We start from the raw sequence: 568,507 nt of genomic DNA, 5'->3' as shown, positions 1-568,507 counted from the left end.
ACAGACAGACAGACAGACATCATGTACACCCTGTGTTTGTGTGTGAGAGAGAGAGACTCTATACACCTTGTGTATGTGAGAGAGAGAGATAGACAGACATCATGTACAGTGTGTGTGTGTGTGTGTGTGCGTGTGTGTGAGTGTGTGTGTGTGAGAGGGGGGAGAGAGAGAGACCGTGTACACCCTGTGTGTGTTTGTGTGTGAGTGAGAGAGGGAGAGTCTGTGTTGCTACAAACTCAGACACATCTTGCCGTCTCCCCACTCTGCCGGGATGTGGGCAATGGATATCAGCACAGTGGGGGGGTTCATTGTGGGAAGGTCCCCACGCCATCGGCAGGGCAGATAGTGCTGTGTCGTGGAGGGAGCGATGAGGAGGGAGGGGTGAGGAGGAGATAGTGCTGTGTCGTGGGAGGGAGGGGTGAGGAGGGAGGGGTGAGAGGAGATAGTGCTGTGTCGTGGAGGGAGGGGTGAGGAGGGAGGGGTGAGGAGGAGATAGTGCTGTGTCGTGGGAGGGAGGGGTGAGGAGGGAGGGGTGAGGAGGAGATAGTGCTGTGTCGTGGGAGGGAGGGGTGAGGAGGAGATAGTGCTGTGTCGTGGGAGGGAGGGGTGAGGAAGGAGGGGTGAGGAGGAGATAGTGCTGTGTCGTGGGAGGGAGGGGTGAGGAGGAGATAGTGCTGTGTCGTGGGAGGGAGTGGAGAGGAGGAGATAGTGCTGTGTCATGGGAGGGAGGGATGAGGAGGGAGGGGTGAGGAGGAGATAGTGCTGTGTCATGGGAGGGAAGGGTGAGGAGGAGATCGTGCTGTGTCAGGGAGGGAGGGGTGAGGAGGAGATAGTGCTGTGTCATGGGAGGAGGGGTGAGGAGGAGATAGTGCTGTGTCGTGGGAGGGAGTGGAGAGGAGGAGATAGTGCTGTGTCATGGGAGGGAAGGGTGAGGAGGAGATAGTGCTGTGTCGTGGGAGGGAAGGGAAAGGAGGGAGGGGTGAGGAGGAGATAGTGCTGTGTCGTTGGAGGGAGGGATGAGGAAGGAGAGATGAGGAGGGAGGGGTGAGGAGGAGATAGATCTGTGTCATGGGAGGGAGGAATGAGGAGGGAGGGGTGAGGAGGAGATAGTGCTGTGTCGTGGGAGTGACGGTTGAGGAGGAGATAGTGCTGTGCATTGGGAGGGAGGGGTGAGGAGGGAGGGGTGAGGAGGAGATAGTGCTGTGTCATGGGAGGGAGGGATGAGGAGGGAGGGTGAGGAGGAGATAGATCTGTGTCATGGGAGGGAGGAATGAGGAGGGAGGGGTGAGGAGGAGATAGTGCTGTGTCGTGGGAGGGAGGGATGAGGAGGAGATAGAGCTGTGTCATGGGAGGGAGGGGTGAGGAGGAGATAGAGCTGTGTCATGGGAGGGAGGGTGTGAGGAGGGAGGGGTGAGGAGGCGATATTGCTGTGTCGTGGGAGGGAGGGGTGAGGAGGGAGGGGTGAGGAGGAGATAGTGCTGTGTCGTGGGAGGGAGGGGTGAGGAGGGAGGGGTGAGGAGGGAGGGGTGAGGAGGAGATAGTGCTGTGCATGGGAGGGAGGGGTGAGGAGGGGATAGTGCTGTGTCATGGGAGGGAGGGATGAAGAGGAGATAGTGCTGTGTCGTGGGAGGGAGCGATGAGGAGGGAGGGGTGAGGAGGAGATAGTGCTGTGTCGTGGAGGGAGGGGTGAGGAGGGAGGGGTGAGGAGGAGATAGTGCTGTGTCGTGGGAGGGAGGGGTGAGGAGGAGATTGTGCTGTGTCGTGGGAGGGAGGGGTGAGGAGGGAGGGGTGAGGAGGCGATATTGCTGTGTCGTGGTAGGGAGGGGTGAGGAGGGAGGGGTGAGGAGGGAGGGGTGAGGAGGAGATAGTGCTGTGTCATGGGAGGGAGGGGTGAGGAGGGAGGGGTGAGGAGGAGATAGTGCTGTGTCATGGGAGGGAGGGGTGAGGAGGCGATATTGCTGTGTCGTGGGAGGGAGGGGTGAGGAGGGAGGGGTGAGGAGATAGTGCTGTGTCGTGGGAGGGAGGGGTGAGGAGGGAGGGGTGAGGAGGAGATAGTGCTGTGTCATGGGAGGGAGGGGTGAGGAGGAGATAGTGCTGTGTCGTGGGAGGGAGGGGTGAGGAGGAAAAAGTGCTGTGTCGTAGGAGGGAGGGGTGAGGAGGGAGTGAGTGAGGTGGAGATAGTGCTGTGTCATGGGAGGGAGGGATGAGGAGGGAGGGGTGAGGAGGAGATAGTGCTGTGTCATGGAGCGAGGGGTGAGGAGGAGATAGTGCTGTGTCATGGGAGCGAGGGGTGAGGAGGGAGGGGTGAGGAGGAGATAGTGCTGTGTCATGGGAGGGAGGGGTGAGGAGGAGATAGTGCTGTGTCATGGGAGCGAGGGGTGAGGAGGGAGGGGTGAGGAGATAGTGCTGTGTCATGGGAGCGAGGGGTGAGGAGGAGATAGTGCTGTGTCATGGGAGCGAGGGGTGAGGAGGGAGGGGTGAGGAGGAGATAGTGCTGTGTCATGGGAGGGAGGGGTGAGGAGGAGATAGTGCTGTGTCATGGAGCGAGGGGTGAGGAGGGAGGGGTGAGGAGATAGTGCTATGTCATGGGAGGGAGGGGTGAGGAGGAGATAGTGCTGTGTCATGGGAGGGAGGGGTGAGGAGGGAGGGTGAGGAGGAGATAGTGCTGTGTCGTGGGAGGGAGGGATGAGGAGGAGATAGTGCTGAGTCATGGGAGGGAGGGGTGAGGAGGGAGGGGTGAGGAGGAGATAGTGCTGTGTCGTGGGAGGGAGGGATGAGGAGGGAGGGGTGAGGAGGAGATAGTGCTGTGTCATGGGAGGGAGGGGTGAGGAGGGAGTAATGAGGAGGAGATAGTGCTGTGTCATGGGAGCGAGGGGTGAGGAGGGAGGGGTGAGGAGATAGTGCTGTGTCATGGGAGCGAGGGGTGAGGAGGGAGGGGTGAGGAGGAGATAGTGCTGTGTCATGGGAGCGAGGGGTGAGGAGGGAGGGGTGAGGAGGAGATAGTGCTGTGTCATGGGAGGGAGGGATGAGGAGGAGGGGTGAGGAGGAGATAGTGCTGTGTCGTGGGAGGGAGGGGTGAGGAGGAGATAGTGCTGTGTCGTGGGAGGGAGGGATGAGGAGGAGATAGTGCTGTGTCGTGGGAGGGAGGGATGAGGAGGAGATAGTGCTGTGTCATGGGAGGGAGGTGTGAGGAGGGGATAGTGCTGTGTCATGGGAGGGAGGGGTGAGGAGGGAGTGGTGAGGAGATAGTGCTGTGTCGTGGGAGGGAGGGGTGAGGAGATAGTGCTGTGTCGTGGGAGGGAGGGGTGAGGAGGGAGGGGTGAGGAGGAGATAGTGCTGTGTCCTGGGAGGGAGGGGTGAGGAGGAGATAGTGCTGTGTCGAGGGAGGGAGGGGTGAGGAGGAGATAGTGCTGTGTCATGGGAGGAGGGGTGAGGAGGGAGTGGTGAGGAGAGATAGTGCTGTGTCGTGGGAGGGAGGGGTGAGGAGATAGTGCTGTGTCGTGGGAGGAGGGGTGAGGAGGGAGGGGTGAGGAGGAGATAGTGCTGTGTCATGGGAGGGAGGGGTGAGGAGGAGATAGTGCTGTGTCGTGGGAGGGAGGGGTGAGGAGGGAGTGGTGAGGAGGAGATAGTGCTGTGTCGTGGGAGGGAGGGGTGAGGAGGAGATAGTGCTGTGTCGTGGGAGGGAGGGGTGAGGAGGGAGGGGTGAGGAGGAGATAGTGCTGTGTCGTGGGAGGGAGGGGTGAGGAGGGAGGGGTGAGGAGGAGATAGTGCTGTGTCGTGGGAGGGAGGGGTGAGGAGGGAGGGGTGAGGAGGAGATAGTGCTGTGTCGTGGGAGGGAGGGGTGAGGAGGGAGGGGTGAGGAGGAGATAGTGCTGTGTCGTGGGAGGGAGGGGTGAGGAGGGAGGGGTGAGGAGGAGATAGTGCTGTGTCGTGGGAGGAGGGGTGAGGAGGGAGGGGTGAGGAGGAGATAGTGCTGTGTCATGGGAGGGAGGGGTGAGGAGGAGATAGTGCTGTGTCGTGGGAGGGAGGGGTGAGGAGGGAGGGTGAGGAGGAGATAGTGCTGTGTCATGGAGGGAGGGTGAGGAGGAGATAGTGCAGTGTCGTGGGAGGGAGCGATGAGGAGGGGGGTGAGGAGGAGATCGTGCTGTGTCGTGGGAGGGAGGGGTGAGGAGGGAGGGGTGAGGAGGAGATAGTGCTGTGTCGTGGGAGGGAGGGGTGAGGAGGAGATTGTGCTGTGTCGTGGGAGGGAGGGGTGAGGAGGGAGGGGTGAGGAGGCGATATTGCTGTGTCGTGGTAGGGAGGGGTGAGGAGGGAGGGGTGAGGAGGGAGGGGTGAGGAGGAGATAGTGCTGTGTCCTGGGAGGGAGGGGTGAGGAGGGAGGGGTGAGGAGGAGATAGTGCTGTGTCATGGGAGGGAGGGGTGAGGAGGCGATATTGCTGTGTCGTGGGAGGGAGGGGTGAGGAGGGAGGGTGAGGAGATAGTGCTGTGTCGTGGGAGGGAGGGGTGAGGAGGGAGGGGTGAGGAGGAGATAGTGCTGTGTCATGGGAGGGAGGGGTGAGGAGGAGATAGTGCTGTGTCGTGGGAGGGAGGGGTGAGGAGGAAAAAGTGCTGTGTCGTAGGAGGGAGGGGTGAGGAGGGAGTGGTGAGGTGGAGATAGTGCTGTGTCATGGGAGGGAGGGATGAGGAGGGAGGGGTGAGGAGGAGATAGTGCTGTGTCATGGGAGCGAGGGGTGAGGAGGAGATAGTGCTGTGTCATGGGAGCGAGGGGTGAGGAGGGAGGGGTGAGGAGGAGATAGTGCTGTGTCATGGGAGGGAGGGGTGAGGAGGAGATAGTGCTGTGTCATGGGAGCGAGGGGTGAGGAGGGAGGGGTGAGGAGATAGTGCTGTGTCATGGGAGCGAGGGGTGAGGAGGAGATAGTGCTGTGTCATGGGAGCGAGGGGTGAGGAGGGAGGGGTGAGGAGGAGATAGTGCTGTGTCATGGGAGGGAGGGGTGAGGAGGAGATAGTGCTGTGTCATGGGAGCGAGGGGTGAGGAGGGAGGGGTGAGGAGATAGTGCTATGTCATGGGAGGGAGGGGTGAGGAGGAGATAGTGCTGTGTCATGGGAGGGAGGGGTGAGGAGGGAGGGGTGAGGAGGAGATAGTGCTGTGTCGTGGGAGGGAGGGATGAGGAGGAGATAGTGCTGAGTCATGGGAGGGAGGGGTGAGGAGGGAGGGGTGAGGAGGAGATAGTGCTGTGTCGTGGGAGGGAGGGATGAGGAGGGAGGGGTGAGGAGGAGATAGTGCTGTGTCATGGGAGGGAGGGGTGAGGAGGGAGTAATGAGGAGGAGATAGTGCTGTGTCATGGGAGCGAGGGGTGAGGAGGGAGGGGTGAGGAGATAGTGCTGTGTCATGGGAGCGAGGGGTGAGGAGGGAGGGGTGAGGAGGAGATAGTGCTGTGTCATGGGAGCGAGGGGTGAGGAGGGAGGGGTGAGGAGGAGATAGTGCTGTGTCATGGGAGGGAGGGATGAGGAGGGAGGGGTGAGGAGGAGATAGTGCTGTGTCGTGGGAGGGAGGGGTGAGGAGGAGATAGTGCTGTGTCGTGGGAGGGAGGGATGAGGAGGAGATAGTGCTGTGTCGTGGGAGGGAGGGATGAGGAGGAGATAGTGCTGTGTCATGGGAGGGAGGTGTGAGGAGGGGATAGTGCTGTGTCATGGGAGGGAGGGGTGAGGAGGGAGTGGTGAGGAGATAGTGCTGTGTCGTGGGAGGGAGGGGTGAGGAGATAGTGCTGTGTCGTGGGAGGGAGGGGTGAGGAGGGAGGGGTGAGGAGGAGATAGTGCTGTGTCATGGGAGGGAGGGGTGAGGAGGAGATAGTGCTGTGTCGTGGGAGGGAGGGGTGAGGAGGAGATAGTGCTGTGTCATGGGAGGGAGGGGTGAGGAGGGAGTGGTGAGGAGGAGATAGTGCTGTGTCGTGGGAGGGAGGGGTGAGGAGATAGTGCTGTGTCGTGGGAGGGAGGGGTGAGGAGGGAGGGGTGAGGAGGAGATAGTGCTGTGTCATGGGAGGGAGGGGTGAGGAGGAGATAGTGCTGTGTCGTGGGAGGGAGGGGTGAGGAGGGAGTGGTGAGGAGGAGATAGTGCTGTGTCGTGGGAGGGAGGGGTGAGGAGGAGATAGTGCTGTGTCGTGGGAGGGAGGGGTGAGGAGGGAGGGGTGAGGAGGAGATAGTGCTGTGTCGTGGGAGGGAGGGGTGAGGAGGGAGGGGTGAGGAGGAGATAGTGCTGTGTCGTGGGAGGGAGGGGTGAGGAGGGAGGGGTGAGGAGGAGATAGTGCTGTGTCGTGGGAGGGAGGGGTGAGGAGGGAGGGGTGAGGAGGAGATAGTGCTGTGTCGTGGGAGGGAGGGGTGAGGAGGGAGGGGTGAGGAGGAGATAGTGCTGTGTCGTGGGAGGGAGGGGTGAGGAGGGAGGGGTGAGGAGGAGATAGTGCTGTGTCATGGGAGGGAGGGGTGAGGAGGAGATAGTGCTGTGTCGTGGGAGGGAGGGGTGAGGAGGGAGGGGTGAGGAGGAGATAGTGCTGTGTCATGGGAGGGAGGGGTGAGGAGGAGATAGTGCTGTGTCGTGGGAGGGAGGGGTGAGGAGGGAGGGGTGAGGAGGAGATAGTGCTGTGTCATGGGAGGGAGGGGTGAGGAGGAGATAGTGCTGTGTCATGGGAGGGAGGGATGAGGAGGGAGGGGTGAGGAGGAGATAGTGCTGTGTCGTGGGAGGGAGGGATAAGGAGGGAGGGGTGAGGAGGAGATAGTGCTGTGTCGTGGGAGGGAGGGGTGAGGAGGAGATAGTGCTGTGTCGTGGGAGGGAGGGATGAGGAGGAGATAGTGCTGTGTCATGGGAGGGAGGGGTGAGGAGGGGATAGTGCTGTGTCGTGGGAGGGAGGGGTGAGGAGGGAGGGGTGAGGAGGGGATAGTGCTGTGTCATGGGAGGGAGGGGTGAGGAGGGGATAGTGCTGTGTCGTGGGAGGGAGGGGTGAGGAGGAGATAGTGCTGTGTCATGGGAGGGAGGGGTGAGGAGGAGATAGTGCTGTGTCGTGGGAGGGAGTGGAGAGGAGGGAGGGGTGAGGAGGAGATAGTGCTGTGTCGTGGGAGGGAGGGATGAGGAGGGAGGGGTGAGGAGGAGATAGTGCTGTGTCGTGGGAGGGAGGGGTGAGGAGGGAGGGGTGAGGAGGAGATAGTGCTGTGTCGTGGGAGGGAGGGGTGAGGAGGGAGGGGTGAGGAGGAGATAGTGCTGTGTCGTGGGAGGGAGGGGTGAGGAGGGAGTAATGAGGAGGAGATAGTGCTGTGTCGTGGGAGGGAGGGGTGAGGAGGAGATAGTGCTGTCTCGTGGGAGGGAGGGGTGAGGAGGGAGGGGTGAGGAGGAAATAGTGCTGTGTCGTGGGAGGGAGGGGTGAGGAGGAGATAGTGCTGTCTCGTGGGAGGGAGGGGTGAGGAGGAGATAGTGCTGAGTCATGGGAGGGAGGGGTGAGGAGGAGATAGTGCTGTGTCGTGGGAGGGAGGGGTGAGGAGGGAGGGATGAGGAGGAGATAGTGCTGTGTCATGGGAGGGAGGGGTGAGGAGGGAGGGGTGAGGAGGAGATAGTGCTGTGTCGTGGGAGGGAGGGGTGAGGAGGGAGGGGTGAGGAGGAGATAGTGCTGTGTCGTGGGAGGGAGGGGTGAGGAGGGAGGGGTGAGGAGGAGATAGTGCTGTGTCGTGGGAGGGAGGGGTGAGGAGGGAGGGGTGAGGAGGAGATAGTGCTGTGTCGTGGGAGGGAGGGGTGAGGAGGGAGGGGTGAGGAGGAGATAGTGCTGTGTCGTGGGAGGGAGGGGTGAGGAGGAGATAGTGCTGTGTCGAGGGAGGGAGGGATGAGGAGCAAATAGTGCTGTGTCGTGGGAGGGAGGGGTGAGGAGGAGATAGTGCTGTGTCATGGGAGCGAGGGGTGAGGAGGGAGGGGTGAGGAGGAGATAGTGCTGTGTCGTGGGAGGGAGGGGTGAGGAGGAGATAGTGCTGTGTCGTGGGAGGGAGGGGTGAGGAGGGAGGGGAGAGGAGGAGATAGTGCTGTGTCATGGGAGGGAGGGATGAGGAGGGAGTGGTGAGGAGGAGATAGTGCTGTGTCGTGGGAGGGAGGGGTGAGGAGGAGATAGTGCTGTGTCATGGGAGCGAGGGGTGAGGAGGGAGGGGTGAGGAGGAGATAGTGCTGTGTCGTGGGTGGGAGGGGTGAGGAGGGAGGGGTGAGGAGGAGATAGTGCTGTGTCCTGGGAGGGAGGGGTGAGGAGGAGATAGAGCTGTGTCATGGGAGGGAGGGGTGAGGAGGGAGTGGTGAGGAGGAGATAGTGCTGTGTCGTGGGAGGGAGAGGTGAGGAGGGAGGGGTGAGTAGGAGATAATGCTGTGTCCTGGGAGGGAGGGGTGAGGAGGAGATAGTGCTGTGTCGTGGGAGGGAGGGGTGAGGAGGAGATAGTGCTGTGTCATGGGAGGGAGGGGTGAGGAGGAGATAGTGCTGTGTCATGGGAGGGAGGGGTGAGGAGGAGATAGTGCTGTGTCGTGGGAGGGAGAGGTGAGGAGGAGATAGTGCTGTGTCATGGGAGGGAGGGGTGAGGAGGGAGGGGTGAGGAGGAGATAGTGCTGTGTCGTGGGAGGGAGGGGTGAGGAGGAGATAGTGCTGTGTCATGGGAGGGAGGGGTGAGGAGGAGATAGTGCTGTGTCATGGGAGGGAGGGGTGAGGAGGAGATAGTGCTGTGTCGTGGGAGGGAGGGGTGAGGAGGGAGGGGTGAGGAGGAGATAGTGCTGTGTCGTGGGAGGGAGGGGTGAGGAGATAGTGCTGTGTCATGGGAGGGAGGGGTGAGGAGGAGATAGTGCTGTGTCGTGGGAAGGGTGAGGAGGAGATAGTGCTGTGTCGTGGGAGGGAGAGGTGAGGAGGGAGGGGTGAGGAGGAGATAGTGCTGTGTTGTGGGAGGGAGAGGTGAGGAGGGAGGGGTGAGGAGGAGATAGTGCTGTGTCATGGGATGGAGGGGTGAGGAGGGAGGGGTGATGAGGAGATAGTGCTGTGTCATGGGAGCGAGTGGTGAGGAGGGAGGGGTGATGGGGAGGTGGTGCAGTGCCGTTGGAGGGGCAGTGATGGGAGAGGCTGAGGAGGGGCGGTGCTGGGTGCAGTGCCGTTGGAGGGATGATGGGAGAGGCTGAGGAGGGGCTGTGATGGGGGAGCTCCATGCCGTGTTGCGCGAGAGGGTGAGGAGGGAGCACTGTGCCACAGGAGGGGCGGTGAGGCGGTAGGGGTGATGGGGAATGAATGTCTCACAGTGGGAGGGGCAGCTGAGCCTTGGCCAAGCCCTCCTCTCACGCACAGCGTGTTAGGAGACTGACTCTGTGACTCATTTTCCTCGCTGTGCTTCTGAACTGTTAATGCTTCAAATTAAACCATTGAGGCACCGTCTGTCGGTTAAACACTCATAGTAACCAGCGTGCCCTGAAACTGCTCACAGCAGCTCCAGGACAGAGGGGACGTGTCTCTTCCGTGCATCAGTGCAAGGGTTTGACCACCCTGGTTCAGATCTGGTTGCAGAGGGGATTTACCAGGATGCAAGGAGAGGTTGTGCAAGCTCGGGCTTTTCTTTCCGGATCGAAGGACGATGAGAGGTTGTTCCATGCGCTAGTTGTTTTTTGTCTTCTCTTCACGCTTCCCATTGGCTGGCTTGATTCACGATGGAGGGGCAGCCGCGAGCCTGGGTTAGATCTCTCTCCATCCTCGGCCGCTCCAACGTGGCCGGCCCCGAGCTGCAATCTGCTGGCGGAGTCCCTGACGCACGCTAGCCTCCTCCCCAGGCCAACGCGTTGATCCAGCTCGCGGAGCGGGCGAGAGGCGGTGTGATCGCGATGAATGTCCTTTGAACTTCAATCAATCATCATGGAGATGGGGAGATGGTGTAAATCAACGCAGGAAGAGGAGACCTGAGGGAACTGTACGGGAATCAATAGACAGCAGAAATCTCTCCGTCCATCGACAGCCAAGGCCAGAGGTGACAGAGATTATAACAAGCCTGAACTGAAGTCTCTTCGTTTCTCATTCTAAACAAAACATATTGTTAAGGAGGTGTTCAGGAGTGAGACAGATCAGTAGTGTCACGGGTACAACCTTGCTCTGGGTGTCAGTACGACCAGGGAACTGGTCGTGCGCTTGAGGAAGGGGAAGTCGAGGGAACACACACCAATCCTCATCGAGGGGTCGGCAGTGGAAAGGGTGAGCAGTTTCGAGTTCTTTGAGGTGGAGGGGCAGTCAACAACATCTCGGATGATCTGGCCTGGGCCCAGCACATGAGTGCAATGACAAAGAAGGCACACCAGTGGCTACACCTCATCGGGAGTTGAGGAGAATTAGTATGACACCCAAAGTCTCTGGCAAATCGCAACGGTTGAGCATTCTGACGAAGGGGCCACTGTGGAAGATCAGAAACGCAGCAGGAAGTTGTAAACTCTGTCATGGGCATTATTTCTCCACCGCCAAGCCCACCTTCGAAAAGCGATGCCTTCAGCACCCATCTTTGAGAACCCTCATCACCCAGGATGCTCCGATGACATCAACTGGAATGTCTTCTGTGATGAGGATGTCTCCGAGTTCATGGATGGGCTCACGAGCTTCATCTGGAAGTGCTTTGAGGACGTTGTCCCCCAAATATCAGTCAGGGTCTATCCAAATCGGAAACCCTGGATCAACAGTTCCGTGCGAGCAGCACTTACCGCACGAGACAGAGCTTGTGTTGCCGGTAACCGCCAGGAACTCAAGAAATGCAGCCACGGCCTACGCAAAATCATCAAGGCAGTGAAACGACAACACAGGGACAAGATCCGACACAACTCTCCACCAACAACACACACAGCTTATGGCAAGGTCTGCACACCATCGCAGACTTCACAGCTAAACACAGTGGTGCTGCCAACATCGCTGCCTCTCTCCCAGATGAGCTAGATCTTTTTTACTCTCGGTCCAATGTTGCCAACACTGGGCTCTGAAGCGGCCTGTGCCTTGGTCATCTCTGAGGCCGGAGTACGCAGGTGTTTCCAACAAGTGGACAGTGGCAGGGCTACAGGACTGGACGGCACCTCAGGGTGGGAACTCACGATGTGTGCAGCACGACTGGCAGGTGTGTTTACAGACACTTTTAATCTCTCCCTCTCCCAGTGTAGTGTGCCCTCTTGCTTCAAAACATCCACCATTGTTCCTGTACCTCAACAGCCCAAAGTAACATGTCTGAACAACTGGCATCCTATTGCACTCACCTCAATAATAAGCAAATGCTTTGAGAGGCTGGTCAAGGACAACATCTGCAGCTTGCTACCACCCAAACTGGACCCCTACAATTCACCTAGCGACACAAACAATTGACAGATGACACAACAGCCACAGCTCCACACACCGTCCTTAAACACCTGGAGAAGAAAGGATGTTTATGTGAGAATGCTGTTCTTGGACTACAGTTCAGCATTCAACACCATAATTCATTCCAGGCTCGACAAGAAGCTCAGAGACCTCAGCCTTCACCCTGCCTTGTGCAGCTGGATCCTGGACTTCCAGCCAGATCACCAGCAGGTGGTAAGAGTGGGCTCCCTCACCTCTGACCCCCAACACAGGAACCCCTCAGGGCTGTGTCATAAGCCCCCTCCTTTACTGTCTGTATACCCATGACTGTGTCGTCACCCACAGCTCCAATCTGCTAATTAAATTTGCAGACAATACAACATTGATTGGCCTAATCTCAAATAACGAGGCAGCCTACAGGGAGGAAGTCACCTCTCTGACTCAGTGGTGTCAAGAAAATAACCTCTCCCTCAATGTCACAAAAACAAAGGAGCTGGTTGTGGATTACAGGAGGAAGGTAGACAGGGTCACCCCTATTGACATCAGTGGATCTAGGGTTGAGAGGGTAAACAGCTTTAAGTTCCTCGGCATACACATCACCGAGGATCTCACGTGCTCTCTACATACCGGCTGTGTGGTGAAAAAGGCACAACAGCACCTCTGTCACCTCAGACGGTTGAAGAAATTCAGCATAAATCCCCAAATCCCAGGGACTTTCTACAGGGACACAATTGAGAGCATCCTGACCGGCTGCATCACTGCCTGGTATGGGAACTGTACCTCCCTCAATCGCAGGACTCTGCAGAGAGTGGTGCGGACAGCCCAGCACATCTGTAGTTGTGAACTTCCCACTGTTCAGGACGTTTACAAGGACGGGTGTGTAAAAAGGGCCCGAAGGATCATTGGGGACTCGAGTCACCCCAACCACAAACTGTTCCAGCTGCCACCATCCGGGAAACTGTACCGCAGCATAAAAACAGGACCAACAGGCTTCAGGACAGCTTCTTCCACCGGGCCATCAGACTGATTAACTGTCACTGATACAATTTATTTCTATGTCATACTGGCTGTCCTGTTGTACATACTATTTATTATAAGTTACTATAAGTTGCACATTCAGATGGAGACGAAACATAAAGATTTTCACCCCTCACGTGTGCGAAAGATGTGAGAAGTAGTCGATTCAATCTGCCCTCTGCTCATTGCTGCCATCAGGGAGGAGGTACAGGAGCCCGAAGAGACACACTCAATGGTTTAGGAACAGCTTCTCCTCCGCCATCAGCTTTCTGAATGGACAATGAAGACCACCTCACTGTCGTTGCTCTCTCTGCGCTTTCTAGAGTACTGAGCTGAAGTCTAAGGCTTATCTGCCGCTGGGGTGCCTAAGACCCTTACGAGGTACTGCAGTGATTAGATGTATCGCACTGTACACCCGCCACACACAAAACAAATTCCATAACACATGTGAGTGATGATAAACCTGATTCTGACACGGATCTCTGTTGTGGACTGAGAGTGGGAAGGGGGCAGGGAGAGGGGAATCATGGTTGGGAAAAGGGGAAGGGAGCGGGAAGCACCAGAGAGACATTCTGTAATAATCAATAAACCAATAGTTTGGAATGAAGTCAAGTCAAGTCACTTTTATTGTCATTTCGACCATAACTGCTGGTACAGTACATGGTAAAAATGAGACAACGTTTTTCAGGACTATGGTGTTACATGACACAGTACAAAAACTAGACTGAACTACGTAAAAAAACAACTCAGAGAAAGCTACACTAGACTACAGACCTACACAGGACTGCATAAAGTGCACAAAAACAGTGCAGGCATTACAATAAATAATAAACAGGACATTAGGGCAGTAAGGTGTCAGTCCGGGTGTGTCTGCACCCTCAGCACCCCCCCCACCCCGCCCCTGGCGATCCTTCTCTGTGCCTGTCCCACACCCCTCCGCTTCACCATTCCCAACCTCCTTTGCTCCCGCCAGATTTACAGACCGTTCCACAAGTACAGTACTGTGCAAAAGTCTCTGGCACCCGACTTATATATTTAAATGCTTACTGTGTGGGGCAGCGAGGTGGAGATGTGTCTCTACCAAAGGAGGTGTTAGGCGCTCGTCCCTGGGGCAAGGGGTAGCACCTGCCTAACCCCTCGAGGAGGGTCATGTGAATCCATGGGAGCAGGTGGTGGATGGTCGTATGAGCAGCCGGTGCAGATCACAAGTCCTGCCGGTCAATCTCTGAAGAGTGTTGATAATGGCCGGGGTCACCCCTCTTGTAAAGACACTGCCCAGAAGCAGGCAATGGCAAAACACTTCTGTAGAAAAACTTGCCAAGAACAATCACGGTCACGGAACGATCATGGTCGCCCACGTCACACGACACGGCACATCATGATGATGTCATACAACACGGCACATAACGAATGGATTTACTATAATTCATAGTGTTTTATGCCGGCGGGGGGGGGGGGGGGGCGTAGTGGCATCAGCATCGGACTTCGGAGCGAAGGCTCGAGTTCGAATCCAGCGGCTCCCTCGCACGCTTTCCATCTGTGCTGGGTTGAGCGTCGAGCTAGCAACTGGGCCTCGTAGAAACACGAAAGCCTGTTGAAAAACCGCCGTCACGACAACGTCCTGATGACTCCACTCGGAGTTAAGGGCTTCCTCCTCCTTCTTCACGGTGTTTTTATGTACTGCTCTGTACGGCTTCCATTCTGAACCGAAGCAGCGGATGGAAACACAGGATGGGGAAGACGCAGCAGGAAGATGCGGTGCAGGCCGCGAGCAGAATATCGAAGGGTACGTGCCAACCGAGAAGCCGGGAGGAGAAGCTTGGTTAACTAATGATGGTCTCAGCACGACAGAGACCAAAGCGTTTGTGTTCAGGGCACCAGAACGTGGAAAAGTGGCTTGGCTGGAGTTCAGGAAGTGATGAGACATGGTGGTGTATGGGGCTCGGACAAATCGCAGAACAGAGTCAGAGTCAAGGTCAAAGCAGGTGTTTCTCCATCTACAACCCTGACATCCATTTTCTTGCGGGCATTTACAGGAAGGTAAAGAAACATAAAAGAATTTATGAAAAACTTTACAAAGACTAACAAATAACCAATGTGAGACAGGATCAGCATCAGAATCAGGTTTATTATCATGAGCACGTGTTGTGAGATTTGTTACATGATAATATAAATCAGTTACAGTAAGTACCGGTATATTGAATAGATTAAAAATAGTGCTAAAACAGAAATAGTATAGACTTTTTTAAAGGTGAGGTAGTGTTCACGGGTTCAATGTCCACTCGGGAATGGGACAGCGGAGGGGAAGAAGCTGTTCCTGAATCACTGAGTGTGTGCCTTCAGGCTCCTGTACCTCCTCCCGGATGGTAGCAATGAGAAGAGGGCACGGCCTGGGTGATGGACGTCATCTTTCAGAGGCACCGCTTCCTGAAGATGTCTTGGATACTCAAGATGGAGCTGACAAATTTTACAAATTCCTGCAGCTTCTTTTGGTCCTGTGCAGTAGCCCCCCCCAATACCCCCCACCACTCCCCCAATACCAGACACTGATGCAGCCTGTCAGAAAGCTCTCCACAGTACATGTATGGAAGTTTTCGAGAGTTTTAGTTGACAAACCAAATCTCTTCCAACTCCAAATGAAATATACCCATGGTCTTGCCTTCTTCATAGCTGCGTCGATACGTTGGGACCGGGCTGGGTTCTAACCTGGCTTGACACCCAGGAACTTGAAGCTGCTCGCTCTCTCCACTTCTGATCCCTCTATGAGTGTTCCCACGTCTTGCCCCTCCTGAAGTCCACAATCAGCTCTTTCGTCTTACTGACGTTGAGTGCCAGGTTGTGGCTGCGGCACCATTCCACTGGTTGGCATATCTCACTCCTGTACGCCCTCTCGTCACCATCTCAGATTCTCCCAATAATGGTTGAAATCATCAGCAGGTTTATAGATGCTTCTTGACACAGGCAAAGTGGTGTGATTGACTGTGTAAATATAAACGTGAGTTGTAGAGACCCTGAAAGTGAGTCCATGGGTTGTGGGTCAGTTCAGAGTTGAGATGAACGCGGTTATCTACGCTGGTTCCGGAGCCTAATGGTTGTAGGGTAATAACTGTCCCTGAACCCAGTGGTGTGCTGGCAGAGAGAAGAGAGATGGCCTGGATGCTGGGGGTCCTTCATGATGGATTTCATGCCGCAGCTCTCCTTGTAAAAGTATTCAGTGATGAGGAGGACTTTGCCTGTGATGGACTGGACCATATCTGCCAGTTTGTCTCACCCCGGGAGTGTGTGATGGGACGGTGTGGAGGGAGTTTCACTCTGTGTCTGACCCCGGGAGTGTGTGATGGGACGGTGTGGAGGGAGTTTCACTCTGTGTCTGACCCCGGGAGTGTGTGATGGGACGGTGTGGAGGGAGTTTCACTCTGTGTCTGACCCCGGGAGTGTGTGATGGGACGGTGTGGAGGGAGATTCACTATGTGTCTGACCCCGGGAGTGTGTGATGGGACAGTGCGGAGGGAGCTTCACTCTGTGTCTGACCCTGGGAGTGTGATGGGATGGTGTGGAGGGAGCTTCACTCTGTGTCTGACCCTGGGAGTGTGATGGGATGGTGTGGAGGGAGTTTCACTCTGTGTCTGACCCCGGGAGTGTGTGATGGGACGGTGTGGAAGGAGATTCACTCTGTGTCTGACCCCGGGAGTGTGATGGGACGGTGTGGAGGGAGTTTCACTCTGTGTCTGACCCCGGGAGTGTGTGATGGGACGGTGTGGAGGGAGTTTCACTCTGTGTCTGACCCCGGGAGTGTGTGATGGGACGGTGTGGAGGGAGTTTCACTCTGTGTCTGACCCCGGGAGTGTGTGATGGGACGGTGTGGAGGGAGATTCACTATGTGTCTGACCCCGGGAGTGTGTGATGGGACGGTGCGGAGGGAGCTTCACTCTGTGTCTGACCCTGGGAGTGTGATGGGATGGTGTGGAGGGAGTTTCACTCTGTGTCTGACCCCGGGAGTGTGTGATGGGACGGTGTGGAGGGAGATTCACTCTGTGTCTGACCCCGGGAGTGTGATGGGACGGTGTGGAGGGAGTTTCACTCTGTGTCTGACCCCGGGAGTGTGTGATGGGACGGTGTGGAGGGAGTTTCACTCTGTGTCTGACCCCGGGAGTGTGTGATGGGACGGTGTGGAGGGAGTTTCACTCTGTGTCTGACCTCGGGAGTGTGTGATGGGACGGTGTGGAGGGAGCTTCACTCGGTGTCTGACCCCGGGAGTGTGTGATGGGACGGTGTGGAGGGAGCTTCACGGTGTCTGACCCCAGGAGTGAGTGATGGGACGGTGTGGGGGGAGATTCACTCGGTGTCTGACCCCAGGAGTGAGTGATGGGACGGTGTGGGGGGAGATTCACTCGGTGTCTGACCCCGGGAGTGTGTGATGGGACGGTGTGGAGGGAACTTCACTCGGTGTCTGACCCCGGGAGTGAGTGATGGGACGGTGTGGAGGGAGTTTCACTCTGTGTCTGACCCCGGGAGTGTGTGATGGGACGGTGTGGAGGGAGTTTCACTCTGTGTCTGACCCCGGGAGTGTGTGATGGGACGGTGTGGAGGGAGTTTCACTCTGTGTCTGACCCCGGGAGTGTGTGATGGGACGGTGTGGAGGGAGTTTCACTCTGTGTCTGACCCCGGGAGTGTGTGATGGGACGGTGTGGAGGGAGCTTCACTCTGTGTCTGACCCTGGGAGTGTGTGATGGGATGGTGTGGAGGGAGATTCACTCTGTTTCTGACCCCGGGAGTGTGTGATGGGACGGTGTGGAGGGAGTTTCACTCTGTGTCTGACCCCGGGAGTGTGTGATGGGACGGTGTGGAGGGAGCTTCACTCTGTGTCTGACCCCGGGAGTGTGTGATGGGACAGTGTGGAGGGAGTTTCACTCTGTGTCTGACCCCGGGAGTGTGTGATGGGACGGTGTGGAGGGAGTTTCACTCTGTGTCTGACCCCGGGAGTGTGTGTCAGGGGTTCTCAACCTGGGCTTCATAGACCCCTCGGTTAATGGTACGGGTACATGCATAGAAAGCTTGGGAACGCCCAGTGTTGTGGGATATCTGACTGAACAGTATACTTTAATACTGATTTTTGGGAGATGTGTGTTTTTAGGAAGGTGTTAGTTGTGGACAGTGTGTGTGTGTGGTGTGGAGGGTGCGATGCTGTGAATTGGGTGGTGGGAAGTCACCTATCTTGCATTGAGCAGATGCTTCACGCGGTGGTTTAATAACTGTGACATCCTGGAGGCAGCTGCGCCTGCCTCAGCCTCTGTGTTGGTGCCAGCAGGGATTAGTGGCAGCGGGCCCTGGGGAACTGACACAACACCCACTGAGGCCCAGAGGACAGTTGTTTGCCGTTGACGTACCTTCCCATTCCTTAACTTGCTTTTCATCACGCGTGTTTCACATGAACCTCTGTCACATCTGATCACCCTCCCTCCCGATGTTATCTAATCCAATCGTGTTCGTTCGCCACTCTCCCCCAGCGCCCTGTGTCACTGACGTTAATCCAGCTCCCTCACACCCCCTCAGTGACCCCTCTCCCCCATCGCCCTGTCACTGACTGTATCCCCACTGACGTTAGTCCAGCTCCCTCACACCGTCCCTCAGTGACCCCTCTTCCCCCAGCACCCTGTCACTGACTGTATCCCCACTGACGTTAATCCAGCTCCCTCACACCGTCCCTCAGTGACCCCTCTCCCCCAGCGCCCTGTGTCACTGACGTTAATCCAGCTGCCTCACACCGTCCCTCAGTGACCCCACTACCCCAGCGCCCTGTGTCACACGTTAATCCAGCTCCCTCACACCGTCCCTCAGTGACCCACTCCCCCAGCGCCCTGTGTCACTGACTGTATCCCCACTGACGTTAATCCAGCTCCCTCACACCATCCCTCAGTGACCCCTCTCCCCAGCGTCCTGTGTCACTGACTATATCCCCACTGACGTTAGTCCAGCTCCCTCACACCGTCCCTCAGTGACCCTCTCCCCCAGCGCCCTGTGTTACTGACTGTAACCCTACTGACGTTAATCCAGCTCCCTCACACCGTCTATCAGTGACCCCTCTCCCCTAGCGCGCTGTGTCACTGACTGTATCCCCACTGACATTAATCCAGCTCCCTCACACCGTCCCTCAGTGACCCCTCTCCCCTAGCGCCCTGTGTCACTGACTGTATACCCACTGACGTTAATCCAGCTCCCTCACACCGTCCCTCAGTGACCTCTCTCTCCCCCAGAGCCCTGTGTCACTGACTGTATCCCCACTGACGTTAATCCAGCTCCCTCACACCGTCCCTCAGTGACCCCTCTTCCCCCAGCACCCTGTGTCACTGACTGTATCCCCACTGACGTTAATCCAGCTCCCTCACACCGTCCCTCAGTGACCCCTCTCCCCCATCACCGTGTCACTGACTGTATCCCCACTGACATTAATCCAGCTCCCTCACACCGTCCCTCAGTGACCTCTCTCTCCCCCAGCACCCTGTGTCACTGACTGTATCCCCACTGACGTTAATCCAGCTCCCTCACACCGTCCTTCAGTGACCCCACTGTTTCATTGTCTGTAATTCCCTCTGACATTAATCCAGCTCCCTCTGGTTAGACACAGAGTGAATGGGACTCCACACTCTCCCAGGATGTAAGACCATTCAACCCATTGGTCCACTATTCTACTATGGCAGACTTATTTTCCCACTAAACCCCATTCTCCCCTTAACCTTTGATGCCCTGACTAATCAAGAACTTCAGTTTTGCACCCAAAGTTTGCATAACTGAGGTACTTCAATTCCCCGAACTGGACTGGACAACAAAGATTTTGCTTCCTGAATATCTTTCTGATGGACCTCTCATGAAAATTCCCTATCACACACCTTTTTATTTGAAATCACCTCTATTTGTTACTTTAGTGCATAATTCAAGTCAGAATAACTGATGCCACGATTAAGGAAAACGTGTTTGTTGGTCCACAAATCAAACGTCATCAATGACAGCCAGTTGAAAGAACTTCTACTGGGACCGGAGAAAATCACATGGAAGGCATTGATGGATGTTGTTGAAAACTTTCTCGGCAACTACAGAGCACCAGAAATGTGTGGCTGGTTGACAACGTACTTCAAGCACACAAAACCATGAAGTATGACATGTCATTAAAGATTCATTTTCTGCATTCCCATTTAGACTTCTCCCCTGTGAATCTGTGCTGTCAGTGACCAGCATGGTGGAAAGGTTCCACCAGGACAACGATGTCACGGAGAAATGATATCAGGGCAACTGGAATCCATCAATGCTGGCTGATCATTATTAACCATATAACAATTACAGCACGGAAACAGGCCATTTCGGCCCTTCTAGTCCGTGCTGAACGCTTACTCTCACCTAGTCCCACCGACCTGCACTCAGCCCATAACCCTCCATTCCTTTCCTATTCATATACCTATCCAATTTTACTTTAAATGACAATACCGAACCTGCCTCTACCACTTCTACTGGAAGCTCGTTCCACACAGCTACCGCTCTCTGAGTAAAGAATCCTGGTGAAGGGTCTCGGCCCGAAACATTGGCTACTCTTTTCTCACAGATGCTGCCTGACCTGCTGAGTTCTTCCAGAGTCGTGTACGTATTCTAAGACCTAACTTGTTCAACCTTTCTCTGTAACTTAGGTGCTGAAACCCAGGTAACATTCTAGTAAATCTCCTCTGTTCTCTCTCTATCTTGTTGACATCTTTCCCATAATTCAGTGACCAGAACTGTACACAATACTCCAAATTTGGCCTCGCCAATGCCTTGTACAATTTTAACATTACATCCCAACTCCCATACTCAATGCTCTGATTTATAAAGGCCAGAATACCAAAAGCTTTCTTCACCACCCTATCCACATGAGATTCCACCTTCAGGGAACTATGCACCATTATTCCTAGATCACTCTGTTCTACTGCATTCCTCAATGCCCTACCATTTACCATGTATGTCCTATTTTGATTATTCCTACCAAAATGTAGCACCTCACACTTATCAGCATTATCTATCTGCCATCGCTCAGCCCACTCTTCCATCTAGTCCGTGCCGAACCATTTAAACTGCCTACTCCCACTGGCAGCTCATTCCACGCTCTCAACACCCTCTGAGTGAATAAGTTTCCCCTCATGCTCCCCTTAAACTTTTCACCTTTCACCCTTAACCCATGACCTCTAGTTGTAGTCTGACCCCACCTCAGCTGGAAAAAAATCTGCTTGCATTTACCCTCTTGTGGTAAACTATGTGTATACCTGTCTGGACACGCCCCTCTGCTGACTGCTCCTGTGGCTCCTCCCACAGACCCCTGTATAATAAAAGCCTATCTTTTGCCTCACATCTCCGAGAGTTATTGATGGTGCATCACCTCTATCAAATCTCCCAACCTATTCAATCTTTCCTTATCACTCAGGTCCTCCAGCAACATCTGTCCTCTGGTGGGGGGAAAGAATTGTCAGATTGTTCCAGACCTATTTGCAGATAATCTAACGAATCTGCAGGTTATTTGTCTCACCGTATTCCAGCATCTGCAGTGTCAGGTTTTAACAAAGTACAAAGCTCCTGAGTGAGATTGCACAGTTTTGGTTCCCCTATCTACAAAAGGATAATCTTTTCATCGAGGAACTGCAAGAAAGATCTACCAGCAACGATGAGCTTGCCACTTGGGGAGAGATTGAGTCAAGCTAGCCTGAGTTCCTGAGAGTTCAGAAGAATTTTCAATGAAAGTTTCTAACATTCTTACAAGGATCTAGAGCAGGGGCTCCCAATCATTATTATGCCTTGGACCACTACCATTAAACAAGGGGTCTGTGGAACTTGTGGTCTAGAGGGTGGGAAAGGGGAGGATGTCTACCAAAGAGCTGAGAAAAAACTTCTTCACTTGTTGGGTCTTCGGAGTTCTTGAACCCAAGGCTCTGTGAAGGTTCAGTCTCTGAATTCATTCAAAGACTCGATGATTAAGGATTCCCATCACCAAGGACATGTCCTCTAATCATTGCTGCCATCAGGGAGGAGGTACAGGAGCCTGCAGACACACACTCAGCAATTCAGGAACAGCTTCTTCCCCTCTGCCATCTGATTTCTGAATGGACAATGAACCCATAAACACTACCTCACAGAATAAAACTCTGAGATTCGTCTTAACACAGGCAGCCACGAGTCTGTTCAGCGATTGATAGATTGAAGATAAAGATGAGCTTTATTTCTTGGTGTTCACCTGGCGGAGAATCTCACCTGGACCCTCGACACCAGCTCCACAGCAAAGAAAGCCCAGCAGCGTCTCTACTTTCTGTGAAGGCTGAGGAAAGTCCATCTCCCACCCCCCATCCTCATCACATTCTACAGAGGTTGTATTGAGAGCATCCTGAGCAGCTGCATCACCGCCTGGTTCGGAAATCGCACCATCTCGGATCGCAAGACCCTGCAGCGGATAGTGAGGCCAGCTGAGAAGATCATCGGGGTCTCTCTTCCCGCCATCACGGACATTTACACTACACGCTGCATCCGTAAAGCAAACAGCATTATGAAGGACCCCTCATACAAACTCTTCTCCCTCCTGCCGTCTGGGAAAAGGCTCCAAAGCATTCGGGCTCTCACGGCCAGACTATGTAACAGTTTCTTCCCCCAAGCCATCAGACTCCTCAACACCCAGAGCCTGGACTGACATTGTAATGTGTCCTCTACTGTGCCTATTGTCTTGTTTATTATTTATTGTAATGCCTGCACTGTTTCATGCACTTTATGCAGTCCTGGGTCTGTAGTCTAGTGTAGCTTTCTCTGTGTTGTTTTCACGTAGTTCAGTCTAGTTTTTGTACTGTTTCATGTACCACCATGGTCCTGAAAAATGTCTCGTTTTTACTGTGCACTGTACCAGCAGTTATGGTGAAAATGACAATACAAAGTGACTTGACTTGAATTAACTTAGTCATCACGTGTACATCAAAACAGACAGCTTTGTGTGTGTAGCTCACATCTGCAGCATCTGCAGATCTTCTCCTGTTTGTAGAATGCGTTGTTTGTGTCAGATCGAATCAGCCAGGATATGCCTGCAAGTGTTATCGTGCTTCACAGCATCCACACAACTTACCAACTGGAATGTGGGGGGAAACCCGAGCACCCGGAGGAAACCCGCATAGTCCTGGGGAGCAGTTACAAACTCAACGGAGGGAGCATGGCAGGAACTGACCCCCGACCTGCCGGCTGACCCTGTGACCCTGTTACGCCCAGATTTCTGCACGTTAAAAGAAGCAAAGGGAGGAGGGAACGGCGAGGGAGGGGCACGGCAGACCAGATGAGAAGTTTAAGCACAAGGGATCCGTGCAGGGTGGCTTGGTGATAGGAGTAAAGGACCCCGTTGCACGTGCGTGGCGTAGACACGGAGTGAACATGACCGCGCACACGTGGGAGGGGTATGGAAGGCTAAGGTCTGGGTGCAGATAGATGGGATTAGGTACAAGACCAGGCCGGCACAGACGAGATGGGCCAAAGACCCCTCCACCTCAACTTCTTTTTATTGGCTGCCGTCAGCTGGCTAATTAGCCAATCAGCTGTTAACTAGTAATTTGCCGACGGTAGGGTGCTGTTAAGTGGAATTCAGCAAGTCCTGAAGCCCGTCTCCTTCTCTACTCTCACTCCAGGTCCCATTTTTAGGTGAATCTCCACAAGCGAAGTGTGGTGTGAAATTTGTCGTTCCACGCAGTCGTCCAGCGCAATGACATAACATAATTGGAAAAGTAAATTCATAATACAAAAGAAATGAGGAACTCTTCAGTACAGGCCTTTCGGCCCGCAATGCCGTACTGGTCTCTTAACTTATCCAAGATCAATCTAACCCTTCCCTCTCACATCGCTCTCTGTTTTTCTATCATCCATCTGCCTATCTAAAAGCCCCTAATCTCTCTGCCTCTCCCACCACCCCTGGCAGCGCGTTCCACGCATCCTCCACTCTCAGTGTATAAAACCTACCTCCAAAGTCCCCTCGACACTTTCCTCCAATCACCTGAAAACGATGAATGATAAAATGATCACCTTAAAATGGAATGATACAAGCTATTTCTGCTCTGAGAAAATGTCGACTCTGTCTGAGCCTGTTATTATCGTACTCACCTTTATCAAGACCCAGCTCATCAGAACCAGGTTTAATATCACTGGCAAGTATCCTGAAACTTGTCCTGTGGCATCAGTACATCGTAATACAGAGTAATGAAACATTAAGTTTTTGTAAAAAAGTTAAATAAGTAGTGTAGAAAGACAGGGGGAAATACTGAGCTAGTGTTCATGGGTTCATTTAGAAATTGGATGGCGGAGAGGAAGATTCATTGAGTGTGGGTCTTCAGGCTCCTGTACCTCGTCCCTGATGGTAGCGTGTGATGGGATGGTGTGGAGGGAATTCACTCTGTGTCTGACCCCGGGAGTGTGTGATGGGACGGTGTGGAGAGAGCTTCACTCTGTGTCTGACCCCGGGAGTGTGTGATAGGACGGTGTGGAGGGAGCTTTACTCTGTGTCTGACCCCGGGAGTGTGTGATGGGACGGTGTGGAGGGAGATTCACTCTGTGTCTGACCCCGGGAGTGTGTGATGGGATGGTGTGGAGGGAGCTTCACTCTGCGTATGACCCCGGGAGTGTGTGATGGGACAGTGTGGAGGGAGATTCACTCTGTGTCTGACCCCGGGAGTGTGTGATGGGACAGTGTGGAGGGAGCTTCACTCTGTGTCTGACCCCGGGAGTGTGTGATGGGACGGTGTAGAGGGAGATTCACTCTGTGTCTGACTCCAGGAGTGTATGAAAGGACAGTGTGGAGGGAGTTTCACTCTGTGTCTGACCCCGGAGGTGTGTGATGGGATGGTGTGGAGGGAGCTTCACTCTGTGTCTGACCCCGGGAGTGTGTGATGGGACGGTGTGGAGGGAGATTCACTCTGCGTTTGACCCCGGGAGTGTGTGATGTGACGGTGTGGAGGGAGATTCACTCTGTGTCTGACCCCGGGAGTGTGTGATGGGACAGTGTGGAGGGAGCTTCACTCTGTGTCTGACCCCGGAGGTGTGTGATGGGATGGTGTGGAGGGAGCTTCACTCTGTGTCTGACCCCGGGAGTGTGTGATGGGACGGTGTGGAGGGAGATTCACTCTGCGTTTGACCCCGGGAGTGTGTGATGTGACGGTGTGGAGGGAGATTCACTCTGTGTCTGACCCCGGGAGTGTGTGATGGGACGGTGTGGAGGGAATTCACTCTGTCAGGCCCCGGGAGTGTGTGATGTGACGGTGTGGAGGGAGATTCACCCTGTGGCTGACCCCGGGAGTGTGTGATGGGACGGTGTGGAGGGAGCTTCACTCTGCGTCTGACCCCGGAAGTGTGTGATGGGACGGTGTGGAGGGAGATTCACTCTGTGTCTGACCTCGGGAGTGTGTGATGGGACGGTGTGGAGGGAGCTTCACTCTGCGTTTGACCCCGGGAGTGTGTGATGTGACGGTGTGGAGGGAGATTCACTCTGTGTCTGACCCCGGGAGTGTGTGATGGGACGATGTGGAGGGAGCTTCACACTGTGTCTGACCCCGGGAGTGTGAAATGGGACAGTGTGGAGGGAGATTCACTCTGTGTCTGACCCCGGGAGTGTGTGATGGGACGATGTGGAGGGAGCTTCACACTGTGTCTGACCCCGGGAGTGTGTGATGGGACGATGTGGAGGGAGCTTCACACTGTGTCTGACCCCGGGAGTGTGAAATGGGACAGTGTGGAGGGAGCTTCACTCTGTGTCTGACCCCGGGAGTGTGTGATGGGACGGTGTGGAGGGAGATTCACTCTGTGTCGGACTCCGGGAGTGTGTGATGGGACAGTGTGGAGGGAGATTCACTCTGTGTCTGACCCCGGGAGTGTGAGATGGGACGGTGTGGAGGGAGATTCACTCTGTGTCGGACTCCGGGAGTGTGTGATGGGACGGTGTGGAGGGAGATTCACTCTGTGTCGGACTCCGGGAGTGTGTGAAGGGACGGTGTGGAGGGAGATTCACTCTGTGTCTGACCCCGGGAGTGGGTGATGGGACGGTGTGGAGGGAGATTCACTCTGTGTCTGACCCCGGGAGTGTGAAATGGGACGGTGTGGAGGGAGATTCACTCTGTGTCGGACTCCGGGAGTGTGTGATGGGACGGTGTGGAGGGAGATTCACTCTGTGTCTGACCCCGGGAGTGTGTGATGGGACGGTGTGGAGGGAGATTCACTCTGTGTCTGACTCCAGGAGTGTGTGAAAGGACAGTGTGGAGGGGGTTTCACTCTGCGTCTGACCCCGGGAGTGTGTGATGGGACGGTGTGGAGGGAGATTCACTCTGCGTTTGACCCCGGGAGTGTGTGATGTGACGGAGTGGAGGGAGATTCACTCTGTGTCTGACCACGGCAGTGTGTGATGGGACGATGTGGAGGGAGCTTCACTCTGTGTCTGACCCCGGGAGTATGTGATGGGACGATGTGGAGGGAGCTTCACACTGTGTCTGACCCCAGGAGTGTGTGATGTGACGGTGTGGAGGGAGATTCACTCTGTGTCTGACCCCGCGAGTGTGTGATGGGACAGTGTGGAGGGAGCTTCACTCTGTGTCTGACCCCAGGAGTGTGTGATGTGACGGTGTGGAGGGAGATTCACTCTGTGTCTGACCCCGGGAGTGTGTGATGGGACGGTGTGGAGGGAATTCACTCTGTCAGACCCCGGGAGTGTGTGATGTGACGGTGTGGAGGGAGATTCACCCTGTGTCTGACCCCGGGAGTGTGTGATGGGACGGTGTGGAGGGAGATTCACTCTGTGTCAGACCCCGGAGGTGTGTGATGGGATGGTGTGGAGGGAGCTTCACTCTGTGTCTGACCCCGGGAGTGTGTGATGGGACGGTGTGGAGGGAGCTTCAATCTGCGTTTGACCCCGGGAGTGTGTGATGGGACAGTGTGGAGGGAGTTTCACTCTGCGTATGACCCTGTGAGTGTGTGATGGGACGGTGTGGAAGGAGATTCACTCTGTGTCTGACCCCGGGAGTGTGTGATGGGACGGTGTGGAGGGAGCTTCACTCTGCGTCTGACCCCGGAAGTGTGTGATGGGACGGTGTGGAGGGAGATTCACTCTGTGTCTGACCCCGAGAGTGTGTAATGGGACAGTGTGGAGGGAGCTTCACTCTGCGTTTGACCCCGGGAGTGTGTGATGTGACGGTGTGGAGGGAGATTCACTCTGTGTCTGACCCCGGGAGTGTGTGATGGGACGATGTGGAGGGAGCTTCACACTGTGTCTGACCCCGGGAGTGTGAAATGGGACGGTGTGGAGGGAGATTCACTCTGTGTCTGACCCCGGGAGTGTGTGATGGGACGATGTGGAGGGAGCTTCACACTGTGTCTGACCCCGGGAGTGTGTGATGTGACGGTGTGGAGGGAGATTCACTCTGTGTCTGACCCCGGGAGTGTGTGATGGGACGATGTGGAGGGAGCTTCACACTGTGTCTGACCCCGGGAGTGTGTGATGTGACGGTGTGGAGGGAGATTCACTCTGTGTCTGACCCTGGGAGTGTGTGATGGGACAGTGTGGAGGGAGCTTCACTCTGTGTCTGACCCCGGGAGTGTGAGATGGGACGGTGTGGAGGGAGATTCACTCTGTGTCGGACTCCGGGAGTGTGTGATGGGACGGTGTGGAGGGAGATTCACTCTGTGTCGGACTCCGGGAGTGTGTGATGGGACGGTGTGGAGGGAGATTCACTCTGTGTCGGACTCCGGGAGTGTGTGATGGGACGGTGTGGAGGGCGATTCACTCTGTGTCTGACCCCGGGAGTGTGTGATGGGACGGTGTGGAGGGAGATTCACTCTGTGTCTGACCCCGGGAGTGTGTGATGGAACGGTGTGGAGGGAGATTCACTCTGTGTCTGACCCCGGGAGTCTGTGATGGGACTGTGTGGAGGGAGATTCACTCTGTGTCTGACCCCGGGAGTGTGTGATAGGACGGTGTGGAGGGGGATTCACTCTGTGTCTGAACCCGGGAGTGTGTGATGGGTCGGTGTGGAGGGAGATTCACTCTGTGTCTGACCCCGGGAGTGTGTGATGGGACGGGGTGGAGGGAGATTCACTCTGTGTCTGACCCCGGGAGTGTGTGATGGGACGGTGTGGAGGGAGATTCACTCTGTGTCTGACCCCGCGAGTGTGTGATGGGACGGTGTGGAGGGAGCTTCACTCTGTGTCTGACCCCGGGAGTGTGTGATGGGACGGTGTGGAGGGAGATTCACTCTGTGTCTGACTCCGGGAGTGTGTGATGGGACGGTGTGGAGGGAGATTCACTCTGTGTCGGACTCCGGGAGTGTGTGATGGGACAGTGTGGAGGGAGATTCACTCTGTGTCGGACTCCGGGAGTGTGTGATGGGACGGTGTGGAGGGAGATTCACTCTGTGTCGGACTCCGGGAGTGTGTGAAGGGACGGTGTGGAGGGAGATTCACTCTGTGTCTGACCCCGGGAGTGTGTGATGGGACGGTGTGGAGGGAGATTCACTCTGTGTCGGACTCCGGGAGTGTGTGATGGGACGGTGTGGAGGGTGATTCACTCTGTGTCGGACTCCGGGAGTGTGTGATGGGACGGTGTGGAGGGCGATTCACTCTGTGTCTGACCCCGGGAGTGTGTGATGGGACGGTGTGGAGGGAGATTCACTCTGTGTCTGACCCCGGGAGTGTGTGATGGGACGGTGTGGAGGGAGATTCACTCTGTGTCTGACCCCGGGAGTCTGTGATGGGACTGTGTGGAGGGAGATTCACTCTGTGTCTGACCCCGGGAGTGTGTGATGGGACGGTGTGGAGGGAGATTCACTCTGTGTCTGAACCCGGGAGTGTGTGATGGGACGGTGTGGAGGGAGATTCACTCTGTGTCTGACCCCGGGAGTGTGTGATGGGACGGTGTGGAGGGAGATTCACTCTGTGTCTGACCCCGGGAGTGTGTGATGGGACGGTGTGGAGGGAGATTCACTCTGTGTCTGACCCCGGGAGTGTGTGATGGGACGGTGTGGAGGGAGATTCACTCTGTGTCTGACCCCGGGAGTGTGTGATGGGACGGTGTGGAGGGAGATTCACTCTGTGTCTGACCCCGGGAGTGTGTGATGGGACGGTGTGGAGGGAGATTCACTCTGTGTCTGACCCCGGGAGTGTGTGATGGGACGGTGTGGAGGGAGCTTCACTCTGTTTCTGACCCCGGGAGTGTGTGATGGGACGGTGTGGAGGGAGCTTAACTCTGTGTCTGACCCCAGGAGTGTGTGATGGGACAGTGAAGCCCTCAGGCAGTGTGTTGGGATAAGGTGTTTCGTCAGTTTGGAATGAATCATTACTGGTCGGTTCACTGATGAAAGAACAAACTCCAGCATTGATCACATCCGATAAGATTGGAGAAGTGGAAGATGAAGAAATACACTCCAGTCCTCACCGAGTTTCAATTTGTGAGTACCAGCATCTCGGATGATCTATCCTTGGCCCAACACACAGATGCAATTACAAAGACGCACAACAGCAGCTATATTCCATTAGAAGCTTGAGGAGGTTCGGGATGTCAGCAAGTGTGTACAGATGTGCTGTGGAGAGCATTTTGTCTGGTTGCTTCACTGTCTGGTCGGGAGGGGCCGCTGCACACGATCGGGTAAAGCCACAGAGGGTTGGAACTCAGCCAGGGGCACAAACCTCGTCACCATCGAGGATGTCTTCACAAGACATGGTCTCAGTGATTACGGACCACCTACCTACAGTCTTATTTTCTCTCTCTCTCTCACACACACAGTTCTCTCTTCTCTTTCACACACACACTCAAACACAGACCTTCTCTCGCACAGGCTGTCTCTGACACGCACATACCATTCTCTCTCACACACACACAGTCGCTCTCTCTCCCGCACAGTCTCTCACAAATACATATTCTCTCCCTCTCCCACACACACTCACTCCCCTCCACAGTCTCTCACTCTCTCTCCGACACAGCCACAAATTCTCTCTCTCAACACACACACTCATTCTCTCCCACAATCTCTCTCTCTCACACACATTCCTGGTAGAGTACTCAGAGGATGTGCAGACCAGCTAGCAGATGTTCTCACTGACATCTTCAACATCTTCCTGAGCAGCGCCACCGTTCCAACGTGCTTCAAGGCCGCCACCATCGTCCCCGTGTCGAAGAAGTCTTCAGTGTTCTGCCTAAATGACTACCGTCCCGTTACACTCACATCCATCATCATGAAGTGTTTCGAGAGGGGGCATATCAGGACCCTGCTGCCCCCCTCACTGGACCCCCTGCAGTTCGCGTACAGTCCCAACCGCTCAACAGACGACGCCATTGCCACCACCCTCCACCTGGCCCTAACCCACCTGGACAAAAAAGACACATACATCCGGATGCTGTTCATAGACTTCAGTTCAGCATTCAACACAATCATCCCTCAGAAACTGATTGGAAAGCTGAGCCTACTGGGCCTGAACACCTCCCTCTGCAACTGGATCCTAGACTTCCTGACTGGGAGACCTCAGTCAGTCCGAATCGGGAGCAGCATCTCCAACACCATCACACTGAGCATGGGGGCTCCCCAGGGTTGTGTGCTCAGTCCACTGCCGTTCACTCTGCTGACCCACGATTGTGCTGCAACACACAGCTCGAACCATATCATCAAGTTCGCTGATGACACGACCGTGGTGGGTTTCATCAGCAAGAACGACGAGTCAGCTTACAGAGAGGAGGTGCAGCGGCTAACGGACTGGTGCAGAGCCAACAACCTGTCTCTGAATGTGAACAAAACAAAAGAGATGGTTGTTGACTTCAGGAGGGTACGGAGCAACCACTCCCCGCTGAACATCGACAGCTCCTCGGTAGAGATCGTAAAGAGCACCAAATTTCTTGGTGTTCACCTGGCGGAGAATCTCACCTGGTCCCTCAACACCAGCTCCATAGCAAAGAAAGCCCAACAGCATCTCTACTTTCTGTGAAGACTGAGGAAAGTCTATCTCCCACCCCCCATCCTCATCACATTCTACAGGGGTTGTATTGAGAGCATCCTGAGCAGCTGCATCACTGCCTGGTTCGGAAACTGCACCATCTCGGATTGTATGACCCTGCAGCGGATAGTGAGGTCAGCTGAGAAGATAATTGGGGTCTCTCTTCCCGCCATCACGGACATTTACACCACACGCTGCATCCACAAAGCAAACAGCATTATGAAGGACCCCACGCACCCCTCATACAATCTCTTCTCCCTCCTGCCGTTTGGGAAAAGGCTCCGAAGAATTTGGGCTCTCACGACCAGACTGTGTAACAGTTTCTACCCCCAAGCTATCAGACTCCTCAATACCCAGAGCCTGGACTGACACCAAGTTACTGCTCTCTACTGTGCCTATTGTCTTATTTATTATTTAATGTAATGCCTGCACTGTTTTGTGCACTTTATGCTGTCCTGGGTCTGTAGTCTAGTGTAGTTTTTACATAGTTTAGTGTATTTTTTGTATTGTTTCATGTAGCACCATGGTCCTGAAAAATGATTCGTTTTTACTGTGCACTGTACCAGCAGTTAGTAGGAGTATAGGAGTTGGGATGTAATGTTAAAATTGTACAAGGCATTGGTGAGGCCAAATTTGGAGTATTGTGTACAGTTCTGGTCACTGAATTATAGGAAAGATGTCAACAAAATAGAGAGAGTACAGAGAAGATTTACTAGAATGTTACCTGGGTTTTAGCTCCTAAGTTACAGGGAAAGGTTGAACAAGTCAGGCCTTTATTCTTTGGGGCATAGAAGGTTGACGGGGGGACTTGATAGAGGTATTTAAAATTATGAGGAGGGATAGATAGAGTTGACGTGGATAGGCTTTTTCCATTGAGAGTAGGGGAGATTCAAACAAGAGGACATGAGTTGAGAGTTAGGGGGCAAAAGTTTAGGGGTAACACGGGGGGAACTTCTTTACTCAGAGAGTGGTAGCTGTGTGGAACAAGCTTCCGGTAGAAGTGGTAGAGGCAAGTTCTGTATTGTCATTTAAAGTAAAATTGGTTAGGTATATGGACAGGAAAGGAATGGAGGGTTATGGGCTGAGTGCGGGTCGGTGGGACTAAGTGAGAGTAAGCGTTCGGCACGGACTAGAAGGGCCGAGATGGCCTGTTTCCGTGCTGTAATTGTTATATGGTTATGGTCGAAATGACAATAAAAAGTGACTTGACTTGACTTGACACACACACACACAATTTCTCATTCTCTCTGACACACCTACGAATTCTCTCTCTCTTGTCTCTCACACAGTCTGTCTCTCTCTCTCTCTCTCTCTCTCTATCTCTCACACACAGTCTGTCTCTCTCTCTCTCTCTCTGTCTCTCACACACAGTCTGTCTCTCTCTCTCTCTCTGTCTCTCACACACAGTCTGTCTGTCTCTCTCTCTCTCTCTGTCTCTCACACACAGTCTGTCTCTCTCTCTCTCTCTCTCTGTCTCTCACACACAGTCTGTCTCTCTCTCTCTCTCTCTCTCTCTGTCTCTCACACACAGTCTGTCTCTCTCTCTCTCTGTCTCTCACACACAGTCTGTCTCTCTCTCTCTCTCTCTCTCTGTCTCTCACACACAGTCTGTCTCTCTCTCTCTCTGTCTCTCACACACAGTCTGTCTCTCTCTCTCTCTCTGTCTCTCACACACTGTCTCTCTCTCTCTGTCTCTCACTCACAGTCTGTCTGTCTCTCTCTCTCTCTCTCTCTCACACACAGTCTGTCTCTCTCTCTCTCTCTCTCTCTCTCTCTGTCTCACACACACACACGTGATTTCCCTCAGAATTTATAAGCTTGAATAATGCCAACCCTCATTCTTCTGAACTCCACTGGCCCATTAATATTTAGCACAGGAACCCGTCCGGCCTGTGTCTGACTGGGTCCCGGACCACACCCCTCCCTCCCATCCATGTACCTATCCAAACTTCCCTTAAAAGCACATAGACCCCACACCATCAGCCTCCCGCTCAGTAAACAACCCGCTCACATCCTCGGAAGCCCAGCCACCCTGGTCATTCCCTCTCCTCCTCCCTCCCATTAGACGGAAACGCAGGTCTGAAAGCACGTCCCACCAGGCCTGGGACCCATGTTTATAGGACTACGAAGTAATAAGCTGAGTTGTACCCTTGGCCTCACTATCTCCCTCATTCTAATCTTGTCTACCAGCACCGCACTGTATTTCTGAATTCTGTCAATGCTTTACCTTGTACAACCTCAGTTACTTGCGTGTAAGACAAGTTTTTCAAAGTCCAGAATAAGTTTATCGAAGTACGGATATGTCTCCAGACGCAACTCTGAGATTTACCCTCCTGCAGCGCACTCGATAGAATTATAACCAGAACCATGAAGGACAGCACCAGCGTGCGAAAGACAAAACTGTGCAAATGCAGAAAGAAAGAAATAATACAATGAATAAATAAGCAATAGATATCGAGGACGTGAGATGAAAAGTCCTTGAAAGTGAGTCCAGAGGTTGTGGGAACAGTTCAGTGATGGGGCAACTGAAGTTATTCTCTCTAGGTTCAGGAGCCTGATGGTTGAGGGGTAATAACTGTCCCTGAACCCGGTGCTGTGAGTCCTGGGGCTCCTGTCCCTCCTTCGAAGAGTGGTGGGGGTCCCTGATGATGGATGCTCCATGTCGACATGCTCAGTGGTGGGGAGGGCTTTACCCGTGATGGACTGGGCCCTATTTTTGAAGGATTTTCTGTTTCCGTGTCAGGCTGTGGTGCAGCCAGTCGGTACACTCTCTCACTGTGGTGATACGCGAGACAACAAACAAACCCATACCAACAGCAATTGGAAAGTCTCTGGCTCGATGTCGTTCCTCTCCACGCCTCGCATCAGGCAGCGGCCGATTTTCCATTTCCTTCGCATTCCTCTGTTTCTTTAACAAAGCCCAGTTGCCAGTTCGATGCTCAGCCCAGCGTGGATGGGAAGCGTGCAGGGAGCTGGCGGGATTCGAACCTGGGACCGCTTGCCCTCTACAGCATCAGCCGGCCTTGATGGATGCAACAAACAGCTAAACAATAACAGCAAAGCAAGCCGATTTTCCTCTCACATCCGCCCACCCATGCGCATACACAGTGCCCCATCCCCAGCCACGCCAATTTTGTCCTCCAGCCTCCAGTGAACTCATGGATTCGCAGGCATTCAACTTCTCCAGCAGGCTCAGAGAGATATAGAGACTCTGGCTTTGGGGCCTTGACTTCTGAATCTCCAATCGGCCTTTGGGCCTGGATCCGGATCTCTGATCGGCCCTGGGGCCTTGATCCAGATCTCCAGTCGGCCTTGGGGCCTCAACCTGGATCTCCAATTGGCCTTGGATCCTTGATCCAGACCTCTGAACAGTCTTAGAGCCTTGACCTGGACCTCTATCGGCCTTGGGGCCTGACCTGGGCCTCCGATCAGCCTCGTGGCCTCAACCCAGGCCTCCAATGAGCCTTCGGGCTTCAATCTTCAGTATTGACCTTAGGACTCGCCCATGTTGTCAAGTGAGGGCCAGAACTCCAGGCCTCGGTCTCCATGGGCTCGGTGGCCTGAAAGGCGAGTCTTCATTCTGTGTGACCTGACTCTACACCCAATACAGGGATCGACAGAGAACTGGCTGTGATCTTATCGAGAACCACCTCACTCAGGTACAGTTACTTCCCTTCAGCCATTCGGTTCGTGAGCCAGCTGACACAACCCTAATCACTACAGTTTAGCATCACTGGTCCTCACCCTCAACAACTTCTCCCCCAGCCCCTCACACTTTCTCCAAACTCGAGGGATAGCCATGGGCCCCACCTCTGCCTGCTACTCCGCTGGCTTTGCAGAACAGTCCGTTTTCAAATCTCCCTAACTCTTCCCCGCTACATCGACAGCTGCACCCGTGCTGAGCTTGTCAATTTTTATCAATTTTGCCTCTAACTTCCGCCTTGCACTTAAAAGCACTCAGTCCATTTCTGACACCAACCCCCACCCCGCACCCCAACTTTCTCGATGTCTCTCTGTCTCCATTTCTAGAGACAAACTGTCGACCAATATCTTTTCTAAACCTACTGACTCCCACGGTTATCTCTTCCCGTGTAAAAATGCTCTTCCCTTTTCTGTTTCTCCACCTCCGCTGCATCTGTTCCCATGTCCTCCTTCTTTAAACAGGGTTTCCCTTCCTCCACCACAACGCTGCCCTCACTCGCGTCTCCTTTTCACGGACATCCGCGGTCTCCCCCTCTTCCCGCCACCTTAAGAGTAATGGAGCCCCTCTCGCCCTTACCTACCACCCCATCAGCCTCTGCATCCAACACATTATCCTCCAGAACTCCTGCCATCTCCATGGAGATCCTACCACTAAACACATCTTTGTCTCTCGCCCCCCCCGCTTCCCACAGGGATTGCCCCCTCTGTGATTCTAGCCTCCCCACCAATCTCCCTCCCGGCACTTACCCCTGCAAGTGGCCTAACTGTTACACCTGCCCATTCGCCTCCAAACAGTTCCTCCGGGTGAGTCAACACGTCACCCACGAACCTGCCGGGGTCGTCCATCGTCTCCGGTGCTCCTCTACGCTGGTGAGACTCATTGTGATTCGGGGGGACCGCTTCATCGAGCACCTCTGCACCATTCACACAGAGCGTGGTGGGCGACCAGTGGTGGAGGCGGAAACGATGGGGTCTCTCTTAGGTAGGTACATGGAGCTTAGAAAAATAGAGGGGTGCGCAGTGGACAGTTTCTAGAGTAGGTTACAGGGTCGGCAGAACTTTGTGGGCCGAAGGGCCTGTGATGTGCTGTAGACTTCTATGTTCTCCACAAGCTGGACTTCATGGTGGCCATTTTAGTTCCCATTCACACTCCCGGCCTGCTCTGTCGGTCCATGGCCTCCTGTGATGATGCCACCCTCAGGGTGGGAGGAGCAACACCGTCTGGGCAGCCTCCAACCTGATGGCACGAATACTGATTTCTCCTTCCCGTAACTGAATTCCCACCCCTCCCTCCACCTTCCACTACGCCCCACTCTGACCTCTTGCTTCTTCTCACCCGCCTATCCCTTCTCCCTGGGTCCCCACCTCCTTCCTTTTCTCCTACGGTCCACACTCCCCTCTTCTCGGATTCCTTCTTCTCCAGCCCCCGACCTTTCCCAACCACCCGTCACCTTCCTGCTCGCCTCCTTCCCCCACCCCGTCACCTTTTTATTCTGGCATCTCTCCACCCCCCTACCCCAGTTCTGTCGAGGAGTCTCAGCACGAAACGTCGACTGTTGAATCGTTTCCACAGACGCCGCCTGACCTGCTGAGCTCCTCCAGCATTTTGTGAGAGCTGCTTCGGATTTCCAGCCTCTTGCAGATTTCCTCGCGACCGTGCTCTCTGTAGTCGCTTTGCACCAGATCAGACTTTACGTCTAGGCTGAATACCCCTGAACTCCTGGTGGGCTGTTTGCTATTCCACCTGCTCCCAGCTTGCACAATCCGTCCCTCCTCTGCACGCCGGGAGTTAGGTGTTTCTTCGTCTCTGCGGGAAGACGGATCTCGGGATACATAACTTGATAATAAATGTACTTTGAATTGTTTTCCTCCTTGTAATTGTGTGTAACTTATGCCTAATTAATGTTTGACTTGGTAATGTTGTATGTCGGATTCTGCTGCGGGGAAGAATTCATTTGCATCTGTGAGCGTCGCAATCAGCTGGGTTTTGACTCCGAGCAGGAGGGCGGGAGTGGTTTTTCCTCGCTGCCCTGTGGCTGAAGTCCCAGAGAGCCGGACGGACTGAAGGAGAAAAGAGGACGTCCGCTGAGACACGGCGCAGACCCTTTGGCCCACAAGCCTTGTGCTATCTCTGTTTTGTGCACCGTTTATTCTACAGTTTTGGGCCTTGGCACGGTATGCTCAACACATCTCATGACGAATGAGGCAGTTATTAAACTCCATTCTGACTCTGCTTACTAAACCACACCAGAACCACAAAACTGACGTGCTGTGATCACGCCGCTGGATAACACAGCTAGGTGAATCCCCCCCCCCCCCCCCCCCCACCTCACTCGACCTCCCCTCCTCTGTCGCCCTTCCGCCTTTCCCAATACTCTGACTGGATTACAGGATTTGGGAAGTCCACTGGGCATACCAGGAGCACCATGTACAACCTCGGTCCTCTTGGTGTACGGTAGAAGGAGTAGAGGGGTAGGCCGTTTACTAACCAGAGCAAATTCAGAAATCAGAGGGGGAATGGGAGTCCTCGTGCAGGATTCCCCGAAGGTTAACTTGCAGGAGGTGAGGAAGGCAAATGCAATGTTGGCATTCTTTCCCCGGGGACTAGCAAGGATGTGATGCTGAGGCTTTCTAAGGCATTGGTCAGACTGCTTTTGGGCTCCTGACCTGAGAAAGGGTGTGTTGGCCTCGGAAAGAGTCCAGAGGAAGTTCCCGAGACTGATCCTGGCATCTGAGGAATGCTTGGTGACTCTGGTCCTGTAATCGCTGCGGTTTAGAGGAATGAGGAGGGGATCTCATTGAAAGGCCTACATAGAGCTGATGTGGGGAGGATGTTCCCTATAGTGCGGGGGAGTCTAGGACCAGAGGGCACAGCCTCAGAATACAAGGACACCCCTTTAATACAGAGATGACGAAGCTCTTTTGTCAGTGACTGGCAAGTCTGGAGATTTCATTGTCACAGACGGCCACGGAGTCAAAGTCATTGGGCACATAGAAAGCGGAGGTTGACGGGCTCTTGATTAGCCGGGGCATCAGGAAGAAGAGCAGGCTTGACGTGCCGACTGCCCGGTGTTTTATGGTCTCTCCTTGCTGAAGATCCATTAGTTCTGATGCAGGGGTTCGGCCCGAAATGCCGACAGCTTCTTTCCCACCACATATACTGCTTGACCCGTGTGCTCCTGCAGTCCAAACATTTCAAATTCAAGGAAAATTGTATTACCAAATTACATCCATGTCACCACATACACAACCCTGAGATTCACCTCCTGCAGGAAAACTCAGCAAATCTATAGAATAGTAACTACAACAGGATCAGTGAAAGATCAACCAGAGTGCAGAAGACAACAAACTGTGCAAATGGAAATATAAATAAATAGCAAGATCATGAGATCATGAGATAATGAGTCCTTAAAGTGAGATCATTGGTTGTGGGAACATTTCAATGATGAGGCAAGTGAGTGTAGTTGTCCCCTTTTGTTCAAGAGCCTGATGGTTGAAGGGTAGTTGAACCTGGAGGTGTGAGTCCTGAGGCTCCTGTGCCTTTTACCTGACGACAGCAGTGAGAAGAGAGCACGGCCTGGGTGGTGGGGGTCCCTGATGATGGACGACAACAGTGAGAAGAGAGCACGGCCTGGGTGGTGGGGGTCCCTGACGATGGATGACAGCAGTGAGAAGAGAGCACGGCCTGGGTGGTGGGGGTCCCTGATGATGGACGACAGCAGTGAGAAGAGAGCACGGCCTGGGTGGTGAGGATCCCTAGCGATGGATGCTACTTTCCTACGACAGCGTTTCATGTAGATGCCCTCAGTGGTGGGGTGGGCTTTACCTGTGATGTGCTGGGCTGAATCCACTACTTTTTGTAGGATCTTTCATTCAAAGGCATGATGCAGCCGGTCAATACACTCTCCACTACACATCTAATGAAGTTGGCCAAAGTTTTCGATGTCATGCTGAATCTCTGCAGACTGCTAAGGAAGAGTTGAAGCATTCCCATCTTTGCACTTCCACACTGGGTCTTCTGAAATAGTGACACCCAGGAATTTAAAGTTGCTCACCCTCTGACCAGGTCTGCTTTCCCTCTCCTGAAGTCTACAAACAGTTCCTCGGTCCGGGAGAGAGGTTGTTGTTGTTACACCACTCAGCCAAGCTTTCAATCTCCCTCCCGTGTGCCGACTCATCACCGTCTGTGATTCGGCCCACAACAGCGGTGCCATCAGCAAAGCTGAATACGGTGTTGGAGCTGTGCTCAGTCTCACAGGCCCAGGGGCAAAGCGGGCAGAGCAGGGGGGCTAAGGACGCAGCCTTGTGGGGCAGCTGTGCTCACGGAGATGGTGGATCCGAACTGACTGGGGTCTGCGAGAGAGGAAATCGAGGATCCGACTGCACGAGCAAGTATTGGGGCCCAGGCCTTGAAGCTTATTGATTAGTTTTGAGAGGATGATGGTATTGAATGTTGAGCTGTAGTCGATAAGGAGAACCTGTATGGGTCTTGGCCGTTCCAGGATTGAGTGAAGAGCCAACGAGATGGCATCTGTTGCAGAGCTGTTGCTCCAGTAGGAAAGTTGGAGCAGATCCAAGTCACCTGTCAGGCAGGAGCCGAAATGTTTCATCACCAACCTCTCAAAACACTTCAGCACTGTGGATGGAAGTGCTACTGGCCAATAGCCATTGAGGCAGGTCATCACGTTCTTCTTGGCCATTGAAGCCTGAGGAGGGCTAAGGCACCGGTCACCCCTGTTTCCATCCAAGGGGTCAGTGTGGACATGGTGGAGGATTACAAATACCTGGGGATACGAATGGACAATAAACTGGACTGGTCAAAGAACACTGAGGCTGTCTATAAGAAGGGTCAGAGCCATCTCTATTTCCTGAGGAGACTGAGGTCCTTTAACATCTGCCGGACAATGCTGAGGATGTTCTACGAGGCTGTGGTGGCCAGTGCTATCATGTTTGCTGTTGTGTGCTGGGGCAGCAAGTTGAGGGTAGCAGACACCAACAGAATCAACAAACTCATTCGTAAGGCCAGTGATGTTGTGGGGGTGGAACTGGACTCTCTGACGGTGGTGTCTGAAAAGAGGATGCTGTCCAAGTTGCATGCCATCTTGGACAATGACTCCCATCCACTCCATAATGTAGTGGTTAGGCACAGGAGTACATTCAGCCAGAGACTCATTCCACCGAGATGCAACACTGAGCGTCATAGGAAGTCATTCCTGCCTGTGACCATCGAACTTTACAACTCCTCCCTCGGAGTGTCAGACACCCTGAGCCAATAGGCTGGTCCTGGACTTATTTCCACTTTGCATAATTTACCCATTATTATTTAATTATTTAGGGTTTTATATTGCTACATTTCTACACTATTCTTGGTTGGTGCGACTGTAACGAAACCCAATTTCCCTCGGGATCAATAAAGTATGTCTGTCTGTCTGAAAACTGCTGAAGTGAGAGATTAAAGATCTCAGTGACCCACCAGCCAGTTGATCAACACAGGTCTTTAGTACATGGCCAGATACCCCGTCCGGTCCAGACTCACAGTCTTGAAGACAGCTTCGGATACTGAGATGGAAGGATCACTGGGCGATGTGGGCATTCATGATGGTTCAGACTGAGCATAGAAGGCATTGAGCTCATCTGGAAGCCATGTCTTGCAGTCCCCCATGCCATTTGACTGATAACGCTGTCGAGATTCCATTGTGGATTCAAGTTTGGTCCGGAATCTCGGCTTTTCCCGGGAGCTGGCTTTCTGGAGATCGTACCTGCACCTCTTGTATCATTCTTGATCTCCAGACTCGAATGCCTCCGATCTGGCCCTCAGCAAATTTCAGATCTCGTGGTTCATCCAGAGCTTCTGATTGGGGTAAGACTTCGAATGATTGAGGGAGACACACTCATCCACGGCTGTTTTAATAAAGTCCGTCACGACCATTCAGATCCACGGCTGAGTCCTTGAACACAGCGATCCTGTAGTTGTTCCTCTGCCTCCCACAGCCATCTCTGAGTTGTGCTTCATGTTTTGGGCTCTGCCTGTGTGCAGGTGGGACAGCCAAGTGATCTGGACAAGTCTTTGTTCTGGTGTAGCAGTGGCCCAGTATGTTGGGTATAATTGGGTAGAGTTTTCTTCAAGCAAGCCCGGTTGAAGCCTCCCACTGTAATTTGCAATGCGTCGGGATGGGCTGGTTCTTGTCTGCGGTGTGGCAGTGTCGTACGGCCGCTGGTGGTGTACAAGCCGCCATCAGGATCAAAGATGAGAACTCCTGAGGTAAAATGAACGGTCTGCGTTTGATTGTTAGATGTACCAAGAGGGGTGGATGTTGAGCAGGAGCGCCATCGAGAATTAACCATGAAAGGCACAGTCCCTTTGCCTTACCCGAACCGCAGTCCAGTCCGTTCTGTAAATCATGAATCCTTCTCGTCTGACTGCTGCATCCATCGTGTCTGGAGACAACCAAATTTCGATACAGCAAGCAATTGCGATGCTTCTCGCAAACACGAGGAAATCTGCAGATGCTGGAAATTCAAACGACACACACAAAATGCTGGTGGGACACAGCAGTCCAGGCAGCATCTACAGGGAGAAGCGCTGTCGACGTTTCGGGCCGAGACCCTTCGTCAGGACTCACAAAGGGTCTCGGCCCGAAACATCGACAGTGCTTCTCCCTATAGATGCTGCCTGGCCTGCTGCATTGTACCGGCATTTTGTGTGAGATGCTTCTCGTCTGCCTCTGATACAGCAGCCTTACCCTCGGATCCTTCATTTTATTCTCCACATTTGCCAGCAGGATGCTGGGTAGAGGAGGCCTCGTCTTTCAGCGTTTCGGCCTGGCTTGGGTGCCTCCTCTTCAGCCTCGCTTTTGGCCACGGCAACAGGCCTTAAAGGCACCACACCTGACTGGTCTGGGTTCCTCAGTCGATTAGTCCATAGTCAGGAGGAATTTACATGCTTCAGATCGCAGCAAAAGGAATTCAAAAGTACGTTGAAGAGGAATTTGGGGACACTTGCTGCAAACCACTGAAAGTCACTGATGATCGCTGGCACCATTTCCAGTCGCTCACGATTGAAGAGAGACTGTGGGACACAGAATGAGGACACATGGGTTGTCCAGCAAACTACTCCAGAGGGATCTCAGAACACAGCACGGTACAGGCCCGTGGTAAACCATGTATACCTGTCTGGACATGGCCCCCCGCTGACTGCTCCTGTGGCTCCTCCCACAGACCCCTGTATAAAGGCGATTGGAGGCACTGCTCCCCCCTCAGTCTCCGAGATGTCGTACTCCGTTTTGCTGCTAATAAAAGCCTATCGTTTGCCTCCCGTCTCCGAGAGTTATTGATGGTGCATCAAGGCCTTATTGCCTACGGTGTTGTGTTGAACCTTTAACCTACTCTAAGGTCAGGGGCTTCCAACCTGGGTCCACGGACCTCTCGGTTAATGGTAATGGTCCATGGCATAAACAGAGGGTTGGGAACCCCTGATCTAACCCTTCCCTCCATTTTCACAGTATCCACGTGCCTATCGAAGAGCCTCTTGAATCCCTTATGCATCTGCCCCTACCACCACCCCTGCAGGGTATCCCACCCACCACTCTCTGCGTAAAACAACCTCTGACATCCCCCTAAACCATCCGCCACTCACTTTAAAATCACGGCCCCTGGTATTAGCCATTTCCGCTCTGGGAAAAAGGTCTCTGGCTGTCCAATCATTCTCTGCCTCTTATCATCTTGCAGACACTCATCCTCCAAAGCTCCAGAGAGAAAAGCTCCCGCTTGCTCATTAGACACTCTCTCTAATCCAGACAGCACCCTAGTAAATCTCCGCTGCACCCTCTCTAATCCAGGCAGCATCCTGGTGAATCTCCTCTGCACCCTCTCTAATCCAGGCAGCACCCTAGTAAATCTCCGCTGCACCCTCTCTAATCCAGGCAGCACCCTAGTAAATCTCCTCTGCACCCTCACTAATCCAGGCAGCACCCTAGTAAATCTCCTCTGCACCCTCACTAATCCAGGCAGCACCCTAGTAAATCTCCTCTGCACCCTCTCTAATCCAGGCAGCACCCTAGTAAATCTCCGCTGCACCCTCTCTAATCCAGGCAGCACCCTAGTAAATCTCCGCTGCACCCTCTCTAATCCAGGCAGCACCCTAGTAAATCTCCTCTGCACCCTCTCTAATCCAGGCAGCACCCTAGTAAATCTCCGCTGCACCCTCTCTAAAATTCCACATCCTTCATCTAATGAGGCGACCAGAACTGAACACAATACTCCTGGTGCGGTCTAACCGGGAGTTTAAGAGCTGCAACATTACCTCAGGACTCTCCTACTCCATCACCTGACTAACGAACCAATAAGCTTCCAGGATCCTGTCCAAACTCTCAAGGATCAGAAAGGGATTCGGAGGCCAGATGCAGGGAGGGATGACCACATTCCCACACGCTGAGTGTGACGTCAACCGACACACGGAGACTGAGCACTGAGATGTGAAGTAAAGCCTTCACGTAGAGGGCAAGGAACCTGGAGAAATCAGTCAACTCAAACGAGATCAGTCCTTGAGTTCATTCTAAAACAGTGGTAAGGGATTCCTGCATCAGAGTGGAGCTTATCGTCATCTACTAAATTCCATGTAAACTTACTTGCAGCGGCGTTGACCGCCACCGAACAGCACTCCCACATCTACCCCACCCACCCTTCCTCCAAATGTCCACACTATCACCGGGATTCAATTCCGATCACCGGCCAGTACCGACTCCACCCCCCACCATGTTCTCCCGACTTCTGTTTATGATCTGAGGGGGAGACGGACGGTCAGTGATTCTGTGGGGGGAGACGGACGGTCAGTGATTCTGTGGAGGGAGACGGACAGTCAGTGATTCTGTGGGGGGAGACGGACGGTCAGTGATTCTGTGGAGGTAGACGGACGGTCAGTGATTCTGTGGGGGGAGATGGACGGTCAGTGATTCTGAGGGGGGAGACGGACGGTCAGTGATTCTGTGGAGGTAGACGGACGGTCAGTGATTCTGTGGGGGGAGACGGACGGTCAGTGATTCTGAGGGGGGAGACGGACGGTCAGTGATTCTGTGGAGGGAGACGGACGGTCAGTGATTCTGTGGGGGGAGACGGACGGTCAGTGATTCTGTGGAGAGAGACGGACGGTCAGTGATTCTGTGGGGGGAGACGGACGGTCAGTGATTCTGAGGGGGGAGACGGACGGTCAGTGATTCTGTGGGGGGAGACGGACGGTCAGTGATTCTGTGGAGAGAGACGGACGGTCAGTGATTCTGTGGAGAGAGACGGACGGTCAGTGATTCTGTGGGGGGAGACGGACGGTCAGTGATTCTGTGGAGGGAGACGGACGGTCAGTGATTCTGTGGGGGGAGATGGACGGTCAGTGATTCTGAGGGGGGAGACGGACGGTCAGTGATTCTGTGGGGGGAGACGGACGGTCAGTGATTCTGTGGAGAGAGACGGACGGTCAGTGATTCTGTGGGGGGAGACGGACAGTCAGTGATTCTGTGGGGGGAGACGGACGGTCAGTGATTCTGTGGAGGGAGACGGACGGTCAGTGATTCTGTGGGGGGAGACGGACGGTCAGTGATTCTGAGGGGGGAGACGGACGGTCAGTGATTCTGTGGGGGGAGACGGACGGTCAGTGATTCTGTGGAGAGAGACGGACGGTCAGTGATTCTGTGGGGGGAGACGGACAGTCAGTGATTCTGTGGGGGGAGACGGACGGTCAGTGATTCTGTGGGGGGAGATGGACGGACAGTGATTCTGTGGGGGGAGACGGACGGTCAGTGATTCTGTGGGGGGAGATGGACGGACAGTGATTCTGTGGGGGGAGACGGACGGTCAGTGATTCTGTGGGGGGAGACGGACGGACAGTGATTCTGTGGAGAGAGACGGACGGTCAGTGATTCTGTGGAGGGAGACGGACGGTCAGCGATTCTGTGGGGGGAGACGGACGGTCAGTGATTCTGTGGAGAGAAACGGACGGTCAGTGATTCTGTGGAGGGAGACGGACGGTCAGTGATTCTGTGGGGGGAGACGGACGGTCAGTGATTCTGTGGGGGGAGACGGACGGTCAGTGATTCTGAGGGGGGAGACGGACGGTCAGTGATTCTGTGGGGGGAGACGGACGGTCAGTGATTCTGTGGGGGGTGACGGACGGTCAGTGATTCTGTGGGGGGAGACGGACGGTCAGTGATTCTGTGGGGGGAGACGGACGGTCAGTGATTCTGAGGGGGGAGACGGACGGTCAGTGATTCTGTGGGGGGAGACGGACGGTCAGTGATTCTGTGGGGGGAGACGGACGGTCAGTGATTCTGAGGGGGGAGACGGACGGTCAGTGATTCTGTGGGGGGAGACGGACGGTCAGTGATTCTGTGGGGGGTGACGGACGGTCAGTGATTCTGTGGGGGGAGACGGACGGTCAGTGATTCTGTGGGGGGAGACGGACGGTCAGTGATTCTGTGGAGGGAGATGGACGGTCAGTGATTCTGTGGGGGGAGAGGGACGGTCAGTGATTCTGTGGAGGGAGACGGACGGTCAGTGATTCTGTGGGGGGAGACGGACGGTCAGTGATTCTGAGGGGGGAGACGGATGGTCAGTGATTCTGAGGGGGGAGACGGATGGTCAGTGATTCTGTGGAGAGAAACGGACGGTCAGTGATTCTGTGGAGGGAGATGGACGGTCAGTGATTCTGTGGAGGGAGAGGGACGGTCAGTGATTCTGAGGGGGGAGACGGACGGTCAGTGATTCTGTGGGGGGAGACGGACGGTCAGTGATTCTGAGGGGGGAGACGGATGGTCAGTGATTCTGTGGAGAGAAACGGACGGTCAGTGATTCTGTGGAGGGAGAGGGACGGTCAGTGATTCTGAGGGGGGAGACGGACGGTCAGTGATTCTGTGGGGGGAGACGGACGGTCAGTGATTCTGTGGAGGGAGACGGACGGTCAGTGATTCTGTGGAGGGAGATGAACGGTCAGTGATTCTGTGGAGGGAGAGGGACGGTCAGTGATTCTGTGGAGGGAGATGGACGGTCAGTGATTCTGAGGGGGGAGACGGACGGTCAGTGATTCTGTGGGGGGAGACGGACGGTCAGTGATTCTGTGGAGGGAGACGGACGGTCAGTGATTCTGTGGAGGGAGATGGACGGTCAGTGATTCTGAGGGGGGAGACGGACGGTCAGTGATTCTGTGGGGGGAGACGGACGGTCAGTGATTCTGTGGAGAGAGACGGACGGTCAGTGATTCTGTGGGGGGAGATGGACGGTCAGTGATTCTGTGGGGGGAGACGGACGGTCAGTGATTCTGTGGGGGCAGACAGACGGTCAGTGATTCTGTGGAGGGAGACGGACGGTCAGTGATTCTGTGGAGGGAGATGAACGGTCAGTGATTCTGTGGAGGGAGAGGGACGGTCAGTGATTCTGTGGGGGGAGACGGACGGTCAGTGATTCTGTGGAGGGAGATGGACGGTCAGTGATTCTGTGGGGGGAGACGGACGGTCAGTGATTCTGTGGAGGGAGATGAACGGTCAGTGATTCTGTGGAGGGAGACGGACGGTCAGTGATCCTGTGGAGAGAGACGGACGGTCAGTGATTCTGTGGAGAGACGGACGGTCAGTGATTCTGTGGAGAGACGGACGGTCAGTGATTCTGTGGGGGGAGACGGACGGTCAGTGATTCTGTGGAGGGAGACGGACGGTCAGTGATTCTGTGGGGGGAGACGGACGGTCAGTGATTCTGTGGAGGGAGATGGACGGTCAGTGATTCTGAGGGGGGAGACGGACGGTCAGTGATTCTGTGGGGGGAGACGGACGGTCAATGATCCTGTGGAGAGAGACGGACGGTCAGTGATTCTGTGGGGGGAGATGGACGGTCAGTGATTCTGAGGGGGGAGACGGACGGTCAGTGATTCTGTGGGGGGAGACGGACGGTCAGTGATTCTGTGGGGGGAGACGGACGGTCAGTGATTCTGTGGAGGGAGACGGACAGTCAGTGATTCTGTGGAGGGAGACGGACGGTCAGTGATTCTGTGGAGAGAGACGGACGGACAGTGATTCTGTGGGGGGAGACGGACGGTCAGTGATTCTGTGGGGGGAGATGGACGGACAGTGATTCTGTGGAGAGAGACGGATGGTCAGTGATTCTGTGGGGGGAGACGGACGGTCAGTGATTCTGTGGAGGGAGACGGACGGTCAGTGATTCTGTGGGGGGAGACGGACGGTCAGTGATTCTGTGGAGGGAGACGGACGGTCAGTGATTCTGTGGGGGGAGACAGACGGTCAGTGATTCTGTGGAGGGAGAGGGACGGTCAGTGATTCTGAGGGGGGAGATGGACGGTCAGTGATTCTGTGGAGGGAGACGGACGGTCAGTGATTCTGTGGGGGGAGACGGACGGTCAGTGATTCTGTGGAGGGAGACGGACGGTCAGTGATTCTGTGGGGGGAGACGGACGGTCAGTGATTCTGTGGAGGGAGAGGGACGGTCAGTGATTCTGTGGGGGGAGACGGACGGTCAGTGATTCTGTGGAGGGAGACGGACGGTCAGCGATTCTGTGGAGGGAGAGGGACGGTCAGTGATTCTGTGGAGGGAGACGGACGGTCAGTGATTCTGTGGGGGGAGACGGACGGTCAGTGATTCTGTGGGGGGAGACGGACGGTCAGTGATTCTGTGGAGGGAGACGGACGGTCAGTGATTCTGTGGGGGGAGAGGGACGGTCAGTGATTCTGTGGAGGGAGACGGACGGTCAGTGATTCTGTGGAGGGAGACGGATGGTCAGTGATTCTGTGGGGGGAGACGGACGGTCAGTGATTCTGTGGGGGGAGATGGACGGTCAGTGATTCTGTGGAGGGAGACGGACGGTCAGTGATTCTGTGGGGGGAGACGGACGGTCAGTGATTCTGTGGAGGGAGACGGACAGTCAGTGATTCTGTGGGGGGAGACGGACGGTCAGTGATTCTGTGGAGGGAGACGGACGGTCAGTGATTCTGTGGAGGGAGACGGACGGTCAGTGATTCTGTGGGGGGAGACGGACGGTCAGTGATTCTGTGGAGGGAGACTGACAGTCAGTGATTCTGTGGGGGGAGACGGACGGTCAGTGATTCTGTGGAGGGAGATGGACGGTCAGTGATTCTGAGGGGGGAGACGGACGGTCAGTGATTCTGTGGAGGGAGATGGACGGTCAGTGATTCTGTGGGGGGAGATGGACGGTCAGTGATTCTGTGGGGGGAGACGGACGGTCAGTGATTCTGTGGAGGGAGACGGACGGTCAGTGATTCTGAGGGGGGAGACGGACGGTCAGTGATTCTGTGGGGGGAGACGGACGGTCAGTGATTCTGTGGAGGGAGATGGACGGTCAGTGATTCTGTGGGGGGAGAGGGACGGTCAGTGATTCTGTGGGGGGAGACGGACGGTCAGTGATTCTGAGGGGGGAGATGGACGGTCAGTGATTCTGTGGAGGGAGACGGACGGTCAGTGATTCTGTGGGGGGAGACGGAGGGTCAGTGATTCTGTGGGGGGAGACGGACGGTCAGTGATTCTGAGGGGGGAGATGGACGGTCAGTGATTCTGTGGAGAGAGAGGGACGGTCAGTGATCCTGTGGGGGGAGACGGACGGTCAGTGATTCTGTGGGGGGAGACGGACGGTCAGTGATTCTGTGGGGGGAGACGGAGGGTCAGTGATTCTGTGGGGGGAGACGGACGGTCAGTGATTCTGAGGGGGGAGATGGACGGTCAGTGATTCTGTGGAGGGAGACGGACGGTCAGTGATTCTGTGGGGGGAGAGGGACGGTCAGTGATTCTGTGGGGGGAGACGGACGGTCAGTGATTCTGTGGGGGGAGAGGGACGGTCAGTGATTCTGTGGGGGGAGACGGACGGTCAGTGATCCTGTGGAGAGAGACAGACGGTCAGTGATTCTGTGGAGGGAGACGGACGGTCAGTGATTCTGAGGGGGGAGACGGACGGTCAGTGATTCTGTGGGGGGAGACGGACGGTCAGTGATTCTGTGGAGGGAGACGGACGGTCAGTGATTCTGAGGGGGGAGACGGACAGTCAGTGATTCTGTGGGGGGAGAGGGACGGTCAGTGATTCTGTGGGGGGAGACGGACGGTCAGTGATTCTGTGGAGGGAGACGGACGGTCAGTGATTCTGAGGGGGGAGACGGACGGTCAGTGATTCTGAGGGGGGAGACGGACGGTCAGTGATTCTGTGGGGGGTGACGGACGGTCAGTGATTTTGTGGAGGGAGACGGACGGTCAGTGATTCTGTGGAGGGAGACGGACAGTCAGTGATTCTGTGGGGGGAGACGGACGGTCAGTGATTCTGTGGAGGGAGAGGGACGGTCAGTGATTCTGTGGAGGGAGACGGACGGTCAGTGATTCTGAGGGGGGAGAGGGACGGTCAGTGATTCTGTGGAGGGAGACGGACGGTCAGTGATTCTGTGGAGGGAGATGGACGGTCAGTGATTCTGTGGACGGAGACAGACGGTCAGTGATTTTGTGGAGGGAGAGGGACGGTCAGTGATTCTGAGGGGGGAGATGGACGGTCAGTGATTCTGTGGAGAGAGACGGACGGTCAGTGATTCTGTGGAGGGAGACGGACGGTCAGTGATTCTGTGGAGGGAGACGGACGGTCAGTGATTCTGTGGGGGGAGACGGACGGTCAGTGATTCTGTGGGGGGAGACGGACGGTCAGTGATTCTGTGGGGGGAGACGGACGGTCAGTGATTCTGTGGAGGGAGACGGACGGTCAGTGATTCTGTGGAGGGAGATGGACGGTCAGTGATTCTGTGGAGGGAGACGGACGGTCAGTGATTCTGTGGGGGGAGACGGACGGTCAGTGATTCTGTGGAGGGAGACGGACGGTCAGTGATTCTGTGGAGGGAGATGGACGGTCAGTGATTCTGTGGGGGGAGACGGACGGTCAGTGATTCTGTGGAGGGAGACGGACGGTCAGTGATTCTGTGGAGGGAGACGGACGGTCAGTGATTCTGTGGAGGGAGATGGACGGTCAGTGATTCTGTGGAGGGAGACGGACGGTCAGTGATTCTGTGGAGGGAGATGGACGGTCAGTGATTCTGTGGGGGGAGACGGACGGTCAGTGATTCTGTGGAGGGAGATGGACGGTCAGTGATTCTGTGGAGGGAGACGGACGGTCAGTGATTCTGTGGGGGGAGACGGACGGTCAGTGATTCTGTGGGGGGAGACGGATGGTCTTTACTGAAAGGAGCCATCAACTTCCTGCCTCCCTGCTTCCTGCACCAGTTTGAGTGTTCCTTTTCCCCTGCTCTCGTGTAAGCTCTCAGAGACCAGGAATGAAATGCCTTTCTCAGGTTTGTTGGTTGCTAATCCAAACAACACATTTCACTGTCTCTTTTGATGTACCCCCTCGGCTGGAAGGACCTGCTACCATGCTGTATGTCTCTGAGTGAAGTCTAAAGTCTTGTTTGTAGTATTTTAGTTTCACTGACTCTCTGGTGTAACGGTTATTCTCTAAGTTTGTCTGTGTTGCTCCTTCAAGCAAGTTTTTCATTGCAACTGTGCCTCACTGATCTGTGTACGTGACTTAAGGAAGAGAGAGGGGTGGAATATATTGGCAATCAAACCTCAGAATCAGAATCAGATTTATTATCACCAGCATGTGACGTGAAATTTGTTAACTTAGCAGCGGCAGTTCAATGCAATACATAATCCTGCAGAGAGAGAGAGAAAAGAAAACATAATAATAAATAAACAAGTAAATTACATACATTGACTAGATTATTTTTAAAAATGTGCATATTAAAAAAGTGAGATAGTGTCCCAGGGTTCAACGTCCATTTAGGAATCGGATGGCAGAGGGGAAGAAGCTGTTCCTGAATCGCTGAGTGTGTGTCTTCAGGCTCCTGTACCTCCTACCCTGATGGTAACAGTGAGAAAAGGGCATGTCCTGGGTGCTGGAGGTCCTTAATAATGGACGCTGCCTTTCTGAGACACCACTCCCTAAAGATGCCCTGGGCACTTTGTAGGCTAGTGCCCAAGATGGAGTTGACTAGATTTACAACCTTCTGCAGCTTCTTTTGGTCCTGTGCAGTAGCCCCTCCATACCAGGCAGTGACGCAGCCTGTCAGAATGCTCTCCACGGTACAATAATAACCCAATTCCAATTTCCCATAGCTGGGATGCTATAACCCACATGAATGGATAAACTCCTTGTGGACAGTGGTGGGAATTGAACCCTGACCACTGGTGCTGTAACTTTGTGTCAGCGGCTCCCCAGTAAGTGGACAGCCGATCTTTCGGTTCAGCGCACTTCTTCAGTCCACTGCCTAATTTCCTCCACTGTTCCCAGTGACGCTCCCTGGATTCCGGCCTCTCGTGTCTCCACACGCAGGGGAGCTGGGTTGACAGCGGAAGTAGATCAGCCACGGAAGAAGGCTCGATGGGCTGAATGGCCTAATTCTGCCGCTGTGTCTTGTGGTCTTGTTTTAAGAGGTGCTGGGCGTGTTCTTGGGGGCTGTGGCTTGTACCGGGGAGGGCAGTGTCAAACTGGGAGTGGACACAGAGAGCTGATCGGTCTCCCCGGTGCTGTAAACTTGCTAAGATTTCAATGGCTCCTCTCTCTCTCCCGATCTGTGTCGGTTTGTTAGGCTGACAAAACTATCCAATTTGAAACCAATCCCTCGAAATGTTGGATTGATTGGAGTGTCTGTTGAAGCAGAGAGGATCCCTGTGCGGACTGAGATTTGAATTTATACCGAGATTAAATTCCACACTGTCAGCCAACGACATGAAACAAGATCTCTCCCGGGGCAGAACAAATCACCTCCGGCCCCTCCTCACGCACACAGTCAGCCGTGTGAGCGTTTCATCCTCCAGCCCCTTACAGAACGGAACAATATCATTCGTTAGAGAGGGGGAGGTGGGAGAGAGGAGGGGGGAATGAGAGACAGAGAGAGAGATAGGGAGAGATAGAAAGAGTGAGGAGTGGGGAGAGAGAGAGAGGGAGGGGACAGAGAGGGGAGGAGAGTGCACCGTAGGAGAAAGAGAAAGGGGGGGAGGGTCACCAGTGGAAGGTGACAGGCAGGTGAGAAAGGGTAAGAAGTGGGAATCGAAGAGGGGAGGGAAGAGAATTTTTTTTTACCGGAGGGAGAAATCGATGTTCGTACCCAGACGGAACATAAGGGGTTGCTTCATCGTGACAGAAGAGGAGGCCATGGACCAACACGCCAGAACAGAAGAGGGAATAGAAATTAAAATGCTGGGCCATTGGGAAGTCCGGCTTCTGGCGGATGGAGCGGAGGTGCTCGACGAAGCGGTTCCCCAGTTTACGACAGGTCTCACCAGTGTAGAGGAGAGCACCAGACGCAGCAGGCTGGGAAAGTGGACGATGGGGAGGGGGGTGCGTTTCGTGCTAGGATCCCTTTGGTGGGAGCAGCGGAGAACGATGTGTCGGATGCGAAGGCTGATCGGGTGACAAGAAGAACGCTAACCCTGTTCGGCTGGCAGGAAGACAAGGTAAGCATTGACATTCGGAAAATGGAGGGAGGAGGGTGAGGGCAGCATCAATGGAGAAGGAAGGGAAATCCCGTCCTTTGAAGAAGCGGGACATCTCAGGTGTCCTGGAAAGGAAAGCCTCACCCCGGGAACAGATGCGGCAGAGGCGAAGGGACAGAGAAAAGGAAATAGCGTTTTTACAGAAGGCGGTGGGAAAGAGGTATAGTCAGGAAAGCTGAGGAATTCTGGAGACTCATAAAAGATGTTGATAGACAGTTTGTCTCCAGAGATGGAGACAGAACGATTGAGAAAGGGGAGAGAGGGGTCAGAGATGGAGACAGAACGATTGAGAAAGGGGAGAAAGGGGTCAGAGATGGAGACAGAACGATTGAGAAAGGGGAGAGAGGGGTCAGAGATGGACCAAATGAAGTTAAGGGCAGGGGGGAAGCTAGAGGCAAAGTCGATAAGCTCAACGTGGGTGGGGGAAGCAATCCCAATGCAGCGGAGGAAGAGTTGGAGAGCGTTCCTGGGGAAGGCTTGAAATATGGACTGTTCTACGTAACCAAAGAAGAGGCAGGCTGCGGGCCTGCGAGCATCAGTCTTCACTGTGCTTTACACCTGGAGTATGCCAGAAAGTCGAGTGTCGAGGGGCAGAAGTGAGTGTAGTTGCTAAAGGGTTTGGGAGTAGTGAAGTCACCTGGGCCAGATGCAGTTCACACCAGGGCTCTGAAAGATGGCTGAAGGCACAGTGGAGGCATTAGCAATGATCTTTCAAGAATCACTAGGCTCTGGAATGGTTCCAGAGGACTGGGAAATTGGGAATGTCACTCCACTCTTTAATGGGGGAGTGAGGCACAAGAAAGAAAACTGTAGGCCAGTTGGCCTGACGTCAGCGGCTGGGAAGATGTCGGAGTTGATTGTTAAGGATGAGGTTTCGGGGCACTTGGAGGCACGTGGCAAAATAGGGCAAAGTCTGTAAGGTTTTCTCAAGGTCACGCGGCTTACAATCGAATTCCGGTTCTTGCTCCCAGTGAGACCTTCGTCTTTGTGAAAGTTCTTTTCCTCTAGCTTTATTGCGATGACTTCCTTCATCAGGTGGTCCCAAACGGCACAGTAGTTTCGTGCTGTCGAAGTCAATCCTGTGGCCATCATGAATGTAAGAGCTGGAATCCAATTGTAAACAAGGTGGGACGGTGAAACCTGATTGGATGTGGACCAACCAATCGGGGGGGATGGACGAAGGGGGTATGAATACCACCGGACTAGACTTAGCCAGGCATCATACCTAATGAAGATGGCAGAGTTTGTCATTGATAGTCGATACCTGTACCCGGTTGGAGGCCCGAGAAGTGTTGATTCATCTATCGTATTTTCCTATAAATGCCTGCAAGAAAATGAATCTCAAGGTTGTACATGTGGCAAACCATGTATACCTGTCTGGACATGCCCCTCTGCTGACTGCTCCTGTGGATCCTCCCACAGACCCCTGTATAAAGGCGATTGGAAGCACTGCTCCCCCCTCAGCATAGATGTGCTCAGTTTTGCTGCTAATAAAAGCCTTTCAGTTCTTACTCTACTTCCAGTCTTTTGGAGTTATTGATAGTGCATCAGTACAGAATATAACACACATGTACTTTGGTAATGAATTTATATTGATTCTGATTTAACCTCCTGGTTTGAGAATTTCCTTTTCATCTCAGACCTCTTGGTTTTGAGACACAAGTGACGGTAGGGGAATCTGCCAGACGAACAAGGCAGGGTGAGTAGCATCCGCGGGAGGGCTGAGGAGTTCTGTTGTCCGTGGGAGCAGTAGGCACGAGAGCCTAGAGTTCGGTGTCAAGAATCCAATGTATTTGTCCCGTGTACGTTGAAGCACGGAGTGAAATGCGCTTTTGCATTAACATCCAACGCATCCACGTGTCGCCACAGCGACGCAGCTTGCCCACCATGCTCAGCAGAACACAAGAAAACAGAACAACAGTCCAGAAGTAACAGCAGCAAAAGACGACCCATTCCTCCCTCCCACCCACACGCCGACGCACATACGCAGTCTCCCAGGACAGGCCGTCTTTGGCTTCCAGCCTCCAGCAGACTCAGACTCTCAAACATTCCGCACTTCCCACGGACCTTCGGCCATATCCAATCAGCGGCTCATCTGTTATCAAAGCACGGATCCATATACAACTCTGAAATCTGTCTTCTGCCGATAGTCACGAGACAGAGAAACGACATGAACGGCGTTCAGAGAGAAACATCAAATCTAGCACCACCACCCCTGCACAAAAATGAATGTCATACCGATCATCACCCCCCCCCCACACACACACACACACACACACACACACACACACACACACACACACACACACACACACACACACACACAACGGAACAGGAACATTGACCCCAATAAACAACCCCTCTCCCCGCACAAAAATGAATGTCATACCGATCATCACCCCCCACACACACACACACACACACACACAACGGAACAGGAACATTGACCCCAATAAACAACCCCTCTCCCCGCACAAAAATGAATGTCATACCGATCATCACCCCCCACACACACACACACACACACACACACACACACACACACACACACACACACACACACACACACACACACAACGGAACAGGAACATTGACCCCAATAAACAACCCCTCTCCCCGCACAAAAATGAATGTCATACCGATCATCACCCCCCCCCCCACACACACACACACACACACACACAACGGAACAGGAACATTGACCCCAGAAAACAACCCCTCTCCCCGCACAAAAGAACTAACAGAACATCAACTCCCAAACACACTCCCCTCGCACAACTAAACGGAAAAGGAACAGGTGGTAAAACACACAGAATATAAAAACTAGAAGTCTGTAAAAGTCCACAGTCTATAAACACAGTTGTCCAATCTACACGATACCATCCTCCGATATCACTGACATTCATTGAAAGAGACGGTCACCACACGAGGCAGAGAGGCCTACCCGCCTCCCACAGCGAGCCACACAGCGATAGGCCACTCACAGATTCCTTCTCTGGCGGCGGTCAGAACACGCTGAGCTCTGATTGGAGCCCACATATCCATCGGAAATCAGGAAGTAGAAGCCCAATCAAGTTCATTAAACTGTGAAATTTGCTGTGCAGTTGACGTTTCGGGTTGAAACTCTGAATCAGGGCCCGAAACATCAACAGAGACACGGGGGAGCTGGTTGGGTTGAGTTCTTCTCCGACCTTGGCAATCCACTTGCTCCCCCATACGAGGAGACATCATCAGTGTGCTGTTGGCTCTCTTGGCCTCGATATACTTTTCAATCAACTGATTGGATGCCAGCTGGGAAACTCAGTTGTGACGTGGGGAGGAAATCTCGTTGCTGATTGGCTGTGCGGCGAACTTCGTGCGTTGTGGCCAGGGATTTTGCCAACGTTGGCTCGCAATGGGACTGAGCTTGCTCGCAAATTGTTCTCGGAAAAGCACATGTCCAGGGATTCTCTTCCATGCCAAGTCCCTGCTTGTGCCATGACTTTCACTGATGCCCGTTCGGAGTTGTGCCCCTCTCAATCTTCACTGGCAGTGCTTCTTCACAACCAGCTGCTGTTCGTGGATCCTCGTGGATAACTTTCTCCCAGTTTGACCAACGTAATACTTGCTGCAGTCCTCCCCAAATTGGATTTTTGTAGACCACGTTGGCCTTGTCTAACAGCTTGCTTTGTCCTCTTGGTCTGTGAAGTATTCTAGTTGATGTGAAGATCGAGAGGAGCTTCGAGAGAATCTCGCCGATCGGCGACGAGATTTCCTCCCCGCATCACAACCGAGTTTCCGAAATGGCGTCTGATCAGCCGACTGTGCGGGTGCCGTTCCTCCCGCACGGATCAGGGTTAGTGAGCCGTCGGTGTGTTGTGTGGGCTCGTCCTCGGACTGCGTCGGCGCTGACGATGCCTCGATGCTTTGGTGTGCATGTGGCAAATAAAGCTCTTTCCAAACATCAACAGAGACACGAGGGATGCTGGAAATCCAGAGTAACACACGCGCACACTGGTGAATAAACCGTCGACGTTTCGGGCTGAGATCCCTCATCGGGACTGGAAAGGAAGGACGCAGAAGCCAGATTAAGGTGGGGTACAAGCCAGCAGGTGACAGGTGAGTCCAGGTGAGGGGGAAGGTGGGGAGGGGCATGCTGGGACATGATAGGTGGAAGGAGGAGGATTCTGATAGGAGAGAAGAGTGGACCAAGGAGGGAACCAGATGGAGGGGAGGACAAGGGAAGGGCTGAGCGGGGAGGCAGGATGGACAATGGAAGAAGAGAGAAGGTGTAGGGGAGAAAAATCACTGGAAATGAGAGAAATCGAGGTCCATGCTGTCAGGTTGGAGGCTACCCAGACGGAATACGAGGGGTTGCTCCTCCATTCTGAGAGGGGCCTCATTGTGATAGTGGAGGAGGTCATGCACCAACGTATCAGAATGGGATAGGAAATTGAACTGAAATGAGTGGCCACCAGGAAAGGCCCAGTAGTAGTGGACAGAGTGACGGTGCTCACCAAACTGGACCCCCGCCCCCCCCCCCCACATCTACGTCAGGTCTCACTCTTTATAACTTGTCTAGGTTTTACTCATCGCCGCCATCCCGGGAGCTGATCTGAGAGCTCTCCCTCGGACAAGGAGACCGGACTGCCTACGCAACAGGACAAGGCCGTTGTAACTCAGAACAGCACAGTGCGGGGCCCTGGGCTCACCATCTTGTGCCTGCCTTTATACCTACTCTGGGATCAATCTAACCCTTAACCTCCATTTTCCCATCATCCACGTGCCTACCCCAAAGCCCCCAATGCATCTGGTTGGAAACCCCTGCTTTAGCCAGAGGGTGGTGAATCTGTGAAATGTGCAGCCACAGGGGGCTGGGGAGGCCACGTCACCGGGCATATCTAAGGTAAAGGACAGAAGATTTCTGATTGGTCGGGGCATGAAGGGATAAGGGGAGAAGGCAGGAGATTGGGGCTGAGAGGGAAAATGGATCAGCCATGATGAAATGGTGGAGCAGACTCGATGGGCCAAATGGCCTCACTCTGCTCCTATGCCTTGTGGAGCAGTGGGCTCGTTTTGCTGTTGTTGTTTTGTTGCCTGCTGTGTTCTGTGCTGTTCCGCTGAGCGTAGTGGGTATGCTACGCTGGTGCCAGAATGTGTGACGGACTCGTACAGGCTGGACCCAGCAGGGGAGTGTTGTTAACACAAGAGTCAAGTCAAGTCGAGTCAACTTTTATTGTCATTTCGACCAAAACTGCTGGTAGAGTACATAGTAAAAATGAGACAACGTTTTTCAGGACCATGGTGTTACATGACACAGTACAAAAACTAGACTGAACTACGTACCGTAGATTCCGGACTACAGAGCGCACCTGATTTTAAGCCGCTGGCACTAATTTTAGAAATAAAATCATTTTTTTAAATGTAAAGGCCGCACCGGATTTTAGGCCGCACCGGATTTTCGGCCGCAGGTGTCCCACGTTGTAATATGAGATATTTACACAGAAAGATATTACACGTGAGGATTTTTTTAACTTTTAATTAAATCCATATGGTAACAAAAACAAATACATATTGCAAATGCTTTTTTTCGAACCGTGCCCGTACGCGGCTACTTTTAAATATACGTTGCGTATACTTCTTTACTGAACAACATTCCAATATCTCCTAACGACTGGTAAAAAATATATATACTGCAGCCTACCAGGAAAAGTTATTGATACCTTTAACTTAAAAGCAGAGTTCGCTCGGATCCAAAGCCGCTCGCGTAATCCGCTCCCCCCTCCTTTCCGTTTCATCGCAAACGGCATTTTCCCACAAGACACCGCGAAACCGGGTGTGTCGTCATAGCATCCCGCGATGTAGTACAGAAAACAAATATAGTTTAAACTAAGTAGGGTAGGTAGCACAATGCTTCGAGTGTTTTCCATGTTGATGAGGGTGAGTACAAATGACTGATTTACAATAATTTAATTGTGAAAGTGCGCTTGATTTATCGTACAATTTCATTGGACCTCTGTGAACTACTCATCAATTTTATTGGTCTACTGTTACGAGGCAAAATGTTTACGAGGCGGCATGAAAAAAAATCATGCATTAGCCGCTTCGGATTATTGGCCGCAAAGTTCAAAGCTGTTCAAAATGTGGGAAAAAAGTAGCGGCTTAAAATCCGGAATCTACGGTAATTAAAAAAAACACAGAGAAAGCTACACTAGACTACAGACCTGCACTGCGTGGATAAAGTGCACAAAAACAGAGCAGACATTACAATAAATAATAAACAGGACAATAGGGCAGTAAGTTGGTATCAGTCCAGGCTCTGGGTATTGAGGAGTCTGATAGCTTGGGGGAAGAAACTGTTACATAGTCTGGTCGTGAGAGCCCGAATGCTTCGGAGCCTTTTCCCAGATGGCAGGAGGGAGAAGAGATTGTATGAGGGGTGCGTGGGTTCCTTCATAATGCTGTTTGCTTTGCGGATGCAGCGTGTAGTGTAAATGTCCGTAATGGCGGGAAGAGAGACCCCGATGATCTTCTCAGCTGACCTCACTATCCGCTGCAGGGTCTTGTGATCCGAGATGGTGCAATTTCCGAACCAGGCAGTGATGCAGCTGCTCAGGATGCTCTCAATACAACCCCTGTAGAATGTGATGAGGATGGGGGTGGGAGATGGACTTTCCTCAGTCTTCACAGAAAGTAGAGATGCTGTTGGGCTTTCTTTGCTATGGAGCTGGTGTTGAGGGACCAGGTGAGATTCTCTGCCAGGTGAACAACAAGAAATTTAGTGCTCTTTACGATCTCTACCGAGGAGCCGTCGATGTTCAGCGGGGAGTGGTCGCTCCATGCCCTCCTGAAGTCAACAACCATCTCTTTTGTTTTGTTCACATTCAGAGACAGGTTGTTGGCTCTGCACCAGTCCGTTAGCCGCTGCACCTCCTCTCTGTAAGCTGACTCGTCGTTCTTGCTGATGAGACCCACCACGGTCGTGTCATCGGCGAACTTGATGATGTGGTTCGAGCTGTGTGTTGCAGCACAGTCGTGGGTCAGCAGAGTGAACAGCAGTGGACTGAGCACACAGCCCTGGGGGGCCCCCGTGCTCAGTGTGATGGTGTTGGAGATGCTGCTCCCGATTCGGACGAACTGAGGTCTCCCAGTCAGGAAGTCTAGGATCCAGTTGCAGAGGGAGGTGTTCAGGCCCAGTAGGCTCAGCTTTCCAATCAGTTGCTGAGGGATGATTGTGTTGAATGCTGAACTGAAGTCTATGAACAGCATCCGAACGTGTGTGTCTTTTTTGGCCAGTTGGGTTGGGGCCAGGTGGAGGATGATGGCAATGGCGTCGTCTGTTGAGCGGTTGGGACGGTACGCAAAGTGCAGGGGGTCCAGTGAGGGGGGCAGCAGGGTCTTGATGTGCCTCATGACGAGCCTCTCGAAACACTCCACGATGATGGATGTAAGTGCAACGGGACGGTAGTGATTTAGGCAGTATTTCATGAGGTGGATTTCACTGTGTGCTTTGAGGTACACATGGTAAATAAACTTGAAAACTTTCTTCACTGCCGATGATTTTACTATCTGCAAACTTACTCATCCAGGCTTTCTCATCCAAACTGTTCATGAACAACAGAGGTCCCAGCACCGACTTCTGTGGCACGCCAATAGACGCAGCCTCCAGTCCGAGGAACAGTCTTCGCTCTGCCGCCTGCCATTTTGGATCAGATAGCCAGCTGCCATGCCTTCCCATCGAGGGACCTCATGAGAGGCCTTGCTAAGATCCATATAGACGTAACACTCTGCAACGTTTCACTGCGAATGCAGTGGTTTCTCTGTAGCAGTGATGTTTGGGTGAGGACTAGAGATAACGGGGGCTTTGGAATGTCCGCCGTCCAACGAGAGGCGCGTTGCTTCTTTCTTGTGTGTCTGAGAGAAGGGTTTTGCGGTCTTTTGTTGGTGAGAGGGGAAGAGTGGAGAGAGTCGGCAGACCGCAGGAGGGAGTGCGCTTGGAGCGAGAATCCATGAGTCGACGACGATCAGAGGAAGTCGATGGGGAACGAACGGACGGACAACCGTGAGCTCCGACATGCACGCTAGACTGTTGCATTAAAATTGGCCCTTTATCTTTTTATTTTCTTTACTAATCCTACAGTCAGATTAAGAATTATAAGGCTCACTTGTTTAATTGCATATGGTGTACTGTCTGATATTTTGCGGTATGGATTTGTAACTGTGGCAACGCACCACGCAGCACCCACTCAAACGAGATTTTGCAGTTTGCCCGGGCGGAGACAAACGCCTGCTGTCTGAACTGAGGGTCACTTAGGAAATGCCAGTCACTCCGGTCTACTATCTTGATAACCTCTTCAAAAAACTCCAAGATTCCCCTATCATGACCTGTTGACAACCCTTAGCACCCTGATTACAACCTGTCCCCAGTTACTGACGTCTTCTCCCCTCTCCTGCCGGGCAGAAGTTACAAAACCCCGAAACTATGCGCCACCAGATTCAAGCACAGCTCCGACCTCAACGTTTCAAGCTCCTGGGTGTCAACATCTCTCCAGGGCGCAGATGCAGAAGGATGTAAACTCAGCGAGCTCCATCCGGGGCACCAGCCTTCCCACACTGAGGCCACGCCTCAAAAAGGCAGCGTCTGTCCCTCCCCACCCAGGACATGTCCTCGTCTCGTTACTACCATCAGGGAGGAGCTACAACAACCTGAAGACACACACTGAATGCTTTAGGAACTGCAGCTTCCCTCCGCCATTATATTTCCCAACAGGCAATGGACCCATAAACACCAGCTCACCACTGGTTGAATTTTTCATACGGTATATATTTCTGATTGTAATTTATAGCACAGTTTTTATGTATTGCACTGTCCTGCTGCCCAAGACAACTGACTTCACGACATATGTCACTGATACAGGTGGCAGGGTGGAGATACATCTCTACCAAAGGAGGTGTGAGGTGCTCCTTCACTCCACTAGCCTGCAGGTCTCCCTGGGGCAGGGTGCAGCACCTGCTTAGCCCCCGATCAGGGTCACGTGAAGCCATGGGAGCAGATGGTAGATGGTCATATGAGCAGCCGGTGCAGATCACAAGTCCTAGTTATGTGACCACCGATACCGGGCAGACAATCTCTGAAGAGTATTGTTAACGGCTGGGGTCACCCGTCTTGTAAAGACTTTGCCCAGGAGGAGGCAATGGCAAACCACTTCTGTAGAAAAACTTGCCAAGAACAATCACGGTCACGGATAGACAATGATCACCCACATCATGCCACATGGCACATGATGATGATGTCATATAACACAGCTCATGATGATGATGTCATCCAACATGGTATGTAATGATAATGATGGCGTCAGTGAAAATAAACCTGATTCTGACTGTTTTCAGGTTCGTGAATCGACCTGTTGTGTGCTAAGAGATGAATTCCTGACACCCTGGTCTACCTCATCGTGCCGTTTATTTGCACCGCACTTCCTCCCTAACTCTATTCTACATTCTGTTTCCTTCTGCCGACATTGATGTCATGAGGTGTGGAATGATCTGTTTGGGTGGCAAAACAAGGGATTTGCGTTGTGTCTTTGTACGCCGGGGGCCTGTGAGACTGGGCCAGGACTGGAGCCTGAGACTCCGGGGCCTCGGACTGATGTCTGAGAGACTGGGCCAGGACTGGAGCCTGAGACTCCGGGGCCTCGGACTGATGTCTGAGAGACTGGGCCAGGACTGGAGCCTGAGACTCCGGGGCCTCGGTCTGATGTCTGAGAGACCGGGACAGGACTGGAGCCTGAGACTCCGGGGCCTCGGACTGATGTCTGAGAGACCGGGCCAGGACTGGAGCCTGAGACTCCGGGGCCTCGGACTGATGTCTGAGAGACCGGGCCAGGACTGGAGCCTGAGACTCCGGGGCCTCGGACTGATGTCTGAGAGACCGGGCCAGGACTGGAGCCTGAGACTCCGGGGCCTCGGACTGATGTCTGAGAGACCGGGCCAGGACTGGAGCCTGAGACTCCGGGGCCTCGGACTGATGTCTGAGAGACCGGGCCAGGACTGGAGCCTGAGACTCCGGGGCCTCGGACTGATGTCTGAGAGACCGGGCCAGGACTGGAGCCTGAGACTCCGGGGCCTCGGACTGATGTCTGAGAGACCGGGCCAGGACTGGAGCCTGAGACTCCGGGGCCTCGGACTGATGTCTGAGAGACCGGGCCAGGACTGGAGCCTGAGACTCCGGGGCCTCGGACTGATGTCTGAGAGACCGGGCCAGGACTGGAGCCTGAGACTCCGGGGCCTCGGACTGATGTCTGAGAGACCGGGCCAGGACTGGAGTCTGAGACTCCGGGGCCTCGGACTGATGTCTGAGAGACTGGGTTGGGCTGAGAGTCCAGGGCCAAGTCTGGATGGTGGAGGTCTGGTGCCCGCGAGTCTGGGGCCAAGGACCGGAGGTCAGGAGCTCGGAGTGACCTGCCCTGGGGTTGGAGGCCTGTCTGTGTCTGTGTGTGAATGGAAATGCAGCTTGCTTTGCTGTTTTATTTTCTTGTGTGCTTGTATTGTTCCGATGAACATTGTGGGTCTGCGACATTGGGGCTACCACTTGCGGGCTGCCCCCAGCTCATTTTAGGTTGCGGTGGTCCTTCACGTAAACAACGCATTTCACTGTTATGCTGTCATGTGCATAACTCATTGTAAGTGGCGTCGCAGGTAGAGAGGATCGTAAAGAAAGCTCCTGGCACAACTGGGTTGAAAAATGGCAGATTGGATGCAGACAAGTGTGAAATGTGGCACTATGGCAGGACTAACCAGGGTAGGTTGGTGAACGGTAGGGCACTGAGGAGTGTGGTAGAACAAAGGGATCTGGGAATACAGGTTCATGATTCACTGAAAGTGGCATCACAGCCAGACAGGTTCATAAGGAAAGCTTTGGGCACATTGGCCTTCATAAATCAAAGTAACCGGTACAGAAGATGGGATGTTATGATGAAGTTATATAAGATGTTGGTAAGGCCTAATTGGGAGTACTGTGTGCAGTTTTAATCACCTGCCTACGGGAAAGATGTAAATAAGGTTGAAAGAGTACAGAGAAAATTTACAAGGATGTTGTCAGTTCTGGAGGATCTGATTAGTAAGAAAAGATCGAATAGGTTAGAACTTTATTCCTCGGAACGTAGAAACCTGAGGGGAGATTTGATAGAGGTGTACAAAATTATGAAGGGTATAGACGAGGTAAATCCAAGCAGGCTTTTTCCACTGAGGTTGGGTGGGATGACAACTAGAGGTCATGGGTTAAGGGTGAAAGGTGAAAAGTTTAAGGTGAACATGGGGGGACATGTTTTCACAGAGGGTGGTGAGAGTGTGGAACGAGCTGCCGGCACAAGTGTGTGAGCTTGACTTCAACGTTTAAGGGAAGTGTTGACGGGTACGTGGATGGGTGAGGTCTAGCTAAGGTCTCGGAGCAGGCTGAACGGTTTGGCATGGACTGGATGGGCCGAAAGGCCTGTTTCTGCTCTGTACTTTTCAATGACTGTATGTGATAAATAAATGCACAGCAAACCAATACCTTTGCCAAGCCCCAATCCTTGCTGTGCCTTCACCATCCGCTCTGACCTTCCCCTCTCTGAGGCAGAGCATTCTGTCCTTAGCAAGGGCCTCACTTTTGTCCCCCTCCGTCCACACCTCAGTGAGTTCCGTACCCGGCATGACGCTGAACTCTTCTTCCGTCGCTTACGTCTCCGAGCCTACTACTTTAACAAGGATTCCCCACCCCCAATTGATGACCCCTTCTCTCGTCTTCAACCCTCCTCCTCGTCCTGGACACCCCCACCGGGCCTTCTACCTGCACTCGATCTTTTCATCTCCAACTGTCGCCGAGACATCAACCGTCTCAACTTCACCACTCCTCTTTCCTGTTCCAACCTCACTCCCTCTGAACGCACTGCCCTCCACTCTCTCCGCACTAATCCTAACCTCACCATCAAACCCGCAGACAAAGGTGGTGCCGTAGTGGTCTGGCGGACGGACCTCTACCTCAGTGAGGCCAAACGGCAGCTCTCTGACACCTCCTCTTACTTACCCCTGGAACAGGACCCCACCAAAAAACATCAAACCATTGTCTCCCGTACCATCACTGCCCTTATCAACTCCGGAGACCTTCCATCCTCAGCCAAAAAACTCATAATTCCCACACCCCGCACTGCTCGGTTTTACCTCCTCCCCAAGATCCATAAGCCTGACTGTCCTGGAAGGCCCATAGTTTCGGCCTGCTCCTGCCCCACCGAACTTGTATCTGCCTACCTGGACTCCATTTTGTCACCCATAGTTCAGTCCGTCCCCACCTACATCCGGGATACATCCCATGCCCTCCACCTCTTCAATAACTTCCAGTTCCCCGGTCCTGACCGCTTCATTTTCACCATGGATGTCCAATCCTTATACACTTCAATTCCCCATCAAGGAGGCCTCAAAGCCCTCCACTACTTTCTGGACAATAGACTTCACCAGTTCCCCAACACTACCACACTCCTCCGGTTGGCAGAACTAGTATTCACACTTAATAACTTCCCTTTCGGCTCTTCCCACTTTCTTCAGACCAAGGGTGTAGCTATGGGCACTCGCATGGGCCCCAGCTATGCCTGCCTCTTCGTGGGTTATGTGGAACAGTCTATGCTCCAAATCTATACTGGTACTGCTCCCCAACTTTTCCTTCGCTACATTGATGACTACATTGGTGTTGCTTCCTGCACCCACGCTGAGCTCGTCAATTTCATCGACTTTGCCTCTAACTTCCAACCAGCCCTCAAATTCACTTGGTCCATCTCGGACACTTCTCTCCCCTTTCTCAATCTCTCGGTCTCCATCTCTGGAGACAGACTGTCCACTGACATCATCTATAAACCCACTGACTCCCGTAACTACCTCAACTATACCTCTTCCCACCCTACCAAATGCAAAAATTCTATTCCCTATTCTCAGTTCCTCCGTCTCCGCCGCATCTGCTCCAAGGATGAGGCTTTCTGTTCCAGGACATCTCAAATGTCCTCTTTCTTTAAGGATCGTGGTTTCCCTTCTGCCGTCATCAATGATGCCCTCACCCGCATCTCCTCCATTTCCTGCACTTCAGCCCTCACCCCATCCTCCCGTCACCACAACAGGGCCAGAGTTCCCCTTGTCCTCACCTATCACCCCACCAGCCTCCGGATCCAGCATATTATCCTCCGCATCTTCCGCCACCTTCAACAGGACCCCACCACTAAGCACATCTTTCCCTCTCTACCCCTCTCTGTTTTCCACAGGGATCATTCCCTCCGTGACTGCCTGGTCCACACGTCCCTCCCCACAGATCTCTCACCTGGCACTTATCCCTGCAAGCGTAAGTGCTACACCTGTCCCTACACCTCCTCTCTTACCACCATTCAGAGCCCCAACCAGTCCTTCCAGGTGAGGCAACACTTCACTTGTGAGTCTGTTGGGGTAATCTATTGCATCTCCCAGTGCGGCCTCCTCTACATCGGCGAGACCCGACGCAGATTGGGGGACCGCTTCGTCGAGCACCTCCACTCCGTCCGTCACAACAGACAGGATCTCCCGGTTGCCATTCACTTCAACTCTGCTTCACATTCCCATTCAGATATGTCCATACATAGCCTCCTCTACTGCCATGATGAGGCCAAACTAAGGTTGGAGGAGCAACACCTCATCTACCGTCTGGGTAGTCTCCAGCCCCTTGGTATGAACATCGAATTCTCCAACTTCCGGTAATTCCCTCCCTCTCCCTTCCCCCATCCCACTTTCACTCTGCCTCCTCTTCTAGCTGCCTATCACCTCTCTCATGATACTGCCTCCTTCTATACCCATAGTGCTTTCCCCTTACATTCCTTCTTCACCTCTCCTGCCTATCCCCTACCTTCTTTATAGGACCCCTGCCCCCTCCCTCTTCAGTCCTGACGAAGGGTCTCGAACGTTGGCTGTTCATTTCCACGGATGCTGCCCGACCTGCTGAGTTCATCCAGCGTGTTTCTCTGACCCCAGCATCTGCAGTGTACTTTGTGTTTGTGAAACCAATACCTTGCTGGCCAATCTGCGATGTTTGGCGGACGTCAGCGGTGCTTGCATGCTGGAATAGTTCAGCAAGCCAGTTCCAAGTACAGCTCTCCGCTACAACAGTTGCGATGCCCTCCCGTCCTAGAACCCTTGCTCTCTTTGAGAGAGGATGGTGACAGCGGAAGGTGATCGACTGTCACCGTGGCACCTCGGGCTGAAGGCACTTGTGTGATGTCTAAGAGTCATGGACTGGAGGTGAGAAGCTTGGAGGCGGCCTCTCCTGTGGCTGGAGGTGAGTGTGTGAGAGTGACAGAGAGAGAAAGTGAGAGAGTGAGAGAGAGTGAGAGTGAGAGTGTGTGAGAGAGTGAAAGAGAGAGTGAGAGAGAGAGAGTGTGAGAGTGAGTGAGAGTGAGAGAGAGTGAGAGAGAGTGTGTGTGAGAGAGTGAAAGAGAGTGAGAGTGAGAGTGAGTGAGAGAGTGAGAGAGAGTGAGAGTGAGAGTGTGTGAGAGAGTGAAAGAGAGAGTGAGAGAGAGAGAGTGTGAGAGTGAGAGAGAGTGTGAGAGAGAGTGAGAGTGTGAGAGAGTGAGTGTGAGAAAGAGTGAGAATGAGAGAGAGAGAGTGTGAGAGTGAGTGAGAGTGAGAGAGAGTGAGAGAGAGTGTGTGTGAGAGAGTGAAAGAGAGTGAGAGTGAGAGTGAGAGTGAGTGAGAGAGTGAGAGAGAGTGAGAGTGAGAGTGTGTGAGAGAGTGAAAGAGAGAGTGAGAGAGAGAGAGTGTGAGTGAGTGAGAGTGAGAGAGAGTGAGAGAGAGTGTGAGAGAGAGTGAGAGTGAGAATGAGTGAGAGAGAGTGAGAGTGAGAGAGAGTGTGAGAAAGAGTGAGAATGAGAGTGAGAGAGTGAGAGTGAGAATGAGTGAGAGAGAGAGTGAGAGAGTGAGAGAGAGTGTGAGAAAGAGTGAGAATGAGAGAGAGAGAGTGAGTGAGTGAGAAAGAGGGGAGAGAGGGTAGAGGGAAGAGAGATTAGTTGTGCTCCTGATTTGTCGTTGTTGCTTGTGTTGTTCTGCTGAACAATGTTTGTGGTAAACTATGTATACCTGTCTGGACACGCCCCTCTGCTGACTGCTCCTGTGGCTCCTCCCACAGACCCCCCGCTGACTGCTCCTGTGGCTCCTCCCACAGACCCCCCGCTGACTGCTCCTGTGGCTCCTCCCACAGACCCCCCGCTGACTGCTCCTGTGGCTCCTCCCACAGACCCCTGCTGACTGCTCCTGTGGCTCCTCCCACAGACCCCCTGCTGACTCCTCCCACAGACCCCCTGCTGACTGATCCTGTGGCTCCTCCCACAGACCCCTGCTGACTGCTCCTGTGGCTCCTCCCACAGACCCCTGCTGACTGATCCTGTGGCTCCTCCCACAGACCCCTGCTGACAGCTCCTGTGGCTCCTCCCACAGACCCCCCGCTGACTGCTCCTGTGGCTCCTCCCACAGACCCCCTGCTGACTGCTCCTGTGGCTCCTCCCACAGACCCCTGCTGACTGCTCCTGTGGCTCCTCCCACAGACCCCCGCTGTCTGCTCCTGTGGCTCCTCCCACAGACCCCCGCTGACTGCTCCTGTGGCTCCTCCCACAGACCCCTGCTGACTGCTCCTGTGGCTCCTCCCACAGACCCCTGCTGACTGCTCCTGTGGCTCCTCCCACAGACCCCTGCTGACTGCTCCTGTGGCTCCTCCCACAGACCCCCCGCTGACTGCTCCTGTGGCTCCTCCCACAGACCCCCTGCTGACTGCTCCTGTGGCTCCTCCCACAGACCCCCTGCTGACTGCTCCTGTGGCTCCTCCCACAGACCCCCTGCTGACTGCTCCTGTGGCTCCTCCCACAGACCCCTGCTGACTGCTCCTGTGGCTCCTCCCACAGACCCCCCTGCTGACTGCTCCTGTGGCTCCTCCCACAGACCCCTGCTGACTGCTCCTGTGGCTCCTCCCACTGACCCCTGCTGACTGCTCCTGTGGCTCCTCCCACAGACCCCCCGCTGACTGCTCCTGTGGCTCCTCCCACAGACCCCTGCTGACTGCTCCTGTGGCTCCTCCCACAGACCCCCTGCTGACTGCTCCTGTGGCTCCTCCCACAGACCCCTGCTGACTGCTCCTGTGGCTCCTCCCACAGACCCCCCTGCTGACTGCTCCTGTGGCTCCTCCCACAGACCCCTGCTGACTGCTCCTGTGGCTCCTCCCACTGACCCCTGCTGACTGCTCCTGTGGCTCCTCCCACAGACCCCCCCGCTGACTGCTCCTGTGGATCCTCCCACAGACCCCCTGCTGACTGCTCCTGTGGCTCCTCCCACTGACGCCTGCTGACTGCTCCTGTGGCTCCTCCCACAGACCCCCGCTGACTGCTCCTGTGGCTCCTCCCACAGACCCCCTGCTGACAGCTCCTGTGGCTCCTCCCACAGACCCCCTGCTGACAGCTCCTATGGCTCCTCCCACAGACCCCCCCCCCCCGCTGACTGCTCCTGTGGCTCCTCCCACAGACCCCCCGCTGACTGCTCCTGTGGCTCCTCCCACAGACCCCCCGCTGACTGCTCCTGTGGCTCCTCCCACAGACCCCTGCTGACTCCTCCTGTGGCTCCTCCCACAGACCCCCCTGCTGACTGCTCCTGTGGCTCCTCCCACTGACCCCCTGCTGACTGCTCCTGTGGCTCCTCCCACAGACCCCCTGCTGACTGCTCCTGTGGCTCCTCCCACAGACCCCCTGCTGACTCCTCCTGTGGCTCCTCCCACAGACCCCCCTGCTGACTGCTCCTGTGGCTCCTCCCACTGACCCCCTGCTGACTGCTCCTGTGGCTCCTCCCACAGACCCCCGCTGACTCCTCCCACAGACCCCTGCTGACTGCTCCTGTGGCTCCTCCCACAGACCCCCCCCCCGCTGACTGCTCCTGTGGCTCCTCCCACAGACCCCCGCTGACTGCTCCTGTGGCTCCTCCCACAGACCCCTGTATAAAGGCGATTGGAGGCACTGCTCCTCCCTCAGTCTCCGAGATGCCGTGCTCCCTCTTGCTGCTAATAAAAGCCTATCGCTCGCCTCCCGTCTCCGAGAGTTATTGACGGTGCATCAATGTTGATACCAGAATGTGCAGCCTCACTTGCAGGCTGCCCCAGCCCAGCCTTAGAGGGTGTTGGTTGCTAATGCAAAAGACGCATGTCACTGGATGTTTCGAAGCACACGTGATAAATAAATCTCAATCTGGGCTGAATGCGCTTCAGCATTTTATCTCACACTCCCAATTCTGAGCTCCGCCATCATCCGAGAACGGGAATGGGTGCTGAGATTCCTCCGTTGAATGATTCACCTGGACAGTACTGCAGACGGCCTGGCTCTGCCTGACACTCTCTGCTTCTGCCGTTTGGCCACACATGGGCCTACGTTACTGCTTCTTTTTCGGACGGGCCTGCAGCCACAACCTGGCGTGCTGTCCAATCACCTCCCCCTCAAACCAGGAATGAACCCCTCTCGCCCTGGACCAACTGTGGCTAGGAAAGTTCCTCAGGAGGCTAAAGAAGTCGGGCGTGTCCCCGTCGCCCCTAAAGCATCCTGTCTGTGTGCTTCGCAGCTCGGCACGGCAACAGCTCCGCCCGTGGCCACAGGAAACGGCAGAGAGGTGTGGGCACGGAAACCAGCCTCCCCTCCGTCTACACTCCCCACTGCCTCGGAAGGCAGCCAGCATCATCAAAGACCCCCCACCCCCCTGCCATGGTGCTAAAGTCTAAATGCATGTACTGTGAGGCTCAAGGACAGCATCTGACCCACTGTTAAAGATACTGAATGGCCCCCTAGCAACAATAAGATGGCCCCTTGACCTCAGAGGGCAGCATGGCGGTTCAGCGGTTACCGTAATGCTAGTACTGCGCCAGCGACACGGTTTCAATTTCTCCCCGTGATTCCCGAGCGTTTCCTCCGGGTGATCCGGCTGCTCCCCACATTCCAGAGACAAATGGTTCAGTAGATTAATAGGCCATGAGTCGCAAGAGCCCTGCATCTGTTATAATGTCTGTCTGGCTGTATTCTACTTTGTGTTGTGCATTTCTATTAAGGGTTACGGTAACTTGTCACGTGGGTTGGGACATGGTAGAGTATTTGCATTTTGTCTTAGTTTAGTTAAATGAGAGCGGACTGGGTGTGATTTTTCTTGTTAACTGCTAATTACTCTTATTTACGATCTTCGCTTAATTATGTTAATTTGAACACTAATTACTCTTATTCCACTGTATCACTGATTTAGTTTTGTTAGTGTTTTATCGCTGTGAGATCATTTGTCTTTATTGCTTTCGTAATAAAGGATTGAACATACTTCTCGACTTGGAGCTCAGTTGTCACAGTACTGGCTCCCGTACTCAGTCCTTCAGTGGTGTTGATTTGTCTTCAAGCAACTGCTACATGGGTGTGATTGGGCAGGAGGGATTCATTAGTGCAAAAGGGCCTGTTACTTTTTGTACTCTAACTCTAAAATCTAAATTTACCTCATTTCAGCATTGATTGTGTGGATAGTCAGAGGCTTTTTCCCAGGGCTGAAATGGCTGGCATGAGAGGGCACAGTTTTAAGGTGCTTGGAAGTAGGTACAGAGGAGATGTCAGGGGTAAGTTGTTTTACGCAGAGAGTGGTGAGTGCGTGGAATGGGCTGCCAGTGGTGGAGACAGATACGATATGGTGTTTTAAGAGACTCCTGGACAGGTACGTGGAGCTCAGAAAAATGTAGGGCTGTGGGTGACCCTGGGTAATTTCTAAGGTAAGGACATGTTCGGCACAGCTTTGTGGGCTGAAGGGCCTGTATTGTGCTGTAGGTTTTCTATGTTTCTAATTTTGCACTTTCTTGCCTGCCTGCTCTGCACTTTTTCTGTAACTTCATTCTGCATTCTGTCTTCATCTACCCTTGTTCTACCTGAACGCACTGTGCAACACTCTGATCTGTATGAACAGTATATGCAAGACAAGTTCTTCCCTGTATCTTGGTACACGTGACAACAGTAAACCGATTGCCCCTGCCTTTGCAGCATGGAAGATTTGGAGACATGTCGCGGCGCGAGGCTGGAGACCGGGGCGGTGTACCTTTCTGGTCTTCGGAGCTGCCGGAACTGCCTGGGGCTGTCCCAGTTTTGAAGATGGTACGCTTTCCTTCCCAGGATGGTGTTGGGGAGTCACGGCGACCTGCTGCAGGCTGCTAACAAAACTTCTAAATATACGTCTGAGTTGCTCTCACCGAAATTTCCCTGCAGTCTCCCTTTCAGCAATGCACTTCAGAACTGTCTTAATGAACTAGCGACTTCACCGTCTTCTGAAGGACGATGGGCTTAACTCTCAAGCATGCACGTATGGCACCTTCAAGCAGGTGAAGGTGCGTTACCATGGCTGGAAAAGAGGGAGGAGGGGAGGACTCCAAGTGCTGAGGAACTAAACTTTCTCTACCCAGCATCTTTTGTTAGCAAACGTACAGTCGCTGGAGAACAAGATTGAAGATGTAAGAGCAAGATTGCTGTGTCAGTGGGAAACGGAAATGGATCTCCCACCTGGCACTTATCCCTGCAAACGTTAAGTGCTACACCTGTCCCTATACCTCCTCTCTTACCACCATTCAGGGCCCCAAACAGTCCTTCCAGGTGAGGCAACACTTCACTTGTGAGTCAGTTGGGGTCATTTATTGCATCCGGTGCTCCCGGTGCGGCCTCTTCTACATCGGCGAGACCCGACGCAGATTGAGGGACCGCTTCATCAAGCACCTACGCTCCGTCCGCCACAACAGACAGGATCTCCCGGTTGCCACTCACTTCAACTCTGCCTCTCATTCCCATTCGGATATGTCCATACATGGCCTCCTCTACTGCCATGATGAGGCCAAACGCAGGTTGGAGGAGCAACACCTCATCTACCGTCTGGGTAGCCTCCAGCCCCTTGGTATGAACATTGAATTCTCCAACTTCCGGTAATTCCCTCCCTCTCCCTTCCCCCATCCCACCTTCACTCTGCCTCCTCCTCCAGCTGCCTATCACCTCTCATGACTCAGCCTTCTTCTACTACCCATAGTGCTTTCCTTTTAGATTCCTTCTTCACCTCTCCTGCCTATCCCCTCTCTGATTCCCCTCCCCCACCCCTTGATCTTTCCTCTGATTGGTTTTCCACCCTCCCCCCCACCTTCTTTATAGGGCCCCGCCCCCTCCTTTAGTCCTGACGAACGGTCTCGGCCCGAAACGTTGACTACTCATTTCAACGGATGCTGCCCGACCTGCTGAGTTCATCCAGCATTTGTACGTCTTGATTTGACCACAGCATCTGCAGTGTACTTTGTGTTTGCTGTGTTCTGTGTTTTACAGAGATATGGCTCACTCCAGAGGACTGTCTCCCTTCCTCCTGTAGTCCACAACCAGCTCCTTTGTGCAACAGTCTTGTTGTACTCCTGTTCCCCCTGACCTGGACTATCTGATGATTAAGCGCCGACCATTTTAATTACCAGGAGTTCTTACCCGTGGTCCTGACCACAGTTTGCACACCACCAAAAGCTGACATTAAACAAACAGTCGATGTATTGAATGCTGCATTCAGCAAACAAGAAATAGCCTACACTGACACCTTTTAAATCATTGCCAGGGACTTCAATCAGGCTTGCTGAAGAAAACTCGGCCGAATCATCAATAACATATCATCTGCAGCACCAGGAAGTCCTAACACATTCGACCGCTGTTACACTACGATTAGGAATACTTAGCGTTCCATGCCTAGATCGCATTTTGGGAAATCTAATCATTTAGCCGTCCTCCGCCTCCCAGGTAGAGGCCAAAGAGCAAGGCTCCGGAGACAATGAAGAGATGGTCACGGGAGGCAGAGCTACGGGATTGCTTCATGCCGACGGACTGGGCTGTGTTCAAAGACTCATCCGAGGATCTGAATGAATATGCCATGTTGTCACAGATTTTATTTACACTGTTTTACATGAGTGGGTCCCCGCAAAACTATTCGGTGAATCCCCAGCCAGAAGCCCTGGATGAACCACGAGATCAGCAACCCGCTGAGGGAAAGGTCAGAGGCTTTCTAGTCTGGCACCCAAGCTAAATATGAGAGGTCTAGGCACGATCTCCAGAAATCTAGCTCATGTTCAAAGAGGCAATTCCAGACCAGACTCGAGCCGCTGGAGATTGCTCGGCAGCTGTGGCGAGACTTGAATGCTATCGGCTCCCTCAAAGTGAAACCAAGTGACGTAGGAGACAACAGGGGTTCGCATCCAGATGATTCTACTCTTGCGCTGACAGGCTCCTTCACCAACTCCAGACTCTGAGGCCGATGGGAGAGCATCCTTCAGGAGGGTGAACCCATGGAAGGCAGCCAGCCCAGACGGGGTACCTGGCCGAATACTTGCGCTGTGCTGATCGACTGACTGGAATGTTCACCGATATCTCGAACCTCTCACTTCAGCAGTCTGAGGTACCCACATGCTTCAGGGAGGCTCCGATTATACCAGTGCCCAAGAAGAATGGGGTAACTGGCCTCAATGACTGTCGTCCGGTAGCACTTACATCCACAGTGATGAAATGCTCTGAGAGGCTGCTGATGAACAGTATCAATTACTGCCTGAGAAATCTCGGCCCGAAACGTCGACGGTGCTTCTCCCTATAGATGCTGCCTGGCCTGCTGCGTTCCCCCAGCATTTTGTGTGTGTTGCTTGAGTTTCCGGCATCTGCAGATTTCCTCGTGTTTCCCTGATAAATCACTTGGATCCACTCCAAATTGCCCTCTATCACAACAGGTCAAAAGCGGGTGCCATTTCATTGGCTCTTCAGTCAGTTTTGGAACATCAGAACAGCGAAGGTACATGCGTCAGGATGGTCACCAACTACTGCTCAGCATTCAAGGCTTTCATCCACTCAAATCGAGTTGATAAGCTTCAAGACCTTGGCCTCAGTACCTCCTTATGCAACAGGATCCCACTTGCAGGCCCTGGTCAGTTCAGATTGGCAACAGTATCTCCTCCACCATCCCCTCAGTACAGCATGAAGAGCCCCCTGCTCGACTCATTCTATACTGAGAGGCAAAATACAGCTCCAGTGCTGTTGGCCGAATCAAAGGTGGTGATGAATCAGTAAATAGGAGGGAGACTGACAGTCTGGCTGGGTGGTGCCATGACAACAACCTCTCACTCAACGCCAGCAAGACCAAGGAGCTGATTATTGACTTCAGGGGATGGAAACCGGAGGACCTTAAGTCAACCCTCATCTGAGGATCAGAGGTGGGGAGGGTCAGCAACTTTAAATTCCTCAGTGCCATCATTTCAGAAAGCTTGCCCTGGGTCCAGCACGTAAGAAAGCACGTTTGGGCCTCTACTTCCTTAGCAGTTTGTGAAGATTTGGCATGACAACTTCTATAGATGAGTAGTGGAGAGCGTATTGACTGGTTTTGTCATGGAAGCACTAATGCTCTCGAACAGAAAACACAGTACTACTGGATACGGCCCAGTCTATCACTGGTAAAGCCCTCCCCACCCTTGAGGACGTCTACACAGAGTGCTGTCGGAGGAAAGTGGCATCCATCGTCAGGGACCCCCCCCCCCCCCCTCCACTCAGGACATGCCCCCTTCTCTCTGCTGCCATCAGGAGGGTGGTACAGGAGCAGCTATTATCACTCAACCATCAGGTTCGCTTGCCCCGTCATTTAACTGATCCCACAACCTATGGACTCACTTTCAAGGACCCTTCATCTTATGTTCTTGACATTTATTGCTTATTATTATTATTTAACTCTTTCATTTTGTATTTGATGTTTTCATTCTGCCCTGTTGGGTGTGGTCTTTCATTGCTCCTATGTGTCTTTTGTACTTACTGCGATCAGTAATTGTCTGCAGGAAATTAATGTCAGGGTTGTACCTGCTGACATGAACTTTGAACCCTAAACTTGCAACGACGATGGGTCATTGCTTCCACAAGTCCTGAGCAGTGACCACGGTCCATCACTGAGGACCCTCGCCCTCTTATCGCTACCACAGGGGAGGTGGTACGGGAGCCTGAAGACACACACTCAGTGATTCAGGGACAGCACCTTCCCCTTCCACCATCATCAGATTCCTTTATTCCTCTGGCTGGTGGAGTGGAGATAGGTCTCCACAAAAGAAGGTGTAAGGCACTCCTTCCCTCCGCCAGCCTGAAGGTCACTCTTGGGCTAGGTGTGGCATCTACTTAGCAACCCCCCACCCCGAAGGGGTCATGTGAAGCCATGGGAGCAGGCGGTGGTTGGTCGTTTGAGCAGCTGGTGCACGTCAAAAGTCCTGGTTATGTGACCACTGACACCAGGCAGACAGTCTCTGAAGAGTATTGAGGGTCACCTGTCTTGTAAAGACATTGCACAGAAGGATCAATGGCAAAGCACTTCTGAAGAAAAAACTGCCAAGAACAACCATGATCATGGATAAAACCTTGATCACCCACGTCAATACGACACAGCACATGATGATGATGAAGATGAAGATGAAGATGATGGTGATGATGATGATGATGATGATGATGAAGATGATGGTGATGATGAAGATAATGATGAAGATGATTATTCCTTTGCACAGGAGATTCTGCAGATGCTGGAAACCTTGGAGGAACTCAGTAAGTCAGGCGGCATGTCTGGATGGGAATAACAGCACTATTTATTCTCCTCCATTGATGCTGAGTTCCTCCAACATTTTGAGAGTGTCGCTCTTTTATTTAATGTTATTCCGCCTAGTCCCCATCAATCTACACCTGGACCACAGCTCTCCATACCTCTACAAACCCCACCACGGCTGTGTACTTATCCAAACCTGTCTTGGATATTGCAATTAAACCTGCACCCACCACTTCCACCGGAAGTTCACTCAAAGTTCAAAGTACACTCATCATCGAGGTGTGTGTACCATACACAACCCTGAGATTCATCTCCTGACAGGCAGCCAGAAAATTTTTAAAAAGTTGAACCTATTAAAAAACATGAAGACGATCAAACACCCAACGTGCAGAGAAAAAGAACGAATAGTGCAAGCAATAAAAGTAAGCAAATAATATTCAGAACTGAAGTTCAGGAAAGTGAGTCCACGGTCATGACGCCAGTCACAGCTGATTCAGGAGCCCGCTCGTTGCAGATCACAGCCTCAGTTCATCACAGAGACAGGTAAACCCGCCCCCCCCCCCCCGGCCAGTTGCTCTCCTCTGGTCCCAACCACCTGACCTTTTCAATCTGGCCTGGTGCTTAAATCTGCTGCTTCGATGTGCTCTCGGGTCAGGGACCTGCCACCTCAATTCACTTGCAACACAAAGTAAATAAAGAGATTCCCCTTAGGTTCCTGTTAAATATTTCACCTTTTCACCCTTAACCTATGACCCCTAGTTCTCAGCTCACCCAAGCTCAGCTGAAAAATTCTGCTTGCCCTGTCTATTAATTTTGTACATGTCTATCAAGTTTCCCCTCATTCTCCTGTGCTCCAGGGAACAAAGTCCTGACTATTCAACCTTCCCCTATACCTCAGATCCTCAAAATCATTTTCCTTGGGTGGGGTGTCAAAAGCAAGAGGTCACGGACTGAGGGTGAGGGAGAGAAGCTTTCCTCAAATGCAGAGAATGATTGCTGTCTGGAGCACGGTGGTGGAATTGGATGCAAGCATGATGTTGAAAGGCACTTCAAAAGGAAAAAGTATGTTTATACAGACCGAATAAAGACCAATAGGATTAATGTAAATGGGCAAAATGCCTGGCATGGACTCAGTGGGCCAAGGAGTCACTGATCTATGCCTGTGCGGAGTGTAAAACTTCTAACTCTGTGGCTGACATGGAAGTTGAAAGTGTGGAGGATGTTAATAGACCATAAGGTGACAAAGATAGGCTAACTGGCTTGTTATATGAAAGATGCAGTTAAATTGGAAAGAGTACAAAGAAAATTTATGAGTTTTCATTACTAGAGGTCCCGAGCTAGTTGCCCTACTATTCCTTGTACCATAGGAGAATGAGGGGTGAGTTTAGAAGTGTTTGAAATTATGAGAGGATTAGATAAGGTGGACGGTAATAGTTGTTGCCCAAGGGTAGGGGAGTCCAAAGCTAGGGGCAATGGTTTTGGGGAGAGAGGGGAAAGATTTAAAAGGGACACGTAGGGTCAAATGGTGAGGATCTGGAACAAGTGAGTATAGAGTGGCTGAGGCAGGTGCCATTGTGATGCACTCTGAAGGGTGGGTGTGGGACGAGCGCAGGAAATCAGGGCTGGTTGGCTGGGCACTGCGGTCTGCATCGGCAGGTTAGGCTGAAGGTGCTGTATCGTTGCTGTATGACTCTATTCCCAAGGCAGGAAGATAGGCTGAGGTACGTATCGGATACTGAAAGGCCTGCATCGTTGGATGTGGAGAGGATGAACCATCAGTAGGAGATTCTAGGATCTGAGGGCACAGGCTCAGAATAGAGGGAAATCCCTTTCAAACTGAGATTTGGGGCATCTTGGCTTTACAGTGCCAGCTGTAAGAGGGGTTTCAATTTCTGCCTACTGCCTGTACAGAGTTCGTATGTTCTCCCCGTGACCTCGTGGGTTTCCTCCGGGTGCTCTGGTTTCCTCACACATTCCAAAAGATGTTTGGGTTAGGGTTTGTTAGTTGTGGGCATGCTACGGAAGTGTGGAGGGAAATGCGGGCTGCCTCCAGCACAATCGGACCGAGGCGTCGACGGTGCTTCTCCCTATAGATGCTGCCTGGCCTGCTGCGTTCCACCAGCATTTTGTGTGTGTTGCTTGAATTTCCAGCACCTGCAGATTTCCTTGTGTTTGTGTTTTACAATCCTTACTGATTTGATTTGATGCAAACGGCACATTTCAGTGCATGTTTCGAGGTACGTCTGGCAAAGCTCATGAAAAATAAAGGGGGCCTTTCTTCAGCTCGAGGGTGATGGATCATTTCCACAGATGGCTGTGGAGGCCAAGTTATGGTGTATATTTAAGGCAGAGATTGTCTGGTTCTTGATTAGTGTGGTGAACTACATATACCTGTCTGGACTGCTCCTGTGGCTCCTCCCACAGACCTGTGTATAAAGGCGATTGAGGCCTGAGCCCGGCCTCATTCTCCAGGATGTAGTGTTGTTCATTCTTCCAGTCAATAAAAGCCGATATCTCGCTTCTTACGTCTCAGAGTGAGTTATTGATGGTGCATCAATTAGTAAGGAAGGGGGGTAGTTAAGGCTTCTGGTAGAAGGCAAGAGAATGGGGCTGAGAAAAATAGAGCCACGATTGAACGGTGGATCAGACTCAATGGATTAAATCTGCACTCATATCTTACTGTCAAATGGTTAACTGAGTGGGCAGAAAATTAGCCAATTAAATTTAACTCTGAAGGTATGTTGACAGAGAGAAGCCATGGAGATTAAGTGGCACAATTGTAAAAGGCTACAACAGCTCACAGCAGAGTATATTTCAAAATGGCATGGCACGTTGAAAGCCATTAGTACACTCAAGTTTAAAAAACTGGGATTCAGATGTATGGAACAGAAAAGCAGGGAGGAATGTACAGAATACAAGGTTAATGGCTGGATTCTTAGCAGTGTGGAGGAACAGAGGGATCTTGGGGTCCACATCCATAGATCGCTCGAGTTGGTGTACAGTGTGCTGGCCTTTATTAATCAGGGGACCGATTTCAAGAGCTGCGAGGTAATATTACAGCTCTTGGTTAGACCACGCTTGCAGTATTGTGTTCAGTTCTGGGCCCTCATGTTCTCCCCCAGACTGCGCAGGTTTCCTCCCACGTTCCAAGGACGTACAGGTTGGGGATATAAGTGGTGGACACACTCTGCTGGTGCTGCAACCGTGGCGACGTATGCGGAAGCTTTCGAGAGGGTGCAGAGGAGACACTGCCTGGATCAGAGGGATAGGTTGAGCAAGCTTGGTCTTTTCTCTCTGGAGTGAGGGAGGATGAGAGGTGACTTGATAGAGGTGTACAAGATGATAAAAGGCAAAGATCGAGTGGATATCCACAGACCTTTTCCCCAGGGTGTAACTGGCAGACGCAAGGGGGCATAACCTCACCCCAGCACATCCTTGCACTGTGATGGTTGTTGACACAAAATAATGTACTTCACTGTACATGTGACAAACTGCTGATTGTTGAAAATATAGGAGGGGACATGGCTTTAAGGTAAGGGGAGGGATGTTCAAGGGGGATATTAGAGGAGGGTTTTTTACTCAGAGAGTGGTTGGTGCATGGAATGCACTGCCTGAGTCAGTGGTGGAGGCAGACACACTAGTAAGTTTAAGAGACTACTAGACAGGTATATGGAGGAATTTAAGGTGGGGTTTAAGGGTCAGCACAACATTGTGGGCCGAAGAGCCTGTACTGTGCTGTACTATTTTATGTTCTATGATATCAGAGGTAAGTTTTTTTAACACAGAGAATGGGACCATCCATCCATTTACCTATTTGTGTCTCTTAAATGTCCATTAAGTATCTGCCTCTACCACCACCCCAGCAGTGCATTCCACACACCAACAATTCCCTTTATATTAAAAAACCTATCTCTGACATCACCTTGTACTTTGCTCCAAACACCATAAAATTATGCCCCCTGGTATTAGCCGTTTCCACCCTGGCCAGCCATTCACTCTAACTATGCCTCTTATCATCTTGTCTACTTCTATCCTTCACTCCGAAGGGAAAAGTCCTCGCCCGCTCGATGACTCTTGCTCTGCAGCAGGAACATGACTTACCGCTCATCAGCCCATCTCTGAACGTCGTCTTGGTCTTGCATGGCACGGGCTGCTTTGAGGGCAGCACAGAACCGTAGCAGCGGGTGCAATGATTCAGAGCACCAGTGATCACCGATTGGGGTTCAATTCCCGCCACTGTCCGTGGGGAGTTTGTATGCTCTCCCTGTGACTGTGTGGGTTTCCTCCCAGGTTCCAAGGTCATACAGGTTAGGGTTAGTAAGTTGTGGACATGCTCTGCTTGTGGGCTGCCCCCTCATCCTTGGACTGCGATGGTTGTTGACACAAAATAATGTACTTCACTGTACACGTGACAGATAAAGCTAATCCCTTTAATCTTTAAATCCTTACTCACTGAGGTGTGGTGAATGGGTTGGACGCAGTGCAATTGGAGAACATCCCCACGCAGACCCACTCCTGATGGTCGGAGATGACGTGGCCGATGATGGTTGTGCCCTGGGTAACTTGGGGAGTGACGTCCTGATTTGACCGCTTACAGTCCAATCTAACTCAGTTCCACATTGCCCCAGCTGTTACATCCATGCCTTCATTCTCTCCCACTGTAACAGTTCCTTGGTTCTCTTGGTCAACCTCTTTTCTTCCACCCGAGGACCGGGTGAGCACCACTGGCCAGGGTGTGACTAACCCATCAGTCTCTGGGATCGGCGACCTCTCCACCACTCCCAAATCCAAACACATCTCTGGCTCTCCTCTCCCTTTCTCACTAATGCCCAGGAACAGAAAGGTCTGCAAAACCTGGTGGACACATCCCGGTCCATCACAGGCAAAGCCCTCCCCACCATTGAGCGCGTTTGTAAACTGGACACATTGGAGGCTGTGGTAGGACAAAGGGCCCTACGGAAAATCCTGGCAATTCTGCACAATGTTTCTCACCCTCTGCATGCCACCTTGGCTGAACAGAGGGGCACTTTTAGTAACAGATTAAGACAAAGAGCGCTATACGAGGTAATTTTTTACCCTCGGCCATTAGGCTCAATACGAGCCAACCTGGAGCCAGGATGATCCCCTCCTGTTAGACTGTTTGAGGTAACTTACTTTTTATTCTCCCTTACTTCTAATATTTGTATATCTGTGCACTTATAGTGCTACAGTGACACTGTCATTTCCTTTGGGATCAATAAAGTATCTATTTACAGGGAGCACTGCCATAGGGCAGCAGCGTCCATGATCAAAGCCCATACTCTCATGGAGTACAGGAGCAACCTGGTTCCGTTTTCGCCCTACAACCATCAGACTCCTGAACCAACATGGATAACTCCACTCACCTCAACACTAAACTGACTCCACCACCTACAGACTCGCTTTCAAGGACTCTACAGCTCATGTTCTCAGGATTATTTACTGTTTCATTTGCAGGGTTTGTCTTCTTTCGCACATTGGCCAATTGTCAGTCTTTGTTTTTGTATAGTTTTCATAAATTCTACCGTATTTCTTCATTTTCCTGTAAATGCCTGCAAAAAATTAATCTCAAGGTAGTGTATGGTAACATACAGTATATGTACTTTGATAATACCTTTAACACTGACATCTTCACCCCATCCTTTTTGCTGTGAATCCCCCCTCCCCCTCATGTGGTTTAGCACAGTGTCACCTTTGATAACAAGTGCAGCAAAGTTCGGGACCGTATCACTATACCAAGCACTGGGTGGTAGCGTAGCGGTTAGCACAAAGCTTTACAGTACTAGCGACCTGGGTTCATTTCCCACCGCTGTCTGTAAGGAGTTCATATGTTCTCCCCATATGGGTTTTCGCCGGGTGCTCCAGTTCCCTCCCACAGTCCAAAGGTGTACCGGTTGGTAAATCGTCCCGTGAGTAGGTTAGGGTTAAATCAGTGGATTGAAGAGCTGCAAGGGCCTACGGATCAATCAATCAACAGAGAGTGCTGAGCGACTCAGCCAGCCACTGTATCATCTCAGTTGGTTTCTGTGGCAGAATGGCCACCACTTCCTATACATGCTCCAACCTCAAACCACAGCTTCCAAAGACCAAGGAATCGACTGTGGACTTCAGGAAGGGGAAGTCGAGGGAACACACACCAGTCCTTGCAGAGGGGGATCAGCAGTGGACAGGGTGAGCAATTTCAAGTTCCTGGGTGTCAACACCTCTGAGGATCTCTCCTGGGTCTAACGTACTGATGCAATCATGAAGAGGGCATGCCAGCGAGGAGTTTGAGGAGATTTGGTACGTCACCAAAGACTCTAGATGTACCATGGAGAACATTCTGACTGGTTGTATTACATTTTGGTACGGAGGGGCCAATGCAGAGGATTGGAAAAAACTCAGCCAGCTCCATCATGGGCACGAGCTTCCTCACCACTGAGGACATCTTCAATGAAGATCTTCAATGCTTCAAGGAAGGTGGCATGCCTCATTAAGGACCGTCACCGAGGATATTCCCCCCACTCGATGTTTCTGGAACAGCTTCTCCTCCACCATCAGATATCTGAATGGTCTGTGAACGGCTCTCACTATTTTGCTCTCTTTTTGCAAAACTTATATTTCTTATTGCAATTTACAATAATGTTTAATGTACTGCTACCACAAAACAGATTTCACAACGTACGCCTGTGATAATGAACCACGAATTCTGAAACATGAATCCAAGACCAGCGTCATTTTAAGAAGAAAACAGAGGACAAGAAATAAAGTGAAAGAGAAAAAGAGGAGTGGAAGAGAGAGGGAGTGAACTTTGTTTATTTGTGACCATGTATATTATTTAACATTGCAAGAATTTACACAGTTTATATCAGGGGAATAAAGGCATTGGAAATCATATCTTGGCTATTAAAATACATCCTGGCTACCCACCCAGAAGACCATAAGACATAGGAGCAAAATTAGGTCATTTGGCCCATCGAGCCTGTGTCGTCATTCCGTCCTGGCTGATTTATTCGTGTTTTGGCCTCCGTTTCCACATCAGTCGCTGTGGGCCGATCTCACTTTCCCGGGGTCAGTATGGGTCACCCACGGATTCCCGGTGCACAGCCCAGACGAAAGCTTGGAACAGACGTTGTCTGGGTTTAATAGGATGGAAGGTGCAGTCTAAACCTGCGATTCCACACCAGTGACGTGATGGTGTCTGTGATCCTCACCCTCACACAGACGGGGTCTGTGTCTATGAATGGACACCCCACCCCAGTGACAGGACAAGTCGTCTGTGATTTCCTCACAGTGTTGGTAATGAGGTCTGTGTCTGTGACTCCCTGTATGGGAATGGGATCAGTCTGTATCTGTGATTCCCCCAAGGTGACAAGATAGGATCTGTGTCTGTGTCTATGACTCCCCCACAGTGACAGGATGGGATCTGTGTCTGTGTCTAAGACTCCCCCACAGTGACAGGATGGGATCTGTGTCTGTGTCTAAGACTCCCCCACAGTGACAGGATGGGATCTGTGTCTGTGTCTAAGACTCCCCCACAGTGACAGGATGGGATCTGTGTCTATGTTGGGATCGGGCCTGTGCCTGTGGGACGGGGTCTGTGTCTCGATACCCAGGATGCGTTTCCCCTACAGTGACATGCCCCACTGGGAGGTGACACTGGGGTGGACTGGACTGTCACTCGGATATCACAGCTGACTCCCCCACGCTGGATTCTCTCCAGGTCACAAATCTGGCATCCTACCACCCCGTTAGCAGTGTACATGGCGCTGGGCTGCTTTGGAAATCACAAGAACTGGAGTGTACATTTCTAAATGGGGTGGGGGAGGCAAGGGTTAGTGTAACCACCTTTCAAAATATTTGACACAAGGCAAGAGTGCATACAAGTTTGGTATCGACTAGATGGGCCAAAGGGCCTGTTTCAGTGCTGTAGTGCTCTATAAATTGGAAAGTGAAATACAAGAGTATTTACAGTTAAATATACACTGGTAGAGTGCTCCACAGTTGGCAACAAGAGACAGACAACAAAATTCAGACAGTATGTTAACTATGTACACAAGAGCCTTTAAGACATGCGCAAAGACGCAGAAAGTCAGTCACATGCAATTCATACCACCAGCCTGCAGATCAGATTCCAATGTTAAATGATTTTGTTTTGTTTGCCTCAGATATGTCTACAGTGTCAACAGGGCACTGGCTAGAGACAAAGCTCCCTCCACACTGTCCCATCACACACTCCAGGGGTCAAACACAAAGAGAAGCTCCCTCTATACCGTCCCATCCCAGGGTCAGGCACAGAGTGAACTCCCTCCACACCGTCCCATCACACACTCCCGGGATCAGACACAGAGTGAAGCTCCCTCCACACCGTCCCATCACACACTCCCGGGGTCAGACACAGAGTGAAGCTCCCTCCACACCGTCCCATCACACACTCCCGGGGTCAGACACAGAGTGAAACTCCCTCCACACCGTCCCATCACACACTCCCGGGGTCAGACACAGAGTGAAACTCCCTCCACACCGTCCCATCACACGCTCCCGGGATCAGACACAGAGTGAAGCTCCCTCCACACCGTCCCATCACACACTCCCGGGGTCAGACACAGAATGAAACTCCCTCCACACCGTCCCATCACACACTCCCGGGATCAGACACAGAGTGAAGCTCCCTCCACACCGTCCCATCACACACTCCCGGGGTCAGACACAGAGTGAAGCTCCCTACACACCGTCCCATCACACACTCCCGGGGTCAGACACAGAGTGAAGCTCCCTCTACATCATCCCCAGGGTTAGGGACAGAGTGAATCTCCCTCTATACTGTACTATCACAAATTCGCAGGGTCAGACACAGAATGAAACCCCCCTCCACGCTGCCCCATCACGCTCCCAGAGATAGAGTGAGGCTCCCTCCACACACTCCTGGGGTCAGACTCAGAGTGAAGCTCCCTCCACACTGGTCCAAGCCTGATCGAAGCTGAAGGAGAGACCACTTCCTAAGCGTTCTGAATCCCTCAGACTCTAGCCGGACCGCCAGTACTGTTAGATATGTAGGGTGGGTGTGCGTTAGTGGAACTCCCCCATCTCCATTCAGGCAGGAACTGTGACTGGTCAGAGAGAGATGCCTGCCACTGTTCAATGCTATCCTCTTCTCCCCCTCAACCTCAGATCCAGTCGTCCTCCATCCCCCTTCCACCGCCCGCAGTATCTGAGATCCAGTGCGCTTGGAGCACCATCTCATCACCTCCTTCTGACTCCAAGTTCCTCTGCACCGTTTAAGAAAGCGACAGACAAGAGAAGAAAATGAAAAGGGGACAGTACGAAGTGAGAAAACAAAAAAGAAAGTTTGGCAAGTACAAATGTATAGGTAGCACCCACGGAAATTGACGTAAATTGGTTTACGATGTTGGCGCTCGTTGGGAGATACCCACCCCACCACTTCCCCACCCACCCCCCTCACTGAACCCCTAATCCAGCGTGATGTCAACGTTGACTGGGGAGCCTCCCCCCGAGCTGCCTGCCGCCTCCTTTTCCTCCTTCTTGCCACTGTACTGGCCGATGAATGAACCGTCCTCGTTAAATTCCACGTCGACACTGCCCCCGTAGTCCACGAGGCTGTCGTCGCTTCCCAGTGGCTTGATCCGCTCGTCCAGCGAGGGCTGGCTGCCGTTGAAGGGCTTCTCTTCCTGGTCGTTGTCACTGTGTGAGGAAGACCGAGCAGTTAGTGGGGGAGGGGAGGGAGCCCCACTTAGTGCCTCTCCGTCGCTGTTTCCCCCCCCCCCCCCCTTGGGTCCCAGTAAAATAGGATGATTTCAGCATTTGAAATTCAGCGTGGATGGGAGGGGTATGGTCCAGGTGCAGGTCAACGGAACTATACAGAACAACGGTTCTATAGAGGGGCCTAAGAGACTGTTTCTGAGCTGTAGGGCTGTCTAACTCTACGAAGTGGATGCCATTCAAACCCCTCAGGTCTTTGGGCGCTATTCCCATTCAGTCCTTTGAGCCTGTCTCACAGAGGCAAGGGGCTGCTTGGCCGTTGGGGTCAGTTATCCAGGCAGCAGGGGTAGGCCACTCAAATCACTGGGCTGGGAGTCAGCTTGAGCTGCTGGGCTCTGGGCCAAGAAGGGGGAGAGAGTTGGTGGACCCTTCCCACTTTCTACTTCCGCACCCCCCCCCCCCCCCCCGGTTGTTCCAGGAACCCAGACTTCTCCCTCAGCCTTGCCCCAGGAGAGTGTCACCACCACCATGTCAGAGTTAGGATGGTGAAGCTCAGAAGCTAGAAGCAACCTCGTTTGGATGCAGATTCCACCGGCCATCTTACACAGACCAGCAAAGCGCAGCACTGGCTCTTCCACCGTGATGTTGTGCCAACTTACTCCCACAGCAGTCCAACTCTTCCCTCCATTTTTCTACCATCCGTATGCCAATCTAATGTATCTGCCTCTATCACCACCCTTGGCAGCACGTTTCAAGCAGCAACCACTCCCTGCAGTAAAAAACCCACCTCTGACGTCCCTCCCATACTCTCCTCAATCACCTTAAAATGATGCCCCCCCCCCCGGGAAAAAGTCTCTGGCTATCCACGATCTTTGTCTTCTATCGTCTTGTACACCTCTATCATCTCTCATTTTCCTTCACTCCAAACAGAAAAGCTTTAGCTCATCCAACCAAGACACGCCCTGTAATCCAAAGGCGGCATCCTGGCAAATCTCCTCTACACCCTCTCTAAAGCTTCCACATCCTTACTATAGTGAAGCAGCCAGAACTGAACTCAATGCCTTTCACTGTCTTGGACTAAGAGACCAACATGGACTTTAGCCGAGCTTTTCCACTACACATATTTATACAAGCCATTTTAAATGTTAGCATTTTCTTACTTACTGTCGTGCCTAGCAATTTAACAAACCCTTACCGTTTACTTTACACGCACAAGGTAAGTTCAGTGCATGGTTATAGACTGAACTACGTAATTCTATCACATTATTTTTACTGTTCCCTATATTCTCATTATCTGCTCGGTTAACTTTCGGGGCAGCACTGTAGGACAGTGGTTAGTGCGACGCTTTGCAGCACAAGTGATTGAAAGATCGGGGTTGAAATTCCTGCCAGCTCTCAACTCTGACCTCCTCTGATGATTATTTTTCAACAACGTCCCCAGCCTGTTAAGCGACGGAACGCCCTAGCTCCTCACCCTTTGGGCTTTTGGTTTTACTCTTCCCTCGGTGGCTTCAGGTTCCTACGCCCACGACACGCCACCCTCATTGCTCTCTCTCAGCCATCAAAATCCCAGCATTAACTCGTTCTCACTCCCATGTTCAACCTGCTTAAAAATGTCCTTGTTCACGTGGGCACTGCTCAAGCGGCTGAGCCCACTCTCTTCATTCCATCTGGTGCGTTGGTCTTCCTCGGTCACGGGACTGGGTTCAAGAGCAATGAGGCTCTATAAAACTCTGCTTAGACCGCACGGAATACCGTGTTCCGTTCAGGTCACCTCATCGTGGGAAGGGTGCAGACCCTTTAGAGAGATTTACCAGGTGAAAGCGTGCCTTAAGAGGATAGGCTGAGCAAGATAAAGCTTTTCTCTTTGGAGTGAAGGAGGGTGAGGGGCAACTTTATAGAGGTGTACAAGATGATATGAGGAACAGAAGAAGGAAGGGGAGGGGGAGAATTACCGAGGGAGATCTCATGCTCAAGACAGCAGGTTGGAGGGCTACATGGATAGAATACGAGGTGTTGCTCCGGCCTCATCATGGCTAAAGAGGCCATGGACTGAAACGTCTGAATGGGAATGGGGATCGAAATCAAAACGGTCGGCCACTAGGAAATTCTGCTTTTTGGCAGATGGAGCAGAGCTGCTCAACAGAGTGGTCCCCTGATTTACACTGGGTCTCACCGATGTAGAGGAGGCCACGTTGGGAGCACCGGATACAAAGGATTCACATGTGAAGCGTTTCCTCACATGGGAGGACTCTTTGGGGCCCTGTAAGGGAGGAAGTGGATGGGCAACTGTAACACTTCTGTTGCTTACAGGGATGTGTGTCCGGAGGGAGATAGTGGGGAGGGACGACGGGGGGGAGGGGGGTAGAGGTTGGCTGCGCTGGCTGCTTTATTGAGGCAGCAAGACGTGTAGACAGAGCGCGTGGAGATGAAGCTGGTTTCCACGATGTGCTGAGCTGTGCCCGCAGATCTGCAGTTTCTTGCGGTCACGGGCGGAGCAGCTGCCGTACGAAGCTGGGATGTGTCTGGATAGGAAGCTTTTGATGATGCACCGATAAAAATTTGATGAGGTTAAAGAGGATATTTCAGATCTCCTGAAGGTAGAGATACTGGTGAACCTCCTCTGCCCTGACATCTTAGAGGTTGGATAAGGACAGGCTATTAGCAAGTTGGTGTAGATATCTGTACCATTGCCTTTTGTGCAAGGGTAGAGTCATCTTTCTCCAAGTTTTACAGGGCACTGGTGCAGCTAGACGAAGTCTGAAACATTCTGTGTGGGTCTGGTTTACTCAGAGGGTGTGCAGCGAGGGCTTTGCGATTCCTGGGATGAGATTTATCAGATTACATTCTCTCTCTCTCTCTCTCTCTCCACTCTCTGTCACCCTCTCTTCCTCATTTTTAAATCTTTTTATTAATTATTATTGAAGATTAACAAAAAAGACATTAAGTCAGTATGTCACTATGTACAATAAGGAATTATATTAGCAAATAACTGATTCACAAAGCTAAGCAACATGTCAATAATAATTTAAAAATAAAGTTAAGAATATTTTTTTGAAAAAAGGGGGAAAAAGAATCCCTACTGACTGAAAAAAAACAAAAAAAACCCATTGGGAGCACAACACCGGAACTATACATCACACAAGCTTCCATATAACCCTCTCTTTCTCTCACTCTCTGTCTCCCTACCATTCACACGCTCTCTTCCCCTCTCCCTCTCCTTCTCACTTCAATCTGTAAAGAAATCTATCTCATTGTTTCTTAAATTTCCTCCCTCTTAAAAACCAGACTTGTCATCCTGTAACTGAGTGTGTAATGGACAAACTGACTGGTCTCGAAGGGATAAGGATCAAACCTTCTCTAATTCACACTGACTGAGCTGATAGTGTACACCAGCTGGAACGTGTTCTGGGCTTGTCGGGTGGGGAAGCAACAGCGTGGGGGTTTGCTCTCCTGCTGCAGATCACAAGAGACAGGTGTCAGTTTATGATCCTGCCTGTTGAATTAAAGAGTGAAGCACCGCATCATGGTGAGACAAGCTGTCAGCACCACAGTAGGGAGCCTTTTCAGCCTGCATGTTGTCAGAGCAGAGAGACGGGTGAGGGTGAGGATGGCGGTGAGGGGAGGGGAAGGGAGGAGAGAGAAAATCACATAGAACAGCACAGCACAGGCCCTTCAGCCCACAATGTTGTGCTGATCTTTTAACTTACTCCAAGACCAATCTAACACTTTCATCCCAAGCAACTCTCCATTATTCGATCATTCAGATGCCGATGTAAGAGTGTCTTACATATCCCTAATGTATCTGCCTCTTCTATCACCCTTGGCAGGGTCTCTCTCTCTCTCACACACACACACAAGTCTTAGGTGCATATTGTTCATGACATACATGAGGGATGATAAACCTGATTCTGATATGGGTCTCGGTTGTGGACTGACAGTGGGAAGGGGGCAGGGAGAGGGGAATCATGGTTGGGGAAAGGGGAAGGGAGAGGGGAGGGAGCAGGAAGTACCAGAGAGACATTCTGTAATGATCAATACATCAATTGTCTGGAATCAAATGACCTTGCCTGGTGTCTCAGGGCTGGGTGTGTCTGCACCCTCTCCATCCCCACCCGACACTCCTTCTCTGCCACCTGTCCCACACTCCACCCTTGTCACTTCACAACGTCCTTTGACAAATACAGTGCTGTGCTAATGTCTTAAGTCCTACCTCTTCTCCTGACTTGCCTATCACCTCCCCTGGTAGCCATCCTTCTTCCCTGTCTCTGATTGTCCACGCTCCTCTCCTATCAGGTTCTGCAGCCCTTTACATTTCCCACCCACCTGACTATCACCTTCTAGCTTGTCCTCCTTCCCCTCTCCCCACCTTTTCTATTCGGGCATCTCCCTTCCTCCCCAGTGCTGAAGAAGGGTCTCGGCCCGAAACGTCACTTCCATAGGTGCTGCCTGACCTGCCGAGATCGTCCAGCAACTGGTGCGTGCTGCAGAAGCCTGAAAAGACATACTAACAGGGTTGGATACAACTTCTATCCCTCTGTTATAACACTTGATTTTCACACTTCCTTAGATGGATTCTTGACCTTATAATCTCAAATGACTATAATCTCATCATGACTCTGCACCTTACTGCCTAGCTGCACAGCACACTCTTTGGTAACTGTAACCTTTATTCTGCATTCTGTTATGACTCCCCCGTGCATGACCTCAGTTCACTGTTGTAATGAACTGATTTGATGAAGCAGAGCAGTGAAGTGGATTTTAGTGCGGCTGTTGTCAACATAGGCTCTTTCAGGACGTTAGGAGGCAAGGCATCCAGGGAATCTTCCTGCACCTTCTCTATCACAGTCATGGTCACCACAGCACAGAAACAGGCCCTGTGGCCCATTTATTCCATGCCAAACTCTTATTCTGCTTAGTCCCATCAACCCACACCCGGACCAGACCACGGCCTTCCAGACCCCTCCTATCCAGGTACCTATCCAATTTCTTCTAAGTGTTAAAGTTGAACCCACATCTATCACTTGTAATAGCAGCTCATTCTACCTTCATACCACCCTCTGAATGAAGAAGTTCCCCTCAGGTTCCGCTTTCACCCTTTACTAGGACCTCTAGTTCTAGTCTTGACCAACCTCAGTGTAAAAAACCTACTTGCATTTACCCCATTTATACCCCTCAAGATTTTGTATACCTCTTATCAAATTCTCCTTCGCTTTAAGGAATAAAGCCTTTCCCTATAACTCAGGTCCTCAAGTCCCAGCACCATCCTTGTAAATTTTCTCTGCACACTTTCAAATCTTTTCACCTATGACTGTGTTCCTGTACGTGGTTCTAACTCCATAATCAAGTTAGCTACAGTGGTTGGCCTGATCAGAGGGGATGATGAGACAGCCTACAGGGATGAGGTCCAGCACCTGGCCGCGTGGTGTGCCGACAACAACCTGGCCCTTAACACCCAGAAGACCAAAGTGATCATTGTGGACTTCAGGCATGCTAGGAGCCACACTCACGTCCCCATCTACATAAACGGAGCTGTAGTGGAGTGTGTATCAAGCTTCAAGTTCCTTGGTGTCCACATTTCCCATGATCTCACCTGGTCCCTGAACTCCTCTATCCTGATCAAAAAGGTGCAACAGCGCCTTTATTTCCTGAGGAGCATCAAGAAAGCTCACCTGCGTCCCAGGATACTGACGGACTTTTACCGCTGTACCATTGAGAGCATACTCACCAACTGCATCTCAATGTGGTATGGCAATTTTCCCGTATCGAATCGCAAAGCACTCCAGCAGGTGGTGAAAACTGCCCAGCGGATTATCGGCACCCAATTTCCCACCATTGAGAACATCTACCATAAACGCTGCCTGGGCAGGGCGAAAAGCATTATCAAGGATGCATCTCACCCTAACCATGGACTTTTTACTCTCTTCCCATCCGGTAGGTGCTACAGGAGCCTCCGCTCCCGCACCAGCAGGCACAGGAAGAGCTTCTTCCCTGAGGCTGTGACCCTGCTGAACCTCACATCACAGCGCTAAGCAGTATCGCACCCATATTGTACTCAGTACTTTTATATTTGTGTGCTGTAGCACTTTTTATTTGCTGATATTTTGTAAATAACACTATTCTTTTGCACTTCTGGTTAGATGCTAACTGCATTTCATTGGCTTTGTATCTGTACTTGGCACATTGACAATAAAGTTGAATCTAATCCAATCTTATTGATGGGTAAGATTTCCCGTAGGTAGGTAACCAGGACTACACACACTGGTCCAAATTAGGCCTTGCCAATGTCTGATACAACTTCAACATAATATCCCAGCTCCTGCACTCAGGACTTTGACTTACGAAGGCCAATGAGCCTAAAGCTTTATACTCATCGTGAGGTTGGGAGCTTGTAAGTGTGCACAGGATCCCAGGGTGGTTTCACAGACATCTCTCATTTTGTACTTAAATCCTCTAACACCAGCAGCCACATTTACTGCCTTCCTGACTGCATGATGAACCACAGTTACCCAGCAACTGGTGTACAAGGACACCCAAGTCCCTCTGAAACATCGAACATGGTTTTAATGGGGTCTGTCCAAGAATCCGGGGCAGGTGTCCCTGGAGGAAATAGGCCCAGAGTCTCAAGGATCTCTCCTCAAAGCCCTGTCTACGGATACCGGCAGCTACAGCGAACTCCGTGAGGCTTTGAGTCCGCTCTGCCATTCCGTCATGGTTGAGTTATTATCTCAACCTCATTCTTCTGCCTTTGACACCTTGACTAATCAAGAACCTATCAACCTTTGCTTTAAATATGACCAATGACTTGGCCTCCACAGTCGTCTGTGGCAATGAATTTCACAAATTCACCACCATCTAGCTAAAGAAATTCCTCCTCATCTTTGTTCTAAAGGACATCCTTCTACTTTGAGTCTGTGCTTTCTGGTCCTAGACTAGGGGCTCCCCACTTTTTTATGCCATAGACCCCTACCATTAACCGAGGGGTCCTTGGACCCCAGGTTGGGAACCTCTGTCCTAGACTCTCTCACTATTGGGTACATCCCACTCTATCTAGGCCTTTCAATGAGATCTCTAATCATTCTTCTAAATTCCAGTGAATACAGGCCTAGAGCCTTAAAAAAGCTCCTCATATATTAACTCTTTCATTCCTGGGATCATTCTCTGGATTCTCATCCTTTCTTAGATACGGGCCCAAAACTGCTCACAATATAAACCCTACCCACCAACTATAGCACATTAATACGGCAGTTAGATATAGTGCCCGCAACCCGAATCCGTATGGATCCTGTCTATATGTTCTCCCCACAATCGCGTGGGTTTCCTCCTGCATTAAAAAAACCTATGAGTTAGTCGTTTAGTTGTCCACGTGGGGTTTAACTGGACTGGGTTGATTGGGTTGGAAGGACCTGTTACTGTGCTGTATCTGTAAATCAAATAACAAGAAATCTGCACCATGTGGTGCCATGCGCCCCTGTTTGGTTAATGCTACATTTTACCATGGTTACCATGTAACCAATAATCAAGCAACTGATTGTTGACTCAAGGAAGAGGAAGTCGGGAGGACACACAGCAGTGTGACAGGTGAGCTGTTTTCCAAGTTGCTGAAGGTCTCTCCTGGGCCTACATCAATGCGATCAAGGCATGGCAGCAGCTAATTTTCATTAGGAGTCTAGGAGATTTGAGTCACCCAGGACTACAGCAAATTCCTACGGATGTTCGGTGGGGATCATTCCAACGAGTTGCATCACCGTCTGGTATGGAGGTTCCACTGCACAGAATCAGTAAAAGCTGCGGAGGGTTGTAACTCAGCCCCTCCATCATGGGCACAACCCTCCCCTCCTCTTCAAAAGGAGGCATCCATCATTAAGGACCCTCACTACCAAAGACATGCCCACTTCTCATTACTACCATCAGGGTGAATGATACACACTTCAGAAGCCTGAAGACACACACTCAAGTGTTTTAGGACAGCTTCCTTCCCTCCGCCATTAGATTTCTGAACAGTCGAAGAACACTACATCAGTATGTATATCTTCTTTTTACATTAACTATTTATATATCTTATTGTAATTTATGGTATATTTTATGTATTATACAATACTGCTGCTGCAAAGCCACAAATTTTACAGCATTTGTCAGCCTGATTCTGATTAGCTTGAGGACTCTATAGAGGCCAGTTTCAGTGAAGGACTGAACGGGCTGAAAGGGGAGAGGGCCCTCCCCCTTCCTGCTGCACTGGACTATCCTCAGCTCCATTTCTTGCTGCACGCCCACCAACTCCCGTGACTACCAACTCATCCCCAGGTCCGGCCGATCTGCCAACCTCGCCACAGTCCCTGCAGGCATGGGACCTCCTCCCCGGTCATAGAGGGCAAGGTTCCTCCCCACAGTGCACAGATACATTAGCACCCCAAAGACCGTGCTCTCTCTGCTCCCAGTCACTAAGCTCCAACCCCTCTGCCTCTGAACACAGCTTCCCACCTCAGCCTCAACACAACAGATACTGCGGAAGCTGGAAATCCAGGGCTACACACACAGAATGCTGGAGGAACTCAGCAGGCCAGGCAGCATCCGTGGAGAGGAATAACAGCAATGAAAGCTTCTCGGCCTAGAATGTCAACCGTTTATTCCTCTGCACAGGCGCTGGCTGAGGTACTGAGTCCCTCTGGCATCCTGTGCGTTCCAAAATGTGATCTTTCCCTCACCCATTCTTCCTTTAGGATTGTAAACCTGATGAAACACATCGAGACAGGTCCAACCACCCACTTAGGCTCATCCTGTTTTGTTCTGCCAATATTCCCATCAGCTCACTGGGGAGCCAATTACGCCACCGGCCAACTAGTCAGATGAAATGCACAGGGTCGCAGAGAGAACGTGCAGACTCCTCACAGACAGTGCCAGAGGTGGGGATTGAACCTTGGGTCTCCGGAACTGTGGGGCAGCGGCTCCATCCGCTGTATGATTGTGTTTTCGCAAACTCCCCCCTTCTGCCAGGAACTTGTTTCATTACAATCACAACGTTTTAGTTGGTGCTCCTCATCTTTTAAGCCTGTACCTTGACAGCTAGGGTTTCTTTCCAGGGGTCGATTCATCATGCAGGGGGCCCCTCCCCATGGGTTCGCTGCACTATACAGCCTCCGCTTGGTCTTCCTCCACCGAGGGGACTCTCCCTCCACCATGCAGCTTTCAGCCTCTCCCCGGGGACCCTCCACCGTAAGGACTCCAGATTCCCCCTGGCTTCACTCCACTGAAGAGCCTCTCCTTGGTGTTCCTCTCCTGTGGGAACTTTGTTCTGTCCAGGGGTCCCTCCCAATGTCCCCCGGGGTCTGGGAATAAGCTTTCTCCACCGCGGGGCCTCCAGCCTCCCCGTGTAGGTCAGTCCACTATCCCCACTGTGCTTCCAGCCTCCCTGTGGCATCCCTCTACTGTGGGGCTTCCCAATAGGCTTCCTCCACAGTGGGCCCTCCACCATTGGGTGTCTGGCCTCTTCCTGGGGTCCCTCTGCCATGCGGCCTGGCACTGGATTCCTTCCACCGGTCCCTACAGATGCACTGCCTGGTTTCCAGAGCCAAACACAGACACATACAGGGGTGGAAGCGATGGAGAGCAGACACATGATCTTACCTTTCCAGAGACCTGCCGGCAGCAGTGGGGAAGGGAAGGAGAGAGAAGTAGTTAGCCGTGGGTGAAGAGGGCCTGCCCGCTGGGAGAGCCCGGCGACGGAGCAGGACTCTGCCGCGGACAGAGAGCAGGAACGGGGCCGACTGCGGGATTCGAGTCCGGTAAATGGAGGAGGAGAGGAGGCGGCGTTTCTCCAGCTTCACAGTGCAGAGCGGTCACGAGTAGGGGCGCAGTCAGATCCCACAAGCAGCCGCAGTAACGGCCACCAGGTGAGTGAGCAGGAAGGGTCCGGTTTGGAGAGCAGGGCAGCGCTCCCTCAGACAGAGCGGCACTCCCCCGAGGCTGACCAGCTTGACGGTGCAACAGCGCCACCCCCCGCCATCACGTCTCCTAAAGTGTCAGGTCTCCCCTCAGCAACCCCCCCCCCCCAATCTACGAGAGGATGGCACACCCTCGACACTACCCGTCTGATGGTCGGTGCCAGCCCACACTCTCAGCACTGCAGCCCGAATGCCGGCATGAAGCAGAACTCGATATCCAGCAATTTGCCGGCTCCGAGGGTGACAGATCCCCCTCCCCCTTGAGTTCACGACTCGCCGCCACCCAGCTCAGCGGCAGAGCGGTCTGCGTAACACTACCGGCGGCCTGAGTTCAATTCCCGCCACCGTCAATGAGGAGTGTGTACCTTCTCCCTGTGATCGTGTGGGCTCTCTCCGTCCGGGTGCTCCCGTTTCCTCCCGCGCTCCAAAGGCGTACGGGATAGTACGTCACATGTTGTAACTGGGCCCGTTACTGAGCTCTATCTCGAAATAATCCAAGTAAATTAAAATAAACGTGGGCACAGGCCAGGATGATGGAGGTTGTAAAATATTCAACCTTCATTAATCTGATTTAAACTAGAGGAGACAGCGTGCGCATTAGTTCCACAGTCAGTCAGAGTCAGAGCTGGAAACATCACCTCATCTCTGTTCACTCGGGCTGTGGGGAGTGGGACGTCACAAGACAGACTGGTGATGAACTGGGGGGCTGACAAAGGGTGGGACATGCAGATGAGGTTCTGGGAGCAAGTGATCTACCCCTGTTGGTCATTATCACATAGGCCACTGCTCTGTGGCAGAGCGCGGGCAGCCTGGCCATGGGCCATGAAGCTCAGCTAGGAACTCTGGGGGGGGGGGGGGGGGGGTGGTGTCTGGTGCTGCCCAGGGTCTCACCTGTATTCACCAAACGTCTCGTCCTTCATGGGCCGGGCCTCCGAGTCCACGTGAGCGTCTTCCTTATCCTTCACTGCAGGGCGCGGGGGCAAAGAGAGAGGCAGGGTGAGGCAGCACATGATCAAAGAACCAGTCGGGGAGGGACATGAGGGGCTGGGTGAGATGGGAGGGGTTGGGAGATGATGGGGAGGGGCTGGGCGGGATGGGGAGGGGCTGGGTGGGATGGGAGGGGTTGGGAGATGGTGGGGAGGGGCTGGGTGGGATGGGAGTGGTTGGGAGATGATGGGGAGGGGCTGGGCGGGATGGGAGGGGTTGGGAGATGATGGGGAGGGGCTGGGCAGGATGGGAGGGGTTGGGAGATGATGGGGAGGGGCTGGGCGGGATGGGAGGGGTTGGGAGATGATGGGGAGGGGCTGGGCAGGATGGGAGGGGTTGGGAGATGATGGGGAGGGGCTGGGCAGGATGGGAGGGGTTGGGAGATGATGGGGAGGGGCTGGGCAGGATGGGAGGGGTTGGGAGATGATGGGGAGGTAGGCGCCAGGTGATAAGAAGAGAGAATCCAAGTGGTATGGATGGACAGCTGGAGAGTGGTTGATGGGAGTGAAAGGCTGACGAATTTAGAGGTGGCAGAGGCACAAAGGAAAAGGTTAAGGTTGAAGGGAGAATAGAAAGCGGTGTGATAGAGTGAGTTAGAATTAATGGTGAAGAAAGATAGAGTGATAAGGAGAGCTCTGACAATGGTGAAAGAAAGACATGGTTGAGAGATGTGGATAAAGATGGGAAGAGTGAGATAGAGAGAGGAGACGGGGAGGGAGAGGAATGGGGGGGAGAATGATGAGGTGAAAGAGAGAGACTGACAGAGAGGGAAAGGGAGAAAGAACTGGTGAGGGAGAGTGATGGGGAGTCAGAGAGGGATGGAGAGAGAGAGAGGAGAGAGGGATGGAGGGATGGAGGGAGGGAGAGAGGGATGGGGAGGGAGAGAGGGATGGGGAGAGGGAGAGAGGGATGGGGAGAGGGAGAGGGGGATGGGGAGGGAGAGGGATGGGGAGAGGGAGAGGGGGATGGGGAGGGAGAGGGAGAGGGGGATGGGGAGAGGGAGAGGGGGACAGGGAGGGAGAGGGGGACGGGGAGGGAGAGGGACGGGGAGGGAGAGGAACGGGGAGGGAGAGGGATGGGGATGGGGAAGGAGAGGGACGGGTTGGGAGGGATGGGGAGGGAGAGGGAGAGAGGGACGGGGAGGGAAAGATGGACGGCGAGGGAGAGGGGGATGGGGAGGGAGAGGAATGGGAGAGAGGGAGAGGGATGGGGAAGGAGAGGGATGGGGGAGAGTGATGGGGAGGGAGAGGGATGGGAGAGAGGGAGGGATGGGGGAGAGTGATGGGGAGGGAGAGGGATGGGGATGGGGAGGGAGAGGGATGGGGAGGAAGAGGGATGGGAAGGGGGATTTCATACTGCGCTGGATTAAAAATGTGAACCAATAATGAAATGTGTACATTGGTTGATAAGATTAAAGAAATTGATGGAATATTCAGTTACTCCCAATTTGGAGCTTATAAAAAGAGAGTTGAACTTCAGATGCAACATAGTTTGTTATTAACATCTCCCATTGAAAACCAGTTACTGAAAACTAAATCTCAATTTTATGTACATGGTGATAAATTGGGGAAATTATTGGCCAATCAATTGAAAACTGTTTTGGTTAAATGCTAGATTATTAAAGTTTGTAAACAGGATGGCAATTTTACAGTTCAGCATGATGAGATTAATAAATCCTTTTGAGAATTCTATACCTCTCTATATCAATCAGAATTCCCTGACGATACTACTACAATGCATGAATTCTTAGGGAAATTGAATATCCTCAAACTATCATCTGATGAATGTTTACTATTAGATACACCGATTACAGAGGAAGAAATACAGAAAGCAATTTCTTTAATGAACTCTGGTAAAGCCCCTGGTACGGATGGATTTACAGTAGAATTTTTTTAATGTTTTCCCGATTTACTCTCTCCTTGGTTAAGTGGAACTTTTAAAGATGCCTTATTGATAGACCGCAATCCTTTTATGAAGCATCCATTTCCTTTATTATTAAAAAAGATAAAGACCCTACTGCATGTGCTTCAAACAGACCAATATCTTTGTTGAATGTAGATTTTAAAACTCTCTCTAAAGTAATGGCAATTAGGTTGGAAAAAGTGTTGCCCAAAATTATTTCAGAAGATCAGAGAAGATTTATAAAAATTCGTTACTCATACTTTAATGTTAGGAGATTATTGACGATTATATATAACTCCTCATCTAAAATTCCAGAATGTATTATTTCATTAGGCGCTGAGAAGGCATTTGACAGAATTGAATGGAAATACTTGTTTTATACACTTAAGAACTTTAATTTTAGTCCAAGGTTCATATCCTGGATTAAATTGATATATCACACTCCCTTGGCCTCTGTAGTTACAAATAGTCAGAGATCTCCCTTTTTTTAGGCTTTTTCATGGCACTAGGCAGGGCTGCCCTTTAAGACCTTTACTATTTGACATTGCTTTAGAACCCCTGGTAATTGCTTTTCGAGATTCACCAAATATATTTGGCATTATGCAGGGCAATGAAACAGATAAGGTATCATTATATGCAGATGACTTGTTATTATATATTTCTAATCCAGAGAAATCCCTTCCTTCAGTAATATCATTACTTGCTCAATTTAGTAGCTTTTCTGGTTATAAATTAAATTTTGATGAGAGTGAGTTATTCCCATTAAATAAGCAAACTTTAATTTACAGTTTTCCATTTAGATTGGCTACAGATTACTTTACTAATTACTAAGAAACATCAGGACCTATTTAAGGCTAATTTCTTACCTTTAATTGATCATATTAAATGATTATTAACTAAATGGTCTCCAATGTCCTTATCATTAGTTGACCGAATCAATGCTATTAAGATGATAGTTTTACCTAAACTTCTTTATTTATTTCAGGCTGTACCGATTTTTATTCCTAAATCTTTTTTGATATTATTGATTCCAAAATTTCTTCAGATATATATGGCAGGGTAAAAATCCAAGGTTGAGTAAGAAATATTAACAGAAATCCAAAAAGGATGGTGGTTTGGCGATGCCGAACTTTAGATTTTATTATTGGGCAATTAATATCCGAAATTTAACCTTTTGGACCCAAGAGATAGATAAAAAACCCAAAATCCAAAGTGGTTGAGTCTGTGCAACGGTTTTCATTGGCGTCTATTTTAGGGACTTCGCTCCACTTTGCATTTTCTAAATTGAACAAATTACTAACCCAATAATTAAATATACAATATGAATTTGGCTTCAATTTCGTAAATTTTTTGATTTGAATAAATTTACCCTTTTTAGCCCTATTTTATTTAATATTTTTTTCAATCATCCAGAATTGATCAAGCCTTTCATCTTTGTAAAATGAAAGGAATAAACTGTTTTTGTGACTTATTTACGGATAACTGTTTAATGTCTTTTGAACAGTTATCTGATAAATACAATTTGCCTAGATCGCACTTTTTTACATATCTACAGATTAGAAATTTTTTGAATGTTATTTTGCCTACCTTTCCGATGGCAAATCAAGCTGAAATTATGGGAAAAATTTTAAGTTTAAATCCTTTACTCCATCCTATTACTGCAATTTTTGGATTACCAATGATTGATTCTAGTTATTTATCATCTTCAGCCTGCCGTTTGATAGCATTTGTTACGCTGATGGCCAGAAGATCCATTTTATTTAAATGGAAAGATTTTGAATGGTTCTCTCAAACTATAGCTTGTTTAAACCTAGAAACAATTAGGAGTGGCACAGTTAATTCCGTGATTAATTTCGAGGAAATTTGGGAGTCTTTTATTCAATATTTCCATACTTATGACTTCAGTTGATTTTTTTTCATTTTCTGAATCCCTTTTCCTAATACTTAACCGTTTATGGAAGGAGGAACGGAGTCAAGGACAGAATAATTATAATTAATAAATTATGGCAGCCCAGTTTTTCTTCCTTTTTTTTGTTTTCTGTTTAGTTTAGGGATCTTCTGAACTTTTTCTTATTTCAATTATCAAGAGATCGGTGGACATGTCTGGATATGATATTTGGAACTTGTGCTTGTATGTGTTATAGCTGTTATTCTGTTCTCTTGATATTATTATTGACATGTTCATTTAACTGATTATAATGCAATAAAAAGATTTGAAAAGAAAAGGAAATGGAGAAGGATGGGGAGGGAGAGGATGGGGTGGGAGAGGGAGAGGGGGATGGGGAGAGGGAGGGAAAGGGATGGTGAGAGGGAGGGAGAGGGAGGGTTGGGGAGGGAGAGGGATGGGGTGGGAGGGGAATGGGAGTGGGAGTGTGATGGGGAGGGAGAGGGGAATGGGATGGGAGGAGGGGAATGGGATGGGAGGAGGGGAATGGGATGGGAGGAGGATGGGAGAGGGGGATGGGGAGGGAGAGAGGGTGACGGGGAGGGGGAGGGAGGGACGGGGAGGGGAAGGATAGGGGGAAGGGGATGGGGAGGGAGAAGGATCGGGAGGGAGGGGAATGGGAGTGGGAGTGTGATGGGGAGGGAGAGGGGAATGGGATGGGAGGAGGGGAATGGGATGGGAGGAGGATGGGAGAGGGGGATGGGGAGGGAGAGAGGGTGACGGGGAGGGGGAAGGAGGGACGGGGAGGGGGAAGGAGGGACGGGGAGGGGAAGGGATGGGGAGGGAGAGGGACGGGGAGGAAGAAGGATAGGGGGAAGGGGATGGGGAGGGAGAAGGATCGGGAGGGACAGGGATGGGGAGGGAGAGGGGAATGGGATGGGAGGAGGATGGGAGAGGGGGATGGGGAGGGAGAGAGGGTGACGGGGAGGGGGAGGGAGGGATGGGGAGGGGAAGGGGATGGGGAGGGAGAAGGATCGGGAGGGACGGGGATGGGGGAGAGGGGGATGGGGAAGGAGAGAGGGATGGGGGAGGGAGAGGGGGATGGGGGAGGGAGAGAGGGGGTGATGGGGAGAGAGAGACAGACCGAGAGAGGGCAACAGACAAAGTGACGGTAAGAGGGGGACAGGGATAGGGGGCGCAGTGAGGGGGATGGAGAGAGGGTGAGATCGAGAGATAGAGAGAGAGAGAGAAAGATGGAGAGAGAGGGACAAAGGGAGGGGGAGAGAGAGGGACAAAGGCAGGGGGACAGAGAGACGGATGTGGAGGGAGAGAGGGGGACAGGGAGGGAGAGAGGGGGACGGGGAGGGGAAGGGATGGGGAGGGAGATGGACAGGGAGGGAGAGGGGGGTGCGGAGAGGGAGAGGGGGATGGGGAGAGGTAGGGATGGGGAGGGAGAGGGACGGGGAGGAAGAAGGATAGGGGGAAGGGGATGGGGAGGGAGAAGGATCGGGAGGGACAGGGATGGGGAGGGAGAGGGGGATGGGGAGGGAGAGAGGGGGTGATGGGGGAGAGAGAGACAGACCGAGAGAGGGCAACAGACAAAGGGACGGTAAGAGGGGGACAGGGATAGGGGGCGCAGTGAGGGGGATGGAGAGAGGGTGAGATCGAGAGATAGAGAGAGAGAGAAGGATGGAGAGAGAGAGAAAGATGTAGAGAGAGGGACAAAGGGAGGGGGAGAGAGAGGGACAAAGGCAGGGGGACAGAGATGGATGTGGAGAGAGGGGGACAGGGAGGGAGAGAGGGGGACGGGGAGGGAGAGGGATGGGGAGGGGGAGGGAGAGGGATAGGGATGGGGAGGGAGAGGGATGGGGGATGGAGAGAGGGGGATGGGGAGAGGGATGGGGAGGGAGAGTGGGATGGAGAAAGAGAGTGAGTGTGATTAAGAGGGAGACCATTGGGCTGAGAATGTTTGAGAGCAGGATGGAGTGATGGGGGACATGGGTGGGGGAGGACACGTGCCTGGACATTGAGAGGTGCTCCGTACCTGAGTACTTGCCTCCCTTGTTTCTCTTGATGAAGCAGACGATGAGCAGGATGAGGACGAGGAGGACAACGGCGCTGATCAGACCGATGAACCAGCCCTGTGTGGCTATGCCATTGTTGAGCTCGTTTATGACTGGGAGTGGACAAAGAAGAACTTCAGTCAAGTGACCACACACCCACAACGAGCCCCAGACAGCTTCACACAAGGTCAAGGTCAGGTTTTCTCTCATATTTACATGTTTGCACAAGTGCAAAGGAAAAGCGACTTGCAGCATCATTACAGGCACAGAGAATCACGTAGGCAGTAGAAATAATTAACAGTCATGGACTACCACAGCACAGAAACAAGTCCTTCAGCCCCTCTAGTCCATACCGAACAATTATTGTTCCTAGTCCCATCGACATGCACCTGGACCACAGACCTCCACCACCTCTCATCCATGTACTTATCCAAACTTCTTTAAGCGTTGAAATCGAATTATCTTCAATAAACTGGCTCGGACTTTCAACAGCGAACTAACTTCCTTCATTCGATCGATAGTTGGCAGCAGAATGCGCAGTGACACTTGCCCCCAGCCCACCCCTGGGTGTGTTGGTCGTTAATGGAAACAACACATTTCACTGTCCGTGTCCAGTTCTGGCTGGGCCATGTATATGCTGTCCGTGGGACATGATAAGAAGAAGACCGTACGTTTTTTTTGATGCAGAAATAAATTTGAATCCTGAATCTTTTATTTGGAGAGACAGCCCGAGCTGCACAATTAACCTTCTATCCTGCATGTCTGTGGGATGTGGGAGGAAACTGGAGGAAACCCACACAGTCATAGGGAGAACAGACTCCTAGTCTCTCTGACTCCCTAGGAGAGAGGTGTTGGAGTCGGTATGGCGTGGCGTCCAAGCTGGGTTCGGTGCTGCCCCCAGTGTTCGCTCCGCAGAAGACAAGCTGTATTGTGTTCGACGGCAGATTTCTGCAAAATTCACGGACCCGGTCTTGGACTATATGCTTTTTGTGCGACTGTATTTTACTGATATCTCACACGTACTTGCTATCTTACATGTGTTATACGTGGTTTGTTGGTACTGTGTGTTGCACCGGGGACCCGGAGGAACACTGTTGGGTTTGGCTGTATTCATACATGGATGTTACTGGCCTTTTTCCAGAATGTTGCTGTAGTTGGGCAGTTTTGACCACCCGTTCTCCTCTGCAGTACAGTGTCCGTGCCATTCAGTGATGGCGCATGTTAAGATGCTCTCTACTGCATATCTGTAGAATGACGTGTCCAGCTCTCTCCAGCCTCCTCAAAAAGCTGCTGAGCTTTGCTGGCTGTGTAGGATGTGTTCTGGGACCATGAGAGGTTGTGGGAGAGGTGCACTGCCACTCTCTACAAACTGCTGTAAAGAGGGATGTGAGCGGTGCCAGTTCCCTTGAAGTTATCTTAGTGACACTGAGGAAGAGCTTATTTGGCCTGGCACCAGACCTCGAGCTCTTCCACCTCCTCTCTGTCGGCCATCTCATCGTTGTTGGTGATGAGCCCCACCACTGTTCTATTACCTGTGTCCAGGCTGAAGATGGGCTGAACTGCCTCCTGTACCTGAGAAACAGACTCCAGAGGGGCTGAATGGGCTCCTGTGACCCTGCAACAGGCTCCAGGGAGGTCAAATGGCCTCCTGTCCCCATGTTAACAGATTCTATTTGGGCTGAATGACCTGCAGTTCCTGTGTGACAGGTTCCAGAGGGGCCAAACAGCCTCATCTTCCTGTGTAACAGGGTTTAGAAGGGCCGATCAGCAACCTGCACCTGTGTAACAGGGGCTGAGATGCCTCCACTCCCCATGTAGGGCTCAAGGAGGTCTGAATGGCCTCCTATCCCTGTGTAACAGGCTCAAGATGGGTAGAACAGCCTCCTGTACCTGAGTAACTGGCTCAAGAGAGCCCACGTAGCTTCATGTCCCTGTGAAGCCTCATTGACTAATGACAGACCACCAGGGCAGTTTAAACTCCAATTCAGTAGAACTCTCAGGACACGTTCCTGTGTTCTCTGGACTTGAACAACATGAAAAGCTTTAAGCGCTTTTGATTTATACGACCCACTGGAGTGGGGCTACGGGACTGCCTTTCAGGGTTACTGATCAGGATTTTCCCCCACTCAACTTACTTTCATTGTTTCACCCTTTCACCTTCAACCCAGCAACACGTTTGTATTAATGCCGTTTGTGGAAGACAGAGTGCGAAAAATTGCTTGGGCGGGAGGAGGCAGACGGAAGCAGTGTCACTAGAATAACCGTGAAGCAGTTTTAATGGTTAGCTTGCTGCCCACCCCTCCACCCCACCATACATGCACACACATACACAGTACATGGACACATATGCATTCACACACATGCCACACCCTCACATGCACACAAGCATACACTCATGCACGAGGATACTGTGTACGTGTGTGCGGGAATCCAAAATGGCAGCATCACGCAGCTTGCAGTGGCCATTCCGCAACTGATATCTGTTATTTGTTAAGCAGGGTGCGTGAGCAATCCTAATCTGATAAGAAACGGACGTGGGAGCACGGAGGAACATCTGGAAATCTCCAGGAAGGCCTTTTTCGTTGCTGCTGCTGCTGTGAGGTCCGGGACTCTGCTGGGAAGAACAGGCCCCCAGTCCTCGGGGTCGCATTGTCGATGGCCGTTGGCGGGGGTGTCTTAATGCACTCGGCACAGGATGGTGCTCGGAGAAGCTGTGCCGGAGGGGATGGTCGTCGGCTCGGAGGTTCGATGGACTCGGGAGCCCGCTGCGGTCAGGGCGCTGGGGAGCTGTCTGCGAGACTGGGTCTGACGGAGCTTTCATTGTATGCTGCGTCTGCGAGGCTGTGTCCGGCGGCGCCGTGGAAGTCCGGCCTGGGATGGCGAGTCTGTCGGGACCCTGGGGACTTGTGGAAACTGTGTGGTGATTTCTTTCGAACTTATAGTCTTTTAACATCTTTGGACTATTTTTACTGTGCCCATGGTCTGTATTTTTTTTTATCAATTATGCTATTGTTTGCACTGTTGTAACTATATGTTGTAACTATGTGGTTTTGTGCAGGTCTTGTAGCTTTAGGTTTTGGTTTATTGGGTGCTAGAGTTGGTCTCTTGTCTTGGTGTGTCTGGGTAGTCTTGTTTTGTCTGGTGGATTTGGAGCTCCTTTCCGGGGAATGCGCTAAGACGCTAGCGCGATATTAATACGCAGCAGCCTCTCCGGACTCTGGATTGGGGATTGCCAAACGTTATGTGGATTTTTCTGGTGTAGTCTGTTTTGTCATGTGCTTTTGTGGTATCATTCTGGAGGAACGTTGTCTCATTTTTTAACTGCATTGCATTTGTGGTTTCTAAATGACAATAAACTGAAACTGAACTGAACTGAATGCGTATGTGTCTACCTATGTGCACATATATGGTGAGTGTGTGTGTGAGAGAGAGAATGCATATGTGACTACGTATGTGCACATATATGGTGAGTGTGTGTGTGAGATTTTACTGCAGGATTCTGTAAAAGGTATGAGAGTAAAGGGGGCCTTTTCTGGTTGGTTCCCGGTGACTAGTAATGTATCGCAGGGGACAGTGTCGTGGTTGCCTCTTTTATGTTATGGATCACTCTCACGGATTTGGATGGTGGAATTGATGGCTTTGTGGCCAGGTTTGCAGACGATATGAAGGTGGGTGGAGGGGCAGGTAGCGTAAAGGGAGCCTGCCGAAGGGCTCAGATTAGGAGAGAGGGCAAAGAAGTGGCAGACGGAATACACTACAGGCAAAAAGGGGTAGGCTATTTTCTAAACGGGGAGAAAATTCAGAAATCCGAGGTGCAAGGGGACTTAGGAGTCCTCGCGCAGGATTCAGAATCAGGTTTAATATCGGCAGTCAATACATGTCGTGAAATTTAGCTGTCTTTGCGGCAGCAGTGAAATTCAATACAATAGCAAACTAATCTGTGCATTACAGCAAGTACATAATGATTAAATAAGTAGGGCAAAAATAGAAATAAAGTAGTGAGGCAGTGTTCACGAGTTTAATGTCCATTTAGAAATTGGAAGGCAGAGGGGAAAAAGCTTTAGGGAGGATTCCCTAAAGGTTAACTTGCAGGTTGAGTCGGTGGTAAGGAAAGCAAATAGAATGTTAGCATTCATTTCGAGAGGACTAGAATATAAAACAATTCTGAATGCACACACAATCATGAGGGACAGTCAAGGTGAATGGTCGCAGAATGAGGTAGGGGAGTCCAAAGCTAGAGAGCACAGGTTTAAGATGAGAGGGGAAAGGTTTGAAAGGGACCTGAGAGGCAGTTTTCTTCCCATACAGTGTGTGGTTGGTGCTTAAAGGACATCTAGATAGATTCAGATTCATTTATCTACATCGAAACATACAGTGAAATGTGCTTTTTTGTGCCAGTCAAGGATCTGCTAGGGTTAGCCTACAAGTGTTCTCACACATTCCAGTGCCAACATAAAAACAACCAAAAAAACCCAGCAAACAAGCCACTTTCCCGTTTACCCACCTGCTCACACACCCAAACATGGTCTCAACTCCAGGGAGGGCAGAGCCTCCAGTTCTTGTTTAAAGGGATGTGGGCCAAGTGTGGACAAACAGACCTAACTCAGCAAAGCACCTTGTTTGACATGATTCTGGGACCCCTGCTCTTTGTGAAGTATGCAGTGATTCACTTTGGAAAGTCGAATTTGAAGGCAGAGTACAGGGTTAATATTCTTAGCAGTGTGGCGGAACAGCGGGATCTTGGGGTCTGAGTCCATATATCCTAAAAGTTGCAATGCAAGTTGATGGTGGAGTTAAGGTGTATGAAGGTACGTCTTCATGAGGTAATATTGCAGCTCTCTAAAACCCTGGTTAGTCCATAACTGGGATAATGTGTTCAGTTCTGGTGGCAATTTTGTAAGGATGGGGATTTTCTAGGATGCTGGCTGGATAGGAAAGCATGTCTTACTTATGAGGACAGGTTGAGCGAGCAAGGGCTTTTCTCTCTGGAGCGAAGGAGGATGAGAAGTGAATTGACAGAGATATACAAGATGACAAGAAGCACAGAACAAGTGGATAACCGTATAACAATGGTTATCGAGAGACATTTTCCCAGAGCCAAAATGGCTAATATGAGGGGGACATAATATTATTGGAGGAAAGTATAGGGGAGTGTCAGAGGTAAGTTTTTTTTTTACAGAGTGGTGTGTGGATGGAACACACTGCCAGGAATGGGACATTAGAGACATTTAAAAGAATATTAGATAGATACATGGATGATAGAAAAATGGAGAGCTTTGTGGGAGGGGAGGGTTAGATTGGTTGAAAGGTTGGCACAAAACCATGGGGCGAACGGCCGGTACTGTTCTACGTTCTATGAACGAATTGGCCTGAAAGGACTATTTCTGTGCTGTACGACTCAATGAGAAGGAGTTTCACTCTGTGTCTGACTAGTGCCGACTGGTGCTTTGGGAGCGTCTGACGCCGATGCATTATCGAGCACAAGGTCCCACCTGCAGACAAACCTGGCCCGAGGGTCTCCACCTCCTTGTCCCAAACCAGGAGATTCTCAAACTGCCCGACTTGCCACAGCTTGATCCGATAGGGCGTCCCCGGCTTCAGACCATCCAGCATGAAGAAGTTCTGCGTGGAGTTCACTGGCTTTGAGTCTTTCCAGTCATCCTTGGCTGCAAAACGAGAAACCAACAGTAAAGCCACGCAGCCTGAACCTGCAGAGTTGCCACCACCGCTAGATGTCACAATGATCCCGCAGTTCGGACGTTGAAGACGGAACACAAAAAAGATCCTGGATACTAATCCATAATATATCTGACAGGTATAAAACATGAGTCTCCAGGGTAGGTCACATTTCTCCTCCTCCAATAGTACCTTTATTATCTCATATCAATAGTATTTTACTGCCTCCTAAGTGGGAACACAGTGTGATTTCTCAAATTAAAACAATAACTCTCCCTCCTCACCACCCCCTGCTATGTTGTGTGTTCTCTCTTCACCACCCCGCGGAATTCCTCCTTCACCATCCCTGACCATCTCCCCGCTGCCGTTTCTGAAGCTGGGCTACAGTAAATACTGTTCCACTACATTGCTCTCAGAGGGCCAATTGTGCAGACAATTCAGGCTAGGACTTCATTCCCTGGAGTGCAGGGGAATGAGGGGGGATTTGAAAGAGGTATATAAAATTAAGAGGGGTATCATCATCATTATGCGCAGTGTCATATGACATGGGCGATCACGGTCTATGACCATGATTGTTCTTGACTAGTCTTCCTACAGAAGTGGTTTGCCATTGGCTTCTTCTGGGCAGCGTCTTTATGAGACGGGTGACCCCGGCCGTTAACAATACTCTTCAGAGATTGTCTGCCTGGCGTCAGTGGTCACATAACCAGGACTTGTAATCTGCACCAGCTGCTCGTACGACCCTCCCCCACCTGCCCAATGGCTTCACATGACCCTGATCAGGGAGTGGTGGGGAGGGGTAGCTAAGCAGGTGCTACACCTTGCCCAAGGGTGACCTGCAGGCTAGTGGAGGGAAGGAACACCTTACACCTCCTTTGGTGGAGACATATCTCTACCCCACTACCCCTGATAATGATAATGTAAAATTATGAGGGATTAGACAGGGTAAATGCACACAGGATTTTTCCACTGGGACTAGGTGAGACCAGAACTAGAGGTCATGTTGGGGGGGGGGGGGGTGAAAGGTGAAATATTTAAAGGGAACTTCTTCACTCAGAGGATGGTGACAGTGTGGAACGAGCTGCCATCAGGAGTGGTGGATGTGGGTTTGATTTCAACATTGAACAGAGGTTTGGATAAGTACATGGACGGGGGGAGTGGGGGGGGTGAGGTATATATGGAGGGTTACGATCCTGGTGCCGGTCAATAGACCAGGCAAAATAAAGCTCAGCATGGGCCAAAGGGACTGCTTCTGTAGTGCTCTGTGATTCTAAGTATGAAATAAAAACAAGAACTGTAAAAACAAGAGGTTAGGTAGCATCCATGGATACAGGAAGAGTTAATGTTCCAGAGGTTGTTGGAGCGGTGAGGTGGCAGTCCTGCTCAGCACATTCCTACAGGGACTTGGGTTCCTTGTGCAGGCATCTGTGTACCCCAAACTTACCATCGTTGCTCATGTACTGAACTTGGAGCTCTGTGACCCGATGCCCCTCCAGTACGACCCAGGTGATGTTGGTGTGTGTGTCACCCACGGTGTAGTTGATGTTCTTCAGCACCCTGGGCTCTGTAACAGGTAAAAGAGAGTCAGTTCGACAGGCTGCACCGGATATGGCCCAGTCCATTACAGGCAAACCCTCCCCACCACTAAGCACATCTACCAGAAGCTCTGCTACAAGTTCTGCACACATCAAAGACTTCCACTATCTAGGCCATGCTCTCTTCTCGCTACTACCACTGAGCTGGAGACAGAGGAGCCTTTGGTCCTACACCCCCAGCTTCAGGAACAGTTATTACCCTTCAACCATCAGGCTCCTGAACCAACCTGGATAACTTCACTCATCTCAACAGTGATGAAGAGTTTTGCCCCGAAACTTCGACTGCTTATTAATTTCCATAAATGCTGCCTGACGTGCCGAGTCCCCCCAAAGTGTGTGTTCTTCTGGACACCCAGCATCCGCAGAATCTCACGTATATGATTCCACAACCTAAAGACTCACTCTCAAGGACTGAGAACTGTGTCTGCTTGCCTATCTGTATTTCCGTCTAGCTTTCTGCACAGTCTGTCTTCCTTTGCACACTGATTGTTTCTCAGTCTCTGCATAGCTTTTCATTGATTCCACTGGAGTTCCCTGCTCTACTGTGAACACCCACAAGAAAATGAACCTCAGGGTTGTATTTGGTGACGTACATTAACTTTGATAATAAATTTACACTTGAACTTGAACCTTTTGAGGTGCTGTAGACAAAGTCCAAGTCCCTACCCAATCCTCCAGCGCACTGCAGGATGCACAGCTACTGGTAAACCCCTCCGTTCTCTTGCTCTTCCCCACAGCCCTGCTATCGTTGTCAATTCTCTATCTAATTAAGACCATAAAACATAGAATATTACAGAAGAGCATAGGCTGACAAGGAGATGGTCGCAGATCACCGTTAATCTCTCTCAACAGCAAGTGCTCCCTCTATCTCACCCTGAGATACGGCCATAGTGGGGTGTGTCAGGAATGGACAGGAGGAAGAGTATAGGAAACTGATACAGGACTTTGTGATATGGTGCAACTCAAACTACCTGCGTCTCAATATCACCAAGACCAAGGAGATGGTGGTGGACTTTAGGAGATCTAGGCCTCATATGGAGCCAGTGATCATTAATGGAGAATGTGTGGAGCAGGTTAAGACCTACAAGTATCTGGGAGTACAGTTAGACGAGAAGCTAGACTGGACTGCCAACACAGATGCCTTGTGCAGGAAGGCACAGAGTCGACTGTTCTTCCTTAGAAGGTTGGCGTCATTCAATGTCTGCAGTGAGATGCTGAAGATGTTCTATAGGTCAGTTGTGGAGAGCGCCCTCTTCTTTGTGGTGGCGTGTTGGGGAGGCAGCATTAAGAAGAGGGACGCCTCACGTCTTAATAAGCTGGTAAGGAAGGTGGGCTCTGTCGTGGGCAAAGTACTGGAGAGTATAACATCGGTAGCTGAGCGAAGGGCGCTGAGTAGGCTACGGTCAATTATGGAAAACCCTGAACATCCTCTACATAGCACCATCCAGAGACAGAGAAGCAGTTTCAGCGACAGGTTGCTATCGATGCAATGCTCCTCAGACAGGATGAAGAGGTCAATACTCCCCAATGCCATTAGGCTTTACAATTCAACCGCCAGGAGTAAGATATGTTAAAGTGCCGGGGTTGATTGTATTTAATGTATTTAAGTAAACTACTTAAGAACTTTTTAAAAGCTATTATTAATGCTTTTTGAGAGAGTGATTTAGATGCATATCATATTTTTACTGAGTTAAGTATTGTATGTAATTAGTTTTGCTACAACAAGTGTATGGGACATTGGAAAAAATGTTGAATTTCCCCATGGGGATGAATAAAGTATCTATCTATCTATCTATCCTGAAGTCCCACACAAACAGGTTCAAGAACATCTCTTCCCTCCATTCTTCTATCAGCGGTAAGACATGCAAAAGAGGAAGAATGGTTCATGGACCGTTAAGAACTCTGATGGTGGAGAATCATTGACCATAGAACATAAAACACTGTAGCAACACAGTACAGGCCCTTCAGCTCACAATGTTGTGCCAGCTCCCTCCAAGAACAATCGAACCCTTCTTTCCCACATAGCCCTTCGTTTAACTTTCATCCATGTGCCTATGAAAGAATCTCTTAAGTGTCCCTACTGTATTCTCCTCTACCAGCATGCTTGACAGCTGTTACATGCATCCACCTCTCAGTGTAAAGAACTTACCTCTTGACATCTGCCCCTCTATACTTTTCTCCACTCACCTTAAAATTATGCCCGCTGTGTTAACCATCTGGGAAGAGGTCTGGTTTCAATGTATGCCTCTGATCATCTTGTACTTCTCTATCAAGTCACCTCTCATCCTCCTTTGCTCCAAAGAGAAAAGCCCTAGTTTGCTCAATGTATCTTCATCAGACATGCTCTCCAATCCAGACAGCATTCTGGTAATCCTCCTCTGCTTCCTATAATGAGGTGACCAGAAGTGAACACAGTACTCCAAGTGCGGTCTAACCAGGGATATATAGAGCTGTAACATTACCTCATTATTGTAGACCCCAAGATCCCTCTGTTCCTCCAAACTGCTAAAATCCTGCCATTAATCCTGCACTCTCCAATCCATGCAGCACCCTCTGCACCCACTCTAAAGCTTCCACATCCGATAATAAGGTGAGCAAAACTGAACACAACTGGTTGGTGCATGCACTGGAGAGGTTGAGAGGACCAAGCACAACCAAATGAGACTAACTTGGACGGGAAGAACGGTGGTCAGTATGGACCAGCTGGGCCAGACGGCCGACTTCTGTGCTGCCCACCTCTATGTACTTACCTCCTTCCCGGCTGGTGAAAATACCCTTGTCAGTTGCCTTGCCCCTGCCCACAGAGGTCTGTCCCATCACGTAGAACTTGTAGAAGGAGTTGGGCTGGAGGTCTTGAACAGTGACCCTGGTGGTGGCTGGGGATGATACGATCTGCTCTCTCAGGGGGCCGCTAACCGTCCCATTGACTGTCCGGACAAAAGACATAAGATACGCTCTACGTCAACACATAGGCGGCACAGGAGGGCTATGGCTGAGCTGCCGTACTTTCTCCGAGTGAGCCCTCTGGCCAATACCCATCCCCACCTCCAGCTTCTGGCATGTCTCCCATCCCCCTACCCCACAGCCATTCCCGCCTTTCCCTGCTCAAAGTAATCTTACCAATGACATGAGTTAGACCACTAGGTACCTCGATGCAGTCCCAGTGTCAGACAGAGTGAAGCTCCCATCACAAACTCCCGGTGTCAGACAGAGTGAAGCTCCCATCACACACTCCCGGGGTCAGACACAGAGTGAAACACCCTCCACACCGTCCCATCACACACTCCCGGGGTCAGACACAGAGTGAAACTCCCTCCACACCGTCCCATTACACACTCCCGGGGTCAGACACAGAGTGAAACTCCCATCACACACTCCCGGGGTCAGACACAGAGTGAAACACCCTCCACACCGTCCCATCACACACTCCCGGGGTCAGACACAGAGTGAAACTCCCTCCACACCGTCCCATCACACACTCCCGGGGTCAGACACAGAGTGAAACTCCCATCACACACTCCCGGGTTCAGACACCAGATGGCGCTCCCTCCACACCGTCCCATCACACACTCCCGGGGTCAGACACAGAGTGAATCTCCCTCCACACCGTCCCATCACACACTCCCGGGGTCAGACACAGAGTGAAACTCCCTCCACCCCGTCCCATCACACACTCCCGGGGTCAGACACAGAGTGAAACTCCCATCACACACTCCCGGGGTCAGACACAGAGTGAGGTCTCCCTCCACACCGTCCCATCACACACTCCCGGTGTCAGACAGAGTGAAGCTCCCATCACACACTCCCGGGGTCAGACACAGAGTGAAACCCCCTCCAACCCCATCCCATCACACACTCCCGGGGTCAGACACAGAGTGAATCTCCCTCCACACCGTCCCATCACACACTCCCGGTGTCAGACAGAGTGAAGCTCCCATCACACACTCCCGGGGTCAGACACAGAATGAAACTCCCTCCACACCGTCCCATCACACACTCCCGGGGTCAGACACAGAGTGAAACTCCCTCCACACCGTCCATCACACACTCCCGGGGTCAGACACAGAGTGAAACTCCCTCCACACCGTCCCATCACACACTCCCGGGGTCAGACACAGAGTGAAACCCCCTCCACCCCATCCCATCACACACTCCCGGGGTCAGACACAGAGTGAAACTCCCATCACACACTCCCGGGGTCAGACACAGAGTGAATCTCCCTCCACACCGTCCCATCACACACTCCCGGGGTCAGACACAGAGTGAAACCCCCTCCACCCCGTCCCATCACACACTCCCGGGGTCAGACAGAGAGTGAGTCTCCCTCCACACCGTCCCATCACACTCCCGGGGTCAGACACAGAGTGAAACTCCCTCCACACCGTCCCACCACACACTCCCGGGGTCAGACACAGAGTGAAGCTCCCTCCACACCGTCTCATCACACACTCCCGGGGTCAGACACAGAGTGAATCTCCCTCCACACCGTCCCATCACACTCCCGGGGTCAGACACAGAGTGAAACTTCCTCCACACCGTCCCACCACACACTCCCGGGGTCAGACACAGAGTGAATCTCCCTCCACACCGTCCCATCACACACTCCCGGGGTCAGACACAGTGTGAAACTCCCTCCACACCGTCCATCAGACAATCCCGGGGTCAGACACAGAGTGCAGCTCCCTCCACACCGTCCCAACACACACTCCCGGGGTCAGACACAGAATGAAGCTCCCATCACACATTCCCGGGTCAGACACAGAGTGAGTCTCCCTCCACACCGTCCCATCACACTCCTAGGGTCAGACATAGTGTGAAACTCCCTCCACACCGTCCCATCACACACTCCCGGAGTCAGACAGAGTGAAGTTCCATTCACACCGTCCCATCACACACTCCCGGGGTCAGACAGAGTGAAGCTCCATCCACACTGTCCCAGCACACACTCCCGGGGGTCAGACGCAGTGTGAAATTCCCTCCACACCGTCCCATCACACACTCCCGGGGTCAGACATAGTGTGAAACTCCCTCCACACCGTCCCATCACACACAGTGTGAAATTCCCTCCACACCGTCCCTTCACACACTCCCGGGGTCAGACACAGTGTGAAGTTCCCTCCACACCGTCCCATCACACACTCCCGGGGTCAGACACAGAGTGAAGCTCCCTCCACACCGTCCCATCACACACTCCTGGGGTCAGACACAGAGTGAAGCTCCCTCCACACAGTCCCAACACACACTCCCCAGGTCAGACACAGAGTGAATCTCCCTCCACACTGTCCCAACACCACACTCCCGGGGTCAGACACAGAGTGAAACTCCCTCCACACCGTCCCATCACACACTCCCGGGGTCAGACACAGAGTGAATCTCCCTCCACACCGTCCCATCACACACTCCCGGGGTCAGACACAGTGTGAAACTCCCTCCACACACCGTCCCATCAGACAATCCCGGGGTCAGACACAGAGTGCAGCTCCCTCCACACCGTCCAACCACACACTCCCGGGGTCAGACACAGAGTGAAGCTCCCATCACACACTCCCGGGGTCAGACACAGAGTGAGTCTCCCTCCACACCGTCCCATCACACTCCCAGGGTCAGACATAGTGTGAAACTCCCTCCACACCGTCCCATCACACACTCCCGGAGTCAGACAGAGTGAAGTTCCATTCACACCGTCCCATCACACACTCCCGGGGTCAGACGCAGTGTGAAATTCCCTCCACACCGTCCCATCACACACTCCCGGGGTCAGACATAGTGTGAGACTCCCTCCACACCGTCCCATCACACACAGTGTGAAATTCCCTCCACACCGTCCCTTCACACACTCCCGGGGTCAGACACAGTGTGAAGTTCCCTCCACACCGTCCCATCACACACTCCCGGGGTCAGACACAGTGTGAAACTCCCTCCACACCGTCCCATCACACACTCCCGGGGTCAGACACAGAGTGAAGCTCCCTCCATACCGTCCCATCACACACTCCCGGGGTCAGACACAGAGTGAAGCTCCCTCCACACCGTCCCATCACACACTCCTGGGGTCAGACACAGAGTGAAGCTCCCTCCACACAGTCCCAACACACACTCCCCGGGTCAGACACAGAGTGAAGCTCCCTCCACACCGTCCCATCACACACTCCCGGGGTCAGACACAGTGTGAAACTCCCTCCACACCGTCCCATCACACACTCCCGGGGTCAGACACAGAGTGAAGCTCCCTCCATACCGTCCCATCACACACTCCCGGGGTCAGACACAAAGTGAAGCTCCCTCCACACCGTCCCATCACACACTCCTGGGGTCAGACACAGAGTGAAGCTCCCTCCACACAGTCCCAACACACACTCCCCGGGTCAGACACAGAGTGAAGCTCCCTCTACCTCAGGCAGGTATGACAGGCCTACACCGTTACTTACTCTGCTGATACTGCAGCACATATCCAGTGATGATCCCGTTGGGATGTTGGGGTTGGCTCCAGGAAATAGCAACCTCCGTGTTCTTCAGTAAATCCAGGTGCACCCTGATGGGCTTACTGGGAACTGAGTGTGGGAGAAACAGAGGGTGAACAGGTCACAGGTACTGAAAGAAAGGTGGGGGGAGAGTTAGAGAGAGTGAAAGGAGTCAGAGTTCTACAAACAAAGACGAAGATAGGGACGAAGAAAGGGGGAAGAGAGAGGGGAGAGTGGAGGGTGGAGGGGAAGGGGAGGGGTTAGGGGAGGCTGGAGGGTGGATGGGGAGGGAGAGGAGAGGGAGGGAGAGAGAGGGGAGGGTGGGAGAGAGAGGGGAGGGAGGGATGGAGGGGAGGGAGGATGGAGAGGGGAGGGATGGTTGGGAGGATGGAGGGAGGGGAGGGAGGATGGAGGGAGGGGAGGATGGAGAGAGGGGAGGGAGGATGGAGAGAGAGGAGGGAGGATGGAGAGAGGGGAGGGAGGATGGAGGGAGGGATAGAGCGAAGGGTGCAGGAGGAGAGAGGAAAAGGAGGGGAAGAGAGAGGGAGGGAAGAATGAAGACAAAGTGAAAAGACAAACAGTGACAGTGATGATCGGGCAAGGCAGAAGGGACCATAAAGCAAATAAAGAGTGGCATTTAGAAGTAGAAAGAATGCCAGAGCAAGACAAATAAAGAGCAAGTGAGCAAAGAGAAACAATAAAACATCTGTGATCGTAAATTTGTGGAAGATTAATCAAACGGGAACGAGATGGGGATTTTAAATTAAAATCCAGATTTCACAAGAAGCCTTTATGACATTCACATGGTGGTTTAAATAGGAATCGGATTGCCCGCTGTGTTGGAAGTTGTCTGCGATGGCTCAGGAGAGGAATTAATAAATATTAAAGCAGCAGGGAAGCAGTCGACTTCAGATCCCAGTGCTAGATGACGGGAAAGAAATTACCAGTTGAAGCTGAGATACATCCTGGGATACGGTGGGACACATCATCAGTGGGTCATTGGGCATTTCGGAGCTTTCAAAAGCAGACATCCTCGCCCAGGCAACCCAGCCAGGGTTGATCAGGCCCTGGCTTGTGCCCCAGCAGCACTGGTCCACGGGTTACACCTCCTGATCCACAGCCACCTGGAGGCTCGTCCAGCAGCCTCTGTAAGGGTCCTGAAGCCTCTTTTATTTGCAGCCCCAAAACACCAAAGGCAGCGTAGCTTCCGCACACTGAACAGTCAGCAAAACCTCTACACCCCACCTTGATACGCTCACATTGCGCTCTCCACCCCTCCCTCCGTCTCTGGCCCTGCTCTACCAGCTCCTCGGATTTGGCCTTCTAGGTGCTCAAATGCCAGAACAGTATTGAAGAGGGCCACCTATCAGTTAGCATGACGCCACTACGGATCAGGGCGCCCGAGTTCAGAGTTCAGCTCTAACATCATCTGTACGTTCCTCCCTGTGAAGGTGTGTATTTCCTCTGGATGCTCCGGTTTCCTCTCACAGGTTAATAGGTCATTGCAAATCATCCTGTGACTAGGCTAGGGTTAAATAGGTGGGCTGCTGGGTGGTGTGCTCGTTGGGTTGGAAGGGCCAGTTCTGCAATACATCTCCAAATAAAAATATAAAAATCTCTTGCAGGCTGCCACTAGCACGATCCTCGCTGATTTAACTTGACGCAAAACGACAAATTTCACGGCATGTTTCGATGCACGTGTGACAAGTAGAGCTAATCTCTCCCATGTAACACACAAAATACTGGAGGAACTCAGCAGGCTCAGGCAGCATCTGTGGAGAGGAATAAACAGTCGACATTTTGTGCTGAGATCCTTCGTTAGGACTCGGCCTGAAACATCAACAGTTTATTCCTCTCCATTGATGCTGCCTGACCTGCTGAGTTCTTCCAGTATTTTGTGTGTGGGTTACTCTGGATTTCAAACATCTGCAGAACCTTTTGTGTGTATCATCTCTTAGTTTTCTGGATGGGAGCTAGCACAATACTGGAGACATGTGAGCAGAGAGGGAACTGCCCTTACCTCCCTCAAGGGTGGTGAATTGGTAGGGAGGTTCAGTCTCAGGAGAGTCTCCCTTGCCATTGAACACCTTCACCACAAGATTGTACTTGGTGTAGGGCTTGAGGTCCTCGATGAGAGTGTGGTTACGGTCACCGTGGACAATCTGCTGGTGACGCTCTGCACTGTGATGTTTCCAGTAGATGACCTGCATCATGCGAGAGGGTGAGAAATCAGAATCACTTACATATGTCATGAAATCTGTTGTTTTGCAACAGCAGTACAGTGCAATATATAAATTACAGTTCAAGAAATAGTGCAAAAAGAGAGCAAAGATAGTAAGGTAGTGTTCATAGGTTCATTGGCCATCTAGCATAAGCCGAACTTTCAGTGGGTCCTCAGGATCCTGTTCCTCTTCCCCGGTGATAGCAATGAGTGCGTGCCTTGGGTGGTGGGGTCCTTAATGATGGAGGCATCGCCTTTTGAAGATATCCTCAGTGGTGGAGGGACTGTGCCCCCCCCCCCCCCCATGATGGAGCTGGCTGAGACTACAGCCCTCCTCAGCACTTTCTGATCCTGTGCAGTGGCCCCTCCGTACCAGACAGTGATGCAACCTGTTAGGATTCTCTCCACGAGAGTTCTAAAGACATTTGTCTTTGGTGACATACCAAATCTCCTCAAACTCCAAATGGAATATAGCCGCTGCGTCATTACGTTGCTCCCAGGATAGGTCCTCGGAGATGTCAACGAAGGGGAGACGGGTGTGTGAGTAAGCATTGGCTTTACATAGGTTTGTCCCTCAACTTGCTAATGACCTCTGCTGACTGCTGCCCTCTTCTTTCACCTCCACACCTCCTGATACCTGTCAACTCAATAACTCCCCAAACTTTGCACCACGACAGTGTAGGGAAGTGTATGGTCATGCACTTTGGTAGAAAGAATAAAAGGGTAGACAATTTTCTACAGATGGAAGTAAGGTGCAAAGGGACTTGGCACTTGTGCAAGATCCCCAAAAGTTTAACTTACAGGTTGAGCTGGTGGTAACGAAGGCAAATGCAATGTTAGCATTCACTTTGCAAGCACTACAATAAAGAAGCAAGGATGTAGTGCTGGGGTTTTTATTAGGCACTGGTCAGACCATGCTGGAATACTGAAAACAGTTTTGGACCCCTTATCTAAGGAAGAATATGCTGGGTTTGGACAAGGTCCAGAGGATCCTTCCAATAGTGGGCAAATCCAGGACCAGAGGTACATTAGTCTGAAATCCCACACAGCTACTTCCCATCAACCATTCTGTTCTTGAACCAACTAGCAAATCCTTATTTCTATAGTTAACAATATTATGAATAGTTTATGAATATCATAAATCCTGGTTATGTGACCACTGACACCAGGCAGACAGTCTCTGAAGAGTATCGATAATGGCTGGGGTCACCCATCTTGTAAAGACACTGCCCAGAAGAAGGCAATGGCAAACCACTTTTGTAGAAAGATTTGCTATGAGTAATTGCGATCATGGGAAGACCACAATCACCCACGTCGTACAACATGGCACATAAAGGAAAGAAAGAGTTTGCATTAAAATGGGCATTTTTTGTTCTAATTGTAAAAACTGTATATGATTGTTTATCCTGTGAATGCTGCTTACCCGTTGCTATTTGGCTGTGAGGCTGCAAGTTTTTTTATTGTACCTGTGGAGTCATAGGGCACTACAGCTTAGAAACAGGCCCTTTGGCCCATCTAGTCCATGCCAAACTGTTAATCTGCCTCGTCCATATTACAGCTCGGGACATCTGAGTTCGGAGTTCATTTCTGGCGTCGTTGGTATTGAGTCTGTAACATCCTCCCTGTGGAACGTGTGGGTTTCCCCCCGGGCATTCTGGTTTCCTCCCACTGTCCAAAGACGTACTGGTTAGTAGGTTAATTGGCCATTGTAAATTGATCCCTGATTAGGCTGGGGGGAGGGGGGAGTGGTTGCTGGGCAGCACTGCTCAAAAGGCTGGATGGTGGGGAGTGGGGGGAGAGATTGATAAATATAATAAATAAATGCATGCATGGAATCTGCACCTGGATCAATCTCTGCCCAATTATCATCAGCATATTACCTGTAGCACCAGAGGTTCCAACACACCGGACCACTGCTCTACTACGATAAAGAATGCCTACCGTTCAACGCCCAGTGCACTTTGGGGAATCTGATCACTTGGCCGTCCTCCTACTTGCACACGACCAGAGGCTAAAAAGCAAGGATCCAGAGATATGGACAACAAAGAGGTGATCACGGGAACCGGGGCAGCGGCTCCCGGATTGCTTTGAGTCAGCGGACAGGGTCGTTTTGAAGGGCTCATCAGTCGATCTGAATGAATACACCTTGGTTGTCATGGCCAAGTCCTAAGCACCCGTGCTGATCGACCGGCTGGAATGCTCGCCGAGATCTTTAAGCTCTCGCTTCAGCAGCCTGAAGTACCCACTTGCCTCATGCAGGCTTCAGTCAGAAGAACGTGGGAACCCATCATCCAGTAGCACTTACATCCACTGTAATGAGGTGCCCTCAGAGGCTGGTGATGAAACCTATCAGCTCCTGACCGAGTAGCAACTTGGATCTGCTCCAATTTGCCTACTGGAGCAACAGGTCCGCAGGAGATACCATTTCATTAGCTCTTCACTCAACCCTGGAATATCTGAGCTGCAAAGATCTTTGCCTTTACTAACTACAGCTTGGCATTCAATACTATTATCCCTTCAAAACTAATTGATAAGCTTGGCCTCAATACCTCCCTGTGTAATCGGATCCTCAATTTCCCCACTTGCAGACCCCAGTCAGTTTGGATTGGCAATGACATCTCCTCCACAATTTCCACCAAGCACAGGTGCACCACAAGGCTGTGTGCTTTGCCCCCTGCTCTACCCACTTTACATTTATGACTATGTGGCAAAGCACAGCCCCAATGCCACTTTCACGTTTGCTGACGACAACACTGCCATCGGCCGAGTCAAAGGTTACTGGGGTCCTGTTGGAGACTGTGATCTACAGCTGCAGCTCAAACTATGGTTCTTCATAGTTCTCATTCTTGCCACGCAGCTTGGCATTTCCCTATCTCTAGGAGCGGTGAGGCAAACGTGCGTCTTTGGGGTGCATGCCAATGTTGTCTGCTGTTGGAAGAAGGCTCCTGCACTCGAGTGACTCTCTCTCTCTGACTGACAGCCTGTCAGTCCTCGCGTCGGGAGGCTTGGAGAGTCAATGCAGAACACTGTAACATCAAAACAGTGAGCTGCTGGTTTGTTGCAGGAGTGACCTCTCTCTCCCTTGCTAGTGACGGAGAGCCCGTTTGGGACACCGAAGTAGTTTTTTGATGAATTTCAGATCATTGTCCCTTTGGAGGTCTCGTTATTGCTTGCACAGTGGGGGGGGGGGGGGGGGGGGGGAGGAAGGGATTGGTGCTTATGCTGGAGCAAGTGGGGAGAGGGGAGGGAAGGGTTGATGGTTTTGTTGCTGCTTGTGTGTGGGAGGGGGGCTTTGGGGTCCTGACATTCATCCTTTGCGTTTTTCCTGCTTTGTGGATGTCTGTGAAGAGTAAGGATTTCAGGTTGTACACTGCATACAATTTCTGATATTAATCGAACCAGTGAAAGGTGGTGACAAATCAGCATATAGGAGGGAGAATGAAGATCTGGCTGAGTGGTGTCTCAACAACAACCTCTCACTCAGTGTCAGCAAGACCAACGAGCTGATTATTGACTTCAGGAGGAGGAAACCAGAGGTCCATGGGCCAGTCCTCACAGGAGGATCAGCAACTTAATGTTACATTTCAGAGGACCTGTCCTGAGCCCAGCATGTAAGTATAATTATGAAGAAAGTACGCCAGAGTCTCTACCTCCTTAGAAGTTTGTGAAGTTTTAGCATGACATCTAAAACTTTGACTAGCTTCTGTAATGCGTGGTGGAGAGTATATTGGCCATGGTTGCATCACGGCCTGGTATGGGAACATAAATTTACCTTCGACAGAAAATCCTACAAAAAGTACTGAATACGGCCCAGTCCGTCTTGGGTAAATTCCTCCCCACTACTGAGCACATCTGCACAGAGCACTGTCGCAAAAAAGCAATACCCATTGTCAGGGACCCCCACCACTCCGGCTGTGCTCTCTCCTCGCTGCTGCCATCAGGAAGAAGGCAGAGGAGCCTCAGGATTCACAGCACCAGATTCAGGAACAGTTATTAGTCCTCAACCATCAGGCTCTTGAAACAGAGGGGATAACTTCACTCGCCCCATCACTACACTGTTCTCACACTCGTGGACTCACTTTTAAGTACTCAATATTCTTGATTTTTATTGCTTGCTTGCTTATTTATTTATCTATTTGTTTATGTGTTTGTTTGTTTATTTATTTATTATTTCGTTTGTATTCGCACAGTTTGTTTTCTTTTGCACACTGGTCTGCCCTGTTGAGTGCGGTGTTTCATTGATACAATGATGGTTCTTGGATTTACTCTTAAGCCCGCAAAAAATTAATCTCAGTTTTGATAAGGTGATATATTTAGATAATAAATTTACTTTGAAACGTAACCCTCCCATCCAGATACTCCTGTTAAATGTTGCAATCACTCCCGCATCCACCAATTCCGTTGGCAGCTCATTCCACACTCTAGGTGAAGAAGATTCCCCACAGGTTCTTCTGCACATCACAGTAAACTCGACGTTGACTGAAGTCCCACACCTCAAGGTTCAACGTTAGCTCCTTCCCCACTGCCACCAGGTTCCTGAACCCGCTTGAAACCCCTTAACACTACCTTCTTCTCTGGCTACATCCACACTAGACCGGATAATTTTGAAAACCCCGGTTTCGCGTAAAAACAATAGGCGTCCACACTATGCGTTTTTGAAAATATCTCTATCCACGTTGAAACGGAGATTTCGGCGAATCTCCTCCTGCTGCGCATGCACAGGACACATCTACCGAAAACAAGTGACATGTTTGCTGTCGAATCTCGCTGTAAAAGTGTGAGTTTGTGTAATTACAGACTAGAAAAACGTAAAGCGACGGACAGCTGTTGGCTCTCGTGCAGGAGAACTTAAAAGTAAAACAACAAATACTGGAGCGTACGGAGGCAACCAACAGGGAATTCACGGACTGTATAACCCCACTGACGACGAACATTGAAAAACTGACTAACTCTGTTGCATTAATAAAGCACCTTGTTAAATATATAAAACATGTCTGTGTCAGTGTTATCTTGTACTTCCGTACAATGTTACATTAGGCTGTTACACATCTATTGTCAGAGAAGTACTTGCATAATAGGTAAACCACCTTCATACAAGCAAGGACAGAAAACAGGGCAAAGTGAGTACAGTAAGTTATTCAGTAAGTTATGGGTCAAAGTTTTTGGTGAGTACATTTCTAACTCTTCTGGCTTCAGTCTCATTGCCGTCTGTTCTGAAATTGTTAGGCTGCGTTCAAGAAAACAATGAAATAGCACGCTGCCATCTGACAGCGTTTTCAGAAGTCTCCGGTTACCCCCGTCCACACTGATATGCCCAAGCAGTGTTTTCAAAAATACCCACCCTGGAAAGCGTTTATGAAAAGCTCCGGTTTCGGGGGACGAAAACACCGTTTCAGTGTGGACGGAGGGTAAAAAACGAAGAGAAAAAGCTTCGGTTATGGATTTATCTGGTGTGGTGTGGATGTAGCCTCTCTTTCTATCTTGCACAAGTGCCGTCATTTATTTTGCATGAGTGAATAATGTATAATTCATGTTAATTTAAATTAATTTCTGTTTGCTCCAATCTTGTAATGAACTATGCTGCTGCTGAATAAAGAATCGAGTTTATTATCACTGACATATCAAGTTAAGTTTATTGCTATTTAACGATATACATGTATACCGTCAGATGAGATGAAGTTTCTCCAGACCAGGGTGTAAAGCACAGTAGTGCGCATAACACACGATAACCTAGGAATTAAATCTACAAATAAATTAGGCACAGATAAACAAAGTAAAGTGCATAAATTAAATATTGTAAGGCACAGAACAGATTAACTGGTGATGCTTTGAATGAGATGCAGTAAGGAATTCTAAAGCCTACTGGCCTGAGGGAAGAAGCTGTTTCCCATCCTGACTGTTTTTGTCTTTATGCATCGGAGCCTCCTGCCTGATGGTAGAATGTCAAAGAGGATGCTGGATGGATGGGTGGGATAAATACTATGGACTCTGTGTCGCAGCGCTCCTGATAAATGTCCCTGACGGGTGGTAGAGAGACCCCTAAGGTCCTCTTGGCCATTCCCACAGTCCTTTGTAGGGACTTCTGATCCGATGCTCTGCTGCTCCCATACCAGATGCAGCTTGTTAGGGCTGCTCCTGTTAAAGTCAGTTAAAATGGGGGGGGAGAGCCTTGTTACCTCAATCTCCTTAGGAAGTGGAGGTCCTGCCTTCTTGTTCAGGGACCAGGTGAGGTTGTCCGTGATGTGAACTCCCAGGAACTTGGTGCACTTAACTCTCCATGTATGGGCAGAAGGGGATGGATTGTCTGCATCTTCTGCACATGTGCCGTGAACTTCTGCGTTGTACGTATGTCGTGAGATTTGTTGTTTTGCAGCAGTAGTATATGCAATATATAAAAATGACTATAAATCAGGGGTTCCCAACCTGGCGTCCACAGGCCTGTCAGTTAATGGTAGGGGTCCTGGCTTAAGAAGTGTTGGGAATCCCTGCTATAAATTAATCCTGATGAAGGGTCTCGGTCCAAAGCATTGACTGTTTATTCCTCTCCGTAGATGCTGCCTGAACTGCCGAGTTCCTACAGCATTATGTGTGTGTTACTCTGGATATCCAGCATCCGCAGAATCTCTTGTGTATAGGTAGTTCTAAAAGTGAGTAGAAGTAGTGAGGTATTGTTCAATGGTTCGTGGACCGTTCAGGAACCTGATGGTGGAGGGGGAGAAGCTATTCCTAAAACAGGCCGAATCAAACAGGTCGGGTTCAGGCCCTAGAGAGTATCGAAGTGACTGAACCCGATGTTTGGATGACAACTTAGGTGCGGGGCCAGATTGAAAAGGCGAGGGCCGGGCCAGTTCAGCTCACTGCTCCCCGTCGTTTACTCTGCTCTGTGCTGAACGATGGGTCTCAGACTCTCTTCATGGGCTTCAGTCCAGAGCAATATTTGCTTGCATTTATTGTTTGCACGATTTGTTTCATTGTCTCTGCGCATCGGGATTTTGATGGTCTTATTTTTTTAATGGGTTATTTTGGTTTCTTTGTTTTGTGGCTGCCTGCAAGGAGACGAAACTCAAGGTTGTACGAGGTATGCATACTTTGTTGATAAATGTAATTTGATCTTTGAGTGTGTGCCTTCAGATTCTGTAGCAAATTGTCACGGGCTTTGTAACCTGTGCAAAGTGTGCCCGCGGCAACAATGAACACATTTGTGAACGGAGAATCGGCATTCTGAGCAGTAGCAGGCCAGGGGCACGAGGGAGAGGGAAGAGGTACCTACCTTATACCCCTGAAGGTGCCCACGAAGTGACTCTTCACTGACTCGAGCCCACTTTACTCTGACAGACGATGAGCTTATGTTACCCATGGACACCGACTCTGGGCTCTGCAGAGGATCTGGAGGGGGAGGAACAGTTTTAAAACCCAGTAAGAGTCCACACGGCTTGGGAGCACCAAACTCCCCAAAACTCCTCCCTCTCTCCTCCCCCAAGCTGTACTTGCCCCCGACTCACAGTTCTCGCCTGAATAGCCGATGACGGTGCTGGGCTCTGGGCCTGATCCCTCCTGGTTGTAGGACTGCACTTGTATCTGGTAGGGTACAAAGGTGGGGGTCGCGTTGACTACGTAGGGAGGGTTATCCACCACCAACTCTTTCCACTCGTCGTCCACTCCCAGCCGTCGCCACTTCACAACATAGTGCAGGCCGGGGGCGTTCTGGTCCAGCCCCTTCAAAACCTGAACACATCGACAGCCCCGAGTTAGAACACTGTCCTGGCTTTTAAAGAACGACTCTTGGGTCAAGCAGGCAATGCAGCTGACTGTGATGAGGGGGGAGCACTGGGCTGTGGGTGGGGCGGAGAGGAGAGTGTCGTGCTGTGGGAGGGATGGAGAGGAGGGAGTGTTGTGCTGTGGGAGGGATGGAGAGGAGGGAGCGTCGCGCTGTGGGAGGAATGGAGAGGAGAGAGCGTCGCGCTGTGGGAGGGATGGAGAGGAGGGTGGGGTGGAAAGGAGAGAGAGTCGTGCAGTGGGAATGGTGGTGAGAAAGGGGCACTGGGCTGCGGGAGGGGCGGAGAGGAGGGAGTGTCGCGCTGTGGGAGGGATGGAGAGGAGGGAGTGTCGCGCTGTGGGAGGGATGGAGAGGAGGGTGGGGCGGAAAGGAGAGAGTCGTGCAGTGGGAGGGGTGGTGAGAAAGGGGCACTGGGCTGTGGGAGGGATGGAGAGGAGGGAGTGTCGCGCTGTGGGAGGAATGGAGAGGAGGGAGTGTCGCGCTGTGGGAGGAATGGAGAGGAGGGAGTGTCGTGCTGTGGGACGGATGGAGAGGAGGGAGTGTCGTGCTGTGGGACGGATGGAGAGGAGGGAGTGTCGCGCTGTGGGAGGGGCGGAGAGGAGTGAGTGTCGCGCTGTGGGAGGGGCGGAGAGGAGAGAGTGTCGCGCTGTGGGTGGGGTGGAGAGGAGGGAGTGTCGCGCTGTGGGAGGGATGTAGAGGAGGGAGTGTCGCGCTGTGGGAGGGGCGGAGAGGAGGGAGTGTCGTGCTGTGGGAGGGATGGAGAGGAGGGAGTGTCGCGCTGTGGGAGGGATGGAGAGGAGGGAGTGTCGTGCTGTGGGAGGGATGGAGAGGAGGGAGTGTCGCGCTGTGGGAGGAATGGAGAGGAGGGAGTGTCGTGCTGTGGGACGGATGGATAGGAGGGAGTGTCGCGCTGTGGGAGGGGCGGAGAGGAGTGAGTGTCGCGCTGTGGGAGGGGCGGAGAGGAGAGAGTGTCGCGCTGTGGGTGGGGTGGAGAGGAGGGAGTGTCGCGCTGTGGGAGGGATGTAGAGGAGGGAGTGTCGCGCTGTGGGAGGGGTGGAGAGGAGGGAGTGTCGTGCTGTGGGAGGGATGGAGAGGAGGGAGTGTCGCGCTGTGGGAGGGGCGGAGAGGAGTGAGTGTCGCGCTGTGGGAGGGGCGGAGAGGAGAGAGTGTCGCGCTGTGGGTGGGGTGGAGAGGAGGGAGTGTCGTGCTGTGGGAGGGGCGGAGAGGAGGGAGTGTCGTGCTGTGGGAGGGATGGAGAGGAGGGAGTGTCGTGCTGTGGGAGGGATGGAGAGGAGGGAGTGTCGCGCTGTGGGAGGAATGGAGAGGAGGGAGTGTCGTGCTGTGGGACGGATGGAGAGGAGGGAGTGTCGCGCTGTGGGAGTGATGGAGAGGAGGGAGTGTCGCGCTGTGGGAGGGGCGGAGAGGAGTGAGTGTCGCGCTGTGGGAGGGGCGGAGAGGAGTGAGTGTCGCGCTGTGGGAGGGGCGGAGAGGAGTGAGTGTCGCGCTGTGGGAGGGGCGGAGAGGAGAGAGTGTCGCGCTGTGGGTGGGGCGGAGAGGAGTGAGTGTCGCGCTGTGGGAGGGGCGGAGAGGAGAGAGGGTCGCGCTGTGGGTGGGGTGGAGAGGAGGGAGTGTTGCGCTGTGGGAGGGGCGGAGAGGAGGGAGTGTCGTGCTGTGGGAGGGATGGAGAGGAGGGAGTGTCGCGCTGTGGGAGGAATGGAGAGGAGGGAGTGTCGTGCTGTGGGACGGATGGAGAGGAGGGAGTGTCGTGCTGTGGGAGGAATGGAGAGGAGGGAGTGTCGCGCTGTGGGAGGGGCGGAGAGGAGTGAGTGTCGCGCTGTGGGAGGGGCGGAGAGGAGAGAGTGTCGCGCAGTGGGTGGGGTGGAGAGGAGGGAGTGTCGCGCTGTGGGAGGGATGTAGAGGAGGGAGTGTCGCGCTGTGGGAGGGGCGGAGAGGAGGGAGTGTCGTGCTGTGGGAGGGATGGAGAGGAGGGAGTGTCGCGCTGTGGGAGGGATGGAGAGGAGGGAGTGTCGTGCTGTGGGAGGGATGGAGAGGAGGGAGTGTCGCGCTGTGGGAGGAATGGAGAGGAGGGAGTGTCGTGCTGTGGGACGGATGGATAGGAGGGAGTGTCGCGCTGTGGGAGGGGCGGAGAGGAGTGAGTGTCGCGCTGTGGGAGGGGCGGAGAGGAGAGAGTGTCGCGCTGTGGGTGGGGTGGAGAGGAGGGAGTGTCGCGCTGTGGGAGGGATGTAGAGGAGGGAGTGTCGCGCTGTGGGAGGGGCGGAGAGGAGGGAGTGTCGTGCTGTGGGAGGGATGGAGAGGAGGGAGTGTCGCGCTGTGGGAGGGATGGAGAGGAGGGAGTGTCGTGCTGTGGGAGGGATGGAGAGGAGGGAGTGTCGCGCTGTGGGAGGAATGGAGAGGAGGGAGTGTCGTGCTGTGGGACGGATGGAGAGGAGGGAGTGTCGCGCTGTGGGAGTGATGGAGAGGAGGGAGTGTCGCGCTGTGGGAGGGGCGGAGAGGAGTGAGTGTCGCGCTGTGGGAGGGGCGGAGAGGAGTGAGTGTCGCGCTGTGGGAGGGGCGGAGAGGAGAGAGTGTCGCGCTGTGGGTGGGGCGGAGAGGAGTGAGTGTCGCGCTGTGGGAGGGGCGGAGAGGAGAGAGTGTCGCGCTGTGGGTGGGGTGGAGAGGAGGGAGTGTTGCGCTGTGGGAGGGGCGGAGAGGAGGGAGTGTCGTGCTGTGGGAGGGATGGAGAGGAGGGAGTGTCGCGCTGTGGGAGGAATGGAGAGGAGGGAGTGTCGTGCTGTGGGACGGATGGAGAGGGGGGAGTGTCGTGCTGTGGGACGGATGGAGAGGAGGGAGTGTCGCGCTGTGGGAGGGGCGGAGAGGAGTGAGTGTCGCGCTGTGGGAGGGGCGGAGAGGAGAGAGTGTCGCGCTGTGGGTGGGGTGGAGAGGAGGGAGTGTCGCGCTGTGGGAGGGGCGGAGAGGAGGGAGTGTCGTGCTGTGGGAGGGATGGAGAGGAGGGAGTGTCGCGCTGTGGGAGGGATGGAGAGGAGGGAGTGTTGTGCTGTGGGAGGGATGGAGAGGAGGGAGTGTCGCGCTGTGGGAGGAATGGAGAGGAGGGAGTGTCGTGCTGTGGGACGGATGGATAGGAGGGAGTGTCGCGCTGTGGGAGGGGCGGAGAGGAGTGAGTGTCGCGCTGTGGGAGGGGCGGAGAGGAGAGAGTGTCGCGCTGTGGGTGGGGTGGAGAGGAGGGAGTGTCGCGCTGTGGGAGGGATGTAGAGGAGGGAGTGTCGCGCTGTGGGAGGGGCGGAGAGGAGGGAGTGTCGTGCTGTGGGAGGGATGGAGAGGAGGGAGTGTCGCGCTGTGGGAGGGATGGAGAGGAGGGAGTGTCGTGCTGTGGGAGGGATGGAGAGGAGGGAGTGTCGCGCTGTGGGAGGAATGGAGAGGAGGGAGTGTCGTGCTGTGGGACGGATGGAGAGGAGGGAGTGTCGCGCTGTGGGAGTGATGGAGAGGAGGGAGTGTCGCGCTGTGGGTGGGGCGGAGAGGAGGGAGTGTCGCGCTGTGGGAGGGGCGGAGAGGAGGGAGTGTCGCGCTGTGGGAGAGGTGGGGAGGAGGGTCGCCACACTGAGTTAGGGGCAGTGAGGCAAGAATACTCTTTGAGCAAGGGCAGCAAGGAGGGAGTGCAGGGCAGCCCAATGCAGTCTGTGTGGCATCCTGCCTCTCATTGTGAGCTATGGTCATCTGAGACACAAGGAGGGAGCAGGCTGCCATGGAAAACCGGGGCAGTCATAAAACCGACCTTCCCCAGCTGGGTGCGTGGGCTCCAGCCACCACGTACCTGCCACGAGATGATCATGTTGCTGGGAAGAGATCCTTCTCCTTTCACTCTCTCTGGATTCTTGTCTGGGACTGGACATCAGAAATAAATAAAGGTTAGTGGATCCCATCAGGCACACGGGGTTTCAGGGCAATGCCCTCTGATCATAGAGCCAGGTCATAACAGATAATATACCCTCCGGGCTGACCCATCCTCTCCACGGCAGCCACATCTCCTCCACACCGACCACGTGCCCTGCACTGCACTGACCCATCCCCTATGCTCAGTACTGACCCTTTCCACACTAAACAACAGCCCATTCTTCCTGACCCCAGCCTTGATCACCTCATGTTTCACACCAAGCTTCCTCCCCAGCACTTTCCCCGCAAGAAGCATTTCCCCCTCTAACCGACTGAGCCTCCCCCGCACCCACCCCAGATCCACATCCATATTCTTCATTCCAACCTCGGGCCTCCCACCAAACTCCAAGCCACTCCCTGTCCCATTGGCCCCAGCCTTTCACAGTGATGCCTGACCTTCGCCTCTCCTGCTGACCCCACCCACCACCCACTGTCCCTCCCGGCAACTCCCTCAGCTGAGAACTGCTCTGGGTCCTTCCAGTTGATGTCCGTCCACCTCTCGCACCTGAGCACCTGCTGGACAAGCCTCAGTGGGTCGAGCTACACTTCCGGTCAAAACCGTCCACAGGACATTGATATTAACAGCTGTCTATTGACTCCAGCTCCCTCTTGATTATGTAACTCCAAGCAAACTCATCTCCAATCTCTTTGAGCCTCCCTTTGGAACCGGATCATCGACTTCCTGACCAAGAGACCCCAATCAGTAAGTCAGGCAGCAACAAGTCTGCCCCATGATTATTCCCAACGCTGACGCCTCACAGTCCCTGTACACTCATCAGTGTGTGGCCAGATTCTGCTCTAACTTCGTCAGCAAGTTTGCAGGGGACATCGTTGTAGTGGGCTGCATTTCATAAACTCGAGAAAGCCTGCAGACGCTGGAAATCCAAAGCAACACACACACGCAATGCTGGAGGAACTCAGCAGGTCAGGCAGCATCTATGGAGAGGAATAAACAGTCGGTGCTTCAGGTCGAGACCCTTCACCAGGACTGAGAAGGAAGGGGGAAGACGTCAGAATAAAAAGGTGGGGGGTGATGGAGGAGGAGGCTAGCTAGAAGGAGATAGGTGAAGCTTGGTGGGTGGGAAATCAAGGGCTGGAGAAGAAGGAATCTCTTAGGAGAGGGAAAGGGAAGGACCCAGGGGAAAGTAATGGGCAGGTGAGAAGAAGGAAGAGGCTAGAGTGGGAATGGAAGAAGAGGGGGCGGGGAGGGAATTTTCTTTAACTGGAAATCAGGAAGGAGAAACAGGGCCCAGTGACATATTGTCACGACTGTCATGACAACAGCCTTTCAACGTCAACAAAAGACTTCGGGTTGGTGCATACGTTACTGTCTCCACCAACGGTGTTGAGGACAAGAGCTTGCAACTCTTCAGTCTGAACATCACCCATAGTCTTTCCTGGTCTATTCGTGCAGACATCACGGTCGAGAAAGCTCAGCAGTGCCTCTACTTCCTCAGGAGCCTGAAGTAATTCGGCACGCCCCTGTTAACCCACACCAAGTTTTATCGGTGCGCCATAGAAAGCATCCGATCTGGATGCCTCGAGGCTTCTATTCTGCCCGTGACAGCAAGAAACCACAGAGAGCTGTAAACACAGCTCAGCACAGTGCAGACACTAGTCTGCGCTCCATAAATTCTGTCTGCATTTCTCACTGCCTTGGTCAAGGACAATCCCACCCCAGACATTCTCTCTTCTGCCCCTCTCCCATTGGGCAAAAGAAAAGCCTGAAAACACACACCACCAGGCTAAGAAAGGATCTGCTGGCACTGGAGAGGGTCCAGAGGAGGTTCACTACAATCATCCTGGGAATGAGAAGGTTAACATACAAAATGCGCTTAATGGCCTGTGCTCGTTGGAGTTCAGAAGAATGAGGGAGGATCTCATTGAGGCCTGGAAAATACTGAAAGATCTATACAGAGTGGATATGAAGGGATGTTTCCTATAGTGGGGTAGTCTTGGACCAGAGGGCATCGCTTCAGAATACAAGGACAAACAAGAAAAAATCTGCAGATTCTGGAAATCCAAGCAACACACACAAAATGTTGGAGGAACTCAGCAAGCCAGGCTGCGTCTAGGAAAAGAGTACAGTCGATATTTCGAGGCCAAAACCTTTCGGCAGGACTGGAGATAAAAGCTGGAGAGTAGGCTTAAAAGATTGAGGGAGGGGAGAGAGAAACACAGGGTGACAGGCGAAACCTGGAGGGGGAAAGATGAAGTAAAGAGATGGGAAGTTGATTGATGAAAGAGACAGAAGGCCACGGAAGAAAGAAGAGGGGGGGAGGAGCACCGGGAGAGGTGATGGGCAGGCAACGAGAAGGTGAGAGATGGAACAGGGGAGGAAAATGGTGTTGGAAAACGGCTAGGGACAAGGTCCCTCTTGTCCTCACTACCACCAGCCTCCTCGTCCAGCACATAATTCTCCAAGACTTCCACCACCTCCAATGGGATCCTACCACCAAACACATCTTTTCCTCCCCTCCCCCCGACTTTCTGCTTTCCACAGGTATCACTCCCTACATGACTCCCTTGTCCATTTGTCCCTCCCTACTGATCTCCCTCCTGGCACTTATCCTTACAAACAGAACAAGTGCTACAACTACACCAACAACTACACCACCTCCCTCACTACCATTCAGGGCCCTGAAGAGTCCTTCCAGGTGAGGCGACACCTCGCCTGTGAGTCTGTTGGGGTCACACACTGTGGTTGATACCCCAGGTGTGACCTCTTGGATATCGGCAAGACCCGAGGTAGATTAGGAGACTGCTTCTTCGAACACCTACACTCCGTCTGCCAGACAAAGTGAGATCTCCCAGTGGTCACTCATTTTAATTCCACTTCCCATTCCATCCGATAGGTCCATCTATGGCCACCTCCATGGTCGGGATGAGGCTACAGTTAGGTTGGAGGATCACCACCATTTAGGTAGCCTTCAACCTGGTGGCACGAACATCGATTTCTCAAACTTCCAGTAATGCCCCCACCCACCCCCTCCTTCACCCTTTTCCATCCCCTTGTTCCTCTCACCTTCTTGCCTGCCCATCGCCTCCCCCTTTTATTTCTTCCAAGGCCTTCTGACTCTTTTACGAATCAACTCCCCAGCACTTTACTTCATCCTCCCCCTCCAGGTTTCACCTATCACCTGGTGTTTCCTTCTCTCTCCCCTACCCCTACCTTTAAAATAGACTCCTCAGCTTTTTCCCCCAGTCCTGCCAAAGGGTTTTGGCCCAAAGCTTCGACCGTACTCTTTTCCTAGATGCTGCCTGGCTTGCTGCGTTCCTCCAGCATTTTGTATGTGTTATTCAGAATACAAGGACGTCTATTTCAATGAAGAGGAATTTCTATTTTTTGTAATTTATTTTTTATTGAAGTTCCTCATCAAACAAACATTTCCATAAGATGTATTTCAGATACTCTACATATATCATATATTCATGGAAATGAACAGTCAACGTTTCGGGCCGAGACCCTTCGTCAGGACTGAAGAGGGAGGGGGCAGGGGCCCTATAAAGAAGGTGGGGGAGGGTGGGAAGGAGAAGGCTGGTGGGTGTCAGGTGAAAAACCAGTGAGGGGAAAGATCAAGGGGCAGGGGAGGGGAATCAGGGAGGGTATAGGCAGGAGAGGTGAAGAAGGAATGTAAGGGAAAGCACTATGGGTAGTAGAAGGAGGCGGAACCATGAGGGAGATGATAGGCAGCTGGAGGAGGAGAGTTGGAGGATTCAATGTTCGTGCCAAGGGGCTGGAGACTACTCAAACGGTATATGAGGTGTTGCTCCTCCAACCTGAGCTTGGCCTCATCATGGCAGTAAAGGAGAATTGAATTATCCAACTTCCGGTAATTCCCTCCCTCTCTCTTCCCCCATCCCTGTTTCACACTGCCTCCTCCTCCAGCTGCCTATAATCTCCCTCATGGTTTCGCCTCCTTCTACTACCCATAGTGCTTTAGCCTTACATTCCTCCTTCACCTTTCCTGCCTATCCCCTCCCTGCTTCCCCTCCCCCCACCTTCTTTATAGGGCCCTGCCCCCTCCCTCTTCAGTCTTGACGAAGGGTCTTCAGCCCGAAACGTTGGCTGTTCATTTCCATGGATGCTGCCCGACCTGCTGAGTTCCTCCAGCATGTTGCTTTGACCCCAGCATCTGCAGAGTATTGTGTTTATCATATATTCATATTTGCCACAAATTTCCACATAATATTTATCTAAGGCAGGGGTGTCAAACTCATTTTAGGTCACGGGCCGGATTGAGCAAAATGCAGCTTCATGCGGGCCGGATCAGTCGGACGCGTGCGAACGCAGCTTTCGTTGCCTCCGTTTTTTCAGCCTGCTCTCATGTGTCTCAGTCTCTGCTATAACTACAAAGTGTTTCACTTTACAAATTCCGTTTCTGATGAAGAAGACTGCCGAGCAAGACTGCCGAATAAACACTAAAAACCCTGAAAACCTGGTACCTGAATAAACTCAGCATTAGCCATATCATATGCCATAGGCGCTTCGATTACTGGGGCCAGCTTTAGTAGTAATTAGATATTATCTCGCGGGCCAAAAATAATTCCACCGCGGGCCTTGAGTTTGACATATATGATCTAAGGTATACACTTACAGAAAAGAGAGGAGAGAAAGAACAAGCGAAAGGAGAAAACTATGTACAAGTAGGGAGTGATTTTTTTTTCAACATATTCATGGACTTGTGAGAATAAAATCAGGCCAATGAGGTGTTACGTAGTTAAACCATTTTCCCCAGTATGAATCAAATTGTTCCAACTTATGATTAACAGATGCTGTTATCTTCTCCATTTTGTAAATGTCCATTGTAATTTCCATCCATGCGTTTAAAGTTGGGCTCTCCTGTGATAACCATTTCCTAGTAAGAGTCTTTTTGCCAGCCACCAGCAATATATTCATCAAATATTTATCTCTTTTCAACCATTCTTGAGGTATATACCAAAATATATGGTCTTACTTTCTAAGGGTATTTCACATTTTAAAATGTCTTATAGGGCATTGTGTATCTCACTCCAACAGTCTTTGATAATGGGGCATTCCCAGGGTGAAAGTCTGGCCGGACGACTGGCCACCTGTGAGCCTACTCAGTGCAAGGTGACGGTGATGTCTGGGAAGAGGAATCCATCTAACCCCAACCTGTATTTCGGGAACTGCAAGCTGGATTTAAAAAAGGAGCTAGTAATCCTTGGTGTTAATATTGACAGCAAGTTGGTGTGGGATAAACACCTTTCCACTATTTCAAACAAGGCTTGGAGCTCTGCGGAAAGTAGCATCCAGACCAGACACAGAGGGCAGAGCCACGGTTTACAGAGCCCAGGTACGAAGTATCATGGAGTACGCCTGCTTCTCGTGGATGAATGCCTCGCAGAGTGTCTTCAGCCAGCTCGATTCATTCAAAGAAAGGCTCTCGGGATTATAGGTGTGGATGAAGCCACAGCTCGTGAGAAGCTGGCCATCAGTAGCTTACACCACAGACGACAGGTTGCTGCAGCTACTGTGCTGTACAAAATGCACACCAGCCACAGCCCTGCAGACCCTCGCGTCATGATGCCTTCATCTTATGAGAGACGGCGCATCACATGATCGAGTTTATCTATGCCTGTTCATGCTGTTCCTATGCCTGATGTGAGAACCTACACACCTTCCACCCTGTTACTTGCAAAAAGGCTATCCCCTTCTCTCAATTCCTCCGTCTCCGCTGCATCTGCTCTCAGAATGAGGCTTTTCATTCCAGGACGAAGGAGTTGTCTTTCTTTTTTTTTAAAAAGAAAGGGGCTTCCCTTGCTCCACCATCAACTCTGCCCTCAAACGTATCTCTCCCAAACCTGCTCTCACTCCATCCTCCCACCATCCCACTCGGGATAGGGTTCCTCTTCTCATCACCTACCACCCCACCAGCCTCTGTGTCCAACACATAATTTTCCGTAACTTCCGCCACCTCCAACGGATCCCACCACCAAATACACCTTTCCCTCCCCCTTTCTGCTTTCCGCAGGGATCGCTCCCTACGCGACTCCCTTGTCCACTCCCCCCCCCCCCCCATCCCTTCCCACCGATCTCCGTCCTGGCACTTATCCTTGTAAATGGAACAAGTGCTACACCTGCCCTTACACTTCCTCCCTCCCCACCATTCAGGGCCCCACACAGTCCTTCCAGGTGAGGTGACACTTCACCTGAGAGTCGGCTGGTGTGGTATACTGTACCCAGTGCTCCCGGTGTGGCCTTTTATATATTGGTGAGACCATTTCGCTGAACACCTATGCTCTGTCCGCCAGAGAAAGCAGGATCTCTCAGTGGCTGCACATTTCAATTCCACTTCCCATATGTTAATCCACGGCCTCCTCTACCATCGAGATGAAGCCACACTCAGGTTGGAGGAACAGCACCTTATATTCTGTCAGGGTAGCCTCCAACCTGATGGTATGAACATTGATTTCTCTTACTTCCATTAATGCCCCTCCTCCCCTTCTTACCCCATCGCTAATTTTTTATTTAATTTTTTTTCTCTTTCCCTCTCATAATATCTCCTTGCCTGTTCTCCATCTTCCTCTGGTGCTCCCCTCCCCCTTTCTTTCTTTCAAGGCCTCCCAAACTATGATACTCCCCCTTCTCCAGCCTTGTATCCCTTTTGCCAATCAAGTTCCCAGCTCTTAGCTTCATCCCTCCCCCTCCTGTCTTCTCCTATCAGTTTGGGTCTCCCCCTCCCACTTACAAATTTCTTACTATCTCTTTTTTCTGTTAGTCCTGACGAAGGGTCTCGACCCAAAACGTCGACTGCACCTCCTACAGATGTTGCCTGGCCTGCTGCGTTCCACCAGCATTTTGTGTGTGACACTGGATAGAAGCTTCCTTCACTGTGCTATCAGAATTTGGAACAGTCTTCCAGAAGCTGTGGCTGGAAACATCTGTGACGATGGGGTCCAAGCCTTCAAGAGTCGAGCGCACAAACACCGATCATCTCTGGGAGGGAAGTGACATGCTTCTTCATAATCTATCGTGAAGGGGACCAGGACGGCAATGCTTGGTTGTTGGCAGGTAGGGTTAATACCTGACTTTCAAGAGCACTTGTGAGTTATGTTCCGGCCGGACTTAGTCCTTAAACTGCTGGAGAACAGTGCGGAAAGATCAGGTGCTGTTTTCTCCCGGTAGGGATTAGTTTTTAGTTCCAAGTGCTCCTGTCACGTTTTGTCACCCTGTAACCTTATCCTTCAACCTCTTTGAATTGTGGAGGACAGCATGTGTATAAACGTCTCCCTCCAGCAGACTTCATCATGATCATCATGACTCCAGTATTTCTACTATTTTTCAATGTTTCTTAATTGTACATATGATTTTTTTTGTGTTCTATCGCTGAGCAGCAGTGAACCATCTGATTGGCCTATCAGAGTTCTCTTTGGGAACTAGTGGACTTGATCAGCATTTCTGATCTGGCTGTTGTTCGCAATTGCACTTAATAAAAAAAATCCCAGAAAATGGTTTGCATTTTGATTTCCACAATTTCTCCAGCAAACAGGGAGGTGTTTATAATGGGATTTCTGAGAGGGTGTAATAAAATATCTTATCAAGTTTTTCCATCCAAACTCCCTCTATTTCTGTGAACTGGTACACTTCCATTGATGCCTCCATATTGTTGTCCATTCTTCCTCAGATATAATTATCCCTCCTTCCTTCTCCCATTTTGTTTTAATGTATGAAGTCGAATGTGTTCAACCCTTATACACACTTGAAATGATTCTACTACTGTTATCTGAATTATATGCTTTTCTAAATAGCTCTATCAAACATATACTTGCCTTGGTTGCCTTTTTAACTGTCCTATTAACATACTGTCGCATCTGCAAATACCAATAAAAGTATTGTTTTTCTAATAAGTGTTTCTCTTTAAGCATTTCAAAACTGAACAGTGTTCCTTCTTTCATTATGTTGCAAAGAACTGTTATTCCTTTAACTGTCCAGTCCTTAAATCTAGCATCCAGTTTATTCGGCGTAAAATCCGAGTCATATGCACACCATTTAAGAATTGCAATATCTCCCTCTAGTTTATATTCTTTTATAATAGTTTTCCATATTTTAAGAGTCCATTTCACCCATGGGTTATCAATAGTATTTATGTAACTTTGTAGGTTGTTATCAGCCAAAATTGCCTGTATGGCAAGAGAGTATCCTCTCTTCAATATTTTTCCATTGAGCATCATATGATGGGTTGCACCAGCATATCACAGCTCTCAACTGTGCTGCAAAATAATAATCTCTGAGAGAAGGAAGGTCCCATCCCCCCTTTTCCTTGACTAGTTGCAAAGTTTTGAGACAAACTCTAGGCCTTTTACCTTGCCATATATATCTTGATAACATTTTGTTCCATTCATTGAATTGATCTTGGTTAATCTCTATTGGTAGGGTCTGAAAGAAATATAATAGTCTGGGCAATATATTCATTTTAATGGATTCAGTCCTTGAACTGAGACTTAAAGGAATTAGGTTCCATCCTGTTATATCTTCCTTAATTTTTTTATATATACGCGGATAATTGCATTCTGGGAATTTTGCCAAATCTTTTGGCATAATGATGCCCAAATACTTGAAAGACTCTGTTTGCCATGCCCAGGGGTATCGACTTTCAATTTCTCTTGGTGGGTTACAGTAATATGAGAGTAACTGGGTTTTATCTATGTTGATCTTGTATCCTGATAATTGACCATATTGTTCAAAGGACTGAATCAATTTAGATAAAGAGTATGTTGGTTGCCCTAGACAGATCAAAATGTCATCTGTGTAACAGGCCAATTTATGCTCTGTCCCTTTAATAGTAATTCCCCCGATATCTTCATTTTGTCTGATGTATTGAGCTAATGGTTCCAGATATAATGCGAAGAGTAGCGGTGACCATGCACAACCCTGTCTCATGCCCCTTTCTAGGGTATAACTGTTTGATAACTATCCATTGATTTTAATCCTAGCAGTAGGATTGTCATATAGTGCCTATGTAGTTTTAATAATTGTGTCTTGGAAACCAAATCTATGTAAAACTCTGTAAAGAAATTTCTAATTAACTGAATCGAAGGCCTTTTCAGCGTCCACGCTCATCACTATTGCTTCGATTTTATTTTTTTGTATATGATCCATAATGTGAAGGGTCCTTTGTATATTGTCTTGAGTTTGGCATTGTATAAAACCTGTCTCATCATTATTTATCAGTGTGGGTAGAAACTCTTCTAACTGTTTGGCCATGATGGAGGTAAATAATCTATAATCTACATTAAGAACGGATATTGGTCTAAATGACCCGCATTCCATTTTATCCTTGCCTTCTTTCGGTGTAGCTGAGATTATCGCTTCCTTCCAGCTGGGTGGCATTTGCGCCTTATTTAGAGCTCAGTTCAGTGTGGGGAGTAAGAGAGAAATTAACTCATTTTTAAATTCGTTGTACCACTCTGCCGTATACCCATCTGATCCTGGTGACTTGCTTAGTTTAAGCCTACCAATTGCAGCTTTTAGTTCAGCTTCAGTTATGTCAGCAGTCATCGTTCTATTCTGTTCTTCGCTTAAAGTGGGTAACTGTAGAGAATTCAGGAAGGTGTCAATTTGGGTTATGCTTCCCCCTGGAACTTTGGAATATAGAGTTTTGTAAAACACTTCAAAAGCTTCTTGAATTTCACTTAGCTTATTTTTTTTATCACTTGTTCTTGGATCCCTAATTCTACGAATTGTATTTTCTGCTATTTTTTTTTCAGTTTCCACGCCAGTATTTTCATAGACTTTGATCCACTTTCATAATGTCTCTGTTTCAAAAACATTAAATTTTTCCTGATTTCTTGTGTAGCCAAAGTATTAATTTCATTCCTAATTTTTAAAATTTCCTCTAATGTATCCTGTGCCAAGCTCAATGTTTTTTTCTTGTTCCTTCAGCCTATTTTGTAATTCCTCTAATGTTTTATTCCTTATTTTTTTCTTATATGAAGATATCGCTATGATTTTCCCACTTAAGACAGCCTTCAGAGTATCCCATAGAATGGGAGGTGAAACCTCTCCATTATCATTGAATTCTAAGTAAAGACCAATTTCCTTTTAATTTGTTCCTTAAAATAGGGATCATTGAGTAGACTTGAATTTAGTTTCCAAATAGTATTCTTTGGTTGTAGGTCAAAATCAACAGATAAATATATAGGTGCATGGTCACTTACATCTATTGTCCCAATTCCACAGGTGTTTATTTTGTCTTTATCTTTTCCAAACGTTATGAAATAGTCTATTCTTGTATATAAAGAATTTGGGGGGGGGGGGGCAGAATAATGAGTGTAATTCCTTCTGTCAGGGAAAGGTCCCTTCATACATCAATAAGACCAACATCCTCAAAAAGTTAACTTTCTTATGTAAGGACTTTGTTTCATAGGTTTTTCTATTGGAAGAGTCTAACTTTGTTTGCAATTGTAAACTTAAGTCTCCCCCACATATCAAGAGACCTTCAGTTTCAGTTACCATAATATTAGTAATTTTCTGGAGAGAATAATATCACTTCCTGGGGGTGTGTATATATTCAATAGAGTAACTGAATTTCCATCTATATTCCCCCTTATCAGAACAGAAGAGGAATTTCTTTAGCTGGAAGGTGGTGAATCTATGAAATTCATTGATGGCTGAGGAGGCCATGTCATTGGGTATATTTAAAGTGGAGGTTGATGGGTTCTTTATTAGTCAGGGCATCAAAGGAACAGGGAGAAGGCAGAGAGAGGGATTGGAAGGGATAAATCAGTCATGATTGATGGCAGAACAGTCTTGATGGACTCGTACAAAAGCTGGATGAACTCAGCAGGTCGGGCAGCATCCGTTGAAATAAGCAGCCAACGTTTCGGGCCGAGACCCTTCGTCAGGACTAAATGATGGACTAAATGGCCCAATTCTGCCCCTATGTCTTATGGCTCAAGGACCACTTCTACCCTCGTTATCAAAGTGTCCTAGTGTGATAAAATAGACTCTTGAGCTCACAGTGTACCTTGTCATGGCCATGGGCTTTATTCTCTGCCCACACTGCACTTTCTCTGCAACTGCAACACTTTATTCTGCATCCTCTTACTGTCTCTCCCTTGTAGACCATGGTACCGTACAACATCGGAGCAGAATTGGGCCATTCGGCCCATCACTATGCTCCCATGTACTACCCAATACACGGACGTGATGAAATGATCTGTACGGAAGTTTTTCACTGTACCTCGGTACATGTGACAATAATGAACCAATTCCTTCCGTACTCTTGTTGCTTGGCCTGCAGATCATTTGTTGCTCCAGATTCCAGCATCCTGTGACTTCCCATGCTTATTTAATGTCTACATTACTTCAGCCTAGTTAACGACACTCGCTTGCATCTAACCCACTGCCCTCCCCCAACCTCTCTGCTACCTGGAACTAATCTGCTCTCTTTCTCAGTTCTGATTTGCTACACAGCCTGACCCGCTGTGTATTTCCAGCAATATACACTTTGATTCATGCCTCCTACCTGGCAATGCATCATCTAACCCCACTCCGAGATGGGTACCGCACAGAAACAGGCTCCTCGGCCCAACACATCCACACTAACCACTGAGGGCCCATTTACAGCAACTCCATCCTTTAATTCTCCCCATATCCCCATCAACTCTTCATCAAATGCCAGCGCCTATCCACACATCCAGTAATCTAACTGGTTGCATCATGGCCTGGTACAGAAACAGCAGTGTCCAGGAATGGAGAAGTCTACAAAAAGTGGGGGATACAGTCCAGTCCATCCCCACCAATGAGCACATTTACGAGGAGCACTGCCACAAGAAAGTGGCATCCATCATCAAGGACCATCACACCCCACCCCGGATCCAGACAGTGCTAGCTCCTCACTACTATTGGGCAGGAGGTACAGGAGCCTTAGGTCCCACACTATCCAATTCAAGAGCAGTTATTACCCTACAATCTTCAGGCTCTTGAACCAGCATGAATAACTTTATTCACCACAGATACAGAACGCCCTTCCGGACGTTCAAACCTCGCTTCCCGATTTAACCTTAGCTTAGTCACGGGACAATTGATGATGGATGCTGCTTTCTTGTGACCAATGACCAATTAACCTACCGACCAGTAGGTCTTTGGACTGCGGGAGGAAACGGGCGTATGCAGAGGAAACCCAGACAGTCATGGGGAGAACGTACAAACTCCTTACAGACAGTGGCGGGAACTGGACCCGGATCACTGGTGCTGTAAAACATTACGCTATCCACTTCACTACCATGCTGCCCACGGTATTCTGCCACAACTACGGACTCATTTTCAAGGACTCTGCAACTCATATTCCCAATATTATTTACTTTTATTATTTCCAGTCTGTCTTCTTTTGTGCATTTGTTGCTTGTAAGTCTTTGTTTATGTATAGTTTTTCATAAATTTCATCGTAATTATTTATTTTCCTGTAAATACCCTCAGGAAAGTGAATCTCAAGGTAGCATATGGTGATGTATACATACTTTGATAATAAATTTACTTTGAACTTTGATACGAATACAACTGAGCAACCAACTTGCATGTCTTTGGATGGGACGAGGAAGATGAAAACTCCTCTCTGGCAGCACCAGTGCTCAGGATTGAACTCAGGTCACCAGAGCTGTCAGACAGCAAGTTATCCCCTTCACAATCCTTCCCTACGCACAGTCCCAACCCTACACCAAGCTAGCCCTTCCACATTTCCCCACCCCTCTGCAGTTCATTCATCATCACTCTCATTAGCTCGAATAGGTTCAAAGTAAACAGTACATACAGTGCCTTGAAAAGGTACTCAGCCCTCACTACTATTTTCATATTTCACTATCTCATTTTCATATATCAAAGAAGGATTTTTGAGGTAATCTACAAAACATTATGCATCATGTCAAATCAAGAGAAAAATTCCAAAGCCTGTCAATTCACTGAAAACTAAAAAACAAAATTGTGAGGCTGAAAAGATATTCATCCCCTTTGCAATTATCATGTGAACTTCCCTCAGGTGCAACACTGCTTATTATTTACCAAGGCACGCAATTTGTTGATGTAGAAAATTGGAGGAACACCTGTTTTCAGTGAATTCATGAGAAGAAATACTCCCTCTTTCTGTAAGGTACAACAGTACAGTAGATTGTCAACAGACCAGACCAAACTGAAGTCAAAAGAGCGTTCAAGACACGTCAGGGAGATGATGGTAGAGAAGCACAAATCTGGGGAAGGGTGCAGGACCATCTCAGAGGCGCTGAACATACATTGGTGCTCAGTGCAGTCCATCGTGAAAAAGTGGGCTATTCAATTATATCAAATAAAATCTTTAATGTTGTTAACTCCGCTCCTCTACTCAAGTCAATGAGTAATATAAAGGAATCGGAAAAGGTCAGATTATGTTCGATGGAAATGTTGAATAAAAGGCCTCCAAGTTTCTTCAAACATAACCGAGGGGTCAGATGTACCACTTCTAATTTTTTTCTAAATTTAAGCAAGATATGGCTTGGGGGAACCATTGAGATGGGGTTGGAGGATTTATCTCTTTCCAGTTCAACAGAATAGATCTTCTAGCCATTAAGGTAGCAAATGCAATCATCCGCTGAGCTGTGGAGGGCAGATCAATTGGTAAGCCAAAAATTGCAGTAATTGGATGAGGTTGTAACTCCATATGTAAAACTGTGGAGAACATATCAAAAATACCTTTCCACAACTTTTCCACGAGAGGAAAAGACCAAAATATATGAGTCAAAGAGGCTACCTGAAAATCACAGATCAGATTTATATGAGAATAAAATCGAGCTAATTTATCTTTGGACATATGTGCCCTATTTATTTGATATAATTTAACAGCCCAGCTTTGGTTTTTTTTTAGATTGGCTTAGTTTAGTTTTTGTTTTTGATTTCAATTTGGGGTATTTCTTTTTCCATCTTTTTATTTTTGTCTAATCTGGGTTTCAAGGGTTTGGGAGGTCAATTATATTGGTGCTATTTATAGCTTTTTTTACATATGTTAATTACCAATAATGTAATCCCACACCCTTTATACTACTACAATCATTATGTATTTACTCCTGAAAAACTTAATAAAAAGATTGAAAAAGAAAAAGTGGAAAAATTATGAAACCATAACCCTACTGCCTAGGTCAGGCCACCCCTCTAAACTTTATTGCTGGAGAAGAATGGCACTTGTAAGAGAGGCTATCGTGCCACCAACAGTCAGCTGCGGAAATCAGTGGCTGCAACTGGAGATGAATTTCATGGCTTTACAATCTCTAAGGCCTTGCACAAAAAGGGTATTTAGGCAAGAGTGGCAAGGAATATGCCCTAGCTTTAAAAAAAAACACATCCTTGCCCGTAAAGATTCTGCAAAACATCACTTAGAAAATACTGTAAAGATGTGGCCTCAACACTGAGTGGTATAAATTTAATTCTACACATCAGCCAGGTGACACCATCCCTACTGTAAACTACGGTGGAGGAAATACCAGGCCACGGAGATGCGTTTCAGCAGCAGGGACTGAAAGCCTGGTCAAGGCTGATGGGAAGATGGATGCTGCTGAACAGAGAGAGATCCTGGATAAAAGCCTGTTGGTCTCTGCCAGAAAGCTTAAACTGGGGAGTAAGTTCATCTTTCTGCAGGACAACGACCCAAAGCACACTGCCAGAGCAACCATGGAGTGGCTTCAAATGAAGAAAACTGATGTCCTTGAGTGGCACAGTCAGAGTCCTGACCTTAACCCGATCCAACATCTCTGGCTAGGCCTCAAGATTGCTGTCCACCGCTGCTCCCCAAACAACCTGACACAGATTGAGCAATCTTACAAAGAGGAATGGGCAAATCTTGCCCATTATGCTGTACGAAGCTAATAGATTTCCATTTATGTAAACAAAGGTTTGAGGGCTAAATATGTTTTGAAGGCACTGTATATCTCACTATATACTATCTTGAGATTCATTGTCTTGCAGACATTCACAGTGGAACAAAGAAATACAATAGGACCAGTGAAAAGCTACACACAAACTCCGACAAACAACCAATGTGCAGAAGAAGAGAAACCGTGCAAATAAATAAATAAGTATTACCGAGAACATGAGTTGTAGAGTCTTTGGAAGTGAGTCTGTAAGTTGTGGAATCAGTTTGGTGTTGAGCTGAGTGAAGTTATCCACACCAATTCAGGATCCTGATGGTTGACGGGTCATAACCATTCCTGAACCGGGTGGTGTGGGACCTACAGCCTGATAGTAGCAGTGATAACTTTACCTCAGACCCTGCCACCTTCAGCACTCCCGACGTTCTTGGCCCTGCCCACAGCTGAAGGAGCCATGCGCCCCACACTGTGCTCCCCTCTCCTCACATGCCTCGCCTCCCCCTCAGCCCACCACCTACCTGCTGCTGGCGTCATGTAGCGCTCCGTGGCCTGGCTGGGGCGGCTGCTCCCAACGCGGTTGACGGCCACGACCCGGAAGCTGTAGTTGACGTAAGGAGAGAGTTCCAGCACGGCCTGGAGTTGGTTACCCTTCATGTGCCTCAGTTTGTGCCACGTGCCTGGTTCAAAGACATTCTCCTCGAACTCAATGACGAACTCTGGAGGAACAGGGGCAAAACTTCAACGTTAGCAAAATCATAAACACAAGAGATTCCACAGATGCTGAAAATCCAGAACAACACACAAAAACTGCAGGACGAACTCAGCTGAAGGGTTTTGGTTCGAAACGTCAACTATATTCCTCTCCATAGATGCTGCCTGATCTGCTGAGTTCCTCCAGAGTTTTGTGTGTGTAATTCAATGTCAATTCCTCCCTTCCCCCTCACTGAGACACGGAGCTCTCAGTTACTGAGAGCTCAACCCTCACACCCCCTCATCCTTCACACAGACTGTATCCAGCTCACACTCCCCACCCCCACTTCTCACACATACTGAGACGTACCCTGCTGCATACACCCCACCCACCCTTTCACTCCCCAACTCCCCAATCCCTCACACACACTGAGATACAGACATAACCACAACTCCCCCCCCCCAACCCACAACACTCTCCAAACATCACCCCTCTTCAATCACTCACAGCACCCAGTTACAGGCTGTCGCCATTCCTGCACTCCTGCATCCACCCACTCACAAAACTGGGCCCTCAGACTAGAGCGATAGAGACTGCACCCTTCACACACCCTTAGCCCTCATCTCCTCCCCACTCAGACACTGGGGTCATGCAGCAGTGAAAGGTTTAGCCCAGGTTATCCTCTCCTATTCACTCCATCTGGCAGCAGGAAACATTTCCTCCCCCATGGAACCACCTCTCACAGCTATTGCAGACAGTAGTCTTTGTGGATTAAGCCTTTATTGGCTTTATATAGTGTGATGAGCAGGATTTGCCCATTCTCCATGCAGAATTGCTCAGGCTCTGCTAAGTTAGTTGGGGAGTAGTGGCGGACAGCAATCTTGAGTCTTGCCAGATGTTCGGTCGGGTTAAGGTCAGGACTCTGACTGGGTGTTACTACCCCCGACTGCGCCAGCTTCCGGGATTTAGACGCTCGAGCTCCCTGGAGTACGGATAGCTGACGAAGCCCCTTTAAGGGTTCAGGACGGTCCCGCTAATTGATAATCAGGTTTCTAGTGCCAAGAATCGAGTGATTAAGGAACACCTGAACTGTGGTGCTGTGCTCAACCGTAAGCATACTTGTGATAACATCTAGTGTTTGTTTTGAGCTCAGATCCAATGTAATTCCCTGTCTCGAATTTTGCTTCAGATATCCTAACACTTGGGTCCAATTCATCCTCATACAGGACTCTCATCACAGAACGACTGAGACAAGCGGGGTATCAGTGCCTTTCGTCAGCTGTGGCCAGCCACAGTGAAATCATTTCCAGACATGGCCTGGAGATACACCACCTCCAGTTCGCCATTTGCCAGGGAGGAAGCCGAAGTCAGTTGGGTGAGACTGTCAGCCGCTCTGTAGAGCCAGTCCATCTTCCAGCCCAGGAGAGATTCGATGGTGACCCAGGTTCTTGCCTCGGCTCCCTTACCCAATGCTCGTTAGTATCCGGACTCCAGCCGTCCCGGTTCCCTTGGGAATGCGGGAATGTGGCCTTCATGATCTCTCTTCTGACGGGAAGAGCCTGGCCACTGCCCATTGGGAACGTAGGTCAGGAATTTGCTGGGATTTGGAGGAATTCAGGGCTGCCACGAGGAGTGTGTTTCATCACCCCATCAGAGCCAGCCGAGCTTCTGACTGCCTGACGAAGATCCGACAGTGGGGGGGGGGGATGGTCAGTGGCCGACTACACAATCAAATTTCAGTCCTTGTTCCTGGAGAGTGGTTTGAACTGGGAGGCCTTGGTCACACTATACCACCACGGACTGGGAGATGAATTGAAGGACGCCCTTGCCTTGGGAGAGCTAGCAGAGAACTTGGAGGTTCTGACTGGCCAGTCCATCTGTCTCGATAATCGTCTGGCAGAGCGAGAGTGGGACCATGTCAGGAGGTTGAAGAGGGCCAGTCTGAGTCCGGTCCCTACACATTGCAGTTCCACTTCCCAACCTCGGACCACGACCAGCTCAAGATGCAGTCCAACCCAGATGCAGGTTACTGGTACGGGACTATCTGCCAATGAGAGGTCCCGGCATCATCGCTGCTTTTACTTTGGGGAAGCAGGCTACCTGCGGGCCGAATGTCCAAAGTTGCAGCCACCTGAAAAACTGCTAAAACCATCTGGTGTCAGGAGGGCTGTGACGGTAGTAGCCATTATGCCCAATCTCACGGATTATAGTTTCATGCCGAAGGAGGAGTTTACTTGGGGTAAGAAGTTGAGACAGGTGAACTCTGGGGCGGCGGGTAACTGCCTGGATTTAGGAACTGCCCATTGATTCAACATACTGCTACTATGAGAGTTTTCAAGGAAGGCAAAGACTCCTTGAAGCCTATTCCCAAAGGGGCAAGAACCCTCTGCAATGCCTTGCTACTGTTGCCTGAGGATACAGACAGGGATTTGGACTCAGTTTTGGCCACTGTTTCTACTTTGTGAGCTTAGAGAGAGAACTGTCGAATCACCCCAATCACCTAACAAGCCTCAGGAATCATCCTCAATGGAAGATCTGGAGGAGATAGCAACATCTAAACCAGTCAAAATCCCTTCCGAGGACTGGAGGAGATCTTCAGCAAGGGAAGGGCCTTGACTCTTCCATTGCGCTGACCCTATGACCTGCTGCCTGGTACTCATCCCCCACGGGGTTGACTGTACACGCTCTCAGGTGCAGCAGAAGCACAATGGAGGAGTATGTAAACTTCATTCAGCCCTCTACCCCGCCTGCCAGTGCAGACGACTTCTTCATACAAAAGAAAGACGGGAACCTGCAGTCAGGCACTGATTACAGGGGATTAAACCATATAATGGCCAAGAATCGCTACCCCCCTTTATACTCATGAATATGGCTTTCAATATGCTCCAAGGAGTGAGGGTATTCACAAAAGTACGCCTACAGAGTGCATACAATCTGGTCCATATTATGGAAGACGATGAGTGGAAGACTGCATTCAATACATGGATGGGGCACTATGAGAACCTAGTTATGCACTTTGGTCTTGTGAACCTTCTAGCCATTTTCCAACCTTTACAAGCGATGTACTCCGGGATACACTCTTTTGTCTAGATGATATCATAACCTTCTCCAAGTCCATGAAAGAGCACGTCAGGGACATTTTAAAGTCCATGGACTTTATGTTAAGTTTAAGAAGTCAGAGTTTCACATGAATACTATTTCATTTTTGGATTCCATCATCTTCAATGGCAATCTCAAGATGGACCGTACCAAGACCCAGGCAGTCAGAGACTGGCTACCACCATCCAGTATCAAGCTAGTTCAGTGATTCCTGTGGTTTGCTATCTTCTACCGGAAGTTCAGCTTAGTGGCAGCTCCGCTGACGGTGCTCACTAAGAAATCCACAGGCCCTTTTGTCGAGACGATTGGAGCAGAGGCTGCTTTTCAGAGTTTAAGCAGCAGTTCACCACAGCTCCCATCTTGGTTTCTCCTAACCCAGACCTTCCCTTTATTGGGGAAACAGATGCCTCAGACATCGGAGTGGGTGCGCTCTTGTCCCAAAGATCACCTTTAGGCAGTTAACGTCACCCGTGGGCAATCTTCTCCAGGGGTTATCCCCAGCAGAGAGGAACTATGACATCAGGAGCTTCTTGCGGTTAAGTTAGCCTTGGAAGCCAAGAGGCTGAATACCAGGCAGGCCAGGTTGGCTTTGTTCTTTAACTGCTTTGAATTCATTCTGACCCACTGACTGGGGCCAAAAAACCAGAAGCTAGATGCTCCGTCCCATCAGTCTGAGGAACCAGAACGAGAAAAGCATTTGCCACCATTTTGCCCCAGGCCAGCGTGGTGGCACCAACTTGCTGACGCTCTTGTTCACAGGCCCATGCGCAAGGGGGATTCCTAGGAATTTGTTTGTCCCAAGTTCTGTCAGGTCCCAGGTACTCCATGGGGACATTTGTCGAGAATGACCGCACACCCAGGAATTGCCAGGAGCCTTGAGTTTCTCAGAAGGAGGTACTGGTGGCCTGGAATGACAAAAGAGGTTCAGTAGTACACGCAGGAAAGCAAAGTGTGTGCTCAGAACAAGGAACCCGAACCTGACCTCAAGGACTTCTCCCCTCCCTACCTGGCCCGCAAAGACCCTGGACACACATCTCCGTGGACATTGTCACGGGTCTCTCACCATCAAAGGGGAAGTCAGTCATCACGGTAGTTGTCGATCAGCGCTCAAAAGCCTGCAAGTTCATTGCCTTGGAAGAAGCTACCGTCTGCAGTGAAGATGGCTGAGATTGTTCTGGACCAGGTCTTCAGGATCCACAGATTCCCGGTGGACATTGTCTCAGATTGTGGTCCACAGTTCACATGACAGTTCTGGAGGTTCCTTCTGTAAACTGACAGGGGCAACAGCAAGCCTTTCCTCTGGGTTCCCAGACCAACCGGGATTTAGATGCCTGACCTCGGAAAGACCTGATGGGTGCTGTGACCATTTGATGTGGGCAGAGGTTGCAGCATGTGGTGCACAGGATGTCACCTTTCAAGAGCCAGTTTGGTTATCCTCCGCCTCTCGCTCTGAGGTTGAGGTCCCTGCGGCTGAAGATTTCATCCAGCACGGCAAGTAAAGGTCAAGAGAGATTTTGCTGGACTCTACCCGAAAAGTGGAGACCGAGGCGAACCAAAAGGGAAATCGGGGACCTGCTTTACAGCTCAGGTGACAGGTCTGATTTGCCTCTCTGCGTGGCATCTAAAAAGCTGATGCCCAGGTTCACTGGACGCTTTGAAGTCCTGAGGGAAGTAAACCCGGTGGCTTACACCTTGAAGCTCCCCAGTACCCCAAAGATCAACCCCACCTTGCACATTTCTAAATTAAAACCCGTCTGCACCAGCTCCTTAGCCCCGCCACCGTCCAGGTTTATCGGGGGGGAACAGATCTTCGCAGTGAAAAGACTTCTGTACTCACGTACTGTTCCAGAAGGGGTTTGGCAATACCTCATGGACCGGGAAGGATTTAGACCTGAGGAGAGATGCTCGAAAGAAACATCTTGGATCTAGCTCTCATCCATGATTTTCATCACCACCTCTTCCACAGCCAGGGCTGCCAGGGGTCGGCCACAGGGAAGGGGGTCGTGTTAAGAGATGCCCCCCAACACGCCAGCTTCCAGGATTTGGATGCTCTGACTCGCAGAGTACAGAGAGCTAACACAACCCCTTTAAGGGTTCAGGACAGTCCTGCCAGTTGGTAAACAGGTTTCGAGCGCCAAGAATTGAGCATTTAATGCACACCTGAACTGTGGTTAGTTGCTCAGCCATAAGCCTATTTGTGATACCGTCTACTGCTTCGTTTGAGCTCAGATCCAGTGTAATACCTTATCTCCAACTTTGCTTTGGATATCCCTGCACTTGGGTCCAACTCATCCTCGTCAAGGAATCTCTTCACACTCCACTCAAAGATACACATCTTCTTGCGCTGGCAGTGTGCTTTGGGTTGTTGTGCTGCTGAAAGACAAACTTCCTCCCCAGTCTAAGCTTTCTGGCAGAGATTAGCATGTTTTTATCCAGGATCTCTCTGTATTTGGCAGCATTCATCTTCCCTAACCTTAACACACTGTAATAGCTGTGAGAAGTGGTCTAAGTACTAAGCAAAGGGAAATGAGATTTTGATCTGTTAACATTTCAGTTTTTGAATTTTTAGTTTTTCATGCTTTACAATTTCCCCTGTGTTGTGGGGATCTATTGTAAAAAAGGAGTATATTCACAAATAAAAATTCTCAGTTTAATTGTTTGAAAGTCCCTAAATCTAAAATTCATTTATGCAAACAACGGGTTGGAGGCTGAATACTTTTTCCAAGGCACTGTAATCTTTCCGGTAACACCATGGGCTCTTATCGTGCTTGTCTAGCAGCCTCATGCGTGGCACCTTGTAAAAGGGGTGTAGCCAGTCAGGTCCAGATGATCTTTATCTACTTCAGACCTTTCAGCTTCCCAAGCACCCTCTCCTTAGTAATAACAACTGCACTCGCGTCTGCCACACGACACTCGCAAATTTCTGGCGCACTGCTGGCGTCCTCCACAGTGAAGACTAAAGCAAAACACTTATTAAGTTCATCTGCCATTTCTTTGTCCCCCATTACACCTCTCCAGCATCATTTTCCAGTGGTCCAATATCCACTCACCTATCTTGCACTCTTTATATCTAAAACACCTTTTGGTGTCCGCTTTAATATTAATATTATTGTTTATTATTAATATTATTATTATTGCGGGCTCTGTCGTGGGCAAAGTACTGGAGAGTTTAACATCGGTAGCTGAGCGAAGGGCGCTGAGTAGGCTACGGTCAATTATGGATAACTCTGAACATCCTCTACATAGCACCATCCAGAGACAGAGAAGCAGTTTCAGTGACAGGTTACTATCGATGCAATGCTCCTCAGACAGGATGAAGAGGTCAATACTCCCCAATGCCATTAGGCTTTACAATTCTACCTCCAGGACTTAAGAACTTTTTAAAAGCTATTAATGCTTTTTGAGACGGTGATTTAGATGCATATCATATTTTTTTTTACTGAGTTAATTAGTTTTGCTACAGCAAGTGTATGGGACATTGGAAAAAAAGTTGAATTTCCCCATGGGGATGAATAAAGTATCTATCTATCTATCTATCTATCTATCTTCATATTTCACCTTTTCTTTCTTTATGCCTTTTTCAGTTACCTTCTGTCGGTTTTTAAAAGCTTCCCATCCTCTAAATTCCCACTACTGTTTGTTATACTATATGCCCTTTCTTTTGCTTTTATGCTTTCTTTGACTTCCCTTGTCAGCCACAGTTGCCTCATCCCTCCCTTCATCATCTTGGGTATGTATCTATCTTACACCTTCCAAATTGCCCCCCAGAAACTCCAGCCATCATCCCTGCTGGTTTCCCTTCCAATCAGCTTGGGACTCCTCTCTCATGCCTCTGCAATTCCCTTTGCTCCACTCTAATACTCAAATCTAGTTCATTACACAACACCCACTCAAGAATTGCTTTCCCCTAGTGGGCCCATACACAAGCTGCTCTGAAAAGCCACCTCAAGGGAGATGGCTTTCTGCAAACTCCCTTTCTCAGGATCCACCTGCATACTGAAATCCCCCATGACTATCATAACACCGCCCTTTTTATACACCTTTTCTGTTTCCCGCTGTAATTTATATTCCACATCTTGGCTACTGTTTGGAGGCCTGTATATAACTCCCAACAGGGCCTTTTTATCTTTGCAGTTTCTTCACTTTACCCACAAGGATCCCATCTCACTTCCTTTTAATGATTTGATTTCACTTTTTTAACCAGAGCCACGCCACGCCACCCCCTCCGCGTATTGCCCTTTCGATACAATGTGTACCCTTGGACATGAAGCTCCCAACTACGACCTTCTTCCAGTCACAATTCAGTCATACATACCAATCTGCAACCGCGCTACAGGTTCATCTACCTTATCCCGCATACCGCCCACATTCAAGTACAACACCTTCATCGGCATTTTCCATTTCCCCTCAAGCCATCCCACTTCCTGCAATTCTGCCCTGTCACCTGACTGAGTTTCCTCACAGTCTCAGTACACATTGCATCTAATTGTACACCGACTGCCAAACCTTCAGCCCTGTCCCTCTTGCTCCCACCCCGCCATAATAGTTAAATATTCCCCAACAGCTCTACCAAGCCTGCCCACAAAGATATTGGACCCCTGGGTTCAGGTGTAACCCATACTCTTTGTACAGGTCATACTTTCTCCAGAAGAGATACAGAAATCTGAAATCCTTCCCACTGCACCAATTCCTCAGCCACTTGTACATCTGCAAATCATCCCATTCCTGCCCTGACGAGCCCTTGGTACTGGGAATAATCCAGAGATTACTACCTTGAAGGTCCTGCTCTTCAGCCTCTTCCCTAACTCCCTATACTCACCGTGCAGGACCTCTCCAACCTTTCCACCTATGTCACTGGTGCCAATGTGCATGGCGACCTCTGGATGCTCACCCTACCTCTTCCGCAGCTGCTCTGAAACTTCCTTGACCCTAGCACCTGGGAGGCAACACACCATCCTGAAGTCTCTTCTGTGGCCACAGAATCTCCTGTCCGTTCCTCTAACTACTGGGTCTCCTATCACTAACGCACTACCTGACCCTACTGAGCTCGAGTCTGTGTTGTTGGTGTAGTAGCTTCTACAACAGACTTCGGAGCGAAAGGTCCCGGGCTCAAATCCAGCTGGCTCCTTGCACAAGCTCCACACCTGCTGGGCTGAGCGTAGAGCCAGTAACTCGGCCTCGCAAAACAGACAAATGCGAAAGGAATGACGCGGCTGCCGTCCGATGTGCCAAAATGGCATGGGGCGGAACCGAAGCACAGAGCAAGCCACAGTGTGCCTCGGCCTGGCTGCTGCTTCTGTGCCTTGATAAGTCACACCAAAGGGGTACACGAGTAACTGAGGGGAATGGCCACAGGGGAACCCTGACCTGGTAACCTACTCCCATCTACTGCCCCTGGTGGTCACCCAACTGCTTTCTGAAAGCCTGCACTCTGGGTGTAACCACCTCAGTACAACGTAATGGTCTGATCTGTACAAACCACGTGCGAGACAAGCTTGATACCTGTGACAATAATAGAGAGAGAGAGAGAGAGAGAGAGAGAGAGACACACACACACAGACACAGTGGCGCACACCCCTACCCTCGATGGGACTGTTGTGAGCATTCCCTGGTCTCCACGACAGCAGTACCTCCTTGGGTTGGAAGTTTTCCATTTTCAGGTCAACGGGTGGGTCTGGCCGATCTGAAAAAAACGAGGGAGCCCGGTGAGAGGAAAACCAGACAGAAATGGAGCGAGGCGGAGAGGAGCTAGAGTCTGAGGCGAGGGAAGTAGGTGTGGGGGGGGCGCGGGGAGGTGGAGTAGGCAGGCATAGGGAAGAAGAAGGGTTGAGGTGAGACATGTGCAGGGTGCTAGAGGGGAACCATGAAGGTGTGGGAGGGGTGAGGCAGGGTTGAAGAGGGGGCAGGTGGTAAGGGGAGAGAGACAAGCAGGTGTGGGTGGGAGAGGGTGGAATTGCAGAGTCAAAGTAGAAACGGGCGAGGATGAAGGCATGGTGGGAATGGGGAGGGAGATAAGCCCATGTTGAGAAGAGGAGGGGATAGGAGGGAGGCAGAGAGACGGGGGAGGGGGGAGATAAAGAATGAACAAAGTTCAATGAAGCAAGCGGCCATGAAACCCTCTGTTACATCCTCACTCTGGAATGTGTCGACCCCTGGGGTGGAGGGAGGTTGCTCCGAGTGGTGTGGAAACACCAATGTCTTTGAATGGAAAATCCAACAAAAGGTAGTGGATTTGGCCCAGTCCATCACGGGTAAACCTTTCCACCACTGAGCACATCTACATGAAATGTTGTCGTCGAACAGCGGCATCCATCATTAGAGATCCTCACCACCCAGGCCATGTGCTTTTCTCACCGCTGCCATCAGGTAGAAGGTACAAGAGCCTCAGGACTCACACCACCAGGTTCGAGAACAGTTACTACCCCTCAACCATCAGGCTCTTGAACAAAAGGGGAAAATTACACTCACTTGTCCATCCATTGAGGTGTTCCCACAACCAATGATCTCACTTCAAGGACTCTTTATCTTGTTATTTCATGCTCTCATTATTTATCACTATTTATTTATATTGGCATTTACACAGTTTGTTGTCTTGTGCATTCTGGTCAATTGTTCATTGATCCTGTTGTAGTTACTACAGGCAGTCCCCGGATTATGAACGAGTTCCGTTCCCGTGTCCGTCTTTGTCGGATTTGTACATAAGTCGGAACAAGTACATTCGGTATTATTTAGCATCACTTAGTCAAACGTTTGTCTTAGTATATAGTATATATTTTACCTTTCTATGCATATAAAACATTTAAGAAACGTACGTATTTCAATAATTAAACCACTGCGTTGCTTAGTAATAATTGTAGCTTTCATCGGGGCAGGGCCTTTCATATGCTCCATTATTCTCATTTTATCCTTTAAAATTGTTCCGATCGTTGACCGAGTGTAGCCTAACGCTTTTCCAATGACCGATGGCATTTCACCTCTTTCCAAACACTTTATTATTTCCACTTTATTTTCAATCTCGATCGCTTCCCGTCAATGGAACAGAAACACTGCGGGCGGCGGGTCCCGACCTCCGCCGGCTCCCGAGGTCCGCTGGGTCCTAAGGACCACCGCACTGAATTCCCCGGGTTCGAAACTCCACCGCACTGAGACAGGTTAAATAGGACAAGTGAGGGCTGTGCTGGGTTTGGGTACTGCATTTGATCCTCCACATTATTCCACGTGGGAATTTAAACTGGAGGCTGCAGTGTTTTTTTTAAATGAGTTTGAGTTGCGAGCTCGACATCAACCCGGCATGGGAGCGGTCTGTCACTGGTTCGAACTCGGGAACCTCCGTTCTCCAGCCCGGCGCTGATCTCACTGCACCACCAGCCGACCAGAACAGTGGGGGGGGGGGGGGGGGGGGGTCAGGGTCAATCTTACTAAGAAACATTTAAGCCAAATACAAAGTTACACACTCAATACAGTGTCAACGGCAACTACTTAAAATGGCAGGCGGTGTTCTCCCTTCTCAGTTCGTAAGTACGAGTTGTCCGTAAGTAGGACGTTCATAACTTGGGGAATACCTGTATTCTATATATTTGCTGAGTATGCTCGCAGGGAAAGGCATCTCAGGGTTGGTTTTAGTGACGTATATGCACTCTGATAATAAAATTTATTCTGTATTTTGAGTGATTACCTGTGCAGGAAAGGAGGTTTGCGAGGTTGATGCCAGGATGCAGTCCAGGTCTGGCCTTGCTGGCTGAGGCAGACAACCCACTGCTCAGAAACGGACTCTCTTACCAGATTTTCTGACAAAGCAGTGCACAGGGAACCGTACTTGTTCTTTGCTTATTTTTCACAAACATTTATTCACCAGCAAAACACTACAGAATAATCAGAGCTTCATAAGTATTTACACTTTTAAATTTAAGAATGATTACTGCTATCTACAACACATTTGAGCCCGAGGGACTCCCGTCCCCAGAAATCCCCCATTGTAACAATAGAGACCAAGTGCTCCTTCTCCAAGTATCCCAAATGGTTGCATCACAGCCTGGTATTGAAACACCAATGCCCAAGAACGGGAAGTGGTGGATTCAGCCCAGTCCATCATAGGCAACTAGAGGTCCATGAGCCAGTCCTCATCGGGGGATCAGAAGTGGAGAGAGTCGGCAACTTCACATCCTTGTGTTATCATTTCAGACCTGTCCTGGGTCCAGCACGCAACTATCATTATGAAGAAAGCACAACACTGCCTTTATTTCCTTAGAATTTTGTAAAGTTTCAGCAGGACATCTAAAACTTTGACAAACTTCTACAGACGTGTAGTGGAAAGTATATTGACTGGCTGCATCACGGCAAATACAACTGCAAATACAAAAAGTAAATAACTAAATAAGCAATAAATACACAGAACATGAGACGAAGAGTCCTTGAAGGTGAGTCTATAGGTCGTCAGAACATTTCAATGATGTGGCAGTTATCCCCTTTTATTCAGGAGCCTGATGGTTGAGAGGTAATAACTGTTCCTGAACCTGGTGGTGTGCATTCTGGGGCTCCGACACCTTCAGCAGTAAGAAGAGAGTGTGACCTAGGTGGTGTGGGTCCTCGATGATGGATGCTGCTTTCCTACAATAGCGTTTCACGTAGATGCGCTCAACGGTAGGGAGGGCTTTATCCACTTCTTTCTGTAGGGTTTTCCATTCAAGGGCGTCGGTGTTTCCACACCAGGCTGTGGTGCAGCCAGTCACTACACTCCACCACACGTCTATAGAAGTTTGTCAAAGTTTTCGATGTCATGCCAAATCTCCACAGCAGAGGCGCTGCTGTGCCTTCTTTGTAACTGCAGCTACGTGCTGGGCTCAGGACAGGCCCTCTGAAACGATAACACACAGTATCCGACACTTCTCGCTCTGATCCTCCGATGGGGACTGGCTCATGGACCTCTGGTTTCCTCCTCCTGAAGTCGATAATCGGCTCCTTGGTCTTGCTGACATCGAGTAGGAGGTTGTCGTTATGGCACCTGCCAGCCAGATTTTTAATCTTCCTCCTATACGCTGATTCGTCGACATCTTTGACTCGGCCCTCGACAGTGGTGTCATTGGCAAACGTGAATATGGCTTTGGAGCTGTGCTCGGCCACACAGTTCTGGGCGTAAAGCCAGTCGAAGCACACAGTCTTGTGAAGCTCCTGCGCCGATGGAGATGGTGGAGGAGATGTTGTTGCCAATCCGACAGGCTGGGGTCTGCGAGTGAGGATCCAGTGCACAAAGAGGTACTGAGGCCAAGTCTTGGAGCTTATTGATTACTTTTGAGGGGATGATGGCGGTCAATAAAAAGTAACCTATTATATGCATCTTTACTGTCCAGGTGTTTCAGGGTTGAGTGAAGAGCCAGTGCAATGGCATTTGCTGTGGACCTATTGCTCCAGTAGGCAAATTGGAGTGGATCTAAGTCACTTCTCTAGTAGGAGTTGGATAAGTTTCAACCTCTCAAAACACTTCATCACAGTGGATGTAAGTGCTACTGGCCGATAGCCATTGAGACAGGTTACCGTGCTCCTCCTGGGCACCAGTGTAATTGAAGCCTGCTTGAAGCGGGTGGGTACCACACACTGCCAAAGCGAGAGGTTACAGATCTCAGCGAACGCTCCAGCTAGTTGATCAGCACAGGTCTTTAGTACTCAGCCAAGACCCTGCCTGGGCTGGATGCTTTTCATGGGTTAACAGTCCGAAAGCTGCTCGCACCTCAGCTGTAGAGATGGAAATCATAGGGTCATCAGGGTCTGCAGGAGTTTCGACCATCAAAGCAAGCGTAGAAGGCAAAGCCCTGCTGTCGCCTACGTCAATTGATTTAACTTTTTTAAGAGGTGATTCGAACTCTGCCACAACTGCCGAGCATCCTTCACTGATCCAAGCTTAGTCCAAGCCCGCAAGATGGCTTTCCGGAGATCAAACCTGGCCCTCTTGATCACCAGACCTGAATGCCTCTGACCTGGCTCCCAGCAGAATGCAGATCTTACGGCTCATCCAGGGCTTCTGATCTGGGAAGACTCTGAATGATTTTGTGAGGACAGACTGTTTTAATAAAGTCCGTTATAACCATGGGTGTTTTCACTTAGATCCGCAGATGAGTCCCTGAACACGGCCCAGTCCACTGACTCAAAGCAATCCTGTAGCCATTCCTGACTCCCACAACCACCTCTTTGCTGTCCTAATCTCTGCAGCCTTGGCCTTCAGCCTCTGCCTGTGGGCCAAGCGATCAGATTTACCGAAGTGCGGTCTGGGCATGGAACAGAAGGCATTCCTTATCTCAGTAAACAGTGGTCTCATGTACTGGGACCTCAGGTACTACAGGTTATACTTTGGTGGTAATTGGGCAGGGTTTTCTTCAAGCAAGCCCGACTGAAGCTCCCAAATACGATCTGAAATGCATCGGGATGGACTGTTTCTTGTTTGGAGACGGCATCGTGCAGTATCACAGTACTCTCTCACAGAATCTCCAAATGACCTCACCTGCCTACCGCCCTTCCTTCCTCACTTGGATCCACCCATCATATGCAAACTCCTCTTCCACCCCTTTACACCGGCTGCCTCCCTCTTTCTGTCCAGTCCTGGAGGAGGGTCTTGACCCCAAGATTTGAGTGCCTGCGTCCCTCCACGGAGGGACGCTACAACAGGGGAAGCTCCCTTTAGCCACACATTTTCATCCTACTTCCCATTCCCATTCATTACAAATAGATAAATAAATAAACAGCAAATAGGATGCAGGAACAGTTTCGTGATGGGGCAAGTGAAGTTATCACCACTGGTACAAGGGCCTGGTGGTTGAGGGGAACCTGGTGGTGTGAGTCCTGAGGCTCCTGTGTCTTCTTCTTGATGGCAGCAGCGGGAAGGGAGCATGGCCTGGGCGGCAGGGGTACCTGATGATGATTCTGTTTTCCACCAACAATGCCCTGGGTGGATGTGCTCCATGGTTCGGAGGGCTTTGCCTATGATGGACTGGTCTACACCCTCTGCTTTCTGTAGGTCCCATTGACGCTTCCATACCAGGCTGTGACGCACCAGTCAATATGTACTCCACTACACATCTGTAGAAGCTTGCCAAGCCAAATCTTTGCAAACTTCTAAGAAAGTAGAGGTGTTGCTATGCTTTCTTCGTAATGGCACTTACGTGCCGCAGCCGCTACTGATCCTCTGAAATGGTAACGCAGAGGAAGTTAAAGTTGCTGACCCTCTCCACTTCTGATCTCCCTCAGTCTTGAGTGACGCTGAGTGCCAGGTTGTGGTTTTGATGCCACTCAGCCAGATTTTCTATCTTCCTCCCATATCCTGATTTGTCACCACCTTTGATTCAGCCAACAACAGTCACGTCATCAGCAAATGTAAACACGGCATTGCAACTATACAGCCACAGTCAGAAGTGTAAAGTGGGCAGAGAAGGGGTTGAGTAGGCAGCCTTGTGCTGATGGCGATCGTGGAGGAGATGTTATTGCCAATCCCAGCTGACTGGGGTCTGCAAGTGAAGAACTCCAGGATCCAATTGCACAAGGAGGTATTGGAGCTTATTGATTAGTTTTGAAGGGATAACAGCATTGAATATTAAACTGTAGTTGATAAAGAGCATCCTGGTGTATGCATCTTTGCTGTCAAGATGTTCCGGTATTGAGTGAAGAGCCAATGTAATGAACCTGTTGTGATGGTAGGCAAATTGGAGTGGATCCAAGTCGTTTCTCAGACCGGAGTTGATATGTTTTATTACCAACCTCTCAAAGCACTTCAGACAGAAAGACAGACATACTTTATTGATCCCGAGGGAAACTGGGTTTCGTTACAGCCGCGCCAACCAAGAATAGTGAAGAAATATAGCAATATAAAACCATAAATAATTAAATAATAATAAGTTAATCATGCCAAGTGGAAATAAGTCCAGGACCAGCCTATTGGCGCAGGGTGTCAGACACTCCGAGGGAGGAGTTGTAAAGTTTGATGGCCACAGGCAGGAATGACTTCCTATGACGCTCAGTTTTACATCTCGGTGGAATGAGTCTCTGGCTGAATGTACTCCTGTGCCTAACCAGTACATTATGGAGTGGATGGGAGTCATTGTCCAAGATGGCATGCAACTTGGATAGCATCCTCTTTTCAGACACCACTGTCAGAGAGTCCAGTTCCACCCCCACAACATCACTGGCCTTATGAATGAGTTTGTTGATTCTGTTGGTGTCTGCTACCCTCAGCCTGCTGCCCCAGCACACAACAGCAAACATGATAGCACTGGCCACCACAGACTCGTAGAACATCCTCAGCATCATCCGGCAGATGTTAAAGGACCTCAGTCTTTTCAGGAAGTAGAGATGGCTCTGACCCTTCTTGTAGACAGCCTCAGTGTTCTTTGACCAGTCCAGTTTATTGTCCATACGTATCCCCAGGTATTTGTAATCCTCCACCATGTCTACACTGACCCCTTGGATGGAAACAGGGGTCACCGGTGCCTTAGCCCTCCTCAGGTCCACCACCAGCTCCTTAGTCTTTTTCACATTAAGCTGCAGATGATTCTGCTCGCACCATGTGACAAAGTTTCCCACCGTAGCCCTGTACTCAGCCTCATCTCCCTTGCTGATGCATCCAACTGTGGCAGAGTCATCAGAAAACTTCTGAAGATGGCAAGACTCTGTGCAGTAGTTGAAGTCCGAGGTGTAGATGGTGAAGAGAACGGAGACAGGACAGCCCCTGTGGAGCCCCAGTGCTGCTGACCACTCTGTCTGACACACAGTGTTGCAAGCGCACGTACTGTGGTCTGCCAGTCAGGTAATCGATAATCCATAACACCAGGGAAGCATCCACCCGCATCACTGTCAGCTTCTCACCCAGCAGAGCAGGGCGGATGGTGCTGAACGCACTGGAGAAGTCGAAAAACATGACGCTCACAGTGCTCACATCACTGTGGATGTAAGCTCTACAGGACAACAGTCATTGAGACGGGTTCTTCTTAGGCACGGGTTATGACTGAAGCCTGCTTGAGGCAGGCGGGTACCCCAAGCGAGAGGTTAAAGATCCCAGTGAACATACCAGCCAGTTATTCAGCACAGGTCCTTAGTACTTGTGGGTTCATCTTTCTGAACGATGCTCTTCTATCGGCCTCAGAGACTGAAATCACAGGATCACTGGGGGCTGTGGGAGTTGTTGAAGATTCCTCAACGAGCATAAAAGACATTGGGCTGATATGGTGCTTGGTTTCACTCTGTAAGAGGTAACAGCATTCAAGCCCTGCCAAAGCTACTGAGCATCCTTCAGCGATTCAAGTCTGGTCCGGAATCACCAGTCTGCAAGTATCCCACTTGGTTGCCAGACCTGAATGCCACTGATCTGGCCCTCAGCAGACTGCAGACCTCACGGTTCATCTGGTTGGGGAAGACTCTGAATGATTTTGTGGGACACACTCGTCTGCAACTGATTTTATAAAGTCCATGACAACCACGGGGTATTGATTCAGATCCCGAGATGAGTGCTTGAACACAGCTCAGTCCACTGGCTCGTAGCAATCCCACAGTTGCTCCAGTGCCTCCTACAACCACCTCTTTGGTGTCCTTACCTCTGGAGCCGTGCTCTTTAGCCTCTGCCTGTATGCAGGTAGGAGCAGGACAGCCAAGTGTTCAGACTCCCTGAAATGCAGTCTGGTCATCGAACCGTAGTACAGCAGAGAGACGATAACCGAGCAGAGAATTCTTCAATCAAGCTTGATTGAAGTCTCCAACTATGATATGAAATGCGTTGGGGTTCCCTGTTCGCCAACGGCAGCATTCAACATCTCGAGTGCCTGATTAGCGTCAGCTTTTGGTGGTATGTAATCTGTGGTCAGAAGTGTGGAGGAGAACTCTCTTTGATGAATGGTCAGCACTTAAACATTAGGTGTTCCAGCTCGGGGAGAACAGGAGTATGACAAAGCTGCCACTCCCAGCACTACAAAGAGTTTATCATGAAACACAGACCCCCCCAACCTATTTCGTAATTTTCTAGCAATTTTACATTTTGGAACCATACTGCAGCCACAAAACAACACATTTCACGCAATTTGAGACAGTAATATTAAACCCGGCTCTGATTCACTGGACATTGTTAGGGGCTGTGCGGAGACTTGAAAGGACAAACCCACCGAACAGTGGAGAGGCGTTTGTGTGGGTAAGGGCGACCTCTCGTGGTCGGGACCTGAACTGCCAAGAGTTAACGCCATCGTGGAAGTAGAGAAGGGAAGGCACAAGGAGAGAAGCCTTGGAGATCTATCTATGAGATTCCAGCAATGAGAGACATCAAACTCTGCTTCAGTATATCCTTTTCATTCCTTGTCTCTGATGGCAGTGTTCTGTTGATTACTGGAGGGGAGTGGGAGATTGGTGAGGACATGTATGTGATTTAGTAGACTGATAGGCATGCAGTGTGGAATCAGAATCAGGTTTACTATCATTGATATATGTCATAAAATTAATTGCTTTACGGCAGCAATACAATGTCATACATAAAATTTACTATAAATGATAAGAAACATTGTTATAAATTAAATAAGTAATGAAAAAGGAAAGCAAAATAGTGAGATAGTGTTCTTGGACGGTTCAGAAAGACGAGGGGTAAAAAGCTGTTCCTGAAACATTTAGTGTTCTGCACCTCCTCTCTAAGGGTAACGAGAAGAGGGGATGTCCTGTCCTTTATGCTGGAACCTCTCTCCCTCCATCTCTTCTTCCTCCTTTCTCTCTCTTCCTCTCCCCACCCCCTCCACTCTCTCTAAACTTCCCCAGCCTTCTCAGATTTGAGAAGCACAGGAGAACGAGGGCACTCCTCCACACCGTCCATCTGAAAGCCCCTGGATTTACTCAGTAAGACTAAAGTTAGTATTATTTGTCACAGTGCACCAATTGCGTCAACGAGCAACACGCTCCAAGGACCTGCTGGGGGGGGCAGCCCGCAAGGGTCACCACGCTTGAGGTGCCAAAATAACGCGTCCACAACTTACCAACTCTAACCAGGACGTCTTTGGAATGTGGGAGGAAACCGGAGCCCCCGGAGGTCACAGGGAGAATGTACAAACTCCTTAAATACAACGGTGGGAATTGAACCATGATGCTACCATGCAGCCCCTGTGTATTTGGTAGCTGGGTCCCTGGTGTGGTACGTGTAGATTCTGGCATTCGGTGACTGATTACTGTGTGGGTGATGCATATATTCCAATCTTCTTCCCCATTACCCCCTCCCAACCCCTACCATTTATCCATTTGGAGATCCAGCCTATGACCAGTCACTTTCAGCCCAATGATCACACACCGCCCAATTACACCCATGTAACAATTAACCTACTAACCATACATCTTTGGAACGCAGGAGGAAATCGGAGCAGTGGGAGAAACCTACATGATCGCCAGGAGAACGTACAAACTCCTTACAGGCAGCAGTGAGAAATGAACGCAGGTCGCTGGCAGTGTAACAGTGTTACGCTAACCACCATGTTACCAACAGAGTCATGGGGAGGACGAACAAACTCCTTACAGTGATCGGCCAGAATTGAACCTGGATATGCTGTAATTGCATTGCGCTAACTAATTCACCACCGTGCCTAGGGAACGGGAGCCCTTTCCTTGCAGTAACTCAGTCATCTCTGCTGAGCTGAGTAGTCTGGGCCCGAGTCCGGGCGCTGAATTAATCTGCACAGGGGCTTACGTACCGACCACAATGAGCTGCGCGCTCGCTGCCACCGAGTCCAGGCTGGTTCGGGCCGTGCACGTGTAAATCCCCTCATCTTCGTAGCTGACGTTTTTGACTTTCAGGAGGCCTTCCCGGATGTGATACCTGCCGATGAGGAGAGCTGTTAAAGGCACGGCTGTCAACGGCAGAAGCTGCACACAGAATACGTACTGGGTTCTGTCCAGACTGTTGAAGGGCTGTGCAGGAACGCCCACTCCCATCCTCCTCATCACCACCATCATTCTCCCCTCTCTCCACTCATCTGGATACTCTCCCTTTTCCTCCCCCCTCCCCCGCTTTGAGACAAGAAAGAGTGAAAGCACGGACCACCGGGCTCAGGGAAACAGACAGACAGACAGACTTTATTGATCCCGAGGGAAACTGGGTTTCGTTACAGCCACACCAACCAAGAATAGTGAAGAAATATAGCAATATAAAACCATAAATAATTAAATAATAATAAGTTAATCATGCCAAGTGGAAATAAGTCCAGGACCAGCCTATTGGCTCAGGGTGTCTGACACTCCAAGGGAGGAGTTGTAAAGTTTGATGGCCACAGGCAGGAATGACTTCCTATGACGCTCAGTGTTACATCTCGGTGGAATGAGTCTCTGGCTGAATGTACTCCTGTGCCTAACCAGTACATTATGGAGTGGATGGGAGTCATTGTCCAAGATGGCATGCAACTTGGACAGCACCCTCTTTTCAGACACCACCGTCAGAGAGTCCAGTTCCACCCCCACAATATCACTGGCCTTACGAATGAGTTTGTTGATTCTGTTGGTGTCTGCTACCCTCAGCTTGCTGCCCCAGCACACAACAGCAAACATGATAGCACTGGCCACCACAGACTCGTAGAACATCCTCAGCATTGTCTGGCAGATGTTAAAGGACCTCAGTCTCCTCAGGAAATACAGACGGCTCTGACCCTTCTTGTAAAGCTTCCTCACCACTGCTCTAAGACGATTAAACCATCCCCTCTTGTGAACTAAACAGACTTCTGATCTCATAAGCAAACTCACTGGGGCCCTTGCACCGTAGCATCTGCCTGAACTGCTTTCCAGTTAGGCCGCTGGTGTTTAGCGCAGCAATGAAGATCCTCTCACTTTGCCCAAGTTCAGGGCTGCCTTCATTGTGTCAGCAGCTTCCTCCCAGTTTTAACCACTGTCAGTCAAGCCCCGGGTGGAAAGTCAGGAATATCATCGCACTCAGATGTAGAAGGATTCTTCACAGCTTGTTCTGTAACAATTTTGTCAAGGTTGTCAGCCCTGAGTTGAATCCCAGAACCTGTCCTGGCCTCTACCCTCTGACCTATTTCACAAGGGTTACTCTACCAAGAGCCAAAGTGTTACAAAGAAATGCATTTCTCTGTAGCACCTTATTTCTGTTTTACCTGGTTATACCTCAACGTGGAATGAGGAAAGACGAGTGACAATAATAATCCAATTTACTGTAACGTGAAGTCACAGAGTACATCACCATAGAAACATGCTCTTCGGCCCATCTATTTTGTGTCAGCCTGGTCTTCTGTTCGTCCCAAATACCTACAACCCTCCAAACCCATCTCCACAAGACCAAAAGGTGATAAGGTGGACTCTTAACCTCACCATCTGCGTTGCTATGAGGTGCCTTGCACCTTATTGTCTATCTACACTGCACTTCCTGCATTCTGCTACCGTTTTAGCTTGTTCTACCTTGATGCACTGGGTAACGACCTCATCTATATGCAGGACAAAGTTATTCCTCCCTATCTTGGCACATGTGACAACGTTAAAACAATTTTGAACAAAAATGAATATCTTCCAATGGATGTCCTGATTGATGGAACATGGACTTTTGAACTCATGATCAACCTCATCATGGCCCTTGCACTTTCGCTGTGACTGTAACACTTCACTCTTCATTCTGATATTCTTTTACCTTGTACTACCTCAATGCACTTGATCTGTATGAACAGTATCCAAGAGAAGTTTTCTCACTGCACCTCAATACACCTTGTGCCTCCAAGCGAACCACAACCTTAAACACAAAGTACACTGCAGATGCTGTGGTCAAATCAACACGCACAAACAAACTGGATGAACTCAGCAGGTCGGGCAGCATCCGTTGAAATGAGCAGTCAACGTTTCGGGCTGAGACCCTTCGTCAGGACTTGTGAGTCTGTTGGGGTCGTCTATTGCATCCGGTGCTCCCGGTGCGGCCTCCTCTACATCGGTGAGACCCGACGCAGATTGGGGGACCGCTTCATCGAGCACCTACACAACAGACACGATCTCCCGGTTGCCACCCACTTCAACTCTGCTTCACATTCCCATTCAGATATGTCCATACATGGCCTCCTCTACTGCCATGATGAGGCCAAACTCAGGCTGGAGGAAAAACACCTCATCTACCATCTGGGTAGCCTCCAGCCCCTTGGTATGAACATCGAATTCACCAACTTCCGGTAATTCCCTCCCTCTCCCTTCCCCCATCCCACTTTCACTCTGCCTCCTCTTCTAGCTGCCTATCACCTCTCTCATGATTCTGCCTTCTTCTATACCCATAGTGCTTTCCCCTTAGATTCCTTCATCACCTCTCCTGCCTATCCCCTCCCTGCTTCCCCTCCCCCACCCCTTGATCTTTCCTCTGATTGGTTTTCTACCCTCTCCCCACCTTCTTTATAGGGCCCCTGCCCCCTCCTTCAGTCCTGACGAAGGGTCTCGGCCCGAAACGCTGACTGCTCATTTCCACGGATGCTGCCCGGCCTGCTGAGTTGAACCACAACCTTGTAGTTTGGAGGCTTGCAACCCTCGATGACCCGGAGAGCGATGTTGGCTGGAGTCAGGGCTTTATGCTTTGGTAGGGTCACCCATGCCAAACTGGTCAAAGGGTAGAGGCCAGTCGAAGAGTGGTCCACCGTTCCTCCGGGTTCTGGGGTTCAGCTCAGGGCTAACAACCCTGACTGAGAAAATAAAATTGTTACAGAAAAAGCAATGAAGAATCCTTCTACATCTGAGTGCGATGGTTTTCCTGAGTCTCGACCCATGACTGACACTGGTGAAAGCCAAGAGGAAGCTACTGACATGATGAAGGAAGCCTGAACATGGCCACAGATGGAGGACTTTCATTGCTGCCCTGAACAGGAGTGGCACGTTGGGCGGTAAGTCAGTCAGTCAGTACAGGTAACAGCAACACAAGAAATTCTGTAGATGCTGGAAATCCAGAGTGACACACATAAACATGCTCGAGGAACTCAGCAGGTCAGGCAGCATCTATGGAGGGCACTTTGGGCCTGTTCTGATTAGGGGTTTTGGTCCAAAACGTCGATTGTTTATTCTGCCTGACCTGTTGAGTTTCTCCAGCATTTTGCGCGCGTTTCGCAAGACAATATTCCAGTTCCGATGCCACTCCCCATCACTTGTCGCCCTCCCCACCCCACCCACGGTTCTCCCACCAGTCCTTACTTGCTTTCGTCATCGGGGGACTCGTCAATGGGCAGCCCGTCCTTACTCCACTCCAGCTCGGGAGGGTACAGCGAGGGGTCGACCTCCACCAAGCACCGGAACGTCACCGAGTGCAGCCGCTGGATGTGCTGTTCCCTCGGGGGCTCGATCATCCGGCTTGCGTCTGTCAACGGAGCAGCAGAAGGTCAGTGCGGCTTCGGCACAGTGACGCGGCTTTGGTAAAGGAAATGCACCACGAGGGGAGGTACGTGGGCAACTAACTCTGTGCCATAAAGTGCAGACACTCAGGGATATTAAAGAGTAAAGGTCAGCGATATTTGTCACCTGTACATCAAAACGTACAGTGAAATGAGTCGTTTTCTGCGGCCGAGGAGGTTCTGTGGGCAGGCCATAAATGTACCATGCTTCCAGTGCTAATGTAGCATGCCCACAACTTACTAACCCTAATGCCGTATGTCTTTGGACTGTGGGAGGAAACCAGAGCACCCAGAGGAAATCCGCACGACCCCCGTCAGAATGTACAAACTCCTCACAGACAGTGGCAGAAACGGAAGCTGGGACACTGGCACTATACCTGCTATGCTACCGTGCTGCCACCCCCACCCCGTTCCCCTCTGCACGAAGGGGCGTCACCCTCAGGTCCTGTTCTAATATTTCACAAGAAGCTCGGGGTTGCACGTGGTGACATGTATGTCCTCTGATAATAAGTTTTACTTTGAACCTCTCACCTTACAACTATGGCCTTTAGCTTTTAGCACCGCCTCCCTGGGAAACAGATTCAGTGTTCAGCCTATTGACACCCCTCATAATTTCGAACACCTCTACAAGATCAACCCACAGTCTGCTACGTCCCAAGGAATAAAGTCCTCACCTGTTCAACCTCTCCCAATAACTCAGGCCCTCAAGTCCCGGCAATATCGTTGTAAATTTTTTATTCACTCTTTCCAGTAACATCATCATCATCATGACGTGCCGTGTTGCACGTTCAGTAGTTTTGGGAAATTTTTCTACAGAAGTGGTTTTCCATTGCCCTCTTCTGGGCAGCGTCTTTACAAGACGGGTGACCCCGGCCATTATCAATACTGTTCAGAGATTGTCTGCCTGGCGTCAGTGGTCAAATAACCAGGACTTGTGATCTGCACCATTTACCACTTCCTCCCATGGTCCCGTGACCCCGATCGGGGGGCTAAGCAGGTGCCACACCCTGCCCAAGGGTGAAGGAGTGCCTTACACCTCCTTTGGTAGAGACGTATCTCCACCCCGACACCCAGTGTTTTTATATACGTGTAACACATAAAGCTCATCTTAACCTTACAGGGAGCAGTTGGCCAGGCTGTGTCTTTTTACCTGGGACACTGGAGAATGAGGGTCAAATTAGAGAAGTGTTTAAAACTATGAAAGCCACAGATATGGTGGATGGCAGCAGCCTTTTCCCCCAGGGTAGGGGACTCCAAAGTGAGGGTGCATAGGTTGAGAGGAAAGGTTTTAAAAGGACCTGAGGGAAATTTCCTAAATACAAAGGGTTGTGAGTACAAGCTGCTGGAGGCCGGGACAACAGTATAATTTAGGAAGCATTCGTATAGGTGGGAATTAGAGGAATATGGGCTGAACACAGGAAATTGGCTCCAGCTGGGTGGGCACAGTAGTCAGGACAGAGAGGCCTCTTTTGGAAATAAGTAAAAATCAGCCATGATGGAATGGCAGAGCGACTGGATGGGCTGAACAGCCTCGTTCTGCTCCTCTGTCTCATGGTCTTTCTACTCCTCTGTCTCATGGTCTCTCTACTCCTCTGTCTCATGGTCTTTCTACTCCTCTGTCTCATGATCTTTCTACTCCTCTGTCTCATGATCTTTCTACTCCTCTGTCTCATGGTCTTTCTGCTCCTCTGTCTCATGGTCTCTCTACAGGGTGAAGGTTCACCGGAGTGCTCCTCTGTCTCATGGTCTCTCTACAGGGTGAAGGTTCACCGGAGTGCTCCTCTGTCTCATGGTCTCTCTACAGGGTGAAGGTTCACCGGAGTGCTCCTCTGTCTCATGGTCTCTCTACAGGGTGAAGGTTCACCCATAGTGACAGCGTCTCGACATGAGCCAAGGCGAACCCCTGGCATTCCTACCCAACCTCTCTACGTCTCCTACCATAACACCAGAAGATAAAGGCCACTCGAGAACGAGCGCCTTACACCTCCTTTGGTAGACAGATCTCCACCCCACCACACAATTCCTGTAACAGGAAATTTGACCAAATTTGGACACAGTACTGCAAGGAATACATCTTCATGTCCTTACTTTTAACGTTTGTAGCACAGCTAAAGAGGGACTGGAGTGTGTGTGTGTGGAGGACAGCCTAGATCACTGAACACTGAACAGTACAGGTCCTTCAGTTGTGCTGACCTATAATTCTACTCCAAGATCAGTCTAACCTTTCCCTCACACTCAGTCCACCATCCATGTGTCTACCCAAGTGTTTCCTCAATGTTTCTGGTAGGGTAACTCCATACGTCCGCCAATCTCTGTGTAAGAGACCTACCTCTGACAACCCCCTTAAACTTTTCCCCATCACCTTAAAGTTATGCCCCCTCACTTCCACCCTCGGGAAGAAACCTCTGACTCCCTACTCTATCTAAGCCTCTTATCATCTTATACGCGTCTATCAAGTCACCTCTCATCCTCTAGAGATGTTTCAAAGAGAAAAGCCCTAACTCGCTCAACCCATCCTCAGAAGACGTGCTCCGTAATCCAGAAAGCAGCCCGGAAAATCTGCTCTGCACCCTTTCTATAACGAGGCAACCATAACGGAGCACTCTTACAGACCTGCGACATTAGCTCAATTCCCCAACTAATGAAAGCGACGGCACAGGATCCGAGATTCACGGGTATGCGATTGTGCAGTGACTGAAACGCTCCTGTACACGTAGCCTTCGTTGCTGTGCAGGTGGAACTGGACACAGCTAGAAAACGTTCAGAAAACATGAAATAGTTTTGTTCTGCCGTATTTTATTAAACCTGTCAATTAATAAATAAAATCAAGAGTACGAGATCTTTCAATTTTCATTTGAAATATTCATAGTCTGCATATTGCAAAAACACATTTAAAGTGCTGCGCAGTTTTCAGGCTGTGTAATAATTTCCTGCTCGGAGCAATAGTTGGTCTGCACAGTTGTTAAAAAAAATACAGGAAGCTTGTAGGTGATGTAGGATCAGAAGATGTAGAATCCTTGTGAGGAGAGTTAAGGAATTGCCAGGGTAAAAAGACCTTGATGGGAGTTACACACAGGCCTCCGAACGGTAGCCAGGATGTGGGCTACAAATTACAATGGGAAATAGAAAAAGAGTGTAAGAGGAGCTGAGGAGAGCAAGAAGGGGGCATGAGAAGGCCTTGACGAGTAGGGTAAAGGAAAACTCCAAGGCATTCTTCAATTATGTGAAGAACAAAAGGATGACAGGAGTGAAGGTAGGACCTATATAAAGGTGGGAAGATGTGCCTGGAGGCTGTGGAAGTGAGCGAGGTCCTCAATGAATACTTCTTTTCGTTATTCACCAATGAGAAGGAACTTGATGACGGTGAGGACAATATGAGTGAGGTTGATGTTCTGGAGCATGCTGATTTAAGGGAGAGGAGGTGTTGGAGTTGTTAAAATACATTAGGACGGATAAGTCCCCGGGGCCTGACGGAATATTCCCCAGGCTGCTCCACGAGGCGAGGGAAGAGATTGCTGAGCCTCTGGCTAGGATCTTTATGTCCTCGTTGTCCACGGGAATGGTACCGGAGGATTGGAGGGAGGCGAATGTTGTCCCCTTGTTCAAAAAAGGTAGTAGGGATAGTCCGGGTAATTATAGACCAGTGAGCCTTACGTCTGTGGCGGGAAAGCTGTTGGAAAAGATTCTTAGATCTATGGGCATTTAAAGAATCATGGTCTGATCAGGGTCAGTCAGCATAGCTTTGTGAAGGGCAGATCGTGTCTAACAAGCCTGATAGAGTTCTTTGAGGAGGTGACCAGGCATATAGATGAGGGCAGTGCAGTGGATGTGATCTACATGGATTTTAGTAAGGCATTTGACAAGGTTCCACACGGTAGGCTTATTCAGAAAGTCAGAAGGCATGGGATCTAGGGAAGTTTGGCCATGTGGATTCAGAATTGTCTTGCCTGCAGAAAGCGGAGGGTCGTGGTGGAGGGAGTACATTCAGATTGGAGGGTTGTGACTAGTGGTGTCCCACAAGGATCGGTTCTGGGACCTCTACTTTTCGTGATTTTTATTAACGACCTGAATGTGGGGGTAGAAGGGTGGGTTGGCAAGTTTGCAGACAACACAAAGGTTGGTGATGTTGTGGATAGTGTAGAGGATTGTCGAAGATTGCAGAGAGACATTGATAGGATGCAGAAGTGGGCTGAGAAGTGGCAGATGGAGTTGAACCCAGAGAAGTGTGAGGTGGTACACTTTGAAAGGACAAACTCCAAGGCAGAGTACAAAGTAAATGGCAGGATACTTGGTAGTGTGGAGGAGCAGAGGGATCTGGGGGTACATATCCACAGGTCCCTGAAAGTTGCCTCACAGGTAGATAGGGTAATTAAGAAAGCTTATGGAGTGTTAGCTTTCATAAGTCGAAGGATAGAGTAAGAGTCGCGGGGTAATGATGCAGCTCTATAAAACTCCGGTTAGGCCACACTTGGAGTACTGTGTCCAGTTCTGGTCACCTCACTATAGAAGGATGTGGAAGCATTGGAAAGGGTACAGAGGATATTTACCAGGATGCTGCCTGGTTTACAGAGTATGCATTATGATCAGAGATTAAGGGAGCCAGGGCTTTACTCTTTGGAGAGAAGGAGGATGAGAGGAGACATGATAGAAGTATACAAGATATTAAAAGGAATAGACAAGAGTGGACAGCCAGCGCCTCTTCCCCAGGGCACCACTGCTCAGTACAAGAGGACATGGCTTTAAGGTAAGGGGTGGGAATTTCAAGTGGGATATTAGAGGAAGGTTTTTTACTCAGAGAGTGGTTGGTGCATGGAATGCATTGCCTGAGTCAGTGGTGGAGGCAGATACACTAGTGAAACTTAAGAGACTACTAGACAGGTATATGGAGGAATTTAAGGGGGAGGCAGAATCGGCACAACATTGTGGGCCGAAGGGCCTGTACTGTGCTGTACTGTTCTACGTTCTATGTAAAAAAGGCAATGTTGAGAAAATCAAGGGGGATTTCAATATGCAGGTAGATTGGGAAAATCAGCTTGGTGTTGGATCCCATGAGAGGGAAATTGTGAGATGGCTTTTTAGAGCAGCTTGTGTTTAGTCCAGTAGGGGAAAGGTAATTCTGGACTGGGTGTAATGTAATGACCCAAATTTGATTAGGAAGCTTAAGATAAAGGAACCCTTAGGAGGCAGTGATCATAATATGACAGAAATCACCCAGCAGTTTGAGAGGGAGAAGATAAAGTCGGATGTATCAGTATTACAGAGGACCAAAGGGAATTACAGATTCCTGATTAAATCGCCTAGTCACAGGAAAATTTACAATGACCAATTCACCTACCAAACCGGTACGTCTTTCCTCTGGGATCACCCAGAGGAAACCCATGGGGTTTGGGAGAAAACGCATAAACTTCTGACGGGTAGCAACGGGAGATCTCTCCGTTCCTCCACACTGCTAAGAATCCTGCCATTTACCCTGTATTCTGCCCTTCAAGTTTGACCTTTCAAAGTGAATCAATTTGCAATTTACCTGTACTTCGCCCTTAACCATGCATAAATGTAGGTTATTGACTTCCTGAGCACGGATGACACAAAGTTGATCACGTGTGTTGAAGCTTAAGATTTGCAGACTTGCTGAACAGGAATGGGGGTGTGGGAAGGATGGTGTTACCCCTGTATAATTGTGAATTTTGATGTACACACCATGGGTGGCATCACACAGATCGCCTGTGCTTACGTTTAACAGCTAGATGGGTAAGGTGGTGCGTGAAGGACACTGCTGTCCCTGGACACCTGCAGTTTAGAATATAAAAGCAGGATGTAATGTTTAGGCTTTGTAAAACACTGGTGAGGCCTCACTTCGGGTATCGTGAGCAGTTTTCAGCCCCTTATCTAAGAGCATTGGAGAGGGCTCAAAGGATGATTGAGTAATTGGAAGGATTGTCTTCTGAAAAGTGTCTGACGGCTCTGGGTCTGTACTCGCTGAAATTCAAAAGAATGAGGGGTGACCTCATTGAAACCTATCGAATGTCGAAAGGCCTCGGAGGAGTAAACGTGTTTCCCTTAGTGGGGGAGCCTCAAAACCGGGGCATTCTTTTAGAACAGAGATGATTCTTTAGCCAGAGGATGGGTGAATCTGTGGAATTCACCGGTAGCCATGGAGGCCAAGTCATTGTGTATATTTAAGGCAGAGGCTGATAGGTTTTTGTATTAATCAGGGCATGAAGGTTTATGGGGGGATCAGCCAAGACGATGGTGGAGCAGCCTCAAGGACCAAATAACTTAATTCTGCTCCTATATCGTATTCGTGCACATCGCACCGTCGTGAGTGTGGGTGCTTACTTTTAACGAGCAGGGCAGTCAGTAGGCTGTCCTCGCCGATTCCATTCGAGGCATTGCAGGTGTAGATACCCCCGTCCATTTTCTGCACATCCTCGATCCTCAAGGTCCCGTTCGTGTAGAGGAAGTAGCGAACGTCCTGCAGGACGGCCTGCACGTCCTCCTTGTTCCTACGGAAAGCGGTAGAGACGCTCGCAACAACGGCCAAGCCAACACAAATCAACAACACTGTCACCCCCACTGCCTCCCTACCTGGCAGAGATCTCCCTCTCCGACCCCCATACCAACTCTGTCAGGATAAAGAAAATCTGTGTGTGTGTGTGTGCGTGTGTGTCCTTCTATCTCCATTGTCCTCCGTTCTGAGCCAGTTTCTTGAGGGTGAACTACAAATGCCCCCGTCGTCTAACGTCAGTATCAACGCCTCACCTGTATGTGTTGTTTGGACGTCCCTTGTTCCTCTCCCCTTGGGGACTCCATTTTAATGCCTGCCAGGTGATACACATTTGTATCTCTGCCGAATCCTGGCTGGTGTTTCCCCACAGCGTCTAGTTGGTTACTTTGTCAGTCCATCTGTGTGTGCCTTTGTGTGTGTGTGAGTGTGTGTGTGAGTGTCTGTGTGTGAGTGTGTGTGTGTGTGTGTGTGTGTGTGTGTGTGTGTGTGAGTGTGTGTGTCTGTGTGTGAGTGTGTGTCTGTGTGTGAGTGTGTGAGTGAGTGAGTGTGAGTGTGTGAGTGTGAGTGTGAGTGTGAGAGTGTGTGTGTGTGTTTATGTATTTGCATAATACATATTCACACGAAGTATATACAATTTACAGTACTGTTCATATATGGAATTCATTGCCACAGATGGCCATTGAGGCCAAGTCATTGGGTACATTTAAAGAGGAGGTTAATAGCTTCTTGATTAGTAAGGGTGTCAAAGTTTATGGGGAGGAGAACGGGTTTGAGTGGAATAATAAATCAACCCATGATGGAATTGCAGGGCAGACTCGATGGGCCAAATGGCATCATAACCCTTTGCAAGAGGTGAGGAAGTGAACACGCACTGGCAGAGTCCACACGCAGGAGTGCACGTCTGTGCACGGAGTAATTATGGGACGAGTGCACACGCAGAAAGATCGTGTATGCATGGAGCAGGTACACTTCAGCAATTCCGTGATTGAATTCAAAAGGCCGAGCGCTGGGACAGCATGTGTGCTGGTAAACTGGGTGGAACCCTGGAGCCGCTGACCCTCTCTCAGTGCTGACGGTGTGGAGGGGGCACAGACGTGCCTCCCAGACAGACAGGAGGAACAGTGTCACCACAACATGGTGGTAACATTGACACGAGGAGAAGCTCTTGAACGCTGGTGAAAACGCTTGTGTTAACTTCAGATGTCAGTCTGTACTGACCTGTCCCAGTCCCAAAGTGGCTGCAGGAGGACTAAGTGAGAGTGAGAGAATGAGTGAGTGAGAATGAGAGTGAGTCAGAGTGACAGAGAGTGAGAGAGAGAGAGTGAGAGTGAGAGAGGGAGTGAGAGAGAGGGGAGGGAGGGAGAGAGTGAGTGAGAGAGAGCGAGAGAGGGTTAGAGAGAGAATGAGAGTGAGAGTGAGCGAGAGTGAGTGAGAGTGAGCGAGAGAGAGAGTGAGAGTGAGTGAGAGAAAGTGAGAGAGGCAGTGAGAGAGAGCAAGAGAGTGAGAGTATGAAAGAGAGTGAGAGAGAAAGTGAGTGAGAGAGTGAGAGTGAGCGAGAGTGAGTGAGAGAGAGCGAGAGAGAGTGAGTGCGAGAGTGAGAAAGTGTGTGTGTGTGCGTGCGCGTGTGTGTGCGTGTGCGTGTGCGTGTGCGTGTGCGTGTGTATGTATATACGTGCTCGTGTGCTGGTCCATAAACATTTGCAAGACCCAAACTGGGGGAGAAAGGCTTCTACCTGGTAATCTGCCCCTCCCCACGCACCGCATACCGTCCCCACCCCAACCCTCGCTCCCCGGCACCGCTTACCGTCCCCACCCCGCCCCTCGCCCCCCGGCAGCGCTTACCGTCCCCACACCGCCCCTCGCTCCCCAACGGTGCTTACCGTCCCCACCCCGCCCCTCGCCCCCCCGGCACCGCTTACCGTCCCCACCCCAACCCTCGCCCCCTGGCACCGCTTACCGTCCCCACCCCACCCCTCGCCCCCCGGCACCGCGTACCGTCCCCACCCCTCCCCTCGCCCCCGGCACCGCGTACCGTCCCCACCCCACCCCTCGCCCCCCGGCACCGCGTACCGTCCCCACCCCTCCCCTCGCCCCCGCTTACCGTCCCCACCCCTCCCCTCGCTCCCCCCGGCAGCGCTTACCGTCCCCACCCCGCCCCTCGCTCCCCCCGGCAGCGCTTATCGTCCCCACCCCTCCCCTCGCTCCCCCCGGCAGCGCTTACCGTCCCCACCCCTCCCCTCGCCCCCGGCACCGCGTACCGTCCCCACCCCACCCCTCGCCCCCCGGCACCGCGTACCGTCCCCACCCCTCCCCTCGCCCCCGGCACCGCTTACCGTCCCCACCCCGCCCCTCGCTCCCCCCGGCAGCGCTTACCGTCCCCACCCCGCCCCTCGCTCCCCCCGGCAGCGCTTACCGTCCCCACCCCGCCCCTCGCTCCCCAACGGTGCTTACCGTCCCCACCCCGCCCCTCGCTCCCCAACGGTGCTTACCGTCCCCACCCCGCCCCTCGCTCCCCGGCACCGCTTACCGTCCCCACCCCGCCCCTCGCTCCCCGGCAGCTCATACCGTCCACACCCCGCCCCTCGCTCCCCAACGGTGCTTACCGTCCCCACCCCGCCCCTCGCTCCCCGGCACCGCTTACCGTCCCCACCCCGCCCCCCGCCCCCCGGCACCGCTTACCGTCCCCACCCCGCCCCTCGCTCCCCAACGGTGCTTACCGTCCCCACCCCGCCCCTCGCTCCCCGGCACCGCTTACCGTCCCCACCCCGCCCCTCGCTCCCCAACGGTGCTTACCGTCCCCACCCCGCCCCTCGCTCCCCGGCACCGCTTACCGTCCCCACCCCGCCCCTCGCTCCCCGGCAGCTCATACCGTCCACACCCCGCCCTTCGCTCCCCAACGGTGCTTACCGTCCCCACCCCGCCCCTCGCTCCCCGGCACCGCTTACCGTCCCCACCCCGCCCCCCGCCCCCCGGCACCGCTTACCGTCCCCACCCCGCCCCTCGCCCCCCGGCACCGCTTACCGTCCCCACCCCGCCCCTCGCTCCCCAACGGTGCTTACCGTCCCCACCCCGCCCCTCGCTCCCCGGCACCGCTTACCGTCCCCACCCCGCCCCTCGCTCCCCCCGGCACCGCTTACCGTCCCCACCCCGCCCCTCGCTCCCCCCGGCAGCGCTTACCGTCCCCACCCCGCCCCTCGCTCCCCAACGGTGCTTACCGTCCCCACCCCGCCCCTCGCTCCCCAACGGTGCTTACCGTTCCCACCCCGCCCTTCGCTCCCCGGCACCGCTTACCGTCCCCACCCTGCCCCTCGCTCCCCAACGGTGCTTACCGTCCCCACCCCACCCCTCGCTCCCCGGCACCGCTTACCGTCCCCACCCCGCCCCTCGCCCCCCGGCACCGCTTACCGTCCCCACCCCGCCCCTCGCCCCCCGGCACCGCTTACCGTCCCCACCCCACCCCCCCCGCTCCCCGGCACCGCTTACCGTCCCCACCCCGCCCCTCGCTCCCCAACGGTGCTTACCATCCCCACCCCGCCCCTCGCTCCCCAACGGTGCTTACCGTCCCCACCCCGCCCCTCCCTCCCCTGCACCGCTTACCGTCCCCACCCCGCCCCTCCCTCCCCGGCACCGCTTACCGTCCCCACCCCACCCCTCGCTCCCCGGCAGCGCTTACCGTCCCCACCCCACCCCCCGCCCCCCGCCCCCCGGCACCGCTTACCGCCCCCACCCCACCCCCCCGCCCCCCGGCACCACTTACCGTCCCCACCCCAACCCTCGCTCCCCGGCAGCGCTTACAGTCCCCACCCCGCCCCTCGCCCCCCCGGCACCGCTTACTGTCCCCACCCCACCCCTCGCTCCCCGGCACCGCTTACCGTCCCCACCCCAACCCTCGCCCCCCCGGCACCGCTTACCGACCCCACCCCACCCTTCGCTCCCCGGCAGCACTTACCACTGGATTTTGGGTGTGGGAGCGCCGAAAGCCTTGCAGTGCAGAAATGCTGTCTGCTTCTCCACCAACTGGAATTCCTGGTCGGAGGGGGTGAGGATCTGAGCGGGAAGCTCTGGGAACACACGGAGGGAACACACATTGCTTGCGCCGGCCCACAGGCAGCTGGGGATAGAACTACTCACAGCAGAACTGACACAGGGAGGAACAGGGTCTCAGTGAGAGACGGGGAGTGACAGGGTCTCACTGAGAGACGGGGAGTGACTCAGTGTGTGGGTAATGGACAGGGAGAGACAGGGTCTCAGTGAGAGACGGGGAGTGACTCGGTGTGTGGGTAACGGACAGGGAGTGACAGGGTCTGTGAGAGAGACGGGGAGTGACTCGGTGTGTGGGTAATGGACAGGGAGTGACAGGGTCTCAGTGAGAGACGGGGAGTGACTCGGTGTGTGGGTAATGGACAGGGAGTGACAGGGTCTCAGTGAGAGACGGGGAGTGACAGGGTCTCACTGAGAGACGGGGAGTGACTCAGTGTGTGGGTAATGGACAGGGAGAGACAGGGTCTCAGTGAGAGATGGGGAGTGACTCGGTGTGTGGGTAATGGACAGGGAGTGACAGGGTCTGTGAGAGAGACGGGGAGTGACTCAGTGTGTGGGTAACAGACAGGGAGAGACAGGGTCTCAGTGAGAGACGGGGAGTGACTCGGTGTGTGGGTAACAGACAGGGAGTGACAGGGTCTCAGTGAGAGACAGGGAGTGACTCGGTGTGTGGGTAACAGACAGGGAGTGACACGGTCTCAGTGAGAGATGGGGAGTGACTCAGTGTGTGGGTAATGAACAGGGAGTGACAGGGTCTGTGTGAGAGACGAGGAGTGACTCGGTGTGTGGGTAACGGACAGGGAGTGACAGGGTCTCAGTGAGAGACGGGGAGTGACTCGGTGTGTGGGTAACGGAGAGGGAGAGACAGGGTTTCAGTGAGAGACGGTGAGTGACTCGGTGTGTGGGTAACGGAGAGGGAGTGACAGGGTCTGTGAGAGAGACGGGGAGTGACTCGATGTGTGGGTAACGGAGAGGGAGAGACAGGGTTTCAGTGAGAGACGGTGAGTGACTCGGTGTGTGGGTAACGGACAGGGAGTGACAGGGTCTCAGTGAGAGACGGGGAGTGACTCGGTGTGTGGGTAACGGACAGGGAGTGACAGGGTCTCAGTGAGAGACGGGGAGTGACTCGGTGTGTGGGTAACGGAGAGGGAGTGACAGGGTCTCAGTGAGAGACGGGGAGTGACTCGGTGTGTGGGTAACGGACAGGGAGTGACAGGGTCTGTGTGAGAGACGGGGAGTGACTCGGTGTGTGGGTAACGGACAGGGAGTGACAGGGTCTGTGAGAGAGACGGGGAGTGACTCAGTGTGTGGGTAACAGACAGGGAGAGACAGGGTCTCAGTGAGAGACGGGGAGTGACTCGGTGTGTGGGTAACAGACAGGGAGTGACAGGGTCTCAGTGAGAGACAGGGAGTGACTCGGTGTGTGTGTAACGGACAGGGAGTGACAGGGTCTCAGTGAGAGATGGGGAGTGACTCGGTGTGTGGGTAACGGAGAGGGAGTGACAGGGTCTCAGTGAGAGACGGGGAGTGACTCGGTGTGTGGGTAACGGACAGGGAGTGACAGGGTCTGTGTGAGAGACGGGGAGTGACTCGGTGTGTGGGTAACGGACAGGGAGTGACAGGGTCTCAGTGAGAGACGGGGAGTGACTCGGTGTGTGGGTAACGGACAGGGAGTGACAGGGTCTGTGAGAGAGACGGGGAGTGACTCGGTGTGTGGGTAATGGACAGGGAGTGACAGGGTCTGTGAGAGACGGGGAGTGACTCGGTGTGTGGGTAACAGACAGGGAGTGACAGGGTCTCAGTGAGAGACGGGGAGTGACTCGGTGTGTGGGTAACGGACAGGGAGTGACAGGGTCTCAGTGAGAGACGGGGAGTGACTCGGTGTGTGGGTAACGGACAGGGAGTGACAGGGTCTGTGTGAGAGACGGGGAGTGACTCGGTGTGTGGGTAACGGACAAGGAGTGACAGGGTCTCAGTGAGAGGGGGAGTGACTCGGTGTGTGGGTAACGGACAGGGAGTGACAGGGTCTCAGTGAGAGACGGGGAGTGACTCGGTGTGTGGGTAACGGACAGGGAGTGACAGGGTCTCAGTGAGAGACGGGGAGTGACTCGGTGTGTGGGTAACGGACAGGGAGTGACAGGGTCTCAGTGAGAGACGGGGAGTGACTCGGTGTGTGGGTAACGGACAGGGAGTGACAGGGTCTCAGTGAGAGACGAGGAGTGACTCGGCGTGTGGGTAACGGACAGGGAGTGACAGGGTCTGTGTGAGAGACGGGGAGTGACTCGGTGTGTGGGTAACGGACAAGGAGTGACAGGGTCTCAGTGAGAGACGGGGAGTGACTCGGTGTGTGGGTAACGGACAGGGAGTGACAGGGTCTCAGTGAGAGACGGGGAGTGACTCGGTGTGTGGGTAACGGACAGGGAGTGACAGGGTCTCAGTGAGAGACGGGGAGTGACTCGGTGTGTGGGTAACGGACAGGGAGTGACAGGGTCTCAGTGAGAGACGGGGAGTGACTCGGTGTGTGGGTAACGGACAGGGAGTGACAGGGTCTCAGTGAGAGACGGGGAGTGACTCGGTGTGTGGGTAACGGACAGGGAGTGACAGGGTCTCAGTGAGAGACGGGGAGTGACTCGGTGTGTGGGTAACGGACAGGGAGTGACAGGGTCTCAGTGAGAGACAGGGAGTGACTCGGTGTGTGGGTAACGGACAGGGAGTGACAGGGTCTCAGTGAGAGACGGGGAGTGACTCGGTGTGTGGGTAACGGACAGGGAGTGACAGGGTCTCAGTGAGAGACGGGGAGTGACTCGGTGTGTGGGTAACGGACAGGGAGTGACAGGGTCTCAGTGAGAGACGGGGAGTGACTCGGTGTGTGGGTAATGGACAGGGAGTGACTGGGTAATGGACAGGGAGTGACAGGGTCTCAGTGAGAGACGGGGAGTGACTCGGTGTGTGGGTAACAGACAGGGAGAGACAGGGTCTCAGTGAGAGACGGGGAGTGACTCGGTGTGTGGGTAACGGACAGGGAGTGACAGGGTCTGTGTGAGAGACGGGGAGTGACTCGGTGTGTGGGTAATGGACAGGGAGTGACAGGGTCTCAGTGAGAGACGGGGAGTGACTCGGTGTGTGGGTAACGGAGAGGGAGAGACAGGGTCTCAGTGAGAGACGGGGAGTGACTCGGTGTGTGGGTAATGGACAGGGAGTGACAGGGTCTCAGTGAGAGATGGGGAGTGACTCGGTGTGTGGGTAACAGACAGGGTGTGACAGGGTCCGGTTGAGAGACGGGGAGTGACTCGGTGTGTGGGTAACGGAGAGGGAGAGACAGGGTCTCAGCGAGAGAATGGGAGTGACTCGGTGTGTGGGTAACGGAGAGGGAGAGACAGGGTCTCAGCGAGAGACGGAGATTGACTCGGTGTGTGGGTAACAGACAGGGTGTGACAGGGTCCGGTTGAGAGACGGGGAGTGACTCGGTGTGTGGGTAACGGACAGGGAGTGACAGGGTCTGTGTGAGACGGGGGAGTGACTCGGTGTGTGGGTAACAGACAGGGTGTGACAGGGTCCGGTTGAGAGACGGGGAGTGACTCGGTGTGTGGGTAACGGAGAGGGAGAGACAGGGTCTCAGCGAGAGAATGGGAGAGACTCGGTGTGTGGGTAATGGACTGGGAGAGACAAGGTCCGGTTGAGAGACGGGGAGTGACTAGGTTGTGAGTATCTGATATGGATTGAAAAGGGTCTGCATAAGATGGGGAGTGCATGGCATGCGGGAAAGGTGTGCGAGCATACTGGATGCCTTGGCGTACCAACGACCTGCACGATGATGTTTGCCAGCAGGGTGCCGTGCTTGTTCTCTGCCTCACACTGATAGATGGCGGAGTCCTCTTTCTTCACTGCTGTCAGGATGACCCTGCTGCCCGATATCTTTCTCCGTGGATCCGGGTCCGTCTCTGCCATTAGGGGATTGGAGTCAGTAACTTTAACTCATATCAGAGGGTCAGTCTTGGTACCAGCATGTAAGTACCATCGCAAAGAAGGCATGACAGATCTCTGCTTAGGCAAACTTATATAGATGCACAATGGAAAGTTTCCTGACTGGTTACATCACAGCCTGGTATGGAAACACCAATTCCCAAGACTGAAAGTGTCTGTAAAAAGTGGTGGATATTGTCCAGACCATCACTAGTGAATTCCTCTCCACCACTAAGTGTATTCATAGGGATCGCTGTCACAAAAAGCAGCTTCTATCCTTCAGGACCATGCTCTCTCCTCATTACTACCATCGGGCAGGAGGTACAGGAGTCCAACGTCACCAGGTTCAGGAGCAGTTGTTACCCTACTGTATCAGGCTCATAGAACCACAGAACATTACAGCACAGAAACAGGCCTCTTGGCCTTTCTTGGCTGTGCCGAACCATTTTTCTGCCTAGTCCCACTGACCTGCACCTGGCCCATATCCCTCCAAACCCCTCTCATCCATGTACCCCAGTTTTTCTTAAATGTTAAAAGAGAGCCCGCATTTACCACTTCATCTGGCAGCTCATTCCACACTCCCACCACTCTCTGTGTGAAGAAGCCCCCCCCAATGTTCCCTTTAAACTTTTCCCCCTTCACCCTTAACCCATGTCCTCTCGTTTTTTTTTCTCCCCTGGTCTCAGTGGAAAAAGCCTGCTTGCATTTACTCTATCCATACCCATCATAATTTTATATACCTCTATCAAATCTCCCCTCATTCTCCTACGCTCCAGGGAATAAAGTCCTAACCTATTCAACCTTTCTCTGTAACTCAGTTTCTCAAATCCCGGTAAACCTTCTCTGCACTCTTTCAACCTTATTAATATCCCTCCTGTAATTCGGTGACCAAAACTGCACACAATACTCCAAATTCGGCCTCACCAATGCCTTATACAACCTCACCATAACATTCTAACTCTCATACTTGGTTGGACGGCAGGGACCCGTCGGGCCGAAGGAACACCAGCAGCCCACTCTGCTCACCGTTCAGAGGCACCCCATTCATGCTCCAGCGGATCACCGCCTTCGGCTTCGCCTCCACGTCGCAGTCCAGCAGCACGTTCTCCCCAGGGCCGTAGACGCCGTCCTCGGGCTTCTCCACCCAGTAGGGAGCAGCTGCGTGGAGACAGGAGAGGCACGATCAGGATCTCATGCTGCTCGTGGGGCGGAGCAGTGAACAGAATGGGGTTCGATCCCTCCTGCTGCCTATGAGGAGTTTGTGTATTCTCCCCGTGGCCGTCAGGGTTTCCTCCGAGTGCTCCCACAGTCCACAGACGTATAGGTTTGTATCAGTGAGTTATGGCGAAGGAAGCCTAGCACGGCCTTGGACAGTGTTGGTCTGGGGGAGAAAGGGAGGGTCTGGGGGAGAATGGGAGGGTCTGGGGAAGAACGGGAAGGTCTGGGGGAGAACGGAAGGGTCTGTGGAGAATGGGAAGGTCTGGGGGAGAAAGGGAGGGTCTGGGGGAGAAAGGGAGGGTCTGGGGGAGAAAGGGAGGGTCTGGAGAAAGGGAGGGTCTGGAGGAGAATGGGAGGGTCTGGAGGAGAATGGGAGGGTCTGGAGGAGAATGGGAGGGTCTGGGGGAGAAAGGGAGGGTCTGGAGAAAGGGAGGGTCTGTGGAGAATGGGAAGGTCTGGAAGGTCTGGGGGAGAACGGGAGGGTCTGGGGGAGAACGGGAGGGTCTGGGGAGAAAGGGAGGGTCTGGGGAGAAAGGGAGGGTCTGTGGAGAACGGGAAGGTCTGAGGGAGAACGGGAGGGTCTGGGGGAGAACGGGAGGGTCTGGGGGAGAAAGGGAGGGTCTGGGGGAGAACGGGAGGGTCTGGGGGAGAACGGGAGGGTCTGGGGGAGAACGGGAGGGTCTGGGGAGAACGGGAGGGTCTGTGGAGAACGGGAAGGTCTGGGGGAGAACGGGAGGGTCTGGGGGAGAAAGGGAGGGTCTGGGGGAGAACGGGAAGGTCTGGGGGAGAACGGGAAGGTCTGGGGGAGAACGGGAAGGTCTGGGGGAGAACGGGAAGGTCTGGGGGAGAACGGGAAGGTCTGGGGGAGAACGGGAAGGTCTGGGGGAGAACGGGAGGGTCTGGGGGAGAACGGGAGGGTCTGGGGGAGAAAGGGAGGGTCTGGGGGAGAACGGGAGGGTCTGGGGGAGAACGGGAGGGTCTGGGGGAGAACGGGAGGGTCTGGTGGAGAAAGGGAGGGTCTGGTGGAGAAAGGGAGGGTCTGTGGAGAACGGGAAGGTCTGGGGGAGAACGGGAGGGTCTGGGGGAGAACGGGAGGGTCTGGGGGAGAAAGGGAGGGTCTGGGGGAGAACCGGAGGGTCTGGTGGAGAAAGGGAGGGTCTGGTGGAGAACGGGAAGGTCTGGGGGAGAACGGGAGGGTCTGTGGGAGAACGGGAGGGTCTGTGGGAGAAAGGGAGGGTCTGGGGGAGAACGGGAGGGTCTGGTGGAGAAAGGGAGGGTCTGGGGGAGAAAGAGAGGGTCTGGGGGAGAAAGGGAGGGTCTGGGGGAGAACGGGAGGGTCTGGGGGAGAACGGGAGGGTCTGGGGGAGAAAGGGAGGGTCTGGGGGAGAACGGGTCTGGGGGAGAACAGGAGGGTCTGGGGGAGAACGGGAGGGTCTGGAGGAGAAAGGGAGGGTCTGGGGGAGAATGGGAGGGTCAGAGGGAGGATGGGAGGGTCTGGAGGAGAATGGGAGGGTCTGGAGGAGAACGGGAGGGTCTGGAGGAGAACGGGAGGGTCTGGAGGAGAACGGGAGGGTCTGGGGGAGAAAGGGAGGGTCAGGGGGAGGATGGGAGGGTCTGGGGGAGAAAGGGAGGGTCTTTGGGAGAAAGGGAGGGTCTGGGGGAGAACAGGAGGGTCTGGAGGAGAAAGGGAGGGTCTGGAGGAGAATGGGAGGGTCTGGAGGAGAAAGGGAGGGTCTGGGGGAGAAAGAGAGGGTCAGGGCGAGGATGGGAGGGTCTGGGGGAGAATGGGAGGGTCTGGAGGAGAATGGGAGGGTCTGGAGGAGAAAGGGAGGGTCTGGGGGAGAACGGGAGGGTCTGGGGGAGAACGGGAGGGTCTGGGGGAGAACGGGAGGGTCTGGAGGAGAATGGGAGGGTCTGGGGGAGAAAGGGAGGGTCTGGGGGAGAACAGGAGGGTCTGGAAGGTGCAGAAGAGGAGGGGAAGGTGGGTGGGCAGGATTATGGGAATGGGGGCTGGTGAAGAGCCAGAGTGCAAGGTGACGTGTGAGGGTGGGGAACCCCACTTACCCTCCACGGAGACGCTGAAAGTGTGCCTGGCCTGACCCTGTCCGTTCCTGGCGACACAGCGGTACTCCCCGTGATCTTCCTCCACCACCTCCACAATCTTCAGGGTCTTGTTGAAGTTCTCGTAGCTGAGGCGACTGCTGGGAAGGATCCCGTCAAGCCTGTCCCAGTGCACGGTGGGAGTCGGGCTGTGCATGGACAACACAAGGCTTGGCTAGAGATTACTCTCACTGTAACGCTAAGGACCCAACTGTATGGAGCAGGGAGCATATAACCAAATTGACCACAGGACATGGGAGCAGAATTAGGCCATTTCAGCCCATCAGGTCTTCTTTGCCATGGCTGATTTATTATCTCTCTCATCCCCATTCTCCTGTCTTCTCTCCATAACTGATACCCTGACTAATCAAGAACTTACCAACCTCCGCTTTAAATACTCCCTATGACCTGGCCTCCATAGCTGCCTGTGGCAACAGATTCCACAGATTCACCACCCTTGGGCTGAAGAAACCCCTCCTCATTAGCATTCTAGATAGACAACCCTCTTTTCTGTGACTGTGCCCTCTGGTCCTGGACTCTCCCATTATAGGAAATACTCACTCGGTCTAGGCCTTTTAACATTCGATAGGTACCAATGAGATCCCTCTCGTTCTTCTAAACCCCAGTGAGTACAGGCCCTGAGCCATCAAACGTTCCTCATATGTTAACCCTTTTATTCCCAGAATCATTATCGTGAACCTCCTCTAGATCCTCTCTAATGCTGGCACATTTTTTCTTCGATACTGCTCACAACCCCCCAAGTGGGGCCTGACCAGTGCTTTTTTAAAGCCTCGGCGTTACATCCTTGCTTTTAAATTCTAGTCCTCTCATAATGAATGCTAACATCGCATTCGCTTTCCTTACTATGATTCAATTACCCTGCACCAGGACTGCTACGTTGGCTCTGCCTGAAGGAGTACCTTATGGAAGGGTTTGAAAGCCTGCTCCTCAAGTCCTTTAGTGCCACGCTCCTGATCCCACGGCGCAGGGGATTTCGGAACCATGCACCAAGACCTCGGCTGAACCGGCAGTGGGGAGGGTGCTCCCTGACAGACCCATCCATCACAACCGGAGATCTTTCACGGGACGGGTTCCACGCCTCTGCGGATTTGGCACCAGTTGAAGGATGGAAAGATTCTTGGCCGTGCTCATTCTCCAATCGTTCCGTTCGTCCTGAGAGCAGAGGATTCTCTGATCCCAGCAACGTATGCCAAGTCAGACACCTCCTGGCAGATCTTCAGCTCATTGAACAGAGAAGACTGCAGCCCATGATGTGCTGACCTTTAACCTACTAGAAGATCAATCTAATCCTTCCCTCCCACATAGCTGCCCATTTTCTTTCACCCATGTGCCTTTCTAAGAGGTTCTTAAGTGCTCCTAATGCTTTATAATCACCTATAACAGGGCATTCTTCGCATCCACCACTGTCTATGTAAAAAACTTATCTCTGACATCCCCCTCCCCCATGTTTGCCTCTAATCACCTCAAGATTATGTTCCCTCCTATTTGCCTTTTGGAAAAGGTCTCTGGCTGTCCACTCGATCTGTCCATTTTACGCCTCTTTCAAGTCACCTTGCATCCTCCTTCGCTCCAAAGAGAAAAGCCCTAGCTTGGTCAGCCTAGCTTGGAAGCAGAATTAGGCTATTTGGCCCATCGAGTCTGCTCTGCCATTTCATCATGATCCAATATTCCTCTCAGCCCAAATCTCCTGCCTTCTCCCCGTATCCCTCCATGCCCTGATCAATCAAGAATCTATCAACCTCTGCCTTAAACGTACCCAATGACTTGGCCTGTGGCAGTGAATTCCATAGGTTCACCACTCTCAGGCTAACGAAATCCTTCCTCATCTTCATTCTAAAAGGACTTCCCTCTATTCTGAGGTCATGCCGTCTGCTCTTAAGACTCTCCCACCAGAGGAAGCATCCTCTCCATATCCACTCTATCAAGGCCTTTCACCATTCCACAGGTTTCAATCAGGTCACCTCTTATTCTTCTTGAATTCCAGTGAGCACAGGCCCAGAGCCATTAAACGTTCTTCATATGATAAGCATTCAAACCTGGAATTATTTTTGTGGACCTCCTTTGAACCCTTTCCAGTTTCAGCACATCCTTTCTAAGATAAGGGGCCTGAAACTGCTCACAGTACTCCAAGCGAGGCCTGCCAGTGCTTCATGAAGTCTTGCTTTTACATTCCAGCCCTCTTGAAATGAACTCTAACCTCACGTTTGCCCTCCTCACCACAGGCTCAACCTGCAAATTAGCCTTTAGGGAAATCTGAACAAGCACTCCCAAGTCCCTTTGCACCTCAGTTTTTTTGCATTTTCTCTCATTTAGAAAATAGTTAACCCTATCACTTCTTCTACCAAAGTGCCTGACCATACACTTCTGACACTGTATTCCATCTGCCACTTCTTTGCCCATTCTCCTAATTGGTCTAAGTCCTTCTGTAACCTCTCTTCTTCCTCAAAACTACCTGCCCCCTCCCTCCTATCTTCATGTTGTCTGCAAACTTTGCAGCAAAGCCATCAACTCCATTATCCAAATCATTGACAGATAACATAAAAAGAATCAGTTCCAACACAGGCCCCTGTGGAACACCACTAGTCACCGGCAACCAGCCAGGAAAGGCTCCCTTTATCCCCACCCTTTGCCTCCGCTAGTCAGCCTCTGCTTTATCCATGCTAGAATCTTGTGTTTGGAGCTTGTAAAGCAAGCCTCATGTGCGGGCACCTTGTCAAAGGCCTTCTGAAATCCAAGTACACAACATCCACCGATTCTCCTTTGTCTGTCCTTGCTTGTTATTTCTTCAAAGAATTCCAACAGGTTTTTCAGGCAAGATTTTCCCTCGAGGGAAATTCCCTTGAGGCCATTCTGACTATGGCCTCCAAGTACCCCGAAACCACATCCTTAAAAATCGACTCCAACATCTTCCCAGCCACGGAGGTGAGACTAACTGGCCCATAGCTTCCTTTCTTCTGCTCTCTCCCTTCTTGAAGAGTGGAGTGACATTCGCAATTTTTCCAGTCTTCTAGAACCATCCAGAATCTAGTGATTCCTGAAGTATCATTACTAATGCCTAATGCCTCCGTAATCTCTTCAGCCACCTTTTTCAGAACCATGGGGTGTACACCATCTGGTCCAGGTGACCTTCAGAACCTCCAGTTTCCCCAAGATCCTTCTCTCTAGTAGTGGTAACTTCACACACTTCCCGACACTCAGGATTTCTACCATGCAGCTGGTGCCTTACACAGTGAACGACAGACATGCTCTCTACTCCCAGGCAACATCCTGGTCAATCCCCTCTGAGGTTGGGGAGAACGCACACTGGTCCTCATCAGTGTGTCAGCAGTGGAAGGGGTGAGCAGCTTCAAGTTCGGGGGGGGGGGGGGGGGGTGTCAACATCTCAGAGGATCCATCCTGGATCCAACAAACCGCTTTATTAGAATTTTGAGGAGAGTTATGATGTCACCAGATAGTCTGTAAATTTTCTACTGGCTGCAGCCTATGATCCCCTGCTCGGAGGCATCGCTGCACAGGAGAACAAGGGGGTGCAGAAGGTGTAGATGTAGCCACCTCCATCACGAGCACAACCCCCCCCCCCCCCCCCAGCATCATTAAGGACCCTCACCATGAGGGTACGTATCTCCTCTTGTTACTAACAGTGGGGTGTACAGGAGTCCCACACTCAGTGTCTTCATCTCCACTACCAGATTTCTGAGTGGTTCATGAACCCACGAACACCACCTCTTTATCCCTTTTTGTTTGCACCAATTACTTCCGAAATCTTTTGTAACTTTTATTTATCTGCACTGTGCTGCTGCTGCTGCTGAAATCAACGAATTTCACCTCACGTGAGTCAGTGATATGATTCTGAATCACTGTTCGCTCTCACATTATGGAGACGTCAACTCCGGTATCTGTGAACTGCCAGCTTTCATCTGCAGATTTCCCTGATTGCCACAACGCCAGCTAGCTCCTGGTGATTACAGTGATGTGCAAATTGTCCCAGGCAGCGTTCTACTGATGTTACCCCAGGGTCTGAGTTAAAGTATCGTCAGAACTGGTTCAAATATCATTTCCATGATATGATGTGACCCATCCTATTCCGTCCTCTCCAAATCCAGCTCTCCCCCGACCACCACCCCGCCATCCAAATCACTCTACCATTCCACAGGCCTGGCCCTGGGCCCCGAGATACTCACAGCCCCTCTGCAGAGCTTCACTCTTTCCCCACCCCACATCCAGTCACTCAGACCAGCTCCCACCCTCCCTGCCCCAGAGCCGCCTGGGCCCGGCCACTGCGATCATAACAGCCCTTTGTGACCACTCCTGCCCTACCCCACACTCAACTCCCTCACTTGTCACCCACCCTTCCCTGCCCTAGACCAGCTCTGGCGCTGTGCCCCAGCCCTGGGCACTGCCACCAAGATACTCACAGCCCTTCTGCGAAGCACTCCAGGTACAGCGGGCGCCCTCGGAGAGCCAGCCGGGAGCTGCTGGAACCCCTGGGATGCAGCAAGCCGCGGCTTCCGGAGCTTCACTGAGTTTGCTGCAGGGGAACAAAGACCCTCAGTGAGGGGCAGCCAGCGGGCAGCGGAGACGTGCGATTAGTGAGCGGCCGGTGGGTGCAGGCGAGCAGGGCACGAGTGGAGCAAGTGAGGAGGGGGGGGAGACAGGAGGGGCAGGAAAGCAAGGGGAGGTGGGGGATTGAGGGGGAAGAGGGAGGGGGGGAATGAGCAAGGGAGGAGTCGTGGGGGCGGAGGAGTAGTGGTGAGAGCATGGCAGAGGAAGGGAGTGAGGGCGGAGTGAGCAAGGGAGGAGGGGAGATCGAGGGAGTAGAGGGAAGACGGGGGCAGGAGGCGTGAGCAAGGGACGGGGCAAGCGAGAGCGCGGAGAGTGTAGGGACAGTGGGAGGAGGACAGCAGAGGGTGGAAGGGAGGAGGTGGGGCGTGGGGGGGCAACCTCTCAGTTTCTCACACAAGAGGCTGGTAATTCAGCGGAACACACACAAAAGAGTGCCACAGTAGCGTAGCAGTTTGCACGACACTATTGCAGCTCTGGGCGTCGGAGTTCAGAGTTCACTCCTGGCATCCCTTTCTTGGTTCTCCAGTTTCCTCCCACAGTCCAAAGACATACCGGTTAGTAGGTCAATGGGCAATTGTAAATTGTCCCGTGATTAGGGTAAAATCGGGTTTGGCAGGGGGGTTCTGAGTGGTGTGCTCTAAGGGCCATGAGGCCTATTCCACACTGCATCTGCAAATAAATAAAACACTGGACCAACAGCATCTCTGGAGAATAAACAGTTGACGATTCAGCTGAGACTCTTCATCAGGGTTTCAGCTCGCAATGTCGACAGGTCATGACCCTCAAAAGGTGCCCTCGAGTTTCCTCCAAGAGTTTTTTTTGTGTGTGTGTGTGTGTGTGTGTGTGTGCGCGCGCGCGCAGTAGAGATCGCCCCTGTCGTTCAGTCTGCCACGCTGCACAGACACAGGCTAGACAACAGGGGGAGACAGACACACGGAACCCACAGCAGTTCTCTCGGCCTCACTCTTCACCAGCTGCGAGGACTGCTTTAAGGACAGGAGAGGGTTGTGGCTGAGCGGGTGTGCAAAAACCTGGTCAACGAGGGCAGTTTTACAGTGTGGAGACACAGGAGCAACACACACAAAATGCTGGAGGAAAGGAGGGGAATAAACAGTCGACATTTTGGTCAGAGACCCCTTAATCAGGACTGGAAAGGAGGAGGGCAGAAGCCAGAATAAGGAGGTTTTGGTTAGGATAAGGAGTATAAGCTGGCAGGTGAGGGAGAAGGTGGGATGAAGAGGAGGTAATCTGATGGGAGGGGAGAGTGGAGGGAGGAGGAGCACCAGAGAGAAGTGGTAGTCTCTACAACAGATCTCGTCAGAGAAGGGCTACTCACACGTGGTCACTTCAAGTGCGATGGGTTCCTTCTGGATAATGGTGCGTGTGCCTGGGATCTGGGCGTAGCAGGTGTAGTCCCTCAGGCTATCACCCACCTGCAGGTTGGAGAAGTACAGGTTCCCATCCTGACCCTGCGATATCCGCTCATTCCGCTTAATGTTGAACATCTCTGCGGGAGACAGTAAAAGCCGGGAGCCCCGTTTAGGATTCATCCCTGAAGGAGCACACGGAATGAGGGCGGGCGGGGTGGGCGGGGAGGGGTTACTCACTGCTCGTCATCCAGATGATCATGGAGGAACGCCATGCTGGGGGAGGGTTGCACTGAGAGCCAAGGACTCTCCCTCCTCTCTCTTCAAGTGCTGGATGCTCTCCTTGGCCACTTTAGGGGTACCTGAGAAGTTGCAAGGAAAGAGCGAAATTTGATTCCTCCTCTCTGCGGTTTCTCACGAGGTCACGGCACAGCAGTTGTCGCACCAAGCAGTGACACATTCTGACAGGTATATGAATAGGAAAGGACGTGTGTCTAAGATGGGTAAATGAGTCTAGCTCGGGTAGGCAGATGGACTGGTATGGATGAAACCACCACACTAGAGCAGAAGAACAGGCCCTTTGGCCCACAACGTTGTGCCATTAACAGCGAGACTTGAACCCCTCCGCCTGTGTATAGTCCACATCCCTTCAGCCTCTGCCCACCTAAGACCCTCTGAAACACCTCTATTATATTTGCCTCAACCACCACCCCGGTAGCACATTCCAGACACCCACAAGGAAAAAGCTAAATTCCATTCCTCCTTGGATCTGTCGAAGTCCCTGTCTACAACTGCACTCAAACTTCAGTCCTTTACTACGACGGTTCCCCCTCACCGACCAGCCATTTTCCGATATATCGAGGATGCAGACTACAAGAAGAGATTCCAAGGCTTTGTGGCCATGAGGGCAAGCCAGTGCTATGCCTGACGAAGTGTCATGAATATTGAGAAAATGGAATAGCGGATCAGCATCGGAGGCTTCTGTACCTGGATTGAACTCTCTCTCTCTCTCATCGGTGCAAAGAGTTTGTTGTTGATTTTTGAGTCAGAGAACTTGGAAAACTTGGGGGGAGGAAGTGACACAACAGACTTTAACATGGTAAATCAGCGAGTATTTTTGTTGTCTAGCTAGTCTCCCCTCTCACTATGTGACACCTCTCTGACCCTTAAGAGAGGGAGAGGTGAGAGAGAAGAGAGGGGGAGAGGAGAGGGGGAGAGGGAGGGGGAAGAGAGGAGAGGAGAGAGAGGGAGGGAGAGAGGGAGGGGGAGAGGGAGGGGGAGGGAGGGGAGGGAGAGGGAGGGGGAGAGGGAGGGGAAGAGGGGAGAGAGGGGAGGGGGAAGAGAGAGAGAGGGAGGAGAGAAGAGAGAGGGAGGGAGAGAGAGGGGAGGGAGAGAGGGAGAGGAGAGGGAGAGAGGGGAGAGAGAGGAAAGTGAGAAGGGGAGGGAGAGAGGAGAGAGAGGGGGAGTGGAGAGAGGGGGAGGGAGGAGAGGGGGAGAGAGAGGAGAGGGGGAGGGAGGGGGAAGAGAGGAGAGGAGAGAGAGGGAGGAGAGAGGGAGGGGGAGAGGGAGGGGGAGAGGGAGGGGGAGAGGGAGGGGGAGAGGGGAGAGAGGGGAGGGGGAAGAGAGAGAGGGAGGAGAGAAGAGAGAGGGAGGGAGAGAGAGGGGAGGGAGAGGAAAGTGAGAAGGGGAGGGAGAGAGGAGAGAGAGGGGGAGGGAGAGAGGAGAGAGAGGGGGAGGGAGGAGAGGGGGAGAGAGAGGAGAGGGGGAGAAGAGAGGGGGAGAGGGAGAAGGGAGGGGGAAGAGAGAGAGAGAGGAAAGAGAGAGGAGGGAGGAGGAGGGGGAGGAGAGGAGGAGAGAGGAGAGGAGGAGAGGAGAGGAGAGGGAGGGGAGAGAGAGGAGGAGGGGGAGAGGGGGAAGGAGGAGGGAGAGAGAGGGAGGGAGGGAGGGAGGGAGGGAGGGGGGAGAGGGGAGAGGGGAGGGGGAAGAGAGAGAGAGGGAGGAGAGGAGGGGAGGGGAGAGAGGGGGAGGAGAGGAGAGAGAGAGGAGAGGGAGAGAGGGGAGAGAGAGGAAAGTGAGAGGGGGAGGGAGAGAGGATAGAGAGGGGGAGAGAGAGAGAGGGAGAGGGAGAGAGGGGGAGGGAGAGAGGGGAGGGGGAGCGGGGAGGGGGGAGAGAGGGGGGAGGGGGAGAGAGGGGGGAGAGAGGGGGGAAGGGAGAGAGGGGGAGGGGAGAGAGAGGGGGAGAGGGAGAGAGAGAGGGGGAGGGAGAGAGAGAGAGGAGAGAGAGGTAGAGGGAGTGCGCCTGTGGCATGTCCAATTCTCGGGTGAACAATCAGTTTTTGTTATATTGTAGATCATGGTCTCTCTTGGGGGCTTTGCTATTGCTTGTTTGGTGGGTGGAGGGTGCTGAAGTGAACAGGGGAAGGGGGGCAGTGTTTTGCTGCTGCTTGTGCCTGGGGGGGTGAGTAGGGGGCTTTGGGGTTCTAACGTTTTCACTGTCACTCATTCTTTAGGGGCACTCTTCTGTTTTCATGGATGTCTGTGAAGAACATGTTTCAGGTTGTATATTGTATACAATCTTTGATATTAAATGGAACTATCAACATTAATCCAGCTCCCTCACACAATTGCTCAGTGACCCCTCTCTCACAGCGCCCTGTCACTGACTGTATGCCCACTGACGTTAATCCAGCTCCCTCACCGTCCCTCAGTGACCCCTCTCCCCCAGCGCCCTGTGTCACTGACTGTATCCCCACTGACATTAATCCAGCTCCCTCACCATCCCTCAGTGATCCCTCTCCCTCAGTGCCGTGTCACTGACTGTATCCCCACTGACGTTAATCCAGCTCCCTCACTGTCCCTCAGTGACCCCTCTCCCCCAGCGCCCTGTGTCACTGACTGTATCCCCACTGACGTAATCCAGCTCCCTCAGTGATCCCTCTCCCTCAGTGCCGTGTCACTGACTGTATCCCCACTGACGTTAATCCAGCTCCCTCACCATCCCTCAGTGATCCCTCTCCCTCAGTGCCGTGTCACTGACTGTATCCCCACTGACGTTAATCCAGCTCCCTCACACCGTCCCTCAGTGACCACTCTCCCTCAGTGCCGTGTCACTGACTGTATCCCCACTGACGTTAATCCAGCTCCCTCACCATCCCTCAGTGATCCCTCTCCCTCAGTGCCGTGTTACTGACTGTATCCCCACTGACGTTAATCCAGCTCCCTCACCATCCCTCAGTGACCCCTCTCCCTCAGTGCCGTGTCACTGACTGTATCCCCACTGACGTTAATCCAACTCCCTCACACCGTCCCTCAGTGACCACTCTCCCTCAGTGCCGTGTCACTGACTGTATCCCCACTGACGTTAATCCAGCTCCCTCACCGTCCCTCAGTGACCCCTCTCCCTCAGTGCCGTGTCACTGACTGTATCCCCACTGACGTTAGTCCAGCTCCCTCACCGTCCCTCAGTGACCCCTCACAGCGCCCTGTCACTGACTGTATCCCCACTGACGTTAATCCAGCTCCCTCACCATCCCTCAGTGACCCCTCTCCCTCAGTGCCGTGTCACTGACTGTATCCCCACTGACGTTAGTCCAGCTCCCTCACCGTCCCTCAGTGACCCCTCACAGCGCCCTGTCACTGACTGTATCCCCACTGACGTTAATCCAGCTCCCTCACCATCCCTCAGTGACCCCTCTCCCTCAGTGCCGTGTCACTGACTGTATCCCCACTGACGTTAATCCAGCTCCCTCACCATCCCTCAGTGACCCCTCTCCCCCAGCGCCCTGTGTCACTGACTGTATCCCCACTGACGTTAATCCAACTCCCTCACCATCCCTCAGTGACCCCTCTCCCTCAGTGCCGTGTCACTGACTGTATCCCCACTGACGTTAATCCAGCTCCCTCACCGTGCCTCAGTGACCCCTCTCCCTCAGCGCCTTGACTCCAATCAGTGAACCTGCCGAACACCGATACACACAGACACCTGGGCCCCATCGTCCCTCCTTTATGCACGTATTTTACCAAAATCATGTCTTATATGTATTTTTTATTTAAAGAATCCCAATTGCTCTCCAAAAAAGAATTGCTTTCCAGAGAATTATACCAGCAGCACAATTCCAATTTAAACCGTCATTTGAATTCCCTGAAGGACCATGTGAAGTAACGAGGAAGAGAAAGCTGTTGTTCAACAACATTAAATGTGTCTCTCACAGCATGACTCCATCCTTGTTATTTTGTACACGCAGAGGGTATTAATGAATAACAAACTCTGTACGATGCAGCGATTGCCCTGGGAACGTGTGTTGGGACTGTGAGGAGAAAGCTTCACTCAGAGCTCATCTGTGCCCTGTGAGTGTGTGATTCAACAGTGTAAAGGGAACTTCATTCCTTGTTCGACCCCGGGAATGTGATATGGGACGGTGTGGAGGGAGCTTCGCTCTGTGCCTGACTCCAGGAGTGTGTGATGGGACGGTGTGGAGAAAGATTCACTCTGTGTCTGACCCCGGGGTGTGTGATGGGATGGTGTGGTGGGAGCTTCACTCTGTGTCTGACCCCGGGAGTGTGTGATGGGACTGTGTGGAGGGAGATTCACTCTGTGTCTGACCCCGGGAGTGTGTGATGGGACAGTGTGGAGGGAGATTCACTCTGTGTCTGACCCCGGAAGTGTGTGATGGGACGGTGTGGAGAAAGATTCACTCTGTGTCTGACCCCGGGGTGTGTGATGGGATGGTGTGGTGGGAGCTTCACTCTGTGTCTGACCCCGGGAGTGTGTGATGGGACTGTGTGGAGGGAGATTCACTCTGTGTCTGACCCCAGGAGTGTGTGATGGGACGATGTGGAGGGAGATTCACTCTGTGTCTGACCCCGGGAGTGTGTGATGGGATGGTGTGGAGGGAGATTCACTCTGTGTCTGACCCCGGGAGTGTGTGATGGGACGGTGTGGAGGGAGCTTCACTCTGTGTCTGACCCCGGGGAGTGTGTGATGGGACGGTGTGGAGGGAGATTCACTCTGTGTCTGACCTCGGGAGTGTGTGATGGGACGGTGTGGAGGGAGATTCACTCTGTGTCTGACCCCGGGAGTGTGTGATGGGACGGTGTGTAGGGAGATTCACTCTGCGTCTGACCCCGGGAGTGTGTGGTGGGACGGTGTGGAGGGAGATTCACTCTGTGTCTGACCCCGGGAGTGTGTGGTGGGACTGTGTGGAGGGAGTGGTCAAAGGATGGACTCACTCTCTGTTTTGAGGTTTACTTTGGAGGAGATCGCGGTGCCACCGTTGTTGCTGACATAGCAGCGGTACGTCCCCTGATAGCCCCGGAAGGACACGCCATTGTTGGAGGTGGCAATCACCATGGTGCCTGATGTCTTGTTCATCGTCACGCGAGGATCCAGCGATGGGTCGAAAAATGTCCCATCCTTCGTCCAACGGAACCTGGAAAGGAAGCAACAGCAACGTGACACTGTTGTGGGTGTGAGCTCTGTGTAAACAGTATCGTCAGGTTATCGGAACATTCCCCTTAAAGTAAGGGTTTGAATCTGTTATCGTGGCTTTGTGAGGAGCAGGTTGTGCCTCGAGAAATCTGACTCAATTCTTCCAGGATGTGACAAAGCACACTGATGATGGCAGGGCACTGGATGTGGTATATATAGGTGGGTTAGTAAGTTTGCAGATGACTCAAAGGTTGGTGTTGTCAGAGATCGTGTGGAGGGTTCCTGTAGGTTGTGGTGGAATATTGATAGGATACAGAGCTAGGCTGAGAAATGACAGATGGAGTTTAACCCAGAAAAATGTGAAGCAATTCAGTTTGCACGGTCTAATTTGATGGCAGCATACAGGGTTAATGGCAGGATTCTTGGCAGTGTGGGGGCACAGAGGGATCTTTTCACATCCACAGACCCTCAAACTTGTCACACGAGTTGATAGCATGGTTAATAAGGTGCACGGTGTGTTGGCCTTCATTTGTCAGGGGATTGAGTTCATGTTGCAGATCTACTAGATGCTAGCTTGACCACACTTAAAGTATTGTGTTCAGTTCTGGTCACCTCATTATAGGAAGGATGTGGAAGCTTTATTCAGATTCAGTTTCAGTTTATTTGTCATTTAGAAACCACAAATGCAATGCAGTTAAAAAATGAGACAACGTTCCTCCAGAATGATATCACAAAAGCATATGACAAAACGGACCAGAAAATCCACATAACGTTTGGCAATCCCCAATCCAGAGGCCGGAGAGGCTGCTGCATATTAATATCACGCTACCGTCTTAGCGCGTTACCGTCTTAGTGCGTTCCCCAGAAAGAAGCTCCAAAACCACCAGACAAAACAAGACCAAAAACTAAAGCTACAAGACCTGCACAAACCACAGTTACAACATATAGTTACAACAGTGCAAACAATAGCATAATTGATTAAAAAAAAAGACCATGGGCACAGTAAAAATAGTCCAAAGATGTTAAAAGACTGTAAGTTCAAAAGAAATCACCACACAGTTTCCACAAGTCCCCAGGGTCCCGACAGACTCGCCATCCCACGATGGTGGCAGAAGGGAATACCCCCGCTATGGACTTCCATGGCGCCGCCCGACTCAGCCTCGCTCCGTCGAAACCAGCCTCGTGACACAGCACACACCGAAAGCGACCTGACCACAGTGGACTCTGAGTCCGTCGAACCTCCGACACAGCTTCTCCGAGCACCATCCTCTGCCGAGCATATTAAGATATATATGCCAATGGCCATCGGCAACACAACCCCGAGGACTGGGGGCCTGTTCTTCCCAGCAGAGTCCTGGACCTCACAGCAGCAGCAGCAACGAAGAAGGTCTTCCTTGAGATTTCCCGATGTTCCTCCGTGCTCCCACGTCCGTTTTCAATCGATTATGATTGTGCATGGCACCCCCCTTCACAAATAACAGATAAGCAGCTCCGGAGTGGCCGCTGCAAGCTGCATAGTGCTGCCATCTTGGAATATTTAGAGAGGGTACAGAGGAGATTTGCCAGGTCGCTACCTGGACAAGAGAGGACAGATGGAGCAAGCTAAAGCTTTACGCTTTCGAGTGAACGAGAAGGAGCGGTGACTTGAGGATAGAGGTTACTTTCCTCCAATCACCTCAAAATTATGTCCCCTCAAATTAAGCCATTTCTGCCCTGGAAAAATGTCTTAGGCTGTCATGTCGATCTATGCCTCTTGTTATCTTGCACAGTAGTTGAGGTAGGTACTCAATATTTGAGGGAACAATGCAGGAACAAATTGAAATATAGCTGCAGAAAGTTTGCTAATTTTTAAATGAAGTGTTTCTGCCTCGTGCCAGCATTCTCCCATCCCATCTCTGTCTCTTGCCATCACCATTACAGACTCTCCTCCCTCTCTCCATCGCGTACACATACGCTTGCCCTACCTTCCCTTAGTCTGTCTCTGCCGATTACCTCGATCACTCCCCGTGGGAACCACTCCTACTCAGAATGCCATATGCCTAAGGTCACCTGCCTGCCTTACACTGATGACCTTTGAGTGAGCTGCCCTCGAAATGTGGGGACTGGTCAATACCTCAAGAGAACAGGCGAAAGTGCAGCAAATCAATCTCGAGGAATGACAAATATATCACTTGGAACCTAAAATGAACAGATGAGCACATCGTAAACGCTGGACGCCGGGGTCCGTCCTCAGAGATTTCCAGGGTCGTGCACAGCAGTCATTAAAATGTCACAGATCTGGGCAGATAATAATGAGAGAGGTTAATGAAATGCCAGCTCTTACATCCACTGTGTCAGGTGGGTGAGGTTAAGTGAGAGTAATACAAAGCCCCCGTTAGCAGCTTTGGGACCCACACACTACAAAATATGGACAGGCCTTGGAGGGAGTGCAACATAGGTTAACAGAGTAGCAGGGGCAGCGTGGTAGCATAACAGATAATGTAATGCACATTACAGTAATCACCACAGTTTCACTCCTGCTGCTGCCTATAAGAAGTTTGCACTTTCTCCCACATGCATGGTTCAGGATTAGTGAGTTGCAGGCAGTCTATGTTGGTGTCTCTCCAAGAGCACCACAATCTCGTCATAGGGTTCGGAGGCTTGCGAGCCTCAATGACCCGGAGAGCTAATGTTATGCTTTGGCACTTGGCAAGGTCACCCAAGCGAAACCGGTCAAAGGTTAGAGGTCAGATTAACACTGTCTCACTGGTTCTCCAGGTCCAGGGGTTCAGCTCATGGCTAACAACCTGAAAGGTAAGACACAACCGTTCAGGAAACAGCAATGAAGATTCCTTCTGCATCCGAGCGCAACGGTGTTCCTGAACGTGCACGACAGACAGTAGTGGAAGCTGCTGACATGATGAAGGAAGCCCTGAACGCTGGCAGAGACGGAGGACCTCCATTGCTGCTCTAAATGCCAGTGGCGTAACGGGCAGAAAGTAAGCATGTTGGTGCCAGAAGCCGAAAGTGACACTCACAGGCTGCTGCCAACATAATCCTCGCTGATTTCAGTTGATGCAAGCAACGTATTTCACTATTTGTTTTGACGTATGCGACAAATACTGTATCCTGGATGCCAAAGGTTAAATTAAGTGGGGAGCTTTCACAAAAAAGGGCTTATTCCCAGGAATTTAAAGTTCAAAGTACATATATTATCAAATAATATATACTATATACAACCTTGAGATACATTTCATTACCAGGCAGGCACCAAACAAAGAAACCCAATAGAACCCATTTTAAAAATTACTGTCAATGTGCAGGGAAAAAAACAAATTCTGCAAACAATGAAAGTCAGCAAACACCACGGAAGCGAGTTCACAGCCACAAAGCTAGTCATCACTGCAGCTGATCCAGGAGTCCGGTAATTGCAGATCACAGCCTCAGTTCAGCACAGAGACAAGTAAACCTCACGAGCTGAACACCGGATTGTTCCTTTCTTCCGACTCTAACACCCTGATCTTTTCAACCTGGCCCAGTCTTGGACCAACCCTCGGTCATTCTACACACTCGGATCCAGGCCCTGCCACCTCGATATGCTCTCAGCTCCGAACTAAAAGGGGGTGACGGACTACAGGGGCATAAATACCACCAGACTAGACATGCCCAGGAATCAGCTCTGATGAAGGTGGCAGACTTTGCCATCAAAACATCAGTTAATGTGAACAAAACAGATGGTTGTTGACTTCAGGAGGGCACAGAGCGACCACTCCCCACTGAACATCGACGGCTCCTCAGTAGAGATCGTAAAGAGCACCAAATTTTTTGGTGTTCACCTGGCGGAGAATCTCACCTGGTCCCTCAACACCAGCTCCATAGCAAAGAAAGCCCAGCAGTGTCTCTACTTTTTGCGAAGGCTGAGGAAAGTCCATCTCCCACCCCCATCCTCATCACATTCTACAGGGGTTATATTGAGAGCATCCTGAGCAGCTGCATCACTGCCTGGTTCGGAAATTGCACCATCTCGGATCGCAAGACCCTGCAGCGGATAGTGAGGTCAGCTGAGAAGATCATCGGGGTCTCTCTTCCTGCCATCACGGACATTAACACTACACGCTGCATCCACAAAGCAAACAGCATTATGAAGGACCCCACGCACCCCTCATACAATCTCTTCTCCCTCCTGCCGTCTGGGAAAAGGCTCCGAAGCATTCAGCTCTCACGACCAGACTATGCAACAGTGTCTTCCCCCAAGCTATCAGACTCCTCAATACCCAAAACCTGGACTGACACCTTGCCCTACTGTCATGTTTATTATTTATTGTAATGCCTGCACTGTTTTTGTGCACTTTATGCAGTTCAGTGTAGGCCTGTAGTCTAGTGTAGATTTTACTGTGTTGTTTTTTTATTATTACGTAGTTCAGTCTAACTTTTTGTACTGTGTCATGTAACACCATGGTCCTGAAAAATGTTGTCTCATTTTTACTATGTACTGTACCAGCAGTTATTGTCGAAATGCCAATAAAAGTTGACTTGACTTGACTTGAGTTATAATCAATACTTGAAGCTCGAGAAGAGTTTATTCGTCATATACGCCAGGAAAGCACTAGCCTTTTTCAGGGGTGATTTGATTAAAGACTAACGACCTTTTAAAGATTAGCTTTATTTGTCACATGTACATTGAAACATTAAGTGAAATACATCATTGCCACCAAATCAGATCAGCGAGGATCAGCAGCCTGTGCTTGTCACCACGCTTCTCGCACCAACACCGCATGCCCGTAAATCACTAACGCCCAACTCATACCTCTTTGGAATGTGAGAGGGAACCGAAGCACCCGTATGAACCCCACACAGTCACACGGAGGACAGCAGCGGATATCGAACCCCGATCTTACAGCTGCTGCTAGAACTACTTTTGCTGGCTGAAGTGTGGGATTAGGGAATGACGTCTAAAGAAAGCTTCAACCCAGGCGTTCAGGAGAATCACCCGTACAGGGTGAAGGAGGAAGAGCTGGCATTAAGCCTGACGTCTTTAATTTTTATTTAGATATACTGTATATCAGCTTAACAGGCCCTTCCGGTCTAACTAGCCCATGTAACTCGTTAACCTTCTAACTCGTAAGGCTTTGGGATGTTGTAGCAAATGACCAAGATGGTTTGAGGATGTGCTGGGGGCAGCCTGCAAAAATCGCCATGCTTCTGGCACCAGCATAATCCAGAGTACCCTGAGGAAAGCAGATGGTTAAAGGGAGAACATACAAGCTCCTTACAGGCAGTGGCGGAACTGAAACTGGGTTACCGCTACATCACCACGCACCCCAAAAGTCACCATGAAGGAAGGAGGAGATTCAAGATTCAAATTTATTTATCACGTGTACATTAAAACATACTTTGAAATGTGTCACTTGCTTTCACAACCAAGACACCCGAGGGTGTGCTGGGGGGCAGCCGGCAAGTGTTGCTACACATTCTGGTGCCAACATAGCGTGTTGACGATGCTCCAACAGCTTGGCAAGCCCCGTTCCTTCCTCCTGCACAAGCACAAACACAGTCCCCCAACCTTGGGACAGGCAAAGATAGGCCACAAAGCAGTTATGAATGGCGGGGCAGGTTTGAGAGGACGAGTGGCCTCCCGCTGCTACTGCTGGTGTGTTCCAAGTGGAAGTTTCAATCCGAGTCCAGCCCTGGCCAATGTTGCACATCTTCATCGTTTCACTCTCAGCTCCACAGGTTTAAGTGGCCCCATATCACAGGCTGATAACAGAATGCACAGCACACTCCAGACACAGCTTTATAACCATGTGTCACAACCCTTGGCCTATCCCTTGAGATACTAACACTGTCACTTGGTCGGCTTGACCTCTGATGGTTTCTTATTCCAGATTTCTTCAAGCATCTGCCTCAATCACATTCTTATTTACCAATGCGTGAAAGCGCACACACCCCCGTGGATAATCTGTGGATTCATGTACTCACTAGGGCCTTCGAGCCTGCCGAACCATCCAAATGAACATGGCTCATTTATTAGCTTTGTTTGTTTGTTTGTTCATTGAGATACCGTACAGAATAGGTCCTTTAGACCCTTCGAACCACATCGCCCAGCAACCCCAGATTTAATCCGAACCTAATCACGGGACAACTTACAATGACCATTTAACCTTCCGACTGTGGGAGGAAACCAGAGTACCTGGGGGAAACCCGTTCGGTCAAGGGGAGAACGTACAAACTCCTTACAGGTAGCAGCGGGGATTGAACCCGGATAACCTGTACTGTAAAGCGTTTTGCTTACCACTGCACTTAAAGTTGATGCCGACATCATCGAAAAGTGGGTGGCATGGTAGTGTAGCAGTTAGCGTGATCACTTTACAACCCCAGCGATCACTAAGGAGTTCGATTCTCGCCTCCCTCCGTAGGAAGTTTCTATGTACTCCCTGTGACTGTTACAGTTTCCTCTGGGTGCTGCAGTTTCCTCCCACATTTCAAAGACATGCATAGAACATAGAATAGTATCGCACAGGCCCTTCAGCCCACAATGCTGTGCTAACCTTTCAACCCATTCTAAGATCATTTTAACCCTCCCATTCTATATAGTCCTCCATTTTTCTATCATCCATGTGCCTATCTAAAAGTTTCTTAAATGCCCAAATCAATCTACCTCTACACCACCCTTCACAGCAAGTCCCACACCCAACACTCTCTATGTAAAGCTTACCTCAAATTGGAGAGTAAGACCATATATTTTGGTATATACCTCAAGAATGGTTGAAAAGAGATAAATATTTAATGAATATACTGCTGGTGGCTGGTAAAAAGACTCTTACCAGGAAATGGTTATCACAGGAGAGCCCAACTTTAAATACATGGATGGATATTACAATGGGCATTTACAAAATGGAGAAGATAACAGCATCTGTTAAACATAAGCTGGAACAATTTGATTCATACCAGGAAAAATGGTTTAACTACATAACACCTCATAGGCCTGATTTTATTCTCATAAATCAATGAATCTGTTGTAAAAAAGAAAGATCACTCCCTACTTGTACATAGTTCTTTCCTTTTGCTTGTTTTTTCTTTCCACTCTTTTCTATGTGTATACCCCAGACAAATATTTTGTGGAGATTTGTGACATATATGATTATATGATATATATGTACAATGTCTGAAATACATCTTATGGAAATGTTTGTTTGATGAACTTCAATAAAAAAATAAATTACAAAAAAGCTTACCACAGAAATTCCTGCCTATGCTTTCCACCGATCACTTTAAAATTATGCCTCCTTGTATTAGCCATTTCCACACTGTGGATGTACGGTTGGGTTTAGTGAGTTGCAGACATGCCGTATTAGCACTGGAAGTGTGGCAACATTTACAGAACAATCCCTGGCAGCTGTGTTGATTACTGTCACAAGACAATGCATCCACTGCATGTTTTGATGTTTCAAAGTGCACATGACAAATAGGGATAATCTATCTGAAGAAATGTCGAACATGGAGATGCAGATTCAGATTTATTTATCACTTGTATATTGAAACGTGCAATGAAATCCATTGTTTGCATGACAACCAACACACCTAAGAATGCAGCGGGGTCCAGGCCCCACAGTGTAATCAAGCAACTGGACCCGATGTTTGAACAACGATTTAAGCGCCAGGCCGAACCAGAAAAAGTTTGGCCAAATTGAGGCGGCGGGGTCCAGGCCCCAGAGCATATCAAAGCAACAGAACTCAATGCTTGGACAACAATGTGAACACCGAGCCAGATTGAAAGGTCAGGGTGTCGGGACCCAAGGCAAGAGACAGGCCGGTTCAGCTTGCTGCTCTGGGAGGTTTACTCAGGGTCTTCACTGAACTAAGGGTCTGTGGACTTCAGTTCAGAGTGCTAATTGCTTGCGTTTGTGCTTTTTCTCTGCGTGTTGGGCGTCTGATAGTCTTTTTTAAATAGGTTTGTTTGGGTTTATTGTTTTGTGACTGCGCCTTCAGGAGATGAATCTCAAGGTTGTATAAAGTATACATACTTTGATAATAAATACACTTCTAACTTTGAATGTTCTGGAAACAGCCCTCAAGTCTCTCCACGTATTTCGGTGCCAATATATCATCTCCACAATGTTCAGCAGAACTACACAAGCAACATGAACCACAACAGCAGCAACAGAACAAGTCTCTTCCCATCACACACAGACAGACAGGTCTCCAACTCCAGGACAGGGCATCACGGGCTTCTAGTGGACTCTCAAGAAATAGGGCCTCCATCCTAATGTAACCATCACACCCCCTCTCGTTCTGTGCTCTCTCCACTCCTGGCGAGGAGGCAGAAACTAATTGTCTGATAACACGGATCGTTACATCACCCCATTTCAGGTAAGTCCGCTGATTTAGTGCAGGAAGATACATCCATGTCTCTGTGGCTAGGCACAGCATAAACACCGTCCATAAATTTGCCAGATCAGCAGAATCTCAGATGGTGATGAGGAGTGGCTATATTCCATTAGGGGTTTGAGGAGTTCTGGTCCGTCACCAGACACTAGCAAATTTCTACATATGTGCGTGGGTAGCATTCTGACGGGTTACACCACTGCCTGGCGTCAATGCACAGGATCAGAAACCAGCACCATTACAGTCAGCAGCCTCCCTGTTATCAAGGACATCTTTAAATAGCGATGCTTCAGGAAAGTGGCATTCATAATGAAGGAGCCCCCCCAACACCCAGGATATGCCCTTTTCCCATTAGTACCATCAGGGAGGAAGTACAGGACCAGACTATGTAACAGTTTCTTCCCCCAAGCTATCAGACTCCTCAATACCCAGAGCCTGGACTAACACCTTACTGCCCTATTGTCCTGTTTATTATTTATTGCAATGCCTGCACTGTTTTGTGCACTTTATGCAGTCCTGGGTAGGGCTGTAGTCGAGTGTAGTTGTTGTTTTTTTCTGTCTGTGTTGTGTTTTTTTTACGTAGTTCAGTCTAGTTTTTGTACTGTGTCATGTAACACCATGGTCCTAAAAAACATTGTCTCATTTTTACTATGTACTGTACATAGCAGTTATGGTTAAAATGACAATAAAAAGTGACTTGACTTGAACCCAGACTCAATGCTTTAGGAACAACTTCTTCCCCTCAGCCACTAGATTTCCGAATGGATACTAAACCCATGAAAAAACTCACTATTTCTGCACTGCTTATTTAATATATGAATTGTATTTTAAGTATTGGACTACACTGCTGCAAAAAAAAATTACATGATAAACATCAGTGATACTAACCCTGTTTCTGATGGTGAATAAAACTTGATCCTTGATCCTACATCAAATCTATCTAAAGAAAAGAGATATCCAAACATGCATAACCATCTCATCGCCTCTCAGCCATGCTCTCTGCAGACCCGGCTTAGAAACAGAAACCAGCTGCCTGTTAACTTGAATGCTTACATCACCTCGTTTTGGGGAAGTGCACCAATTTGGTTCAAATGGATATCTGACGGCACTGGGCATTAATTACTTTAATGCAGCGACTGTGACGAGATGCCTGTAATTTATTGGTGAAGTGACTCAGCCTGCATTAGTAGAATTGTGTCACCACATTTACTGAGCCATTAATGAGCAGAAGGGGACAGCAGAGTGTTGATAGATTGAAGATGGGTGGCATTCCATTGTGTGAAAGCGGGACTTGTCTGAGTCAACAATTTATGGTTTTGACCTCACCATCTTTCTGATGCAAATCCCGGTGAAAATGAACAGCTTTTGTTGTACAGCCCTAAAACTCTAGTCTCCAGTTTATAGTTAAAACACAAAACCGTTCAAGGTGACTGGCCGACGCCCTTGAGGATTAATCAGTCATTTCTTGCAGCGCAGCCTTCGGTTGTTAATGCAAACAACACATTTTCCTGAATGCTTTGATGTGCGTGTGTTAAGTAAATGAACCTGAATCACCACACTGGTCACCCCACTATAGGAAAGCTACCATTGAGCTGGAAAATGTGAAGTGAGGATTGTTGCAGGGAAATGAGGGACTGAGTTATGTGGAGAAGTTGAGCAGTTGGGACTTTATTCACTGGAGAGTAGAAGAATGAGTGTTGATTTTACAGGGGTGTATAAAATCATGAAGGCATAGAGAGGATGAATGCACAGCCTTCCTCCCCACGGTTGAGGAATCAAGAATAGGTTTAAGGTGAGATTTAATAGGAACCTGAGGGGCGAATATTTCACCCACTGGTGGTCCATATTGTTGGATTGAGGTGCAGAATTGTTATTTTTTCTTGCAGCTTAACTTTCCGATATTTGTGTGTATTTTTATGTCATCCCCCATATACAGTACAGAGGTTACGGTACAGTTGCTCTGTATTGTAGCAGGTGTCACACCACTCGAATCTGATGTTCTGTAGGTTAACTGTTCTAATTGAAAACTTGCTAGCTCTAGGCAAACTCGAGGAAATCTGCAGATGCTGGAAATTCAAGCAACACACACAAAATGCTGGTGGAACTCAGCAGGCCAGGCTGCATCTATAGGAAGAAGCACTGTCGACCTTTTGGGCCGAAACCCTTCGTCAGGATTCACTGAAAGGAAAGATAGTAAGAGATTTGAAAGTAGGAGGGGGAGGCGAAAATGCGAAATGATAGGAGAAGACCGGAGGGGGTGGGGTGACCTGACAGCCGGAAAGGTGATTGGCAAAAGGGATACAGAGCTAGAGAAGGAAAAGGATCGTGGGACGGGAGGCCTCGGGAGAAAGGGGGAGGAGAGCACCAGAGGGAAATGGAGAACAGGCAGAGTGATGGGCAGAGAGAGAAAAAAACTATCAGGGATGGGGTAAGAAGGGGAGGAGGGGCATTAACGGAAGTTAGAGAAGTCAATGTTCATGCCATCAGGTTGGAAGCTACTCACCCTCCTTCTGCTTGCAAGGATCAGGAGGGAGATCGATGGGAAGGGATGGGGGGGACGAATGGACAAGGGAGTTGCGTAGGGAGGGGAGGGAAAGATGTGCTTGGTAGTGGGATCCCGTTAGATAGATAGATAGATAGATAGATACTTTATTCATCCCCATGGGGAAATTCAACTTTTTTCCAATGTCCCATACACTTGTTGTAGCAAAACTAATTACATACAATACTTAACTCAGTAAAAAAAAATATGATATGCATCTAAATCACCATCTCAAAAAGCATTAATAATAGCTTTTAAAAGTTCTTAAGTCCTGGCGGTAGAATTGTAAAGCCTAATGGCATTGGGGAGTATTGACCTCTTCATCCTGTCTGAGGAGCATTGCATCGATAGTAACCTGTCGCTGAAACTGCTTCTCTGTCTCTGGATGGTGCTATGTAGAGGATGTTCAGAGTTATCCATAATTGACCGTAGCCTACTCAGCGTTAGAGCTTTCTCTGGCGGATAGAGCGCAGGTGTTCAGTGTAACGGTCTCCCAGTCTGCGTCGGGTCTCACCAATATATAAATCTTCCCTCCCCCCTCTTTCTGCTTTCCGCAGGGATCGCTCCCTACACAACTCCCTTGTCCATTCATCCCCCCCCATCCCTTCCCACCGATCTCTCTCCTGGCACTTATCCTTGCAAGTGGAACAAGTGCTACACCTGCCCTTACACTTCCTCCCTCACCACCATTCAGGGCCCCAGACAGTCCTTCCAGGTGAGGTGACACTTCACCTGTGAGTCAGCTGGTGTGGTACACTGCGTCCAGTCTCCTGGTGTGGCCTTTTATATATTGGTGAGACCCGACGCAGACTGGGAGACCGTTTCGCTAAACACCTACGCTCTGTCCGCCAGAGAAAGCAGGATTTCCCAGTGGCCACACATTTTAATTCCACGTCCCATTCCTATTCTGATATGTCTATCCACGGCCTCCTCTACTGTCAAGATGAAGCCACACCCAGGTTGGAGGAACAACACCTTATATTCCATCTGGGTAGTCTCCAACCTGATGGCATGAACATTGATTTCTCTAACTTCCGTTAATGCCCCTCCTCCCCTTCTTACCCCATCCCTGATATATTTAGTTTTTTTTTCTCTCTCTCCCCATCACTCTGCCTGTTCTCCATCTCCCTCTGGTGCTCCCTTCCCCCTTTCTTTCTCCCTAGGCCTCCCGTCCCTTGATCCTTTCCCTTCTCCAGCTCTGTGTCCCTTTGCCAATCACCTTTCCAGCTCTTAGCTTCATCCCACCCCCTCCGGTCTTCTCCTATCATTTCACATTTCCCCCTCCTACTTTCAAATCTCTTAGTATCTTTCCTTTCAGTTAGTCCTGACGAAGGTTCTTGGCCTGAAACGTCGAAATCGCTTCTCCCTGTAGATGCTGCCTGGCCTGCTGCGTTCCACCAGCATTGTGTGTGTGTTGTATGAGATGACCACAACTGCTTTACCCTTGTTCTGTCAGCACCTCTTTCTTGTTAGATTTTTTTCGATCTTGTAACATTTAACAAAATCAAAATAGTAGTAGGCAGCTGTCCATCCCAGGGGATCGTGGGTTTGCGCCTCTGGTGGACTGTGTCCTCTCCCGGGTGCAAGCCTGGGTGGGAAGATTTGTAAAACCGGCTGTTGCCCCATGCAGTGGGTTCCCCCTCTCCACGTCACTGACGTAGTCCAAGGGAAGGGCAAGCACCGACACAGCTTGGCACCAGTGTCGTCGCAGAGGCTGCCAGAGTAAATTTGTAAACAACATCAAACTGCCTTGGGGACCCCGGCTCCGGATTTCAACATAAGCAACAAGTTTTATGCCCCATTCTTGACTTCCGAAGAGCCTTTGGGACACAGGAGCCCATCAAGTCTGCACCACCTTTCCATCATTTTAACCCTCAACCTCATCCTCCTGTCTTTGCCCCGCAACCTTTCACACCCTTAATAATCAGGACGTATTCACCTCTGCTTTAAATACATCCAATAAATTCCACAGATTCACTACCCTCTGGCTAAAGAAATTCCTCCTCATCTCTCTTCTAAAGGGACGTCCTTCGATTTTCAGGCTAAGCCCTCTGGTCCAATACTCCCCCCACTACGGGAAATATCCTCTCCACACCCAGTCGCTCCAGGTCTTTCAATATTCGATAGGTTTCAATGAGATATTTCACGAACTGTATGCTAGCATTGCATTTGCTTTCCTTACCACCAACTCAAACTGCAAGTTAAACTTTAAGGAATCCCACGCAAGCACTCCCAAGCCCCTTTGCAGCTCAGATTTCTGAATTTACTCCGTTTAGTAGTTCATCTATGCCTTTATCTCTTCTACAAAAGTGCAAGACCACGCACTTTCCTACACTGTATTCCATCTGCCACTTCTTTGCTTATTCCTTTGTAGACTCCCTAATTCCTCAACACTACCTGCTCCTCCACCTATCTTTGTTTCGTCCACAAACTTGGCCACAACGTCATCCATTCCATCATTCCACACAAAAAGAAGCAGTCCCATGTACCCTGTGGGACTCCACTAGTTATCAGCAGCCAATCAGAAAAGGCTCCCTTTATTCCCACTCTTTGCCTCCTACCAATCAGCCAACCTTTTATCCAGACTAGTATCTTTCCTGTAACACCATGGGTTCTTACCTTGTTTAGCAGCCTTGTTTGTAGCACCTTGTCAAAAGGCTTTCTGAAAATCCAGGTAAGCAACATCTACTGACTCTCATTTGTCTATCCTGAATGTTATTTCCTCAGAGAATTCCAGAAGATTTGTCAGGCAAGATTTCCCCTTTAGGAAACAGTGCTGACTTAAGCCTAAAATCATCAGATCCAACATCGAGGACCTGCCCTGCTATCCGATGTCAGAAATCGGTGGTGTGGGAATGGCAGGCAAATTCTCCTGGGTCCTGAGAGCATTTACCAACCTGCCCCCACCCCAACACCTTACACTCCCTGAATCACACTCCTATATCTTCGGGTCAGAGGAAATAGTTGAGGCAGGGAAAGTTACAACATTTAAAAGGCACGTGGATATGAAAGGTTTTAAATCGCATGGGCCAAGGTGAGCATATGGGACTAGCTTGGATGAGTGTCTTGGTCAGGCTGCTCCGTATGACTCTATGACCGTAATGATACTCACACAAGTGTTGGATCACCCGTGGCTTCACATTTGAGCACAATGTCGTCAGTCGGGAAGACCGTGTAGTTCTCTGGTGTCTGCTCGGTGACCTTTGGAGGTTTTGGCACTGCAAGAGAGAGGAGTGAGCAAGTGAACTACAGATTCCACAAGCAGTCAGATATCAACTGAGACCCATCCCTACAAAAAATGACTGTGCACTGACATTACACTTTGGTGTTTAATCATCTTCAACATCATTTATCATCATGTGCCGTGTGATTTGGGGGCATGATGAGGGCGATCATGTGCCTTTAATCTGATCGTTGCCCTTTCACACTGTCGTTCTTATTCTTTTCTCTATCCATGACCACGATTGTTCTTGGTAAATCTTTCTACAGAAGTGGTTTGCCATTGCCTTCTTCTGGGCCGGTGTCTTTACAAGACGGGTGACCCCAGCCATTATCAATACTCTTCAGTGGTTGCATAACCGGGGCTTGTGATATGCACCAGCTGCTCCCATGACTTCACATGACTCTAACTGGGGGCTTAGTTGATGCTGCACCTTGCCCAAAGGTGACCTGGAGGCTAGCGGAGGGAAAGAACGCTTTACACCTCCTTTGGTGGAGATGTACCTCCACATCGCCTCTTGAACCATCTGTGAACAATCCAGTTCACATCCATTCTCATCTCTTGGCATAGATACATCCCTTACCCAGCTGGTGTGAAGCCTTTCCATACACCTGATGGTGGGAACGCCTTAGCACTGGTGGGTACAATATTCGTCATAACAAAATGCCACTCAGGGGTCCTCAGGATGTGCCTTTAGAACAGAGATGAGGAGGAGTTTCTTCAGCCAGTGGGAAGTGAGTCTATAGAATTCATCGCCACAGGCAACTGTGGAGATCAAGTCACCGGGTATATTTAAAGCAGAGGGTGATGGGTTCTTGATTAGTAAGGGTGTCAAAGGTTACAGGGACAAGGCAGGAGGAGGGATAATAAAACAGCCCACGCTATGAAACCTGAGCTACACTGTCTGTAACTTAGCACTTAATACTTGTTTTCCCTTGTACTACCTCAACTCCCTGATGCGATGAAATGATCTGTACTGTTGGCATGCAAAACCAAGTTTTCCACTGTGCCAATAATGAAGCGATTTACCTCGCCCGAGTGGGCAGGGTTGATAAAATGGAAGCTACTTACACTTCTGTTGCAGATTGTCTGCGGGTCCACACAAAGCAAGCAAGAAGGAAGAGGAAAGCATAGGAGGGTTACTTCATTACAAGATTAGTACACCGCCACTTTTTCACATTCCTTCAAGACATCACATTATTGTGTCTGACAGTCCTAGAAACACAGAAATATTGAAATACTGCAGCGTGACAAGCACCTCAGCCCCACAAAGCCCGGGACAACCAGCGATGCGCACATTTACAAAGAGCGCAGCCACAAGAAAGCAGTATCTATCATCAAGGACCCCCACCATCCAGGCCATGCTCTCCTCTCGCTACTAACCCAGGAGATGCAGGAGATACAGGAGCCTTTGGTTCCACACCACCAGGTTCAGGGACAGTTATTACCTTACAATCATCAGACTCCTGAACTGGTGTGGATCACTTCACTCGACTGACTCCACAACCAGTAACTCACTATCAAGGACTCTGCAACTCACTCTCTCAGCATTATTTCAATGGTTCAATTCAATGTCAAAGAATGTATAGTGTATAACATGAAATCCCTACTCTTCGCAGACATGCACAAAACAGAGAAAACCCCCCAAAAAAATGAATGACAGAAAAATGTTAGAACCCCGAATTTTAAAAATGATTTGCATGGTTTGCGTCTTTTGCACATAGGTTGTTTGTCAGTCTCCGCTTGTTCATGAACTCTATTGTATTCCGAGGTTGTCTGTGGGAAGATGGACCTCAGAGTTGTTTACTGCATACTTTGATAATAAATGTACTTTAAATCTTGAATCTTTGAAAATGAATCTTAAGATAGTATATGGTGACGTATATGCACTTTGATAATACATTTACTTCGACTTTGACCCACCCACTAACATCAATCCTACATTAATATTGTTTTTGTCCTCCTCCAACATCCCCATCCTTCCAAGCCTCAACCACACACTCAGGGCAACTTACCGTGGCCAATTACCCCACTAACCGCATGTCTGGGATTTGGGGGTGGAGTCCACAATGAACATGCCAACTCCACTCAGACAGCGCCCGAAGTCAGGATCAAACTCGGGTCTCGGGGCTGTGACACATTGAACCACTGAGCGGCCCTTCTCAACACTGTGCAGGCCGCATTTCAGCTTCTGGGCTCCATTTCTATGAAGACTACCTTGACGTGCTACATCCATACTCAAACACACTTCCCCAACCACACTAACATCCTCTTGCCTGACGTAGGACTGATTGATGACAGCATTGCTAATGTGGTTAAAAAAAAGACTGGAGGTGACTGAGGAGATCTCAGGGGTAGGGCTCACCAGACAGATGCAGAAGTTGGGGCAGAATTGAAAGAGATTGCAGAGGGTTGTGGACTTGGCCAGTTCCATCATAGGCACAACCCACCCCACCATCGAGGACATTTTCAAGTAGTGATGCTTCAAGAAGGCAGCATCCACCTTAAAGGACCCTCACCATCCAGGATATGCCCTCTTCTCTTGACTTTCATCACAGGGGAGGTACAAGAGCCTGAAGATGCACACTCAATACTTTAGGAGCATCTTCTTACCCTCTGCCATTACATTTCTGAATGGTTCATGAACCCATAAGCATCAACTCATATTTAGCTCTTTTTGAACAATTTATTTTTTATATTTCTTATTGTAAAATATTAATCTTTATGCCTTGCATTGTACTACTTCAACAAAACAACAAATTTAACTGCATAAGATAATGATATGGAGAGAGTTACAGAGACAGTCAAGGTGTGGGGACTGGAGCGAGTTGCACGGGTAGGGAGAGGTGTTGGGGCTGGAGTGAGTTATAGAGATAGGGAAGGACGTAGGTGTTTGAGGATGGTTACAGAGATAGGGTGGGGTGTAGGGACCAGATGGGGTTACAGAGATAGGGTGGGGTGTAGGGACCAGATGGGGTTACAGAGATAGGGTGGGGTGTAGGGACCAGATGGGGTTACAGAGATAGGGTGGGGTGTAGGGACCAGATGGGGTTACAGAGATAGGGAGGGGTGTAGGGGCCAGATGGGGTTACAGAGATAGGGAGGGGTGTAGATGCAGGATGGGGTTACAGAGATAGGGTGGGGTGTAGGGACCAGATGGGGTTACAGAGATAGGGTGGGGTGTAGGGACCAGATGGGGTTACAGAGATAGGGAGGGGTGTAGATGCCAGATGGGGTTACAGAGATAGGGAGGGGTGCAGGGGCTAGGTGGGGTTACAGAGATAGGGTGGGGTGTAGATGCCAGATGGGGTTACAGAGATAGGGAGGGGTGCAGGGGCTAGGTGGGGTTACAGAGATAGGGAGGGGTGTAGATGCCAGATGGGGTTACAGAGATAGGGAGGGGTGTAGGGACCAGATGGGGTTACAGAGATAGGGTGGGGTGTAGGGACCAGATGGGGTTACAGAGATAAGGTGGGGTGTAGGGATCAGATGGGGTTACAGAGATAGGGAGGGGTGCAGGGACCAGATGGGGTTACAGAGATAGGGTGGGGTGTAGGGACCAGATGTGGTTACAGAGATAGGGTGGGGTGTAGGGACCAGATGGGGTTACAGAGATAGGGAGGGGTGTAGGGGCCAGATGGGGTTACAGAGATAGGGAGGGGTGTAGGGGACAGATGGGGTTACAGAGATAGGGTGGGGTGTAGGGACCAGATGGGGTTACAGAGATAGGGTGGGGTGTAGGGACCAGATGGGGTTACAGAGATAGGGAGGGGTGTAGGGGCCAGATGGGGTTACAGAGATAGGGAGGGGTGTAGATGCAGGATGGGGTTACAGAGATAGGGTGGGGTGTAGGGACCAGATGGGGTTACAGAGATAGGGTGGGGTGTAGGGACCAGATGGGGTTACAGAGATAGGGAGGGGTGTAGATGCCAGATGGGGTTACAGAGATAGGGAGGGGTGCAGGGGCTAGGTGGGGTTACAGAGATAGGGTGGGGTGTAGATGCCAGATGGGGTTACAGAGATAGGGAGGGGTGCAGGGGCTAGGTGGGGTTACAGAGATAGGGAGGGGTGTAGATGCCAGATGGGGTTACAGAGATAGGGAGGGGTGCAGGGGCTAGGTGGGGTTACAGAGATAGGGTGGGGTGTAGGGACCAGATGGGGTTACAGAGATAGGGAGGGGTGTAGGGGCCAGATGGGGTTACAGAGATAGGGTGGGGTGTAGGGGCCAGATGGGGTTACAGAGATAGGGTGGGGTGTAGTTGCAGGATGGGGTTACAGAGATAGGGTGGGGTGTAGGGACCAGATGGGGTTACAGAGATAGGGTGGGGTGTAGGGGACAGATGGGGTTACAGAGATAGGGTGGGGTGTAGATGCAGGATGGGGTTACAGAGATAGGGTGGGGTGTAGGGACCAGATGGGGTTACAGAGATAGGGTGGGGTGTAGGGACCAGATGGGGTTACAGAGATAGGGAGAGGTGTAGGGGACAGATGGGGTTACAGAGATAGGGTGGGGTGTAGATGCAGGATGGGGTTACAGAGATAGGGTGGGGTGTAGGGACCAGATGGGGTTACAGAGATAGGGTGGGGTGTAGGGACCAGATGGGGTTACAGAGATAGGGAGGGGTGTAGATGCCAGATGGGGTTACAGAGATAGGGTGGGGTGTAGATGCCAGATGGGGTTACAGAGATAGGGAGGGGTGCAGGGGCCAGATGGGGTTACAGAGATAGGGTGGGGTGTAGGGACCAGATGGGGTTACAGAGATAGGGAGGGGTGTAGGGGACAGATGGGGTTACAGAGATAGGGTGGGGTGTAGATGCCAGATGGGGTTACGGAGATAGGGTGGGGTGTAGGGGACAGATGGGGTTACAGAGATAGGGAGGGGTGTAGATGCAGGATGGGGTTACAGAGATAGGGTGGGGTGTAGGGACCAGATGGGGTTACAGAGATAGGGTGCGGTGTAGGGACCAGATGGGGTTACAGAGATAGGGTGGGGTGTAGATGCCAGATGGGGTTACAGAGATAGGGTGGGGTGTAGGGGACAGATGGGGTTACAGAGATAGGGAGGGGTGTAGGGGCCAGATGGGGTTACCGAGATAGGGAGGGGTGTAGGGGCCAGATGGGGTTACAGAGATAGGGTGGGGTGTAGGGGCCAGGTGGGGTTACAGAGATAGGGTGGGGTGTAGGGACCAGATGGGGTTACAGAGATAGGGTGGGGTGTAGGGACCAGATGGGGTTACAGAGATAGGGAGAGGTGTAGGGGACAGATGGGGTTACAGAGATAGGGTGGGGTGTAGATGCAGGATGGGGTTACAGAGATAGGGTGGGGTGTAGGGGACAGATGGGGTTACAGAGATAGGGAGGGGTGTAGGGGCCAGATGGGGTTACCGAGATAGGGAGGGGTGTAGGGGCCAGATGGGGTTACAGAGATAGGGTGGGGTGTAGGGGCCAGGTGGGGTTACAGAGATAGGGTGGGGTGTAGGGACCAGATGGGGTTACAGAGATAGGGTGGGGTGTAGGGACCAGATGGGGTTACAGAGATAGGGAGAGGTGTAGGGGACAGATGGGGTTACAGAGATAGGGTGGGGTGTAGATGCAGGATGGGGTTACAGAGATAGGGTGGGGTGTAGGGACCAGATGGGGTTACAGAGATAGGGTGGGGTGTAGGGACCAGATGGGGTTACAGAGATAGGGAGGGGTGTAGATGCCAGATGGGGTTACAGAGATAGGGTGGGGTGTAGATGCCAGATGGGGTTACAGAGATAGGGAGGGGTGCAGGGGCCAGATGGGGTTACAGAGATAGGGTGGGGTGTAGGGACCAGATGGGGTTACAGAGATAGGGAGGGGTGTAGGGGACAGATGGGGTTACAGAGATAGGGTGGGGTGTAGATGCCAGATGGGGTTACGGAGATAGGGTGGGGTGTAGGGGACAGATGGGGTTACAGAGATAGGGAGGGGTGTAGATGCAGGATGGGGTTACAGAGATAGGGTGGGGTGTAGGGACCAGATGGGGTTACAGAGATAGGGTGGGGTGTAGGGACCAGATGGGGTTACAGAGATAGGGTGGGGTGTAGATGCCAGATGGGGTTACGGAGATAGGGTGGGGTGTAGGGGACAGATGGGGTTACAGAGATAGGGAGGGGTGTAGGGGCCAGATGGGGTTACCGAGATAGGGAGGGGTGTAGGGGCCAGATGGGGTTACAGAGATAGGGTGGGGTGTAGGGGCCAGGTGGGGTTACAGAGATAGGGTGGGGTGTAGGGACCAGATGGGGTTACAGAGATAGGGTGGGGTGTAGGGGTCAGGTGAGGTTACAGAGATAGGGTGGGGTGTAGGGACCAGATGGGGTTACAGAGATAGGGTGGGGTGTAGGGACCAGATGGGGTTACAGAGATAGGGTGGGGTGTAGATGCCAGATGGGGTTACGGAGATAGGGTGGGGTGTAGGGGACAGATGGGGTTACAGAGATAGGGAGGGGTGTAGGGGCCAGATGGGGTTACAGAGATAGGGTGGGGTGTAGGGGCCAGGTGGGGTTACAGAGATAGGGTGGGGTGTAGGGGCCAGGTGGGGTTACAGAGATAGGGTGGGGTGTAGGGACCAGATGGGGTTACAGAGATAGGGTGGGGTGTAGGGGTCAGGTGAGGTTACAGAGATAGGGTGGGTGTAGGGACCAGATGGGGTTATAGTGAGAGGGGGGGAAGGTGTAGGTGTTGCGCTGGTGTGAGAAAAGACGTCAGTGATAACACGGGGGAATGTGTGATCAGGGGTACTGCACCCTAGAGTCCTCTAAACTGCCCATGAGCAGGAGGAAAAGCATGCATCTCACCAGTAATGCACACATCTGCCTGAAGCACACTTCTAGCAGTCACACACTACCTGCAGTCTATTACTGAGCCAGCAGATTTCACAAATTGCTTCTTCAATCTGGCGTCTCGCACAGATCTGTTCAATTAAGGAGCTATTACAGAATTCATCCTGTTAATAACACGCGGCCTGACAAAGAGAGAACAGCTCGGGGATCCACACTACAGACCGTTGAGTGCACTGGGGAATGAAGTTTATATCAAAGGAGGGGAAAACAGGAAAGGCACAGGGACTGGTCACAGAGAACAAAGACATTATAGTACAGTACCTTTGACCCACAATGTGCTGACCTTTCAACGTACTCTAACATCAATCTAACCCTTCCCTCCAAATAAGCCCTCCATTTCTTTATCATCCATGTACCCATCTGAAAGTTTCTTCGATGTCCCCAGTGTATCTGCCTCTACCACCATCTCTATCAGCTCATTCTGGGAACCAACCAACCAGTCTCTTTTAAAAAGCCCTACCTCTGACATCCACCTATACTTTCTTCCAATCACCTTAAAATTAAGCCCCCTCATATTAGCCATTTTCGCCCTGGGAAAAAAAATCTCTGGCTAGCCACTCAATCTATGTCTCTTATGATCTTGTATACCTCTAAAAGTTACCTCTCACCCTCACTCACTGACTCATTCAACCCATTCTCATAAGACATGCTCTGTAATCCAAGCAGCATCTTGGTGAATCTCTTCCACATCTGTAATGAAGTGACCAGAACTGAACACATTATTCCAAGTACGGCCTAACAAGGACTTTTAACATTACCTGGCAGCTCTCAAACTCACTCCCCTGACTAATGAATCACCTCACACTTCTCTGGGTTGAGCTCTATCTGGTACCTCTCAGCTCAGTAGCATCCTACCAGTATCCTGTTGCAACCTATGATAACCCTCCACACTACCCACAACTCCGTCACTGGTGGAGATGGAAGGTGCAGAGGAATGTAATGATGGACTGTGGAAAAGTGGGACGACACAAGTAACAGTACAGAGTAGGGCCGAATGACCTCTTTTGATTATGTCAAAGAGTAGAGACGGGCAGCAGTTAGCACAACGCTTTATAATGCCTTTCCCACCGCTGTCTGTAAAGAGCTTATATGTTCTCCCGGTGATTATGTGAGTTTCCTCCAGAAGTGTAAAAGCACTTTGGAGCTAGGCTTAGGATTTGGAAGTTGTGGTCATACTGTATTAGCACTGGTAACACTTGCAGCCAGCCCCTGCACATCCTCAGACTATTGACATAAATGAGCATTTTCACTACATGTTTCAATGTACATCTGACAAATAAAACTCATCTAACATTTTGCACGGCACAGTCCTGAGGAGACGCCAGTTTGCTTGGAGGGTAGAGCGAGTTTAAAAGAAGTTTAAAAAAGGCTCGAAAAGTAATCCGGGAAATTATAGGCCGGTAAATTTGACGTCAGTAGTAGGTAAATTATTAGAAGGTGTACTAAGAGATAGGATCTACAAGTATTTAGATAGACAGGAACTTATTAGGGAGAGTCAACACGGCTTTGTGCTTGGTAGATCATGTTTAACAAATCTATTAAGAGTTTTTTGAGGAGATTACCAGGAAAATGGATGAACGGAAGACCAGTGGATGTTGTCTACATGGACTTCTGTAAGGCCTTTGACAAGGTCCCGCACGGGAGGTTAGTTAGGAAGATTCTGTCGCTAGGTATAAATGGTGAGGTAGTAAACTGGATTAGACATTGGCTCAATGGGAGAAGTCAGAGAGTGGTAGTGGAGGATTGCTTCTCTGAGTGGAGGCCTGTGACTAGTGTGACTAGGGATCAGTGCTGGGTCCATTGTTATTTATCATCTATATCAATGATCTGGATGACAATGTGGTAAATTAGATCAGCAAATGTGCTGATGATACAAAGATTGGAGGTGTAGTGGACAGTGAGGAAGGTTTTCAAAGCTTGCAAAGGGATTTGGACCAGCTGGAAAAATGGGCTGAGAAATGGCAGATGGAGTTTAATACAGACAAGTGTGAGGTATTGCACTTTGGAAGAAAAAACCAAGGTAGAGCATACAAGGTAAATGGTAGGACACTGAGGAATGCAGTAGAACAAAGGGATCTGAGAATATAGATACAAAATTCCCTAAAAGTGGCGTCACAGGTAGATAGGGTAGTAAAGGGAGCTTTTGGTACACTGGCTTTTATAAATCAAAGTATTGAGTATAAGAGTTGGAATGTTATGATGAGGTTGTATAAGGCATTGGTGAGGCCGAAGTTTTGGTCACCGAATTACAGGAAGGATATTAATAAGGTTGAAAGAGTGCAGAGAAGGTTTACAAGGATGTTGCCGGGACTTGAGAAACTGAGTTACAGAGAAAGGTTGAATAGGTTAGGACTTTATTCCCTGGAGCATAGAAGAATGAGGGGAGATTTGATAGAGGTATATAAAATTATGATGGGTATAGATACAGTGAACGCAAGCAGGCTTTTTCCACTGAGGCTAGGGGAGAAAAAAAACCAGAGGACATGGGTTAAGGGTGAAGGGGGGAAAGTTTAAAGGGAACATTGGGTGGGGGGGGGGCTTCTTCACACAGAGAGTGGTGGGAGTGTGGAATGAGCTGCCAGATGAAGTGGTAAATGTGGGCTCACTTTTAACGTTTAAGAAAAACTGGGACAGAGGTGTATGGTGGGATATGGGCAGGTCAATGGGACTAGGCGGAAAAATGGTTCAGCACAGCCAAAAAGGGCCAAAAGGCCTGTTTCTGTGTTGTAATGTTCTATGGTTCTAAGTGAGTGGGGGTAGTCTGCATATCTTGTATGCCGCAGTCACGTCGAGACACCAAATTGCTTGGAGGGACAAAGTATTGAATACAGGAGTTGAGGTGTAATCTTGAAATTATATATGACACTGGTGAGGTCTAATTTGGAGTATTGTGTGCAGTTTTGGTCACCTATCTACAAGAAAGCGGTAAATAAGGTTGAAAGAATTCACAGAAAATTTACAAGGATGTTGCCAGGTCTTGAGTTATAGGGAAAGGTTCAGTAGGTTAGAACTTCATTCCCTAGAATGTAGAAAACTGAGGGGAGATTTGATAGAGGTATAAAAAAAAATGGAAGCAAGCATTTTTCACTGAGATCGGGTGGGACTGCAACTAGAAGTCATCAATTAAGGGTGAAAGGTGAAATGTTTAATCTTCACTCAGAGAGTGGTGAGAGTGTGGAACAAGCTAATTTTTATAGATGCACCGTAGAAAGCATTCTTCTAGGGTGCATCACAACCTGGTATAGAAGTTGTCCTGTCCAAGACCGGAAGAAGCTGCAGAAGATCGTGAACATAGCTCAGCACATCACACAAACCAATCTTCCATCCTTGGACTCACTTTACACCGCACGCTGTCAGAGCAGTGCTACCAGGATAATCAAGGACCCGACCCACCCAGCCAACACACTTTTTGTCCCTCTTCCCTCCAGGACAAGGTTCAGGAGCTTGAAGATTCGTACAGCCAGATTTGGGGACAGCTTCTTTCCAACTGTGATAAGACTGCTGAATGGATCCTGACCCGGATCTGGGCCGTACCTTCCAAATATCCGGACCTGACTTGCACTACCTTACTTTCCCTTTTCTATTTTCTTATTATGATTTATAATTTAAATTTTTATTATATTTACTTCGATTTGTACTTCAGGGAGCACGAAGCACAGAATCAAATATCGCTGTGATGATTGTACACTCTAGTATCAATTGTTTGGTGACAATAAAGTAAAGTAAAGCTACCAGTGGTGGATGCAGGGTCGATTTCAACACAAGAGAAACTTGGATAGGTACATGGACGAGAAGGGTATGGGAGGGCTATGGCAGGTCAATGGGACTAAGCAGATTAATGGTTTGGCATGGACTAGATGGGCCAAAGGGCTTGTTTCTGTGCTGCAGTGCTCTATGACTCTAATCTCCTTTGACTCGCCACCTCACAAGGTGCTTCCTTCACACCCTGTGGTGCCTAGCGGAGGTCTCGCACAATCTGAACACTGACTCAGTGAGAGTTACCTCTCGCCATGTCGGAAAGCTATCACATGAACATTGAAATACACCCAGTGGCCCCTTTATTAGGTACACCTTTACACCTGCACATTAATACAAGTATCCAATCAGCCGATCATGTGGCAGCAACTCAATGCAGAAAAGCATGCAGACCTGGTCAAAAGCCTCAGTTGTTGTTCAGACCAAACATCAGAATGGGGAAATATGTGACCTAAGTGATTTTGACCATGGAATGATTGTTGGTGCCAGACAGGGTGGTTTGAGTATCTCAGAAACTGCTGATCTCCTGGGATTTTCATGCATAATAGTTTCTAGAGTTTACAGAGAATGGTGCAGAAACCAAGACACATCTAGTGAGCTGCAGTTCTGAGGGAAAAAACGCCTTGTTAATGAGAGAGACCAGAGGAGAATGGCCAGACTGATCCAAGTTGACAAGAAGGCAGTAGTAACTCAAATAACCATGTTTTATGGCAGTGGTGTGCAGAAGAGTACCTCCGAATGCAGAACACATTAACCTTGAAGTGGATGGGCAACATCAGTGGAAGACCAGGAATCTATATGTGTTGTTTTGCAACAACAAACAGCACAGACCGAGGATTGTACTCTGGGCAGCTTGCAAGTGTCACTACGTTTCAGGTACCAACATAGCATGCCCACTACTCCCTAATCCCAACCTATACGTCTCTAGAAAGTGGGAGGAAATTGGAGCACCCAGAGGAAACACGTGCGGTCACAGGGAGAATGTGCAAACTCCTGACATTCAGCGGGCTGCCCCCAGAACATCCTCCGACTGCATTGCTAACAGTGACCATAACTCTGAAAATTTCAAGACAATTATAGAATGGGATGAGGTTTTGTCCTCAAGATATGTTGGAAGGTTAATTTCTGCAATATGAGAGAGGACTTGGCAAACGCTGATTTAGGAGCAGATGCTTGTGGGGAAACGACAGCTGATGGAAAAGAGGGTTAGCAAGTGCTCAGGGGCCACACATTCCAGTAAGAGTGACAGGCAAAGATGGCAAAATCAGGGAATCTTGGATGACAAACAATATCAAAGGTTTGGTCTGGACAGAAATAAAGTAACATATGGCAGGTAGCTGGGATCAAGGGAGTCTCTTGAGGAACATACTTTTAAAAAAATTAGAAAGGCAAAAAAGGAACATAAAATGTCTGTGTCAATGCCATATTTAAGGTTGTTGATGACACAATGTCATTGGCCAAATAAAAGGTGGTGACGAATCGGTATATAAGAGGGAGATTGAAAAGCTGGATGAATGGTGCCACAACAACCTCTCACTCAATGTCAGCAAAAAACAAGGAGCTGATTACTGACTTCAGGAAGAAGAAGCTGGAGGTCCAGGAGCCTGTCCTCATGAGGGGATCAGGGGTGGAGGGGGTCAATAACTTTAAATTCCGCTGTGTTATCATATCAGAGCATCCATCCTGGGACCATAAACAGTGCCATCAGGAAGAAAACACGACAGTGACTCCACTTCCTTAGAAGTTTGCACAGGTTCACCATGTCACAGATGTCTACAGATGCACAGTGGAGAATATCCTGACTGGCTGGATCATGGCCTGGTATGGAAGCACCAACACTCGGGAATAGAAAACTCTGCAGCCCAATCTATCATAGGTAAAGCCTTCCAAGTAAAATGAAAAAGAATCCCAAGACATTCTGCAAATACATGAGCAGCTAGGTAATGAGATGTTGCCCTTAGGGATCAAAGAGGTAATCCATGCTTGGAGCTCGATGATGTGGGCAAGGTCCTAAAGGAATACGGTACTTCTCATCTGAATTCACCAAGGGGGAGAATGTATGAGATAGCTAGTTCAGAGAGGGGTACGTGGATAATCTACTGTCGGATTGTATTAATAAGTGTTAAATGTCAAGAGCTGATCAAAGGTTACACCGCCAGCATCACCAAATGGGGTTCAACACAACTGCTGTCGGTAAGGAATTTGAATTTTCTCCCCGTGACCGTGGGGTGTTCCAGTTTCCTCCCACGTTCTGAAGGCGTACAGGTTAGTGTTAGCTAGTTGTGGGCACGCTAGGTTGGCCCCGAAAACATGGTGACACTTGAGGGCCGACCCACAGTGCATCCTCGGACATTGACCGAAATGGCGCTGTACGTTTCAATGTTATGATGTTCATTTAAGGCTGATCTTTATATGAAACAAGCTGCCATAGGAAGTGATTGAGGCAGGTAGATTGACAACATTTATATCTATTTATTTAGAGATACAGCAGAGAATGGCCCTCCAGCCCTTTTGAGCCCAGCAACCCCCCAACCCCCACCAAATTTAACCCTAACCCAATCATGGGACATCTCCTTCTTGGAGCTTAGAGGCTTGTGTGCCTCAAGGATCCAGAGAACTATATTGGCTGGAGTCAGGGCTTTATGCTTTGACTCTTGGTAGGGTCAATGGGTAGACCTAAGGTGTCCACTGCTCCTCCAGGTTCAGGAGTTCAGCCCAGGGATAACAACCTTGACTAGTAAAACAAAACTGTTAAGAAAACAGCTATGAAGAATCCTTCTACATCTGAGTGCCACGGGGATTTGCATGACGGACAGTAGTGAAAAGTAAGCTACTGACAGGATGAAGGAGGCCCTAAGTACTGCCAGAGATGGAGGACCTACATTGCTGATCTAAAAGCCAGTAGCATTATGGGAAGTAGAGAGTAATCACAGGACAATCTACAATTAACTACAAACTAGTACGTCTTTGAACTATGGGAGGAGACCAAAACACCCAGAGAAAACGCATGCAAACAAGAAAAAATGTGGAGACGCTGGAAATCCGAGCAACACACACAAAATGCTGGAGGAACTCAGCAGGCAAGGCAGCATCTACGGAAAAAAGTACAGTCGATGTTTCAGTGGGAATTGAACCCGGATCACTGGCGCTGTAATAGTGTTATGCTAACCGCTATGCTATCCTGCCAGCCCAAACTTAAGATTTTGTATTTAAGTAAGAAAATTTTATTTTGTTTCAGAGTCATTTAGATTGGCACTTAAATAGGCAAGGCATAGAAAGATACAATGTAATATGGGACCAAAGGTCAAAAAGGTCTACATGAGCCTGGTCTGGCAGACTCTTTTCTGCACCATACAGCTCTATGACTTTCACAAGTCTCTAGGAACATTTGAGTTGCCAAGACGTAGAAGCTCTGTCAAATAGGACGAATGAAGATGGGCGTGGGATGGTTAGCACACAAACTGTGGGCCAGAGGACCTATTACTCTGCTATTTGACCACGGAATGGGACGCCCACAACAGCAGTGACAGCATGATGAGAGCAGATTGCAGATGGTGATGGCATTTGGGGGGCTATCCAAATGCAGATCTAAAGCATTAACAACAAAGAACAGTACTGCACGGTACAGACCCTTCAGCCCACAAATTTGTGCTGACCTTTTATCCTACTCTTAACACTTCCTGCCCACAAAGCCCTCCATTCTTCTGTCATCCATGTGCCTATCTCTTAAATCTTCCTAATGTATCTGGCTCTACCACCACCCCTGACAGTGTGTTCCATGCACCCACCACTCTCTGTGTACATTTAAAAAATCTACCTCTAACATTCGCCCTCCAATCACCTCAAAATTATGCTTCATTGTATCAGCCAATTCTGCTCTGGTAAAAGGTTTCTGGCTGTCCACTCGATCTATGCCTCTTATAATCTTGTACACCTCTATCAAGTTATCCTTCTTCACTCCAAAGAGAAACGCCCTAACTCAATCAATCAATCCTCATAAGATATGGCCTCTAGTCCAGACAGATTCCTGTTAAATCTCTTTTGCACCTTCTCAGAAACTTCCACATCCTTCCCATAAAGAGGTGACCAGAAATGAGGACAATGTGTGGTCTAATCCAAGGTTTTATAGAGCTACAACATTACCTTGTAGCTCCTGAATTCTTTCCCCAATGAATGGAGGCCAACACATCATACACCTTCTTAACCACCCTATTACCAGGTTCGGGAACTCTGCAGAATGGATTGCAAGACGAACACACAGCCGACATCTAACCTATTGCCTCTCAAAAGAGGTGCAGTTGTGTAGTTGTTAAGTTACTTGCGTACAGAGGCCTAGACTTTTAAAATGGGTACAATGGATTAAATCCCATCATTGCAAACGGAAGCTATAAATTCAAGTCATCAGATCACAAGACCAAAACACATAGGAGCATAATTACTGACCCATTGGGTCTGCTGAGCCATTTCATCATGGCTTATTTATTATCCCTCTCAACACCATTTTCTGGCCTTCTCCCTGTAATCTTTGACACCCTGACTGAACAAGAGTCTATCAAACTCCACTCCAAATATACCCAAAGGCTTGGCCTCCCCAGCAGTGGCAATGAATTCCACAGATTCACCACCTTCTGGTGAAAAAAATCTCACCTCTGTTCTTTGTGATATGGTGCAAATCAAACTACCTGCGTCTCAATATCACCAAGACCAAGGAGATGGTGGTGGACTTTAGGAGATCTAGGCCTCATATGGAGCCAGTGATCATTAATGGAGAATGTGTGGAGCAGGTTAAGACCTACAAGTATCTGGGAGTACAGTTAGACGAGAAGCTAGACTGGACTGCCAACACAGATGCCTTGTGCAGGAAGGCACAGAGTCGACTGTACTTCCTAAGAAGGTTGGCGTCATTCAATGTCTGTAGTGAGATGCTGAAGATGTTCTATAGGTCAGTTGTGGAGAGCGCCCTCTTCTTTGTGGTGGCGTGTTGGGGAGGAAGCATTAAGAAGAGGGACGCCTCACGTCTTAATAAGCTGGTAAGGAAGGCGGGCTCTGTCGTGGGCAAAGTACTGGAGAGTTTAACATCGGTAGCTGAGCGAAGGGCGCTGAGTAGGCTACGGTCAATTATGGATAACTCTGAACATCCTCTACATAGCACCATCCAGAGACAGAGAAGCAGTTTCAGCGACAGGTTACTATCGATGCAATGCTCCTCAGACAGGATGAAGAGGTCAATACTCCCCAATGCCATTAGGCTTTACAATTCTACCGCCAGGACTTAAGAACTTTTTAAAAGCTATTATTATTGCTTTTTGAGATAGTGATTTAGATGCATATCATATTTTTTACTGAGTTAAGTATTGTATGTAATTAGTTTTGCTACAACAAGTGTATGGGACATTGGAAAAAATGTTGAATTTCCCCATGGGGATGAATAAAGTATCTATCTATCTATCTATCTATCTATCTATCTAATGGGACATTCTATTCTGAGGCTGTGCCTTCTGGTCCTAGACTCCCCCAGAAACATTTTCTGCAAGTCTACTTTATTTAGGCCTTTCAATATTCGATAGGTTTTAAAGAGATTCTCTCACATTTTTCACCCAAGTACAGGCCCAGAGCCATCAAACGTTCCTCATGTGTTAACCCTTTCATCCCAGGATCTTTCTCATGAACTTCCTCTAAACCAGCGCTTCCTAACATTTTTTAAGCATGGATGAATACAATCAAGCAAGGGGTCCATGGACCCCAGGTTGTGAAGCCCTACTCTAGACCCTCTCCAATGCCAGCACATCCTTTCTTAGATAAGGCACCCAAAACTGCTCACAATACTCCAAGTTTGATTTTTTTTAAAAATATTCCAGAATTAATTAAATTCTCATAGACAAAAAAAAAGCACCAGTCACTCTACCGTGACTGTGGAGTTGACAGAATGCCGTTAATGACCCAGCAGGATCTCCAATGTCCTGTTGGGAAGCTACCTGCATTTGCATAGCCGCCCCTCACCACTCCTGGCAAAGCGCTCGGGTCAATGACTCCAGACGCACAGCCACACTTTCCAATCCTGACTGCCCTCAGCTTTGGCAAAAGCTTTTAGGTTCAGGGCCAGTTAGTACTGCAGAAGAAAAGCCGACCTCACCGGTGACATCGCCATAAGGGAACAAGCTAGAAACCCCTCAAAAGTAACACTGCATGTTCTGTCCCACACATCTGAGAACTTGCAGGAACGTTTTATACAGGTTGACACGGGGCACATGAACAAGGTGATAAGAGGCATAGATCGAGTGGACAGCCAGAGACAGAAATGGCTAATACAAGGGCCATCAATTTAAGGTGATTGGAGGAACATATAGAGGGGATATTAGAGGTAGGTTTATTTACAGAGTGATGGTGGATGCTTGGAATGCACTGCCAGCATGGTGGCAGAGACAAATACCTTAGGGGCATCTGGGACACTTTTAGATAGGCAAAAGGATGAAAGACAAATGGAGTGCTGTGTGGGAGGGAAAGGTTAGACTGAAATATCAGCACAATAGCATGGTCCAAAGGGAGTGTGCCTGGACTGTGCTGTAGTGTCTACGTTCTGTGTTCTATGACAGGCAGGTGGACTGAGTTATGGATTCAGCTGGAATGTTTTTACCTGGTTTACACCAAAAGGAACTGAAGGAATGATCCCTTTTCGCTTTACTGAATGCTGCCTGCAACCCTGGGAAGAATCTTCCTTCCTGTCTAGGTTCTGCTCACACCAGCGATCTCTCCAACACCTCCCCCCACCCCACCACCACCGCCCCCGCCCCCGCCCCCGCCCCGGCATCGTGACGTGGTTCAGGGGGCACTCACACTGTTGAGGGATGCTGATGGACTTGCATTGTTGGCAGACGAACAGCAGCAGCAGGGGCAGGAACAGCAGCAGGGAGGCTCTTCGGTTCACGGTCATCTTCCCTGATCAGCTGAGTGACATTACATCCACTGAGGGGCCGTGTTGACGAGCAGCAGGTGATGGGGGAGGTGGGTGGGCGCAGGGAAAGCGGGAAAAAGGGCAGTCAGAGGCTTCCGAGCTGAAGAGATTGCCACGTTCCCTGATGCACAGAGTCTGGAATGAGAAGGAACAGAACGAAATAGGGAAAATACGTGAAAGTGCTAATGAAAACCAATCTACATTTTCACAGTGACTTATCACAGCTCAACAGCATCCTAACCGCAACCCCCCACCCCCCCCCCCCCCACCTCCGCCAACACTGGAAGATATGTGAAAATTAATAATTGCTGGCTGTGACGGGGCAGAGAGGATTTTAAACACACACACACACACAAACACAAGAAATTCTGCTGATACTGGAAATCTTGAGTAATACACACAAAATGCTGGAGGAACTCAGCACGTCAGGCAGCATCTATTGATGGAAATAAAACAGTTGGCATTTCAGGCCGAGATGCTTCATCAGGGCTGGAAGAGAAAGGGGAAGAAGCCAGGGTAAGAAGCAGAGGAGTGGGGAAGGTGGTAAGTGAGACCAGGTGAGGGGGAAGGTAGGTGGATGGGGTTGGGGGGGATGAAGTGAGAAGCTGGCAAGTGATAGGTGGAAGAGGTAAAGGGTTAAAGAAGCAGCAGCAAAACAGGACAACAGGACCCGCTAAGCAAGGATCTGAGCCCAATCGCCACAATAAACCTACAACAGGTGCAATCTCACTGGCTCTCAGCTTTGGATCTCCTGGACAACAGCAAAACCTATGTCAGGCTGCTGTTTATTGATTACAGCTCAGCGTTCAACACAACTGTACCCTCCGTTCAAATCAACAAGCTCCAAAACCTGGGCCTCTGTACCTCTCTCTGCAAATGGACCCCTGACTTCTTCATCGGGAGACTACAGTCTGTGTGGATTGGAAATAACATCTCTCCCTCACTGACACTCAACATTGAGCACCTCAAGGATGCATGCTTTCCCTACACCCACGTGCGTGGCTAGGCATAACTCAAACACCATCTTTAAATTTACCAATGACACAACTACTGTTGGCAGAGTTTCAGATGGTGCCGAGGGGGTGTACAGGAGCAAGACAGATCAGCTGGTTGAGTGGTGTCTCAGCAACAACCTTGCACTCAATGTCAGTAAGGCTAAAGGATTGATTGTAGACCAGAAAGGGAAGCTGAACGTTCACATTCCAGTCCTCATTGAGTGATCAGCAGTGGAAAGGATGAGCAATTTCAAGTTCATGGGTGTCAACATCTCTAAAGATCTATCCTGGGTCCAACACACTGACGCAGTTACAAAGAAGGGACAACAGCGACTATGCTTCATTAGGAATTTGAGTAAAATGTCACTAAAGACTTTCGCAAGTTTCTACAGATGTATCGTGGAGAGCATTCTAACCGGTTGAATCACCACCTGACATGGAGGGGGTGCAGCCCAGGATCGGAGAAAGCTGCAGAGCTGGAAACTCGTCATGGGCACCAGCCCCCTGCAGCTTCGTGGACGTCTTCAAAAGGTGATACCTCAAAAATGCATCACCCATCATTAAAGACCCCCATCACCCAGGACATGCCCTCTTCCCATTGCTACCATCAGAGAGGAGTTACAGGAGCCTGAAGACACACACTTGAAGTTTTAGGAACAGCTTCTTCCCCTCAGCCATCAGATTTCTGAAAGAACAATGAACCCATAAACATTACCTCACTATTAATTTTTCTTTTTGTGACCTTTTGCACTACATACTGAATTTAATTTATTGAATTGAATAATCTTATTACAATTCATAATTCTTTTCCATTATGCATTGCTGCCACAAAGCAACTAATCTCGCAATAAATGACAGTGATATTAAACAGATTCTGATTCGGAAAGTAAAATCACACACAGATGCATTCAGATCCTTGGGGAAAATTAAAAGCCCAGCATCACCTTCACTCACTGTTCTGACCCTGAACCGGGCGAGGAATCATTGCCTCTGGTGGGCCACATTTATCCATCAGTCTTTGCCCCACAAAGATGAGCTTAGCATTTGCAGGGGTCATTTCTTAGGGGTCAAACTTGAGTACCAGCGTTCTCCAGCTGTCCTCTTTTCCTTCCAGGACTCCTGATCTGTGAGGAGGGAGCATGGTGTGGTGGTAGAAAACAGCACTGCACGGCAGGAGGGAGTGAACACAGCCAAAGGGGCAGCGAGGAGAGAGTGCAGCGTGGCTTCGAGGAGGGAGCATTGCGACACGAGAGCAGCAGTGAGATGGGAAATGGCGAGGCCGACAGGGTGGCAAGGAGGGAGTGCGGCATCACAAGAGGGACAGTGAGGACGGAGGGCTGCGGAAGGAACGTTTCATTAAGGGGTTGAGGGAAGGAGTTCCACAATGGCATTGAGAGTATGACGGACTCTCTGAGGACAGAGGGTGTTCTGCACTACCGGAGGGGCAATGCTAAGGGAGCACCAGATTGATCATCAGGATAAGGTAGATAGTCATTGTGTTTTCCCCAGTGTTGGGGAGTCAAAAGCTAAAAGGTACAGATTTATGAACAGAGGGGAGAGATTTAAAAAAGAGACCTGGGGGGGTAATTCTTTACAAACAGGGTAGTGAGCACCTGGAATGAGCTGCCAGAGGATGTTTTCGAGGCAGGTACAATTGCAACATTTAAGAGGAATTTGGATAGGTACACATAGAGGGGAGGATCTTGGAAGTTCATGGGCTGAGCAGGGAGTAGCTGGGACTAGCAGGGACGGTGCTGTGGTTGGCACAGACCATTTGGGCTGACATTTTGGGATGACTGGTGGAGAACAAAAACTAATCAAGAAAATAGCCAGGATTCCCTTCATTTATTTGGGACACTATACCGCTTAACTTGGACAGGAGACTGTTGCCAATAACTAGCATCAGTTGTGTACACTTGTGTTTCCATTAGACACTACACTGTACATGGAGCAAACAATTTTAAAATAATGTCAGGTGGTGAATTTGTGTTCAAAAAGCAGTGATTTTTTTTGTCACTGATAGTTAGCGAGAAATAAGCAGTAAGACTGCTCAGAACTGCTTTGCTCATCACGGTTTCAAGCATTCAGGCTTGGAAATGCCAGGACTGCCAGGAGTGAAGATAAAACAATTTCACTAAATCAACAAGTTAGGACCTACATAAAGGATTTATCCACAAATATCCTGAATGTTACAGTGAAAATGCAGAGTTGGAGGACGCAATCATCGAAAGCACTGTATGAAGGCAATCCTGGTGAAGGGTCTCGACCGGAAACGTTGACTGTACTCTCTTCCGTAGATGCTGCCTGGCCTGCTGAGCTCCCCCAGCATTTTGTGTGTGATGCTTTGGATTTCCAGCATCTGCAGATTTTCTCTTGGGTATGAAGACAGTTGATTATCTGCAAAAGGTGTCTGCTCTGATTTTGTTTGTTTACAGACAATCAAAAGTACACAGCCCTGTTTACTGGATGAATTCCTCCGACAGTAACTATTGGGAACTAATATACAGTTTTACAGTACTATAGTAGTACTGGTAGTGTCCTAATTTGATCTTTATCTCACTTAAATACAAAATCTGTTACTTAAACAGTAGTTTATCTTTTTCATACCTTTTCAATTCTTTCCGTGAAATTTCAGCTAGTATGGGCAGCCGTTTAATTGGATAAAAAGTATCCCAATAAACCAGAATCCACTGTATATGCAAACGCATTAGGTAAATAAAGTTGATCATTGAATTAATAAGTCCTAGCACACAGAAGGCTGAGGGCCAAGCGCTGGAAGAGGAGAACCCACTGGCCAACCCAGATGTGGTGGGCCGAATGTACGATTTCCATGCCATGTGACACTGTGGCGGAGCAGTAGTGTTGATGCAGCCTCACACATCTGGGGAGCTGTCCAAATTTTCTTAAATATTCCCCTTGAACATTTCACTCTTAAACTATATGGGGAAAGCCAGCTTGGATTTACCCTATTACCCTCAAAATGTTGTATATCTCTATCAATAATCTCCCCTCGTTCTCCAACATTCCAGGGAATGAAGTTCTAACCTATTCAACCTTTCTCTGTAACTCAAGTCCTGGCAACATCCTTGTGAATTTTCTCTGCACTCTTTCTGTCTTATTGATATCTTTCTTAAAGTGCTCCAAATTAGTCCACACCAACTTCAACATAACATCCCAATTCCTGTCCTCAATACTTTCTTTGATTTATGAGGCTAGGTTATGGTCTTTCAGAAGCGATGTTCATCGAAATCTTGTTTATCCTCTGAGATAAAGGAGCTATTGGAAGAAAAGCAGGGGTGATTCTGCAATCAAGAGCCCCTTACCACACTGAGTTATGTATGATGATGGAAGAAAGGAAGGGTGGTCCCTTCAGATTAGTTTCCCTCAATGGTTATTTGGTGAAATACAACCTGCATCACTGACACCACACACAAAATGCTGGCAGAATGCATCAGGCCAGGCAGCATCTATAGGAAGAAGTACAGTTGACGTTTCGGGCCGAGACCCTTCATCGGGACTAACTGAAAGAAGAGATAATAAGAGATTTGAAAGTGGGAGGGGGAAGGGGAGATCCAAAATATTAGGAGAAGACAGGAGGTCTTAGGTGAAGCTAGGAGCTGGAAAGGTGATTGGCAAAAGGGACACAGAGCTGGAGAAGGGGTACGATCATGGGACAGGAGGCCTAGGGAGAAAGAAAGGGGGAGGGGAGCACCAGAGGAAAATGGAGAGCAGGAAGGAGTGATTGTGAGAGGGACAGAGAGAGGAAAAAAAGGGGAGAATAGGTAAATAAATAAGGGATGGGGTAAGAAGGGGAGGAGGGGCATTAACGGAAGTTAGAGAAGTCAGAGTTCATGCCATCAGGTTGGAGGCTACCCAGACGGAGTATAAGGTGTTGTTCCTCCAACCTGAGTGTGGCCTCACCTTGACAGTAGAGGAGGCCGTGGATAGACATATCAGAATGGGAATGGGACGTGGAATTAAAATGTGAGGCCACTGGGAGATCCTGCTTTCTCTGGTGGACAGAGCGTAGGTGTTCAGCGAAACGGTCTCCCAGTCTGCGTCAGGTCTCACCAACATATAGAAGGCCGTGCTGGGAGCACCGGACGCAGTATACCACACCAGCCAACTCACAGGTGAAGTGTCGCCTCACCTGGAAGGACTGTCTGGGGCCTTGAACGGTGGTGAGGGAGGAAGTGTAAGGGCAGGTTGTAAGGAAGTGTAGGGGCACTTGTTCCGCTTACAAGGATAAGTGCCAGGAGGGAGATTGGTGGGAAGGGATGGGGGGTACAAGTGGACAAGGGAGTCGCGTAGGGAGCGATCGCTGTGGAAAGCAGAAAGGTGGGGGAGGGGAAAATGTGCTTGGTAGTGGGATCCCGTTGGAGGTGGCGGAAGTTAAGGAGAATTATATGTTGGGCCCAGAGGCTGGTGGGGTGGTAGGTGAGGACAAGGGAAACCCTATCTCTAGTGGGGTGGTGGGAGGATGGGGTGAGAGCAGAAGTGCGTGAAATGGGAGAGATGCGTTTGAATGTGTGAAAGGGGAGAGATGCGTTCGAGTGCGTGAAAGGGGAGAAAAGCGTTCGAGTGCGTGAAAGGGGAGAGATGCGTTTGAGTGTGTGAAGTGGGAGAGATGCGTTCGAGTGCGTGAAAGGGGAGAGATGCGTTTGAGTGTGTGAAGTGGGAGAAATGCGTTCGAGTGCGTGAAAGGGGAGAGATGCGTTTGAGTGCGTGAAAGGGGAGAGATGCGTTCGAGTGCGTGAAAGGGGAGAGATGCGTTTGAGTGCGTGAAAGGGGAGAGATGCGTTCGAGTGCGTGAAAGGGGAGAGATGCATTCGAGTGCGTGAAAGGGGAGAGATGCGTTCGAGTGCATGAAATGGGAGAGAAGCGTTTGAGTGTGTGAAGTGGGAGAGATGCGTTCGAGTGCGTGAAAGGGGAGAGATGCGTTTGAGTGTGTGAAGTGGGAGAGATGCGTTCCAGAGCGTGAAAGGGGAGAGATGCGTTCGAGTGCGTGAAATGGGAGAGATGCGTTTGAGTGCGTGAAATGGGAGAGATGCGTTTGAGTGTGTGAAACAGGAGAGATGCGTTCGAGTGCGTGAAACGGGAGAGATGCGTTCGAGTGCGTGAAGTGGGAGAGATGTGTTCGAGTGCGTGAAGTGGGAGAGATGTGTTCGAGTGCGTGAAAGGGGAGAGATGCGTTTGAGTGCGTGAAAGGGGAGAAATGCGTTCGAGTGTGTGAAAGGGGAGAGATGCGTTTGAGTGCGTGAAAGGGGAGAGATGCGTTTGAGTGCGTGAAAGGGGAGAGATGCGTTCGAGTGCGTGAAAGGGGAGAGATGCGTTTGAGTGTGTGAAGTGGGAGAGATGCGTTTGAGTGTGTGAAAGGGGAGAGATGCGTTTGAGTGTGTGAAGTGGGAGAGATGCGTTTGAGTGTGTGAAAGGGGAGAGATGCGTTCGAGTGCGTGAAAGGGGAGAGATGCGTTCGAGTGTGTGAAAGGGGAGAGATGCATTCGAGTGCGTGAAAGGGGAGAGATGCGTTCGAGTGCGTGAAAGGGGAGAGATGCGTTCGAGTGCGTGAAGTGGGAGAGATGCGTTCGAGTGCGTGAAAGGGGAGAGATGCGTTTGAGTACGTGAAAGGGGAGAGATGCGTTTGAGTGTGTGAAAGGGGAGAGATGCGTTTGAGTACGTGAAAGGGGAGAGATGCGTTTGAGTGTGTGAAATGGGAAAGATGCGTTTGAGTGCGTGAAATCACTCAGGTGGTTTATGATAACCAGTTTGGTAGTAGGGCCCAGCACCTTCAGGACACTAGGGTTGAGTGCTTAATATTAGCCTTGCCAGCGATGTATCTCAGGAGTGACTGACTTAGGCGGTAGAAAGAATCAGACATGCAGCAGATTTACTCGACAGAATGCTCTTTATGCAATGTGTGTTTTTTGTCACTGTAGTCACACAAGCCATGGCGCTTGAGGGATTTGGAACAGAGCATCATGAGCACTTCTCTGCCCCAGGCCGCAGATAAGCCCTTTCCAAATGGAAGCTCTGAAATATTCAGCAGCGCAGAGAGCACGGAGCTCCCACCTCATAAAGTGCCTGGGGTGAACATGCAAGTGGTGGCTCTGGGGAAAGAAGAACAGAAAGGCAGGGGTGGGGGGTGGGGCAGAGGTCCTCCTTCCACCATTAATCGAATTACAGCTGAACAGGAGCAGAAGCAGCCTGCCTGTCCTCCCGAGCTTGCTAGGCCATTTAATTAGATCTTGGTGCTTTCTTCCCTGACCCCATATCCCTCAGTGTCCAAAACTTAATCAAACACACGTGAAGATACGTCACCAACACAACACAAAATGCTAGAGGAACTCAGCAGGTCAGGCAGGATACAGCCCAAAACGTCGACTATCTATTCACTTCCATGGGTGCTGTCTGACCTGCTGAGTTCCTCCAGCGTTTTGTGTTGTGTGCAGACTTTCTCGTGTTAATATCTGTCATCAAGTTATCCACAGCCCTGAGGAGGCTGCCAACTTGCACGTGGCTTTTGATGTGGAAGGAATCTGGAGCACCTGACGAGCTGAGCAAACCCCACCGAGGCAGCACTGGACTGGACCCTGGTGGCTCCGGCTCTACCAGAGGGGATTTGACCTGAAACACACAGGCCTGAAGCTAACCTGAGCCAGTGCTGTAGATAAATATTTCCCTGCCGAGCCTAATTGGAGTGGGGAGGGGGCATAGTAGCAGAACACTATGAGCTAGGGGTTTGATTCCCGCTGCTGCCTGCGAGAAGTTTTACATTCTCTCCATGGCCGCATGGGTTTCCTCCCACATTCCAAAGAAGTACGGGCTTGGATCAGTAAGCTGCGGGCACGCTATGTTGGTGCCAGAGCATGGTGGCACTTGCAGCTGCCCCCAGCACAATCCCCGTTACAAATGGCACCTTCCACCGGAGGAACTCAGCAGGTCAGGAGAGGACCGAATGCTTCGGGCCAAGATTCTTTATCCTGATTGGAAAGGGAGGGTTTAGAAGCAGAATCTTTCATCTTTATCTTCTTTATGACCCTTAATCTAATTGTGCCATCCTTCATGCCTCTCCCTGAGACCTGATATTCTATACTGGAAGAGGAGAAGGGGGCGGTGTGAGCCATGGATCAATGAGAGGAGCAGATGTTACACAGTGACACCAATCACCAGTTATTACCAATTTGGAGCAAGGGCGGGGTGGAATTTCACAGCGTGATTGAGGAACTGGATGGACAGTTTCTCCTCCAGCCACTGCTGACTGCTCCCAACCCTGTTCGGTAATAGATTTAAGTTTAATTGTCACATCTACATCGAAACATACAGTTCAAAGCAGAGTTTGCATCAACCAAAACACTCGAGGTTGTGCTGGGGGCAGCCTGCAGCGTCGGCACACATTCTGGCACCGACACAGCATGCCCGTGACATCCGGCAGAACCACACAGAACAGAATCATGTTTAATGTCACCGGAGTACGTTGTGAAATTTGTTGTTTTTGCAGCAGCAATACAATGCAATACATAACAATAGAGGAAAATATGTGAATTACAGTAAGTATATACAAATATTAAATAGTTAAATAAGTAGTAAAATAATAGAAATAAAAAAGTAGTGAGGTAGTGTTCATGAGTTCAATGTCAGCAGGTGGTAAATCTGTGGAATTTGTTGCCATGAGCAGTTGAGAAGGCCAAGTCTTTTTAAGGCGTATTTAAGGCAGAGATAGATAGGCTCTTGATTAGTCAGGGCATCAAAGGATATGGGGGAAAGGCAGGGGAGAAGGGATGACTGGAAGAATTGGATCAACCCATGACTGAATGGCGGAGCAGATTCGATGAGCCGAATGGCCTTACTTCTGCTCCTCTATCTTATGGTCTTATGGTCATTCAGAAATGGGATGGCAGAGGGGATAAGCTGTTCCTGAATCATTGAGTGTGTGTCTTCAGGCTCCTGTGCCTCCTTCCTGAAGGTAACAATGAGAACAAAGCATGGCCTGGGTAATGGGGGTTTTTAACTATGGACGCCACCTTTTTGAGGCATTGTTCCTTGAAGATGTCCTGGATACTAAGGAGGCTAGTGCCCATGATGGAGCTGACTAAGTTTACAACTCTCTGCAACAAGAACAAACAACAACAAGCCCCCTTTCTCCCTCCCAAGTACATAAAGAGTCCTTTAACCCCTGGATATGCCTCCGGCTGTCATACAATCGGGCCTACAGACACCAAGATATGACCTTGCCGGTGGACTTGCAGACATTTGCAAACTCGGCTCCGGCTAATGGCGCTCAATTTCTCAACACCCGATTCAGTCTCCAGGCCTCAATCCCAGGAAATGCTTATCACCCAGCACTAGGCCTTGAACTTTGAACTTGCCAACCTGAACACTAGGGACTCTGAAAACAAGGCCTCGAACTCCAGGTCTGCAAACCCTGGGGGTCGGTGGAACTTGTTCCTCCCACCCGCACAGAACTCCAACTCCAGAACCTGCAAACAACTCACCGACCTGGGGAGTGGGAGGGTGGTGCTCGTCCATTCTCTGCCTGTCTGACACCCAACCATGGACGTCCAGCCTCCATGTTGCTGGTCCTTGAATACAGAGCAAAGACCTAGACTCTGATCCAACTTCTAATTCCCCCACATCTCCGTCCCTAAACCATAATCTTACCTCTAACTCCCCTTTCTGTCCCCAAAGCCAACTTTATAAACCTAAAAAGGTCAATTACAAATAAAACAATTTTAAAAAAACAATGAATCTGAGAAACAAAGGTTGCAGCTCGGTGCTATCTTGCAGCAGCGAACAGTAAGAGAATCTGCAAAGCCCCTTTGAGCCAAACAAAGCACTGTCACTGGCAGAAACATTTCAACACAAAGAATTTCAGCTTTGTCATTCAGTCTGCCACGACAGATGGGTTTCCCCAATGGCCACCCATTTCAACGCAATCCCCCATTCCCATTCCAACATCTCTATTCACGGCCTCTCCTGCCACAATGAGCTCAATCACAAGTCGGAAGGGCAACAACTCATATTCCAATTGGTAGCCTCCAATCTGACGGCATGAAAATAGATTTCTGTAGCTTCCGGTAACACTGGACAACAAAGATTTTGCTTCCTGCATACCTTTAGATGTATCTTAGGAATTTTGGGCTACTGATCATGAAAATCACCGTGAAATTTCCCTGTCAAGCACCAATTTTAATAAGCTTATATTTATTATTTCAATTCATAATTCAAGTCAATTAAAATGTTACCTACAATGTAAGCTGGAAAGTTTCCTATCTTGTCCAGGCATGCTTGAGCATGCTTAGGCTGCTGCATGGCAGGACACGTTTGAGTAATAATTATTGGGTTCAGGACTGTAAGGATGGAATTTGCTATCACCAGGCACAAAAATTTCTATGAAGGATTTTGACATTTGAGACAAATGCTTCCCAGAATAACTGATGCCAAGATTAAGGAAAGCACTTTTATTGGTCCACAAATCAAGCAGGTCATCAATGACAGACAATTTGAAGAATTTCTAGTGGGACCTGAGAAAATCACATGGAAGGCATTCAAGGAAGTTGTTGAATTTTTTCTCGGCATCTACAGAGCACCAAACTACATGCAGCTGGTTGAAAGCATGCTTCAAGCATATAAAAGCATGAAATGCAACATGTCACTAAAGATCCATTTTCTGCATTTCCATTTAGACCTCTTCCCTGCAAATCTCGGTGCTGTTAGTGACGAGCAGGGTGAAAGGTTTCACCAGGGCATTGCGGTCATGGAGAAAAGTTACCAGGGCAACTGGAATCCATCCGTGCTGGCGAATTATTGTTGGACACTTAAGTGAGAAGCCTCAGACACTGAGTACAAATGAATATCATTAACAAAATATTTTTAACTTAGTTGAACTATTGCAAAACATCAGCACCATTATGCAATTAAACACATTATATTCAATAAAAGTTAATTTGTTGTTTCTCCAAATTGCTACATGATACAAGTATTCTGAGATTATATTTGTGCCTTCATCTTCAAGCAGTCCATCATAAAACAAAAAAAATTCTGAGCAAGCAACACTTTTGAAAAGATTTGTTGTCCAGTGTCCACTTCCTCCTTCTCTCTCTTTTCAATTCTCCAATTTTGCTCCCCCCCCCCATCCCTTCTCTCCCCTTCCCTCCCTTCCTCCTATGGTCCACTCTCCTCTCTGATCAGATTCCTTCTTACTTAGCCCTTTACCTCTTCCACTTATCACCTCCCAGCTTCTCACTTCATCTCCCCCCCATTTCCTATCACCTGCCAGTTTGTACTCCTGCCCCTCTCCGGCCTTCTAATCCTGGCCTCTTCCCCTTCCTTTCCGGTCTCAGCCTGACCTGAGGAGCTCCTCCAGCATTTTGTACGTGTTACTGAGGAGGAGACGCAGTGTGTGTACAGTTTCACAGCTTTATTATCTGGAGAACAATTCAGTTGCAGAGTTTCTTTGCTCCACACAGCCAGCAATGTCAGGTGGCGGTTTGATTTTTTGACAGTTTTGGGTCGTCCCACTCGACGTGCGATCTCCTCGGGCTTCACCCAGCTGTGGACAGCTGGTGTATTTAAATATTTGAAGGAGCTGTCAGGCCTGATCTGTTCCCTAAATGGAGAAACAAACCATGTAACAAGCTGCTCTTGTGCAGAGAATGAAGATTCCTACCACTTTCCGTTTGGTAAACTGTAGCCCCACATTTGCAAGTGGTCCACCCACCTTCCCCGAGAATGAGAATTTTTCCATCCTGGGAAAAAATCTCTGCCTATCCACTCAATCTACGCCTCTCCTCATCCTTCTCTCCAAGATGAAAAGCCCAAGCTTGTTCAACCTGTCCTCACAAGACATGCTCTCTAATCCTGGTAAATCTCCTATCCACCGTCTCTGAAACTTCCACATAATGAGGTTGCCAGAACCGAACGCAATACTCCAAGTGTGGTCTAACTGGGGTTTTATAGAGCTGCCACAGAGTCTGGAAATCCCTTAAGTACATACAAATTGACCACTTCTCTCTGCAGAAATAAATTCCTTCTCATCTCAGCGCCAAACTGCTAAACCCTTAACCACAGGAAGCTGCGGAGTTCTGGACACATCACAGGGAACAGTCTCCCCACCATGGACTCCTCCCGACACTTCTCACTGCTTAGTAATAATCAAAGACCCCACCCACCCCCAACATTCTCTGTTCTCCCCCCTCTCCCACTGGGCAGAAGGTGCAAAAGTAAAAGGCTAAAAGCATGTACCACCACGCTCAAGGACAGCTTCTACCCCATCTTAAACAGACCTCTTGTATGATAAGATAGACTCCTGACCCCATGAACTACCTCATTACGATCTGGAACTGTACTATTTACCTGCAGTGCACTCTCAGTTGCTTTCACGCTTTATTCTGCATTGTTGTAGTTTTACCTTATTCCAGCTCGATGAACTGTAAATGATTTGATCTGTATAAACAGTATCTTGGTACATGTGACAACAATAAACCAATTCTAATCCATTTTTTCTTAAACAAAAACCCATCTTTAGATGACAACTAACCTTCAATTCTAGCTCTTTCACTCTGCTCATTGGTTAATGGTATTAAGTACAATATGGATTGGACTCTGGAGTTCACGTTACGATGCGTTCCCTGGTTTTTGAGTGCTCCTTTTTTTTGTTGTTATTTGGGGCGATTTTGATTCAAGGTGGCCTGCAGATAGTGAACCAAGCTGAATTGAATGTGGCTAGAAGCTTTCATATTTGTGTTTTATATTCTGTAGTTTTTTGCTTGTTTTTTCTCCCGTTCCTTTTTGTGCAATTTGATTATTTTTTTGCACGTGGAAGGGTCTGATGTTTCGCTTTGAACGGATTCCATGTTTTTCTTTGTTTCATGACTCTCTGAGGGGAAGACGAGTCTCGGGGTTGTAAACTGTATACATACTTTGAAAATAAATGTACTTTGAACTTTTAACATGATTCCTTCCTTCTACTGATGTTACACAGATTAATTAAATATTCCCTCAGCCTCCCTGGGTCCAAAGGAAACCATCCCAAAGACTCAGCAACTCTGCAATTTTGATTAACCTCCTCGGCTTCCTTGGATTACAGCATGGTCTGACTTTAAAGAGAAACTCGGAGCCTCTCACAACCCTCACATCTCGCCAAAGCCTGTTGAAGTCTTTCTCTGAAGCAAGCTCACCACTGCAGCACAGATAATTCGACAGTTCAACTGCTCACGGCAGCTCCCACAATTAAAGATAAAGATTAGCTTTGTTTCACACAAGCATGTCAAATCATTCAGTGAAATGGGTAACTTGCATCAAGTCAAAATAAGCAAATGTATTGTTTTTATTTAGAGATACAGTGCGGAACTGGCCCTTCCGGCCCTTTGATCTATACCCCGCCCAGCAACTCATGACAACCCCAATTCAACACTAATCTAATCACAGGACAATTTACAACAAACAATTAATTGGACTGCGCGAAAAAAACAAGAGAAGCCAAAGGAAACCCGTGCAACCCACGGGGAGGTCGTACTGAGGACTGAATTGTGGGCCAAATGGTCTATTCCTGTGCTGTACTGTTCTGAAACATTTGGATAGGCATATGGAAGTAAGGAAGATGGAGGGATATGGGCATGGTGTAGGACGAAGGATTAATGTTTCGATGATTTTAATCTTTTTTTTTAGCTGGTCCCGCACAATATTTTGGGCCAAATGTTCCTGTGCTGTACTATTCTATGTTCTAGGATGTCAGGATTGAACTCTGAGCTCCCAACACCCGAGCAGTAATAGTGTCATGCTAACTGCTATGGGTGGTGCTGAGGGCAGCCCGCATGCCCATAACTCACTAACTCTAACTTAATAGAGGAGCATAAAATTGCAGTGGCCCGAATAACGTAGCTATGAATGACCTGCAGCCTAGATGGGGACAGCCATGGTAGCATTAGTGGTATGCTTAACACTATTTCAGTACACACCGGTCACCAATCAGGGTTCAATTCCCGCCGGTCTGTAAGGAGTTTGCACGTTCTCCCCGTGACTGCGTGCTTCCTCTGGGTGCTCCACTTCCCTCCCACGCTCCAAGGACGTACAGGTTAGCGTTAGTTGTAGCCGTTATATTGGCACCGGGAGTGTGGCAACACTTGCAGGCTGGGCTGCCCCCAGCACAATCCTCACTCATTTGATTTGATGCCTGTGACAAATGAAGCCAATCAGCTGAAACTGAACGGAGCATTGGAGCAGCGGGTAATGTTGCTGCCCCACCATTCCAGTGACCTGGGTTCAGTTCAAACCTTCAGTGCTATCTGTGTGTGGAGAATGCACGCTCTCCTTGTGTCCATATGGGGTTTCCCTGGGTAAAGCCCTCCCAACCACTGAGCCCCTCTTATTACCCTATATTTAAGACACAGACAGATTTTTGTAAAGCAGGGGAACTCAGGGTTCTGGGGAAAAGGCAGGTAAGTGGAGCTGAGTCCACAGTTTTATTGAATGATGGAGCAGGCTTGACAGGCCAGATAAACAGCATCCATCATCAGATAACCCCATCACCCAGGCCAGGCTGTTTTCTCACTGCTGCCATCAGGTAGAAGGTACAAGAGCCTCAGGACTCACACCACCAGCTTCAAGAACAGTTAATAGCCCTCAACCGTCAAGCTCTTGAACAAAAGGGGATAACTACACTCAACTTCACTTGCATCTTCATCAAAATGTTCCCACAACCAATGGACTCACTTTCAAGGACTGTTCATCTCATGTTCTTGTTATTTATTGCTATTTATTTACATTTGCATTTGCGGTTTGTTGTCTTCTGCACTCAGGTTGATCTTGTTATAGTTACTATTCTATAGATTAGTTGAGTATTCCCACAGGAAAATTAATCTCAAGGTGGTATATGGTGACGTATATATAGTTTGATAATAAAATTTACTTTGAACTCTTTTGATCTTCGAACTAGTGAGTGAAGTGGTAACAAAAGAATCATAATACCAAAAGATAAAGGAGCAGAATTAGACATTTGTCCCACCATGCGGCCGTAGGAGGGATACACAAACTCCTTACCGGCAGCAACAGAAATCAAACCCTGATTGGTGACCGCTGGTGCTGTAAAAGAATTATGAAAGGGATGACAACCAGGTCAATAACCTAATTTGGTAATGGTTGAGGATACAGGCAGTCCCCGAGTTACGAACGTCCGACTTATGGACAACTTACGAACCGAGGAAGGAGAACAACGTCTGCCATTTTAAGTCGGATCGCGATGCCGTCCACCATTTTAAGTCGTTGCCGTTGACACTGTGTTGAGTGTTTAACTTTGTATCTGGCTTAAATTTTTCTTTATAAGATTCACCCTGACCCTGCACCCCCCTCCCCCCCACCATTCCAGTCGGCTGGTGGCACAGTCAGATCAGTGCGGGGCTGGAGAATGGAGGGTCCCCAGTTCGATTTAGTGACATACAGCTCCCGTGCCGGGTTGATGTCGATCCAGTGACTCCCGTACCATCCATGCCGGGTTGATGTTGAGCTTGCAACTCGACCTCGTAAAAAAAAAACACTGCCACCTCCAGTTTAAATTCTCACGCGGAATATTGTGGAGGATCAAATACAGTACCCAAACCCAGCACAGCTCCCAGTTGTCCCATTTAACCTGTCTCAGTGCGGTGCAGTTTAGCACCCGGGCAATTCAGTGCTGTGATCCTTAGGGCCCAGTGGACCTCGGGAGCCAGCGCAGGTCAGGCCCCGCCGCCCGCAGTGTTTCTGTTCCATTGACGGGAAGCAATCGTGTTTGAACATAAAGTGGAAATAATAAAGCATTTGGAAAGAGGTGAAACGCCATCGGTCATTGGAAAAGCGTTAGGCTACAGTCTGTCAACGATCGGAACAATTTTAAAAGATAACGGATAAAGTGAGAATAATGGAGAATGTGAAAGGCCCTGCCCCGATGAAAGTTACAATTATTACTAAGTAACGCAGCGGTTTAATTGTTGGAATACATACGTTTCTTAAGTGTTTTATATGCATAGAAAGGTAAAATATATACTATGTACTAAGACAAACATTTGACTAAGTGATGCTAAATAATACCGAATATACTTGTTCCGACTTACGTACAAATCTGACTTAAAAGACGGACTCAGGAACGGAACTCGTACATAACCCGGGGACTGCCTGTAATTACCTACTACCAGAGAGATCTCTCTCTTTGTCCAAGGATTTTTTTCCCCAATGGCAGAAAAGAGGTCATCACTGAATGTTTCAGCATAAGAAAAAACCCGAATTTCCCTCAGTGCTTATGTATCGATTGATTGAGACATGGCGTTAAGTCCCTGATTTAACTCTAGCTTAATCACAGGACAATTTACAATGACCAATTCACCTACCAACCGGTAGATCTTTGGACTGTGGGAGGAAACCGGAGCACCCGGAGGAAACCCACACAGTCATGGGGAGAGCGTACAAACTCCTTACAGGCAGTGCCTGGAATTGAACCGCGCTAACCACTATGCTACCAACAGCCCCCTAACAGTGGTGAGTAAGACTAAGACAACTGCACTGCTCCAAAGAGCGCTATATGAGTTCATTCTTACCCCCGCCATTAGGCTCTATAATGAGTCGACCTCATTATGGGAATGATGACTGATAGACTGTTTGAGGTTACTTATTTTTTTTATTCTTTCTCACTTCTCTTCTAATATTTGTATATCTTTGCACTTGTAATGCTACTGTAATACTAAATTTCCTTTGGAATCAATAAAGTATCTATCTATCTAGAACTAGGGGACACAGCCTCAAGATTCAGGGGAGTAGATTTAGGACAGAGATGAAGAGGAACTGCTTTTCCCAGAGAGTGGTGAGTCTGGATTTCTCTAACCAGGGAAGCAGTAGAGCCGACCTCACTAAATATTCCTCGGGGCGTCAAAAGTTTCAGGGAGAAGGCAAGAAAATGGGGCTGAGAGGGAAAATGAATTAAACGATAATGTGTCTTGTGGTCTTATATTTAAGACATCGTTGGATAGATTTTTGAATAACAGGGTTATGAGGAAAAGCAGGTAGGTAGAACTGAGTCTACAGTCTTACTGAATGACAGAGCAGGCCCAATGGACCAGATGGCTGACTCCTACACCTCATTCAGATGTTCTTAAACTTATCTGTGTATGTTAGGCTTGTGAATAATATTATGGGAGCCAGCTGATATGTAGTGGTGTTCATAAATTGGGCATTCATAACTGTGGAATGTGCTGTTAGTGGTAACAACTTTCTTGTCTCGATCTTATCTATCCTTTTCTTAATATTATATATTTCTATATAAAATCCCTTCTCATTGTACCGAACTCCAGCGGGCATAGTCCAAGGCAACTCAATTTCTCCTCACAGACCAACTGCCTCATTGTTTCTACATACAGCAGTTTCCTCTCAGTCTCTCTGGAATAATTGAATCAGGATCAGGTTTATTATCACTGACAAATATCGTGAAATTTGTTCTTTCTTAATCTCATGAGCTCTTGATGCCACTTACTATAATACAGCAGAGGTACTGAATGATTTTCTTTGCGCTTTTTCCGGCTTGTGGACAAAATCAACATCGGCCAACAATATTGTGCCAACCTTATAACATACTCTAAGATCAATCTCCCACATAGTCCTCCATCTCTCTATCATTCACATGCCTAACTAAGAGTTTCTTAAATGCCCCCAATTTATCTGCCTCTATCACCACCCACTGTAGGGAGCTCACCTCTGACAACCACCATATACTTCCCTACGATCATCTTAAAATAATGCCCCCTGGTATGAGCCATTTCCACCCTGGGAAAAGGTCACTGGCTGTCCATTCTATCTATGCCTATTATCATCTTGTGTAGGGTTTGGTTGTAAACCGTCAGTCTCAGACTATAATGGGAGTGTAGGGTTTGATTGTAAACTGTCAGCCTCAGACTATACTCGGAGTGTAGGGTTTGATTGTAAACCGTCAGTCTCAGACTATAATGGTAGCGTAGGATTTGATTGTAAACCGTCAGTCTCAGACTATACTAGGAGTGTAGGGTTTGATTGTAAACCGTCAGTCTCAGACTATACTCGGAGTGTAGGGTTTGATTGTAAACCGTCAGTCTCAGACTATACTAGGAGTGTAGGGTTTGATTGTAAACCGTCAGTCTCAGACTATACTCGGAGTGTAGGGTTTGATTGTAAACTGTCAGTCTCAGACTATACTAGGAGTGTAGGGTTTGATTGTAAACCGTCAGTCTCAGACTATACTAGGAGTGTAGGGTTTGATTGTAAACCGTCAGTCTCAGACTATGCTAGGAGTGTAGGGTTTGATTGTAAACCGTCAGTCTCAGACTATACTAGGAGTGTAGGGTTTGATTGTAAACCGTCAGTCTCAGACTATACTCGGAGTGTAGGGTTTGATTGTAAACTGTCAGTCTCAGACTATACTAGGAGTGTAGGGTTTGATTGTAAACCGTCAGTCTCAGACTATACTAGGAGTGTAGGGTTTGATTGTAAACCGTCAGTCTCAGACTATACTCGGAGTGTAGGGTTTGATTGTAAACCGTCAGTCTCAGACTATACTCGGAGTGTAGGGTTTGATTGTAAACCGTCAGTCTCAGACTATACTAGGAGTGTAGGGTTTGATTGTAAACCGTCAGTCTCAGACTATGCTTGGAGTGTAGGGTTTGATTGTAAACCGTCAGTCTCAGACTATAATGGTAGCGTAGGATTTGATTGTAAACCGTCAGTCTCAGACTATACTCGGAGTGTAGGGTTTGATTGTAAACCGTCAGTCTCAGACTATACTCGGAGTGTAGGGTTTGATTGTAAACCGTCAGTCTCAGACTATAATGGTAGCGTAGGGTTTGATTGTAAACCGACAGTCTCAGACTATACTAGGAGTGTAGGGTTTGATTGTAAACCGTCAGTCTCAGACTATACTAGGAGTGTAGGGTTTGATTGTAAACCGTCAGTCTCAGACTATACTAGGAGTGTAGGGAATGATTGAAAACCGTCAGTCTCAGACTATACTAGGAGTGTAGGGTTTGATTTTAAGCCTGTCTCAGACGTGGCCTAGAGCTGACCATGAGGTGAGATGGATACCTAATGAGGGGGAAAAAAACACCCTAAACAGGCCAGAACTCAGAGACAATGAAGAGAGCAGATATTTGACTCATTCGTCTGCTGAGTAATTAGGGTTTCAAGAAGAGAGGAAGGGAATGTGTCCCAGATGATCTTGTGATGCAGCCGACCCACAAAATAAACTGAGAATTCCCTGGATACTGCAGGAACCGGTGTTTAAAATCATAGGCTGATGAATAATGCAGCCACTACTCAACAAAACATCACCAACTAGCACCAGCAGTGCCTGAATAGACAATTAATTACAGGCATGTTCAACAGTAAATTAATTTCCTTCCTCATCAATAACCATTTTTGTAATGGCATCTACACAGGGCCCTAATTCCCAGTAGACGGAGAGCTTGCAACATTCTCCGCTTACATTTAAATAAAGTTATACCTATAAGACCCCACAACCCAGTCAGCCCATTCATAAGGCACAGGAACAGAATTCGGCCAACTAGCCCATCAAGTCTGATTCCCAGTTCGATTGTGGCTGATTTATTATAAACAGAAGAGGTTCTGAAAATGCTGGAAATTCAGAGCAACACACACAACACTCCTTACAGTGGTGAGTCTGTGGGAGTCAGTGCCCCAGGTTGCTGTGAAGAGGGTTGATAGATTCTTGATTAGTCAGGGCTTGAAGGGATATGGGGAGAAGGCGGGAGAGTGGAGTTGAGAGGCAAAATGGATCAGCCATGATGAAACAGCGGAGCAGACTCAGTGGGCCAAATGGCCTAATTCTGCTCCTATAACTTATGGTCTTCTGGCCTTAAAGCGCTGGAGAAACCCAGCAGATCATGCAGCATCAATAGAGGAAAATAACTAGAAAGGAAGGGGAAAGAAGTCAGAATAAGATTAAAGCCATCTATTATCCCTCTCAGCTCCATTCTCCATCTTTCAACCCATAACCACAACCATCTGTGGCAATAAATTCTACAGATTCATCACCCTCTGGTAAAGAAATTCCTCCTCTCAACGTTCAGCATGGACAAGGTATAATAAGGGGCCTGCAGTGTAAACTCATTGACTTTCTGAATGAAGTAACGCCCATTTACTTTAAGGGTGGCACAGTAGCACAGCAGTTTGCACAATGCTTTACAGCGCCGATTGCAACCTGGGTTCAATTCCCGCCGCTGTCTGTCAGGAGTTTGCTCATTCTCCCCGTGACCATGCGGGTTTCCTCCTGATGCTCCGGTTTACTCCCACACTGAAAGACATATGGATCAGGGTTAGTGAGTTTTGGACACGCTATGTTGGCAACACTTGCCCCCAGCACAGTCCTCGCTGATATAATTTGACACAAATGACGCATTTTACTGTATGTTTCGATATTCATGTGACAAGTTAAGCTGATCTTTAAGATCTTTGGGAGGAATTGAAAAACAAACAGGATGATGCTCTATCAATAACTCTAGGAGACTGGAAGTAGAGTAAATAACGATAGGCTTTTACTAACAGTGAAAACGGAGCACGACCATGTTGGATGACTGTGGGAGGAGCAGTGCCCCAATCACCTTTATACAGGAGTCTGTGGGAGGAGCCACAGGAGCAGTCAGCAGAGGGGCGTGTCCAGACAGGTTTACCACACAGGAGGAATCCCCCCCCCCCCCACCCCCCAGTTTAACGTTTCAAAGTACAATATTCTGCAGGTGACAGGATTCGGGCTGGAGGTTTAGCTTTACATCCAAGCCTATCCTGACTCACAACATACGCACAGCACTATTGTCTGTGCCAGGCTCACCCCTGCTTCAGTAGACCACACAAGCTTAGTGAACACAACAGTGGCGGTTTGCTGCCATAGCTCTTCGGGTCCTGCCAAAGGTAGCTGGACAATGCTCATTCCCACTTCTACCATCACACAGTTGAGCAGACCGAGTACAGAAAGAAGGCGGAGAGACTTTCTCTTTTAAAGGTGTAAGAACCTAATCAGGCTTAACAATGTAGATGCTGAGAGAATGCTGGTCTTTATATGGGAGGGTTTGAATACAGGAAGAAAAATCACTTATAAATCAGCCATGATTAAATGGGGGAGCAGATTCGATGGGTCCACTGGCTGAAGTCTGCCGCTATGACTTAGGAGTTCCTCCAGCATTTTGTGTGTGTTGCATCCCTCTCCCAATTGACATGACATTGCATACCTCCCACGTTATTATTTCAGAAATGCTCACCAAGATGAAAAAACTGAGGAAAAAATGAGGCTCTGGGTCTCACGTCATTGGAGTTTAGAACAATGAGGGGAAATTGCATTGAAACTTTCAAATATTGAGAGGCCTAAACACACAGCTACATGGAGAGGATGTTTCCTATAGCGGGGACCAGAAGACACAGCCTTAGAATAGAAGGACGTCCCTGTAGAAATGAAGGTGAGGATCGAGAGGGTAGTGAATCTGTGGAATTCATTGCCAAAGACAGCCAAGTCACTGGGCATATTTAAAGTGGAGGTTGATAGGCTCTTGATTAGTCAGGGTGTCAAAGGTTACAGGGAAAAGGCACAAGAATTGCATTGAGAGGGAAAATAAATCAGCCTTGGTGGTGCAGAATCGATGGGCCAAATGGCTTTATTCTGCTCCGATGTCTTAATACGTTTTGAGCACACTTCTCTTTCCACCTTTGCCCGACTCAGTAGCCCCTTAAGGATTAAAATATTTTTACTATTTAAAAAAAATCAGGCGGAAGATATTTCTGTAATCTTTAGAAGCATAATTCTTTCGCAGTTGCAGAAACCCTAAAGGAGAGCCTACTGCTCAGCTAAGTGGCCCCTGTGACCTTGATTGAAAAAGTGTGATTTCTCAGGCAATTGAATGCTTTTACTGGATTAGCAGCCTCAGGAAATAACAGGCAGGAGAGACAAAGGAGAGCCAGTGCACGTTGTTTATTATTTTCAGGCCTTTGACAAGGTGCCGCACATGAGGCTGCTTGACAAAATAACAGCCTGTGTGATATTACAGGAAAGGTAATAAGCATTGATAGAAGAGTGGCTGACTGGCAGGAGGCAGAGAGTGGGAATAGTGGGGACCTTTTCTGGCTGGCTGCCTGTGACTACAGGGAATTCTTCTTTTCATAAAGTCACAGAAAAGTACAGCACCGAAACAGGCCCTTTGGCCCATCTAGTCTGTGCTGAACTATTTAACCTGTCAACTCCCATTGACCTGCACCGGGATAATAGCCCTCGATGCGCCTACCACCCATGTACCTATCCAAACTTCTCTTCAATGTCGAAATCAAGTTCACATGCACCATGCGGCTCTTTCCACACTCTCACGACCCTCTGAGCGAAGAAGTTCCCCTTCAACCTTAACGCATGATCCCTAGTTGTAGTCCCACGGAACTTCAGTGGAAAAAGCCTACCCGATCTCTACCCCCCAGTTGTGTACACCTCATTGACATGCATGTTTTGTGTCAACGATTTGGACAACAGAATTGATGGCTCTGTGGCCAAGTTTGCAGACAATACGAAGACAGGTGGAGGAGCAGGTAGCGTTCAGGATGCAAGGGTTCTGCAGAAGGAAGAAGACAGATCAGGAGAATGGGCAAAGAAGTGACAAAAAGCTTAGGGAAGTGTATGTTGCTGCACTTTTGGTAGAAGGAAAGAAGCTGCAGACTACTTTCTAAATGGGGAGAAAATTCAAAAGTCAGGGCTGCAAAGGGACTTGAGAGTTGTGTGCAGGATTCCCCAAAGGTTAACTTGCAGGTTTGAGTCAGTGGTGAGGAAGGTAACGGCAATGTTAGCAGTCATTTTGAGAGGACTAGCATGCAAAAGCGATATTGAGATGCTGAGCCTTTATAAGGCACTGGTCAAGCCGCACTTGGAAAACTGCGAGCAGGTTTCTGCCCTTTATCTAAGAAAAGAGGTGTTGGCAGAGAGAGTCCAGAGATTTACAAGAATAATTCTGGGAATGAAAGGGTTAACACATGGGAGTGTTTGAAGGCTCTGGACTTGTATTCACTGGTGTTCAGAAAAATTTTTGTTTGTATGGGTGGTGCAGGCTTGTTGGCCTGAAGGGCCTGTTTCAGTGTTGCATTTATAAATAAGAAAAATAAAAAATTAGACAACCACGAGCATTGACAAAGTCATGTGGCAGAGGCCATTTATATGGATGTAGCAAAGCCTTTAGGATGGTCCAAACGTTTAGGTCACATGGGGTGCAAGGTGAGCTGACCATTTGGGTGGAGTATTGTCTTGGTGGTAGGAGTCAGAAGGCCGTAGCAAATCCTAAACACAGAAAAGTCTGCAGATGCTGGAAATCTGGAGTACACACACAAAATGCTGGAAGAACTCAGCAAGTCAAGCAACATCTGCAGAAATGAATAGACAGTTGACATTTCAGGCTGAGACCCTTCTTCAGGTCCAAGAAGGAATCCAAATCAGAATCTTGTTTATTATGCCCGACATGTGTCGTGAAATTTTGTTAACTTACCAGCAACAGTTCAATGTCATACATAATACAGAAGAAAAAAGTAATAATAAATAAGTAAATCAATTACAGGATTTATACATGGAATAGATTAAAAACTGTGCAAAAACAGAAATAATATATATTAAAGAGTAAGGTAGTGTTCAAGGTTCAATGTCCATTGGATGGTAGAGGGGAAGAAGCTGTTCCTGAATCGCTGAGTGTGTGTCATTCAGGCTTCTGTACCTCCTACCTGATGGTAACAGTGAGAAAAGGGCATGTCCTGGGTGCTGGAGATCCTTAATAATGGACGCTGCCTTTCTGAGACACTGCTCTTTGAAGATGTCTTGGGTACTTTGTAGGCTAGTGCCCAAGATGGAGCTGACTAGATTTACAGCCCTCTGCAGCTTCTTTCGGTCCTGTGCATTAGCCTCCCCCTCCCCCCATACCAGGCAGTGACGGAGCCTGTCAGAATGCTCTCCATGGTACATCTGTAGAGGTTTTTGAGTGTTCTTGTTGACATACCAGATCTCTTCAATCTCCTAATGAAGTCTTGCCTTCTTTACAACTGCATTGATATGTTGGGACCAGGCTAAACCCTCAAGAGATCTTGACATCGAGGAACTTGAAACTGCTCACGTTGAAACTCAGCCCAAAACGTTGGCTACTCTTTTCTCACGGATGCTGCCTGACCTGCTGAGTTCTTCCAGCGTTGTGTACGTATTCTTTGATCCACAGCATCTGCAGTTGTATTTTTGTAGTTTGAAACTGCTCACTCTCTCCACTTCTGATCCCTCTATGAGGATTGGTATGTGTTCCTTCATCTTACACTTCCTGAAGTCCACAATCAGCTCGAAGGAGGAACGTGCCAGAACTAAAGGTAGTGGGGGAGGGGGTAGGGAAGAGGCTATTTGGAAGATGATAGCTGAAGCTCGGTGGGTGGGAAAGGTCAAGGTCTGGTGAAGTAGGTTTCTGATAGGAGAGGAGAATGGACCATAGGAGAAAAAGAGGGAGGAGGGGAGCCAGGGGAAAGTGATAGGCAGGTGAGAAGAAGTAAAAGGTCAGAGAGGGGAATAAAGGAAGACAGGAAAGGGAGGGAAAAACAATTGCCGGAAGCAGAAATCTATATTCATGCCATCAGGTTGGAGGCTACCCCGATGGAATACAAGGTGCTACTCCCCACCCTGAGGGTGGCCTCATCTTGGCAAAAGAAGAGACCATGGACATGTCAGAACAGAAATGGGAATGGGAATGAAAATATTTGAGCACCGGTAGGTCCCACTTGTAGACATAGTGTGGAATTTGTCAGATTTGGAGGCCTGTGACCAGCGATGCACTGGTGGTGTGTCGTCTGTTACTTTTCATCTACGTTAACAACTAAGATGAGAATGTAGTTGGCATGATAAATTTGTGTATGATGCCACAATTGATGACATAGTGTATAGCAAAGGAGGTAACCCGAAGCGTTACAGCATAGTACAAGTCCTTCAGCCCACAATGATATGCCTACTCTAAAATCAATTTAACCCTTCCATCCATTTTTCTATCATCCATGTGTCTATCTAACAGTTTTTTAAATGTCCCTAATGTACTTGCCTCTACCAACACATCTGGCAGGGCCCCCTATACTTTCCTCCAATCACCCTCATATTAGCCATTTCCGCCATGGGAAAATAGTCTTTGGCTATTTTCATCTCAATCTATGCTTCTTAACATCTTATGCACCTCTATCAAATCACCTCTCATCCTCCTTCCTCCAGGATCTAGATCAACTGAGAAAATGACCAACAGCAGATGGAATATAGACAAGGCAAATGCAAGCAGGCTTTTTCCACAGAGGTTGGGTGGGACTACAACTAGTGGTCATGGGTTAAGGGTGAAACGTGAAATGTTTAAGGGGAACATGAGAGCAAACTTCTTCACTCACAGGGTTGTGAGAGTGTGGAATGAGCTACTGTCACAAATGGTGCATGCAAGCTCGATTTCAACACACGAGAAGTTTGGATAAGTACATGGATGGCAGGGCTATGGTCCAGCTACAGGTCAATGAGTTTAAATGGTTCGGCACAGACTAGATGGGCCAAATTGCCTGTTTGGCGCTGTATGTTTCTATGATTCTACATCTCAGAAACATGCAAAGTGTTGCATTTTGGTTAGGTAAAGTCTTACACAATAGATGGCAGGGCCCGGAGAGTGACCTAGAAGTACCTACAAGTACATAGTTCCCTGAAAGTGGTAAATAGTGTGGTGAAAGTAGGATTTTGTCATGTTTGTCTTCATTGGATGAGGCACTGAGTTCAAGAGCTGGATGAGAAATCAGTGAGACCACACTTGTGATTGTGGTTATTCAACTATAAAGAAAATGTCACTAAAGTGGCAAGGATACAGAAAAGATTCACAGTGATAGAGATCTGAAGTTATAACAGAAGACTTGATAGGCTGGGGCGTTTTACCCCTAGGATGTTGGAGATACATAAAAGCATGAGGTGCATGGGTAAGGTCAGTCTTTTTTCCCCAGGGTAGGGAAGTCTGAAGCTATAGGGAATAAATTTAAGGTAAGATGGGAAATATTTATACCATTATTATAATTATACCAAGAAGAGCAGTGTGAGCTGCCTTAACAAAAATTGTCCAGTTGCACTCATACTTACGGTGATGAAATGCTTTGAGAGGTTGGTCATGAATAGAATCAACACCTCTCAGGAAATTCCTGGACCCACTGCAAGTTTCCTATCACCACTAGGTTTACAGCAGACACAATCTCAATGGCTCTCCATGTGGCCTTGGATCACCTGTACAATGTCAGGAGGCTACTTATTGACTACAGCTCAGCACTTAAACACCATCATTCCTAAGGCCCTGATTGAAAGCTACAGAACCTAATCTTCTAACTCGCTCTGAAACTGGATCCTCAACTTCCTAACTGGAAGACCACAATCTGTGCAGATTGGAAATAACATCTCCACCTTGCTGACAACCAACACTGGCGTGCCATGGGGATGTGTGTTTAGCCCACTGCTCTACTCTCTCTACATCCGTCACTGTGTGGCCATGCATAGCTCAAATGCCATCTATAAATTTGCTGATGATTCAATCATTGTTGGCAGAATTTCAGATGCTAATGAAAGGGCGTACAGGAGTGAGATGTACCAGTTAATTGAATGCTGTCATAGGAACAACCTTGCACTCAGTGTTAGCAGGACCAAAGAGCTGATTGTGGACTTCAGAAAGGGTAAGACGAGGGAGCATGAACCAATCCTCATAGAGGGATCAGAAGAGGAGTGAGTAAGCAATTTCAAGTTCCTGAGAGATATTATCTCAGAGGACCTAACCTGGACATAACATATTAATGCAGCTACGAAGTTTGAGGAGGTTTGGTTTGTTAGCGAAAACACAGCAAAAACTTCTACAAATGTACCGAGGAGAGAATTCTGACTGGCTGCGTCATCGTCTGATATGAGGGAGCTACTGGACAAGATTGAAGTAAGTTGCAGAAACTTATAAAATTAGTCAGCTCCATCATGGGTACTAACCTCCAAAGTATCCAAAACATCTTCAAGGAGCAGTACCTTAGGAAGGTGGCATCCGTCATTAAGGATGCCCACTACCCAGGACATACCCTCTTCTCAGCTGAATTTGTGCCTTCAGGCTCCTGTACCATCAGGAAGGAGGTACAGGAGCCTGAAGGCACAAATTCAGTGATAAAGAACAGCTTCTTCCCCTCTGCCATCTAATTCCTAAATGGACATTGAACCCATGAACACAACCTCACAACTTTTTGTGGGTTTTTTTGCACAACTTATTTTTAACTTCACTATTTAATAGACAAGCCACAAGGCTGCGGGACCGGATGGCATTCCAGGGTGAGTACTCAGCATTGTGCGACACAATTAGCAGGTGTGTTTACAGGCATTTTTAATCTCTCCCTCTCCCGGTGTAGAGTGCCCACCTGCTTCAAAACATCCACCATTGTTCCAGTACCTAAAAAAAACCAAGGTAACATGCCTGAATGACTGGCATCCTGTTGCACTCACCTCAATAATGAGCAAATTCTTTGAGAGGCTGGTCAAGGACAACATCTGCAGCTTGCTACCACCCACACTGGACCCCTACAATTTGCCTACCAACACAACCGATCAACAGATGACGCAACAGCCACAGATCTGCACACCACCCTTACACACCTGGAGACGAGGGATGCTTATGTGAGAATGCTGTTCTTGGACTACAGTTCAGCATTCAACTCCATAATTCCCTCCAGGTTCGACAAGAAGCTCAGAGACCTCGGACTTCACCCTGCCTTGTGTGGCTGGATCCTGGACTTCCTGTCAGATCACCAGCAGGTGGTAAGAGTGGGTTCGCTCACCTCCACCCCTCAGGGCTCTGTACTAAACCCCCTCCTTTACTCCTCGTACACCTGTGACTGTGTCGCCACCCACAGCTCCAGTCTGCTACTTACATTTGCAGATGACACTACACTGATTGGTCTAATCTCAAATAATAACGAGGCAGCCTACAGTGAAGTCATCACCACCCTGACACAGTGATGTCATGAAAACAACCTCTCCCTCAATGTCGCAAAAACAAAGGAGCTGGTTGTAGACTAAAGGAGGAAGGTAGACAGGCTTTTCCCTATTGAAATCAGTGGATCTGGGGTTGAGAGGGTGAACAGCTTTAAATTCCTTGGCATACACATCACTGAGGATCTCACATAGTCTGTACATACTGGAACAACAGCGTCTCTTTTACCTCAGGCGGTTGAAGAAGTTTGGTGTGGGCCCCCAATCAAAAGAACTTTCTCCAGGGGCACAATTGAGAGCATCCTGACCGGCTGCATCACTGCCTGGTATGGGAACTGTACCTCCCTCAATCTCAGGACTCTGCAGAGAATGGTGCGAACAACCCAGCGCATCTGTAGATGAGAACTTCCCACTATTCAGGACATTTACAAAGACGGGTAAGTAAAAAGGGCTTGGAGGATCATTGGGGTCCCGAGTCAGCCCAACCACAAACTGTTCCACCCTCCACCATCCAGGAAATGATACCACAGCATAAAAGCCCGGACCAACAGGCTTCTTTCACCAGGTCATCAGACTGCTTAATCTGCCGTATTAACTATCTTGTTGTACATACTATTTATCATAAATTATTATAAATTGCACATTTAAACAGAGAAGTAATGTAAAGATTTTTACTAATGAATATGAAGGATGTAAGTAATAAAGTCAATTCAATTCAATATATTTACTGTAATTTAGGGTTTTTTCCCTCTATATTTACTTATCATGTATAGCATTGTATTGCTGCCCTAAAGTTAACAAACTTCACAGCATATGACGGTGATACAGAACCTGATTCTGTCTTAAAGGGCACTTGAGAGGAAACTTTTTCATAGAAATTAGTGACACGTGGTACGAGCTGCCAGAGGAAGAGACGGAGGTGGGTATAATTACAGTGTATAATAGGCATTTAAACAGGTATGTGGATTGGAAAGGAGTAGAGAAGGGATTCTCAAACTGGGGTCATTGGACCCCTTGGTTAATGGCATAAAATTGGTTAGGAACCCCTGGCATAGAGAGGTATGAGTCAAACTCAGGCAAATGGGGAACACAAGAGATTCTGCAGCACTGGAAACCCACAGCAACACACACAATTGCTGGAAACTCTGGCTGGCTAAGGACTGAATGTAATTCCTCCCGTTCCTATTGTGCGCATATGTGTATAGAGAGATCTAAAAGCAATCTCTGCAACACATACAAAATGCTGGAAGAACTCAGCAGGTCAGGCAGCATCTATGGAGGGGAATAAACAGTCGACGTTTCAAGCTGAGACCCTTCATCAGGACTAGAAAGGAAGGGGGAAGATGACAGATATTCCCAGCATCTGCAGAATTGCTTGTGTTCCCCATTTGCCTGAGTTTGACTCAGAAAAGCAATCTCTGCTTTCTGTGCCTTAGGAATATGTGATGGAACAGCGTAAAAGGAGCTTTCATTTGTACCTAACCACTTCTCTAACAGTGTGTAATGACAATAAGAGCCGGAAAAAGAGAAGACATGCCAATTGAGTGGTTCAATATTTATTCTGATCGATAGGTTATGAAATGATACTGAAATGGATGCTGTTAAAAGTCATAGAATCACAGAACCAGGTCTTTTGACCCATCTAGTTTGTGTCGAATTGTTATCCTACCTTCGTTCTAATGACCTGCACCTAGACCATAGACCCCCCCCCCCCCACCCTCTCCCATTCACGTACTTACCCAAACTTCTTTTAATGCAGCAATTGAACCCACATCCACCACATTCACCGGCAGCTCGTCCCACACTCTCACAACCCTCAGAGTGAAGAAGTTCCGATTCCCGTTCCCAGCCTGATCAGTCAGTCCATGGCTTCCTCTTATGCCTAGATGAGGCCACCCTCAGGGGTGGAGGAGCAACCCCTTATATTCCAACAGGGTAGCCTCCAACCTGATGGCATGAATATCAATTTCTTCCTCCGGTAAATAAATCTCCCCCTTCTCTTCCTCTATTCCCCACTCTCACCTTTTACCTCTCTTCAACCCCACCTCCTTCCCTTTACCCGATGGTCTGCTCTCCTCTCCTGTCAGATTCTTTCTTCTCCAGCCCTTGAACTTTCCCATCCAGCTGCCCTCATTTATCACCTTCCAGCTAGCCTCCTTCCCCTCCCCCCCCAAGCTTTTAATTTTTGCATTTTCCCCCGTCCTTCTCAGTCCTGAAGAAGGGTCATGCCCCAAAACGTTGTCTGTTTATTCAGTTCCATAGATGCTACCTGACCCGCTGAGTTCCTCCAGTATATCGTGTTTGTTGCTTTGGATGTCCAGCATCTGCAGAATTTCTCGTGTCTATCAGTTCCTATTTAAGTTCCCATTAAACACTCCCGCTTTCATTTAGACCATCTATCCCCCTCAAACCTCTATCAAATCTCTCCTCATTCTCCTGTATTCCAGGGAATAAAGTCCTAACCTATTCAACTTTCCCCATAACTTAGGTCCTCTGAGCAACATCCTTGTAAATTTTCACTGCACTCCTTCAAGCTTATTGATATCTTTCCCGCAGGTCACTGACCAGAACTGCAGCCAATACTCCAAATTTGGGCTCATCATTGTCTTATACAGCTTCAACATAATATCCCAACTCCTTACTCGATACTCTGATTTATGAAGGCCGGTGTGCCTAAAGCTCAAAAGGTGAACTTTCTCTCTCTCACTGTCCATATGATATACAAAAATGTTCAAGTACTTTGGTAAGATAGAGAGTTAATAGAGAAGCAATATGCTCATATGTGCAAAAGTCTTACGCACATATATATCGCTCTGGTGCCCAAGACTATTTGTCAACGTGGAGCAGAGAGTGAGTGAGCAAAGGATGTTGGGAATGCTGAGGGAGGGGTGTGGGACAGGTGACAGAAAAGGAGTGCTGGGGTAGGGGGTGGCAGACACACCCAGCCCAAGACACCAGGCAAGGTCATTTGATTCCAAACAATTGGTTTATTGAACATTACAGACTATCTCTCTGGTGCTCCTCTCTCCTTCCCTATCTCTTCCTCTTTTCCCAACCATGATTCCCTTCTCCCTGCCTCCTTCCCATTCTCAGTTCACAATATGGACCTATATCAAAATCATATAGATATATAAACCTCAGGCTTTTGCACAGTGCTGTATATCAAAAGGTATTTTACTGATAATAAAACATTACTAATATGAGAAATTCTGCAAATGCTGGAAAACCACACACACAAAATGCTGGAGGAACTCAACACGTCAGTGAGCATCTATGAAAGTGAATAAATAATCAATGTTTCAGGCCAAGACCCTTTTTCAGGGCTGGAAAGGAAGGGGGAAGATGCCAGAAAAAAAAAGTGGGGGAGAGGGGAAGGAGGATAGCTAGAGGGTGATTGGTGAAGCCAGGTGGGTAGGAAAAGAGGTTGCTAGAGAGGAAGCAATCTGGTAGGAGAGGAGAGTGACTCAGAGAGGAAAGGAAAGGAAGAGGGGACCCAAGGGGAGCAGATCGGCAGGTGAAGAGGTAAGAGGCCAGAGTGGTGAACAGATGAAGAGGGGAGTGGGGGGGAATTTTTTTTACCGGAAGGAGAAATTGATATGCATGCCATCAGGTCAGAGGCTACCCAGATGGGATACAAGGTGTTGCTCCTCATGGCACAAGAGGAGACCCTACACTGACATGTCAGATCTGGAATGGGATTGGGAATTAAAATGCTTGACCACCAGGAAGTTCCACTTCAGGTAGATGGAAATTGAAAAATACTTACGAGAATAGACCGCACAATTCCTTTGCGTTCTTACATTCATAGTCAATGCTTTCGGTATTATTGTATTATATTCCGTAAAATCAATAGGACTGTTGCCTCTCACGTGGGCCCCCTGGGGTGGTACACTATTACAATCATTGAGGTGTTTCCTCACCCAACCCAACCCTCCCTCTCCAGTAGCGGAAGAGCCCTGTATTGTGGCCCTCAACAACCGAGCCCTTGCAATGGCTGCACCAAACTTCATTACGTCACTCAGCAGGTACTCCTGCAGTCTGGAGTATGCCAGTTGGCAGCATTCCTGGACAGACATCTTGATGTGCTGACAGACCAAAGGACAGTGTTGCACTAAGCTGATGATCTACCAGCAGCATCTCGTGTCCGCCTCCATGTGTGTCACTAGGAACAGTGCGTAGATCAGACAACATGGGACCCTCTCCATACCCCCTCTGCAAACTCACAGTCTTGCAAGGAGGCCAGCCACTGTCTCATCCCCTATGGTATAGTTATATACAACTTTGGTTGGGCCATACTTGATGTACAGTGTGTGTGGCTTGTAGTTCTGGTCATGCCTCCTCCCAAGGAGGTCTCCACAGAAAGGTTGGAGGAGAGGTTAACCAGGAAGGATTGGGAGAATATTAGCCATAAGGACTTGGACTGTTTTCTCTGGAGTATCAGAGGTTAAGGAGCAACCCGATAGAAGTTTTTAAATTATAGGAGTCATGGATAAGATAATCAAACTTCCTCCCCCACCCCCAGGCAAAAATATCAAATATCTGAGAGCAGCTGTGTAGATAAAGGTTTAATGGAGACACACAAAGTACACTGCAGATGCTGTGGTCAAATCAACACGTACAAAACAAGCTGGATGAACTCAGCAGGTCGGCCCGAAACGTTGACTGCTCCTTTCAACGGATGCTGCCCGACCTGCTGAGTTCATCCAGCTTGTTTGTACGTGTTGGTTTAATGGAGAGTTGCAAGGCATGTTTTATTTTGCAGAGAGTCAAAGTCAAAGTAAATTGATTATTCAAGTAAGTACCGTAGATTCCGGATTTTAAGCCGCTACTTTTTTCCCACATTTTGAACAGCTTTGAACACTGCGGCCTTTAAAACGGAGCGGCTAATGCATGATTTTTTTTCATGCCGCCTCGTAAACATTTTGCCTCGTAACAGTAGACCAATAAAATTGATGAGTAGTTCACAGAGGTCCAATGAAATTGTAAGATAAATCAAGCGCACTTTCACAATTAAATTATTGTAAATCAGTCATTTGTTACTCACCCTCATCAACATGGAAAACACTCGAAGAAAAGCATTGTGCTGCCTTTATGGCAGTTATTTAGTTTATAATATTTTCGCTTAGTAATTCATTTTCTAGTTAAAGTTAGAAGAGTTTTAACTATATTTGTTTTCTGTACTACATCGCGGGATGCTATGACGTCACACCCGGTTTTGCCGCGTCTTGTGGGATACCAGTTTGCGATAAACGGGAAGGAGGGAGGGAGCGCATTACGCGAGCGGCATTAGATCTGAGCGAAACGCTGCTTTTAAATGCCGTTTGCGATAAACGGGAAGGAGGGGGTCGAGCGGCGGAGCTAAAACGCTGCTTTTAAGTTAAAGGCGATCAATAACTTTTCCTGGTAGGCTGCAGTATATATATTTTTTACCAGTCGTTAGGAGATATTGGAATGTTGTTCAGTAAAGAAGTATACGCAACGTATATTTAAAAGTAGCCGCGTTACGGGCACGGTTCGAAAAAAAGCATTTGCAATATGTATTTGTTTTTGTTACCATATGGATTTAATTAAAAGTTAAAAAATCCTCACGTGTAATATCTTTCTGTGTAAATATCTCATATTACAACGTGGGACACCTACGGCTGAAAATCCGGTGCGGCCTTTACAAGTAAAAAATTGATTTTATTTCTAAAATTAGAGCCAGCGGCTTTTAATCAGGTGCGCTCTGTAGTCCGGAATCTACGGTATGTAGATGCAGAGGAGATTCACCAGAATGCCACCTGGATTAGAGAGCATGTCTTATGAGGATAGATTGAGCAAGCTTGGGCTTTGCTCTGTGGAGTGAAGGAGGATGAGAGGAGACTTGATAGAGGCATATAAGATTGAATGGACAGCCAGAGTCCATTCCCGAGGGCGGAAGTGGCTAATTTGAGAGGCCATAATTTTAAGGTGAAAGTATAGGGGGTATATCAGAGGCCAATTATCTACGCAGAGAATGGTGGGTGTGTGGAATGCCCTGCCAGATGTGGTGATAGAGGCAGATACATGAGGGACATTTAGATAGAAAAACTGGAAGGCTAACAGGAGGGAAGGCTCAGATTAATCTTAAAGTAGGTTAAAAGGTCGGCACAAAAGGGCCTGTACTGTGCTGTAATGATCTATGTTCTACAAATAAATAATGGGAACATGAGTTGTAGAGCCCTTGAAAGTGAGCCTGTATGTAGAGTGCGCCCAGAAGGCAGTGCCACAGGAGGTGGGTAGGATCAGATATGACAGCAACATTTAAGAGGCATTTAGACAGACACGTGAACAGGCAAGTGCAAATAATGTGCAGGAAGATAGCGTTAAATTGGCATCATGGTCGGCGCAGATATGGTGCCTAGAGGAACCTGTTCCTGCGCTGCACGGTTCTATTTTCAGTAAACAAAGATATCACTTTACATCACTCACTGATTGAAGGACACACACACACACACACACACACACACACACACACACACACACACACACACACACACACACACACACACACACACACACACACACACACACACACACACACACACACACACACACACACACACACACACACACACACACACACACACACACACACACACACACACACACACACACACACACACACACACACACACACACACACACACACACACACACACACACACACACACACACACACACACACACACTCCCCCAACTGCTACAAACCCCGGCTGGGCTCTGCTAAAGTCACAGGAGGGGTACCCAACCTGGGTTGAAACATTAAAGATTAGCTGTATGTTTCACCATTGGAAAGGGTCCAGAGGAAGCTCATGAGAAAGATCCCAGGAATATAAGGGTTAACAATATGAGGAGTATTTGAAGGCTCTGGGCCTGTATGTGCTGGAATTTAGAAAAATGAGAGGGGAATCTCATTGAAACCTATCAAATATCGAAAGGCCTGGACTGAATGGATATGGAGAGGACGTTTCCAACAGTGAGAGACACCAGGACTGGAGGGCACTGACTCAGAATAAAAGGATGTCCCTTTAGAACAAAGATAAGGAGGAATTTCTTTAGCCAGGTGAATCTGTGGAATTCTTTGCCACAGGCAGTTGTGGAAAGGCCAAGTCATTGGGTATATTTAAAGCAGAAGGTGATAAATTCTTGATTAGTAGGGGTGTCAAAGGTTACAGGGAGAGAGCAGGGGAGGGAAAATAATTCCGTCATGATCGAATGGTGAATCAGACTTGATGGGCTCAGTGACCTAATTCTGCTCCTGTCTTATATCCTACGTACATCAAAACTTAGAGTGAAATGCAAACACGAGGAAATCTGCAGATGCTGGAAATTCAAACAACACACACAAAATGCTGGTAGAACACAGCAGGCCAGGCAGCATCTATAGGGAGAAGCGCTGTCGACGTTTCGGGCCGAGACCCTTCGTCAGGACTAAATGAAAGGAAAGATACTAAGAGATTTGAAAGTAGTGGGGGGAGGGGGAAATGCGAAATGTTAGGAGAAGACCGGAGGGGGTGGGATGAAGCTAAGAGCTGGAAAGGTGATTGGCAAAAGTGATACAGAGCTGGAAAAGGGAAAGGATCATGGGACGGGAGGCCTCGGGAGAAAGAAAGGAGGTGGTGGGGGGGGGGGGAGTACCAGAGGGAGATGGTGAACAGGCAAACAACTAAATATGTCAGGGATGGGGTAAGAAGGGGAGGAGGGCATTAACGGAAGTTAGAGAAGTCAATGTTCATGCCATCAGGTTGGAGGCGACCCAGCCGGTATATAAGGTGTTGTTCCTCCAACCTGAGTTTGGATTCATTTTGACAACAGAGGAGGCCATGGATAGACATATCAGAATGGGAATGGGACGTGGAATTAAAATGTGTGGCCACTGGGAGATCCTGCTTTTTCTGGTGGACCGAGCATAGAGCATAGAGTGAAACACATTGTCCAAGGACGTACTGCAGGCAGATTGCAAGCTTTGCCATGCATTCTGTTGTCAATACAGTTTGCTCACAACTTACTAACCCTAAACCGTATGTACTTGGGAGGTTGGAGGAAACTGGAGCACCTGGAGGAGACGTGGGGAGTACATAGGAGCTACTTACCGACAGCGGTGGAATTTGAACCCGAGTCAATGATGCCGTAATAGCGTTTTGATAACCACTGCACTACTGTGCAGCCCTATCGTTAAGTGTCCCTATTAGAGGCTGCAATCTTGAACTACAAGCAAACTGGTACAGAACCTTTTGCAGTTTATGAACGCCTGATTGATGTAGGCCCCTGCACATACGAGAAAAAGTGTCTGGGAGACCAGTGGGATGGAGCTGTCAGTGGGAATTTGAACTGTGGCCACATTCCTGACATGCGAACCGATCAGGACACGAATGGTGCACGAGCAAGCGAATATCAAATCTGAGTACAGGACTGGTTCCAGCCCAAAGCCATGATAATAGAGAGCATCCTCACATCGGCCATTACCGTCGTGTTTGGTGCAGCATCCTCCCACTATATACAAAAACTACAGCGAAGTCTCGGGGCAGCAGGAAAGGTCACTGAAGGACTTGTTTGTGTCCGGGACAAAGAAACGGGCAAGAAAGTCATTGCAGACACTGCCTTTTCCAGAAGCTTCCTTCCGGAAAGTGCTATACTGTATAAACCATTAAAACAGAATCACGCCAGCTTAAAAGTTTCATCCCCCAGGCAGTGAATACGATAATCATTCTAGTTAGACTGCACTGTAAACACCAAACCACTTTCTATCATGCTGTTTACATTGTAAATACATGCTGATATTTAAGCACATTTTCTTCCATATGCGCACTTTAATCTCTAACTCTATTTTTATGCAATTCTTTATACTTCGTAACTGTTGAATGCTGTTGCTTTTCTGTTGCATCCTGACCAACACACCTCAGCAAATCCATAATACATGTAAATGTATATAACGAATAAGATTGATCCTTGATCTTTGATGGGCTGGTTTTGGGTGGGGTGCTGGCAATTTCATAAACTGACAGTTTTGTCAATGACTTGGCTGTTCCTTTGTTCAGAGGGAGAGAGGGAGGCTAATTGGGTAGGACTGCATTTATAACACTGACAGGTTACATGCTGTTTCGAGAGGGAAAACAGAACAAGGTACAGTGTCATTAAAAGTGAACGTGATGCCCTGAAGGAGAATCGAGCTGTCAGGGAAACTGTGGGGCATGTCTGATGAACTGTACATGGTGTTACTGTGAAGTGTAATCATTCACCACAATTGACAGCGGAGGGCAGCATCATCCCCTCCACTGCCACGATGAAGCCACTCTCAAATTGGAGAGTTGGAGATAATCCGCCTGGGCATGACGGCCCAATCCTCCAACCTGACGGCATGAACGTCAATTTCTACAACTTCAAGTAATTGTTCCCTTCCCCCCCACCTTCTCTCTTTTTCATTTCCCCGTTCTGGTTCCCCTCCTACTTCCCTTTCTCCCATGGTCAACTCTCCTGTCCTATCATTTTCCTTTTTCTTCAGCCCTTTACTTCTTTCCCCCATCACCCTCCAGCTTCTCACTTCATCTCCCCCCTCCCTCCCTCACCCACCTAGCTTCATCAATCTATCACCTGCAACACACACAAAATGCTAGAGGAGCGCAGCAGATCAGGCAGCATCCATGGAAATGAACAAAAAGTTGACATTTCAGGCTGAGACCCTTGTACCCTTTCACATCCCCTCCAACCTTCTTACTTTGGATTCTCTTCCTTTCCAGTCCTGATGAAGGGTGTTAGCCCAAAATGTTGACCATTTATTCCTCTCCATAGATGCTGCCTGACTTGCCGAGTTCCTCCATCATTCCTCCATGCACTGCTGTAAACATCGAAGCCAGGCTAAGCTGGCTCTGGGAAAGATTGTTTCAAGACTTTGACAAATGCAGGACCATGGAAGGAGTACAGCGAACAGGTAAATTCATGCCTTCATAAATGCAGTCCGCCCCTTCTATATGGGTGAGCTCAGCACTCAGGCCTGGAATAACAACAATAAAATCATGTGGATGTCTCGTCAGAGAGGATGTGACTGGCCAGGCAGAAGAATCAGTGACGGCAATTCGAAGACAAGCTCCAAAGGAGCAGTACAAATGGGCAGATTGGAAACCGCAGGTACCCCAAATGACCTGGCCATCTTGCTGGGATGTGCCTCGACAGCTCGATGTCAGTCCTGGACATTGGCACAGGCGGAAGATGATTTGCCAACTTTTTAACCTCCTCTAAGATCAAGCTAGCCCTTGCTACTCACATAGCCTTGCATTTTTCTATCACCCATGTACCTAAGAGTCTCTTAAATGACCCTAATATATCTGTACTCCACCACTGGCAGTGCATTCCACTGACAGAGGGCCCACCTAATTGATTCTGTTGTAGTTATTATTCTGTAGGTTTGTTGAGTATGCCCACAAGAAAATGAATCTCAGGGGTGTATGTGGTAACATAGATTTTGATAATTTATTTTGATCTTTGAACCTCTGACATCCTCCTCCTATATTTCCCTCCAATTACCTTAAAAGTATGACCTCGTATAAGCTATTTCTGCTCTGGGAAAAATCTCTGGCTGTCCATTCAATCTATGCCTCAATCCATTCAATCTTGTATACCCTTATCATCCTCTTTCACTCCAAAGAGAAAAAGTCTAGCTTGCGCAACATATCCTCATAAGACATGCCCTCTAATCCAGGCAGCATCCTGGTGAATCTCCTCTGCACCCTCTCTAATCCAGGCAGCATCCTGGTGAATCTCCTCTGCACCCTCTCTAATCCAGGCAGCATCCTGGTAAATCTCCTCTGCTCCCTCTCTAATTCAGGCAGCATCCTGGTAAATCTCCTCTGCACCCTCTCTAATCCAGGCAGCATCCTGGTAAATCTCCTCTGCTCCCTCTCTAATCCAGGCAGCATCCTGGTAAATCTCCTCTGCTCCCTCTCTAATTCAGGCAGCATCCTGGTAAATCTCCTCTGCTCCCTCTCTAATCCAGGCAGCATCCTGGTAAATCTCCTCTGCACCCTCTCTACAGCTGAATGACACCTAAAGCTGAAAGTCACCTCTATACTGAGGTGACCCAAATTGAACTCAATATTCCAAGCATGGTCTAACCAGGGTTTATAGAGCTGCTTACATACCTTCTGGCTCTTGAACTCAATCCATTGACTAATAAAGGCCAACACACTGTTTGCCATCTTAACCATCCTATCAAGATTCATGGCAAATTTGACCAATCTATCACCCACACAGCACTTTGTCATTATAACAACAACACACACAAAATGCTGGTGGAACACCGCAGGCCAGGCAGCATCTATAAGGAGAAGCACTGTCGACGTTTCGGGCCGAGTGTGTGTTGTTGTTTGAATTTCCAGCATCTGCAGACTTCCTCGTGTTTGCACTTTGTCATTATGTTTCTTTGCCTCTATTATTAAAAGCAAGCTGGCTTGTTTTGAAATTTGTTCATCTAAATTACCAAGTGAAAGACTATTTGTCAATGTTTATCTACCAATGGTGTCACCACAAGTTGAAATACAGGATATCTCATGACTTTTGGGCTTGCCGGCTTCATTAAGCTGGGCAGGTGCTGGCTTTGTTCTTGAGGAACGGTGGCGGAGCAGTGCAGAGGGAGCTCAGTGATCTCAGAGGGAAGCACTGAGGGAGCACCACACTTGCAGGAGGGGAGTGACACGCCGTGGGGCAAGCTGGGCATTAGGAGAACCCTGCACTGTTAGAGGATCTCACGTTCAGAGGGAGGACATCAGAATCAGAACCAAGTTTATTACCACTGATATGTCGTGGCATTTGTTCTTTTGAGGCAGCAGTAGTCAGTGCATAAAAAAAGTTTTACAATAAAAAAAATTAAAAATAAATAGGTGGGTAAATTGATCTCACAGTAGGTTAAAAGGTCACACAACACTGTAGGCTGAAGAGTCCTTAGTGTGCTGTAATGTTCTATGCACTGTGTTTAAAAAAAGCAAAATAGTGATGTGGTGTTCATGGACCGTTCAGAAATCTGATGGCAGAAGGGAAGAAGCTGTTCCTAAAATGTTGACCGTCTCTCTTCAGGCTCCTGCAACTTCTCCCAATGGAAAGAGGGGTTATCCTGGGTGGTAGGAGTACAATGCTGGTTGAGGCACTGTCTTTTGAAGATGTCCTTGCTGGCACCCCTTGATGGAGCTGGTTGAGTTTACAACCCTCTACAGCTTTTTCCAATCTTGTGCATTGACCTCTCCATGCCAGACAGCGATGTTACCGCTTAGAACACTCTCCATAATATTTCTATAGAAATTTGCTGGAGTCTTTGATGACTGACTACATTTCATCAAACTCCTAATGAAATATAGCCGCTGTCAGGCCTTCATTGTAAATACATCTGCATGTTGGGCCCAGGACAGATCTTCAGAGATGTTGACACCCAGGAATTAGAAACTGCTCACCTTTTCCACTGCTCAGTGTGTGTTCTGACAACTTCTCCTCCTTGAAGTCCAAAATCAATTTCTTGGTCTTGCGGACGTTGAGTGAAAAGTCGTTCTTGTGATGCCGATCTATCTCACTGCTGTATGTGAGATAATCCTTCACATCATCAGATGTATAGATGTTATACCCCAAGTCTCAGTCTGCCCTCTGCTATGGGCGTAAAAGGTTGTGCCGTATGTGGGTAGCTTAGGATGTAATCGATCTCCTTGGCCAACATTATTTCCCTGAACTAACTTCACACCACATCCTATGTTGTCAACATAGTGTGCCCACAACTTATTAAACCTTACTACGTCTTTGGAATGTGGGAAGAAACCAGAGCACCCGGAGGAAACCAACACGGTCACAGGGGAAAACAGACGGCGGCAGGAATCTAAGCATTGCGCCAGCCGCAGCAATATCGTACCGCCCTAATTATGTGATGCTTCCGAGTCTCGCCCATCGTTTACTGTTCATACGCCAAAGCAGTCTGAATCACTCCTGTCAGGAGCGAATTCCTGTAAAACATTTGGGTGACGAGAAGCAAAAAATGATTCCAGGAACCAGCCAAATGACAAAAATCAATGTGACACTCAGTGACTAATCAAGCCAGCAGCAAACAGCAGCTCCTCAATACACAGTCACTGAGATCTGTGATTTAAGGAGCGTATCACACTGTCACGCAGTGATTCTTCAGGCAGTTACCATCAGGCGCCATGGTTAATTAACCCTAGGGACTAATAAAACACAACAAGATTTTACAATGCCACTATAAGAAAATGAATGCTCAAAAAGGGATGATTAGTGAGTGACTCTAGAATTTGAGCTTACAATACCGAGCCAAACTCGGAACCTAATAGGCTTTTCGGGAAGACAAAGGCTGGGGAAATGACAGGCGCATTTTAACATAAAAATTGTAAGGCAGTGCATTTTAGTTCGTAGAGAAGGGCCATAAACCAAATGGCATGATTTTGAAAATAGCTATGAGAACAGAGACCCGAGGACATAGAAATCTCTGAGGACAACAGGATTGTGCAAGGTTGTTAAAAAAAGTAGGTAGAAACTGTCATTTTTCTTAAAGCAGCATACAGAATCCGAAAGCAAATGATTATTTTGAGGGCAATTTCATATTCTTTTTATTCATTTTTTCAGGATTAGCAAGGCCAATGTTTATTGTCCACCCTAAGTGGTGGACTTTAGGGTCACTTTAGAATCAATGGCATTGGTGGGTCTGGAGTCACAAATTGGACAGATGGGGGAAAGAAAACCCATCAATTTCCGCCAGTGAAGGACAATTAACAGTAATTCATTTTGTTTGCCATTATCACTGACGACTGTTTCTTATAATTGCAATCTATTGCCTGGAGGAACCGAAGGATCTTGGGGTCCATGTTCACAGAGCCCTCAAAGTTGCCGTGCAAGTTGATAGGGTGGTTAAGAAGGCATGTGGTCTGTTGCCCTAAATTAGCTGGGGGACTGAGTTCGAGAGCTGCGAAGCAATGTTGCAACTCCACAAAACCCTGGTCAGACCACACCTGGAGTACTGTGCTCAGTTTCTGACTACCTCACGACAGGAAGGATTTGGAAGCTTCAGAGAGTGAGCAGAGGAGATTTACCAGGATGCTCTCTGGATCAGAGAGCTTGTCTTATGAAGTGAGGTTGAGCGAGCTAGGGCTTTTCTCTTTGGCGAGGAGGAGGGTGAGAGGTGACTGGATAGAGGTAAAGATAGTAAGTGACATGTGGATAGTCAGAGACTTTTTCCCAAGGCAGAAATGCTAATATAAGGGGGCATAATATTAAAGTGATTGGAGGAAAGTATCGAGGGGATGTCAGAGGTAGGTGTTTTTTTTTAAACAGAGCTGTGGGTGCTTGTAGCACTCCGCCAGGGTTGGTAGTAGAGGCAGATTCATTAGGGGCATTTAAGAGAGTCGTAGATGGTCATATGATAAAAAAGTACGGGGCTAAGTAGAAGGGTTAGATTGATCTTACAGAATATTAAAAGCTCAGCACAATATCATGGGCTGTAGGGCCTGTATTTCTATGTCCTATCCTTTGTAATTTCTGCCAGCTTCAAGCTTCATCACAGGATGCATCGTCCCCTCCTCTCCCTTTCCAACCTTTCCACTATCTTTTCAACTCCTACTCTGCTCCTGCAACACCTCCTGCTCACCTTCTTATGGTATAACCACAGGAGATAAAACAACAGTCTTTTCATCGGTCTACACTTTTCACTGCCTCAGGTAAACAGCCAGCATATCAAAGACCTCACCCAACTCGGACATTCTCTCTTCTCCCTCCTCCCAAATGGCAGAAGAGACAAAAGTCTGAAAGCACACACCACCAGGTTCTACCCTGCGGTTAATTGTCTCCGGAGAGGTGATAAGATAGACTTTTGGACCCACAATTTACTTTGTTATGACATTGCACTTTATTGCTCAACTGCACTGTGCTTTTACGCACTCTTTTCACTTTATTCGAACTCAGTGCATTTGATCTGCATGAACAGTATGTAAGACAAGCTTCTGAATCACATTTAATATCACCAGCATATGTCATGAAATTCATTAACTTTATGGCAGCAGTACAATGAAATAAAGGATAAATAAGTATAGAGGGGAAAAAAGAGTTACATTAAGTATATATATATATGGCTATTAAATAGTTAAGCTAAAATAACTAGCGCAAAATAACAGAAATAAAAAAGTAGTGAGGGTCAACGTCCATTTAGGAATCGGATGGCAGAGGGGAAAAAGCTGTTTCTGAGTGGCTGAGTGTGTGCCTTCAGCATCCTGTACCTCCTTCCCAATGGTAACAGTGTGAAGAGGGCATGTCCTGTCCTGGGTGGTGAGGGTCCTTAATGATGGATGCCGCCTTCCTAATGCACCGCTCCTTGCAGATGTCCTGGACACTACAGAGGCTGGTGCCCATGATGGAGCTGACTAACTTTACAACTCTCTGCAACTTATTTTGAGCCTGTGCAGTAGCCAATACCACCTCCCCCCCCCCCCCCACCTCCATACCATACGGTGATGCAGCCAGTCAGAATGCTCTCCATGGTACATCTGTAGAACGTTTTCCAGTGTTTCAGTTGACAAATCAAATCTCCTCAAAAATGCCTAATGAAATATAGCCACTGTCTTGCCTTCTTTATATGTTGTGTTCAGGTTAGGTCCTCAGAGATATTGACACCCAGGAACTTCAAACTGCTCTCTCTCTCCCCACTTCTGATCCCGCTATGAAGATTGGTTCATGTTACCTCATATGCCCTTCCTGAAATCCACTATCAGCTCTTGGGTCTTGCTGACGTCGATTGCAAGGCTGTTGCTGTGACCCCACTCAACTAACTGGTATATCTCACTCCTGTACACCCTTTCGTCACCATCTGAAATTCTGCTAACAATGGTCGTACCGTCAGAAAATTTATAGAACAACACACACAAAATGCTGGTGGAACACAGCAGGCCAGGCAGCATCTATAGGGAGAAGCACTGTTGACGTTTCAGGCCGAGACCCTTCGTCAGGACTAACTGAAAGGAAAGATACTAAGAGATTTGAAAGTAGGAGGGGGAAGAGGAAATGCGAAATGATAGAAGACTGGAGGGGGTGGGATGAAGCTAAGAGCTGGAAGGGTGATTGGCAAAAGTGATACAGAGCTGGAGAAGGGAAAGGATCATGGGACGGGAGACCTCGGGAGAAAGAGAGGGGATCACCAGAGGGAGATGGAGAACAGGCAGAGTGATGGGCAGATAGAGAGAACAAAACAAACAACTAAATATGTCAGGGATGGGGTAAGAAGGGGAGTAGGGGCATTAACGGAAGTTAGAGAAGTCAATGTTCATGCCATCAGGTTGGAGGCTACCCAGCCTGTATATAAGGTGTTGTTCCTCCAACCTGAGTGTGGCTTCATCTTGACAGTAGAGGAGGCCATGGATAGACATATCAGAATGGGAATGGGACGTGGGATTTATAGATGCTGTTTGAGCTGTGCCTAACCACATAGTCATGCATGTGGACTTTTCACTGCAGCTTGGTATGTGTGACAATAACAATTTTCTGATAAGCCATGAGATGCACCATTGTTTATTTATTTAGAGATGCGGCACAGTAACGGGTCCTCTCAGCCCAGTTACACCCACGTAACAAATTAACCTACTAACCCGTACATCTTCGGAAAGTGGGAGAAAACCAGAGCACCCGGAGGAAACCCTTGTCGTCATGGGGTGAGCATACATAGGTAGTGACGGAATGGAACCCAGGTCGCTGGCACCGTTACAGCGTTACGCTAACCGCCAGGCTGCTGCGCCAAAGGGACCAAGTCCTGCCGTATGGAGGCTCCTTTTAAGAGGGGTCTGCCATGCACTTACATCGCAGCTCATGTTCACATTAAAGCGAAAAGGAAGGCAGGTCTGGTATCAGTCAGCAGTGGAAAACATATTAGTCAGAACGTGGGCTGTGGTAATCACCGAGCTGTGGGTAATACATAATTAAAGAGGAGGGGCATCTCTGTCATCGCAGCAGCCGTCTTATTCACAGCACCATTCCAGGTGACTGGTAATTACATCACATTTGTACAGAGAAGTAGCGGTTCCTTTATTGCCTAGCAACCTGTTCTGTTTCTTTCATCCTTCACTAATGCTGGTGACTGCAGATGTGAAACCAGCCTGAATCAGCTCCACAGATGCTAGCTGTTACTCAGCGGAGGGGTCTTCTGCTTGAAGGTCACGAGTCCCAGCCTCACCTCAGGGACCCAAGCAACAATCCAACTAAATACTCCCACCCAGCCAGGTGGTAGCGGCCACTGTGGGTCTGGGAAGAGCTCTCAAAAAGACAAAACCTGTTTAATGACATAGAACACTACAGCACAGTAGAAGCCCTTCAGCCCATGATGTTGTGCCGAGCTTTAACCTACTAAGCAATCTCCTTTCATTCCCACGTGTTCCATTATCCATTTGTCTATTAACTCCCTAATGTATCTGCCTCAAACACCATCCCTGGCAGAATATTCCATGCACTTCCTGTGTTTAAAAAAAAACTTGCCTCTGACATTATCTCTGAAGATCTATCCTGAGCCCAACATATTGATGCAATTATGAAGGAGGCACGGAGTTTGAGAAGAGTTAGAATTTCACCAAAAACTCACGCAAATTTCTACAGATGTACCATGGACCCTTCTGGTAGCATCACCATCTTGTATGAGGACACCAATGCACAGGATTGGAAAAACTCAGCCAGCTCCATCATGGACTCTAGCCTCCTCGCTCCACGCCATCAAGAACATCTTCAATCGACGATGCCTCAGGAAGCCTTCATGAAGGACCCTTACCAAGACATGCCCTCTTCTCATTAGTACCATCATGAGGAAGTTCAGGAGGCTAAAGACATCTTAGGAACAGCTTCTTCCCTCTGCCATCAATTTTCTGAACGGACAACGCACCCATGAACACTACTGGTAACCACCAGGAACTCAATAAATGCAGCTCCAATCTACACAAAGTCATCAAGGCGGTGAAATGACAATACAGAGACAAGATCCAGACACAACTCTCCACCAACAACACATACAGCTTATGGCAAGGTCTGCACACCATTGCAGACTTCAAAACGAAACACAGTGGTGCTGCCAACATTGCCGCCTCTCTCCCGGGTGAGCTATATCTTTTTTTTTCCATGCTCGGTTTGATGTCGCCAACTCCGAGCCCCCGATGCAACCTGCGCCACGGTCATTGCTAAGGCCGCTGTTTGAAACAAATAGAGAGCTGTAAGGCTGCAGGACCGGTACTCCGGATGTGCGCGGCACAAATGGCTGGTGTGTTTGCAGACATTTTGAATCTCTCCCTGTCCCAGTGTAGAGTGCCCTCCTGCTTTAAAACATCCACCATTGTTCCTGTAACTAAAAAGACCAAGGTAACTTGTCTGAACAACTGGAGTCTTGTCAATAATAAGCGAATGCTTTGAGAGGCTGGTCAAGGACAACATCTGCAGCTTGCTACCATCCACACTGGACCCCTACAATTCGCCTACCAACACAACTGATTGACAGGTGTCGCAATAGCCACAACTCTACAGACCGTCCTTACACACCTAGAGAAGAAAGGATGTTTATGTGAGAATGCTGTTCTTGGACTACAGTTCAGCATTCAACACCATAGTTCCATCCAGGCCTGACAAGAAGCTCAGAGACCTCAGCCTTTACCTGCCTTGTGCAGCTCGATGCTGGACTTACTGTCAGATCGTTAGCAGGTGGTAAGAGTGGGCTCCCTCACCTCACCTCACACAGGAGCCTCCCCAAGGCTCTGTCCTAGGCCCCCTCCTTTAACCACCCACGACTGTGTCGCCACCCACAACTCCCATCTGCTAATTAAATTTGCGGATGATACTACATTGATTGGCCTTATCTCAAATAATAACGAGGCAGCCTACAGAGAAGAAGTCATCACCCTGATACAGTGTTGTCAAGAAAACAACCTCTCCCTCAATGTTGCAAAAACAAAGGAGCTGGTTGTGGACTAAAGGAGGAATGGAGACAGGCTAACCCCTATTGAATCAATGGATCTGGAGTTGAGAGGGTAACAGCCTAAGTTCCTCAGTGTGCACATCACCGAGGACCTCACATGCTCTGTACATACCAGCTGTGTGGTAAGAAAATCACATCTTTCACCTCGGACAGTTGAAGCAGTTTGGTGTGGGTCCCCAAACCCCAAGGACTTTCCACAGGGGCACAGTTGAGAGCATCCTGACTGGCTGCATCACTGCCTGGTATGGGAACTATACCTCCCTTAAACGTAGGATTCTGCAGACAGCCCAGCGCATCTGTAGATGTGAACTTCCTGATATTCAGGACATTTACAGTGACAGGCGCGTAAAAAGGGCCTGAAGGATGACTGAGGACCCAAGTCACCCCATCACAGACTGTTCCAGCTGCTACCATCCGGGAAACGGTACCACAGCATTAAAGCCAGGACCAACAGGGTCCAGGCCAGTTTCTTCCACAAGGCCATCAGACTGATCAATTCATGATGACACAATTGTATTTCTAGGCTATATTGATTGTTTTGTTGTATATCTTACTGTACATACTATTTGTTACAAATTACTATAATTTCCACAGTGCACATACAGACGGAGACGCAAAGATTTTGACTCCTCATGTATGTGAAGGATGTGAGAAATAAAATCAATTCAATTACTGCAGTATTTTTGCTCTCTTTGCACTACTTTTTAATATGTAAAATGGTGCAGCACAACACACACACACAAAATTTAAATTTATAATATATTCTTTGTATTACTAATGCAAAATAACACATCTCATGGCATATGACAGTGATAATAAACCTGGTTCTGATTCTAATTTTGATTCATTGTCTGTAAAGAGATGGGTGACTCTTACCCTCTGCTGCTATCCTGAGGGATATTATGTCCCACCTAGAGCACTGAAGTACAAAGGAGGGCTCCATATATCCTGCAGTCACTGAAGGAACAAAGCAGGGGACCCCACTTCTCAACTCGCCACAACAACTCTGATTATGAGGTATTGTAATTCTGCTTAAATTGCCAGAGGTATGGACCACTGATCAGAGGTGTTGGTTTGAATTCCACCGCAGCAACTGGGCAACATAAATTTAAGTAATCTCAGAAACTGGAATTAAAGCTAGCGTCATTAAAACTACTATCAGTTTCAGGGTGGTATGGGAGCACAGCAGTGAGCGTAACAATTTACTGCGGCACCCATTCCCGTTGCTGTCTTTTATACGTTGCCCCATGACTGTGTGTTTCCTGGTTTCCTCCCACATTCCAATAACGTACTGGTTAAGGTTAGTAAATTGTGGGGATAAAATACTGGCACCAGATGCTTGGTGACACATTCCCCCAGCACACCAACAGACCGTAGAGGTCATTGACCCAAACCAGGCATTGTGTAAGGTTATGGGGAGAAGCAGGAGAATGGGATTGAGATGGAAATGGATCAGTCATGATGAAATGGCGGAGCAGACTGGATGGGCCGAATGGTCTAATTCTGCTCCTATGCTTTGTGGTCATTTCTCTGAAAATAAAGCTAACGTTTAATCATAAGTACGAGAAATTTTGCAGATGCTGGAAATCCAGAGCAACAAACACAAAATACTGGAGGAACATTAGCAGGTCAGGCAAAATTTATAATAATGAATAAACAGTCAACATTTCGGGCCAAGAGCTTTTGTCAAGAATCTTTTAATCCTTTACTCTTTAACAGTGATCATGAAACCTCTGGGTTCTGGTCCACTGATATCCTTGAATGAAAGAAATCTGCTTCCCTTATCAGGTCTGCCCAAAGACTGACCCCTGACCCAAGAAACACATTTGGCCCTTTAACTGTCTCCATAGTTCAGGGGGAATTAGTGACTGCAAATACTCACATCTCAAAGGAATAATTCTTCAATATGGATGAAAGATGGGATCACCCCGAGCTACTTGGTTCCTGTAATTCATTATCTTCAGCCAGCAGGCAACTAGAAAGCAATGCACACATGATCACCTCAGATTTCGCTTTCGGAAGATTGATCATGGAATTTATAAACACACTGGATTCATCTCCGTGCGTCTAAAAGGGAAACAAGTAAAAATGGGCTGAAAATGGCCGATGGAATTTAATACAGACCAGTGTGAGGTGTTGCACTATAGGAAGAAGTACAGGACTAACTGACGAAGGGTCTCGGCCTGAAACGTCGACAGCGCTTCTCCCTATAGATGCTGCCTGACCTGTTGCGTTCCACCAGCATTTTGTGTGTGTTGCTTGAATTTCCAGCATCTGCAGATTTCCTCATGTAGGATTTTATTCCCTGGAGCTCAAGAGATTGAGGGGAGATTTGATAGATATATATACACAATTATGAGGGTTATAGATAGGGTAAATGCAATATTTTTCCACTGAGGTTCGGTGGACTAGAACTAGAGGTCATAGGTTAAAGAAGAAAGGTGAAATATTTAAGGGGGAACATAAGAGGGAATTTCTTTACTCAGAGGATGATGAGATTGTGGGAACGAGTTGCCAGTGGAAGTGGTGGATGTGAGTTCAATTTCAACATTTAAAAGGAATTGTGGTAAGTACATGGGTGGGAGGGGTATGAAGAGCTGTGGTCCAGGTATGGGTTAATAGGACTAGGCAGGACAACAGTTTAGCATGGACTAGATGGGCTGAAGGAACATGTTTATGTGCTGTAGTGGTCTAAGACACTGTGTGTGTGTGTGTGTGTGTGTGTGTGTGTGTGTGTGTGTGTGTGTGTGTGTGTGTGTGTGTGTGTGTGTGTGTGTGTGTGTGTGTGTGTGTGTGTGTGTGTGTGTGTGTGTGTGTGTGTGTGAGAGAGAGAGAGAGAGCGCGCGCGAGGGGGATGGAGGGAGGAGAGGAGAGATGGAGTGTTTGTGGGGGAGGGGAAAAGGGAGGGTGAGTGTGTGTGTGTGTGTGTGTGTGTGTGTGTGTGTGTGTGTGTGTGTGTGTGTGTGTGTGTGTGGTGGGTGTGATCATCGCGGTTCTTTCCTTGCTGTGGAAGAGGGAGAGACAGCGTATGAGTTTAAGATCTCGTTCTGCCATCTGTCTATTGTTCCCCAAGCTCTGACCCAATTGAAACACTGTCACCTCTCAAGGGAGCCTCAGAGCGCCATTAAACTGCAATTCTATTCATTTTTAATTACAACTGCTGCTATTGGGGACAACGCTTTCCTGTTAAAGCATGTGCCTCTCCCACCTGCTGTAGAGACATGATGCCCCGAGCTGTAATAGCATTGTGCTAACCACCATGCTACCACGGCACCCCAAATTTTCTTGCACGCATTTACAAGAAAATAAAGAAATGCAATAGAACATATGGAAAACTATCCACACCAAATCAGTAGCCTGATGGTTGAACTGTTCCTGAACTTGGGGGTGTGGGACCCAAGGCTTCTGTATCTCCTGCCCAGTGGCAGTAATGAACTGGACGGTCACGGTCCTCAATGATGGATCCTGCTCTCCCGTGGCAGTGCTCCTTGCAAATGTGCTCAATGCTGGGGAGAGCTTTCCCTGTGATGGACCGAGCTGTGTCCACTACTTGCACTCTGCCCTGGCAGTCTGCCGCTAACACATTCTTCTGCACATATTCTTTGCTCATACCAGTCAAATTGTTCAATTTACAAGGAAGATTTCCTTTCAAAAAAAAACTGCAGTCATGTAGCACAGAGTGAAATCATTACAGCATATGGAAATAAGAGCAGGTGGTGTCATCCATCCAGTCCCTTGTGGCTTCCCTACCACTTAGATCAGATCATGGCTGGTCAGATACACTGCTTGGTCTTTATTTATTAAGATACAGCGCATGGTAGGCCCTTCCGGCCGTTCGAGCTGCACTACCCAGTAATCCCCAGGTTTAATCCTAACCCAATCACAGGAAATTTACAATGCCCAATTAACCTATCAACCGGTACGTCTTTGGACTACGGGAGGAAACTGGAGCAGCCGGAGGAAACCCATGCAGTCAAGGGGAGAACGTACAAACTCCTTACAGGCGGTGGGAATTGAACCCAGGTCACTGGTACTGTAAAGCGTTGTGCTAACCAGTATGCTACTGTGCCAAATGATAGGTTGTTCACTATCATCCTATCCTATCCAAATGTCTATTAGTCTGGCGAGAATGCCTCATAGAGTCCCTCCAATTCATAATCCTCTGAAGAAATTTGTCTTCAACTGAGTTGTACAAAGGTGACTCCTTTGCTGAAACAATATCTCCTCATTATAGATCCCTCTGAGAGGAACCAGTGTTCCCAGCATTCAGCCAATATGTTGACTCTTAAGATTGTTTGCATTCCCGGGGACTGGTATGGAAAAACCAATGGAAAAGTCAACAAAAAGTGGTAGATACAGCCCAATTCATCACAGGCAAAGCCCTCCACACCATTGAGTACATTTACAAGGAATGCTGCCACAAGAAAGTAGCATCTATTGTGTATTTAACATTTCAGTAATATTTGAGTAATATTGTTTGATTAAGCATGTTTGTTTAAATAATTCATTACAGGTTTTACGTATAAGTACATGAATGGCATACGTCATCTTGACGCCATGTAAAAGGTGCAAGCCTTGCTAAAAGTAAAAATGAAGTCTACATGCATCTTTCAGGCTCTCCTGCTTTTTTCCGAAGTTTTGGAGTTACAAGACTTAACAGTGGCGATGAGGAAGTTTTAAATGAATCCAAGAACACACCATATCTGTTGAAGCACAGCGAGACGTTCAAATTTTTAAAAAGCACTGTGAGAAACAGTGGAGTGAAAAACAGCACAACATGTACATCTTCGGGAAGGGGCAGAGACGTCAAGTTTTACAAAAAGAAAGGCAGAAAGCAGACAAATTCACGGCTTCATAACAGTGAGTACCGGGTGATAATAATCATAAAGAGAAAGGAGCAGAAATGGCTAGCTACATTGGACAGACAGACTCATTTGATTACATAAAAGATAACTGGATATTGTGTACTGAGCAAATTGAGTAGTATATTAAAGCATTTTGAAAGCATTTTAAAGTCCTCTCCTATCAGATTCCCCCTTCTCCAGCCCTTTATCTCTTTCACCAATCAATTTCCCAGCCCTTTACTTCACCTTCCCCCTCTCCCAGTTTCACTTATCACCTACTACCTTGTATGTCTTCCTCTCCTCTCACCTTCTTACTCTGACTTCACATCTCTTTTGTCCCAGTCCTGATGGAGTCTTGGCCCAAAACATTGACTGTTTACTCTTTTCCATAGATGATGCCTGGCCTGCTGAGTCCCTCCAGCATTTTGTGTGTATTACTTGGATTTCCAGCATCTGCAGATTTTCTCTTGTTAGTACTTTAAAGCAAATGGAATGGCCAGTGAGAAACGAGTGTCAGTATTGCTGAGAAATCATACAGTTTGCTCACTTCAACCAAACCAGCTGAAATGAATTTTGCTCATATGGTGAAAGTAATGAAAGAACATTCAGAATGCTTTAGATTTCATAAGCAGAATCAAAAGGACAGGAAAACCATTTCAGCATACATGGTTGAATTGAAGAGGTTGTCTGATCATTGTCAGTTTAATGATGGGCTTGATGGTGCACTGAGAGATTGGTTCGTTTGTGGAGTCTTACAAGAAAGCATTCAAAAACAGCTCCTAACTGAAGCACAACTCACATTTAAAAGAGCAGCTGAAATTGCTGTACCAATAGAAACTGCAGCCAGAGACACAACTGAGTTGCAGTCTGGAATGAAAGTGAGTGAGAACAAAATTGCTCACACATACCAACTCAGTGTAGGTCTAAAGGCGAAACTCACTGAAAATGCAACCAAATAGGACACATACAATGGGCAGACAAAACTAAATGGACGGCACAGGGAAGAGAAAAAAATAATAGTTTGCACTTTCAAAAAGAACACTAATCTGGATGCTGTTGGTGAAAATCTAATAATGGGAGTGACACAGGACTGCACAACCTTGAGATTTACCGTCTGAAAACTAACAATAGACAAGCAATATAGTTTACATCAGAAATGAATGGCAAATTAATGAAGATGGCTTTGGACACTGGCTTGCCTGTTTCAGTCATTCCACAAAACGAGTTTGAATGGCATTTCAAAGATACGTAACTGAAGTCTACAGATATCCAACGGAGAACTTATACTGGAGAAAAGATCATTTCTGTGGGTATGACAATTTTAACAGTGAAACGTAACAACCAACAAGCCACATTAGGCTTGGAAGCAGGAAAAACAGGAGAGCCAGAAATACGGGGCAACTACAAATCTGATTGGAGATCCAGCCAGTATTTGCGTGTCACAACTCCTGAAATAGAGTCAACTGAAAATAAAATTTTAAAAGGTACTGGATGATGCCAGAACAGTGATCAAGTATGGCATTGGAAAAGTCAGACATATCAAGGGTAAAACAGTGTTAGATGAAAATGCCACACCCAAGTTTTACAAAGCCCGTCCGATCCTAATATATCTGTGATAAAGTAGCCAGTAGGCTAAATCACTTGGAAGCTGAAGGAATTCTTTCCAAGGTTGAGTGCAGCCCATGGGCAATGCCAGCAGCTACTATAACCAAGAAGAATGGGTAAATCAGAACCTGTGGTGATTTTAAGGTCACCACCAACCCAGTACTGAAAGTAGACCAGTACCCTCTGCCCAGGTTAGAGGATATTTTTACAAATGCTTTCGGAGGGAAATGCTTAAGCAAAACAGCTGAGGCCTACCTGTAGATGGAGATGGAAGAACAGTCCAAAGTGCTTCTCTTCATAAACATTCACAAAGGGCTTTATCACTACAATGGGCTTATTTCTGCACTCTGGCAGAAAGCCATGGACCAGGTGCTGCAAGGCTGCCCAAGCACTCAGTGTTAGCTGGATGACATCACTGTTACCGGTAAGAATGACAAGGAACATTCCCAAAATCTCAAGAGAGTGTTAAAAAGATTAGAAGATTATGGGCTCAGAGCACAATGTGACAATTCTTTAAACCAGCATCACTTACTGTGGCCACACCACTGACACACAAGCATTTTACAAGTGTGCTAGAAAAGTCAAGCATTGGTGGGTGCCCCAAGGCGAATGGAGACATGGCACATGGCAATCATACTTTAGGATTTGACCATTACTATAGCAGGATCTTGCCAAACCTGGCTACTATGCTTCAGCCCTTGAACTCATTACTACAGTTTGGGAAGAAATGGCAATGGACACGGCAGTGTCAGGTAGCTTTCACAAAGGTGACGTAGACACTGTACTCACACATTGTGATCCATATTGTCCAGTGGAGCATTCATAGGCACAAATTTCTTGGTAGTAGTGGTTGGAGTTACAAAGTGGCTGGAAGTCTTCTGGTACAGGTGCAGTAGTGCCGCATGTTATGAGTAATGGAAGTGAATGCCCCATACCTTTTGCAATAAGTTCCCTTCCCGCTGCAGAGAGAAATTACACACAGATTGACAGAGGCCTTGAGTCTAGTTCAGGCTGTAAAACGTTCCAACCAGTATGGGAGTGAGTTTACCCTCATTACTGATCATCAATCACTACTGTCCATTTTCAGCTGTTGCTGTTAGAGGAAGGGTGTTCCAGAATTCAGAGATGGGCTCAGTTTCTTGGAAAACACAATTACAAGATTGAATTCAAGAGGATGACTACTCATGGAAATGCTGATGGATTGTCCCTTTTACCCTTGGAAAAGGAAATCCCTAAAAAATTAACAAAAGATGACACTCCTCTTGACGTAGTCTTCCTAATGCAAATTGAAAGTCTCCCTATTACAGCAGAGGTGATCCAAAGGGAAACAAGAAAAGACCCCACACTGCCTCAGGTCTAGCAGAGAGTGCAGCAGATGCTCCAGTTTCCCCATTTTTACCAGGGCCATGCTGAACTTGCCCTTGACAGAGGCTACCCTATGTGAAGATCGAGAGTTGTTGTACCATCCAAGCTGACAGCTAAAGCGTTCAATCATCTAGGTGTGGTCAGAATGAAAGTGTTTGCTCGAAGCTTTGCCTGGTGGCCTGGGATAGACCAGCAGATCAAGCAGCTCACCATGTGGGAATGGCCTGCATTGCCCTGGCCTTAGATTCACGTGGATTCTGCCACACAATTCATGGGCACAAATTTCTTGGTAGTACTGGTTGGAGTTACAAAGTGGCTGGAAGTGTTCCCAACAGCCTCACATGCTGTTGATATGTTGAGAAGCCTCTTCTCAAGGACTGCTGTTATGGAACATTTAGTCAGTGACAACGGACCACAGTTTGTTACGGAACAGTTTCAGTCATTCCTGAAAATGAATTCAATAAGGTATACTACATCTGCACTATACCACCTAGCTACAAATGGCTTGGCAGAAAGGTTCATCCAGACTCTAAAGAATACACTCCGAACAATATCAGCACTGACACTGAATCAGATGTTTGCCAATTTCCTCCTTACATTTCACAATGCAGCACACACTAAAACCAGCAACCATCCACTGCATTCACACTTGGATCTCCTCAAACCCAATCTCAGAAGGAGTACGCAGGACAAACAGCTGAGACAAACTGAGGGCTCCTCAAACAAGAAGGTTCGATGTTTCACTCCTGGACAAGCAGTGCTGGTGAGGGTCTACAGAAGTGGTCAAGGGTGGGTAACATAGAAAATAGGTGCAGGAGTAGGCCATTCGGCCCTTCGAGCCGGCACCGCCATTCAGTATGATCATGGCTGATCATCCAACTCAGAACCCTGTACCTGCTTTCTCTCCATACCCCTGATCCCTTTAGCCACAAGGGCCCTATCTAACTTCCTCTTAAAAATAGCCAATGAACTGGCCTCAACTGTTTCCTGTGGCAGAGAATTCCAGATTCACCACTCTCTGTGTGAAGAAATTTTTCCTCATCTCGGTCCTAAAAGGCTTCCCCTTTATCTTTAAACTGTGACCCCTCGTTCTGGACTTCCCCAACATTGGAAACAATCTTCCTGCATCTAGCCTGTCCAATCCCTTTAGAATTTTATACTTTTCAATAAGATCCCCCCTCAATCTTCTAAATTCTAGTGAGTATAAGCCTAGTCGATCCAGTCTTTCTTCATATGAAAGTCCTGCCATCCCAGGAATCAATCTGGTGAACCTTCTCTGTACTCCCTCTATGGCAAGAATGTCTTTCCTCAGATTAGGGGACCAAAACTGCACACAATACTCTAGGTGCGGTCTCACCAAGGCCTTGTACAACTGCAGTAGAACCTCCCTGCTCCTGTACTCAAATCTTCAATGACTGGTGTACAATGACACCCAGGTCTCGTTGCATCTCCCCTTTCCCTAATCGGCCACCATTCAGATAATAATCTGTTTTCCTGTTCTTGCAACCAAAGTGGATAACCTCACATTTATCCACATTAAATTGCATCTGCAATGAATTTGCCCACTCACCTAACCTATCCAAGTCACCCTGCATCCTCTTAGCATCCTCCTCACAGCTAGCACCGCCGCCCAGCTTCGTGTCATCCGCAAACTTGGAGATGCTGCATTTAATTCCCTCGTCTAAATCGTTAATATATATTGTAAACAACTGGGGTCCCAGCACTGAGCCTTGCGGTACCCCACTAGTCACTGCCTGCCATTCTGAAAAGGTCCCGTTTACTCCCACTCTTTGCTTCCTGTCTGCCAACCAATTCTCTATCCACATCAATACCATACCCCCAATACCGTGTGCTTTAAGTTTGCACACTAATCTCCTGTGTGGGACCTTGTCAAAAGCCTTTTGAAAATCTAAATATACCACATCCATTGGCTCTCCCCTATCCACTCTACTAGTTAAATCTTAAAAAAATTCTGTAAGATTCATCACACATGACTTTCCTTTCACAAATCCATGCTGACTTTGTCTGATGATTTCACCTCTTTCCAAATGTGCTGTTATCACATCTTTGATAACCGACTCTAGCATTTTCCCCACCACCGATGTCAGACTAACCGGCCTATAATTCCCCGGTCTTTCTCTCCCTCCTTTTTTAAAAAGTGGGGTTACATTAGCCACCCTCCAATCCTCAGGAACTAATCCAGAATCTAAAGAATCTAAGGGTACTTAGGGAGATTACGGGCATAACTGGACCAGCCTCCTACAGAGTGGAAAGTGCATCTAATGTCATTTGGAGACAACCCATCAATCAGTTTAGGAGAGCTGAGTCAATTGTTAGAGAAGAACGACATCCAGAGATGTCAGAACCACTTCCTGCAGTCCCAGAGTGAACTCTTACAACCACCACAGAGGAGGACCCAGAACCTGAACTTGTTTCACAGCCACGAGTTTCAGCTGTCAAGATGAGTGACACCACCCCTTCCTAGGAAAGACATAGCCCCACAAGAGTAAGAAAACTTTCATGACGTCTAAATTTTTAGGTCTGAATGGGACAGTTTAAATTTATTATGCTGTGGATGTCTATATACTAGTCGCATTATATACTACATAGAAACCTACAGCATATCGCAGGCCCTTCGGCCCACAACGTTGTGCCAACCATGTAACCTGCTCAAGAAATCAACTGGCTATAATTTCCCTACCGCATAGCCCTCGATTTTTCTAAGCTCCATGTACCTATCTAAGAGTCTCTTAAAAGACCCTGTTGTATCCACCTCTACCACCTTCGCTGCCAGTGCATTTTCTGCACCCACCACTCTCTGTGTGAAGAACTGACATCGCCCTTGTACCTACTCCCAAGCGCCTTAAAACTATGCCCCCTTGTAATAGCCATTTCAGCCCTGGGAAAACGCCTCTGGTTATCCACATGATCAATGCCTCTCATTTTATAATGAAATGCACTCTGTATTGAGTTGGAGTTTATAAGCTTAGCAGGGTGGAGTGCTGTGTATGATTAAACATTCTTTGTTTGGTTAAATAATTCATTATGCAAAAGAACATGAATGGCATCCATCATCACACCACCATGTCATAAGTGTGAAAACAAAGTTTGCACATACATCTAGGGCTTCCACGAAGAAATCTGGAGATGCTGGAAATTCAAGCAACACACACAAAATGCTGGTGGAACGCAGCAGGCCAGGCAGCATCTATAGGGAGAAGCGCTGTCGATGTTTCGGGCTGAGACCCTTCGTCAGGGTCTTCGTCCTGACGAAGGGTCTCGGCCCAAAGCGTCAACAGCGCTTCTCCCTATAGATGCTGCCTGGCCTGCTGCGTTCCACCAGCATTTTGCGTGTGTTGCATCCAGGGCTTCCTTGTTTTTCTTTCTGTTTTATGTTTTGGAGTTACAAAGAATCCCTTCCATCTCTCTACTATCTTCAAGCAGGAGGTACAGGAGCCTTAGGTCCCACACCATTAAGTTCAGGAAGAGTTGTTCCTACAACCATCAAGCTCCAGTGTGGGTAACTTCACTCACCACTAGCCTTTCTCTCACCTGTCTTTCACCTCTCTCTGGTGCCCTCAAACTCCTTCCCTTTCTTCCATGGTCCACTCTCCTAACCCATCAGATACCTCTCCTTCTTCAGCCCTCATCTTTCCCACAAATCCCCTGCCAGCTTCTTAATTCACTCAGCCCCCTCACCGAGTCTCACCTATACCCTCCCAGCTTCTTAATTCACTCAGCCCCCTCACCGGGTCTCACCTATACCCTCCCAGCTTCTTAATCCACTCAGCCCCCTCACCGAGTCTCACCTATACCCTCCCAGCTTCTTAATTCACTCAGCCCCCTCACCGGGTCTCACCTATACCCTCCCAGCTTCTTAATTCACTCAGCCCCCTCACCGGGTCTCACCTATACCCTCCCAGCTTCTTAATTCACTCAGCCCCCTCACCGGGTCTCACCTATACCCTGCCAGCTTCTTAATTCACTCAGCCCCCTCACCGAGTCTCACCTATACCCTCCCAGCTTCTTAATTCACTCAGCCCCCTCACCGGGTCTCACCTATACCCTCCCAGCTTCTTAATTCACTCAGCCCCCTCACCGGGTCTCACCTATACCCTTGCCAGCTTCTTAATTCACTCAGCCCCGTCACCGGGTCTCACCTATACCCTCCCAGCTTCTTAATTCACTCAGCCCCGTCACCGGGTCTCACCTATACCCTCCCAGCTTCTTAATTCACTCAGCCCCCTCACCGGGTCTCACCTATACCCTCCCAGCTTCTTAATTCACTCAGCCCCCTCACCGGGTCTCACCTATACCCTCCCAGCTTCTTAATTCACTCAGCCCCCTCACCGGGTCTCACCTATACCCTGCCAGCTTCTTAATTCACTCAGCCCCCTCACCGAGTCTCACCTATACCCTCCCAGCTTCTTAATTCACTCAGCCCCCTCACCGGGTCTCACCTATACCCTCCCAGCTTCTTAATTCACTCAGCCCCCTCACCGGGTCTCACCTATACCCTTGCCAGCTTCTTAATTCACTCAGCCCCGTCACCGGGTCTCACCTATACCCTCCCAGCTTCTTAATTCACTCAGCCCCCTCACCGGGTCTCACCTATACCCTCCCAGCTTCTTAATTCACTCAGCCCCCTCACCGGGTCTCACCTATACCCTTGCCAGCTTCTTAATTCACTCAGCCCCGTCACCGGGTCTCACCTATACCCTCCCAGCTTCTTAATTCACTCAGCCCCGTCACCGGGTCTCACCTATACCCTCCCAGCCTGTACTTATTCCTTTATTCTTATTCTGTTTTTTTCCAGTCCTGAATGAAGGGTCTTGGCCCAAAACATTAACTGTTTATTCCCATCCGTAGATGCTGCCTGACTTGCTGGGCTCTTCCAGCATTTTGTGTGTGTTATTAAAGATTAGCTTTATTTGTCACATGTACATCAAAACATACAGTGAAATGTGTCATTTGCATCCATCAAATTAGCAAGGGTTGTGCTAGTGGCAGCCTGCTGCAAGCGTCACCACATTTTTGGCACAAACACTTCAGCTCTCACTAACCCCAACCTGTATGTGGGAGGAAACTAGAGCACCTGGCAGAAACTTACATGGTCACGGAGAGATAGTACAAAGTCCTTTATAGACAGCATTGAAAATCAAAACTCCAATCTTTCAGCTAGCACTGTGCCATCCTAAAATAAGGGACACACCGGATATCAAACTAACAAGACAGAAATTACACTTGATCTCAGCCAAAAGGCAGAGAAGTGATTTCACTAAGAAATTTATTGCAAATAAGCAGATTTATATTTCACTGAGATCCCTGTTCATTCTTTTAAAACTCACTGTCTGCAGACCCAATGTGTTTCAACCTCCCCTCACAATACAATCGTTCACATTATGAATCAATCCAATGAACATTTCTACACTGCCTCCAATCCTTGCCCAGGTGAGAAAACAAATCTGTCGCCAGTACTCTCACCCACATCATGTACAGTTGTACCAAGACAGAGAAGGCACAACAGCACTTCTTCCCAACCTCTGGGACCTTCTGAGAACCTATAGCATTTTGGAAGATGAACAACACTGCAATCACAGCCAAAGTCCTTGAATACTGAACACCAAGTCATATTTCAGTATTATTAATATATTGCCAATATTAAATTGTTAATTACTTACAGATCTTCATTTTCCATTTATATAGCTTTCACTTTTTTAATGCTTTCCCCCCACGTAGACAGATACAAAGTACTCATCCCATTTCTGTCTTTTCCTCATTCTCTAATTTCATCTACTGCATCTCAAACTGTGAAGGACTCATTAATTTTAGCTAATCTTTTCCTTTTGACATTCCTAAAGAAGCTTCTACAGGTCTAAGTTCATTTCATTTTAAAGATCCTGAACAATTCCTTGCTGAATTCTGAAATTTTCCTGATTCTCAAGCCTACTTTTTTTAAAAAAGAATCAGAATTAAGTTTTGTTACCGCTAACAAATGTCATGAAATTTGTTGTTTTCTGGCAGTGGTACACAGCAATACATAAAATATACCGTAAATTATAAGAAAAATGCATTATAATTTTAAATAAATAGTGCAAAAAGAGAACAAAAATATGTTAATGGGTTCATTGTATATATAGTATAATATGTATAATATATAGTATAATATGTTAATGGTAGTGTTAATGGGTTCATTGTCCATTCAGAAATCTGAGGTCAGAGGGGAAGAAGCTATTCCTAAATCGTTGTGTGCGTGCTTTCATCCTGTACATCCTCCCTGATGCTAGCAAAGAGAAAAGGGTGGTGGAGGTCCCTAATGATGGATACTGTCTTCTTGAGGCTGTTGCCTTTTGACAACATTATTTGATCTAATACTAACTTCTCTTGATGGCCAGACCTGCACCAATTCCTGTAGATTTATTCTTGGTCCTTTACGTTACATCTTTGAAGATTAAAGATTAGTGTTATTTGTCCTGTGTACACTGAAACATTGAAACATATGGTGAAATGCATCATTTACATCAAATCAAATCTAAGAGGGTCATGCTGGGAGCCGCCACACTTCCAGCACGCCCACAATTTACTAACCCTAATCCTAACCTTCATAATATGGGAGGAAACCAGAGCACCTGGAGAAATCCTATGTAGTGTCAGAGAGAACATACAAACTCCTTCAAAGTTCAAAGTAAATTTATTATAAAAGTACATATATATCACCATATACAACTTTGAGATTAATTTTCTTGCAGGCATACTCAATAAATCCATAATAGAATAATAACATAATAGAATCAATGAAAGACTGCACAAACTTGGGCCTTCAACCAGTTGTAAAAGACACAAACAGTGCAAATACAAAAAGAAAGAAATAATAATAATAAATAAATAAGCAATAAATACAGAGAACATGAGATTAAGAGCCCTTGAAAGAGAGTCTGTAAATTGTGGGAATATTTCAATGATGGGTCAAGTGAAGTTAAGTGAAGTTATCCACTTTGCTTCAGGAGCCTGATGGTTGAGGGGTAATAACTGTTCCTGAACCTGGTGGTGCAAGTCCTGAGGCTCCTGTACCTCCAGCACGATGGCAGCATTGAGAAGAGAGCATAACGTGAGTGGTGGTGGTGGTCCCTGATGATTGCTGCTGTTTTCCTGCGACAAAGCTCCTTGTAGAAATGTTACACACAGTAGCAAAATTGAACCCCGATTGGTGATCACAGGAGTTGTAAAGCGATTGCGCTGACTGTTATGCTGCTGTGCCTGATGTCGGTTTACTATCATTCCTTTCTAATTTGGTTTTCTTCTCTGCCTTAGACTCCTCATACCTCCATAGTCTGCTTTATTCACACTTAAGTCCTCCTGTTTCAGCTTTAACTAAGTCACTTTCAGTTCTATCAAGTTTAATTATTTCCTCAAGGCACTGTAACAGCTGGATCACCAATTCACCTCGACTTAGCAGGTAACATTACATCTAAAAGCGTGATTGAGGAAACAATTGTGTGTGCATTACTTGACTACGTCCACACTGTTACTGCTAATTCAGTTTGCCCAATCCACAGAAGTACCCGTATAAAGGGATCTGAGAATACAGGTCCATAATTCCTTGAAAGTAGCATCACAGGTAGATATGGTCGTAAAGAGAGTTTTTGGCACATTGGCCTTCATACATCAAAGTACTGAGTACAGAAGATGGGACGTTATATTGAAATTGTATAAGATGTCAGTGAGGTCTTATCTGGAGTATTCTGTGCAGTTCTGCTCACCTACCATTAGGAAATGTATTAATAAGAGAAGAGGGAACATTTACAACAATGTTGCTAGGACTTGAGGTGCAGAATTATAGGGAAAGGTTGAGCAGGTGAGGACTTATTCCCGTAAAGTAGGAGAAGGAGGGGAGATTTGATAGAGGAATACAAAATTATGAGGGGTATAGAGAGGGGTAAATACAAGCAGGCTTTTTCCACTGAGATTGGGTGAGACTAGAACTAGATGTCACAAGTTAAGTGTGAAGGGAACAAGAAGGAACCTATTCACTCAGAGGGTGGTGAGAATGTGGAATGAGCTGCCATTTCGATTTCAACATTTTAGAGAAGTTTGGTTAAGTATAGTGGGGGGCGTATGGGGGGCTATGTAGATCAGGTCGACGGGGCAGTTCAGCACAGACTAGAGGGGCTGTAGGGCCTTTCAGGTGCTGCAGTGCTCTATGACTCTATCACTGTATTACTATTACCACATTCACCTTTGCCTTCCTGACTCGTACTTGGCCCTACATCGACATGACTATTTCCAGGGCCGACATACAATGTTTTCTACCTCTCGATTCTTAGCCCAACCCCAACAGTAATGTTTCAACTGATTCTGAGCCAAGGTTCTTCCTCAGTTCTCAGGAGTAGTGCATTCAGTCTCTCCATTCAATGCGACTGTGGCCGAATTCAAACACTCAACTCCTGTCAACTCACCTGTCGTCTTGTTGCCAACACTACATGCATTGAATTGAACTGAGTCAGACAGCATGGAAACAGGCCTTTGGACCTAACACATCCTTTCTGACTCTGTTGCCCAATGAGCTGGTCCTACTGACCTCTGTTGTCCCAAAGCCCACTAAACCTCTTCTATCTACCTACTTATCTAGATGGGTTTTAAATGATGCTCATATGCCTTACTGGCAGCTCATGCTAAATATGCACCACCCTGTGTGAAGAAGCTACCCCTGATGTTCCTATTCAATCTCTTGCCCATGATCTTAAAAGTTCAAAGTACATTTATCAAAGTACGTATACATTACACAACCTTAGCATTCTTTTCGTTACAGACAGCCACAAAACAAGAAACCCAAAAGAATCCATAAAAAAAGACCAACAAACACTCAATGTGCGATATATATTTTGAAAAAGTGAAGTTGTTTTCATGGGATAATATCCATTTATGAATTCGATGGCAGAGGGGAAGAAGTGGTTCCTGAGTGGATGCCTTCAGACTTCTGTATCTCCTTGACGGTAACAATGAGAAAACGGCATGCCCTGGGTGATGGGGGTCCTTAATAATGGATGTCACCTTTCTAAGGCACTGCTCCTTGGAGATTTCTTGGATACTGCGAAGGCTAGTACCCATAATGGAACTGACTAATTTTACAAATTTCTGCAGCTTCTTTCGGTCCTGTGCAGTAGCTCCCCCCCCCCCCTTCCAGACAGTGATGCAGCCTGTCAGAATGCTCTTCATGGTACAGCTATACAAGTTTTTGAGCGTTTTAGTTGACAAACCAAATCTCTTCAAATTCCTAATGAAACACAGCCACTGTCTTGCCTTGTTTATAGCTGCATCAATATGGTGGGACCAAGTTAGATCCTCAGAGATCTTGACACCCAGTTACTTGAAATTGCTCACTCTCTCCACTTCTGATCCCTCTATGAGAATTGTTTTGTATTCCCTTGTCTTACCCTTCCTGAAGTCCACAATTAGCTCTTTTGTCTTACTGACATTTCAAGTCACTTTTATTGTCATTTCGACCATAACTGCTGGTACAGTATATATAGTAAAAATGAGACAACGTTTTTCAGGACCATGGTGTTACATGACACAGTACAAAACCTAGACTGAACTACACAAAAAAAAACAACACAGAGAAAGCTACACTAGACTACAGACCTACACAGGACTGCATAAATGCACAAACACAGTGCAGGCGTTACAATAAATAATAAACAGGACAATAGGGCAAGGTGTCAGTCCAGGCTCTGGGTATTGAGGAGTCTGATAGCTTGGGGGAAGAAACTGTTACATAGTCTGGTCGTGAGAGCCCGAATGCTTCGGAGCCTTTTCCCAGACAGCAGGAAGGAGAAGAGTTTGTATGAGGGGTGCATGGGGTCCTTCATAATGCTGTTTCCTTTGCGGATGCAGCATGTAGTGTAAATGTCCGTGATGGCGGGACGAGAGACCCCCAATGATTTTCTCAGCTGACCTCACTATCCGCTGCAGGGTCTTGCGATCCGAGATGGTGTAAATTTATGAATTTACAAGGGCTGCTGCAACACCACTCAACTATCCAGTCTATCTCACTCCTGTATCCCTCCTCATTTCCATCTAAGGTACAATGGCTGTATCATCAGCAAATTTATACAGACGTTTGTAGATGGTATGTGAGCTGTACTTAGCCACACAGTCATTGGTGTAGAGGGAGAAGAGCAGCGGGCTAAGCACACACCCCTGAGGTGCGCCATTGTTGATCATCAGCGAGGAGGAGATATTATCACCAATCCACACAGCTTGTGGTCTTCCGATTAGGAAGTCGAGGATCCAATTGCGGAGAGAGATCAGAGATCCAGGTTCTGCAGCTCATTGATCAGGACTGTAGGAACGATAGCGTAGTCAATGAACAGCATCGTGACATAGGTGTCTATATTGTCCAGGTAATCTACAGCCGTATGAAGAGCCATTGATATTGTGTCTGCCGTAGACCTATTGTAGTGATAGGCAAATAGATTGGTCCAGGTCCTTGCTGAGGCAAGAGTTCATTCTACCCATGACCAACCTCTCAAAGCATTTCATCAGTGTAGATGTGAGTGCAACTGGGCAATAGCCATTAAGGCAGCTCACACTACTCTTCTTAGGCACTAGTAGAATTGCTGCCTTTTGGAACTTCTGAGTGAGAGGTTAAAAATGCCCTTGGATACTCTTGCCAGTTGGGTGGCACAAGTTTCCAGACCTTTAGTACTCCATCAGGGTCTGCCGCCTTGCAACAGCCTCCACCACAGAGATCACAGAGTCACCAGGTGTAAGAAGTGTAGGTACATTCTCTCTTCCAAAGCAGGGATAGAAACAAAGAAAACCTACAGCACGATACAGGCCCTTCAGCCTACAAAGTTGTGCCGAACATGTCCCTACCTCAGAAATTACTAGACTTCCCCATAGCCCTCTATTTTTCTAAGCTCCATTTACCTATCGAAAAGTCTCTTGAAAGACCGTATCGTATCCGCCTCCACCACAGTTGCTGGCAGGGACAGAAGGCATTGAACTCATCTGATAGTGAAGCATCGCTTCCATTCATGCTATTGGGCTTCACTTTGTAGAAGTAATGTGCTGAAAGCCCTGCCAGAGTTGCTGTGCATCTGATGTCGCCTCTTTCGAATCATTTGCTTGCTCTTGAAATAATCATCCGCAAGACTATTCTTGTACAGGCCTAACTCACCAGACTTAAATGCTCTTGGCAAGTTTTCGTAGGCACACAAACATCTACACAGTTTTTAATGAAGCTGCTGTCTTCATTCTTTGATATGTTGATGGTAATTAACAGTACAAGTGATTTGTTGATGGTAATTATTTAGTGACTTTTTCACGCTGGCCTGGTTAAAATCCTCCAAAATCATGGTGAGATATCAGGATGTGCTGTTTCATACATATTGATTCCATTACTCAGATCATCCAGTCTGTTTGTCACTGGCCTGAGGTAGAATGTACACTGCTACCAAAACTATCTCAGAAATCTCCCATAGCAGATAAAATCGACAGCACTTAATTCCAAGATATTCCGAGTCTGGTGAGCAGAATTGGGACAACAATTATGCACCAAGAGGAGTTGATCACGAGGCATTAAAATAAACTTTATTTGTCACAGGTACATTGTAACATTGAAACATGAGATGTGTTGTTTTTTGTGTCAAACTGAATTGTGCTGAGGGCAGCCTGCAAGCGTCACTATGCTTCCGGCCCCAAAATGGCATGCCTACAACTCACTGACTCTAACCTGTACGTACAATTTCCTTGCAGACAGCAGTGGGAATTGAACCTCGATCATTGATCGCTGCAGCTTAACATATGACATCCGTGCAAATTGAGAGAACGAAAGAAATGTGGGCTGAGGTAGTGTTGGGGGTGTTTCAGGCGGGTTCAAGAAGCTTTGGATGGTGGGGAAGAAGCTGTCATTGTCGGTTTTAAAGGTAAAGAGAAATCAGCTTTACTTGTCACACCAACTTCGAAACGCACGATGCGCCATTTGTGTCAATGACCAACGCAGCCCGAGGACGTCTTGGCGACCGGCCACAAGTGTTGTCATGCTTCTGGCACCAACATATCATGCACACAACTCACTAAAGCATTACTAACTTGCACACTTATGGAATGTGGGAGGAAACAGCACAGTATCGTAGCGGTTACAGTACAGCCGAACCCAGGTAAATTCCCAATGCTGGCTGCAAGGAGTTTATATGTTCTCCCCATGACTGCGTAGGTTTCCTCCCACAGTCCAAAGACATACCAGTTGGCAGGTTAATTGGTCATTGTAAATTATCCTATGATTAGGCTTGGACTAAATCGGGGATTCGCAGGACAGTGTGGCTCGAATGGCTGGAAGTGCCTGTTCCATGCTGTATTTCAATAAATAAATAAATAGGCCCACGCGGTCATGGAGATAATGTACAAACTCCTTACTGACAGAGGTTGAATTGAATGCGGGTTGCAGGCACTGTTACATTACCACGCCACCCTTAATGATGGGCACAATTTACATATCGTCAGACATGTTGGACAACCAGTCACTGCAAGTATCTCTATCCCTGATCAATATTTGCCTTTTCATCCTCCAGCAGGATGGTTGAGTCAGGAAGGAGACAGAAAAACTTTGAATATAACATCGTCTACATCCGCCTCCGCTCGGGCTGTGGTTGGGTTGAATTGGATTTAATTTTATACACAGACAGATCTCTCATGGGGACGGCACTAGACAGGGCTCAGATATACTACATTCCAGTGATTTGAAAAGAATGGCAATTTATTGGCAATGGGACAATAAAAGACAATGCAACAGTTAACGTCAGTTTCTTGCTTATTATATAGTTTCTCATAATGCATTGCCACACAAAGTGCAAGGAAGACTCATGTTGGGCTGTGTGAATAATGCCATTAATAATAGATGGCCACTGAACACTGACCCATTTGCCTTCTGATTTAGTTTCCCCAGCCTTTTGGAACTGAATTTCAGTCAGAGGACAGGACATGCCATCTGATTACTCAGCGAGACTGCTGCATTTTAATTGCTGCTTAATATCTTTTAAACACCGTGTAATAAGCATTAGTCGCAACCCATTCAAGAACCTGTTATTGTCCCTGAGGGGGTGGGGGTGGATTAGACTGACAAGCGAATGAAACAGGGCAGCAGCTTTCTGTGTGCTGAATAGGTGGTCCACAAGGTTTAGGCTCACGTCCTCGTATATTCACCAGCTTCTAGACTCAGAGCACTACAGCAAGGAACAAAGGCCTCTCAGCCCATCTAGTCTGCGCCCAACTGTCATTCTGCCTACTACCATCGACCTACATCTGGACCACAGCCTCCATATCCCTCACCATGAACTTCTCCAAATTTCTCTAAAATGTTTCAATCGGACCCGCATCCACCACTTCTGTTGGCAGCTTGTTCCATATTCTCACCACCTTCTGAGTGAAGAAACTCTCCCTCATGTTCAGTGGCCCAGTAGCCTAGCAAATAGCATAATGCTATTACAGTGCTGGTGATCCAAGGCCAGTTCCCACCGTTGATAGCAAGGAGTTTGTATGTTCTCCCCATGGCTTTGTGGATTATCTCCAGGTGCTCCAGTGTCCTCCCTCATGCCACAGATGTAAAGTTTAGTAGGTTAATGGGTGTAACTGGGTGGCACAGACTCTTAGACCAGAAGGGCCTGTGACCACGTTGTATCTCTAAATAAATGTTCCTGTTAAATATTTCATCCTTCAGCCTTAACCTATGACTGTTAGTTCTAGTCTCTCTCAAACTCAATGGAAAAAGGCCTGCTTGCATTTACCCTCCCTACACACCCCCATAATTTTTTATCCCTCTATCAAATCTCCCCTCATTCTCCTACATTCCATGGAATAAAGTCTTCACCTATTCAAACCTTCCCTACAACTCAGGTCCTCAAGTCCCGGCAACATCCTTGTAAATCTTCCTACCCACCTGGCTTCACCTATCACCTTCTAGCTATTTATTTTTATTGATTGAGACAGAGTGTGGAATCCCTTTGAGCTGCGCTGCCCAGTAACCCTACGGGGCAATTTACAATGACCAATTAACCTCCCAACCGGTAAGTCCTTGGACTGTGGGAGGAAACCGGAGCACCGGGAGGAGTCACAGGGAGAACATACAAACTCCTTACAGGCAGCGGTGGGAAATGAACCCAGGTCGCTGGTACTGTAAAGTGTTGTGCTAACCACTACGCTACTGTGCTGCCCTATTCTCCTCCCCCTCCCTCCACTTTTTAATTCTGACGTCTTCCCCCTTCCTTTCCAGTTCTGAAGAACGGTCTCAGATGCTGCCTGAGGTGATGAGTTCCTCGAGCAATTTCTGTGTGTATCCTTGTAAACATTCTCTGCCACTCTTTCAATCTTATTGATATATTCCCTGTAGGTGGCAACTACTAACTGCGTAGTAGTTCTGGCATTTGATGCCTTGTTTCAGAATATTCTGGGGGTAGGAAATTATGGATAACGGATGTTAATTAAAGTGAGAACCAGTCTTCAGGAAGTAAATCCTGTTCGCAATTTAAATTCAACTAATACTTTAAAGCTACCGAAACCAGTCATTAGGTGCACACAAGAGATTTTGCAGATGCTGGAAATCTTGAGCAGCACACACAAAGTGCATCAACAACAAACACAGTTGGGGAATGTGCAGGGGCATCCCACAAGCGTCGCCACATGCCCATGACTCACTAACCCTAGCCCGTACGTCATTGGAATGTGGGGAGAACGTACAAACTCCTCAGAGACAGCAGAGGAATGGTCACTGGAGCAGTAAAGCATTACAATACCGTGCCTTCCCATGAAGCATGTGTTACATATATGAGAACATAAGATATAGGAATAGGAGTAGGCCATTTGGCCCATCGAGTCTGCTTCGCCAGTGAAAGGACAGCACCTGTGATTCTGCAACACTTCCTCAACAGTACAAAGGAAAATCAGTTTGGATAAGAGTCCAATGCTGGTCTGTGCCCTGAACCCCATTCTTGTCCAGAAATGAACCACTCACTGTAACTTGGCCCATTAGGAGATACCATTCCTGTGTTGTTAAGTTTCTCATATGCAATACACACACAATACAGGAGGGACTCAGCAGGTCAGGCAGCATCTATGGAGGGAAATAAATGACATTTTGGGCTGAGACCCTTCACTGGGAATCATTATGCGTGGGACACTGAGAACAATGAAAATGCTCACGTTAATTGGTGGTCAGTGGAAACTTTAGGATGAGATCTGATAAGCCATTAAGTGGCCTTCTCCTGTATCAATATACTGTTAAAGGCTGGAAATCCAGAGCAGCACACTCGAATTGCTGGGGGGGTCTCAGCAAGATAGGCAGAGGAATAAACAGACAATGACTCTTCTCTAAGTCCTAATGAAGGATCTCAACCTGAAACCTCAGCTATTTATTCCACTCGTTAGATCAACAGATGCTGCCTGACCTGCTGAGTTCTTCCAGCATTTTGTGTGTGTTGTTAAAGGCATATCCTGTCACTTAATCCAACAGGTTTGTTTTGTCACTAAATATTCTGGCTAGTTGCATATTCAGGGAGCCACCCTTTAACACTGTAACAAAACAGCAAATCTTTGGTGTCCAGAGTTTGTTCTCAGAAGCTCTCAGAGCAGCTGCCAGATTTGAATATTCAAATATTCTTAGTGGAAGGTGGTATCATTGTAAGTATGTCATTGAGCACATTTATATGCAGCACTGCCACAGGAAAGAGGCAACACATACAAAATGCTGGTGGAACTCAGCAGGCCAGGCAGCATCTATAGGAAGAAGCACTGTCGACGTTTCAGGCCAAGACTCTTTGTCAGGACTAACTGATAGTAAGAGATTTGAAGGTGGGAGGGAGAGGGGGAGATCCAAAATTACAGGAGAAGACAGGAGGGGGAGGGATGAAGCTAAGAGCTGGAAAGTTGATTGGCAAAAGGGATACACAGCTGGAGAAGAGAAAGGATCATGGCCTAGGGAGAAAGAAAGGGGGAAGGGAGCACCAGAGGGAGATGGAGAGCAGGTAAGGAGTGACCTTTTTTTGAGCTCTGACATGCTGTCACTAATGGAAAATTCCACAAGGCGCTAGGTCTCTGCACACTAGACAGTTCTGAGAAGTGACTTCACATATTGAATGAAAAATAGTAAAACACTGCATAATGGAAAATAAAAATTGATCTCGACTGAGTATTGAATGAGTGGACTCGTCAATGCTGAAGTGAACATATGTTGGGTAAAGGTGTGCTGATCATGAAACAAGTAAAGATCTATCTCAACAAACAGAAAATTGAAGGTAATTGTCAATTTTCAGCAGTCTGGTTTTAGAAAGTTAAGAAAAGACATGGCATTAAATTTTGAAGGCATCTGATCGTGAAGCAGCAAAGAAATTCATTTGAGTTTGCTAAGATCGTCGCTAATGAAAACCTAACACCAGAACAAGTCAACAACTCTGAATGTTTTTTTATGTATCATACATAAAGCCCCAAAAAAATTAAAATACAAATACAGTGTACTGTAACCTTTTAATCATAGGTGGAGACTGAAAACCTGCTGTTGTTTGTTGTTTTACTCGTTGCTTCACGATATTTACTCTGTGCTGAGCTGAGGCTGCGGCCGTGGCCTGCTCTGGTCTCCGTATCTGAGGACTCTGTGATGTTTACTCGGCTCTGCGTGAACTGAGGCTGCGGCCGTGGCCTGCTCTGGTCTCCGTATCTGAGGACTCTGTGATGTTTACTCGGCTCTGCGTGAACTGAGGCTGCGGCCGTGGCCTGCTCTGGTCTCCGTATCTGAGGACTTTGTGATGTTTACTCGGCTCTGCGTGAACTGAGGCTGCGGCCGTGGCCTGCTCTGGTCTCCGTATCTGAGGACTCTGTGATGTTTACTCGGCTCTGTGCTGAGCTGAGGCTGCGGCCGTGGCCTGCTCTGGTCTCCGTATCTGAGGACTCTGTGATGTTTACTCGGCTCTGCGTGAACTGAGGCTGCGGCCGTGGCCTGCTCTGGTCTCCGTATCTGAGGACTCTGTGATGTTTACTCAGCTCTGTGCTGAACTGAGGCTGCGGCCGTGGCCTGCTCTGGTCTCCGTATCTGAGGACTCTGTGATGTTTACTCAGCTCTGTGCTGAACTGAGGCTGCGGCCGTGGCCTGCTCTGGTCTCCGTATCTGAGGACTCTGTGATGTTTACTCGGCTCTGCGTGAACTGAGGCTGCGGCCGTGGCCTGCTCTGGTCTCCGTATCTGAGGACTCTGTGATGTTTACTCGGCTCTGCGTGAACTGAGGCTGCGGCCGTGGCCTGCTCTGGTCTCCGTATCTGAGGACTCTGTGATGTTTACTCAGCTCTGTGCTGAATTGAGGCTGCGGCCGTGGCCTGCTCTGGTCTCCGTATCTGAGGACTTTGTGATGTTTACTCGGCTCTGCGTGAACTGAGGCTGCGGCCGTGGCCTGCTCTGGTCTCCGTATCTGAGGACTCTGTGATGTTTACTCGGCTCTGCGTGAACTGAGGCTGCGGCCGTGGCCTGCTGTGGCTACTCCGTGATTTATGTCTACGGACTCACTTTTGTTCTGAATACTATTTGTCTATTTTTATTGTTTGCATGATTCATTTCTCTCCCTTGCTCTCTGCACACTGGGTGTTTGACGGTCTTTTTTTATGCATTCTTTTGGGTTTCTTTGTTTTGTGACTGTCTGTAAGGAGATAAATCTCAAGATTGTATAATATACACATACTTTCATAACAAGTATACTTTGATCAGCTGATTCAGGTATTCTCCCGATGCTGCTGTGCTGCATTTGTTACCTGCATGCATTATATTTTCATTATATTATTGGTATGTTATCATTTTTACTGTACATATGTGTGATGAATAAGTGTAAGACAAAGACTGCTTACCGGTAGCACACAAGTTCAGAGTCGGAAATGACTCTGCCAAGCTCTCTCATGATATAGAAACATAGAAAACCTACAGCACAATACAGGCCCTTCAGCCCACAAAGCTGTGCCAAATATGTCCTTTCCTTAGAAATTACCAGGGTTACCAATAGCCCTCTATTTTCCTCAGATCATGTACCTCTCCAGGAGTCCCTTAAAAGATCCTATCGTATCCACCTCCACCACCATCGCCAGCAGCCCATTCCATGCACTCACCACCCTCTGCGTAAAAAATTTACCCCTGACATCTCCTCTATACCTACTTCCAAGCACCTTAAAACTGTGCCCTCTTGTGCTGGCCTGGGAAAAAGCCTGACTATCCACATGATCAATGCCTCTCATCACCTTATACACTAGATATATTCTATAGATCTACTCCAAAATTTAAAGCACTTCTGGCTCCAAAGCAATTTGGATAAAAGGGTCTCAACCCGCATATTTATTTTTTATGTGCACAATTTGTCTTCTGTTGCTCACTGGTTGTTTGTCAGTTCTTGTTTATGCATAGTTGTTCATAAATTCTCTCAAAATGCTGGTGAAACACAGCAGGCCAGGCAGCATCTATAGGAGAAGTACTGTTGACGTTTCAGGCCGAGACCCTTCGCGTTAGTCCTGAAGGGTCTCGGCCCGAAACGTCGACAGTGCTTCTCATTATAGATGCTGCCTGGCCTGCTGTGTTCCACCAGCATTTTGTGTGTGTTGTTGTTTGAATTTCCAGCATCTGCAGATTTCCTCGCGTTTGTTCATAAATTCTATCGTGTTTCCTTTGCCTCCCTAGTTTAAGAATGGGAAGGCTGAACTTTAAAGCAGAGTTCAAGGTTAATGCCAGGATTCTCAGCCTATTTTTGCATGACTTATCTAATTTATATATTTAGCCATTGATTTATATTGCAATTTAGATATTTTATGTATTGTATTCTATTGCTGTCACAGAAAAACAATTTTGACGCTGTATGGTAGTGATAATAAACCTGATACGGATTTGGATTCCGGGTGGTGGGGGTGTGTGGAATGAGCTGCCAGTGGAGCCAGTTAAGTTGAAACAGTTAAGGGAAGTTTGGGAAGGACTGGAGAGGTGTGGAGCGATATGGTGCAGTTGCAGGTGAATGGGACTAGGCAGATGACCAGGACAGCCCAGACTCAATGGGCCAAAGGGCCTGTTTCTGTGCTGTAGTGTTATACTCTATGAAGCAAACGTACCAAATGCTCTCTTCACTACCCTCTCCAACGGTGTTGCTATTTTCTGATTGTAACTTATAGCAATGTTAATGTATTGCCCTGTACTACTGCCACAAAACAACAAATTTCATTCCCTACGTCAGTGTAATAAGCCTGATTTGGATTCTAATTGTGACTGGATTTAGACTGAGTGCAACAAATCTTAAATTGATCAAGGAAGGGAGGGAAAGAGGGGGAAAGGGGGAGGGAGGGGGAGAGGGACTGGGGGAAAAGGAGGAGAGGGAGTGAAAGCAGTCAATTCCCGTTCCGGTTTTAATACCAATATCAGCAAGGGAAATTAAACTCATTTAGCAGGGATTCTCTGCGGCAGATTCCTTTCATAGCAAGAGGGCCGGGCGCTTCTGAAAGAGACTGCCTGCCTGACAGAGCAGAAGGCTGACCCTCACCTTGCCCCCACCCCCAACCTCCCCCTCACCCTTCCTGCATTATTCATCAACTTTCAAAGTCCTTCAGTTCTCATGTTAAAGGCTGTGAATCTGTCAATCCTCCCGCCCAACCAAAATGTCAATTGATTTCATTCTGAAATTAAAATGCAGAAGGCAAGGATAAAGAGGTGGTGGGTGAGGGGGATGGGGCTCTCCCCCCCTCCCCCCCTCCCCGCAGACCATGCATTAGCACCTCAACGGATCTATAGCCCCTGGGGGAGTACTGAACCTTATTAAATCACCTCAGGCCGAGAGATTCTGATAGCAATCAATAGGTCTGTTTATTTTAAGGCTGGGGGGGAGGGGTACGTGTTTGGTGTAACACATGCTCATTCGTCTCCTGTATAGTGACAGCCAGATCATCTTCACAAACCTTACAGGGCAGAACAGTGATTTCAGTAACAGAATTAGTCAAAAATAATAGGGATCTGGCCCTCGTTGTGAGGGAGTAATCTCAGCCATTACTATCTGGTTTGGTGCAGCATCCTGTCACAACATATGAAAACTGCAGCCAATTATCAGTTCAGCAGGAAAGGTGGCTGGCTGTCTGCAGTCTACCATCACCGCAGGACAAAGAAATGGACATGACGTTACCCACCCTGCAAACTGCCTCTTCTAAAAGTTTCACGCACAAATTGCTGGAGGAACCCAGCAGGCCAGGCAGCATCCACAGAAAAGAGTAAACAGTCGATGTTTCCGGCCCAGACCCTGTGGGTTTTGAAATCTCGACTGTTTACTCTTTTCCAAAGATGCTGTCTGACTGCTGAGTTCCTCCAGCACTTTGTGTGTTGCTGCTTTGGATTTCCAGCATCTGCAGATCTTCTTGTGTTTTCCAAAAGGTCCCTTCTGAAAAACACCAGATGGGACTATAAAAGCAAAAACTTCCATTCCATCCTCTTTCGCAAGACTGTTAATCTGGTCAGCCATCCTAGTTACCTCCCCAACCCACTCTATCTATTACCTGAGAAATCCTGAGAAACACACACAAAATGCTGGAGGAACTCAGCTGGTCAGGCAGCGTCTATGGAGTGGTTTAGGGCCGAGACCCTTCCTTCATCGGGACTTTCAGAATGCTGTTCACATTGTAAATACATAATCAGAATCAGGTTTACTATCATTGACGTAAACATTTTAATTCTGATTCCTATTCCCGTTCTGACATGTCAGTCGTCTTTTGCCAAGATGGGTGGAGGAGCAAAACCCCATATTCCTCTGGGTAGCCTCAAACCTGATGGCATGAATAGCAATTTCTTCTTCCGGTAAAAAATTCCCCATTCCCCTTCCTTTATTTCACGCTCTGACTTTTTACCTCTCACCTGCCTATCAATCCCCCCTGCGTCCCCTCCTCCTTCCCTTTCTCCCATTGTCCATCTCTCCTGTCGGATTCCTTCCTCTCCAGCCCTTTAACTTTCCCACCCACCTGGCTTACCCTATCACTTTTCAGATATCCTCCTTCCCCTCCCCCACCACCTTTTTATTCTGGCATCCTTCTCAGTCCTGATGAAGGTCCTCGGGCTGAAACGTCAACTGTTTACTCATTTCCATGGATGCTGCCTGACCTGCTGAGTTCCTCCGGCACTTTGCCGGTGTTACTTTGGATCTCCAACATCTGCAGACTTTCTGGCGTCATAAAATCTGTTGCTTTGTATAGAGTGCAATATATAAAATAGACTATAAACGACAACAAAATATATATGTCACGCACAAAGCGGGGTAATATACATGCTGGCATTTATGTAGATTTTACCTCAAATCCGTACTTTAACCTCTAACTTTATTTTATATAGTTCTGTATAATTGTTGAATATTTTTTTATCTACTGCCTCCATACCCTGACCAACACAGCACTGCAAATTCCTAATACATGTAAATGTATAAGGCAAATAAAGTTGATCCTTGATCCTTCATTCTTTATATGCTGACAGCCAGATTGTCTTCGCAAACTTGACAGGGCACCACAGTGACCTCAGTAAGAGAATTAGTCAGAAAATAATGGGTAACTGGCCCTCATTCTGAGGGAGTAATCTCATTTGAGGGATTCAGGTTACGGTGCGGTTTGACCTGTTTATTGGAGCCGGGAGATGAAATTACAATTCAAACTCGTGTACCTTCTTTTCCTCTTGAGTATTGCCAGTGGAGGTTATTTATGTCGACCAGTGGTGACTAACCCCTCCTGCGGTGAAGCTGACGCCCAGGAGCACTGACACACAGATTAATGATTAGGATGCAAAGATTCTGAAATAAGAGGCGGTTGATTGCTGAAAAATCTATTAACATCACTCTACAACATACCTCTCAGGGATTCTAGCAATGAATTACTTTGGAGGGCTGCGGAGAGAACACTCATCAGTTGAGGAAGGAACATCGGTCCAGTTTACGTGCTCCGATTACTGCCACAGAATTTTCAATATCCCACTGACTGGGAAACTCAGCAACAAGATTTAAAGTACATCTGAACAGGTACTTGAAGGATTGGAAAAAGCTGCAAAAGGTTTGTAAACTCAGCCAACTCCATCATGGGTATAACTCTCCTCACCATCAAGGACATCTTCAAGAGGAGGTAACTGAAAGGCAGAATCCATCACTAAGGACCCCCACATCCAAGACACGGTGTCAATCAACACCAACGAACCTCAAGAATGCGTGCTTAGCCTACTGCTCTATTCTATCTACATCCACGACTGTGTGTCTTGGGCACAGCTCAAACACCATCGGTAAACTCTGGGCAACAAAGGCTCAAGGGTACAATTTAATGTCAGAGAAATGCATACAATATACATCCTGAAATGCTTTCTCTTCACAATCATCCAAGAACAGAGGACTGCCCCAAAGAATGAATGACAGTCAAATGTTAGAACCCCAAAGTCCCCCTCCCACGCGTAACGACAGCAAGCAACAATCCCCCCCCCGGACTGGCAAAAAAAGCACATCAACACCCCCCACCAGGCATTCAAGCGTGAGCAAAGTAACAGCAAAGACTTGCAGTTACCCCAAAGACTTCGCGTTTCACCCAGTATTCGACATACCACAGGTTCTCTCTCCCCCCCAAATAAGGGTGAAATAGGTGTCTCTGTTTTCCCCAGTGAGTGGGGAGACATAACACACAACTCACTGGTTTACGATGTTAAAAGTCCGCCACGTCGCATTTTTCGAGCTCTGTGCCCGGAATTCTGGGCACACAACCGCAGATATTCTGACTCCCCTGACAACACACGGGTGTCCTGACGTGACACTGGTCGGTCTCCAGAACCCCAAGATCCTAGGCTTCCAAATCCGAGCCGGACTCTTAGGCTGAGCCCTTGCTGTGCCCTACAACCACGGCCAGTTATGAAACCCGAGAGTAGGTCCCATTCCCACAAAGAACCGCAGTCAGCGTGTAACTCCAGGTCAGGGTCTTCAAAAGAACCCTGAAAGGGAAAAATAAAGATATTAGAGATGGAAATAGAGCGGTTTCCGAAGATGCAAGCAAAGGAGTCATTGTTTAGCGCCACCATCACTCTACTCCGCCTTCTTCCATCTGCTTCTTCCAAGCAAAGAGTTGCTTTCTGGATAATTTTGGGTGGATCTTGTGAATTTTCAGCTGCTGATCATGAAAATCAACATGAAATTTCCCTATCAAGCACCTACCACACTTTTTTTTTGAAATTATCTTTATCTGTTATTTCAATTCGAATGTCAATTAAAATGTTGCCCACAATGTAGGCTGAAAAGTTTTCTATCTTGTCCAGGCGCATCTGGGCATGCTTAGGCAGGGCGGATGCGACGTGGCAGGTCAAGTTTTAGAAAAATTATAAAAGCATCACGCACACACCATTCCATGCATTGCATTTACATGTATATCGGTATGTGATCACATTGATGCACACGCTCTACGCGCATAGCATACCGTATGTATCATTAGAATAAAGTAATTGTAGTATCATGAGAGCAAAATGTCTCGCCAATGTTGCAACAGCTGTGACATTTTCTGTCATACTTGTGGTGAGTATACACTTAAATGCCGCACAGCTGGCCCGGGTGTGAGGTTGGATCACTCTGGGCGCTGACCTGATTTGAAGAGTTTGAGAGCGGCTGTGGGTTGGGCAACGAAATCTGGGCCGGAGTGAGTTGCTGGGCGGCATGGTCTAAGTCCTGAGCCTTCCGCAGTAGCCGTACCCAGGTCCTAATGTGAGGTACAATTTGCTGTTTAGACATTTTAAACACCAGCCCAGATCGGAGGAGAGAGCTGATTTCGCTTGCTCTCTGCAATGTACACTCCTCTCTCCGGGGCACCAGAGCCTTTCACTGTTCTGTCATTGGGTCAATTTAAACACCAGCCCAGACAGACTTATCTGTGTTGGTCGGGACGAGAGCGGATTTCACCCATTCTCCTCGAAGGCCATCTCCTTGGCACTGAGAAAACAAAGACTGCCCAGCTACTGTGCTCCGTGCCTGCTAATATGATGAATTGAAAAGCGAGGCTCTGGGCCTACTCTGGGGTTCACATCCGAGGACTCAGTTTTGGTTCGGAATGCTGTTGTTCATTTCAACTGTTTGCACGAATCGCATTTTTTTCATTCTCTTGCACAACAAGTGCTGATCTTTTATTTTTTATTTGTATTCTATTTTTTCCTTTAAATTGGGTTTTTTATGTTTCTTGCCTTGTGCCCACCTGTGAGCAAGCAAATCTCAAGGTTGTATAATTTATACATTCCTTGATAATAAATGTACTTGAACTTGAACTCAAAGACGCGGTATGACTCCTATCAGCTCAACTTCGGGTGTAAGATGTAAAATTGGCGACCAAGAGAAAGCCTGGGCTCCTTACATTTGTTGCACAACATGCACTGTCGATCTTAGATCTTGGCTCAGAGGTACTCGGAAGTCAATGCCATTCCATGTCCCGATGATATGGAGAGAGCAGAAGGATCAAGAGACAACCTGCTACTTCTGTCTGACCAGTGGGTCTGGTTTCTCTGCTAAAAGCAAGAAACCGACTGAATATCCCGATCTCCCTTCAGCCATAAGAGCTGAGCCACATGACGACAGTCATGGAGTCTAGAGGAGGCAGACGAAGATGCTATGATGCACGAGCCAGGAATGGAAGACAATACTGATAACTCAGTCTGAGTTAAATGACCTGCCCAGAGACTTGGGTTCAACAAAGGCAAAAGCAGAATTGCTGGGTTCAAGACGGCAAGGATGGAATCTGCAAGGATTTTGGTATTTGAGACAGATATTTCCCAGAATAATTGATGCCAAGAAGACACTTTTGTTAGTTTACAAATCAAACAGGCAATTCAAAGATTTTCTAATGGGACCAGAAATAATTGCATGGAAGGCAAAGAGGTTGTTGAAAATGTTCTTGGCAAATAGAGCACTGAACTACATGCAGCTGGTTGACAACATACTTCAACCAGACAAAACCATGAAGGGCAACATGTCACTAACAATTTGTTTTCTGTATTCCAATTTAGACTTCTTTCCTCAAATCTTGTCAGTTATGATCACAGAGAAAGATTTCACCAGGACATTGAGGTCATGGAGAAACGGTACCAGGACAACCTGAATCCATCAATGCTGGCTGATTATTGTTAGATGAGAAGCCTCAGACACTGAGTACAAATGAAAATCATGAACAAAACACGTCAGTAAGGCCAAGGAATTGATTGTGGACTTCAGGAAGGAGAAGTCGAGGGAAAACACCCAGTCATCACCGAAGACTCAGCAGTGGAAAGGGTGAGCAGTTTCAAAGCTCTGTGTGTCAACATCTCTGAAGATCTATCCTGGGCCCAATTACTAAAACGGCACAACATCAGCTATATTTTATTAAGAACCTGAGGAGATCTGATATGTCACCACAGATTCTCACAAATTTGTACAGATGTACCGTGAGAGCATGCTAACTGGTTGCATCGCTTTCTGTGATGCAGTGGCCACTGCAAAAGCTTGGAAAAAGCTGCAAAAAGTTACAAACTCAGCCAGCTCCATCTTGGGACACTGGACTTCCTAGCAAAGAGGACATCTTCAAAAGGCAATGCCTCAATAAAGGTGGTATCCATCATAAATTACCTCCATCATTCAAATCATGGCTTCTTCTATTGCTACTATCAAGGTGATGGTACAGGAGCCTAAAGACACAACCTCAACATCCAACGAACAGCTCCTTTCCTCCGCCATCAAATTTCTGAATGGACAATGAACTCACATACACTACCTCACTATTTATTTTGCTCTCTTCTTGCACTACTTTGTGCGTGTGTGTGTACACACACATACATACACACACACAGTCTCTGTAACTACTCCAGCATCTACACCCCTCCACAGCTTTGTAATCCTCTTCCAGATAAAAATGTAACCCAGCTTAATTAAACCCAAAGTTGTAATGTTAGAAAGCCCCACCTGCGGAGGGATGAAAACAAGGGTTACCGATTAAAAATAAGAGATTTGAAAAAAGGAGCATTATGCGAGGTGGCGTGGGCTGGACACAGCATGGACAAGGAGAGAAACGCAGCAACGATTAGAAGCTGAAGGCGTGAACTGTTAAGAGTGGAATTAGCAGTGAGTATCTTTACCCAACTAACTTGAAAACCTCAGGGAGAAACCCCTGGAGGAGAGACAATAGCAATAAAAGCTTTATAGAAACTACAGCTATAACTTGCAGCAGCTTTAATGAGACAATACCGGTAGAGACCAATGTCTAAAATCCCTACCGTATAATCGGGAATTAGTTCAATAAAATCATACCGAGGGATTTGGTCAAGTTTGTTAAGGGTGAAGGTGAAATGTTTAACAGGTACGTGAAGGGGAACTTCTACACCCAGAGGGTGCTGCAAGCGTGGAACGAGCTGCCAGTGGAAGGAGCAAATGTGGGTTCGACTTAATACTCAAGAGAAGTTTGGATAAGTACATGGACAGGAGAAGTATAGAGGACCAAGGACCAGGTGTGTGTAGAAGCAACTAGGCAGAATAATAGTTTAGGATGGGTTAAATGGGCTGACAGGACTGTTTCTGTGTAGTAATGCTTTATAACTCTAATACCCTATAATTACTACTTATCCCTAATGGTTCCTTAAACTGAATGGCTTCCCAGTCAAAAAGTTTGTCACAATAAAGTTCACATCACTGGTCAGAGTTTTACCATTTCTATTTTACTGAAGGACTTGAACTCAAATTCTGCATTTCTACAACTCTTCAATCTAACTTTCAAATTCTAAATGATTTTGCATGGAGCATGCTGCCAGAGAGAGGCAGATACACTAGGGACTCTTAAAAACTGGGCAAATGGATGATAGAAAAATGGAAGGCTATGTATGAGGGAAGGATTAGATTGCTCTTAGGGTAGGTCAGTACAGCATTGTGGGCTGAAGGGCCTATACTGTGCTCTAATGTTCTACGTTTTTTTTTAAATGGCAAAAGTGAAAGAGATGGAGAATGCGGAAAAAATGGGTTACACTCTCAAAGAGCCGTCACAGACTTTCTACAGAGTCTCCCTGCAAAGATGGAGGGTGACTTTGAATTTTACACAAACGTGTAAATTCATGGAAATCCACTGCAGCTGGAAATAAATCCAAAACTATGCACCAGAAATTCCTCATTGATGACTAGGGTGCAGAGGAAGAAAAGGGTGCTTTGTGTTTCATAGTCCATGGCAGCACACAGTGCATCATCGGGGAGGGGGAGATAAAAATAAAATAACCTGCAATCTACTTTTAAATGATTAAATCAGAACAGTGCTGCAACACAGATTCCAAAATAGGACTTGGCATCAGGCTTCAACAATGTCAAAAACTTCCAGTGCAGAAACAGAGTACAGCCACACAGGGTGGAAGGTGGGTGGTGGAGGAAGGGAAGGTTGGTGAAAAACAGATTACTGCAACATTGCTTGAGCCCAACACATTGCTGTAATCATTTGCTAGCGGCAATATTTCATCAGGATTCGAGGAGATTCTGCAAGTGACCACAGTCTTACGGATTTTTATAGGTGTATGGCATTCTGACTGCTGTACCGCAGCCTGGCACGGAGGCTCCGATACACAACAATCAGGAAAAGCTGCAGAGGGTTACAGAAACAGCCAGCTCCATCACGGTCACTGGCCTCCTCCCCTCTTACCTACCGTCAAAAGCAACTTCAAAAGGTGTGGATAGTCAGAGGCTTTTTCCCAGGGCTGAAATGGCTAGCACAAAAGGGCACAATTTTAAGGTGCTTCGAAGTAGGTACAGAGGAGATGTCAGGAGCAAGTTTTTTTTTACACAGAGAGTGCTGAGTGTGTGGAATGGGCTGCCGGTGGTGGAATGGTGGTGGAGGTGGATACGATAGGGTCTTTCAAGAGACTCCTGGACTGGTATATGGAGCTTAGAAAAATAGAGGGCTATGGGTAGCCCTAGGTAATTTCTAAGGTAAGGGCATGTTCAGGACAGCTTTGTGGGCTGAAGGGCCTGTATTGTGCTGTAGGTTTTCTATGTTTCTATGCTCTCTTCTCATTGCTATCATCAGGGAGGAAGTACAGGAGTCTGAAGACATACACTCAATGATTCAGGAACAGCCTTTTCCCCTCCTCCATGGACCCATGAACCCGACTATTCCTTTGTTTTTGCACTATCTATGTTTCATACTAATTTGAAGTCTTTGCACTGTACTGCTACCAAATAGCACGTCAGAATCAGAATCAGGTTTATTATCACTGTCGTGAAATTTGTTCACTTAGCAGCAGTTCAATGCAATACATAATATAGGTCAAAAAATAAAAATAATAAATAAGTAAATCAATTACAGTATAAATTAAATAGATTGAACAGATTAAAAATCGTGCAAAAAATGAAATATATATTGAAAAAGTGAGGCAGTGTTCAAGAGTTCAACGTCCATTTAGGAATCGGAGGGCAGAGGGAAAGAAGCTGAGTGTGTGCCTTCAGGCTTCTGTACCTCCTACCTGATGGTAACATTGAGAAAAGGGTGCCTAGGGTGCTGGAGGTCCTTAATATTGGACACTGCCTGTCTGAGGAGCAGTAGCTCCCCACCCCCCCATACCAGACAGTGATGCAGCCTGTCAGAATGCTCTCCATGGTACATCTATGAAGGTTTTTGGGTACATTTGTTGACATACCAAATCTCTCCAAATTCCTAATGAAGTATAGTCGCTGTCTTGCCTTCTTTATGACTGCATCGATAAGTTAAGACCAGGATAGGTCCTCAGAGAACTTGACACGCAGGAACTGGGTTGAATCATTTAAGTCAGTGATACTGCATGGACTCTGATTCGTATTCAGAGAGAGGAACGTTGGCCTAGAGTTCAGGGACAAAGCTCTCTGTTTTCCAGTACCGCCCATGAAATCTTTAATATTTACCCAAATGGGCATGAGGGGAACCGAGTTTCACCTCTCAGCCCTGATGCAACTGTAAAGCGAAGGAATCCAGTGTGCCCGGTTTGGCCTCCTCTCCATCGGTGAGACCTGATGCTGACTGGGGGACCTTCACTCTGTCCACCACATAAGGTGGGATTTCCCGATGGTCACCCATTTCAATTTTACTTCCCACTCCCATTCCAACATGTCGATTCATGGCTTCATCTACCACCACGATAAGGTCACCCTCAGGTTGGAAGAGCAACACCTCATATTCTGTCTGGATAGCCTCCAACCTGCCATCATGAACATTGACTTCTCGAACTTTTGGTAATTTCTGTCCCCTTTCCCAGGTTCTTTCTCATTCCCCTCCCCTAGTCACTCACCTTTCCCCCTCAGCTGATTTTGCCTACTATCTGTCAGCTTGTACTGTCCCCTTCCTCTCCAGTCCTGATGAAGGGTCTTGGCCTGAAATAGCTGCTGTCCAGCATTGCGTGTGTGTTGCTCTGGATTTCCAGCACCTACAGAATGCCTCGTGTTTATTAAGTCAAGAAGTTAACTATTTTGAAACCAAATCTAACTTAGAACATCAAGAGTCTGGTCACAGCCCAGAACTGCCCCACCCAGTGTTGTACGGCTCCTGTATAACCATTGACACAAGAGATTCTGCAGGTGCTGAAAATCCAGAGCAACACACTCAAAATGCTGTCTGGTATGGTGGTGGGGGGCTACTGCACAGAATTTAAAAAAATAAGCTGAAGAGAATTGTAAACTTGGTCAGCTCCATCATGGGTACTAGCCTTTGTACTAACCAGGACATCAAGGCATCTCTCATTGAGGACCCCATCACCAAGGTTATTCCTTGTTCTCACTGTTACCATCAGGGTAGGAGGTACAGAAGCCTGAACGCACATACTCAACGATTCAGGAACAGCTTCTTCCCCTCTGCCATCAGATTTCTTAATGGATATTGAACCCATGAACGCTACCTCACTATTTTTTATTTCTATTTTTGCACTACTTATTTATCTATTTAATATATATACTTACAGTAATTTAATTTTTCCCATTATGGATTGAAATGTACTACTGCCACAAAGACCATCAATTTCATAATATATGCCAGTGATATTAAACTTGATTCTGATTCTGATGCTGGGGGAGCTCAGCAAGTCAGGCATCAAACCAGAATTTGCCGAACATTTTAATTCCCATTCCAACGTGTTGATCTATGGTCTCCAAGATGAGGCTAGCCTCGGGGCAGAGCAGCAACTCCTTTTATTCTGCCTTGGTACCCTCCAACCGGATGGCACGAATATCGATTTCTCCTTCCAGTAAACAAATTTCCCCGCCCTCCCCCTTTCCTCCGTTCCCAACTCTGACCTTTTTCTTCTCTTCACCTGCCTATTACATCCCGAGTCCCCCTCCTTCCCTTCCTCTTCTCCTGTCAGATTCTTTCTTCTGATCTTTTCTACCCAGCTGGCTTCACCTATCGCCTTCCACTAGCCTCTTCCCCCTCCCCAACCTTTTTATTCTGGTACCTTCCTCCTCCCCCTGAAGAAGGGTCTCTGCCTGAAACGTTGACTGTTTATTCTTTACCACGGATGCTGCCTGACCTGCCGCATTCCTCCAGCGTTTTGAGAGTGTGGATCTATGGAAGGGAGTAAACAATCGACATTCATCAGGTATCATTATGTGTTGGATGAAATGAATACATTGATAAATATTCATGTTAATTGTAGTCATTGGAAACTTCAGGATGAGATCAGAAGTGGCCTTCTGGATTGACATATTGTTAAGGCGGATTCCTGTCACATAATGCACCACCCAAAACAGGTTTGTTCTGTCACTTAATATTCTGGTAAATTGTACACCTTGTCCTGTATAACTTGAACCTAGAGAGCAACACACACACAAAATGCTGGAGGAACTCAGCAGGTCAGGCAGCATCTATGGAGAGGAATAAACAGTCAACATTTTGTGCTGAGACCCCTCGTCAGAACTGGAAAGGAAGAGGGATGAAACCAGATTAAGACGGTGGAGTGTTGGGGGGGGGGTGTGTGGTGTGGATGGGGAAGGAGTATAAACTGAAAGGTAATATGTGAGACAAGAAATGGGGGGGTGGAGAGAAAGGGGATGAAGTAATAAACTGGGAGGTTATAGGTGGAAAATACAAAGGGCTGAAGAAGGAGGAATCTGATAGGAGAGAAGGGCGGACCATGGGAGAAATGGAAGGAGGAAGGGAACCTGAGAGAGATTATAAGCAGGTGAGGAGAAGGGGTGAGAGGAGTCAGAATGGGGAATGGGAAAAGTGAGAAAGGGGGAGGGGAAGAAATACATGCTGGTAAGTGATAGTTGAGACTAGGTGAAGGGGAAGGTGGGTGGATGGGGGAGATGGGGGGGGATGAAGTGAGAAGCTGAGGGGAGATAGGTGGAAGAGGCTGAAAGAGAAGGCATCTGTGGAGGGGAATGAACTGTGTACAACCATCGCTGAAATGTCAGAGGATGCACATTTATGGGATGTTGAGCACCTTGCATTCATTTATGAAGAGCTGTCCTGATGTGAACTCATCACCGAAGCCAAGGAGAAACCCACCAACTGGAACCAAACGTTTAGCAGCAGGTGCTGCAGAGCTTGCACAGCACCTTTTGCTCTTCACTTTAACAGGCTTTCTGGTTTGGCTTGGGGTTTGAGATATGTATCCCACTTGAGAACATGAAGGTCCCTTCCTAATTACACAGGTCAGGTTGTCAATGCACGTCACGGGCTGTCAAAAGAGCAGAGAGAGGGACTGTGATAGAGGAGACGCTGCTGGTAAGACCTGTCAGCTCTCTGAAGAACCATACCTCTCTGTGTTACTAACAATCTACTCTATTGCTTATTTATCCAGTGAAGTGAACATCTCCTGAACCCTCTGAATGATGAGCACTCGACTGTGAAACTCAGATGTTCAGTCTATCTCGGTATAGAGATAGAGCTGTTCACTATTCCGTGAAGTGGGAAGCAAGCAATGGCTGGAATTCAGGAATGAAAGCAGAGAGGTGACTTTTGAGAGCTGGCTTTAAAGAGGTATACAAGATGGCGAGAGGCACAGATCAAATGGGCAGCCAGAGACCTTTTTCCAGGGCGGAAATGACTAATATGAAGAAGCATAATTTTAAAGAGAGTGGAGAAGAGTATGGGGGACGGTGAATGTCAGAGGTAGTTTTTATTTTTCTAGAGAGTGGAATGTTCTGGAAGGGGTGGTGGTAATAGTAGATACACTAGCAGCATTTAACAGACTCAGAAAGGTACAGTACCTGGAGAATAGAAAAATAGAGGGTTATGTGGGAGGGAAGAGTTAAAAGTTTGGCACAACATCAGGGCCGAAGGGCCTGCGCTTTGTTGTAATGTTCTATGTCCATAAGACACAGGAGCACAATTAGGCTATTCAGCCCATCGAGTTCCAGTGTTGATATAGCACGCCCAGAACTTACTAACCATAACCTGTACATTTTTGGAATGTGAATGGAAACCAGAGGCCCCAAAGGCAGCACATGCACACAGGGCTAATGTACAAACTTATAGACAGCAGCAAGAATCAAACCCTGATCAGTGTCAGAAAGCACTACACTGTACATAAGAACCACAGCAGCCATTTGCAACTCAGGAAGCTCCAACAAAAGAGAATACCACTGACCAAATCACCCATGACAGCAGACGATGGTAACAAATAAAAATTGGTTAGGCTGGTACAGCTAGTATTGACAGCGGGTGGTGGGAAGGAGAAATGTCTCTACCAAAGGAGGTGTAAGGCGTTCCTTCCCTCCTCTAGCCTGCAGGTCACCCTTGGGCAAGGTGTAGCACCTACTCAGCCCCCGTTCCGATTAGGGTCACATGAACCCATGAGAGCAGGTGGTGGATGGCTGCGTGAGCGGCTGGTGCATATCACGTCCTGGTTATGCGACCACTGATGTCAGGCTGACAATCTCTGAAGAGTATTGATAATGGCTGGGGTCACCCGTCTTGTAAAGACACTGCCCAGAAGCAGGCAATGGCAAACCACTTCTGTAGAAAGATTGGCCAAGAACCATCATGGTCATGAGTCCGTGATTAACCACATCTTCTGACATGGCACACAACAACGACGGTGATGATGGTATTGAAAGATGGTATCGGTGAACATTGAACATCAGTGAACACTCATGACCTGTCACTGTATTGAAAGATGATATCTTTCAATACAGTGACAGGTCATGAATGTTCACTCAAGTTTTACAGCTAAAAGGTAGAATGATAGAAATTATGTTTGATAATCACCCTCGGCAGAGAGGGACCACATCTAATTGTTTGTTGGGGCTCCCCGTTCTTCAAGCAGACATGCAGCATGCCATGAGTTCCCCATCCCCAGAGAATTTACTTCTCGACATCTCGAAGAGTACACATTTTCTTTTGCACAATTTAGGCCCAGGGCACTAAAGGGTTCAGGTAGAGTAAGCAGGACAGTCAATCTGGGGGTATTTGAGGCACAGAAACTAAGGCAGGGGTTCCCCACCAGGGTACCATCCCAGTTAATAGTAGGAGTCCATGGCATAAAAAAAAGGTCAGGAACCCCTCAATTAAGGGATCACTCCCAAATTCACTAACTCTTTCTCACCAAGGGGGCAAAACAGATGAACTAAAAGTGCAGGATGTTTCTTTGCTGATCTTCAATCTATCAATTTTGGAGTCTGCATATAGCATACAGCCTGAAATTCGTACTCTTCACAGACACCCGTGAAACAGGAGACCCCGTGGAAGAATGAATGATACAACATCGAAGCCCCGAAACACCCCCTCCCCCACCCTTTGCAGAAGCAGCAGCAAAAGTACCGATCTCTCCACTCTGCCAGAGGAAAAAACAATGCAAAATGTTAGATAAGGGACAAATATGCAAGGGCCTTGCCAGCTCTAAAATGTGCTTGGAACTCTCAAGGTGATTTTCAACAACCCTTCAGTGATGGTGGTCATCAGGGCCTTATAACTAAATTTATTTTAACAGGGGAAAAGGCCCGTATCTCATTACTCACGTCTTACTCCAGTGCCCTAGATATGGAAAGCTGTTCTGTGCGATTTCTATACTTCAGTCAGCATGGCGGGGAAGGTGCCCAGAGCTGAGCACTGTGTTGCTGTGGAAACGGTAATTGTGAACGTGGGATCCCTGTGTGTGTGTGGGGGGGGGGGGGGCTGCAGGAGGTGGCGCGGAGGAAATACTTTATTGCGGCTGCAGTTTCCAAAATGAAAGGCTATGAATGCAGACGAGGTCAGCATGGAGTCACTGAGCAACAAAGGTGTAGGTAAATGATGTACATAGAATACAGCTACTTCAATTACACACATTGGGAAACTCGTGTTCCTATAATTAACATAAAACCTATTACACCAATTCCAAGGGGAGCTTAGTAAATATTACCTTCCTGTGTCACAATCTGTTTGTTTTAACATCCCCCCAAACAGCAAATCACTTTCTAATTATGATTGCTAAGGAATGTGAGGAACTGGTCAAGCACAATGGGTCAAACCTCTTACCTAACCCCATTTCTGTCACTGTCGGGTCCCATGGCAACTCCATAGCCTTACGGACAGGGGTCCGAAATGGGATCTGATCAAAGTAGTTATCGTGGATTTTGATGAGGTAAATTTGGAGGATCAATTTCCTCTGATGGGAAACAAAGGCATAAACACTATAAGAACACAGAACAGTACAGACCCTTTGGCCCACGATGCTGTGTCAACTCTTAACCAATTCTAAGATTTATCTAACCCTTCCCTCCCATATTGCACTCTATTTTTCTATCATCTAAAAGATTCTCAGATGTTCCCAACGTACCTGCCTCTACCACAACCCCTGGTTTGGTGTTCCATGCACCCACCACTTTCTGTGTTAAAAGAAAAGTACCTCTGACATCCCCCCCCCCCCCCCCCCCCACACTTTCCTCCAATCACCTTAAAGGTATGCCTCCTCGTATTAGCATTTCTCCCTGGGAAAATGTCTCTGGCTACCTACTCGATCTATGCCTCGTCATCTTGTACAACTCTATCAAGTCACCTCTCATCCTCCCTCATTCCAAGACATGCTCTCTTATCCAGGCAGCATCTTCTGCACCCTCTCTAAAGCTTCTAAATCCTTCCTATAGTGAAGACAGGTCACTTAAACATGAACAAGAAAATAAACATATTAGTAGACACAAGAGATTTTGGAGACCCAGAGCAACACATACATGGTACTGGAGGAACTCAGCAGGTCAGGCAGCATCTAATGAGAGGAATAAACAGTTGACGTTTCAGGCTGAGACCTTTCTTCAGGGCTCAGTAAGTACCTCTCTTACACATGCAATTAGGAGCAGGAGTAGGGCACTTGCATCTTCAAGCTTGACCTGCCATAAATTAGACGTTAGTAACATCCCAACTGCTGATACAAATCTGTCTGTAACCCCTTGCTTATCACAACGAAATCTGGACATGTCTTTCCTAAAGGGTGGGGCTGAGACACAGAACACCAGGTTCACCTGAATGGTGGAGCAGACTCAAAGTGATGAATGGCCTCCCCCAGACGAGGACACGGGTACGAAGGACATCCTACGTCTAGTCCCGCGCTCTGCGCTCAAAGACCAGCCACATGGACGAGTGACAAAGGGCTGTCCCAGTTCATTGGGTCCCAGGATCAGATGTCTGTGCAAGCAGGAAGGTACGGGAAGGCACAAGGGCAAGCCTCCCGGAATTCAAGCCTTGTTTAGCTGTTGTTGTTTGTTGCTTGTTGTGCTCTGCATTGCTGTATTCTGTATTGTTGTGCCAAGCACTGAAGGCATGCTTTGTTGGCGCCAGAATGCACGGCAACACTTGCAGGCTGCCCCCCAGTATACATTTAGGTAGTGTTGGTTATTAATGCAAATAACTGCACGTTTCGATGTGCACGTGATAAATAAACCCGAATCTGAAGAGACCCTACGTAGAGCAGTTGCTGACTGGTAACAAGAGAATGGCTCCAAGTCTAACCCTTCATTTTAATCGGCAAACCGATTTTCCCCTCAGAGCTTTGATCTTGCATCTCAAAGACGGCCTCCAGCAGCTCGCTGCAGGATGCATCAAAGGCAATTTAACCCGTCAGTGCCAATCAATCACCGCTGGGGTGATCTCTGTCTGCTAGACAGCACCATGGGCTCAGTCGCTGCGCTCTGCGAAAATTTAATTCAAGTAGGACAAGATAAGGAAGTGTGGTCTGTGAACTGTTGTCTTCAATACAATTTTCAAGGGCAAATACAATTAAGAAAAGTTTAAATGTCGATTATTTGGACAGATTTTCCCGGACAAAGAGCTCTGACTATTCGTCATTGTCATATAATACTATAAACCACAATGTGAGGCAGGGCATAGCAGACACGATTTATCAGTATGTTCCTCCCTTAAAGAGGTCAGTGCCCTTTGGTGAAATGTCTCATTGCTGGAAATATAACCAGTGCTATATTTCATTAGGAGTTTGAAGAAATTCGGTCTGTCACCAAAGAGAAGCAAATTTTGACAGATATACCATGGAGAGCATTTTGACTGGTTGTATCACCATCTGGTATGGAGGGGCCAATGTATAGGATTGGAAACAGCTAGAGAGTGGAAAACGCAGCCGGCTCCGTCATGGGCACTGTCCTCCCCACCTTCAAGGACACAGTCACTAAAAAAAGCCATGAGGACCATCACAGAGGCCGCTGAACGAGCCTCCAGACAACTATGGGTCAAGAGGTGTGACCCATGGACCAATGCTGCTGGGACACAAACCAGGGCCTGATCAACCCTGGTTGGGTTGCCAGGGCGAGAGCACCCGACGACCCCAGGTTACACCACTGATTAGATGTCCCAGCCCATCCTAGGATGTATCTCAGCATCAAAAGGTGATATCCATCATAAAGGACCCCTACCACCTAGGACATGTCCTCTTCTCATTACTACCATCAGGAGCCTGAAGATGAACACTCAACACTTTAAGAGCAGGTTTTTCCCCCTCCGCCATCAAATTTACGAATGGTTCATGAACACTACCTTACCATTTTACTCTCCCTTTACACTACTTATCTGTTTTCTATATATCCCTTATTGCAACTTATGGATTTTTACACTGTACTGTTGCCGTGTGTCAGAGCTAATAAACCTGATTCTGACTCAAGAATGACACAGAGAGAGTGGGAGCAGCAGGAGCAAATGAGGTTGAGAGAGAGATAATGGAAGGCAGGGAAAGCATGTGAGAAAGCATACAAGAACGAGAGAGGCAGAAACAGAGAGCTAATGAGAAAAACACAAAAAAGAGCGATTGAAAACATTTACATCCTCTAACCAGCTGCAATGACAGAGTGGAACAGAAGAAGTTGCAATATTCACAGACAATGAAGCAAAACCAAATTGCTCAATGTTCTTGGCCCATTAATCTGAACTGTTTCAACGACAGTGAAATGTCTCATTTATTGCTATGGTTTTTTGTCCACAGTGAGATTCTTTTATTGAACTAAAAACATTGCAAAAGAGCTTTCTCGACTCATTTGTGCATCTCTGCCAGGTCATTAATCGCGATGATATCAAACTGACTCCAGTTGTGATTGTCCCAGTCAATATTTTGGTCTGTCAGTTGTCACTGTTGTTTCGAAGCTGCACTCTCTCCCTCCTGTCCCTCCCTCACATCCCAATGTTCCACTCTAACCCACACTCATTAACCCCACCCACCTCTTCTCACTTCCGTCTGCTGTGCACCAACACTCAGCTTCCTATCTCTGTAACCAAAGGCCATTCCTTTAACGACACCATGCTGGACAGCGGGCAGGCCTTGTCGGGCCAATGAGAGACCACGGCCCATATACCGATGGCTGAAGAACGGCGAGAACTTCCTCTCACGTGGGGCTCCGGAGACGTGAATGAGGCACACAGGGGTCCAACCCATCAGCTGCAAAGGGGGCTGCATTCAGAGAGTGAACAGGGAATGGAGTGATGGAGTGTGTTAGTGTTCCGGGTGAGAATGTGGGTGTGGAGATTTGGTTCGTCACCAGAAACTGTCAAATTTCTACAGATATACCACAGAGAGCACTCTGACTAGTTGCATCATCGTCAGGTACAGAGGGGGCACTGCACAGGTCGGAAAGAGCTGCAGAAAGTTGCAAATTCAGCCAGCTCCATCTTGGACACGAACTTCTCTAGCATAAAGGACATCTTCAAAAGGTGATGCCGCGAGAAGGCAGCCCCCATTATCAAGCACCCCACCAGCAAGGACCTCTTCTCATTACTACCTGAAGATACACTCTTAACATCTTAGGAACAGCTTCTTCCCATCATCAAATTTCTGAACACCAACTCACAACTTTTTCTCTCTTTTGCACTACTTATTTAATTCAATTTTTAAAATATATGGTTCTTATTGTAACCTGTATTTCTCATCTTTAATATCTCTATTTTTCCCTTTCGGGGTTCTTTTGAAGACTCTGACCTGGAGTTACACACTGACTTCGGTTCTTTGTGGGAAACCGCTCTTGGGGTTTCACGGCTGGCCATTATTCGATACGCCAAGAGAATAGCTCGCCTTCAGAGTTCCAGGATCTTGTGGCTCTGGAGACAGGTCGGTGTCCTGGCAGGAAATTGGTGTGTTATGGGAGACAGAAGTTCTCTGGCTGTGTGCTCAAGAGTTCTTTGGGTAACACGATGGACTTTTTAACATCGTAATCAATGAGTTGTTTGTTATGTCTCCCCTCTCACTGTGAAACGGAGACATCTCTTTCTCCCTTATCAGGGAGAGAGAGAGAGCCTGTAGTATGTCTAATACCGGGTGAACGAGTAGTCTTTGGGAACTGCAAGCCTGTGTCTTTGTTGTTGCTTTGGTCCATGCTTGAGTGCTCGGTGGTGGCTGCCAATGATTTTTTTTGCTGGTGGGGAAGGGGCTTTGCTGCTGCTTACACATGGGAAGGGGGGAGCTGGGGGGACTTTGGGGTTCTAACATTTAACTGTCATGTATTCTTTGGGGGCGCTCCTCTGTTTTCGTGGATGGTTGCGAAGTAAAAGCATTTCAGGGTGTATATTGTATACGTTTCTCTGACATTAAATGCACCTTTGAAACCTCTGCATATTTTTAACATAACCATACTGTACTGCTGTAGCATATCAACAAATTTCATGACACAGGTCAGTGATAGTAAACCTGATTCTGATTCAATGAATGTTAAGACAGCAAATCTGCAAATGATACAATTACTATCAGATTTACAAAATCTTACAGTAAAACAGAAGGCTCCTATAAAAACCAGCAACTCTGCTAGTGTGCATTCATAATTATATTTGCACAGGTAAAGTGGGGGAAAGTCACAACACTTGCACTCTCAGGCAGTTTTAGAATTTATGGAGGGGGTTAAATAGTTGATGTTTAGGGCTGAGACCCATCATCAGTGCTGATGAAGAGCATCAACCGAAACGTCGACTATTTACTCCTTTCCATAGATGCTTCCCAACCTGCTGAATTCCTCCAGCATTTTGTGCTCTAACCACAGAGCACATCCACAAGAAAGCAGCTTCCATCATCAAAATCCCCCAGGCCATCCAGTTCACGTTCTCTTCTTGCTATTATCATTGGGCAGGAGGGTACAAGAGTCTTAGGTCCAACAGCCCCAGGTTCAGGAACAGTTATTACCCTACACCCATCAGCCTCCTGAATCAGCGTGGATAACTTCCCTCATCACAACACCGAACTGATTCCACACCCTACTGACTCGCTCTCGAGGACTCTACAACTCATGCTCTCAGGATTACTTATTTTTATTATTATTTGCATGATTTGTCTTCTCTTGCACATTTGTCATTTGTTAAGTGTTCTTCATAATTTCTATTATGTTTACTTGCTTGTAAATGCCTTCAAGAAATGTAGATAATACTATATACAACCCTGAGATTCATTTCCTTGCCAGCAGAGTCAATAAATCTATAGAACCTTAATAGGTCCATATTCTTCAACTGTAACACAACAGCACCAAAGAAATTTTGGAGATATTTAGTTGCCAGAGATTCTTCTCTCTGCCATCAGATTTCTGAATGAACCAAGAAACCATGAACCCTACCTCTTCCTTTTTGAACAACTTTTTTTATTTTATTTATATTTCTTACAATAATTTTTATGTAATGTTGCCACTTATTTCACAATAATAGATCTGATTCTGGTTTTGGGTGATTTTCCACTAAACTGGGAACAGAGGTAGATCATCAATTGCCACCATAACTCGATAAATATGAAATTACATAATTACAGTGTAGGCAGGGGATGGGGTGTGTGTGTGTAGAGTGTGCAGGACCATACCAGCTTCAACTATTCCCCTGAAAGACCCTCTGACTCTCCTGGTCTCACTTGTCACAAGCTTTCTCATGCTCAGTGCCCCTCTCAAGGTTGATCAGAAGTCAGGAAGTCCGAGTCCTGTTCTGGAGATGTAGGAGGAAGGGAGGTTGTTTTGCTGTTGCTTGTTGAGGTGGTCATGCGGTGTTGGTGTCGGAATGCGTGGTGACACTTCAGGTCTGACCCAGCACACCTTTAGGCAGAGCTGGTTCGTGAGCACAAACCACATATTTCACTGTATGTTTCATAAATAAATCTGAATCTGGACTTTGTCTCTAGTCTTCACGTAAGGAAGAAATGCAGAGCGATAAAGAATCCTTAAAGCCTCCTCTACTGCTCAATAAGATCCCTTCATAGAAGTCAATTTCTCTCCAGTCTGATCATTCCATTCGAGTCCCAGAATACTCGACTCCCCCACAGTCCAAAGCCTACATTGAGTACGACATGGAAAGAAGACATTCAGCCGATCAACGACAAGCCAGCATTCCCATCGGTATGTCCTTCCCCCACAACGACCTGCATATTACTTTCTTGCAAGTGCCCGTCCAGTTCAATAAGACCAGAAGACACAAGACAGATTTAGGCCATTTGACCCATTGAGTCTACTCTGCTATTCCATTAAGGCTGATTTACTATCCCTCTCAACCCCGTTCTTGTGCCTTCTTCCCGTAACCTTTCGCGCCCTAATCAAGTAACTAGCAACTTCCACTTTTAATATACTCATTCAGTTCTGATGAAGGGTGTCAGCCCTAAGTGTCAACTGTTTAATCTTCTCCACAGATGCTGCCTGATTTGTGGAGTTCCTTCAGCATCTGCAGAATCTCGAGTTTACATCAAGATGGCGGCGCGACGACGCAGGGCGCAGCGGCCACTCCAGTAAGGAATATCCGTTATCTGTAAGTAGGGGCCGTGCACAATCCTGATTTGATTGAGACGGATGTGTGAAGCACGGAGGAACATCTGGCGAAACTTCTGACATGCCTGTGCTGCTGACGCTGCTACTGAGCGATCGGAGAGATCTCCAGAGAGGAAGGCCCCGAATCCTCGGCTTTGCCTGTTGCTTGGTGGCCGGAGCCGGGGTTGAAGCACTCGGCAGAGATGGTGCTCGGTGCTCGGTGTCGGAGGGCTGGTCGGAGGCACGAAGTTGTCGGAAGTTTTCGGACGGACTCACAGTTGGGCTGTGCTCGGGTGCTTCCAGAGGCTGCATCGGGAAGTTTTGCCACGTTGGAGGTTTCTTCCTTCTGCCATCTGCGTGAGATGATGGGCTATCTGGGACTTTGAGACTTTTTTTTTACCGTGCCCATGGTCTGCTCTTATCAAATTATGGTATTGCTTTGCACTGTTGTAACTGTATGTTATAATTATGTGGTTTTTTGGTCAGTTAGTCTTGGTCTGTCTTGTGTTTATGTGATATCATACTGGAGGAACATTGAATTTCCCCTTGGGGATGAATAAAGTATCTATCTATCTATCTATCTATCTATCAACTCATTTTTTGATTTTGCAGTTTGAACCTCACTAGCTTGACACAGAGGGACCACCTGATAATTCTACAAGCAGTCTTTGTTTCCGACGAATGTCTTCTAATTGGAATAACCCACAATGCTCAACACCTTAGGCATTTCATGTTTCATCCCAAGTTGATTAGTTTGGGAAGCACGCATTTCAATTACTGCCATCGCAGTAGGCTTTACAGATGCAATGAACAGAGAATAGGCTGGAGTGTGCCGAGTACATTATGCAGAATACATTAGTGTCAGCTCCAATATTGAAAGGACTAATTTGCTCTGGGGAAACTTCAGAGTTAACCCTTAAATGAAAACCGTGACCAGCCAGAGCACGGGAAAGAAACATTTCAAGAATTGGAAGTGAAACAAGAGATGGAAGGTGCTTGGTGGAGGAAGAACATGCACAGAATTGCAAACATAAAATACACTGACTGATGGATAAAGAATGATGGAAAAAAAATCTAAAAGTAAATGAAAATGGAGAATGGAATGCCAACACCAAAAAGGATGTGATGTGAAAACAAAAATCAGGATCCAATTATCGGAGAATTCGATCTTGATCTGTCAACTTAGCTTTAACAAAAGAAAATTTTGTGGGATATGAAAGAATTGCAAAGCAAATTAATTTTAACAACTTTAATCCTCTTTAACCCTGTGTAAAATGGGATACAATTTTACCCACTAACAGCTTTGTGGAAGACTTAGCTGCAAGTACTTAAAATTCAAATCAGAGATGTTCCTGGATGTGAGCATCTCTGGAGACTTATCCTGGCTAACCACTATGCTACCATGGGGCGGCATGCTAGCGTAGTGGTTAGCACAATGTTTTACAGTACAGCTCCAATCCCCACCACTGCCTGTGAGGAGTCTGTACGTTCACCTCACGACCACGTAGGTTTCCTCCCACAGTCTGGTAGGTAGGTTAATTAGTCATTGTAAATTGTCCCATGAGTAGGCTAGGGTTTTTAAATCAGGGGTTGCTGTGCAGCACAGCTCGAGGGGCCAGAAGGGCCTATTCTGTACTGTATCGCAATAAACAAATAAAATAAGTAGTGATGCAATCACAAAGGCAGCAACACAGTGGATATATTTCATCAGCCGACTGAGGAGATGTTGTATATCACTAAAGATTACAGCTCCCTTCTACAGAGGTACAGAGGAGAGCATTCTTACAGGCTGCATCACCAGCCGGGTAAGGAGGGGGCCACTGCACAAGATTGGGGAAAAGCTGCAGAGGGTTGTAAACTCCATCACAGGCACTGACCTCCCCAACTTTGAGGGCATCTTCACGAGCCGGCGCCTCAGGAAGGCAGCATCCATCATTAAAAATCCCTACCATCCAAGACATGCCCGCTTCTCATTATTACCATCAGAGAAGAATTACAAGAGCCTAAAGACAGTGATTTAGGAACAGCTTCTACCCCTCCATCATCAGATTTCTGAATGGAGAATGAACATCACTATTTTCACTCTCTTTTAGCACTACTGATTTTGTGTTTTTTAAAAATATCTATTTATTTCTGTAAGTTATAGTATATTTTATGTATTGCACTGCACTGCACTGCCACTGCAAAACAACAGATTTCATGACAAACGTCAGTGATAATAACCCTGATTCTGAATTTCTGACGTGGGTTTTTTTTGGGGGAATTTATTTAAGAAAGTAAAATCACTGGAATCTTCAACAGAGACAAAGCTGCCCTCGTCTACAAATGCACACCAAATGAAACTTACTGTGCCAAAGGCCTAGCTGCAGTAGGTGGTAAGCAATCAAGAGATCGGGTGTCACTTCTCGTTGCTGCAAACATGCCCAGAATGTAAAAGCACAGTTTGCTACACGTCGGCAGATTCAAAGAACCAAAGGTACTTTCACCACATCGACTCTTTGCCAGTCAGCTACACTGAAAACCAAAAGGTCTAGATAATAGCAACTATTTTTACATACTGGGTTCAGCAATTTGAACACTGCTCAGTTCATCAATGGTGCCCAAGGACCATAAACATACAATTTATTTTTCTGTCCCATCTAACTCCAATTACTCATTACTTCATAAAGGTTAAGACTGGGGACACACACCAGTCCTCATAGAGGGATCAGAAGTAGAAAAAGTGAGCAATTTCAAGTTCCTGGGTGTCAATATCTCTGAGGATCTATCCTTGGCCAAACGCATTGATGTAATTACAAAGTAGGCCTGGCAGTGGCTATATTTCAATAGGAGTTTAAGGAGATTTAGTATGTCACCAAAGACATTCCCTTCTGCCGCCTGCATGGGATGACAAGACTATCGGGACCCTGAAGACCTGTGGAAACTGTGTGGTGGGGTCTTTCGAACTTGTAGTCTTTTAACATCTTTGGACTACTTTTTACTGTGCCCATGGTCTGCTATTTAAAATCAATTATGCTATTGTCTGCACTGTTGTAATGATATGTTAACTATAACTATATGTAACTATGTGGTTTTGTGTAGGTCCTGTAGCTTAAGTTTTTGGTTTGTTGGGTGGTAGAGTTGGTGTGTCTGGGTGGTCTTGTTTTGTCTGGTAGGTTTGGAGCTCCTTTCTGGGGAATGTGCTAAGATGGTAGCGCGATATTAATACGCAGCAGCCTCTCCAGACTCTGGATTTGGGGATTGCCAAACGTTATGTGGATTTTCTGGTGTAGTCTGTTTTGTTGTATGCTTTTGTGATATCATTCTGGAGGAATGTTGTCTCATTTTTTAACTGCATTGCATTTGTGGTTTCTAAATTACAATAAACTGAAACTGAAACATTTGCAAATCTTTACAGATGTACCACAGACAGCATTCTAACTGACTACATCACTGTCTGGTAACGGGGGGTGGGGGCAGGTCTACTGCTCGGGATTTAAAGAAGCTGCAGAAAGCTGTGAACTTAGTCAGCTCCATCATGGATACGAGACTCCGTAATATCCAGAGCATGTTCAAGAAGCAATGCCTCAAAAAGGCAGCATACATCATTAAGGACCTCTATCACCCAAGAAATGCCCTCTTGTTCTTGGTACAGGAGACTGAAGGAATAGATTCAGGAACAGCTTCTTCCCCTCTGCCGTCTGATTTCTGTAGGTCATTGAACCCACGAACACAAGCTCACAACTTTATATTTTTATTTTTGCACTGTGCAAAATTAAACCTGATTTTGTTTATATACATTCATTAAGGGAATTTATAAAATTCTTAGATAGACACACGGATGACAGAATAATGAAGAGCTATGTTGGAGGGAAGGGTTAGATTGACCTTACAGTAGGTTTAAAGGTCATGGCCGAAAGGCCTGTACTGTGCTGTACTGTACTCACTCAATGTCCAATGTATAATTACAATTCATAATGCTTTGTTTACTGCAAAATGCTTGCCAGTAAAAAAATGCCTGCATGGAATCTGGTAAAATATAGCTTTGCTTCAAGGACTGAATGATTTGAAGAAAGGTTAGAATATTGAACATTACAGCACTTCGGCCCACAATGTCACACCAACTTTTTAACCTACACTAAGGGCAACCTTATCCTTCCCTCCTAGAGTCTTCAATTTTTCTTTCCTCCCATGTGTCTAGCTGAGAACCTCTAAAATGTCCCTAATATATTTACATCTACCACCATCCCTGGCAGGGCAGATCTCGCATCTATCACACCCTGTGTAACAAAAAAAAAACTACCTCTGACATCTGTCTGCCATATACTTTCCCCAATCACCTATGTTTTTCATAACGGGTCATTTCCAGACTGGGAAAAAGGCACTGGCTGTCCACTCTATCCATGCCTCTCCTCGTCTTGTACACTTCTATCAAGTCACCTCTCATCCTCCTTCGCTCCAAAGAAAGAGCCCTGAATCGCTCAACCAATCCTCATAAGACATGCTCTCCAATCCAGGCAACACCCCGGTAAGTCTCCTCTGCACCCTCTTGAAAGCTTCCACAACCTTCCTATAATGAGCCGACCAGGCTGAACACAATATTCCACGTGTGGTCTAACCAGGATCTTATACATCTGCAACATTACCTTCCGGCTCTTGAATTTAATTCCCCAACTAATGAAGGCTGACACACCATTCACCTTCTTAACCACCCTATCAACCTGGGTAGCAACTCTGAGGGATCTGTGGACGTGGAGCCCAAGTTCCCTCTGTTTTGCCACACTGCTCAGTAACCTGCTCGGGAGGCTGGCGCACTTGAGGGCTGCCCCCAGCACATCCTTGGTCTCAGTTAGGGACTGACACAAAACAATACAGTTCACTGCATGTGCGATAAATAAAGCCAATCTTTATCTTGAAATAAAATGTTGGGTGTGGGACTTGGGGCTCTTGTACCAGCTCTCAACAGCAGTAATGAGAAGAGGGAATGAATTAGATGTACTAATAACAACACAATTTATGTGTACCCAGAAGTGCGGCCATAAATGGATAGCCCTCCCTTGTGATTTTCTAATCACAATATTTGCCATTTTTCTTTTAAGGATTTATGGACATATATTCCAGTTTCTTCCCATTCACTGTGTATTCCCTGCATTGCTCACCTCATTCTTCTTTGCCAGCTAATCAGATCCAATTTCTTCCTGCAGCCTAAAGCCTGTCTTTTGGTCAACTACAACAGCCCATTTTTGTCCCTTCAGCTAACTTCTTTGTCACTCAAGTCTAAGTTAATATACACCTTAAAGGAACCCTACTTCCAGCTATGATTGACTCTCATTATCTCCTCCAAAAAGTTCAATCATTAGTGAGGCCATGGCCTTCCCTTCATAAATCCATGCTGAATGCCCTTGACAAATCTGTGCTTTACAAACTGAAGATTGATACACAGTGCCTCAGAATTGATCCCGATGATTTGCCCACCGCTGAAGTTAAACTAATTGGCCAGTAATGACTCTATTCATCCCTTTTTAATGAAAGGTACAACATCATTTGTCCTCCAATTTTCTGTCACAAGTCTTTTAGCCGGAAGAATTGAAAAATGATGAGAGTGTTAGGACTTTCCTCTCTTGCCTGGGATTTACTTCATCTGGCTATTTAACCCATTTTTAAAGATGCCTATCTCAGTACAGAATGCCTCATTGTCTGCAGCACTTTTGGGTAGAAAATTCCAAGGATTCACAACCCTCAAAAGAAATTCCTCCTCAACACAATATTAAAACAGAATCCTCGACCCTTATAGTATCCCTTGTTCTAGTAAAGACAGTTAGTTTAGTTTACCCCAGGGAAAACTAAAGGATCACGGATCAGTTTTACTCGCCATTTTCATTTAAATGTATTGGGAATTTCCTGTGGTGAGTTGGTCAGAGAGTGACATGCAACAAAAAACATACAATTATTTAAAAAAATCTAAAAATAAGTTAGAGATTAAGGTACAGATATGAAATAAAATATGTATAAATACATAAAAGCCAGCATGTATTTACTACATAAACAACATTCTAGATTTTCTAAATGGAGAGAAAATACAAAATTCTGAGGAACAAAGAGACTTGGGGGTCTTCATGCAGGATTCCCTAAAGGGTAATTTTGCAGGTTGAGTCAGTGGTGAGCAAGGCAAATGCAAAGTTATCATTCATTTCGAGAGAACTAGAATATAAAAGCAGGAATATAATGTTGAGGCTTTATAAGACACTGCTGAGGCCTCACTTGGAGTATTGTGAGCAGTTTTGGGCCCCTCATCTTAGAGACGATGCGCTGACTTTGGAGAAGCTTCATGAAAATGATTCCGGGATTGAAAGGCTTATCATGCAAGGAGCGTTTGATGGCCCTGGGCCTCTACTTACTGGAGTTCAGAGAAATTCATTGAAACTTGTTGAATGGTGAAAGGCTACGAGAGATTGGATATGGAGACGATGTTTCCTATGGGTGGGGATCTAAGACCAGAGGGCACAGCCTCAGAAAAGAATGGAGATGAGAAATTTCTTTAGCTAGAGAGTGGTGAATCTGTATAATTCACTGCCACAAGCAACAGTGAAGGCCAAGTCATTGAGTAGATGACGGAAGATAATTCATAAATCTGACGTGCAAAGGGAGGTGGGAGTCCTCATGCCGAATTCTCTAAAGGTTAATTTGCAGGTTGAGTCAGTGGCAAGGAAGGCAAATGCAATGTTAGCATTCACTTCAAGATGACTAGAATATAAGATCAAGGATGTAATGCTGAGGCTTTATAAAGCACTGTGAGCAGATTAGGGCCCCTTATTTAAGAAAGGATGTGTTGACATTGGTGAGGGTTCAATGGAGGTTCATGAAAACGATTCTGTGAATGAAAGGGTTATTGTATGCGGAGCATTTGATGGCTCTGGGCCCACACTCACTGGAATTTAGCCAAATGAGGGGAGATCTCATTGAAACCTATCGAATGTTGAAAGGCCTAGATAGATTAAATGTGAAGAGGAAGCTTCCTATAGTGCGGGTGTCTAAGACCAAAGGCCACAGACACAGAATAGAGGGATGCCCATTTAGATGGAGATGAGGAGGAATTTCTTTAGCCAGAGAATGGTGAATTTGGGGAATTTGTTGCCACAGGCGTCTGTAGAGGTCAGATGCATTTAAGGCAAAGGTTGGTAGCTTCTTGAAAAGTTAGGGCATGAAAGGTTACAGGGAGAAGGCAGAAGAATGGGCTTGAGAGGGAAAATGGATCAGCTATGAAATGGCAGCGCAGACTCAACGGGCCAAATGACCTAATTCAGCTCCAATCTCTTATGGTTTTATGGTCTAATTTTCATTGAGGCAAGTTAGCATATTCCTTTTGGGCACTGGCATGATTAAAGCCTGCAAGAAGCAGGTGGGTACCTCAAACAGCTGAAGCAAGTGGTTAAAGATGTCGGTTCGACACTCCAGCCAGTTGATTGATAGCCAAGTCCCTGTAAAGGCCACAATACTGTAGTTCCATGTTCCATATACACTCAGCCGCCTGTGGCAACAAATTCCACAGATTCACCTTTCTTTGGCTCTGATGAACCCAATTCAACACACTTGTTCCCAGTAATTTTCTCATTAAAATAGAGACATTTAAGCCATCGAACTGATCTCAGTTATGGCCCATCTTTCCACATGTTGGATCTACATTTACACCAACTGCTCTATCCTCTTGACCAATCACTCTGGTTCCCAGCGCCCCTGCCAACTAGTTTAAAATTGGAACACAATTGTAAAGTATGCCTTCCTAACCACGTCTACCTGTGTTGTCACCCTCAAGGACATATGGACTTGTATGTAAGCTTCCTCAAGATTTTTCCAATTATTAGTGCTCCCAGAATGGATCAGCTCATATCCGTCTGTATTGAATTCATGAAAAATTGTTCAACCCACTTCATCAAAACAGCCTAGCACTACCTTCCACGACATCAAAGCTAGTCCGCATTTACCGAGTGTACAAAATGGCTCATTTTTCTGCTGTATCTTTCTGTAACTCTAAGCTCTGTGACTCTGTTATCTGGGCTCTGCCTCAATGGCACATTGGCTAATTCTGCTCGAGGTTTAACTTCATCTGGAACATCACACTCATCTCTTGCTGCTGCAGCTTTCTTTCATCTGAGCTTCTTGCCTTCAATTTGAAAGATTGTCAGCTTTTTGAATTCATTTGATATGTAAATCTCCACTCAGCACCGCTATAATGAAATTACGATGGCTGTGGGAGACAATACTCAGCGTCGGAATCATATAACAGCATTAATCAGAGACAGTCAATGAGAGACTTCCCTTTGTCCACATGACAACAGAATGCCTTTTGGAACAAGACTCCCATTTATTGTCACTGAAGGTTTCCAGTAAGTGCCTCAATCTTTCAGGCAGGAAATTCCAAGAAAAGGTCATAGCTCTTCCTTAAAGGATATGATGTGCACCCTAGGTTTATTTTCAATACAAGTAATTTCAAGCCTTGCGTCAAATTTGATGCAATGCATTATCTTAGAAAGCATTCACTCAGTTGGAATCTGAAGCTAGGACCACCTACCACAATCTGTACAGCAGGAAAATATGCTGGATTAGGAGACATGTGGCAGTCATTAGCTCTGAAAGGCAGGGACCTCTCATTGACAATGCCCTCCAAGACTGCGCAGAGACTGGGAATCTGGCAAGAAAGGAAAGCTTTTGTTTATTGATTTATTTATTTGGTGGGATACAGCACGGATAGGCCCTTATGGCCCTTTGAGCCATGTCGCCCAGAAGCCCCCGATTTAGCTTAATCATGGGACAACTTACAATGACCAGTTAACATACCAACCAGTAGGTCTTTGGACTGTGGGAAAAAAACCTACGCGGCCAAGAGCTGAAACGGGACAGTGGCAATGTACTGAGGAAGAATCAAGATAAATCCAAATCCCCCCCTTGTGGTTGCTCAGTTATTTATTATTTATTTATTTCAAGAATCACTAAATTCACCAAAAATCACCAAATGTTGCTCCACTTTTTAAGAAGGGATCGAGGCAAAAGAAAGGAGATTATAGGCCTGACCTCAGTGGTTGGGAAGATGTTGGAGTCTATTATTAAAGATAAGGTTTTGGGGTACCTGAAGGCACATGATAAAATAAGCGAAAGTCAGCATGGTTTCCTTAAGAGGAAGTACTGGCTGACAAATCTGTTGGAGTTCTTTGAGGAAATAACAAGTAGGATAGACAAAGGAGAATCGGTGGATTTTGTGCACTGGATTTTCAGAAGGCCTCTGAGCAGAGGCCACAGATGAGGCTGCTTAACAAAATAAGGGCCCATGGTATTATGGGAAAGATACTAGAATGGATAGAAGATTGGAGAGGATGTTTCCTACAGTGGAGAAGTCTAGGACCAGAAGGCACAGCCTCAGAACTGAGGGACATCCATTGAACATGATGAGGACAAATTTCTTTAGCCAGAGAGTGGTGAATCTGTGGAATTCTTTGCCACAGACAGCTGTGCTAGGCAAGTCATTGGGTATATCTAAAGTGAAGGTTAATATCTCTTGATTAATCAGGGCATCAAAGGTTACAGTGAGAAGGCAAGAGAAGAGGGTTGAGAAGAATAATATATCAGCCATGATGGAATGGCGGAGCAGACTCAATGGGCCAAAAGGTTTAATTCTGCTCCTATATCTTAGAGATACAGTGAAGTACAGGCCTATCAGAACCACCAAGCCACATTGCCCAGCAACCCACCAATTTAATGCTAACCTAAACACAGGACGGTTTACATTTACCAATTAATTTACTAACCTGTACATCTTTGGACTGTGGGAGGAAACTGGAGCGCCCGAATGAAACCCATGTGCACATAGGAAGAACAGACAGGCTATCTTGCAGAGGACGCTGGAATTCAACTCCAACTTCCAACGCTCCGAGCTGTGAAAGCATCGCACTAACCACCATGCTATTGTCTACATGGGAGATGACGATGAGGCAAGAAAGTGGGGCTGAGGCACAGAATCAGTCATAATCTTATAGAACAATAGTATCTCTGCCCCACTTGCTTCGATTTTGGGGCTCAGCCTTGAGCCCTGTGGATTGAAAGGAGGGCCTTCCTCCAGCTTTCCACTAAATGTAGACACCCAATTTCAAATGAAGATACTACCAGGGTAAAGAAACCCAGAGCAACACCAACACTCAAACCACCCACATTCATACCCCATCACCTTCTCAAACACAGAACTCCACCTTACCACAGAATTAAGGCTGAAGTGAAGCACAAAGGGTAGGGTGAGGGATAAAATGGAATTTTAAAACTCCGCTAAACACCCTTTGATGTTTCCTCGTTGCAAAGGCCATCTCTCTTTGCTTTGAGAAATCCGATATACTATCCGCTGCTTTCCCCTCCCACCCACGCTCCCCAGCCTCTCAGAGTCAGGGGCTCTTGGTCTCACAAGTCATCTCCAGAGACAATCAGCTCAATGATGGCACCAGCTACAGACCAGTCAGACTCCCCAACCAGGACAATTGGACCACTGTTATGCCAGTCAGAAGGGGTCAGCTTATTGACCGGTGCGGACCATTTTGAAATATTCAGGCTGGTTTTCTCCATCCCCCATCCCCACAACGTTATCTGCTAAATACAAGTCCTGTGTGTAAGTTTCACTAAATAACAACTGCGCACCTCCTCCACATTGATTGTGAGTTTGGTGGGGTGGAGAAATAGAATCAACTTCAAGATTATTATCCACTTACAGATATCTTCAATTGCTATCCTGTCCATCAGGGGAGAAGGTCAGTAATTTTAAATTCCTTGATGTTATCACATCAGAGGATCTGTCCTGGGACCAGCATGTTAAGTGCCATCACAAAGAAGGCACAGCTACTTTCTTAGAAGTTTGCATAGATTTACATGTCATCTAAAACTTTGATGAACTTCTATAGAGGCGCAGTGGACTGGTTGCTGTACAGTCTGGTAGGGAAACACAAATGGCCAGGAACAGAAAAGTCTACAGAAAGTGGAGCATACTGCCCAGTCCATCACAGGCACTGAGCAGTTACATGAAGTGCTACCACAAGAAAGCAGCTTCCAATCATCACTGACCTCCGCCATTGAGCAAAGACGTAATGGAGCCTTAAGTCCCACACTATCAGGAACAATTATTACCCTACAACCATTCTGAAGGCTCCTGAAGCAGCATGAAGAACCTCACTCACCTCAATACTGAACTGACTCCACAAGGGCCGAATGGTCTACTTCTGCACCTATTGTCTATCAAGGGTTCCCACACAGACCCCTAGGTTAACGGTAAGGGTCCATGGCATAAAAGAAGGTTGGGAACACATGCAAGTCTAGATTCACGTTCAAGGACTCTGCAACTCATGTTATCAGCATTTATTTAACTATTTGTGTGATCTGTCTTCTTCAGCACATTGGCTTTGTCAGTCTTTGTTATTCAGGTTTTTCATAAATTCTATTGTATTGCCTACTTACGTGCAAATGCATGTAAGAAACTGACTCTCAAGGTGACATCTACAGAGTTTGATAATAAATTTACTTTGAACCGTGAGTGTCCCATTCTTCGTAAAAAGAAACCTACCTCGAAAGGTTTATTGACACTTATTTAAAATATTAATAGTAGATCCGTTTTCTCTCCCACTGTCTAAATGTAATATTCAATTGTATTATGATCACCGTCACTAAGGTGCATATTGACATTATTTAAATCTCGTTCACTGCACACAACAGTAAGAGTCTTTGGAACAGGCTACTTCAAAAACACCCTGAAAGTTCTCAATACCTCCTTGCATAGACTCCCTTTAACAGTCTGATGTTTCCAATAAACTTGTAGATTAAAATCTTACATATTTATCACCAATATCACATTTAGCACCGAGCAACACACACAAAATGCAGGAACGCAGGAGGAGCTCAGCATCTACGGAAATGAATAAACAGTCGACATTTCAGGCTGAGACCCTTCTTCAGGACTGGAAAGGGTGGGGGGGAACGCCAGAATAAAAGGTGGGGGGGGGGGGGAAGAGGGAGGATGACCAGTAGAGGTGATAGGTGAAGGAATCTAATAGAACAGGAGAGTGGACCATAGGAGAAAAGGATGGAAGAAGTGCTCTGGGGAGGGGGGGGGGGGGGGCCACAGGAAGGTGAGAAGAAGAGGTAAGAGACCAGAGCAGGGATCAGAAGAGGAGCGAAGTGGAGGGGGAAGAATTATTGGAAGGAGAAATTGATATTTATGCCATCAGGTTGTAAGCTATTTAAAACAGAATATGAGGTGTAGGTCCTCCACCCCGAGAGCGGCCTCATCGTGGCAAAATAGGAGGCCCTGGACCAACATGTTGGAATAGGAACAGTGATAGGAATTAATATGGTTGGGAAAATCTGCTTTTGGCAGAAGGAGCAGAGATGTTCGACAAAGCAGTCCCCCAACTTACGACTGGTCTCACCAATGTAGATGAGGCCACATCAGGAGCAGATGACCTCAGCAGATTTGTAGTTGAGGCATTGCCTCAGCTGGAAGGACTGTTTCGGGGCACTGAATGGACGGAGAGAGGGAGGAAGGTAAAGATATGTTTAGTTGTAGGATCCTATTGGAGATGGCAGAGATCGCAGAGGATGACGTGTTAAATATAGGACGCTCATGGGGAGGAAGGTGAGGACAAGAGGAACTCCATCCCTGTTCAGGTGACGTGGATGTCCAGGAAATGGAGAAGAAGCAGGTGAGGGCAGAATCAATGGTGGAGGGAAGTAAACCCCATTCTCTGAAAGAGGAGGACATCTCTGATGTCCTGGAAAGGAGAACCTCTTCCTGGGAACAGATACAGTGGGTACAAAGGTGCTGAGAAAAAGAAATACCAGTTTTTCAGGAAATAGTTGGGGAAGTCATTAGGAGTCAAGGTAGCTGTGAGAATCGGTAGGTTTATAAAATCTGTCAGTTGACAGTTTGTCTCCAGCGATGGAGACTGAGAAAGGGGAGAGAGGTGTCAAAAATGGACAATTAGCTGAAAATCAAAAAGATCTCATGTTATACAAGTCAGTGTCGGTGCTGTTAACCTGCTGGGCATGCTATGTTGGTGCTGGAATGTACGGGGACACTTGCCCCCAGCACATCCTTGGGTCTGTTGGTTGTCAACATAAACAATGCAGCTCACTTTTTGCTTCAATGTTCATGCGATAAATAAATCTGAATGAATCCAATAACAATTCTTACTATCTATCTTGTCGTACTCTTTCCTACTATTTGCTTGTTGCTATGGGACTTTACACCACTCCCACAGGTGACTGAGAACAGAAAATGTACGTCAGTACAGCACAGGTACAGGCCCTTTGGCTCACAATGTTTTGCCGAACCAATTCATTTGTAATCAAATGGCCAGCTAAACTGATCTCTTCTGCCTACACAATGTACGCATCCTTCCATTTTCCTCACATTCACATGCCTACATAAACATCTCTTAAAGGTCCCTTATGTTTCTACCTGTACCACCACGCTAGGCAGTACATTCCAGGCACCCACCCACTCTGTGTAAAGAACCTGCCCCTCACATGCCCTTTGAAATTACTCCTTCTCACATTAAATGCACGCACTAAGGTATGAACATTTCAGACCTTGGAAAAAGATATTGTCCGTCTACTCCATCCATACCTCTCAAGCTTGAACCACTATCAGATCTCACCTCAGCCTTCACTGCTGTAGAGGAAACAACCTAACTTCTCGTTTTAGCCCATGCCCTCCAACCCAAGTGGCATCCTGGTGAACCTCTTCTGCACCCTCTCCAAAGCCTCAACATCCTTCTACAGTGGGGCAACAGAAATGTATGCAATACTCCAGATGTGGCTTAAGCAGAGTTTTAAAAAGCTGCAATTTGACTTCCTAACATTTGAACTCAATGTCTTGACTAATAAAAGCAAGCATTCCATATGCCTTCTTAACTATTCTATCAAGCTGTGTAGCCTTCAGCCCGATTTCCTGAAAAATAGTATCAGTGAAAACAGACTGTGTAATGCCCCTCGGAGTCCTGTCATCAGACAGTCCAAAGTTCCTGGACTTCAGGGTCCTCATTACATCCCCACCACTGCACTACACCAAAGCAACACACCACAGAAAATTCGTAATACATGCAAATATATATAGCGAATAAAGTTGATCCTTGATTGTTACAAGTGAGTTCTAGGGTTGACACCCCCAAATCAAAGTCCAAAGGTCGATTGGAAATCCAGAAACTGAAGCCCTGGGTCTGTGAATCTCTGTGTGTCTGCTGAGGAAGTCAAAGGCCCAATGTCTGTGAGTCTGTTTGCAGAAGGCCTATAACCAGAGCCCAGGTTTGGATCTGCAAATCGCCAGGGAAGTCGAAGACCCAACATCTGTGTATCTGAGTCCATTGGAGGCTGAAGGCTAGAGATTGCTTGTCCTGAGGTTGCAGGACTGTGCATGTCCCTGAGTTGGCAGAGGTTGGGGAGGGGAGGGAGGAACAGAGCTTGTTTTGCTGTTGTTGTGTTCTGTGTTGTTCTGCCGAGCATCGTGGGCACGTTTTGCTGGCGCCAGAATGCTTGACAACACTTGCAGAGGCTGTCCCATTCACATCCTTGGGTTGTGTTGGTTGCTAAAGCAAATGGCACTTTTCACTGTACGTTTCGATGTACACATGATAAATAAATGAATCCGAATCACCTTAAAAGGAGTAATGTAGGCAGTTCAGCTACCTACAGGAAAGACATCAATGAGATTGAAAGAGTACAGAGAAAATTTACAAGGATGTTACTGGAACTTGAAGACCTGAGCTATAGAGAAAGGCTGAATAGGTTAGGACTTTATTCCCTGGGACGTAGGAGAATGAGGGGAGATTTGATAGAGGTATACAAAATTATGAGGGTGAAAGATAGGGAAAATGCAGGCAGGCCTTTTACACTGAGCTTGGGAAAGAAATAGAGGCCACGGGTTAGTTATGAAAGTTGAAAAATTTAAGGGGGACCTGAGGGAGAACTTCTTTACTTTGAGGTTGGTGAGAGTGTGGAACGAGCTACCTTCCACTCCAGTGGAAGTGGTGGAGATAGGTTCGAATAAATACGTGAATGGGAGGGGTTTGGAGGGCTACAGCCCAGATGCAGGTCGACGGGACCTGGCATGGAGTGGATGGGCTGCAGGGCCTGTTTCTGTGCTGCATGACTTTATATTGACCACGGCCGAATCCTGTTTTCTCATGGGCACAGCTGACCAGGCTCTTTGGGCTGGAAGGCACTGTATTGTCCGAAGCAAGGGTGCATAGAAATGCAGACCATGGCTTCAGTTTCAGAGCAGAGCAGAAGAAAACCGACAATCACTTTACCACTCGGCTGATGGGCGTGTAGGATCAGATAGAACAGCAATCACTGTATAACAAACATTGTACTTACTGTCAACTCTCTAATACAATTTCATGCAACATGGATTAAAGACTTAGGAGAAATCGACTGTGTAATCCTCTGTGCTGACAGGAGAAAGAATCCCTGTTCCATATGATAACGCACCATGATTTCTGACCCAGGGTGGAGTACTAATACTTTCACTAGCAGGTGATCTACCAATTTCACATGTTTTGCTGAAACTCTGTCCAATCTGATCAGAGGAAACTGCTGGGGGAGGTGGGGGGGGGGGGGCGGCACACTCACATTCACCTTCCCTCACCTAGACAGAATCCAAAGTTCATACTCCTTAATATCACCAGGATTTTGGAATATTCTTCAGGTTCAGGGGCACATTGACGCCACCAATTAACAGGACTCTGAAAGCACACCATCATTCCTCAATACCACGACACAGGACATGCTCTCTTCTCACTGCTGCCATCAGGAAGGAAGTACAGGAGCCTCAGGACTCACACCTCCAGGTTCAGGAACCGTTATTACCCCTCAACCATCAGGCTTTTGAATCAGAGCGAATAACTTCATTTGCCCCATCACCGAACTGTTCCCACAACCTAGACTCACTTTCAAGGACTCTTTATCTCATGTTCTTTATATTTATTGCTTATTACTATAGTTTTTTCTTTTTTTTTGTATTTGCACTGATTGTTGTCTTTTGTACTTTCTACCCTGTTAGTTTCATTGATTCTATTATGGCTATTGGATTTATTGAGTATGACCATAAGATGATGAATCCCAGAGTTATAGATGGTGACACATATGTACTTCAATAACAAATTTACTGTGAACTTTATTTACTTGTGCACAAGGAGAACAACTAGGCATGTCACCGAACCATTCTGAAGAATGATCAAAGAAATGCCAATTTTATACAGAAATTGACTAGTTGGATACGGATATACATCCAACAGCAACTTTATACATTTCTGAATCCCATAATTTGCATATTTAAGTGCCAATCATACTACATATCTCAGGTATTAATAACTAATGAAATATATGTGTTAAGCCCAATAATACTTGAGAATTAGGAAGATAACACAACTGTCTATCCATGTATATATATAGGAAGATAAAAATGCAAACATATTATATGTCTATCTGTAGTGTAGTGTAAATAGTGTTGGCACGTGGCCTAGTGGACAAGGCATCAGACTAGTAACCTGAAGGTCACTGGTTCGAGCCTCAGCTAAGGCAGTGTGTTTGTGTCCTTGAGCAAGGCACAACAGCACATTGCTCTGTGGCGACACCGGTGCCAAGCTGCTTGGGTCCTAGTGCCCTTCCCTTGGACAACATCGGCGGCATGGAGAGGAGAAGGCCTGCAGCTTGGACAACTGCCGGTCTCCCATACAACCCTGCCCAGGCCTGCACCCTGGAAACTCCAGGCGCAGATCCATGGTCTCTCGAGACCGACGGATGCCACCACCTTGTAGTGTAAAACAAAAAGAGAGCAAAAGTAGGAGGTAGTTTCCATGGGTTCACTGTCCATTCAGAAATCTGATAGTGGAGGGAAGAAGCTGTTCCTTAAACATTGAGTGTGTCTCTTCAGGTTCCTGATGGTAGAAATGAGAAGTGGGCATGTCCTGGGTGATGGGGGTCAGTAACGATGGATGCTGCCTTTTTGAGCCTTCATGTGGGGAGGCTACTGCCCATGACGGAACTGGCTGAGTTTATTACTCCGCAGTTTTTTTCTGACCCTGTGCTGTGGCCTTTGCATAGTAGATGGTGATGCAATCCGTTAGAATTCTCTCCACGGTACATGTGTAGAAATTTGCTGGAGTGTTTGGTGACATACCAAATCTCTCAAACTCCTAATTTGGCTGGTGCATGCCTTCTTTCTAACTACATCAATATGTTGGCCCAGGATAAACCTTCAGAGATGTTGACAGCCAGAAATTGAAACTGCTCACCCTTTCCACTATTGACTCCTTGATAAGGACTGGTGTGTGTTCTCTCAATTTCCCCTTCCTCAAGTCCACAATCAGTTCCTTAGCCTTACTGACACTGTGTGCAAGGTTATTGTTGTGACACCACTCAAACAGCCGATCTATCTCGTTCCTATAAACCTTTTCGTTACCATCTGAGATTCTGCCAACAACAGCTGTATCACTGGTAAATTTATAGATGGCATTTGAGCACTGCCTAGCCACAGAGTCATGGGTATAGCGAGAGTAAAGCAGTGGGCTAAGCAAGCATCCTTGAGACATGCTAGTGTTGATTGTCAGTGAGGGGAAGATGTTACTTGCGATCCACAATGATTGTGGTCTTCTGATGAGGACGTCTTCTCTTGCTTTGCTGAGATTTGAGCTTACTCTCAGCAAAGCAACACTCCAACACAGGTCACTCCACTGCTTCTTAACCGCAATGTCTACTGTACGTTTCCCATTATTTCCTAACCTATTCTCTGGTGTTCATCAGCACGGGAAGTAAGCTGCATGATAGTCTCTACCAATGCATTCCAATCAACCTGGCAGATTTGAATCCATAATTCAGGTCAACATGCCCAGAGCAAATAAATGAAGTACAGTGGATTCTGGTTAATTGGGCCACCGGTTAATCAAAGATTCAAAGGGACACCACACGAACACAGAGACACCTACTCGTTTTCCACAGCAAGCCACACAGTGACAGGCTGCAGCTGCTTATTTGCAACAACTCTTAAAGAACAAAAACTAATTGAGAAATTAGCCAGGACTCCCTTTGTTTGTTTGGGACACCGTGCTCCTTAATTAGGACAGGAGACTGCTGCCGAACAGTTTCAACTATCACCAGTCTCGTGCACTTGTGTGGCCATTGGGCACTACACTGTGCTAAAAGTGAACAGTTTTTAAATAGTGTTTAAGATGGAGTGATTTTTGTCACTGACAGTTAGTGAGAAATTAGAAGTACAGCAATTCAGAATTGTTTTGCTCACTGTGGTTTCAAGGATTCAAGCTCGGAGATGGCAGAAATGGGCGGGTGTGAAAATGAAACAATTAATCTATAAAATAACCAGATTCAGCTGGTTCAGCATTGAACCAGATTCAGCATTGAGAGCCAAGAAGCTTCTAGAAAAATACAAAAGCAATTGTACCATACTTGCTGGAAAATTCACTGAACTATTGTATGTACGTAGGTGCTATCACAAAGGCACCTGTACCTGATTAAAATTTTGCATAGATTCAGCAAGACATATAAAACTTTGACAAATTGCTATAGGTGCACAGTGGACAGTATATCGACTGGTTGCACCGCGCCTTGGTGTGGAAACAGCCATGGAGATGGAAAATTCCACAAAAAGTGGTGGATGCATCCAGTCCATTACAGGCAAAGCCCTCCCCATTATTCAGCACATTCACAGGGAGCACTGCCACAAAACAGCAGCATCCATCATCAAGGAGCCCCACCATCAAAGGTCATGCTCTCTTCCCACTGCTGCCATTGGCTACCATTTTTTATTATTTGCACTATTTGTCTTTTTTTTTTGCACATTGGTTGTTTGTCAGTCTTTGTTTATGTAGAGATTTTCATAAATTCTATTATATTCCTTTATTTTTATGTAAATACTGCTGACAAAAAATTAATTCCACGGCAGTATATGGAGACATATTGTACACGTACTTTGATAACAAAATTTACTTTGAGATTTTTGAAACATTGCAAAATACAAGCAAGCATAGGAGAATTAAACTAGAAGAAAAATAATAATTTTTCACCCTAATCCAACACTCAAACCCAGTTCTAACACAGCAGCTCCAAGAGAAAGCAGAAGAAAATGTGATTAAATGGATTACTCTGTAAAGTGCTGGCATGGATCTGTGCAGGATAACACTGCTCCTTGTTTTGATTTTAAGCATAAAGCTTGATGCAAAAGATCCTGCATCCTCCACAGCACACTCCGGATCAACTCTAATCACTTAATTGAAACCACTGAGCGCACTTCATGGGACATTATGGCTACTTGTAGGAACTTGCTCACCACACATTGATCAATGTATTTCCAACATTTTAACTGCTTCTTTAATGTAGTGTAGGTTTCCACAAATTAAAATAGCGGAGGCGCTTTATATTTAAGGAAAACTGTAGCAACTCATTTATTGTACTTCAAGACTGACCACAAAGCGCGGTAAAAAACTACATAATTATGTCATCATGTCAGACCAGCCTCATCAATGAATGACAATGCCAGTGGTTGTGAATTATGTACGCTTTCACCAATTACATTACCCTACTCAGCCACCCACCGTGCCCCACTCCCCAGAATGCATTAAAACCAGCACTGTGACCCTGTCCGGAGCTTGGCTCGGGTCCTACGTTCCAAGGGTGGAGGAACAGCAGATGCCTCTGGCTCATCCAGAGGTGTGTTGACATGGTTGTGGTCATGTCCTGACAGTAGGGGCATTGGAGCAGAATCCTCCAACCGTTATACATTCACCCTTATCTATGATAAAAGTCCTCTCTCTCCATTCCAAAATGTGGAATGGGCCATCGTAAGGGGCCTGAGGGGATGTCGGTGTGTATCATGGTGGACAAAAACGAATGAGGAGGAACGTAGGTCAACAGGAATCCAAGTGTGCTATATGCCATGATGGAAAATAGGAATCGGTGCAAAGGAATTTAATTTACTGAAGAGGGTGGAACGCTGTTGAGAGGCTGACCAAGCAGTCATGGCATCAGGAATAAAAATACCTGGCACTCCTAACGGTTGCCCGTATCCCATTTCAGCCACAGATAACAGCAGGTACACTTTTGGAGCTGTTCTGAACCCTAGGAGGACCCACAGGAGATGATCATTCCAATACTCATCCATCAAAGCAGCCTTTAAGGAGCAGTGAAATAGGCCGTCAGGTGTGGGTGATACTCCGTGGTGTGATCGAGCCTAATGCCAAGGTTCTGGGCTGTCCAGAGGTATGAAATGAATTGGGGACCGCGGTCAGAGGAAATATCAGGTTGGGCACCAAACTGAGCAATCCAGGAGATGAACGCCCAAGCAATCGATGCTACCGGGACGATCTCTGGCCAGCGGGTAGTATAGTCCACCCTGGTAAGTGCAACCAGCTTCTGTGAGGCCTCCCAGCCCAGATGTGAGAGGCCATGTGTGGAGTTAAACACAGTCCAACTCCAGTTTCCGGGCACTAAGGGGCAAGGGCAACTGGTTGAAACACTGCACACAGAAGAAACCCCAGCTTCCCCAAACTCGGTAAGCTTAGACCTCTGGGTCAATAGCTTGGCTGGCTGCCATGCTGGCATAGTCAACCCTAAGGTGTGTGGCCTTGGTGGCTGGCTGTGAGAGACAATCAGCCACAGCATTATTCTTCTCCTTGTTATGTTGTATATCAGTTGTGAACTCTGATATGTAGACCAGGTAGAGTTGCTGTTGTACAGACCAAGGGTCTGATATTTTGGTATCACATACATGAGGTGTTTGTGGTCGATGAACACTGTGAAATGGAGACCCTGTAGAAGAAAACAAAAGTGGTGGACAGCCAGATAAAGACAGAGACTCTCATGGTCAAATGGACTGTACTTCTTTTCAGAGGGTCGGAGAGCTGGCCAAAGAAAGTGTGTGGCTGCCACATGCCTCCAACCCACTGTTGATGCACAACACCCACAGCATGGTCTGAAGCATCAGTAGTAATGGCCGTAGGTGTGTTGGGGAGCTGGTACGCCAGTAGGGTCACACTGGAAAGCACTTGTTTGGTATCATCAAATGCCCGGGTCAGGTCTGCTGACTATTCAGGCACGTGATTGGAGTATTGCACAATACAGGGGGAGAACAAGTTCAGCAGCTCATGGAATAAAACAGAGATAGAACTTCACCATGCCTAAAAATTCCTGTAGTTTTTTAGTACTGCGGGGCAGTGGGAAATCCATTAATAGTGGGTACTTTTCATGGGAGGGTTTCGCACCTTCTGTGATGGCTGAGAAAGTCAAAGGTTGACAACCCAAACTGGCATTTAGCAGGGCTAATAATCAACTCATGTTGGCTTAAGCGCTCAAAAAGTTGACATAGGCGTTCGGATTTGGATGCCTTAGTGATTAGTACGTCATCTAGGTAAATGATAAGAAAATCTAAGTCCAGCAGCTGTTGGAAAGTCTGTACTGCAATTTTCAGCCCAAACAGCAATGCGCAGAAACTCAAAAAGGCCAAACGGGGTTATCACAGCTGTTTTGGGAATATCCTCTGAGCTCAGAGGCACCTGTTGGTAGCCCCTAACCGGATCAATTTTGGAAAAAATTAACTTTCCAGCTAAATATGCTGAAAAAGTCTAGAGTGTGTGGGACCAAAGAATGATCTAGGGCATTGTTAAGGCATTGATAATTGCCATCTGGATGGCAACCACCACTGGACATAGGGACCGTATGGAGGGGGGAAGCCCAGGGGCTATTTGACCAGCGTACAATGCTAAGTCTTTCCACGTTGGCCTAGTCAGCCTTTGCGGGTGCCCACTTTTCTGGGTCCAATCTACACACTCCGGCATGGGCTGGTGGGTCAGTTGTAGAAATGTGGTGCTCAACCCCATGTCTTGTGACTGTAGTGGAGAATGTGGGCTTGGTGCGGTTTGGAAATTCACTCAGCAGTCAAGTAAACTCCCATGAGGTGCTGCATGTACTTGATGGAGTCTTTGCGGAGAACACACTGGGGGAGTAGGGTGACAGCAAGCCAACAGTTCTTAATGTTGACCAATAGTCCAAGGGCACACAGGAAATCTGCAGCAAGCAGAGATCCAGCCACTTAAGTCAGGACGAAGTCCCATGTGTAATGTCACCCACTGAAGCAGAGTGTCACCCATTGTGCCCCACAAGTCTGGATCCTGCTGCCGTTGGTGGCCTCCAGTGAGGTTTCATCGCTCTTTCCCTTCTCATCAACAGGAGATGCTGACAGCATACCCACGTCACACAGAAAGCATCTCCTTGAATGGATGTCTGTGATGAACAGTAGACGATCCTGGCGGCTGGAACCCACAGCGTTCACAGACACCTGATGTCCCGATGTACTGGCACTGTCAAAGCTTCAAGGCGTTCGGCACTTCCTCGCGTTCTCACCAAAGCGAGTGTGGTAAAAACACAGGCCCAGCATTTTCTGCTTCACAGCCACAGGCATCCTTACGTTGGGGACCTTGCTGACTGGGCTTATTGAGGTAGGAAAGAGGAGGAATGATGCACTGTTGCCTGGCTGAGTGTGTACTATCAGCCGTTTTAGCAAGCTCTCTATAAGTCCTTCACGGGTGCATTAGCGAGAGCTATGTGAACTTTAAAATAAAACAAGGACGGTGATTTCCCAGGAGAAACAGCACGTGCTCCATTAGCTCCAATGGCTTAGCATGGCTGAGGCCAGGCAAGGAGAGCAACTGTTTGGCGTACTCGAACTCTGATAATCCAAAAGACTGTGACTTTTCAGTGATCGGTATCTATCGGCCTGTTCAGGCACCACTCTCGATGCTGAGGAACTGCTGAGCAATGCCAAGAGACCAGAGCATTGAGATATTGAGCAATTATGCTAAGAGATAACAGAATTTGCTGTGAGCCGCAGTGATTTCTCGTAGCACAAACTGGGCTTCGGCTTGTACAAACCAAGCAACAGCATTTTGCTCCCAAATCTCCAGCAGTTTCAAAGCAACTGCATTGGCTGATGTATTCAATAACTCTGGTATTGTCCTAGAGCATCGGGGTTATCAATGTAGGTTTTCGCAAATGAAAGCAACAGAGGCATTTTACGTTTAAGCAAAACCATTGCAACTCATTTATTCTACCCCAAGCAGTGAAGGCAAAGCACGGTTAAAAAAAAATTACGTAATTACGCCATCATGTCAGATCAGCCTCTTAAAGTGAAATCCCAACTCAATGTCTGTGGCTGAGGATTATGTACATTTCAACCAACTACATTACTCCACACAAACACTGTGGGACATATCAGGATCACAGAGAGAAAAAGGAGTTTATACTTCCCCGAAAATAATTCACTGACTGACCCACCCTGCCAGCTTCTACCTCACCTGGTCTCACTCTCTCCTGACAGCTTGTACTCCTTTCTCTCCACCACTTGCAGACTGAGTCAGATCAGATTGGCAACACAATCTCCATCAACACAGGTGCACCACCAGGCTGTGTGCTTTGCCCCCTGTTCTACTCACTTTATACTTAGTGTGACTGTGAGGCTAAGCACAGCTCCAAGGTCATACTTAAATTTGCTGATGACACCATGTTCGTTGGCCGAATCAAAGGTGGTGATGAATTGGCAGACGAGAGGGTGATGGAATGGTGCCACAAGAACTCCTCAATGTCAGCAAAACCAAGAAGCTGGCAATCGACTAGAGGAGGAGGAAACTTGAGGTTCACGAACCAGTCCTCATTAGGGGATCGAAGCTGGGGAAGGTCAGTAACTTTAAATTTCTTGGTGTTATAATTTCAGAGGATCTGTCCTGGGTCAATGGTACGCAAGTACCATTACAAAGAAGCACAACAGTGCCTCTACTTTCTTGTAAAGTTGTGTAGATTTGACATGTCACCTAAAACTTCAATAGATGCAGTGCGGAGAGTGTCCTGACTGGCTGCATCGCAGCTGGGTATGGAAACACCAGTGCCCAGGAACAGAAGAGTCTGTAGAAAGTGGTAGATACAGCCCAGTCCATCACAAGCAAAGGCCTCCCCACCACCGAGCACAGTGACGAGGAGCGCTGCTACAAGACAACCAGCATCCATCATCAAGAACCCCCACCACCCAGGCCATGCTCTCATACCACCAAACCAGCGGTACCAGAGTCTTAGTTACCACACTGCTAGGTTCAGGAACAGTTATTACCCTACAACCATCAGGCTCCTGTACCTGCGTGGATAACATCACTCATCACAACTCTGAACTGGTTCCACAACCTGGACACTCACTATCAATGTCTCTACAACTCACGTTCTCAGTATTATTTTCACTATTTGTTTTCTTTTAGACCATAATACATAGGAGCAGAATTAGGCCATTTGGCCCATCCAGTCACTCAATTATGGCTGATTTATTTTCCTTCTCAATCCCACACTCCTATCTTCTTCCCGTAACCTTTGAAGCCCTTCCACATCAAGAACTTATTAACCTCTGTCTTAATTGCAGTAGCATGCAATACCTAAAAACTATATTTCTTATTGTAATTCATAGTTTTTTATGCATTGACTGTACTGTTGCTGCAAAACAGTAAACCTGATATTAAACCTGATTCTGAAATATACCCAGTGACCCAGCCTTCACAGCTGTCTGTGGCAATGAATTCCACAGATTCTCCACCTTCTTGCTGCACAAGTTCCTCCTCATCTGTTCTAAAGAGAAATCCTTATATTCTGAGGCTGTGCCTTCCGGTCCTAGAATCATCCTACCACTATTTGGTAGGTTTCAATGAGATCCCACTCCGCTGCCTCATTCTTCTACACAGGACCAGAGCCGTTTTACACATTGGTTGCTTGTCAGTCTTTACTTGTGCCTGTCTGCGGGTCTGCCTGTGTGAGTGTGCTTGTCTGTCTGTCTGTGACTGTGTGGCTGTCTCTGTGACAGCATATGATGTGCGTGCGTGTGTAAAATACTGACAACATAAGTTGTAGAGTCCTTGAAAGTGAGTCTTGTGGAATCAGACGTTGTGATGAGTGAATTTATCCATGCTGGTTCAGGAGTCTGATGGTTGCAGGCTGCTGTATCTCCTGCTTGACGGCAGTAATGAAAAGAGAGCATGGCCAGGGTGGTGGATGCTGCTTTCTCACGGCAGCACTCCTTGTGGGTGTGTTCAATGGTGGGAAGGCCTTTGCCTGGGATGGACTGGGCTGTATCCACCACTTTCTGTAGACTCTTCCATTCCTGAAGATTGGTGTTTTCATACCAGGCCATGGTACAATCAGTCGGGATATTCTCCATTGTGCATCTATAGAAATTTTAGGAGGACATGTAAAATCTTCAAAGCTCAAAGTATATTTATTATTAAAGTATGCATGCAGTATACAATCCTGAGATTCGTCTTCCCACAGACAGCCATAAAACAAAGAAACACCATGAATAAATCGCACACACAGCAAAAAAACAAGCAAGAAACACAGAATATAAAACTTCAAACCATACTGAGTCAATGAAGGAGTTTAGGAATATTCAGTTCAATTTAGTACTGTGTCGTTCTTTGAAACTTCTAAGGAAGAAGAAGCAGCGATGTTGTATCTTCTTTGCGATGGAACTTACATGCTGATCCCAGAACAGACTCCCCTGATAATGAGCATACTCCACTCCACTCCCGATTCCCACGTGAGGACTGGCTCATGGAACTCCAGCTTCTCCCTCCTGTAGTCAATAATCAGCTCTTTGGTTTTGTTGACATCAGGAAGGTTACAGAAATGCAGAACAACTCCTATTAACTCCTGGAACATACAAACCACTGGCCTCTCATGGCCAGGTCAGTTTGTACCCCTTTCATCATGAAATTCACGTCCTGTCCTGCTCTTGGACACATAATTCCCACTTTCCCACAGAATTAAAGCTGAACCCAAGCAGAGAGGGCTCTGGGTGAGGGATATAGTAAAACTTTAAAAACCCACAAAACACCCTTTGATGTTTCCTCAAAGCAAAGACTATCTCTTTTTGCTCTAACTCAAAGTTGCTTTGAGATAACTGATCTTCTACAGATTCTATCTGTTGCCTTGCCCTCCCACTCACTCTCTCTCCAGCCTCTCAAGAGTCAGGGGCTCCTGGTTGCAAAAGTCACGTCAGAAAACAATTAGCTCAATGATGGCAATTGGGTACAGACCAGTCAGACTCCCCAACCAGGACAATCAGACCATTGTCTCGCGGCAGTCAGGAGGGGTCACAACATTGACTGCCAGCAACCATTTTAAAATATTCATATTCATGCCAATCTTCTCCACACTACCCACCCCCCATGTTCTCTGCTAAATTCTCTGGATCACAACATTCCCATGACTAATCACAACCACAAAACAAGCAACAACACTCATTTATTAAGCATTTGGGGGTGAGGGGGGGGGGGGAGAGAAACTGGGAGGTGAACAAATCCACAAAAACAGAGGGATTTGAAAGCCATTTGTGCCATTAAAGTATCAGGTTCATTTGACAAGCAGCATGTCCAGGAAAAGTATATATAATCAACTCTTATACCAGATGTATCACAGCAGCGATAAACATGGTGGAGAATCTTGTTAATGATTATGTAGTCATGAACATCATTCTGAGTAGATGCTAATTAAATAAAGAATGTTCACTAATTACCCAGCAGACCTGTGATGACTATTTCATAAACAGTAAAAGCTCTAAATCTTGAGAGGGTTTGTGGAGAAGAAACCAAGTAAATTTTCCCTACACAAAACCATCCCGACTATCTCTTATATCCATAGCAGTTAACACAATCGCTTTACTGTGCCTGCAATCTCTGTGATCAGGGTTCAGTTCCCGTCAGTATCTGTAAGGAGTTTGTATGTTCTCCCTGTGACTGAGCGAGTTTCCTCAGGGTGCTCTGGTTTCCTACCACATTCTAATGACACATGGGTCAGTGTTAGTAACTTTTGGGCATGCAATGTTGTCACTGGAATCGTGGCAACTTCTCATGGGCTGCCTCAGCACAACCTTCGCTAATTTGATTTGATGCGAATGACAGTTCACTGTATGTTTCCATGTACATGTGACAAATTAAGCTAATCTTTTGAATCTTTTTCCACGAGTGAGTAAACCCTTTCTCTAAGAACCTGTTCCAATAATTTCCCCAAGACTCACCAGCCTGAAAAATGGTGAATCCCTATTTCCCTTTTTAAATAAATGAACAACTTCGGCTGTTTTCCAGTTTCCCTCTGGCCACAGATCTCTGTCAAAGCACCATCAATCTCCTTTCTAACCTGCCCCAATAAACCAGGATGGATCCCATCAGGCCTTGAGACTGATCCATCTTGATCTAAAACAGAAGCTCCCAAACTTTTTTATGCCATGGACCAATACCATTAAGCAAAAGGTCTAATACACCTTCTTCTGGATATCAACATACTGATCTCACTGCACTCCATGCCCTCTCCTTGGTGAATAACGATGCTAAGTATTCATTTAGAATCTCTTCTCCTCACCTCCCATTGGTGCCCTCCTCCTTCCCTTTCTCCCGTGGTCTATTCACTTCTCCCCTCATATTTCTTCTTCCCTTTACCTCTTCCACCTATCACATCCAGCTTAAGCACAAGGATGATAGTAAAATGAAGAGGTATGCAGGGGAGAAGGGGGTAAACGTTTGGGACAACATTGTGGGCCGAAAGACCTGTACTGTGCTTCTAGGTTCCCATTTTATACCCCTCCCCTCACCCATCCACCTTCCATCTTACCTAGTCCCACCTATATCCTTGCCTCTTCGCTCTCCTCCCCTCCCCCCGCCAATCTTCTTATCCTGGCTTCTGTCCAGCCCTTTCCAATCCTGAAGGGGATCCCAGCCCAAAATGTCAACTGTTTATTCTTCTCCATAATGCTGCCTGACCTGGTCAGTTCCTCCAGCATTTTTTTTGTGTGAGTTTCTCTGGATTTCCAGCATCTGCAGAATTAATCTCGTGTTAGCATCTCACTGCACTTAACTTACTAACCCGTAAGCCTCAGGAATGTGGGAGGAAGCCGAAGCACCCAGAGGAAACACATTCAGTCACAGAGAGAATGTACAAATTCCTTACAGAGAGGAGCAGGAATTGAACCAGTGAATTGGCCAAGCGTTATGCTACTGTGCTGCCTGTAGTACCTCACTCATTCACCTCCTCCGGCTCCAGGCACAAACTCCCCATTTGCCTTCAAGTGCTCCTACCCTTTCCCTAGCTACCTTCTTTGTTCTTGTTGATGCAAAAAAACCTCCAGATTGACAGTGCTGACAGGCAATTCAACTTCAGTGAGAGTCCGGTCTGCTTCTCCCCCTTGCATACTCACTTTCTGACAGGGACATCAGTCAGAGCAGACCACTCAAACTCACATGTCTAATCATGGCTGGTATCAGTGCCACTTTTCTACAACAGATCCTTAGATCCGGTTCACATCCAAATACCTCGGTCTTAAATATGCTCAGCAACCCAGCTCCCCACAAGCACTGAATTCCACACATTTGTCAGTCTCTAGGCAAAGACATTTCTCACACTATTTCAAGTCTGAACCATAAATTATAGGAGCAGAAGTAGGCCATTCAGCCCATCAAGTCTGCTCCAACATCCGATCGTGACTAATTTATTATCCTTCTCAACCCCATTCTCCTGCCTTCTCTCCATAACCTTTGACACCCTTATGAATCAAGAACACATCAACCTCCTCTTTAAATGTACCCAATGACTTGGCCTCCACAGCTGTTTGTGGCAATATCACAGACTTCACAGAAGCATCCCTGCATCTATCAAGGGTCAACTTTATTCACCAATTATACAGTGGATTATGGTTAATTGGGGCAGCTGCTTACTTGGGATTCTTAAAGAACAAAAATAGTCGTGATTCCTCTTGTTCTTTTGGGACACTATGCCACTTAATTGGGGTTGGAGACTGTTCCCGAACACTTTCTAACTAGCACCAGTTGTGGGCCTGTCATCTTGCCATTAGATCCTGCACGGTGCTTAGGAGTGAACAGTTTTTAAATAGTGTTTATATTTAAAAAGCAGTGATTTTTCTCACTGATGGTTGGCAAGCAATAAACAATAAGACAAGCAGTGATTATTCTCACTGAAAGTTGGCAAGCAATAAACAATAAGACAATTCAGAACTGTTTTGCTCACTGCGGTTTCAAGTGTTCACACTTAAAGATGCCAGAAACAGCCGGGAGTGAAAACGAAACGATTTCACTACTTCGAAAAGTCAGGAACTATTTTGTCTCATCTTTTGGTCTCATTTTTATAATCAATCTGACTGCCCAATATGGGTGACAATGGAGCTGAACTCTACTAAGAATGCTTCCATCTCCACACTTCTTGGATCCGCACTCCCTTTTCGTACATCTTAACCAATTGCTAATCCTGTCATCAGGAACACCCTGAGAGTGTGGGCTCAGTTCAGAAAGCGTAGTGGTCTCCATGGCTTCTCTCTTTCAAGCCCTATTCTACATAATCATCGCTTCCAGCCTTCTATACATGATTCAACATTTCAAGACTGGTACAAAAAGGCATCAGACACTTTAAAGGTCTTTTTTTAGACAACTGTTTTGCATCATTTGAACAACTGTCTGCAAAACAGTTGTCTAAAAAAAGACCTTTAAAGCATCTGATGCCCTTTTTATTTAAAAATTAAAATTGTTTTAAAATTAGACATTTTATCCGCCCTCTGATACCAAACTTCCCTGAGACACCGGACACAAATGTCATTGATATGTTTCTCTGTTCGAATCCATTGTGTAAAGGTCTAATATCTTTTATCTGTGACAAGCGGGCAGCTCTGAGGCAAGCCTCGCTTGACAAAATTGAAACTGCCTAGGAGCAAGATTTAAATTTTTCAATGTCAGATCAGGTATGGGATGAAGTCCTCAAATTAGTTAACTCAACCTCCTTATGTGCCCGCCACTGCCTGTTACAGTTCAAGGTCGTACACAGGGCCCATGTGTCTAAAACTAAATTATCTCGCATTTACCCAGATGTTAATCCCTGTTGCGACAAATACAAAAGGGGCGAGGCTTCCCTTATCCATATGTACTGGACATGCCCTAGTTTGGAAAAATACTGGAAAGATGTCTTCCAAACTCTATCCCAAATACTTAATTACAATTTGGAACCCAACCCTTTGATTGCTCATTTCGGCACCTCAGGAGAGGGGGACATGAGAGAGTCTGACAAACATCAGACTGTTGCTTCTTTGTTGGCCAGGCACGCAGTTTTGCTCAGGTGGAGGGGTGCTGCCCCGCCCACCCACGCTCAGTGGCTTAGGGACATCATGTCCAGTCTACACCTTGAGAAGATCCACTACTCAATCCTCAATTTGGACATGAAGTTCCATAAGGTGTGGGGACCCTTTCCTGAATATTTTCAAAATTCCCAGTCCATTCTCTCTCCCTTTCCTCAGTACATAAATCCCTGACCTCCAGCATTTTCCGGTAAAACTTTTCGGACTCAGATTTGTTATCATACAACAGCCTATGTATTAGAAAAATACACCTTTTCTATACCAATGCAGCTCTGTGGAGACAAAGGTTCTGTTTAACCCTTTTTGCCAATACATTATTGGCTTGGAGTTGGGGACTGGGAGGGGTGGGTCAATAATCAAAGCATGTTTGTACATGTTTGTACATCTCTTTCATAAATGCGAACTGTACATTTGATACATTTGTTATGCACTGCACAATTCTCCTTTATACTATGTTCTCTTCATTTTATTAAAAATATTGTTTAAAAAAGAAGAAAAAAAGTCAGGAACTGCGAAGAATTTGAAGGTATCAATGATCATCTTGGTCCCCACTGGACCCTCAGCTCTCACCTGTTGCTCCAAGTTGCAGTTTGCATGTGACAGTGGCCACACCCCAGTACTCTGCTTCAACAGGCAGGCTAACCAAGGTGAGATAGGGACATGCCTGCCCTGGCATACAAAGTCAGCACAGCAGACTGGGAGGACGAGATCAACAGCCCAGGGAGGCATGTCTGCAACATTCGGTGGAGAGCAAGGGGCATGGCAAGATACAGAAGTAGCCATAGTCAACCATGCAACCAGGGAACAGCTTTTCCACTTTAAAAACTCTCCTGCGCAGGTTTCGTCGTCATTGTCAGATTAAAGACCTCCATCACCCTTTTCTCATTGCTACCATCAAGGAAGTGGTGCAGGAGCCTGAAGACACACATTCAACATTTTAGTCGGCTGGTGTGGTACACTGCGTCCGATGCTCCCGGTGTGGCCTTTTATATATTGGTGAGACCCGACGCAGACTGGGAGACTGTTTCACTGAACACCTACGCTCAGTCCGCCAGAAAAAGCAGGATCTCCCAGTGGCCACACATTTTAATTCCATGTCCCATTCCCATTCTGATATGTCTATCCATGGCCTCCTCTACTGTCAAAATGAATCCAAACTCAAGTTGGAGGAACAACACCTTATATACCGGCTGGGTAGCCTCCAACCTGATGGCATGAACATTGACTTCTCTAACTTCCGTTAATGCCCCTCCTCCCCTTCTTACCCCGTCCCTGACATATTTAGTTGTTTGCCTGTTCTCCATCTCTCTCTGGTGTTTCCCCCCCACCTTTCTTTCTCCCGAGGCCTCCCGTCCCATGATCCTTTCCCTTCTCCAGCTCTGTATCACTTTCGCCAATCACCCTTCCAGCTCTTAGCTTCATCCCACCCCCTCCGGTCTTCTCCTATCATTTCGCATTTCCCCCTCCCCCCACTACTTTCAAATCTCTTACTATCTTTCCTTTCGGTTAGTCCTGACGAAGGGTCTCAGCCCGAAACATCGACAGTGCTTCTCCTTATAGATGCTGCCTGGCCTGCTGTGTTCTACCAGCATTTTGTGTGTGTTGTTGTCTCAACATTTCAGGAACAGCTTCTTCCCTTCTGCCATCAGATTTATGATCAACAATGAACCCATGAACACTTCCTCAGTACATTTCCCTCCACTCTTTTTGCACTCCTTAGTTAATTTTTCATATTTATTTCTTACTGTAATTTATAAAAGAAATAGGAGCAAGAGTAGGCCACCTGGCCCATCGAGCCTGCTCTGCCATTCAATAAGATCATGGCTGATCTGTCCATGGACTCATCTCCACCTACCTTCCTTTTCCCCAAAACCCTCAATTCCCCTACTATATTTTTTATTACTCTGTATTACAATGTACCGCTGCCACAACGCACGATGTATGCTGGTGATATTAAACCCGATTCCGAGATCCATTTTCTGGTCAGGCATTTACAGGAAAATAAAGTACAATAGAACCTTTGAAAAAAAGTCACACATAAATAACGACTGACAAATGGGAGAACAAGAGGGAGGCTTTTCGACTTGAAGAGGTTGATGTGCTAAGTGCAGAGACATGTGGGGGAAGGCAGAATGAGGAACTGTGAGAATGAGTCATCAGTCAATCCAATTGGGAATTCAGAGTGTGTGGAAAAAAAGCACATCTGCACCCTGAAAGGGAGGGAGTCAAGAACAGAGATCAAGGTGAATAGCAGAAATAATTACTTATTTAGATATTGAGATACAGCCCAGAATAAACCCTTCCGGCCACACCACCCAGCAATCCCTGACTTAATCCTAAACTAATCACAGCACGATTTACAATGACCAATTAACCTACCATCTGATAAATCTTTGGACTGTGGGACGAAAACCAGAGGAAATCTACATTCTTTACTCTTTACAGGCAGCAACAGGAATTTAAGTGTTAAAGAGCTGAAGGAGGATGTAATGAAACAGAAGTGCTGGCACAGAGCAGAGGGGCTGAATAGCCTCTTCATGTGGTGCTGGCCCATCAATGGAACAAAACGAAAGGAGGCTTATTAGAACTGATATTTTTATTTTTACCAAATTCTGATTTGGAGTAGCTTATCGATTGCACGAGTCGCTTTATTTGTTGCACGTCCATTGAAACACAGTGAAATGCATCTTTGTGAGAAATCAACTGAGTGAGTATTGTGCTGGGGGCAGCTGTCCGAACTGTTCCCTTCCGACACCAACACAGCATGCCCTAAACTGTAAATCTTTCGAATGTGGCAGGAAACCGGAGAATCCAGAGTAAACCCACGCGGTTACAGAGAGAACATACAAACTCATTAACTCCTTTGAATGAGGGGGGATCTCATTGAAACTAATTGAATGGCGGGAGGCTGAATAGAGTGGATGTGGAGAGGGTGTTTCCTATGGTGGGGAAGCCTGGGAAAGAGGACACAGCCTCAGAATAGAAGGGCATCCTTTTAGATGAGGAGGAGTTTCTTTAGCCAGAGGGTGGTGAATCTGTGGAATTCGTTGCCACAGGCAACTGTGGAGGACAAGTCTTTGGGTACATTTAAGGCAGAGGCTGAGAGATTCTTGATTAGTCAGGGCATGAAGGGTTATGGGGAGAAGGCAGGAGATTGGGGCTGAGAGATAAAATGAATCAGCCATGATGAAATGGCAGAGCACACGACAGGCCAAATGGCCTAATTCTACTCCAATAATCTTATGGCGATAAGCGCGAAAATCGAACAGACATAAAGAGCTGCTCTAGCCGCTACGCTACCATGTAGTCACTGCTGTCAGATAGCGGGGCTTGTCGAGGTCAGGTAGTGACGGATTCAGCAGTGAGACAGGAACATACAGTACGTTTCCATAGAAACTACTGCAGCTTGTGGAGTGGCTTGCACTTACAATTGCAGTTTAAATCAGGCCACATCAGTTTAATGGTGGAGTGGTAGTGAGCACTCATTTGTTCTGAAGAGGCAGGGAGAGGAGACCCTTGATGAACTGCACGGGCTGGCACTGCAGAGGGAGGAGGAGGGGAACGAATTCACACTGAGCAGCCCCCCAGTCCCATGTTCCACCAGTTGCTGGGAAACTGATGAGAGCTGGTCCAAGAGGTTTAGAGAAAGCTTTGTAGGGAATTCATTTTATTTAAAATTCTGCCATCAGGCAGCAGTTTCTGAAGCCTTGGGTCCCACACCACCAGGTTCAGGAACAATTACCCTACAACCGTCAGACTCTTGAACCGGCACAGATCAATTCACTCAACACTAAACTGATTCTACGACCTACAGACTCACTTACAAGGTTTTGACAACTCAAGTTCTCAGTATTACTTTTTTTTTATTTGCACTCTCTCTGCTTTTGCACATTGGACATTTGTTAGTCTTTGTACATGTGTAAGTTTTTCATAAATTATGTTTTAGTTCTTTATTTTCCTGTAAATGTCTGCAAGATAAATGATTTTCGAGGTAGCATATGGTGACACATGCATACTTTGTTAACAAATTTTACTTTTTGACTTTGACAGTAGGCCAGACTTTGTACATGTAATCTTGACAGGAAGCTACACAAAGCTTTATCAGAGAATGTCACGCATACATATTCTGTGCTTATCCCAATTCAGGAGTCGGGAGAACACACACCAAAGGGTGGAGCAGCTTCAGCCTCCTGGGAAGCACTATCTCAGGAACATTCTGGACCCTGTATGTTGATGCACTCTGAGGCGATTTGGTATGTCACCAAAGACACAAAATTTAAAGACTTAATCACATTAAAAATGTCTGCAGATGTACGCCGGAGAGCATTCTAATTGGTAGTATCACAGTCTTGTATAGAGGTTCCATTGCACAGCATCTCAAGAGGTAGCAGAGGATTGTAGGGAGGAGATACAGAAGCCTGAAGACCCATGACACAGGAGCAGTTTTTAACCCCTTCACGGCCAGATTTCTGAACAGTCCACAAACACAACCTCGTTTTTCTTTATTTTTGCACTGTGTAAAAAAAACTTACCTCTGATCTCCTCCCTATACTTTCCTCCAATCACCATATAATTTTGCCCCTTTGTAATAGCCACTTCCATCATGGGAAACATATCTCTGGCTGTCCACTCTATCAGTGCCTCTTATCATCCTGTACACCTCTATTGTCAACTCTCATCCTCCTTCATTGTGTGCAGTTTTGGTCACCAAATTACAGGAAGGATATTAATAAGGTTGAAAGAGTGCGGAGAAGGTTTACAAGGAAGTTGCCAGGACTTGAGAAACTGAGTTACAGAGAAAAGTTGAATAGGTTAGGACTTTATTCCCTGGAGCATAGAATAATGAGGGGAGACTTGATAGAGGTATATAAAATTATGATGGGTATAGAAAGAGTAAATGCAAGCAGGCTTTTTCCACTGAGGCTAGGGGAGAAAAAACCCAGAGGACATGGGTTAAGGGTGAAGGGGGGAAAAGTTTAAAGGGAACATTAGGGGGGGCTTCTTCACACAGAGAGTGATGGGAGTATAGAATGAGCTGCCAGATGAAGTGGTAAATGCGGGCTCACTTTTAACATTTAAGAAAAACTTGGACAGGTACATGGATGAGAGGGGTATGGAAGGATATGGGCCAGGTACAGGTCAGTGGGACTAGGCAGAAAAATGATTCAGCACAGCCAAGAAGGGCCAAAAGGCCTGTTTCTGTGCTGTAATGTTCTGTGGTTCAATCCAAAGAGAAAAGCCCTAGCTCACTCAACCTTTCCTCATAAGACACGCTCTCTAATCCAAGCAGGATCCTGTTAAATCCTTTGCACCCTTTCTAAAGGTTATTAGAATGAGGCAACCAGAACTGAACACAATACCGCAAGTGTGATCTAACCAGGGTTTTATAGAGCTGCAATGTTACCTTGTCCCCCAACTAATGAATTCAAACACAGCATACACCTTCTTAACCACCCTAACAACTTACAGGGTAACTTTGATGTTTCTATGGACATGGACCCCAAGATCCCTCTGTTCCTCCACACTGCTAAGAATCCTGCCATTAAACTGGTACTCTGCCTTCAAATTTTATCTTCTAAAGTGAATATTTTCCATTTTGAGTTCCATCTGCCACTTTCCCACCCAGCTCTGCATTCTATCTACATGGTGTCCTATTGTATCTGCAACAAACTTCTACACTAACCACATCTCCAACCTTTACATCATCTGCAAACTTACTAACCTAACACTCCATTTGCTCATTCAAGTCATTTATAAAAATCACTGGTCATCAAACTCCAAGCAGAATACAACATGCTCCATTTACAACCACCTCTGCCTTTTTAAGGGCAAGCCAATTTTGAATTCACACAGCCAAGTTTCCCTGAATCCCATACCTCATGACTTTCTGAATAAACCTACCATAAGGAACCTTATCATACGCCTTATTAAAATGCTCACACACCACATCCACAGCTGTCTTCATCAAAATGCTTTGTCACTTCCACAAAGACTTCAGTCAGGCCTGTTGAGCCATAACTTGCCCCTCTCAAAGCCATACTGACGATCCCTAATCAGACTACGCTTCTCTAAATGGGTAGGCCGTTTAGACCTGAATTGAAAGATTTGTTCACACAGGGGAGAGCAAATCTTTGAAATCCCATATATTAGAAGGCACAAAGTTCATATGATACAAAGGTCAAGAGATTTCTGAGCATTAAGGAAGATCCAGGAATGCAGCACCAAGGATAAATGATCAAACATCAGAAAATGACGCAGCGAGCTCCAGGCAACAAGGAGATATATAGAAGTCAGACAAATCGGCAGATTGAGTGGTGTTGCAACAACAACCTTGCATTCAACGTCAGTAAGAATGAAGAGCTGATTATGGACTTTAGGAAGTCAAGGGAATACACACACTTCACTGAGGGGTCAGCAGTGGAAATGGTGAGCAGCTACAGGTTCCTGGCTGTCAACATCTCTGAAAGTCTACCCTGAACCAAACATATTAAGAACGTAGAACAGTACAGCACGGGCCATTCGACCCACAATGTTGTGCTGAATGAGCTAAAAAGCAAATCCGAAACACGCATTCGCTAACCCCTTCTACCTACACCTACCGCATCTCTACAGTGACAGCATCACCATACTGATGCAATCACAAAGAGGCACGCTGGCAGTTGTACTTCATTAGGAGTTAACGAGATCTAATATGTCACCAAAGCTGTAGAAAATGTCTACATATGTGCCATGGAAAGCATTCTAACTGGTTGCATCACTGTCTGGAATGGAGGAGCCCATGCACAGGATTGGAAAATGCTGCAGAGGGTGGTAAACTGAGTCAGCTCCTTCATGGGGAGTTGCCTCCCCAGCATCGAGGACATCTTCAAGACTTGGTCTCAAAAAGACAGCATCCCTTCTGCTGGTTTGCTCTACTTATTTCCATCTACTATAAACTACAATATTAAATGCATGTTATATATGTATCCCTTACTGTAATTTATAGTACATTTTATGCATTGCACTGTACTTGTTGCCTCAATAATACAAACTTTACGACCTATGTCAGTGATAATAAAACTGATTCTGTTTCTGATTCAATTCCTGATGTGACGGGGAGCGGAGTTTGGGGCTGAATGAGATGAGTTCAGCATTGATTCTACTAAATCATATCAATAATGCAGTCAGTAAAACAGAGTGTAAACAGGTTAACACCGTAATGATGCAATGCTCAAAGGGACTGCTTTCCCCAAGACGCTGCACAGAAGACAAAGGCAATATATAGTGTCTCCAGTCAGCTTATAAACACAGGCTGGTAGCAGAAGCTACACAACAATCAACAAGTGTTTTCTATATAACATTCCAAACATGTGCTTCCAGAAGACGAAGCGAAGACTCAGTAACAAGTCTTCGAATTAACAAGTCTGTGAATTTACAACTCCTGGTCTCAGTATTTTTAAATTTTGTATATTGTCTTCTTTTGAATAATGGTTGCCAGTCTTGGGTTATGCATAGTTTTTTCATAAATTATATTCATATAAACTGTAAATACCTGTGAGATGATAAATTTCAAGTTAGTGCTGCATATGGTAACATAAGTATAATGCATTATAGTTTTATTTTAAACATAGAACATCACACCACAGCCCATCAGCTCACGATGTTGACCTGCTCTAAGATCAATCTAACCCTCCCCACGCACATAGCCTTCAATCTTTCTATCATCCATGTGCCCATCTAAGAGATGCCTAAATGCTCTTAATGTTCCTGTATCTACCACCACCCCAACACACTCACCATTCTCTGGGTAAAAACTTTACCTCTGAAACCTCCCCTACACTTTTCTCCCATCACCTTAAAATTATGTTCCCAGGTATTAGCCATTTCCACCCTTGGAAAAAAGTCTCCAGTTGTCCACTCGATCTATACCTCTTGTCATCTTGTACACCCCTATCAAGTTGCCTCTCACCTTCTTCACTCCAAAGAGAAACGCCCTAGCTCACTCACCTATAATCATAAGACATGCTCTCTAATCAAAGTAGCATCCTGGTAAATCTCCACTGCACCCTCTCTATAACTTCCACATCCTTCTTTTCATGTGACGACCAGAACAGAACACAATATTCCAAGTGTGGCCTAACAAGCCCTCAATTTTTCCATCATCCATATGACAATTTAAGACTTTTTAAAATGTCCCTAGTGTATCTGCCTCTGCCTCAATCACCACCGCTGACAGGGTGTTCCATGCACTCATATTCTCTGAGTAAAAAATTAACTTCCGACTGTCCCTCCCCCCCAAACACCTTAAAATTAACTGACTTAAAGCAAAATTAAAATCAATTTGGTTTGACTTCTATTTAATCTTCTTGTGCTGGAGGAAAAACCTGCTAAAATCTATTTTTGCGTCATCTGAAAAGAAAGAGTGGCAGAATGGAAATGAATAGAATTTAATCTGCCCGCTGGTTTGTTGTGTATATCTACACGTTCTGCAGGGCAGGAGGATTCCAGAGCCCATTTTTATGCCGTGTTAGCCTATCCCGTGAAAATGCTAGAAATTGCAGTTGGTTGCAATTTGTTGTTCACGTGAATTTTATTTCTCTTGCATATTGAGGGTTGTTCTTTTATTTTTACACGTTTTTTCTTTAATTGGGTTCTTTTGGGTTTCTTGCTTTATGGTTGCCTGTGTGCAAGAAAATGTCAAGGTTGTATAACGTATACATTCTTTGATAATAAATTAATCTTGAATCTTGGTTGAAAAGACCTTAATACCACAAGACATAGGAGAAGAATTAAGTCATTTGGCCCATTAGCTCTGGAGGCAGGTGGGTGCTACAGTTCCTGGAGAACAACAGAGCAAGTACAGAGGGAAGGAGGAGCAGTGAGGAGGTGGGAGAGTGACGGAGTGAGACAGTGAGAGAGTATGAGAACAAGAGAGTCTGTAGATGCTGGAGATCCTGGAATCCAGAATAACACACACAAAATGCTGGAGGAATTCAGCAGGTCAGCTATCATTTATTGGGGGGGGGGGTTAAAACTTCTGTGAAGGCTGAGGAAAGTCCATCTCCCCCCCCCCCCCCCCCCACCCTCATCAGATTCTACAGGGGTTGTACTGAGAGCATCCTGAGCAACTGCATCACTGCCTGGTTCAGAAATTGCACCATCTCGGATCGCAAGACCCTGCAGCAGATAGTGAGGTCAGCTGGGAAGATCATCAAGGTCTCTCTTCCCACCATCACGGACATTTACACTGCACGCTGCATCCGCAAAGGAAACAGCATTATGAAGGACCCCATACAATCTCTTCTCCCTCCTGTCGTCTGGGAAAAGGCTCCAAAGCATTCGGGCTCTCACGACCAGACTGCGTAACAGTTTCTTCCCCCAAGCTATCAGACTCCTCAATACTCGAAGCCTGGACTGACACCTTGCCCTATTGTCCTGTTTATTATTTATTGTAATGCCTGCACTGTTTTTGTGCACTTTATGCAGTCCTGTGTAGGTCTGTAGTCTAGTGTACCTTTCTCTGTGTTGTTTTTTTTACGTAGTTCAGTGTAGTTTTTGTACTGAGTCATGTAACACCATGGTCCTGAAAAAACGTTGTCTCATTTTTACTGTGTACTGTACAAGCAGTTATGATCAAAATGACAATAAAAGTGACTTGACTTAATTGGGACTAGAAAGGAAGGGTGCAGAAACATGAATAAGTTGGTAAGGGAAGGGAATGAGTACAAGCTAGCAGGTGATGAGTGAAGCCAGGTGAAGGGGAAAGTGGGTGGGTGAGGGAGAAGGGGAGCGGGGATGAAGTAAGGCGGCTTGGAGGGTTTAGGTGGAAGAGGAAAAGAGCTGAAGAAGGCGGCATCTGATAGGGGAGGACAGTGAACTATGGGACAAAAGGAAGGAGGGAACTGGAGGCAGATGATGGGCAGGTGAAGAGAAGAGGTGAGAGGTGAGCTAGAATGGGGAATGGAAAAAGGAAAGAAGGGGGAAGGGGAGAAATTACCAAAAGTTAAGAGAAATCGATGCTCATGCCATCAGGTTGGAGGCTACCCAGACAGAATAGAAGGTGTCACTACACCAGCCATATCGTGGACTGACATGCAGAATGAAACTGGAAAGTAGAATTAAAATGAAGAGTGTGGAAGAACAGGGGTGAAGAGAGCGCACGAGAGGAGAGGGGACGAGGGCAAGGGATGTGTGATACGGTGAAGATTCAGACACCGATCTGAGATAAAAATTGAGTCAGCCCTTGCTAGATCTCAATTATCTCTCTGCCAGACTTTGCGCCACATCCTTCAGTTAATGGAATACTCCTGGGTAAACAGCTTATTCACTGACTGAATAGTTGAAAAAAAAAGCTTGCTGCAGAGGCAGCTCACACTCCCCAGTGCTGTGAAAATTAAGTTACTGTTAAATTTAAGTGCACCAACTCACTCCCATGAGCATTTAAAGATTATTCTCCCTTTGCAGTGGGAGAGAAGTTAAGTGTTTCTGCCCTTTTCCTAATACTTTCACTGTAGGGCCATTCAGAATTGCATACTCTCAGCTCCCCAGATACACAAAAAGCTAATATTTATAAAAGATCCAGCAGATGTACTTAAAGCAAATACTGTTGGAACTCTTTCTCCTCTCTTGAAGCTGACGCTTTGAGCACGACAAGGCCGATCTGCCCTGAAGCTTGTAATTAAGAGTTCATCTATTGCTTAACTCTTAATCAGATTCAGATTTACTTATCACAGGTACCTCGAAACATACAGTGAAATGCGGCCTTTTAACAACGAACACACCCAAGGATATGCTGGGGACAGCCTGCAAATGTCACCATGGTTCTGATGGCATTTATGGCATGCCCACAACTCACTAACCCTAACCCATACATTTCTGGAATATGAAAGGAAATCAACACAGTCACGGGCAGAACGTACAAACTGCTACACCGCTGTGCACGAGGCGTCAGAGGTGGTGGCAGAGACAGGTACAATTACAACACTTAGAATGTTATTAGACAGCTACACGTAGATAGAAAGAGAGATAACAACAGCAGCAAAACAAGCCCTTTTCCCACACTCCTGCCCACAAGCCTCCTCCCCAGGATAGGCTACCTCCAGACCTCCTTGACCCAGGACACTCAGGGAGAGGGAGATGATGTGGACTTAACACCTGTAAATGGGATTAGTCTGTGTAGGACAAGATGGACTGAAGGGCCTGTTTATGTGCTGAACAGTTGTATGATGCTTCAGGGAAAAACCCTCTCCTATTGTAAACTTGACAGCGTAACCCAGAGCAAAAAATACAATCTTTGTCTTGAAATCTTACTTTGAATGTTGAAATTGAAATGTTAAGATCATGTGACATCGAAGCAGAATTAGGCCATTTGGCCCAATGAGTCCGATCCTCCACTTAATCATGATTGATTTAATTTCCCCTTTCAACCCCAATCTCCTGACTTCTTCCTGTAACCTTTGACACCCTTACAATTCAGGAAACAATCAACCTCCACTTTGAATATACCCAATGTCATCTGTGACAATAAATTGCACAGCTTCACCTCCCTCACTAAAGAAGTTCTTTCTCATCTGTTCTAAGGAAGGTCCTTCCATTCTGACGTTGTACCCTTTGATCATAGATTCTCCGATCGTGGTTAACATTTTCTCCAAATCCACATCCTCTAGGCCTCTCAATATTCGATACGTTTCCATGAGATTCCTCCACCTCCATTCTTCTAAACTCCATCAAGTACAGGCCCAGAGCAATCAAACACTCCTCATACATTGAATTGACACGCACCGTCAACAGCATTCTGTAAGAGAACTGCAGAGAGCGATCAGAGTGTTCTCCACCATACTTCAGTAGAAACCTGCTCATCTGTAATCTGCAGATAATTGCTATATTTGAACAGAACCAGAGGAATTCTTTTTGAAATACAGAACAAATTATAATATTTTGAAATAGGAACAGAAGCAGCATCTTTCAAAAATAAATTGGATAATCACTTTTTGGAAAATGAGACGCAGCTCTATCAACCTAATTACTGAACTCTTCTGAAGAGCCATTCACACAATGGCTTCCTCCTGCATATATGACAAGACAAAGTTCAAAGTAAATTTATCAAAGTACATATGTGTCGCCATACACCAGACAGAGATTCAGAGTGTTTCAGGAATTTACAGGAAAATAAAGAATTGCAACAGGATATATGAAAACTACACATAAATAAAGACCAATGAATAACAAACGTGCAAAAGAAGGCAAACTACAAATAAAACAGAGCATGAGTTGTTGAGTCCTTGAAAGTAAATCCATAGGTTGTGGAATTCAAAGGTTCAAAGTACATTCATTGAAGTGTGTATGCAGTATACAACGCTGACATTCGTCTTCCCACAGATAGCCACGATACAAAAAAACCCACCGAACCCATTCAAAGGGAAGGATCAAACCCCCCCCCCCCCACACACACAAACAGCAACAAAATTAAAACAAGTGAAAAACACAGAATAGAAAACACAAAATTGAAAGACCCAGGCACATTCAATTCAGCTCGGTGTTAGTTATCTGCAGGCCGTCCCAATTCAAACTCGCCCAAAATAGAAACAACAAAAAAAAGAGTAACCAGAAACGTATCATAACGCGAACTACAGAGTCCAATCCACAAACTGCCCAAAATCCAGAACTCCTGCATCATCCTCTGATGAGGGGGAGAGGGGTGGAACCAGGGACATTCAAACACAGGGACCTTCCCCGGGAAGCAATTAGTGAGAGGGGAGGGGGGGAGAAGAAGGGGGGAGGGGGGAGGAGAGGGGGGGGAGGAGAGGGGGGGAGGAGAGAGGGGGAGGAGAGAGGGGGAGGAGAGAGGGGGAGGGGGGAGGAGAGAGGGGGAGGAGAGGGGGAGGGGGAGAGGGAGAGGGGGAGAGAGAGAGGAGAGGGAGAGGGAGGACAGGGAGACCATCACACACAGGCATTTTCATCTGGCAGCAGCAAGTGAGAGGCTCGTGGACAACACTGAACATCCGCTTGCCTTCTGCTCTCACCTTGATGATTTCAATGTTCCTCAAAAGTTTTACTCAGCAAGATTGGCAAAAGAATGGAATCTATTACGGGCTTCTTGGCCATGAGGCCACACACTCCACTCAAACCTGCACTGTAGATCCCTTGGAAGTCACAGCAAAGTGACAGATAGCTCAACCGCCAGAAAACACACCAACAAAATGCAAATCACAGGCTCCAGCAGTAGCAGAACTGCATTTTAAAGAAAACAAAGACATAGAAGAAATGAAAGAAGCAGCTTCAAGAATGCTGCACTGGATCATGTTGTTCACTAGCACCATCCTCCTCTGCAGGCAGAGGTTAGAGTTGAGGCAAGTAAAGTTATTCATGCTGGTTTAGAAGCCCGATTGTTATAGGGTAATAACTGTCCCTGAACCTGCTGACTTGGGACCCAGACTCCTGTACCTTCAGCCTGATGATAGTAGCAAGGAGAGCAGGTGGCCTGAATGGTGGAGGTTCCTTGATATTGGAAGCTGCTTTCCTGTGGCAGCCCTCCTTGTAAATGTGCTCAATAGTGGGGAGGGCCTTTCCATTCCTGGGCATTGGTGTTTCTGTACAAAGCTGTGATGCAACCAGTTAGGATGCTCTCTACTGCGCATTCTCTTTCCAGAAATCACTGGATTGCAATGATAATTTAAATGCCAATGGAATTTTGATCTTCCGAGCTGTGGAGGATTAGCTCAATTGGTGCCAGCTAACTCAGCGGAGATGGATATGAATTTCAGAACCTCTATGACCTCATTTTAAAAATGTAGTCAATTTGCACATTAATCAGTCAATAAAACCTCATATCGCATATGTGTGTCAGTGACCGGTATTTCAGTCTGCCTCTTCTCTTATTAATATGTCTGAGTCAATTAGCTTGTAGGCATACTTCACAGCCTCGATCAATGGCTTTGTCTTGCCTCCCGACCCCTCCTCACTTTGAGGGAGCCAGTCTTTGTGGTACAAGCAGAAAAATTTCCCGAGGACAATTCTCAGGTGCCAGTCGGATTTCTCTCAGCACTCCAAGGGGAAGAATCAAGTTCCAGCAAGAGGGCTTCAGGAATAAGCCAGCACCTCGAAGTTGCGAGGGAATTCTGGAAATGTACACCTGGCCCTCAAACACTCACGCAGAGGTGGGTTCGTGCCTTTCCTGAGATATAAACAGAACAGTACAGCAAAGTACAGGCCTTTCAGGCCATGAAGTGTGCTAATGCTTTAATGTACTCCAAGTTAAATCTAATCCTTCCTTCCTCCATTTTCCTATCAATTTCTTAAATGTCCCTAATGTATCTGTCTCTACCACCCCCCACCCCCCAGCAGGACATTCCACGCACATACCCATTTAGCAACAAAACACCTCTGACATTTACCCTTACACTTCCTCCCTCACCACCATTCAGGGCCCCAGACAGTCCTTCCAGGTGAGGCGACACTTCACCTGTGAGTCGGCTGGTGTGGTATACTGCTTCCAGTGCTCCCGGTGTGACTTTTTATGTATTGGTGAGACCCGACGCAGACTGGGAGACCATTTCGCTGAACACCTACGCTCTGTCCGCCAGAGAAAGCAGGATCTCCCAGTGACCACACATTTTAATTCCACGTCCCATTCCCATTCTGATATGTCTATCCATGGCCTCCTCTACTGTCAAGATGAATCCACACTCAGGTTGGAGGAACAGCACCTTTTCTATCGGCTGGGTAGCCTCCAACCTGATGGCATGAACATTGGCTTCTCTAACTTCTGTTAATGCCCCTCCTCCCCTTCTTACCCCATCCCTGACATATTTAGTTGTTTTTTTTCTCTCTCTCTCTCTCTGCCCATCACTCTGCCTGTTTTCCATCTCCCTCTGGTGCTCCACCCCCTCCCTTTCTTTCTCCCGAGGCCTCCCGTCCCATGATCCTTTCCCTTCTCCAGCTCTGTATCACTTTTGCCAATCACCCTTCCAGCTCTTAGCTTCATCTCACCCCCTCCGGTCTTCTCCTATCATATCGCATTTCCCCCTCCCCCTCCTACTTTCAAATCTCTTAGTATCTCTCCTTTCGGTTAGTCCTGACGAAGGGTCTCGGCCTGAAACGTTGACAGTGCTTCTCCCTATAGATGCTGCCTGGCCTGCTGTGTTCCACCAGCATTTTGTGTGTGACCTCTGACATTTCCCCTATATTCTCTTCCAATCATCTTACCCCCTTATATTAGCCCAATAAAAAGTCTCTGACTGTCCACTCAAACTATGCCTCTCATCACCTTTTACACCTCTATCAAGTCACCTCTCATCCTCCTTTGCTTCAAAGTTCAAAGTATATATGTGGGCAATCACAGTAAACACAATGAAAGACCTCACCCAACAGGACAGACAACCACCAGAGTACAAAAACACCCATCAAACTGTGAAAATGCAAAAGAGAAAATAATAATAGTAAATAAGCAATAAAAATTGAGAATATGACATAATGTTTTATCTGAAATTAGAAAAGATTAAATTCACTCTGAGGTGGTCTGTGAAAAAAGTTGTATTCGAAATGGGGATCTTTCTTGTCATATTTTGGGAGTCTTAAGGAATTACCTACTAGTTGAGGGCATTTGATTGTACTTGGGAAGTTGCCTCCCTTTTAGCACACATATGGTTTACCTCACAGGGTGGTTGATGAATTGTAATACGAGTGTACTCTGGATCATCTGACATGTTGTAGATGTGTGTGGGCCTTCGTCTTGAAGTAGTGTGGGGGTATGGCTTGTATTTGTGAAGTGTTGTATTGTAAATACATTAGCTGCCATGGTATGTTCGGGGAGCAAGGGTGAGGGGAGGTTTGTTTAGGAGTAAGATATAAAAGCAAAATAGAGGAAAATGTAATCCATTATGTATTCTGTATTGTGTCATTCCTTCAATAAAAATATATTTAAAAAATTGAGAACATGAGATGAAGTGCCCCTGAAAGTGAGTCCGTAGGTTCAGTGATGGGGCAAGAGATGTTGAATGATGTTATCCCTTCTGGTTCAACAGCCTGATGGCTGAGGGGTAGTAACTGTTCCTGAACCTGGTGATGTGGGTCTTGAAGCTCGTGTGCCTTCTTCCTAATGGCAGCAGTGAGAAGAGAGCATGGGCTGGATGGGGGGGGGGGGGGGGGCATTTAATGATGGATGCTGCTTTCTTGAGACAGTGCTCCCTGTAGATGTGTTCAATGGTGGGGAGTGATGGACTAGGCTGCATCCACTACTTTCTATTGGATTTTCCATTCAAGGACAGTGGTATTTCCATACAGGCTGTGATGTAGCCAGTCACTATGTTCTCGTATGCAAGTTTGTCAATGCTGAATCTTTGCAAACTTCTAAGGTAAAGATGCTGCCATGCTTTTTTCATAATGGTGAAGAGAAAAGCCCTAGTTCGCTCAACCTATCCTCATAGTACATGTCCTCTAATCCAGGCAACATCCTGGTAAATCTCCTCTGCACACTCTTTAAAGCTTCCACATCTTTCTTATAATAGCAAAACCAGAATAGAACACAACACTCCGTGCAGTGAATTCTAGGACCAGGGGTTCCCAACCTGGGGTCCACGCACCCCTTAGTAAATGACAAGGCTCATTGCCATAAGGAAGGTTAGAAACCCTTGTTCTAGGAGTTAGAACCATAGAACATTACAGAACAGAAACAGGCCTTTTGGCCCTTCTTGGCTATACCGATCCATTTTTCTGCCTAGTCCCACTGACCTGCACCTGGACCATATCCTTCCATACACCTCTCATCCATGTACCTGTCCAAGTTTTTCTTAAATGTTAAAAGTGAGCCCAGATTTACCACTTCATCTGGCAGCTCATTCCACACTCCCACCACTCTCTGTGAAAAGAAGCCCCCCCCCCCCCCATGCTCCCTTTAAACTTTTCCCCCTCACCCTTAACCCATGTCCTCCAGTTTTTTTCTCCCCTGGTCTCAGTGGAAAAAGCCTGCTTGCATCCACTCTATCGATACCCATCATAATTTTATATACCTCTATCAAATTTCCCCTCATTCTTCTACATTCCAGGGAATAAAGTCCTAACCTATTCAACCTCTCTCTGTAACTCAGTTTCTCAAGTCCCGGCAACATCCTGGTAAACCTTCTCTGCACTCTTTCAACCTTATTAATATCCTTCCTGTAATTCATGTTTACCCATGTTCTCTCCCAATTCATTCTTCCATCAGAACTGACACATACAAATGGGAACATGGAACAGAGATTTCAATAATCAAGATTACTTAATGCCTTCTCCTGCAAACAAGTGTAAAGGAGAGAAAAATAATTATTACTCCTGATACAATGCAATGCAAAAAGTACCACAAAAGATAAATGAACACAATAACAACAAATACATAAAATAGCTTGTATACGTGGATTGATTGTATGTCCATAAAGTGATGTTAGGCTTTATTGGTGGAGTGACTGCGTGGAGTTGTTGATCAGCCATACTGCTTGGGGAAAGTAACTGTTTTTGAGTCTGGTGGTCCTGGTGTGAATGCTACATAGCCTCCTGCTGATGGAAGTGGGACAAGCAGTCCACGAGCAGGGTGGGTTGGATCCTTCAAAATGTTACTGCTGTACATACAGTATGTCCTTGCTGGCAGGTAGGTTGGTGCTGGTGAAGTGTTGGGGCAATTTTGTCTACCCATTACAGGGGCTTCCTGTCTGCTGCAGTGCAGTTTCTCTACCATGCAGTGACGTAGCATGTTAGGATGCTCTCTACAGTGCAGCTGCAGAGTGAAGTGAGCATAGATGTGTAAAATCCAGCTCTCTTCAGCCTCCTCAAAAAGTAGAAGCTGAGTTTTTTTCACCATACAGGATATGTTCTGGGACCGTGAGGTTGAGTGTGATGTGTACTCCGAGGAGTTTGAAATTGCTTGCAGTTTCCCCTGCTGTGTCATCAATCTAAAGGAGAGTGTGAATGGTGCGAGTTCTCTTAAAGTCAATAACCACCTCCTTTGACCTGCTGATATTAAGGAAGAGGTTACCTGCCTGGCACCAGGCCTCAAGCTCTTCCACCTCCTCTCTGTCGGCCGCCTCACCCTTGTTGGTGATGAATCTACCACTGTTGTGCCATCAGCAAATTTGACAATGTGATTACTTGGGTGTTTGGCCATACAGTCATGTGTGAGCAGAGTTACAGCAATGTGCTCAGGCACTCAGCCCTGGGGGGGGGCACTGTGTGGAGGATGCTGGAGAGGGAGGAGTAGTTGTGAATCCTGACATTCTGAGGTCTGTTCGTTAGGAATCCCCAGTAGCACAGTGGTGTGTTTAGACCGAGGAGGAGGAGTGTGTTCACCAGGGTCTGTGAGACAATAGTGCTGAATGGCAAACTGAAATCTAGAAGCAACATAAACGTCCTTGTTTACTTGGTGTGTTAGGGCCAGCTGCACGGCTGATGCTGTGGCATCTGTCTTAGAGTGGTTCTGTCGGTGAGCATATTGGAGGCTGTCCAATGTAGCCAGAACGCAGTTTTTGAAAACGTGCCATAATCAGCCACTGAAAGCACTTCATGATGATTGGCGTCAGTGCCACTGGGTAGTGGTCATTTAGTTTGGAACGTACAGAGTTCTTTTGTTCTGAATGATATCTGAAGCATGTGGGGACAGCAGCCCAGATGGCCTGGATGAGTGAAGTGTTGAAGATGTCAATGAGCTGGTGTGCATACTCCCTAAGTACTCAGCCTGGTATGTTGCGAGGCCTGGCCACCTTATTGGGGAGGGGTGGGGTGTTGAGACTCTGTGAAGTCCTTCTCATGTCTGCTGCTGTTACAGTCAGTGGCTGCTCACCTGGGGGGAGAGCTTACATGCTTGCTGTTGTGTTGCATTCTTTGATTCGTGCATGGTAGTCGTTCAGAGTGCCAGTGAGCATCAGGTACATTCAACATTGTTTTTTCTTATGTAATCGGTAATGCTTGCTGCCCAGTCACACATGTCAGAGATCATTATCAGACAGACGGTTCCTGAATTGTTTGTGCCTTTGGCCTCTTAATGTCTCGGCAAGGATGTAATGTTGAGGCTTTTAAAGGCACTGATGAGGCCTCACTTGGAGCACTGTGAGCAGTTTTGGGCCCCTTATGTGCTGACATTGGAGACTGTTCAAAGGTGATTCGCGAAAATGATACCAGGATTGACAGGTTTATCATATGGGGAGCGTTTGATGGCTCTGGACCTGTACTCACTGAAACTCAGTAGAATGAAGGAGGGGAATCTCAGTGAAACCTATCGAATGCTGAAAGGCCCCAATAGAGAAGATGTGGAGAGGATGTTTCCAATGATGGGAAGTCCAAGACAGAAGGACACAGCCTCAGAATAGGATGTTCATTTAGAACAGAGGCACGGAGACATTTCCTTAGCCAAAGAGTGGTGAATCTGTGAAATACATTTCCATGGGTAGCTGTGGAGGCCAAATCATTGGGTATATTTAAGGCAGAGGTTGAAATATTTTTGATTAGTCGGGGAATGAAGGGAGAAGGCAGGAGACTGGGGCTGAAAGAGAAATAGATCAGCCATGATGAAATGGCAGAGCAATTTCGATGGGCCAAATGGCCTAATCCATTCCTATATCCTATCCTATATATGGTCTAATGACGTTTCTCCTGACTTCTCTGAAAGCTGTTCTGTCACCAGACTTGAAAGGAATGTCTTGGGCTTTTCATAGGGGAGCGCAGATCAGCGTTCAGGAAGGGCTTCCGCATGAGCCCTGAGAAGACTGCATTTGAATTTTATCACCATAAACAAAGACAATTCGGGCACCATAGCAGATGTGAATTGCTCAGAGGGGAAAAGGAGTTTTACAAGGGGCAAGAGACTTCAATTACTTCAAGAATATTGGGGCCAGTTTTTAGTGGCTTCGTGGAGGCTTGTGGCAAGGGTACAAAGAAGAAAAATTGCCTCTAATAACGTCAAAGGTAAGAGAACAAGAATATGGAAGGATAAGGAGAATGGCCTCTCTTCTCAGTCGAAGCTTTTAAATTGTGAAAAGGAGGTGAAAGAGGTTTCCACTAAACTTGTGTGTGACTACATAAATTTTGTGGCCACTTCTCGGAATAAATTCAAAACAAGATTGCTGGATGGGTACCTGTAGATCCGTGGTACCAAAGACAAAATATTACGCACTCACCCAGCATGGGCACAGGAGACTGAATGTCCTCCTGCTGATATCTACTCACCCAAACCAATCTTTTTTTTATCATACAGATCCATGTCCTCTTTGCAACCAACTCAAGTCATAGCCACAGAGCACACAACCAGTCCCTTCGGCCTATCCAGTCCACACTGAACCTATTATTCTGCCTCGTCCTATGGAGCCACACTCCCATCCATGTACTTATCCAAACTTCAGCAGTTCCACTCTCTCACCATCCTCTGAGTGAAGAAGTTCCCCCCTCATGTTCCCCTTAAATATTTTACCTTTTATACACCTATGAATTCTAGTTCTAGTCTCCACCTAGCTCGGTGGAAAAAAGGCTGCTTGTGTTTACCCTATCTCCACCCATCAATTTTGTCTATCTCTATCAAAGCTCTCCTCATTCTTCCACCCTCCTTGTGAATCACGCCAATCCAGGGTGGTTGTAGAAGCAGATATCTCCTCCTCTGTTGTCTGAGAAGTGGGAAATGGACATTCTGGGTGTGATATACTGTGTGGGATCGTACTGTCACACCAGATTCCCATAGCTATGACAGAAATACTTGAGCTAATATATACAGATACGCCATGGAGAGCATTTCAGCTGGTTGCATCGCCGTTTGGTATGGAGGCTCAATGTACAGGATTAGAAAAAGCTGCAGAGGGTTGTAAACATCATAGGTACTAGGCCCCCCCCACCACCCCCTCAGGCAATGTCTCAAGAAGGCAGCATCCATCATTAAGGTTCCCCCACCACGCAGGAGATAGAGAGAATTGTGACTGGTTTCATCATTTCCTAGTGCAGAGAGGGTTGTAAGCTCAGCTAGCTCCATCTTGGGCACTGGCACCCCCACCATCGAGGACATCTTCAAAAAGTAATGGCTCAAAACAGTGGCACCCATTATGAAGGGCATGCCCTCTTCTCATTACCACCATCAGGGAGGAGGTACAAGAACCTGAAGACATGCACTGAATATTTTGGGAACAGCTTCATCCCCCTGCCATCAGATTTCTGAACAGTCAATGAACCCATAAACACTAGTTTAGCACTATTTATATAATTACTTAACTCATCAAATTCCACGGCATACGAGGGGTGATTGATAAGTTCGTGGCCTAAGGTAGAAGTCAATTTTAGAAAACCTAGCACATTTATTTTTCCTACATTTACACACTTAGTCCAGCAGTTGTGGAGCATACTGATCCCTTCTTTCTTCTTTGTAGAAGTCGGCATCTTGGACCTCCAGAAGTGGTCCACAGCAGGGGTGATTGATAAGTTTGTGGCCTAAGGTAGAAGGAAACTTTAAACGTTCTGCATTTTCAACCAAAGAGTTGAACTGCACGTGCATGTAAGGAGAGCTGTATAACTCATCTCCTTCTACCTTAGGCCATGAACTTATCAATCACCCCTGCTGTGGACCACTTCAACAAAGAAGGGATCCGTATTCTCCACGACCGCTGGACCAAGTGTGTACATGTAGGAGGGGACTATGTTGAAAAATAAATGAGCTAGGTTTTCTAAGATTGACTCCTTCTACCTTAGGCCAGTCACCCTGGTATGTCAGTGATAACGAAGATGATTCTGAGATTAAAAATAAATATGAAATGGTTCCAATCTGGATTAAAACCAATCTATTCCACGTAAACTGCCCTTGCTAGCTCTGTTAAAGTTCAGAAGCAGATGAGGTCTGGAAAAACGCACAAATTAAATGGATTTCTGAAGGCTTGGAGATCAATGTTTTTTTCCGTGCTTGCTTGTTAATTGCCTGTATGAAGGCGCATCCCTTGGGGAAACATTTAAGAACACTGCCTCAGGAAGGACACGGATTTACAGTCGAGGAGCATTAAGGCCAGCAGCTAGCCAATAACAAAGATGCAGCCCCAGAGGAGGAGGACGGAGCTTCCTCACTGATCCACATGTTGCCCTTGGTAACAAGCAGGATTACATTTTAATGCTCAATTTATAATATCATTTACAGATTGATAATGAGATATTACTGTCAGGAGTGAAATGCTTTAATTATGGCCAAGCCCGTTCACTTTTGTGGTGACCAGTTCTCCATGCAGTCCCCATTTCACCATCCTCCGCTTTCTCTGAATTTATTTACTTTGAGATTCAGCATGAAATAGGACCTTCTGGCCCTGTGAACTGCACCGACCGCCCAGCAATCTCCCCAATTTAACCCCAGCCTAATCACAGGACACTTTACAATGACCATTTACGCTACCATCTTTGGATATGGGAGGTAACTGGAGAACATACAAACTCCTTACAGACAGTGGTGGGAATTGAACCCTGATTGCTGATACTGTAAAGCTTTGTGCTAACCACCATACTACCCTGCTGCCCCTTCTTCAGAAATTTCAGAAAATTCCCACGTTTTAGTTAATTAGTAAATTCCCAGTTTCACCTATCACCTGCCACCTTGTACTTCTTGTTTTCCTCCTCCCATCTTCCTATTCTGACATCTTCCCCCTTCCTTTCCAGTCCTGAAGAAGGGTCTCGGCCTGAAATGCTGACTGTTTATTCCCATCCTTGGGTGCTGCCTGACCTGCTGATCTCCTCCAGCACATTGTGTGTATTGCTCTCGATTTCCAGCATCTGCAGTACCTTGTGTTTATCATTTCATCTCTTTCTTTGGTGATACGAGTAGCTTCAGGCTTAATGCGTTCAATGATCTCAGCTGGATACTCAACCTCCCCTTCCCCCCCCCAAAGACAAATCACTCCCTACCCATCCCTCTCCATAGATTAAACACCTTCAGCTGTTTCTTTGCGTTCAGATGAAGAGATAAAAGATCACCCAAGTAAGTGACAAGCAGCATGGTCCTAACCCTCCTAATGGCAGCCAAATATCAGATTCACTACCCTTTTCACCAACTGCAGCTCTGACCTATTTCAAAACATGACCCAAAGTACAAGAGATTTTAAAGAGATCTGCCATTCCTTTCACCTCCATCCCAATTCAGGACTGACACCCACATTACTTACAAATGTTTGCTTTATTTGACACAGGTACATTGAAACATACAGTGAAATGCACCATTTGTGTAACCAACTAGCACAGTCGAGGATGGGATGGGTGGGGGGGGGTCAGCATGCAAGTACCGCCATGCTTCAGCTGCTCACAACTTACATCTTTCGGATGTAGGAGGAAACTAGAGCAGCTGGAGAAAGCTCCACATGGTCACGGGGAGAACGTACAAACTCCTTAAAGGCAGCGGCAGCAATCGAAGCCCGATCGCTGCCACTGTAAGGTGTGCGTTAGCCGCCACATTACTGTCACCGCCCTAGTTGGCTGCCAAGAAAAAAAAGAGTCTCCATTTGTCCTGTTGAAGAGTCTTAGTCCAAAATGTCGACTATCTATTCTTTTCCATAGACGCTGCCTGATTTGCTGAGTTCCTCCAGCGTTTTGTGTGTGTTGCTTTGGATTTCCAGCGTCTGCAGGCTTTCTCCTGTTTGAGATCTGCAGAATCTCTTGTGTTTTTAAAACATGCCCCCATCTAATAATGGTGAACTAGGCACAGAACTTCTCATTCCCTCTATGAAAGCTAATCAAACGGATGGCGGTTTCTGATGCGGTCTTATTTCCACACCGTGGAGAACGGGCTAACTCAGCAATCCACAGGGTTAAAGCCTTTTACAACTTGCTATAATTTTGCCCTTTGTGTTAATTTGCTCAGTGAGTGAGTGCCTGAATGGGTTTGTGCAGTGAGTCACTGTGCAGCCAGGGTCCCCAAAGAATTGTTTCAATATCAGCAAGTCATCTGCATCAGTGTCCTTTGTGAAGATGTGGTTTTTCCTCCAACCCTCCCCCCCCCCCACAGACTAACACTAAGCATTCTGTTAATGTGGTATTTATGCTTTATCCAAATTAAAATATTCTCAGTTAAATCTGTAGCTTCTCATGTTATATATTCTGATACAAGATTCAAATATATTTAATTAACATGTAATTATCTTTACAAAAATGGGTGGGGTGAGATAGAGGATATGTGCCAAGTAGGTCATACTTAACGTGCAACAGAATCCTCGCACTACAGCTCTCAGACCAGTGAGCAACACAGCAGTGTAGCAGTTAGCTCAATCACTTTACCACGCCAGTGCACACCAATAATGGTTCAGTTCCTGCCGCTGTCTTGTACGTTCTCCCTGTGATCACATGGATTTCTTCCGGCTGCTCTGGTTTCCTCCCACATTTTAAATATGCACGGGCGAGGGCTGTGCGCATGATATTTTGGCACCAGCAGCATGGCTTCACTCGTGGGGCTCCTCACAGAGCATCCTCAGGTTGACGGAAACAACGCATATCATTGTATAGCGTGACAAATAAAGTTAGTCTCCAATCATCTCTACACTGGTGGCACACCCTCAGTCCTGAATTGGCACAAAGAATGAAACTAGATGCAAATTGGGATGTGTTTAAGATATTAAGGATCAACTTTATCCACCACATACATTGCCACTATTAGGAATTTGTTATGGTGTGTTGGCCAGGGTGTGACATGCAACAAAAAAATAACATTTAATAATTAAAAATAAAGAATTACATAAAATATTAAGTGAAAGATTAAAGTGATGTATGGGGAGTCCAGGTAGGGGTAGTTACGGGGCTTGTTATGTCCATTCCAGGGCAGCTCTCCCACCTTTGGCCCCCTCCGGACACTTAACTCTCACCTGTGGTTCCAAGTAGCTGTTTGCATGCAACAGTGGCCAGAGGCCAGTACATCGTTTCGACAGGCAGGCTAAACGAGGTGAGGGTAGCAAGTGGCCTCGTACCCCGGTGAGATAGGGACAGGCTTGTCCCAGCATGCGGTCAGCTCCAGCAGACTGGGTGGATGAGATCGACAGTGAGATCCAACGGCCAGGATGGCAGTTCTGCAAAGCTCCGTGGAGAGTGAAGGGAATAACAAGGTACGTAAGACGTCATGGTCACGCACTGCAATTAAGGAAGATACTAGTTTCTGGCACTTTCCAGAAGGCAGCTTTTGGAAAAGGCAGTTTGCTGGGTGGGTAGTGTCCAGCTCGCTTCCTTGTTATGGACTTGAACAAGTCCTGCAGTGATGGTAGACTGCAGCCTATCCTGCTGACCTGACAGCCCAGAATAAATATATCTCCATGAAACAACTTGGGTTCCTGCTCCAAATGAGGAGGAACCAGACAATGAGTTTAAAATATTCAAATACAATGAAAAAAAATCAATTGCAAGATTCTAATGGATGTTACTTTTGTTCCATTATTAAGCCCTGAGGCACGTTAGAGGTCTGAGTGATACTATTTGAAAAACAAAAATAGGTTATAATTCCTAAACACAAGAGATTCTACAGATGCTGGAAATCCAGAGCAACTCACAAAGTGCCGGAAGAACTCTGGAGAGGAACAAACAGTCGATGTTTGGGCCAAGACCCTTCATCAGGACTGGAAGGGAAGAGGGAAAAGGAGGGAAGCAGTACAAGCTGTCAGGTGGCAAGTGAGACCAGGTTGGGGAAGGAGGGAATGAAGTAGGAGGCCGGGAGGTGGTAAGTGATGTGAGACCAGGTGAGGGGGAAGGTGGGTGGGTGGGGGAGGGGCTGAAGTAAGAATCTGGAAGAAGCAAAAGGATTGAGGAAGAAAGAATCTGAGAGAAAAGCAGTGGACCATGGGAGAAATGGAAAGAGGAGGGGAAACTAGAGAGAGATGATAGGCAGGTAAAGAGCAGGGGTGAGAGAAGAGCCTGAATGGGGAATTGACTTCCAGTTTAAGATGGTGCTACTGAAGATGTGCGACAGCTTACTGGTATTTCGGAAGACATTCCACTAAAAACTTTTCTTGTAACATCCTTTCTGAAGCAAACAGACAGTGAGGAGGCAGACAGAGGCAAAGTTAGTTCAGGGAACGAGCTGTGCTGGGGCATTGTGAGGCGCAATGTGTTCGAGCTGGGTTTACAGATGGAGTTGGTATCACTGCTGGAGACGGAGTGAGCAATTCGGAGAGGAGTCGAAGCAGAAGAGCTTTGATACTTGTCCACCTAACCCGGGTGCGAGGTGGGATCAGTGCAAGCGTGGAGCCGATTTGGTGAGATTGAGAACGGCCTTGGGCTATGTGGCCCAAGTGTATCATGGCGCCAGGGTTCAGGTCCTAGAACGAGGCACTACCCCGGTGCTTGGAAAATTTAAGCGCCATCACAGATAGTCTGGTAGCCCGATCACCAGGAACTGAGGCAAGGGTCAGGCTAATTTGGCTCACTCTCCCATGAATGTTCATTCCTTCCTCTGCAGCACTGAGGCTGTGAATGATCCGGCTGTTGGGTTTTTGCCCTGTTGGTGTGATGAACTGGGACTGACTCTTGAGTCTACTCCGGCTTCTCTGGGAGCGGGTCTGGGGACTCAGACTGGTTTGCAATATGGTTGCTTCTATTGATTACATAATTAATGTTTTTTTCTTTCTCTCCTTCTCTGAGCAATGGTTTTTGGTCTTTTTAAAAAAAAAGGGTTATTTGGATTTCTTGCTTCATGACTACCTGTAAGCAGACAAATCTCAAAGTCTATCAGTTATGCATTCTTTGATAATAAATGTGCTTGGAAACTTTGATAGGAAGGAGGCAGATATTACTGTAAACTGGGGAAATTGATGTTCTTGCCATCAGATTGGAGGCTACCCAGACGGAATACAAGGATTTGCTCCTCCAACTTGAAAGTGGATTTATCGTGGTAGTAGAGGAGGCCATGACCAACGTGTGGGAATGGGAAAGGCAAGTGGAATTGAAATGCGTGGCCACTGGGAAGTCCAATGTTTGTAATTCTGTAGACAGTTTCATCCCTGTCGTTTTCACCCTAATACACAATCGGGGTCCTTCCAACATCACAAGTTACCCCTGACATACAAGAGTAGACAACACTTGTTAGAAAACGTTAAGATGTGTGGAGCATCACAAATGCACAGCATATAAACATTGCATTTTATCTATGGAGAAGGTGACATCCATCATTAAGGCCACTCAGTAACCAGGACAAGCCTTTTTCTCATTGCTACCATCAGGGACAACGTACAAGAGCCTGAAGACACACACTCAACATTTTAGAAACAGTTTCTTTCCCTCTGCCATCAGATTCCTGAATGATAATGAACCCATGAGCAATACCTCATTGTTATTCACTACTTATTTAATTTGACATATATTTATTTCATATTCCTGATGATAATTTATGGCATATATTAAGTCTTGCACCGTGCCGCTGCTGCAAAGCGACAAATTTCACGACATATGTCAGTGATAGTAAACCTGATTCTGCAGCACTCGTCAACAGCCAAATCCCACATGGCATAGCTAACCCAAATTACTTCAATGCTAGTTTAATACCAAGAGAATTCAGGAAGAACAGGTATAGAATTTAGGTTTTCATCATCCTCCTGACCTCGGAGTCCAGAGTTCGAGGCCTGGAGTCCGGGTCCACATTCATTGTCCTCAGAAAGTACTGGGCTCCGTACTGAAGATCGAAGCCCAAAGGTCAATCAGAAGTCTGGAAGTCGAGGCCCGATAGCCAGAGACCCAAGTCTGCAAATTTCTGGGGAAGTTGAAGCCCCAATGTCTGAGAGTCTGAGTCTGCAGGAGGCCCGGGTGTGTGAATCTGAGTGAGTCAGCTGGGGCAGTCGAAGGTCCGATGTTTGCGAATCTGAGTCTAAGTCTGCAAGAAGCCGATGACCGGAGGCCCCGGTTCTTGAATCTGAGTAAGTCAGCTGGGATAGTCGGAGGTTCAACGTCTGAGGCCAAGGACAGTTTGTCCAAGGATTTGAGGACTGTACCAGCGTGGTTCCTTAAGGTTGTTACAGGCAGGAGTGGTAATGAGGATAAGCTCCCACTCCCTATTAAATACTCCCAATGCCGTGCACCTCAAACAGCCTCTAACAACCAAGTCCAACTCTTGGCCTTCACGTGGGGCTTAGCTACTAAGCCCAGTGGAACCGCTTCTACTGATAGAAGGGGCAAGGGCTACTTGCACCTTAAAACCAGTCACTTCTAGCAGATGGTCATTGGCCATGGTTGGCAGCTCATAAAGGACAAGGAAAACTCTGATCTCAAACTTCCACTGCCTTGTGATATACCACTCATGGGGAAGGCTTTATAATGCAGTCCTACATTGAATTCAAAGCTAAATCGTAACTCCTGCTAGTCAGCGTTGACACTGTTGGTGCCAAACTGTATCGGTCTCTGCCATTCCTTTGGGTTCATTGGATATGTGGAGAGGGGGAGCCTGCTACATGAGCCATAACCTGCTCTCCATATTGTACTGCCTTGGCTTGCGTATCCAAACAGCTGGGATGCAACGTCCATGGTCAACTCTGACTAACGGAGGCCTCGGCATGTGTGTAGATGGGTGTGTGGGTTTTGCTGCTGTTGTTTCATTGTTTGTTGTGTTCGGAGGAGCATTGTGGGTGTGCTATGTTGACACCAGAATGTGTGGTGACACTTGCAGCTACCCCCACCACATTGTTAGGTTGTGTTCGTTGCTCTTCACTGTTAATGTCACAGATAAATCTGAGTTTGTGCCCCGAGCAGAAATAAATGGTCTGGCAGAGGAATCCTGGGTGGATTACCCTGCCCCCCCACCCAGAGAATGCCAAATCTTTTGTGAAGATTACACATAGCTTTAGTGAGGCAATTTGGTATGTCACCAAAGACACTGACAAATATCTACAGAGCATTCTAACTGGCTGCATCACTGTAAGGTATGGACGGAGGGCCACTGCACAGGATCAAAATAAGCTGCAGAAAATTGCAAACTCTGTCAACTCCCATGGGCACTAGCTTCCCCAGTATCCAGGACATGTTCAAGGAGCGATGCCTCAAAAAGGCAGCATCCATTATTAAGGACTCCCGTCACCCTGTGCCTACCCTCTTCTCATTGCTACAATCAATGAGGAGGGTATAGGGGCCTAAAAGCCCACATTCAACGATTCAGGATCAGCTTCTTCTCCTCTGCTATCAGATTTCTGAATGGACAATGAACCCATAAAACCTACTTCACTACCTTTTTTTCTATTTATGAACTACTTATTTAACTTTTAAAATACACATATACACACACATCTTACTGTAATTTACAGCTTTTATTAAGTATTACATTGTACTGCTGCCGCAAGATGACAAATTTCACGACATATGCTAGTGATTTTACACCTGATTCTGAGACTAGAACACTGCATCCTAGTAGCCACATCTAAAGGAGTACACTTCTGGAGTCGGTTCAGCTGTAAATTGGTTTCTTAGATAAGGGAATAATGCAAGCAATCAGAACAGGATGGCTCTATATTCAATTCTTCTTAAGTATAAATAGCAATAAATGATTTGGAGGTAGCAAATCATAAACACTAGAGTTTCTGCAAATGCTGGAAACCTTAAGCAAGACACAAAATGCTGGCAGAATTCAGCCGGTTAGACAGATCTACAGCTGACGTTTTGGGGCAAAAGCCTTCATCAGAATTGGAAAGGAAGGAGACAGAAGCCAGAATATGAAGGTGGGTAGAGGTGAAGGAGTACAAGCTAGCAGGTGATAGTTGAAACTAGGTGGGTGAGGGAGAGGGGGATGAAGTGAGAAGCTGGTAGGTGGATGAGGTAAAGAACTAAACGAGGGATCTGACAGGCGAGGACAATGGGCCGTGAGAGAAAGGGATGGATGAGGGGCACCAGAGGGAGGTGATGGGCAGGTGAGGAGAAGAGAAGGACTAGGACAGGAACCAGAATGGGGAATGGAAAAAGGGAGAAGAGGGAGGTGGTGTTTGAAATTACCTGACGTTGGAGTAATCAACGTTTATGTTATCAGATTGGAGGCTACCCAAACGGAATGAGATGTTGCTCCTCTCGACTGAGCGGAACCTCATCGTGTCATTAGAGGGAGCCATGGACTGACATGTTGGAATGGGAAGTCAAATTGAACTGGGTGGCAGACTGTCAGAGTAGATGCCAAGAGAGAGTCAAGAACCAAGGCACAGTCTCAGTAATACATAATATACCGCAGTTACATCTTGGCCTGTGGACAATTTAGTTACTTAATTTTTAAAAAACCATCAGACTCGATTTAAACAACAGCAATGTCACATTCAACTGATTTGATTCTAAACTCACAAAGTGCACAGTAACACTTAAAAGCAAGAATCACAAAGATTGTGTGCGCATAGAATGCCTTTTAAAATTTCCAGTAACGTGAAGGATTTGCAAATGTGGCTTATCTACTGAAGCCACCTGGAAACCAGTTAAGAAAATATGACTGATCAAACAGCACTAACACCCATTAATACAATACTCATTTCCTATGTGTGATATCAAAAAATAATAATTGCACAGAACATAACAAATGGCCCATCATAACTGCACTAATCTTACTCTCACCACCCCACACTTCCACTTTCAAACATCTAGTTAAATGCCTTTAAAATGTTCTGTCTGAGTCTGCTACCGCTGTCCGTTTGGCATCCACTCCAAATACAGTTAATTGGACCATCAGTTAATTAGGCAGCTACTTATTTGGGACAACTCCTAAAGAACAAAAACTAATCAAGAAAATAGCCAGAATTCCTTTTGTCTATTCAGAACACCATGCCACTTAATTGGAACAGGAGACTGTCGCTGAACAGTTTCGAACTAGTGTCAGTGGCTTGCAGTTTTGTGGCCATTAAACAGTACACCGTGCTTAGAGCAAAGTTTTTATATACATCGGATGTGTGGGTGTCAAAAAGCAGTGATTTTTGTCACTGATAGTTGGTGAGAAATAAGTAGCAAGACGATTCAGAATTCTTTTGCTCACTACAGTTTCAAGCATTGTGGCTTGGAGATACCAGAATCATCTGGCAGTGAAAATGTATTTACTTACTGGTTGATTGATTGATTAAAGTACAGTAGTGGTCGCCAACCAGTCGATTGCGATCGACAGGTCGATCTTTGAGACTTTCCCAGCAGATGCAGAAAAAAAAGAAAAATGCGCGCCATGCAGAAATGACCAGAAGCAAAACCCCGTAACCCGGAAGCAACCTCTCCCCACAAACAGCTCTCCTCAGCGGGAGCACCGCTACATCACCATTATCCTAATCAGCATCAACCTATCCTTATAATGCTTACATTACAACACTTCTCCCCCTTAAAATTCCATCACTTCCCAAATGTTAAAGAACTGGGAAACAAAAAACAGTGGTGTCATTAGCTTGCGTACCTCTGAAACTTATACTAGTGTCTCAGTAACAGTTTACCAATACAAAACACCTGAAAAACGTGGCAGGTTCAACATTCAGTCTAACAAAGTAAACTGTCCATTCAAATATCCAGTCTGTCAGGACGTCAGATGAAAATTATTAAATCTTAGTACAAGAGCTCTCTTACTGACAGACACCTCATAGACTGTCTCAAACTGGCTGTCTGTAGTTATGAGCCAAATTTCAGGGAACTAGTGTAAAGTATTCAGCCCCAGTCATCACACTGAGTGCAACAGTCAATTTTTATTCATTTATTTTTCGTGTTGAAATAAAGTTAAATAATGAAACACAGAATTAAAGGTGGTGTAATGTGAGCATTATAAAGTAATACTAATTAAGATAATGGGAATATAGCAACAGTCCCGCTACGGAAAGCTGCCTGTAAAGAGAGACTGCTTCCGGGGCTGTGGGGCTCCACTTCCTGTCCCTTCTGCCCCGTGCTCATGCGTGTGTTTAAACGATTTAGTAGGTCGATCTTGCCTTTCACTAAGGCCGAAGTAGGGGATCTTGGGCTTAAGGAGGTTGGCGACCAATGAAGTACAGCATAGAAAATGTCCTTCAAATCATGCCACCCAGGAATCTCCCCCAATTTAATACGAGCCTAATCACTAGACAATTTACAATGACTAACTAACCAACTAACCAGTACGTCTTTGAACTGGGAGGGAACCAAAGCACCCAGAGGAATCCCACATAGCCACAGGGAGAACAGACAAACTCCTTACAGTCAGCAGCAGGAAACTATTTCATTACTTCAACAAGTTAGGAACTACGAAGAATTTGAAGGTATCGATAATCATCTTGAAATTTACAACAAAAAAGAAAATTTGGAGAATGCAATCATCAAAAGCATTGTATGAAGGCAGTTCATTACCTGCACTAGGTGTCTGAGCTGATTTTGTTCATTTACAGTAAATTAAAAGAACACTGGATGAATTCCTCCATTGATAACTATTAAAACAAATACACAATTTTATAGTACTGTAATGGTATTGATCGTGTTCTAATTTGTTCTGTATTTAATTTAAATACATAATCTGTTACTCACTTAAATGGTAGTTTATCTTTTTTATACCTTTTTAACTATTTCCATGAAGCTTCAGCTAATTAAGACAACCACTTAATTGGTTAATTGCAACTCAATTAACCAGAATCCACTGTATATATTTAAAAATAATATATTTTCTTGGCTTTATTTGTCACATGTACATCGAAACATACAATGAAATGTGTCATTTGCATCAACGACCAACACAGTCTGAGGATGTGTGGATAATGTAAATATTTGTCATAGGTTACAATGGGACAGTGACAGGATTCAGAGATGGGCTGCAAAGTGGCAGATGGAGTTCAGCCCAGAAAAGTGTGAAGTGATTCACGTCGCAAGGTTGAATTTGAAAGCAGAGTACAGGGTTAATGGTAGGACTCGTAGCAATGAGGAGGAACAGAGGGACCGTGGGGTCCACATCCATAAATCACTCAAAGTTGATAGGCTAGTTAAAAAGGTGTATTCTGTGTTGGCCTTCATTAGTTGGAAGATTGAGTTCAAGAACTATGAGGTAATATTGAAGTTCTACAAAACCCTGGTTAGACCCCTTTTGGAATATTGTGTTCAGTTCCAGTTGCCTCATTATATGAAGGATATGGAAGCTTTAGAGAGGGTGCAGAGGAGATCTACTTCCTTAGAAGGTTGGCGTCATTCAATGTCTGTAGTGAGATGCTGAAGATGTTCTATAGGTCAGTTGTGGAGAGCGCCCTCTTCTTCGTGGTGGCGTGTTGGGGAGGGAGCATTAAGAAGAGGGACGCCTCACGTCTTAATAAGCTGGTAAGGAAGGCGGGCTCTGTCGTGGGCAAAGTACTGGAGAGTTTAACATCGGTAGCTGAGCGAAGGGCGTTGAGTAGGCTACGGTCAATTATGGAAAACTCTGAACATCCTCTACATAGCACCATCCAGAGACAGAGAAGCAGTTTCAGCGACAGGTTACTATCGATGCAATGCTCCTCAGACAGGATGAAGAGGTCAATACTCCCCAATGCCATTAGGCTTTACAATTCAACCGCCAGGACTTAAGAACTTTTTAAAAGCTATTATTAATGCTTTTTGAGATAGTGATTTAGATGCATATCATATTTTTTACTGAGTTAAGTATTGTATGTAATTAGTTTTGCTACAACAAGTGTATGGGACATTGGGAAAAAAAAGTTGAATTTCCCCATGGGGATGAATAAAGTATCTATCTATCTATCTACCAGGATGTTTGCCTGGATTGCAGAGTATGTTTTATGAGATTAGGTTGAATGAGTAAGGGCTTTTCCCTTTGCAGTGAAGGAGGATGAGAGGTGATTTGATAGAGGTGTACAAGATCATAATAGTCAGATAGTCAGATACTTTTTCCCAGGCAGAAATGACTTATATGAAGGGCATAATTTTAAGATGATTGAAGCAAAGTATATCAGGAACATCAGAGGCAAGGTTTTTCTTTCTTTTTTTATACACAGAGAGTGGTAGGTGCATGGAACGCCCAGGCAAGGGTGGGGAGGGGTTGGTAGAATCAGATTAGTGGCATTTAATAAACTTAGATAGGCACATGGATGATATAAAAATGGAGGGCTATGTCAGATTGATTTTAGAGTATATTAAAATGTTGGCACAATATTCTGGTCTGAAGGGCCTGCACCGTGTTGGAATGTTATGGGGGGCAGCCCACAAATGTTGCCATGATACCGGAGCCCATATGGCATGCCCGCAACTATTAACCAAATGCTCCAACAACCTAATGGAATCGTGTCGAATACCAAGCCTCAAAAATTACCGGTACATGTGCGTGACTCACAGACCATGTCTCTGTGTATTCTCTCTCTCTCTCCACAACAGAGACAGCTCAGCTCAGCATTTATTAAACTACAATTGTCTCAGGGCTTCACTTCTGGCAGCCGCTCCAAGCACCAGTATGAATTCTATGAGACGTCTGCTTTCACTGCTGTGGCTTTCCAGCATAGATTTAAAAAAATACAAATACACGCACAAAAATACGTTAATACAGAAAAGAACCGTGCAGACAGACACACACATTCAGATAAGCTGTCCAATAATGATTCTTCATTCACGGTTACAACTGCCTTTCCAGGAACGGTCGAAACAAAGCTCTGCAGGTGCGCTCTATAATTAGACTGTCGTACTCGATTTGCCTAAGGCTCCTGTCTCTGAAGGATTTGTTGGTGAACAAAAACTGCAACGGTGACAAATCTGGTGGGTTACCTGTGGAAATGTTTCACATGCCAGCGATAATTTATGAGCGCAAAATTCAAGCATTCACCAGGCAGGTCAAATAAATCAGTGACATTCAGGAAAAAAAATGCATCTGAATACCTTAAGAGTCCAATGTGGAGGGTAAAGGAGAAGACGCTTCAATGAGAGAAATCATACAGCAAATTCACTCCTGGTCACACGTGGACTCCTGTGCTGACGGACTTTCAGCAGACAGCAGCCAAGCTGTAAAATAAATTCCATTTCTCAAGGTTAGGAGAGGCCTTTCAGTCAAAGTCAATATTCTGTTCAATTTCACAAGAGATTCTACAGATGCTGGAAATCCAGAATAACACATACACAATGCTAGAGGAACTCAGCAGACCAGGCAGCATCTATGGAAAGGAATAAATAGTCGACATTTTGGACTTAGACCCTTAATCGGGATTTGCATTGTATTGTGTTGCTCCATCCAATTACCCATTTTCCACTGGGTTGGGTGGGACTACAACTAGAAGTCATGGGTTAAGGGTGAAAGGTGTAAAGTTTAAGGGGAACTTGAGGGGAGACATCTTCACTCAGAGGGCCAAAAGCGTGTGGAATGAGCTGCCAGCACAAGTGGTGCATGCAAGCTCAATTTCAGGTTTTAAGGGAAGTTTGGATAGGTACACGGATGGGAGGGTAGTGAGGGCTATGGTCCCGGAGCAAGTAAATGGGAGTGGATAGTTTAAATGGTTCGGCACGGCCTATTTCTCTGCTCTATTTTCTATGGTTATTATGTTTCTGATTCTCACTTACTCGAGCTTGCTCTAAATCCATTTATTCCAACAAAACTGCTGAAAGATCTTTTCCTCTGGTTGGAGTTCGAGGGGGACAGGAACAGGGAACCATCCACTGGGGCAGAGCAAATGTGTAAATCTTTGGAGTTACAGGGCCAGAGTGGTTTAGTTTACTAAAACTGAAATGAATTGTGTTTTTTGTTAAGCATATTAAGGCCATCTAGCAATATGATGATAATTGGCAGAGGGAAATAAGGTGAAAAAAAAAGGATTGGTGTGTAATAATCCAACTGAATCCTACAGGGAAAGCTGCACAAGGGTATTGCCAGGAATAGAGGGCCTGAGTTACAGGGAAAGATTAGCCAACCCAGGCCTTTATCAAGGATCAACCTTATTCACCACATACAGTTACACATACTTCCAATTTGCTGTGGTGTGTTGGCATAACATGCAACAACAAAAAAAAACTTTGAAACAGTTCTAAAGACAAAGAATTATATAAAAATAAGTTAGAGGTTAAGGTACAGCTATGGAATGTGCATGAAAACATAAACACCAGCATGTATTTACAACATAAACAGCATCTAATTCCTTCCAGCAGAGGAGAAAGAGGGTGACCTTATCGAAATATTTAAAATTATGAGAGGTGTACACAAGGTGGACAGTAACAATCTTTTCTCCAGGGTGGGGGAGTCTAAAACTCAGGCACGGATTTAGGGTAAGAAGGGAAATATTTAAAGGGGACATGAGAGGCAACTCTTCCATGCAGAGGTGGTGAGTAGATGGAGCGAGCTGCTAGAGGAAGTGGTCGAGTACCACACAGGTAGCATTTGGACAGGTACACAGAGGGCAGATCCTAGGAAGGATACAGGCCAAACACAGGATATTGGGAATCAATGGATGGGCACCATGTTCACCGTGGATTAGTTGGGCTGAAGGGCTTGTACCCATGCTGTGTTGCTCTGTGATCCAATAAGTGGTGCTGTAGGGTCAAGAGACCTTCTCTAACTGGTGCAAAATTATCTTCCAAATGATCCTGTTGTGATCAAGAGATAAGAGCACAAGACCATAAGACACAGCAGCAAATTAGGCCATTCGACCCTTCGAGTCTTCTCTGCCGTTCTAATATGACCCTATATTCTCCCGCTCAACCCCATTCTCCTACCTTTTCCCCAGAACATCTGACGCCCTGACTGATCAAGAACCTATCAACCTCCACCTTAAATACACCCAATGACTTGGTCTCCAAAACTGTCTGTGGCAAATCTACAGATTCACCTCCCTCTGGCTGAAGAAATTCTTCCTCATCTCCATTCTAAATGGCTGTCCTTCTGTTCTGAGGCCGAGTCCTCTAATCTTAAATTGTCCACTATTGGGAACATCCACTCTTCCTAGGCCTTTCCATATTCAATAGGTTTCAATGAGGTCCCTCCTCATTCTTCTAAAATCCAGCAAGTACAAGCCCAGAGCCATCAAACACTCCTACGTTAACCCTTTCACTTCTGGCATCATTCTCATGGACCTCTTCTGGACCTTCACCAATACTAGCACATCCTTTTTTAGATAGGGCCCCAAAACTGCTCACAATACTCCAAATGTGGTCTGACCAATGTCTTATAAAACCTCTGCAATACATCCTTGCTTCTATATTCTAGTCCTCTTAAGACGAAAGCTAACATTGCATTTGCCTTCCTCATCATCAACTCAACCTCCAAGTTAACTCCCAAGTCCCTTTCTACCTCCAATTTCTGAGTTTGCTTCCTGTTTAGAAAACAATCTACAACAGGGGTTCTCAACCTTTTTTTATGCCATGGACCCCAGGTTGGGAACCCCTGGTCTACAGCTTTAATTCTTCTACCAAAGTGCATAACCGTGGACTTCCCTACACTGCATTCATCTGCCATTTCTTTTTCCATTCTCTTAACCTGGAGTACAAAAGATCTCGAAAGTTAGAGTGGCATACAAACACCCACATTTTATATACAGAAAAGCACTGGTCACAATGCAGAGCACTGACCCAAATGGCAAGGATGCTATTTTAATACCATGAGGCCATGGAAAGAACAAGCATTGGATTTGGTTTTCATAGTCAAGAGATTAGAAGGCTTCTGCACTTGAAGGCCACGCAAGCAGGAGGCACAAAGGGTGATCAGCGAGCCCAGATTCCGAGGTACCCATCATTACCTCGCCCAGAAGTCAATATCGAAGATTGGAGCCCAAACCTCGATTGGAGGTTTGGAATTTGAAGCCCGACCCTGGAGATGGAGGGGTGTGTGTGTGTGTGTGTGTGTGTGTGTGTGTGGGGAGGAAGGGCTTGTTTTGCTGTTGTTTTGTTGTGTTCTGTGTTGTTCTGCTGAGCTTTGTCAGCATGCTGTTTTGGCGTTTGAATGCGTGTCAACATTTGCAGGCTGCACATAGCACATCCCTAGGTCATTGCTTGTTAACACAAATGACGCAATTCACTGTATGTCTCAATGCAGATATATGAAACACTCTGTCTTCCCTAGACAAGGAAACCAGTCTCCAGCCCCACCAAACGTGTGAGATTGAGGTGAAAGGCCCCCCACCCCTGTTTACGTGGATGCTGTGTAACTCGCTACCCCCTTACAATTTAATGCCACGAAATAACAGACAGCACACTGCATATGATTAAAGGAATTATATTTATGAATTATAACTAAAGGGTTAGTAAAGATAACAAAAAGAAAAGGGCCCATTTTAATTAAACGGTCAAATGTGCACAAGTTGGAGCTCATCTTGAACTTCTCTCACTCACAGCCTGGTCCCTCGGTCAATGTGAAAGCGCGCACCACTTTCTGAACATCACTTGCAATCCTTCTCGAAAAAACGGGTCCCCCACCAGATCCTATGCTATGACCAGTTCTCCCCAGCGTCTTCTCAGTTCATCTCTCGAACAAAAGCCCAAGACCAACTTTATTGTCTCCCACTAAGAAAAACCTCCTGCTGATTAGATGGCTCTAATTCATCCCTCATCCTCAACAATAACCCAAACAGGCTGAAAGCAGGAGAAACAGCTCTTACAGAGCTGCTAAAAGAAATATCTAAGGCATAACAGTAAAGACGTGAAGCAGGGCACTACATATATCATATCGATGCAGCTACAAAGAAGGCAGGCACACAGCAGCTACATTTCATTAGGAGTTTGAGAAGACTTGGTATGCAAACTTCTACAGATGTACTATGATGAGCATTCTAACTGGCTGCATCACTGACTGTTATGAGGGGGCTACTGCACAGGGTCGAAGTGAGCTGCAGAGAGTTGTAAACTTAGTCAGCTCCGCCATGGGCACTAGCTTCCTTAGCTTCCAGGACACCTTCAAGGAGTCATGCCACAGAAAGGTGGCGTCCATCATTAAGGACCCCCATCCTGCTCGACATGCTTCAGGAAGATGGTGCAGGAGCCTGAGGGCACACACTCAGTAATTCACAAATAGCTTCTTCCCCGCTGCCGTCCAAATCCTAAATGGAGACTGCACCATGAACATTACCTCTCCACTTTTTATTTCTATTTTTCCACTACTTAATTAACTTAACTATATACAGAAATCAATGCACTTTTCTCCAAAGAATCAGAGAAAGTATTCACACAGTTCCTGAATAACAACGTGCCAGTACCTGAATGAAAAGCAGCAACTGAGGAATACTGGAAGAGTATATGAGAGAAAGAAGCATCATATAACACCAGTGCTCAATGGCCTCTGCAACCTCCCAGAGGAAGAACCAGCCCCATGGGGATGAATAAAGTATCTATCTATCTATCTATCACCGCAGTAGATGTCCAGCAACGGGTAGCAAGTATGGAGAACTGGACATCACAAGGCCTGAGATGATCCATGCCTATTGGCTGAAGAAACTAACAGCATTACATACCTTGCTGGCAGCTCAAATGAGCCACCTATTTGAAACAGGCTCCCACCCTGACTGGCTAACTCAAGGAAGGAAGGTCCTCTTAAAGGAGCAACACCATCAAACTATTGGCCTATAACCTGCCTGTCAACAGCCTGTCCTATCAGGCATCACAGCCACCAAGCTGAAGGAAAATGTGTGTACGTTCCTGAGCCCTGCTCGGAGAGGCATTGGCAATGGAACAAGAGGCTCCAAGCAGATTACTGGTAAACAAGGTGACACTCCAAAACCAAGCACACCAACCTAAGCATAGCCCGGATCGATTACCAGAAGGCATACGACTCAATGCCCCACAAATGGATCCTGGATCGCCTGTCTCTGCACAAGGTCATCAAAACACTAAGGAACTTCATCAAGAACTCAATGGACTGCTGAAGGGCAATGCTAGACTTTAACAAGCTAATAGCACAAGAGACCATCAGATGTGGAATTTACACTATCCCCACTGATGTTCCGAATAGGTTTGAATCCCCCTCAGCCAGATCATCTCAGAGAGTGGATATGGGTACAAGCTCAAGGGTGGAGTGACCATCAGCTACCTCTGTACATGGATGACATCAAGCTGTATGCCAGAAATGAAAGAGACATTGACTCACTAATCCGCCTGACAAGGGTGTACAGCAGAGACATAGGGATATCATTTGGACTGGAAAAATGTAGCCAGGTGGTAGTGAAAAGAGGCAAACTCATTAAGACTGAAGGAGTCAAGTTACCTGAAGGCCACACACCTTCAGGACAGTTAAAAATACCCGGGGATCCTGCAGGCACATAGAAGCCACAATGAGAACACAAGGAAGGCTGCAACATCCAAGTACCTCCAAAGAGTGAGACAGGCTCCAAAAAGCCAGTTGAATGGGAAGAACAAGATCAGTGCCATCAACACATTTGCCCTACCAGTCATGAGATACCCAGCCACAGTAGTGTGCTGGCCAAGGAATGAACTGGAAGCTGCTGACATCAAGAACCGGAAACATGGAGGATTCCACCCAAAGTCCAACATCGAGCAACTATAGAGGAGAATAGAGGAGGACAGGAACTTGGAAGTGTTAATTCCTGGAAGAAATGCGAAACATCCATGAGTATGTCAGACAGATAGCCCCCAGGGCAACCTGCTAGGAGAACACCACAGACAGGAGGCGGGGGACATGGAAATGGAAGTAGATAGATAGATAGATAGATAGATACTTTATTCATCCCCATGGGGAAATTCAACATTTTTTCCAATGTCCCATACACTTATTGTAGCAAAACTAATTACATACAATACTTAACTCAGTAAAAATATGATATGCATCTAAAATCACCCTCTCAAAAAGCATTAATAATAGCTTTTAAAAAGTTCTTAAGTAGTTTACTTAAATACATTGAGTCCTAACCCCGGCACTTTAACATATCTTACTCCTGGCGGTTGAATTGTAAAGCCGAATGGCATTGGGGAGTATTGATCTCTTCATCCTGTCTGAGGAGCATTGCATCGATAGCAACCTGTCGCTGAAACTGCTTCTCTGTCTCTGGATGGTGCTATGTAGAGGATGTTCAGGGTTTTCCATAATTGACCGTAGCCTACTCAGTGCCCTTCGCTCTGCTACCGATGTTATACTCTCCAGTACTTTGCCCACAACAGAGCCCGCCTTCCTTACCAGCTTATTAAGACGTGAGGCGTCCCTCTTCTTAATGCTGCCTCCCCAACACACCACCACAAAGAAGAGGGCGCTCTCCACAACTGACCTACAGAACATCTTCAACATCTCACTACAAACATTGAATGACGTCAACCTTCTAAGGAAGTACAGTCGACTCTGTGCCTTCCTGCACAAGGCATCTGTGTTGGCAGTCCAGTCTAGCTTCTCGTCTAACTGTACTCCCAGATACTTGTAGGTCTTAACCTGCTCCACACATTCTCCATTAATGATCACTGGCTCCATATGAGGCCTAGATCTCCTAAAGTCCACCACCATTTCCTTGGTCTTGGTGATATTGAGACGCAGGTAGTTTGAGTTGCACCATATCACAAAGTCCTGTATCAGTTTCCTATACTCTTCCTCCTGTCCATTCCTGACACACCCCACTATGGCCGTGACATCAGCGAACTTCTGCACATGGCAGGACTCCGAGTTATATTGGAAGTCTGATGTGTACAGGGTGAACAGGACTGGAGAGAGCACGGTCCCCTGCGGCGCTCCTGTGCTGCTGACCACCGTGTCAGACCTACAGTCTCCCAACCGCACATACTGAGGTCTATCTGTCAAGTAGTCCACTATCCAATCCACCATGTGAGAGTCTACTCCCATCTCTGTTAGTTTGTGCCTTAAGATCTTGGGCTGGATGGTGTTAAAGGCACTAGAGAAGTCAAGGAATGTAATCCTCACAGCACCACTGACCCCATCCAGGTGAGAGAGGGATTTGTGCAGCAAATACGTGATAGCATCCTCCACTCCCACCTTCTCCTTATACGCAAACTGAAGAGGATCCCGGGTGTGCCTGGTTTGTGGCCTCAGATTCTGTATTATCAGCCGCTCCATGGTCTTCATCACGTGCGACGTCAAGGCAACAGGTCTGAAGTCATTCAACTCCTTTGGTTGTGGTTTCTTCGGTACCGGGACAATACAGGATGTTTTCCACTGTCTGGGTACTCTTCTCTGCTCCAGGCTCATGTTGAAGATGCGCTGTAGTGGTTCTCCCAGCTCAGTCGCACAGGCCCTCAGTAATCGTGGGGATACTCCATCTGGTCCAGCCGCCTTGCTGGTACAGATCTTCCTCAGTTGACCTTCCACCTGTGCAGCCGTAATCCTGGGCGTGGGCAAGGTCTCCTGTGAGTGGCTATTTTCCTGTGAGGGAAGTAAGAGGGAGGACGAGTAGAAAGACAAGCCTGGTGTGGAGTTCTGCGGTGAGGATGAGATTGTGCTGTCGAACCTATTGAAGAAGTTGTTCAGCTGGTTCGCTTTCTCCACATCTCCACTTATGTTTGCCCCCCGCTTTGCACCACATCCGGTGATGATCTTCATCCCATCCCACACCTCCTTCATGCTTTTTTTCTGCAGCTTTTGTTCTAGCTTCCTCCCATACTGCTCCTTTGCCCCCCTTATCTGTACTCTAGTTCCTTCTGAACTCTTTTAAGCTCTAACCGATCACCATCTTTAAAGGCCCTCTTCTTCTGATTTAGGAGGCCTTTGATGTGACTAGTGATCCAGGGCTTATTATTGGGATAGCAGCGAACAGTTCTAACAGGAACAACGACATCCACACAAAAGTTAATATAGTCCATTGTGCATTCAGTGACCTCCCCAACGCCCCTACAAAGCCCCCCTTGCAGTTCATCCCAGTTAGTAGTACCGAAGCAGTCTCTCAGGGCCTGTTCAGCTTCAGGAGTCCAGGAGTGGGTGAAGGAGCGCCAGAGGACCAGAGGCCTTGGCAAGACAAGCCTCTGCATGAGGTGTACCATCGCCAGATATAAGAAATGGCTGGAAATGACAGAGTTGAGGGACAACACAGAGGCGCTGCTCATGGCTGCACAAGAACAGGCACTGAGCACGAGCAATAGAAGCAGGGGTCTGTCACACCAGACAAAACCCAAGATGAAGACTATGCAAGGAATCTACTGAAAACATTCAGTACATAGGAGCAGGGTGCAAGATGCAGGCAAGGCCAGCATACTCTGAATGGCACAACTAAGTGGCAGGAATTGAGTACAGGAACATCTGTGCTGAGTATGGATTGGGCACTCCCAAGTCCAAGTGGGAAACACCCGAGAAGGTAGTGGAGAATGACAACTAAGATCCCGTGCGACTTCCAAATTCAGACTGCTAATAAGGTACTAACCAACCAGACAAAGAACAGAAGAAAGCAATAGTAATAGATGTGGCAATCCCAAATGGCAGTAACATCAGGAAGAAAGAATGAGAGAAGCTGGAGAAATACCAGGGCTTGAAAGAACAGATAGACAGGATGTGGAAGGTTAAAGCTAGAGTAATCCAAGTGGTGATAGGAGCACTTGAGGCTGTGGCAATGGACTAGGAGAGCGGCTCCAACAAATCCAGGGAACGTCATCCGAGATCTCAGTCCAGCAGAGCACACTACTAGGAACAGCCAGGATACCGCGCCAAACCCTCAAACACCCAGGTCTCTGTTAGAGGACCCAAGACTGAGGGAAAAATGTACATACACACCGTCAATAAGGGGTGAGAAAAAAATTAAATATATACATATATTTACTGTAATTTACATTTTTTCCACTATGTATTGCACTGCTGCCGCAAAGACAACAAACATCACGACATATGCTGGTGATATCAAATCTGATTCTGACAAATAAATCTGAAACAGTCTGAAAGACCTCACAGAACAAAATGAAGGAAATAAAATCAGTGACGTCCAAAAGGTAGATTGCCCAGCAGGTATCATTTGGATTCTGCCCAGCAGTGAGGGGGCTCCTGTGACATAGATGAAGCACTCAATGTCATTGTTAGGATGTAAAGTGCGATCAAAGGCAGAAAATGGGCAAATTGGCAAAAGGTTCAGCAATAAACGATGGTTGAGAGGCCCTCTGAAGCTCAATGAAAAGCAACATTACAGCAAATTTCACAAATGGAACAGCGACAGACAGTGAAATTATGACAGAGGCAATCTACATCAACACATGCGCTCAGCAGTAGAATACATATTGGATTCACTCCAGTGTAGATTTGGCAGGACGTACCGTCGCATTCATACAAAAAGCATCAGGACGGAAGGGAGGGAATAAGAGATTATTCCCTTTGCCAATGGCGCGGGCATTGAGATGGTTACCACATACTGTTGGCCTGGGTCTGCCCACGCCGTACCCTGCTCAGATTCCACCAGTCAGCACATATGGCGAATGCCATCTGCTTGTGGTCTTGCAACATGTTGCAGAGAATTAGCTGCATGTCATTGTGGAGAAGTTTACAAGTCCCCTCTAACATCATGGTTGCAAAAGTTTAAAGGGTCGTTCAGAAGGTGTACGGTGTGTTAGTCTCCATTAGTCGAGTGATTGAGTTCAAGAGCCTTAAGGTAATGTTTCAGCTCTGTAGACCCCTGGTTAGACCACACTTGCTGCCTTGGATTAGAGAGCATGTCTTCTGAAGATAGATTGAGTGAGGTGGGGTTTTTATTTAGCAAACACGAGGAAATCTGCAGATGCTGGAAATTCAAGCAACACATACAAAATACTGGTGGTACGCAGCAGGCCAGGCAACATCTATAGGGAGAAGCACTGTCGACGTTTCGGGCCGAGACCCTTCATCAGTACTAACTGAAAGGAAAGATAGTAAGAGATTTGAAAGTAGGAGGGGGAGGGGTAAATGTGAAATGATAGGAGAAGATTGGAGGAGGTGGGGTGAAGCTAAGAGCTGGAAAGGTGATTGGCAAAAGGGATACAGAGCTGGAGAAGGGAAAGGATCATGGGACGGGAGGCCTAGGGAGAAAGAAAGGGAGAGGGGAGCACCAGAAGGAGATGGAGATCAGGCAGAGTGATGGGCAGAGAGAGAAAGAAAAAAAAGAGGAAGAAAACTAAATATATCAGGGATGGGGTAAGAAGGGGAAGAGGGACATTAACGGAAGTTAGAGAAGTCAATGTTCATGCCGATGAGAGGTGATTTGATAGAGGTGCATTAGATGTTAAGAGTCGCTGGATAATCAGAGACTTTTTCTAAGGAGAGAAATGGCCAATTTCTCGACACATTTGACTGAGAGGGCATAATTTTAAGGCAACTGAAGGAAAGTATGGAGGGGATGTCAGATGTAAGTTTTGTTTTGTTGAAACACAGACAGTGGAACACGCTGCCAGGCACGGTGGCAGAGGCAGATAAATCAGGGACATTTAAGAAACTCTTAGATAGGCTATGTTGGAGGGAGAGGTTAGATTGATCTTAGAATAGATCATTGAAGTACCTTGGGCTGAATGACCTGTACAGTACTGTGATGTCCAATACTCTATATTACAACTTGGCAGAACACCGTCATTCAGTCCACAAGATCACAGGCTCCCAGTCACCTGTCATTTTAATTCTCCATTTCATTCCCACTGCATTTTTCCACCCTGTTTCCTCTTAAATTGTTCTGAGCACAAGTTTAAAGATTAGCTTTAGTTATCACATGCACATAGAGCCACACAGTGAAATGCATCATTCATGTCAACAACCAACACAATCTCGGACTGTGCTGGGGGACAGCGTAGCATGCCTGCAAATGACTAATTCTAATCTGTATTTCTTTGGAAAGTGGGAGGAAACCAGAGCACCCAGAGGAAACATTCAAATAGTGGTGAGAATTTAACCTCAATCTTACAACTGGCGTTGGAAAGCGTTATGCTATCCACTCCACTATCATGCTGCAACTGTACAGGGTACTGGTGAGGCCGCAACAGGGGTACTGTGTGCAGTTCCGGTCTCCATACTCAAGGAAGGATATACTGGCATTGGAGGCAGTGCAGAGGAGGTTCACCAGGTTTATTCTAGGGATGAAGGGGTTAACCTATGAGGAGAGATTGAGTTGCCTGGGACTATACTTTCTGGAATTCAGAAGAATGAGAGGGGATCTTATAGAAACATACAAAAATTTGAAAGGGATAGATAAGATAGAAGTAGGAAAACTGTTTCTACTGTTTCTATTGGTAGGTGAGATTACAACTAGGGGACATTGCCTCAAGATTCAGGGGAGAAGATTTAGGTTGGAGATGAGAAGAAACTGTTTTTCCCAGAAAGTGGTGAATCTGTGAAATTCTCTGTCCAGGGAAGCAGTTGAGGCTTCTTCACTAAATATATTTTAAGATACAGTTAAATAGATTTTTATATAGTAGGGGAATTAAGGGTTATGGGGAAAAGGCTGGTAGATGGAGCTGAGTTTACAGACAGATCAGCCATTACCTTATTGAATGGCAGGGCATGTTCGATGGGCCAAATGGCTTACTCCTGCTCCTATTTCTTACGTTCTTAAGTTCTAACCTACTCCAAGGTCAATCTAACCATTCCCTCCTATATAGCCTTCTATTTTTCTTTCATACATGCATCTATGTAAAAAAAAACTTTTGATTAAAGATCTTAAAAGTTGTAGTTGTATGGAGCCCACTGCCAGGGGTAGTAGAGGCAGATACATTAGGGACATTTAATTTTAAGGTAACTGGAGTAAAAGTGTAGGGGAGGATGTCAGAGGTAGCATGCTTTCTTTTATATATACACAGAGGGTGGTAGGTGCATGGAACATACTACCAGGAATGGTGGTGGTGGTGGTAGAAATAGATACATTAGGAACATTTTAAGGGTATTGGAGGATATTATGGTATTATGGGCGGGGGGGGGGGGGGGGTAGAATGTATAAACTCTTCTGTGGCTTCCAGCCAGGTCCAAGTATTGATTATAACCGACATTTTGATGACAAACTCCACTGCATCTTCATCAGGGGCATGTCTAGTCCGGCGGTAATATATGCTTAACTCCCGTCGTCATCTCTCCTGATTGGTTGAGGACTAACCAATCAGGTTCCCGCTGTCCCACCTTGTTTAAAATCGTATTCCAGTTTTTACTTAGAGTGAGAGTTTCATCTTTTTTTGAACTTCTTATTCTCTAATCTTATTTCAATGGCGTCCTTCACCAAAAACATGAATAAATATATATATTAAATAGTTAAATTAAATAAGTAGTGCGTAAGAGAGAAAAAAAGTAGTGAAGTAGTGCTCATGGGTTCATTGTCCATTCAGAAATCAGATGGCAGAGGGGAAGAAGCTGTTTCTGAATCATTGAGTGTGTGTCTTCAGGCTTCTGTACATCCTTCCTGATGGTAACAATGAGAAGAGGGCATGCCCTCGGTGATGGAGGTCCTTAATGATGGATACCACCTTTTTGCGGCATCGCTCCTTGAAGATACTCAACCATTTTCTCAACTCTCTGCTGAACATGATGGGCTTGCTATGTTGGCACTGGAATGTGTGGCAATGCTTGGAGGCTGCCTCCAACACATCCTTAGGTTGTTGGTTTGTTGACGCAAATGACACATTGCACTGTAAAGTGAACCTGCCCGGTTGAATACTTGACATTTTTTCTCTTCCCTTTAGACTTCTGCATCTGCAGTTTATTTCTTGCTTATTGAATGGTATTGGAATGGTAATATTCAACAGGTTAGCAAACACCACTGAACTGGCCCTAAAGACTTCAAAGAATTCCACATTAAGAAAATGTATTTGCCCAGATTAAAGCTCACTCACTAAAAAAAAATGACCTGGGATTTTTCACTCAGAGGGTGGTGAAAGTGTGGAATAAGCTGTCAGTGCAAGTGGTGCATGCGAACTTGATTTCACCGTTTAAGAGAAGTATTGATAGCTACATGGATGGGAGGGGTATGGAGAGCTGGTGCAGGTCGATGGGAGTCAGCAGTTTAAATGGTTCAGCAAGGACTAGATGGGCTAAAGGACATGTTTCTGTGCTGTACTTTTCTATGACTATTTCTCTCTGGAGGGTGAGAGGGGTCTTAGAAGTGTACAAGATGATAAGAGGAACAGATCGAACAGACAGCTAGAGACTTTTACCCAGGGCAAAATTGCTAATGTGAGGAGGCATCATTTTAAGGTGATTGAAGGAAAATATGGGGGGGGGGGGGGTGGAATGGCAGAGCTAGTTTTTAAAAAAAATACACAGTGATTGGTATATGGTGGTAGAGGCAGATACATTATACTTAGAGATATTCTGGAAAACATTTAAACAGAGGCACCTACTACCACTCCCGGCAGGGCGATCCATGTACCCAACACTCTATAAAGAAAAAAAGCCTACCTCTGGCAATCCCTCCTCCTCTTGGATTAGGCACTTGGCTGATGGAAAAATGAAGGGTTATGTATTAAGATTATTAATTGGACATACTGGAGGCAAGAAGCATGTTCCCGCTGATGGGTGAGTCCAGAACTAGAGGCCACAGTTTAAGAATAAGGGGTAGGCCATTAGAACAGAGATGCGGAAAAACTTTTTCACCCAGAGAGTGGTGGATATGTGGAATGCTCTGCCCCAGAAGGCAGTGGAGGCCAAGTCTCTGGATGCATTCAAGAGAGAGTTAGATAGAGCTCTTATAGATAGCAGGGTCAAGGGATATGGGGAGAGGGCAGGAACGGGGTACTGATTGTGTATGATCAGCCATGATCACAATGAATGGCGGTGCTGGCTAGAAGGGCCGAATGGCCTACTCCTGCACCTACTCTCTATTGTCTATTGTAGGAGGGAAGGGCTAGGTTGATCTCAGAGTAGTCTTAAAGGTCAGCACAACATTGTGCTTTGCTGTACAATCAGTCCTGGGTTACGTACGAGTTCCGTTCCTGAGTCCGTCTTTAAGTCGAAATTGTACGCAAGTCGGAACAAGTACATCCGGTATTACTCAGCATCAGTTAGTCAAACGTTTGTCTTAGTATATAGTATATATTTTACCTTTCTATGCATATAAAACAGTTAAGAAACATATGTATTCCAATAATTAAACCATTGCGTTGCTTAGTAATAATTGTAGCGTTCATCGGGACAGGGCCTTTCACATGCTCCATTATTCTCACTTTATCCTTTAAAATTGTTCCGATCGTTGACTGACTGTAGCCTAATGCTTTTCCAAAGACCAATGGCGTTTCACCTCTTTCCAAACGCTTTATTATTTCCACTTTATTTTCAATTGCGATCGCTTCCCATCAACGGAACAGAAACACTGCGGGCGGCGGGTCCCGACCTCCGCCGGCTCCTGAGGTCCACTGGGTCCTAAGGACCACTGCACTGAATTCCCCGGGTTTGAAACTCCACCGCACTGAGACAGGTTAAATAGGACAAGTGAGGGCTGTGCTGGTTTTGGGTACTGCATTTGATCCTCCACATTATTCCGCGTGGGAATTTAAACTGGAGGTGGCAGTGTTTTTTTTACGAGGTCGACATCAACCTGGCACGGATGGTACAGGAGTCACTGGATCAACATCAACCCGTCGCGGGAGCGGTCTGTCACTGGATCGAACTTGGGAACATACGTTCTCGAGCCCAGCGCTGATCTCACGGGGGGGGTGGGGGGTGGGGGCGGAGGCAGGGTCAGGGTGAATCTTGCTAAGAAAAATTTAAGCCAAATACAAAGTTACACACTCAATACAGTGTCAACGGCAACGACTTAAAATGGTGGACGGTGTTGCGATCTGACTTAAAATGGCGGACAGCGTTCTCCTTCCTCGGTTCGTAAGTACGAACTGTCCGTAAGTCCGACGTTCATAACTCGGGGACTACCTGTAATTTTCTATGAAAAAAAGCATGTATTTACCCATTTTAAAACTCACCCCACTTAAAAAAAAAATCATCTGGGATGAGCCCTTGCAATTCTCTATTAACCTAAATCTGTGTTTTCTCTATACCAACTCTCCCATCAGTGAAAACAATTTATTTACTCCATTCAAACCCCTGTGTATTTTCAACTATCAAATCTTCCCTTGGCCTCTGCTCCAAGGTTTTCCAGCCTCTCTGTGTATCCACAGTCACTTATGGCTGTGACCACTCTGACAATTTTCCTTTCTGCAAGGCCTTAATCTCACAATGGCCATTATGTGCAGAAACGTCAGGCTTGAGGTTGCATACAATAGTTCTGGCAAGCGAAGCTAGCTCGAAGACAATTGGGTTTTTCTGTAGACTGAGGAAATCCAGATGTGCAGAGAGAGGGCTGGAGGCTCGGGAAGAAGGGAGGGGGCTGCTATTGACAAGAAGGTTAAACTCAAGGTCAGAGACAGTAACTGAAAACTGATGTTGCTCAGTACTGAATGGCATAATTGAATGTGTCACTCAAGCCATTTACAGAATGAAGCTGGGAATCACACAGAGGACTGGAACAAAGAAACAGGGTGACTGAAAGGAAGATACCGTAAAAGGATTATAACATTGAGAAATTGATTTTTTCTTTGAAAGACACCTCGCTTTCTGGAGAAATAAACTCAAAGAAGACATCAAGTAATCTGGGATTTAAGTATGCAGATTTGTGTAAAGTGACTATAATTCACTGTGCTATTGTGTTGGCTCTTTAGGGAATTAGCCAATCTTTTGCTCATTTTCTAACATTATACAAATGGGAGATTCTTTACTAATTTTCTGCTCACCTCTTTGGAAAGTGTCCGTATCTATTTCTATGGAGGTACGGTGAAGAGCATTCTGGTTGCATCAACGTCTGTTACACAGACACCAATACGCAGGATTGGAAAAAGCTGCAGTGGGTTGTAGAATCAGCCAGTTCCATCATGGGCACTAACCTCCCTACCAAAACGGACATCTTCAAAAGGAGATGTGCCATTGAGCACATCTGTATGGAGTGCTGTCGCAGGAAAGCAGCATTCACCATCAAGGACATGCTCTCTTCTCACTGCTGCCATCAGGAACTGGTTCAAGAGCCTCAGGACTCACTGCCAGGCTCAGGTATAGCTACTACCCCTCAACTATCTTGAACCATAGGGGATAACAACTCAAACTACCCGCGTCTCAATATCACCAAGACCAAGGAGATGGTGGTGGATTTTAGGAGATCTAGGCCTCATATGGAGCCAGTGATCATTAATGGAGAATGTGTGGAGCAGGTTAAGACCTACAAGTATCTGGGAGTACAGTTAGACGAGAAGCTAGACTGGACTGCCAACACAGATGCCTTGTGCAGGAAGGCACAGAGTCGACTGTACTTCCTTAGAAGGTTGGCGTCATTCAATGTCTGTAGTGAGATGCTGAAGATGTTCTATAGGTCAGTTGTGGAGAGCGCCCTCTTCTTCGTGGTGGCGTGTTGGGGAGGAAGCATTAAGAAGAGGGACGCCTCACGTCTTAATAAGCTGGTAAGGAAGGCGGGCTCTGTTGTGGGCAAAGTACTGGAGAGTTTAACATCGGTAGCTGAGCGAAGGGCGCTGAGTAGGCTACGGTCAATTATGGAAAACTCTGAACATCCTCTACATAGCACCATCCAGAGACAGAGAAGCAGTTTCAGCGACAGGTTACTATCGATGCAATGCTCCTCAGACAGGATGAAGAGGTCAATACTCCCCAATGCCATTAGGCTTTACAATTCAACCACCAGGACTTAAGAACTTTTTAAAAGCTATTATTAATGCTTTTTGAGATAGTGATTTAGATGCATATCATATTTTTTACTGAGTTAAGTTTTGTATGTTATTAGTTTTGCTACAACAAGTGTATGGGACATTGGAAAAAAAGTTGAATTTCCCCATGGGGATGAATAAAGTATCTATCTATCTATCTATCTATCTATCTAACTTCACCTGCCCCATCATTGAAATGTTCCCACAACCAATGGACTCAATTTGAAGGATGCTTCATTTCATGGTCTGGATATTTATTGCTTATTTGTTCTTTATTATTATTATTTATTTCTTTTTGTATTTGCACAGTTTGTTGTCTGTACTCTGGTTGAATGCCCTAGTAGGCAGTCTTTCATTGATTCTGTTGTAGCTATTATTCTATAGATTTATTGAGTGTGCCCACACGAAAATAAATCTCCCGGGCTGTATATGGTGATATAGATGTACTTTGATAATAATATTTACTTTGAACTTCGAAGTTTCAAAGATGGCAAACATCATTAAGGACCTCCACCACCCAGGACATGCCTCTTCTCAGAGGCACATGGGTCTTGGGTGACTCCTGAATACACATACTCAACATGTGTGTTCTTTCCATCTGCCATTGCATTGCTGAACAATGAATATGGACAATCAACCTGTGAACACTACCTCAATATTTTTGCACTACTTAATTTTTAAAATATATTTCATATTGTAATTTATAGTATATTTTATGTATTGCGCTGTACTGCTGCCAGAAAACCACAAATTTTACAACAGATGTCATTGATAATAAACCTGATTCTAGTGACACAGCAGGAAGTGTTACTATGTATTGTCACAGCTCCAGAAACCTGGGTTTAATCCTGAGCATCGGGGCTGTGAGGGGTTTCCACATTCCCGCCGCTCGCCTGAGTGCTCCGATTTCATCCGTCACAGGTGCCGAGGATGTACGGGTTGGTCATTTCAATGGCTACTGTAAAGTGCACCCAGCGTCAGTAGGGGAAGGGGAGGGAAGGACAGTTAATAAGAATACAAGAGAGGAAGAATTTGATTTGATGGGGGCTTGCTGGTCAACACAGACAAGGTGAGCTAAAAGAGCTTATTTATTTTTATTTTACATATTCATTTATTTATAAACACGCTCAGTAACAGTCCCTTCTGGCCCAACGGGTTCACGTCGCCCAATTATACCCACGTGGCCAATGAACTTACTAATCTACCCACCGTACACGTGCTCATATACATTGAGTATATCTACATGAAATAGTGTCGTAGGAAAGCAGCATCCATCTTCAGGGATCCCCACCATTCCGGTCATGCTCTCTTCTCGCTGCTGTCCTCTGGAGCCTCAGGACTCACATCACCGGCTTCAGGAACAGTTCCTACCACCAGGTTCTTGAACAATAGGGAATAACTTCACTTGCCCCATCATTGAAATGTTCCCAGAACCAATGATCTCACTTTCAAGGACTCTTCATCTCATGTGTTATTTATTGCTGTTTATTTATATTTGCATTTGCACAGTTTGTTGTCTTCTGCACGCTGGTTGATAGTTATATCACGCTGTTATAGTTACTATTCTATAGATTTGTTCATATACCCACAGAAAAATGAATTAAAGTTACAGTATATATGGTGACGTACGTGTACTTTAAAATTTTAATCCATATGTCTTTGGGATATGGGAGGAAACTGGAGCACCAGCAGCGACTGAACCTTAGTCACTGGTGCTGTAATAGTGTTACACTAACTGCTACAATACTGTGCCACCCCACGCTGAGATTCAAGTTGGTGTGTTCACATCATTCTACCAGCTGCTCTACCTCCTCTCTGTAAGACAACTCATCATTATTAACAATGAAACCAACCACTGTTGTGTCATCAGCAACTTGGTGATTTAGTTTGAACTGGATCTAACAGTACAGTCATACATCAACAGCGTGAACAACAGCAGTCAGAGCACACAACCCTGGTGATAGAGCTAGAGATGCCGCTGTCAAGATGGACTGACTCAACAAGTCCAAGATCCAGTTAGAGAGAGGTTTTGAAACCCAATGACAAAAGTTTACCCACCAGCTTCTGAGAGATTATTTATCCCTCCCAACCCCATTTTCCTGCCTTTTCTGTAACCTTTGATGCCCTTACCTATCAACCTCCACCTTAGCTATACCCAACAACTTGGTCTCCACAGACAACTGTCGCAATGAATTCCATAGATTTACCACTCTCTGGCTAAAGGAATTCCTTCTCATCTCTGTTCTAAATGAACATCCATCTATTCTGAGGCTGAGACTTCTGGTCCTAGACCTCCATTATAAGTAACAACCTCACCACATCTACTTTATCTAGCCCTTTCAATCCTCAATAGGTTTCAATGAGAACCCCCTCATTCTTCAAAATTTCAATGAGTACGAGCCATCAAATGCTCCTCATACATTAACCATTTCATTTCTGGAATTATTCTTGTGAACATCCTTTGGACTCTCTCCCATGACAACAGATCCTTTCTTAGATAAAGGGTCCAAAACTACTCTGTGTCTGACCAATGCCTTATAAAGCCTCAGCATCCTCGCTTCTACATTCCAGTCCTCTCAAAATAAATGCTAACATTGCATTTGCCTTCCTTATCACCGACTCGACATGCAAGTTAACCTTTGGGGAATCCTGTACTAGGACTCCCAAGTCACTTTGCACCTTTGATTTTAGAACTTGCTCTCCATTTAGAAAACAAACTACACTTTAATTCCTTCTACCAACGTGCATGACATATACTCCCCTACACTGTACTCCATCTGCCACTGCTTTGAATATTAGAGGCTCAAGCTCACCCAGAGGAGTCATGATCAAGAGCTGCAAATTAACCCACTGCACAGTCCACGTGTAATAAGATTCTCTTAAGTAAGATGCTACACAGAAAGTGAACAGGGAAAGGCTCAGGTATGCACAATATTAGAGATTCTGATCCATTTTGTGTTTTTCAAGAACAGTTCCTTCTGCTTAACAGAAGTAATGTATTTATTGAAGTGGTATTTGCTGTGGTTTGCGTCTTTGCAGGATTTACATAGATTTATATACATTTAAATAAAGACCTGTAATGCTCTGTGGAGAGCGAAGGGCATGTCAAGGCACAGAAGACATCATGGTCATCCCCTGCAACCAAGGAAGACCACAGTGGCGCTCATTTGCACCAAATGACCTGGACTTCCAAGGTCGAGAGGAACTGTCCCAGTGCAATGGCTTTTCCACTTTAAAAACAACTCCCGCCCAGGTTTCCTGTCATCGTGGGATACGATTGGTAACCACCAATGACAAAGGAAAGTCTATCTGTGGCTGAGTATACCAATCATATGATTATCTTTATTTCTCACACGTATATTGAAACGTAGCGAAATGTGTTGTTTCTGCCAAATCAAATCAGCGAGGATTGTGCTGGGGCAGACTGTAAGTATCACCAGGCTTCCAGCACCAATAAAGCATACCCACAACTCACTAACCCTAACCCACATGTCTCGGAATGTTGGGGGGGGGGGGCACGGAGTGGAGTGGAGTGTGGGAGAATGTATGTACAAATTCCTTACAGGCAGCAGCAAGAACTGAATCCTGATCGCTGACACTTTAAAGTACTGTAGTCCATTAGCCACTATGCTACCACGCTGCCCCATTGAACCTAGACCCTGCATGCCCCACCAGAATCATCAACCTAATATGTCAACCGTTTCTCTTATTATAGATACTTCCTGACCTGCTGAGTTTTTTCATAACTTTGGTCATTTTTTTTCATCTGATTCCCAACATTTGCAGATTTTTATTGATTAAGAACAGAGGTCTATTAACGCCTTGGTTAACAGTAGAGGTCCATGGCATAAAAAAGTTGGGAACCCCTGATTTAGACCATAGGTCCATAAGACATAGCAGCAGATTTAGGCCATTCAGCCCATTGAATCTGGTCGACCATTTGATCATGGCTGATTTGTTTTCCTTCTCTAGCCCATTCTCCTGCCTTCTGCCTATAGCCCTTGATGCCCTTGCTAATCAACCACTCTTTTTTTATATATACCCAATGACTTGGCCTCCACAGCCAATTGTGACAATGAATTTCACATATTCACTACTCTCTCCCTAAATGAATCCCTCCTCTTCTCTGTTTAATAAATTTTCAGGCCCTGATTGATCCAAAATTCACTAGCTACCTCACCTGATAACCGTTCACCCAATGTAGAGCAAATTCAATCCGTCCACTGAATAACAGAGCTACTTAAAAATCCAACCTCATCCACGACTGATTTGAACTCAACTTCACCCAACATGGGATTAGTTTGCATTTTTGTTTCTATTCATAACCCACCAGTGACCATGCTCTGAACAACAACCTGTGACAATGAAATTCACCACAATCAATAATCAATCAAAATTAACGCTTCCTAAGAGGAGAGAAGTTGTGAAAGGCTCTGGGTTGCCTAGAAACTACTTGCCCACCTTCCACTTAACTGTCAATCAATGTCCAGTTGCAGTTAAAATCAGTTTAAATGGCAAGAATAAAGATCAATTAATTATCTGCATGAAGTGTATGCGCCAGGAACATCAATTTCCTGATATATCCACGATGGGGAGCTCAAGAACTAAAATGATATGATGTTTGTTAACGTCAAATGCAGGCCACGTTGGGTCAACCGTCTATGGCTTTGAAGTGTTGCTGCGACAATTTAAGGGGGAGAAGATGGACCCCCATTTTAATTTTCAGCCTCCACCGCTCGCAGTGGGCACAAAGGAGCATTGTTAGAGGTTTTAGACAATAGGGCTGGAACTGACCCTCAACTGCAGAACGCCTGCTGTGGCAGACAAGCATCTCTATTCCCAAGAAGAGAAGCCGCCTGGAATCCCTGGCAGATTAGGGGTAAAAGATAAGAGGCACAGATCAAGTGGACAACTAGAGATACTTTTTCCTCAGGTCAGAAATGGCTAAGACGAGGAGACATAATTTTAAGGAGATTGGGAGGTAAGTATGGGGGGAAGGGAATAGCAGAGGAAAGTATCGGGGGGGAGGGTGGAATGACTAAAAGTTTTTTTTATACACAGAGTGGTAGGTCCATGGCATGTGCTGCAGAGTTAGTTGTAAAAGCAGTTACGTTAAGTCTACAGGTATCCCCCCCTCCTTTACAAAAGTAGAGTGTTCCTATGAAACCTTTCTTAAGCCAAAATGGCATAAAGCTATTAACTTAAAGCGAAGAACCATTAATTTATATGGGAAAAATTTTCGTAAAAGTGAAAATCCTCTTTGTAATGCAAAACAGGTTACTAATGTAGGTCTTTTGTAAAAGTGAAGTGGTGTAAAGCAAACATTTGTAAAGTGGGGGACACCTGTATTTAAGTGACTTTTAGTCTCATAGATGATAGAAAACTGGAGGGTTATGTGGGAGGGATGGGTTAGATTGATATTGAAGTAGGTTAATCATGGGCCGAAGGACTTGTAAGTGTGCTGTAGTGTTCTAGTTTCTATAAAATACTTGCCAACTTGAAGTTATCGGCAGACCAAGGGGACATTCACCACCCTATCACGCCCCTCACTCCTCCCAGAATCTTGCCCTGAACACTGGAAAAGGACGAGGCAACTGGAGTCACAGTCTGCACATGGGTGTGGCAGCTCAGTGGAACACTGATCAGGAAAATGCACATTCAAATCCCAGCACAGCACCTGGGAATTCAAGTCACATAATTAACTAGAACCAACAATCACACCCCCATTCCTCCCAGAACCTTCCCCTGAACACTGGAAAAAGTCGAGGCAACTGAAGGATGTGGCAGCTCAGTGGACTATCGATCAGGAAAATGCAAGTTCAAATCCCTGCACAGCACCTGGGAATTTAAGTCACATAATTAATTAGAACCAGCATCAGTAATGTTGAGCATGAAACATCTCCAACAAAAACCACACCAACATCCTCCAGGATGTACGCGACTCCAGACCCACTGGCTGCCGCCTAAAGTGGACCAACGAGCCACTCAATTCAGGAAGCAATTAGCAGAAGACAATAAATTGTTCAACACCAGCAACATCCACACCCTTCAAATGTTTTTTTAAAAAATGGCTACTATTTTCATTTAAATCTTTAACTTCGTTTTTACTCCCTTCCAGATCTTAACCAGACTACCTACTCCAGTCTCCCCTGTTCATCGAACAGCTTTGCAGCGTTGAACACACACAATATGCTGGAGCAACTCAGCCGGTCGGGCCGCATCGATGGAGAGGAACGAACAGTCAGCATTTTGGGCCGAGACCCTCCTGAAGCTGCAGAAAGTTGTGAACTCAGTTAGCTCCATCAGGGGCACTAGGCTCTGCAGCATAGTATCCTCAAGAAGTAACAAGGCGGCATCCATCGTTAAGGATCCCATCACTCAGGACATGCCCTCTTCTCATTGCTACCATCAGAAAGAAGGCACAGGAGCCTGGATGGTACATACTCAACGGTTCAGCAATAGCATCTTCCTTTCTGCCATGATTTCTGAATGTACAGTGAACCCATGAAAGTTACTTCACTGTTATTTTTGAACTACTTGTTTAATACAACTATTTTATTTATTATATACTATATAACACAGAACAATAAAGCACAGGAACAGGCCATTCAGCCCACAATGTCGTGCCGAAACAACTAAAAAACAAGTCAAAAAGCCCAATATCTACTCCCTCCTACCAACACAATGTCCATATCCCTCCATCTTCCTCACATTCATGTGCCTATCAAACATCTCTTAAAAGCCTCTATTGTATTTGCCTCTACCAACAGCCAGGCAGCGCATTCCAGGCACCCACCATTCCGAGTAAGAAACTTACCCTTCACATCGCTTTTGAATCTACACTATATATTCACTGTAATCCAGATTTTAAAAAAAAATTATGTATTGCATTGTACCGTTGGCACAAAAAAAAAACAAATTTTTCATGACATATGCCAGTAATATTAAACTGACTCCAGCTTTTTGTGTGCATTGCTCTGGATTTCTGGCATCTGCAGAATCTCTTGTGTTCATTATTTGTAGCATTTACTGTGTAGTATTCCTGCTTCTGTACAAAAGGGTCACATTAAACAATTCCCCCCCTCCCCCAAACCAAAAATCAGGAAGAGGAATGCAGTAAAATATTCAATCCCTTAGCGGCATCCAGCTTGGGCGGACATACCTGTACAGTAAAAGATCACTGCTTCTCCTATCGACCTAATTCAGCCCCGTCACCAGTCCTACCCTACGAGCCTGCTGCAGTCTCTCTTTCGCCGCGCACACCTGATAAGTACGCAACAATATCCTTGGGGAGAGGCTGTCAGCTGGCTGAGAGGAAAGCAGGGGCAGCATCTGGCCACGGATTTGCAACGCTGCGAATGCAGCAAGTAGTCGGAACCAGGCTAGTCATACATCAAGAACTGCTCTCCGCCCCGCTGCATTAAGTTAATCAATAAAATGGATGCAGTCAGTCCTCTAATAACAGTGACTGTTGCCAGTGTCTGAGCAGAAGGCATCAGTGCACACATTAGGAGATGCCTGCAGTTAACACACGGCCAATTGCTTGCTGCCGAGAATAAAGGCCAATTAATGCCAAGAGGAAAATAAAAATCAAACAATTTATCAGAATCACACAAAACAAGAAAGGGAAAAAAATCCAATGATTGCTCCGAATCTACAAGGAACAAAAGAGTTTTGAATCTAATTTTTTATAAGCAAGGGGACAGAACAATTACACCAATTGCCCTGCACCAACAACCCCTCCCACAACCCCCACATCTGCTGGGGTACAGAATCAGACTTATTTCTCATGTGTATATCGAAACGTACATTGAAATGCGTTGTTTGAGTTGACAGCCAAGGATGTGCTGGAGGCAGCCCACAAGTTGCACCACACATTCTGGCACCAACGTAGCATGCCACATTGCTTGGCAGAACAACACAGAGCACAACAAAACAGAATATACCAGGCAGCAAAGCAACAACAGAAAAACAAGGCCCGCTCCTCCAAACCCACACCAGCACGTGAGCAGTCCTCTAACCCCAGGACAGGCAGTGTTTGGCCTCCAGCCTCAGGGACCCAGTTCATTTTTATTGCTAAGCTTAGACCACAGGCAGAGGGATATGAGGCTCTGAGGATGTTGAAGCCATGGACCTAATCCTACTCTGCCCGAAATTCCTCACCTGTTCGCATTCAGGGTTACAGCATTGAGGCCATTGGGCCCCAAGTCTGTGCTGACCCTTTGTTGAAAGCAACCAAAGTATTCCAATTCCCTGCCCATATCCTCTGTCTCCCTCTCCCTGGTATTCATTTAATTTCACTTGATAGGAATTGGATGCTCAGTGGCTGAGTGTTACCAAGGCCACTGAGATCAATAAGATTTTTAGACTCGAAGGAGACGGAAAGATACAGGATAAGTGTGCTCAACGGTGCGGAGGGCTCTGTTTGAGTTCTGACACAGCCCAGTCCGTCACAGGCAAAGTCCTCCACACAAGGAGGGCTGCCACAAGAAGACAGCATCCATCATCAAGGACCCATGCCATCATGTCTTCTCACTGCTACCATCAGACAGGAGGTACAGGAGCCTCAGGTCCCACACCAGCAGGTTCAGGAACAGTTATCACCCATCCTATATTATATGTATAAATTTTCACATTCCACTGTATTTTATTTTCCTGTAAATGCCTAGATGAAAATGAATCTCCAGGTGAACTATGGTAACATATACGTAGTTTAGAAATAAATTTACTTTGATGCCATCCATAGGAGGAGGAAATTCCTGGGACCAAGTCACTCACTTGCATTCTCAGCATACATTCTACCTCTTTGTTGTCTGAAATGTGGTTCTCCATGGTGGTGTCATCTACAAACTTGGGAGTTAGAGTGAAATCACTCACTTTTATCTCACTCTACTCCCTACACACTCCCAATTGCGTGATCTGATTCCACTCTAACTCCACCCAAGTTTGTAGGTGGCACCACTGTGTAGAGCCACATCTCAGACAACGAAGAGGTGGAGTATAGGAAGGAGATAGAGAACCCGGTAATACGGGGTCTTGGCAATAACCTTGTAATCTACTCTTGGTTCTGTTCCTGTTCCCCCAACTCTTCTGTTACTACCACAAACAAAGTTCAAAGCAAATTTATTATCAAATAATGCCTGGATATCGGAAGATCCCCACATGCTCCATGGAGTTCATAATAGCTTTAATATGTATATTTAATTCTCTCCCCAGATAACCAATAATTTTATCTTCGGAGCACCTATATATTTAATCCTATATATGACACCATACACTACCTCAAGATTCCTTTTCTTCCAGGCATTCACGAAAAAAACAAAGAAATACAATAGAATCAATGAAAAACTAAAAAAAAACGAAGAGCAAAAGAATACAAACTGTGCAAATTTTTCAAAGGTAAATAAATAGTACTGAGAACATGAGTTGTAGAGTTCTTTAAGGAAAGTCCAACTCTGAATCAGTTCAGAGTTGTGGTGAGTGAAGTTTTCCACGATTAAACAGGAGTCCGATGGTTACAAGACCATAAAACAAGACATAGGAGCAAATTAGGCCATTTGGCCCATCAAGTCTGCTCCTCTATTTCATCATAGCCTCATTTTCCCTCTCAGCCCCAATCTCCCTCTTTCTCCCCATATCACTTCATGCACTGACTAACCAAGAATCTGTCAACCTCTGCCTTAAATATACCCCATGACTTTGCCTCCACAGCCGCCAGTGGCAAAAAATTCCACAGATTCACCACTTTCTGGTAAAGAAAGTCCTTCTCATCTCTGTTCTAAATCAACATCCCACTATTGAAACTGTGCCCTCTGGTCTTAGAATCCTTCACTATAGGAAACATCCTCTCCACATGCCCTCTATCAAGGCCTATCAACATTTGATGGTTATAGAGCAATAACTGTTCCTGCTGTGGGACCTAAGGCTCCTATACCTCCAGCATCAAGAAGCACTAACTAGATGGCTGGGGTCCTTGATGAAGGATGCTGCTTTCTTGTGGTAGCACAAATTGTAGATGTGCTTAATAATGAGGAGGGCTTTGCCTATGAAGGACGGAGCTGTATCCACTACTTTTGCCAGATTAATCTGTTTTTGGGCATTGTCATTTCCAAACCAGGTCGTGATGCAACCAGTTAGGATACTCTGCCCTATGAACTTACTGTGAACTTACCGCAGAGTTGCTTTGAAGTTTGAACTTTGAACCACGACCACCCCTAAAACACTCAAAGACTGGTGCTCCCAGGGTCAGGTCAGGGTAAGGCCGCTTGCTGCCCCACCTTACTGAATAGCCGGGTCACAGTCCGTGACCCACCAGTATAGTCTTTACTGCATCAATTTACAAACAGGGCTCATTTCAAGATTGCTTTGAATTAAACAGCATTGCACAGTCCATTAATCTGATTACAGTGCAGCAGTAGAGATGCATCAATCTCAGTGTAAATAGTTTCCAGTTAATTGGTGCCTTGCTACAGGTCATAACAAAAACACAGACATCACAACAGAAACAGACTGTTTGACCCCTCTATGGAGTATTTCCTTTACTGGACAGAAGGTGACCCACCTGTTGTCAACAAAGTACAGGGTCATGCACTTTAAGAATCAAAGGCATAGGCCATTTTCTTAACAGGCAGCAATTACAAAATCTGAGGTGCAAAGGGACTTGGTGCCTAAAGGTTAACTAAGTCGGTAGTAAGGAAGGCAAATGCAAGGTCAGTATTAATTTCGAGAGGACCAGAATATAAGAGCAAGGACGTAATGCTGAGGTTTTAAAAGGCATTGGTCAGACTGCACTTGAAGTACTGTGAGTAGTTTTGGGCACCTTATCCAAGAAAAGTTGTGTTTGGTATTGGTAAGGGTTCAGAGGAGGTTCATGAAAATGACCCCGGGAATGAAAGGGTTAATGCATGAGGAGTGTTCGATGGCGCTGGACTGTACTCGCTGGGCCTGAGAAGAATGATGGGGAATCTCACTGAAACCTACTGAATATCAAAACGCCAAAATATTTACAATAGTGGGGGAGTCTAGGATGAGAAGGCACAGCCTTAGATTATAAGGAGATCCCTTTAGCGGAGATAAGGAGGAATTTCTTTAGCCAGAGGGTAGTGAATCTGTGGAATTCATTGTCACAGATGGCTGTGGAGGCCAAGTCATCGGACATACTTAATGTGGAGGCTGACAGGCTCTTGATCAAAGGTTACGGGGAAAAGGCAGGAGAATCAGCCATGATGGTGGAGCAGACTTGATGGGTCAAGTGGCCTGATTCTTATATACATTTTCTCTGACCTAAACTTCCCTACAGTCATGGAAATCAAGCTAGGAGGAGCCCTGCTACAGGAGTTTGAAACTGGGTGGAAATTAGATGCAGGTCTCAGGGAATGGTGGAACAGGCTCCAGGGTTGGGAAGGCTAAATGGCCTCCTGTTTCTCCCCGAAAGAATGAAGGAGATACAGCCTAGCATGAAGCAGCTCAGAGAACTCATGGCATTGAAGCAATGGACAGAGCAGATCCCTTAGAACACGTTGTTATTGCAGCACAGTCAATGCCTGAGCGAACACCGTCAACAGCATTCAGTAAGATGGGCAAGCAACAAGCCTACCCAAACTCAATCACTTTGCCTCACCACTCAAATGTTGAACCCATATGCCAAAAGGCACCATGCTAGTCAGCAGATGAGGGATCTCATTGAAACCTATCGAATACTGAAAGGTCTAGATAGAGTGGACATGCAGACGATGGTTCCTGTAGTGGGGGAGCCTAGGACCAGAGGGCACAGCCTCATAATAGAAGGACGTCCCTTTAGAACTGAGATGAGGAGCCAGAGGGTAGTGAAAATAATTGGGAAAACGTGTAGCTCGGGCAGTTGATGGTCCTGTTGAGTTGCTCTCCGATCTTGGGGATTTACTTGTTCCATCACCATATGAGGAGAACTCATCAGTGCACTGTGAATTGTGGTTTGTCCTCAGAATGCTTGGCCTTTCTATACTTACCAATCAGCTGACTGGTCGTCATTTTGGAAACTCAACTGTGACGTGGGGAAGAAACCTCGTCACTGATTGGTTGTATGGCAAACGTGCATGTGGACTGGAACTTTGTAGAACCCTGTGCAAGAGTAATCCAACTACAAGTCAACACAAACAAAGAAAACAAAGGATACCCCATTACAACTACTTTCTCTGGGATTTCACCCCTCTAGGAATTCTACACTTAAGATTCGAGGGAGAGGTCAAGGCTTTGATCAGGAGAAAGGAGGCAAGTGTCAAGGATAAGCAAATCTCTCGGAGTATCAGATATTTCCTCAGAACTACTCAGGATTTTTTTTTAAAGGTTCTTAGGGATAGCTTTGGGAACAGAGGGGAGTTGGAGTTAGGTTAGAGTTTAGGGACAGGAATGAGAGAGGAGTTATGTTGAGGGCTGTAAATAAAGAGCTCTAATCCAGGTCAAAGTGCAGTCTGCGATCCTCCCAGCGCATCCCTGGATGTGTAGGTTGTTAACACAAATGACACATTCCACTGCATGTTTCGATTCAGCACAGTTTGAATAAATTAACCACACCTTAATATTGAAGCAGACCTCAAAAAGATCAAGGAATTACAGTACCAAAGGAGGATCTTTGGCCCAATGTCGGGTTTTTAAGAAATTATCTATTCAGAGTACAAGGCAAGTCCAAATCACCCATCCTCTCCATCACAGCACGCCATAGCCGTAGTACAGTACATCTACATTGCAAACACTTGCCCAGGGCACAGGGCCATAGAAATTTTCTGAGCAGAACTTTCCTTCTCCCCAGCAAGAATATGGTAAAGCACTGTAAGGCCCTTCGGCCCACGATGTTGTGCTGACCTTTTAACCTACTCTTAAGTTCAATCTAACCCTTCCTTCCAGCAAGTCTTCCATTTTTCTATCATCCATGTGCATATCTGAGAGCTTCTTAAATGTCTCTAATGTATCTGCCTCTACCACAACCACTGGCAGGGCATTCCACAGACCCACCACTCTGTATAAAAACTTAGTCTGACATCCCCCCCATACCTTCCTCCAGTCACCTTTGAACTATGCACCCTCGTTTTAGCCACTTTTAATGCAGACATTCCCTTGGTCACATCATGGTGCCAAGAACTGTCTGTAATCCTAAGTTTTTGACAGTCAAAAACACTGCCAGCTGAGATCACAGGTTATACTGGAAGAGTAATTACCTAGTTCAAATTAGTTAGTATTGATCCGAAATGTGCAGGACCACAGAAGGTCCGACTAGGGAGTATGTCGCCGTTCCTTCATCATTCCTGAGTCCCAGTCTCTAAACTCTCTGAGTTGTGGGTATGTCCATAAACCATAAATAGGCCAATTGGCCCATCGAGTGTGCTTTGCCATTCCATCATGGCTGATCCATTTCCATCTCCTGCCTTCCTCCTCATATCCCTTCAACTCTGACTAATCAAGAATCTATCAACCTCTGCCTTAAATATGCCCCATGACTTGGCCTCCACAGCCACCCGTGGCAATGAATTACACAGATTCACCACTCTCTGGCTAAAGAAATTTCCCCCTCATCTCCGTCTAAAAGGACGTTCCTCTATTCTGAGGCTGTGGTCTTAAACGCACCCACCATAGGAAACACCCTCTCCACATCCACTCTGTTAAGACCTTTCAATATTCATTTGGTTTCAATGAGGTCCCCCCTTATTCTTCTGAATTCCACTGAGTAGAGATCCAGAGTCATCAAACGTTCCTCATATGCCAAGCCTTCAATCCTGGAATAATTTGGTCACATTGGTGCCAGCAGAGTGGCAATACTCGTGGGTTTTCCCCAGCATAATCCTCCTGAATTGATTTGACAAAAACGATGCATTTCACTATGTCTCCTTGCACTTGTGACAAATACAGCTAATCTTTTTTTTATTATCTTCTTTCTTTGGCAATGAACAGACGAACAAATTGTTCAATCCATTACTGATAACGACGACACATTTCACGTGAAATATTCCCCTCCAACCAAAAATAATGCAGACTGTCACAACTGAAAGCATCTTTAATTGTATATGTAAAACATAAAAAAGAGAAGGTTATTGAGTTCTACAGGTTTATTCCTATTTTTATTGAGACTGGGAAGATTTCCAACAGTCAAAAAGGAGAACCACATAATTCTTCCTGATTGCATTATATGAGCCAAAATTCTAATCTCATACAGCATTACAGGATGGTGACATTGAAGGAGTGTCAGTAGCTTCATCAAACTTTGATACAGCACCATTACCCAGGCAGCAAGAAGGCAGTTGATCTAATCACACCAGCAAATCCAAGGAGAGATGGAATAAGCTGGGGTGAGGGCTGAGGTGCTGTGAATACAAATGTCTTAAATACTTAAATCCGAATCGGGGTTCTCATTGCTGACATCTGTCATGAAATTTGTTCTTCGGGTTCCTGCACCTGCTCTCTGATGGTAGCGATTAGAAGAGGGCATGTCCTGGGAGGTGAGATGGATGCCATCTTTTGAGGCATTGCCTTCTGAAGAGTCCCTGATGATGGGTAGTTTAGTGCCTATGAGTCTACAACCCTCTGTAGCCTTTTCTGATCCTGTGCAGTAGAGCCTCATACCAGACAGGAATGCAGTCAGAATACTGTCAACAGAACCTCCGTAGAAATTTACCAGTCTTTGATGGCATACCAAATCTCCTCAAACTCTGAATGAAATATAGCCACTGGTGTGCCTTCTTCGTAATTTTGGGCCCAGGATAGATCTTCAGAGATGCTGACACTCAGAAGTTTGAAATTGCTCACCCTTCCCATCTGGGTAGCTGCCGACCTGGTGGTATGAACATTGATATCTCCAACTTCTGTTCATTTCTTTCCTCTTCCCCATCTTTCTTTTCCCAATCCTCATTCTGGCTCCCCTCTTACCACTTCTCCTCACCTCCCCTTTCTCTCATGGTCCATTCTCCTGTCCTATCAGATTCCTTCCTCCTCAGCATATCACTTCCCAGCTTCTCAGTTCATCCCACACTCAACCACCTCCCCCCCTCACCTGGTCTCACCTACTTCCCTTCCCCCACCTTCTTATTCTAGCTTCTTCCCATTCCCTTCCCTGTCCTGATGAAGGGTCCTGGCCTGAAACGTCAACTGTTTATTCCTCACCATAGATGCTGCCAGACCTGCTGAATTTCTCCAGGTGTGTGCGTGAGGGAGGCACCCTGTCCGCTGCTTTTGCAGTTATCCCCTTCAGCACTGGGCATAAGTCAGGAAACAGGTTTGGATGAAGCACCCTAACAATGGTAAATAGCTGAAACCTGGCTAATGACTGTGGCAAACCACAATATGACATGTAATACGAAATAAGAACAACATCGTGCGCCGAAGGTTTTAAAAAATACCGGAAAGCAATTCAATCTTCTGAGACAATCAGCAAAGTTAAATAATGACCTTTTTATGTTTAAATATGAGTCAATATTCATCTGTTTTGATATATTATTCAAAAATACTCTTGAATCCAGTGAAAAAAACTACTTTACATTCACCCCAGGAGAAGCAATATTGAATCAAACCCGAAACTCAATCCCATTCATCAGGCTCCTCTCATTATTAACACAATAGTCGCACACTTCTGCCTGCTTGAGTACGCCAAGAGGAAAAAAGATCCTCTCATATAAACACAGTGAAAATGCAGAGTGTGACAGAAAGATGAACGAGCGAACAAAACGCCTTTAAAAGGAAGCTCCCTGTTGCCATCCTAATAAATCAGGGTGTGGTGGGAAAAGAATCCAACAGATACTTGTCACTACACCGCACCGCAATTTCCAGCAGCAGAAATCAAAGACTGGATCTGGACCCCCGAAATACTAGATCTGCAATTCTTACCTGACCTTGTGCAATTTAATGTAGAAATCCACAAGGTGTATTAAACGGGTTTCATCAATAAACATACTGACACTTGTACAGGCAAGCCATAAAACATTCCAGTAGGTCAATGGACAATTTAACAAAAAAGGAGAAAACTGCTCATAACAATTCCAATTTTACAATTCACATTTCAGATGATTTGAAAATGATCCTGGCTCCATGCATTCTGAAAACACCATACTCACAATAGCTCGCTGATGTCACTCCATCTACCATTCTTAAAGATTTGATTAAAAATTATAAAGAGCCCATAATCCCCTTTGCCCGAGGGAGGCATCTGAATTTAAACAGCGTTGTTTAAGAAGAGAGCCCTGCTGCAGTTATTGAAAAATCAGGGCTGGGTACTGCAGTTGCTTCAGCAGCACCAGCATCAGGCTTGTTGCTCATCTCGAACCCACCCCAAACATTTTTCTTCCAAACGGTGCTTCTGTTGGGAGTGAGGAGTATTGAGTCAAAGCATTCTACACATCGTTCTCTTTATTTCTCTCTCTCTCTCCCCCCCCCCCCCCAAATCCCTGGCACTGCAACAACATTAAATCATTTAGAAATACCCACCTGGGGCTTTCGTTCAGAGTACCTGGAGCAGACTGAACTGCAAAAACGGCGTCAGATTCAGTGTCCTGATGCATCAAGATTCCCACCCTGTCCAACCTCCAGCCCCTTATGGTAATTATTTCCAGACCTGATATCTCATTTCCTACTGAGAGCAGACGCAACACACGCACACTCCAGGTTTGGGTCCACATGCGGAGAGGGAGGAGGGAGTGAGACAGTTGCAGTGGTGGGGTGGAGCTGGGGTGAACAGTATGCTTTAAAATAAAGTGCAATTCATTATTACCCAGGTCTGAGAATCTGCTATTGAAATATAGAGGAGGATTATAGATATGAGGAGGGAAAATAAAATACAAGGCTGTAGGAAGAGTGCCTCGGATGTATACACTCTTCTTCCTCAACATTCTCTCGCTCCCCACACATACAATTATATACAATTCACAAAAGCAGATTTATAGATATGACTAAAAGATATACAAGTAGCTGCAGATTTATCAATGCAGGGCTATTTGATCTAGCCATGGTTACAGATTTATAGATATACTGAGACCAACAGATATCAGCATATAGAGGGTACAGATTTATAAAAATATTAAAATGAGATAGAGCACAGTTTTATAGATATGATTAGTAGTTACAGATTTATAGATTTGAGACTTCTGTGACAGAGGCTGTTGATAGAGAACTGCAAATATAGACAGAGAGACTATAGATTTATAGATTAAAATGGATTATATGAGAATATGTACAACAAAACGTATAGGGGCAGCATATTGATAAGACTACATGCAATGCATATATAAACAGATGCATATTTAACTTTAGATAGTGTAGATATATGAATAGATAAAAAGGTCCTGTATTTATAAATTATAAGGCTAGATACTGTAGATATCTGGAGAATATATGATACAAGACTGACTGATACAGATATATGAAGAACAGACATAGGGGCGGTATATTTATGAATTATACTTTAGATACATGGAGAATACAAGCTAATAGACATTTTAAAACAAGATCCCCTTTGGCACAATGAAACACACTCCGATATTGCCCCCTCCCCGTGAAACCTCCCTTCCAGCAGTGCGAAGGTCCCGGGCCGCCCGAGAGGGGGGACGAGGGCGGGGCCTTGCGGGCCTTACCTGCGGCCAGGTGAGTGGTGCTGATGCTGGCGGTGATGCGGCTCTCCGGTCCTCTCCTGCCGGGTACCGAACTCCCTCCCTCCCGCCGGCACCGCAACGCTGACAGGTTCTTTCCCTCCTCCTCCTCCTCCTCCCCACTCCGCCGCGCGCGCGCTCGTCACCCCTCCCTGCCCCGCCCGTCCAGAACGCGCGACAGCAGCGCGCACGCGCGCCGCCCCTCCAGAACGCGCACGGGTCACACCCACACCCACCCTTCCGAAACGCGCGTACGCTCTTCACTGAAACCTAGCCGTATTCCGCAACAGCAATTCTCCGTTTTCCTCAAGCATCATTTTCAGGCACCTTCTCCTGACGTGATGGTTGTGAGGATGATTTTATTCTTAAGCGCATTTTTTTTTTTCACTTCATGTTTTATTTTGCTTCTGTGAAACTGAGTTCAGGGATGGGGTGGGGAGCAGTGCCAGACGGCACGGCGCAAGCGCGTCAGCCTGCTTGCCGGTCTGTGTCGGCACTGCGCAGGCCCATCGGCGTTATCGGACGGCAGCTCCCTAGCGACCTCTCGCCGCCTAAGCTGAGTTAATGCTCTCGCCCGAGGACGGGTGCCGGGTCAGACGGCACCGCGCAAGCGCACAGCGTCCCGCGGCCCCGGTCGAGCTGAGCACGCGGCATCTGCCGGCGGCCGGCTGGTGGGTTTCCCGCCCAATGAGGGGCGTCGCCTGCACTGAGGAACCCCATCGTTATATCCATTTTCCAATCTTATTTAAAAGTTAAAACTGAATGCATTAGTTTATTTAAGTGTTTTTAATATTTGACACATTCAACGCTGCTCAAGTACCCATTTCTGAAATTCTCCAGAGTTGAAAAAGGATTAGTGCTTTCCCAGAGAATATGACGAATAAACTCTTCTCGAGCTTCAAGTCGGGTACAGGTACGATTATAAACAACGTTTCGATGACAAACTCTGCCACCTTCTTCAGGGATGATGCTTGGGTAAATCTAGTCTGGTGGTATTTATACCCCCATTGTCCATCCCTCCTGATTGATTAGTCCTCATTCAATCAGATCCCACTCTCCCACCTTGTTCACAATTGAATTCCAGTTCTCACTTGGAGTGAGATCTTCGTCTTTGTTAAAATTCTTTTCCTCTAGTTTTATTTCAATTACTTCCTTGACAAAGCCATTGGCATGGCAAGTTGTTTTATGCCGCCGAGGTCAATCCTCTGGGCATTGCGAACAGAAAACCCTGGTTGACGGAAAAACCAGGAAACCAAACAGCAAGGAGGAATCCATCACTACTGCCTGCCTTCCCTATATTTCCACAGTTTCTGGAAGGATCACCAGGATCCTGAAGAAATATGGGATTAATACCATCCACAAACCTGTAAGGAAGCTGAAGTCAGTGCATATGCTGGTCAAAGATGACCTGGGACTTGGGTCGGCTGGCATTTACAGGATTCCCTGTGAACGCGGAGCGGCGTATATCGGCCAGACTCAGGAGATGTATCTGTTTGGGTTACCAGGAGAAATTAACAGAACATTGCATTTGCGATGGCTATAAGATTGATTTCAACCCCGCAAGGTTACTGTGCTGCGCCAATGGCTTTTGGGACTGACTGGTAATGGAAGCCATTTAAAATATAACTAGGAAAAGAAAAGAATTTTAACAAAGACGGAGGTTTGGCTCTAAGTAAGAACTGGAATTCCATTGTAAGCAAGGCGGGAGAGCAGATGAGGACAAACCAATCAGGAGGGATGAATGATTTGGGTATAAATACCACAGACTAGATGTCCCTAGACATTATCCCTGAAGAAGATGGCAGAATTTGTCATCGAAATGCCAGTTATAATCGATAACTATACCTGGCTCAAAGCCCAAGAAGAGTTTATTCATTCGCCAGAGTTGATCAAAGTTTAAAGTAAATTTATTATCGAAGTACATACATATCATCATATACAACCCTGAGATACATTTTCTTGCGAGCATACTCAATAAATCCAAGAAACACAATAGATTCAGTGAAAATTACACACAGCAAAACGGACGAATAACATGCTAAAGACTATAAACCATGCAAATATATTTCAATGTCAAGGTGAGTGAAGTTTTCCCCTTTTTTTCACAGGACCCTGATGGTTAAGGAGTAATAACTGCTCCTGTACTTTCTTCCTGGTGGCAGCAGTGAGACAAGAGCGTAGACTGGGTTGTGGGAGTCCCTGATGTTGGATGTTGCCTTCCTGTGCTCAGTGGTGGGAAGGTCTTTTACTGGGCTGTATCCATCACTTCTTGTCTTTAACATTCAAGGGCATTTGTGTTTCCATTACAGGCCATGATGCAGCCAGTCAATGTACTCGCCACTACACACCTATAGAAGTTTGTCAAAGTTTCAGATGACATGCTCAGTCTTTGCAAGCTTCTGAGAAAGTAGCGGCTCTGCTGTGCTTTCTTTGTAATGGACTCAGGACAGGTCCTCCATAATGATAAGGCTGAGTAATTAAAATTTGCTGGCCCTCACTGCCACTGACCTCCCCCCGCCCACCCCCCCCCCATGAGGAATTGCTCTTGGACTGCCGGTTTCCTCCTCCTGTAGTCACTGAGGAATGATAGGTGGATTAGATCAATAGATTCTATAGTTAGTAGAGTCAATAATCATCTCCTTGGTCTTGCAGACACTGAATAAGAGGTTGTTGTTGTGGCACCACTCAGCCAGATTGTCAATCTCCGTCCTATATGCTGATTCATCATCACCATTGATTTGGCCAAAAACAGTGGTGTCGTCAGCAAACTTCAATATGGCATTGGAACTGTGCTGTGACAACAGCAGACTTAGTCATGAAGACCTTGACAAGATCACGAAGATAGAAGGCTATTAATTTTCTCACCCTGCCCTTTGCTGGTACCTTCATCCCAGTCAGGGATACTGATTTTGGAATTTACTAGATTTGTCAGGCAATAGAGATGAGGAGAAAATATTGGTGCTGAGTCAGTCTGAGCAGGAGGGGCAAGTGGTGATAAATAGGCTCAGCATGGCTCCTTATCTAGGCAAATGTCTAGACCTAGAGTTCCCAATCTTTTTTAATGCCATGGAGCCTTATTATTAACCGAGGGGTCCATGGACCCCAGGTTCGGAACCCCTGGTCTAAACAATAATTTGGCTCCGTGTGCCATCATTCAAAGGCTCTATCAATGTTTAAATGTAGCCAAATTATGATCAGCAATTGGCAGCCTCCAAGGATTAAACCAGAACACCAGCAGAGACATGATCAAATCAAGACATCTCAGCATCTAACAATCTACCACAGCACCAGTATGGATGTTTATCTGCTACTAGATGGACAGGGATCCTGACCCTTCTCTCCAGTTGAGAGATCCAGCTAGAACAAGATGGCTTTGGATCTGACCAGACTGCCAGCAAAAGTGTCCATTCAGAATGAGAGAGCATGGTCATAGTTAAAAAGTTGTACAGAACAAACATAAGCCTTCACCCAACAGGTGGATGTCACACTTATCGCCAATCTGCATAAAGACTGTATTCATCTGTGCTTCATGCCTCTTAAACAAAAAAAAGTGCTTATACTTGCCACAAGCAAACTCTATATTTATTTAGATACAGCGTGGAACAGGTCCTTGTAGCTCTTCGAGCCACAATGCCCAGCAATTCCTCAATTTAATCCTAGCCTAATCATGGGACAATTTACAATGTCCAATTAACCTACCAACTGGTACATCTTTGGACTGTAGGAGGAAGCCAGAGCACCTGGAGGAAACCCACACAATCACGCAGAGAACAAACTCAAAACAGGCAGCGGCAGCGAGAACTGAACTGAGGTCTGTACTGTAAAGCATTGTGCTAACCACTATGCTACCATGCCACCCAATACCTCTCATTAGACCTGTAACTCTCTTAAATGTAAATAAAATAGAAAATTTTGGTAAGAATCAGTAGGCATTTGGGGAAAGAGAAGTTAATAGTTCAGGTTGAAGACCTCCAGCAGAATCTTCATAAATTTTCAGCTGTCATAGATGTCTGACTAACACAAAATAAAACGGATCAAACCTCAACTGAGCAACGTGCTTTACTGATATTAATACTTGCGTACAATGCCCCTTCGGTTGATATCTTCTGGATAGATCATATGCCATGAACCATGTATTTCACTTATTTTATGTCTTTTACATTTGTTTTTCATCTTGAATGTGATTCTGAAACTGTTGGTGCCTGTGAGTTGCAGGTTGAAGATCGTTCGGGTGTTTCAGTGCTCTGAGAGTTTCTCTGAGAGGAATCCAGGAGACAAAGGCAGCACGTGCAAACTTCATGGCAAAAATAGTGCAGGACGGGATCCACTCCATTGGTCGATTAAAGCTTCCATTGTTCGCCTATTGAAGCGACGTGGGAGACTGAAAAATCAAGGCGAAAGCAGAAGGTGAGCACCAGCTACCTGCCTTTTTATCATCCGTGGAATTGCTCTGCTGCTAGAGCGGGGAGACTTCCTTTTGATTACTGGTGGGGTCGCTCTGCTGCCCAAAGAATGTTACCCAGGTTTTCTGTGTATCTATCAATCTTATAGTTTGGTATCTTATGTGTTTTTGCCCGATCTTTCTTGTTTTTTTTGTGCATGAGGAGCAGGGTTTTGGGTGTTGATGATTGTGTTGCCATTCTTTTCTTTTTTTGGTTTTGTGACTATCTGGAAAAGAAGAATTTCAGAGTTGTATACTTTGATAATAAATCAACCTTTGAAAACTTTGAAGCAGAGGAAGATCTTAAAGATCAATGTTGTTTGTACGTCAAGACATACGGTGAAATGCATAATTTGCGTCAACGGCTAACATGGTCCAAGAATTGTGCTGGAGGAAGGCCGGATGTGTCGTCATGCTTCCAACACTATGCCCACAACTTATTAACCCCGACTCGTACATCTTTTGAATGTGGTAGGAAGCCAGTGCACCTGGAGGAAACCCATGTGGTCACAGGAGAAACAGAGAGTGGAGGGAATTGAATCCTGATCAATGGTGCTACCATGCTGCCCTGTTCTGGGGCAGATCGGAGATCTTGATCTTGATCACCCAACATCCCTCTCTTCAATCTATGAAGGATGTCTTGTACATTGAAGGAGCCGAGCACCAATATTAACATCTGCCTGTGCTGAGAAAGTATCTCATGAGATGTGAGAGGCGGTCCACATTTATAGGGTCTTGCTGGGGTCAACGTGGTGAAATAAAGTCGGGTTGGCAGGGGATATCTGTCTTGTGGATATTAGGTGTGAGGCCCATTTGTCCATCTCCGCCTAAATGCAGATATCTTCTGCACACATGTGGTGACCTTGGTTCCGGAATGTCGTCACCATAGGTTGACCAGTTTCCCAATAGTTCTGAGTATTACCCCTACTCCTGTGCACTATTTGCAAAGAAAAAAAAGACAATTGGAAAACGTATTAAGGTAACAACACAGCCACTTTCGACACTGGACTATACTGAGATCGAGACCACTGTGGACCTGTTGATTATCATCACAGCTTAAAGCAGAGACCAATTCCTGTGGGCAGCTGAACATCCACAGTCCCTTCAGAATAATAGCATTATTGGAAGCAAGAATATGTTAAAAAAAATTCCACCGAAGTATAAATTCAAAATCAGGAGAAATTCTGCAGACGCTGGAAATCCAAAGCAACACACACATAATGCTGCAGGAACTCAGCGGGCCAGGCAGCATGAATGGAAAATAGTAAATAGTTGACATTTTGGGCTGAGACCCTCCTTCAACACTGAAAAGAAAGGGGCAAGATGCCTGAATTAAAAGGTGGGGTAGAGGGAAGAGGCTAGCTAGAAGCCAGGTGGGTGGGAAAGGTTAAGGGCTGGAGAAGAAGGAATCTGATATGAAGGGAGAGTGGATAGTAGGAGAAAGGGAAGGAGAAGGGGATCCATGGAGAAGATGAGAAGAAGTAAAAGGTCAGAGTGGAGAATAGAGGAAGGCGGAGCAATTTTTGTCACTGGAGAGAGAAATCGATACTCATGCCATCAGGTTGGAGGGTACCCAGATGGAATATAAGGTGTTGCTCCTCCACTCTGAGGATGGCCTCATCTTTGCGAAGTACAACTTGTAAGACATTCCTGTTTCTACAATCAAGTGATTTAAAATTAGAACCTTTTTGTAATGGTCCCAAGCAGAATCACAATCAGTTTTGTTATAAGACCATATGACATAGGAGGTTCCTTAAGGTTGTTATAGCTGGGGGTGATAATGGAGGCAAGCTCCCACTAAATATTAAATGCTCCTTATGGCATGCACCTCAAATAGCCTCTGACAGCCAAGTCCAGCTCATGGCCTTAGATGCTAAACCCTGCAGAACCGTTTCTACTGACAGGAGAAGGGACAAAGGTGGGTGACTGCTGCCTGAAACCCAGTCACCTCAAGCAGATGGGGCTCATCAGCCATGGTTGGCAGCTCATCTAGGAGAAGGAGAACTCTGATCTCAAACCTCCTCTGTCTTGTGGCTATACCCACTCATGGGGAAGGCTTCGGGAATAAACTCCAAGGAAAATTATGGAACTGAATTGACTTTATTTCTTGCATCCTTCTCATACATGAAGAGTAAAAATCTTTATCTTATGTCTCTGTCTAAATGTGCAATGTGTAATCATGGTAATTTATAATAAATAGAACAGTCAACGTAACAGATCAGCGTGAGTTAATCAGTCTGATGGCCTGGTGGAAGAAGCTGTCCTGGAGACTGTTGGCTTTTCTGCTGTGGTACCGTTTCATGGATGATAGCAGCTAGAATAGATGATGGTTGGGGTGACTCAGGTCCCCAATGATCCTACGGGCCCTTTTTACACAGCTGTCCTTGTAAATGTCCTAAATCATGGGAAGTTCACAACTACAGTCACCAGTTCACAACTGTCCGCACCACTCTGCAGAGTCCTGCAATTAAGGGAGGTACAGTTCCCATACCAGGCAGTGATGCAGCCTGTCAGGATCATCTCAATTGTGCCCCTGTAGAAAGTTGTTAGGATTTGGGGGCCCATACAAAACTTACTCAACCATCTGAGGTGTAAGAGGCACTGTTGTGCAGACCATGTGAGGTCCTCGGTGATGTGGGTGCCAAGGAACTTAAAGCTGTTTGCCCTCTCAACCCCAGACCTATTGATGTCAATAGGGGTTAGCCCGTCTCCATTCCTCTTGTAATCCACAACCAGCTCCTTTGGTTTTGCCACATTGAGGGAGAGGTTGTCTTCTTGACTCTACTACATCAGAGAGATGACTTTTTCCTTGTAGGCCACAGTGTTATTGTTTGATATTAGGACAATCAATGTAGTGTTGTCAGCAAATTTAATTAGCAGAATAGAGCTGTGGGTGGCAACACAGACATGAGTATACAGGGAGTAAAGGAGGGGACAGTACACAGCCCTGAGGGGTTCCTGTGTTGAGAGGCAGAGGGGTGGAGGTGAGGGAACCCACTCTTCCCACTTGCCAGTGATCTGACAGGAAGTCCAGGATCTAGCTGCACAAGGCAGGTAGGGAGATGGAGTACCCAAGGCAAACCTACCTTGAGTTCAACTCCTACGATGTTGCCGATGCCAACCCTTATTGGTCCCTGCTGTTCCTTTGGATTAATCAGCTGTGTGGAGAGGGGGAGCCTGCTGTATGGGCAACAGCTTGCTCTCTATATTGTACTGCCATGGCTTGCATTCACAGCTGGGACGCCACATTCAAAGTCGGCCCCAACCATCTGAGGGCCTCAAAAACATAGGAGCAGAATTAGGCCATTTGGTCCACCGATTCCATCATGGCTGATTTATTTTCCTCTCAACCGCATTCTCCTGTCTTCTCTCCGTAACCTTAGATGACTAGACTAATAAAGAAGAACCTATTAACCTCCATTTTAAATATACTAAATGACTTGGCCTCTGCAGCTGTCTGTGGCAATGAATTCCACAAATTCACCACCCTCTGGCTAAAGCAATTGCTCCTTATCTCTGTTCTACAGGGATGTTTTTGTCCTTTGGTCCTAGACTATAGGAAATATTCTCTCCACATCCACCCTATCCAGGCCTTTCAATATTTAGTAGGTTTCTATGAGATTCCCTCTTTGTTCTTCTAAACTCCCAACAAGTACAATTCTAGAGTCATCAAACACTTGTCATATGTTAATCTTTTAATTCCCGGGATCGTTCTCATGAATCTCCTTTGGACCATCTCCAATGCCAGCACATCCATCTTTAGAAATTATTGCTGACATATGTTGTGAAATTTGTTGTTTTCTGGCAGTAGTACAGTGCAATGTATTTTAAAAATTACTATAAATTACAGTAAGAAGTATTAGGAAAATGAAGAAATTATGCAAAATAGTAAATTCATGAATCGTTCATAAATCTCTGCTGGAGGGAAAGAAGCTTTTCCTAAAATGTTAAGTGTGGATCTTCAAGCTCCTGTACCTCCTCCCTGATGGTAATGAGACGAGGGCATGTCCTGGATGGTGATGGATGCTACCATCTTGAGACACAGCCTTTTGAAGATGTCCTTGACGGTGGGAGGTTAGTGCCCGTGATGGAGCTGGCTGAGTTTGCAACCCTCTTCAGCTTTCTGATCTTGTGCATTGGAGCCTCCACACCAGACGGTGATGTAGTCAGTCAGAATGCTCTCCACGGCACATCTGTAAATATTTGCTATGGTCTTTGGTGACAAACCACTGCATTGTATTTTGGCCTGACTAAAACTTTACAAATTAAAGGTACAACAGGGAGTTTTCCCATCAAAGATCTCTGATAGAAAATGCATTATGAATCCCATGGGATATGACTAATTTCTCTCTTAAAACTCCCTGTAACTCAGAATGACTTCATCAATCAGGAGTTACCAGGTCATCCCACTTAGGAGACATAAATTGCATCCTCCCAGGTCCTTATGATATGGAGTGTTCAGAATTTCCACTGCACTTGTTAAACAGATAATTGCTTAGGGGTACCTGCTTCTGACAGGAGTTGTTTTAAGAGGGACTAATGTGTGAGATTCAGTATTGATTGGCCAATATGTTCCAGCTCTCCAAGTAAAATTAGCAGGAGCAGGAGAAGAAATCATTGTGGACTCTGCCTGCCCAGCAAACTGCCTTTTTCAAAAGCTCCCTTCTAGAGAACACTACAGGGATATAAAAAAAATCACACCATCTTAAAAATTTCTTCTCCAAGGCAGTCAATCCAATCAACTGCACTCATTGATCAATCCAATCAATTCCCCTCTCTCACTGCACTGTAAACACTTAACCACTATTTTTAATGCTGTTCACATTGTAGATATGCGCTGGTGTTTAGTTACATTTATTCCATATCGATACAGTAACCTCTAGTTTTAATTTTTAAATAAGTCATAGGCACAGTATTAGGCCATTTGCCTTGTTGAATCTGTTCCACCATTTCATCATGGCTGATCCATTTCCCTTTCAACCCCATTCTCCTGCCTTCTCCCCATAAACTTTCATGCCCCGACTTATCAAGAATCTATCAACCTCCACCTTAAATACACCCTATGACTTGGCCTATGGCAACAAATTCCAGTGACTCACCACCCTCAGGCTAAAGAAATTCCTCCTGATCTCTGTTCTAAGTGCCCGTTGCTCTATTCTGAGGTTGTTCCCTCTGGTCCTCGACTCCACCACCTTAGGAAACATCCTCTCCACATCCACGCTATCTAGGCCTTTCAACATTCAACCGGTACCGAAGAAACAACCAAAGGAGTTGAATGACTTCAGACCTGTTGCCTTGATGTCGCATGTGATGAAGACCATGGAGCGGCTGATAATACAGAATCTGAGGCCACAAACCAGGCACGCCCAGGATCCTCTTCAGTTTGCGTATAAGGAGAAGGTGGGAGTGGAGGATGCTTTCACGTATTTGCTGCACAAATCACTCTCTCACCTAGAGGGGGTCAGTTGTGCTGTGAGGATTACATTCCTTGACTTCTCTAGTGCCTTTAACACCATCCAGCCCAAGATCTTAAGGCACAAACTAACGGAGATAGGAGTAGACTCTCACATGGTGGATTGGATAGTGGACTACTTGACAGATAGGCCTCAGTATGTGCGGTTGGGAGACTGTAGGTCTGACACGGTGGTCAGCAGCACAGGGGCGCCGCAGGGAACCGTACTCTCTCCGGTCCTGTTCACCCTGTACACATCAGACTTCCAAAATAACTCGGAGTCCTACCATGTGCAGAAGTTCGCTGATGACACGGCCATAGTGGGGTGTGTCAGGAATGGACAGGAGGAGGAGTATAGGAAACTGATACAGGACTTTGTGATATGGTGCAACTCAAACTACCTGCGTCTCAATATCACCAAGACCAAGGAGATGGTGGTGGACTTTAGGAGATCTAGGCCTCATATGGAGCCAGTGATCATTAATGGAGAATGTGTGGAGCAGGTTAAGACCTACAAGTATCTGGGAGTACAGTTAGATGAGAAGCTAGACTGGACTGCCAACACAGATGCCTTGTGCAGGAAGGCACAGAGTCGACTGTACTTCCTAAGAAGGTTGGCGTCATTCAATGTCTGTAGTGAGATGCTGAAGATATTCTATAGGTCAGTTGTGGAGAGCGCCCTCTTCTTTGTGGTGGCGTGTTGGGGAGGAAGCATTAAGAAGAGGGACGCCTCACGTCTTAATAAGCTGGTAAGGAAGGCGGGCTCTGTCATGGGCAAAGTACTGGAGAGTTTAACATCGGTAGCTGAGCGAAGGGCGCTGAGTAGGCTACGGTCAATTATGGAAAACTCTGAACATCCTCTACATAGCACCATCCAGAGACAGAGAAGCAGTTTCAGCGACAGGTTACTATCGATGCAATGCTCCTCAGACAGGATGAAGAGGTCAATACTCCCCAATGCCATTAGGCTTTACAATTCTACCGCCAGGACTTAAGAACTTTTTAAAAGCTATTATTAATGCTTTTTGAGATAGTGATTTAGATGCATATCATATTCTTTACTGAGTTAAGTATTGTATGTAATTAGTTTTGCTACAACAAGTGTATGGGACATTGGAAAAAAGTTGAATTTCCCCATGGGGATGAATAAAGTATCTATCTATCTATCTATCTAGGTTCCAATGAGACCCCATCTCATTCTTTTAAATTCCAGTGAGTATAGGCTCAGAGCCATCAAATGGTCCTTGTATGATGCCGTTCATTCCTAGAATTGTCAGCTCATCCATTCTAAGAATAAGGGGCTCAAAACTACTCACAATACTTCAAGTGAGGCCTACCAGTGCCTGATGAAGCCTCAACATTACGCTCTTGTTTTTATATTCTAGTCCTCTTGAAATGAATGCTAAGATTACATTTGCCTTCCTCACCACTGACTGAACCTACAAATTAACCTTTAGGGAATCCTGCACAAGTACTCCCAAGCCTCTTTGCAGCATGAATTTTGAATTTTCTTCCAATTTAGAAAATAGTGTGTGCTTTTATTCCTTCTACAAAAGTGCATGACCATACACTTCCCAACACTATATTCCATCTGCTATTCTTTGCTCTTTCTTCCAACTTGACCCAGTCCTTCTCATGACACATGCCAGAATCCACTGTTTCTTGAAAGATCATGACTAATGCTTCCACAATCTCTTCAGCTAACTCTTTTAAAACCCTGGGGTGCAGTCCATTTGGTTCAGGTAACTTATCTACCTTCAGACCTTTCAGCTTCCCAAGCACTTTTGCCCTCATAATAGCAATTGTGATACTCTTGAACTTCTGGCACACTGCAAATGTCTTCCACAGTGAAGACAGATGTAAAATACTTATTCAGTTCATCTGACATTTCTTTCTCCCCCATTATTACCTCTCCAGTGTCATTTTCCAGTGGTCCGATATCTACCCTCACCTCTCTTTTACTCTTTATATATGTGTAAAAAACTTTTGGTATCCTCTTTGATTATTGGCTAGCTTACTGTCATATTTCATCATTCTCTCTTTATGGCTTTTTTAGTTGCTTTCTGTTGGATTTTAAAGGCTTCCCAGTTCTCTAACTTCCCACTTCTTTTTTGCTCTATTATATGCCCTCTCTTTTGCTTTTATGTTTCTTTGACCTCCCTTTGGAATGCTTCTTTGGGATTTATCTACCCTGTGCTTTTTGAATTTCTCCCAAAAACTTCAGCCACTGCTGCTCTGCCGTTGCCATTACTAGTGTCCCCTCACAATCAACTTTGGCCAGCTCCTCTCTCATGCCTCTGTAATTCCCTTTACTCCACTGTAACACGGATACATCTGACTTTAGCTTCTCCTTCTCAAATTACAGGGTGAATTCTATCATGTTATGATAACTACTTCCTAAAGATTCCTTTACCTTAAGCTCCCTAATCAATTCCAGTTCATTACACAACACCCAATCCAGCAAAGTTGATCCCCTATTGGGCTCAACCACAAGCTGCTCTAAAATGTCATCTTGTAGGCATTCTACAGATTCTTTCTCTTGGAAACCAAAATCAGCATCAACCCTATTTTGCCAATCTACCTGCATATTGAAATTTACCATGACTATCATAACATTGACTTTTTGACATGCATTTTCTATCTCCAGTTGTAATTTGTAGCCCACATCCAGGCTACTGATCAGAGGTCTGCCAATTGGGTCTTTTTACCCTTGCACTTCTTTAATTCTACCCAGAAAGATTCTACATCTTCCGATCCTATGTCAGCTCATTCTAAGCATTTGATTTAATTTTTTACCAACAGAGTCACCCCACTCCCAGTGCCTACCTGCCTGTCCTTTTGATACAATGTGTATCCTTAGACATTACGCTCTCAACCATAATCTTCTTTCAGCCACAACTCAGTGACTCCCACAACTTCATACGTGTCATATACTGCATGCATTCAAACATAACACCTTAAGTCCTGAATTCATCGCCCTTTATGCTGTTGACCCATTACACTGCAACTCAACCCATTGACTGAAATTTTGCTATATCATCTGCCTGTCCTTCCTACACACTACACACTGCCTCTGCTTGTATACCGACTGCCCCATCTTCAGTCATATCACTGAACTTCCCATCCCCTTGCCAAATTAAATTACACCCTCTCCACAGTGTTAGCAAACCTGACCACAAGGATATTGGTCTCTCTTTGGTTCAGGTATAATATATCCTTTTTGTACAGGTCATAGCTTCCCCAGAAGAGATTCCAGTGATCCAGAAATGTGACCCCCTGCCCCCAGCACCAGTTCCTCAGTTATGCATTCATCTGCCAAATCATTCTATTCTTGCCCTCACTGGAGCATGGCACAGTCAGCAGTCCAGAGATTACTAACCTGGAGGTCCTGCATTTCAGCTTTCTACCTAGCTTCCTTGGGTGGTGAGGTAGACATACATCTCCACCAAAAGAAGTGTAAGGAGCTCCTTCCCACTTCTAGCCTGTAGGTCACATATGGACAAAGTGCTTAGCTCCCCCTCCCCACCGATCTGGGTCACAGGAGCAGGTGGTGGATGGTTGTATGAGCAGCTGGTACATATCACAGGTCCTGGTTATGTAACCAGTGACACCAGGCAGACAATTTCTGAAGAGTTTTGATAATGGAAAACCACTAATGTAGAAAAATTTGCCAAAAACAATTATGGTCATTAGACACGGCACATAATGATGATAATGATCCAGTTCCTTGAATTCTCTCTTCAGGACCTCCACTCTTTCCTACCAATGTCATTGGCGCCAATATGTACGAGACTTCTGGAAGATCACCCTCCCCCTTTAGAATGGCCCTATATAATTCTTTATAATTTTTTTTTTGTTGCATGTCGCACTCTGACCAAGACACCACAGCAAAGTCCTAATTCATGTGAATGCATATGGCGAATAAAATTGATCCTTGAGAACTTTCAGTGCTTTAAATCTGTTCCACCATTCAGTCAAATCTGCCTATCCTAAATATCCTTGCCCAACAAAAGTTTAAGGATTCCAGCCCTGATGGTTTCAATACATTCGCATTACGCATCTACTGTACATTGCTTAGGGGATATCTAGTCAGACGGCATCCATCGTTAAGGACCCCCCACCTCCCAGGACGTGCCTTCTTCCTATTACTACAATCGGGGAACAGGTACAGGAGCCTGAAGGCATTTTAGGAACAGCTTCGTTTCCCCTCTGCCATCAGCAAGATAGCATTGTGGTTAGCACAATGCTTTACAGTACCGGTTCACTTACCACCACTCCCATTTTCCTCTCTCACCTTGCCTGCCCATCACCTCCCTGTGATGCTCCTCCCCCTTTTTTTCCATGGCCTTCTGTCCCTCTCCTATCAGATTCCCCTTTCTCCAGCCCTGTATCTCTTTCACCAATCAACTTCCTAGCACTTTACTTCACCGCTTCCCCATTCCCGGTTTCACCTATCACCTTGTGTTTCTTCCTCCCATCCCCCACCTTCTCACCTTTTATTCCCCCACTTCTGAGGAAGGCTCATGGCCTGAAACGTCAACTGTACTCTTTTCCACAGATGCTGCCTGGTCTGCTGAATTCCTCCAGCGTTTTGTGTGTGTTGGTTTGGATTTCCAGCATCTGCAGGTTTTCTCTCATTTGTGATTGGATTCCTCTGGGTGGCCTGCTTTCCTCTCACAGTCCAAAAAATCTACTGGTTGGTAGGTTCATTTGTAAGTGTCCTAAGTCAGGGGACTGCTGGGTGGCGTGGCTTGAAGGGTCTAATTCACATTGTATCTCAATAAATAAATAAAAATCAGATTTCTAAACACTCCATGAACATTTCCTCACTAATTTGCACTCTTTATAAGCTAATTTAAAAAATATTTTTATTGTAACGTGATAACCAGTACATTTCATGCCATACATCAGAGATAATAAACCTGATTCTCATTCTGCTTGGGACCATTACAAAAAAAAGGTCTAACTTTTAAATCCTTTTAAATGATGATAACTTTCTGTGTGAAAAGATGGAACTCAAGATATCAACCCACCATTCCCAAACCAAATTCCCTCTATGTACATCTGAAAACAGTGGGGCACGATGGTCAAGCAGTAGTAAAATTGCCTCACATCTGCAGGGCCCAAGTTCAATGTGAGCATCTTCACTTAGCCACATAGACTCCCTTGGGTGCTCTGCTTTCTTCCAAAGTTCCAAAGGTGTGCTGGTAGGTCAATTAGATGCTGTAAATTATCCCTCAAAATTCAAAGCAGATTTTATTATCAGAGTACACATATGTCACCATAGACAACCCGGACATTCAATTTCCTGTGTGAAAGCTCAGCAAATCTATAAAATAGTAACTATAACAGGATCAACGAAAGATCAACCAGAGTACAGAAGACGACAAACTGTGCAATTGCAAATATAAATAAATAACAAGAAGTAACAAGAACATGAGATAATCAAATAAAGAGTCCTCAAAGTGAGACCTTTGGTTATAGGAACATATCAGTGGATGGGTAAATAGGTGTAGAGCAGATGGTTGTGGGGTAGTAACTGCTCTTGAACCTGGTGAGGCTCTTCTACCTTCTACCTCATGGCAGCAGCGTGAAAAGAGCACGGCCTGGGTAGTGGGAATATCTGATAATGGATGCTGCTTTCCTATGACAGTGTTTCTCAGCATGTGAGAGATAATGTTGTAGATATGAGGAAATGAGATTAATGGCATTGCCTGGAGAACATAAACCTGATGAGCTGAATTGCCTCCTAAGTGCAAGAGATCCTGCAGATGTTGGAAATCCACAGCAACACACAAAATGCTGGAGGAACTCAGCAGGTCAGGCAGCATCTATGGAAAGGAATACAGTAAACAGTCAATGCTTATGGCCAAGATCCTTCTTCAGGACTAAGAATGAAGGGGAAAGATGCCAGAATTAAGAAGGTGTGGGGAGGAGGTGGAGTACAAGCTGGCAGGTGACAGGTGAAACTGCAAGTTTTCACAAATAAAATGGCATGACGTGTTTTATGTTTAAGAAAAACCATAACAACTCATTTATTCTATTCCAAACACTGAACACAAAGTGCAGTAAAAAACCTTATGTAATTACATCATCATGTCAGACCAGCTTCTTAAAGTGAATCCCAACTCAATGTCAGTGGCTGTGAATTATCTACTTTTCCACCAATTGCATTACCCTACAAGACCAGTTGAGGGGAAGGTGTGAATGGGAATTTCTTATTCCCATTCTGACATGTTGGCCCACGGTCTCCTCTACTGCCATGATGAAGCCTCTCTCAGGTTGGAGGACCAACTCATCATATCCCATCTGGGTTGCCTCCAACCTGACGGTATGAACATTCATTTCTCTTTCTTTCAAACTTTTTCCCCATTCCCCAATCTGGCTTGCCTCTTACCCTTTCTCTTCTCTCTCAACTGCCCATCTCCTCCCTCTGGTGCCCCTCTTCCCTTTCCATGGTCCACTCTCTTCACCTATAAGATTCCTTCTTCCTCAACCCTTTACCTCTTCAACCTATCACCTCCCCGCTTCTTATTTCATCCCCTCCTCCATCACCTTCCCCCTCACCTGGTCTCACCTATCACCTCCCAGTTTGTACACTTATCCCTCCCCCATCTTCTTATTCTGGCTTCTGCCCCCCTTTCTTTCCAGTCATGCTGATTGGTCTCAGAATAAAATGTGGACTGTTTATTTATCTCCATAGATGCTGCCTGACCTGCTGAGTTATTCCAGCATTTTGTGTGTATTGCTCTGGATTTCCCCCAGCTGCATTGTAATGTGTCAGTAGGGAACAATGTCAGTTAATAACCACACCCTACTATTCCTGCAGGACAACTAGTTTTGGGATTAGGTGATTTTTTTGCCCTTCCTAATCTGAGGTAAAAATCTTCCAATCACACTCAAAATGCTGGAGGAACTCAGCAAGTCAGGCAGCAGCTATTGAGAGGAGTACACTGTTTGTGGTTTCAGGCCAAGACTCTTCATCAGGACCCATCAGCAATGAATCTCTTCTGATTATTGAGATGTTTGAAAGAAATCAAACCCTGCCACCTTTACTGAGGTCTTCTCCACCTTCCCCTTTCAGTACAGAACATGAGAGCTCCACCACCCCTTCACCATCTCAAAACCCCAAAGGTGAGTACAAATTCAGAGCAACCTCTTTTCTGTCATTCTGTCCAGCTCGGGGGAAAAAACCCACACAGGACAGCCCAACGGGGAGAGAGAGAGAGAGAGAGAGGAAGCCTTTCAACTCCTAACGTCCTAGAATTTAATAAAAAACAACCCCTTCCACTCCCCCCCCCCAGAATCATCTGCACTTTCTCAATTAATAACAGATGGACCAAAAATCTGTGAAAGTGAAAGGCCACTATAGCGGAACGATGCTTCATTCAGGAATAAATTGACCTCCTAAATGTCTTTACATTAACATTGTAAAGCTTTATTATTCGATTAATGACTCAGGGAGATGATGGGCCCATTAAGGCTCAGATCCGTCCATCAGAGAGATTACGGAAAATGTTCCATCATTATGTCCTGTGAAGGTCAAGTGCTGGACTGGATCATCCCGGAGACTGGCTTCAGAAATGATGCCACACAGAATCAGCACTTCAGCCCCTCAAGCCTGTACCAGGATATTTCTGCACACCAATCGATACCCTGCTCACTCTGATCTCATTAGTAAATATCCCCTGGAGGGGCAGTACTGAGAGGGCACCATAGTGCAGAGGGGCAGTACTGAGAGGGCATCATTGTGCAGAAAGGCCATACTGAGGGAGGGGCAGTGCTGAGAGAGGTTCCGTGTACAAGCTCTCTTGTAAAGTTGGAATTTGGGTAAAATTCCAAAAGAACAGATTTAGAGATCACCGGAAGGTCTTGGGAGTGTGGACTCTCATCTCTGGCAGTAGATGGACTGCAGCAATTTTCTTCTCAGAATGATTCTGTTTAGTGACTTTTTGGTCCGTATGTCTCGAGAGTCGGACGGGATCCCACCACCAAGCACATCTTTCCCTCCTCCCCCCACTTTCTGCAGGGATTGCTCCCTATGTAAATCCCTTGTCCATTCATCCCTCCCCACTGATCTCCCTCCTAACACTTATCCTCGCAAGCAGAACAAATGCTACACCTGCCCCTACACCTCCTCCCTCAATACTATTCAGGGCCCCAAACAGTCCTTCCAGATGAGGCAATACTTCACCTGTGAGTCTGTTGGGGTCATCTACTGTGTCCAGTGTTCTCAGTGTGGTCTCCTGTTTATCGGTGAGACCCGACATAGGTAGGGAGACCTCTTTGCAGAGCACCTATGCTCCATCCAGCAGAAAAAGTGTGATCTCCCAGTGGCCACCTATTTCAATTCTACTTCCCATTCCCATATGTCAGACCATGGTCTCCTCTACTGCCACAATGAGGCCACATGGCCTTCTGTCCTCTCCTTTCAGATTTCCTCTTCTCCAGCCCTTTATTTCTTTCCCCAACTTCCCAGCTCTTTACTTCACCCCTCCCCCTCTCCTGGTTTCACCTATCACCCACACCCTTGTACTTTTTCCTCCCCTCCCCTCACCTTCTTACTCTGAGTTCTATTTATTATCCAGGTCCAGAACATTGACTGTACTCTTTTCCATAGATGCTGCCTAGCCTGTTGAGTTCATCCAGCATTTTATGTGGGAAGACTTTCTTCTATCATTGGTCGCAAGAGATGTGTTCCTGACCTGAGTAGGGGAAAGAGGAGAAAGTCTTTGTGGTGGTGGAGCTGGAAGCACCTTTTGGTGTTTATCCCCAAATCCCTGGTGCTGTCCTCCTCCCCCACCTGCACTCTCAGGGCCCCTCCACCGGGCTTTGACAAACCTTTTCTCCTTCCAGAGCTGCCTACTTATACATGGGACAGGGTGGAGATGCTGAGGGGCCGTTTTCAGTTGGGTATTCCTGTATTCCTTCGTCATGGGCTGCCCACGATCCCATCCATTGCTGTAAAGAGTTAGGGCATATCGAGAGGATTTGCCCAACCACCAGGCTACAAACTCCACCTAGGAGGCACAGAGCAGCATGGTGTTACTCCTCCTCCTGTTGTTCCTCTCCTCTCATTCCCCACATCATGGATGGGCGTGTTGCGAATGGCGGTGAGGGGTGGGTTCCTTGTATTGGGTAAGAAACCTAGGAAGATGAAGAGGCATCTCGAGGCCTCCCCCCCACCCAAGACCCTATGATCTCTGGCATCTGAACCCAACCCTGACTTCTGGCATCCAGCAAAGGCCTAGGGAAATGAGGGGAGGAGAGGTGATGCCAGAGCCTCCAAAAATGAGGGTCAAAGTACCCAAGTACAGTCTCCTTTTGGGCTGAAGCAACGGAGAGATATGACCTCTGAGTATGCAGATGAGGGGCCATTCGAGAGAGTGGATAAGGCTGAGTGTTCGGAGCATGTCTCCCCAGAGCTGAATGGCGTTGCCACACAGGGGTCTCCTGCTGGTGTGGTTGGTGTCTCCTGACCATATGTCCCTGGGGTTGGTGAGCAGTGCCATGGTGCAAGGGCCTTCTGAGGAGGCAGCACACCCAGACACCACATCCTCAGGGTGGGGAAAATCCTGAAGAACAGGGATCATATCTTGGCAGAGAGTCAATGGGGGAGGGGGTAGACTCTATCGAGGCCAAGTGTCTTCCTGAGGGACATTCTGCCCCAGTGTATGAGGGGAACCGGAGTACCCCTGGATCACCATTCCCTATGTTGGTGCCACAACAGGAGGGAAGGGAAGGAGCTCTTCTAAAGCTGCTTCCTGGGAGGGTGACAAGGGTGTGGAGGATGACTCTTCATTCAAGCTGCAGGGAAATCAGTGGGCTGTCTGCTCTTGAGGTCAGATTGTATGGTAGTGGTGAGAGGAAGGGCCTACCCTTAGGACCTGGCACTGGAATTCTGGAGTGGCAGGGCCTTCTTCCATCACCAGTCCTGGGGATAGGGTAGTGCCCGTGGTGGGGTTTGCCAATGGAGCCACTCTGAGGAGTGAGATTGGATGGAGGCAATGACCACTTGGGGGGAGACGAGATGTGGAATGAAGTGAGGGCAAAGAGGGGAGCTCTTTTCAAAGCTGAGATGGTGCACTTCCTTGACCCTAGCACCGAGTCACAGTCTATCTTTCATAATCAGCAGTTTATGAAAGACTATTGGAGGAGACTTCATAAGGTCCCACTGGCCACTGACTGCTGATTGGATCTGTCTGCAGTTGTACAGTCCATCTATGCCATCCTCCAAAAGAAGGGGAAGGAGGCAGAAGTGACTCGGAAGGAGAGGCGCTAGTTTGGGAGACTCCTGGAGGTGGTGTCGGGGATTAGGGCAAAGTCGGAAGGGGAATTGATGGTGAGCCATGCTCCTTCTTCCTGTGATACCGGCGAGGGGTCCAGTCAGGTGTTTCATGAAGCTCACTATAGCCCGTCTTAACATCAACAGCGTCGGGGTCTCTGCAGAATCTATCTCTTAGTCTTCAAAAACAGGTAAACTTCTTGCAGGAAACCTGCACCATTCCAGGAAATTAATCCACCTGGCTCCTGGAATGGCAAGGGGTTCCACACGAGTTATCAAATACACTGTTAGCATTGGTCAGACTGCACTTGGAGTATTGTGAGTAGTTTTGGGGCCCCATATAGAAGATGAGCTGGCATTGGAAAGGGTTTAGAGAAGGTTTATGAATCTGGAAATGAAATGGTTACCAAGGAGAGGTCCTTGGGAATCTGAAAGATAGCTGGACCAGATGGACTACACCCCAGGGTTCTGAAAGATGGCTGAAGAGATCGTTGAGGCATTAGTAATGATCTTTCAAGAATCACTAGATTTTGGAATGGATCCGGACTGGAAGATTGCAAATGTCACTCCAATTTTCAAGAAGGGAGGGAGGCTGAAGAAAGAAAATTATAGTCCAGTTAGCCTGACCTCACTGGTCGGGAAGATGTTGAAGTTGATTGTTACGGATGAGTTCTTTGGATACTTGGAGAGACATGATAAAATAGGCCAAAATCTCGCCTGGCAAACCTGATGGAATTCTTTGAAGATATAAGCAGGATAGACAAAGGAAAATCGGTGGATTTTCAGGCCATTGACAAGGTGCCTCGTAGAAATTGTTTAACAAAATAAGAGCCCATGGCATTGCAGGAAAGATAGTAGCATGGACAGGGCTTTAGCTGATTGGCAGGAGGCAAAGAGATAACGGGAGTTGTTTTTGTTTGGCTGCTGGTGACTAGTGGTGTTCTACAGAGCTCTGTGTTGGGACTGATTTTTTTCACGTTATATGTCAATGACTTGGATGATGGAATTGATGGCTTTGTGACCAAGTTTGCAGGTGATAGGTGGAGGGGCAGGTAGTGTCGAGGAAGACTTGGCCAGATTGGGAGAATGGGCAAAGAAATGGCAAATGGAATACAGTGTCAGGAATTATATGATCTTGCACTTTGGTAGGAGGAACAAAAGAGTGACTGTTTTCTAAATGGGCAGAAAATTCAAAAATCCAAGATGCAGAAGGACTTGGGAGTCCTCATACAGGATTCCCTAAAAGTTAATTTGCAGGTTGAATTGGTGGTGAGGAAGACAATTATGATGTTAGCATTCATTTCAAGAGGACTGGAATATGAAAGCAAGGATGTAACGTTGAGGCTTTATAAAGCACTGGCGAGGCCTCACTTGGAGTATTGTGATCAGTTTTGGAAAGAATGTGCTGATGTTGGAGAGGCTTCAGAGGAGGTTTACAAGAATGATTCCAGGATAAAAGCGTTTCTGTATGAGGAGAGTTTGATGGCTCTGGGCCTGTGCTTACTGTGGAGACCAAGTCACTGGGTGTATTTGAAGAGTAGGTTGATAGTTTCTTGATTAGTCAGGGCATGAGAAGTTATGGGGAGAAGGTAGGAGATCAGGGCTGAGAGGGAAAATTGATCAGCCATGATGAAATGTTGGCACAGACTAGATGGGCCGAATAGCCTAATTCTGCTTCCACCTTTATACTCGTATGATATGAGGAGGGTTTGATGGCCCTGGGCCTATATTCACTCAAGTTTAGAAGAATGAGGGGTGAATCTCATTGAAACCTATTGAATATTGGAAGGTCTAGATAGAGTGGATGTGGAGAGGATGCTTCCTAAAGAGGGGGAGTCTGGGATGAGAGGGAACAGCCTCAGAATAGAAGGATGTCCCTTTAGAACAGAGATGAGGAGGAACCTCTTTAGCCAGGAGATGGTGTATCTGTGGAATTCATTGCCACAGACGGCTGTGGAGGCCAAGTCATTGGGTATGTTTAAAGTGGAGATTGATAGGTTCTTGATTAATCAGGGTGTCAAAGGTTACTGGGAGATGGCAGGAGAATGGCATTGAGAGCAATAATAAATCAACCATTATCGAAAAACAGAAAACTCGATGGGCTGAGTGGCCTAATTCTGCTGCTATGTCTTACGAATCACCTCGGCTCCACTTCGTGAGGTTGCCATCTTGTTGACCCCATCCTACCAGCCTCAGAACTCTGTGGAGATACCTGTATACTGACCACCCTCAGAGATGGGATGTAAACACTGTTGTGGGGTCCTTGACAGCGTCCTTGTGCTCCGCGAAAGGGGTGCATTGGGGCAGTCGTACTTGGTCTGCGTAGACCCATTCCTGTGCCTTCTTGTCAGAGTTGACGGGTTTGTTCTGCACAAACCAGAAATAGAGGTCGTTCTCTCAGCTTATGCTGGTGATGGTACTGACCCTGTTGACCTGCAGAGGATGCAAGACTGCCAGCAGACCTTCTTGCGGGCCTCTTGACTACCTACCAGAGAGATTGAGGACATTTGCATGGAGCACCACTCACCTCCTCTACTTGAGCTCACTGGAGGAGCCCTGACCAGCGAACCGGCAGGACTTGGAGACAATGACCTCTGCCTGGCTGGGACACTGGTCAGGTCTCCTTCGTACAATCTCATACCAGGGTCGCCTCCATGATGTGATACCAGCTGATTACTTCAGTCTCGCCCACTGCTTTAGTCTCCAGGATCCAGAAGAGGCTGGTGGACTTCTGGGGCAACAGGAGACATTGGCTCTCTGCTGTGGTCCTGAGTCTTGTGATCGTGGAGTCAGCTCAGTCATTGGTGGGTGTGCACCCAGCTGGCAGGTCTCCACCTCGGGTCACTGCAGAGATACTCGTACTGTGACCACCCTCCAAGATGGCATGCATTGCCGATGCGCTTTCTCCACTGGGGACACTGCCTGCAGGACGGCACTTGGCTTCCAGCAAAAAGCATCAGCCAGGCCGTTTGTAGGGGACTGTCTCGCTTTTACCGCGAGCTGTTCAGCGTATGGGGTCCAGTCTCGTTCACACTGGGTGCTCCTGTGCCAGTGGGGATGGTGCTCTAGCTGTGAGGGGGACTGGTCCCCATCCTATCACGGTGGGTGTCGAGGGTTCTCGGGGAAGTAGAAAGGTTCTGGCTGTACCACCACCTGACGGGCCAGAACTGCTTGTTGGACCCAAGCCTCGGGATACCACGTGGGAGAGGGTCCACGCAATGTGAGCTGTCTCACGGGGATGCTGTTCCATGACGCACCAAAATGTTTCCTGTACAGGCTGCTCTGGCACACCTTTCACTTCAGCCCGAAGCTCCTCATATACAGACACTCAGTACGGAAAGAGGGGCAGGTCACGAGTAGGATCTACTGGCGGGCTTGCTCCTGGGCCTGGCCAAGATAGCCATTCTCAGGCCCAGGCTGCGGGAAGTCGAGGGCTATGCCCCTCTTCCGAGGATCTGTTTGTGCCTGACTGAACTTGGAGGAGGAGAATGCAGTCACAATGGATATAGAGGGGGATTTCTGGGAGCAGTGCCCCCCCACAAAAAATTGACTGTTTTAGAGATGGTAGTAATCATATTTTAGGAACTTATTCACGGTCTTGTAAATACTGAATATTTGTACACTAGGTATTTTTTGTGTAAATAAGTTTTTATAGTTTTGTAGGAAAATGGTCTCATTGTGGGAGGGGTGGTACTGAGGGAAGGTTTGACTGTGGAGGATGATAGTGAGGAAGGGTCTCTCTGTGGGAGGAGTGGTACTGAGTGAGGGTCTCTGTGGGAGGGGCAGTACTGAGGTGGGGTCTCTGTGGGAGGGGCAGTACTGAGGTGGGGTCTCTGGGAGGAGTGGTATTGAGGGAGGGTCTCTGGGAAGGGCAGTACTGAGGGTCACTGTGGGAGGGGTGGTACTGAGGGAGGGTCTCTCTGGGAGGGGCAGTACTGAGGGAGGGTCTCTGTGGGAGGGGCAGTACTGAGGCAGGGTCTCTGGGAGGAGTGGTACAGAGGGTCACTGTGGGAGGGGTGGTACTGAGGGAGGGTCTCTCTGGGAGGGGCAGTACTGAGGCAGGGTCTCTGGGAGGAGTGGTACTGAGGGAGGGTCTCACTGTGGGAGGGGTGGTACTGAGGGAGGGTCTCTGGGAGGGGCAGTACTGAGGCAGGGTCTCTGGGAGGGGCAGTACTGAGGCAGGGTCTCTGGGAGGGGCGGGTACTGAGGCAGGGTCTCTGGGAGGGGCGGTACTGAGGCAGGGTCTCTGGGGGGGCAGTACTGAGGCAGGGTCTCTGGGAGGAGTGGTACTGAGGGAGGGTCTCACTGTGGGAGGGGTGGTACTGAGGGAGGGTCTCTGGGAGGGGCAGTACTGAGGCAGGGTCTCTGGGAGGGGTGGTACTGAGGGAGGGTCTCACTGTGGGAGGGGTGGTACTGAGGGAGGGTCTCTGGGAAGGGCAGTACTGAGGCGGGGTCTCTGGGAGGAGTGGTACTGAGGCAGGGTCTCTGGGAGGAGTGGTACTGAGGGAGGGTCTCTGGGAGGGGTGGTACTGAGGGAGGGTCTCACTGTGGGAGGGGTGGTACTGAGGGAGGGTCTCTGGGGGGGCAGTACTGAGGCAGGGTCTCTGGGAGGAGTGGTACTGAGGGAGGGTCTCACTGTGGGAGGGGTGGTACTGAGGGAGGGTCTCTGGGAGGGGCAGTACTGAGGCAGGGTCTCTGGGAGGGGTGGTACTGAGGGAGGGTCTCACTGTGGGAGGGGTGGTACTGAGGGAGGGTCTCTGGGAGGGGCAGTACTGAGGTGGGGTCTCTGGGAGGAGTGGTACTGAGGCAGGGTCTCTGGGAGGAGTGGTACTGAGGGAGGGTCTCTGAGAGGGGTGGTACTGAGGGAGGGTCTCACTGTGGGAGGGGTGGTACTGAGGGAGGGTCTCTGGGAGGGGTGGTACTGAGGGAGGGTCTCACTGTGGGAGGGGTGGTACTGAGGCAGGGTCTCTGGGAGGAGTGGTACTGAGGGAGGGTCTCTGGGAGGGGTGGTACTGAGGGAGGGTCTCTGTGGGAGGGGCAGTACTGAGGCAGGGTCTCTGGGAGGAGTGGTACTGAGGGTCACTGTGGGAGGGGTGGTACTGAGGGAGGGTCTCTCTGGGAGGGGCAGTACTGAGGCAGGGTCTCTGTGGGAGGGGCAGTACTGAGGCAGGGTCTCTGGGAGGAGTGGTACTGAGGGAGGGTCTCACTGTGGGAGGGGCGGTACTGAGGGAGGGTCTCTGGGAGGGGCAGTACTGAGGCAGGGTCTCTGGGAGGGGCAGTACTGAGGCAGGGTCTCTGGGAGGGGCGGGTACTGAGGCAGGGTCTCTGGGGGGGCAGTACTGAGGCAGGGTCTCTGGGAGGAGTGGTACTGAGGGAGGGTCTCACTGTGGGAGGGGCGGTACTGAGGGAGGGTCTCTGGGAGGGGCAGTACTGAGGCAGGGTCTCTGGGAGGGGCAGTACTGAGGCAGGGTCTCTGGGAGGGGCGGGTACTGAGGCAGGGTCTCTGGGGGGGCAGTACTGAGGCAGGGTCTCTGGGAGGAGTGGTACTGAGGGAGGGTCTCACTGTGGGAGGGGTGGTACTGAGGGAGGGTCTCTGGGAGGGGCAGTACTGAGGCAGGGTCTCTGGGAGGGGTGGTACTGAGGGAGGGTCTCACTGTGGGAGGGGTGGTACTGAGGGAGGGTCTCTGGGAAGGGCAGTACTGAGGCGGGGTCTCTGGGAGGAGTGGTACTGAGGCAGGGTCTCTGGGAGGAGTGGTACTGAGGCAGGGTCTCTGGGAGGAGTGGTACTGAGGGAGGGTCTCACTGTGGGAGGGGTGGTACTGAGGGAGGGTCTCTGGGGGGGCAGTACTGAGGCAGGGTCTCTGGGAGGAGTGGTACTGAGGGAGGGTCTCACTGTGGGAGGGGCGGGTACTGAGGGAGGGTCTCTGGGAGGGGTGGTACTGAGGGAGGGTCTCACTGTGGGAGGGGTGGTACTGAGGGAGGGTCTCTGGGAGGGGTGGTACTGAGGGAGGGTCTCACTGTGGGAGGGGTGGTACTGAGGCAGGGTCTCTGGGAGGAGTGGTACTGAGGGAGGGTCTCTGGGAGGGGTGGTACTGAGGGAGGGTCTCTGTGGGAGGGGCAGTACTGAGGCAGGGTCTCTGGGAGGAGTGGTACTGAGGGTCACTGTGGGAGGGGTGGTACTGAGGGAGGGTCTCTCTGGGAGGGGCAGTACTGAGGCAGGGTCTCTGTGGGAGGGGCAGTACTGAGGCAGGGTCTCTGGGAGGAGTGGTACTGAGGGAGGGTCTCACTGTGGGAGGGGCGGTACTGAGGGAGGGTCTCTGGGAGGGGCAGTACTGAGGCAGGGTCTCTGGGAGGGGCAGTACTGAGGCAGGGTCTCTGGGAGGGGCGGTACTGAGGCAGGGTCTCTGGGGGGGCAGTACTGAGGCAGGGTCTCTGGGAGGAGTGGTACTGAGGGAGGGTCTCACTGTGGGAGGGGCGGTACTGAGGGAGGGTCTCTGGGAGGGGCAGTACTGAGGCAGGGTCTCTGGGAGGGGCAGTACTGAGGCAGGGTCTCTGGGAGGGGCGGTACTGAGGCAGGGTCTCTGGGGGGGCAGTACTGAGGCAGGGTCTCTGGGAGGAGTGGTACTGAGGGAGGGTCTCACTGTGGGAGGAGTGGTACTGAGGGAGGGTCTCTGGGAGGGGCAGTACTGAGGCAGGGTCTCTGGGAGGGGTGGTACTGAGGGAGGGTCTCACTGTGGGAGGGGTGGTACTGAGGGAGGGTCTCTGGGAAGGGCAGTACTGAGGCGGGGTCTCTGGGAGGAGTGGTACTGAGGCAGGGTCTCTGGGAGGAGTGGTACTGAGGGAGGGTCTCACTGTGGGAGGGGTGGTACTGAGGGAGGGTCTCTGGGGGGGCAGTACTGAGGCAGGGTCTCTGGGAGGTGGTACTGAGGGAGGGTCTCACTGTGGGAGGGGCGGTACTGAGGGAGGGTCTCTGGGAGGGGCAGTACTGAGGCAGGGTCTCTGGGAGGGGCGGGTACTGAGGCAGGGTCTCTGGGGGGGCAGTACTGAGGCAGGGTCTCTGGGAGGAGTGGTACTGAGGGAGGGTCACACTGTGGGAGGGGTGGTACTGAGGGAGGGTCTCTGGGAGGGGCAGTACTGAGGCAGGGTCTCTGGGAGGGGTGGTACTGAGGGAGGGTCTCACTGTGGGAGGGGTGGTACTGAGGGAGGGTCTCTGGGAAGGGCAGTACTGAGGCGGGGTCTCTGGGAGGAGTGGTACTGAGGCAGGGTCTCTGGGAGGAGTGGTACTGAGGGAGGGTCTCACTGTGGGAGGGGTGGTACTGAGGGAGGGTCTCTGGGGGGGCAGTACTGAGGGAGGGTCTCTGGGAGGAGTGGTACTGAGGGTCTCACTGTGGGAGGGGCGGTACTGAGGGAGGGTCTCTGGGAGGGGCAGTACTGAGGCAGGGTCTCTGGGAGGGGTGGTACTGAGGGAGGGTCTCACTGTGGGAGGGGTGGTACTGAGGGAGGGTCTCACTGTGGGAGGGGTGGTACTGAGGCAGGGTCTCTGGGGGGGCAGTACTGAGGCAGGGTCTCTGGGAGGAGTGGTACTGAGGAAGGGTCTCACTGTGGGAGGAGTGGTACTGAGGGAGGGTCTCTGGGAGGGGCAGTACTGAGGCAGGGTCTCTGGGAGGGGCAGTACTGAGGCAGGGTCTCTGGGAGGGGTGGTACTGAGGGAGGGTCTCACTGTGGGAGGGGTGGTACTGAGGCAGGGTCTCTGGGGGGGCAGTACTGAGGCAGGGTCTCTGGGAGGAGTGGTACTGAGGGAGGGTCTCACTGTGGGAGGGGCGGTACTGAGGGAGGGTCTCTGGGAGGGGCAGTACTGAGGCAGGGTCTCTGGGAGGGGTGGTACTGAGGGAGGGTCTCACTGTGGGAGGGGTGGTACTGAGGGAGGGTCTCTGGGAGGGGCAGTACTGAGGCGGGGTCTCGGAGGAGTGGTACTGAGGGAGGGTCTCTGGGAGGGGTGGTACTGAGGGAGGGTCTCACTGTGGGAGGGGTGGTACTGAGGGAGGGTCTCACTGTGGGAGGGGTGGTACTGAGGGAGGGTCTCTGGGAGGGGTGGTACTGAGGGAGGGTCTCACTGTGGGAGGGGTGGTACTGAGGGAGGGTTTCTGGGAGGGTTGGTACTGAGGGAGGTCTCTGGAGGGTCTCTGAGGGAGGAGTGGTACTGTGGGAGGGGCAGTACTGAGGGAGGGTCTCTGTGGGAGGGGTGGTACTGAGGGAGGGTTTCTGGGAGGGGTGGTACTGAGGGAGGGTTTCTGGGAGGGGTGGTACTGAGGGAGGATCTCTGGAGGGTTTCTCTGTGGGATGAGTGGTACTGAAGGAGAGCCTCTCTGTGGGAGGGGCAGTACTGAGGCGGGGTCTCTCTGGGAGAGGCAGTACTGAGGCAGGGTCTCTGGGAGGGGTGGTACTGAGGGAGGGTCTCACTGTGGGAGGGGTGGTACTGAGGGAGGGTCTCTGGGAGGGGCAGTACTGAGGCGGGGTCTCTGGGAGGAGTGGTACTGAGGCAGGGTCTCTGGGAGGAGTGGTACTGAGGGAGGGTCTCACTGTGGGAGGGGTGGTACTGAGGGAGGGTCTCTGGGAGGGGCAGTACTGAGGCGGGGTCTCTGGGAGGGGCAGTACTGAGGCGGGGTCTCTGGGAGGAGTGGTACTGAGGCAGGGTCTCTGGGAGGAGTGGTACTGAGGGAGGGTCTCTGGGAGGGGTGGTACTGAGGGAGGGTCTCACTGTGGGAGGGGTGGTACTGAGGGAGGGTCTCTGGGAGGGGTGGTACTGAGGGAGGGTCTCACTGTGGGAGGGGCGGTACTGAGGGAGGGTCTCTGGGAGGGGCAGTACTGAGGCAGGGTCTCTGGGAGGGGCGGGTACTGAGGCAGGGTCTCTGGGAGGGGCGGGTACTGAGGCAGGGTCTCTGGGGGGGCAGTACTGAGGCAGGGTCTCTGGGAGGAGTGGTACTGAGGGAGGGTCTCACTGTGGGAGGGGCGGTACTGAGGGAGGGTCTCTGGGAGGGGCAGTACTGAGGCAGGGTCTCTGGGAGGGGCAGTACTGAGGCAGGGTCTCTGGGAGGGGCGGTACTGAGGCAGGGTCTCTGGGGGGGCAGTACTGAGGCAGGGTCTCTGGGAGGAGTGGTACTGAGGGAGGGTCTCACTGTGGGAGGGGCGGTACTGAGGGAGGGTCTCTGGGAGGGGCAGTACTGAGGCAGGGTCTCTGGGAGGGGTGGTACTGAGGGAGGGTCTCACTGTGGGAGGGGTGGTACTGAGGGAGGGTCTCTGGGAAGGGCAGTACTGAGGCGGGGTCTCTGGGAGGAGTGGTACTGAGGCAGGGTCTCTGGGAGGAGTGGTACTGAGGCAGGGTCTCTGGGAGGAGTGGTACTGAGGCAGGGTCTCACTGTGGGAGGGGTGGTACTGAGGGAGGGTCTCTGGGGGGGCAGTACTGAGGCAGGGTCTCTGGGAGGAGTGGTACTGAGGGAGGGTCTCACTGTGGGAGGGGTGGTACTGAGGGAGGGTCTCTGGGAGGGGCAGTACTGAGGCAGGGTCTCTGGGAGGGGTGGTACTGAGGGAGGGTCTCACTGTGGGAGGGGTGGTACTGAGGGAGGGTCTCTGGGAGGGGCAGTACTGAGGCGGGGTCTCTGGGAGGAGTGGTACTGAGGCAGGGTCTCTGGGAGGAGTGGTACTGAGGGAGGGTCTCTGGGAGGGGTGGTACTGAGGGAGGGTCTCACTGTGGGAGGGGTGGTACTGAGGGAGGGTCTCTGGGAGGGGTGGTACTGAGGGAGGGTCTCACTGTGGGAGGGGTGGTACTGAGGCAGGGTCTCTGGGAGGAGTGGTACTGAGGGAGGGTCTCTGGGAGGGGTGGTACTGAGGGAGGGTCTCTGTGGGAGGGGCAGTACTGAGGCAGGGTCTCTGGGAGGAGTGGTACTGAGGGTCACTGTGGGAGGGGTGGTACTGAGGGAGGGTCTCTCTGGGAGGGGCAGTACTGAGGCAGGGTCTCTGTGGGAGGGGCAGTACTGAGGCAGGGTCTCTGGGAGGAGTGGTACTGAGGGAGGGTCTCACTGTGGGAGGGGTGGTACTGAGGGAGGGTCTCTGGGAGGGGCAGTACTGAGGCAGGGTCTCTGGGAGGGGCAGTACTGAGGCAGGGTCTCTGGGAGGGGCGGTACTGAGGCAGGGTCTCTGGGGGGGGCAGTACTGAGGCAGGGTCTCTGGGAGGAGTGGTACTGAGGGAGGGTCTCACTGTGGGAGGGGTGGTACTGAGGGAGGGTCTCTGTGAGGGGCAGTACTGAGGCAGGGTCTCTGGGAGGGGTGGTACTGAGGGAGGGTCTCACTGTGGGAGGGGTGGTACTGAGGGAGGGTCTCTGGGAAGGGCAGTACTGAGGCGGGGTCTCTGGGAGGAGTGGTACTGAGGCAGGGTCTCTGGGAGGAGTGGTACTGAGGGAGGGTCTATGGGAGGGGTGGTACTGAGGGAGGGTCTCACTGTGGGAGGGGTGGTACTGAGGGAGGGTCTGGGTGGGCAGTACTGAGGCAGGGTCTCTGGGAGGAGTGGTACTGAGGGAGGGTCTCACTGTGGGAGGGGTGGTACTGAGGGAGGGTCTCTGGGAGGGGCAGTACTGAGGGAGGGTCTCTGGGAGGGGCAGTACTGAGGCGGGGTCTCTGGGAGGAGTGGTACTGAGGCAGGGTCTCTGGGAGGAGTGGTACTGAGGGAGGGTCTCTGGGAGGGGTGGTACTGAGGGAGGGTCTCACTGTGGGAGGGGTGGTACTGAGGGAGGGTCTCTGGGAGGGGTGGTACTGAGGGAGGGTCTCACTGTGGGAGGGGTGGTACTGAGGGAGGGTTTCTGGGAGGGTTGGTACTGAGGGAGGTCTCTGTAGGGTCTCTGAGGGAGGAGTGGTACTGTGGGAGGGGCAGTACTGAGGGAGGGTCTCTGTGGGAGGGGTGGTACTGAGGGAGGGTTTCTGGGAGGGGTGGTACTGAGGGAGGGTTTCTGGGAGGGGTGGTACTGAGGGAGGATCTCTGGAGGGTTTCTCTGTGGGATGAGTGGTACTGAAGGAGAGCCTCTCTGTGGGAGGGGCAGTACTGAGGCGGGGTCTCTTTGGGAGAGGCAGTACTGAGGGAGCATCTGTGGGATGAGTGGTACTGAGGGAGGGTCTCTCTGGGAGAGGCAGTACTGAGGCGGGGTCTCTGTGGAAGGGTTTCTAATGGAGGGGTGGTACTGAAGGCAAACTCCATTCTTGTCAATCTGCACCTGTTCACCAACAACTTGTTCACTAACTTCCCATTGGGATTTCGAAAGCACCAATCCTCATTACGACCCTTCTCCAAACACGAGGTGGAGTGAAAGTGACATCAGGACAGTGTTTGACCAAACGTGGCATCACAATGTCCGAGCTAACAGGAAGGGCACCAAGGAGAAACCGCTTTAATGGCTAGAGTCTCTCAGTTAGTCTAGATATCGTAAACATCAGGGATTCTGCAGATGCTGGAAATCTTGAGCAACACACACAATTTGCAGGAATAACTCAGCAGGTCAGGCAGTGTCCATGGAGGGAAATAAACAATCAATATTTGGTGCCGAGATCCTCCATTGGGACTGGAAAGCAAGTGGGCAGAAACCAGAACATGAGAGAAGGGTCAATCATGCACATCCCAGAACATCCCTGTGGAACCTCAGCAGTGTCCCAGACATAGAGTATTACAACACAGTAACGGGCCATTTGGCCCAAGGACTCCATACCGAATGAATAGTCCCACCAACCTGCACTTGGACCACTGTCCTCCATACCCCTCCTATCCATGTAATTATCCAAACTTCTCTTAAATACAGCAATCAAACTCACATCCACCACTACAGTAGGAGGCTCGTTCCACACTCGCATCTGAGTGAAGTTCCCCCTTCGTGCCCCATTAAATATTTCATCAAACAACACACACAAAATGCTGGTGGAACACAGCAGGCCAGGCAGCATCTATAGAGAGAAGCGCTGTCGACGTTTCGGGCTGAGACCCTTCATCAGGACTTGATTACAGATGGGGAGCAGTGAGACAGGGTTTCACTGAACTCCCGTCGAAGAGAAGATTTAAACTTCTTCAGTGTAGGCATCACTGGCAGAGGCTTCACAGTAGTGAATTTAAAGAGCAAACACGGGGAAATCTGCAGATGCTGGAAATTCAACCAACAACACACAAAATGCTGGTGGAACACAGCAGGCCAGGCAGCATCTATAGGGAGAAGCACTGTCGACGTTTAATTTACCCTATCTACTTCCTCCCTCAATAGCCTTCCTTCCAACACAAGGTCAGGACTGACCATCATTTCCCTTTGACATGCAATGGCGTTCCTTACGTACCGTTACCCCACCTTCGACATCCTGGGTGGGGTCACTGAACAACGGGCCACATAAATCACCATGACAACAACAGCGGGTCAGGGGCTTCTGTTGAGCTGTTCAGTCCTAACGAAGGGTCTCGGCCGGAAACTTTGACTGTTCGTTTCCACGGATGTTGCCCGACCTGCTGAGTTCCTCCAGCATGTTGTACGTGTTGAGTTGGCTCACTTCCTGACACCCATTCTATAAGGCGCCAGCCGGCAGTGCGGCGAATTTTTTCCACTTGCTGTATAACCACATTGGCGACAGCTCTCAGGAAACTCCACACTGTCCAGGACAATGCACCCCCAACTCTCCACCGCCTACAAAGTGTACCGGTGCTACTTGCCCCGACAATGCCTTCCGAAAACAACTCTCCCTCCCTCCGCAGGACGGGAGCAGCAGGCGCAGGGTAACACCGCCACCTGCTGGCTGCCCACAAAACTGCGCACTATGACAAACACGAGAAAATCAGCGGACTCTGGACATCCGAAGCAACACACCCAAAATGCCAGAGGAACTCAGCAGGCCGGGCGGCATCCGTGGAAATCCAGAGAAGCTGCCTGGCTTGCTGAGTTCCTCCAGCACTTTGTGTGTGAAACTGTGCACTACCCTGTGGAAGTACGTCGGCGTCCACGGGATCTAAATCCTGGAACTCCCCTTCCCAACAATCAGTATTGTAAGATTCAAAATTAAGATGTGCGTTTCTGACAGGTCCGGGTTAAAGTCTAGGGACAAGTATGATTTAATTATGTTTAGGGACAACTGTGATTTAATTATGTCTGGGTTAAAGTCTGTAAACAAGTGTGATCTAATTATGAATGCAGAAGCCTTGACAAAATTAACTGTTTGTGGAATCATTGAAGTCCTGAGATATGGACTATTGTTTTACAGAAACGTGTAAAAAAACAACTCCAAATATGGAATGGGATAAGACTATGTACTTCCCGACTCAGGGAAGAGGGGTGGTAAGGAAGAAGGATAAAACCTGCTGCCCTGTAAAGTTCAGGGTTCCCTTCTCTGAAGGGGCCCAGCTCTGCAGAACTGTTAATAAACTTTGTTTCCTTGAATTTGTCTTGAAGCCATTATTCGGGAGCGTGGCTCGTTTCTGACAATCAGGAAACCAGGAGGGGACTCCCCACTCATCCACCCACTTTTCAGAGGCATACACAAAACCCGATCCTTTCAGCACATCCTGCGAGGTGGGGGACTGGAGACCTCCAGAGGGCAGTGATTCGCCATAACTGTATTAGAACAGTTCGGTGCACTAAAGGGCCCTTGTGTATTTCTGCATTGTTATTGTTTTACCTTATTCTCGCTCAATGCACTGTGTAATGATCTGATCTGTGTAAACAGCATGCAAGATAAGCTCTTCAGTGTATTAATGTTCAAAGTACATTTATTACCAAAGTACGCATATCTCAAGTATCTCAAGATTTGTCTCCTAACAGGCAGCCACAAAACAAAGAAACCCAAAAGAACCCATAAAAAAGTGTGCACAGAGGGGGGAAAAAACACAAATTATGCAAACAATAAGTGCAAGCAAATAGTGTTTTGAACTGCAGCCTGAGACCTATGGTTCAGCACAGAGTCAAGTAAACCTCACAGAGCAGCAAGATGAACTGACCCATCTCTTGCCTCGGGTCCCAACACCCTGACCTTTTCAATCTGGCCCGCTGCCAAAACCATTGTCAAAATATCGGGTTCAGTTGCCTCAATACCCTCTGGGGCCTGGACCCCACCTCCTCGATTCGGCCTGCACCAGGACAACAATAAATGAACGACGCTGACCATTTGGGCTGAAGGTTCCGCATCCCTTGCTGGGCGAATTAGACAAGCTCCAAATTATTACCGAATATGAAAAGGCTAAATCAAGTGGATGTAGAGAGGATGTTTCCTGTAGTGGGGAAGTCCAGGACATGAGGGACATCCATTTTGAAGAAAGATGAGGGTGAATTTCTGGATTTCATTGCCACAAATGACTATGGAGGCCAAGACTGGCTGTATTTAAAGAAGAGGTCGATAAGTTGTTGATTACCCAAAGCATCAAAGGTTATGGGGAGAAGGCAGGAAAATGAGCTTGAGAGGGATAATAAGTCAGCCATGATGAATGGTGGTGCATATTCGATAGGCCAAATGGTTTAATTCTGCTCCTATATCTTATGGTCTTGTTGAGAAGGTGCTGTGGATATGACTGTTCTCTCTGGCTGGGTCTTTGAGCTTCCAGCCTAGTGTAAAATCATTGCTCCCTGATGAGCACGACTCACTCAGTAGGGCATCCCCTCTTTGCACCTGATGAAGGAGATCGAGGAGCCAGGCAGTGAAGTTGTCAGGGGGTAACAGGCTTGGGGGTGGGGAGGGAAGGAGGGAGGTGTCCCTTTAAGTGGTTACAGCCTTGGCCTCCATGTCAGCGGAATACTGGGCACGAATTGACTCTGCCTCCCAAAATAGAACGGTCCACTCGACAGGAGACGAGCACAGACAGGCAGGGTTGGCTGGGGGACAACAACAGGTCCAGGTTTGATTTAAGTAACCTTTGCCTCGGAAAGCCATGAACGGAGACTATACGAAGATCGAGCTTGACGACCAGCCTCGGGGCCCTGGAGGCAACGGGGAGGGGACCCCACAGCCTGCCCCGGCTGACAGCTCTACGGGCGAGGAGAACAGGGACCCAGAAGGGATTAACCAGCACCTCAAGGTAGTATGCTGCACTCTGTCCCCTCCTCCTTAGGGGTAGAGAGCGGGGTTAGCAACTTCACTTAGAGCCTGGGATTTGTCCCCACTGGGATCTGTCTCAGAGCTTGTAAAATATGCAACTTATATCCCAGCCCATTTACGCTGGGCTGTTGGACGGGTGGGAGTCAATGGGCACCAGCTTGTGATCCATCTGGGATTGAATGAGAGGTGTTAACAACATTGCACAGCAGGGAAACAGGCCATTCGGCCCAGCTGTTCCACGCTAACCCACCTAACCTAGTTTCACTTGCCTCTGAGCCATTTAAATGCTATTAAAGATGGCGCCAGTGACCTGTTGCAGTTTTATGCGATTTTGATCAGGGCGGACTACCGCTGTGGGAGACGTGGCACTGGATTGAACTGAAATGAGCTGAACAGAATGTGCCAGGAAGCTTTCGATGTCTTTGTGATTTGGTGTTTTGTATTGTGTCTCTCATTCGTTTTTTTCCTTGCCATTTGCACAATTTGTTCTTTTTTTGTGTGTTGGGGTTTTGCTGTTTCTCTGTTCACTGGTTCCATGGTGGTTCTTGGTTTTGCGGCTGGCTATGGGAAAGACAAATCTCAGGGTTGTGTACTGCATACATACTTTAATAATAAGCACAGCTTTGACTTCAAATCTTTTGATGTGCCTGCTTCAACCACTTCCTCTGGCAACTCTCGCAATGTCTGCACATCTGAGCTCGCTGCAGGATGGCAGTCCTGGGGCTGTGTGTGTGCATGGGTGGGAGGGAGGAATGGAGGGACCGGGCTTGTTTTGCTGCTTGTTTTGCTCTGTGTGGTTCTGCCGAGTGTTGTGGGAATGCCGTGTTGGCACCAGAATGTGTGGCGACACTTGGCCAGCCCCCGGATCATCGTTAGGTTGCGTTGGTTGTTTTTTCACTGAAAGTTTCGATGACATGTGATAAATAATCTTGAATCAACTCGCTGCACCTTCTCTGGGTGCAGGATTTACCTCTCAGATTCCAATTAAATCTCACCCTCTCTCACCTAAACCAGTTCTTAATTCCCCAACCCTGGGGAAAAAGACAATTCTTCTTACTATAATCCCACATGATTTTACACACATCTATAAGGTCTCCTCACAGTCTCCCAATGGAAAAAGTCCCAACCTGCCCAACTTCTCTCCATAACTCAGCTCTATAAATCCTGGCAACGTCCTCAGAAATCTCCTTTGCACTCTTTCCAAATTAATGGCATCTTTCTTCTAGCAGAGCGACCAAAACTGAATGCAATACTTCAAATGTGGCCTCAACTTCTACAACAAAACATCCTAACTTGTACACTCAGTTCTCTGACTGATGAAGGCAAGTGTGCCAGAGGTTTTCTTCACCGTCCTGTCCACCTGCTACACCACTTTCACGCACACCCAGGTCTGTCCATCTCAGGACTCTGCTGCTCACTGTGACAGTTCGACTTCCTGAAGCGTGACACTATTCTTGGTTGATGCGGCTGTATCGAAACCCAATTTCCCTCAGGATCAATAAAGTATGTCTGTCTGTCTGTCTGTCTGATGTGGAACTTTGGGACTTGAGTTTTAGACTAAGGTTGAATAGGTTCGGACTTTATTCCCTGCAGTGAGGGAGAACAAGGGGAGATTTGATAGAGGTATGCAGAGTCGTGAGGGGTATAAATTCAAGCGGGGTTTTTTCCACTGAGAGGTCACAGGTAAAGGGTGACAGGTGAAATGTGTAAGGGGAGAATTTCCGCGGGTGGAAGTGTTGGATTTCAATGCTTAAGAGATGTTTGGATAAGCACGTGGATGGGAGGGGTATGGGTGGATTGGATCCAGGTGCAGGTCAATGGGACTAGGCAGAATGGGATGAATGGGCTAACAAGCCTGTCTCTATGACTCCACATAGAATGTTCCCATTCCTAAATGCACGTAAGAAACTCTAAGACAAGCACCTCGATGCTGGGAAAAACTGATGCGCTATGTGTGAGTGGGGGGTTAGCTTGATCTTAGAGAAGGCCAAAGGGTCGGTACAGCATTGTGGGCCGAAGGGTCTGTACTGTGCTGTACGTTCTATGGTTGAAACACTGAGCTGTCTCCACTCTGATTCTATCCCTCCAGTTTGGGAAGAAGGCACAAGCAGTGTTGAGTGAAGCCGCTCCTGCAAGCTAGGAGGAATCTATCCAAGAGGGCCCAGGTCTGAGAATGCAGGATCTGGGGAGTGTTCTGTCTTGGTTGCAGGTGGATTTTGAGCAGTTGATCGGAGAACCGGAGAGCGCTCACAGCTTCGACAAGGTCTGGGCGTGGAGCAACATCTCCTTCGAGATCTGCAGACTCTGGGGTTACCGTGTCATCTCTCTGCTCTGCGCCGTCCCAGCCTCCATCGCTGCTGGCTGCCTCTTCGCGCTCGCTAGCTGCCTGCACATCTGGTAAGTGTCGACTGATGGCAGCGCGGGGGGAGCAGACAGGGACAGGATTGCAAGCCTTGGACTAGGACGGGAGTGTGGGGAGGGGACATGGGGCAAGGGAGTGAGGTGGGGTGTTGATAGAGGAAATGGGAGAGAGGTAATGAGTGGTGAAAGAGGAGGGGGAAGGGTTGAGGGCGAAGGCGAAGGGGAGGAGGGTCGAGGGGGAAGGGGAGAGGGGTGAGAGGGAATGGGGAGCAGGGAGAGGAAGTAGGGAAGTGTGGAGTGGGGGAGAGGGGGTGGGGAGTGGGGAGTACGGAGTAGGGGAGAGGGAGTAGAGTGGAGGGTGCAAGTGGGGCAGTTGGGAGGGTGAGTGGGGAGTGAGAGGGGGAGGGGGTGAGTGGGAGGAGAAGGGTAGGGGGAGTGCGGGAGGGGAAGGTATTGGAGCAGAGTGGGAAAGGATATGTTGCCCACCGGCTCTGACCTTGCGCTTGCTCCCGCTGCCCACCAGGTGCCTGGTTCCTTGTGCCCGGATGTGCCTCCTGTGCCAGCCCACCTGGCAGGCTTTCTGCCTGACCGTGACGGACACCATCGTCGCTCCCTTCTGCACCAGCGTCAGCTACTGCTGCCGCCGGATCCACCTGCGGCTGGCCCACCTCTAGCCCCAGACACCGTCACCCCACGCCGCCCCTCCCACAGTGGGTCTTGGCCACTGAACGTCGAGCTGGCCCTGGGCCCATGGCTTTCTGCTGACCTTTTAACCTCCTCTAACCCTCCCACCCACATAGTTCTCCTGTCTTCTATCATCCCTGTGGTTATTTGAGAGTTTCTTAAATGTCCCTAATGTACGTACGCCATCTCTGAGGGCATTCCATGTACCCACCACCCTCCGTGTACAAAAAACTACCTCTGACTCTCCCTCTGTATTTTCCTTCAATCACCTTAAAATTATGACCTTCTTATTAGCTATTTCTGTCCTGGGAAATAGTCTCTGACTGCCCGCTCGATCTATGCCTCTTATCTTGTACACCTCTATCAAGTCACCTTTCACCTTCCTTCGCTCCAGGGAGAAAAGTCCTGGCTTGCTCAACCTATCCTCATGAGATGTGCTCTCTAAACAGGCAGCCTCCTGGTAAATCTCCTCTGCTCCCTCTCTGAACAGGCAGCATCCTGGTAAATCTCCTCTGCTCCCTCTCTGAACAGGCAGCATCCTGGTAAATCTCCTCTGCACCCTCTCTGAACAGGCAGCATCCTGGTGAATCTCCTCTGCACCCTCTCTAATCCAGGCAGCATCCTGGTGAATCTCCTCTGCTCCCTCTCTGAACAGGCAGCATCCTGGTGAATCTCCTCTGCTCCCTCTCTGAACAGGCAGCATCCTGGTAAATCTCCTCTGCTCCCTCTCTGAACAGGCAGCATCCTGGTAAATCTCCTCTGCTCCCTCTCTGAACAGGCAGCATCCTGGTAAATCTCCTCTGCTCCCTCTCTGAACAGGCAGCATCCTGGTGAATCTCCTCTGCACCCTCTCTAATCCAGGCAGCATCCTAGTGAATCTCCTCTGCACCCTCTCTAATCCAGGCAGCATCCTGGTAAATCTCCTCTGCACCCTCTCTAATCCAGGCAGCATCCTGGTGAATCTCCTCTGCTCCCTCTGTAAAGCTTCCTGGGCACGCTTCACACTCCAGGCATCCATCTTTGCCCCGCCTACTCCCCCTCTGCTGTTCGTAGGAGCACTCACACCCTCCCTCCCTCCCGGAACCCACTCCAATATGCAGTCCCAGGCCTCAACTAAGCCCCCAGCCCCAGTCAGGGCAGTTGCCCCACACGGGGCTGAGCAATGGTCCCAATGTTGGGGCTGGGGGAGTACAGGTCCCTCGGTGCTGCTCACTCCTCAGCCCATCGCCTGGCCGATGGTGAGGACGCCCACCTCAGGGCATCAAAGTGAGGGGCGACGATGAGAGAAGAGAGGCACCCCCCTCCCTCTGGCGGGTCCCTCGTCCTGGGACACCAGGTTCTGCCCAGAAACTTTTAGCTTGATGTCACAATGAACCAAAGAGATCATCCTTCCTGTCCCCACCCCATCCCTCTCCTCCCAATGCTCCTTCCCCTTCTCCCTCCCCTTCACCGCTCCTTCTCCCTCTCATTGCCCCTCCCCTTCCCCCTCCCCTCACAGCTACTCCCCCTTACTGCCCCTCTCCTCTCACTGTCTCTCCCTTTCATAGTCCCTTCACCCTCCTCTTCGCTGCCCCTTCCCCCTCCCCTCCCCTTTCCCTCACAGCCCCTTCCCCCTCCCCGTCCCTGCCCCTTCCCTCTCCCCTCATTTCCCCTTTCCCTCTCCCACCCCCACAGTCTTGACCCCTTCCCCCTTCCCTCACTTCCCCTACACCTCGCTGCCCCTTGCCCCTTCCCCACCCCCCACACTGCCACCTCACGTCCCACGAAACCATTTGGCCCATCGAGTCTGCTTCTTCATTCACTCAGGATTAGGCCATTCAATCCTTCTCCTGCCCTTCCCCGTAACCTTAGCACCCCTACTCATCACGAGACAATCAAGCTTCACTTTAAATATACCCGAGGACTTGGCCTCCGATACAATGAACTCCTCCTCCTCACATCTGAGGCTGGTCCTGGACTCTTCCCACAATAAAGAAACATCCTCTCCACATCCACTCTATCTCTCCCCTCACTATCCCTTCTCTCTGCTCACCACCCTCGTCTCCCTATCTAGCCTCTCCCCTCACTACCCCTCTCCTCCTCTCCCCTACAGCCGCTGGCTCCCTGGGCTCATTTGGGCTGTTAACATGGGCCCAGACTTCCCTGACTGTGCCAAGGAGGTGACGGGGACCCTGAACCGGTCCAGTTCTGACCCCAGGTGCCGGGTGATAGTGAGGCTCCCAGTGTAGGTGTCAGGGGAACCTGTGGGTCATTTTGTAATAAAGTTACTAATGATGGTAATTGTGTCTCCGTTACTAAAGACAGAACTCCAAACAACCAGCATCACCCTGGGGACCAGGATGGATGCTCCCATCCTCCATCTCCTCACTTTCCCTCTCTCGATCTTCAGAGCCCCCATCCTCGTTAACTTTCTTGCAATAGCTTCATCTCCCACTCTACACCGATCAGTCGCAACCTCCTCGATCCCTCTTTCCCACACCCTCTCTCTCTATCCCTCTTCCTCTCTCTCTCCCTCTCTTTGTCTCTCTCTCTCTCTACACCTCCCCTCTCTGCCTCTGTCTCCCTCTCCCTCTCCAATGTCATATCAACTACAGATCACTCGGTAACTCATGATTCTAGGGTTTGGGGGTGGGGGATTGCAAAGACACCAGTTCAAATGGCTGGGCTGACACCGTGGGAGGGGGCATGGTGAGAAGGGAAAGTGGGGCGAGGAAGAAGGGAGTGCCACGCTGCGGGAGGGGCGATGTGAAGGGAGCACTCCGCTGTGAGGAGGGAACACTCCGCTGTGAGGAAATGCTGTGCTGTGGGAGGGGCTGTGAGGAGGGAGCACTCCGCTGTGAGGAGGGGGCACTCCGCTGTGAGGAAATGCTGTGCTGTGGGAGGGGCGGTGAGGAGGGAGCACTCCGCTGTGAGGAAATATAGAAACATAGAAAATAGGTGCTGGAGTAGGCCATTCGGCCCTTCGAGCCTGCACCGCCATTCAGTATGATCATGACTGATCATTCAACTCAGAACCCTGTACCTGCTTTCTCTCCATACACCCTGATCCCTTTAGCCACAAGGGCCATATCTAACTTCCTCTTAAATATAGCCAATGAACCGGCCTCAACTGTTTCCTGTGGCAGAGAATTCCACTGATTCACCACTCTCTGTGTGAAGAAGTTTTTCCTCATCTCGGTCCTAAAAGGCTTCCCCTTTATTCTTAAACTGTGACCCCTCGTTCTGGACTTCCCCAACGTCGGAAACAATCTTCCTGCATCTAGCCTGTCCAATCCCTTTAGAATTTTATACGTTTCAATAAGATCCCCCCTCAATCTTCTAAATTCCAGTGAGTATAAGCCTAGTCGATCCAGTCTTTCTTCATATGAAAGTCCTGCCATCCCAGGAATCAATCTGGTGAACCTTCTCTGTACTTCCTCTATGGCAAGAATGTCTTTCCTCAGATTAGGGGACCAAAACTGCACACAATATTCTAGGTGCGGTCTCACCAAGGCCTTGTACAACTGCAGCAGAACCTCCCTGCTCCTGTACTCAAATCCTTTTGCTATGAATGCCAACATACCATTTGCCTTTTTCACCGCCTGCTGTACCTGCATGCCCACCTTCAATGACTGGTGTACAATGACACCCAGGTCTCATTGCATCTCTCCTTTTCCTAATCGGCCACCGTTCAGATAATCTGTTTTCCTGTTCTTGCCACCAAAGTGGATAACCTCCCATTTATCCACATTAAATTGCATCTGCCATGAATTTGCCCACTCACCTAACCTATCCAAGTCACCCTGCATCCTCCTCACAGCTAACACCGCCGCCCAGCTTCGTGTCATCCGCATACTTGGAGATGCTGCATTTAATTCCCTCGTCTAAATCATTAATATATATTATAAACAACTGGGGTCCCAGCACTGAGCCTTGCGGTACCCCTCTAGTCACTGCCTGCCATTCTGAAAAGGTCCCGTTTACTCCCCCTCTTTGCTTCCTGTCTGCCAACCAATTCTCTATCCACATCAATACCATACCCCCAATACCATGTACTTTAAGTTTGCACACTAATCTCCTGTGTGGGACCTTGTCAAAAGCCTTTTGAAAATCTAAATATACCACATCCACTGGCTCTCCCCTATCCACTCTACCAGTTACATCTTCAAAAAATTCTATAAGATTCGTCACACATGATTTTCCTTTCACAAATCCATGCTGACTTTGTCCGATGATTTCACCTCTTTCCAAATGTGCTGTTATCACATCTTTGATAACCGACTCTAGCATTTTCCCCACCACCGATGTCAGACTAACCGGTCTATAATTCCCCGGTTTCTCTCTCCCTCCTTTTTTAAAAAGTGGGGTTACATTAGCCACCCTCCAATCCTCAGGAACTAATCCAGAATCTAAGGAGTTTTGAAAAATTATCACTAATGCATCCACTATTTCTTGGGCTACTTCCTTAAGCACTCTGGGATGCAGACCATCTGGTCCTGGGAATTTATCTGCCTTTAATCCCTTCAATTTACCTAACACCACTTCCCTACTAATATGTATTTCCCTCAGTTCCTCCATCTCACTAGACCCTCGGTCCCTTACTATTTCCGGAAGATTATTTATGTCCTCCTTAGTGAAGACAGAACCAAAGTAGTTATCAATTGGTCTGCCATGTCTTTGTTCCCTATGATCAATTCACCTGTTTCTGACTGTAAAGGACCTACATTTCTCTTGACTAATCTTTTTCTTTTCACGTATCTATAAAAGCTTTTACAGTCAGTTTTTATGTTCCCTGCCAGCTTTCTCTCACAATCTTTTTTCCCTTTCCTAATTAAGCCCTTTGTCCTCTTCTGCTGGCCTCTGAGTTTCTCCCAGTCCTCAGGTGTGCCACTTTTTTTTGCTAATTTATATGTTTCTTCTTTGGACTTGATACTATCCCTAATTTCCCTTGTCAGCCATGGGTGCACTACCTTCCCTGGTTTATTCTTTTACCAAACAGGGATGAACAATTGTTGTAGTTCATCCATGCGATCTTTAAATGCTTGCCATTGCATATCCACCGTCAACCCTTTAAGTATCATTTGCCAGTCTATCTTAGCTAATTCACATCTCATACCTTCAAAATTACCCTTCTTTAAGTTCAGAACCTTTGTTTCTGAATTAACTATGTCACTCTCCATCTTAATGAAGAATTCCACCATATTATGGTCACTCTTACCCAAGGGGCCTCGCACGACAAGATTGCTAACTGACCCTTCCTCATTGCTCAAAACCCAATCTAGAATGGCCTGCTCTCTAGTTGGTTCCTCGACATGTTGTGCTGTGGGAGGGGCGGTGAGGAGGGAGCACTCCGCTGTGAGGAACTGCTGTGCTGTGGGAGGGGCAGTGAGGAGGGGGCACTCCGCTGTGAGGAGGGGACACTCCGCTGTGAGGAAGTGCTGTGCTGTGGGAGGGGCGGTGAGGAGGGAGCACTCCGCTGTGAGGAACTGCTGTGCTGTGGGAGGGGCGGTGAGGAGGGAGCACTCCGCTGTGAGGAGGGGGCACTCCGCTGTGAGGAACTGCTGTGCTGTGGGAGGGGCGGTGAGGAGGGAACACTCCACTGTGAGGAGGGAGCACTCCGCTGTGAGGAACTGCTGTGCTGTGGGAGGGGCGGTGAGGAGGGGGCACTCCGCTGTGAGGAGGGAGCACTCCGCTGTGAGGAACTGCTGTGCTGTGAGAGGGGCGGTGAGGAGGGAGCACTCCGCTGTGAGGAACTGCTGTGCTGTGGGAGGGGCGGTGAGGAGGGAGCACTCCGCTGTGAGGAGGGAGCACTCCGCTGTGAGGAACTGCTGTGCTGTGAGAGGGGCAGTGAGGAGGGAGCACTCCGCTGTGAGGAGGGAGCACTCCGCTGTGAGGAACTGCTGTGCTGTGGGAGGGGCGGTGAGGAGGGGGCACTCCGCTGTGAGGAAATGCTGTGCTGTGGGAGGGGCGGTGAGGAGGGAACACTCCGCTGTGAGGAATTGCTGTGCTGTGGGAGGGGCGGTGAGGAGGGAACACTCCGCTGTGAGGAACTGCTGTGCTGTGGGAGGGAGCACTTCGCTGTGAGGAACTGCTGTGCTGTGGGAGGGGCGGTGAGGAGGGAGCACTCCGCTGTGAGGAAATGCTGTGCTGTGGGAGGGGCGGTGAGGAGGGGGCACTCCGCTGTGAGGAAATGCTGTGCTGTGGGAGGGGCGGTGAGGAGGGAGCACTCCGCTGTGAGGAAATGCTGTGCTGTGGGAGGGGCGGTGAGGAGGGAGCACTCCGCTGTGAGGAGGGAGCACTCCGCTGTGAGGAAATGCTGTGCTGTGAGAGGGGCGGTGAGGAGGGAGCACTCCGCTGTGAGGAGGGAGCACTCCGCTGTGAGGAAATGCTGTGCTGTGGGAGGGGCGGTGAGGAGGGAGCACTCCGCTGTGAGGAAATGCTGTGCTGTGGGAGGGGCGGTGAGGAGGGAGCAGCACTTCGCTCCGTCTCTGCCTCTCTCTCTCTCTCCCCCTCCCTCCACCACATATGTCAGGTTACAAAGCGTCCCAGGACTCTTGGCGAGGCTGCTGACGGGGCGGGGAGCGATCCCTTGGCTGTGCTGACCTGCCAGTCTCACTGAGCCCGAGGGAGGCAGCTGCCCAGCAGCCAGCATGGCTGAGGAGGTAGAGAGGAAGGAAGCCCCCCATGCTGACACCCACACCAAAGAGATCGACTTGGTGAAGAGAGACCCCAAACACCTGAACGATGAAATCGTTAAAGTAAGTCTTAGCAGTGCGACAGGCAGGCCGTGAACCGGGTCTCGTTCTATATTTAGGTAGCATCTGGCTGGCTTGAAATATATATATATAGGACTCATCTCTGCAGACTCAAATGTAAGGCTGGATGAGGTGGGGGGAATGAGGGGGTCGTAACAGTGAAGGGTGAAGCTGTTGTAGTCACAGGGCACGACTGCACAGGAGCAGGCCCTTCGGCCTGACTAGTCCATGATGGAATTCATAAACTGACAGAAAACACTGGAGGAACTCAGCAGGTCAGGCATCTATGGAGGGGAATACATCTTCGGCGTTTTCAGGCCAAGACCCTTCATCAGGACAGAACCTGAGATGCCGGCTGTTCATTCCTCTCCCGAGATGCTGCCTGACTTGCTGACTTCCTTCAGTGGTTTTTGTGTCTGTTAGTCCATGTTGGCCTTGTTTTCTGCCTGGTCCCATCATCCTGCCTTCCTTACCCCTCCCACACATGTAACTATCCAAACTTTTCTAAACATTGCAATTGAAACTGTACCCACCACTTCTGCTGGCAACCCCTTCCACATTCTCACTACTTACTGAGTGAAGAAGTTTATTCTTAAATATTTCAGCTGTAACCGTAACCTAGACCTTTACTTTTAGTAAATGCTGGCTTCTTTTAGAGCAAGTTCTGTTGACCCCCACCCATAAGACATTGTAGCAGAATTAGGCCATTTCAGTTTTGCTGAAACTGGTGAGGGGTCAAAAGAGGTTCAAGAAAATGATTCCAGGATTAAACGGCTTGTCATATGAAGAGCGTTTGATGACTCTGGACCTGTAATCACTGGAATTCAGAGGAATGAGGGGTGACCTAAATGAAACCTATCGAATTGTTAAAGGCCTTGGTAGAGTGGATGGTGGGGGAGCCTAAGACCAGAGGACACAGCCTCAGAAAAGCCTCCTTTTAGAACGGAGATGAGAAGGGATTTGTCTAGCCAAAGAATAATGAATTTGTAGAATTCATTGCCGCTGGTAGCTGTGGAGGCCAAGTCTTTATGTATATTTAAGGCAGAGGTTGATTGATTCAGGGCATGAAGGGATAGGGGGCAAGGGGGGAAGGCAGGAGATTGGGACTGAGAGGAAATTTGGAACAGCCATGATGAAATGGCAAAGTAGACTCAATGGGCCAAATGGCCTAATTCTGCTCCTATATATTATTGTCTTATTTATTATCTCCTACTTTCTTCCTGTAACCTTTGATACCCTTATGAACAAGAATCTATCAAACTCTGCTTTAAATGTACCCAACGACTTGGTCTCCACAGCTGTCTGTGGTGATGAATTCCACAGATTCACCACCCTCTGGCTAAAGAAATTCCTCCTCATTTCTGTTCTAAAGGGATTCTGAGGCTGTGCCCCCTGGTCCTAGACTCCCCACCAGAGGAAACATCTGGCCCACAGCCATCAAACACTGCTGATACATTAACCCTTTAATTCCCGGGATCATGCTTGTGAACCTACTCCAATGTTAGCATATCTTTTTTTAGACAATGGCCCAAAGCTGCTCACTACACTCCAAGTCAGTCGTCACAAGTGCTTTATCAAGTCTCAACATTACATCCTTGCTTTCATATTCTGGTTCTCTCAAAATAAAAGCTAACATTTCATTTGCCTCCAGACTTAGCCTGCAAGTTAACCTTCAGGGAATCTTGCATAAAGACTCTCAAGTCCTTTTGCACCTCTGAATTTTGAATTTTCTACCCATTTAGAAAATAATCTATGCCATTCTTCCTTCTACCAAAGTTCATGACCCAACATTATCTTCCATCTGTCACCTATTTGGTCATTCTGTCGACCCTCTGCTTCCTCAACATTACCTGCCCTCCACCCATCATCCGGAAACTTGGCCACAAAGCAATCAATTCCATCATCCGAATCCATGTGAAAAGAAGCAATCCCAAAACAGACCCCTCTGGAATACCACCTGTCACCGACAGCTAACCAGAAAAGGTCCCCCTTTATTCTGGCTCTTCCTCCTGCCAATCTGACACTGCTTTATTCAAGCTAATATCCTTACTCTAATACCCTGGGCTCTAATCTTGTTTGTCAAAGGCCCTCTGAAAATCCAGGTACACAATATCCACCGATTCTCCTTTGTCTATCCTGCTTGTTATTTCCTCAAAGAATTCCAACAGATTTGTCAGGCAAGATTTTCCCTTGAGGAAACCATGCAGACTGCGGCCTATTTTATCATGTGCCTCCCAGTACCCTGTGACCTCATCCTGAATACTGGACTCCAACATCTTCCCAACCACTGGAGTCAGGCTAACTGGCTTATAATTTTCTTTTGCCTCCCTCCCTTCTTAAAGAGTGGAGTGACATTTGCAATTCTCCAGAATCTGGTGATTTTTGAAAGATCATTACTCTACAACCCACAGTCTCTTAGTCACCTTTCTCACAAGCCTGGGGTGTAGTCCACCTGGCCCAAGTGACTTCTTTGCCTTCAGACCTTTCAGCTTCGCAAGCACCTTCTCTTTAGTGATAGCAACCACACTCACTCCTGCCCGCTGACACTCTCAAATCCCCGACATACTGCAGGTGATTTCCACAGTGACGACTGACACAAAGTACTTCACAGTTCATCCATCATTTCTTTGTCCCTCATTATCACCTCTCCACCATCATTTTCCAGTGGTCTTACCCCCTTTTCACTCTTTATATCTCTGAGAAAAAACTTTTGGTATCGTCTTTTAAATTATTGGCTAGCTAACCTTCATATTTAATCTTTTCCCTCCTTATGGCTTTTTTTTAGTTGCCATCTGTTGCCTCGTCCTGCTTTCAGAGTGTTTCTTCATCTTAGGGATGTATCTACCCTGCGGCTTCTGAATTTCTCCCAGAAACTTCAGCCGTTGCTTCTCTGCCGTCATCCCTGCTAATGTTCCTTTCCAATCAGCTTTGGTCAGCACCTCTCTCATGCCTCAACTCCACTGTAATACTGATACATCTGATTTTAACTTCTCCCTCTCAAACTGCAGAGTGAATTCTATCATATTATGATCACTGTCCCCTAAGGGTTCTTTACCTTAAGCACCCTTATCAAATCTGGTGCATTACACAACACCTAATCCAAAATTGCCTCTTCCCTTGTTGGCTCAACCATTAGCCGTTTTAAAAAGCAATCTCATAGGAATTCTACAAATTCCCTCTCTTGGGATCCAGCACCAACCTGATTTTCCCAATCTGCCGGAATGACCCTTTCTTTACATGCTTTTTCTATCTCCCACTGTAACCTGTAGCTCACATCCTGGTTGCTGTTCAGAGGCCTGTATATAACTCCCTTCAGGGTCTTTTCACCCTTGCAGTTCCTGAACTCTACCCACGAGGACTCCACATCTTCTGATCCTTTGTCACTTCCTTGTAAGGATTTGATTTCATTCTTTTTTACCAATAGAGCCACCCTACCCCCTCTGCCCACCTGCCTGTCCTTTCAATACAAATGTGTATGCTTAATGTCCCGACTATGATCTTCGTTCACCACTGACCCAGTAATGCCCACAGCATATCTGCCAGTTTCTAACTGTGCTACAACATCATTTCCATATACTGCATGCATTCCAATATAACACCTTCAGTCCTGTATTCGTCACCATTTTCGATTTTGCCACCCTGTTCCACTGCTGCACATCTCACTGACTGTCCTTCCTCACAGTCTCACTACAAACTGCATTAACTTGCACACTAACATCATCAGCCCTGTCACTCTGGTTCCCATCCCCCTGCCAAATTAATTCAAGCCCTCTGCAACAGTTCCAGCAAACCTGCCTGCAAGGTTAGTGGTCCAGGTGTAACCCATTCCTTTTGTACAAGTCGTACCTTCCCCGGGAGAGATCCCAATGAATCAGAAATCTGCCCCCTGCACTGATTCCTCAGTCACACATTCACCTGCCAAATCAGCCTACTCTTACCCTCACTGGCATGTGGCATAAGCAGAAATCCAGAGATGACTAGCCTTGAGGTCCTGCTTTCTACCCAGGTCCCTATATTCTCTCTGCAGGAACTCGTCTGCTTTTCTACCGAGGCCATTGGTGCCAATATGTACCACGACTTCCGGCTGTTCACCCTCCCCCATTAGAATGTAGTGGACCCAATCTGACCCCGGCATCTGGGTGGCAACATACGTCTCTTTCACGTTCACGTTCCATTCCTGCTCCTCTAGGAATGGAATCCCCTATCATGACTAGACTCCATTCCTCTCCCCTTCTCTTCTGAGCTACAGCACCATACTCAGTGCCAGAGACCAGTTTGCTGCAGCTTACCCCTAGTAGGTAACCCCCCCCGGCCCCTCCCACAGCAGTATCCAAAGTGGCATACTTATCCCATTCTCTCACCCTTCCATATCCCACCCTGCTCCATTCCATTCAGGGAACTCAAAGAACCCACATGGTACCCTGCAAGTGATTGATGAGATGGTGTAGAGGGAGATTCACTCTGTGTCTGATCCCAGGAGTGTATGATCGGACGGTGTGGAGGGAGATTCACTCTGTGTCTGACCCCGTGAGTGTGCGATGGGACAGTGTGGAGGGAGTTTCACTCTGTGTCTGACCCCGGCAGTGTGTGATGGGACGGTGTGGAGGGAGATTCACTCTGTGTCTGACCCCGGGAGTGTATGATCGGACGGTGTGGAGGGAGCTTCACTCTGTGTCTGACCCAGGGAGTGTGTGATGGGACGGTGTGGAGGGAGTTTCACTCTGTGTCTGACCCCAGGAGTGTGTGATGGGACGGTGTGGAGGGAGCTTCACTGTGTCTGACCCCAGGAGTGTGTGGTGGGACGGTGTGGAGGGAGTTTCACTCTGTGTCTGACCCCAGGAGTGTGCGATGGGACAGTGTGGAGGGAGTTTCACTCTGTGTCTGACCCCGGCAGTGTGTGATGGGACGGTGTGGAGGGAGCTTCACTCTGTGTCTGACCCCGGGAGTGTATGATCGGACGGTGTGGAGGGAGCTTCACTCTGTGTCTGACCCAGGGAGTGTGTGATGGGACGGTGTGGAGGGAGTTTCACTCTGTGTCTGACCCCAGGAGTGTGTGATGGGACGGTGTGGAGGGAGCTTCACTGTGTCTGACCCCAGGAGTGTGTGGTGGGACGGTGTGGAGGGAGTTTTACTCTGTGTCTGACCCCAGGAGTGTGTGATGGGACGGTGTGGAGGGAGCTTCACTCTGTGTCTGACCCCGTGAGTGTGTGATGGGACGGTGTGGAGGGAGCTTCACTCTGTGTTTGACCCCAGGAGTGTGTGATGGGACGGTGCGGAGGGAGATTCACCCTGTGTCTGACCCCGGGAGTGTCTGATGGGACGGTGTGGAGGGAGCTTCACTCTGTGTCTGACCCCAGGAGTGTATGATCGGACGGTGTGGAGGGAGATTCACTCTGTGTCTGACCCCGGGAGTGTTCTGTAATTATAACCATATATAACCATATAACAATCACAGCACGGAAACAGGCCATTCCGGCCCTCCTAGTCCGGGCCGAACTCTTAATCTCACCTAGTCCCACCTACCCGCACTCAGCCCATAACCCTACACTCCTTTCCTGTCCATATACCTATCCAATTTTACCTTAAATGACACAACTGAACTGGCCTCTACTACTTCTACAGGAAGCTCATTCCACACAGTTATCACTCTCTGAGTAAAGAAATACCCCCTCGTGTTTCCCTTAAACTTTTGCCCCCTAACTCTCAAATCATGTCCTCTCGTTTGAATCTCCCCTACTCTCAATGGAAACAGCCTATTCACGTCAACTCTATCTATCCCTCTCAACATTTTAAATACCTCGATCAAATCCCCCCTCAACCTTCTACGCTCCAATGAATAGAGACCTAACTTGTTCAACCTTTCTCTGTAACTTAAGTGCTGAAACCCAGGTAACATCCTAGTAAATCGTCTCTGCACTCTCTCTAATTTATTGATATCTTTCCTATAATTCGGTGACCAGAACTGTACACAATATTCCAAATTTGGCCTTACCAATGCCTTGTACAATTTTAACATTACATCCCAACTTCTGTACTCAATGCTCTGATTTATAAAGGCCAGCGTTCCAAAAGCCTTCTTCACCACCCTATCTACATGAGACTCCACCTTCAGGGAACTATGCACTGTTATTCCTAGATCTCTCTGTTCCACTGCATTTCTCAATGCCCTACCATTTACCCTGTATGTTCTATTTGGATTATTCCTGCCAAAATGTAGAACCTCACACTTCTCAGCATTAAACTCTATCTGCCAACGTTCAGCCCATTCTTCTAACCGGCATAAATCTCCCTGCAAGCTTTGAAAACCCACCTCATTATCCACAACACCTCCTACCTTAGTATCATCAGCATACTTACTAATCCAATTTACCACCCCATCATCCAGATCATTTATGTATATTACAAACAATTATTATGAGCGGGTGTGTTGTGTTGGTGTGAGTGTGTGTTGTTTCGGTATGAGTGGGTGTGTTCTGTTGTTTGTGTGTGAGTGTTCTGTAATTATGAGCGGGTGTGTTGTGTTGGTGTGTCTGTGTGTGACCCTCCCGGGATGGGTTGGAGTCTGGTGCCCCCTGTGTGTGAAGACACCGTTTACCATGCTCTCTCTCTCTTCTCCTCGCAGGTGGAGTTGGAGGAGGTGGTGGCCGAGCCCGAGGGATACCACAGCGTGTCACCAGTGTGGCGCCTCACCCACACCACCTTCACGGTCTCCGAGTTCTGGTGTTACCGGCTGATGACCGCCATATTTGGAGTGCCGATGGCCGTCCTCTGGGGCTTCCTCTACGCCTGTGCCTCCTTCTGGCAGGTGTGGGCGGCCGTGCCCTGCCTGCGCTGTGCCCTGATCGAGCTGTACTGCCTCGCCAGCACGCTACCCGGCCTGCCTGCGTGCTGTCTGCGACCCGCTCTCCAACGCTGCTGGAGGATTGCTGCTCAGTGTCCGTCTGGCCCTCAGGAAGGAGAGCTAGGCTGGACTGCCAGCGCGGACCACCCGCCTTATCCAGGGCTTCCTACGTCATTCTTCCTCCTCCTCAGGTTGCCACCCTCACCCTCCTTCCAATATCCTTCCCAGTCACCACTCCCTCTCCCTCCAAACCTCTCCATTCCCCAGCTCCCTCTCTCTTCCCCATTCCCCCTCCCCTCCCCACCCTTTCCTCCTCCTTGCATCCCCCTCCCTAACTCCATCACTCCCCTCAGTCTCACCAATTCTCCACACCTGCCACTCTTCTCCAATCTCCTATCCCCCTTCCATCCCATCAACCCTCTCCCCCTCCCCTTTAATTCCCCACAACCCTCCTCTAACCATCCACATCCCTCAACCACCGTCTCTCCCCTCTCCCTCCAATCTCACACAGACCACCTCACTCTCCAATTCTCTCTCCACCCCTTCACCACTCCCTCCACACCTCTCCCCACTTCCCACTCACCCTATAATCCCCTCCCACTAAATAACCCACCTCCCCATCCGTCCCTACCACCTCTTCACCCCTCCCTTCCCCTCTACACCACTACCTTTTGCAATCCTCACCTCCTGCTCCAACCCTTTCCCTACCCCTCTTCACTGTTGTCTCTCAGCGGCATAATCCTACACTGATCAGTGTCTCAGTCCCACTCCTTCAGTGGAGATCTGTACACTGACCGGTGTCTCTCAGCCCCTCTCTCTCAGGGGGAGATCTGTACACTGACCGGTGTCTCTCAGTCCCTCTCTCTCAGGGGGAGATCTGTACACTGACCGGTGTCTGTCAGTCCCTCTCTCTCAGGGGGAGATCTGTACACTGACCGGTGTCTCTCAGTCCCTCTCTCTCAGGGGAGATCTGTACACTGACCGGTGTCTGTCAGTCCCTCTCTCTCAGGGGGAGATCTGTACACTGACCGGTGTCTGTCAGTCCCTCTCTCTCAGGGGGAGATCTGTACACTGACCGGTGTCTCTCAGTCCCTCTCTCTCAGGGGGAGATCTATACACTGACCGGTGTTTCTCAGTCCCTCTCTCTCAGGGGGAGATCTGTACACTGACCGGTGTCTCTCAGTCCCTCTCTCTCAGGGGGAGATCTATACACTGACCGGTGTTTCTCAGTCCCTCTCTCTCAGGGGGAGATCTGTACACTGACCGGTGTCTCTCAGTCCCTCTCTCTCAGGGGGAGATCGGTACACTGACTGGCATCTCTCTGTCCTTCTCATTCTATCTCATTAGTTCTCACTAAAGAACCATCAACACTTCAAATAACACATTAACAATCTTACACACACTGAAAACGTTTTGTATTTAAAACTCATTTAGAGTAAAGACTTGATGATTATATTAAACTCAATCGCTGCATCTTGATGTCACATCAAAGACAAAAGATCACAAGGAACAATGGTCAGAATTGTGGGTTTTATCAAAGTCACGGTGAGGGGCGTGGGGTGTATCGGTGTCACAGTGAGGGGTGTGGGGAGTGTCGGTGTCACAGTGAGGGGTGTGGGGTGTATCGGTGTCACAGTGAGGGGTGTGGGGAGTGTCGGTGTCACAGTGAGGGGTGTGGGGTGTATCGGTGTCGCAGTGAGGGGTGTGGGGAGTGTCTGTGGTACAGTGAGAGGTGTGGGGGGTGTCAGTGTCACAGTGAGGGGTGTGGGGTGTCGGTGTCACAGTGAGGGGTGAGGGGTGTGTCGGTGTCAGTGTCACGGTGAGGGGTGAGGGATGAGCAGTATATCAGTGTTACAGTGAGGGGTGTGAGGGGTGTGAGGTGTGTCGGTGTCAGTGTCATTGTGAGTGGTGTGAGGTGTGTCGGTGTCAGTGGCACGGTGAGGGGTGAGGGGTGTGTCGGTGTCACAGTGAGGGGGGTGGGGTGTGTCGGTGTCACAGTGAGGGGTGTGAGGTGTGTCGGTGTCAGTGTCACAGTGAGGGGTTTGGGGTGTGTCGGTGTCACAGTGAGGGATGTGGGGTGTGTCTGTGTCACAGTGATGGGTGTGGGATGTGTCTGTGTTACAGTGAGAGATGAGCAGTATATCAGTGTCACAGTGAGGGGTGAGGGGTGTGTTGGTGTCACAGTGAGGGGTGTGGGGTGTGTCGGTGTCACGGTGAGGGGTGTGGGGAGTGTCAGTGTTACAGTGAGGGGTGTGGGGTGTATCGGTGTCACAGTGAGGGGTGTGGGGAGTGTCAGTGTTACAGTGAGGGGTGTGGGGTGTATCGGTGTCAGTGTCACAGTGAGGGGTGTGGGGAGTGTCAGTGTTACAGTGAGAGGTGTGGGGGGTGTCAGTGTCACAGTGAGGGGTGTGGGGTGTCGGTGTCACAGTGAGGGGTGTGAGGTGTGTCGGTGTCAGTGTCACGGTGAGGGGTGAGGGGTGTGTCGGTGTGAGGTGTGTCGGTGTCAGTGTCACAGTGAGGGGTGAGGGGTGTGTTGGTGTCAGTGAGGGGTGTGGGGTGTGTCGGTGTCACGGTGAGGGGTGTGGGGAGTGTCAGTGTTACAGTGAGGGGTGTGGGGGGGTGTCGGTGTCACAGTGAGGGGTGTGTCCATGTCACAGTGAGGTGTGCGGAGTACGAGGGATGTGTAGTGAATCAGCGTCTCCGTGAGGGAGGTTTGAGTGTTGAGTATGAGTGTGAATTGGGCTGTGTTGGGGCTGGTTTGAAAAGGGGGAGTGATGTTCTGCCTCGATACAGCAAGCAGGCAGGTTAGTCTAAGATCTCTCACGAGATCATTTGCAGAGCCTGTACTGGGGCAGAGAGATGACTGAAGCACATTGACAGTGTCAGGGTGGGGGAGGAAGTGTGTTCTGGGCTTTTTCAGAGACACAAGGGTGCTGTACCCAAGTTCCACAATCTGGGTGTGTATGGTGTCAATTTCTGGGTGGTAGGGAGAATTTAGGGCAAATGTGTGAGGCTAAGAATATTGGGGGTGGGGAGTGATAGAGCTTGATATGAAAGAGGGAGAAGGAAAGGAATGGGAGTGAGGAAGAGAGTGAGAGAATATACTTTCACCAATGAGAGAGTCACAGACTATGCAATGAGGGACTGGTCACTTAACACCAGTGCACGGAGAGATTTCTCTGCCATGTGAGAGAGGGTGGAGGCCAGAGCACTTGGATTTCGAGAGGACGAGAACATATAATGTTGAGGCATTGGTCAAACCACACTTGGTGTTTTGTGAGCAGTTTTGGGTCCCTTCTCTAAAAGATGTGCCAGCAATGCACAGGGTCCAGAGGAGGTTTACCAGAATGGTGCCAGAAATGAGGGGCATTTGATGGTCCGGACCTGTACACAATGGCGTTTAGAAGAACAAGGCTGGGGGGCAGGGGTAAATCTCTTTGAAACCTAGAAAGACCTCGATAGGGTGAAAGTGAAGAGATTTTCCAATAGTAAGGAAGTCTAAGAACAGAGGGCACAGGCTCAGACTAGAAGGACGTCCCTTTAAGAAGAAGAATTTCTTTAGCCAGAGGGTGGAGAACCTGTGGAATTCATTGCCTCAGACGGCTGTGGAAGCCAAGTCATTGGGTATATTTAAATCAGAAATTGATAGGTTCTTGTTCATAAGGATGTCAAAGGTTACAGGGAGAAGGCAGGGACATTGCCTGAAGATTCAGGGGAGAAGATTTAGGACAGAGATAAGGAGAAACTGTTTTTCCCTGAGAGTGGTGAATCTGTGGCATTCTCTGCCCAGGGAAGCAGTTGAGACTTCCTCACTAAATATATTTAAGAAACAGATAGATTTTCACATAGTAGGGAAATTAAGGGTTATGGGGAAAAGGTAGGTAGATGGAGCTGAGTTTACGGACAGATCAGCCATGATCTTATTGAATGGCGGAGCAGGCTTGATGGGCCAGGTGGCCTACTCCTGCTCCTATTTCTTATGTTCTTATGAATGCTGTTGAGAGGGATGATAATAAATCAGCCATGGTGGAATGGCGGAGCAGTCTTGGAGGGCCGAATGGCCTAATTCTCCTCTTATGTCATGATCTCACCGACAGGAGAAGGGGTATCAGTCACTTCAGGCCGATGGGGATTGTCAGCCGTGATTGGCAGCTCATCTAGAAGATTTCGCTGCCTGCAGCTATACCCACTCATGGGGAAGGCTTCGGAAGTAAACCCTGAGGAAAAATCCCCAAGGCTGACTGGCAATGCTTTTGGTGCCAACCTGTATCGGCCTCTGTTGTTCATCAGCTGCGTGGAGAGGGGGAGCTTGCTGCATGGGCATTGCTTGCTCCACATATCTTACTGCTCTGGCTTACGCATCACGTAGACAGCTGGGACGCAGACCAACAAAGGGCCTCAAGGTGGTGTAGACAAACTGAGAGCTTGTGGGGAACTGGAACGGGGAGAGTTGAGATGGGTGTATTGGATGGCAGGGCAGGCTTGAGAAACCGCGGCCTTACTCCTGCCCCGACATTTGTTTTTGTGAGAATGTGTTGAGAGAGAGCGTAAGGAGGGATAGAAGGTGCGGAAGGTGAGGATGGAGTAAGTGAGGGAGGAGGGAGCACAGTGGAGTGAGGAATGGTGTGATGGCACAGGGAGGAAGGGTCCCTGTTCGTCAAGTGATAGAATTTTATCCCGAGATTTACAGTGACCGAATTCAACCTGGGACCATAAACTTGGATAAAGTCACAGAGACGAGCTGGCGCTGGAAACTGTCAACGAGTGGCTAACATAGAAGAACTAATTTGGGGCTATGAATCACATGTCTCACTTTAACACACAGGAATCTTATTTTTTATTTATTTTATTAAGAGATACAATGTGTTAACACACCCTTCTGGCCCAACAAGACAATGCCACCCAATTGCACCCTCATGACCAATTAACCTATTAACCTGAACATCTTGGAGATGTGGAAGGAACCTGGAGCACCTGGTGGAAATGCATGCAGTCGCTGGAAGAATGGGGAAACTTCTTACAGACAGCGTTGGGAAATGAACCCAGGTTGCTGGCGCTGTAAAAGCATTATGCTAACCGTGCAGCTCTAAACTGGAGAAGTGGCAGGGCTTGTATCCAAGAGTGAGGAACAGGCAATTTAAGCACTGGGCCAGATGAGCTGGTTTAGCTCGATGCTCCATGAGGTTTACTCGTCTCTGTGCTGAACTCAGACTGACTTCACGGCTGCAGACACACTTCTGTGAACTTCAGGTGTTTGCCCACTTTTGTTACACAATTTGTTTTTCTTTCTACATGTTGGGTGTTGGCGGTCTTTTTTTAAAATGGATTCTACTGGGTTTCTTTGTGTAGTGGCTGCCTGTAAGAAGACAAATCTCAGGGTTGTATGTAGTATACATACTTTGATAATAAATGTGCTTCGATCTGACTTTGGCTCCACAGTGGCCAATGAGAGAAGTGAGTTATGTACTGATTGAAGGAAAGTTATGGTAATAATCCATACAGAGCAGTAAGTAATGGTGGAGCAGACTCAATGGGCTGAAAGGCCTAATTCTGCTCCTGTGTCTTATGGACTGGTTATGTCTCAGAATGTAGTTTCGGGTGCCTGATTACAGAAAAGTCCTGGTTAAACTGGAAAGAATTCCAGGATGGATATCTCCCAGAACTGATCTGTAAAGGGCAATGTGCAAGTCAAGTTTTTCATTGTACCTTGGTACACATCACCGCAATAAACATAGGGATTTAGGTACACGGGCACAGCTCGTTGGAAGTGGCATCACAGGTAGACAGGGTGTTTAGCACATTGGCCTTCATCGGTCAGGGGTAGGGACATTATAAGTCGTTAGTGAGCACTGTGCATAGTTTTGGTCACAGTGTTACAAGTATGGTCAAATTGAAAAGGATTCTCAGGAGAGTTTTGAGAATGTTGCCAGGACTTAGGACCTGAGTTATATGGAGAAACTGGCTAGGCTGGATCTTTCTTCTTCAGAGGTGTAAAATTATGAGAGGCATGGACGGTAACAGTCTTTTCCCCAGGGTAGCAGAGGAGACTAAAAAGGGAGGGGGCATGGTTTAGGGTGAGAGGAGAAAGATTCAAAAGGGACATGAAGGCAACCTCTTCACCCAGAGGGTGGTGAGAGGATGGAACGAGCTGCCAGAGGAAGTGGTTGAGGCATTTAAGAAGCACTTGGATAAGGCATGGAGGGGCAGGCCTTGAGATAAAGGTGGCGTAGGCCCTCAATTTAAACCAAGCCTAATCATGGGACAATTTACAATGACCAATTAACCTACCAACCACTATGACTTTGGACTGTGGAAGCACCCAAAGGAAACCCGTGCAGTTACAGGGAGAACAGAGAAACTCCTTACAGGCAGCAGCAGGAACTGGTTCTGTAAAGTACTGTGCTGTCCTGATGTGAGCTGAATGAAAGAAACTGGAACTAGCTGGGTGGACTCTATGGTCAGCATGGGCTAGTTGAGCCGTAAGGCCTGTATCCATGCATGACTGCTCTAAAACTGTGACTTGAAGGAAAGCAGTAGTAGAATCTCAGGGTATTTGAAGTGGGAACATTAAATATTCTTTAGGAACGTGAAAACATAAAGAGGTTGGCCCATCCCATACTGAGAAAAGACAGAGTTTACTGGGAATGCCAGAGGAATTAGGGACAGCACAATACTATTACAATGCCAGCAGTTTACCAGGGCGTGGCCACTGTTGCATGCAAACAGCTACTTGGAGCCTCAGGTGAGAGCTGAGTGTCCGGTGGGGACCAAAGGTGAGTGAGCTGTCCCAGAAATGACACGACAAGCCCGTTCACCAGAGGTGCTACCCCTCCCTGGGCATCCCATACACCCCACTTCGACAGGTAGGCTAAATCAGGTGAGGGTAGCCGGCAGCCTCATACTACACTAAGATAGGGACATGCCTGTCCTAGCATGCGAAGTCAGCTCCAGCAAACGGGCCCGATGAGATCGACAGTGAGATCCAACAGCTAGGAAGGTGGCACTGCAACGCTTCGTGGAGAGCGAAGGGCAGACAAGACATCATGGAAGATGCCAGCTTGTGACGCTTGTTCGTACCGAGGTCAGGAGCGTGGAATCGCGCAAGTGCAATGACTTTAAAAACTCTCCTGCACGGGTTTGGACAGGATGGACAATCACCAGTACAATGCCAGCAGCCTGAGTTCGAATCCCGCTGCTGTCTGTACATTTTCCTTGTGACTGTGTCAGTTTCCACTTGATGCTCCAGTTCCCTCCACATCCCAAAGACATCAGTTAATTGGCGTCCTTGATCCAGAAGGACCTGTATCTCTAAATCAAATAAATCTTACACGTCTGCCTCACAAACTAAGCAGGAGCCTCCCAGAGGTCCAGTGTGAAAGGGACAGATGGGTAGAAACTGGCGTCAGTGAAGCAATGATCTACTGGAAGATCTCAGCAGGTCAAGTGGCAGCTGTGAGAGGGAAGGAATTGTTGACATTTTGGGTACAAACCCTTGAAATGTTGACAATTTCTACCACTCCCCCTGCCCTACAGATGCTGCTTGATCTGCTGAGTTCCTCCAGCAGATTGTTCGTTGTCCAGATTCCAGCATCTGTGGCCTCTTGTATCTCTCAGTCCTTTGTAAAGATCTGGCACGGGAGAAATAAATGAGAACAGATCCCAAGAACTGAAATATACTAATTTATGCAATCACAAAGAAGGCTGGTTTTCATTAGTAGTCTGAGGAGATTTGGTATGTGACCAAAGACTCTTGCAAATTTCTACATCTGTACCATGGAGAGCGTGCTGACTGGTTGTATCGTTTTCTGGTGTGGAGGCGCCAATGCCCAGGAGTAGAAAAAGCTTCAGAGGATTGTAGACTCAGCCAGCTCCATCGTGGGCACAACTCTCCCCACCATCGAGGACATCTTCAAAAGGCAATGCCTCACGAAGGTCGCATCCATTTATAAGAACCCTCACCACCCAAGACATGCCTTCTTTTCATTACTACCTGAAGAGAGACACTCAACATTTTCAGAACAGCTTCTCCCCCTCCACCATCAAATTTCTGAGTGGACGACGAACACTACCTCACTTATTGCACTATATATATAATTCTTCTTGTACCACAGTAATTTTCATCTTTCACTGTACTGCTGCTGCAAAACAACAAATTCCACGATGTGTCAGTGATAATAAACATGACTGATTCCGATTCTGGCCTTTATTGCAAAAAAAAACTTGAGTACAAGAGTTGAGACATCTTGCTCTGATTAAACAGAGCCTTGGCAAGACCACACTCAGAATACTGGGTGTCGATGTCCCCTTGAGATAATATGACAGAGGGATCACTGGCTCAATTCCTTTGTCCAGCGAGGAGAGGTTAAGCAGACCAGGCTGTGACTCTCCCCAGTTCAGGGGAGAATGAGAGGGGTTTCTCATTCTCGTTGTTGCAGAGGAGCATTTTGCCCCCAGGTGGAACATTCTGGAACTGGTGTACATGCTATCAGGCAGCGGGCTTGGTTGCTCGTGAGGAGAGGTTGCTTCACTTGGAAGGGTGGTGAGCACTCGAATTTAGCCATCCAAAAGCAGTGGGTCAGAACCGGGAGGTGCTTGGGGGGTGGGGTGCGCCATGAAGAGGTTAGCACAGAGGGAAGAGGTCAGCTGCAATCTGATTGAACTGACACACAGCCACAGTAAGCACAATTGAGATGCGAGGCAGGATGGTGTTGTAGCCCTTGATGTCCGACGCAGAGGCAAGGGTTAGTGAGCTCTTTGGGACCACCCATCGCCACAGCCCTCAGGAGTTTACCTTGGAGGCGCTGTCCGCAGATGCCCCGCTGCTGGGTTTGAAGAGCGCGGCCGCCCTGGCTTTCATTCCGGATTTGGAGGGGGTACCCTGTTTCTGGGGAGACTTCTCCGTCGCCCCGCTGCTACTTCTCCGCAGGGCCAGCTGCACGGCAGAGGGAGCTCCCGGTTCCCCGGCCACCTCTGAGGTTGACTTGGCTCGCTTCTGTAGCAGCAGCTCACGGAAAACACTGTCCATGTTCTTTATGAATTCCTGCAGAAAGGAATGACAGCATTCCCGTGTCAGCGTTCGTACTGCCTGGCTGGTGAGAGTGCTGAGCTATGGAAAGGGTGGTGAGGAGGGATTGTCATGCTGTGGCAGGGATAGTGAGGAGGGAGTGCTGTACTGTGGGAGGGGCGGTGAGGTGGGAGTGCTGTACTGTGGGAGGGGCGGTGAGGAGGGAGCGCTGTACTGTGGGAGGGGTGGTGAGGAGGGAGTGCTGTACTGTGGGAGGGGTGGTGAGGAGGGGGTGCCGCACTGTGTGAGGGTCGGTGAGGAGGGAGAGCTGTACTGTGGGAGGGGTGGTGAGGTGGGAGTGCTGTTCTGTGGGAGGGGCGGTGAGGAGTGAGTGCTGTACTATGGGAGGGGTGGTGAGGTGGGAGTGCCGTTCTGTGTGAGGGTCGGTGAGGAGGGAGAGCTGTACTGTGGGAGGGGTGGTGAGGTGGGAGTGCTGTACTGTGGGTGGGGTGGTGAGGAGAGAGTGCTGTTCTGTGGGAGGGGCGGTGAGGAGTGAGTGCTGTACTATGGGAGGGGTGGTGAGGTGGGAGTGCCGTTCTGTGTGAGGGTCGGTGAGGAGGGAGAGCTGTACTGTGGGAGGGGTGGTGAGGTGGGAGTGCTGTACTGTGGGTGGGGTGGTGAGGAGAGAGTGCTGTTCTGTGGGAGGGGCGGTGAGGAGTGAGTGCTGTACTGTGGGAGGGGTGGTGAGGTGGGAGTGCCGTTCTGTGTGAGGGTCGGTGAGGTGGGAGTGCTGTACTGTGGGTAGGGTGGTGAGGTGGGAGTGCTGTACTGTGGGTGGGGTGGTGAGGAGAGAGTGCTGTTCTGTGGGAGGGGCGGTGAGGAGTGAGTGCTGTACTATGGGAGGGGTGGTGAGGAGGGAGTGCTGTACTGTGGGAGTGGTGGTGAGGAGGGAGTGCTGCCTGTGGGAGGGGTGGTGAGGAGGGAGTGCTGTACTGTGGGAGGGGTGGTGAGGTGCTGCTGCACTGTGGGAGGGGTGGTGAGGAGGGAGTGCTGTACTGTGGGAGGGGTGGTGAAGAGGGAGTGCTGTATTGTGGGAGGGGTGGTGAGGTGGGAGTGCTGTACTGTGGGAGGGGCGGTGAGGAGGGAGCGCTGTACTGTGGGAGGGGTGGTGAGGAGGGAGTGCTGCCTGTGGGAGGGGTGGTAAGGTGGGAGTGCTGTACTGTGGGAGGGGTGGTGAGGAGGGAGTGCTGTTCTGTGGGAGGGGTGGTGAGGAGGGAGTGCTGTACTGTGGGAGGGGTGGTGAGGTGGGAGTGCTGTACTGTGGGAGGGGTCGGTGAGGTGGGAGTGCTGTACAGTGGGAGGGGCGGTGAGGAGGGAGTGCTGTACTGTGGGAGGGGCGGTGAGGAGGGAGTGCTGCCTGTGGGAGGGGTGGTGAGGTGGGAGTGCTGTACTGTGGGAGGGGCGGTGAGGAGGGAGTGCTGCCTGTGGGAGGGGTGGTGAGGTGGGAGTGCTGTACTGTGGGAGGGGTGGTGAGGAGGGAGTGCTGTACTGTGGGAGGGGTCGGTGAGGAGGGAGCGCTGTTCTGTGGGAGGGGTGGTGAGGTGGGAGTGCTGTACTGTGGGAGGGGCGGTGAGGAGAGAGTGCTGTACTGTGGGAGGGGCGGTGAGGAGGGAGTGCTGTTCTGTGGGAGGGGTGGTGAGGTGGGAGTGCTGTACTGTGGGAGGGGCGGTGAGGAGTGAGTGCTGTACTGTGGGAGGGGCGGTGAGGAGTGAGTGCTGTACTGTGGGAGGGGTGGTGAGGTGGGAGTGCTGTACTGTGGGAGGGGCGGTGAGGAGTGAGTGCTGTACTGTGGGAGGGGCGGTGAGGAGTGAGTGCTGTACTGTGGGAGGGGTGGTGAGGAGGGAGTGCTGTTCTGTGGGAGGGGCGGTGATGAGGGAGTGCCGCGCTGTGGGAAGGGTGGTGATGAGGGAACACTGCGCTGTGGGAAGGAGCCGCCACACAACTAATTCTGATTTTTTTGGATGTCCTCTCTGCCTCATGGATAGTGGTGGCAGCCCAACCATTCCATGCCAACTACAGTGCCTACCTAGCTCATCCCAATTACCTGCATTCGGCCCATAACCCTCCAAGCCCTCCTTTCTATGTATCTATTCCAATGCCTCTTAAATGATACTATTGTACCTGCCTGAACCAATTCTTCTGGCAGCTTGTTCCATACACTCACCACTGTCTATGTTGCCCCTCAGATCCTGTAAATATTTTCCCCTTTCCCCCAGCTTTCCTTTGTCTCTCCTATCCTGGGGGAAAGTCTATTACTGTTCCCCTCTCATAATTTTACACACTTCTCCACCTCTCATTTTCCTGCGTTGTAAGAAATACAGACTTAGTCTGACCAACCTCTCTCTATAACTCGAGCTCCCTAGTCCTGGCAATATCCTCATAATTCTCTCCACTGAGGAGGAATTTCTTCAGCCAAAGGATCGTGAATCTGAGGAATTCCTTGCCACAGATGGCTGCGGAGGACGTTTTTAAAGTGGAGGTTGATAGATTCTTGATTGGGAAGTGGCGGTCAAGGGTTACATGCAGAAGACAGGAGTATGGGGTTAAAAAATCAGCCATAATTGAATTATGGAACAGAATTGATGGGTTGAATGGCCCAAATTCTGCTCCTATATCTTTTGGTCTAAGGAGAGATTGAATTGATTCATTTCAAGTGACACAGGATGCAGATGTAGGGACTGTTTTCAATAATTAGGAGTGATGAGAGGGTCATGTGTTGAGGGAAATTGCTGAAGAGGAAAACAGAGGGGTTATAGAGAGATGGCAGGAGGGGGATTGAAAATGTCAGCCAAAACTGAAAGATGGAGCAGACTTGATGGGCCGAATGGCCAAATTCTACTCCTGTATCTCGTGGACAGAGAGGATCTATCCTGGGCACGACATATTGATGCAAAAATGAAGAAAGCAGGCCATTCGGAGTTTGAGGAGATTTGGTGTGTTACCAAAGACTAGCAGATGTAGCAGATTTCTGCAGATGTACCTTGGAGAGAATTCTGACTGGTTGCATCACTGTCTGGCATGGTACAGGACCAGAAGAAAAGCTGCAAAGGGTTTTAGACTCCACCTGCTTCACCACAGATACATTATCTCCACCATCAGGATATCTTCAAGAAGTGACATCGATCATAAAGGATTTCACCATCTGGGACATGCCCTCTTCTCATTACTATCATTAGGGAAGAGGTACAGTAGGCTGAAGATGCACACTCAATGTTTTAGGAACAGCTTCTTCCCCTCCACCATCAGATTTCTGAATGGCGCATGAACCCATGAACACCACCTCATTACTTCGCTCTCTTTCTGCACTAATTATTTACTTTATATATTCTTATTGGCTGCAAAGCACAGGATTGCAGGAGGCTACAGAGGGTTGTGGACAGCCAGTTCCAGCTATTCCTCTTTTGAAATATTTATATACTTATTTTTCATTGTAACTTATATTAATTTGTTATGCCTGCACTGTACTGTAGCCGCAAGACAGCAAAGTTTACAATATTGTCAATGACAATAAACCTGATTCTGATTCCGAGGTGGGCAGAGGTCGGCATCAACGAGGTGGGCAGAGGTCGGCAAGAATGAAGTGGGCAGAGGACGGCATCAACGCGGTGGGCAGAGGTCGGCATCAACGAGGTGGGCAGAGGTCGGCAAGAACGAGGTGGGCAGAGGTCGGCAAGAACGAGGTGGGCAGAGGACAGCAAGAATGAGGTGGGCAGAAGTGTCTGTTTCTGCCCTGCTTGGGGTGACGGGGTGGAGTGAGGGGTAGGGCAGAAAGAGAAAACTCAGTCCAAAGGGGATGCTCCTGCCAGCCGCTCACCCACCTTGCTGGGTTCGATGGCTGTCTTCTCAGAGAATTGGCGTTCAACTTTGCCTGTGGCCAGGTGCAAGGACATAGGGCCGTGGGCCGTCTGCACCGAGTCCATGGTGTTTCTCCGCTCGTGTTTGCCCATCTTAGAGGTTGGCTTGCTGTCCAAAAGATCCCAGAGAGCAAAGTGAAATTTGTAGAGCACAGGGAAAAACCCAAATCCCATCCCTAGTCAGAGGCACACAAAGCCTCCCTTAAGATGGCCGGGTTAGAGAGAGGGAATCAGCCAGGGTTCCTGCTCCCCATCACTGTCCAATAACCTCTGGGTTCAAAGGTTCATTTTATTGTCAAAGTACGCATTACAACTCTGATATTCGTCTTCTCCAGATAGCCATGAAATCCACAAAAAGCATGGTTGAAAGAAAAGACATCAATCCCCCCACATAAAAAACAAAAAGAAACAAAACCTGCAAACTCCAAACCCCCCACCTCTCCCTTGCACAAAAACTAATAGATCGTCCACACAGAAATACTGTAGCTGGAACATCAAACCCAAAATCCCTCACTTACATAAATATAGCAACAATAACATCAAATCGCCAACCACCTCACTCGCAAAAAAGAACAGTGACAATAGCACCAAACCCCCAACCCCCTCTCTCTCGCACATAAAGAGCTAACAGATCATCCACACAGAAAATCACCAAGAACATCAGGTTAGAGAGAGGTTACTGCTCCCCTGTGGTATTCTGGGCACTCACCCTTCCTCCTGTCCCGCTGCTCGGAGAGGCAGCAACTTTTGCCCGCCAGGCAAAGTGGCCACACCCCGCTTTGGAATCTCGTTAAAAATGCTGGTGATCTTCCTGACAGGACTGCTCCCACTTCTCTTCCTCAGCAAAGGCTCGTGGTCCGAGTCACTTAACAGCCTGAACACGTCACAGGAGCAAAGATTACACACAGAGTGAATCTCCCTCCACACCGTCCCATCACACACTCCCGGGGTCAGACACAGAGTGAATCTCCCTCCACATCATCCCATCACACACTCCCGGGGTCAGACACAGAGTGAATCTCCCTCCACACCATCCCATCACACACTCCCGGGGTCAGACACAGAGTGAATCTCCCTCCACACAGTCCCATCTCACACTCCCGGGGTCAGACACAGAGTGAATCTCCCTCCACACCGTCCCATCACACACTCCCGGGGTCAGACACAGAGTGAAGCTAGCTCCACACCGTCCCATCACACACTCCCGGGGTCAGACACAGAGTGAAACTCCCTCCACACCGTCCCATCACACACTCCCGGGGTCAGACACAGAGTGAAACTCCCTCCACACCGTCCCATCACACACTCCACGGGTCAGACACAGAGTGAAGCTCCCTCCACACCGTCCCATCACACACTCTCGGGGTCAGACACAGAGTGAAGCTCCCTCCACACCATCCCATCACACACTCCCAGGGTCAGACACAGAGTGAATCTCCCTCCACACCGTCCCATCACACACTCCCGGGGTCAGACACAGAGTGAAGCTCCCTCCACACCGTCCCATCACACACTCCCGGGGTCAGACACAGAGTGAAACTCCCTCCACACCGTCCCATCACACACTCCCGGGGTCAGACACAGAGTGAAGCTCCCTCCACACCGTCCCATCACACACTCCCGGGGTCAGACACAGAGTGAATCTCCCTCCACACCGTCCCATCACACACTCCCGGGGTCAGACACAGAGTGAATCTCCCTCCACACCGTCCCATCACACACTCCCGGGGTCAGACACAGAGTGAAGCTCCCTCCACACCGTCCCATCACACACTCCCGAGGTCAGACGCAGAGTGAAGTTCCATCCACATCAACCCATTGTAAATTGTCATGTGATTAGGTTATGATTTATTGGGGTTTTGGGGAGAAGGGCCTGGGAAGTCTGACTCCACACTGTATCACCAAACAAATACGCAAGTGAATAAAAGGACGAAGGACAGGCAGTGGACGTTATTTACCTGAATTTTTGGAAGGCCTTTTGATAAAGTGCCACACATGAGGCTGCTAAACAAGGTCAGAGCCCATGGTTACAAGAGAGATAGCAGCATTGGGACTGCTTCTTTTAACATTCTTCATTAATGATTTGTATGACGGAGTTGATGGCTATCTGGCCATGCTTGTAGACAATACAAAGATAGGTGGAGCAGCAGGTAGTTTTGTGGAAACAGGGAGTCTGCAGAAGAACTTAGATTAGGAGCAGTGGCATATCTAAGGTATGGCAGGTGCCCTGGGTGCCACTGAGCAGTTTCTATTAAAGTCAGTCAAGCCATCCTTGGATAGTGAGCAAAGAATTTTCTTCAGATGTATGATCTGTCTTTGAGTATCATGGGTGAGAAGCACTAGGATAGTGCTTCTATCCTAGAAGCACTAGGATTTCAAAGCATTGTGTAAGAAGACCATGAAACATTTCTTCACGAAGAAGAAGGAAAGTGGAGATGAAGGACAGAAGAGATGAAAGTTGGAGGCGGAGGAAGCCAAGAAGTTGAGCAAATTCTTCATGCACTTCTTCAAAAAGCCCGGAACAAGTAGCTCGCCACGTTCTATGGAGTCACCCGCACCTGCTACAAGTTTGTTAGAATCTGAAGGTGGATCAAGTACAAATGCGTCACAAGCCGAGGAGGAAGTCAAGTCAGATAAATGCGAGTATGATGAGATTAAGAGTGAGGCTGCCACAGAGAACGTGGACGTGACAGGAGGGGAAGATGATGGTGGTGGTGGTGTTGTTGAGTTTATTGACGAGATTTTACCTGACGAGTTTGAACCTGACGACACTGAACCTAGTGAACTGGATGGTGTCAAAGAGCCTCGAACTGTCATACCAGAAGTGATTGAACAGCATGACATTGGACTTCTGAAGTTCGACAAGGAAAAGTAATTCTGCCTGACTCGTTGAGAACAGAAATAATAAAGCTGGGTTCAAAGTATTTCCAGAACAGTGAGGGGCCTTTCCTACAACAAATAACCGCTCAATGAACAAAACTTGGTTCGAGAGGAAATTGGGAAACGGCCGTGGTGAGGAAGTGACTCGCTCATGGCTGGTCTATTTCCCTTCTGAAAAGTCAGCATTTTGTATCTGTTGTTTTCTCTATTCCCGGTCAGACCATCAGTCCTCATTGGAGCAGGAAAGTGGATTCAACCAGTGGAAAGCACCAGAAAGGATTAACGTTCATGAAAGTGCCAAGAATCATCGGGAATGCTTCACACAGTGGAAAGAAATTTAGCTGGAAACAGATACATTTGTATCTGCGGTATTTCAGACACAGACTGAGAAGGAAAAGCAGAAGTAGCGTGATATCTTGACGAGAATCCTTCACTCCACAAAATTCCTTGCGACTCAGAACCTGGGTTTGCGAGGACACAGGGAATCACTTCAGCAAGACGATGACTGATGTGGGAAATTTCCTTGGCTTACTGAAACTACTGGCCACCTTTGACCCTGTCATAAAAGAACACCTCACTCATTTGGAAAGTCATCCTGGATCCACGTGTTATCTTTCACCGGGTGTCCAGAACGAATTCATCCATATGATGGCATCCACTGTGCACCAGAGTTTGAGAAGCATTCATAAAGCCAAGTACTATGGTCTCATATTCGACTCGACTCCTGATCAGGCACACCATGAGCAGATGTCAGAAGTAGTGAGGTACCTGGAAGTTGATTTTGAGAGGAAAACGGTCCGTGTTAAAGAGTCCTTCCTTGGTTTTATCCAGATAAGCCAGAAGGATGCTGAGAGCTTGGTTGAAGACATCTTGAAACAGCTAGAGAAGGATGAAATGGAGCTACAAGATTGTCCGTCACAGTGCTATGACAACTCTGCTGTGCTGGCTGGACACAGAAGTGTGTTCATCAAAGAATAACTGAGAAAAACAACCTGGCAGTGTTTGTGAATTGCGACAATCACTCACTCAACTTGGTGGCTGTACATGCAGCCAAGCAGGATACAATGATGGTCACGTTGTTTGGAACCATCAAAGCTCTCTACGTGTTTTTCTCTCGTTCAACACAGTGCTGGGAAAACTCAAAAACACCGTGCCTGTGGTTGTTAAGTCGGAGTCCGAAACCAGGTGGAGTGCAAGGACAGAAGCAGTGAAGCCCATCAACAAATACTTTGAGGAGATACTTCAAGTTCTCCAGGACATGATAGACAATGAAAACGAGACCAGTGAAACAAGAAGCGATGCAAGGCAGCTATACAACCGCAAGTTGAGTTACGATTTTCTGATTTTGCTAGGATTTTGGAACAAAGTACTCGTTCGCATTAACCATATTCAAAAGAAGCTGCAGGATCCTAGCATGAACTTCCACGATGCTGCCCTGGATTTGAAAGCCCTCCGAGATCATTTTTTATGATAAAAGAGGTGTTGGTCAGTGAGTCACTCGAGGGAGTCGGTCTCTGTCAAGAATGGAATATTGAAGTTGAAAGACGTCAGAGACGAAAGTAACGAATGGCTGATGAGAACTCGAGAGACACTGGGTTAACAGCTAAGGACGAAATGGAAAGATTCATGAAGTGAATGCTCGACATCTTCCCAGAGAAATGGACGAAAGGTTCGCTCGTTTGCACAACACTGACGCCAAGTTTGGGTTCCTTCTCGATGTTGAGGGACTGTGTTACGGCGCTGACAGTAACGACCTAAAGAAGAAGTGCAAAAATTTGGGCGAATTGTACAGCTCTGATGTTGATGGACAGCAGCTATATGAAGAAATTTTGGATTGCCTATCAAGGCAGGTCAATATGAAAATATCAAGAGCTGAAGAGCTTCGTGAATTTATTGTTCAGCATGGAGATGAGGTCCCCAATCTTCGCATTGCTATTCAGATAATGCCAACCATCGCAGTTTCCATCGCCAGCTGTGAGAGATCATTCAGCAAGTTAAAACTAATACTTTTGTATTTGAGAGCCTCCATGGTCAAGGCAGACTCTGTGATCTTGCTCTGCTGAGTGTAGAAAGAGAAGAAACTGAAAAAGCGGACTTTGATCACACCATGGACCAATTTGCATCAGTGAAAGCAAGGAAGGTACAGTTATAATTCTCATGTAGTGCCATAATTTGTTAATTAAAAGATTAACGAGCTTGACTTGTATTTTTAAGATGATATTATGGTAAATTTATCTAAAAGATGGGCGTCAGACGTTTGGACAGGGGAACAATTTCAGTGCTTGCCATAGGCACTATTTTCTGTAGATACGCCCCTGATTAGGAGAATGGGCAAAGAAGTAACAGACTGAATATACACGGTCATGCACTTTGTCAGGAGGAATAAAGGCATGGCCTATTTTCTAAATGAGGAAAATTCAGAAATCAGAGGTGCAAAGGGACTTGGGAGCTCTCATGCAGAATTCCCTAAAAGTCAACTTGAAGATTGAGTAAGAAAGGCAAATGTGATGTTAGCATTCATTTCGAGAGGAGTAGAACATAATAGCAGGGATGTGATGCCGAGTTTTATAAGGCATTGGACAGGTTGCACCTGGAGTACTGAGAGTAGTTTGGGCCCCTTATCTAAGAAATGACGTGGATGTGAGGGCCCAGTATGATTCTGGCAATGAGAGAGTTACCATGCATGGAGCGTTTGATGGCTCTGGACCTGTACTCACTGGAGTTTAGAAGAATGGGGGTGGGGTATCTCAGTGAAACATATCGGATATTGAAAGGCCTAAAAGAGTGGATGTGGACAGGATGTTTCCAAGGACCGGAGGACACAGCCACAGAATAGAACACAGATGGGGAGGAATTTCTTTAGGCAGAGGGTGATGAATCTATGGAATTCACTGGGAGGTCATCAGCGGGTGTATTTAAATTGGAGGTTGATAGGTTTTTGATTAGTAAGGATGTCAAAGGTTACGGGGAAAAGGCAGGAGAATGGGGTTGAGAGGGATAATATATCAGTTATGATGGATAGGCCAAATGTCTTATGGTCTGCACCAACCCATAACACAATGCTGGGATCAGACATAGAATGAATGTCCCTCCCGCTACAATACCTGTAATGCTCTGCCACATCCTCACTGGAGGTCAGTTCCTGTACAGCATCCACCGGTGTGTCCACGTGGCCCTCAGCACTGAGAGAGAGGACGATTCAATTTCAGCAGGTGTGGCCTGTTGGCAAGAACTTTGGAGCCCGTGGTCAGGGATTGGGGAGAGGGACGGGATTAGAAGATATGTCGATTAACCCGAGCAGAGGGACGAAGGGTGATGAGAGGGAATGATCGAAGAACAGGTAAACAGGAGCGACTGTGAAGACATGGATAAGGAAAGCGACAATGGAATAACTGGAGAGACAGGGATTGGGGAGTTGGTGAAAAGGGTAGAGAAGAGGGAAGAGGGGGAGACAGGGAGTGAGATTGTGAGTGAGAGAGAGTGAGAATGCAAAAGAGAGAGAAAGTGAGAGTGTGTTAGAGTGAGAGAATATGTACAAGAGCAAGAGAGAGTGTAACAGCGAGATAGAGTGAGAGAGTGTGAGTTTTAGAGTGAGAGAGTGTGACAGTTTAAGAGAGCGAGAGTGCGTGAGAGATTGTGTGAGAGAGGGTGTGTGTGAGAGTGTGAGAGTGATTGAAAAAGTGAGTGAGAGTGTGAGACAGAGTGTGTGAGAGTGTGTAAGAGTGTGTGTGAGTGTGTGAGAGAGAGTGTGAGAGAGGGTATGAAAGAGGGTGTGAGAGAGTGTGAGTGAGTGTGAGAGTGAGAGAGTGTGTGTGAGAGAGTGAGAGAGAGTGTGTGAGAGTGTGTAAGAGTGTGTGTGAGAGTGAGAATGTGTGAGAGTGTGTAAGAGTGTGTGTGAGAGAGAGTGAGAGTGTGTGAGAGAGAGTGAGTGTGTAAGAGTGTGTGTGAGAGAAAGTGTGTGAGAGTGTGTGACAGAAAGTGTGTGAGTGTGTGTGAGAGAGTGAGTGTGAGAGTGTGTAAGTGTGTGTGAGAGAGCATGAGAGTGTGTAAGAGTGTGTGAGAGAGTGTGAGTGTGTGAGAGTGAGTGTGAGAGAGTGAGAGTGTAAGAGTGTGTAAGAGTGTGTGTGAGAGAGAGAGTGTGTAAGAGTGTGTGTGAGAGAGAGAGTGTGTAAGAGTGTGTGTGAGAGAAAGTGTGTGTGAGAGTGTGTAAGAGTGTGTGAGAGAGAGTGAGTGTGTAAGAGTGTGTGAGTGTGTAAGAGTGTGTGAGAGAGAGTGAGTGTGTGAGAGTGTGTAAGTGTGAGAGTGTGTGAGAGAAAGTCTGTGAGAGTGTGTGACAGAAAGTGTGTGAGTGTGTGTGAGAGTGAGTGTGAGAGTGTGTAAGTGTGTGTGAGAGAGCGTGAGAGTGAGTGTGAGAGTGTGTAAGAGTGTGTGAGAGAGAGTGTGAGAGGCAGAGAGAGTGAGAGAGTGTGAGAGTGTGTGAGTACGTGAGGGACAGTGTGTGAGAGAGTGCACGAGAGAGTGTGCATGTGTGAGAAAGTTTGAGAGAGTGAGTGTGAAAGTGTGAGAGGGTGTGTGTATGAGAGACAATGTGCATGAGAGTACATGAATGTGAGAGGGAGTGAGAGAGTGAGTGTGAAAGTGTAAGAGGGTGAGTGTGTATGAGAGACAATGTGCATGAGAGTACATGAATGTGAGAGGGAGTGAGAGAGTGAGTGTGAAAGTGTAAGAGGGTGAGTGTGTATGAGAGACAATGTGCATGAGAGTACATGAGTGTATGAGAGAGTGAGAGGGAGTGAGAGAGTAAGTGTGAGGAGAGTGTGAATGAGATACAGAGCGAGAGAGAGATAGAGAGAAAAAGAAAATAGTGCAGAAAATGGAGGCACAGAGAGGAGAACAGAAGACAACCTACAGAATAACAGAAGATATCTGTGCTGAGGACCCCTCTCCCTTTCTCATATCTCAGTCACTCACCTCTCTGTCAGCTGGATGTACTTGTGGGGCACGAGACCCTTCACCCCTCCGACCTGCCCTGACCACCAGTCCTCACTCGCCCTCTCAAAAAGGAGCACCAAGTCCCCTTTTTTCAGGCAGAGCTCCTTCGTGGAGCGAGGTGTGTAATCAAACAAGGCCACTGCTGTGGGGAGGAAGGGAGGCAGGAGTCAGTGTAACTCTGGGTACCTTTTAACCACTCATTGCAGAGCGGTGGACAGAGAGAATGATTCGCCACAATCCTTGGTGGGAGGAGGGGAGAGGACAAAGTTCTGGGGTGGAGGCAGAGGTGGGATGGTGAGATGGAGAAGAGTGAAAGGACCAGCAGTATGTAAAAAAGAGAGGAAGAGAGACGGGACAGAGATGGCACAAATAAAAAATGATGGCACAGAGAGGGCGGGGAAAAATGGGGTTAGGGAGAGAGAGGAACATAGAGAGAGGGGACAGAGATAGCAGAAATAAAATATGAGGGCAGAGAGAGAGAGAGAGCGAAAACAGTTTTAGGAGAGAGAGGGAAGAGAGAAGGGACGGAGAAAGAGAGTAAGAGATAGGACAGAGGGAGAGAGGGCTGGGGACACAGAGATATAGAGAAACAGGGAAAGGTAGAGAGACAGAGAATAAAGTGTAGAGAGAAAGCAAAGGGCAGGAGTGAAAGAGCAGAGGGCAGAAAGAGGAGATTCGAGAGAACAGAAGTGAGGAAACTGTGTGTAGAAGGGAATGAGAATGGCAGAGAGGCAAATAGATCCAAAGCGGGTGGAGATGGATGAGAGAGACAGATGAACATACAGTGACAGAAAGATGGAAAAATGTGACAAGGAAAGGAAAAAAAGAGAGCGAGAGAGAGAGAGAGAGAGAAACCAAAGATAGGGAGGGGTGGGTAGAGAGAAACTGACAAAAAAGAGATGATGAGAGGGAGAGTAAAGGAGAGTAGGGACAGAGGGAAGAGAAGACGACAGGCAAGGGAGCTGTAAGGAGGGAAGGGAAATATTGACAGAGTCAGCAGGGAAACAGCAGGAAGGAGGGAGATAAAGTGGGCAGGAATACTGAGAGAGGGGAGAAATATGGAGGAGGGGAGGGGATATGGTAAAGGAGGAAGGGGATATGGGGGAGCAAGGAGATGGAGGGAGGGGGTTAATGGAAAGAGAGAAGGGGAGAAGGGAGGGAGAGGGTGATTGAAAGGGGAGTGGGAGATGCAGGGAGGTCCAGGCAGGGGGTATGATATGGAGGGAGTTGCACAGGTGATGCACAGGGGGAGAGACTGGGAGGAGATGGGGGGGAGAGATGGGGGGGGAGATGGGGGGTGATACATTGGGGGAGAGCTGGGGAGGAAATGGGGAGGGACACGGGGGGACGGAGGGCACAGAGATAAGAGGGGAGAGAGATGGGAAGAGGGAGAAATGGAGGGGTTAGAGGGGTGGGGGTAGAAAGGGAATGGGAGAGAAGGGGAGGGGAGAGGGAGAGAGGGAGGGAGAGGGAGGGGGAGAGGGGAAGGGGAGAGAGAGGAGGGGAGGGATGGGAGGGGGAGAGAGGGGAAGAGATGGGGTAGACGGAGGGAGGGAGGAGACGGAGGGAAGGAGGGGATATGAAGGAAGGGGTGGGAGAGAGAGGGGAGGGAGGAGCAGATGGAGGAGGAAGACGGAGGGAAGGAAGCAGAGAGACGGAGAGATGAAAGTGAAGGAGAGAGGGAGGGGAGACAAGGAGGGTAGGGAGACAGAGGGTTGGGCAGACAGAAGTAGGGGAGATGTAGCAGAGATGAGGGAGGAAACGGACGGGGTGAGACAAAGAGGGGAGAAACAGAGGGGAGAAGACGGGGGGAGACCTGTGGAAGAAGGAGGGGGGAGAGACAGAGGGGGGAGACGGAAGTTAGAGAAAGACGGAGGGGCTGGAGATGGCGGGGGTGGAAACGGGAGGAGACGGGGTGGAGATGGCGGAGGATTGGAGATGGTGGGGGCTGGAACGGGGGAGGAGGAGGGAAGGCGGAAGGGGCGGCGAAGAGATGGAAGTGAAGACAGAGGGAGGGAAGGGAGACTGAGGGAGGGGGAGATGGAGAGAGAGGGGAAACACGAGGGAGAGAGGAGATGGAGAGGGGCTGATGGAGGGGGTGGGAAGTGATGGAAGGAGGGAAGAGGAGTTGGAGAGATGGAAGAGGACAATGGAGGAAGGGAAGTTGGAAGGAGGAAAGGTGAGCTGTGGGGAGGGAAAGAGGGACTGATAGAGTGAGTGCACAAGACAGAAAGATGGACAGAGTAAGATAGAGTGTGAGAGACAGAAAGAAATGAGAGAGATGGATTCTCTCATATCCATATGGATGGATTGGTGGACGTAAGATTGAGGTAGGGAAGGATAAGGCTCAGAGGGAGGGAGGCAGAGGGGTGAGTAAGTGAAGCAGGAAAGAAAAGGAAAAACTGAGGAGAAAGTAAGGGAGAGAGGGGAGGATGGAGACAGTGAGGGAGGGTGAGAGATGGGGTGAGAGGGAAGGAGGGATGCAGAGAGTGGGAAAGAAAGGGAGAAACAGAGGGTAGGAGAGATGGAGAAAGGGAGATGGATAGAAAGATAGGGAGAGGGAAGGTGGGATGGGGAGAGAGGGATATCTAGGTAGAGATGGTGAGAAGGATAGGTAGAGCAGGAGAGCGCGAGAATGGGATGGAGAGAGAGGATGGAGATGGATACAGAGGGAAAGATTGGGGGAGTGGGAGAGAGGACTGGATAGAGAGAGGGGCAGAGAAGGAAAGAGGGAAAGATCTGGAGAGAGATGGATAGAGAGGTGGCAGAAGGAGGGAGGGATACAGAGGGAAAGGGAGAGGGGTGGATAGAGAAGGAGGGAAAAAGAGGGAGAAATAGTGAATGATGGGGAGAGAGGGATGGATAGATTGAGAGAGATAGAGAGGAAAAGACAGAGAGAGGGGTGTATGGAGAGAGGGAGGAAGAGAGGAGGAATGAAGAGTGGGAGAGGCTGGAGATGGAGGGAGAGACAGAGAGAAGGATACAGAGGGAAAGACATTGAGGGAGGGATACAGAGGGAGGAAGTGATACAAACAGAGCAACTCACCTTCCTCATGTAGCTCCCCAATGACATCGGGCTCCTCGATGATTGGCTCCGTCTGGAGGCCGTCACTGTTTCAATAAAACAGGAGACCTTAGACCTGCTTCATCCATCTGGTTTATGCCCCCTCACCCCCACAGCTCTCCCCACTGGTCAACGGCCAAAATACCATCCAGATATCGGCCTGGCCCACCCAGTCCAAGATGCACCCACCTCCCCCAGCCCAATAGCAGCCTCTCACGTCGGCCCGAGTTGTAACAACACCAGCCTGCTTATTACAGGACAGCTGGAGGCCATTCACCTCCATGAGGTTATGCAAACTCCTCATGGAGCAACTCCACTGGCTCCATTTTCCCTCCTCGTATTCCCATGCCCCCTGAAACTCTCATCATTTCCCCTCTAGCTTTCTCACCTCACCATGCACTAGGGCAATTGACCTACCAACCCCACACATTGTTTGGATGTGGGGGGAACTGGAGTACCCCAGGGGAAACGCACACGGTCACGAGAATGTCCCAGCTCCATGCAGACCCGGCAGTATGAGGCTGCAGCGTTAACTGTGTTCCATCTCAGCCCACTCCAATTTCACACCGACCCTGCAAACTGCACCCCCCTCAATCAGAGCCCGGGCTGGGATTAGGCTGGAGAAGGGTGAATCTCCCCCCACCCCTGACCTGAGGAGGGAGGTGGGTGAGGAACAGAGGGTGTATTTATGGATTGATACAGTACTGGAACATGCCCTTTGGCCCACCATCATTGTGCCAATTCACTGACATGCACTTGGTTCATAGCCTTCTGTGGCATGGAAATTCAAGTGCTTCTTGAATGCTAGGAGAGCATCTGCCCCCACTACTGACTCTGTCCAGCTGCCCAACTCTTTCTGAGTGAAAAACTCCTCTGTAAACATCCTGTCAATTTGGCAGGTTCCTACTGACCCCCACAAATCACTGCCCCACAGAGAACTCCCTATTTGGATACACCATGGTTTAATACGGCAAGGAACTTCAGAAAGTTGTGAACACAGAAGACAACAAAACAACTACAGCAAAAACAAGTTCCATTCCTCTCTCCTACCCTCTCACCCATGCACATAAATACATGTCACACATAACCCTAACCCCTAATCTGACCACATCCCTGTCTTTAAACACTAATCTGACCTCTAACTCCCCACATCCCTGTCCCTAAACCCTAATCTAACTCTCCACATCCCTGTCCCTAAACACTAATCTAACTCTCCACATCCCTGTCCCTAAACCCTAATCTGACCTCTAACTCCCCACATCCCTGTCCCTAAACTTTAAATTGACCTCTAACTCCCCACATTCCTGTCCCTAAACCCTAATCTAACTCTCCACATCCCTGTCCCTAAACACTAATCTAACTCTCCACATCCCTGTCCCTAAACACTAATGTGACTTTTAACTCCCTACATCCCTGTCCCTAAACCCTAATCTGACCTTTAACTCTCCACATCCCTGTTCCTAAACACTAATGTGACTTTTAACTCCCTACATCCCTGTTTCTAAACCCTAATCTGACCTTTAACTCCTCCACATCTCTGTCCCTAAACCCTAATCTGACCTCCAACTCCTGACATCACTGTCCCTAAACCCTAATCTGTTTTTTAACTCCCCACATCCCTGTCCCTAAACCCTAATCTGACCTTTAACTCTCCACGTCCCTGTCCCTAAACCCTAATCTGACCTTTAACTCCCCACATCCCTGTCCCTAAACCCTAATCTGACCTTTAACTCCCCACATCCCTGTCCCTAAACCCTAATCTGACCTTTAACTCTCCACGTCCCTGTCCCTAAACCCTAATCTGACCTTTAACTCCCCACATCCCTGTCCCTAAACCCTAATCTGACCTTTAACTCTCCACGTCCCTGTCCCTAAACACTAATCTGACCTTTAACTCCCCACAACCTTGTCCCTAAACTCTAATTTGACCTTTAATGTCCCCAAAGCCATCCCAGAAACGTAAATATCGTAAATATCCACCTCTAGCAGTACATTCCAGTCAATGGAAAAATATTGCCCTGAGATCTTCTGTGAATTTACCACCCTTCACTCTAAAAGAGAGGGTGTCTGGTAATTAAAGACCCAAAACACCTGGAGGCCCCAGTTTACATTAGTGATGATGTGTCCCAGTGCACACCCGGGTAATTAAGCCAAGTGGTATTAGACCAGGTTAATGAAAGGCATGGGCCAGATTAAAGTGGCTCAGCAAACTTATAACCATATGACAAATTACAGCACGGAAACAGGCCATCTCGGACCTTCTAGTCTGTGCCGAACGCTTACTCTCACCTAATCCCACTGACCCGCACTCAGCCCATAACACTCCATACTTTTCCTGTCCATATACCTATCCAATTTTACTTTAAATGACAATACCGAACCTGCCTCTACCACTTCTACTGGAAGCTCATTCCACACAGCTACCACTCTCTGAGCTCATTCCACGCAGCTACCCTTAAACTTTTGCCCCCTAACTCTCGACTCATGTCCTCTTGTTTGAATCTCCCCTACTCTCAATGGAAAAAGCCTATCCACGTCAGCTCTATCTATCCCCCTCATAATTTTAAATACCTCTATCAAGTCCCCCCTCAACCTTCTACGCTCCAAAAAATAAAGACCTAACTTGTTCAATCTTTCCCTGTAACTTAGGTGCTGAAACCCAGGTATTCTAGTAAATCTCTGTACTCTCTCTATTTTGTTGACATCTTTCCTATAACTCGGTGACCAGAACTGTACACAATACTCCAAATTTGACCTTACCAATGCCTTGTACAATTTTAACATTACATCCCAACTCCTATACTCAATGCTCTGTTTTATAAAGGCCAGCATACCAAAAGCTTTCTTCACCACCCTATCCACATGAGATTCCACCTTCAGGGAACTATGCACCATTATTCCTAGATCACTCTGTTCTACTGCATTCTTCAATGCCCTACCATTTACCATGTATGTCCTATTTGGATTATTCCTACCAAAATGTAGCACCTCACACTTATCAGCATTAAACTCCATCTGCCATCATTCAGCCCACTCTTCTAACTGGCCTGAATCTCTCAGCAAGCTCTGAAAACCTACTTCATTATCCACAACGCCACCTATCTTAGTATCATCTGCATACTTACTAATCCAATTTACCACCCCATCATCCAGATCATTAATGTATATGACAAACAACATTGGACCCAGTACAGACCCCTGAGGCAGACCACTAGTCACCGGCCTCCAACCTGACAAACAGTTATCCACCACTACTCTCTGGCATCTCCCATCCAGCCACTGTTGAATCCATTTTACTACTTCAATATTAATACCTAACGATTGAACCTTCCTAACTAACCTTCCGTGCGGAACCTTGTCAAAGGCCTTACTGAAGTCCATATAGACAACATCCACTGCTTTACCCTCGTCAACTTTCCTCGTAACCTCTTCAAAAAATTCAATAAGATTAGACCTTCCACGCACAAATCCATGTTGACTGTTCCTAATCCTGTCCCTAATCAGACCCTGTCTATCCAGATAATTATATATACCATTTCTAAGAATACTTTCCATTAATTTACACACCACTGACGTCAAACTGACAGGCCTATAATTGCTAGGTTTACTCTTAGAACCCTTTTTAAACAATGGAACCACATGAGCAATACGCCAATCCTCCGGCACCATCCCGGTTTCTAACTACATTTGAAATATTTCTGTCAGAGCCCCTGCTATTTCTGCACTAACCTCCCTCAAGGTCCTAGGGTATATCCTGTCAGGACCCGGAGATTTATCCACTTTTATATTCCTTAAAAGCGCCAGTACTTCCTCCTCTTTAATCGTCATAGTTTCCATAACTTCCCTACTTGTTTCCCTTACCTTACACAATTCAATATCCTTCTCCGTAGTGAATACCGAAGAAAAGAAATAGTTCAAAATCTCTCCCATCTCTTTCGGCTCCATACATAGCTGTCCACTCTGATTCTCTAAGGGACCAATTTTATCCCTTGCTATTCTTTTGCTGTTAATATAACTGTAGAAACCCTTTGTATTTATTTTCACCTTACTTGCCAAAGCAACCTCATATCTTCTTTTAGCTTTTCTAATTTCTTTCTTAAGATTCTTACATTCTTTATATTCCTCAAGCACCTCATTTACTCCATGCTGCCTATATTTATTGTAGATATCTCTCTTTTACCTAACCAAGTTTCCAATATCCCTTGAAAACCATGGCTCTCTCAAACTTTTAACCTTTCCTTTCAACCTAACAGGAACATAAAGATTCTGTACCCTCAAAATTTCACCTTTAAATGACCGCCATTTCTCTATTACATCCTTCCCATAAAACAAATTGTCCCAATCCACTCCTTCTAAATCCTTTCACATCGCCTCAAAATTAGCCTTTCTCCGATCAAAAATCTCAACCCTGGGTCCAGTCCTATCCTTCTCCATAATTATATTGAAACTAATGGCATTGTGATCACTGGACCCGAAGTGCTCCCCAACACATACCTCCATCACCTGACCTATTTCATTCCCTAACAGAAGATCCAACACTGCCCCTTCTCTAGTTGGTACCTCTATGTATTGCTGCAAAAAACTATCCTGCACACAATTTACAAACTCCAAACCATCCATCCCTTTTGCAGTATGGGCTTCCCAGTCTATGTGTGGAAAATTAAAATCTCCCACAATCACAACCCTGTGCTTACTACAAATATCTGCTATCTCCTTACAAATTTGCTCCTCTAATTCTCGCTCCCCATTAGGTGGTCTATAATATACCCCTATAGGTGTTACTATAGGGGTATATTATAGACCACCTAATGGGGAGCGAGAATTCCACCTCAAATAGCCTCCCTAGACGAGCCCTCTAATCTATCCTGCCAAACCACCACTGTAATATTTTTGCTGACAAGTAATGCAACACCTCCCCCTCTTGTCCCTCTGATTCTATCACACCCGAAGCAACAAAATCCAGGAATATTTAGTTGCCAATCACATCCCTCCTGCAACCATGTTTCACTAATAGCTACAACATCATATTTCCAGGTATCAATCCATGCTCTAAGCTCATCCACCTTTCTTACAATGCTCCTAGCATTAAAATAAATGCATTTAAGAAATTCTCCACTTCTTCCTCTCTGTTTATATCTAACAGTACAAAGAACTTTACTGGCTTCTTTTTCTTCCTTCTCCCATACAGCTGTTCCTACACTCTGGTTCCCCCGCCCCCTCATATCTAGTTTAAATCCACTGGAGCCTCTCTAGCAAATCTACCTGCAAGAATATTTGTCCCCCTCCAGTTCAGATGTAAACCATCCCGCCGGATCAGGTCCCACCTTCCCTGGAAAACTGCCCAATTATCTATAAATCTGAAGCCCTCCCTCCTGCACCATGTCTTCAGCCACGTGTTGATCTGCACTATCTTACTATTTCTAAACCCGCCTGCACGTGGCACTGGTAGCAATCCTGAGATTGTTATCCTGGAGGTCCTATCCTTTAACTTGGCACCCAGCTCCCTAAATTCTCTTTGCAGGACCTCCTCCTTCTTCCTACCCACATCATTGGTCCCTACATGGACCACGACATCTGGTTGCTCACTCTCCCTCTTGAGAATACTGAGAACTGGATCGGAGATATCGCGGACCTTGGCAGCAGGGAGGCAACAGACCATCTGGGATTCTCGATCTCTTCCAGAGAACCTCCTATCTGTCCCCCTAACTATCGAATCCCCTATCACTACTGTTCTCCTCTTCTCCCTCCTTCCCATCTGAGCTGAGGGTCCAGTCTCGGTGCCAGGTATGCAACCACTGCGTCCCTGGTAGTCGTCCCCACCAACAGTATCCAAAACGGTATACTTATTGTTGATGGGAATGGCCACAGGGGTGCTCTGCTCTTCCTGTCTATTCCCCTTCCCTCTCCTGACAGTCACCCAACTACCTGTCTCCTGACTCCTAGGGGTAACTATCTCCCTGAAACTCCTGTCTATTTCTGCCTCTGCCTCCCGAATGATCCGAAGTTCATCCAGCTCCAGCTCCAGTTCCCTGACATCCAGTTCCGGAGCTGCAGCTGGATGCACCTTTTGCAGGTGTAGTCATCTGGGACAACAGTGCTCGCCCTGTCTTCCCACATACTGCAATCGGAGCATTCAACTGCCCTAACTGCTGCCTCCATTACCTACTCTTAAGCTAATTAGATTAATTAAAGGAGCTTACCCGCCCTTACCTCACCTGGAGTGAAGCTCATACTCAGCCTCTGCTCGCTATTTAAATTCTCCCGCTGCCATTCTTAAATTCCTCCATGCGCTTGCGCAGTCATGCCCTGTTCAACCTTGCCACTGCCTGTTCTCGCCGAAGCCTGATTGAGCCAAAGCCGACCCACTCTGCCTCAGTCCACTCCGATGATGGCCGCTACGATGATGGCTGCTGTATATGGCGGTCTTTCTTTTTAAACCTTTGGCGTGCTACGTCACATGCCTGCACAGTCTAGCCTCTTTGCCACGATCTGTTAAAAAAAAGCTTCTCTCCGAGCTTCTTTTACCTCTTCCCTCTCCGTCTCTTGCTGCGATTTAAATACCACAGTCCCACATACCTCACCACACTAAACTCCACAACCCTATCTCCCAGCCCTACATATACATCCCCCAACCCTATGCTCAAAGCTAATCCAAACGTCCAAGGGCTCACACACCCCCACAAACCAGCTGACTTGTGTAAGGAGATAAAGAAGCACAAGAGCGATGATTTCCCCACTGTCCGAATAATCACATCCTAACTGCACAGTGACAACATTTTCATTTCCCTGATCAATGAAATGCCAGTAAAAAAGCTGAGATACTGAGAGGACGAGACGACAAGCTGGGACCACAGAAGACAAATCCACACTAAACTCAAAGTGAAAAGAGTGGAGTGACACTGAATCTCTAGTAAAACCTGTTAATTAAACCCATGTGACCCCAGGCATATAGATACAAGATAAAGACCAGTGTAAATTTAAAGTAGGGAAGTTGAATCTTACTCATAACTAGGCCCCAAAACATTCTACTCCCCAGATGGTCAAAATAAAACCAAATAATGAGGTCTAAAATGCCCTAACCCTTGAAATAACATGCTTCTCATTACCTTGGTCCATGGGACAAACACAAGCCGGGCCTGATCAACCCTGGCTGAGTCGCTTGGATGAAGGAGTCTTGTGATTAAAGACTCGAAACACTTGTAGACCCCAGGTTACACTGTTGATGACATGTCCCAGTACACACCCGGGTAATTAAATCAGGTGGGGTCGGACTAGGTTAATGAAAGGCGTAGGTCAGATTAAAGTGCCTGCATAGCCCTATCTGCCACAGCCCCACATACTCCACAAACTTACACACCCCATGACACTAAACTCCACAACCTTATCACTCCCAGCCCCACATATACATCCTCCAAACCTACCCTTAACCCTAATCCTAACACCTAAGGGCCCACAGACCCCAACTAATCCTAACCGTACCCTGACTAACCTTGGGCCAACCCCAAAAACTAACTGACGTGTAAGAAGGGGAAATGTTCAATAAAGGCAAGTTTTTCACCTGGTTAATGATTTGGTGTGGGCCAGATCAAAGTGGCAGTGTTGGGTGGCACTGAATCTCGAGTGGCAAGATTAAGAAGCACAAGATTGATGATTTTCCCACTGCCCACAATATTATACCCCAAATCTCTTCCCTAAACCCTAATTTGATCTGCAACTCCCCCTCATCCATGTCACCAAACCCTATCTGACCCCTAACGTCCTAGTCTGTTCCCAAATCCACCCCAAAACCAAAAGGCTAAGCAAATCTATATCAAACACAATACATATCCCTCCATATATGTGCCAGCCTGAAAGAATCTTAAATGCCTTTATCATAATTAATGGCAGTAATTTCCAGACACTGGAAAAAAATTGCCCCGCAGATCTTCTTTGAATTTACCCCCCTTCACTTTAAAAGTATGCCCTCTAGTAATAGACATTACTGGTGACAATAATTAAACCAACCAACCAATTTATACCTCTTGGTGACACCACATGGAGAGGATATTCATAAAATCTACTCCCTCCAATGCCAGCCAGCACATCCTTTCTAAACTCTAGAGAGCATTACCCCAAGAGCCATCAAACGGCCCTCAGTTTGCCGATAACCATGGATTGTCTGGTCCTGGCATTCAGCCCACGAGCCCACTGACTCACCAGTAATCGCCCTTCTCAGTCATGCACTTCTCGTAGGCGGGCCCGGGGAGCTGGTCGTACCGGGGGAATATGAGGTCATGGTGGATGATGATGGTCTTCACCACCTCGTTGACCTGCGCCTGGCAGGCGACAGGGTCCTCGCCCTCGGGCACCGTCACCAGGGTGGGTCCAAAGCACACGGCCAGGTTGTAGGGGTCCATCATGTTCTCGTCGCTGAACTGTGACAGGCTGGCGGGGGGATGGGGTAATAGAGGGAAGACAGTCAATGCATGAGGGTGAAATTGGGAACATTTACTTCCTGGTAGGGGGCCACCCTCCAGTCCCATCCACCTACCCTATATTTCCCCAATGGCCCCAATCCCCCCCCACCCCGCCCCCCATCCGGGTCTTGCGGAATATGCTTCCAGATCACGGGAACTCCCTGATGGGAGTTGTCAGTTTAACTGGTTCGGCATGGACTAGATGCTGAGGAGGAATATTCCCCAGTTATATTCAGATCCTCCCACCCCTGGAACAAATCTCTTCCTAGGTTCTGTCCAATCTACTTGTCAAGCCATGTTGGTCTTCCCTTGACCTGCTTGACATCGACTGTTCACTCCTTCCCATAGATGCTGCCTTCTCGCATTCTCTGCCTTTATCCCAGATTCGCCAGTCACTCGGTGGGAGAGGAGACACAGCCTGGTATGGAAACACCAATGTCTCTCCTCTCCCTCTCTCACCATTGCCCAGGAAAAATAGTCTTCAGAATGTGATGGATAAAGTCCTGTCCATCACAAGCAAAACCTTCCCCACCACTGAGCACATTAACATGGAGTGCTGCCACTCACCCCCTCCTCATGGGGCAGAAGATACACAAGCTTGAAAGCATGTCACACCAGGCTCAAGGACAGTGTCTACCCCACTGTTGAATGGTCCCCTAGTACAATAAGATGGACTCTTGACCTCATGATCTACCTGCAGCTTATCATCTGCCTGCACTGCACTTTCTCTGGAATTGGAAGACTTTATTCTGCGTTAAGGTCATAAAAGTACAGTACAGAACAGACCTTCACCTCATCTAGTCCACGCCAACCCATTTCAGCTGCCTACTCCCATCGACCTGCACCGGGACCATACCCCTCCCATCCATGTACCTATCCAATCTTCTCTTAAACATTGAAGTCGAGCTTGCATGCGCCATTTGTACTGGCAGGTCATTCCACACTCACAACCCTCTGTGTAAAGAGGTTTCCCCTCCAATTCTCCTTAAACTTTTCACCTTTCACCCTTAACCCATGACCTCTGATTGTCATCCCACCCAACCTGCTGGGAAAAAGCCTGCTCGCACTTACCCTATCTATACCCCTCATAATTGTCCATCAAATCTCTTCTCAGTCTTCTGTGTTCCAAGGAACAAAGCCCTAACTTACTCAATCTTTCTATATAACTCAGGTCCTGCAGTTCAGGCAACATCTTTATGAATTTTCTCTTCACTCTTTCAACCTTATTTACATCTTTCCAGTAGGTAGGTGACCAAAACTACACAAAACACTCCAAATTAGGCCTCACCAACTTCAACATAACATCTCATTTCCTGTACTCAGTATTTTGATTTATGAAGGTCAATGTGCCAAAAGCTTTCTTTATCACCATTTCAATCTCGATGCACAGATGAGATTATCTGTACGGAGGCCATGCAAAACAAAGCTTTTCATTGTACCTCGTTACATGTGACAAAAATAAACTTGCAATAATGATAATAAAGTTCTGACATAACCGCCTTGCTCTGGGCCAGGGTCTGGTCTCCATGGGGAGCGAAGCAGGCGTGCACCTAGAGTTTCTGGACTAACTTACTGATTCAGAAACGCAAACAGGTATCGCAGGACGACAACGATATTCGTATCCAGATTGTCCACCACTTCCTTAATCTTGTTGGCACGGTCCAACTGGTCTTCTGGCTCTGTAATAGGAGCAGACGCTTCACAATCTACAAAGGGGGCAGAGGCAGAGATTGGGGGAGTGGAGTGGGAAGGGATGTGGGAAACTCCTGTAAATGTGGACTGGAGCTGGATTTGTGCTGGCATCTGCAGATCTTGGAAGGAGCTGTGCAAGTGTTACTTGCTGGGAACGTAAGGAAAGGAGAAGGAAGGGGCAGAGCAGGAGAGAGGGGAGAAAGGTGGTGAGAAGTAGGTAGAAGACAAGGGCAAGGTAGTGGGAAATGGGAGGGTTGAAATGAAGAAGAGGGAGATAGAAGCAATGAGAATGGAAATAGAGTAGAAAGAAAGGAAGAGGAGGAGCAGAGGGAAGGGGAAAGGAGAGAACATGGGAGAGAAAGGGAAGGAAAAGGGAGAGACAGAGGGAGGGGAAGGGAAGGAAAGGGGAGAGACAGAGGGAGGGGAAGATGAGAGTGAAAGGGAGATGAGAGGAGATGGGAGAGGATGGGAAATGAGAGGAGAGGAGAGACGGGGAGGGGAGGGGAGGGAGGAGGGGAATGGAGGGGGAAGGGGAGGGGAGAGAGGAGGGAAGAGTTAGGGAGGGGAGGGGAGAGAGGGGAAGGGAGTTAGGGAGAGGGAGAACAAGGGGAGAGCATGGGTGGAGAGGGTGGGGGGAGAGGAGGAAGGAGGGAGATGGGAGGGGAGATGAGGAGGAGGGTAGATGAGGGGGAGGGTAGATGAGAGGGGAGGGGAGGTGGGGAGGGGAGAAGGGAGAAGAGGAGAGAGGGAAAGAGAGAGGTGGGAGACGATGGAAGTGGAAGAGGGTAGGGGAGATAAGGGGGAGAGGGCAGGGGAAGATAAGAGGGTTGCAGGATGAAGGGAAGGTGTTTTCAAGTAAAAATTTGGGGAGGAGCAGGGGAGGCAAGTGAGGGATATGGGCTTTGGGGGGGAGAATGGTCATGATGATGGGAGTGGGGGCTGGAGGCAAGGGAAGGGATGCAAGATATGAGGGGAGCTGCGGAGGGATGCAGGGGGAGGCTGAGGGTGGGACACTCACCCACGCAGGCGATGAGGTTACTGAAGCATTCAGTAGGGAAGATGGGCTTGCTGAGACCCCGGAAATAGAGCTTGAGGACTCCTGCCACTGAGTCGATGTTGTGGGCGTTCATAGAATCGAGGGGATCATCACCTGGAGGAAGGAAGGAAGGATAGCATGAGGCAGAGGGAGAGGAAGGACTGGACATAGAAGAGTCCAACACTGGACAGGCCATTCAGTTCAAAACATTGTGTCGTTCTTGTTGCCAATTTACACTAATTGTCCTCCTATATTTCATCCATATATTTCCATGCCTATCTAAATTGAATTGAATGATCTTTATTGTCATTATACATAGGTACAATGAAACTCCGTTTCATAAAACTCTGCCTCTTACAAACTCCTCCAAACTGCCTGCTTCCACTGCTACCCCTGGTAAGCCATTCCCGCCACCCACCACTCTCTGTGAAAAACCTTGCCCCTCGTTCCACCTGTATGGCTGCAGCCAAATGTCTGTAAGTCCAAGTCTGTGTCTGCTGGAGGCTGCAGGCTTGTTCTGGGGGTTACGTAGGTGTTTGTGAGGGAGGAATGGGGCTTGGCTTGTTGTGTTGCTTTGTTATTTGTTGTGTTTTGTGTTGTGCTGCTGAACATTGTGGGCACGTTATGTTGGCACCGGAATGCGTGGCAACCCTTTCAGGCTCACCCTCAGGTTGCGTTGGTTGTTAACAATGCATTTCACTGTATGTTTCGATGTGCAGATGATTAATAAACATGAATCTTGAATCATTAAACCCCCCCCCCCGTCTCACCTTAAAAGCGTGTCTTCTGGTGGTTTGACATGTTTACTCTGGGGAATAGATTCTGACTGTTTACCCCATCTACACGTCTCATAACTTAAACAAGAATCCTACCAGTCTCTAATGCTCCATAGAAAACAACCCATGTTTGTCCAACCTCATACCCTCTAATTCAGGCAGCATCCTGGTGAACCTCTCTCTAGTCTCCATGCCCTCTTTGTAACGGGTGACCAGTACAACACACAATATTCCACACTGCACCAGACTGTCTGATTCCAGCACTGCCCTGAGTAACCTATTCCTGCCACCCACTACCCTCTGCGTAAAAAACTTGCCCCTCACATCACCTTTAAACGTCTTCCCTCTAATCCTGAAAGCATGTTCTCTGGTGTTGGATATTGAAAGATTCTGTCTACCCTATTTTTTTGCCTCATACAATTTTAAACAACTTCTGATAGCTTAGGGAGAACAACACAAGTTTGGCCAATCTCTCCTTACAAACCATACTCTCTAATCCAAGGCATCATCCTAGTAAACCCCTTCTGAGCCCTCTCCTCATCCTCCCGACAGCAGGGAGAGCAGAAATGTGCACAATGTTCCAAGTACAGTTTGACTAAAGTTTTATATAGCTGCATAATGGCTTCCTTATTCTTATACTCAACACCCTGACCACACTTGTTCACTTGCGTGGCCACTTTCAGTGAACTACAGACTTGGACCCTGAGATCCCTCTGAACCTTGATGCTAATAAGGGGGCAACCAGATATACCATGTACCACTTTAACTGGTATGGAGGCTCCACTGCACTGGGTCACTAAAAGCTGCAGAAAGCTGTGAACTCAGTCAGCTCCATCATGGGCACTTAGCTTCCCCTGCATCGAGGACACCTTTAAAATGCGATGCCTCAGAAAGGAGGCATCCATCATTAAGGTCGCACATCACCCACAACATGCCCTCTTCTCATTGCTACCATTAAGGAGGAGGTACAGGAGCCTTAGGAGCAGCTTCTTCTCCTCCACCATCAAATTTCTGAACGGACAGTGAATCCATTAACACTACCTCACTTTTTCCCCTCTCTTTTTAAACTTAATTGTATTTATTGTAATTTATAGTTTTTTAATTATGCATTGCAATGTACTGCTGTTGCAAAACAGCAAATTTCATGACATTTGCCAGTGATATTAAACCTGATTCTGATTGCTAACTTTCACCTTTCATTTGACCTCATACTTGCTGGAATTAAACTCCATCTGCAAGATCTCTGCCCATGTCTGTAACTAATCCCACTGTATTCTGAAAGGGGAAAGGTGAGGGGTGCAGGGGGAGGAGTTGGAGGTAGAGAGGGCAGGGGAGTCAGGACAAGAGAGAAATGGGAAAGAGCAACAAAAAGAGAGAATGGAGTGACTGGTAGGGAGAGGAAGAAGTGGAGCCTGGTGAAGATCTCGGAGCTCAACAGAGGAAGGCAGAGGGACAAAAGGGGCAGTGAGAGGAGAATGTGAAGTGTGGGCATAAAGCAGAGGGAGAGAGAAATAGATTGGGGGAGTGAGAGAGAGAAGGGGAAAGGGAGGGCATAGAGATGGGGAGAGAGACAGAGGAGGAAAAGGGAGGGGGAGTGGGAAGTAGGGAGAGGAAAGAAAACAGAGAAAGAGAAAGAGAGAGAAACCCTCAAATAGCAGATCTAGAGATACCCCATCCCCAACTCGCTCTCTCCACTCATCATTACTCCAATCCGCTCTTCTCTCCTTCAATCTCCCTTGACAAGATTCTCCCTCCTGACACTCACCTCTAGTGTCAATCTTTCCTCCCCCACCTCCTGTCCCACCCTTCCTCAATCTATTGCTTCTCTCTTTTTATACTCTTTCCACTCTCCCCATCTCTCCTCTATTCTCTCACCTGTTACTCTCTCATCCCACTAATTCTTATATTGCAATCTCTCTCCTTGCCCCATCACTTACCCTTCAACTCTCTCTTCCTGAGTCTCACCAGCTCTTTCATCCCTCACTCACACTCTGTCTCCACTAACTTGTCCCAATGCCTCCCCACCACCTCTACACCCTCATCGGTCTCTCTGTCACCACTCTCAATTTCTCTCTCCTCCCCCACCATGTTCGCCCCAGTCTCTCTCTCCATCACTCACTTCCTCTTTCCATTTTATTTGTTCCTCTTTTGCACTCTCACTCCTTCCTCCAATCACCATTCGTTATCCCACCCACCCCTCTCCTTCCCACAAACCCTTCTCCCATCAAGCATTTGATACCCCACCAACCCCTCTCACTTCACTACTCCCCATCACCAGTTATCCCACCCTGCCCTCTCACCCCTTCCCTCACCCACCTCTCTCGAAGGCATTCTTGATGTCGTTGACCTCAGTCTGGGAGCCAGGAATGCGGAAGATACCCTCGTGGTGCAGACCTGACAGGAAATCCAATGGTGAGTTCTGACCAGAATGGGATTCAGCTGGAATCCATCACATCTCCAGGGGAGGGTGCGGGAGTGGAAGGGAACTTTATTCTGAGGGGGGAAGTAAACAGGGAGGGGAGAGCAGAAGGGCTGAGGGGTTGGATTGCAGAGGACAGTTGGGGAGTATGGGTGGAAAGGGAAGGAGGCGTGAGGGAAGTGGGAGGAAAGAATGGAAGTGGAAGGGGAGGGGAGTCTAGGGTAGTGGAGTACAGGGGAAGGGATGTAGGGGAGAAGGGGGAAGGGCGCGTCAGGGAGTATAGAGGAGGGAAAAGGAATGCAGGGGCAGAGAATGTAGTGGAGCAGGTGCATGGGGGGTGGGAGTGCACTGGAGTGGAGGGGAGCGTATAGGAAAAGGAGAGTTTAGGGGAGGGAGGGGCTGGGCAGGTATGGGAGAGGAAGAGATAGGAGTGTAGGGGAGGTCACTCACCATTCAGGTTAATAAATCGGATGCAACTAACCACCACCAGGGGGATGGGCTGTCCGGAGCTCTGCGCACAACGGAGATGGTTCGTGAAAGTCAGCAAGGACCATGTGGTTTTACCTTCTTGCCTCCCCCCTCACAAACTTACCCCTCACCCTTCTGTCTATCCAAACCTGACCCTTGCCCCTCCCTCCCACATTTCTCCCATGTTCCCGGTGAACAGCGAGCCAGAGATTGAGTAGCACCACCCCCTACTTACCAGGATGAACATCTGTAAGTCTCCATTGAACAGCTTCTGGTTGTACTGGGAACATGGCCGCGAACGCCTCTGTCTCTGGGATCGTCCCAGCGTAGCCTGAAACCTGCGGGCGAGGAGGGAGAGGGAGAGGCGTAAACATTCTATCAGACTCGTCAGCCATTTCCCACCCTTCCCCACAGATGCTGCCTGACCTGCTGAGTTCCTCCAGCATTCTGTGTGTGTCACTTTGGATATCCAGCATCAGCAGATTTTCTCGTCACTGTAGCATTGTTTTAAGATGTTTTTAAAAATCTATCAACTCCTCAAAATCAACAGAACCCAGACAGCAGAATAAGGTTGTGAGTGCAGCTCTCCTTTAAGAAAAAGGAAGCAGGAAAGGAGTGCTGGGCTACAGGTATGATTGAAATTCAGGGACCTTAGACCCCTACTGCTGACTATCCTGAAGGCAAATGTACAGACTCTGGAAAGTAAAATTGAAGACCTCAAGACGGACATCAGGGACTACTGTGTACTTTGCTCCACAGAAATATGGCTCACCTCTGCCACTTTGGACGCAGCACTGCAGCCCGATGGCTTCACCCGATGCAAAGACAGGACAGTTGAATCTTTTAAAGGTGGGGGGGGGGGCGGAAGGAAATATGCCTCATGAATATCTCATGGTGGTGTACAGACATTAAGGTTCTGTCTCAGTCCTGCTCACTGAACTGGAACATCCAGAGGTCAAGGGTTATCCATTTTATTGGCTAAGTAGTTTTCTGTCATAATCCTGATAACAGTGTGTATTCCACCTCGGGCCAACAATGTCAGGCAAGCTCTGGAGGAGCTGAGCATCCAAGATCAGCAGTCATGTAGTTGTCCACCCTGATGGTTTCCCTATCATTGCAGGGGACTTCAACTAGGCAAGCTTGAAAAAGTCTTTGAACAACTACCACCAACTTGTGAAACCAGAGGAGCCAACTCACTTGAGCACTGTTATAGCACCATCAAGAACACTTATCATGCCATCCCACGCCCACACCATGGAAAATCCAATCATCTAGCTGTACTTCTATTCCTGGCATACAGGCAGAGAATAAAGACCACAGGACCAGTGGTGAGGATGGAGAAGCACTAACGGGACAGCTTTGAGTTGGTGGATTGGACAATATCCAGGGATTCATCTTCAATTCTAAATGAATATACTACAGTTGTCAAGACCTGCGTGGATGACTGTGTCTGCCTTCACAAACATACTGGACATACCCAAAAGCCGTGTATGAGCCAGAAATTTCATGGTATGCTGAGGGCTAGATCTGTGGCATTCAAGACCAGTGATCCAGAATTATGCAAGAAGTCCAGGTAAGACCTATGGCAGATTATCTTAAGAGCGAAAAAAAAACCACAATTCTGATTGAAGTTAGAGGATAGAATTGGAAACACGCCAGCTCTGGCAGGGTTTGTAGGCCATTACTTTCTACAAGGTGAAACCTAACATCATGAATGGCAGTGATGCTTCATTCCCAGATGAATTCAATGCCTTTTATGCATGCTTTGAAAGGAAGAATATAACTACACCTGTATGAATCCTCGCAGCATCTTGTGACCCTGTGATCTCTGACTCAGAGGCCGACATCAGAACATCTTTCATGAGGGTGAATCCTCACAAGGCATCAGGCCCAGATGGTGTACCTAGTAGGGCACTGAAAACCTGTGCCAACCAACTGGCGGGAGTGTTCAGAAACATCTTCAATCTCTCATTGCTGCAGTCAGAGGCTGCCATCTACTTCAAAAGGGCAACAATCAGACAAGTGACCAAGAGCAGGGTGAGCTGCCTCAATGACTATCTCACATCTGCTGTAATGAAGTGCTTTGAGAAGTTGATCATGGCCAGAACCAACTCCTACCTAAGCAAGGACCTGGTCCAGCTGCAGTTCGTCTATCCACAATAGGTAATCCAGCAGATACAATCTGACTGGCCTTCCATCACCTGGGCAATAGCAATTGCTGCTGGTTATTGGTTACAGCTCAGCATTCAACATCGTCATACACTCAATACTAATCAACAAGCTCCAAACCCTGGGCCTCTGTACTTCCCTCTGCAACTAGATCCTTGATTTCCTCTTTGGGAGACCGCAAGTCGGTGCAGATGTGAAATAACATCTCCTTCTCACTGACAATCAACACTGGCGTGCCTCAAGGATGCATGTTTAGCCCACTCTACACCCACAAAGGGGTGGCTAGGCAGAGATCAAACTCCATCTGCCAATAACACAACCATTGTTGGCATAATTTCAGATGGTGATGAGAGGGCATAGATCAACTGGTTGAGTGGTTTTGCAAAAGCTTCGCACTCAACCATCGGTTAGACCAAGGAATTGAAAAGGGAAGTTGAGGGAACACACAGGAATCCTCATTGAGGGATCAGCAGTGAAAAGGTGAGTAGTTTCAAGTTCTCTGAAGACTTATCCTGGGCCCAACACGTTGATGCAATCACAAAGAAGGCATGACAGCAGCTATATTTCCTTAGGAGTTTGTGTTAGAAGTTAGAGAGATTCTAACAGGTGTTGTAGGTGTATCACCATCTGGTATGCAGGGCAGGGGCTACTGCATACCACTGGAAAAAGCTACAGAAAGCTGAAAATTTAGCCAGCGCCATCATGGGCACTAGCTTCCCCAGCACCAAGGACATCTTCAAAAGGCAAAGCCTCAAAAAGGCAGCATCCATCATTAAGGACCCCCATCACCCAGGACATGCCCTCCTCTCATTGCTACCATCAAGGAGGTGGCGCAGGAGCCCGAAGACATACACTCAATGCTTTAGGAACAGCTTTTTCCTCAGAGCGATCAGATTTCTGAACCGATAATGAACCTGTGTATACTACTTCACATGTTTTCTTTGCTCTCTTTTTGCAGTAATTTAATTTTTAAAAAAAAAATATATTTCTTATTTCAATTTATGGTTAAACAGATTGTGTACTGCTCCTGCAAAATAACATTTTTCATGACATATGCCAGTGATATTAAACTGAGAACACCTGTCACGTATTCTCCCCTCTCTCCCTCCCTCTTTATGGAGTCACAGAGCACTACAGAACAGCAACAAGCCCTTCGGTCCATCCGCTCAGTGCTGAATCCCATTGACCTGCAGCTGGCCCACTGCCTTCCAACCAAAGTTCTCTTAAATGTTGACATCGATCCCACTTCCGCTGGCAGCTCATTCCACACCCGCACTATCTTTGGAGTGAAGAACTTCCCCCTCATGTTCTCATTAAACATTTTACCTTTCACCCTTAATCTATCACCTCTAGTTTTGGTCCCTGACCTTCTCTCTCCCCACCCCCTTCTTTACCCTCCTCTTTCAGCCTCCACTTTCTCTCTCTGTCTCCCCACTCTATTTCCCCTCTCTCACTTTTCCCTCATCTCTCCCCCACCCTCTAGAAGTCCCCCAGATCTCTCTCCTAATAACTCCACTCTCTCCCTGGCTCTGCACTCTCCCTAATCTCCTACCAACCCCAACTCACCCATATTGCCCCTCCTAGTCCCTCCCCACTCTCTGTGGCTCTCACTTTTACCCCTCCCAATGCCTGCCTCTCCCTCTTCCCCCCAATCTCCCCCTTTCCTCCTCCCAGTTTCCATTTCCTCTCCTTCTCTCCTCATCACAGTCTCCCATCACCTCTCTGTCTCCCTTCTCCCAGTCTTTCACCCCAACCTGTCTCTATCCTCTCCTTGTCCCCCCCTCAGCCTCCAACTCCACCCCCTCCTCCAGCTCTACTCCCAGGCTCTCTCCCCCACCCCATCCCCCTCTCCCTGTCACCACCCTCCCAGTCTCATCTCCTTGTCTCCCCTCTCAGCTTCCACTCCCTCTCCTAGTCTCTTCCCACAATTCCATCTCCCCCTCCATCTCTCTCCCACCTGTTTCCCCCTTTCATTCTCCACCCCCTCTCCCTTTCTCCCCCAGTCTCCCCCTAAATCTCTCCCCTTGACTTCACCTCCCTCACACAACCTGCTGGCCCGTCATTCTTGGAGTTTAACTGGTGGGATTGTCTGTTGCCCCCCTCCCGCCTCTGATGCCACCCTCCCTCTCTGCCCGAGCACTGGGTGCACCTACCTGAATGTGGTGTCATCGTCGACAATCCCTGTGGGTGAGAGATGAGGTGAGGATTAGCTGCGAGTGCGGAGCAGTTCACTTCGACCACAACTGTCGCAGGCCTTTCTGGAGACTCTGGTGTTCGAGGGACCGTCAGTCGGCGTAGGGTGGAGAAGAGGGTTGGGGCGGGAATCTCCATGGGAACTCGGGATCAAAAGGACGGGGTTCTGCAGAGGAGAATGGAGGGAGTGCCTCTGCAGGAACAGGAACAGGGCATTTTCATAGGAACAATGGATGGTTCACTTCCAAGGGAATGCTGGATCAAGCATTTCTAGGAAATGATGGACTGAGGGTCTCCATGGGAATGGGAATTGAGCGCCTCCAAGGCAATGCTGGTTGGAGTGGCCCCCACAGGAACAATGATGAAGAATCTTCATGAGATTCATGGGAACAACAGATTGAGCTTCTCCATGGGAACAATGCATTAAGCATTTGTGGGAACAATGGATTAAGTGACTCCATAGAAACGATGGATTGAGCGTCTCTATGGGAACAATGGATTAAACATCTCTGTGGGAATGATGGATTAAGCGTCTCCATGGAAACGATAGATTGAGGGTCTCCAGGCGAAATGATGGATGATGCACGTGTCAGAAGGATCATAAGGTCAATGGGAACTAGATTGTTACGGGGGGGGGGGGGGGGCGTCTCGTTGGGAATGAGCTGAACCAGTGACCAGCCTTGGACTGAGTCAGGCCGCTGTCAGAGTGCTCACCCTTGTCAATGGCCAATTTCAGCAGTTCATACTTGGCCTGGAGTTTGGTGATCCTGGCATCACCTGTCACCGAATCCTTCAGCTTCTGAGGACAGAGGGTGGGAGCAGTTAGCATGGCTCCAGGGAAACTCACCCACCCAATCGGTGCACGGACTCAAGGGAGCTGTGGTCTCAGGGGCACACTGGAGGCCATTCAGTCAACTTCTCGAGCTTCTCAGCCGAGCTCCCAAACCTGACACCTTTTTGCAGCAGATAGTCCCTCCACTTTCTCCTACGAGGGAGGTCTTCCCTGCCCTCCCCTCTCAACTCCTAAACTATCTGCTCCCTCCAACCCAGCGAGATAGGGACAGAGAGAATGACAAGCTGACAGAGAAAAGGGGTGCCACTATAGTGTAGTGATTAGTGTGACACTGTTACAGCTTGGGGTGTTCCCAGAGTTCGATTCCAGCACCGTCTGAAAGGAGTTTGTAGACTCCCCCCATCAACTGCATAGGTTTCCTCTGGGCGCTTCCTCCCACTATCTAAAGACATACTGTACTGGTTAGGAGGTAAATTGTCTTGTGATTAGGTGGGTTGCTTGGTGGATCAGAATTGCCCGTTCCACACTGTATTTCCCAATAAATAAATAAATATTATAAATAAATAAATACTAACGTGCCAGAGGGAAGAATGAAGAGAGAGAATAAAGCAGAGAGGGGGAGGGAAGGGAAGGAAAAGAGAGGGAGAGAGAGAAGGGAAAGAGGAGGGAGAGAGAGGGAGGGAAAGAAAGGAGAGAGGGGAAAGAAAGGAAAGAGGGAGGGAGAAAAGGAGAGAGGGAGGGAGAGAAGCAAATGAGAGGGAGGGAGAGAAGGAAGAGAGGGGGAAGGAGAGAAGTGGGAGAAGGAGAGAGAGGGAGAGGTAAAAGAGGAAGAGTGAGAGGGAGAGATAGACATGGAGGGGTCAGAGACTACAACAAGGTTAGAGTGATAGAGAGGGACTTTCTCCTCTATTTATCTCCCTCTCGCTTTATTCCTTTACCCCCCCACTCACAGCAGCACTGCTCCCCAACAACTCTGTGCTATGAGGGTCCCAGATGGAGCCCACACCCACAGCCACCCTGCCCGTACGGTGAAGTAGTAGGACTCGGTCTCCTGTTGGTTGGCTCGACGCCGGCTGATGTTGGCCTTGGAGCCGGAATCGGTGCCAGCGAACTTCACCAACTCGAGGGACTGGCTACTCTGAAAGGCGTCGGAGATATCGAAGTCATCGGCAGGGGCCTGGTTCTGCAGGTTCTGCAGGGTTGTCCGCAGTGTCTTGTTAATCTGCACAGAGAGAGCATCAGTGTTGACATAAAGTTAAGCCATGGGGGCACGGGGGATCAGTATCGGCGCGGTTAATCAGTGAGGGGGAAACAGGAGGGTTTCAGCATTGCAATGCAGTTAATCTGTGAGGGTGGGGAGTGGGGGGGCACGTCAGCACAGAACTAACCTGCAGTGGTGGGAGTATAGAGCAAACAGGAGGGGGAGGAAGTGGAGGGTTTTGGTGTCGGCACAGAGTTCATCTGCAGCATCACTCTGCCCACTCCAATGTGTGCGCAAACACACACACACACACACACACACACACACACACACACACACACACACACACACACACACACACACACACACACACACACACACACACACACACACACACACACGTTCATCAGCACAGGCTACGGGAACACCTGTAATCACCCAGAGTTTGGTACGACACTCGAGGCTGCCCTCACCTCCTCCGTCTCCAGCCTGGCCGTGGCTAGCGTCCCCTGGAGGTTCTGGAAGCGTCCCTGCAGCTCATAGTAGACAGCGGATGTGGTCTTCACTTCCCGTACCTGGCCCAGGGACGGCAGACAGCAGTCAGAGCAAGCACTCTGCAATTGTTTGATCAATTCATTGCAACACAAGAGCAGAGTTTAACAGGAGTGGCAGCAGTCCCTCAAGCCCTAAAGACTCTTGCGAACTCCTACGGTTGGGAGCACTCTGACTGGTTGCATCACCGGCTGGTGTGGAGGCTTGGAAGCAGAGGGTCACAGAGACTGCAGAGGGTTGTGGACTCAGCAAGCTCCATCACCAGCACAATCCTCCCCACCATCCAGAACTTCTTGCAACTTTAGGAAGACAGCATCTATCACTGAGAGGCCTCACCATCTGGGACATGCCCTCTTCTCATTGCTACCATCAGAGGGAAGGTGCAGGAGCCTGAAGACACACACTCAACGTTTTTGGAACAGATTCTTCCCCTCTGTCAGCATTAGGAGTTTGAGGAGATTTGGTATGCTACCAAAGGCTTGAGCAAATTTCTACAGATGTTCACTGGAGAACATTGTGACTGGTAGCATCACTGTCTGGTGCAGAGGGGCCACCGACAGGACTGGAAAAGGCTGCAGAGGTCTGTAGACTCAGCCAGCTCTATCACAGGCAGTGGGCTCCCCTCCACTTCGGACATTTTCAAGATGGCGGCATCCGTCATGAAGGACCCTCCAGTTGCTTCTCCTCTGCCACCAGATTTCTGTTCATACATTTCTGGATGTATCTCATTATTCCTTCTTTTTGCATTGCTTCTTTATTTTTGTGATTAAACGTGATTTTACATTTTTGCACTGTACTGCTGCCACAAAACAGCAAATTCCACATCATCTAAGTCAGATAATAATTCAGAGGCCTCTGTAATTCATGGCTGATGACTTGCCCACCATTGACCTCAGCCTTCAATCTAAAGTAAAATTATTATCAAAGTACATATATGTCACCATATACAACCCTGAGATTCATTTTCATGCAGACATTCACAGCAAATACAAAGAAACACAATAGAATCAATGAAAAACACACACAAGACAGACAACCAATGAGATGAAGAGTCCTTAAATGAGAATTGTGTCGTGTTGTGGTGAGTGAAGGTATTCCCTCTGCTTCAAGAGCCTGATGGTTGAGGGTAATATCTGTTCCTGAATCTGGTGGTGTGAATCCTGAGGCTCCTGTACCGCCCTCCTGATGGCAGCAGTGAGAAGAGAGCATGACCTGGGTGGTGGAAGTCCCTGATGGTGGATGCTGTTTTCCTGCGACAGCGGTACGTATAGAAGTGCTCAGTGATGGTGAGGGCTTTACACATGATGGACTGGGCCATATCCACTACTTTTTGTAGGATTTTCCATTCAAGGGCATAGGTGTTCCATACCAGGCTATAATGCAAACAACCGTACACATCTATATAAGTTTGTCAAAGTTATAGAAGATATGCTGAATCTAGGTGGACATCTAAGACAGCAGAGGCACCTAATCTGGTCACATTTGGCCCACATCATGCTAAACCAGGGGTTCCCAACCTGGCGACCACAGACCCCTTGGGTAATGGCAAGTCCTCATGGCACCAAAAAGGTTGGGAACCCTTGCTTTAGACTATGTGCTTTCATCCTGTCTATGCCCCTTCAGATCTTATATGTTGCTATCAAGTCAGTCCTGTGGCCAATTAGTGAACAGGAATGTGAGAAGAAGAGGTGACTTCGCACAGGTCCACAATTGAAGATTGAAAAAGCCACTTTTTGCAGCAGTTTTTGGAGTTTGAACTGAGGCCAATCAGTGAACGGGATTCATTAGCAAGGGCAAATAAAAGTAAAGCAGATGCAAGTGGAATGGCCATTGTGTGAGTGGGGGGACTTTGGAAAGATCAGGCTTGGGTGAGGTAAGTTTATTCTTCTTTATTCCTCATTTGTTGGTATATAGTTGGTGCAGAGAGAATGGCTCCAGTTGCGGTGCTGTGTTCTTGGTGTGAGATGTGGGTGTTCTGGGGGACATTCAGCATCCCAGACTGCGCAGGCGCGTGACATCAGCCAGTAGAGTGGGAAAAGTTTGAAAAGAAGACCGCCATATCCAGTGGGCAGTGGAGTGAGGGGAGCAGAGTGATAGGGCTTTAGCTCAAACAGGCTTAGGCAGTAATAAAAAGAGGAGATGTAGGTTTACCTGTGTTAATTGCGGAAAGGAAGTATATACGTGAGGCCAGTATTCTGTGCTCGGTGTCAGATACGTTATATGACAATGACTTGGATGACAGAATTGATGGCTTTGTGGCCATGTTTGCACCCAACATGAAGATAGGCGAGGGGCAGGTAGTGTTGAGGAAGCAAAGAGACTACGGAAGGACTTAGACAGATTAGGAAAATGGTCAAAGAAGTGGAAGATGGAATACAGAGTCGGGAAGTGTATGGTCATGCACTTTGGTAGAAGAAATAAAAGCGTAGACTATTTTCTAAATGGAGAGGAAACTCAAAAATCTGAGTGCAAAGGGACTTGGGTTCCCTAAGATTAATTTACAGGTTGAGTTGGTGAGGAAAGCAAATGCAATGCTAGCTTTAATTTCAAGAGAGCTAGAATATAAAAGCAAGGATGTAATATTGAGGCTATATAAGGCACTGTGAGGCCTAACTTGGAATACTGTAAGTGGTTTTGGCGTCTTCTCTAAGAAAGGACGTGCTGACATGGGAGAAGGTTCAAAGGACGTTTACGAAATGATTCCAGGATTGCAAGGCTTATCAAGTGTTTGATGACTCTGGGGCTGTACTCATTGGATTTCAGAAGAATGAGGGGGGGGAGATTTAATTGAAACCTATCAAATGTTGAAAGGCTTCAAAAGAGTAGATGTGGAGGGAATGTTTCCTCTAGTTAGGGAAATTAGAGGGATGTCATTTAGAACGGAGATGAGGTGGAATTTCTTTAGCCAGAGAGTGGCGAACCTGTGGAATTCATTGTCACAGGCAGCTGTGGAGGCCAAGTCCTTCTCTATATCTAAGGCAGAGGTTGATAGATTCTTGATTAGTCAGGACATGAAGGGTTATGGGGAGAAGGCAGGAGACTGGGGCTGAGAGGGAAATGGATCAGCAATGATGAAGTGGCAAAGCAGACTCAATCGGCTAAATGATCTAATTTTGCTCCTTCCTCTAATGGTCTTATGTTACCATATTCTACCTTGAGATTCATTTTCTTACAGACATTCACTGGAAAAGAAATTTAAAACTATTCATAAACAAAGACTGACCAACAACAATGAGCAAAAGACAAACTAAGCAAATAAAAAATAATACTGAGAACATGTGCTGTAAAGAGTCTTTGAAAATGAGTCTGTAGATTGTAGAATCATTTCGGGAGTTGCAGTGAGTGAAGTTATCCACGCTGCTTCACTATCCTGACGACTTCCGGCTAATAACTCTTCTTGAACCTGGTGGTATGGGACCCAAGGCCCACAGATGGACCACCTGCCAGATCATAGTAGTGAGAAGAGAGCAAGGCCTGAATTGGGAAGGGGGCGTGAGGGGTCTTTGATGATAGATGCTTTCTTGTGACGGCGCTTCATCTAAGTGTGGTCAATGAGGGGGAAGGCTTTGCCTGTGATGGACTGGGCTGTAACCACCACTTCCACCACTTACTGTGGACTGCTCAATTTCTGGGCATTGGTGTTTTTATACCAGGCCATGATGCAACCAGTGAATCACTATGCATCTATATAAGTTTGTCAAAGTTATAAATGACAAACTTCTAACAGAATAGCAGTACTATCAGTCCGCCTTTGTGATTGCACTTACTTTTTAATGGTCATAGTCATAAAACAAATGGGGCATCTAGGTTGGCATGGACTGATTGGGCTGAAGGGCTTGTTTCCATGCGAAATGATATGATGACAACAAGCCCAACTCATCCCTGCTGACCAAGCCTGTCTATGCCACCATACTTCCACCTATTCCCCTTGCAACCTTTTCTGTCCATCTACCTATCCAAGTGCCTTTTAAATGTAATAATTGTATCTGCTTCTTGCACTTCCTCTACCTACCATTCTCTGTGTGGCAACAGTTCATTCTCTGTGAGTCAGCTGGTGTGGTACACTGCGTCCGGTGCTCCCGGTGTGGCCTTTTATACATTGGTGAGACCAGACGCAGACTGGGAGACTGTTTCGCTGAACACCTACGCTCTGTCTGCCAGAGAAAGCAGGATCTCCCAGTGGCCACACATTTTAATTCCACGTCCCATTCCCATTCTGATATGTCTATCCATGGCCTCCTCTACTGTCAAGATGAAGACACACTCAGGTTGGAGGAACAACACCTTATATACTGGCTGGGTAGCCTCCAACCTGATGGCATGAACATTGGCTTCTCTAACTTCCGTTAATGCCCCTCCTCCCCTTCTTACCCCATCCCTGACATATTTAGTTGTTTGTTTTTTTTCTCTCTCTGCCCATCACTCTGCCTGTTCTCCATCTCCCTCTGGTGCTCCCCTTCCCCCTTCTTTCTCCCTAGGCCTCCCGTCCCATGATCCTTTCCTTTCTCCAGCTCTGTATCACTTTTGCCAATCACCTTTCCAGCTCTTAGCTTCATCCCACCCCCTCCGGTCTCCTCCTATCATTTCACATTTCCCCCTCCCCCTCCTACTTTCAAAACTCTTAGTATCTTTCCTTTCAGTTAGTCCTGACGAAGGGTCTCAGCCCGAAACATCAACAGTGCTTCTCCCTATAGATGTTGCCTGGCCTGCTCTGTTCCACCAGCATTTTGTGTGTGTTATTCTCTGTGTGGAAAAGCTGCCCCTCAAGTTCATTTTAAATCTCCACCTCTCACCTTAAACTTGAACTCCCCTACACTAGGAAAAAGACTGTGACCATTCACCTTATCCACACCCCTCTTGACTTTACAAACCTTATTGCTTAGGTTCCTTTGCTCCAGGAGAAAGTAATCCCAACTCAAGCCCTCCAGCTCTGGTAACATCCTGGTGAATCTTCTCTGCATCCCTGGTGAATCTATGTAGTCTGTGCCAAAGCATTTAAACTGCTTACTCCCATCGGCATGCACTCCGGCAATTGCTCTCCATACCCCTCCCATCCACGTACTGATCCAAGCTTCTCTTAAACATTGAAATCAAGCTCGTGTGCATCACTTGCACTGGCAGCTCACTCCACTCTCACGAACCTCTAAGTGAAGAAGCTTCCCCTCATGTTCCCCTTTCGATCTTAACCCATTACCTCTAGTTGTTGTCCCACCCATCCTGCCTGCTTGCATTTACCCCATCTATACACCACATAATTTTGTAAATCTCCCCTCAATCTTCTACTTTCCAATCTCCTCAACCTTAACCCTGTGCTCTCTAGTTCTTGATTCCCCAACCCCGGGGAAAAGACTGTGCATTCAGTCCTACCCTATCCAACCTTTCCCTATAACTTAGTCCCTCAAGTCCTGATGACACTCTTGCAAATCTTTCCAATTTAATAACTTATTTTCTGTAACACAGTGACCAAAAGTAAAAATAATTTTCCAAGTATGATCTCGCTAACATCTTGTACAACCACACCATGACCTCCCAACTTCTGTATTCACCCTGATTGATGAATCGCAGCACACCAAAAACTTAATTTGCCACACTATGTCCCTGTGACACCACTTTCAGGGACCGTATACCTGTACTTGTAGGTCTGTCTGATCTACAGCACTCCCCCGAAACTCTACGATGAAAGTCCCACCTGGATTTGACTTCCCAAAATATAACACCTCACACTTATAGGATCATAGAACATCACAACTCTGTACAGACCCTTTGGCCTATGATGTAGTACTCTTAAGATCAATCTAACCCTTTCCTTCTACATGGCCTATTTTTGAATCACCCATGTTCCTTAAATGCCCTAACGTATCTGCCTCTACCACCACTGCTGGCAGGACACCCCACATACCCACCCCTTTCTGTGTACCTCTGATACTTCCCTGCAATCACAAATCTATGCCCCTTCGTATTAACCATCTCATCCATGCCTCTCATCATCTTATACACCTCTCATCCTCCTTTGCTCCAAAGAGAAAAGCCCTAGCTTGCTCAAACTATCCTCATAAGACATGCTCTCTAATCAAAGTAGCGTCCTGGTAAATCTCCTCTGTACCCTCTCTAAAGCTTCCACATCCTTCCTATAATGTAGCAGCCAGAACTGAACATAATATTCCAAGTATAATCTAACTTGGGTTTTATAGAGCTGTAATGTTACCTTGCAGTCATGAACTCAGCTCCAAGACTAATGAAAGGCCAACACACCATACACCTTCTTAACAACCCAATCAACTTGGGTTGATTGCATCCCTCAATTTCCCACACTCCGAGGAATAAAGCTGCAGCCTACCCAACGTAATCCCTTGAGATTTGGCAACATCCTCGTAAACCTTCCTTGCATCCCTTCCAGCTTAATATCATCTTTCCTCTAGCAAGGTGACCGGAATTGAACACAATATGCCAAGCGAGGCTTGCGCAGTGAAAAGGCAATTTTCAGGATGACTACACGGAGAAGCACTACATTGGGAAGGCAAGAGGAGAAAGAGTAAGAGTGAAACATCTGTCTCCCACAGAAAGGCATGGCTTAGACCAAGGCATGTGCCTGCAGTGACTCCTTTCATTGGGAATAAGTGAGTGGCATTAAGGAATTGCTCAATGTTAGGGCAAAGGATTGGTACAGGAAGGGAACCCACTGGTTCTCTGTTAAGAAGAGACCTGCAGAGGTATTGTACATCCATAGTTAACAGCGAAAATAACTGTTTGGGACCAAGAAATCAGCAGAGGGCATCAAAGGCGCCATGGATGCACTGCAGCGTGGTAATGGGAACTGCTTTGCAATGACTGCAATGAACTGTGGAGAGCTCAGTGCATCACAAAAACCAGCCTCCTCCCACTTTTCACTGCCTCAGTAAAGCAGCCAATATAATCAATGACCCACCCACCTGGACATTTTCTCTTCTCCCCCTCCCCTCGGGCAGAAGATACAAAAGTTAGATCGCATGACCACCAGGCTCAAAGACAGCTTTCACCCCACTGTTATAAGACTATTGATAAGAAGGATGATAAGAAGGACTCTTGACCTCATCATCAACCTCATTATGACCTTGTACCTTATTATCTGCCGGCACTGCATTTCTCTGTAACTTTAACACTTTATTCTCCAATCAGTTCCTCTCCAGAGATGCTACTTGACCTGCTGAGTTCCTCCAAAATTTTGTGTGTGCTCCAGATTTCCAGCATCTTGTGAGAATGGGCTTTGGACAGAAGGGGGGGGGTTGTTGGACAATGAGACCGAATACAGTGGAGGAAGGGATGGTCTCCTGCAAAAACAGGGTCAATGGTGCAGGGAGACAATGCTTTAAAGGTATCTGAGGGCTGACTTTTGTGGGTGGAGGTCACAACATCAAATCACAATTGCACCATCCTTGCATAAATTGGTTTAATGTCGAGCTCTCCCCACCTTTTGAGTTTCTGCTTAGTTCTTTGTTTCTGTTTCTCCAGCTGTTTTTTTTAGTATCCTTGGCAACGCTGGTCTGAAACCTGTTACTTACACTTCCTCTGCTGCCTTCTCCCCCCCCAAACTTCCCTAAGTTTTAAAATCCACCAGATCAGACAAAGGGCCCACACTCGACAAAATTGGCACTGCTCCTTCTCCCCATGGATGCACCACATCCGCTAAGGCCGTCTGCCTTTGGACTATGAACACAAGAGATTCTGCAGATGCAAGATATCCAGAGCAATGTACACAAAATCAGCACAAGAACTCATTCATTGGTGATGCAGTGTGAAGTTTAGAAAGATCTCAGAGCTTTCAGCTTTCTTTTGGCAGGCTAAAATCAGCGGAGTGGGGCCCATAAAAAAGGTGTCATTATGTGAGTAGGTCAGTGTTAGACGACCTAGTGTTGGCTCAACAGGCTTAGGCAACAACAGGCTTGGGCAAGCACAGGGAGGTTCTAAGTTAGTAAGTAAGAAAGTTCCTAGTAAGCTTTTTTCTGTTTGTTAGTGTTTTGAATAAAGATCAGGAGGTAGTGTTACGCCTGTTGTGTGAGATGTGGGAAATTTGGGAGACCTCCAGTCTCTCTGATAGATACATCTGTACAAAGTGCTTCTAGCTGCAGCTCCTTAGAGACTGTGTTAAGGAATTGGAGCTGCAGCTCGAAGACCTTCAGTTCATATTGGAAACTGAGAAGGTAATAGATAGGAGCTACAGTCACCCCTACGTTACAAGATGCAGATACCTGAGTGAATGTCAGGAGAGGGGAAAAGGAATAGGCAGCCAGTTCAGAGTACCTCTGTGGCTGTTCTCCTCAATAATAAGTATGCCACTTCGGGCACTTTGAGAGGGATGAACTACCAGGGGGAAGCAGCAGTAACCAGGTCTCTGGATCTGTGGCTCAGAAGGAAATGGGGGGAGAAGAGAAGTGCAGTAATGATAGGGGATTCATAATTAGAGGAGCAGAAAGCAGGACATAAAAGAGACACTTGGATGGTGCATTGCCTTCCAGATGTCAGGGTCAGGGATGTCTCGGATTGGAGCCATGGCACTCTAAAGGGGGAGGGTGAACAGCTGGAAGTCACCGTACATATTGACACCGACTACATAGGTAGGAAAAGGGAGGAGAGCCTGAAGAGAGAATATATGGAGTTAGGCAGCAAGCTGAAAAGCAGGACCTCCAGGGTTGTAATCTCTGGATTGCTGTCTGTGCCACATGTCAGTGAGGGTAAGAATAGGATGATTTGGCAGGTGAATGAATGGCTGTGCAATTGGTATAGGAGGCAGGGCTGATTTCTGGATATTGTGATCTCTTCTAGTGAAAATATGACCTGTACAAAAACGACAGGGTTACACCTGAATCCAGGAAGAACCAATATTCTGGTGGGCAGGTTTGCTGGAGCTGTTGGGGAGGGTTTAAGCTAATTTGGCAGGGGTATAGGAACCAGAGTGATAGGGCTGAGGATGAGGCAGTTGGTGCACAAGCAAAGGCAGTGTGCAGTGAGGCTGTGAGGAAGGACAGACAGATGAGGGGACAAAACTGCAATCAGTGCGATGATTTAAATTGTAACAGGGGACCAAAATCAAAAAGGTTGACGAATTCAGGACTATAGGTGTTGTCAGAGCAAACACAAGGAAATCTGCAGATGCTGGAAATTCAAACAACAACTCACACAAAATGCTGGTAGAACACAGCATTCTATAGGTGTTGTGCTTGAATGCAGAATAAGGTAGATGATCTTGTGGTGCACTTAAGAGACTGGCAGGTATGATGTTGTGGGCATCTTTAGTCATGGCTGAAAGCAGATCGTAGTTGGAAGCTTATCATTCAAGGATAGACAATGCATCGAAAGGCCAGACAAGGTAGGCAGAGGTGGTGGGGCAGCTCTATTGGTTAACAATGAAATCAATTCCTGAAAAGTTAGGATCAGATGATGTGGGTAGAGTTAAGAACCTTCAAGGCTAAATAGACTGTGATGGGAGTTATATACAGGCCTCTGAACAATAGCCAGGATGCGGACTACAAAATACAACAGGAGATAGGAAAGGCATGTAAATAGAGCAACGTTATGATGGTCATGGAGTCAATATGTGGGAACACCTGGTTGGTGCTGGATTCCAAGAGACAGAATTTGTAGAATGCCTATGGGATAGCTTTTTAGAGCAGCTTGTGGTTGAGCCCATGAGAGGAAGGCCATTATGGATTGGGTGTGAATGTAATGAACCAGATTTGATTTGGAAGCCGAAAGGACCCTTAGGAGCCAGTGATCACAATATGATAGAATTCACCCTGCAGTTTGAGAAGGAAAAGATAAAATTGAATGTTTTAGTATTACAGTACAGGAAAGGGAATTAAAGAAGCAACTGACGGGAGCTGGCCAAAGTTGTTAGGAAGGGGACAATAGCAGGGGTGACAGCAGAACAGCAATGGCTAATGGTAATGGGGGAAATTCAAAGATGCAGGAAAGATACATCCTGAAGATGAAGAAGGGATGATGAGACAACTATGGCTGACAAGGGAAGTCAAAGCCAACAAAAGAGCAAAATAAGGGCATATAATAGAGCAAAAATTAGTGGGAAGTTAGAAGATTAGGGAGCTTTTAAAAACCAATAGAAGGCAACTAAAAGATAAGAAGAAAAAAAAGATGAAATATGAAGGTAAGCAGCCAATATTATAAAAGAAAATACCAAAAAATATTTTCAGATATTTTTTCAGAGTAAAAGAGAGACAAGAGTAGATATCAGATAGCTGGAAAGGCAATAATGGGATGCAGAGATGCAATATGGCAGATGAATTTAATAAGTATTTTGGATCAGTTTTCACTGTGGAAGACACTGGAGAATGCCCAAAATGCAAGAGAAGCAGAGGATAGAAATGAGTGTCATTGTTATTACTAATGGAGAAGGTGCACAGGAAGCTGAAACATCTGAAGACCATAAGGTTTCAGAGCAGAATTAGGCCATTTAGCCTGTAGAGTCTGCCCCACCATTTTATCATGGCTGATCTATTCCCTCAGCCCTATTTTCGTACCTTCCTCCATAAATCTTCATGTCTGACTAATCAAAAATCTATCAGCATCTGCCTTAAATATAACCAATGACCGCCTCCACAGCTGACTGTGGCAATGAATACCACAGATTCACCACTGTTTGGCTAAAGCAATTCCTCTTCATCTCTGCTCTAAAAGGAAATCCCTCTATTCTGAGGCTGTGCCCTCTGGTCCTAGACTCCCCCACCATAGGAGTCCTCCTCTCCACATCCACCCTATTGAGGCCTTTCAACATTCAATGAGATCCACCCTCATTTTCTGAATTCCAGTGAGTAACAGCCCAGAACTATCAATCGATTCTCATATGGTTACCCTTTCATTCCTAGAATCATTCTTATGAATCTCCTCTGGGCCCTCTCCAATGCCAGCATATCCTTTCTTAGATAAGGGCTCAAATCTGCTCACAATACTCCAAGTGAGGCCTTAATAGTGCCTTATAAAGCCTCAACATTACATCCTTGCTTTTATATTCTAGCCTCTCGAAGTGAATGCCAACTTTGAAGTAAATGCTAGCTTTAAGCTCCTTGGCATTCACATCACTGAGGACCTCGCGTGGTCTGGACATGCTAGCTGTGTGGTGAAAAAAGCACAACATCGCCTTTTTCACTTCAGACGGTTGAGGAAGCTTGGTATGGGTCCCCAAATCCTAAGAATTCTCTACAGGGGCACAACTGACAGCATTCTGATTGGCTGCATCACTGCCTGGTATGGGAACTGTACCTCCCTTAATCGCAGGATTCTGCAGAGAGTGGTGCCGACAGCCCAGCGCATCTGTAGTTGTGAACTTCCCATGATTCAGGACATTTACAAAGACAGGTGTGAGAAAAGGGCCTGAAGGATCATCGGGGACCCGAGTCACCCCAACCACAAACTGTTCCAGCTGCTACTATCTGGGAAACTGTACTGCAGCATAAAAGCCAGGACCAATAGCTTCTTCCACCAGGCCATCAGACTGATTAACTCACGTCTATTTGAGTGTATTTCTATGTTATATTGACTGTTCTATTTATTATAAATTACTATGATTGCACATTGCATATCTAAAAGGAGAAGTAACGTAGATTTTTACTCCTCATGTATGTGAAGGATGTAAGAAATAAATTCAATACATTGCATTTGCCTTCCTCACCACCAACTCAACCTACAAATTAACCTTTAGGGAATCCTGTATGTGGACTCTTAAGTCCCTTTGAATGTCCTCTCCATTTAGAAGATAGTCAATGCTTTTATTTCTTCCACTTCTTTGCCCATTCTCCCAATCTGTCTCAACTCTTCTCCCTGCTTCCTCACCACTACCTGCCCCTCCACCTATCTGGTCCAGATGATCAGTCACTGGATGGACTACACCCCAGGTTTCTGAAGGAGGTAGCTGAAGAGATTGTGGAGGCATTAGTCATGATCTTTCAAGAATCACTAGATTCTGGAATGTTTCCTGACAACTGGAAAATTGTAAATGTCACGCCACTCTCTAAGAAAGGAGGGAGGCAGAAGAAAGGAAGCTATAGGCCAGTAAGCCTGACTTCAGTTATTGGAAAGACGTCAGAGTCTATTATTAGAGATGAGATTGCGGGGTACTTGGAGGCAAATGATAAAAAAGGCAAAAGTCAGTATGGTTTTCTTTAGGGGAAATCTTGCCTGACGAATCTGTTGGAATTCTTTGGGGAAATAACAGGCAGGATAGACAAAGGAGAGTCAGTGAATGTTGTTTACTTGAGTTTTCAGAAGGCATTCGACAAGGTGTTGCACATGAGGCTGCTTAACAAGATATAAGCCTGTGGTACTACAGGAAAAATTCTAACATGGATAGGAGTTTGGCTGACTGGCAGGGGGCACAGAGTGGGAATAAAGGGAGCCTTTTCTGGTTGGCTGCTGGTGACTAGTGGTGCTCTGAAGTGGTTGGTGTTGGGACCGCTTCTTTTCATGTTGTATGCCAATAATTTGGATGACGAATGGATGGTTTTGTGGCCACATTTCCATATGATACACAAATAAATGGAGGGGCAGATAGTGTTGAAGAAGCAGGGAGGCTACAGAAGGACAGACTGATTAGGAGAATGGGCAAAGAAATGACAGGTGGAAAGAATCGGGAAGTGGTATAAGAAATAAAAGCATAGACCTTTTTCTAAGTGGAGAGGAAACTCAAATATCTGAGGTGCAGAGGATTTGGGAGTCTTCGTGCAAGATTCCATAAAGGTAAATATGCAGGATGAGTAGCAAGACAAATGCAATGTTAGCATTCATTTCAAAAGGACTAGAATACAAGAGCATGATGTAATGCTGAGGCTTTATAACACATTGGTCAGATTGCACTTGGACTATCGTGAGCAGTTTTGGGCCCCTCATCTAAGAAAAGATGTGCTGGCATTGAAGAGGGTTCAGAGGAGGTTCATGGCCTCAGAACTGAGGGACATCCATTTATAACAGAGATGAGCAAAAATGTCTTCAGTAAGAGGGTGGTGAATCTGTGGGATTCATTGCCACAGACAGCTGTGCAAGCCAAGTCATTGGGTACATATAAGGCATGAGTAGATAGGTTCTTGATTAATCAGGGAGTCAAAGGTTACTGGAGAAGTCAGGACAATGGGGTTGAAAGGGAAAATAGATCAGTCATGATGAAATAGTGGAGCAGACTTGATGGGCTAAATGGCCTAATTTTGCTCCAATGCCTTATGGTCTTAAAATGCAGGAGGGACTCACCAGGTCAGGCATCATCTACAGAGGGGAATAAACAGTCAACATTTCAACACAAGACCCTTCATCAGGATCCTTCATATCCTAGTTTCCTACTTCATTCCCTCATCCTCCACCTACCCACCTTTCCCCTCAGCTGGCCTCACCTATCACCGAGAGACAGAAGATTATAGATTAACTTTAGTTGTCACATCAACATTGAAATACAGGTGCAAATCAAATTGTGCTGGGAGCAGCCCACAAGTATTGCCACGCACCAAAGTAGCATGCCCACAACTCACTAGCCCTAAGCATATGCCCTTTGGAGTATGGAAGCAAACCCACCCGATCACAGACAGGGAGTGGACGAGTGGCAGCAGTGGGAATAGAACCCAGATCTGACATCTGAACCTATAAAATGTTGTGCTAACCGCTATGTTACTGTGCTGTCCAAATCCTCTCGTTTATGCCCCTTGCCCTCCTTCTCCTCTTATTCTGGCTTCTGCCCCGTCCTTCCCAGTCCTTATGAAGGGTCTCTACCCGAAACGCCAACTGCTTATTCCCATCCCTAGATGCTGTGTGGCCTGCTGAGTTCCTCCAGCGTTCCATGTGTGTTTTCATTGGGCTGGATTCAAGCACCTGCACCCTGACATCTCAACCCTCAGCTTACACCTCCAGGCACTTCCCAAAGCTTGAAAGTAGAATATTTTAGTTCAGTAGCACTTCTCTCTTCATGCACAACACATGACCAGCTGACGTGTCCCAGCTTCCCTTTTACATTGAGAAGAGGGAACCAACTAATTTTATTGTGCAGAGAACATTCAATTCAATGATTTGAAACAGTCATAGAATTGTACAGCAAGGAAACAGGCCCTTTAGCCCGACATCCCTGCTGACTGTGTTGATCAACAAGCTGGTCCCATCTACCCATTACCCTCAAAACCTCTCCTATCCATTTACTCATCAATGCTGCTCATATGCCTGCCAACTATTGCTTCAGGCAGCTCATTCTAAATGTGCAGCACCCATGCTGCCTTTGATGTCCCTCTTAAATCTTTCAATTCTGACCTTAAACCTGTATTCTCTTGTTTTAATCCTCGCCCCAGGAAAAAGACCCTATGTTCCTCGTGATCTTATGCACGTTTGTCCGGTCACCTCTCAAACTCCAATGTTCCAGGGAATAAAATCCCTGTCTACAGGGATCTACAGTATATTTAGATTTTCAAAAGGCTTTTGACAAGGTCCCACACAGGAGATTAGTGTGCAAACTTAAAGCACACGGTATTGGGTGTATGATATTGATGTGGATAGAGAATTGGTTGACAGAAAGGAAACAAAGTGTGAGAGTAAATGGGACCTGTTCAGAATGGCAGGCAGTGACTAGTGGGGTAATGCAAGGCTCAGTGCTGGGACCCCAGTTGTTTACAATATATATTAATGATTTAGATAAGAGAATTAAATACAGCATCTCCAAGTTTGCGGATGACACGAAGCTGGGCGGCGTTGTTAGCTGTGAGGAGGATGCTAAGAGGATGCAGGGTGACTTGGATAGGTTAGGTGAGTGGGCAAATTCATGGCAGATGCAATTTAATGTGGATAAATGTGAGGTTATCCACTTTGGTTGCAAGAACAGGAAAATAGATTATTATCTGAATGGTGGCCGATTAGAAAAAGGGGAGGTGCAACGAGACCTGGGTGTCATTGTACACCAGTCATTGAAGGTGGGCATGCAGGTACAGCAGGCGGTGAAAAAGGCAAATGGTAGGTCGGCATTCATAGCAAAAGGATTTGAGTACAGGAGCAGGGAGGTTCTACTGCAGTTGTACAAGGCCTTGGTGAGACTGCACCTAGAGTATTGTGTGCAGTTTTGGTCCCCTAATCTGAGGAAAGACATTCTTGCCATAGAAGGAGTACAAAGAAGGTTCACCAGATTGATTCCTGGGATGGCAGGACTTTCATATGAGGAAAGACTGGATTGACTAGGCTTATACTCACTGGAATTTAGAAGATTGAGGGGGATCTTATTGAAACGTATAAAATTCTAAAGGGATTGGACGGGCTAGATGCAGGAAGATTGTTTCCAATGTTGGAGAAGTCCAGAACAAGGGGTCACAGTTTAAGGATAAAGGGGAAACCTTTTAGGACCGAGATGAGGAAAAACTTCTTCACACAGAGAGTGGTGAATCTGTGGAATTCTCTGCCACAGGAAACAGTTGAGGCCAGTTCATTGGCTATATTTAAGAGGAAGTTAGATATGGCCCTTGTGGCTGAAGGGATCAGGGGGTATGGAGAGAAAGCAGGTACAGGGTTCTGAGTTGGATGATCAGCCATGATCATATTAAATGACAGTGCAGGCTCGAAGAGCCGAATGGCCCACTGCTGCACCTACTTTCTATGTTTCTATGTTTCTACACAAAGTTCAAACTACATTTACTATCGAAGTATGTATACATCATTCAACCTCGAGATTCATCTCCGACCAGGCAGCCACAAAACAAAAAACCCAAAAAACCCATTTAAAAAAATGACAAACACCCAGTGAGGGGAGGGAGAGGGAGAGGAGGATGGGGAAAAGAGGAGAGGGGGAGGGGCAGAGAGAGAGGGAGAGGGAAAAGGGGTGAGGGGGAGGGGATGGGAATGGGGAAAGGGACTGGGAAAGAGCGGGAGAAGGGTGGGGAGAGGGAGCGGGTGGGGGAGAGGGAGAGGGAAATTGTGTAAACAATAAAAGCAAACAGCATCTAGAATGAAAGTGAATCGTCAGGCATGAAGCCCGGAGGAGCCAGAGCAGCTTTCCTTGAATCTTAAGCCCCTGAGTCCAGATAACATCCTGCGTAAATCTTTCCTGGTCCCTTTCTGGTTCAATAACAGCCTTCCCATAACAAGTCAACAGAAACTGCAAACAATGTCTGAGCGTAGACTTCTCAGGGAGAAGCCTGGCACACATCGGCTGGTCATGTGGTGTGCACAAATGGAGAAGTGCTACTGAACGAAGATGTCAAGCCGGAACTCTCCTCAGAGAGGGTTGAGGAGGGCAGAGAGATCCTGTGGGATATTCGAAGTGGATGATATTTGGAAGCTGAGGATAAATTAGTTTAATATTGTCAGGTGTACCAAGGTCCAGTGAAGTGCACACTGTTCCCATAGATCAATTCAATCCACAGTACAAGGTAGTACAAGGGAAAACAACAACAGGATGCAGAATAAAGTATTACAGTTACCGGTAAAGTGCAGTACAAGTAGACAATTAAGTGCAAGGTTTATGATGAAGTTGATTGTGAGGTCAAGAGTCTACATTATTGTACTAGGGGATTGTTCAATAGTGTTATAATAATGGAATAGAAGCTGTCCTTGAGCCTGCTGGTACATACTTTCAGGGCCGATGGGAGAAGGGAGAATGTCTGGGGTGGATGGGATCTTTGAAGGGGTTGCGAGAACCTTGCTCCTGCCCTTAATAGTAATAACAGAATGCACTGCAATGGTTACAGAGAAAGAGCAGTGCAGGCAGATTGTAAGGTGCAAGATCATAGAAGGGAACTTGCAAATTTCTGGTGAAGACCAATATGACTGGCTGCATCACCGAGGCTCCAATGCACAGGATCGCAAGAGGGTGCACAGAGATGTAGACTCAGCCATCTCCATCATGAGCACAACCCTCCCAGCTATCGAGGGCATCTCTGAGAGATATTACACACAAAATGCTGGAGGAACTCAGCAGGTCAGGTAGTGCCTCTGGAAATTAATAAACAATGGACATCTCGGGCCGACACCCTTCTTCAGGACTGTAAAGAGGGAAGATGCCGGAATAAAATGGTGGTGGGGGGAGGCAGAGGGGAATAGTTAGAAGGTGATAGGTGAAGCCAAGTGGGTGGGAAAGGTGACTATCTGGAGAGCAAGGAATCTGATAGGGGAGGAGAGTGGACTATAGAAGAAGGAGGGGCACTAGTGGGTGGTGATAGGCAGGTGAGATAAGGTAAGAGGACAAAGTGGGGAATAGAAGAAGAGGGAAAGCAGAGGGAGAAGTTTTTTACCAGGAAAAATTGATGTTTATGCCATCAGGTTGGAGGCTACCCAGACAGAACATATAGTTTTGCTCCTCCACTCTGAGAGCGGCTTCATCATGGCTCAAGAGGGGGCCATTAACTAATGTCAGAACAAGAATAGGAGTCGGAATTAAAGGTGGTTGGTGACCGGAAAATTTCCGCTTTTGGTGGATGGAAACGAGGTGCTCCTTCAATTTACAGCAGGTCTTGCCAGTGAGGAGCAGGCCACATTGGGAGCACCTGATACAATAGACAACCCCAGCAGATTTGCAGGTGAAGTGTTGTTTCACCTGGAAAGACTGTTTGGAGCCCTGAATGGAAGTGAGGGAGGGGTTGAATGAGCAAGTGGAGTACTAGGGATTCAGGGATAAGTGCCAGGTGGGAGATTAAGTAAGGACAGATGAATGGACAAGGGAATCACATAGGGAGCGATTCTTGTGGAAGCAGAGAATGGGGTGGGAGGTAATGATGTATTTGGTGGTAGGATCCCTTTGGAGATGGTGAAGTTGTGGAGAATGATGTGTTGGATACGAAGGCTCGATGGGTAGTATGTTAGGACAAGAGGAATTCTATCTGGTAGGAAAATGTGGTGAGCGTGGCTGTTCAGGAAATGGAGGAGACGCGAGTAAGGGCAATATCAATGGTGGAGGAAGGGAAACCCTGTTCTTTGAGGGCAGGATGGAAGTTGGTGAGAAGTTGATGAGTGTGGGTTCATGAAGGAACACCAAAGCAGTTGTCAACGTAGTGAAGAAAGAGTTGGGGAGCTTTACCTTCAAGAGGTGGCATTCATCCCTAAGGGCCCTCACAATCTGGGACAAGCCCTTTTCTTATTACTACAATTGACGAGTAGATACAGGAGCCTGAAGTCACACACTCAGAGATTTAGGAACATCTTCTTCCCATCTGCTATTAGATTTCTAAACAATCCATGAACTAATGAACACTACCTCGTTATTCATTTCTTTATCACTACATATTTATTTTGTGATTTATGAACACAAGAGATGCTGCTGATGCTGGAAGTCTTCAGCCACTGAGACAAAATGCTGGAGAAACTCAGCAGGACAGACAACAACTTATGGAGGGGAATTAACAGTGGACAGACCTGATGAAGGGTCTTGGCCCAAAACATTGACTGTCCACAGAACCTGCCTGACTCGTCAAGTTCCTCCAGCATTTTGAGTGTGTTGCTCTAAAGTGAAGAGCATCCTTTATACCTTCATTTGTAAACTTTTTGTGTATGTTGTTCCAGATTTCCAGCATCTGCAGAATCTATTGAGAGTGTTGCACTGTGAGGAAAGAGTTAAATCTGATTGCTCCTTGTTACATGCTGAAATAAAATAGAAGCTTGAAATACAAAATGTTGTCACTTTGCTTGTTCCCAACCTCATTGACCAATGTTTGGTCTCTATTTTCAATGCACATCGTTAAGATTAGATACTGGTGAAGAATGTTTTCCCCTTTACACATCTGCTGTCTCTATTTCTAATCTGTGAGTCTAGACCGAAGATCGTAAGAGATATAAAGGGGTCCTGAAGGAGCAAACTCTCTGTGCGAGGGAATCTTATTTCAAGCTGGTCACAACCAGTGCTAGTGCCAAGACAGGGAGACAGACAGAGAGAGAGAGAGAAAAAGACAGAAAGAGATAGAGAGAGAGAGCAGTGTGAAATGTTGTTGGATCCCCGTCAATGTATATATCAGCTGATTAAGTACTATTTTGTGTTTTGTACTACTACCTCATTAATCATTCATCTTTCTTTTTGTATTGTAATCTTTATATAATCATAATAAAGTGATTTTTGGACTTAACACGAACAAACGCCCCTTGCTGAATCAGAAAAGAACATAGAATGGATTTTTAAATATTCTTTTTACATTAATAACAAGTGTTAGGAACCGGGAAAGCTCGGGAGGGACCAGGAAGGGAGGGCCTGTCAGTGGTAGCAGAGTAGGGCTACAGACCTTGTCCTGTTCTTGAGGCAGGAACTCGAACTTGTTGGGCAGGCAGAAGGCATTGTGGCTGCTGTCCATGATCTTGGTCTTGTCACCCTGCGGATCCAGGCTGCCAATAGCGGTGTCGATAATATCCAGGCCCTGGCGCCAGGAGCTCTCCACGTGGGACTCCGCTGACAGGAACATCCTCAGTGTGTGGGCCAGAGACGTATGGAATCCCAAGTTCCAACACTGTGTCCACAAGAAGGCTGGGTCAGTGTCAGCTGTGGAGCAGAGTGTCCCATGGTACCCAGCCCATGCTCCCATGTGTGAGACCTGTGTGTGTGTGTGTGTGTGTGTGTGTGTGTGTGTGTGTGTGTGTGTGTGTGTGTGTGTGTGTGTGTGTGTGTGTGTGTGTGTGTGTGTGTGTGTGTGTGTGTGTGTGTGTGTGTGCGCGCGCGCGCGCGATGTATAAACATATGCGTGTCCGTCCCAGTGTATGACACTGTAGAGCAGGGTACTGTACCCTGGAAGAGGAGGAGGACACTGTCCTGGCTGGGGAACCCCCAATGAAAAAGAACCCCTCCCAGCCCCAGAACCCTTCAGACAGCGGAGATGAGCACCTACGTCAATAAGCTGGGAGATGTTGCGGGTGAAGTACGCAGTCAGCATGGCATTGGCTCCTGATAGGTTCAGCAGGTACTCATTCCGAGCTTTCGTGCTCTTGTGATCACCCTCCATGAAACGCTCCTGCCACTGTGGGGAGAGGTGGAAAGGACATCAGCTTCCCCTCGTAGATCCCAGTACACCCCTACGCACCAATTAGCATGTATACCAAATTCCCACAGTCTCCCCCCAACCCCATCACCCACAAACAGCCAGCCCTCCCTATATCATCTTTACACCATCCCAGTCTGCGAGTGTGTGATGGGACGGTGCAGAGGGAGCTTCACTCTGCATCTGACCCCGGGAGTGTGTGATGGGACGGTGTGGAGGGAGCTTCACTCTGTGTCTGACCCCGGGAGTGTGTGATGGGATGGTGTGGAGGGAGCTTCACTCTATGTCTGACCCCGGGAGTGTGTGATGGGACGGTGTGGAGGGAGCTTCACTCTGTGTCTGACCCCGGGAGTGTGTGATGGGACGGTGTGGAGGGAGCTTCACTCTGTGTCTGACCCCGGGAGTGTGTGATGGGACAGTGTAGAGGGAGCTTCACTCCATGTCTGACCCTGGAACTGTGTGATGGGATGGTGTAGAGGGAGCTTCACTCTGTATCTAACTCCAAGTGCGTGTGATGGGACGGGTGTGGAGGGAGCTTTACAATGTGTCTGACACTGGGAGTGTGTGATGAGACACTGTGGAGGGAATTTCACTCTGTGTCTGTGTTTTTGCTGATAATCAACAAAAGAACACCTCAGATTAGCCTGATGCTCAGCTCTCTCTACATTCATGACTGTTTGGCTAAGCACAGCTCAAACGGTGTCTATAAATTCGCAGATGACACCACTATTTTTGTCAAAATGTCAGATGACGAGGAGCTGTATAGAAGTGAGATAGATTGGCTGATTGCATGGTATTGCAACAACAACCGTACACTCAATGTTAGTAAGACCAAGGCCTAATTCTGATCCAGTGTCTTATGGTCTAAACTGACAAATTTCTTGTGGTACAAGTCGGTGATAATAAAGCAGATTCTGATTTGGAACCCAAGCATTACCTTCTCCTTTGTCTTCTCCAGCTTGCGGTTAACGTTCCGTTTCTCGCCCTTGCTATCGAGCCCTTGTTTCTCCTCCAGTTTCTCGATCTCCCTCAGTTTGTTCTCCGCTGCCACACACTCCTGCTGGTACACGTGGTAGGTCTTCATAGCCTGGGCAACGGTAAACAGGGAGAGACAGATCAGATTGATCGAAACATACAGTGAAATACGCTCACACGAGGAAATCTTCAGATGCTGGAAATTCAAACAACACACACAAAATGCTGGTGGAACACAGCAGGCCAGGCAGCATCTATGATGGATGCTGCCTGGCCTGCTGTGTTCCACCAGCACTTTGTGTGTGTTGAGTGAAATACACTGTTTGCATTCATGACCAGCAGAACCTCAGCACAGCATGAGAGGCATCGCAACTAGATAAGGTCATAACGAGAGCTTCTGGCTCTGTTCGATTGTGTCACATTTCTTGAATCTGGTTATTATATTGGTTAACTGTTATCAGTGGAATTTATGGTCTACTTCTGCACCTATTGTCTATTATGTTATCAGTAGTTTGGTATGAGAAACCCACACTACTTTTAGTCCTTCCCTTTCCTTTGTCTCTTGCCATGCTTCTCCTTCCTCTCCTTCATTGCTCTTAATAAAACAATCATAAGCAACAAGTTCTATGCCTCATTCTTGACTTCTGAAGAGCCTTTGGATCACAAAAAAAAATCAGGATCCAACAATGCATTGGCCTTCGTAAATCAGCGCTCTGAATACAGGAGTTGGGGTGTTAAGCTGAAGCTGTACAAAAGGTGCAGAGACCAAATTTAGTGTATTGTGCACAGTTCTGGTCACCTACAGACAGGAAGATACCAGTAAGTTTGAAAGAGTGCAGAGAAAATTTACAAAGATGTTGCCGGACTTGAGGACCTGAGTTATGGAGAAAGGTTGAATAGATTAGGACTTCATTCCCTGGAACAGAGGAGACTGTTTGTTCATTAGGTGCAGTATTGTATGATGTGGCCGATCATGGTCGTTCCATGACCATGATTGTTCTTGACAAATTTTTCTACTGAAGCATGTGGGTACGAGGAGAAGTTCAGTACGAGGTACGAGGTACGAGAAGAAGATCAAGGCATGTTCAAGGCAAACTCAGGGTGCTGTCGAGGCATATTGGAGGCAAAGTTAGAAACATTTAAACATAGAAAATCTACAGCACAATACAGGCCCTTCGGCCCACAAAGCTGTGCCGAACATGTCCTTACCTTAGAAATTACCTAGGCTTACCCATAGCCCTCTATTTTTCTGAGCTCCATGTACCTGTCCAGGAGTCTCTTAAAAGACCCTATCGTATCCGCTTCCACCACCATCACTGGCAGCCCATTCCACACACTTACCACTCTCTGCGTAAAAAACCTACCCCGACTTCTCTCTGTACCTACTTCCAAGCAGCTTAAAACTGTACCCTCTTGTCAAGTCACTTTTATTGTCATTTCGACCATAACTGCTGGTACAGTATATAGTAAAAATGAGACAACGTTTTTCAGGACCATGGTGTTACATGACAGTACAAAAACTAGAATGAACTACGTTAAAAAACAACACGGAGAAAGCTACACTAGACTACAGACCTACACAGGACTGCGTAAAGTGCACAAACACAGTGCAGGCATTACAATAAATAATAAACAAGACAATAGGCACAGTAGAGGGCAGTAAGTTGGTGTCAGTCCAGGCTCTGGGTATTGAGGAATCTGATAGCTTGGGGGAAGAAACTGTTACATAGTCTGGTCGTGAGAGCCCGAATGCTTCGGAGCCTTTTCCCAGACGGCAGGAGGGAGAAGAGACTGTGCACGCCATTCCAGCCCTGGAGAAAAGCCTGACTATCCACATGATCAATGCCTCTCATCATCTTGTACACCTCTATCAGGTCACCTCTCATCCTCTGTCGATCCAAGGAGAAAAGACCGAGTTCACTCAACCTATTCTCATAAGGCATGCTCCCCAATCCAGGCACACTTCCTTGTAAATCTCCTCTGCACCCTTTCTATAGTTTCCACATCCTTCCTGTAGAGGTGACCAGAACTGAGAACAGTACTCCAAGTGGGGTCTCACCAAGGTCCTATATAGCTGCAACATTACCTCTCAGCTCTTAAACTCAATCCCATGATTGATGAAGGACAATGCACCATATACCTTCTTAACCACAGAGTCAACCTGCGCAGCAGATTTGAGTGTCCTATGGACATGGACTCCAAGATCCCTCTGATCCTCCACAGTGCCAAGAGTCTTACCATTAATACTATATTCTATCATCATATTTGATCTACTAAAATGAATCACTTCACACTTATCTGGGTTGAACTCCATCTGCCACTTCACAGCCCAGTTTTGCATCCTATTAATGTCCCACTGTAACCTTTGACAGCCCTCCACACTATCCACAACATCCCCAACATTTGCGTTATCGGCAAATTTACTAACCTATCCCTCCACTTCCTCATTCCGGTCATTTATAAAAATCACAAAGAGTAGGGTTCCCAGAATTGATTCCTGAGGCACACCACTGGTCATCAACCTCCATGCAGAATGTGACCGGTCTACAACCACTCTTTGCCTTCTGTGGGCAAGCCAGTTCTGAATCCACAAAACAATATCCCCCTGGATCCCATGCCTCCTTACTTTATCAAAAGCCTTGCATGGATTACCTTATCAAATGCCTTGCTGAAATCCATATACACTACATCTACTGCTCTTCCTTCATCAATGTGTTTAGTCACATCCTCAAAAAATTCAATCAGGCTTGTAAGACATGACCTGCCTTTCACAAAGCCACGCTGACTATTCCTAATCATATTATGCCTCTCCAAATGTTCATAAATCCTGCCTCTCAGGATCTTCTCCATCAACTTACCAACCACTGAAGTAAGACTCACTGGCGTATAATTTCCTGGGCTATCTCTACTTCCTTTCTTGAATAATGGAGCAACATCCACAACCCTTCAATCCTCTGGAACCTCTCCTGTCCCCATTGATGATGCAAAGATAATCACCAGAGGCTCAGCAATCTCCTCCCTTGCCTCACACAGTAACCTGGGGTACATCTCGTCTGGTCCCGGTGACTTATCCAACCTGATGCATTCCAAAATCTTCTCCTTCTTAATATCTACATGCTCAAGCTTTTCAGTCTGCAGTAAGTCATCCCTACAATCACTAAGAACCTTTTCCATAGTGAATACTGAAGCAAGGTACTCATTAAGTACCTGTGCTATCTCCTCCGGTTCCATACACACTGTCACACTTTATTGGCCCTATTCTCTAACATCTTAACCTCTTGCTCTTCACATACTTGCAGAGTGCCTAGGGGTTTTCCTTAATTATGTCCGCCAAGGCCTTCTCATGGCCCCTTCTGGCTCTCCTAATTTCTTTCTTAAGCTCCTTCTTGTTAGCCTTATAATCTTTTAGATCTCTATCATTACCTAGTTTTTTGAACCTTTCGTAAGCTCTTCGTTTCTTGTTGACCAGATTTGCAACAGCCTTTGTACACCACATTTCCTATACCCTACCATCCTTGCCCTGTCTCATTGGAACGTACCTGTGCAGAACTCCACACAAATATCCCCTGAGCATTTGCCACATTTCTTCCATACATTTCCCTGAGGACATCTGTTTCTAATTTAAGCTTCCAAGTTCCTGCCTGATCGCCTCATAATTCCCCTTACTCCAATTAAACACTTTCCTATCTTGACAGAATCAGAAACATAGAAAATAGGTGCAGGAGTAGGCCATTTGGCCCTTCGAGCCTGCACCACCATTCAGTATGATCATGGCTGATCATCCAACTCAGAACCCTGTACCTGTTTTCTCTCCATACCCACTGATTCCTTTAGCCACAAGGGCCGTATCTAACTCCCTCTTAAATATAGCCAATGAACCGGCCCCAACTGTTTCCTTTGGCAGAGAATTCCACAGATTCACCACTCTCTGTGTGAAGAAGTTTTTCCTCATCTCGGTCCTAAAAGGCTTCCCCTTTATCCTTAAACTGTGACCCCTCGTTCTGGACTTCCCCAACATCGGAAACGATCTTCCTGCATCTAGCCTGTCCAATCCCTTTAGAATTTTATACGTCAGAATTTTATAGAATCAGAGGCAGAATCAAGTTTATTATCACCTGCATGTGACGTGAAATTTGTTAACTTAGCAACAGCAGTTCAATGCAATACATAATTCAGCAGAGAGAGAAAAAAATTACAGTAATAAATAAAACAATAAACAAGTAATTCAGTTATGTATATTGAATAGATTTAAAAAACTGCAAAAACAGAAATACTGCATATTAAAAAAAAAGTGAGGTAGTGTCCAAAGCTTCAATGTCTACTTAGGAATCGGACGGCAGAGGGGAAGAAGCTGTTCCTGAATTGCTAAAAGTGTGCCTTCAGGCTTCTGTATCTCCTACCTGATGGTAACAGTTAGAAAAGGGCATGCCCTGGGTGCTGCAGGTCCTTTATAATGGACACCGACTTTCTGAGACACCGCTCCCTCAAGATGTCCTGGGTACTTTGTAGGCTAGCGCCCAAGATGGAGCTGACTAGATTTACAACTTCCTGCAGCTTCTTTCAGTCCTGTGCCCCTCCATACCAGACAGTGATGCAGCCTGTCAGAATGCTCTCCAAGGTACAACTATAGCGTATTTGAGTGTATTTGTTGACATGCCAAATCTCTTCAAACTCCTAATGAAGTATAGCTGCTGTCTTGCCTTCTTTATAACTGCATCGATATGTTGTAACCAGGTTAGATTCTCAGAGATCTTGACACCGAGGAACTTGAAGTTGCTCACTCTCTCCACTTCTGATCCCTCTATGAGGATTGGTATGTGTTCCTTCGTCTCACCCTTCGTGAAGTCCACAATCAGCTCTTTCGTCTTACTGACGTTGACGTTGCTCTAGCAACAACCTATCCCTCTTCTATGCTATGGTAAAGGAGATAGAATTGTGATCACTATCTCCAAAATGCTCTCCCACTGAGAGATCTGACACCTGACTAGGTTCCTTTCCCAATACAAGATCAAGTGCAGCCTCTCCTCTTGTAGGCTTATCAACATATTGTGTCAAGAAACCTTCCTGAACACACCTAACAAACTTCACTCCATCCAAACCTCTCATACTAGGATATGCTAATCGATATTTGGGAAATTAAAATCTCCCACCACAACAACCCTGTTATTATTACACCTTTCTAGAATCTGTCTCCCTATCTGCTCCTCAATGTCCCTGTTACTATTGGGTGGTCTATAAAAAACACCCAGTAGAGTTATTGACCCCTTCTTGTTCCTAACTTCCATCCAGAGAGACTCCGTTGACAATCTCTCCATGTCTTCCTCCTTTTTTGCAGCCGTGACACTATCTCTGATCAACAGTGCTAAACCCCAGTTCTTTTGCCTCCCTCCCTTGTCCTTTCTAAAACATCTAAAATCTGGTACTTGAAGTAACCATTCCTGCCCCTGAGCCATCAAAGTCTCTGTAATGGCCACAACTTCATAGCTCCAAGTACTGATCCACACTCTAAGCTCATCCGGTTTATTCATAATTCCTCTTGCATTAAAACAGACACATCTCAAACCATCAGTCTGAGCGCATCCCTTCTCTATCACCCGCCTATCCTCCCTCTCCCACTGTCTCCAAGTTTTCTCTATTTGCAAGCCAACTGCCTCTTCCTCTATCACCTCAGTTTGGTTCCCACCTCCCAGCAATTCTAGTTTAAACTCTCCCTAATAGCCTTAGCAAACCTCCCTGCCAAGCTGTCGGTCCCCCGGGATTCAAGTTCAACCCGTCCTTTTTGTACAGGTCACTCCTGCCCCAAAAGAAGTCCCAATGATCCAGAAATCTGAATCCCTGCCCTCTGCTCCAATCCCTCAGCCACGCATTTATCCTTCACGCCACTCTATTCCTATAGTCACTGTCACGTGGCACAGGCAGTAATCCCGAGATGACTACCTTTTTGGTCCTGCTTCTCAACTTCCTTCCTAACTCCCTGTAGTCTGCTTTCAGGACCTCCCCCTTTTCCTGCCTATGTTGTTGGTACCAATATGTAACATGACCTCTGACTGTTCTCCTTCCCACTTCAGGATATTGTGGATGCAATCAGAAACATCCCGGACCCTGGCACCTGGGAGGCAAACTACCATCTGTAATTCTTTCCTGCATCCACAGAATCACCTGTCTGACCCCCTAACGATAAGAGTCCCCTATCACTGCTGCCTTCCTCTTCCTTTCCCTACCCTTCTGAGCCACAGGGCCAGAAGGCACAGGCACTGTTGCTTCCCCCAGGTAGGCCGCCCCCCCCCAACAGTACTCATTGTCAAGGGGTACAGTCACAGGGGTGCTCCCTAACATCTGACTCCTGCCCTTCTCTCTCCTGACTGTTACCCACTTACCTGTCTCCTGAGGTCCCAGTGTGACTACCTGCCTATTGCTCCTCTCTATCACCTCCTCACTTTCCCTGACCAGATGAAGGTCATTGATCTCCAGTTCCCTAACCCGCTCTCTAAGGAGCTGCAGCTCGACACACCTGGTGCAGATGAGGTCTCCCGGACTTCCCACATCTGACACCGAGCACAGAACACTTGCCTCACACACAATCTTCCTGTCTGTATTCTACACATGCAACCTACCTTGCTTTGACCCACTGTCGCTTAAGCCCCGTTGAGCCAAAGCCCTCCTACTCTGTCTGCCTCTACTCTGTCTACCTCTACTCCGTCACCCGCTAAAGCTGTCTTCTTTTAAACTCTTCTTGTTGTTCTCACTGGCTGAGGTCCACACACTTGCACAGTCATACCCCAATCAAACCACTGAAGAAATAATCGTCTGCTTTTAAACTCTTCTCACCGTTCTCACTGGCTGACGTCCACGTGCTTGCTCAGTCGTGCCCCGATTGAACTGCTGAAGGAATAACCCTCAAACCGCTGAAGAAATAAGTTGGGGCGAGTGGAGCTGAGGAGAGGAAGATTCAAGGCCCGCCCACCTATACCAAGAGTGAGATTTGATTGATTCAAACGCCAGGCCAATTTGAAAAAGTTGGGTACGAATCAAAATGTGGCGGTGCAGTCCACACCCAGAGAATGTCGATGCAAAAGGGCCCAGGTCCTACTGCAAGGAATGACCCAGTGTTTGGACAATTTAAATTGAATTGAATTTCAGTTTATTGTCATTTAGAAACCATAACTGCAATGCAGTTAAAAAATGAAACAACATTCCTCCAAAATGATATCACAAAAGCACACAACAAAACAGACTACACCAGAAAATCCACATAACATTTGGCAATCCCCAAATCCAGAGTCCAGAGATGCTGCTGCATATTAATATCGCGCTACCATCTTAGCACGTTCCCCGGAAAGGAGCTCCAAACCCACCAGACAAAACAAGACTACCTAGACACACCAAGTCAAGAGACCAACTCTACCACCCAACAAACCAAAAACTAAAGCTACAAGGCCTACACAAAACCACATAGTTATAACATATAGTTACAACAGTGCAAACAATACCATAATTGATTTAAAAAAAACAGACCATGGGCACAGTAAAAATAGTCCAAAGATGTTAAAAGACTATAAGTTCCTTGCCTGGATAAATATAAATATAAATGCCTGGCAAGATGGATTGCAAAGGCAGGGTGTTGGCCTGTTCCGCTCACTGCTCCACGTTTACTCGGCTCTGCGCTGAACTGAGGGTGAGGTTGTGTGCTCCGTGTCTGAGGGCTAATATCTGGTACAATGTGCGTTCTCTGTGTTGCTGCTAAAAACGTTTACTCAGTTCGACACTGAACTGAGACTGAAGCTGAGCTTCATGTCTATGGACTCACTTTTGTTCTGAATGCTATCAGCTTACTTTTATTGTTTGCACGATTTTTTTTCTCTCTTGACTGTTTAACAATCGTTTTTTATGAGTTCTTTTAGGTTTCTTCGTTTTGTGGCTATCTGTAAGGAGATGAATCTCAAGTTTGTGTAATGTATACATACTTTGACAATAAATGTACTTTGAAGGGTCACTTATCATGCTGTAATGTATCTCTGAAGAATCTAAATAATATCTGGTACAATGTGCGTTCTCTGTGTTGCTGCTAAAAGCGAGCTTTTCATTGTACCAGGTACGTGACAATAAACTCCACTTGTCGAAGGTGGAAAATATTTAAATATTATCGCAAAAATACTCAAGGATTTTAAGATAACGTGAGATATTTTATAGATTACATTGGCTTTATGTCACAAGTACATTGAAATATACAGTGAAATGCACCGTTTGTGTCAACAATCAACACAGTCCAAGCATGTGCTGGGGGCAGCCCACAAGTGTCGCCATGCTTCCAGTGCCTACGTAGCATATCCACAACTCGCTAAACCTTTCGTAAACCATCAGTCTCTCTTTCGAACGTGGGAGGAAAGTGGAGTACCCGGATGAAACCCATGCGGTGATGGGAAGCACGCACAAACTCCTCAGACTGGAGCAGAAATTGAACCCCAGTCCTAGAGCATCAACAAAGGTTGGGAGGTGCTTGTGCAGCTGATCAGGATTCCTGCTGGACCTGACACCCTCCTTTCTCCACTACACAGCTTTTAAAGAAATCCATCAGTGAATTAGGACTGAGGCACTGTGTTGTATTTCTGTGATCCGAGTGCATTTCTAGCCAATATCAGGGGCTCCTTGCTGAAGGACGGTACTGGAGTTGGGGGACTGTGTGTGTGGGTGGGTGGGACGGAGGAAAGGGGCTTGTTTCGTTGTGGTCTGTGTTGTTCTGCTGAGCATAGCGGTCATGATATGAAGGCATCAGAATGTGTTGAGACACGTCAAAGTGCAAAGTACATTTATTATCAAAGTACATTATATAAACTTGAGATTTGTCTCCTTACAGGCAGCCACAAGGCAAAGAAACCCCAAACGAACCTTTCAAAAATAACCGTCAAACACCTAATGCACAGAGAGGAATAAAATCAGGCAAACAACAAAAGCAAGGAACTAGCACTTAGAACTGAAATTTTATGAAAGACATGAAGCCAGGCATCACTACAGCAGGAGCAGGCCACAGCCTCAGTTCAGCACATGGGGCAGCAGACAGAAACCAGCAGAACCAGGCAGAACTGGTACGTTCCTTGCCTCTGGCCCCAACACCCTGACCTTTTTGATTTGGCCTGGTGCTTAAATCATCCAAACATCGCTCCAAACTCTCAGACAGCTCTGGGGCCTGGACCCTACCACCACAATTTGGCCCGTAACTGACCTTTCAAAGTTGGCCCAGGGCTTAAATTGATCACCCATAGCCTCACTTAGCCTCTGCATTGTTAACATTGATCTTTATTAATAAAGTGTTATTAAAGGGTATTTAGTAGTTTCTTTGCTTTGTATTTTGCCGCCAATAAGTAGCTGCTGGGCATCACCAACCGGGTTGACCCCAGTACATCCTTAGTTGTGTTGGCTGTTAACACAAATGATGCATTTCGCTGGATGGTTCGATTTACATATGATAAATAAATCTGAACTTGAATTTCTTCACCTGCCTTTATGAAATTCAAGTCAAGTCAAGTCAAGTCACTTTTATTGTCATTTCAACTATAACTGCTGGTAACCCAGGCACAGATCAGGACAGATTTCCTGGCATGTTAGCGTAGCACCTCATGCAACGCTTTACAGTGCCATCTGTAAAATGGTTCGGGGTTCAATTCCTGCTGCTGTTTGTAAGGAGTTTGTACGTTCTCTCCATTACATTGTCCAAGTGATCCAGTTTCCTCTCACATTGCAAAGACATATGATTTAATTAGTAAGAGTTAGTAAGTTGTGGGCATGCAGTGTTGGTATTGGAAGCAAGGCGACATTTGCTCAGACTGTGTTGATCATTGACGAAAGTAACACATTTCACTGTTTAAAACACAGTTGGAGTGATGTATACTGTAGGCAATAAAAGAAACGCTGATGGATTAAAATGGGATTTGCACCTGTCATAAGACTGAAAGACATAGAAGCAGAATCAGACAATTCGGCCCATTGTCTGCTCTGCCATTCAAAGTTCAAAGTACATTTATTATCAAAGTATACAACCTTGAGATTTGTCTCTTCACAGGCAGCCACAAAACAAAGAAACACAAAAGAATCCATTAAGAAATGGCTGCTTTATTATCCCTCACAACCCCATTCTCCTGCCTTCTCCCTGTAACCTTTGACACCCTGACTAATCAACAACCTCCACTTTAAGTACACCCAATGACTTGGCCTCCACAGCTGTCTGTGACAATCATTTCCAGATTCACCACCATCTGGCTAAAGAAATTCCTCCTCATCGCTATTCTAAATGGACGTCCCTCTATTCTGAGGCTGTGCCCATAGTCCTAAGTTTCCCCGCAATGGTGGAAATACCCTCTCCACGTCCACTCTATTTAGGCCTTTCAATATTCAATAGGTTTCAATGAGATCTCCCCCTCATTCTTCTAAACTCCAGCGAGTACTGGCCCAGGGATTACACTGACATTGGAAGTCGGACTGTATGAAGTCCATTAATGGTCTCCTACAATTTTTTTCCTACAAATTTACTTGTATAATTTCCTGAAAGGCTTCTTTTCTCATTCTTAAGAAGATAGGAAATTGGAGAATCTCTTCTTGCTACGTCTGCAGGGGATGTGTTTCACACATTCGAACCATAGAACATAACAGCACACAACTTCTGCACACAAGTTTCAAGGACATACTCCAAAAGCTTGACAATCTAATACAGTGTGGGACTTTTTCTGCTGATTCCCTGGCTGGTCGTTCAGAATCAGGCTTATTATCACCGGCATGTGTTGCGAAACTTGTTAACTTAGCAGCAGCAGTACAATGCAATACATGATAATATACAAAAGAAAATATAACTGAATGAATAAATAAACAGATTCATTAAAGTAACACATACGTGTGTGTGCGCGTCTGTGTATTGAATAAATTAAAAATAGTGCAAAAACTAATATAAGTGAGGTAGTGCTCATGGGTTCAATGTATATTTAGGAATCATTTGGGGATGAAGCTGTTCCTGAATCACTGAGTGTGTGCCTTTAGGCTTCTGTACCTTCTTCCTGAAGGTAATAATGAAAAGAGGGCATGCCCTGGGTGATGGGAGTCCTTAATAATGGACGCCACCTTTCTGAAGCTCTACTCCTTGAAGATGCCTTAGATCAGTTCTGGACAAAGAGGGTATGATGAGTGTTGAAGAAGGTTACATAGCCATTGTCAATGTTCAGTGTTCCGCAGAACACTACAGCCCTTCAGCACACAACGTTGTGCCAGCTTTTTAAACAAATCCAACATCAATCTAACACGAGGAAATCTGCAGATGCTGGAAATTCAAACAACGACACACACAAAATGCTGGTGGAACACAGTAGGCCAGGCAGCATCTATAGAGAGAAGTGCTGTCGACGTTTCGGGCCGAGACCATCAATCTAACATTTCTGTCCCACATAGCTTCTATTTTTTCTTTCATCCACATGCCTATCTGTCTGCCTTTATCACCCTCCTGGCAGCATGTTCTATCCACTCACTACTCGCTGTGTAAAAAAACTTGTCTAACACCCACTCATAAATTCTTCCATCATCTTAAAATAATGCACCCTCATATTAGCTATTTCCACCCTGGAAAAAAAGTCTCTGATCTATGCCTCTTATTAGTTTGTTCAAAGTTAAAAGCACATTTATGATTAAGGTACGTATATTATGTACAATATTGAGAGATGTTTCCTTACAGGCAGCTACAAAATGAAGAAACCCAATAGGACCCATTAAAAAAAAGACCATCAAACACCATATACCTGATGGACCTGAACCATATAACAATTACAGCATGGAAACAGGCCATCTTGGCCCTTCTAGTCCGTGCCGAACGCTTACTCGCACCTAGTCCCACCTACCTGCACTCAGCCCATAACCCTCCATACCTTTCCTGTCCATATACCTATCCAATTTTTTTTTTAATGACAAAATCTAACCTGCCTCTACCACTTCTACTGGAAGCTCGTTCCACACAGCTGCCACTCTCTGAGTAAAGAAATTCCCCCTCGCGTTACCCCTAAACTTTTGCCCCTTAACTCTCAACTCATGTCCTCTTGTTTGAATCTCCCCTACTCTCAATGGAAAAAGCCTGTCCACGTCAACTTTATCTATCCCCCTCATAATTTTAAATATAGGCAGTCCCCGGGTTACGTACGAGTTCCGTTCCTGAGTCCGTCTTTAAGTCAGATTTGTACGTAAGTCAGAACAAGTACACCCGGTATTATTTAGCATCAGTTAGTCAAACCCTTGTCTTAGTATATACAAACCCCATTTCCAGAAAAGTTGGGATATTTTCCAAAATGCAATAAAAACAAAAATCTGTGATATGTTAATTCACATGAACCCTTATTTAACTGACAAAAGTACAAAGAAAAGATTTTCAATAGTTGTACTGACCAACTTAATTGTATTTTGTAAATATACACAAATTTAGAATTTGATGGCTGCAACACACTCAACAAAAGTTGGGACAGAGTTAAAATAAGATTGAAAAGTGCACAGAATATTCAAGTAACATCGGTTTGGAAGACTCCACATTAAGCAGGCTAATTGGTAGCAGGTGAGGTATCATGACTGGGTATAAAAGTAGCGTCCATCAAAGGCTCAGTCTTTGCAAGCAAGGATGGGTCGTGGTTCACCCCTTTGTGCCAAAATTAGTGAGAGAATTGTTAGTCAGTTCAAAAGGAACATTTCCCAACACAAGATTGCAGAGAATTTAGGTCTTCCAACATCTACAGTACATAATAATGTGAAAAGATTCAGAGAATTCAGAGACATCTCAGTGAATAAAGGGCAAGGTTGGAAACCACTGTTGAATGCGCGTGATCTTTGAGCCCTCAGGCAGCACTGCCTAAGAAACCATCATGCTACTGTGACAATTATAGCTACCTGGGCTCGGGAGTACTTTGGAAAACCATTGTCACTTAACACAGTCCATCGCTGCATCCAGAAATGCAACTTGAAACTGTATTACGCAAGGAGGAAGCCATACATCAACTCTATGCAGAAACGCCAGCGAGTTCTCTGGGCCCCAGCTCATCTCAGATGGACCGAAAGACTGTGGAATTGTGTTCTGTGGTCAGATGAGTCCACATTTCAGCTAGTTTTCGGAAAAAATGGGCATCGAGTTCTCCGTGCCAAAGATGAAAACGACCATCCTGATTGTTATCAGCGAAAGGTGCAAAAGCCAGCATCTGTGATGGTATGGGGGTGCATCAGGGCCCACGGCATGAGTGAGTTGCATGTATGTGAAGGTACCATTGACTCTGAGGTGTTTATTAGGATTTTGGAGAGACATATGTTGCCATCAAGGCAACGTCTCTTCCCGGGACGTCCATGCTTATTTCAGCAGGACAATGCCAGACCACATTCTGCACGGGCTACAACAGCCTGCTGCCAGTCCAGATCTATCTCCTATTGAAAATGTATGGCGCATCATGAAGAGGAGAATCAGACAACGGAAACCACGGACTGTTGGGCAGCTGAAGTCTTGTATCGAGCAAGAATGGACAAAATTTCCAATTGCAAATCTACTACAATTAGTATCCTCAGTTCCAAAATGATTAAAAAGTGTTATTAAAAGGAAAAGTGATGTAACACAATGGTAAACATGCCTCTGTCCCAACTTTTGTTGAGTTGGTTGCAGTGGGTTTTTTTTATGAGGTCGAGTTGCGAGCTCAACATCAAGCCAGCACGGATGGTACGGGAGTCACTGGATTGACATCAACCCGGCACGGGAGCAGTCTGTCACTGGATCGAACTCGAGCCAGTGCTGATCTCACTGCGCCAGCAGCTGACCAGAACGGTGGTGGGGGGGGGGGGTACGGGGTCAGGGTGACTCTTACTGAGAAAAATTTAAGCCAAATACAAAGTTAAACACTCAACACAGTGTCAACAGCAATGACTTAAAATGGCAGACGGTGTTCTCCTTCCTTGATTCGTAAGTATGAGTTTTCCATAAGTTGGACGTTCATAACTCGGGGACTGCCTGTATCTCTATCAAGTCCCCTCTCAACTTTCTATGCTCCAAAGAACAAAGACCTAACTTGTAAATAAAAACACAAAATGCTGGCCTGAAACGTCGTCACTACCTCCTCCCCTAGATGCTGTCTGGCCTGCTGAGTTCTGCCAGCATTTTGTGTTTTTATTTATTTCCAGCATCTGCAGATTCACTCGTGTTGCATAAGACCTAACTTGTTCAACCTTTCTCTGTAACTTAGGTGCTGAAACCCAGGTAACATTCTAGTAAATCTCCTCTGTACTCTCTCTATTTTGTTGACATCTTTCTTATAATTCGGTGACCAGAACTGTACACAATACTCCAAATTCAGCCTTACCAATGCCTTGTACAATTTTAACATTACATCCCAACTCCTACACTCAATGCTCTGATTTATAAAGGCCAGCATTCCAAAAGCTTTCTTCACCACCCTATCCACGTGAGATTCCACCTTCAGGGAACTATGCACCATTATTCCTAGATCACTCTGTTCTACTAAGACTGCAACCGATCCAGAAGTCAGTTAGTTACAGGACACACTCACAATAAACTAGAGTTTCAGGGGGATGGGATTCAGAGTGCCAGAACAGTTAGTACAGAGGTTGTGGAGGCAGTTGTAGGTATGGCACTTAAATCAATGAAATCTCAGGTCGCTTCTTGCTCTCGGACCCAGGACCTGCCACTTTGTTACACTCTCAGGCTGGTGCCCCACCACCTTGAATCAACCTGTAACCAACCTTTCCAATTTGGCCCAGCACTTAAATTGATCAAACCTTGGGTCTTTCCTTGCGCTTGGGGCCCTGTTGACTTGACTCTACCTCACCTGTATCAAGTAAACTTTCATCCTTCTTTGCTCCAAGGAGAAATGCCCATCTCACTCAATCTATCCTCCAAACTTATGCTCGCTAATCCAGGCTGCATCCTGGTAAATTTCCTCTGCACCCCTCTCTAAAGCTTCCACATCCTTCCTATAATAACCAGAATTGAACACAATACTGTGGTCTGACATATTAGTGTGGTCTAACACACTGCCGTGGCCTAACATGATAGTGTGGTCTAACCAGGTTTTAATAGAGCACATTTCTTTATGGCTCTTGAATTCAATCCAGCAACTAATGAAAGCCTTTCTATCAACTCTATCAACTTGCATGGCAATGTTGAGGGATCTATGGACCTGGACCCCAAGATCCCTTTGTTCCTCCACACTACTACGAATCCTGCCATGAACCCTGTACGCTGCCTTCACATTCCAAAGTAAATAACTTCACATTACTCCAGACTGAACTCTGTCTGCCACTTCTCAGACCCAGCTCTGCATCCTATCAATGTCCACCAATGTCCTGTGGTAAACTATGACAACCTTCCACACTGTCCATAACTCCACCGACCTTCATGTCATCGGCAAACTTATTAACCTGCTTTCCAGCAAGAACGTGGCATGGACGTGCGTAAATGAGCTACATTGATAGTGCTTGTGCAGCAGCTTCACACAGAGAGTAGAGCAAGTGTGGAATGGGCTGCCAGAGAAAATGTCTGAGACAAGTACAGTAACAACAGTCTGGACTATCTGGTCCAAGGGCTGTGTCACGTTTGTGTGCAGCAAACCCACTCCTGAATGACTGACTGATACCCCTCCTCCTCCTCCTACTGTACATCTAGTTGCTTTCTGACAACCTTCAATAATTATGTGACGTGACGATCATGGTCTTTCCATGACCATGATTGTTCTTGGCAAATACTTCTGCAGAGGTGGTTTGCTACTGCCTTCCTCTGGGCAGTGTCTTTACATTATCAATACTCCTCAGAGATTGTCTGCCTGGCATCAGCAGGTGCAGAACCAGGGCTTGTGATATGCACCAGCTGCTCATACGACCATTCATCATCTGCCCCTGTGACTTCTCGTGACCCTGATCGAGGGGAGGGGGGTAAGTGGTGCTACATGCTTGCAGGCTAGCGGAGGGAAGGAGCGCCTTACACCTCCTTTGGTAGAGATGTATCACTACCCCACTACTCTACTGAAGACCTTAGGAAACTCTAATCTAATGCTCATCCTACTCGAGTCATCCAGCGTGGAAACAGCCCCTTCTGTCTGACCAGTCCACACCGACCAGGACTCCCATCTGAATTAGTCACGTTTGGCCCAATAATCTTGTAAACATAGCATGGAACCTTTTGGTACACAAAGTCCTGCCAGCCTATATAAACCTACTCCACTGCTCTTGCAGTGTATTGCTTACAAAGCTCGGCAGGGAGTTAAACACCTTCTCAAAAGATCACCCAAACTGGAGGCTTTCTTCAGGGTTTTTAAAGAGAAAATGTTGCGAAACTGCAGAAAGTAAGACACGTAATAAATTCAATCCAGAATCGTCGTATGCCTGAATATACCGGTATGATTGATTATTCTCACAATCAGCATTAAGCAAGGTAACACACACATACAAGGGTGTCGGGCTGGAGCTACGTCTCTACCAAAGGAGGTGTAAGGTGCTCCTTCCCTCCGCTAGCCTGCAGGTTACCCCTGGGCAAGGTGTAGCACCTGCTTAGCCGAACCCCCCTCCAGCCCCCAATCAGGGTCAAATGAAGCCACGGGAGCAGGTGGTGGATGTTTCTATGAGTAGCTGGTGCGTATCACTAGTCCTGCTTATGCGACCTCTGATCCCAGGCAAACAGTCTCTGAGGCTTATTGATAATGGCTGGGGTGACCCGTCTTGTAAAGACACTGCCCAGATGAAGGCAATGGCAAACGACTTCTGTAGAAAAATTTGCCAAGAATAATCATGGTGATGGAAAGACAATGTTTGCCTATGTCTTAACGACATGGCACACATTTAACAAGTGAACATACATTCATCATTGTACAGCCATGCTGTGAACAAGAGCAAACTTGGGGCACGACGATTGCTTAATAGCGATGAACGATAAACATAATACTTCAAAGCCCATCTACTAAATGTTCACCAACATAAAGAAAGCTTAATACTCACAGATATTGCTGTTTCAAGGGCAAGTAAAGAATTATTTCTATTGTGTTTGCTTCAAGTCGAAATCCAAATTAACCCGCACAGGAAATTATGTAAAACACAGCTTACAGGCAGGAAGTGATGTTTGTACAAAACAAACTGCACACAAAAGGAACAGCACCTCTAGTGGCAGAACACTCTCCCCTGACATAAATTACACCAAATTTAACTACTGGAACTAAAAGTTAAATGATCATTTCATTAAGTTGTTGGCAAAAGAATGGACAATCTCAGAGACTAGTCTTGAAACATTTTTTAACTATTCTCGCTTTGAAAATGTCATCCTTGATGACATATTTGTGGTGATGTCTGATGAGGTACCTCTGAAATGAGTTGTGCCTTCTTAATATGTCCTGACCGTGGCCACTCAAGAAAGGAACAGAGTTCACTGAGGTAACTTTGGATTGGAAGAGGCTCCTGCTTCTTCTGCATACACCTGCCTTTGGCTGATTCAGCTGCTTTGCATTGAGAGGTTGCTCACAAATGTGCCAACCACTTCAGAGGCCATCTTTGGTTACTCCTATAATTTGCAGTTTCATATAGATAATACTCTCTGAAATGATTTGGGCACCCATTCTTCAGGACATTAGCTTTAAATATACTGACAGTGGGCTGCTGAGCACCATTGAGTCAGACTTCACCCAGTATGGCCCAAGCCAAGTCCAGTCGTTGGGCCTAAGGTGCATCGTGTCTACTGTTCACGTACCTTCTGTGCATAGATGTTGTCTCTGCCAAGCAACAGGAGAGTCTTCAGCAGAAGAGTCAAGTGGGTGGGGGGGAAATGTGAAGCTTGTCAGCTATGTCCCTATGATGCAAATGACCAGATGTAGCTTCAGGGATTAGGATTTCACTCCAGTTGTTGGGAATATGCCTGCAGTCAATGAGAGTTGATGGGGGTAAGTAGACCTCTGCTCCTATTAACTCTCCTTCCGGTAATTCCTGATGTTCCAGAATATGTCTTTAGCGTATCTGGGAAGTGGCTACCTCAGAAGGATGCTCAGTTGGCTCACCATAGGTGCTTGCTGCACCGTGTGCCCATCTGTGTTCTGCAATATATTGTTACTCTCTGCAGATACTCTGCCTCTCTCCGAATGAATGTCTTGTTCACATTCAGACCAACTCTGCCCCAGAGCTTCTCTGGCCAGTCACAAGTAAATCTGCAGATGCTGGAAATCCAAGCAACACACACAAAATGCTGAAGGAACTCGGCAAGCCAGGCAGCGTCTATAGAAGAGTAAACAGTTGATGTTTCAGGCCAACACCCTACACCAGGACTGAACAAAAAGGTAAAAGTCAGAGGAAGAAGTTGGGAGGAAGGGAGGAAGAAGTACAAGGTGAAACCATGAGAGGGGGAGGGGTGAAGTAAAGAGCTGGGAAGTTGATGGGTGAAAGAGATAAAGGGCTGGAGAAGGGGGTATCTGATAGGAGAGGGTAGAAGACCAAGGAAGAAAGGGGAGGAGCAACAGAGGGAGGTGATGGGCGGGTAAGGAGATAAAATGAAAGGAGGAACCTGGAATGGCGGAATGGTGAAGGGGTGGGGGGAGTGTCAATTACTGGAAGTTTGAGAAATGTTCATGCCATCAAGTTGGAGGCTACCCAAATTGAATATGAGGTGTTGTTCCTCCAACCTGACTGTGGCCTCATTGTAATACCATTCAGGGCCCCTAACAGACCTTCCAGGTGAGGCGACACTTCACCTTTGAGTCTGTTGGAGTCATCTACTGGATCTGGTGCTCCCAGTGTGGCCTCCTGTATATCGGTGAACACCAGAATTAGGAGCAGGAGTAGGCCCGACATAGATTGGGACACCGTTTTGCTGAGCGCCTACGCTCTGTCCGCCAGAAAAAGCGGGATCTCCCAGTGACTACCCATTCCCAGACCGACGTGTCAGTCCATGGTCTCTTCTACTGCTGCAATGAGGCCACACTCAGGTTGGAGGAACAACACCTCATATTCCGTTTGGGTAGCCTCCAACCTGATGGCATGAACATTTCTGAGCACTTTGGCCCACAAAGCTGTGCCGAACATGTCCCTACCTTAGAACTACCTAGACTTTACCCATAGCCCTCTATTTTCCTAAGCTCCATGTAGCCATCTAAGAATCTTGTAAAAGACCCTATCGCTTCCGCTTCCACCGCCACCAGCCCATTTTACGCACTCACCACTCTCTGCGTAAAAAACTTACCCCTGACATCTCCTCTGTACCTACTTCCAAGCACCTTAAAACTATGTCATCTCGTGCTAGCCATTTCAGTCCTGGGAAAAAGCCTCTGACTATCCATATGATCAATGCCTCTCATTATTTTGTACATCTCTATCAAGTCACCACTCATCATCTGTCGCTCCAAGGAGAAAAGGCCGAGTTCACTCAACCTATTCTCATAAGGCATGCTCCCCAACCCTGGCAACATCCTTGTAAATCTCCTCTGCACCCTTTCTATGGTTTCCACGTCCTTTCTATAGTGAGGTGACCAGAAATGAGCATCGATTTCTCGAACTTCCAGTAATTGCTCCCCTCCCCTTTACCATTCCCCCATTTCCATTTCCCTTTCTCACCTTTCCTGCCCATCACCTCTCTCTGGTGCTAATCCCCCTTTCCTTTCTTCCATGGTCTTCTGCACTCTCCCATCAGATGCTCCAGCCCTTGATCTCTTTCACCCCATCAGCTTCCTAGATCTTCACCCCTCCCCTCTCCCAGTTTCACCTAACACCTTCCTCCCCTCCCCCTGCCTTCTTGTTCTGACTTCTCATCTTTTCCCCCCAGTCCTGATGAAGGGTCACAGCCTGAAACATCAACTATTTTTCTCTTCCACAGATGCTGCCTACCCTGCTGAGTCCCTACAGTATTTTGTATGTGTTTCTCTGGCCAGACTCAGCATCTCACTTGAACTATTGTCCAATGGTGATTTATCACCACAGCCTGGTGAAGCCCTTGTCGCACTTATAAAGTGGTGAACACCATGTGCTTGCAAATTGGGTGATATTGAGCACTTCTCAGTTTGTACATTCAATGAGGGTTCATGTTTCTCTGGTTTTGCATCTGAAGCAGAGGTTGCAAGTTCACGAGGAGGACTGGGTAAAAATGCAGTGTAAAGCATGACAGGAAGCTGGTTCCTATTTTTGTTTGCTGCTTTAATTCCATCCTCTGTTGAGCAACCATGTCATATGTACAAATGGCCAGTTCTTCAGTCACCACACAGTCTAAGTCAACTGCCGCTTCATACAGCTTTGCTTCTGCAAAGGCAGCCTCAGCTTCGCGCTCCTCCTTCAGCACACTCAACGTAGCTTCTACACAAACTTTCTCCAAAGTCTGCGCGTGTTTTCTCCATGTTTACACGAGCGCTTAGCATACGCTGCTGCCATTCCTGCTGTTTCAGCTCTGGGGCTGGCTCATGTTTGCATGTGACAGTAGAAACACTCTGGTACACCGCTTTGACAGGTGGGCTAAACCAGGTGAGGGCAGCCTGCAGGCCTCTTACCCTGGTGAGATAGGATCTATGCCTGTCCTAGCACGCAAAGTCAGCTCCAGCAGACTGGGCAGATGAGATCAACAGTTGAGATCGAACGGCCAGGAAGGTGGTGAAGAGTGAAGGGCATGAAGAGGCACAGAAGAAGTCATCCACCACAACCAAGTCAGACCCCAGTTGTGAGACTTACTTGTACCACTGGACCCAGACTCCCGAGCTCAAGGGAGCAGAAATACCTCAGTGCAACTGCATTTCTACTTTTCAAACTCTCCCACACAGGATTCATCGTGCAGTTTGAACTCATTGTCGGACATATTGGACAACCAATCAATCAAGAGTTTGTGGGCAGGTAGAGCCAAGTATCTGGGAATGGATCCATTGGCTATGAGAAGATGCATGGTGTTAGGAACACATTTTTAAAGCCTAAACTGAAAGATAATGAAACAAGGAGGTCTGAGTGGCACAAGTGTAGAGTCAGAGTTATACAGCACAGAAACAGGCCCTTCGGCCCAATTTTTCCCTGCTGACCAAGATTGCCATCTAAGATTTGCCCACATTTTGGCTCATATCCTTCTAATCTTTGTAACTGTCCAAGTGCCAAGTTGCCCCCAGCAAAGCCTTGGACTGTGTTGGTCATTGATGCAAATGATGCATTTCACTGTGTGTTTTGAAGTACCGTGTGGAGAGGCAAGATGAGGGCTGGGGGGGGTGGGGAGAAGGCATGGAAGAGGGAGAATGGGAAGGAGGAAACAGGGTAAGATGAGGGAAGTGGAGAGGGAAGGAAAGGGGAGGGGAAGAGTGTGCAGGAATGAGAAAGCGCCGACTGAATGTGAGGTGGATAAAGTCATAGTACTCACGGTCTGCAGCTCTGTGGTGACCTTCATCAATTCCTCTTGCATCTGCTGCCCGATTTCTTTACTCTGGGAGAACAACCACATAGTGTGAGGAAAAACGGCCACAACCCTATGCCTCCCAACACACTTCATCCCTCGGGGGGGCAAGGGATTAGGGTGGGGGGGGGATGTGGATGAGGTCGCCATTGGTCTGCGCACAGCAAGTGCCTTGACCGTCACCTGGATCCCTGGGGAATTATTGTAGGGGGCCGGGTATGGGGTTCCTGTCACAACAGGATTGGTGGGGGGGGGGGGGAAGGAAATTGGGCACATGTTACCTTCCAGGGCTAGGGGTAAACACCCAGGGCCAAAGGTGTAGCGAGGGGTGTGTGGAAGAGAATATTGGGAGGGAGTATGGTGGGGACTGTGAGGGTCTGAGGCAGGCGACAGGGTAGACAGATGATGAAGGGGGAGACAGTGAGGTGGCAGACAGACGGAGGAAAGGGATAGGCAGTGAAGAAAGCAACAAACAGAGGACAGGACAGGTAGTGAGGGGTTGGACAGACAGTGCAGAGGGGAGGAACAGTGAGGAACAGAAGACAGAGGGGGACAGGAGGACAGTGAAGGAAGGAAGGACTGGAGACAAGGGGAACGGGAGACAGAGGGGGACAGGAGACGGAAGACAGTTGGGGACAGGAGACTGAGGAGATTCACACTGTGGAAGGGGGATATGGAGGAGGCAGACAGACAGAGGGAAGACAGTAAGAAGGGGCAGACAATGAGGGGGTGAACAGATTGAAAGAATATGATGTGCTTCCTAGGTCAGTGGACCAGTGTGGCTGGAGCGAACCACTGACCCCTTCCCCCCCTGTTCCACTCCCCAGCAGACAGCTTTCTGCCCTCGGCACCCTGTCTGACTGCAGCCTCAGACCAGGACTCCAGGGTGGCAATAGAAAGGCTCTGGGACTCACTCCCCCCACCCCCCTTATTGCCGTGCGAGGCGAGCGTGACATCCTCGCCAAGGTGGGTCAGTTGCAACGTGAGATGGTTGGTGAAGATGTCATGCAGGGCACCGTGCTTCTTGCTCTGCTCCCGTGTCTGGCCCAGGATCTGTGTCCAGCAGTGAACTGGGGACAAGACGTTCTGCTCCTTCCTGCACAGGCAAAGCGGCGTGGCAGTCAGACAAAGCATTACAGTACCAGCAATCACCAACCTACTACACCACTGGACACAGGAACAGGGCAGCTCGGTAGCACAGTGGTAAGCATGACGCCTAACAGCACCAGCGCTGTGGGTTTAATTCCCGCTGTCGTCTGTAAGATGTTTGTACGTATGTATGTGTGCCCATGAACATGAGAGTCCTGACTCCGAATGAGTGTAGTGTTTTCTTTGGAAAACAGGGAAATCGGGAATATCGTGGGCCGAACTGTTAACCGGCGAACAATTTCAATAGTTTTTTTGTTCCACTAGGGCTTCTCAGCCTTTGGGCTAACATCATGTGCAGTCGTAGTACAGAAATGAGTGATTCAATAAATTGCTTGTGAAATTAAGATGCAAATTTTTCGCAGTCAGCACTCAATCCACTTAGCCTGAGAAATCAATTCAATTTAATTTGATAAAGTACTCACTAGGGATGATCCCATTCACTGGTGGCAAGACATAAAAATCTCAACACTAATTGGCCTCCTTTGGGCTGCATATCTCTTATTTTAGCTTTTAAGTATCCTGTGTCCCAGGAGCGTATGATTCGTCTGTGTATCACAGTTCACTCTGTGCTTGACCCCAGGAGTGTGTGATGGGACAAATGTAGAGGGAGCTTCACCCTCTGTCTACACCGGGGTACGTGGGAAGGGATGGAGTGGAGGTGCTTCACCTCCGTGTCTTACCCCCGGAAATGTATGATGAAATGGTGTAGTGGGAGCTTTACGCTGTGTCTAACTCTAGAAGTGCAGTGATGGGATGTTCCTGCGGGATTTTCACTCTGTGTCTGACCTCAGGAGTGTGTGATAGGACAGTACGGATGGAGCTTCCACCCTGTGTCTAACCCCAGGAGCGAGTGATGAGGGGATGTAGGAACAACTGGAATGTCCTTACCGAAATCCCTGGTCCTTGGCATTACGGATCTTCGAGAATCGGTCCGCGAGCTTTTCCAGTCCCCTGGAATACTCAAGCTCAATCTCTGCCTTCCTGCGGAAGAACTCGGACATGTCCTGTAGGCACTGGCCTCCGGAGCTCCACCTGTGCATCCAGACACTTCAACTGGTCCGTGAGCTGGCCGCGGATCTCTGCAGGAGGACCAGAGGGAACCATGACACAATGACCACTACACAGAGGAAATGTCACCAAAGGGGTTTCTTGGCAGTCACCCAATGCACCGTTACTCTGGGTTTCAAGGGCAATTCCCAGTGACTGACAGACGGCTCAGTGAATGAACTCAGTTTTGAGGCCAAGGGGTTCAGGGATGGAGTCTACAGCTCAGAGCCCGAATGCTGAAGGCATGGGGTGACCGGGCTCAGAGGAGGAATCAGAGGTCAGCACTGGAGATCTTGCAATGATGTAGGAGGTGGAGGGAGTTACAGTGGTGGTGAGGGCTGGAGGGCCAGAAGGGTTCACAGAGACAGTGAGGGGTGTAGGGACTGAAGGAGGTCACAGAGATGGAGAGGGGTGTGGAGTACGGAGGAAGTTACAAAGGTGGGTTGAAATGTAATGACTAGAGAGAGTCACAGATCGGGAGGGGCATTGAAGGGGATCAGAGAGATGGGGAATGCTGTAAGGAAAGGTGGAGAGCTGCCCTGAAGCCCTGTGGTGGGGGAAAAGGTTCAGGGTATGGGAGAAAGACCTGAGTATTTCAGAATCAAACATAAGTTCAAACCTCAGGAGCGTAGGAGAGGGTACGGTTGTGCGGGGTCCCTCCAGCCCATTGCACCACTGAACTAGATCAAGGCTGATCGCCAAACTCCACTACATTCCTGCCTTATCCCCATTTGCCCGTCATTCCTTCCACATCCAGAAGGCTTCCTCAGGTTGGAATGAACTCAATAAATATTGTTCTACAGCTCTTCAAACATCCTGCATCCCTTGAGTTTCGCCATTCAGGTGAGGTCCTGAGGTCCCAGAGTGGAGGTGAAATGCTGAGGCCCCACGGCAGAGAAGAAACCCTAAGGTCACACAGTGGATAAGGGCCCGGAGTTCACACGGTGGAGGTTGAGCCTTGAGGGTCCCACAGTGGAGATTACGCCAAGGTCCCATGGTGTAGGGAAGTTTATGGTCATACACTTTGATAGAGGAATAAAGGCATAGACTGTTCTCTAAACAGAGAGAAAATTCAGCAATCAGAGGTACAAAGGGACTTGTGCAGGATTCCCTAAAGGTTAACTTGCATTCTGAGTGGGTGGTAAATGAATGTTAGCAAGGATGTAATGCTGAGGCTTTATAAGGCATTGGTCAGACTGTATGGAGAACAGCTTTAGGCCCCTTATCAAAGAAAAGGTGTGCTGGCATTGGAAAGGTCCCAGAGCAAGTTCACAAGGAAGATTTCAGGAATGAAAGGGTTAATATACAAGGATCATTTTATTGTCCTGTACTCGCAGTAGCTTAGAAGAATGAGGGGGAATCCCATTGAATGGCCTAGTTACAGTGGACGTGGAGTGGATGTTTCCTATAGTGGGAAAGTATAGGGCCCAAAGAGCACAGCCTCGGAATAGAATCTGTCCGTTTAGAATAGGGATGAGGAGGAATTTCACTAGCAAGAGGGTGGTAAATCTGTGGAGGCCAAGTCATTGGGTATACTTAAAGCAGAGGTTGATGGGTTTTTGATTAGTAATGGTTATGGGAAGAAGGCAGCAGAATGGGGTTGAGAGGGATAATAAATCAGCCATGATGAACTGGCAGAGCAGACACGATGGACCAAATGGCCTAATTCAGCTCCTATGTCTTATGATTTTATGGGTCGAGGTTGGGCCCATGGCTGTGGAAGGGCCCTTAGTTCCCACTGTGGAGGATCGGTCTCCTGCTGTCACATAACTGGTCTGAAAATCGAGACAAATCTGGGTCGATCAGGAAGTGGTGAAGCAGTTGGTAAGAATGGTGTGGGGGGTGGGGGGGGCTGACATGAGAACCACAGAACCAAACACTTTCACATGCACACACTTACTGACATACTCACCAATACATAGGCACGCTGACATATGCAGACACACACCTTGTAAACATAGACTCACTGACACACCAGGACACGTACACAGAGAGTGACAAACATACGTTCAGACAGACATGCTCTCTGACACATGCAGACACACAAGACACGCACAGCCACACAATCACTGATGTGATGAACAGATACATTCATGGAGACAAACACACACACACACACACACACATTCATACTTGGACTGTATGCCTACATAGGCACATGTGCACACACACAAAAAACAGTCAACGAAGCACACATTCTCTCACTAACACTTGTACACGTGACTCTGATACGGAGCCAGAGACAGAACTCATTGTTGAACACATCAACACACTTACTGTCACAGATACACTGAAATAAACAGCAGCACATACATACACTCACTGTCATACACAAATGCACACTCTCACTCACATTCACCTGAAACACACATGCAACACACTTTGACACACATATTTTCTCACTTTTTTAAACACACATCCTTTCTGCCAGATTCTCAGGTGCACATAATTTCATTGGCAGACACAAACATGAATTCATTTATGTTTATTATTATCAGACATGATTAAACACACAAGCACATTCTGATTCACATTAGCAAACATAAACACGGACTCACTCACTGACACATGCACTCTAACTCACACCCACACACTCACTACCTAACATACACCTTCACACACAATGTCATAAACTCTCACCCAAAACTAACCTTTCAGTTGCGTGTCGTAATCGGCGACCCCCTTCTCCTTCTTCCTCCCCTGCAGGGGCCATACTGGCTCAGCCCTTGGGGTAAACCACAGCAGTGGCGGGGCAGTCACAAACTTCGGCACCCAACGCCCCACGTCCCTCAGATCCCCCTTCCCCTGCCGCCTCAGGGTCCGACGGCACTCGATGGCTCGACGCTCATCCTCGCCCACTCACCCAGTCTCTGCTCCCTGCCGGAAGAAGTTCAAACCCATCTTAAAAAGGCCCCTGGTTCCTGGAAGGGCCGATTATGAAACATCACTAAGACATGAGGATTACTTTTGGTGTGACGGGAGGGCAGGACTTCAGGGCTCAGATCGTTAT

General features: G+C 48.1%; 4 protein-coding genes and 2 pseudogenes across 4 annotated transcripts in view; 2 read left to right on the top strand and 4 right to left on the bottom strand.

The window, feature by feature from the left end:
* The window catches only part of LOC140715697 (voltage-dependent calcium channel gamma-4 subunit-like), a 26,343-nt pseudogene extending 16,702 nt beyond the window's left edge, over positions 1-9,641 (bottom strand).
* A 72,360-nt stretch (positions 9,642-82,001) lies between these two features.
* On the bottom strand, positions 82,002-423,601 carry LOC140715696 (neural cell adhesion molecule L1-like). The gene is given in 31 exon segments (XM_073028066.1): positions 82,002-84,914; positions 95,765-95,837; positions 101,692-101,823; positions 107,203-107,376; positions 108,831-108,950; positions 111,732-111,908; positions 115,410-115,532; positions 117,463-117,646; positions 124,934-125,049; positions 125,166-125,388; positions 129,270-129,340; positions 144,763-144,960; positions 153,616-153,717; positions 163,724-163,848; positions 167,190-167,352; positions 173,723-173,889; positions 177,841-177,952; positions 181,730-181,873; positions 182,922-183,053; positions 185,178-185,362; positions 189,650-189,732; positions 189,734-189,762; positions 191,134-191,304; positions 191,405-191,425; positions 191,428-191,526; positions 196,382-196,593; positions 210,611-210,716; positions 211,790-211,807; positions 228,176-228,428; positions 389,213-389,335; positions 423,466-423,601. Coding segments are annotated over 29 exon segments (3,789 nt in total). The 5' UTR covers positions 228,273-228,428; positions 389,213-389,335; positions 423,466-423,601; the 3' UTR covers positions 82,002-84,682.
* LOC140716106 (U2 spliceosomal RNA) lies at positions 288,206-288,371 on the bottom strand (annotated as a pseudogene).
* Positions 423,602-458,513: 34,912 nt separating the features above from the next.
* Positions 458,514-463,457, top strand: LOC140716007 (caveolin-2-like). The gene is made up of 3 exons (XM_073028644.1): positions 458,514-458,737; positions 460,967-461,154; positions 461,642-463,457. Exons 1-3 carry the CDS (start codon positions 458,591-458,593, stop codon positions 461,790-461,792), a joined length of 486 nt encoding a protein of 161 aa, XP_072884745.1. The 5' UTR covers positions 458,514-458,590; the 3' UTR covers positions 461,793-463,457.
* A 4,951-nt stretch (positions 463,458-468,408) lies between these two features.
* Positions 468,409-475,636, top strand: LOC140716006 (caveolin-1-like). The gene is given in 3 exon segments (XM_073028643.1): positions 468,409-468,539; positions 475,159-475,404; positions 475,406-475,636. Coding segments are annotated over 3 exon segments (450 nt in total). The 5' UTR covers positions 468,409-468,431; the 3' UTR covers positions 475,502-475,636.
* Positions 475,637-483,565: 7,929 nt separating this feature from the next.
* Positions 483,566-568,507, bottom strand: part of LOC140715695 (rho GTPase-activating protein 4-like) — a 100,068-nt gene continuing 15,126 nt past the window's right edge. The window contains 24 exon segments of the mRNA XM_073028065.1: positions 483,566-484,417; positions 488,260-488,404; positions 489,005-489,169; positions 494,280-494,357; positions 496,147-496,309; positions 499,214-499,278; positions 507,428-507,655; positions 509,261-509,366; positions 510,398-510,529; positions 513,508-513,585; positions 514,061-514,121; positions 514,314-514,416; positions 518,401-518,428; positions 519,155-519,239; positions 520,261-520,455; positions 520,908-521,009; positions 540,189-540,410; positions 540,786-540,914; positions 541,873-542,022; positions 563,269-563,345; positions 564,249-564,397; positions 565,339-565,466; positions 565,468-565,529; positions 568,149-568,355. Of these exon segments, the coding sequence (XP_072884166.1) occupies positions 484,157-484,417; positions 488,260-488,404; positions 489,005-489,169; positions 494,280-494,357; positions 496,147-496,309; positions 499,214-499,278; positions 507,428-507,655; positions 509,261-509,366; positions 510,398-510,529; positions 513,508-513,585; positions 514,061-514,121; positions 514,314-514,416; positions 518,401-518,428; positions 519,155-519,239; positions 520,261-520,455; positions 520,908-521,009; positions 540,189-540,410; positions 540,786-540,914; positions 541,873-542,022; positions 563,269-563,345; positions 564,249-564,397; positions 565,339-565,466; positions 565,468-565,529; positions 568,149-568,355 (3,119 nt within the window). The 3' untranslated portion in view covers positions 483,566-484,156.

Source organism: Hemitrygon akajei, chromosome 24 (genome assembly GCF_048418815.1).
Source record: "Hemitrygon akajei chromosome 24, sHemAka1.3, whole genome shotgun sequence".
Lineage (NCBI taxonomy): Eukaryota > Metazoa > Chordata > Chondrichthyes > Myliobatiformes > Dasyatidae > Hemitrygon > Hemitrygon akajei.
The sequence above is the reverse complement of the archived record's forward strand: the minus strand, read 5'-3'. Positions and strand labels throughout refer to the sequence as shown.

Excerpts from the sequence above, each read along its gene's own strand:
- LOC140716007 (XM_073028644.1), top strand. The coding sequence starts at position 458,591 with ATGAACGGAGACTATACGAAGATCGAGCTTGACGACCAGCCTCGGGGC. Across the intron at positions 458,738-460,966 it reads GGATTAACCAGCACCTCAAG|GTGGATTTTGAGCAGTTGAT; the intron begins GTAGTATGCTGC and ends TCTTGGTTGCAG. Across the intron at positions 461,155-461,641 it reads GCTAGCTGCCTGCACATCTG|GTGCCTGGTTCCTTGTGCCC; the intron begins GTAAGTGTCGAC and ends GCTGCCCACCAG.